The sequence below is a fragment of the Pipra filicauda genome, unplaced genomic scaffold, assembly GCF_003945595.2.
Source record: "Pipra filicauda isolate LSUMZ 115617 unplaced genomic scaffold, ASM394559v2 scaffold101_size5749837_pilon, whole genome shotgun sequence".
NCBI lineage: Eukaryota > Metazoa > Chordata > Aves > Passeriformes > Pipridae > Pipra > Pipra filicauda.
The window spans coordinates 3,770,900-4,330,863 of NW_024103452.1; the positions used below are offsets into that span (position 1 = coordinate 3,770,900).

Below are 559,964 nucleotides of genomic sequence, written 5' to 3' on the forward strand. Positions count from 1 at the left end.
AGCTATGTGTACCTTGCAAGTATTAATGAACACTGAAATTATTCTCCAAGACACTCCCTAAGTTATAAGATCTCTGAACTGTCTGCAACATTTTTGGCAGCACCTTCACCCTAATGTCATTTGCTAGCTGTAAGTTTTTTAAACAATATTTTCTTTTCTTTCTCTACCCCAAAAACTGACCTTGAGTCCTTATTAAGCCTTTTTCAATTAATCTGGGATTCAAAATACAGTGTCTGCTAAAGTCTCCTCACAAACTGACCTCACAAAACACTAAATCAGAAATGAACTCATTAGCATTCAGAACCACCACAGACGAACAAAGGGGGAACATTACAGAAAATAAAATGAAAGGTATTAAAAGAAAGGCATTGTGGGGAGGAGAAGAAAGAACATAATTTCTTAAGTGGACTGGAGAGAAGGAATAGGTGAAGGAGGCCACTCTGTATCAGAACATCTTTTCAATGATCTATTATTTGGCAGGTAGAGTGAGATTGCCTGTAATAATTTTTCATTTTAGCTTGAATGCAAAGACATATTGAGAAGAATATTTAAACAGGATAAAACTCATACACAACAATGCATGTATCTGATACCATCATCTTAATGGACACACAATGAACTGGCAGATTTTTTTTCATAACATTGTCAATGTTTTGAATCCTTTTTTCCCTAATGGTAATCGGTAATATGGTAAATTCCCCAATTGTCTCTTTCTTCCTTAACTAAACATCTTAGCAGCCTTTCATTTCAGCAACTTGCTGTGACAGTCCCCATCATTAAAACAGTTTGCTAGCTCTACTTATTATAGCATCTGTGGTGTTCTAAGGAATGTCTAGGACCATACAAGGAGCCTTGATTTTGGTTATTTGCCTGATAGAGAAAGGAGTGTGAGAAGTGAATTGACAAAGTTAATTTTGTGATATGAAATGAGTAATTTGATTAATGACTAAAGACTGATTACTGTTGTTTGGCCAAGAGAATGTTGCAGGAGTACATTGTACTCTACTCCAGCTAAGTTAGAGATTGGAGTCATTTTAAAAATAAACCAGCCTAGTTGCTAAGATATTCATCAAGGAGGTGACAGGAAGCCTGAATTCCAGATTCCTGCTTTCAGAATTATTTTTACTTTTACCCAGTGACTGCCTAATATAAAATGTATAAACAGTGGTGGGAACAGTTACCAGAGTTCAGGACTCTCCTGCTGACCTAAAGGCTACATTAGGCCATCTGCACAGGGTGGTGTTTGGTTTTTTTTTCCTTCTTCTTTCCATTCTGTTCCTATGAATCTTACATCCTTTGTTAGTCAGTAGGTCGAATTTCAGCAGGAGGGGTGGAAGGTGACACACTGAAGCCATATGGTACCTAAGGCATCTTTGGGGATGCAAATTAAGTGTATTTGAATCTCTGAAGCTGAAGACAGATAGGAGTGTAAGGCACCTAACAGAGATTGTCAGTACCACTGATTTGTCTTCCTCCAATCGGAATGAAGGTGGCTCTGGCTGCTACAACCTTTATTTTCTTTAATGTTTTAGTTAAAAAAGTCGTAATAAAGAAAACAGGACATGCCATAATTCTCTCCCCCTACTTGACCATGGCAATTTCATCCATATTACTTTTCAGGACACTATAAGGGTTATGCCACTGACTGCACTGCTCCTCAACAGGGTGGATTTCTAACAATCAAATGCTGTGGCTCATTGCACACTCATGGTCTGTTGCTATTGCTTTAGTAGTAAAGATGCCCCACCTAGGTGGGTTTGGATGGGACCTACTTCCCTGGCGGTTCACAGGACAGCTCTGGTTATGTACTAATAAGCATGAAAGTACTAATGAAACCATTGAGTCAAATGCAAGCAGTCAGTTTAGTTTCCTTGTGTATCAGGAAGACAAGGAGTACTAGTTATTTAGTTTTTCTAGGTGAGAATTGAGATGGTTAAAGTATGCAAGTCTTATTTATGCACTTAAGGTCTTCAAGTCTGACCTGTGGACAAATACTTTCTCAGAACCCTTTTCTCTTGGTAACTCCAGCTTGGCAATAGATGAATTTTCTGTTCTTATTATAAAATAATTAATACATTGTTTCTAAGAAAACATGAGTGGTTGTTAGGTAGAGGGAAAACAAAGGACCAGATTGTTCAAAACTGTAACTAAAATAAGGGGAAATATCCCTGAAACTCTGTAATGTAGCTATTTCTTTTCTTTATATTGTTAATTTCCAAACTTTGATAAAGCTAAATTAGAAAAGATTTAGGCTGGACCTGGATATACTTTTTTTTGTTTGTTTGTTTGTTTTTTTTTGCTAGGGGTGAATTTCTCAGGGTGGATGTTTTCTATGTTTTTTTTTATTCCCAGAGGAAGAGCCTCAAGCTACATTTTGAAGTTTGTCTCTTGAGGCCAATTATGTAAAGGCCATCAACTCTGTGTTTCAGAGGCTAAAATTACCAGTTGTCAAGCTTGCTCACATATTGAAAGGAAGCTCTGCACATGTGTTTGTGTTAATTTTCAGCTCTCATGAGCACACTAATTCAAAGAAGGGCTAACTGAGTCACCGTTAAAGCTATATTCCCTCACCCTTCGTGTACAACAGATTGGTTTTGCAAATCTGTAGCATGCATTTTAAGTCTCCTCAGTGAGTGAAGCACATGATATACATTAATAATTGTCTGTGGTAGTCTGGTGGACTCAAAAGGAGCAGAGGAAAAAGGACGAGCATGAAAAGGGAGTTTGAGAGAAATAGTCCCAGTGGAGTTCTGTACTGATTCTGTCTCCTTGGAGTGAACATAGCTGTCATCATCTCTCCTGTAGAAAATAAGCATTAAAAAAGCCAGCTGGCAATTATTTCTCAGGACCATATTTATAGCACACGGGGATTTTCTTTCTAAAGCACTGTTATTCTTTTCTAAAACCATTTTCTAATATTTGTGTATTAGCTTTTGAAAAATCATAGGAAAGTACCATAATTGCTAATTAAAAAGCAGTTAAAGAGACATTAATGAAACTCCTACACTGGTCTTTTATGCAAAGAATTGATGAGATCTGTTCCTGAGCAGACACAGTTCTCAGACAGATTCATTAGCTGTTCTCTGACATGCACAATTCAGTTAATGAGCAGAACATACATGCCATTTATACAGATATATCAAGTTATATTTACTCATTTGGGGGAAAAGACAACACATTAAATATGGTTATCATATGAATGGAAAAAGTTATAAATTTTCAGTGGAGATGAAAGTTAAACTTCGGAAGAGATTGCCAGTTTGTTTCATAAATTTACCATAACTTCATAAATTCTTCATACTTGATTTTTTTTTCCTCCCAAAATGAAGACTAAATAAATCTTTAAAATATGTTCACATTCAATAAACCAAGTTTTGGGGAAAAATCATACTGCTTTCTCTTGCTGTGCAGAATGGCAAACTGCATGAGTATAATGTTTCTTTCTGCCCTTTACTTTTCCAAAAAGTGACAAATAGGCTGGTGAGTGATACTGTACAATGAACAGATCTTGAGTATATTGTGACAAATGCAATTTTAAGTCCAAATGTGGTTTGGTGGGTCAAACCGTAGGTGCTGTATATTACCACAGATGTATATAAGGAATGAAACTAAATTTCACCAGCTAAGATACTGTCTCCATGTTTTTGAACCTCAGAAGAGAAGAGATTAAAGGGAATGTAAAGCTTCATAGAACTGGGCTCTGGAAAAAACCCAAATAAACAAAACAAACCCAGGTCTATCCAGTAGCTAGTCCAGACCTATAGACTTCTAAACTGTGAACTTTCAGGCCCATGGTCAGCCCAGTATTGAAAGCCCCAACTCCTCAGTAGCTGCCTCCCAGGCTTCTTATCCAGCTCACCAGCTACGCTGGCTTGAAATTTGGCAGCAAATTGCACTCACATGTGCAATCCTGCAATTCCTTAGGGAAACACACATGCAGATCACTCTATAGGCTCCTGTGACCTGCAGTCTCTTCTCTTGTTGCTGGCAAACACACATACACAAAGAACTGCATGTGAGATCACACTGAAAGCAGGTCTAGGACCTAATAAACCTATGTGATGATCTGACACAGGTCCAGGCCAGACAAGGCTACAGATCAGCAACCTGTTTACTCTCAGCCAGTCCTTTTATCCCTTTTCTGCTCTAGTTTCTCATTTTTGTTCTTCCCATAATCCATCCTGACATCTGCTTTACCTTCCCTTTGATTCTTGCCCAAATATCCAATAACAAGTCTTACAAATTATAGAATCATAGAATCATTAAGATTACAAAAGACACCTAAGATCATTGAGCCATTAACCCAGAACTATCAAGTCCACCAAAAAGCTGTATCTCTAAGCACCACATATACATGTTTTTTGAATAACAGTGATTCCACAAGTTCCCTAGGCAACCTATTCCAATGCTTGACCACTCTTTCAGTGTAGAAATTTTACCTACTATACAGTCTAAACCTCCCCTGGTGCAACTTAAGGCCATTTCCTCTTGTCCTATTGCTTGCTACTCATAAGAGATCGACCCTCACTTCACTACAACATCTGTTCAGGGAGGCGTAGAGAGCAATAAGGTCCCCCTTTAGCCTCTTTTCCTCCAGGCTGAACATCCCCATCTCCCTCAGCTGCTCCTCATCAGACTTGTGCTCCAGCCACTTCCCCAGCTTCGTTTCTCCTCTCGGACATGCTACAGAACCTCAATATCTTTCTTGTAGTGAGGGCCCAAAACTGAACTCAGGATTTGAGATGTGGCCTCACCAGTGCCGAGTAAAGGAGGATGATCACTGCTCTAGCCCTGGTGGCCAATATTCCCACAATCCCCTCAAAATTACGTTAGAATGTAAATTTCATGCTCTTCCCCTGCTTCCCTTGAGCAGTACTATATCCTATAGACAATAACCCTCTTCCTTCTGCAAGTTATTCTGGTAAAGGAGTTTCTTTGGTTGATCCACTTTGCCCCATTTCACACCAAGGTTGTTGGTCCGAGTGATCTTGAAGAGCCCTTGGAGTAGCCTATTTGGTGTGCCTTCTTTGCCCTGGCATTGGTCCTCTGAGCTGTGCCAGACCCCTGAATTTGTGGTGACCAGTCTCCAATCACAGAGTTTAGAACTGAACACTCTGTTCCTCCCAGGCTTAGGTGGGCACGTGCCAGGAAAATTAAATTGTAGAAAAGGAGATTGGCATATTTAGAGGACTTTTTTTTTTCTTTCACCCTTTTTATGTTTTGCACTTTTGACCAAATGGAGGAGATACTATTCTTACTTTCAGAGAAACTCTTGCATTTTTCATAATATAATTATTATTAGGAAAATAATTATTCATTGGAACAGAGAATGAAAATGTGAGGGCTGTTACCTTGGAGGCCTAGACTGCAATCCCTCTTCCAGTGAGTAGATAATTACACATAAAAAGCCAGATTCAAAGTAGCACACCTCTGTACCAGTGTTCATGGCACTTTTCAAGAAAGTAGAAATCAAATAAACCAAGAATTTGTTCCTGTGCTCTCTGGTATTATTTATTTGCTCAAACTGCTACTTTTCTCACAATAAATCATACATTGCTATCATTTTGCTCTCTGCTGTACAACATGAGATCTGAATCACTTGAAGTTTCTTTCTGGTTGTGTACTGAATGGTATAGATTAATTTTATTAATTCTGATAGGGGTTTCAATAGAGCTCTTTGGGCTGTCAGTAATTAATGTATTACATGGCCAAGGGCAGAAATATAGTTCCCAAGAGGGTCTTTAATTTTCTTAAACATACTGCTGAATATTTAGGGGTAAACCAAAGGTGGGTCTTAGAGTTCTCCAAACCCATATCAGCAAAATCCTAGAATTAGCTCATCACCTGGTTCCACTGAGCTAGGCCTGCCATTTTAAAGTTCTAGTAGGACTGGAGGCACCCAAAGCTGTTTGCACTGCACTAATTAGCATTAATGAATCAACAAAACCTTAGGTAAAATACAAAACATTAAATAAAATTCTGTCTGAAAAAGCAGCTATACTGACATGGACACTGATACCAGTGTCATGGTGACACCCAGCCATATCCATGAGACAGCTGAGACAGCTTTAAACATCTTCTTGCTTCAGTTTCAGCAAATGTCTAAATGCTTTAGACAGCTCCTCGTAAAGTCTTGCCCTATTGAGCATTAAATCTGAAATGTTGTGCAGGAAGTCTCTATCTTTGAGACAAGTTGAATTATCTGTGTTTCTACTTGAAGTCACTGTAGCACACATATGCACTCTTTTTTCTTTTTTTTCTTTTTTTTTTTTTTAGCTTGATCAAATGGTGTCTGAACAATTCAAAACTCAGCACAGATCAAGGCAAGCAGCATGGCTAAAAATATCCCAAGTCCTGAAAACACATACATTTGACAATGTAAGGTGTGACTTCAAAGTCCATCTGGTGAATTGGCTCTGTCTTTAGGGTTGAACCTTGTTAGCTCTATTTTCTAGTATTAAATGAAAGCAAAAAATGCACAAAATTAAGTTGCCTGGGTTTGGGACTTAATTAATGGGTTCAAAGTTTTGACCACAGATTCCTGTTTCTGATAGAAATGGGTAAGATTTTCAACAGTAACTGCTAATCTCAAATGAGACAGATTTTGGTGTGACTGTCACAGAATCACAGAGTGGTTTGGGTTGGAAGGGAGTTTAAAGATCACCCAGTTCCAATCACCCTGCCATGGGCAGGCACACTTTCCACTAGACCAGATTGCTCAAAGCCCCATCCAACCTGGCCTTGAACACTTCCAGGGATGGGATATCTACTACTCTGGGCAACCTGTTCCATTGTCTCACCACTTTCATAGCGAAGAATTTCTTCCTAGTGTCTAATCTAAACCTACCCTCTTTCCATTTAAAGCCGTTACTCCTTGTCCTATCATTCTGTGGCTTATAAATACCCTCTCCAGCTCTCTTATAGCCCTCTTTAGATACCAGAGGGTGCTATAAGGTCTCCCTTGAGCCTTCTCTTGTCCAGCCTGAAGAACCTCAATTCTCTAAGCCCGTCCTTATAGGAGAGGTGTTCCAGCCCTTTGATCATCTTCATGACCCTCCTCTGGACTCATTTCAAAGGGTCCATATCCCTCTTATATTGGGGAATACTTACTCTTTAGAGAAAGCCCTGATGACTTTCTTTCTGGTGATTTGCCTACTTTAATAAATTATGTGATAGGAATATTTTTTTCTGCCGTACATTTTCTTTTCTATTAGTCGCTTTTCCATGTGAGATAAAATTGCCATCACTTTTGTGGTTTGATCTGCAGATCTTTACAGAGATATTTGTGCTATTAGCTATGTCTATCAGATATTTGGATCTCTCTTCTAATACCAGCTAATGGTCAGATAGTGCTATTGATTACTAAGCAGAGTTGTCCATTGATTTCACTAGACTGCTGGAAAATCGATAGAATGAGGTGGCCCAAATTTCACTGAAAATGTCTACAGACCATTTTATCCAGAATACAAGTAGCTATATAGGCCAAACTACATGTCAGGGTATTTTATGTGCCTACTCATTGTCAGCTGAATAAATGTGAAAGCCATTAGCATTCAAGTATGGAAAACAATGTAACACACACGGGGGGTCTAATTTGCCGCCTTCTGTCCTGTGTTGTCAGTCATGCTGGTGTAAATTGGGTACAAAATGCTATTGCCCTGGTCCATTTTTTTTGTTCTCGCTAGTTCTCACTAGCATAAATGACTTGGGGATTATGTAAAACAAGGATTAACTGAGGAATTCTATTTAATGTTTTATGCTATTTCTATGTTAGTTTTGTAAAAGACATAGCATTTCTGTAACATACACCTGTTGTGTCATTGCTGTTTCTCTTAAATAGTGATGAGCCCAAAGATCAACTCCAAACCACCTGCTTTTTGTTATATGCCCTTGGCATAATCCAACAGCTAAAAATGAAGGACAGTCCAACATTGAGGGTATTGACTCTCTAATATTCATAGTCCAAGTTCAGTTCCCTGTTCTTGTGCAAATTTAGCAGTGCCACTACACCTATACAAGGCAATACCCCACAGAACTGCTGGACTCGCTCTATCTGAGCTGATGTTTAGAGGCTAGCAGAGATGTGAATTTGAACCCTGGAAGTTTCATGACATTTTTATAGGTCATGTGTCCTAATTACCCATGGATCTTTCCATGCTTGAATGTCAATGCACAGACAAGCACCATCTCAGCACTCTGAGCTTCACTTTCCATCTGTGAAATGGAATTGGTAATACCTTGCTACCTCACAGCGCTACTGGGAGGAAAATACATTTAAGACTGTGAGATACCCATATCCTAAACCAATAAGGCTGTTGGAAATCCTTGGAATATTTAGTTATGCTAATTGGTTATATTACTTCGATACATCACTTTAATTCAGCATAAGATGCTGAAATAAGTTTTAAACCCTTTCCCAGGTTGAATTTAGTCTGGCTCTACGGTGTAATGAAGACACTAAATTGTATTCTTCTCTTCTCTGTTTTGCTGATGAATAAATGATCTTAGTAGTGGTGTTTTCAGGGCCTGAACATCAAGCATCTGCTTTGGGGTTTTTGGGTGGTTTTTTGTTTGTTTGTTTTATATTTTAACTAAAATAATGCTATTTTTTTGCAACTAGAAGATTCTATGCCAGTGTGGAGTAGGAGACATTTGAGTGACAGTCTTTTCTTTTCTTCCCAGTGATACAAGTCAGAATTGAGTGGATTGAAGGCCTATAGGTGAAGTCTGACAAAAAGAGTTTTGAATTCCCAAAGATATCTCAAAAGAAGGCAGAGTGTGGTCTTCCTTGTCTAGGCTGTGCTTTCCACAGTCCCTGGTAGAAAGAATGAAAAGAGTTGAGAGACCCAGAGCAGGAAGAGAGATTCCCTTTTATGCTGTCTGCATAGCACGGAAACCCTGCAGATCAAACAGTCTACTAGGAATTAAAAAAATGGGGAATATTCCTTTTTTTTTTAGACATGCTGAAGCACTGACTATAGATTATTTGGTTTGCTTTGTTTAACCCTGTATTCCTAATGATTTATTTTTACCTTACCAGAAGGAGTTGGCAGAGCAGAGAAATCAAACACAGTCTTCCAAGAGAAAATAGCTTACGACAAAAGTAAACACAGGCAGGGAGAATTAAAAAAATCCTAGAAAGGAGGTGAGATGAGGTGATGACAGAAGGTGTTTGGAGTAGAGATGATGGTGCCAAAAGTGGTATATGCTCCTCCTTTTTCCTTAAGAGAATTTCCACATGTTGCCAAGGGCTCAGGTTGGAACAGAATTACATTTTATTGTGCTCAGTATAGTGAAAGAAAACAATTGTTTAACCATAGGAACTTGGATAATCTGAAGAATACACCTGCTATGTCCTTTTACACAGAATTTCAGTTCTGAAAACTGTCCTTTGTGTTACCTCAAGAAGCAGTCAAAAGTGACTCAGCACTGAAGATACTGTCACAGCATATGATGTTTTATTTATGGCAGGAGGTAGATACAAAAGTAATGCTCAGTTCCACACTTTGATGCTACTAATTATTCAGTCAGTTATTTAAAACTTAGCCTCTAGCAAAATATTTAAAATGTCTGTATCAATACTGGAGAGTTCTTCAGATTCAGTCTCAGAAAATGAATAAGTAAACTTAGCCTGAGGCTCAAAAATGCAACATATTTTCTTCATTTTATAGTCGTTACTGGTTGATAATTACTTTGTACATTCCTGAGTGGGTAAGCATTTTGGTACTTCCTTCTAGGCAGACATATTTGAGTCATGTTCACAGAATCCTCAAGCTTGGAAGAGACCTTCAAGATCATCTAATCCAACCATTAGCCCAGCACTACCATAATCACCTCTAAAGCATATACCCAAGTGCCCCATCCAGATGCCTCTTGTGCACTTCCAGAGATAGTGATTCCACCACCTCCCTCGGCAATTTATTCCTAACCACTCTTTCAGTGAATTTTTTTCCTAATATCTTATCTGAACATCCCCTTAAGGGGCACAACTTAAGGCCATTTCATCTCATCCTTTCACTTGAGACATGGCAGAAGAGACTGACCTCCACCTTACCCTCAGGTAAGTGAGAGTGAGAAGATCACCCCCAAGCCTCCACTTCCCTAGACTAAAGAACTCCAGTTCCCTCCACTGTACCTCATAAGATACATTTTCTAGAACTTTTCCCAGCTCTGTTTTCCTCCTCTAGACATTCCTCAGAACCTCAATGTCCTTTTTGAGGTGAGGCATCCAAAACTGAACACAGGACTTGAGGTTCAGATCTTGCAGACTTCTATGTAAGGGCAGGTGTCCATAAAGGTATGCTAATGTCATACCTGTCCTATCAGCATAATACTTCTAATATTACTGGAAATTATTTTCCACTTCATTGGGATGAAGGCAGGTGATCTCAGGGGTGTGTGATAACTTCCTAAGCTAGACACTCAGGCTAAAGAGCTTTCCCACCTACAGAAAGCATCTACATAATGTCTTTCAAACTTATAACTGCATTTTTTTTAACCCTTAACTATTATAAGATTATTCATGAGAGATTGTGCCATTTTTCCAATCGTGAAAACAACATCAGACATCACTGAGTTGTCTTCAAAAATGTCAGTGCATTTGGTATAACCTGGAAGAAAAAAAAGTCAAAGTGGAACCAAGAAAATTTCCATTCAAAAACCTTGGAATTATGATTTTCTGTCATTAATAAATGAAATTTCTTCATCACAGGGGCAACTGACAATCATGAATACTCAATTTTATTTTTCTGGTAATATTTAGAAAGTGAATCATAGATAGCAAAGTTTTGCAGATAAATATGTGTGATATTTATAGTGATTGACTCACCTTATTTTACCTTTTATTACTTTTAAGCTCGTACTTACTGTTGGCTTTTAAGACTTGCATCCTTCTATCCTTTCTAACATTAAGACATATTAGACATAAAACATAAATCTATTGCTTGCTTAATTATGAGTTGACCTCATAAAGGCGGATTTATATTTTTGATTTATCTAAATAGTGAAAAAATCAACCTTCTTATCCAAGAACTTTGTTTTAACACAGTGACCCAGTCAAATGAGATTATAAATGAGGACAGTCCCTGTAGTAAAAGATTCAATAGTCATTACAAAAGATATCCTCTTTTTTCTTCTTGTGGAAGATTGCCAAATTCATAGCCTTCCATTCAATACAGAAGATGGCATCAAACTGCAAAATGTATGGACAGCTTGTTGGAAATATTCTGTGTGCCTGCTTTTCACCTTTGAACAAGTCAGTACAGGAGGAAACTGTAAGCTCACAGATGTGTGTTTTTTTCTGCTGCTGTCATGGTTATTTTCAGATGCATTTTTAGACCATGCATTCCACAGGGAAGGTCCTTTCCTCGTCTAGCACAAAGCTGAACGCTTTGCTGCTGTCTTTTTGATTTAGAGAGAAAAATCCCATGTCTGATGTACAACTTTGATTTCCTTCTAATTAAAATTTCAGTGTGGGAGCTCATCACTCCTCCTCCAATCCACCCTGCTGAGGTTCAAGGCTACCTTTGGAACGTTTCTACCCCATGATGTGTTAATATTGAAGAAAAGTCTTTGTTGTTGTTTACATATTTCCCCCAAATTTGCTAAATATTTTCTGAATCTACAAAAAGGTGAGCTACTTTAAAGCATGAACCATGGCTAAATAGAACACATATTTGTACTGTTTGGGTAATGGGTTAGTCTACCACCTTTATACAGAAAGTGAGGGGTCTGACATTTTGTCTTTCAAGACCATTTTTTCTGTCTTTCAGAAGTACAGTGTTGTGGGAACTTCTAGTGCTGCAAGGATCAATAGTAAGTTTCCACTTATGTGTTAGTTTTGGAGAGGTGAACGATCACAGGTTGTCTACAGTGTTATTGTCACTGAACTGGAATCAGTCCACATCCAAGTCACAGAAACTTTTCCACTGACAAAGACACCCATCTGTACTGAACAAATATAAGAAGAGATCAATAAAATGCTTCTAGGAAATGATTTGGGGTGCTTGAAACAAGATTTTTTTTTAAGACAGTGCCAGAAATCTACCATTTTGCAAAATTTAAAATAAATCTTTTCCTCCCGCGTCTTCACCCAAAAGCTTTTGACAGTTTCACTTTTGTACTTCAGACCAAGACTAAAATTGACATTAACTTAGAAATGGTCTGCCAAATAGTATTTGCCTCCACATATTTCCTTTTCTGCCTCCCTAGGGTGACTGTCAGTGAGCCAGGAAGGCTGTAGGTCAAACATAAAGCCAAAGCATCTGATTCACAAAATTTCTTTTCAGGACTGAGTACTAGAGAAGCAGGGGCTTTTCATGCTTATTTAGAAATATCCTCCTTGGATACTTATTCTCAGTTTTCTACAATTCTCTACAGACAAATTATAACTATTAAAAAGACCCATTGATGAAGGTTCCATCTATGTCTTCAAAATATTATTGTAATAAAAAATAATGAGGAAAAAACTCTGGCACTCATATTAGTATGACATATGAACCAATATTTATTGTTAAGCAGAGGACTGGAAGTTTAGCTTAAAATAAAATACTGATTTGGAAGATTTATGTACTCTAGTTTGTATTGTACATGTGGTTCTATGCTTCACAGTGTGGAGCAGCCACATCACCATGCCTCAAGGAGGTAAATAAAAGCACCGAACTTTATTAAGCACTCATTTTTCTCCAGTGTATCAGCACTGAGTTATTTAGCACAGTCACTTCTCATATTTTGACACGTTTTGGAAAATTCACAGCATCTAACTGGCTTTCAAACTCCCACTCCTACCTATGTGCCTCGTTAATCTGTCATTAGTACACATGGGATGCAAAAGAAAGCATGTAGCATAGGAATATTGACTGGCTCAAGAGCTGCTAAAAGGTTTCCTGTTAAACTCCGAGTGCCTTTTTAATCTTGTCTTTGTCTTTGTGTGTGTGTGTGTGTGTGTGTTAGTAAAACAGAAAATAATCTTTGAGTCTTTATCTTGGCTGCCATAGACATCACTCTACTGAGTAAAGTGCCACAATTTGACAACCTTTTTTCCTTTATTATTGGGGGAAAAAATTCCTTTTTCCTGGATACACCAACCATATCCCTGTCTTTTGTTGATGTCATTGAGTGACATATTAAGGATGAGTTGGATACTAATCTGGTTGTGGATCCTGAACCTATATATGATGCAAAAAGATTTCTGGATGCCTGTATTGGTCCAGACAGGCACAAAATGTTGTATATTCTGATTACAGTGCAGAATCAGAGCTGAGACTGCATACATTTGGTTTCAATTTTAAATGTTCCTGTTTTGTTTGCAGAATGGATTTCAATTTTTTTTTTTTTTTTTTCTTTAGCAATTCTGTTTCCCAGCTCTGTTGTGAACTGCAAGAGGAATTTATATGAAAGGCCTCAGGTTAGAAGTGTGTGCAGAATGCTCTTTCAGTACTGACACTATCAAACATAGCCCAAAACACAGAAGCAACAGTCACAACATTTTCTCAGGGACTGAATCTGATGCTGCTTTTGTCAATTGATTAGAACTCTCCCATGGAACTGGAACCTTGCTTTCAATTTTCCTCACAAGACATTTCAGCTTCAACTCCCTATTGACAAGATACACTACTCAATAACATAGGGAGCTGAAGGAATACCTGTCCTGCTACCCAGTACCTTGTTTCAGGATGTTTGCACATTTTACATTAGTCAGTCATTGGATAAAAACCATGTATAAGGACATCTCGTGTTTCCCTTTCAAAGGGCAGGATTTGATCAACAATTTGTAGTGTCAGGCACCTTTTTGTATGACTCCTGGGGTGAAGTATGTTTCACAAACTACCTTGCATGATTGTAGGTGAAATTCCAGTTGGTTAATAAAAGAGAAGTTACCACAAGGATCTTTAACATGTTAATGGGTGCATTTCCTAAAGGGAGTGGTAGGGATTTGATCATTGTAAAATTAAGTAGATTATCGAATTAGCTGTCTTTCTTTTAGGTTTTTCATTCTTATGGTAGTGCTATGTAGATGATGGACAGCATCATCACTGTACCTGAAATAACTAGAGATCTCAGTAGCATAATGGTGCATCAGTCCTTATGTAAAGATTCACTATCTGGAATGTTTGATGAGCAGAAGTGATCTGCAGCCAAAAGTGTGGCATGTATGTCAAAGTCCTACTGAAATTCAGGTTCCTAACCTCCACAGAATGTTAGACAGGATAGTCAATGCTTCCTGATGTGTAGCTCCAGTGTGTGTCCTTGGAAGAGAATGACCTCCTGGATATGACCAGTTTTCATGTAACTTTGATGAAAGAAAGAGATTACAGTTTTCAGATACCCTGAATTGCTCTTTGAAGACAGAAGCATCTCTTCATTGATTGCACAGAAATCACATGAGCTCAGCTTGGGATCTCCAAGAGAGTGTGCCAGGATAACATACTATCCTGTTTAGGCATTGCTGTTCCTAAATTGAATGACCAGAATTAGCAGAGAACACAGAAGACAGTTCTTCCAGTTGTTCGCAGAGATCTTCTGTACTGTTTTGGAGGGATAAATTGGATTCCTGGACACTTTGGGAACATTTTCAGAGGGAAAACTAAGTGTCAGGTTCTTTCATTAAGTCTGGTACTCAAAATTTTTTATAACCAGTGGTGGGTCCTCTTAGTGAGCTGAACTGTCACAGTTCAGTAATCAAGTTCTCTAAAAGAAGGAAATGCAACATTCTGGTTAATTTGGACATCATGAATTTCTAACAAAACTTCACTCCCTAATTCTATAATTAATATCTAGACATTGTGTCTGCTTCAGTACAAAACATACAAAAAAAATCAAGATACTATAATAAAAAAAGAAATTATTGCCTAAAACTAAAATTTAAAGTCTTGTGTTTGATATAGGAGACAAGAAGACCAATCAGCCTCTGCAAGTTACTAAACTACCTTGGTCCATGTAGCTTACAGGAGGATTACTGACATATGTAAAATTATCTCAGTATTTTATATTTGTATGAAAACATTTGAACAAGAGTAATAATACATAAATTTTCACTATCACCAATAGTAAGACATTGCTTAGATTTAAGTAAAAATAAGCAATGCAACAATGCATTCAATATCAAATTAGATAATTAGAATTTAGCTTTGGTACTTGGAATAATGCTTAAGCAAAAATAATTTATACAAAAAATAATCGTTTAGTGCTGAAAAGAGTGATCTTTGATTATAAACCAAACTAAATAACTTTTCTCAAGTTAATTAGGCATTTTATCTAAATTTTAAAATTCTATAACTGAATATGTACTCTTACTTAATGCTTAAATTGCAGCCTAGAAACAATTATGATCATTCTTTCTTAGATTTTTGATTTTACCCAGCAGCTATTCCACTACTTCCATGAACGAATTATGGATTAGAGGAGACAAGTTCACTTGTTTTATGTCAAAAGCTACAAATGATAATTTTGAATATATTCTACAGAATGTATTTTGGTTTTTGCTTTAATGAAGCTGTTCGAATTAGGGAACACTTCTTTCATAACCCTTCCCAGCACTGGATCTTAAAGATGCAGTCACAAAGGTATGAAGGTACACAGCTATATTTTCACACCTTAAAATGAAAAGTCTAACATCTCTCAGTTAACAAGACAAAAGGAAAAGACCTGGAAGATAAAATACTTGGTATTTATTGTGTTTTCAAAATGTTTTCAGCTGTTGCAATTTCACGGAATCATAGAACCCTAAAGATCATCCAGTTCTAAGTCCTCTGCCACGGGCAGGGACATCTTCTGCTAGACCAGGTAGCTAGACCAGTATCTCTGAACTTTGAAGTCCAAACACAAACCAGCCTTTTTTCTTTACAGGTCCCTTTCAGGGGCTGAAAAAGACCGGTGAAATTCCAGAATGTGTATATAAACATAGAGATATCAAGGTAAGGCTATCATAATTTGTGAGAACACGTCTTCAATTTTCAAGTCAATTTTGTGAAGTTTATGGAACTATAATGAACAAGAGGTTACGAGTGTGTTTTTCAAAATTAGCCACAATTTTAATTGCATGTGGTTTAACTGAAAGTGCAGAATGTGTAGGAAAATGTGTAGGAAAAAATGTTTAAAAAATGTGTTGTTTCATCCAGATGATGAAAATGCAGACTGTCACATGTTGCCAATGGCCAAATTACTGAGGCATACGAGATGGCTGAAGTCATACATTACTTACGTTGACTTATGGATGTGAAATAAGAAAATATGATTATTAGCAAATATCCAAATAGCTGAGAGATGCAAACTGGACAGCTTGTCATATTGACAGATCCTAATGAGTTTATAGTTGAATAGGATAAAGATTATAACGAGAGAAAAATGCAGAGTGCACAGAGCTGGGCAGTAACAAGATGACTGCTATAATAACACATGGCCTTAGACTACATATTGTCCATCTTCCACTTTGCAGTATATCTGCTGACAAAGCAGTCTCTCCTTAAGAGAACAAGCCTTTGCTCATTTTCTAATGTATTAGAGCTTGGAGTAGAAACAGGTACAAACCACATTCTTTTCATCAGAGAGAGTTTTCCTATTTCAAAGCATATAAATATAAATGGGTTACTGCAACTGAGTAAATTAAGATATCTGAGTTGAGCTGCAGTACCTGACTGGCTGAGCACTTACTCGACTACAAATGCAATGTCAGACACTACCTTAAATCAACCTCTTTCATGGCAGGAGAGTGTGCAAGTACTTACTTCAGCAAGGTAGACTGCATGTACATGCAATTATTTTTCCATATTGTCAGTGTTGCCATATATCATAAAGTTATCAAGTCTTTATTATTTTCCCAGTAATTTTTCATTTTCTAGAGTTACTCATTGCTTGCATAAGGCTGTACAATGTTCTGCTGTATAAGGGGAACAAGCAGAATTCAGCAGCAGTATTTTAAGATAACCTATTTTAAAGAATGAGGGAATGTTAAAAGCAAGCTCTAGATATGAAAATGTTTCTGATCTGGTTAATACTGCTTGTATATCTGGTAACTACACAAGAGAAAGACAAGCAAAAAGATCATCTCTTAGGCTTGAAATGGCAAAAAATCATTATCCACATTAGGCTACATCATATGTAGATACCATAATTGCATAGAAAGACTAGGGTTAATCCCCAGTCTGAACTGAATAGAAAAGCTAAATGTCTTAGCTTTCTACCTAAAAAGGGAAATTAAGCACCCTTGAGCTTTCTGTCTTTTAGAGGACTTTATTGAATTGTGAGACTTTCTTCTTCTCAGGTGGAATCAATTTTCCCAGCTCTTCTATCTGCATGCAAAATTCTTCATTCTCTCTCTTCTTTGCAGAGACTTTCCAGAAGGTATATTTAAGACACAAGTGGCTGTAGCAGAGGTTATGGAATGAACTGTCAAAATGAAGAGCAGCACCAACCTGATAGGAGCATGGGATGTTTAGAGTTTCCGAAGAAACCCACAGATGAAGTAGCTGAAGTACTAGCACTGATGTCTAATCTTTAATTTAACACTGTTTTGATGAGGACAGAGGAATGGCAAACATAACACCTGCTAGAAAAAAATAAAACTGAAGGACATTTGCAGATGTGCTGTCTTGTAAACCTGGTGTCTAGAGCGGGAAAATTAGAAGAAACTATCGTTAAGAATGGAATCGGTGTACATGTAGATAGATGTATTTCACCTTGGAAAATTCATCATGGCTTTTGCAAAGGGAACTACTGTCTTGAAAATTTATTGGAGATCTTTGAAACCATCAGCAGGCATATGGACACAGCTGATCTGATTGATATAATCTATTTGGATTTAGATATTTAGCAGTCATGCATAACAGATAAAAAGGTAATAACTTGGGTAAATAATTCATTATAAAACAGGCAACAGAGAGTGGAGTAAACAGTCAGTTCTCTCAGTGAAGGAAGGTCAGCAGTAGAATTCCACAGAGATATGTGCAGGGGATTGTTCTGCTTAATATGGTTATCAGTGACCTGCATAACAGAGTGAGCAGTGATGTAAGAAAGTTGGGTGATGATACTAAATTATTCAGGGTAACATGAGGTCTGACTAGAAAAAATTGCAGAAGGTTTATATGAGATAAGTGAAAGAGTAAAAAAAAAAAAAAGGCAGATGAAATTCAGCATAGCTGAATGTAAATGGATGAGAAGAAGAAAAGACAATCCTACTTTCATATACAGAAAAAGCACACTGAAATAACTGTTGCCAGTCAGGAGCAATTTTTTATTGCTGAGAAAGAGATTTGCAATGAAATGTCAGCTGGTGTGCTCAGTAGCCATCACAAAGCAACTGTTAGGAATTATAAAGAAAGTAATAGAGAACAAAACAGAGTTCACTGTTCCACCATATAAAGTTATGGATTCAGACATATCCTAGAATATTCTACGCAGTCCTGAGCCTCTCATCACAAATGCATGAAGTAGAACTAGAAAAAGTGAAGAGAAAGGTGGCAAGAATGATCAACTGTCTGTAACAGCTTTCATACAGGAACTCTTGTGTAAGCTAGAAGTCTTCTGTTGGAAAAGAGTTGACATGGGGGAAGGATGTGATGGAAATTTAAAAAATCTTGAGTGATATGAAGCCAGTGGGCAGAGACTAAACTGTTCACAGTCTCTTATAGTTGAAGAACAAGAGACAGTCAAATGAAACTCACAGAACCCACTTTTTTCTTTTTTATTTTCAAGAAAAGTGAGAGCTGATAGTTGATTATACAAGACAGGAGACAGAAACAAGTTCTTGTTGAAGACTATTTTACATGCTAAAAATCTTTGTGGACTTAGGGGGAGATTGACCAAGTTTGTGCAAAAGAAATCTATCAAGGTTTACCAAACACAAACCCCTCTCATATGGCTCAGCAGATCTCTGAAATGGAAATAGCTGGAGAAGAAGCAAATGATAAGGAGAGATACAGATTGTTTGTATCTTCTAGTTTGTATCAAGTCCTCCAGACTTGTACCCATTGTTAGAATCAGTTTACCAGATTAGACCCCAGTTGGTCTGACCTAATACCGATATTCTTAACATTCATATATTCCAAACAAGCTTCCTTATCAGCATGCCAATTGTCACATTCCAAAGCTGAATTCCAAAGCAAAGCAAAATGCAGGCAGTGTGGTGAATGTATGAGCTGGGACTTACCATGAACTGCAGAGTAAACTTACATGATAACTTTTACATATATCCAGTGTCATGCCCATTGAAGCTGGGTCAAGTGTATACAGGGATGTATCCACGTTTGCATTTCACCCCACGCGTCTGTTCTCCTATTTATAAAAAGCTTGCTGTGGGCTTCAAAAAGGACAAACATGCAGTTCAAAAGAGCCTGCAGATGGAGGGAGGATGATCAGTGGTATGCAGCAAGAGTAAAACTATATAGACACATATAGAAGGAATGATCCATCTGCCTGTTTGGCTCCTGGTAAACCCTGAGCACTCGTGGTTGTATGTAGGCAGTTATTATGAGCTGTGATGATGACAACTACATATGTGCTTTGGAGATCATGAGTGTGAAACTTCACTGCAACTATATTTTTTTGGGTTTTGCATATTGAGTCTCCTTTTCTCATCATTACAGCCCACCAAAAAAAAATAAAAGCTTCTGAATATACATGGCCTGCAACGTCTTAATAAATGTGTAAATATCTTAAAGCATGAAACAAATCTGATTTTTTTTTTTTGTTTCATGTTTTGCCTTTGTCCAATTTATAATAGTTGATTTGTGCTTCTGACAGACTGACATATGTGCAACCTTCTATCAATGACCTGCTTAAACTAAATTTCATTACCTAACCTAAATGTTATTCTGGAAAATATACCTGATTCATACTGTTGCTATTAATCCCTTGTATTTTTTATCAGAGATTTTTGTTCAACCCTGATATTGTCCTACTGCCCTTCCTAGAAAGTGCTCGTGTATCTATGTACTTTACACATAAAAGGTAACTTGTGGTAACAGCTGCAATGTGACCTTACACAAAAGAATTATTGCAAAATTGATTATTAAAGACTCCTGCAGTAGTCTTGAAGTTGAAGAATGGGCCTTGAGACCAGGGTGGTAGGGATCTATTGCTAGTCACGTTCCTGACATCACAGTTATGAAATTCATTCTAGTTTCTAAGCAAAAGGAATGTAAGAAATTGTAACTAACACTTTCTTCTAAAGCAAATGGAAAATATTCAGTGGAAGGACATACTTCAGTTACAAATTTATTGATGAATTATGTATATTTTCCCACCATAATTCACCCATACATTTTCATCTGAAAGACTTAAAATATGAAGGACAGTAGAGATGGTAATTTGCAGCTAAGACTTTGGAATGTCATCACTGTAATATTTGTGTTTATAGAGATAGTTCCTGCTATTAAATTAATTGGGGACAAAAATATACACTTTGAAGGAGCAAATATTTTCATTCTAGTGATGCAAAAGAGCACTTACAAACAACCAGGAAAAGGTACTCTGTAAAAAAAAGGTGCCACTTTCATTACAGTGATTTATAAGAGCTGTGTCTGACCACCTGCCTAAGACTATCCCTGAAGAGTACTCAGAGATTGTCTCTGGTTGAAAAGAGTTATGAAGCTGACACTTAAAACAGCTAGAGCACACCGGGATGATTGAAACGTTTTCAGTTCTAATTTATTTTGAAAAATAGCCAGTGGATCAAACACTTATATAAAGCAAGAAGATTCCACTTCAGTTACCTAAACAGCAAGGAGTTAGATGGTCAGGTGTCTAAGTATCTGTGATATTTTAAAACCTTCAAATGGTAAAGTAAGGTTCCTGTGGTTTTGTTCATGTTTTGTTTTATTTTGTTGTCCTAGCAAGAGGAAAGTATTACTCAGGGAAGGATTAACAGAGACCAAAAAGAAAAAAAAAAGGAAAAAAAAGCATGTTCTTTAAGTTATATAGTATTCTCCATTTGCCAGTCAAACAGATTGTTTGTAATGTCCACACTGTCACAACTGTTACAAACTGTTACAAACACAGGACAGAAAATTTACAGACCATAACACAAACATATGTATTACAATTGTTTATTTCATCATCAAAAGTTTCCTGGTGTCACTGGAAAAAATACAATACATATATTTCTGTGTTGGTATGCACATGTAGATTTGTTTGCTACCAAATGAAAGGTGTTGGTGGAGAAGGAAAACTAAGAAAGCTTGGGAAAGTGAGAAGGAAAATGGTAAAATCTATTCAATAATAACAAATAGGAAAAGGATGGTTCAGTGGCTCTTGATTTAATACTTCTGGACAACTCCCCGCTGGAAATCAAGAATTACAAATCAGTGATATGTACTTCGTTCATCTTCTCATCAATGTTCTGAGCATGAAAATGGGATCTAATTTAATGAAACAAACTGCTTACCCTATGAGCTGATTACATGATGTGCACACAGAGTGCTTATTCTTATGTTAACATAAAGGACTGAATATGAAAACAATAAAAACCCATTAGTTACCAAATCTAATCTTTTCTAGTATGACTTGTTTTTTCCTCTTTATGAATCTCTGTCTTGTAAATGAAATTTCATAGGTGCAGCACACATTTCCATTCAGTCCACAGCGGTAAGTAACTGTTTGCTGTACTTTTCCCTAGTTCTATTACCCCAATCCCAAAAGACTAAGGTCCATTAAAGAATGAGATTTTTGTGTGTCAGTTTTTAAAAGAAGCAGGATTTTTTTTTTTTTTTTTTTTTTTTTTTCCCTGATATGACAGAAGCAATATATGTGTCCTAGTTCTAGTGAGTGGCAGCATGGTTTGGACAGTCTCAGTAGGAGCACTGAATTGGAGAGCACTATTTCTAAACCATGACAATATGGCAGCGTGTATTCTGCGACCATATTCTTTAGACAATAAAATTTCCAAATGAAACAATAGAGACTAAGGTTATTTAATCAGATAGATTGCTTAGTGTTCCAGAAGGAAAGAATCAAGTGGCTATGTGAATGAAAATGTCTTAAATCGTGTTACATAGTTGATACTTTTGATTAGCAAAAATTCTGATCAAAGAGACAGTGCACAAGTAGGTGGAAACTCTGAATGGAATGTAAGGTGCACTGCAATAAATATTTTTTGTACGGGCCCAGTGCTGAGGTCAGGACTCGGTATCTGATTCCCTTACATACTTTCCCTTCACAAGAATACAGCACATAAGTAAAAATCTGGATAGCTTTTTATGTTATTGTGTTACATTTTTAGTTTCAGGGCCTTAAGTTGTTATTTAAACTTCTGTAGGCATCCTCTGAAGGGCAGCAACGAAGAAAAATGAGTAATGAGATGTCCACAATCAGCCTTCTGACATGCTCTGATTTTCGCTTGGTCCTCCCTACTTTTTTCTTTTTTTTTTTCCATATAAGTGTAGTATAGATGAAGTTGAGTCTATTAATCTAGTGTGCAATACATTTCACCTATACTAACTGCGGCATATTTTGGGCATCTTCAAAATTTATGAGTGTGACTTCAAACAATATGATAAATTCATCTTTCTGGGGATCTGGCCTGTGGATTGCATGGTAGACACATCTACCTACTTGCTGAAATTGCACACTACCAGGTTGATCCAACCCTCCATAAATTTATTTGCAAATGGTGTATCTTATGTAATGCAGTATTGGCCCTTGGGTGCTTGAGATGGAGGTTTTCTATGTCTGGGTATTAAGTATGTCTGTGTGCTACACTTCAGTGTTTCTGCATTTAAGCCCTGGCTCTTTATATTTTGAGAAAAATCTGTGTTTTGTAGATGTAACAACTACATTTATGATATACAGAGCAAAACAAGAAGACAGCATACTCGCAGGTCTTCACTGTGCAGAAAAGAGAGTTTAGCTGGTTTAAAAATAAGTAGAAAAAATCAGAAAAATTGAAAAACTATTATAGCATGTGTGGGTAGATTGCTAACATCATAGAAAAATCACTCCCTAATTTGATATGTTTATTGTCATGCCCTTTAGATAACAAGTTCTTACTTGGCCTTGATGGTGTTCTGGAAAGAACAACACTAATTAACCCAAAAACAAAATCTAAACCCCAAACCCACAATTAAGCAAATTCTCCCTAGAATCCCTATAAGTGAAAAAAAAAAAACAACAAACCAGCAGGGAGGGGGAAGAGGTGATATATCTTTCCTAGAATAAACCTCATCTTCATTAGTGAACAAAAAAATGCATGTACACTTTCCTCTGTTTTCTGTTGCTTAGAAATAAAGAGCAGTGGTATAAAGCCTTGGTGCCATTACAGTCAATTTACAACAGCCTATTTACACCAGCTGAGGAACTGGCTCATAATGTTGTTTAAATAGGATGACAGCCCAGAAAATTTTCTGATGAATGAGTCACCCAGTTGTGGAACCAAAATTCATTCCTGACCCGCTATGGCTACTACATTTATATTATAAAGAAGGTCATGGTTGTTTTTACATTAAATATAGTACCCTGAGGATTTAATTAAATGGGATTTAAAATTATGAATTCTAAAGCCAGACAGGTCATATTGGATAATCCAGTTTTATTTTACAGTAATTGGTTACACAAGTTATTATTTCATTATTTAGAACATCCTGATTCTCAGTGGAAGTCCTAGTGCATTTAATTAACTATGAGTGCAAAATGACTAACAAACTGAAGTCATTAAGCCCTTCTTAAATAGCCTTTTCAAATGGAAATTGACAGCAACATTACCATTTAAATTCTTACAATTTTGTATTTTTAAATAAAGAAACAAAGTAAATAATGCTGACTTCATTACTGTTTTATTTATTAGTTTCAATTATTACTTTTAGGTGGATATTCCATATTTGGATTTTAATCTGAGGTTGTCGTAACTTGATTTTGGGTGTTCTGACTTTTTGGGTAACTTGACCTTCACTTTGATAACGTTTGCAGAACTCTTCAGTTTCTAATCACAAGAAATTCTGGCTACTGGCCATCTGTCTTTGCTGGAGTCTACAGATTTTGATAAAAAAAGGTCTAAGATTTTTACCACGGTGTTGGTAAATTTAAAGGACATGAGGGGATTTAATCTTTTCTTAACTGAAAGACTAAAAGACCAGTGTGGACCTCAGTGTGATTGTCAAGAGCGATGAAGCACTTGGTTATTTCTTCCAGATCAGGTCAGTCTTTTTTGCTCCTTTGTTAATCTTTTTGAGGTTGATTTTGACATTGTTGCAGAGTTCCTCTCACTGGAGATTTTCAAGAACTCTCCGGATGCAATTCTGTGCGACGTGGTCAGTAAAAAACCCATAGCAACAGTTCATTTCCCTGCCAATCTGTGAGCTGTAGGGATATAGACAGTTGATCAGTGAGGAGTTTCTTTGCAGCAGTTTTTTTTCACTAACTGCACTCTGCTTTAGCCCATTTGACTACGAAAAGTCATTTATCTGGGTTACCAAAAAGAATGTGGTGCAATAGTAGTGCTCTCTGGCACATCATAATGTGCAATATTAAACGATGTTTATCCACACATTCGTTCCCATTACAGGTCTGGGAAATTGTGAAATGTAGCACAATCAAACCTAAATTCAGTAGGGACCATAAAAGGTAGGTTGCTGTTTGTGCTGTTTTGTTAATTGTTCAATACGATCGAGAAATAGATGAGAATTTATCGGAGGCTTTTGATATTCTGTGTTGCTGTGTCACAGTACATTGAGAATAACGAATAGGACATTCACTCTGGAGCAAAGAACATTAGTTTTCTTACCCAGGAAACACGAAAGCCAGCTGGAGAGGAGAAAATTGCCAGGTAGATTGTCAACATAAAGGCAAAGGTAACATGCCAACAATAACCAGGGGAAATATGAGGATAATAACAGAGGATGATAACAACCCAGCTGAGGAAGAGAGGGAGGTCTGGAAGATCAAGTGATCCCAAGCTGTGCACAGCTATTATGCAGATGGAGGGGCACCTCTGCTCCTGCAGAAAGGAGCTGGTTTATTTCTCATGTAGCAGAATGTGTTAACTCCAGCCTTGTATTAAGCGAGACTGAGGCCTTGCTTTCTCCCTATTATCAGGAGTGTGTATTTCTTGTCAGATTTCCACACCACCGCCTTGTTATTGTGGATGTATCATTATTTATCCCACTTTACCCTCCCTCCCCCTCCCCCTTGTCTGTGGGGCTCCTGCAAGTAGCAGGCAACTGTCATGTCAGGTCTATGTGAATCTGTCAGATGCACGATGAGGAAAGATGGAGTGATCACTTCTTGCTGCCGTGTTTATTCTGTTTTCTGTCTTCAGCAGCCCTGTTAGCAGTGAGATGCTTTCCAGAGCGCTTCACATCAAGCATCCCAGGAGGAATGAAGGGAGCCACGGTGGCCATACTGCTGCCCAGCAATGACAGAAACCTTGGATAATATCCCTACCTCCAGCAGCTCATCCTGGAGCACATTTACCCCATAACACACCTACTCCTCACAGCCTGTCCCAGCTCCTCATAACCATCTGCCATTACTGGCAGGTGAGGAGTGAGGAAGAGGAGCTGAGGAGGGGGAGAGGAGGAAGGTTGGGGTGAGGGTGGCAGCAGCAATGATGAGATGGGGGAAGAATTTCACCCTGCCCTGGAAATGAGCTTGCCTTTACCAAGTGGTTTTTTCTGTTTTTCAGATGCCCCAGCAATGGTGGCTATACAAATATTTTTTTGTCCCTTTCTTTTCCAAGTCATAATAACAATTATGAAATGGAAAATTCTCCAAATTGTATTTCTCCTTCACTTTCTCTCTTATTTTTTTCCTGCTTCTTCTTCTTCTTTTCTTCTTCTCCTTCTTGACTTTTTTTTATGTTTTTTTTAATTACCTCACTAGCACTAGGATTTCCAATCAAGATATTTTCTGGGCAAGATCAGTGTCCTAACCAGAACTTGAGTGACTCCTAACCTCTTGTGACTTATTAAAGCTTGCCTTTGAAGAGAAAAGAAAATAATCTTTGAAATGTGATAAAAATCATTAGGCATTGTATATTTATGAACATGACTCACACAATGTTTTGAGTTTCAGTAACAGCAAATGTATCATAGGTTGCAGTAGCTGAAATAACATAGCAAGTGATTTTAATCATTGCTGTGCTAAAATCCTGACATCAGACCAGTGTCTTGCTTACACGTGTTCTATAAAGTTCTGCTTTTATCAGCCACTATGCTTTATTTTTTTTTCTTTTTTTTGGTAAAACTGTAAATCCGTCTCCTCCCAGACAAAATTTCCAGTGGAGAAAGGATACAAGTGTTCTCCCAAAGAAATTTTCCATCGTTGGTTACTCATTATTAGATAGTAGATTAGATTATTATAGACCACATAAAGATAGTGAACTGTGACTAGCTAGGCAAAGATTTTCATTATCATGTTCTGTTTTTACTAGAAGTCTTGGGAAAATTCAGGTCATTGACTTTATAATGATAAGTCTACCTCTTCTCACACAACTCCTGCCTGTCAGAAAGGATGATTCAGGGGTGGTAGGCTCTGCTCAGAACCCTTGATGTACTGAGAAAGATAACCAAGCAGCAGCAGCACAGGAATGTGCACAGAGTGCAGACACAGTAAATATTTTTGAACTGAACTCTTTGTTTATTGCTTTTTCTTTCCCCTTCTAATAGCTTAACTACAGAAATTAAGGGCATGCAACAATTTTCTGATTGCTGCAATGGATCCTCTAGCTCAGGTAATGCAAATGCTTAATATTTAATGCAGAGTTCTATACATAACTCTCCCTTATCAACTCATGTTATTTTATAAAATCCGGTTATAGAAATTCTGTCATCACCGTGCCTTTCTGTCATGTTAAGCTCTCTAATAGTGAAAGCTTATTAACTTGTGCTTTATTAGATTTTGTGCCTTTACAACCAAGTCATTAGACACAACCATTCCTGGTCTCCTTTTGTTTCTGTCTTAAGATCCATCTTCACCATGATATCCGTGCTTAATGAGAGTCTTTAAGTAGACAGGCTGAAAGTGATTCATTTGTAGCTCTTGTCCAATTGTTTAATGGAATAAAGAAAACCTTTAGAGCTTACATCTGAATGTTCAGCCACTATTTTTCACAATCCTGTGTTCCAATTAGTTACCCTCAGGTTCAACATCTTTCTCCACACCATTTTCTGCAAGCCCTGGTGTGCATTGCTGTTGTCTCCATTGTAGTGATTTTGAGGGAAGGAATATTTCTTGTTTATGTTCATACAATAATCAGCACAGTGAGAGCTTCAAACTAATTGGAGCCTCTGGCTGCTACTTCCTTACTGCTAATATACATTATATATACATCCAAACAGTTTGAAGAGGTTAGTGAGGAGATTCTGGGTTTTGCATTGTTACTCAGTTTTGCCACTCAGTTTTGCCACTACTTCATAGTTGGTTTATATTCATTGTATTGTTTTATTTATATTCATTAACAGGCAACTGCAATGCTCAGTTCAGGATTAAGATGTGACAAGTATTTACTTTTAAAGAAGAGCTTCATATCCAGACATAGATAGTTTAGATTTTACTTAGAAAAGGTGACACAAGTAGAACACCGGTGTATACACTGAAATTTTATTTAGTAAAAATCAATAGAATATCTTCTGGAAAACTGATTTGCATGTGTGTGTGTGTTCAATTTTTTTTACTTCATTTTTACCTTTAAATGTAAGAATTAATACCGACTTTTGCTAACACTGATCTCAATCTGATATCTCACTGAAACATTCATTAACTTATAGCTTTACTAAATTTCATTAACTTGAATTGTTTTACAAGAGCTATATTCTGATACAAGTAAAAAGAGGCAGCCTCAGTCTTTAAAAGTAGTTCTTGAGTTGTTCTCACTTGTTTCTATTTCATCTGATAATCTTCACTGAACATCTTCAGTTTAGTTTGGGAGCTTAGACCACACCAATAAAACCCTCTCAGAGGTCTGGGGGAAAAGAATCCAATTTACATGTAACTTCAGCTTTTCTGCTGGTGACTTTATGCATGCAGGTCTGGTTAAGAAGTTGTTCATGAGCATAGCAATGCTTCTAGAAATTAGTAAAATCTATTGGTACATGAAATCCTGCTTTAGAAGTTGTGCCTTACAGATATTAAAAATGAATCTGTCATAGAACCATGAGTAGAGCTTTTTGCAAAGCATTTGTTTGATGTATAGTTGCTCCCCAGAGAGAATAGTATCCAAGAACGAGCTCTGAGTAAATGAGTGCATTTGGCACATCCTAGAATGATGTCAAACCTTCACTGGCTCCAAGGGGGAGTTTTGCTTTGACAAACCTCGTTCCAATGCCTTTTGCTTAGAATGGATTCAGGGAATTTGGAAATATATGAAAAGAATATATCAGCAAAGTGACACCTACAATGAGCAGAAGGAATCCATTAGCAGGCAACAGAAAAAAAAAAAAAGAACAAACAAGCCGTTGTTAATGTTTTCTTAGAAACTTGCTTTGTTTTTTTTCACTTGAATATAACTATCTATCAATCTCCCCATCAATCTCCCCAGCAAACAAAGAAAAATACTCCAGTTGAACTCCGTCAATACAGAATGATCCTGAAGTGCGTTTTCAGAGGAATCTCTGTTATTATTTATATTTGTTGTGTGGATGCAGGATGCTTTGCCTAAGGTGTATTTGTGAAGGGAGGAGACTTTCAAGGTCTGAAAGTTTGTTTTTGAATCCCTACAGCTTTCAAAAGTAGTAAGTCCACATTTTACTCTGACGAAGCTTCCATTAACTTAATCAAAGTTAACACTGCTGCAGAGCTGCATGTCCCCAGCTCATTGAAATACCAAATGGAAGCACCCATTGTAAATAGTTTAATGTGGGTATAATCGATGGGCAGGAGGGCTGCACTGATAAGCTTTAGTGTGCCAGAGCTGGGTGCTAATTTGGCAGCCAGGTGGGGGCTGTGGGCACTCCTCCGGAGTTTCCTGGTAATGTGATGCAGGCTCTTGGACTCCCATGGCTCTCCCAGCCTCTCCACTCCTCACAAGAGTGAGTGTGAGGCAAAGGGAAGACTATAAGATGCTCTGGAAGTGCAACACAGACCCAGGGAGAGAGAAAACAAAAAATAGCCCCAGAAAGACTGGGTGTTACTGCTCTCAGAGGTAGGGAGGTTCGGCCTGTATGGACATGACATGTCAGTCCCAGTTGGTTCTCCTGCATAAAAGTGTGTAGATTATAAATCCTGACCCAGAGCACTGACAGCCTTCAGTTCCTACTGAGTTTTCCTTCCATGACAAATAGCGCACCAGCAGGGTGACCCATGGTGACCCATTGCAGGATGTGACCACAAGTGAGGATCTAACTAGGACTCATCACCAGAACTCCATCTGGGCAGATTAATTCCAGAACCAGGATCCAAACACTGGGAAAGTAATAGTAGTGTTCCCTGACAGACTCCATTAGATAAATGAAGGTGCAGGTGTGTTCCTGGGATTTTTTTTTTTTTTAATTAACTATCTCTTAATATAAAAATATACAAATTATTCTAGAAGAAAAGAGATCAGTTTTCATCACCTGAATGTGTTCTAACTCTTCTGCTGTTTTACAGGACATGGGAATAACTTGTGGCTTTCAACTAAAAGAGTAGTTCCTTCAGAGTGTTCTTGTAAGTGCTTGGTCTGCTCTGGAGAAAACATGAAAATCTGAGCGACTGGAAAAAACCTGCCATTGCAGCCTTGGTTCCCACCTCCAAAGCCCAGAAAGGTGCAGAAGTGAGTAGGCACACCCCTGCAGGTAGCCATCTACCTTCAGCTAGATTTCTTTGTAGTCAGAATTTCTGAAATACCTTTTTCAGACACTTGAATTGATTAAAAGTTACATATTGAGGTGAGCAGACATCCATAATATGCACATTACAATTCTGAAATTTTCACAGTCCTTTACTAAAGCTGGTTTAAATGGTAGTGTTATTTCATTCTGGTGGAGCTGCTGGGGAACTCACAGCCCTGTGGAGTAGCTGGATATTGCAGTGCATCTCAGATTGATGGAATTTGATTTTGTGGAAAGGTTGCACAGAACTAGCATGGGGGATTTGTTTATACTGAATCTAAGACTACAGGGGAGGGATCCCAAACCCAGCTGTGGCTGAGGCAGACAAAATATATTCTTCCAGTGCTTGATCATTGCAAGTATAGCTATGACATTTTCCAAGCTATAAATTACATCTGCAATTATTTTTACAGCCACGGTGTTTGACGAGTGTATAACAAATGTATTTTTATACTGTCTTGCACTTAAATGGTCTCAAACAAATTAAAAACATTGGAAGGAGTAGTTGATTTCTGTCACAGAAAGATGAATATCAATCCAGAAGCTCAAAGTATGCCAAGGCCTAACACACGCTGCCTAAATTCCTGCAGTATTTTCTTTTGCAAAGGTATTTTATTTGCAATATATATATATTGCAAATATATATATATATATATGCAGGCTAACCCATATTACCGGTGTTAGTCTGTAAAATACTTGGCTAGTATTCACAAGTGATGAAAGAATAAGAAGTTATGAAGAAAGAGCCTGTTTACTTTAGGGGAAGAAAACAGACCTTATAAAACATCTTTTAAGAGAAAGCTGTTTTATTTTTATGCAAAAATGAATATAGGAATTTACTATCAAGCATAAACTGCAGATTATAAAGGAAGTAAATAAGTCCAGATGAAAAACTCTAAAACGTGGTCCTGGCACTTCTGCTTAGTAGCTACTTATTATCAGATTCTATAGACCTCTTAATTTTTTTTATTCTGAAATTTCTCATAAGATCAGAATTAAAATTTTGCATGGAAAGGAGAGTTTAACATTCACTGGAAGGTGTCTTGCTACACAAGAAATCAGAAAACCTACATTTATTAAAGATACCTGAGTAGAAAATTTCTTTTCTGCATGTTGTATCTACTCTGAAAATTGGTTTTCAAAAGTATGTGACTGTTGTGATGTATGTCTTTGCATAAGCACTTTCATTTTCTAGCCTATATGCAAACATGAGCTTGAAAACGCAATTTTAAAAAGATGTTCTCAATGCTCTCTACTGATAATTTCACGTGACATTAATTTATTCCAGAAACATTTCCAGTCAAAAAGAATATGCAGATATTTTCCCTATAACTCATCCTCTTTAAGCTGAATACCTTGTTTCTTACATTTGTGAGAAGAAAAGTAGATTGCAACATGATACCAAAATAAGTTTTTTGGACTTTCTGAAGCAAAGTGTTCATTTCTTCATGAAGTGTCTGTGCACATCACTCACAGACTTGAATGCTACTGAAGCTTTGTATGCATTTGCACTTCATTCATTCTTCTTGTCCTGATCTAAAGTCTATTGAATTTATTATTCACCCTGACTGAATCAGGTTCTTTTTCTTTTTGTCGTTTTTGTCTACTCCTTACATTTTAAGAAGCAATGTACCCTGTCTCACCAGTTTCCCCCAGCTGAGCAGGTGCTGAAATGTTGGACTTCTGTAATTGCTGCTGTTGTTTCTGTTAATTAGGCCATAGCAAAATCCATTCCTTTTTTTTTTTTTTTTCAGGAATGGGGCAGAATGATGCATTTGTTCTCAAGGGATATGTCCATTTTCTATGCATGAGTGCACTATCCAAAGCTTTGCCTAGCACATGTGCCAAACACATTTGTTTCATCTAACAGAATAATTAAATCACAGCAACTTGTATTGTGGAAACTACGATTGCATTTTTTATGGATTGACCAGCTTCTGTTCTGGAAGGAAAAGTTTACAAAATTTTTTTATATAACACACTGCAGAAAGCAAGCATACATTATGATTAAGAAAATTTTTATGTTCATTTTATTTAAAGGATAAACCTTGTTGGCATCAAAGTCTCTGGACACTGAACTTGAGGTTTCCTTGAAGATGCTTCCTACATGTGTAACTTCAAGTATTCCTTTTTCAATCAGTTTTAACTTCAGCACCTAAAGCGGCATAAACGTATTCATGAAAGTACTATAAAGAACCATATGTATGGAAGCATTTGTAGGTCAAGCCATTCGGTTATACAATAGTTTGGCTTATGATAATTTGAAAATATAGTACTTAGTTACTGAAAGCATTGAAAATATCATTGTGCATTTATCAAGCTGGGTTTTTTTCCATATTCTTCTACTAGTAAGTTTCGTTATCATCTCATTATCTGTGGCATTTCCACTATGAAATGCAGTCTTTCCTGATAAAGAGACACTCATATTTTTGACACATTTTACTGTCAGGGGAGAAACCTAAAAGCAGAGCCCTCTAATACTTGAACTGCTTGATGCAGTATTCTGCTGGGTTGATTTGGATTAGAGTCTGACATTTGGGACAAAATAGGTAACAGTCCTCAGAAAACTTAGACGCAAATAATAATGCCATCAGATCAAATTCATTTTCCCTTACAAGTCTGAGATGTTAACAATAAAGAAGTGTGAGGTTCTCCACTAATTTAATTCTGCTAGTGCTATAAAAATAGATATACATAAGTTTCCCAATGTGTAGGTAGGAGGGAAATTTTTAGTTTTATGTAGCTTCAGGGAATAGTTATATATAAACACTGCAGGATGTGTTCATATGTCCTGCTGAAACTCAGATTGCTAATATCAGTAGTTGTTGGAATTGTAACTTATACAGTAAAAGCTACACTCCAACAGTGCAAAAACACTGCAACAGTGAGAAGGAGGGATGCACTTAGTCTGACACCCTTAAAAGTGGTGGAAAGACTTCCATTGTTCACAAGCCAGTCCTGGATCAGGGTGTGAGAAAAAGATTTTGGGGTAAGAAGAGGGTAAGAAGAGAGAGAGCAAATACCAAACCACTGGGCTAAGGCTGTGAACTTGAAACCATCCGTGTCTCTAGCGACTTAACTTGTATGTTCTTGTGATTAAAATAATATTTTTTAATTCAGATTTATAAATAGTCCTTGATTTTTGCAGATTTGAATACAAATTTTTTATGTGTGGGGGTTTTTTTTGTTTGTTTGTTTTTGCATTTTGTATACAATCTTCAGTACATTCACTGCCAATGCAGGCTCATATACTTTGTTTTTACTATTTTTGCTTTAGAATAAAATTAGCATGGTCTAGCTTTTCTGCTTCTGGTTATACTGGATAAGTGACAGGTACCTTCTTGCCTATCAGTGCATGTTAAGAAAAGTGAAAACCCTGGATTCTAAGACCAGGCTGGGGACAGCTGCTGATCAGGCTGGGTTCTTCTCTCTGTAGGAGAGAGACATTAGTGAAGAATTTAATTTTTGAGCTGTGCAAATTATATATGTCCTCCAGCATATTTTATGCAGTTCCTGAAGTAGATGACTCAGTTTTAAGTCTGCTTGGAGACAGGGCTTTAATGTAGATGGCTCCCAGCCTCGTTAGGCATCCTATGATCCTACCTACTCTTGTGCAGGGGAGAGCAGTGAAGGGGTCTTTGGTGTGTCTGCATCTGTGAATCTGTGGGAGATGGAATAACGTGCATACAGCTGGAGATGTAGTTCCATGTCTTGATGTTTCCACGTGAACTAAGCCCAAGAAAGCTTTGATGTTGTAGAAACGGGAAAAGGATTATTTCCTAGAGGTTTTTAAGCGCACCTAAACTTCTCAGCCGATGCACTGGGGAGTTAATAAGTAGTTTGGACATTTGTAGCCTAGACTTAAGTTTTTGCTGGATGTGATGTAGTATGTATTGTATTCTAGAAGAATTTGAAGGAATAGCCACTACAGAACATCTTTGAACCCATAAACAAAAATCTGAGAAGTGCAGCTGTAATCGTCCCATGGTAATTTAAAAACAAACTATGAAGAGAAGCCTCAGGAAAATATTAATTTTCTCAAAAGAACATGAAGTACTGAAAAATGTTTTCTGGAAATGGTAATATTTTCGTGCAATATGAGTTATTCATTTTTCTACAGAACAGTCACAATCATTTGTGAAAGGTATTTTTCACAACTGCGGTAATAAAAAGGAAATTTTTCAGATCTTCCTTAAAAAATTGGGCTGATCAAAATATTTAACATATTCTATGTCTGTGTTAAGGAAAAATTGATTGTTTTTCTGTTTGTAATGGATTTTCATCTTTCTCTGCAACTACCTGGCATTTTGGTTTCAATTTGACTCTGTTTGGCTCTCTAAAGCACACAGATGATAAAATATAAAAAACCCCTGAATTAGGCTTGAAAATGATATCAAGTTCAATGTTCACTGGAAGTTGTATACCCATGAGACATTTGAGGAAATGTTTCCTTTTCTCTTTGGTTTGCTGAGTTTATCACATATTTCATTGGTGGTTGTCATATCAAACCATTAACTTTGTTTTGAGATCAGAGAGACCTCCAAGACACTTTGAAGAGCTCATGACCAGCTAGGAGACAGGAAAGAGCCTTGTTGCCAATATTCTCAAAATGTAACCTAACTTTGTGTGTTTTCTCAATTTAAAAACTTTTTTATAGGTACTGTAGCAAGGGGACCTATTGAGATGATTATTTGAGAATAAGTTGAATCTTCATCTTTATTAATACAGAATTATTGAAATTACTCTTTCTGAAAAGGGTTTTTTTGGTTAATGAAATCCAGGAAAAAGTTTCCCTACCAATGCCCTAGGGTTACTTTGAAATGATAGTTGCGTCTCGAATGCATTATTCTTACAGAAAAATTATTTCCATATATTTGTTTTATATTTGGTGTAAATGAAGCACTTTCTGAATAGATTGCAGCTTTTATTTCCTAATATGATTAAGGTTCCATTCATTAAAAAATCTGATCCCTGAGAAATGGAGCCTCTGGAAAAAATATTAAAGGACACATTTATAAAATATGAAATAATCTACTTTTCAATAATGCTGTGCCAAAAGCAAATGTTTAATTAAATAACAAATTTTAAAACTTTGTTTTTTCAAAAGGGAAACAAAAAGTGTCAACAGAAGCTTCAGCATGATGTATACCAAAACTGATATTCCATCTACTGGATTATTAAACAAAGGATGCCATGGGAGGCCACACCACTGTCATCTTATAGCAGACTAAATTCATCTAGGGGCAGCAGCTATTAGGAACACAGGAAGACTGACTATTCTTTGTACTTGGTCTAGGAATGAATATCCAGCACAGACAGCATGGACACTGCCAAAGTTAGGCATCCAGGCTGTTACAAATATATGGAGTTACAGTATTCAGGTACCTCTTACGTTAGGTATCACCTAAATAAGAGGTTCATATAGGATATCTTTATTTGCGGTCAGACAGTGTTTGGATGTCCAAGAGTGACAGGAGTGAACCAGAGCAGAATATTTTATGATTAATAATTTAATCACAGAAAGACGAAATCTTAAAACCTGAGTCTTGCAGTCTGAGGTCTTCTTTTGGTATCATCTCTTTTGAAAGGTGAGAGCAAGAGGGCTGAGAAGTAACAAAGCAAGGAGCATCTACTCCAAGGCAGGAATTACGTACTGTGCACCATGTAATCTCTGCCAGAAATTAACAGAATAGTAGTGCTTTTTATCTCACAGAGGACAATGTGAAAAGGTGTTACAGACTAAAAAGAGATCGGATACTAAGTTAATAACAAGAATTTAATACTGCCCTAAAATTACAATTGCAACATTTGACAAATATGATCTAGTAAGGTGACTGAGAGAGTAGCAGTGCTAGAGTATGCTCCTTGTGACTAGTTGATACAGATAAAAATAAACCTAAGGCTAGAATTAGACATTTAATAGAATGGAAACATCCATGGTTATCCTAAAATAATCTGAGTAGCTCCTTTCAAACTTCTTAATCTTAAATCATGTGGTCCTGTCCTCACTGATTATCCTGTATGGATGTATTTGGCTTTAGACTGTTGGGGTTTTTTGTTACAGAGTTTGCCTTTTGTTCAGAAAACCTGTGGTCCTAAAAAGGGAAAATGAAGAGTGGATCCAGAGGAAAGAACTAAAATTCAAAGAAAAAGAGATTGTCCTTTTTGTCTTCTGTGAAATGGTGGATATTTCTTGTTTGTATAGCAGTGGTGCTAACGAGCTCCATATGAAGTCCCAGTGTACTTACACTCACATGTCCACTTGATAACATAAATATAAGCCTATTCAAGATCCACCTTATTAGTGACATGACAAGCACTATGGAAATACAATTGTACAGCTTCCACGGAGGGGTGCCCAGCCAAGCATGTGCCTGGCTACCTGGCTAACACTCCTGTCACCTACTGTCATAGTATCCATCTGTGTCTGCCTGGTCACCTGAAGTTGTCTTTGCAATCAATAGGGAAACTCAAAAACTTTGAGGATGATGTATAGTCGTTTGCTTATGATTAGAGACATGCATTTTAGAGTGCCAGTGTTTTGTAAACTGAGTCCAGGGTGCACTAAATCCATTTGGTCAGATGTGATCCATCATAGGAGTGCCTAGTTAGCCTCGGTTCTTACATTCAGGTAGCAAAGGAAAAGAGTAGTTTGGTTGCTTTGAATGTATTAAAAACTCTTGCTAAATAAAAAAAGACTCAAAACTATTGTGGGATTCATTTAAATAACATTATTCATAGCCATTTTTTCATCAAATATCTTCTGCTGGTATTGTCATGGAGACCAAGGCTGTTAATGTCATGCGATCCTATAATATATACATAATGAATATTTCATCTCATAATTCATAAAGCCAAGTTTATACAGTGTCACAATCCTCACCTCACAAAGGTGAATTATAGCTGTACCTTTGTTGTCAGCTTCGAACTTTGGACATTTACTGGGTATGTCACCGACAAATCTGAGCAAAAAGATTCAGTGATTAAGCTTACTTATGCATGTTCAGTATGCATTTGTTTAGGAGGGGGGAAACAATCCACTGCAGTGGGTTTATTTTGGTTGTGATAAAAAATACATTCCGAGTAATCTCAGTGCACAGAAAAGCAATGCAATTGACAGCTACATAATCAGTCTAAAGTGTGCATGCTAGGATGGGTCAAATTCCTTTGGGATTCCAAATGAGATTTGGATGGCTTCTGCACTCAGTGTTTTGCTACTTTGCATCACAGAGTCTGACATCAATATTTTACATGAGGAGGAAAATGACAGGAGCTCATGTTGCCAGTGTCCATCTGTGGAATGTAACAGATTTATATTTTTAATTAAAGTAAGAAAACACAGTTTTGAAAGTTCAGCAGTCACAAACACTTGCATGTATTGAATAGGTTGCTTTTGTGAGTATGCCTTGCAATTTCAATCAGAATGAACACAGTCCATTTCTAATAGGAGTGAGAAATAGATGGATGAATAATGAGAACTTGAGCTCTGGGCATGAATATGTGGCCTTGCATGTCTAGTTGTGGTGATTTAAGATAATACTGCCCCAGTTTTTCACTTAAATTTGCAAAGCAAATCCACATTTACAATTTACTGTGAATGTTGCTCAACCTGAATGAAAAGTCCCCTCACATATTTAAAAAACATCCCTTGGTGGTGACTCAGGCTAAGTCATATGATTTTGAACTGAAAATGCTCTAACTCAGGCCATTGACTTGGCTTGGTTATAGAATTGGTATTTTCAATAGAACTGGTATTTTCATAAAAGAATCAATAAGAGTGAACTTTAGACAAAAATTTAAACCACTATGACTGCAGAAATAAAACCTCATTTAGATGTGCTGAGTCACACCACATATTGGACTACTTCCTCTTCAGTGAAGCAGATATAAGAATAATATACTATTTCATTTCCTCTTTTACCTAGGACATAGACATCAGAGACAAAATCCAGCAATTCCTTTGCTACTCTACCATAGAAAGAGAAGTTTTGAATTTCCTAGGATAGGACTTCAGACTTAGAGTATGCTACAGAGCTTGAAATATGGTCCAGTCATTGTACTAGTTTTACGCCTAAATATCTGATCTAGCTGAAGATGTCCCTGCCCATTGCAGGGGAGGTTGGACTAGATGACCTTTAAAGGTCCCTTCCAACCCCAACTATTCTATGATTTTATCATTTTATGGCTATCACCTCTATGAAGTCATACTTTAGAAAGTTTGGAAAACAAACTCCTTTCTCCCTGGAGAAACCAGTTGCATTACTTAAAATGCACCAGATAAACCCAGATGAGCCAGAAACAACCATTCACTGTCTTTAATCCTCCTTTTAATTCACTTAGCTGAAATATATTAAATATGTGAGTTAAAGGGCATGAGGTGCAAAAAGAATGAACAATGAGGATTCACATTTGCAGACATGTCTATCCTTAAAAGAGCATAGACAGTTTTTTCTTCTATTCAGACAATGTGATCAGCATTGTAAAAGGTTCTACGCCAAACTATGTGGGTTCTGTGGGCAGAATGAACTCATAATCTGAGGAGGTAATTAATAAGACTATAACCATGAAAAAAATCACTGCTAATTCATTTCTGAAAAAGAGGTGCATATTCTAGAGATGAATAGATGCAGTTATATTAACACTTCCCAGGATCTTTGAAAGCATTACCACTGCTCACAGTATCAGAATGCCATTGTTATATTTCTAACTTGAGGGTCTTATAAAGCTTGTACAATAGTTTCACCCAGTATTTATCCTTTTGTAGTAATTCATCTTAATTTGACCTCAGCCAAATAGTGTTCTCACCATTCTTTTACTTACACCCCAGAACATGTGTTTTTACTCGGCAAACAAATTAGGAATAGTCATTCTCACTTTACGATTAAATTGCATAGGGTTCTCAAACTGTCATAGAGTGAAGAGCCCCATTTGGGTTTATTTTATAGAAACTGTTAAAAACCAGTGCACCAGTGTTGCCAGCTCATTGGCTGGTACTGACGTGTAAGCTGTGATGGTTTTAACAAGTCTCTGTCCCCTAAAGCCAGATGAGGTCTTATTGCACATTTTCACAAGTGGATGACGATCTGTTAGAGTTTTGAATGCTCAGACCATTTAAAGCATTAAAAAGCTAAGCTCTAAAACCTAGCTATTTAATTTAGTTGCCTAAAGGCAGGGGTATTTATTTTGGCTGAGTGATCTAGGATTATAAAAAAGGAGATTAAATAACATCATATTGCCCATACAGTGTTATGACCACACTGAGAAAAATATACTCCACTCAGCAACATCAGGGAGAATGTAAATTCGTGTATGAATTGCTGTGGTTAATGATGCACAATCCAAGTAACTTACTGCTGTGGCAGAAAGATGGCTTTGGAGACAAGTTTGTTCAATAAACTTAATTCTGTAAACAAATTTCAAGCAAAAAAGTACTGTCAGAAATACGTGAAGTGCTTTTTCCCTCTCCTTCTCCTGGAAAGTCTGTCCTTTGGCAGGCAGCTCTGCACACTGTGCAATTCATCTGTCGGAGAGGACAGCTGAGAGGACAGCCTCCTGGCCAGCTGGCAAGGTGTCACTATGCACACGGATGCCAGTACATTCCTCTGAGAGGGAATAAATCAGACAACTGGCACCTGTGACACTGATGTCCGTTCAAACATTCCTCCCTTCGTGTAACTTAAACTGTAGTGGAAGGGCATAGTTAGGATCTCTCTCCTTTGTTGTAACCCTTTGCCCATGGAACTTTCTCTTGAAGGCTGTGAAAATAGCACACTGAGGCAATGTTGTGTGGCAAGTATATTCTTCCTATACATAATTAATCAGGTCTAGAAACTCCTTCTTCAAAAAATGAGATAATTTATGAATTCCTAGAGACTGTTCTGGTTGTTCATGGGAGCAATATTAAGCAATAGGGTTCATGTATATCATGTAGGCTGTGATCTATTCTCTTCTTTTATTAGAGTATACTTGAAGCAATGTCTGTTGGAGAAGAGCTCTTCCTACTTTAATATATAATTAATATCACAAAGGGAAATAGGGCTGTCAGTATGCATGTCTGGTACAAAATGCATTATCACTCCATATTTTTTGACTTCTTCCAACTCCAGTGACCTCTGTAAAGATACATTAGACTCGAGTGAAATATATCCTAGTACACCTGTCTCCCAGAGCCCTTCATATATTTCTGATACATAATAGCTAGAAGCTGGCAAATGAAAGACAGTGCCTGAGGCTTCTGAAGCTCAAAGTAAGCCTGTTTTTTTTATTCCACTTAAGTGAGAAATCGTAATAATTATCACATACTGGTTGAAAAGGTTTATGCTGGCCAAAAAACCCCATGAGAGTGCCTTACAACTTCAGCCAAAGACTGTGCCTTGAAATGAGAACTACCTACCACCTTTTACACCAATGATTAAGTATTTTGGATTACATAAATTTTAATATAGATAACATATATCAATACCTACTTTAAGGTTTTAGGGATCATTTTATTTCTACAGAGATATAAACAATCCATAACATCCAAAATATAAAGTAATTATATGTGTTTGACCAAAGTTCTAGAAGCTCCAGGGAACTTTCCCTGCACTTTTCTGCTAACCAGGGTAAGTTACTGTGGCAACACAAGCGACCAGAACACTTGGACAAATGTCATGGTATCTTCTGACCCATAATATACACTCTCCTGATGTTATGCTTCTCCTTCACCTTTGCTTCTACTCTGCTGTAGACATAAGGTATTTACAGTCATGAGGTAAGGGTAAATGTAAACTCTCTATTTATTACAATCACCTCATATTTTCTCTAGGCTAAGTATATACACAGGGAAGGTTACAAGAGATGTTCTGATGTGTGTGAGCCACTGCGCCTTCTTATAAGAAATAGTGTAAGGAAATGAATGTTTATGGGAATTTCTACTTGCTGCAGACAATCATGTTCTCAGGCAATAGCACTGGCTGGAAAATAGGTTCATCCCTTGACACAGTGGTGTTTTAATCATTACATTATGGTTTTACACACTCTGTTTGGCTCAATATTCATCTCAAAGACCCTTTGCTTAAAGCACAGGAAATTCAAATGTAAGACACCTGCACAACAGAGAAATTGAGCTGAAGCCCAAATCCCCAAGCTGAGTGGGCTAGTCACTGCTAGTCCTGGCAAAAGAGGGTACACTAGCTTCTGCTCTGCCTGCTGCATGGGACATTTTCAATGTATGATACAATTCAACAAAAATATAGATAGAAGATATCTATGAAAAATACAGATTACCTGCAGGCAATCTACCACATTTTTTATTTGTGACTCGTTAAAAGCATAACATTGATGTGTTATCAACATCCTTCTGGCTACAAATACAGAGCACAGCTTTGTGAGGGCTGCTATGGGGAAAGTTAACTCCATCCCGTCCAGATTCTATACAATCATGAAAATATCAGACATTTCTAAGGCACTCAGAAGTGACCAGGTGACTCACAACAGATCTTCCAACATGCTTTGACCTTCTGGATTCCTGAGGTAGCCTAAAGTTTTGCCTTTTGTTTAAAAATGCCTTCATACTCAAAATGGCTTCCCAGGAATTCTTGGCTCCTGCTTTATTAACGGCGACCCAACTCCAGCATAGTAATGTAGGAAATAACACAACACCTAAACGGACTTTCGAATCATACTCCTTGTTTCTTTGCCAATTTAGTGTGTTCAGGTATGCCCAGTAAGAGATCTTTTTGGTAACAGATCTTGTTATAGTGGGAATTTATGGTAAACGTGAAAATGTTTCATTTAAGTTTCATTCACGTTCCACTGAGACATAAAATGACAAGTTTATTTAGTAATTTTATATGCCTGACTTTGACCCTTCCCCCCAAACTCTATGGGTCATACTTAGAGGGATTAAAGGAATATTCTGAATTATATAGTCCCTTGTTTTTGTCAATCAGACCAGCCACAATCTCTATCTTATTAACAGTGAAGAATTTTTTTAATCCATTCTGTGGTTTCAGGGTTTTGTTATTATAATTTTAAGAAATTTCACCCTGAATTTATTCTTGGACAGTGTATATGTTTATCCCTGCCTTGGAATCAGTTAGAATGTGAAGCTTTTCTCCCTTGATGATATTTATTCTCACTTTTCTCACTTCCCTCACTCTGCCTGTGTAATTTTAGGAAACAATCAAAACTGCCCTCAGCTTTTTCTTTACTATGCTAAATAAACCATGCTCTCATCCTGTCCTCTCTCATGGCAGTGCTTCCACCATAATGCTACTATTCGTAGTTCTTTCTGACTCTCATTTGATGAGGTTTTCTCTATCCCTACCTCATCTTTCATTTACCATTTACCTGTATCATTAAGGCTCAAGTGAGGAGCCACCACATTCTGCACCAGAGCTCTGCCTCCCACAAGATGAACCTGCGCAGGCAGTCTAAGGTTAGCAGTAATTAACAATGATACTCTCTATTGCTGTAACATTTACATTGCTTTGAAAATCTGTATTAAACAGAAAGGAACAGGGTAAAGACACATTACACACAAAGTTGTCAGTTCAATACGTACATGAAGATCAGTCAGCAGGATTAGATTTCCTAAGCACAGATAAAAGGCAGGAATAAAAAATACTGATAAGGTTTTTTCTCCTTCTTCCCCCTTCACCCCACTTCACCCTCACCCCTCATCTAAATGATAATTTAAATTTGCATTTCTCAGAAGATGGCTTCTCAACATACAAACCATTGCCCATGAGTTTTAGGCGATGGGTGAAAGGAAGATTTCTGCCTTTTTCCTGTTCTTGAGACCCTTGAGTAAAATAGGGAATGATCTCCAACAGTCTATTTTCCCTTCAAACCTCCAGGCTGCAGAGGTGCACAATGTTCTTCTGCACTACCTTAAAGACAGCCCCTAGGCTGATTTCAGGACCAAAACCATATATTGTGCAGACAGTAATTCTTGCAAATCAGATCTGCTGAAAAAACAGGACACATCCTCTGGAGCACACAAAACACATGGTTCCCATCATGCTGATGTATTCCCCTCGATGGAGCAGGAATTCTATAGGCATGCAACTATATGGGTGGGCAAAGAACTATGACAGTCCAAAGGCATGTAGGTGAAGTTTTGACCATTTTTGTGGTGTGATTTTCTTCTTTGTCTGCCTCTGCTGGTGCTCAACATTTCCTGACATGTAGCAGCAGCATATAGCTCATGTAATTCTTGACTGTTTGCCTTTTGCCCACATGATCTGAAAAGTGTAACTGTGAAGTTGAACACACTTGTGAAAATCCCTTCTGAGGGTTCTCAGCAAAGCTGTGAGCAGAACCAGCAGCTCTGGGATTTCTGTGTACAACCTTAAAGCTACACTGTATTTGGTTTATACTTGGTTCACATTTAGAATCATGTGAGTTAAAAACAACATTTCAACAAATAATTTCTGAAAGTTTAATCTCTGAAAAGAGATGGATGCTCAGTCCTGTTGCTTGCCAAGGCAAATTCTGAATTACCAATAGAAGGGAGTGTTAGGGATTTTTAAGTTCTGCATTTACTATATGAATACAGATTAATTGCTGCCTACAGGACCTTCATGTAAACACTCACTAATCTGTTAAAAAGAGAAATATGAATGATCCTGCTCACTAACAGGAATTTCCTCAGGAGCTTCAATAAGAACTGGATTAGGCAATGAATGGTTAGAGGTTCTTCTGTTAAACAACACCACAAACTCCTTATCAGGTGGGTGGGTAATACTTTTCTACCAGTAATAGAATCAATGCTTTAGTTTTGATAAAGCTTTTCTTTTTACCAGTAAAAATTAAAAGATAATGAGATTGTGGGAGGTTTTGACAGTTTTATTTGTTTGTCTGTTTTGTTTTGTCTTTTGTCGTGTTTGTTTTTGATTCTTGGTTTTTTTTTTCCAGATTTTTAAATTACTATTTCTAGCCTCCTACTATGTGAAATGTTGTCAGATTTCACAAGTTCTTTCCATGATCCTTCATCACTAAAATCCTTCCTCAGGTCTTCAGATACTTATTTCTATATGCCTGTCAGAAACTCAAGTTTTATAAGAACTCTGCTTTAACCATTCAACAATGAGTTTTGAGATTCTGAACAGGAGCAGGGTAGATCTCAGAAAGCCTGACATAAAGACCTCTGAATGGGAGTAGCACAACATGAAACATTTGTGGACAGCAGAAAAGTCCAAGAGCACCTTGTTGCTGTGTGAACAGGAGCATGGCAGCAGATCAAGGAAAGTGACTATTCTATACTTGTTAGACTCTACCTAGATACTGCATCCAGTTTGGGATCCCCAAATCAAGAAAGATACTAACAAATTGGAATGAGTTCAGCAAGGGGATGAAGAGATGACTGGAACACCTGTCCTGTGAGTCGATGCTGAGGACCAGGACTTGTTCATCTTGGAGAGGAGACTGCTTTGGCCGTCCAACACCTATAAGGAGCTAAGGATGAAGCTGGAGCCACTCTTTGTAACAGAAATACTTGCAAGCAAGAGGTGTTCAGAAACTCTTTCTCTGCAAAGACATTTGAGTGGTGACACAGGCTGTCCAGAACAGCTGTGCAGTCTCCATTCTTGGAGGTTTTCAAGACCTCAGTAGATAAAGCTCTGAGAAACCCTGTCTGATCTCATAGCTGGCCCAGCTTTGAGGGGTGAGGGGTGGAAGGAGCTCACTGGGACTCAGTGCAGGACCTGGCAGCCAGGGATATTCCTCCAGCCAGGAGTACGGCAGGCAGAGGGGTAGACAGGGCAGCCCTCTCCCAGCTGCTGGCACCTTCCTGGGCACATGAATAGGATGAGCTGAGCTGGGCTGTCAGTGTGTGGGCAAGGGCACAAATGCACAGCCTGTTGTCAGTCACAAACACAGTAGCAATGCAACAGGGACTGTAGCTTAGGTAGGGCCAAAGGCAAGAGCCTCAACTCTGAGCAGCTCAGAGCTCAGGATGTGCTTCTGCCCTTGCTGGAGAGGCTGGACTAGGGGACCTCCAGTGATCCCTTCCAACATAAGCTATTCTGTGATCCCACCATACACACACTGTCAGATTTTAACACTGAAAAATGATAGAGTTGTTCTTGTCTACTCAAGAGCTCTGTAATGCCCGTGCATGATGCATATTCATAGAGGGAATGGTAAAGAACAGGGAGAGAAGACTGAGAAAGTTAAGACACCTTCCTTGCTTAAAAATAAAAGGATTTTAGAGAAGTATAATGGTTTGAAAGATAATATTTATTCTGTGACTTTGAAATACTGTCCTGATTTTGGCTGGGATAGAGTTAATTTTCTTCCTAGTAACTAGTACAGTGCTGTGCTTTTTATGCAGTATGAAGAATAATGGTAACACAGTGTTGTTTTTAGCTGTTGCTAAGTAGTGTTTATACTAAGTCAAGAACATTTAGGCTTCTCATGTCCTGCCAGCAAGAAGGCTGGAGGGGCACAAGAAGTTTGGGGTGGGGGAGACAACCAGGATAGCTGACCACAGGTGGCCAGAGGGATATTGCATACCATGTGGTGTCATGGTCAGTATATAATCTGGGGGCAAAGCTGTCCAGGGACCATCAGCTCAGGAACTGGCATCAGTTGGTAAGTGGTGAGCAATTGCAGTGTGCATCACTTATTTTTTATATTCTAATTATTATTATTGTTGTTGTTGTTTTCTTCCTTTTCTGTACCACTAACCTGTCTTTACCTCAACCCACCAATTCTCTCCTCCATCCTGCTGGTGAGTGAGTGGCTGTGTGAGGCTGAGTTGTGCCATTTGGGATTAAACCACAATAGGTACTTTTGTAATATTAGTTGCTCATATCTCACAATGTTCTTGAGAAGCAGATAAACATTGACATATCTTAGGACTGGGAGAACACAGCAGATGCTGTGTGACACAGGTACATGAATATGATGCAGCAAGATGGGGCTAGAGCATGGAGCCTGAGGCCTGCTGTCTAGACAGCAAATGGGCCCTCAATATCCTAACACAGTTCAAAAGTAGAGCAAAATATCAGCTGTGTATACCTTCTCTAGTGGCACCCTATTGACAGTTCCAAGGTTTAAAGTATGTGCAGAATGTCTTTGCTCCATGAAAAAAAATGGCCATGTTCTTAGTGACAGTTTTACTGTTAGTATAATGTTACCCACATTCAAATGCCATTATGTATGATTAGAGGCAATGAATATTTCAGAGAAGTTAATCCTGTCAGCTATACTTTTTCAAAACAAGTCTAAGCAACTCATAAAATCACTGCATTGACCACAAATGAAATAGGGAAACCTGACCAGAGTATGGACAAAGAGAACAGTCACTACTTGGACTCTTCTGTTACATTTTCCTGTTTGCTGTGAGAACAAGTTTTGAAAAAAACTGCCTGCCTTTCATTTAATCCATTTACTGGAGTACATTGCACAAAGCTTTCACTACATGAACAGCTTTAACCTTTTTTTCCAGGCTTAGTTTTTATGGTGGCCTGGTTGGTTGTGTATATTTAGCCCTGAACAGAGACTCTAAAAGGTAAATAATGATGCTATCTGACTGAGAGAACAGATTGTTTAAGCTCAGTGGTGAGCAGAGCATCAATATGAAGCTCTTATGTCAGTTCAGACAGTACTCAGAAAAGTCCACAGACAGACGTCATTCAAATAAAAATATTTAGTGTTGAAAGGAGCAGCTTTGGTTCTCTACTGTAAATGAAACAAGAACAGAATAAAAAGAAAAGTTCATCTTCCTCCAGTGTTGGGATCTATGGAAACAGGACTAATTCCCTAGTAAGGATAAGGACCTCTACTTTGCACCCCATAACCTCATCTTCCAGGAAGGAACACAACTATAAGTGATATTGAAAGGTGTAAGGCATGAAGCTATTCTTCTTATGATTTTTTTTTCAATGCATTAGTTTCAAAAATGTAAAATGTGTTCTCAGATTGTGCAGTGTTTAAAAACTCCTCTGTAGGTTTGTTACTGCTAAATTTCCTTAATATCTGTTTTCAGACAATGAAGTTTCTAGAATCTCAAAGAAAAATAATCTCAAAGAAAAAAATAAACCCTTCCTTCCAGAATTTTGAGGACATGAGGCTGCATTCTCATCCAGAGGTTAAAAGTTATATTTATCAAGTCTTTCCATTTTAGGTATAAAACATTGGAGAATGAACTGGGCCTTTGTGATGTACAGATTCCAGGTTTAAAGTTCACTTTATTCTCCAGCTTCTCCTGCTCATATGACAGAAAACAGATGACTAACAGGAGGTCTATTTATAAGAATATGGTGTTGTTTTGAGCTACACTCAAGGAACGGAGTTTTTGTAAAAGAGTCTGTGGAGGTCTAGTGCTGAGAGCGGAAGAGCAAATAAGTAAAGCAGATGTTGAAAGTGCTTGGGAAGAAATCTGTATTGGGAAAAAAGGAAAAAAACCCAGGAAGTAGTCTTTAAAGATAGCTTAAAGAAAAAACACTTGAAATCTAGCGGAGAAGGCCAGACTGTCAGCTGATATGCACAGGGCAGTCTTGGAGTTAAGCCAGAATAATATCAGCAGTTATGATAAGATGACTGAAATGCAGCACAGGAAGGACTTGACTTCCTCAACTTAGTGATGAGAACAATTTTACCAAAAGGGAACAAAAAAATGGCTGTAAAACTGTTTTTATGTTTTATTCATAGTTTTTGTATTTTAGGAAATGCAACCGTCTATGTTCTGACGGTGACCTGGAAAAAGTGCTCAGTCTGCGAGTACCGTGGTACTGTTGAAAAGCTCCTATCTTTTTCCTTGTCATTTTCCAGCTTTTTGGGGTCTTTCACTTTTGCATTCTTGCCTCTCCTAGCATCCCAATCAAATAATGTATCCATGCTTTCACTCTCCCAAAGTTTGTTTACCCCCATAATCAAGGTTTTCTGAAATATTTCAATCCCGGATTAATCACTTACATTCTGTGATCATTAATTGCGATAGTAAATAGCAGGTAGTAAAACAATAGTGATCAAACAATACAAAGCGGGTTTAAATGATACAGCAGCAGCTCAAGATCAAAGTCGTGGAGTCATGTCCCCTTTCCTGCAGGCATTTAGCCAGATACCTACTGACTGACTATCTTTCTCCACTGGCAGAATACACAAAACCAATATTAGATGTTTCTAAATTGGTCAATGATTTTATCCATATATCTAGCACACACTCATGGTTCAGTTTTATCAATGTCGTATCTTCAATTCGTGTATTCGGGGAAATAACCTACTGTGCCAGACTTGGATGTGTCCCATCTGCGGGTGCTGTTGTGCAGTGCCCTCTCCATGACTGTTCAAGTCAGACTACTGATTATGAGAATAGCTGCTCATTAGTGTTTTGTTGGCACACAGTCATCCTGTCATGATTAGCCTGTGATCCCCTGACCACTGCAGTCACCCGTGGAAATAATCCATTACCTTCTTACAAGCAGTCAGCAAAATATATCATGGCTCTTTTTTTGATGCTGTCAGTGCCCTGTATCCGACTATTAGTTCGGTCATAATGAGATCATGGCTGCGTTAGACAAGATTCCTTTTTTTTTTTTTTAATTTTTAAAGCTGCAGGTCATGTAAGATTTTACATATCAACTTTGCCTTCACGGTGCTGCTTGCCCTCAGCCTCATATCACCATTTTTGCCTACAGCCAATTGCTGAGTAGTGAGATGCTGACATATGTCACTCTATATGTCTTTCACATGTAAGCTTTGGCAGTGCCCTTCAAGAGTAAGAGCTGTACCTTTGTGGGAACTTATCTTCTTAAAATTTCTCATTGTTTTTGCTAGAAAAACAAAGTCTGATCTTTCTGGCCTGAACAGTCATTTAGCTTGCAAGCTGATATTTTTCATTGAAATTAGAAGTATCAGCGGGAAGAAAGACATAAAATTAGAAATGGAGATTTGTGTTGAAATTTTCCAGTGGAAGGGAAGACTAAATTTTTTCCTGTTGTTCATCTTTCAGGTCCATCTCAGAGACACTCATTGCTATTAAACTCATTAGAAACTTTATATTGCTGAACAAACTTGCAGTTCTTTCAGATTCTAAATTTTCTTTATATCAACATTTTTCATATTTCCCATCCCTCTTAAATTACTATGTGAAGAGAAATCCTGTGTGTAATCTCAATGCCTTTCATTACCTGGCTCTCCTCCTACAGACATCGGATATTAAATCTCTTTCTTAACATTGCCCCAATATTTGACATTTACCATTGCAGAATTTATCTTTCAGAAGCTACATCTTTGTTGACTTTCCTTCTAGAACAAATATTTATGGTACACCCCTTACTGTACTTATATCTAATCCTACCAACCTTTCCAACTACAGCAGCCAGATATTATTTTTCAAAAACCTTTTAACTTAATACTAATAAATAAGGACCCAGTAGAGTTCAGTCTATTCCTGCCATTGGTTCAAACTGTGAGAGTCCACATAGGTTTGATTAAAGTCCGTTTATAAGCTGTAAATGAGTAGCAGCTGTGCCTGACATCTCTCGGAAACTTGGCAAATTAGACCACCCCACATTTGACGAAGCTGCAGATGGGAGATGACAGTTTTCGTTTGTGGTCTTCACATCAGCCCCCTCAAATTAATGTTCTGCATCAAATCCAATCCTATTTTTAACTTTTTGATGAAGAGAGAAGAGAAAAGGAAAGGAAAAGATGAATGGATCTTAGATAACAGAGTTACCTGGATAACCAATACACCCACAACATCAAATATGATGTAGAACCACCATAAACAATGCTTGTATATACTGAAGCTTCTGCTTCCTGGAACATGTTGAATAATGGGCTGCATCAAAAGCTTGATGAAATAGTAATATATCACACACAGAGTAAGGGACAATAAATCATGTTTTGGGGTGTGATGGATGAATCAAAACGAGCCAACATTAAGTTATGGGAGAGAGGAACCATCCATACATTCTGTCCAGAACTGGGGCAGACAGGTGCAGTAACTAAAGGGTTTGATTTGAAATTTTGAACATAAATTTCAAATTTTGAATTTAGAAAAAAAGACTCCTATTTTTGTTCCAGACCTAGTCCTGCTTTATTTTTTAATGTAATGCATGCAAACTCTGGATATTTGGAATTTTGCTTTGTTTTCTTTTAAATTCTACCTTAAGTGCTGTAATTTAAATAACTTCAGTCACTTGTATGCATTGTATACATTTATTCAGGATCTAACTTTCTAAATTTGGCCTGCAAAAATAATCTTCACTTAAATTCCTTGCTGCTTGGAAACTGAGATTCAGAATATATTAGATTAAATTTACGTATTAAAACTTGAGAAGTTGTATAGAAAAATTGAGACCCAGAAAATATTCTTGAAAAATCAATACAGACTTCCAGTTGTTATAGTTCTGAAAATAACAACAATCTGTTCAATGACTGTTCAGCAACAAATGTATAAATTTAAAGGGGAAACAAAGAAATAATTACTTCTGTAATTGGTAACAATTGTAGCCTCACTGGCAGCTGTATATAAAACCTGAGAATTTAATGTGAAAAATAACTTTCCTTTTGACAACAGAAACTACCATTTAAACGAAGTAATGCTATACATTTTTTTTTAAATTAATTCCATCCACTTTTTTTAAAAGACCAGCAACTGAATTTTCTTTGGACACAACTAAATTCACAAACAGAATAACAATTTATTCCAATCTTACTTATTACCCAGGCCGCCGGCCGCACTGTGCTGGATGTCGGTGGGGATTGCGTCCTTGTGGGAGAGGAGAGGAAGAAGGTCGGAGCACCCAGAGGTTTGCCAGTCCAATTTAGGGGAGGGGAAGGGTGCTGGGTGGACCGTGGGGATCCTCAGACCGGTGAGAGGGCGGGAAGGGCAGTCCTGTATGGTATGTTGCAGGTGAGCAGTGAGAGGGAGGATCTGTGGTAACACAGTGGGGGGAGGATAAGGTCAGGGTGGATAGTGGGTTCTTCTGAGGGGTTGGGGGGTTTTTGGCCGGGCTGGGGCCATGGGAGGTACCCAAGCCCCGGGTGGGTGCAGGGGCCGGAACGGTTTGTTTTTGGCTCTCCTGCGGCTACTGCCCAGGTTTGGTTTGTTTTGGATTTATTTATTGCGTCCTGAAAGGGTGGTCAGGACAAAGGGATGTTCCCAGGTATTTCCCTGGGATTGAGTATAGATGGGTGGCAGAATAGTAGGGAGTGAAAGGCTTGCCCTAACCGTTTTAGTGGGAAAGAAGCCTGTGTACCCCTATATGGTTGCGAGCTATGCTGGTGATGGTACATGCCTCCGGTAGGGTCTCCCATGCCAGACAGATCAAAACCGAAGGGTCGGATAAAATATGTCCATGGGCAGGATGAGCTTGTTAGCCTTCTGGCAGTCATCCTAGGAGAAGGACAACTCTAATCCCAAACCCAGGCAGATGAAGCTCGCTTAGCCCTGCAAGGCCATCCATCTAAGAGAAGGTCACTCTAATGAAACCTACATCCTGAGGACCTCACTGCCACCATCCAAGCTCGCTCAGCCCTGGTAGATGAACCTTAGGATTAAAGGGTGGGTTCAGTTCTGCTCATGCTGCGTCTCACCTAAAAAATCCACTGTGCAGGCTCGAAGTACCATCCAAGGAATCTTTCTGTTGTGCCTTTTGCAACCCATCTTGTCTATCTTGCACTGGCCTCTTTAGCCATCAAAGCGCCTGTAGCCAATGTGAGTAGAGCCCTTCCCAAATCTTCATTCTTGAAGCCTAGCCATGACTTATTATCCAAGAGAAAGCCTAATAATTTACAGAACATTGTCATATCTTGACAATAGTGGGCATTTCTAACCCTTCAAATCAAAGGAGGTAATGGAAAATACTCAAACTTTCAGCACTAGCTTAAATGTCAGCTCAGCCACTCAAGTCCAATGATTGGAGTGGTTTAGTTCATCAAAGGAAACTGGCACAGGCTTAAAAGCATAATCTTGCAATTAAAAACATATGGTTATCTTTGTCCTTATTTGATACTCTGTGCAGGCCAGTGTTGCACACCCTGAATTGCATAAGCCATTTGTTCCCTTGGACCATTCCCCAGAGTATCATATTTTGGTTCTTTAACATTTGTTATTAATTTCTTTCTAAACAATCTGCCTTAACATTGCATTTGTCTATTTTGCTGTGTACACTCCAATAGTCCCTTGTGAAGCATATTTCATAGTAAAGGACTAAAAAAAAGGTAGAACAATGATTCTTGGTAAACACATTAAAAGAAATGTATTGTTTTGCATTGACTTTGACTAGTATGATTTTTTTCTCTAGTTCTCCCTCTGGACCACTTTTGTCCTCCAACACACAGTAGCCTTGCTACTTTTCCCCATCAGCAGAACAACTTTGAAAATTTACTTTCTATGTCAGGAATCAAAATGGGAGTTGCAAGAAAGCTCCTAGCCAGGGACATTTTTCTGAAAGCATCAGTGTCTGCAGATAGGTAGCTTTAAAGGTAGGCTTTTCTTCGTGCTACACAAGGCTCAATATTTACCTCATTCACAGCTCTGTGGACCATTTTGCATTTTAAATTTTGCTGAAATAGAAAAAATTGGAAGAATAAAAAAACTCTTTTTAAAGCCTGTAACATCACAGCAGCCAGTACCTTGATGAAGGGTGGTAAATGAAAGCACCAAGATGTTACAAAGCTAGGAAAAGCAACCAGAATGTCAAAGTTCATCCTAGGTTTTCTCCCAAATTTGTAACTCTTAGGCTACTACAATACTGATCTGTTTGAATAACTTGTGCATTCCCTTCTCCTTTGGGACAGCAAGAGGGACAGATGTCTCTTCCTTTACTAAGATGTTCTATGTGCTGCTTCAGACTCTTGCATAAACTCTTTACTGCTAGAGAGGGAGTTGTGTGTGTAGCATAATCTATGTCCTAAAAAAAAACCCCCTACTTTTATTGTCTTTGTATTTGGCATCAGTAGCACCACCTCCTAGAACTCTGACCTAATTTTTAATGTTGCAGAGTCCACTTTCAAAGCGTCCATGTCTCAGAAACTTTGCAACAGGGTAATAGGAAAGTGCTCTTTCCTTCTCTGCTTCTCTGTGTCTGGGTCTAAACTGGGGGACTTGGGAGTGCCTCTGTGCTGTCCTCAATCATATGCTCTACTCCCTATGTCAAGGAAATCTGTATGTTTGAGCCAATGAGGGCTGTGGAAGCCAAAACACAACATGGTGGGCCATTCCATGCACAGGGAGTATGACAGACTAGTTGGCTTGCCACAAATCAAATGAGAAACTGTCTTCAAAGGAATTTTGGACTTATACACTTAGTTTCTGATCACAGTTCTAACCACTAGTGACAAATAATGGGAGAACAAATTATAGCTCTTGCAACACTGTGGAGGTAGATGCAGTCACAACCCATAAGATCCTTTGATGAAATTATGTAGGAACAGACTGCAAATTCCAGTCTCTAACCCTTCTGATTCAATTTTTTTTGTTTTCCCACATTTGAAAAATACAATGGTAAATTAGAACTGCAGCATCCTACTTCTCTACATAGCAGAGTGTTAGGAGGCTGTTACCAGCTGCTGTAGTTTTTGAGTTTAATGCTATCTGGCCCCACCAGCATACCTCAGTTGTCAGCTTCCAGAATTTTCCATGTTTCCAGTGAGGATGCCAATCCTGTTATTAGTTCTGTCCTACACACTATAGTCCATGAGAAAAATGAACCAAGAAATCTACTGAGAAACCACTCAATAATGTTACTAATATCTGACTGCTACCAATCTGGGGACAATCCAAATCACTGCCATAAAGTATTAGAGGTGGAAGAATTCATAAAGCTCTTTCTGTGCCATCTTGTCTCTTAGGGAAAAAAAGCAAGAGCTATTGAGAATGTAATCTAAAACTCTTCAAGGGTCTGACTTCACAAAAACAAACAAGCCAAAATCCTCATGCACAATTATGTCATTAGGATTCTGTCTGAAAATGGCATTGTACATTTCCATAAGAGACTTAGGCATTTATAACCTTCATTACACTCCATTCTGCTAATATGATTCATCATATATATTTAAAAATGAAGTTATTTAACTACTATTAGCCATAAACCATACTTCTAATAAAAATGAAGCTATTTAACCACTATTGGCCATAAACCATACTTCTAATTACTCACTTCACTAATGTTCATTTGTCATCTAATTCTTTGATTTTTCTGTGTTAGACTATAACAAGCATAAAAAAAGAGACCTTAGTCTTATGCCAAAGGATATTTAGCTTTGATCATTGTAATACATCAAATGTTCTAATGAGTCAAAATGGAATCTGCAATTCTCTTGACAATCATTATTGATTTAAAAACAGTGATATTTTGGGTAAGCCTCAGAAATATCATTCTTCTTTTCTGCAAATATAGGGAGTGATCAAATACATGCCCCTGTATTCTTTCATAGCAAATGATGTAAAAGCAGCAATAGATAAGACTTCAGCACACAGTTAACCCAGGGCAGGCTATAACATGAGAAGATATAATGCTGTATGGAACACTTATGCCCTATTAGCGAAAACCAAGCTGATAGAAACATTGTCTTAAATCAAATTTTTACTATCCTGGCCAATTACAACTGCAGCTGCAATGTGCAGTAAATGGGTAGGACATCAATCTTTCTATTGTACCAGACATATCAAGATACAAATGTGCTTGACTGCATACTATTATGCTACAGCTGAGCCTCATGACACTTCGTATCTCATTCTGCAGCAAGATTTTAAGCAAGCATATGCTAAATGGCTTAATACAAGTTCAAGTGGTGACAAATAGTTCCCTATTTCCAAACACATTTCCCACAAGCTGTGGATCACATACAGTATTGCCATCCTTGTTACTTCAGTCTGCAAAAGAACAGGACAATGAGTGGACTCATAATCTATAGCTGGAGTCTGAATCATAGATTGCTCACTTTACTGAAGAATTTTATTTTCAAAACAAAGGGATAGAATTGCTCAGTTTCTCAGATAATAACTGCACTTTTAGTTTGTAACACGGAATTCCAAAAAAAATGTCTTAAAGCTCGCTATTTCCATGTGGCTACCATTCTCCAGTGACTATCCTTGAGCCAAAGCTATTACCATTGTAATGTGTGATTTTTATTGGAACTGTGACACGTTTTCTAGCTTTGTAAATTGATATAAATCTCTGCAAATATATAGGATCAGATGCTGTCATTGCAGATATAGTATTATGCATTGTTCTGAAGAGAGTGGCAGAGTTAATACTAACAGGCAGAATTTGTAGTCATAGAAGTTGATGTCATGCTATTGCCTTAATGCCCACTTTTCAATCATTACATACTTTTTCTCTTTAATTAACGAGGCACAATAGTGAAAGGTTAGTTGTAGACAAAAAGTTCTTAATGTTGCTTAGAATTGTGGAATGTCCTCATTTAGAACACAGGCTCACCAGGATGCTCATGCACACATGCCAGTCAGCTGTTTCTCAGTGAGACATTTACCTTCATTGGCTGAGCTAGTCTGATTTCTTCTGGTTTTGCCTCTCAGCAATACAGCAAGCAGAGCTCTGTTTCTCAGAGACCATTAGTCAATTAAAGTAGTGGTCTGGTGAATGTACTGAGCAGAAATCACAGCCATATATTAATTATGCAAATCTTTTTAGTGTTGTAGAATTGCTATTAAACCCCTCCATTTCAGGTTTCTTATCAGCTGAGAATAACATTGACATCACTGGTGCCTCAACCCTGGCCTCATCACTTCTCTGCTTCTCCACTGGGTCACAGGTGTTAAATAGAATTAATTGAAAAAAACAATTGACATCCAGACATCCAGTGCACTATATCAGGTGGAATGGGAATGCAGAGGAGTTGTTGGAAGAGCTGAGTCGTATCTGAGCTGCCAGTAATGGAAAGGGGCAAAATTGCAATATCTGTGTGGATAGACTTTAATAGAAAAGGGAAGGGTAGGGCCAAATGTAACTGGAGCAAATTCAAGAAGCATTTGACTTATAAGAATTTGAACATGTGTAATGTGATTTTTATGATAAACATTCTGGCCAAACAAGCATTTGGCAGTTTTCCTCTGAGGCTGTTTTTTAATGTTGTTGTTGGCCTCAGTTTCATTAGCCTACAACATGTCACTAGTTTTGTAAAAAAGCAATATCCGTAAATTACTCTTGTATCATAGTTGTCACGGTGATAAATGAAGAGAGATTAATTAAATGTATATTCAAATGAACTCTATTGACTGTAGAGGTTTTCATAGGCTTGGATTTCACTGAAGCTTAGGAGTGGTGTCATGGTGAGAGGTAACTCTTGTCTGGAAACTTCTGAAGTTAAAGTGTGTGGAAATACACATGGGAAAGCACTGGAGGTTTGTGGATTTAAACGCAGCATCTGGGTGCCCCTTTGTGGGCTGTGGTGTTATTGCACTGGTGAGGACTCTTACAACTTAACCTCTAGGATTTCATTACTTTTGACTATTGGTATCTGTCTGATGTTTATACACTTTGCAAAAACATGTCATTTTCAAATAACAATTTTACTGCTTCATTTTTTTTACTGTTTCATTATGCAGTATAAATTATCCACCTGATATTCCAGTGCAACATAGCATCATATTAAATTACAAAGCAGATTAATGTTATGAGTCATTTATTATCCACATTTGAGGCAAAACATAGCTGCAAAAGCAGAAATATTACCGTGAGCATGAGAAAATGAAAGCAGAGACTAGAGTAGCTGGAACAGTTAACAGCAGATACAAGAGTAGTAATCTGCTATAAAAAAAACCCACAACAACAAAAAAAAACCCAACAAAACAAACTCACATAAAACCACAAAAAAAACCCCCAAAACAACATATCACCATGTGAGAAATAATAGACCAGAAAAACGTGCAGCTACTGAAACTGTGCTTCTAGATACTTCTGCATTATAATGTCTATAACAATTTATCACAGAATCACAGAGTGGATGAGATTGGAAGGGACCTTTGGAGGTCACATGGTCCAAACCCTTGCTCAAGCAGGGTCAACTAGTTGCCCAGATCCATGTCCAGTCAGGTTTTGACTGTTTTCAAGGAGGGAGACAACCTCTCTAGGCAACCTGTACCAGTACTCAGTCACCCTCATGCTGAAGAAGTATTTCTTGGTGTTCAGATGGAGCCTTTTGTGCTTCAGTTTGAGTCAATTGTCTCTTGTCCTCTCACTGGGCATCGCTGAAAATAGCCAGGCTCCATTTTCTTTTCACCCTTCCATCAGGTATTTATACACACTGATAAGATCCATCCTGAGCCTTCTCTTCTGCAAGCTGAGAATCCCCAGCTCACTCACCCCCTCCACATGTCAGGTACCCCATTACTCATATTTATAGCTGTTTACTGGACTTGATCCAGTCCACGTTTCTCATGTACTACAAAGCCCTGAACCGGACCCTGCACCCAAATGTGTCTCATCAGTGCTAAGTGCAGGGGAAGGAACATCTCCCTTGACCTGCTAATGAATCTCAGAACGCTGTTGGCCTTCTTTTCTGCAAAGATGCATTGCTGGCTCGTGGTCAACTTGGTGTCCACCAGGACCCCCGAGAATCTTTTCCTGTAAATCTTCTCTCTAGCCAGTAGATCCCCTTCGCTGGCATATGGAGTTATTCCTTTTCAATTTCAGGACTTGGCACTGACCTTTGTCGAACTTCAGAAAGTTTCTCTTTGTTCATTTCTCCAGCTGGTTGAGGTTTCTGTGAGTGGCAGAACAAAGGTCTAGTGTATCAGCCACTCCTCTTAATTTTGTATTGTCTTTAATCATTAATGAATGTATTGAACAGTACTGGCTGTGGTATCAACCCTTGGGATATTCCAGCAGTGACTGATCACGGGCTGGATTTCATGTTCTGATCACAACCCTCTTCATCTAGCAGTTCAGCCAGTTTTCAATCCATCTTACTGCCTATTTTTCTGCAACTTACTTTATCAGTTTGTCTATGATGATATCATGAGAGACAGTATGAAAGTCCTACAAAAATTGAGGTAAAAAAAAATCCCCCTCCACTGGCTTAGCTGTTTCCTTGTAGAAGATATCAGATTGGTCAGGCACATTTTCCACTGTGTAACTTCATGCTGACTACACCCTCTTGTCCTTCATATTTTTGATCTTGTTTGTTCCAGAAAAACCTGTTCCACTGTGTTCTTGGAAACAAGTACATCCTGTTGAGTTCATGTATCTGACCACTTTTTAAAAATGTTTCTTAGCTTGATGTTCTGCTACAGTGGGAAGTGCAGATAATCACAATACAAATTCTAGACTTAAAAGTCTAGAGAAAAAAAAAATCAGCATTGTCAGTTCCACTAGATAGAAAGGTACCTGGCATATAGGGCTCCTAAAACTATTTTCTGGAGCCTTCCTGAAATAAAGAAGGATGAGTGCAAAAGACGTCTGAAATTGGAGCCATTGAAACTACAACATCACTTTGTCACAATGTTCTCTTCTAACCAACACCTATTCTCCCACGCCCAATTGTAAAGTCCTGTTTGTCCTGCAAATGGAACACTTTTATCACCGCTCCTGGCTTGATGTCAGCCTGCTGTAGTGTGGCTTTCAGCTGGCTAGCCTTACTCTGAGCCTGCGTCTGTTAGACTAGCTCCACTGCCTGCTTTGTTTCTTCCACTTAGCTTTCTCCAGCAACAACAGAAATTCTTGCCAGCTCCCCACAGGTTTGTAATAGCAGTATTAACCTCTGACTTGGTTCCCATTTTAAATGTTGCTGCAACAATAGCAGCAAGAATAGCTTATTTTTAATGGAAACTGTGTTTATGTGGAAAATGCTGTTTTTCCCTATAGTTCATGGCTAAGAGTATAAATGAAATTTTCAAGTTTTCTCTGTATTCTGTAAAATGATTCAGAGCCTCGTTTATCCTTTTTTGCACTGAAACAGATATAACAGAAAGAACAAAGGTTCAAAGTCAATGAGTTTCTTTTGCACGAAGCTCCAGCAGCACAGCTGTGTACTTAGCTTTACAGAGAGCACTGTCAGTGGAATCAGATAAAGCGGTCCATCATAAACCAGATTCTCAAAAAGTCCTGGACACAATGTCCGCAAGATATAACATCTTGAGAGCAGCATGTTTGCCTTCAGTACAGAATAAAACTTTGCTCACAATTTTCACTGTAGTATATCTGAAACATTTTTGAAAAATAAGGAGGAATTATTATCTGGAAGTTAATTCACCCACAGTGGACTTGGAAGAGTTAAAACACATGTAAATAAATTAATTTTAGACAGATTACTGAACCTATGCTCATCTTCAGTTCTCCATTTATAAAATGAGGATTACATTTTCTGACCTAGCAACAGTGCCAATATTCTATATTGATAAAATGATGAAGAATAAAAACTCAAAGTAAAATTTAGTTGTGAAAGCTTAATTCTACCTTTATACATGGTATTTTAGGCTTGAGGAGTGGGCCCATGTGCACCTCATGAGGTTCAACAAAGCCAAGCGCACCTGAGTCAGGAGAACCCCTATTATCAATACAGGCTGGGAGATAAAGGTATCGAGAGCTGACCTGCTGAGAAGGACTCGGAGATGCTGGTGGATGAAATACTGGATATGACCCAGCAACATGTGCTTGCAGACCAGAAAGCCAATTGTACTCTGGGCTGCATCACAAGAGCATGTTGAGGGAGGTGATTCTGCCCCTCTACTCTGCTCTGGTGAGACCCTACTGGAGTGCTGCATTTGGCTCTGGGATCCCCAGTACCAGAAATACATACACCTGGTGCAGCATGCTCAGAGGAAGGCCACAAAGAGGGATCAGAGGGATAGAACAACTCTCCTATGGGGAAAGACTGAGAGAGTTGAGTTTGTTCAATATGGAGAAGAGAGGGATTTGGGGATACCTGATTGTGGCCTTTCAGTACTTAAAGGGGGCTTATAAGACAGATGGGGACAGATGTTTTGGTAGGTTTTGTTGTCATAGGACAAGTTTTAAACAAAAAAGAGGGTAAATTTGGGCTAGATATAAGGAACAAATTTTTTACAATGAGAATGGTGAGACACTGGAACAGGTTGTTCAGAGAGGTGATGGATGCCCCATCCCTGACAATATTCAAGATCATGTTGGATGGGACCCTGAGCAACCTGATCCAGCTGAAGATGTCCCTACTCATTGCAGTGGGGTTGAACTGAATGGCCTTTGAAGGTCCCTTCCAACACAAAGTACTCTGCAATTTTATGATTTTAGCAATTGTTCAGCGTTTTTTAAAGTAAAAGTTATTAGCTATGCAATTATTTTTTATTGCATCTAGATTTTCAGGTACATCTTAAAACTTAACTGAAACATGCCTGTGTTTTATGCCTAATATAGGCATTTCCTCACAGAAATGTTAGATACAGACACTCAGACAGGATACTCAGCCTGCTGTAATATAAACATTTGAATACCTTACTCTGCAGGAGACCTAGACCTCTTAATTTACTATCTCTCTCCCTCTTCACAAGAAGATCCAGTGTAATTGGCTTCTGGCAGTTCAGGAAACTGCAGACATGTCTGGCATCTCCACTCTCTTGAGCAAAAATATAACTAATGCTTACGGACATGTTTAATAGTATGGTGTGTACCAGTGTCATGTCATCTTTACATAATTGCCCAGAAGACAAATCAGTCACGTGGCAAGTGAGACCATTACACATACTCACAGGGACTGAGCTCAGACTGCAAAAGGAGGATCTAGTCATTGATTATCTTGGTCAAAGCAACACCACACACATGTTGAGGGAGATGCAAGGTTTCAAACAATGTGTATTCTTTATTAGAGCCTTGCTGGGTTTATTAAAATCACCCTTCAGGGCAGGGACAAGAAACGTCTCCTTCCCAGCTGTTGTCAGGCCTTTTTCTCTCTCCTTGACTGTTGCACACCCGACTGCACAGGGGCTGATCTTCAGCAGCAGAGAGGGAGGTACTTTTTGCTCAGGGCACTCCACGGTGCTTAGGGCACTCCTCTGGAGTGGGGATAGAAAGGGTCACTTCCTTGGGCTGGTAAGAATCAAAGAAGACCAAGATGTTTCGGTGAATATGTGAGAGCTGAGCAAAGCTGTCACTTCATCAGACAAAGGAAATTGTAGCCTGGACTCTGTCTGTCTCTTTGGACATCTCCAGGGAACTTAAGCAGAATAGAAACAGCTGCCTATCTCACCAAGACCATGTTAGAGCTCCCATCTTCACAAAGCAGGTCATTCAGAACTGTCATGGGTGCCTGAGGTGAAACAAACTGAGGTTGCTGAGGTTGTTGAGGTTGCAGGGAGCTTTAAGCAAAGTAGGGAAATACCTAAAGAGTAGAGACCTATATAGTTAGTCAAAGCAAGATTGCTATTTTACATCACTCTGGGTCAAGTCTCAGTTTGAGAATATTTTTCTACATTGTTTTGTAAAGTCATTATGCATTTAATATTTATTTACTATGTCTTTTTCAAAGACAGCACTCTCTGGTCACTAACAAGACAACTAAGTCAATGGTTCATTTTCTTACTTTATGCAACAAAGTGAAATAATAATAGTAACAATAATAATAAAGAATAGTGCTTTTGAGAGTATACTGCTAGCCAAAATCTGCTGTCATATGCTGGCACTATTGAATCAGCTAAAGGTGCAGTGGGGAATCAAGCCCAGCTCATATAAAAATTTGACATGAATTCTAGTTTTAAAATATGCAAAAAGGTTGGTTTTGTGGTTTGGATTTGGTTTTTCTGTTGTTTTGGGGGTTTTTTTGGTTTGATTTGGTTTTGGTTTGGCTTTTTTTTTTGCTATCAAATTCCCAAATTGCTTAAACTTAATCATCAGTAGCTGAGTACAAGAGTGAAGGACAATTGCAGCCAAGCTGTTTATAGGATTCATTTCCTCAGCCCTTATTTGACATAAAACCAGATGAAACCCTGTCATTCGTCTGACCTCTGTGGCAAGATGAACAGCTAGGCTGATACATTTATTGATCAGAGAAAGAAGCAGTCCATGGGAAATAAGCTATAGATGCCTTGCTGGGAAATTGAAGATTTAACATCTGTCCCATGCAGATGGTAATTAATCTTGAATATGTAATGCCCACAATTGGTTGGTTGACAACATTACTTTCTTAATCTGGGAGTATGGATAAACAAATGTATTGGATTGCTCTGTGGGTAACATTTTATGAATGTGCTATAATTGCATATGCAGCCCATAAATCAGATAGATTTCTCATCTACATTGCTAATTGTGTTTATTATTGGAAATGCTTCTCATGTTGCTCGGTATTCACTAACTGGTTGATTTCCCACTGTTGCAATCCCACACCGATACAGGAATTGAAATCTTTACTGATGCAAATATTTCAGGAACTATTAAATATTCTCCCAATCTAATTGCCTGGTACCTAGGTGCATGCATATAAAGATACCTTGAGCATTAATTTTATTTTATAGCATCTACAACTATGAAATAAATTTTATTATCTAGATAATATGTGGATGCTGAGATGTCATTGGGTGTTTTATATTCCTTTCTGCTCTTGTAGAGCTTTACTCTTTGCACCTTTACACCGCTACTTTTCATTCTGAAACTGAATTCTTTCCCTTCCTTGTATCTTTCTCTAAGATTTTATGCAGTGGTCTTCTGTAGATATACCTACCTCCTTGGCAGGATCCTAGCAATTGCAAATCTTAATTTCTCAGTTGTTCTCATACATGTAGTAGAACAGTCACTAGTGTAAAAAAAGTTGGATTTGCTGAAATTAAGCTCGTAGTCTGCAGTAAAGATCTTTCAGAATCATGGATGCTTGAAATTACTCAATCTGCGTCCCCCAAAAAATTGCCTGTGGGGAGGAATTTTAGAAACTTCACCTGAACCTGGTTAGAAGAGGAGGTTTCAAGACATAACTATCTAATATTAATTATATGTTGGCTTAGAAATGTAATAATTCATGTGTCTATTTAGAATCCAGTGGTAAATTGGTAGTCCCTTCTCTTATGTATGTCAGTAGCCCAGGGGAACTCGATAGTTTGTGCTGAGTAAATGCTCAGAGTTATGATGGCACATCATAGTATTTGAATTAAATCACACCTCTCACATCCTAGGGTAGGCTGCTTAACATTCTGGTGTAAGGGGAAGAAGGAACTTTCCCTTCTTGAGTTTTTAGGCAGTGTTTCTCTCCACTCTTTCTTTGTACTGGCACAGAGTGGGCTTTACCTCATATTTTTGCCTGCATCACAAACAGCATCAAAACACAATCCAACAACAATAACAATGGCCTGTAAACAGACAGCAGCAGATGTCTGCAGCTTTTGATTTTGAGTCCTAAGTTAAAAACCCCTTTGAAGTCAAGGGGAAGACTGACATTTACTTTAATGGGCTTCAAATCAAGCTTTTAGTCACTTACCAATGAGGGGTTAATTTAAACTGGCTGAGTGTTAATGGAAGAGCTTTCATTTGCTGCAGTACTTTGAACGAAGCTGTTCCCTGAAACGTTTCTCCTTGTTTCCTTAAAGGAATATGTAGGTTGTAGAAGCTGGTGGTAAATCTCATCTAACAGAGAATTTGCTGTGCCTCCACATTTGTATTATGCTGATTTTAAAGGGTAAGTTATTGATAGAAATTAGGAGCTGGTGGCTTTTGTTGTGGGTACTTCCAAGCATAAAGACTGTACTTAGGTGGTTTTGAAATATTCTGAATTGAATCATCAATCTTTTGAGTGAATCTTGAAGTAAAGTTTGCCCTGGATTCTAATAACCTAGGACTTTTAACATTTATATTGCAGCTGTAGCAATCGTCTTTAACTCATCTGTAAGTTTTCTAAACTACATGCACTTTTTTTTGTAGAGTAGACAAAATATCAGCAGGAGCTGTGAAATGAAATCAACCCCATTATGCAATGTTCTCTAGTCTTGGACTTCAACTGATAAAGTTTCTACAGGGTTTGTGGAAACAGGTCATGTCACTACATTATTCTAATACATAAAATTAGGGAATCAAAATTCTAATAACCAAAATAAAGAGAAGAAAAAATGTTTCTACAGCTACTAAATCACTGTGTAAAATTATTCTTTAGTAGAGAAGCTAAAATTCCTCAATAGACATTTTGGTTCCATTATTTTCATTGCAAAACTACTCCCATCTTCTGTTTTTTACCACTACTTATGCTGTAATTTCTTTTTAAAATTTATTTTATGAAAACTAAAATGTTTTTCTTTCCAAAAATTGCCTGATTATTCTTGTTGAAAAGAGCTGCACACATATATTTGAGAATAAGGAAGCAAACAAATCTCTTTAATTTTTATGGTTTTATCATACCTAATTTTTTTTTTTTTAATTGACTATCTCTGAGTCTTCTGCTAATAAAACTCAATAATAAAAATATCTGAAAAGAGTGAGCATGAAAAGAGGTGTGAATGGGGCCAAACAATGAATTGGTTCTAGTATAGAACTATATTTTGCAATGAATGCTAAATCTCTTTTGCAAAGGTTAAGATTTCCTCTGGACAATTTACTATGGAAAATGTAGCATCTTCTAAATCCAAAGCATCACTTGCTCATAGCAATTTCTTTCTGTGTCCATATCTTCATAACCATTATACATCTGCAAAAAAAGACATCCGGATTTATAATTTTCGTACCCAATCTTGAGAACTGGATTGTCAGTAAATATCCAGAACATTACCTTAATTTCAGTACTTCACCCTCAACTAACTATGTCCCTCTGTCTATTCCTTATTGACATCTGTTTCTTATGGTGGCTAATTTAGAAGCAAGATCCTTATGAAAGGAACCTGTCTGTTTGACTGTATGGGAATAATGTGTTGTTTTTCACAGAAGTTGACCTCTGATATACCAGATGAAGGTCAAAATCCTCCATAATGCGGCAATGTCTGGGATTCTAGACCTGACAATTACTATTTTAGAGGTTATTCTTCTCCAGAATCACACTAAATTAGCACACAAACAAGCAGAGAATTTTGACTTTAACTCCCTCATCTCTGTCCATATACAAACTCTGATGACAGCTCTGTAGACTAGTGTCATTTTTCACTATGTGCAGAAAAATATGATTCCTTGTCCAGAATAGATCTCAGAAATCCCACAGTTTTGATTATGGTTTTTTTATATGATATAATCTGAATTTTCTGGACCTAGAGAGAGATGGATTGTATTAGTAAGACAGACGGCAGCTTTCTTTTCTCTGGCCAAAGCCATAAGATGTAAATACTGTAGAAGCAGCCAGCATGACTTCCAGATACCAGAGGGAAGGATCAGTGGGACTGAGAAGAGCATGCTTCAGAGTATTAATTAAAGGATAGTCATGTTGCTTTGCCTCCTGGCTCTTTGGTGTATGTTTTCCAGTTTTAGAAAGCAAAAGCATGCTGAGCTCTAGCCAGCCTGACACATTTTCCTGGGTGTAGACACTAGATTCAGATCCAAACTTTCCCACCAGGAACACAGTTCAGCTTGTAGAACACCGTCAGACACTGCCTTCACCTGAGCTCTGAAGCATCCTTTAGCAGTAGCCCTGGTAATCTTTCCAGAGTCTAGAAAAATAGAAACTAGTTTCCAGGCTAATGCTAACATTTGCACAACATGGATCCTTTAGGTAAGAAATGAAGTCAGACTGAGGGTTTGTCCATCCATGACAAAGGAGATTGGGGGTTAGTGGTGCTCAGCGCTGTTCCTGAAACCCAGCTATTCCATTCAGGAACATATCAGATATGGTAATTTACTTCTGTGAGAGGATGGTAGCTGTGGAAACTGAAAAAAACCCTCAAAAACAAAAAACCCCAACCAAACAAAAAAACCCCAAAAAACTAAACCCAATAATAATAAAAAAAAACCCACACACAAAAAAAACCCAATACAAAACAAAACAAAACAAAAAACCCCAAACAATCCCCCCCAAAAGAAAACCCCCACCAAAATAAAACAAAAAAACCAAACCAAATAAACCCCAAACCATCCCCAAAACCCCTCATTTTAATTCTGAAATATTGAACATAAGGTGAGGCATGAGGAATACTCCCATCTGTCTTTTTCAAATACATATGTTCAAGAAGATCTAGAATTTCTCTCCTCTGGAAATTTCTGGGTTATGAAGAAAATAGCAACACTCAAAGCATTAAAGTATGCATTTCTCCCTGCAGACAGGGTGGAAATAGACAATAATAGCTACAATGTAAGTGCCACAGGCAACCTCTTGGTGAGGTTAAATGGGCATTAAGCCAAAGAGTTGAGCAGAGCTTTTCAGTTCACAACAGTATGGCTTAGAATCGTCAAGTTACTGTAAATACTTTTTATTTCACCTATTACAGGAAAAAAACAGTCACATATTGCTTCCCATTTGTTCTGATTTTTCTCTCTAAATCTGCATTATGCATGTGTACAGTAAGAAGCATATAAGGTAATACGATTTATTCTAGAGAATTGATTTTCCCATTTCCTTCAAGCTCAGCCTCCTTATCTCACTGAGCCTACATTCTTCCTAGCATTTACTTGAACCAAGGAGAATCTATTTGCAATGCCTTTGCCCCTAGAATCCTCTTAGCAAGCGTTTTAGAGGTTTATGTAAAGCCCACACTCTCCTTCTCTGTCCTTTATGTAGACAGTTTCTTCAGCAGCATAGTCAGTCCTTGCACATAGGAAAACTGAGGCATTAGCCAGAAGCAGCAAAGTCTAGAAGTGGAGTAACACTTCACGAATCATGAAAATATGGAATACAGTGACAGTATCACATCCATTTAATGAGTATGCATGTTTTATTTTAGGTACAAATCCTAAATTTGCTTTAATATCAATATACACAAGTAGGTTCCTGGGAAAGTAAGAGTTCCTGGCTAAGTTAGGCTCCTAAAAATAAGTTGACTGGATTTTAAGTAGTCTTCACTGAGTTTTGTCTTCCATGTACTTTTTTTTGTTCCAAGAAGTTTGCATCCAATGTCATAACTGTTTCAATGTATTAAACCATCATGTATTGGAATTTACATTTACTGCCAGTACTTTGTGTTCTCATTGGTGGCTTCCTTGCTTCCCTGCTTGCATGCATGTGTTTTGTTTTATAACCCCAAGGAAGGGTATCCTGGCTTGTGTTAGCAATAGTGTTGCCAGCAGGACCAGGGCAGTGACTGTCCCCCTGTACTCGGCACTGATGAAGTCACACCTTGAATCCTGTGTTCAGTTCTGGGCCCCTCTCTACAAGAAGCACACTGATGTGTTAGAACGTGTCCAGAGAAGGGCAAGAGAGCTGGGGAAGGGTCTGGAGCACAAGCCTGATGAGGAGTGGCTGAGGGAGCTGGGGTAGTTTAGCTTGGAGAAAAGTCTCAGGAGGAATCTTGTCGTTGAAAAGTAAGGAGTGGGGGGCCAGTCCCTTCTCTCAAGGAACAAACAATAGGACAAGAGAAAATGGTCTCAAGTTGTACCAGGGGAGGTTTAAATTGAACATTAGGAAAAAATTTATTATGGAAAGTGTTGTCAAGCATTGGAACAGGCTGCCCAGGGAAGTGGATGATTCACCATCCATGGAGGTTTTTAAAAGACGTGTAATTGTGGCACTCAGGGATGTGTTTTAGTGGTGGACTTGGTGGCATGAAGTTAATGATGGGACATAGTGATCTTTAAGGTCTTTTCCAACCTAATTCTATGATTCTATGAAAAGTCTTGTAAACAGCAGTATTTATGCAGTTTTACATTGTGTTCCTCTCATACTGTGTTCAAGTAATGGTGTTTCATGCAGCAACGCTCACTGAATGTTGTTACAGGAAAGGGAAAGCTGGTTATAACGAGTAATGGAAGGGTGTTACTAAAGCCTTGCAGAACTAACCTTTTTCATAACACAATTATTCTTCCTTGATAAAAGACACAAACCAGGAAAACCAATTTTCTGTTTGTTTTCTCTCCCCCATACACCAAAAAAAGCCCTTTTTTTCCTGCTTCCAGAGTTGAAAGAATCTCACTGACCTCAATGTGCTGAACCATGTATTTCATATTCTTGAAGCACCCAGAAACAGAATTCTCTTCTGTAAACAAATATGAAAGAACTTGCCTGAGCCCGCTGCCCTCCTCAGAAGCAAAGCAGATGTGCTCTAATGAGCACTCTTCTAGTACATCCTTCTGCACATTCTCAATATTTCAGATGCTGATTTTCAAATGAGGCACCCAAGGCAATATGCTGAAAAATAAACCAGCATTACAATGTTTTGCATATTGAAATTGTTACAGAAGATCAAATGGACATAAGTGCTACACTGTAAATGACTTGAATTAAAACCTATGTCAATAAAGATAAAAATACTGAATCATAAGTCTTCAACATATTTAAAAGGCTACATAACAATGTTCACAGTCATGACAATTCAACCTTAGTCAACAAAAAAAGTTATCAAAATGAAATGTGAATCTGGCCAGTGCATGGCCTATAATTCAGGAAACAAATGTGCAGGATGCATGAAGCTATTCATGGCAGAGTGCTGCACAGGGTTTGACCAGGAGCAATGGAAATGCTTGCTGGAAGCCATTCCACATGAAAAAAGGTTCTATGACATGACAGCCTGACATTACCGATATATCAGGATCTGGGTGGAATTAAAGGACTTCACCCTGCAAGAAGTGCTAGGCTGCCCATTTGTGAAGTGTTTTGGTGTTTCAGGCAGTGAGAATAAAATGAAAAAGCCTTGTTTTGTATTAGCGAGCAATTCACTCCCAATGGTGAAGAATTCCACATTTTTCTTGGGCAATATACCCTCATTGTCAAACAACCCCACGTTTTTCTGGGAATGTACGCTTAGCAGTAAAAAAAAGATCCCAAAAATAAATCTGGCAAAAAACCCCTGTCTATAAGTATTAATCTCATTGCAGACAATTAAAATGTACAGTCTGTATATGGACAGTTTCCAGAGGTGTGTAGGTCATTGTTTGTTTTGTTCACTTTTTCAAAACAAGCAAATTTTTTATTCTATCTACTTCATTAACTATTCATTGTCTCCTGAATACAACTGGCTTTATAACTTTCTTTTGCTCTTTATGAAGAAAAAAGTGTAGTTGGAAGACTGGATAATTAAAGAAATAGAAGCTGATTTAGATTCATCATAGCACAGTGACTGGAAATGATCATTAGTTGGTAGCTATTCATGAGTTAGAAAAATATTCAAAGGTTCTTTGGGTATATTTATGATCTGTATATGTGCGTATGTGATATGTATGCATCTCAATAGTCATACAAAATTAAAATTAAGTGATCTAAGTCTGATCACATCTGAGGCTAGTTGAATGTTAACTAGGGAGGCCCAATGGACTGGCATCATATTTCATAGTATCACTTTGCTGATATTACAAACTAGTGAATCTGAGATACTTTTAGATGTGACACCAGGACCAGAATATTCCAGAATTTAGGACTGAAGCTGCCACTGCACCAGAACTACTTAGCCACGGCCAGAGGAATTGAATTTTGCAATTCCCACAGTTTGTACATTTCTAATATTGTTAATTTTAAGCAGATAAGTAACCAGAGAAGAAACTCATTTAAGTTCTGTAAGAAGCAATATCCCCTCCTTTTAGACTTTCCATTACAGTTTAGGCAGTGAGCATCTTAGCTCAGTAATTTCTATGAGAAAGCAAAACGCCTAAAAACTAGTTATAATAATCTACTCAATAGTCCCTCAAGGTCATCAAAAAAATTTCCTATTGATTGTAAAGGCTTTCAATCAGGAGAACAGAGTTTGTATGGGATCAAGAACTTAAGTATTTTACTTTTTTCACATCTGAACTAACATGAATGCTGGGTATACTGAGGTGCTGTGTGGCCAGCAGGTTGAGGGAGGTGATCCTCCCCTTCTACTCGTCCCTAGAGAGGCTGTATTTGTAGTATTGTGTTTCATTCTGGTCTCCTTCAAGAAAGACAAGGAGCTACTGGAGAGGGTCCAGCGGAGTGCCACAAAGATGATTAGAGGTTTGGAGAATCTCTCTTATGAGGAGAGACTGTGGGAACTGTACCTGTCTAGTCTAGAGAAGAGGAGAGTGAGAGGGGATCTCATTAATGCGTATAAATATCTCAAAGGTAAGTGCCAAGAGGATGATGCAAGGCTCTTTTCAGTGGTGTGCAGTGACAGGATGAAGAGCAATGGCCTTAAACTAAACAAGAGTTCCACGTACACATGAAGAAGAACTTCTTTACATTGAGGGAGGCAGAACACTGGAACAGGCTGCCCAGGGAGGTCATGGAGTTTCCCTCTCTGAAGACATTCCAAACCCACCTGGACAAGTTCCTGTGTCACCTCAACTAGGTGACTCTGCCTCAGCGGGGTTGTTGGACTTGATGATCTCCTTCCAACCCTAACAGTTCTGTGGTTCTGTGAATGAGACTAGTTATGGTCCATCCATTTATGTCAGTATAGTATGCACAGAATGAAAGTGTAGACTTCTCACATAGAATAAGACTCCTGTTCTTCCTATTTTTGGTGTATATTCTGATAATATAGTTTTTTACATATGTGGATGTCTTCTTAAAGCTGTAATTGATAGAAGGGAAAGATCTGACATTATTTTTTATATTTAAAGGCAAAAAGACATCCTCAAGAAGGAGTTCAAGAAAGGTTTTAGTATAAAAATTTAGATTATTCCCTTTCAGACAAGTACTAGTGAAGGACGGTGCAGAGCTGGACCCAAAATACAGAGGTTATGGTCAAAATGAAATGTGGAACTGAAACAACAAAAGGACCATACCAAATCCAAACTCAATTCTGGTATGCAGGTTACATCAGGGCAAAAGGAGGTTAGACAGAGGAGGCTGACAAGTTAGTACTTGCTGGTCACTAGGCTACTCTGAGCTTCTTTGAATGTAATTCAGTACACAGATAAAGATGACCTACCTTGCTTCAGTGACTGCAATGGCTTCCTGCTAAGCATAACAGAATGAAATATATGAAATAAGGCAATTTTTTGGATTCTAATCAGAACACAGTGTGATGATCAGGGAACTGGCATGTGAGTTCTTTGCCCTGAATAATCAAATTCATTCCTTTTTCTTGGTTTTTCTAATTCAAAGTATAACTCTGCCATAAGTTTTCCTATTTCCTGTTTTAGTCAATAGTGCTCTATCCAGATCATAACAATGTGTTCTCTCTATTGCAGTATGCTTTAAGGATAAAATTATTTAATTTTATTCTGTTTTGAAAGCAATTAAAATGAATACTTTCTGGTCCCTTGACAACATAGTGCATGATATGAATTAAGAAACTAATATTTTTGTACAGATAACAAGTTGCATTTCAATTTTCTGTGCATCTGCCAAATAAAAGGATTATTTTAAAGATATGTAATTAACTAGTGAATTAAAAAAAAAGTATTTAAGGAAAAATATTTTGCCAGATTCAGTTTTTGTCTGTTTAGGGTTTTATTATTATTATTATTATTATTATTATTATTATTATTATTTTAATATATATGCATATATTTGACTATAGGGTATTACATAGTCTTCAGTATTGACTTGATACTTCGTTGTTGGAGCAAGAAATTGCAGTATGCTTTCTATCAGCTTGTAAATGTTACCTTTTCACTTCAAAAAAGCATAGTGACTGGGTTTGAATAGCCCATTTTCTGTTCATTCAGCCAAAAGTAATTCTACAACATGCCGTGATGAGAAGATTAAGTCGTTTGTCCTAGTTAGTGTATGTTGCACTCCATTCTAGAAGAGTAAAATCCTTGACAAGCTAAACAACACAATTTCTTTAGCCACCTACTTTTTTGCATGTATCTGAGGATCTAAACATTCCACAGCAGGAATATTCCTGCTCCTACAGACTTCTAGATCCACAACGGATTTTTATGTAGATTCATTGCTTAGAGAAACTGCTGGATATGTAAGTGCAAGTCTGATACATTTCCTAAATAACTGTGTTACCACTGGTGAATACAAATGTCATATACTTTGCTATGTCTCATTTATTAAGGAAATACTCAGTGTAAAGATACAAACCTTCCTGGTAACGCCAAGTTGCATGGATACATCTCCAGTTCAAATCCATTTCAGTCACAATGGGAGATAAAATCCATGTCATCCAAGATGGGAGCTATTCTGTCCACGGAAGGAAATAAGGAGGGAGTTGGGATGTTAAAGAAGAGGTTACACAGCAGCTGGAGAATGTCCCACTCTGTGACATGCAGTGCAAGCCACTTGCCTCATGAGGCACCCAGTGTTCCACTCTCTAAAACTGTGTAGTTATGAAAAACTGCAATCTGGGAAGGACTCAGTGATCCTCGTGGGTCCCTTCCAACTCAGCATATTCTGTGATTCTATGAGGTGTGGGAGGGTTTTTTCGGTTGTTGCCTTTTTTTTTTTTTTTTGGTGTGTGTTTTGTGTGGTTTTGTGAGGATTTCTTTAGTTGTTTTCTTTTCTTTTTATTTTAATTTTTTTATCATTATGATTATCCCATGACCATGAAAACAGTAAGAAATTTTGAATGTTATTTTGGCATTGCTCTTGGGCACTAGTCAGACCCTTTGGTTTGCTGGAAGGTATGGATAGAAATAGAAGTGGGTTGACAAGCCTGTCGTTATTGAAACAACTTACATGTGGATTCAGTGGTGGGGCTAAATTGGTACAGGGCTTCTCTGGAAGTTCTCAGAGGACTCTGGGAGGTTCTGGCACAAGTCAGTCAGGGATGTAGTGTATACTCCTGCCATCTGCACTGTGCAAGGGTAAACGCTCTACGCATTTTTCCCATGTCTGTTCAAGTGGTTCCTAACCACAGGAAACTTTTGTCAAGTATCTCTGAGGGCTCAATGAGGCTGACCAGCTGTAGTGTACATGAACAGTGTACCCAACCCACAGAATAACAGAATATTCTGAGTTGGAAGGGACCCACAAGGATCATTAAGTCCAGCTCTTAGGTGAATGTCCCATACAGGGGATTGAACACATGACCTTGGTGTTATTAGCACCAAGTTTTAACCAAGCTCAACTCCTTCAGCTATGCTTTTTATTCATTCGTAAGTGATAATAGATGAACGACCATACATGGAATTTAAATTGTTCTCTCTCTCTCTTTCTGTTCCTTTTGAAAATTAACTTTTAAAAACTATTAACCAATAAAATATTGGCAGGATGTTGGAGCTGTTTAGTTTCATAAGCATAAGTAAAATATTGTTTTTAATAAACTCTCTATTTGCTGCTAGAAGTCCTGTAAAAATTATCTGCAGATTTGTCTGCCTTTTGTAGAATACATTAATGTCTATCATTTTGTGTGTACTCATTAAAATTTTATGGAACAGCTATTGCAAAAAGCTCTTTAAATCATTGCAAGATGTCTGGTTATTTTATGTTGATTCACTAAATACAATTGTAGTGAAAAAAAAGTGTTACTCATGGTTGAATATTTAAGTCAAAGTAGTAGATCTATAAAATACACTTTGATTGAGACAGTAAAATTATTACTCTAATAATATTTTCCTTTAAATATGAATAATTGTTTAGTATATGCAGTAAATGCTGTTATCTGTAGTACCTTGGAGATCTTAACCTAGTAGTTGTCTTGGGTTATGGCTGCTGCTACTGAACAAGCTGTAAAATAATGGTAAATAGCCAAAAAATACTAGAAAAGACATAGAAAAGTTTTAGTAAGATTCAACTAATTCAAGATGAGTTCGCCAGTCCAACTCCCTTTGGATAAGACTTTGAGCAGCCTGGTCTAGTGGAAGATGTCCCTGCCCATGGCAGGAGGGTTGGAACTGGATGATCTTTAAGGTCCCTTCCAACCCAAACCTTTCCATGATTGAAATCTGTATGCAGTGCATTTCCTCTGTGAATTCTGTAGAGTGATGAATAATTATTCCCACAATTTTTCTCCCCTTTTGAGATTTCTAATTCCTTTCTCTGAAAACAGATGAGGGTGGGAAAAAGCACACTGCTCATTTTTCCTTGCATTTTCCATGGGGATTATGATATCCATGGGCTTTTCATCTCTGACTTGATACGTGTTACCCATTTTTTAACTGCCAATGTTCAACTAAAGGAATAAAAATTCCCTTATTTTAATGTGATTTCAAAAGAAATGTCAAATAATGCTACTATGTGACTTTAATACATATCTTAACATAGACAAAATAATCAAGTCCTTATTTTTAATTTACTATAAAGCATGACACAGTGAAATAGCTAGAAGTCAAAGACAAGCAGGAAAGAATGCCTCTCTTGAAGTTCATGGATTTCATAATCCTTTCTAGATATTGCCAATGCATATATATTGACCTAATCAAGTCACTGGTGTAAGAAAATGGCAATTGCAGCACAGAAATCTTAGCTTCTCAGCTAATTCTAGCCTTTAGTATGCAGGAGAAGATATGTCTGGTGCCCCTTACAGTCTGAATTAATGTGTATTAAACACATGCTGATTAACATTCTGAACTGTAGCATAAGCAGCCAAATGTCATGCAATGGAGTTTTATCTGACTGTGGAATACTTAAGCATTTTTAAGTTAAACCTCAGGGAAAATCTTAAAAGTAAACAAGATCACTAATAAAGATCAGAATACATGTATTTGGATCTCTACTGTTAAAGTATTAAATAAAATTTTGACATAAACATTTTGTCATCTCTTTGGATGCTGAAATCAGTCATCTGGGTGAAAGAAAGAAAGTAATACAAGTTCTGCGTCCTTACCTAACTCAAAAGAATATTACATAAATCCAAAAGGTTTGATAAAGACTCTTGATACGGGAAGTCTCAGTTATATTGTACAAATCACTTCCTAGTGAGTACTCACAGCAGTAGAACACAGCAAAATGGAAGCCCGTATCAATACGTTTAAATATGATTTAAGAACTTACAGAAAAACTCAAGACTTTTGCCCATCAGTACAAGAAATACTGATGCTTGTCCTTTCGAATACTTTCACTTGATGTTGCCAACAGTGTGTAAATCCTAAAGGCAGGCATTAAAGCCCAATTAAATAATTGAGATTAACATTCCCTTGTGGTCGTCAGAGATACCTGGACCACAGGAACATAGACTTACATGAAAATCAAGCCAAATGAATCTGTACCCTGTATCTCTGGGTAGTACCTACACAAGCATCCACAGCTGTGAAATCTCATTAAAACACAGTCTTTCAAGCCTGTATCTGATTCATGTCTAACTGCCCTTTGATGGATCATTAAACTGAGTCCCACTAGTTTCTGAGGAAATAATTTTATCTTGAAATAAATTATTCTAACAATGCCACAGTTTAGTATTAGAAATGCTGTAATTAGAAAAAATTGCATTTGGGTAAGCTGCTCATTATTTTTCTAATATTTGGCTAAAAAAATATTTGAAATAGACTGTCAAACTTTACAGCTGCTGTCTGAAAAGAAATAGTATCATAATATTATCTCAGCTAGTATTACAGCATGAGTGACAAGTTTTTCATAGCCTTATTCATCAAAAAGAAGAGACTTGATTTGACCTGAAGAAGTTCTTCACCCTGCTGTCAGTTGTTGAGCTGATTTTTTTTTTGTGTGTGGTGTTTTTTTTTTCCTTTTTTATTCTAACCCTTCTAAAGTTGCTTTTGCTAGTTTGATGAACCTTTGTTATGTTATGGAGGTGAGACAAGGTCTCACCATTTCAACAAAGTGACTTCTCATCCCTGCCAGTCTAAAAGAGTAAAAGAGTAATTTTAGCATTCAGTGTGACAATCTTGATAAATCTAATGTTCTAGCTTGATAACTTTTTTTTTTATGTTGACTACTGAAAAAATAAAATATAGAGAAAATTAATGTATGAAACTTCAACAATGCTGTTGGGTTGAATGTCATCTGGATGACAGCAATAATTTCTAGTGATAAGAATAACAGCCTGTGTCAAGTATTTAAACATTTGTTTTGATGGCCTAGAAAGATTAGGGTAAAACAGCAAATGCAATCTTAGAGTAAATATGCTAAATGAGAAAAGTTTCAGTTTTCAAAAGATGTAATGCATTGCTTTTAATTTATTGTAATTAATAAGCTAATACTAAAAACTACAATTAATAATTTAACTAGCAGTTTCTGCTATTTCTTCTTTACGACATGAAAATGCATTAATAGTATTTAGTTTTGTTCATATCCATTCTATATTGACAAGTGCCATCCCATTTCTTTATATTGTGATCCCCAACATTAAAATTCTTCTGGGACAAAGGAAAAGCAGAGACATAAGATAAAAGGCCTCTAATTTTGATTCAAGGCTTTCCTATCTTGAGTAGCTAATTCCTGTAACAATTCCCAACTATTCACTACCAGTTCCAGACTTGTTCTTGGTTTCCTGGCACTCACACTTCTCCCTGCTAATTCACCCAATTCATCCTGTTAGCACCAGGACACTCAGCACATTGACCAGCCTCCAGAATGCAGACACTACAGTGTTCAACTGCAGCCATGTTGTTCACTGTTCAGCTGAACAGCTGCAGGCCCAGGACCGAGGTATTGCATTCAGCTGTGGTGGTACTGGCTGCTCCTATGTCTGCTCTTCCTATCGACTCATCATGCTGACCACCAGAACCAGAAGTTCTGGAACCACCACTTCCCCCCCCCGATGCAACTGAAAGCCAATTACTCAATCACCCAGAAAAAGTAATACTTGCCTCTGGCAACAAGCTGAGCTGTTGTCTTTTGATCACCTCTATCTCATCAAAATATATAATTTCAGTGCGTCTTCCTGTTTTTTTCCGGTTGACTTCTTCTGGGTTGGACTGTTGGCTGTTGTTCATTGTAAGGAACAAACATTGATTATAAAGGAAAACAGTCCATATGAGAGATGGTAGTGAGGCAACTGGAGATAAACAAAAGAAGTTAATAATGGATATGGGCAAATTATGAGGTCTGTATTCTGGAGGAACAGCTAGAGAAAACGGACTGTGATAGGAGATGTGGGAAAAGCAGAATTTTCTCCAGAGTGCCTCCTGATCTACATTTGTCCTTTAAGAAAATTTCTTTTATTAAATAGCACAAATTTCAATTTAGAAGCTCCTTAGAACTAGATATTCATGTCACAGACTTCCCTTCACTGTCTTTTGTCTTGTAGGTTATCTTCCAAGTTCCAAATAAATGGTAAATTCTCTGGGGTAAGGTCTGCTCCTCCTGGTCTGCGTACTTTTGTACTGCAGATTCTAATTTCAGTGGGAATTTGTCACAGGCATAAGTCCAAGGTTGCAGCAAAGAGGTTAATAATTCCTTCAAGAGAGTGAGAATTTTGGCTCTCCCTGGATCGTGTTTTGAGGGCTGGCATTAGGGAGTAGACTGAGAACAATCTGTTATCTGACCCTATTCCACATGTCACTGTTGTTACCTGTGGGTTATTTGTGGATTACTGTCCACAATGCATAAAGGCAACTTAAACTGCTCATCTTTGCAGGTCCTTTCACCTTTCTGGCAGGAGACATTAAGACTTGTAGAAAAATAAGAGATGTTGCTTCTGTCAGAGACTGAAATGGTTAATGATTTACGCATTCTAGGATTGCCAGGGGACTTTTGCAGGCTGGGAAGAGGCAGCTGGACCCATCATCGCCGGACACTGCTCCTGAAGGTGTCAAGTCCTGAAAAGGTGAGAAGAGTTATCATGCCCTTCACATGGACCCTCTGCTGGGCTGTGGGAGATGTTGGAGGTTCATGGCATGGCCCATCAAAACCCATCCCCCTGCCAATCCTGAAAGGGAAAAACTCTTTTACTGTGCCCCTCATGGGAACTCTGCACAGGCCCAGGAGACATTGGAGTTTTGTGGCATGGCCTGTGACACTATCCATGGATATAATAACTCATAACTTCTTTGAGTGTGTGGGCTTCCCTCTCCCACCCCCAATGGATCAAGGTCACCATTTCCACTGACAGACATGGAAGCTGTAATTACCAAGTTCCATTACTGGACCCTGTGGGTGGTGACTATACACATCTTTCCACTCTCATCTTTACTTTTCCTTACTCTTCCTCACCCTTATCTTGTCTTTCCTTTCTCTCCCTGATGCATTTCCCCTAAAGGTTATCCTTATACCATATTGCTATAGATGATAGATATAGATGATAACATCCAAAATGGCAACATACCTGCTTAACTTTGAAACAAAATTGTTCTAAAATAAACCTTACATATATATATATGTTTTCAAATACTTATTTTTCAGTGTCATTTCACTCTAATCCACCTCAAGGGATTTGTCAATAGGAACCTGGGGGCCGGTCGTAACAGCTTCCACCCATAAATTTTGGATATTGGAAGCTGCAGAGCTTTTTTGAACTACATCACCTTCAAACCAGTCTATCACAATGCGTTTCACAGATTTACAGAAATATACTGGTATCCAAGGAGAATAGACAGGAATATGCCAACTTCTGACTATAGATACAACATGCCTATTAGAGCCCACATGAGAAGAAAACATCTCAAGCATGTGCTAAAGAGGTAATGTGGACCCAGTTTTTTTCTTCCCCATGCAGATGCTTTAAAATTTGTCTCAAGTGGCCACCTGATTGCATTGGCACAGTGGTGGTGGTAAACTATGCCAGATGCAGGTTTACACTCAGTGTGCCAGCCAGACCAGTCCTTTCTGCTCACACTGGACTGAGAAATGTGATGTTAAATGAAAAACTTCACAAGTGACAGACTCTGCTACATAACAGTTTAATGAGTTCCCAATTAAATCTAAATTTAAAGCTTTTTGTTTATCCTGGCCATGCTCAGAGGCTTAACAGAGCAGTTAAAATCATAATTCCTAAAATAAACTCAAATTCTTTCATTTGTGTTCGTTCTGAATCCTTAATTGAGCCCATTACGCCTTTTTTTCACTTTCATCTCTTTCTCATTATATTCTTAACACTTCATTTGTCACCATTTTTTAGTCACAAGAAGGGAAAACAGTCCGGACATGCATATTTCCAAACAGTAATGTTGATGCCACCCCAAAATACTCTCAAATTCTCCAAACTCTCCCATTTCTTCAGTTGACACATTAAAAGAAATGGTTACCAGTTTCAATTTTATACTTCTGGAACTCATCCTTATTTACTTTTCCTCACAGTTATCCCAAGTATAACACTGCAAATGTGTTTAAGATTCAAGCAAGGTTCTTAAGATTTTTAAATTTTAATAGCTATTTAGCTTGCAACTCATCCCCATCTTCAGCTGAAAAATACCATACAACTAAATAGGCTTTGGTGCTGACTTGCTACTAAACTAGCAGCTGCTGAATGCTAAGGCACAGAAATCACAGTATTAATTGCTGCTTCATTTTGTCTGCAGACTTCATTACTCAGGTTGATATGGCAGATCTTTCTCTCAGTTTCATCTCCTGAATTTCTTAGGCAGAAGAGCATTTATTAGGCAGGAGTGCCCTGGCTGTGGAAGAGATTAGACTTTGCCATTATACATGGAAAAAAACCTCAAGAATTTTTTTAGTTTTTCAAAAAACCTGAGATCTGCCACGTCTCTGGGTTCAACTGAGCCACCTCAGATCTGTGTGCTTAGTTGAGCTACATGATTTCCTACCTAATCACTGAAGTATGATTCAATTTACCTGTAATTATAGTATGAAACTTACATTAAGTATGGTACCACTACTAATGTATTAATAAAAATAAATACTACAAATCTGTAAGAATATATATGCTATGACACTAAATGGTAAGAATTTTTGCCATTTTGTTTGTTTCATGTGCTTACAGTCACTTCCGGATGGAAACACTGAAATAATGTTTTAACTTGGGAGGACTAAGTTTAGCTTTGGAAACAATTTTTCCATTGAAGATGGATGGTTGTTTTCTTTCCTCATTATCATAAGCTGCTGAAAATGGCTCAGGAAAATTCTAATTGAGTCAAGGATATAAGGCTATTTCCAACTGATACAGAAGCAGACTGCCAACCTCCCTCCAAAATCACCTTCAACTGTAATTTCAGCACAACAGGTCTGGATTTGCCCTGTGTAAAATAACCCCCTAAGTGAGATCTCTAAATCAAACACCAGTTTCATCAGTGGTAAACAGACAGATCTGGGCATGTTGACTATTGGTGTTACATGGGATTTCTGTGTCAAGTAATTTTGGCCCATGTAAATTCCTAATGTTAGCTAGGATTAGTCTGACTTGTTTGTTTTTTGGGCTTTTTGTTTGTTTGGTTGGTTTGGTTTTGTTTGTTTGTTAGTTTTGGTTGGTTAGTTGGTTTTTTGTTTGTTTGTTTTGTTTTTGTTTTCTGTTTTGTTTTGTTTGGGGTTTTCTTTTGTTAATTTTTTTGCTTTTATTGCCATAGATAGGAATAAGGAATACCTAAGTGTTCTTAGAATTGGCAATAGTAATTGTAATAGGGAAATTATCTCTGGGTCCACTGTTGTATTCTATGGAACAAAGTCGCATCTGCATGGTCTTACTTCAAGTTATAGGTAACCTACTCTTGATTTTGGTAACTTGGTCCCTTATAGCAGGTTTGTTTAACACACTCTTTTTGCCAGTAATTGCACTATTTAATAATTCATGTAATTGTCTAAGACTAATAGAGCAGAAAGCCACATGAGGCACAGTTTTGCCTCTTCTCCCCTTTTCTCTTTTCTGCCTTTCCTTTCCTTGTGTCTCCTTGTTCCATGTCAAACAACTAATTTATGAGAAGACTCTGAATCATGTCTGGTCTGTTGATTTATTATTGAGCAGTGCTGAAATAAGACTGTCTCTTGTGCATTTTCATCTTTGTGCATGACAAGCTACTGCCCATTTTATATTACAGTTTCTCATTTTCTGCAAGTCTATGGGTCACAATTATTTTAAAGTACCTACCATAATATGCATTCCTCTACATCACATCACCTCTTCTTCTCAAATATGGTAAATTATAATCTTAAATCACTTTTTTTAATTACAAGAGCCATGAGATCAGAAGTAAAAGACTAAAATAGTTAAAATTGTTAAAAACCCCACTGTGCAAAATCAGGTTTTAGTAGTAGTCTCTTTGTTAAGATATAGCTTAAGGAATTTAAATATATCCATGTAAATCAGAGTTGAATAAAGGAATCTTTGCTTCCTATTTCACAGGATTGTTTTTGTTAAATTTAGTTGTTATATTTCAAATGTTCTGCATTTTAAACCTGATATTCTTATTTTTATGTAAACTCATGTTAACTTTCATATATATACAGAGGAATGTACACAGGCAATGTTATTTAAGGTAATGATCTATGTTCTATGAACTCTGAAACACAGCAAAAAGTAGTTGTAAATGATCCATGTAATGCAACCCCTTTGCATTGACTGTAGTTACAATGTGGCTGTGGATCCGATCTCAGGGAACATTTATATGAGAGGGTATAATATTCTTTTTTCTCACATTAATTTAGTGAGGCACTTCAGTACTTAAAATTTGTCATCTAGCTGAAATCAAAATATCTCCACTGTGAGTTTAAACATGGATTTGAGAGTGGAAAAGTTAGCTAATTCTCTGTCTTTTCACATACTTTATGAGGCCATGATGTATTCACACAGAAGAGGCAGGTTCAGGACATCATCACTGGATTGCCTGATGTACTGTTTTGGCTAACAAGTCCAGATCACGTAGGTTGTGTGATAAAGATATGGAATTTGCAAGAAACCATCAAACAAGCCCAGCCTTCCTGCCTTACTAGTACTTTAGGCTCTGTTTCATTTTTATCCATGTTTTTATTTTAATAATACATAAAAATACAATAAACCACAATAAAATTAATCCTCTCATTCAGCATATTGGATTTTTACAATCACTAGTGATATTTTGAACTCCACTGCCATACGTTTAGATTGCATATAAGGGTGGACAAAAATGAAAACTGGTTTTCCAAGAAAGTGTGCGATCTCCATGCTTGGAGACACTCAAAACTCGACAAATACTCTTAGCAATCTCACCTACCTTCGAAGTAACTGTGCTTTCCACAAGCACTTGGACCAGATGATCTTCAGACATTTCTCCCAAGCTAAATTACTCTAGGACTTTGCTAGTCTCTTTCAGTGTTCGCTCTATGTCATGTCCTCTGTCCTTTCTCTTTGTTCCTCCCCAATACAAGACAAACACCCTACAGTTTTTGTAGGGTGCAGTTGTGTTTTCTGATAATCCATGGAATCAGACCTTGCCATTTTATTGGTGCTTTCACTTGTGCAACAAAGCTTGCCAGGGAAGAAAGGATATTTTGAGGAGGAAGGAACATCCTTTCATTTAAACTTTTAGCTTTCAAGTTTGCTGCGCATTAATGTCCTGTACTCTGATATTCCACCTGCCTTCCTCCCATTGTCTTCTGGGATTGCTGTCTTCTTATGATTTTCTAATTTTTTTAACCACTCAAGAAATAAACAAACAAACAAATTTGAAATTTCTCCTCCATTTTCCCTCCTTTATCTCTGCATCTTATAGAGTTCTTAGGGGCTTCTCCATGATGTTATTTTCACAAGATTACTTATGTTACCATAGTACCTTGGAAGTAGTGTTAGCAGACAATTATTTTCTTTTACATTGTTTTATTAGGAATAAGGACAAATTCAGAATACTAGACTGAATATAGTTTAATATTATCAAATATTTGCAATTTACTGTTAAAGCTAGACAGTAAACCATATTTTTTATATTAAACTATGTATTTTACTACAATTTTGTCAGTAAATTCCTAAAGAAACAGGTGCATATGATTTATGATATCTTGCTAACGCATTTTCTTTTCCCAGTGGATCTTAAAGAATTGCATATATGCAGAGGAGAATAATCACCATATCTTTTATTATTCTAGCTAATAGAAAGGTCGTTCCATTATATCCCTCAAGCTATATGGGCTACTGTGTTGTTGAATGAACAGCCAAAATATCCTCAGTCTTCATTTAACTGACTGACTACTGGTTTTAAATTTAAATAGAATTCAAATGAAAAATTCATTGCAACTGCTATTTTTGGTAAAGCTGCTTCTCTTTAACATTGTTCTATGGTAATATTAAAGCAATACTGAATCTTTATCAGTCACTGTCATTACGTAGACATATGTGCTCGATGATTTCTTTACCTTGACCCCACATCAGAGCTTAACAAAAATTACAGAAAACAGAGTCATCATACAGGGTCACCAAACTGAAATATACACAAGATGTGGGGAAGAATTAGAATATGTAATTATGTGATAAATAGTGGTTCTGTTTTGCTAGAGAAAAAAGGTAAGAACAAGGACAAAGGAAGAACATACAGATTTATTTTGTCAAGTTGGTGAACCTTTACTTAGGGTAGGGAGAAAATGTGAAGACTGATTTACATAATTTATATATACATATATTGTCAAATAATAGTAACTGTGAGAAAGGAAAAAGAGAAATGAGACTACAGATAATTGGGAGGATGGAGACAGGACAGTTGTGCTTGTCAGCTTCAGAGGGAAATGAAGAACATATTTTGAGCCACTACAAACCTCTGTGGGATTCAGCCTGTTTTTTCAATATGAGACTGACTGAAAGGAATTCACTTATGTAATACTGCATTCAAGAGATAAAAAAGAGAGATTAACTACATATATAGAAGAAAGGATTGAAAAGAAAATACAGGAATAATGAAAACACCTACTGTGATACCCCACATGATAGGGTTTTTTTATTATAAATTATCTAATGTCTTATGCACAAGATAATCTATGGAGTAAGAGACTTGAGTGTAAAGGCTTCCAATGGTTTCACTAGGTTATAGCTATGGTTCTTAAGGTACCTGCCTTTCAGAATGACACAGTACCATTATTTGTAATTTATACTACAGTAAGAGAGGAAGTGTTCCGGATGAATTTAATAAAGAAAACATGATTCTAACAAGTAAATGAAAAATTTTGCTTGAAATTTTCTTGATAAATATATGATTGCTGCTTTGATTCTTATTTCTTTGGGTTTTTTCGTTGTTACCTTGTGGTTTTTACTGTTGTAGGAAGACAGAATTCCCTGAGTTTCTGAAAGCACAGACCATTTTTTTTACAAACTCTTCAGTTTTACTGGCAGAAGAAACCCCAAAGAATAATTTTTGCTCATAGATATATTACCTTATTTGCTGCAATTGCACACAGTTTATAAATATAATAAACAATAAAAAAGAACCAGTAAAAACAGCTGTTCAACATTATTTCAAGCTAATTTCCTGATCAGGGTCAGCAGGACAGATCAAGACAGGTGGTTCAAAATTCACCTACGCCTTGAGCTTTTTATAGATCATTAATTCATTTGAATACTGCACAGGCAACTTTATAAATATAAATTTTCTCTACAAACATGTACTTTTAAAACTAATTAGTTTTTTATGAAAGAAGCAGTCATTTTCTACAGGAAGTCAGTAACCGTAAATCACTGGAGCTGCATATCAAGCATTAGTTCTTCCCACTTGCTCAGTCACCATATGGCACCACACACTGTGCTGAAAGATAATCACTTTATTGTTGGCTGGGTTTTTAATCAGCTACATCTCATACTGTTTTGTTAAACATTGCCTTGCAAATAAACCAACCTTACAATACATTTTTGCCTTGGAAGAAAACACAAATAAAGACCTAGTGAAACACAGGAAGATCTGGTCAGACCTGAAATCCGGCATTTAATAAACTGATCAGGCATGAAAAAATCTGATTCATTATTTAGAATACCACAAAGATGCACCGAGTGGAACTGGACTGGGAGCTGAGGAAACCACTGTGCAAGGTATCTGTTCTCTAGCAGCAGTTTGCTGGCTGCATTAGGCTTGACAGCTGCTGTCAGACTGTGATCTGCACTGCATCTAGCAGCTAATGGGACGCTGTGGTCCACCCACACTGCAAGTGTGCACAAGTGATTTTATACAGGGATCAGTCCTGCACCTCTCTTTTGCTTTGTTCCCACAAACAGAAACTCCCACAGAATGGTGTTCTTGGGTGTCCCTCAGGTAGAGATCTTTGCTTTTGGTTTTACATTGTGCCCCCATCAACAGAAGCTCTCTGGCTGCTTTGGCTCAAGTGCTCTGCAAAGGGAAAGGAACAAAGAATTTCACTAGATCTGCATTCACAGGGATTGCATTGGGTTTGCATAGCAAGGTTTTGGTAGCTGCAGGGCATGGCAGGTGGGAGGAAACTGCTGCACAACAGCAACTGCAGTTGGCGAGAGGAGTGGGAATATGTGAGAGCCACACCCCTGCAAACTCCAAGGTCACTGAAGAAGGTGGGGAAGGAGGTGCTCCACACACCAGAGCAGATTCCCCTGCAGCCCATGGTGCAGACTGTGGCAGGGCAGCTGTGCCCCTGCAGCCCATGGAGGTCCACAGTGGAGCAGAGATCTACCCGCGGCCTCTGGAGGACCCCATGCTGGAGCAGGTGGATGCCTGAAGGATGTTACGACCTCATAGCGCAGCTGGAGAGCTCCCTGAAGGACCTGTGGAGCCATAAAGAGAGGAACCCATGCTGGAGCAGGTTTGCTGGCAGGACTTGTGACCTCGTGGGGGACCCACCCTGGAGCAGTTCATGCAGATCTGCAGCCAGTGGAAAGACTTGTGTTGGAGAAGGTCATGGAGGACTATCTGTATGAGCCATTCACTTAAGAGTTGGACTTGATGATCCTCATGAGTGCCTTCCATCTCAGAGTATTCTGATTCTGTGATTCTGTGGGAGGCACCCCATACTGGAGCAGGGAAAGACTGTGAGAATCCTCCTGCTGAGGAGGAAGGAGCAGCAGAGGCAATGTGTGATGAACTGACTGAAATTCCCACTACCTGTCCCCCTGTGCCTCTGTAAAATAGGTAGAGAAAATAATTAGTGAAGTTGAGCCTGAGGAGAAGGATGAGTGGGGAGAAGGTGTTTTAAGATTTGGCTTTATTGTTGATTATCCTACTCTGATTTGATGGGTAATAAATTCAGTTAATTTCTCTGAGCTGAATTTGTTCTGCCCATGACAGTAACTGGTGAGTGAGCTCTCCCTGCTTTTATCTTGACTCACGAGCCTTATATTTTCTCTCCCCAATCCAGATGAGGAGAGAAGGGATAGAATAGCTTGATGGGAATCTGGGTGATCCCACTAACGGGATGAAAGAGGAAAAAAAATAATATGCACTGTAAGGGAAAAAACCCCACCCTACCTAGAACAAGGTTTCATAGTTTATGAAAAGGTTTCCTAGGAGAAGTAATTGCAGAGTCATTTCTTTAAAATTACTATGAATACACAATAGCAATATCCTGAGATTAAAAAAAAAAAAAAAAAAAAAGAGAGAGAAATTAGAAGATCTTTGTATTTCTACTTTACATAAAATTACATATAATTTACAGAATGTTATGGTTATGTAATCAGATACTGGCATTAATATTAGCTGTGTAACTTTCTCTATACCCTTTTGCATATGAATTGTGATATATAACCCCTTTGGGACTGTTGGAATCCCCAGATAGCATCCTTTCCCTCATTTCCTGAACACAGAATCAGATTATTCCTTGGGGGATCGGCAGGGTAGGCGTGCAGGGGGTGGGGGGTGGGGAAGTGGTGGGGAGAAGCAATTCCTGACTGTCTGAGGAATCTCTGACTCTCCTGGGATGGAACATGTTCAGCATGGATATGGTGTTCTGCAAAACTGCACAGGAAGAGATCTTCAGATGCTCACATTTAGGGAAAATCTCACGGGATGCTAAAACATTTCGGAGGCTAGGAGAAACTCTCTGTCAAGGGCTTTGTTTCTTTGTTTCTTTTCCAGATAATGGAGGTACTTGAACTCTAAGAGATTTGCATGCTTCTTGCTCTAAACAAAACCAGTATCTTTCTTTATCTGCAGAAAGGCTGGGCTGTTTGTGTAGAAGTATTCACTCCAAAAATTTACTCTGGTAGACTTAAATAATGAAAAATTTTCGAATTAATACTTAATGGCTTGCTAAGTTTTAAACAACAAAAACCAGTGTCTGTATTTGTCTTACAGTCATTCCACTGTATCTACATCTATTTCACATTATGATTAAATAGTGGTTTAGGATGAACAATCATAGTTGAATAATCCAGAGTGCTGATATGATCTGTCTCTTGAGTTCTTCTGACTGAATCACAGGGGAGAAAAATCTCAGGAACTTGCTTTATCTTGCCTCTCTTCCAAGGCAGCGTCAACAAGATATCTTAGTAGATGCTTATTTTAAAAATCTAACTGATATGATGTAGATTCCATTAACATCCCAGATAGAGCTAAAGTTTTTAATAGCTCTCATTGACTTTGCTTCAGATCTGTAGCTCATGCTGATATGATAAATTGCATGTAAATTCATTCCATGAGTGCTGGGCATGTTGACAAAAATGGGGACCTCTTCCCCCCCCCCCCCCAGCTTATTTTTATTAATTAATGGATATCACTAACTCCACTTGCACTGTTTGTACTTTTATTTGCATTCTCTGTTAACACTTTACAATTCATGTGAATATACTGATGTTCACCAAAAATTTATAAAAGGGGCAGATGTATCACCTGGATACAGTAATCAAGTCAGAAGACAACTGTAGATAATGACTTTTCTTCTTTGGATATTTGCTCTAAAGCCATATGTGTAACTGCAGATGATAATTATGCAGATATTTTAACTGCAATATTCTTAAACATAAGACTTACTGAAGATTTGTGGCAATGTTTATATGTTCTAATCTCTTAAACATGTGTACTTTGACTTTTGGTAGAAAAGTTTTTTCTTCCAAGTCTTCTATTTGCTTATTTGATTATTGAACAAATTTGGTTTATGCTACAGTTTGTTGGGACATTTTTGATGGCTAGTATATAAGGAAGATAATAGCAGAGAAATGTAAAAGTTTACATATTAATATTAGCCTTATTCATAGTTTCAACCTCTGTACCAAGCATTATGGAACCCTTGTTTTTCATACCAGAGATGTACTAGGGCTTATTATATTGACAGGAATAGATCTATTGTTTTAAGGAAGAACAAATGGTAATTTTCCAGTTTGATGTCAAGGAATTTTTTCAGAATTTTGTTTGGCATTTTTCTATGGTCTTTCCAGTTCTCTCAGGATTTAGATGATTAGAGAAGAGGATTTCTTATTCTCGTTTGCTTTCATATTAACAAGAATTTTCCTGTAAATAATTTTTTCAGTTGTTTAGTTCCTTGTTCCCAGATTGCAGCTAGATCATCTACTGAAAAAACCCTAATGGGAAAGAGAGGATAGTGCACATGTGGGTGCATATTATATAGACATTATAAATGCAACTATTAGGAGCTGATTTTGTATGTTTATACACAGAAGCTGGGGTAGCCCACAGTACCCTGGTGGCTGCAAACCCAGAGAACAAATGAAATGTGCATTTTTGGTTTGTCAAGCTGGGAGACTGGCAATAAGGAATGGGTAACATACCTCAGAGTTTAAGAGATCTGAGAAATATGTGGAGTTAAGGACGAACACAGGAAAAGCAAGGAAGATAAATACTCCTGAATACGTGTGATAACTTTCATAAATCCAGAGGTTCTGTCAGTACTCTTGGCATTAACCATAAACTATTTGCGATTACAGCGACATTTTCTATGACATCTAGATATGTCTACTCTTTATAAAATGTTTTGCCAAGCAAGAGTTTCTGTGTACAATTTGATTAGTCCTTTATTCAAGGAAATTCTATGTTGGTTGCCAGGAGATAGGAATAAAGCACTGTGCTCTGGGAAAGTTCTCTTTCCATCATGTATATTTGAAGGGACTCTCAGGCAGATTGAACCTAACCTTTTCTGCTCTCAATAGCACGTAACAGTGGAGCTCCTGGACATCTCTGACCCATAAAAACCCCTGAAATCAGCCCTATAGCTGATGAAGGTTTATTGTTAGATCTTAAGTTCTCTCCATTCCATATGCTGCGTGTGTTTCTGGGGAAAGAGTAGTGGTAGAACAGCTGATGAGATTGATATTTGGTTTTAGGTATCCACTGATGCATTACAAACTTTAATTAAAATTATCAGCGCAATGTGTCTTCCTTGTGCCAATTTTTGCTTCACAGGGAACCTGTAAACAAAGGCAGCACAAACTGTGCATCTCAAAAGTGCACCCATCTCTCTGCAATAATGCTGCCATGTTTCCAGTTGATCCTATCAAATATTACAGAAAACACAATTTTGGGAAAATCTCTCTTCTTTCTATAGACTCTAACATAGGCCTGAGCACTTTATTTTGGTCTTTAACGCTGAAGATTTCAGGAATGCAGATTGGGTTTTTATATCTACACATATATCAGAATGGGAAACCATTTGGTTGTTTTTTGGTCGTAGTGTAGTTTTTGTTGTTTGGGGGTGGGGGTGGTTTAGCACGTTTCTATTGAAAATTTGGGCTGAGCGCTCTTCTGAGTCTGTAACAAACGGATATATCTGTCTCCTTCTTGAATTCATCTCAGCAGTCCCTTGTCATTACCAGTACTCCCTGGCTGGGGATTGAGTGTTGACAGCTAAGTACAAACACTGCAAGCACAAGTCTGCTCCTTTGTAGCAGCAAAGAGCTCAGGAAGGCTGAGAGAAGATGTGAGGAGAGGGTGGTGGGATGGCATGGGAAATGTGATGGGGTGAATAGGTCTTCTTGGTATCTTTATCTGTCATGAGCTTTAATATTTGGGTGGGCACCAAATTACAGAGTTGTTTTGATAAGTGGAAGAATTTCTCAGGAAAAAAGGGATGACATTTCACCAAAAAAAGTGTGAAGGGCAAGTAGAGTTATACCATTGCTTCTCATTGTCTAGGATAGATTTACATAATCTTAGTCATAAAGAGGTGAGTAACTATGTGAGTAATACCATTGACTTCTGCAAATTTAGTCAGTGTGTGAGTAGGAGAATTGAACTGTTGTCTGTGATATCATGAGCAGTTGCTCAGTTTTCCCTACCTTTCTTTCTCTCTTTCAGCACAAAATCTAAAGAACTGTTTTGCTGGAATAATTTCTCCTTCTCCTGTTTAGTTTTTATGAGATTTTAAGGTTGAAGCCTTTCCATTAGAGATTTAACTGAAATGTAACTATCTTGTCTGGGGATATTTTCCTGTAGTTTAAACCATATGAAATACTTTATGTTTTGTTAGAAACACCTCTGAGAGAACTTCCACTGAGTTACCATGTTCTGAATAATCTTCTCATCACAGAATAATGAAGTGTCTAGCCTGGAGAATCCTCAAGTGTTTCTTACCATTCTTCGTCATCTTGCTTTTCTGCCTTGTCTAGAACATTGTGTTTTTTACCCTTCCCTTTAGGAGTGCAGTACCTTTTTTGACTTATCAACAGAGAACATCCTATAAGTACTTCAGGACTATTTATAGTAACAGGATCATTGCCTTGTTGGCCAACATCATAGACCAAAGTAGATGAAGCCAAAATCTATATCTGGCATCTTGGTTGAGACTGGTTTCCTTTGATTCCAGATGTTCAGCTAAATTCAGATTCAAAGAACTTCAAATTTCCTATTAAGAATCTCTTTCTCAAGCAAGACATTTGAGATCATATGTAGTTGGCTGCAGATTACCTCCAGTGTTTCATTTTTGGAAGCAAAGCATCCCTGGCTTCACTTGACACTATTTGGTTTGAGAATAAACCATAGGAAAGACTCTTCAAATTTCATTCCTTAGTCTGGCTTCTGGTTTTTGCTTACATCCTTAATGTATTATAATACTCTTCAGAATCCTACTTCTGGCCCACTCTTGTAATAGGGGCCACTCTTGTAATAATCTTGCGTGTTGGTTAATATCCTTTTATCAGATGCTTACAAACAGCAGCCTATCCTGACTGCTACAAACAGGTCTTTTCTACAAGAAAATGCATGCTTTTCCTATCTTTGAGTGTTCTTCTTCCTGGCTTTGGAAACAAGTCCCTCTTTTTTTTGGAAGTCCTGACTGTCTCTTCTTGTTCTTCAGCAGTTCAATTCTTCTGTAGAGGGAGATGCAGATTTCTGTGCTGTTAAGCTTAAATATGTAAACAGATTTATCCTCAAAAGAAAACATGAGGCAAAATAAGAGGGATTGATTTGCTCAAAGGCAGCTGTGACTCATGAGCACAGCTGAAGTAGAAGCTCTCCGGTGCCACCTTCTGTTACATAAATGTACATTCAGAAAATTTGAAAGGAATCCATTTTTTTCCATCTTAAGCATCCAAGAACTATATGTTTAAAGTTCAACTTGCTACTTGAAACTTTTTTAATAATTCATGAAGAGAATACCCTCTAGGGTGGATGTCTTGTACTATCCAAAGAAAATATTTTAAGCAGGTCAATGACATATTAACAGAAGAATTCAATCCCAGAAGTGAAAAGCAGACATGAGACATAAATATTATTTTTGTGAGTAGGAATTATTGTATTAATGAAAAGCGAGCAAGCATAAGTTGCTTGGTTCCTGGTTATAAACTGTGAGATAAGCAGTGGCCTATGAGATTGTCTCACAGTAAAGAAAGGCACATGCAATCTGTATGCAATCTGTGCCCCTGAATTAAGAAGAACTTCATAGAATTGAGACAATATTGGGAAAATCAGGATCGACTGGAGAGTATTTGCATTGCGAATCAAAAAGGTAAGCTGGTCTGTATGTGATGAATAAAGGGATGTAAAGGGAGCATAGCAGTTAAACAGCAGGAATCTTATCTCTCAGAAGATAGAGTGGACTTGCTAGTGCAGTGACAGTAACATGACCACCTTTTGCCTTCAAGATAAACGTAGAAATCATTTTATCTTGACTTTTTTTGCTTAATTTAACACATTTTTGTGTGACATATTGTAGAGGCCCATGCAAAATGGGAAGAATCCTGAATTTACCACTTAGAGAAATGAATAAAACATACAGTGATATTAATATTTATAACTGGTAGCAAAAGAAGATTGGTAGCAGCCTAATTAATGCTCAGTGGTATGAGAAGGTCTGTGTGTTATCCCCGTTGGCCAGCAGTCAGTGAAGCTGGATTCTAAGCTGACTAATGCACCGTCCCTCAGATGTCACGTTGTTTACCACTGTCATCCTGTCTTATTAGCTGCATGTAAGATATATACCCTGGGTGTGTTGGTTTTCAGAAGGTCTGATCTTTTCCTAGATTGTAGCTGTCCTGCAAGGCAGCTGTGGTGCCTTGAGAGAATTGTGTTGGAACCAATTAAGCCATGCTAATATAAACACTTGAGCACACTTGCTCAGTCAATGATTTGTTGTTTGAAATAATTACAGGTGTCCTTTAAATGCTTTTTGAAGAACTGTGACAGTCTATGAAAATCTGTATTTCATTTTAATTTGAAATTATTCTGTAAATACAAGTACTCGATGAAGAGAAGCACTCTTTAAAAATTGTATTGACCAAGGAAATATTTTATTGTTCCTTGCAAGTTTAAAGTAATTAGAGGAACACTGAACTTGTTGATGCCAGTAGCAAGATTAACACAGATAATGTTTAACACTAAAGCTATTGAATTTGTCCAGTTGTGGAACTCATATGACAAATGTCTTAAAAATACTGTGATTGGTAAAATGCTTTGGCTGGTTCTGTAACTGATATTTAAAGAGATAGAAACACCAGAAAAGACACAAAAGACAATATAAATTATAACCAGTATGTCCTTTCATAGCAATAATGTCTGCTTGGCTATAGTGTAAGGAAGTAACAATAGGGCCATGACACATACTTAAGGAAAACAAACTGTAAGAATATGTAACAAACACCCTTTTCCTATTATTAAATCTGTCCTTTGTCAATTTTTTTTCCTGCTCCTTGGCATATAAGCTGCTCTCACTCAACCTCCCACACTCATCATAAGGCAGATCTGAGTAGGCTTAAGGGAATAATTTAAAATATGCTTCTAAAGATTTTGAAAGTATTTTTATGACCATTATGGAATAAAGCAGTAAGGATTCAATTTACCAGAGACATAGGGATCTGTTTGTATTTTACACTTCATTTCATTAAACCCTCATTTCAAATATGAGTAATTTATTAGGACGTATTTCTAGGTAGGAAATAATGAGCTGGCATGTATTTTATGTTCAATTTATGTTTCTTTATGCTGATCTGCTCATCAAAGTGTGAGGTGTGAAGCATCTTGCTGAAGTGACAGAAAGTTATGCCTCTGGAAGTTCTGCTTCTCCATGATACAATTACTGTTCTGAAGACGATGTTATTTGTTTCAACACAGAGGAGATAGAGTGGAAATCAAGAATCTGGAATTCTTTCATAACCCTTCCACTACCCAACTCTGTCATCTTAATAACATTACCCTGAAATAAAAACTTCACATAAAAGTAAAGTAGAATTGAGATGCTTATATTTCACGTAGTCTTGAAAATGCTTAGTTTTATACCTGAGGGAGTTTTCTACAATATTTGCCGTATCTTTTTTGCTAGAAAGTCACGCTCCTTCACATTTTAAGTCTTAGCTTGTTCAAAGGAATGTAGTACTGATGAAATATATCTATAACCTTCAAGTTATGTAACATATTCAGAAAAGACAATATCCTGATGTTTAGACAAGGTTCAAAGCAGGCAAAGTTGGTTTTCCCTATCTTAAAATGGGAGGAAATTGAAATTCATATAGAACTGAATATTTTGGTAAAAACATGGTTATGACATGTCCAGGAAAGGTTTTGAGGGTTGTGTCAACACTTGAATCCTTTTCAGTTTAGCCCTAAAATTTCACAAGAGCAGTCTTTCTATCTGTATATGTATGACCTGTATACAAGCATACCAAAATTCAAATTAGATTTTCAAATCCCTTTATAATGTTGGTAAAACTTATTTTTTGTGGAACTCCATTTATTTCGTTGAGGTCCCTTACTCAACCTGGAACTCTGTGGTTCCGTGATTGATTTTATATGGATTTATTCATATACCTTAGTGCAAATATGTATCTAAGGTTTTTTTTTGATGAGGGAGTTTTGTGCCTGTCAAATATGAAGGTTTAATATTCAACACGAACATAACAAACAAAAATTAAATGAACTGTTTCTTCTGCTGTAGTCTTTAGATAATTTGAAAGTTAAGATTTTTCCCTTCCTACTTTTACACTTGCCGCTGGATATTTATGACTGTCAATGACATTCAGTAGGTTTCATGAACAAAGAACATGATAATGAGGCCTGAGCTCTTGTGTTAATACTGTTATTTTCTATATGTTATTTTCTATAATGGAGAAAATAAAACCTTAATCACTAACAATCACTGGCAAACTAGCATCATCACTCAGTCCCATGGGGATGATTTGCTCATACCTTGCATACCATATATAGCATTAAAGGCTTTTAAAAACTTATTGCTTGCCATCAATATTAATAAAAACACCTCACATCTGCTATTTTAGTTTTAATGAAAAGAAAATTTCATTTTTTGTGTTGTGTGAATGGAAATTAGGAATTAAGTTTTTCACCACATGCATTATCAAGGGGGATTAACTCAATGATTTATTCATTGGGTTTTTTTAAGTGTTTCATTAGAATTCATATTCTTCCTAGACAGGGCTGAAAATTATTAGGGTAGGCAAAGGTGGCAAAACTTTACATTTCAGGAACTGATCTAAAGAGGAATGCACAGATTTGTGGTATCATTGCTTAGTAATTATTACCCTACATTTTGCAGTACACAACTGAGGGACATTTCTATTCCTTTTATTCCTAGTGGGGAATGGAAATGGTCTTGCCAGCCAGGTAATACCTGTATTGAATCTCCAGGATGGACATCAAAGTCTCTGTCTCTTATCTTACATAGAATTTACCATCTCTCCTTCATCTCTCATCTTTTTGTCCTATTTTCTGTTAGAATAACGTATGTGCTACACAAACTTAGTTAAATTTCTGTGGCATTAGGAGTTCCCATTTAAAGAGAAATGTTAATCAGCTACATCAAGTTTAGCATGGTAGCAGTCGGTAATGTTATCTTAGGTTAAATTAGGATTATGAATGGTTTAAATTTCTTGTACAATATTTGAGGAGTGTAAGCATTAAAGCAAAAACATGACTGCTCAATAAAATTAAAGGTAGATTGAAAATAACTGAACTAGACTGTGTAATCAGTATAAAAATTGACAAAAATACAAGAAGTATGCCTGCTGCAAACTTGGTGTAACTACGTTCACCACCACTTTCTGGGCCTGTCATTGCAGCAAGTTTTTCACCCAGCGAAGAGTTCACCCATCCAAGCCATGAGCAGCCAGTTTCTGCTTTGTATGAGACATAACACTGTGGCCACGGTAAAATTGCTAGGCTATTTTATCCTTATTGATGATTTTGAAAGTAGTTTTTGTTTGTTTTATTTATATTATTGCAGCGTCTACTGGTCGCAGCCAAAATCTAGCTCTGTTCTGTTAGGTAACTCCATCTAGGAGACAACACTCCCCAAAGGCCACCAAAGCAGTAATGTGTGTTTTATTGAATAACTTATTGGATCAATGCTTCGCAAGCGCTGTTTTGCCCTTAATTAAAAGCTCAGTCTGCTTAGATAGGGTTATTAATTAGACAGGGCCTTTGCAAGTTAGTGGGAAAGGCTTAGGTATGAGGAACTGTGTTGAACAGAACAACATCTGATATTAGCAGCATTCTCAGTACTGGATGCTAATTACACTCTGTCTTAAGGACACATATTTAATAGCTGGAGCTTTTAAATCCATTCAACAAACCAGATTTGTGAGACAGATATTTGCTTTCATTGCTGTTTTGTTTCCATTCCTGCGTATTTAAGTGTCTGTCTAGGAGCACTGGACATTTATTTGGAAGAGAAAATGAAAATTCAAAGGATTTTTCTTGTAAAGAATTTTTATGAAAGGACCACCGCTTGGTGATTTTCTCTGTTGTCTTCTCAGTGATGTAATTGAGTCTGGTTTACCTGGTAAAAAAAGAGCTGAGCTAAATTTGAGATTGATTAGTTGGTCATGGCAACTGTCAGCAGCAGATTTTTGGCTGCCACTAGTAGGACTTGTTGATGGGTTGCTGTTGTCTCCTAAAATCCCCCAAGAATACAAGCCTGCAAGGAGAGATGTGAAATGTATGTGAATGTGGCAGAACATCTTACAGCCTGAGGCACTCATAATCACTGAAGCCTAAAACATTTCAAATTCACTGTGCAGAGATGACTACTACTTAACCATCTTATAAACTTGGCTGAAATTTCTGTCTCAACAGCAGATTAATATATATGATAATTTTGTAATCCTTCATGGTATGGCTCTTTCTTTGTCTTCAAAAAAATAAATCATGACCACCTTTTTCTAACAAAAAATTATGCATCCATAATAAACCCTGGAGAAAACAATTCAATAAAAGAATACATATGCATCAGGAGTTCATTCAATATTCTTGATTTCCCTTGGTTCCTTTAGATTTTCCTTCAAGCTTTAAACTCCTAGGGCCAAATTCATCCCAAATGTATACTGAGTTCCCTGCAGTCAACCGAGTTATGTTGCAGGTGTGTTTGAAGCTGTGAACACTTTCAGAGGGGTTCTGTATTTAGTCATAATAAGTATATGAAAACTTACTCTTTAGGTCTCTAAAGAACAGTGCTGTGCTTCACTTTAAAGGCAAATACAGTAAAGCAAAAAGTGATGAATGTTCCTGATAGGATATTCATTGCCATGGGCTAGTGATTAGTGACACTTTTCATTCAAAAGTGGCTTGTCTTTTAATAAACAAATATATTGCTGTGAAAAACTGGGAATAGGTCTTCAGTTTACCCAACTTTAAAGTAGGGGATGGTGGTGTTAGAAGCACTCTACTATGGTAACACCAAACTCAGGATGTGTTGCAAATCTCTGGCTGAATTCTCTGAGGTAGATCTGAAATATGATTCTGTGATTGCTGGTGGGTTTGAGAGGTTTAAAGCTTATCACTATCCTATGTGATACTGCAGTCATAATGAGCATCTCATAGTCAAATGTTTGGTGGCTTCCGTTCACAAGTGGTTGTGAAAAGTTTGTATACTTTTCTGTTATGGTGAGTTTGTACTCCTAAGGCAAATAAATCTGCAAGCACTGTACAACTCCAAATAATTCCCCCAATGAAAAACAGGGGGGGAAAAATCTATTAAAATTCAAACTTAATTAGAAAAGAAGAATAATTCAGCACAGAGAGTCCCATTGGTTTTATACTCAGAAATCATAAGGGGTATTGCAGCGTAATGGGAGCAAAAATTTTCTCCCAAAGCTTCAAGTTTTCCATTAGAAGGTTCTTCACTTTGAATCACAATTATTTCTGTGGGTAGTCTTGTTTGCCTTTTTTTTAATTTTATTTTTATTTAATTTATTTTTTATTTATGGTAGGTTAATCATCCATAATGAAGCATTAGTTATTTTTGGACTCTAATACAGGCAACAGCTACTAAAATTGCATCAGAGAAGGGAATGAAATTCCAACCATTACAGCTTTTTTATACATTTGTACCTTGAAAAGTCTCATTAAACAGCTGGATGCTCATAGGGTTTCCTCATTTTAGGCACAAATGTATATCCATCTTGAGAGATAGAGAGATGCCAACTAAGTGATAATACCCCATTTTATAATTAAAGGCTAATAGCACAAAAAAAGGATGTGATTTTAATGGACTTTATTTAAAAAAAAAAAGAAACTAGTGCGAGTATGAATTTATCTCCAAGGAGTCCAAATTCAGGGTACTGACATCTGGGTTAGTCTTTTAAAATACTCCCAGCTCCCCAGGAATACCAAAAAGTAACATATAGCAGCCTGAAAAACTGAAATTGCACATGGTACTGCTTTGCACACAAGCCAGTTGGTGTTGTATCTGGCATTTCCATGACCTGGCTTTCAAAAAGGTGACCACATTGAGTCTGTCTGATCTTTGCATGTGTCTTTTGTCCAGACTAGCTCCTGAAGTATACCAGCAGATATTTCAGAAGGGTTTTACAGTGCACGGGCCAAAACCACATCTTGGACTAACCTAAAACTTTACCACTGCATAGCAGGAAGCATTTATATCTTGTTTAATTTATAAATGTAGGATTGGAGTTTTGAATCCACCAGCCTTGTAGGCTAAGCACAATGGAAGTATCTCTGAAAAATACCCAGTCACCATAGTCTCCAGGCGAAAGAAATGATGGTTCTTTCAGAAAGCTTCAGGTTGTAACCACAGTTTGAAATTGATAACTAATGTCTATAATTTCTATAATTAGGAGCATACACTTTCTGCTTAGTCCTAACAGAGAATATATATATATATATATATATACACACACATACACATATTACGGATAAAGAATAATGGAACACATTTAATTTCTTATGGGGCTATATAGCCTTACATATATATAGCCTTTTGTAGAAGCAAAACATTTTAGTAGACAAGTAAGTGCTGGAAAGATTTTCATAGAATGATTACAGATTCTCCACTTGCTGAGACTCCTAAGAGCCCACCTCACACAAAGACCACATACAAAAATCTAATATATATTTTAAATTATTTGGATAAGGATGGTTTGCCTCAAATGGACCAATTGATTCTACCTGTTTTTCTAAAAATATATCAATTATATAAAACAGGCCATTGCCTGCTGCAGAGCAGTAATGTCCCCAGTTATATTGCCTGACTGGTTGGAGTAGGAGCCACTTTACCTCACCTAAATGTCTAAACTCAAACAGACCAAATCTCTCTTTAAAGCCTTCAGAAATAACTCCCTCTCTCTTTACACAAGTTATTTCAGAAGACTAATCCTAATATTAAGAATCAGGCACTGAGGATGCCTAAATGAGATGAACTCAAGTGCCACAATTCCTTTCTAACATTTTAGCACAATTTTGATGTAAATTTCATGTTATTATGATTCATAAAATCAAAACTTGCAGAGCTACACAGAACTGAGGCATGCTGTGCTTTTAGTCTCAAAATAACTTACATTTACTACATCTCTTATTACAACTGTGAAATTTGTGTAGGGCAGTAATGAAACTGCCATACTAAGCATATAATGAGCTATTTTGTTTTGTTGCTAACTACCTCTTTGTATTATATTTCATAAGTGTACCATATCTTCATAAATATGATGGAATGCAATAATAACTTTAAGAAAACTGCAGCAACTGCTTTGTTTTGTGAAAGGTAATATTTTAGTGTCTTGCCATTTGTATTGAATTTGTACTGACTACAAATCTTTGTAAAATTGCAAGGCTTTTTAAAAGAGAGGGATTGTTTAAAATTAAATAATAACACTAATTAAAAAGAAACCTAGAACTGTGCTGAATGGTATGAATCTTTGTTACACAGATATGTAACCTGACTTTGAAATACAAAGTTAAGCAAATTAACTAAAACTCTAGCCTTATTTTTTAAAGTGGTAAACAGCCAATATCTCATGGATTTCATTAGAAACTGCCACGCATTCAGTGTTTGCAAAAATAAGGAAATGAGTAAAGACCTCTTCACCTGCAAAAAAATCCATCAAGAAAGCATGTTAATATGGCTAAAGTACTCCAAACCTTGAGAATTGTTTTCCTAGAACAGATAAGATTACAAGAGCTTGGGGGTTTGCACAAATATGATAATGAGAGGCACAGTCATAGAGGTGGATCTTAGGTGCAAATCACACTCTAACTTAGATAAATTAATTTCCTTAAAATTATCACACTTGTGTATCAATGAGGGTTAATTGTGAACTTCAAGATTTGACTTAATCTAAATATAATTGTAAAACCTTGTCTATGCTGTGAGCCTCTCCCTACACACCAGTCACTGAATTCAGGAAACCTTTCTCATTTAAATAGATCAGTATCAGAGAAGGCTTTGAGGAGACCTTACAGCACCTTCTGTTACCTAAAGGTTATCACAAGGGAGCTGGAGAGGGACTTTTTACAGGAACATGTAGTGAAGGACAAGGAGGAATAGCTTTAAACTGAAAGAGGAAAGGTTCAGATTGGATATTATAAGGGTGGTGAGGCACTAGAACAAGGGGAGGAGTTGTGGAGTCCCCATCCCTGGAAGTGTTCAAGGCCAGCTTGAATGGGGTTCTGAGCAATTTGATCTAGGGGAAGGTGTCCCTATCCATGACAGAGATGCTGGAACTAAATAATCTCTAAGGTCCCTTCCAACCCAAATCATTCTATGATTCTGTGAGTCATAGGAGTTGCTTTTGCTATTTTCTGATAGACTGTGACTTCACCAGCTATGTATCTGCACAGACTTTGGTGACTATGCTCACTCATCTAGTGTTTATGATTGCCTTGAATGTTTGTTAATCCTCTTTGAGGCCAACTACCCCAGTGAGCATCCACTGCTCCTGGAACCCACTCAGGAAGCCGCTGGCCCCCATTGGTGCTTGACATCTACTTTTTTGCAGCTTCATTTCTCCCTTAATTTAAATTACTGAATTTATAAACAAAATGTTCTCATCAACTCTATTAGATAAATAAACCCTTATTCTTCTTAGTTTCCAGTTAAATCTGGCTTATGCCTGAGAGTGTTACATCCTGACATATCCAATGCAGATATCCAACCTAGGAGGCCTGCTCTCCAGAGATTCTTACTTTTGGGTTTTTTTCTGTATTAGCTAAGGGTCTCTGGAAAGTGAACTGTAGTTGCCCATATTAGATCAGACATGTCTGAATTCAGGGCACAGAAGATAAGATCAACATTAGTCTACTTTCCTGTGGACAGAATAGTCTTCAGACCTGTGAAATGGAGCAACTCTGCATGCAGGCTTGAGGGAAATACAAGACTAGTTGGAGAACTGGTGACTGAGAGCCCAATTCAAGCACTTGTGGTTTGGTGCCACAAGACTTGCCTTTGCAAAATGCTTTGAACCTGCCTCCTGAAATGGAAATATCTTCATCAGGTTAAAATAGTTAATGCAGATCCTTGGAGAGGGACCAAACAGCTCATCCATTCAGCAAGACATGCCAATATCAGTGTTAAGCCCAAGATCTCATCTTCCTGCTCTTCATGTGACTCCATAACCCTTGTATACTAAAACCCACTACATAATGCCATGTTCCCTCAGTAAGAAAATTCAGGAAACCAGACTCCAGGCTGATCAAAGTGTCTGCTTTGCCCTGTTGGTTGGGAAAAGAGGTAGACATTTAACCACTAGTCTTATCCATCAATTGATTAAAATGTCTGAAATGGATGAATTTGAATTCTACCCATAGATTTTTTACAGGCATCTATTTCTGTCTGCCACCTTCACATGAATTCTATAGGGTACCAGAAAGCTAAATCTTCACAGAGCAGGTATCTAAGAATGATGGTCTGATATTTTTCGTTTCAGATATGCAGATGACTCAGAGGGAAGATGATAGAATAATAAAAATTCAGAATAAAAATAATACTGTATGTAATTAAGCATAGGAATAACTTAATAATGAAAAGATTGTCATCTATGACTAAATATCTATGTAGGTATGACATACACTAGGACAAGAAAAAGCCATGATCTTAGTGCAAAAAGAATGAGAAATTTTTCTCTTATATTGATTGCTTCTGAAGTACTGTTCCTCTAACATTTTCTTTCATTTATCACACTCTGAGGTGGCTGTGTCTGCAGGACTTGCAATTTGTGGTCACCTAAGTAGTCTGTTGATTAGTTCTGTATGTGCTCTGGGTAAGAAATTAATGATGTTCCTTTAGTACACAAGTGCCCATTATAACTGGAAGTCATCATTAAAAGCCAGGAAATAATCTAAAGTAACTAATGGGGTGGCCATTATAGACTACAATAAAACAGAATGTATTAAATTAAATTAATTTTTTTAGTTACAGTGAAAGTTGTTGGGAATATCTGTTTTTTTCTAGTAGCAAGTACTAGCAAGCTAAAAAAATTTACAATCTCTTGAATTAATGTTTACTGTTTGTAGAATGAAAACTAGAGAGTTAGTATAGTATTCTATGCAAATTATTCTTGTGAGATTATGAAAGCTTCATGGCAAAAGCCTGATTTCACTCACTGGAACATAATTAGTGTTGTGTGTTGATAAGCAACAAAAATAATATCAAGGTTATGTTTCCACTTCTTCCAATATGGTTTGTTATTGCTGCCTCCATAGATGATATATTGAGATCTCATATCATATGTACAAGTAGTGCAAGTTGACACAGTGCAAGAGTTAAAATTAATCTCTCCTATTGTTAACAGAAAGGACATCACAAAATAATATTGGGGTAAAGAGCTTTCAGTCCACAAGATAGAGTAAATAAAATTCCTTTAAGAAGCCACCAGTAGTAAAATACAGTAAGGCTAGAAGTAATATCAATAACCCTGTCTGGAAACACTCTACATCTGGAGACAGAGCCCTACACTTAAACTTACTCCTTAACAGTGAAAAACTTGAGACATTCTTGTAAAAAAATTTGTTTTGCTGTCGGATATTCAGCTTAGATAAAGGACACATCCTATTGGAAAAGCTCTCTTCATAATGAAAAAGCTAAAAGTTTCCTCTGCCGTCTGCGTGGACTATTTCTAAAAGAAAAAAAAAAACATCAAGCAAAAACTGTGACACCAATCTTGGGATAACTACCTGATGAGAAGTCAGATTAAGATTCTCAATAGTATCCCCACCAGGTGATATGGTTATATTTTCAAAAACTCTTAGATTCAAAAAGGCACCAGATCAGATTTTCAGAAATATTTCATGTAAGGCTGATGAGAAGCATTCATCATTCCAGCAAGTAATCAAAATCCAAATAGTGGAAATCTTGGTCCAATGGAATAGAGTTTTAAAAAGGAAATGGTAGCTTGTGTTATAGTTTTTACATTTCTTTTCAGAATGTTTTTCAATATTTTCACACATATGCACCCCAGTCTACTTGGTTTCTGATCCCAACTCAGAGTATACTGTGAAAAGTTTCAAACTTCATTGTGTCTGTCACTTAGTTATAAAAGTTATCTCTAACTTGACTAATTGGAGCCTTAGCAGGCACACAGAATGTAGGGACTTTGATGATTGATGGTGATTAAAGAGAGCACTGGAAACTCTGGGTGCCAGGGACACAGTGGTTTTCTGAAGGACAGGCAGAAGAGCCAAGAACAGTTCTCTGATGTGATACCAGCTTCTACAACCTTGCCAGTGCCACAGCTGCTTGGTATTTTAGGCGGATAATTTTACTGCTCTTATGTGGCTTTTCATTATTCTTGAAAAATATCATAGAGATTTACTCCTTGTTTGACTATCACAGTTTGGGAGATAATAGGAACTGGAATTGGCTGCATCCCCAGGCTTACCCTTCTTGGAAAAGAACACGATTGTGTATGAAAGGAGAAACATATAATCCAAACAGAAATGCCAAAAAGGAGCATGAGAAATTCTCCTGTTGGCTCTGTGTGTTCCTACTTTGTCCTGGCCAGCCTGATTGTAATCAAAATAAGGTAGAATTTTATACTGAAATTAATACATCTAAAAATGAACCTATTTTTTTCACAGATCTTAAAACTCTATAAAGATTTAAAAAAAAAAGTATCTTTGTTGTAGCTCTCTACTTGAGAAAATTGTGATTTAGAAAGTTAATAATACTTTCACAGAATACTAAAAGTATTGGTATGAAAGAACATCACAGTCTGGGGACCTGTGCACTGAAGTCTAGTTTGGATTTCAGCCCTTCCCTTTCCTGTTAAACTGTTAAAAATGAAACATTCTATGAAAATATTTTCTTCATAATTCCTTTGTTTTTCCATTTTTCCCATCTGGTAGAGGCTCTATTTATGACTTTTTTTGCTGAATTTCAGTGAGAGTTCTGGGCCCCATGAATTTCAATGTAATTTTAGGAGATTTAAAATTTTTCTTATTGATATTTCATTGCATATTAAGACCATTTCAATATTTAATTCTACTACAGATACAGTTGCGAAGTTATAAATTTCTATTTCTGTCTTCAGCAATTCTATCAGTTCAAGGTAACAGGAAACTCAGCAATTGTTTCTCTGGCCCCTGTAAACTCTTTTCTGGACAGGGTACAGAATTGAGCATTAAGCATTGAGTGCCATCTAGTGCACACATGGCAGTACATGTATAAAAAGAGTCTGCAAAAGTAAAGGATCTCATAATTACAGTTTCCAGGAAAAAAATGTGTGTAGAAAAGGTTGCTATGTCTGAAATATGAATCATTAAATTACATTGTCTCATTTAAAAAAATAATTAAGAATATATTTCAGACTAGAAGGAGAGATGTATGAACACAAAACTATTGGAGGGTTATGTATATTATTGCTTCTGTAGGCTGAGCTCATTAAACACACCAGGAGTTCCTTGTATCCTTTTATTCCCCACATGATTTCTCAGTGTACCACCTTCTCATCCCACTTTATGTCTTAGAACAGTTAAGCCATTTACAGCTTGTAATTTGCTAAATTGCTTCTGTTCTTTCCTTCTGGGAGAAAAGTAAATCTTAACTGAGGTGTTTGGCAGGGTTAAAAGCTATGATATTGCTCCAGTTCTTTGATCTGTAGGCAATTATAATCCCATTAGTTGACAAATTGACTTATCAATTGCCATAGCTTTGTTGGTCCCACATTTCACTCTCCACTTTTCCAGTTTTCAACAAAATCAGAGAACTGTTTTCTGTGAGTATGAACTGTGGCCCAGCAAACAGAGCTCTTGCAGAAAAATGTCACTAGTGTGAATTAAGACCTTCATTCACTTTGAATGGTACAGCCTGAAGAATTCAAACATATAAAGGGTTTAACCCTTTATCAAAACTTATAAGGTAATAAAAATCTATGTAAATTGATAGCTGGTATGGTTTGAAATGGCAAAAAGGGAAGTTAATAGTCGGGTCTTAAGATTTTTACATCTGCAACATGAAGCAAAAAATCATATATTTATGGAGCTGGTTAATGACCAGCAGTAGATGCATTTTCAAACTTAGTATAACTTCATGTAATATTTAGTTCAATTTTCTTCAGTTGCTAAGGTCTGTGTCTCCAAACGCCTCAAAAGCCTGTATGAGATTGAATGTTACTAGAAATTCCGTAATGTATTTTTGATGAAAAAAACTTTTGAGTTTCATTGTGTTAAAAGAAGAAAGTTATAGCTCATAGAAAAACTTTCATAAAGTCACTGAGAAGGTTTAAAAGTGAATTAACAAAATATGAAACTTGTTCTTTTAGAAGAAAAACAATAGCTTGAAAGCATGAGTGACTCATGAAGTGCTTGGTAAGTGCTGTGTACTGTATACAACATATAGCATACAGATATATAGGTACAAAGGTAGAGAGACAGGAATGCAGGCAATTTGCTGCTGCCAGTGGAGAAACTAATTATCCATGAAGCTGTTGCTGTTTGCACACCTGTAGTGAAAAAGACAGAAAGATGAGTCCTGGGGTGCATCAAGCGCAGCATCGCCAGAGGGTCAAGGAGGGTGATTATCCCACACTGCTGGTGCCGTACAAGGAGTGTCTGAGGGCACTTGGTCTGTTCAGTCTGGAGAAGAGGAGACTGAAGGGTGACCTCGTCATGGTCTGCAGCTTCCTCGAGATGGGAAGAGGAGAGGCAGACAGTGATGTCTTCTCTGTGGTGACCAGTGACAGGACCGGAGGGAATGGCCTGAAGTTGTGTCAGGGGAGGTTTAGGTTGGATATTAGAAAAAAGCTCTTCACTCAGAGGGTGGTTGGGCACTGGAACAGGCTCCCCAGGGAGGTGGTCACAGCACCAAGCCTGACAAAGTTCAAGAAGTGTTCAAACAATGCTTTTGGGCATATTATGTCACTCTTGGGGGTGTCCTATGCACGTGTCAGGAGCTGGACTTCAGTGATCCTTGTGGATACCTTCCAATTCAGTATATTCCATGATCCTATGAACTATTACATCCATGTTTATTGACTCTGGGCTGCAGTACCAATCACCTTATTATATAGGGAGGGTGAAGGAGAAAACACAAACACCTCTACACACCCCCACAAACCTGCTTAAAATTCTGAACATACTTAACCTAGTTACACAGCAAAAGAAAACACATTAGAGAGAACTGAGTTGCAGTAGCAAAATGACCTGCTCATTTACGCAATGGCAGTGCCCAGATGCAGCACCCTTACCCAGGGAAGAGGAGCTGGAGCGATCCTGCTCTCCCTCTTCTGCTTAAGCCTCTGATCCTGCAGGGGCTGTGATTGTCTTTTATACCTTATTGTTATTACCACTGTGCTTTCACGCTTTATGGGGTGTTTTACATGTAATTAGTACATGATCCATGTTGTCTCTGCTGTGCCTGAGTAAGGTTCTGCCCAGCTCTTGGGGTTGAATTGCTTTAGCAAGCAATACTATGGAGTTGTGATTTTTGCTGTTCCCCAAGAACAAATGGTATTACCCTATACTTGTACCATCAGTTCCTCTGCTATCAATCTAGTTTTGGGATGTTGGTACAGATGGCATGAAGGGATGAAAGTTAATAAAAAGTTATTGTTTTACAGTAACAGACCTGTTTGTGTTCATTGTTTTTGTTGTCCTTGAGATGCAAAAAATTCCAGATTTACAGAGATTATTTTCATCCATAAAAAAGATGCAAGAATGAACTAAGAAATACAACTGTCAGAAAAAAAATAGGATTAATATTATATACTAGACATTTTCATAATAGGCAATTTGTTATACATTTGTGTACTTGAGGGACAACTTACTAGAAGTGGTGTAGTGCTAGAAATAGGCTTAGCAGCCAAATCAAAATCAGCATGTGACTGAATAAATTTGGAGTGGAAGAGATTTACTGTTCAGACATCAAAATACCAGGTGTGAATGAGTCATGAACTCCTCAAATCTCAGGACTGAATCACGACTCACTAAATACCATGTGCCTTCTTCACACAAACAAAACACTAAGAATCCTTCAGCTTATGAGCCAAAGCAGAACAATTTGTAAACTTCTTTAATGAAGGCTTGGTTTCCATAGAGAGATAAAATAAGTTGAGATAGCTTTGTTGACATTTATTACCAAGTAAAAATTGGTTTTAATGTGAAATAATATGTTTCATCAGAGTAATTGGTTTAGCTGGAAAAAATTAGGCAAACCTTTGAGTGTTAAAGTCCTTCTTCAGGTTTAAGATAGGCCTAGTACATTTTAAAGCCAAACAGAAATTGAAAACATTTGTTTAGGTAGGCAGGTATTGGTAAGGTCACCTCTGAGAGAAAATTTGTTTGATTATTGTGGAGCAGGTTGTATATTCTCAGAGGAAAAGGGCAGGGGGCAGGGAAGGAAAGATAAAGAAATCCATAGATAAGGTAGTTATGGATGGAAGAGAGAGACATAATTTCTGTAACAATTTAGTAGAGGACAGAAAAATAACAGCATGGCCTAAAAGCAACACCACTCTGAGTTTACCTTATGTGTATCCAGCAGTATTACGAACCTTAGCTCCCAAGACCCTGAGAAAATATGATTTGTCTGTTTCCTCTTAAGATAAAGTCTTAGAAATAGAGTGATTTAACTTTTTTAGAAATATTAATCTTTGTTATGTAGCTCTTACAGATGTTTTGGAGTGCTCATCCAAATTCAAAAGGGACCATGATATTGTATACTTTATTTGATAACTGAATATGACTGACACAGTGCTTTGTCTCCAGAAATTACTGGTGGACACCCATTTTCCAGTGATTGCATAGGCTATCACCGGTAGACACCGAGAGAAGTACAGAAACACTGTGTCATGGAAAGAGAAGTCCTATTCAAACTCTTACTACCAGACTTGAAAATTCGAAATTTGAAATAGAGAACGTTGAGCATCACAGTGTTGCCTCTGGCAGTCTGCAAGGTTTATAAAGTAGCTGAATCTTCACCACTGCAGCTGTGGGGAGTTGAGAGAGCTTCAGTGTCTGGAGCAAAGAAGAGAAATTCAGATTCTTGCTCACACACGAATCAAGCTTCAGAAGTATTCATCCATGATTCATTCAGATGAAGACAGTGTTGCACTCAAAGTATTGCCTATTGACAAAGAGGAAGCACATCTCATATTTATATAAAGCCAGGAATTTATTTCTAGTGTAATCAGAATTGTAGAAGTTTAATTATTATTGTCATAGTGTAATAAAATGGTTTGGGTTAGAAGAGACCTTAAAGATCACTTAGTTCCAACCCCCCTGCCATGGGCAGGGACACCTTCCACTAGACCAGGTTGCTTAAAGCCCAATCCAGCCTGGCCTTGAACGCTTCCAGGGATGGGGCATCCACAGCTTCTCTGGGCAACATGTGCCAGTGCCTCACCACCCTCTGAGTAAAGAACTCTTTTAGTTTAAAACCATTCCTCCTTGTCCTACCACTAGTTGCCCTTGTAAAACACTGCTCTTCCTCTTTTTTATAAGCCCACTTTCAGTACTAGAGCTTTCTTTTCTCCAGACTGAACCACCCCAACTCTCAGTTTGTCTTCATAGGAAAGGTGCTCCAGACCTCTGATCATCTTTGTGGCTTCCTCTGGACTCATTCTAACAGATACACATCTTCCTTGTGCTGAGGACCCTAGAGCTGAGAACTGTATTCAAGGTGGGGTCTCAGGAGGGCTGAGTAGGGAAGCAGAATCATCTTCCTTAACCTGCTGGCCACGCTTCTTGGGATACAGGTCAGGATGCTGTTGGTTTTCTGGACTGCAAGTACACACTGCTGGATCATACCAAGCTTTCTATCTATGAGAAACTCTAAGTTCTTCTCCACAGGGCTACTCTCTGCGAGTTCTTCTCCCAGTCTTTACTCATGACTGATTGCCCCAACCCAGGTGCAGCACCTTGCACTTGGATTATTGAACTTCATCAAGTGCTTATGGGTCCACTTTTCAACTTTGTCTGGGTTCCCTTGGTTCCCTTCCTTCTTTTGTGTCAGCTGCACCACTCAGCTTCAAGTCATCTCAAATTTGTTGCGAGTGCAGTTGAAATGACTGTCTGTATAATTGCTAAAGATATTACAGAACACCGGTCCTGAGACAGAGCCCTGAGGGACACCACTCATCACTGGCCTCCACGCGGACATGAAGGCTGTGTCCATCCAACCAATTCCTTATGCACCCAATAGTCCGCCCATCAAATCCATCTCTTCAATTTGGAGATAAGGATGTGCGTGGGACCATGTCAAAGACTTTACAGAAGTCTACACACTTACTCATCTTCCCCCTTTTGACTGTGGCAGCGACTCCTTCATAGCCCAGATCTAATTGATAAAGAAGAATAGTTAGAACACAGAATAAAGTCTCAGTGATAGTAATAAAACAATTAAACCTGCACTTAGTTTCTACTCCTTTGCAGGTGTGATGCTCATCCTATCCCTTCTCTGGCTTCTGAGGCTGGAAGTTTCCTTCTGGTAGTGGTAGCTGACAGCATCTGGAGTACTTTGTCAGGAGGAATATGATGTTCACAACAATGGTGTGTCTCATGCTTGGCTCTACATAAGGCATATTGGGAGCCTTGTGGTAGACTTTGTATTGGAGGAGATAGTGATTTAAAGCAGACTGGGTCCGGCGCTGGCACCTTCTTTGCCTCGCCTATATCTGACAGGACAGCAAGGAAGTTCTCATAAGAGCGTCCTTCAGGAACAGAGTTGTTTTCTCACAAAGAAATTATATAACGTCTTAGAAGACCATGAGGGAAAGCATCTCTGCATGGATGAGATTTGCTTTGCTTTGTGCAGCACCCTGTGGGGAAAATCCATCCAGGTTTCATCCGATGTTGCACAAATACAGACTTCCAAGCATCCAAAAGGATTTATTTCTTGTCTGTACTTCTCTCATTAATGTCTTATGAAATCAGTTTATTAAGCCATTTGTTTTCAGGCCATATTGAGATCCTGCACTGGCTTACTGTCACATCACCCACCCAGTGCAGAATATGGACCCATTTCTAAGTGTTTGCTAGCACCAGTTTGCACCTTTCTGTCTTCATTGTTCTGTGCCTCCACACTACACTCAAATTTACTATACGCTGAGATCATTGTGCATGTTAGACACAAAATTTCAGATTTTTCTGTTCTCCTTGTTACCCCTAAGAGCACCTCTGTGCAGCTACAAACTCACCCTTGGTAAGTTAAAAAAAAATAGGTTGGTAAGTTAAAACAAAGTAGGTCAAAGCAAGCCAGGCAGACAAACCAGACAAGCCTCAAGCCTGAGGCCTTGTAAGCTCAGTAAAAAACATGAATAAACTTTAATACTGCCTTTAAGTATTTCTAGTAATTTTTCATTAAAAATATGGACAATTATTAGTCTTTTATTGATGAACATTTTTTTAATAGTAAGGCTTATTACGCATAAATATAGTTTTTGTCAGTTGAGAGAATATAATCATGAACATGATTATCACTTAAGGTGACAGGAAATTTTTTATATCTAAAAGAAGTCTGTGGATAGATATCTTCAAGACGTCTGGAATTTTATACCTCAGGTCTGTCAATGCCTTAGGTTTCTGACTTGAGTTACTGGTTAAAAATTCTGAAAGAAGAAACCAAGGTATTTGTAGGAAATGGCATAAAATGCATAATGAATTCAGCTAAGATGGTAAATAACTTTATGCTGATGGCACTAGGACATTATAGGTTACACTGGACAGTAGCTCCTAGCAATGGGCAGCATGTCAGAAGGAAATATAAAGCCTGGAATATGCTGTGTAAGATTTCAGTTGAGTCAGCCAATAGAGTTTTGGTAGGGAAAGGATGTTTTTGGTTAATCTTTGAGTTTATAAGCAGTAGAAATAGATCGCACTGTACCCAGTTTGGGTTTTTCTATGTATCATCCAACATGTGCAAGACAACCTGGGATTTGTCTTAAAAGGGTCCCTCTGGCACCTGCTAAAAAGGTAGCCAGACTCTGTGAATAACCTGACCTCCAGTGACACTCAGATTACCTACATGGACATTCAAGAATGCATTCTTGCAGTGCTCTAGTGCTTCAGGCTGCTCTTGTGCCTGAACTTAAACAGGTTTGTGCAATCTAGGTCTGCTTCAGCAATGTCCTTTGATCTATCCATAAGATCCTTTCATAGTTTACCCTAGAAAACATTCAGTTCTTATCAGTAGACCTCTAGTAAATCCAAAAATTTCAGATGTTAGTTGCCTGGAAAATATTTACAATGGTGCTAAGTTATGGAAGTAACAGAATTGATGTTAGCTAAATTTGTCACTTTTTTTTTCCTTTCTTTTTTTCTTTTTTTTTTTCTTGTTATGTCAGGACTTTGTCTAAGAAACTGGTAGATGACAATAGCTTTTGCTAATTTTTTTTTTCCCAAGTTCTGTAAAATGCCAGTAAGCAGGGTGTTTGTTGTTTTTTATTCCAAAATGAAAACCACAAAGAAAAGTGTAGAGCATGTGTACATTCATGTGGGCCATTCTGCTTTGGTACAAAATCAGGATTGAATTCAACAGGAGAGGAGGTTCTTGAATGATCCTAAGACTCCCAAAGCAGTTCTGTTTTCTCTGAGTGTTTTCAAATTAATCCTAAAATTAAGCATGCTGCATTATGTATCAATCCAAAATATCTGTCTGTTTTTTCATTATCAGGTCCTAAGAGCTATCAGTATTTGGATCATCCCTCTATCTGTAGTTTCAATATATTACTTAAAAATTTTAACCGCCCCCCCATTTACTGAAGTAAAATAAGGTAAGAAATAAATGAAGACAAGGAAATCAAACTATAGATTATGTACTGGACTTAATTATTTATGTGAGTAGTTTCCTATACAGAAAACAAAGCAGCAAGCAAGCAAGCAAACTCCCCAAACCAGAGAAATTTAAGAAACATTCAAAATTGAAACGTTCTTGGGGCTCAATAATTTATGATTAGGTTTTCTTCTCCTTTTAACTGTTTAAGGTTTAAAAATTCTGCATAACAGTGTTAAAATATGTATTTCCTGTTGCAAATAACACGTCTACATTTTCTGGTGTTGTGGCACCATCTCCTGGCAAGAAGGAGTGTTTGCTTGCAACTGATAAACTTGTGAATCTGATCAAAAAAGATAGCTGTGTGTTTCCCCTGAAGTTTTTGTCTCCAGCTCATTTCAGTTACCAGAATTCCCAGTTGTTTGTGGTACATTAATTGGGACTGGAGGAGTGGGTCTATACTATTTCCAGCTTTTTAACACAAGAAAAATTAAAATAGAAACAAATATAATGAATTTGTGAAGAGACTCAAAAGCAATTGCACTTACAGTGTGTTCAATGTTACTGTGGAATCACTCAGTGAAAACACAGACTTTTTTCCCTTTGCTTTCAAGCCTTCTCTTCTCCTTTCTTGAACAGCATGGAAGAGTCAGATCACATCCAACAGCAATGACTGAGTACAGAAAACCAGTTTTGAGGCTAGAAAGTCTGTATTACCAGGATGTGGTAAAGTTTTCCACAATGCTTACTGTTCTGTTTCATGCTTCAGGCTTGACAGAGCTGTCAAAATGCACAAGGCACAACCTTCTAAGGTCCCTTCTGGCAGAAATTATCCTTTGATCTTATGGATTCTTCAACAGCATGATTCTACCAACTTTTATTAAAACCACTTGTGAAATAATTTAATTGCTTGTAGATCTGGGAAAAATATTACAGGTGAAAGAAGCAGCACATACATAAACACAAAGAAACTGCTGAGAGCCTGGTCTTGGATTAATGATTTTTTGGACCTAGAGATTGATGGCAATGTTCTGTCACATCTCCACAGACACCAATAGTCTATTATCATATCATGATGATACTTGAATAGAAGTATGTTGAAGAATTGTCTGAGGACTTCTCTACAAGAACAGGATGCTCTTTTATCTGGGGCTTTGCCAGAAGAGAGTGAATGGCTGATGTGTGAAATAAGACACTATTTCTTGCTCAGAGTAAGGTCAAGTATCATCATGAGAACTATTAAAAATGTTTTTTCATGTGAATTGCAAACTGTGTATGACTATGAGAGCATTAGGAAGCAGCTAATGTTGTAATGGTTATTTTTAAAAGGTACCTTTTCCCATTATTTTCAAAAGCCTCTTGCTATCCCTCAAAAATAACCCTTAGCATGGAAATGCTTCATTAAAAAAAAAAACCAAAACCAAAACCCATGTGTCAGTTGCAGATCAGCAGGATTCCTGGTCAGTTTTTTTCGTTATTTTCAGCTGCACAGCCCAGGACTTCTAAAAGAGAGCCCTGCACATTCCATAGGTCTGGAATTTTGTAACATCATCACTGCTGAACAGCTTGGGCTGTCCATGACATCTCAAGTTTGTAAAAATTAACATCATGGACTAGCACAGGACCCCAGAAATACATTCAAGAAGTTAGTGTATTGATTACATCTTATTTATGTTAAGTCCTTGACACAAAATTCTTGGTCTAATGAATTTCCTGCTCATTTTACTGAATTTACTGCTCATTTTAATGAAAAAATGAGTTTCCAGAGGATTAGATCCACTCACAGCCTTTGCTACATTCTAAAGCCAAGACTTCCTCAGCCCTGATATGGCTAAGAGAACATTTGTAAGACATGTTTCCACATAATATTTTCTAAGGAAAAAAATACAGTTTTATACTTTGGTTTAATTTTTTCCTTAGAATTAAGGTACAGACTCATCAGATAGGGTAGTTTCTCCCCCTGAAGTATACTGCAAGTTACAAAACTTTCTCTGTCTAACCTAAATGCCTGATGAGGAAACCTGAGGGCCATGCTGCTGGCACTGCTGCCATCTGCTGCTGACTTTAAAATCCACAACCTTTAAAAGTCAGTAGAAAAAAATCCAATGTGCAACTTAAGGTTAGACTTCCGAGTTTCACAAATCATAATAAAAGATGTAAGAACTGCAGCTTCCAACCTGCCTTTATTCTAAATAATACATAAAAATTATTTAACTGGGTTCTTCTAGGTGGTCACATCACTGTTATCAATATTTAAAATATATGGAAATTAATAAAAGTGTCTGCATAAAAAAATTTGCATTCAATGATTATTAATATTTATTTTAAGTTTATAATTTTATATGTATCCTTTTTTCCCCTAAATTTATCACCATATTTATATCAGCATAAGAGGTGGTTTGTCCTTATCTTCAACTCTGCTCCAAATAAAAATGATAGCACGTATTTATGCAACCCCTGGGTTTTTCTCCCTCAGAGAGGTTGCTCACTCATTTAGTCCTTATGCTCATATCTCTGGGCTCTTGCCTAGTCAGCATTCTTCATATTCTTTTGAAGTTTGAATCAAGGTTTTCAAAGACTGGTTGACCTGTATCTGATTCTGGAAATGGATCACAGACCCAGAACTATGATTAAAAAGTAACATTAAAACTCAGAACACCAGGGAATCTTGGTAATAATTAATAACTTTTCTACAAATAAAAATAGCTGTTTAAAATTGTTATATCATTGCTGTTCTGGTTAACACAGAACCAAATCAGCAACTTCTGCACAAAACCTGAAGGTTCTGTATGCTTGCTTAGTTTTACCGTCATCAGTAAAGATGTGAAAAAGTATATTCTTCAAAAATCTGTGCTTGCAACTGCAATTTTTTAAAAGACCGTATTGTATCTGTGTCTGATTCCTTGCAAGGGTGACTGCTTAACAGTGTGAATACACACAAAAAAACCCAAGAATATTTTAAAAATGTTTTAAAGAGACTCCAACATATAATTTTTAGATACCTTTCTGGGTTGCTAATACTTCTTAACACATGTGGTCAGCTGGGCTGGACTGAGAAAAATGTATTTAAAAAGCACTTTTTCTCTTTAAAAGCAAAGATCCCACTCAATTTTTTGTTAATGTTTAATTAAATCACGATGAAATTTTTTAAAGTCAACATTAATATTCAATTTTGACAAACTAAATTTTCAATATTAAACTTTTAAGACTAGTTCCACTACTACCCCGGATTTTGAGCAATGCTATGAATGCCATAGGCTTTGCTGTCAATGTGAGGCTTAAACAAGTGCTGTGGCTACATGGCTGGTGGTTGTGAGCAGCTGCCTTATGGGCACTGGCCCCCCTGGGTTAAGTCCATCAAGGCACTTCACCCACTGTTGTAGGTTTTTGTCTTCAATGATTGAACTTTGATGCCTTGTGAACAGGCTCTGCATGTTACTTGCTGACAAGAACTCAGCAAAGGGTGATTGGTAACAATCTATTTAAAGTCCTTTAACTTTAAAGAGAAAAAAATTAAATAGTAATGATTGGGAAACACCAGTCTGGCAAGTGAGGTTTCAGCAATTGTTTCCTTTATCAGTGTAAAGAATCTTCTCAGACTCAGCAATTTCCATGTAGACTCATCTCACTGCAGCTCCCCGAAAGACATTTGTAACCATTTCTTGCCCAGCCCATGTATTCACTCCCTCACCCCTGCAGGTCAGACCAGAGTACTGGGGCTCAGGGCAGCACTGGGTAAGGGCCTGCTGAAGTTATCAAAGAGGAAAATCCTGTTTTCCAGACCTCGATGAGAAATAGGTAGGAGAGAGGCATAAGAACCATGATCCTTCACACTTCAGTTGAGTCCCTAGTTGTTGTTGAATGCACAACAATACCAACTCCCCTATCTTTTTCAGTCCACACTGTAAGTGTCTAAGTCCAGCAAAAGATTTTTGACTTCTACTCCTGAAAAAGGTGAAGTTCCTCCTTCCAGCCTGGAGTTTAGTGCCTGAATCTTTGAAATATAATAACTGTTCTTTGATAATCCAGAGATACAGTGTTAAAAAAATAGATTTTTTTCTTTTAAATTTGAAAAGCATAACATAAATTTTTTTCAAGGTTTTTTAATAAATTTTTATTTTATAGCTCTTCATATTGATCCACAAAGAATTTCACTGGACTCCAGGATTCTTTCTTGAATGCTTGTAGACATAAACTGTATCACAGTCATTAAAATAAACACTGAATTTTTGTGCAATTGGAAGATGCCTGAATCCACTACAGACTTGTAATTACTGACTAGATTTAATTCCAAGGCAAACAAGTCACTGGTACTGTCTTTTTTTCTGTCTATTAGCAGAGGCCTCAAGAGTACAAGCATAGCATGACACCAGTGGTCCCAAGGGCATGAATACAAACCCCATCTGCTCACTGAAGTGATGCAGCTCTGAGAGCTTGATAGAACCTGGCTTGGGCACAGCAGACACAACAACAAACATGTACTCATCACGTGTAGAACACCCCATAAAGCATGAAAGCACAAAGGAGATAACAAGAGGGCATAAAGGCTAGTCACAGCTCCTACAGGAGAAAAGAGAGGCAGAAGAAGGAGAACAGGATCACTCCAGCCCTGTTTCTCTGGTTAAGGATGCTGCTGGGTATGTGCAACCAATCCTTCTCTGATAGAGAACAAGTGCATCTCTTTTATTTGCTATTCACAACATTTTGCTGCTGTAACTCGGCAGCCATTTCTAATGTGTTATCTTTTACTATGCAACTAGGTTAAGTATATCAGAATTTTAAGCAGGTGTGTGGGCATGTGTGGTGTGTATGCTTTCTCTTTCAACCTCCCCACGCAGTAAGGTGACTGATAGCACAGTGCTGAATCAGAGCAAACTTGGATGCATCAGATCTTAAACTAAGCCAGGCAGCACCGACAAAAAATGCAGTTGCTTGATGTTATTACTTGGGGTTGTTGTAGAAGAAGCGTTTTTAAGACCTTCAGAAAAATGGAAAATACTGGTGAACTACTTTCACGTGCTGCATTAACATCTGTCAGTGATATTAAAAACACAGAACTGAAAGCATCAGTTTGAACCTTTCAACTCTCGACATTCTTTTCCCAAATGCTAAGTACTTTTGTAAAAAAAAAATTATATGGAACATGTTCTACAGAGGCTCTCTATTTCTTCTATCTGGAACACGCATAAAGATATGCCTGTAAAATTTTTTCAAGGTAACACAGGGATACAAAGAATCATTTTTCCCAAAGGCATCAGACTTTATAATATTGTTACATTGCTCCTTCATTAACAGTACAATCAAAGATTTTCTGTTTCCCTTGACTCCTCTGTTGACCTATATATAAGCATATAGTTCATTATTAAACTGATGATATTATGTGATTAAGCCTTGTCTTTGAGAGCTTGTTATATTGCCCTTCGGAGTTTCTACATAGCCACATTGATTTATTATGCCCTCAAACATTTACTCTTTGTGTTGATCATACCAAGATGTATAAAATAAGCTTAAAGAAAATGATAAACTTAATTTCACTCTCACTGATACTTTTGAGAAGCCTCATGGCAGTAAAACTATTTGGTCTGTAAAATCACGTTGAACTTAAAGATCTTAATAAGCATCATGGTAGGAATGAGAAAAGAACTCTTGCTCCAAACACAGGTTTTTACCCAAGAAAATCTTGTCTTATGTAAATTTGAAGCCTGTTTATTGATTTCAATAAGCTTTTAATGCATTCAGCCTATTTTTTTTCTCCCTACAACATCTTTAAAAAAGTACAGACTTGCTTTTCTATTCTTATGTAAATCTGTATGTAGTCATTGCTGTGATCCACATCACCAGGCACTGCACTTTCAGGGACTTAAGCTACATTTCCTTGGCATGCATGCACTGCCTCCTTTTTAAAGGTAGGTAATTCAGCAATTTAATTCTTCCTGGGAACACTGACTCCAGGATTGTTAGTATTCAGTCATTTAAAAATATTTTTTTAAACTGTAGCCAAAATAATGTTTGAAGAAATTGCCTGTTTATTTTGTGTATGTCTGTTTCTGAGCTTTTAGACTCTATGTTGTACAGGTTTTATGCCTCTTTACTACACCAGGTGATTTGAAATATACTAAAAATGATTGAAAGCACATACAGTTGCTCATCAGAGAAAGTCTGGCCTTTCATGAAAACAACTAAAAGACATTCATTTCAGATTGCTTTAGATGTTACCCCAATGCCCTCAAGAGTTCAGATTAATCTTTTTTTTTTGTGAGTAGTGTCACAAAAAGATAGTCTGGAGCTCTGGGATTTTTTTCCTAAAGCAGCATCACGCAGTATCAATTTGTCTATACCTCACGAAAAAGGGTTTTCAAACTGTGTACTGGATTTATTTTCATTAAACCCCATCACTTTTATGTGCTTACTAGGTGTTGTTATTGCTTCTAAAATTGTAAGCTCCTTGGCTTGCAATTTTGTGATGATAGTTAAGACTTACTAAGTGGGATTTATTTTACCTAAATTTAAATGTCTACAATGCAGGTCTCTAAGGGTGTGCTGCTCTTCTGTGCTTGAATATAGAGTTAATCCAAGCTAAGAAATTGAAGAACCATTGTCATATGCTCCTGGGAGACAAGGATTGAACTAAGTGAGGGGTTCTTGCCTGTGTGATAAGCACCAGAACTAGTAAGAAGAAACTCTCTGTGTAGCAACAGTGCAGAAACCACAAATATTAACTGAATAAAGATGACATAGAGTCATCTGGTAAGAGGGCTGTTTAAAAGTTTACATGCCTGCATCCTTTTATCTATAATACAATAATGAAAAGAAGAAAATAATATTAAATTTTACCATGCCCTGAAGTCTCACTAGATGAGACTGAGAACAGAATGTAGTCTAAGAAAGTCAGTCTTAGATTTCAAGTAGATAAATTTATATTTTTTTTGTGTGTGTTACATCCTCTGAATGTCTATGATGAAGTAAAAATGAAGTGCCCCCAGGTTGCAAAATCTCCACCAAATTCTCAAAGTCATTGATGAAAATGAGCTTGGTATTACCTTAGTGAATAAGACTGCAAGCAACACTGAGCAGTTGCCCACATGGGTTCAGCCCAAATCTGCTTCAAAGACAACATGCAAGCTCCAGACTCTTGCTGTCAAAATGACTGCTTACTGCCCTTTAGTTTTAGCTTCCATTCTGACTTCCTCTCCAAATACAGAAACTTATTCCAGGTTTTATTAATTTGATTTTCAGAACACAGAGTTGAAATGAGATTTTCTTCTATTTCATTTCCTCTTAGAGGAAGGGACTGAGTAAGGAGAGATGAGCAAAGAGAGATGAACAAGTCATGGTAAACTTGAAGACCTTTGGAAAATATAAAATTTTGATTCCTCTATATTTTAAAATGCCAGTCAAGGAAGATTAGTTTGGGTTAGATATGGAAAGAGTTATTGTGTGTACAAGTCCAATCCTCATCTCTAACTCCTTTGCCTCCACAGGATTTGTTTTTCTGGAAAAGTTTTCAATGGAATGCATGGAAAGTATCTTCTTCTTTCATGTTTTGTATTTATTGCATTATTTTCAGCTATTCTTCATAGATAATAATTAGTGTTTAATTAATAATTAGAATGGCACTTCAAATCTTTGTTTATTAACTAACAGTACTTTACCATTTTCTTATGCTGAGTGGGAGATGTCAAAGATGTTATAGCTCTTTCTCGTAGCATTAGGATGGAATGTTGTCCAAAATCCTCTGTGAATCCCTTAAATCCTCAATTTAATAGAATTTTTTGTGGTTGTATGATAAATTTGAATCGTAATTATTAAACAAAACCATTACTGGCTTTTTGTTCTGTAGCATATGCACATGCAATAAACACAGAAATTAATTTAATAATGAACTGTAATATTTCTAATCAATAATAAGAAATAAATTAGTCATGGACTTTCTATGTATAAGAGCAGTTAGAGTCACAATTCAGTGAACAGACCATTTTTAGAAAGATCTGGAGAACTTCCAGTAGGTGTGCCATTGTGTGGTTGCTTAAATATTGTACCTTCTCCCATAAAAATAAGACTATGGGGGTTTTAGACCCTGCACTAATTCCATTCCACTTTCAACATGATGTTGCAGCTCATCTTTGTCTATTTGACTTTTGCAACTTGGAGCTGACTGTTTCACTGGCTGTTTCTATTTGACTTAAAGGCTCCTGAGGCAGGAGAGATGATGTAGGGCTGTTCAGCAACTTGGATCTCTCTGCCTTTTCCCCTAAAGTCCTGTACTGTAACCTGACCCTATTTTAACACACAGGAAAGTGTGGGGGAGGAAAAAAAAGAAAATTACAGCCCTTTCAATGATGAAGGTCAAACATTTCACCAACTAAAATAGCTCTGAGAAGAAACCTAACTTCTGAAATTCTACTGTTCCCTGATGAGTAGAAGCCTTGTGCATATCATAGCTACTCCTGGCACCAAGAATATGGTGAGAAGACAAGTCTAAGGAAAGTTTTTGTTTTGACTTTTGTTTTGACTGATGTCAAGAAAGCAATGGACTTGATGCACGAGGAAATAGGGCAGCAGTGTTTAAGACCTTGTTTCATTGTACAGTAGTTCATAGTAGACCCACATAATCATCATTCTGGTGTTCTTCTTGTTCAGACATTTTTGCATTAATAACTGTTGAAGCTGTGTCACTTTGCAGATGGATGTCAAAACGACAAATTTCCCAGTAGGAACAGGAATATGTGTGGCTCTACTACCCAACCCATCAGTATTCAGCCCTTTGAGTTTGTGATTTTCTTTTTTTTTTTTTTGTGGTTCTATGCCAGGCTAAATGGGAAGGAGAGAGTTACAGTAATAGGAGTTCTCTTGACTATTTTTGTGATTTTAGATTACATGACCTCCAAGTTTGTGAGTTTTTTTTTAAATGACACCTGAAACATTTGCATGACTCCTAGTTGTGTTGTCTTCTAAGGACTATTGAATATATTTTTTCCAAATATAATGTTTTATTCAGAGAGAACTATTTCCACGCAGGATACAGGCTGAAGAATTGACTTGCAGCTGTCCATATTAATTTGTTTTAGCACATCCCTTGACCTAGCTCTGACATATCAAGCAACATACATGGGTCTAATGCCAGAGACTGCTCTCAATAAGTAATTTTGGATGATTTACTTGTTTTGTGACACTCAAGCATGGACAAGGTCATTCCAGAAAGAGGATGAACCATGTCACTCCTTCTTTTCATGAGTACAGATATGGCTACTGGGCCACATATTATAGATATTGGCAGATCATACATAATTTTGGCCTGCATGAATCAGACAGCATATAGTCCTTTTGATCATGTTCACTGCATTGCTTTCTATTTTTTGCCTTTTTGATCAGAAAACAGAAAAGCCATTGGTAGATTAGTAACTTCAAAACTGGAATAGACTTCTTTATTGCAACTGGCAGATGCAATTTAACAATCAGGGTTCAAAGCTCTTTGATGTGAAACATTTATAGCGGCCAACAGTGAATTTCACTTAGGACCAGTGGGATTGCACTGCTGCCAAAAAAGGGATACTACTCACTTCCTTCTTTGTACAGAAGCACTTCATATCACAAGCACAAATTAACCCTGGTGATCAATCTAAAATGTAATGTATATTAGTGAATTTGACATCTGTGAAGCCAGAATATTCTTTATGAGTATTTTAAAAAAATGAAATGATAATACAAAGATGTAATTTCTGCCTGTTACATTAAGTCTGGAGGTATAGACAGTAGTTTAGTTTGGAAGACTCAATGGCAGGCCATCTAGTCAAATTCCCCACACCTGCTCAAAGCATATTCAGACATAGCAGGTTGCTCAGGGACTTGTCCAGATGTTCTAAATACCTTCAAGGATGGAGATTCCACAAATTCTGTGGGCAGACCGTTCCAGTGTTTGATTACTCTAAATGTATATATGGAAGCAGAATTTCACATATTGAAAATTGTGCCTGTTGACTCCGGTCCTATCATTACACACCTCCAAGAGTCTAGTTCTGTCTTCCCCAACATCTAATGCTCTCAAGTCTCTCCTCATACATCATGTGTTCCATGAACTGCCTGAGTCCCATTTTCTCATTGTATATCCCATGTAGCTTCTGGGTTAAACCCCACAAGAGCACTGTGAGGAAATAGTTCATGCATGTTCTGTACTTTGCTGAGTGCTCTGAGTAAACACACATTTTTGTTAAATATTATTAATTATTTAAAAAGGAGCATATTATGTAATCATTATTTCTGTTTCTGTGAAGGGACATTGGGATTTTCTCTCTGTAAACTGGTTTCCTAGAGCTAGATTCAGATAAACCTACAGCTTTCACAGCAGCTAATTCCAGTGACCTCTCTCTCCCTTAACACTTCAGAAATGCTTTCTAACCATTTCCAGAGGGTCAGCATGCTGGGCAGGAGCTTCCTCATAAAAATAAAACAGGATGCAGAAAATTGAGGCTGATTGTGGGATGAAGTGTTTGTTGTAGCCATGACTATTTTTCTCAGAGATAGGTACCCAAAGTACCCTGAAGGTACACCTTAGTGATTAAGGCAGGTACTGGGATGACTAGAGTTTGGATCCTGATGGGCAGTAATAGAAGTCAATCTGTGTCAGTGCTGTAGCAGGTGGGCTAATGTGAAAAAGGACACCCCTTTTTCTGAGGTATCCTCAGAAATGTTGCCTATTTTTCATTATATTATTTTTTGAGAAAAGGGCATCAACCAGCAGAAAAAAATCCAGGCTGCATGTTCCAGATGCCAGGATCAAACAATAATTTATTTTACTTCGGGGGGCATGATTTTTTTTTTTTAAATTATTTGTATCAAAGATAGAAACTATGGAAATATAATATAGATCTAGACATGACTCAGAATGGCTCAATGGGAAAACATCACAGATGTTTTACAAGTCAGGTAAAATTCAGTAACATAAAAACAATTGCTGAAAAAAAATGATTTCTTGTTTATAGTAAGTTCTAAAATACATTGTTCCTGGAAACCTTTTTGCTGGAGGAAAGAACCAGAGAAAATCCCATTAGGGTTTATCAGATTCTTTCTTATTCTTGTCTTCATCATGAACTTACAATGATATGGAGTTAGGCTAAATTTGTAATTAATTTTTTCTTCATAGTGAAGAGACAAAACCCTGGACATTCCTAAATGGTTCTGATGTATGCACATGTATTTGTTGTCTATATAGAATGCCAGAGATGAATCTACATGAAGATATCAAGTTGCATGTGATTCTGATTCTGACCTTTTTGGAGAAAAGTTTTCATGAACAAGCCATTCCTTATTTCAAAATGAAATGTGGGACGTGGGTGATACCCTGGGAGGTGTGTTAATGCTGAAATAAGACAGATGAGCATGGGAGTGTGTACAGCATTACCATAAAATCACTGTGGTCAGCAAATGGGAAATAGGTTTTCATGTTGATTAGGAAAAAGAAACCAAACCAGATATTTTAAATATTTATTTGTCAGACTGGGATAACAGCCTTTATAGAGCACAATTTGCATAAGTTCTCAAGATACATCCTGTATACAATCACAAAACCATGGCATGGATTTATACATAAAGTGAAAACTGGGACAGATTTACAAGCATTTTTATACAATTCTCATACTGCTTTTGTTTCAGTTTTTACAGCTTTTAGAACAAGTCTGTATTTTTTTTCCTGATGATTCTGAAAGCAAAATAAAAATTAAAAGAAATTCAAACCAAAATGAATATCAACAAACCACCATCTATGCATGCAACATTCACTGAGGAAACATTACATTTCTTCAAGGACTAATCTTTTTTTGTTGTTGTTTTTGCAGGTTTTTTTGGTGTTTTTGGATTTTTTTAAACACTGTGTGTGCTGTACATGTTGTCTGTAGCATGACAGCACACACGCTAGTCAGCCATCATTGAGCACCTGAGCACGTCACTGAACATCTATAAGATACAATCAAATAAGGACACAATCACATGCTTGGATGTCAGATGGAGTTAATAACTTAAACTCAGTCTGGTTTACAAAAAATGCATAAGTATTTACACGGTAACAAATTAAGGAAACAGCTCTTGCTCAAATAATCTATTTTGAGTTATGGATACCTATATATATTATAACTTTTGAGCTCAATATATCTGCTTATTAATTTTTTCAAAATAATAAAACTGAACATATAGAAAACATTAAAATGCTTCTTGTGATTTAAAGAGAGAGTATCCGGTCTCACTTATTCTTTCTATTTTCCTTCTAAAGGCAACATGTATTCATAAAGAGTAATTCATCCTATATGCCAGGTGTACTGAAAATTCATAAGGCATATAGGAATAAAGTTTAAATATAATGTAGGTGGATACTTATGCTAAAATTCCTCTCTGTTTCATTACCTTTATAAGTTACACTCACACAAATTTTTCTCTGCTATTAACATAGGTATGTACATATCTAGATATATACTCAAATAATGAATCTGGGACATTCAACATTGTAGCAATGAAAATAAACTAGTTAAAAATAGTGTCAGTTATGATTCAAATAATAATTTAAAAAAATACTATTAACATCTTTATGATATCTCCATGAAACTAAATCCTAATTAAATAATCTCTATTGGGCACACGCTAGCTTACAATATAATAGATGTCTTCTTTTTCTTCATCATCATCCTCAAAGTAGGAATCAATATCAGCTGGTTACCAGCTACCATATCCCACAACCTAACCATGCAAACACCCAGTATCCAGAAAAATAACTCAAATATTTCCTAGGTTTCAATTTAAAACCAGTTCAAGTCAATAGATTGATTGTTATTGACTTCAACTGGTTTTTGTTTCTTCCACACAGGATATATGTAATGTTAAAACATGGGTAATAATAAAGAAGCAGCACTCATTGCCTCTGGATACTATCCCTTTAAAGTGTAATGATAAAGAACTAGCTCAACATTCATCATAGAAACTCTCATGTCTAGTTTTAACCTGGAAAAAAAAAGTGGCTGTTTGCTGCTCATTGTATGCATATTACTAATTATGATAACATTATAAATCCCTATCATTTGTAAACACACACACACTGTGCTTTTGCTCATTTTTCAGCTTGTTCCCACTATACAAGGCCTTGAACAAAGAAGCAGCTTCAATTTCTCTTGTCTCAGCAGATTTATGAATTAAAAAAGTTAAAATGCCTCTGCTGTTGCCTCCCTGCAATATGTATCTTCAAAGCAATCATAGAAATCTTCAAAGCAATCATAGAAATGTGTGAAATCATTAATAATCAATCACTCAGAAATGATAAAAGCTGTTGCCACATCTAAGCACTTTTGGCCAGATAAAACAAACAAAAATTAATGAGAAAAAAACCAAAAAAATTATACTGAGATATATACAAAAAAGGTAAAAAAATACTAATAATCCTTGTTTGATTATTTTTTAAAAAACATTGTCACAAGAGTTTTTCCTGACTTCATTCATAAAACAAACAAACAACAAAAAAGTAAACTATGCATTCAAACATGAATCTGTGTTGCATAGAGTGATTTCAGTACAACCTAGAAATTTGGTCAAAAAAAGGAACTTGGCACACTTTGGTAGCATTTTGTGACCTCTGAATGACGCTGCCTCGGAAACAGCGAGTGCATGGGCCCAGGTCTGACACAAACCCACCCTGGGTGACACTGAGGGAGCCCTGTCCTTGCTGCAGCTGGCCAAGGCAGTGCCACGTTCCTCACAAACCCTACTCTTTGTGTTTCCTGACAGGAGTCCAAAACTGCTATTTCAACATGCAGAAACATTTTTGTGTATTGTTCAGAGAATCAAAGATGCTTGAATTAAACCAGTTGCTGACAGCTGATCAACCTCAGAGGTAGCTGTTCCTTACAGCTGTAGCTATACCACCCAACAAAACTATTCAATAAAAATATTGGCCACATTTGTATGTGTGTGAGAGAAAAACACGCCTGTCCACTTTCTCAATTAAGAGTGATGATTACAGGCTTCCACTAAGGCAGCCAGATACTGCTTGTTCCAGTTGGAAATCTCCATAGCAACTACCAGTGCTACTTGCTGCCTTTATAACAAATCTTAGCAAGAACAAAATTACCAGCAGTTTGCACAAAATTGCACACCTCAGGGCTTGCATTTCACCTAGGATTTTTTTTTTGGGGGGGGTGGTGTTGGTCTTTTTTCAAAGGAAAAACACAGTATAGCCATCAGGAATGCAAGGTAACCCACCAAAAGAGCAACACATATGTCATATATAGGATCTTTTAGTTCAACTGGGGATTTTTTCTTTGAAGTATTGTCTTATAAAAACATACACAACATCAAAACATATAGAATTTTTACAATAACTCCAGCAGATTGTTTTTAAAATATGTGAGAGGTAGGGTATACATACACTGGTGAAAGCATAAAATTCAACATTAAAGCACACATTCTACTTCCACTGTCAGTGATGTTGTGTTTTTGAGATAGCTAATAAGATTTTGGAAAGATTGCTCTGCTTGCAAGTTAAGCAAGTGACCAGCAGGTTATCAATAACAGGAGTTTCCTTGGTGTGTGTAGCATTAATATCTTCTGCGTGTTTCTTCTCATATTCCTGTGTCATGCTGTTATTTTAAATTGATAAAAGATAAACTAAAAACTATATGTGGGAAGTGTCACCATATTAAATGGTGTAGTTTTTCCGTGGTCAATCCAGTTGTTGAATAATCTAAGCCTTATTTTTTTCTTTTTTTTTTTTTTTAAAGCATATAATATTTTCCAGAAGAATATTGTCAGCTGATCTTGCACAACCTGTGGAAGTGTACTACATATATTCAAGAAATACAAAATAATGCACATTAAATGATTTGCGAAAGGTCCTAATTGGGCAAGAAAAATAAATGTCAGACATGCAGAAATTTGGTAATTTTCTTTCTAAGTATGCAAAGGTCATGTGATCGTATTTCCAGGGAAACTTTTTAACAAAGTTGTGAAATATTATATGACTTCTGAGTAACATGGGAATTAACCACGACAGTACCATATTGATTCTCGGGTTTTAATGAAACTACAATACGTTTGGAAATGAGAGAAAAAGCTCTCCCCTCTTCAAATATTGTACAAGGGAAAACACAACAACCAGCCTAAGCCATGCTAGCCAGTAGTTTCTTCCCAAGTGAGCTAACCACTCAGCTTCAAATTCCTGAAAGTGGGACTTTAAGCAACAACGTGCTGACACAGCCTTAAATCTTGCAAGTTACCTTCCTATTTGCTTCTTTCCTGAGAAGCCATGCTTTTGAGTGGATTATACTCAGACATTCACCTGAGATAGCAAGCAGATATTCTTCATCTTCTCTAATGTAACAGCATCCAGTCAGGAACTGCCCTGCTGTCCCTTCCTCTTTCTAGAGTGTCACTAGTGTTGATATGGAGCCCTGCATTGAGTGGGTTGGTGTTGTCACAGTGGGTCTACTGCTCCAAAGTGCCCACTAAATATCCTAGAATTCATCATCTGCATACAGTTTCAGAAAAAGCCTGCTTGCTGAAAAATGGACTAGTTGAAATAATTTTGTTAGTCCCAGTGCTTAAGTTTCTTCAATTCAAACTGTTTTAGACCTCCTGATGCAAAGGTTGGGGTGAAGTATAGTGTCACTGACATTAAAACAGCATTTTTTCTTTCTGATGTAGTGTGGTTTATATCCTGTCCCTTCTCTTTAAAATCACATCCCAAATTGTAGACCGTTAATATAGTTTAATTCATAACATTCTAGAGAGTGGTTTATATCCATTGTTAAGACACAGAAACAAATAAAACAATCAGATCTGATTCTTCACAGCATAGTTTCTGAAAGAAAAAGAAGAAAAAAAGTAATGTAAAATAACATTACCACTCTTGCAAACGCCTTGCAGTTTGTGTCAAGTGGCATAATCTCACTATAGCAAATTATCAGAAATCCTAAGGTGCAGAGGAGCAAGTTTTGCACTTTTGATAAGTGAGATTTGGAAAGTCAGTCACCCTAGGTGCTTTTGCATAAAATGATCTCCTTCTGGTTGTACAGAAAACCAGACTGCACTTTCCATCACACTGCCTCCAGCTGCAGCCGAACTCCACATTAACACCTGCCTCCAGCCTTCAGCATTTCCTTCACAGTTATTCTCTTCACAAAGAGTCCAACAACACGGAGCCCTCGTATCAGTCTTCATTTCAAACAGCCTCACTTTAACTTCTGGGCCCAGGTTTTCTTTTCCTTTTGCTGTCTTTTGCAGCAAAAACAAGCGTACTAGCCCTCATTTAAGTGTGCTGTGTAGCCCAGAGACTGCTCTTTTCTACTTTGTATTCTGAAAGACTAGCTAAATACAATGATATCAAACTATAGTCTTGGAGTGATGCTGTTTAGAGCAGACTCTGCAGGTTTTGTGCCCTAAGCAGACAGCTCTGCTCAGTGTGTTTGTGTGGAGCTGACCAACAGTTTGTGCCAGTTTACTATTCTTTTCCTTAGGTCCACTTTGTCAAGCCAGATATAAGCTTCCCCAATCAGTGTCTTTTTCATAAACTTCCCTCCATTGGAGACAAGCAGAATCTGGGAAAATAATAATAAAGAATTATCAATGTGTATATTAACATACTAAATTTGCTAGCAAACAAGACAGATTCAGAAATTTTGAGCTCTGATTTACCACACACACAAAAGAAAGAGTGATCATAACTTTGTATATGGAACCACCTTCCCAATAAAAAGAAAGCCCTGTAAAAGTTGAATCGTCTCCCTCTTCTACTTCATTATCATGGGATGTAGCCCCTAGAAGACAATCTTGAATGATAGTGAGCATTTGTTCACCTGCTGGTTACTAAAGATAAACAGAAGGTTGTCTTAAGTTACGAGGTAAAGTGCAGGTGAAAGTCAGTAGGTGCCCTGTATGTAGGCTGTAACTCAGAGCTAGCGTGTGAAAAAGCCCAGAGGTCTGGTTTGTGATAGTCTAATCTAAAATGTAGAGTTGATCTGAAATCTCACTCCTGATATTTCTCTGATGACAAATACAGTGTTGTATCTGGTCTTGTGGCTCTTGCTCACCCAGACATAGAGCGTGGGAAGGGTAACGAATAGCCCTAGTGCTTGTGTGAGCTATGCAGACTGGGTTTTCAAGGCTGATATGTCATCCAGCCAGATTTTTTCCAGCTAAAAAGGTTCACGCCATGCAAGCAATGCACTTCTCTGAAGGACTTGTCTCATTCTGTGGATCTCTAGGTTCATTACACATGAGAAACGCATTTGGTAATAGTTATACTTCAAGGTGTGAGTTATATACATTCAGGAAAATTTTAACATTTCTTATTTCTTGAGTAACTTATTTATTGAGAAGAGCAATGTTTCTTCTTTCTTTCTTTTTTTTTAACAACTTACTAAGTTTTCAAAACAAAAAAGAGGAAACGAAAATTTGCATTTCTATAATAGGATTAGGAGCAGGTTTGTAAAATTCACAGTCACTGAACAGACCCCAACAAGCAATAAGAAAGGGAGGTAACTGATAACAGGAGGAGGCTGTCACCCTCTGCATGAACCAGCAGGAGAGAAAATAGGGCATTTTGTTGTTTAGTTTCAAAGATCTAGGCTAAAACAAGAATGACAGAAATCAAGGATTTTGTATCTGCTGAAATGCTGGAAGAGACTATGTGATAGTAGACATGTAACAGAACTGTAGAAGAGCTAGAATTTCCTTTAATCAAGAACATCAATATTTTTTGAAAATTTTCCATTCTGATATTGGAAAAAAAGTAAAAAATGCAAATTTTACATTACAAATAACATTTAAAAATAAATTTAAAAAGGGAAGAAATTTGCAATGACTTTCCAGAATAGGCTTTCCAGTTCCTTTTCCAGTTTTGATATCAATTGGCGAGTAAGGTATGTACCTGGACAGCTTAGACCTGTGTGGCTATTAGTCAAGAGGTTTGAGGAGGAAAGACCAAATCTTAGGCATTAAACTATTAGGAAAGTTCATTCATCAGAAAATCTGTCCTTGGAGATAATAGACAGCCTGCCTCCACTGCTGGTGGCTTTCTAGGTTGCTTGGTTCAGTGTTCGCTGAAGAATGGACCTCCCAGAAGCTGAAAAACTAAACCAGAACATCCATGAAATACATTGTTCTGTTTTTTCCTGATTAACCTTGCATATGTATTATGTATTTCTAATTGCAGTCAAGGAGGAGCCAGCTAGGAAACAAGGTAAAGGAACCAGAAGATTAGTGTTTTCCAGAAGTGTCCCAGGTGAGTTACCAAGGAACAGGGAAATCAGAGAAACAAGGAAAAAGTTGCCAGGGGCTGAGGCAAGTGCTTGTCTAAAACCTGTCTAAATGTTTACTGCAGAATGTTTTCATTCTGACTCGTCAACACTTTTGGGACAGAAAATATTTTAACAATTTTTTCATCGCTTCTGTCCGTGATCCTTCTCTCCGCTCCTCCAAGCTGGAACCCTAGGATCTGTCTTCTCTAGCTTGTCTGTGTCTCGTCCTTGTTTCTTCCCTGCCCCAGCCTTTAAATTCCAGTCTTGTTGTCCTGGATCAGCTACTCTTACTTTCTAATCTCCAGGGTTCTTTTTTTCTTATCCCCAGTACTCTATATCAGACAATTAATTTTTTTTTCTTTGCTTTCTTTCCCCCCTTTTTTTCCTCAATAGCCCACGCTCCCATTTTTATGCCTATTATTCACAGCTCGTGCTGCTGGTTTTTAAAGTGCATTTCCTTGTCTTAATTTCTGCCTCTGGTTAGTTTTTGTAGCTCTTTACAATGTACCATCTATGATTATCATGTTTGATCTCACCTTACTCCCTCTCTCTGATCTTATTTTCTCCCTTAATCTTCCAATTCCATTTTCTTTTTATGCATTCTGGTTTTGTTTTGTTTCCTTCTCCTCCAAATCTCTTTTGACAATGTCCATCTCTTTGGCCTTAAATGTTCATTACTCAGATTCAGCATTCAAATCACCCAGCTTCATGTTTTGCCATAGGAACGAATCAACTGATAAGCTTGAAGAGCATAAAAAACCAGATATACGGAGTCAGATCATGGGTGTCTCCAGGCAAATATTCTGCTTCCAAAAGTGCAGAGGGCAGTGTATAAGGCAGAATATAAGAACAAGGCAATCAGGTAGTGATAGTCTTTCAAAATACCTACTATGATCTGTGGACCACTGGGTTCCTGACTCACAGGTAGCAAGTTTGCATTTAACAGACTATGAGGTCTTTTGCCCATAAATTTCTCCAATCATTTTCTCCACTTATTTTTTATGTGGAAGTCTTTAGAATTCACAATATATAATGGGAATAAATTTTACAGCTCGAACTCCAAGTTTCATGAAGTAGAAATACTTTCTGTTTGTTTTAAATTTGTTCCTTCATACTTTTACAGCCTTCATTTTCTTAGCTCTGATGAGCACTCCCAGTGCATATCATAGAATTAGAATATGCTGAGTTGGAAAGGATCAATCAGGATCATCAAGGCCAACTGCTGGCCCTGTGCAGGACACTCCAAGAGTCAAACCATCAGCCTGAGAGCATTGACCAAATGCTTCTTAAACTCTCTCAGACTTGGTGCTGTGACCACTTCCCTGGGGAGCCTGTTCCAGTGCCCAACCATTCTCTGGTTGAAAAACTTTCTCCTGATACCCAACCTAAACCTCCCCTGACTCATCTTCACGCTTTTTGCTCAATTTCTGTCTCTGGTCACAAGAGTGAGGAGATCGGTACCTGCCCCTCCGCTTCCCTTCGTGAGGATGTTGAAGACCGCAGTGAGGTCTCCCATCAGTCTCCTCTTCTCTATATATCACAGAATTCTTGAGGAAGTGCTGTCAAGTCTCCAGCTGAGTGTTTCTACGGATACCTCCCTCACTATCTCCCATCCTAACAACTTGATGGATTATTTTTCCATAGGACTCTGAGTTCTTCTTTACTGGTCTACTCCATATGGTTTCCTCTTCGAACTACCACTGGAAGCAGAGCTTTTCCAGGAATTTTAGCTCATAAACTTTGGCAAGACTTTATTGATCACTTTGGATTTTCCCAGATAATATCAATTATTAAATAGCCTTTTATTGAGTCTACTGAAACAAGGACACCTTAACACAGGAAAATGAGCATCTATTTTTGTTGGCCTTGTTTTGTAAGCAACATCCATTTTGGCTTTAATTTTAATGATACAACCAATATGCCTAATGTAGGCACTTGGAGAATCCAGACTAATTTTAGTCATCAGAATGTAGCTGGCTTATTTAGGTTGGTCTGCAAGATTTAAGGGTACATTAAGTGGATGCTGATAAGTCCAACAACTACCGACAATCTACTCATGTGAAAATAAATGAAAGTAGGAAAATTGAATCCTACCTGTCTAAAAAAGCCAGCTTGACCATATTATCAAACCTGTCTAAGCAACTAAAACACAGAAGAGGGACTGTTCCCAAACCAGTTCCACACATCACTTGAAATAAACATCACTTGATGTGTCACAGACTGAAGAAAAAAAAGTCAGCTCCTTTACAAATGTAACAGAGAATATTTCACTTGGCATAATCAGTAATTCTCAATGTCCATGAATATAACCATTGTGTCTAATTCTAGACACAATAGGTACCATGACTTTTAAAGAAATTGAAGAACTGGAGAGAATGATAAAACGATTTGGCATTTAGGCAAAAGGATATATCAGACAAATTTGGTTGACTTAGCCTGGAAAAATAGAGATGAGAGATAACAGCCTTTAAATGTAAAAAAAAAAAAAAAATAATTAAAGAGAAAGTGGATCAGTTTTCCTCTGTGCTTTGTGAGGATACTTAAGGATAAGTGAGCTTAATTTAAAAATATGGCATATTTAAGTTTGATATTGCACTCAACTTTCTAAATACATAGAAATTATTCTTGGAAGGCATGCATAACTCACTTCTCTACGCAATTTTAAGAATAGATCAAACCTAAAATTCTCAGGCCTTCCTCAGTGTGGTGTGATGGAGTAACCCGTCTTTTTAATGCCTCCTCTAGCCTGATAGTTCCATTATTATGTAACTGTGTTATTTCCTTTGTAGCTTTCTCTTTTCAGCAAACAACTGGGGTAGAAGATTGATCTCAAATGCCCACAGCGCAGCATGGACAACATACAAAATTAGGTTTAAATAAAATGCAGAATTACCTGAAGAGAATGCCCAGCAGGACTCAAGCTAAATCTAAAAGTTTCATTGAACGAAGGCTCTCGGTCATGCCTGCATACCCTGGTTTTCTTCTTAATTACTCTCTTTTGGGTAGAGATATTGACAACGTACAGCTTCACATACAGGTCTGGGGAAAAAACAGTTCAATGAGTTACATACAGAAGGTTTTAAATAATCGTTGTTAATGATTTCAACAGAGGGGATTTTTTGTGGAAAAAAATGATATTTTACAGAGCCATATTCTGTTCTCATTCACATGGTGTGGAAATGGAATCACCCCACTAAATCGAAGGGAATTAATTTGTGTTTACAGCACTGTCATTAAAGGAACAAATACCTTGATGTCTTTATCTAAGTATGAAAATATTATAATGAACATGATATTTTAGTTTTTAAAAAGCTTTTTCACCAAAATACAATTTTCTACTAGATATAACTGTTCTTTAATAACCTAGGGATTTATAATTTTTACTAAAGTTAAAAATGGATTAATTTTTAGCAATCAAAAGTAAATTAAAAAGAGGATTAACTTCCGAGAGTTAATTTGCTTCTACAAAATATTTTTGCTTTCATTAAAGTTGCTTACAAGAGAAAAAAAAGGCACTTAAAAAAGAATCCTGTAGAATATTCATCCTGACTAAGAAGCAATTTTCTTTCCCATTTTAGTGGTGTTGTTAACTGACTTAAGAAACAGCCTACTTGATGTTTTCAAAGTACCATGAAGCTGTTTTCTGTGTGATACCTGGTAGATGATCTGGAGATTTAAATTTGTATGTGATATTTCTGCACTGAAGGATTTCTACTATCAGCTGTTCTCCATCTGTCTTCATTTCCTTCTTTAATGCAATCTTGATTTCACCCATAACCTGTGTTTTACCTGGAAAAGCAGAAAAAGCAACCCTCATTAATGTAAAAGGAAACTGAATGTATCTTTCTAACTTGGAGAGTAGAGCTGACTTTTTTTCTCTTTTTTAGTGTGGGGTTTAATTTTTTTTTCTTTTTGCATTGCAGTTTTTATAGCTAAAGTTGTAGCTTATAGTTTTCAGTCAGCAGTGTAAGGATAATGTATAGCTTGGATGAGCAAATGGTAGATACGTGCAGTACACTTGGATAACTAGATTAAATGCTTCAGAATCTATTTGCCTCTGTGGAGCTTTTTTCCCAAGAATAGAAATTTCTCTAGGAGTCATGACAAGTCACATAACGGTCACTGCAATTCACCTTTTCAGAAACATTTACTACAAGATTCTGAAGTTACCACATTTAAAAAAATAAAAGGTAAGAAAAGAAAAAAGAGAACATTCAATAGAGTGTTAAAAGTAATATATTGAAAGGCAATGAATTAAGACTGGTGAAGTCAGCATTTTGTTTCATGGAGCAATATCATTCACACAATTTAAATGGAAGTGCTCACAGTGACCTTTAAAAGTAAAGATATTTTCTCTTCTTATGTGGGCAGAAATACAGGCCCATTATTCCTACATTTTATGGATTTCTCTCTAAATCTGTCCAGAGACGGAGAGAAGGCACAGAAGGAAATGTAGGCAAAGCTATTTTGCCTTTCCTCTACTTGTCCTCCCACAAGGCTTTACAGAAGCCAGGCAGAGTGAAGCAGGGCTACACCTTCTAAATGTGTAATGTGATGGAAGCAGAGCCCATGTCCTCAGCTCCAATCTCTCTATAATAGCATCATGTCATAGGAGGCTTTGTGCTTCTGTATCTATTGTCCTGCTACGGAAAATATTATTTCACTGTCCTCTTCTCTTTAGATATTAGTCCAAAAGAAATGAAAGCATAAAGCCCCTGGGATTATATATTACCTAGTTTCTGATGCCAGTAGGCTGGAGCTTTAACACATTACTGGAAATTCTAGAAGTCTGTGCCAAGATGTTGTATGGTGCAAAGCAATTCTGCAGAGAGTAAACAATTATGATACATCTGGAGAAGGTTCTCCTTTAAAGAGTATAAAGTTACCAAGTGGTATTTAGAGATTACTTCTTGTATCACAAATGTATAGCCGAATTTGAAAAATCCCCACTAAAAATGACAGCTGTTGTTTTGCAGATGTCAATTCTATTTTTTCCTACTTAAAATGTTTTTGGGGATCATGAATAAAAATTTAATAACAATCTCAGCAACAACCTGGGCCCCCAACTCTCCTCAAAAACTGGAGCTGGTATCTAATTTACTTACAGTCATTATTAAATTTGTAATTCAGGTTCAGCTGCGTCAGCATTTCACCTATTGTTTGTAAGGTGGGAAAAAACCTGTTATGAGGCAAGTGATTCTTTCACAATATTTAGTCATGGCAAAGCCATTTCTGTAGGTTTGAATATGCCATAATAGCAACTTTCTTTCTGCAATATGGTTGTGCAAAGAGAATGACACCTTCATCTTGTGATGGCAGCAATAAATATCATTTGTAGTTGGGATCAAAGAAGGAAAGGACAACAATGTCCCTTTTCTTATCCATTAATCCGTTATAATGCCTTTTTTTGGAAAGTGTTGAGTGCTCATTGGGTCTATCTTGGTTAAACTATGGATTTTGAATGACTGGAAAGAGATGCAAGAAAAGTTATAATCCCTCCTTTTCTCTGTAGACAAAATCCTCAAACCACCAATGAAGACATGACACACCTGAAAGGTGCTGTTTAAATCTGGATTTGTGATCAATATTAGTTCTTGCACTCACCCCAATCCTTGACCATGAAAAAAGTCCAGCATGAACAGTTGTAGGACAAACAGTTTCAGGCAATCTTTAGTTAATCACAGTCTTTTCTGGAAAATATACTTGCCTTATTTATTTTATGCCCTCTATGTCCTTTAAACTCTATTTGCAACAGTTGTTAGGATCGTCTCTTGATTGCTTTCGTACCTCTTAGATGTGCATTCAACTTAAAATGAGATGAGGTGGGTTGAATGCTATGTGATGCTATGCTACTTGTGATGCTATGAGCCAGAAAAAAGGATAAATGATTCCAGTAAACTAAGTTTGAAAATTCCAGCACCATTTCTCAACATCTGGAAATTTTCTGTGGACTATTCTATATCCCTAGATGCTCTTTAGCACAAACTATCATGCTTCGCTGTTCAGGCCTCATGGGGAAAACAATGATCTCCAGCTGCAAGCACATGAAGCATGATAACTTTCTTGTGCTTTCATACTAATTTTCATTTCTCCCACAACAAGCAGTGAACGAGCCTTAATACCAGCCTTATGAGACACTGCACTGAAATAAATCACCACTTCAAAACCTAGCAGAGTTTTGTAGACTCAGACGAGATTGCTGTTCCCTCCATTTCTTAACTTTCCCCCTTTTCTCGTATATGCTCATTACATCTTTCCTTTAATAGGTGTGTAAGAATAGAGCACATGTGCCTTGGTTTGTGGAGTCGATTCTTTAAATGGAAATGAGAGATACAGTGATGAGGGGAAGTGTTAATAGTGAACTGTCTAAGAGCTGATGAGAGAGTTCACAGTGGGCTAAGCTGGACATGACTGTTCTTTGTCTGGTGTGACAAGAACAAATTTCCTAAGGGTGTCATGGGTTGGATGACCCCAAGGGTTGCATTGGTAAGCATAAATCAAAATACAGCACCAAGTCACAACCTTTTGCATTCTTATACAAGTTTAGAAAACATCAATCATAAATGATGTGAGAAGGGAACAGATTGCAGGTATTTTGGTATATTGGATGACGATAAATGCTACAATACAACTCTGAAAAAAAGTAAATATGGTGAAAGTGATACTGCATATCTTTTGAGGAAAATACCAATATGTCTTTCCAAGGCATTGAAAAATAATTTTTGTCTTGAGTACTAACATTTTCCTCAATAAAGATGAATTTTCGATGCAACAGGAGCAAACCAGGTTTATCACAGTGGCAAAGAACCATATAGTAAAGTACTAAAAGAATTATTGTCAAATTTACCTAGGAAACAAGGAGTGAAAAAATATATTCTACAAACATATGCTAGAGTAAAAATTGAAAAGGATAAGAGATATTTAAGCTGAATTAGTGTGATATTTTACCTGTTACATATATATCAAATGCACACTTACTGATGTACCACAAAGTCACCACAAATATGCACAGCAGCATTGCACTTCTGGAACATGATAACTGTAGGCAACCAATTCTTAAATATATCTATATATATGATTAAATGCATCCTGGTTTTTTTACATGACAGCACACTTCTTTTTAGGGGACCATATTTATTAACAATTCATTAACAATTAAAGGGTGATGGCTACTAGCTAAATTGCTGGAAGGTATTTGAGAAGTCAAGGAGTTTAAATTTGCTGCGGTGATGGCAACATCAGCTGTTGCTCTCGTAGAACTATCACCCTCAGCACTGTGAAAGGTTAATTAGTTTTGCTATTAGTTTTAAGTGACTGCTGCTGTAAATCACAGGATGTGTCATCTGCACTGTTGTTGTCAATTCCAGGGATTGATAACTATGGATTGTGCTCCCACTCCTTCTTGATCAAATGCCTGCTGTCAAACAGAATTACCCAAGACAGTAGTAAAGAGTTGCCTCCCATCACTCTGTTTTATCAAGGCTAATGCATTAAATGAGCAAGGAAATCTCACTGGAGAATGGCAGGAAGTTCATTCAGTTCAATTGTCTAAATATAAAGTTCTGAGCTAATTTGCACATTTACCTTAGAATAAATTGAATTGCCTTCTGAGATCGACTGTGTTTATTCACATAGGTGGATCACGTATGAGTAGGTTAAACTTGGAGATTTAAATATGAGGTGTCTAAATGCTGCTACTTGATGAGCATCATACTTGAGTAATTTTCTGAATGGATGCCAGATGGCCAGAAAACAGAATTAGGAAAATACATAAATTGACATTTTGTTTCATAGCTATGTATAAGTTGGTATGGGCTCCTTCTGTTCCAGAAAAGTGACTGGCATGTACTAGAGCGGTGGAAATAAAAGTAAAATACAAGGGGAAAAAATATTAACAATTATTTACCAGCATTTTTCCTTCCAAATGAGGTTTATAACAGAATTAGTGTTTACAAAATAGGTAAGAAATGCTCTTCTGGAGCTTCAAGAGTCAGACACTTTATGGCCAAAGATTTTAAACAAGAGAAAGGTCCTTCTAAACAGCTTCTAATGATATTGACCTACTGATCATGGAAATGCTAATTTTGGGTGGTAGTGGTGGGGTTTTTTCGTTTGGTTGTTTTTTGATTTCTTTTTTTTAATTCCTTACATCCCAGGTCATCCTCTTACTATCAAAGAACTCAGCTTCTGGAAAAAATAAGCAGGACGAAACAAACAAAAACCACCAACCAAACAAAAAAGCAACGAAAGCTAAAACCAGCTTTACTTTGTGGCTACAATCTGCAGGACTAGTATACCTTATTCATCATGTATGTGGAAGAGCAAGGCACATGATGTTATGATTTGTTTTAGCAGGATTTTGTGTGCATTCAAAGAGCTAGTTGCTTTTTCATAAGAAAACATACTCTTTGAGAATTTATTGCTACACTTTCTGATTATGGATATACTACTTCCACTTTTTAGAAAGCACCCATCCCAGCGAGCAATCCCAGGTTTCCAAAGGCTGATGCAGAACAGTTTACTCTACTGCTGCAGTCAAGCCCTGCTTTAAAGCAGACCAGACACATTCCTGCTGCCATTAGCCCTGTGTCTTCTGACCCCCATCTTTTTGCTCTGTGGCAGGAGCAGAAAAGGTCGCTTGGTCTGTTCAGCCTGGAGAAGTGGAGACTGAGGGGAGACCTCATTGCAGTTGCAGCTTCCTCATGAGGAGAAGAGGAGGGGCAGGCACTGATCTCTTCGCTGTGGTGACCAGTGACAGGACCCGAGGGAATGGCCTGAAGTTGTGTCAGGGAAGGTTTAGAGACAGAGTTCAAGAAGCATTTGGGTGATACTCTCAGGTACATGGTGTGACTCTTGGGGATGGTCCTGGTCAGGGCTAGGAGTTGGATTCAATGATCATTGTGGACCCCTTCCAACTCAGAATATTCTGTGATTCTCTGAAATTTCCACAGATTTCTTCTTTAGTGACTTCTGGTATTTGCTACTTGTCACATTTTGCCTGAGTGTTCCCCAGAGGCAAACTGAAATCTGTCTCTCAGCTCATCTTAAAAGCAATTCTGAGTAGAAAATGAAGTATTGCTTCTCCTGAATCTTTTATATTTATAGCTATGAATGAGCAAGTAAAAAACCTCAGAATTTACGTAATATTTAGGATGAAGATATGCATAATTTCCTTAGGTCTTTACCTGTTTTAATACACTGAAATATAAAACTAATGTACCTCTGAGAGTTCTGTACAATGTTTATTGATAGAATACAGGCATTTCTTTTATGATTTTACTGCTGTTTGTCTCACAGATATTTAATGACTTGGACTTGGATAGTTATCTGTAATATGGTATAATGAGAAACATCTTCCAGAACCCAGACTCAGATGCTTCCCAGACTCAAATGCTTCGATGTAGCTGTATATCTTACATAAACACAATCTTGTATTCAGCTATATTAGAGTATGTTTGTAATATTTAGAGTGTTAGAATATGTAGCAGTGTGTCATTAAACCTAAGGAATCTGAGATTCCAATCCAAGTCTTGATAACTTGATTCAAAAAAGCAAAAATTACAGCTTTAAAATATGGGGCATGATTAAAGACAATCCAAAACCATGGGTTCTGCCAAAAGATCCATGTCACTTAGTAGCTTTCTGTGATCTTAGACTTCATCTCTGTGCCTAATCTCAGAGATGGAGATAATAACATTTACTTCTCCTAGAGTTGTTTGGTTTTAGTAACTAGGACTGGGTTTATTGTGAAGAGAGACTTTGATCATGTAAACATAGACAGGACTTTGGTGTGCAATACCATAAGAAAACACGAAGACTTAGAAAAGCTGATGAGGACCTATGCCACTCATGTATTCCTGTCTGTAATCCATGAAGCTCATACACACATCATTTTCTGTCTAACAGAGTGCAGCTGTAGCAAGAAATATGTTTCTGCTGGATTCCTTTAACACTATTTTCAGAACCAGAAGTTCATCCTCTAGCAGACAGCTATACTTCAGAAAAACAAGATAATATCATCCAATCACAATAAATAATTCAGTATTACTGCAAATACTAGCCATTTGATATTTACATTTCAGTATTAGAGCTAAACAACTTCAACTGCTCCAACTGAAGGTAAAGCAAAAGAGTATTCGGTATAATTTTAAAAGTACATATATCAAGAAGTCAAAATACCAGCCAAAACCTTCCAATCTTTTTAAAGGAAATCTCTCAAATCTCTTTTTTTACATTATTTTAATTTTTTTATTAATTTTTACTGTCACAATAGTTACTTGCAGTACCAGCTGTTTGTATTCATAATGCCTTTCATCCTCTTACTGGGACATGAGCTACTAGCAAAGCTGCTGTAAAATAATGATGGATAACCTTTATAAGCAATGCTTCCCAATATTTACAGGCTCCAACCTTTTCTGTCCTTTTGAGTTTTTTTCATTACCTTCTTTTTGTCTTTTCACCTTTCTCACACTTATTTCTTTCTCCATGATAATTGTCAAAATTTTCCCTGTAGACTGGTTTAATATTCAATTTCTCTACTGAAAGAAAAATCAGACAGCTAATACAGTCTTAACTATGACTTCCTCCTGTCTCACAGTGCTTTAAATAGATGTTGGGATTACTAACATGGGTCTGTCTCAAAAAATATGTTCTCTGGATCCAAAGATGAGGTTGAATATATGCATGTTCTGATATCTGTTGCTCCTCTTGCAGCTGGATACCCATTCTGTTCTGCATGGTGCAATCAACCACTCATGGGACAAACTGAAGCTCAGACAAAGATTGCATTTATTTGCTTCTGCTCTGAAGAGGATTCCAGATGCTGAAGGTCCCTCCCATCTCCTTACTTGAAATGTGGACTGCTGAGAACAGGCTATATTATGAGATGAACAAAGAAGGTTTTTCATTAATATCTCCGTGTCTCCTCTGACACTACGTGCGTGCAGTCATGTAATGGGGGAGAGGAGCAGAACTCAGGAACTTTGCTCACAGCAAACACAATTTACAATTTTGTGGGCAGTGAGGGTGGCTGACTTTGAGGTTCAGGCATATGAAAAAGCTGACAGCTTTATGTTGTGATTCTCAGAGCTAGCAGGCTCACTGCCCACAAAATTTTAAATATATAGTGGTGCAAAAATTTAGCCTGTATGCCCAAAATTCTTAGTAGGATTAAACAAAGAATATTTTAAGAAAAATATGTTCAGACTTTTTTTTCAGGGGAAACAAAACTGTTGTTCAAAATAAATTTTGAAAACAGAGAAAGCCCTTTGCCTGTTGAGATTTTGAGGTGCAGAATATTTCCCAGAATATATATATATCTATCTATATATCTATAAACCCTATTCCATTTATTGGTCATTCTGTGTATGCCTGCCTTTCAGAGCTTCTATTCTTTTATTTTTCTTTTGGAAAGTAAAAAAAACCAACACCCAAAATAAAAAAAAAAAACAAAACCAAAACCAAATAAAACAAAAAAAAAACCCCACAAAAAAACCCCAAAAAACAAACAAACAAAAAAATAAAAACCAAAAACCAAAAACAAAAGCAAAAAAAAAAACAAACCAAATCAGAAGTCAGTTCTGCTTGTGTATTGATACCATATGTAAAAACTCTTGGCCTGAAGTAATATATTTTGTGGGAAAATAACACTGATACTTCACACATTCTCACACATTTGATAAAAATTGTATACTTGTACCAATCCAGTTTCAACCAACTTTATTTCTATTGGGTGGCTTTCTAAAATGTTGTAGGAAAATGTTCATAAGGCAGTGGAAAGCAGTTAACAAAAGAATAAGGTTAGAGTAGGTGAATTAGAAGAAAAAGTTTCACTGGTGTCAGGAAGTTGCCCAAGACAGTGATCTAAAGGACAGTACAAGGGATCAGAGGTTTCTCCAGAAAGATTTTTTTTCAGTATTCCAGCAAGACTTGTCCCTGTACCATGGAAACGTTTGGAATAAATGGAGGTGAAATCATGAGACCTGTAAATTTCAATTTTAGGTGATCAAAGGTGACCACAAAGGTTGTTTTTAATGGTGAAGATGAACAGAGAATACCTGTGTGCACTTGACAGGTAGTAGGTAGAGAGAGAATAAAAATGAACTGAGGGAAGTCAAGAGAGTTACACAACTAATTTATAGTACAACCTACTAGATATCTCATATTTATATCTATTTATATTTCTGTGGAAGGGTATCTTCTTAGGTATTTTCTAAGCTGATTATTCTATCCTCTCTGCATTCATTCAAATACCAGACTTCCCCAAAATTTAGCTCTTAGAATTACAAACTAGTGACAGGGTTAATCATAAGGAAATTTATGTGTCTAATGTCAGAGTCCCTAGACTCTGTAATCAATAGGGATAACATCTTAACCTTTTGTTTTTATTTAGGGTGAATAAATTCCTTCTGGAAGTGTCTGTTTATTTTTTTTCAGTGGTAGTTGGGAGGCAAGTTAATGGATTCCACTTAGAAAACTGATTTTTAAACAATTACGTTACACTAGAAGTATCAAAATTAAAATCTTCAGCACTGTAATTTTCCATAACTTTAATGAGAGAAAGCTAAAATTATGTCTGAAATCATTCTTGCAATTTAAATTGAACTTCAAAGATAGGTGCAGCCTGGATCCGAGAGGAGGAACTACGCAGTCTCAGAAGGCAAAACTCCCTTCAACCACCTTTGTTCCCTTTCATCCTCACCATAAATCACTGTCTGAGTCTAAATATATGTTCATAGTCTTCACAATTTTAGCATCTTACATAATGAGACATATCAGACGCTGCAGATTTAGCTGCATAAAAGGCAGCTTGCCACAGCACATTTGAAGTTTTGATGATGAAAGGCACACTTTGCCCTGGCTTTCTGTATGAACAGAAGTTCATACAGGGAAAATAATAAAACTATTTAATGTCATATATGCAGAGCAACCTGAACCTTGATTATTTTAAGCTTATTCTACTGTGGCTTTACCGAGATGGAAATCTCTTGTTAAAAGAAGAAAAAACTTGCTAACTGCCTGTAAAAGTCTGGATCTGACATAACCACAGTTCAGTAGAGGATTTGCACAATACTACAATAATCTTTGTGTAATACAGCATAAATATCTTGTTAAAGTAGGACAACTGAGTCTGCAAATTCTTTTTCCATGTCACTATGAGAACACAAAATGTGTCTCACCTATACAAAACAAGAGACGATTTTGCTAGATTTGCTTAGGTCATCATTTAAATGATGACAGATTTTAAGCTACTTTCCCTCTCCCATGTTAAAAACATTTTTAACTCTTTTTAGTCTTGATATACAAGTTTTTGAGAGTTTGGCAATATAGTCTGAAATGACGAAATCACATCTGAAACAACCATCACTTTCTGTGTAAAATAATGAAAAATTTTGCATCTTCTTACTCTGAATGTATATGGAAGATGTGACTATCACAACAGATTTATTTATTCTTTTTATCCACTTGATTTTTGAGAAATTAGACATTCAGGCTTGAATCTAGAAGTACTAGGAACTGAATTTAAGTCCGTTTGACTTATGTTACAATATGATGAAAGTACAATGAAAATAGTATGAACACTTTAAGGGGAATGAAATGACTCCCACAGAGGGCAGCAAGAGATAATAGAAAATGTCCTTCAAGATCTAATAAAAAGGATCAAATAATTATAAACATAATTCAAAAATCTTATGTAGCACAGTATCAGAAGGGGAAAAACTAGACTGCTAAGTAGGTTTTGAGTATTATTTACTTTTGGGAATCCAAAGAGAAACAAATAATTTGAATGGAATATTTTTTACTTGGGATTAAAACCGATATCCACCAACCTAAATTAAAATACATGGAGTGCTTAGAAAATGTTGTAAGAACAATGCATTTCCTAAGATCAACAGCTAAAAATGAAACTAATGAAACCAAAGTAGTTGCCGATTGCATTTCTGAAAAGTTGTTTTCTGTTAGGAAACCTGCTGACTACTCCAGGAGCAGAGTGACATCAAAAACAAAGTTTATTTATGTAATGTCTGCCAAACTTGTGGGCCAGGCAGAAGCAAAGTCAGTCATATTGCATTTAAATGTAAACCCAAGAACATGTTGCATAACAGGAACACCTATTTGCTCTGGCAGAGGGCTGTGTAGGTAGTGATTTTTCATTCCTTGTAGTACTTTGGACATATGGTCATTAGAATGCAAAAAAATTAAGCCTTAGAGGTAAATGGATAAAAGTAGATGCAGGTCTTTAAGAATTTATTTCATTAGAAACATAAATAGAAAAACAGTTCAAGGATAAAGTGCTAACTTCAGGAGTAGATGCTACCTACACATCTAAACAGGCCTATTTTTACTAAATATGCAAAAGTTTTAAAAAGAGGTAATCAAACTGAAAAAAATACTGATCTTTTCTGATTTATGACTGCAAATAATACTATATTTTGATAATTTCTCTTTGTCCTAAAGCTGTCCTATCACAAGGATGTATACACAGTGAACAGGACTTGGTGCAAGAACACTTATGATGTGTTTTCGTTTAGAAAGTGACTCATCACACATTTACTTCACAGACAATAAGATCTGAGCCTGCACTGTTAGTGCAGTGGAACAAGCTGTTTCATTTCACAGCTTGGCCAAGTCATTTATAGCCCATAAAAAAAATTACTTAACACATGGTGGCATATGTAACTCTATAAGGCTTTCTTTGAGAAGGAGGTGGAAGATGGCATTTGTATACACAAATATATCCATACACTTACTCAAGCTAACACAATATGTTAGCACTCTTTTGTGCTGTAAACCTAGTAGGCACACTATCATGATAGCTGGAGATGAAATGTTTTGGTAAGAACGTGCCTATTCACTCCTCACATCATGATTTCCAGATTCCCCCTCAGATTTATACTGCAGCTCTGAAGCTCTTCAGTGAAATATGCTTAAAGTCTTGCTCATACCTCCCTGGAGCTACACACTGGAGAGCACAGCCGTGTGTGCTGCACAGCTTGGGTACCAGAGCAGATGCTTCTGCACTGACTGTTCATGTGGAAGACAGGTATGCTATTATATTAATAGATTTTCTTTTACATGGTTGTGTTACAGTGGTAGCAGACCACTGCTGGGACGCTATTTCTCTCTCATTAAATAAGAATGATTAGTGAAATAATTGTTGCTAATAAGACTACTAAGTATAAGAGTATGAGACATTGCCTATTCAGTGTGACAGTAAGAGCTGTGATATTTCTAACAAAGCTCATTGTGACTAATATATGAAAGAAAATCTAATCTGTCTTCCAGGACCACCAGAGTATTTTGTGTCTGGCTGTAGAGAACCTAGGAAATTTTAGCATAAAAATGAATACTTGTAATCACTGCTGGGATTCAACTACCTATATAATCTGTCCAACAGAGCAATAGGGGATGATCGTTTTCATTAATCAGGATAAACATAGAATCAGCTCAGTCAAAACTAGAAAAATGTGTTGATCCAAATTTTGCTCAGGAGAGATGAACAGAAAGAAATGTTCTGCAGAGTATTCCACAGTATTATGCAGAAGTAAGAGTTCTACTATCCCTGGAGGACTGATTCCTGGAAGCAGGCATCCTCACAGTAATGTGGACATGGTTCCTAAAGTTACCAGTCTGGAGAAATATCAATTTACCTTTCAGCTCCTGCCCAGAGTCTTCTGTTAAATGGTTGTGGGTTTTTTTGTTTGTTTGTTTTCTTTTCTTTTCTTTGTTTAATTTTTTTTTAAAAAGTTTGTAGCCTTCCACCAGGAATCCACCTGCTTCTCAGTGAAATGCATATTTTACATTTTCCATCTCATTCAGTACTCAGTAGTGCCATTATTTTTCATTTCATGCAATGATGATTTCCTCAAACTGCTCTAACAGACATATCCTAAAGTTGGTATTTCATTGCACTGTTGAACTGATATGTATGATTAAAGTCCACGGAGATATGTTTGAATAAAAAAATATCACATAAAAACCTAGAACAGAAGAAAAAGTACAGGGACAACAGCACTTATGTAAATGCATTCATAGAGCCTTGTGATGAAGACTGAAATGATAGAAAGAAAAAGAGAAAGGGAAAATGTGCTCCTATTTACAGTGTTCATGAACTGGTAAGAAATCAGTTAAGTAAATGGAATCATATATTACATAAAAAAACAATGGCAAAGCTCAAAATTATAAATCCATGTTCCAAGTGGATGAAATGACACTACAGAAGAGGTCTCAATCTTCTATTGGGGTTAAAATGCCAAAAATGTTTCTGAGCTTTTGAACTTTCATGGGGAATGGGAGAGATGGTAGAAGTCCTCTCATAGAGAAAGGAGAGCTGGGAATTATGGATTTTAGAACAACAGAAGGGCCTAATGTTCAGTAATGGGAGAATGTGATATGTTGGTAGCAGAGATTCGAGGGAAAAAGTATCATAGTGCAAGACTGAAAAATTTCAGTATGATCTAAAACATTTATTTAGAACCTTTAAGACAAAAAAAAGTCGGAGGTTGATTCCTGGAAGTCTCACATCTCAGATGCTGAGACCTCTCCCTGGTACTACTCAATCCCCTGCTTTAGGGTCTGAGAGTCTTTCCCAAGTAAGGGGTTCTGAGGCTATGATCCCTTGGCCTTCACCTAGATTTGACATCAGTTCTACCCACAACTGGGAAACTTTCCTGATGACAGTTTTCTCAAAATACATGCACCAGAAAAGGTGAATAAGAAAATACCCATATGTTGGTGTTTAAATCTATCTGGCTTAGAAACTTCCCCTAAATTTTCTGAAGTCACTGAAGCATATACCATCTATCTGTAGATATAAAAAAACCCCAACTATTTTGCAACTCCCTGGAAATCTTTTTCTGCTCCTGGGCAGTATGCATGCAGTAGAACTTGTATAATTAACTGAACCTTTTCAATAATGAATACAAAGGAGTATTAGCTCACAGTGAGCTAATGCTCTGACAGCTCCTGTAGATTTACTTTCTGGCAACTAGAAAAGTTTACTCTCTTGCTTTGAGAGTTAATGCCTCATAGACTTTATGCACTGAGGCCAACACTCATGATTTTTTCAAGAATCTTGAAGATGACTGTTGAAGTCTTGCTCATAATTTACATTTAAAAATCAAGGCTGTGCATATGGGAATTGAAAGTAGGGTTTTGCAAGACCTCACAAACTGAAAGTACAACATGGATTCTTTGCATAATGTGATTTAAAATTTGTCTGGTGGATTTTGAAATGTAAAGTACCTGGGACATTTTTAAAAAGCTATTACTGTTGTATACTTATAAATTTGTAATAAAGTATAGCAAACATTGTATTTGTGATCATTGTTCATGAATATTATTCCACTATCTGCAGGAATTACGCAGGCTCTCTTTAAAGTTTTAATTGATTTAGAACAGAAAGTAAGAGGTGGTTTTTTAAACTAAAAATGAAGACAGATTTTAGGAAGACAGATCATATGTTCTTCTGAATTTGGAACTTACTCAGAAACCTTTTTCTGAGTTAGAGAGGATTGAATAAAAATCTGATATACAGATTTATTAAACCCTCAGTTCAAGTTTACATGAACTGAAGAAGGATGCTTTTCACAGAACAGTCACCAAAAAATAGTCTAGAATGATGTAAAGAATACTTAAAAACCCTACAGCTTTGCCTTTTCAGAAACCCTAAAGAGAGACTATATACCTACTGAATATCTGACTGGAATTGGCTCAAAAATAAGAACACTGTCCCTTAAGGTAATGTTCATGAAGAATGATTTGCTGAGCTGGTGCCAGGCCATGGTTAGTTACCACGCCAGCTGGGACACTCAGCATCACTAGAGATAACCTTGTGAAGAACAATAAAGCATCGTCTCAAACTCCTGTTTCTGTATCACACAGAAGAACCAGCATCAGGTTGCAACTTAAATGTTGTGAGTAACCTTAGGTACAACAAAGTGTTTCTGCATCCTTTAGGAAAAACAATCTGATGTATATTTTCTTACAGAATTCAAATCTCTTAATTCTAGTTAAGAAAAAAATATTAACAACTGTAGAAAATCTTAGAGATAAGTTCAGCTGTTTAATGTGATTGCCAAGTATTAAATGACTGAAGACTGAGAAAAAAAATCAGGATTTCAAGACTAGCCAGTAGTTCTCATTAGCATTTGACATTAATTAATGACTTGAACAGCTTTTCACTGAGTTCCCAACAAAATTAATTAATCACTGAGTTCATAAGCAAAAAAATAAAGGTAGAAATGGTATCTAAAGCCTCAAGATCTCTCTGTTGGTAGCTCTTCCAAAGACAGAGAAGCTTTATTCACCAGTGAAATCTATATATTTTAACTTTCCTGTACATTTTCTTTCCTCCTTCCCAACATAGTTTGGCTACAGGAAAGAATACAGACAGTCAAGTTCATGACTCTGACCAAGGACATTGTACCAATGTGGGAGACTGCAAACCTGACACTGAAATGGCTCACAAGACACTCAATTATCCTGTGCAAGGCACTCAACTTCCAATTTTGCAATAAAATTCATACGATACAGTTCAGTAGAGCAACATATACAGCCCTCTACATTGGAAAGAATTTAACCTGAGGAGTCCATCATGATGTCAGTTAATAGTCACAGTTTCTATCAAAATAATCAAAATTTCAGTCTCAGACCTTTTGTGATAAATACTTTCAACAGCTTGCACTTATTGTTCTTTGTAAAATTTTGGGTTTTTTTCCCCTAATAATAGTAGTGGTAGCTAGCAAAACCCTAAAATTTACCATTATTTTCAGCTTAGAAGGAACTGAGGCTTAAGGAGCATAAAAAGCTATTACCCAAGACAACAACAAAACTTATCATGTATCCTATTTTCTTTTTAAATTCTGAGCAGTCTGGGATAGGATACGTACTTTTTGTGCATCTGGTGGTTTTTTTTTTTAGTGGTCTGTGTTATATGTTTACAATCATTATTTGCACAAAAATATAAGTAATTAAAAGCAGATTTTCTAATCAAAAGGGTCAGACAACTACAGTTAAAGACAGTGGTTGAAACCAAAAGTAATCTTCATTACTTTTCTAAACTATCTCAGAGAAGCACAAAAAGATAACAAAATAAAGAGTTTTCAAGCTTCATGCTGAATTTACTTCCTTTCTCCATGTGACATATAAGCTGCAACAAAGGAGTATTTTTTTTTCAGGAATGCTTCAAGAAACATACGGTAAGTCTGCTACCCCACTGAGCAGTGTACTTTCTGATTTTGAAAGCTGTTTGTTATGCTTTGAAAACAGACACTGGTAAATGCAGAATTAACTCCTCTGCTGTCAAAGACAAAACTGGTGCCATTGGCAATGACAAAAAAAAGGTTGCTGAGTTTTCCTCAGTGATTTACCGTAAAACCATCAACCTACTGCTCAGACAAAGAATGTGCTACAGGAAAGAATACAGCTTTTTTTCCCGTTATGTTACAAAGATTTTTTTTTTTTAAACAACCCCTATTTACTAAGCCTGTGATGAGATATTCCAGGTCTTGCTATCATATGTAAGGTAGGGAATACATTAACTGTAGGCAGTTGCAAGGAACTTCAAGCAATAGAACCTAGTTACCGGGGAGGAATTTGGCCAACTCAGTGGTTATTAAAAATACTATGGAGTGTTTAACGAACAGTTGCAGTAGATTGTTGTTTTAAACTCTTCTTGATGAGATGTTCCCTTAAAGAAAATTATACCAACTCGGGCACTAGTCTAGCTGAAAAGATTGTTACCTCTAACTAATCACTGATTCTTACTCATCTTTAAAAGGCATAAACAGGCACTGATGCTGAAAGATCTTCATGCTCCCACTTATTTCTTCCCACACAGTGTCCCTGAATCTACCTGTTGTAGCCATAGATGTTTGTACAGCTGCCTAGTGAACTCATTGGCTGAAATGATCCTACTGCCACCTCACCCCCTTTCCCACCCCAGTGTATTCATTTTGGGTTAGTCACCCAACTTCAATAAACACACGCTTTATGTCATCACGAAGGGTGAAATGAGGTTGAGGGAAAGGAAAAAATTACATTTTTCAGCAATAATGCTGGTTTATGATGAATTTTGATTTATGAAGCAATTGTAAACTGATAGGATAATTCAGACAGGAAAAGACTGCTGGAGGTCTTTGGTTCAACCCCATGCATCACAGGATTAACTTCCAAATTAGATCAGGGTGTACAGAGCTTGTTTGTTGAGTTTTGAAAACCAAAATTTTTTGTGTGTTTTTGTCTGATTGGTTGGTTTGCTTTGCTTTGCTTTTTGGTTTTCCTTATATTCAGTTGGAATTTCCTTTACTTCAGCTTATGAATGTTATCTATTTCCTATACTTGGCTGCTGAGCTCTAAGAAGAGTCTGGCTTCATCTTGTCCATACTATCCTGTAAGATAGTTAGCTATGCACAAAGTAGCTCATTCCTAGGATTTAAAGAAACCCACAATCCCTCAATGACACTTGCACTGCTCATTACCCATCTTACTATGGCACTATGTTGAAGTCTCCTCAATATCTTCAGATATCCCAAACCAGACACATTGCTCCAGATGGGGCCTCACAAGCATCCCGTGGAAGGGAATAAATCCTTCTTATGACCTGCTCCCTGTACAGTTAATTTTACAGCCCAGTATGCAGCAATGATGCTCACAAAGACATTTTCCAAATTAATATTTTTTTAAAGAAAAATTGTTGGTTTCATTGTACAAGTGACTTTCTCAGAAAAAAATTCGGGTTTGATGAGTGCTTTAACCAAGTTCTGTTGAGCATAATTGAGTGGACACCACACATTTTGAGATAAGGGCATGAAAAAATCTATTGCTTCGTGGAAAAAAGACATTGTTTCCAATGCCAGGACTTTCGGTATTTTTAAAATTGCTTTGGGCATGAATTACATATTTTTAGTTTTGCTCATTTTAAAGAAGTCTAAAGAATATTGAATCTGCTTTGTGGTCCTTGCATTATTCTCCAACTGTTCGAAAAAAAATAGTGCCACAAAAATCTCTTTTCATAGACCGTCTATTTTACTGTCAACAATAGAGAAAAGCTGCCTCAGGAAAAGAGCTTTAAATATATCTGTGGTGCTATCAACAAGTTAGCACTTCTACATGAAAGCAAGTCCAGTTTATTCCAGAGTTTTGCTGCAGGAGATAGAAATCAGTAGTGCCATAGCATGAATGCAAACTCAGTTCTTCATTGCTTAGTTTTGCTGCAGGGAGCTGGAGAGCTCAGATGCATCAGATACATCTTTCTGACTGGCCAAGTATGACCATTATATAAATGGAAGGTTGGTTGTGATTCCTAAAGGCTTCTAATACTGGGAATGGGTGTTCATGAAGTTAGCTGGACTCAGCTGAATGTTAAATTTATCTAAAGACAGCATGACAGTTCTAAGAAGTTAGCAGGTTTGCTTCTGTCTCTTTGTCCAAACCTTCAGGCTGAAATCAAAGAGAAAATTTAACAGCCTTGATCATTTCTGCCAGCTATGTTCCACTGGGAGCTCCTCAAAGTTCTAGGATACTTCAGTTCCTTGTTACTCTTTGCTAGGAAAATCTAAACAATCAAATTTATACTTCTCCTCACACTTGTTTTGACAGACATATGCCCGATTTCCTTGTGGATTTCCTTGGGCCCACTCCCCAAGCTTTCAAGGTCTGTGCTTCCAAACAGTCCACGGTGTGGACTATGAGAATTATTTTATACTCTCTGACCAGTTCTCATATCAGCTTTGTCCCTTTTTCTCCACAGTTTCATCTTTGTTCCTCTAACAGCTCCCAAAGTTCTTTATCTTCCACCTTACCAGCTGATGAAGGATTCTTGTTTTCCTTCCATTAACCAACAGCAAACAAAAGGTCTAAATACTGATGAGTTTTGAGCCCAGAACAAAACACTGAAGTATGAGACAGTGAATTTTCCTGAACTGTTCAGGTTATTTCCACACCTATCCTAAGGCCTAATTCTAAAATTACATAAGACCTCAGTTTAAATTTGAGATAGACAGAACTATCTTGTTGTATATCCTGCTGCCCAGTTATGAGAAATACTAGAGACAGTGTCTAAAAAAAAGGAGGAAGCTACCAATTGTACGTGTTATGTTTTAATTTAATCTACATGTGTTTCCTGTTGTATTTTTGCCCTGAAGATTACAACTGAGATTATGACTCTGTGTGTTATGACGACTTTCTGTGAACTACAGTGAAGTAAACAGGGATAGATTCACTATCTCCATAGAGGTATAGGATTTAGAGAAAAGAATATATGTTCTCTTTGGGCAATCCAGAGCTTCTTGCCAGGCTTGCTACAGGTCAACAAGGGAAACTGCAATCTGCTAGCAACTTTTGAGGGTGAAATTCTTTCAGCAAATTCAAGGCATCAGCTCTTCTGAGAGACAAAATCAATTAAGAAGCAATCAGTAACTCCAGATAGAGTGAATCAGGAGTGTTCCAATTTCTCTTCTTTCTAATGAGTTTTATGTCAATCACTGAATCTATGGAAGAGTTCTACAGGCTGTCTTTCATCTCTACTGTGTTGGGTTTCTTTTTTTACTCTTTCCAGTGAGATTTGAAATGTAAAGAAAAGAGAGGATTAGTGTGGGGTTTTCCTCAAGAAGAACCAAAAGAGAAATCCATTTTATTGCTAAATTAATCACTTATCCTGGAAAAAAATCCTTTTTTCCTTAATAAAAAAACGAATGAACAAACAACCAAAAATCCTCAAACCAAACCAAACCAACCAGCCAACCAAAAAAAAAAAACCCTGGTTAGCAACACTGAATTTGGAGAACTGAAAATAATAAATTATGTAAATGCAATTAGAATTAGTATTTGCAAACTACAGATGCACAAATTTGTCCTTAATGTAGATTTTTGACCCTCTTCAGTGTCCATCTTTAATGAAATAAACCTGGTTCTCTGCAGCTGTTATATGTCTATGACTTCAAGATGGTTATGTTGTATCTGAGTAAACTGTTAACCCAAAATTTCTCCCCTATTCTATTTTTCATGTCCTAATTAGAGCCTTTTCTAACAAATAAAACTGAAAAAACAAATTGACACCATCTTGTGCTTCTTGTTCGTTCAAGATAATTATGGAACTTAACACTCCAAATGGTAATTACACTTACTGTTGAGCACAGCAGCCGCTTTAGAACTGCAGACCAAATCAAATTAGCATTTTTGTCAAATAAAGTTAAATGTGCTTAAAAGTTACTTCTTGATGCATATGGAATAACATTTTACAGTGGCTGTCACCTAATGCCTGTTGGAAATAGACCCTGCTGCTGGAATACATCTGCCCGAACATCAGTGCCTTTATCTGACGAATTACTCTTCTAGAGTGTGGTTTGTCTTATTTGCAAATAAATCTCTAAAATAGGTCAGATTACCTGTGTGTTCATAATGGTTATTTCTTTCCACTAATTTCAAAATTTTTACTTAAGTGGCCGATCCTCCTGTAACTCCCATGATAAAATTTCTGATTGCATTATCTATTTCAGAGGTCCCCACTGTAGAAGGATATTGAATTAGATTTTATTATATAGTAGAAAAAACTCTAAGTTTTTAATTAGATAATTAACATAGAAGCAGAATAAATATGAGAGTGAAATAAAACCTTTACTATTCAGAGAATGTCTAGACTATTTAAGCAGGTCCTGTTTGCAAAAGCTAAAAGATCAGACCATCTCCTTATCCTCTATTTAAGATTCAAAAGAAATTTCCAGTGAAATCACTAATCACTGAATTATTGTAAATTTATTTAATAAAGAAGACCATTAAACTAGAAGAACACGGGAAAATCAACTGTAAAACTGAATATTAATAGGATTCATTGCCTTTCTATATCAGAGCCACTATGAAACATAGGTCTTATCTTTTTTTGCTATCCATTGCAGTCACAAACAGTGATGTTTATTGTCCAGATTATAAAAGCTCGCAAAACTAAAGGAGTATTTTGAGTAATGGAGAATCCCATAGACACAGATGAATCATTTTGTTCAGCACCCAGGTTGGGATTTTATTTCCAAACATGTATGTCAAAATATTATTAGGTCATAATATATATAAGTGTATATGTGTATGTGTATATTTATGTGTGAGATTCAATAATTTACATTTGTGCATAAGTATGTATATATACATTCACACATCTGTATGCATACATGTGCATTTATCCAAATGTAAGCATACACATCATTGAAGCAGACCTAATCCTAGGAATCTACATCCATTAAACCTACCTCATCTCAGCACAAAGTATTTGCTTGTTGAACTAATCAGCACTAAATTCTCGGGCTCAGATTTAAGTTTATGAAGTTATAGCTATCTAAATTAATTTCAAATTGCTGACTCCACTTTTTCTCCTAACATGTAGTATTACACAAATTTTCCACTTTAAATGATTTATAGACCCTAGCTTCCATTTTACAATCTAACTGCAATTAAAAAAAAACAGCCAAACAACGAAAAAACCCTTAACATTAACATCAGTACAGAAACCAACTAGGGGAGAAAAAAAATAGATGGTTTGGATATTTCTCTGAAGACAAGACAAAAGATCTGAATTCCAACAAGTTTGCATTGCAAAAGATTCCTTACATTTGTAAAAGCAACTTTCTGAAATACAGTTCTGTTTATTTAAAATAAATACAATACAATGAATCAGTCCAGTGAACACCTGAGGAGTTAAAGATCATAGGTAAAGTAGGACAAAAATGTTGCTATTCTAAATAATAGAGTAAAAGCTGCTGAGTCTGAGCTCAGGGTTGTTCAGAGGACAGACTTCCCACCTTCAGGGATCATTAGCAGAACTTTAGTTGCTCAGTCAGCTGAATGCTTCAAAAGTAATTTTTCTGCATTCTCCAGTACTGCTCCTGTATTTTTCACAGTACTTGAAATTTTCTCATTGCGTGATCCCTCTTCTCTCACACCAATCTTAGGCTGCTGAAATTTCAGTGACTTTCATGGAGCACATCCTGATCTAAACTGTTACACAACATTAATCTGGCCCACTACATCCATTCGGCTGTGCGTGTCATCTATGTGTGTTATGGCCTTGTATAAATCTTCTATAATTCATATAGCAGTGAAGTGATTTTTCCTGTACAATGCAATGAAATATATTAATTTATTTCAAAATTTATTGCAGAACTCAATGGACTCTATGGGGGAATTCTAAATTCCAGTGGCAAAACTCCCTTTAACTCACTGGAGGCGGTCTCTCCTGTCACAAGTATCACTGGAATTCCAAAAGCTTTATGAAATAATAATTCAATTAATTCAATTCATGCAGTGAGTAAAAAATATATATGTCTATATAAATATATAAATCCAATAATCCTGATAGACTGCAACATAACTCAAAAATATTGCTTACATTAAGAGCTTTAAATATATGTTTTGACATGAATAAAAAAAGCCCCACTAGACAGCACCTCCCTATAGATAGACTCAGCTAATATGAAAAAAGCAATCTAGTATGAGAAAAAAGTATGGGGAAAAGATTAAATGGGAATATTGTGGGACCTTTCTGTGTGTCTTTATTTCCTCCTTGAAAGAATGTGATAGTCTTTTTATCAGAGACTTTCCCTCAGTGCAGTGTGGTAGAAAGAGATGAAATGTTCATCAGTGTTCATCTTTTTTTCTTATTTGATTCTTGTAGAATACGGCAGCTGATGCATTTATCTCCTTTATTTTGTGTGACTCAGGCACAAAGGGGTTTTCTCACCAAACTGATCACAGGATGACAGTATGAAAAACAAAGGTATGCATATTTTAAGTTTAAGTTTTAAATTTTGTATATATAGCAATTATAAATGTCAGTAGAAAACTGAATTTTCAAGATATTTAAGCTTCTACTTAGGTAATTGCTTTATTATATATTACTGTGTCTACACAGCACTAATCTGGTACAACAGGAACAAATCAGTATATCAAAGCAATTGGCTCTGAGGCACCCATATCTATATCGTATAAACTTAAGAGCATGTGCTTGAAATTGAAATTGTTATGGTCTGTGATACAAATGTTCCTTTTCTGCATGTGGTCCAGTTGTCTCCAGAGGACCCATCATTGGCTACAACATATTAAAAACAGGAGCCTGCTTTCTGCTTGACTTGAACAGTTTCCCACTTAATTTCCCTCAAAGGTGGATACATCAGCTTGAGGAGGATTGGGTAGTGACACTTTAGTCAAACTTGACATCCATAAGTCCATGGGTCCTGATGGAATGCACCCATGAGTGCCGAGGGAATCGGTAGACTTCATTGTTAGACCACTCTCCATCATCTTTGAAAGGTCATGGCAGTCAAGAGAGATGCCTGAGGACTGGAAGAAAGGAAATGTCATCTTAGTCTTCAAAAAGGGCAAGAAGAAGGACCCAGGAAACTACAGGCCAGTCAGACTCAACTCCATTCCTGGAAAGGTAATGGAATGGTTTATCACGGAGGCCATCACTAGCCATGTGGAACACAAAAAGATCATCAGGAATAGATAGCATGGATTCACCAAAGGGAAATCATACTTAACCTGATTGCCTTTTATGATGAGATAACTGGATAGGTGAGGGAGAGCACTGGGTGTTGTTTACTTAGACTTCAGCAAGGCTTTTGATGCTTTACCCATGATAACCTCACCAGCAAGTGTAAGCTGGACAAGTGGACAATGAGGTGGATGAAGAACTAGCTGAACAGAAGAGCTCAGGGGGTTTTGATCAGGGGCACAGAGTCTAGTTGGAGACCTGTAACTAGTGATGTCCCACAAAGACAGATGATGTGTCCAATCTTGTTCAACTTATTCATCCATGACTTGGATGATGGGGTGGATACTTCCTCAGCAAGTTTGATGACAACAGAAAGCTGAGAGGAGTAGTTGATGGACTAGAGTTCTGTGCAGCCCTTCAGAAGGACCTGGAGAGGTTGGAGAGGTGGGCAGAGAAGAACTGTCTAAAATTCAACACAGGCATATGCAGGCTCTTGATCCTGGAAGAGAATAATCCCATGCAGGTTGGGGGTTGACCTGCTGGAAAGCAGCTCTGCAGAAAAGTCCCTGAGGGTCCTGGGGGACAACAAACTCTCCATGAACTGTCCATGTGTTGTTGTGCCAAGAAGGCCAATGCTATCCCTGGGGTGCATTGGGAAGAGCATTGCCAGTAGGTTAAGGGAGGTGATCCGGCCCCTCTACTCAGCCCTAGTGAGGCTGCTTGGACTGTTGTGTCTAGTCCTGGTCTCCTCAGTACAAGAGAGACATGGACTTCCTGGACCAGGACCAGCAGAGGCTACAGAGGTGATGAAGGGCCTGAAGCATCTCTCTTAGTAGGAAAGGTTGAGAGAATTGAGCCTATTCAGCCTTGAGAAGAGACGACTTAGTCAATGTCTGTAAGTATCTGAATAGAGAATGTCAATAGGATGGATCCAGGCTCTTCTCGGTGGTGTTGAGCAGTAGGACAAGAGGCAACAGGCAGAAACTGATGCACAGGAAGTTTCACCTGAACATGAGGAAGAACTTCTTTACTGTGCAGGTGAGCAAGCACTGGAACTGATCGCCCAGAGAGGATATTTAGAAGGACAGAATGCACAGTTTGCATTAACTGTATTTTCCAGATAGAATCTCTGTCTTTTGTACTTACTCTAACGTCAAAATGCAGAAACCTTGAAGTTCTTCTGCTGTCCATTAAAGTTAAGTTTCTACCATCAAAAAGGTACACAAGGCTCAAAGCGTTTCAGTCAGTTGAGAATATATTGGAAATCTCAATTTCTTATGGGAAACTGTAGTATAAAGATTAGGCTATTCATTCAAATGATTCATTAAGAAACTAAGGAAGATGTCAATTTTACACATTCCTTCCTAAGTTTTGTTGGGATTGTTTTTATTAAATATTTAAAACTTCATCAAAATTTGTAATTTTTGATGATGATCAGAACAAATATGTTCTGATTTTTATTTTTTTTTTTTACATTGACCCTTATGATTACAATCTGCTATTGTGTAATCGGGATTATTAACAAAAAAATAATCATGTAGATATATTCACAAAATGTATCCAAAAAGATCTGATCTCTCTTTTTGGTTTACTCTATGATCATAATAGAAATAATATTCCTAAGAAAGAACTTTCTGCTCAAAATTATAGCAGAAATCAGAATAATTATTACTTTTGGTAAATGTTTTAAATATACATCCACATATTCAGTTGATCCTGGAGAGCGGCAGGGAAGAAAGGATGTGTTTGTGGTTTGTGTATGTTGTGTGTATGTGTGTGTCCTTTCTCCCAGGATTTCCATCACTTCCTATTATATCCATTTTTCAAACTGTCTTCAATTTAGCATCTTTAGCCAGTGGCAGAAAATTGTACTTGAAAAAAATTACTCAGCTTTCAACAAGAAAGCTGCAATATTTAATTTTGGAATTCGACTCAGAACAAGTAATCTGAGGGCAGTAGATGCTGCCAATAAGGAGGGAACTGATTTGTCATATTATATTTGATGCAACTTTGATTTCAGAGTGGTCTTTCCCTTATAATGTGAGAAGTCACACCCCTAAAATGATGCAGAAGTTATGGCCTTTATATCTTTCCTCCTTCTTTATAATCTGTACTTGCATACAAGGTAGATTCAACAAGACAATTCCAAGAGACTGGGAAAAAAAACAGTGTACAATGACACATTAGTTACTGGGTTTTGTCCAGAGAATGAGAAATGTTAGGAAGACTGGCTTAGTCTCACTCATGTTGGTGCTTTTCTGGTTTCAGTATGCTTTTGCACTGTCTCCACTGCTGAAGATAAATTGTAAAAATCATTCTCGTGTTGCAGGATTTTCACAAGTACCCCCAAATGTCATTTTCTGAAGGTAAGCTGAGACTCTTTCATGTGTCATTTTCTTTGTATAATTTTGTAAATCTGCAGTAGCTCCTTTAGTCAATGGAACAACACCTGGGTAAGGTGTGTTTCATAGGAGAGGAAAAGAGCAGCTCCTAGGCTTTGCTTCTCAGATTCTGTTTCTCTTTCACTGTGAAAGCTCTTTTTATGCCAAAAAGAAAAAAAATTCTCATGTTAATTTTCTTTCCTTCTCCTTCTAACACCGCTCAGTTTCCTTTCTTTGGAAGGGGAAGCTTTCATGTACAAATTTATCATGGGCTTAAAAAATCTATCATTATACTGTATAGTTTCTGAATTGTAACAAGCTGTATTACAATTTTACAGGAATTTAGATAACCTTGCTTTATGGACCTGTTTGAAATTTAGATAACCTTGCTTTACGGATCTGTTTGAAAAGAATACACTGAGTAGGAAGGAAAATACTCAGATACAGAGTAGGTTTCACTTTTTCATGCATAAAAATAGCACAGAAAATATATATCTATAAAGTCAGAGACTTTGCATACTACTTTAAAATATAAACAAAACACCAAACAGACTAGAAAACAATATATAAATAATATCTTAAGCTGTCTTTGCTTGTTACTCTCTCAAATGTCCAGAGACAAGATGGAAAGACTCCTTTTTCTCTCCTTTGCTTGCCAAGAAATAAAGAACTCAGACAGTCAGACCAGTCGGAAGGGCATAGTTTATACAAAAGGCAAATAATTGCATTCAGATCAATAAGAATCCAATTTCTTCAAGAAAGTAACAGAATGTTCCATGAATATGAATATGTTTCTAAGCTGAGCACTCAGCCAGACACAGGCAACCAGGATGCTGGTGAATAAATGTTGTAGATACTAGATGAGCAGCAGGAAGAAACAGCAGGCATTGATGTAAGCTACTTGTGGGACTTTTTCTAGTAAATCACACAAACTAACTAATCTTCATAGGTAATATGTTATCAGGCTTCTGAAAAATACGTGGACTTCTAGGTACAGAAGGCAGATGTATATATCAGATGTTTGACCCAGTTGGTCTCCAGAAGCTTTGTGCATTTTCCAAGGCATGTAAATCCAGTCACGTTATCACATCACAACAAGTCAGAATGCAAAGCCAATGTGGCAGACAAAAAAATCTAAAGAAATATTAAAAAAAAAAATATGACAGAAAGAAAGCATACCAAAGGATGTTTCAGAAAATTAAGATCTCCGCAATGGATGATAATAACACACAAGCAAACCTGGGGCCATATGGTAGGACTAATCCTATCTGAGATCATCCACCTAAATTTTAGATAAGGAATAAATGCTGTAAATTTTCATTATAATCTTTAGGTTCTTAACAGATAGCAGAAAAGGACTGGCACTCCAGGTAGCTGACAGTGAAGGAAAACCTGAGTACTGTCTTGGCCTAGGAGGAATTGGTTTTATGCCTATTTACATGTGGATCTGGGGTCATTTAAGATGTGTTAGTGAAATTGAAGTATCTGATCTGGAATGGCAGATGGGATTAAGAATCTGTGGGATACCCATGAGTTTCTGGAACAGCAACTGGATTGAGGCAGAAAAATAGAGTACTTAAAACAACAGGATACACCTATGTTTAAAGACCCCAAATCCTTTTGCAGATAAGGATAAATTAACTGCATCATCTTCTACTCACACAGCACATCACTTTCTGCCACTAGATTTGTTTAATCTTCTGTCCATTTTATTCCCTCCCAGTTATAGCCTGGTAATGTCAGAATAAATAATACACAGAAGGGAAGAGAACATATAATAGCCTTAAGTAATTACAAATGTCTACACTGGGCAAACTGTTAGGAATTCTTTATGAGAAAAACACAGACTGAATTTTTCCCTTAACAGACAAAATGTTACTCACATACTGCTGCAGTGAATAACATATTTTGTTACAGCTGCAAGCCTGTAAAACTACTCTCATAGGATGAAATAATGAACATGGAGCATTATGGAAAACTTATTAATCTGAACAGTAGGTACAAAACACAAGGTTCTAAGTATAGATATGAAAGCAGACTCTCTACTACGAGACTTGGATGTATCTAGGCATTTTCATCATAGGAAAGACTTATATTCATTCTAATGCACTGATTTCCAAAAGCTTCTGTTTGGAAACACAATTTACAGTCCAATAAATTTGAGCAGTTTTACGTGCTAAATTAAAGATCAGCTGAAGTTTAATTTTAGCTTGCCATGTGATCCCACCTGGAAATGCTCTAGATTCATCTGCATGTAAACAGCATTCCAAGATAACTGTTTGAATATGAGTTTAAAGAAAAGAGATTATATGGGAACATATAAGAGCAAATAAAAACTGCCCATCAATATAGTTTAAGTTCTAAGTAAGTTAGTTATAAATTATCATTAAAAAAGAAAGAAAATTAAGAATCAAGACATTAAGGAGTTACAAAGGACTGTTAAGTATAGAAAAAGGTTATGACATTCTTGAGGGTTTTTTTCACATTTCAAATATATACATCAAAAGTGGAGCTCTATTACAGAACTGTTTGATAGGAATGGCTGTGTTATCATTTGTAGGCAAGCTTAGAATAATCTATTTATAAGAAGTGCTTGATAAAATAATGCTATGTTTGTGAAGATCTTGGCTTTTGTATTCTTATTTCTGTCCTTGAGTACTAATTTCAATAAGAAACTAGGCTAGAACTCAGGAAAACATATTCCTGTTAAGGATAATCAAGCACTAGAACAGACTAATGAAGCTTTAAAGTCTATATCACCACTAGGAATTTTTTGGTGCAAGTTAACAAAAGCCTTTTAGGAACAATATTGTCCTGTGAATCATTAGCATGACCCCTTGAAGGCCCCTTAACACCATTCCTACTACAGAATAGCTTATATATATTTGAGTACTGAACATTATTGACTTGAAAACAGATCTATTTTACTTACTTTATTTTTCCTTGGAGTATGCCCACAATTCCAGGTCCTAATCCCACTGCTAAATGGAGGAGATCACTTGAAGTATCCAGGAAGCTGACATTTAAAAACCCTACTTGGTACCTCCTAGTTTCATTTTCACCACAGGGAGGAAATCATTTAGGATTTAGCAATTCACCTTCTATCATATTAATGCGTCAACCTGACTTTTACCGATCCTAAATGAACATTGATCATGAAAAGTCACTCTATTTCAAGGTGATTATAAATTACTCACTAGGTGAAGCAGCCTTTCTTCAGACTTACACCAGACATGGCTCAGGTTCAGTTAATCACACATTCCAGCATCTTCACCTTCACTCCAGTTTTGGTGGGGGGATCCCTCTGTTTGTTTTCCAGTGTTGATGGTCTTCATTATTAACTGGTATTTATACTAAATGTGCCAGTTAGTATTAAATCAGACTTCCCTCATAACCACATCTTTTTAAAAGACACAGATTACATAATTCTACCAAAACTCTTTCTTTTCTTCCCTAGAAATGAAACCATGTGGCTTTGCCAGATTTTTGATGGAATTACCAGCATTCCAATTACCAGTCCAAACACACTGAGCCAATTATATCTCCAAGAAGTCACCAGAAGAAACCTCCTGAAAGTCCCAAGCAGCTTTATGTTAGTGGAAATGCATTCAAGAGTAAGGTCAATAAAAATTAACAAGAACATTAGGCAAACAAATTATCTTTCCAAGTTGTTATTGAAGTATCATTTCAATATTTTGGTTTCAAGATGAAATACATGTGCTTTTCATTTTTTTCCTTGTTTTGTTCATCTTAATATTTTTTGATTTTCAAGAAATCCCATGGGAAAAATGAAATTTTTTAAATGGAAGCTTAAAAAAATAAATTTTTTTGTAGAATTTTCTTGACACATAATTTAAGGGCTAATAGCCTTTTAGTCACACTTCATGCAACAGCGGCAGAAGCTCTTGGTTAGCCACTAGTTAATCACAGTCAGTCTCCCTGGATTATTTACTTTGCTTTTGATGACACTTTATAGTGACAATTCAGGAACAGGTTGATTTGTAACAACGTAAATCAATGTTGTTTGTGATACAAGTTTGTGATACAAGAACACAGAATATTAACTTGTCCTTTTTTCCTTTTATGTTTCTATCTCTGGATGCAGTCTTTATTCTTATTTAAATTCCTTCTGCTTCTTTTTAGGAAAAACAGTAGGATTACACCAGCAAATACCTCAGGAAGGCAGAACTAATTGCTTCAATTATTACTGGAGAGCCAGGTGGGAAATGAGAGTGTGAGGCCAATCAGGGATAGATAAAAAATACTTCTCAAAGTTTAGAGAGTAAGCTGATAATACTTAGGTTTATAATGCTGCTGTTTATCTTGACTCATTTCTTTAAGGAGTGGTATTTAGGTATTAGTAGTAAGGCTGTTTCTAGCTTAAGGGAGCACGTATATAGACAGCTTTCTGAAAAACAACAGAGAGGATAAGGACTACTGACAGTGCACAGGCCTGATTCATTGCTTAAGGATCCCTTGTGACAGGAAGTATATCTGTTCAATTCTTAAAATTGAAATTCCCATTCCTAAAAATAATGGAAGTACAGTATGAGGGGATCAACAACCTAGCTGCAAGTGCTTTCAGTACTTATTTTCTACTCCCTTATGTCCTTTTTTTGTCTTTGGTATTGTGGAAGTTGCTCATGTGAGAAATCACCTTTGCTGGTATTTTCTGCTTTAAATTTTGATGGCGTTGATTAAACTTGTGCTGCCAAGGGTAGTAGATGGCAGACCCTTAGTAGAAGGTAATAGCAGAAAACGAGGTTGTGATTTCATATTAAAGACAGTTTAAACAATGTCAGGTTGAATTTTAGCCTTTTTATTTGTAGCGATAGTAGAGAGGTTTGGCAAATATTCTGATTCTTTCAATTGGATTTCTTCCTGGGAAAGGATCACATTTTATTCAGTAGTATTCTATTTCACAAACTGTCCTCTTCTACATGTAAATTAGAATGTCAATAAGACTATAAAAGTAAATATTGCAACCACTAAAAATGGTTTTTAAAAAAGACATCACCAGGTTTATATTGTTCTTTAGGAAAGACATTGAGAGTGTGCACCAATTTCTTTTGCTATGTACTATGAGACATGAACTCAAAACCAAAAAATACAATTCAACCACTGTTCAAGTCAGTGTTGGTAACATTTCAGATTGGCTGGATTACTCTTTAAATCCATGGATCAATATCCATTGCAGTCAACTAAACAGTCTCATACTTGGTCAGTTCAAAACTGTATTGATTCAAGAAAAATACTTGAAAGTCCAGACTTTTTCCAGGTTCTCTTACATTTTAGTATATGTTAGGATTAAATGTGCAAGACTCCTGAGTTATTTTAATTATTGCCAAGAGAGTAAACAGTAAAGGTAGTATTTGACCTGTGTGCATGAACTGAATAGATGGTGCTCCTTGTGTTTTTGAGATACCAGTCTGAAAAGGCCTTGGAAGGAACTGGATCAAGCCCTGGTGCAGAGACAAGGAACTATTCCAAAATTCCCCATCAGTGAAAGTGACTGGTTCTGACCTGGTAATTTACTGGTGATCTATATGCTGTTAGTCAGATTGTTATGAGCCAGGAATTATAGGAGATAGGAATTTTCAGTTCAGTTTAACTATTAAGAAAAATAAATATGTGCTAATGTAAAATAAATACATGCTAGTGTGTGATTTGTGGGTAAATTGGAGGCTAGTCTTGCTGGTAAACTCAAGCATGTGGATTCACAGTTCCTTTGTCTATTCAGTCAATTCCTGATGTAAACATAGAAATGAACAGTTTTATGATATGTAATGATACTTGCAATTTTTTTTTTAAATAGCAGTTCTCAGACTCTTGCTACACAATACTATACATGTGACATTCTGATGTTGCTTCAGGAACTGAATCTCAATCCCAAGGTAAGAAACGAAAAAGAAAGTGGAATTTTCATGGCACAGAGCTACTGACTATCTGTTCAAGACAAAACACTGGGTGAAGTGAGTGAAATGTGGATGCCTGAATCTCCTAATCAAAGGTACAGAAGAAACAAGTGCCGAAGGAGAAAAACATTTCTACTTCTATAACTGTAAAACACCTCTGCCTGAATAGGCAACTGTTCCCAGAACACTGACACAGCACCGGCATATTTGCAGTTTGTGTGTTGAACCCTTCAATAATCACTGTCAGATGATTATTGATCACATCACAGTCATAGAATGGTTTCGGTTGGAAGGGCTCTTTAAGAGTCATCTAGTTCCAACCCCACTCTATGGTCAAGGACACCTTCCACTAGACCAGGTTGCTCAAATCCCATCCAGCCTGGAGCTGGAACACTTCCAGGTGTAGGGCACCCATAACTTCTCTGGAAAACATGTTCCAGTGCCTCACCACCCTTGTTATAAAACATTTCTTTCTTACAGCCTATCTAAATCTAATATCTTCCAGCTTAAAACCAGTGTCCCTTTTCCTGTCACAAAAGGCCCTGGTAAACAGTTTTTGCCTATTTTATAAACCCCCTTTATATACTGGAAGGCCACAACAAGGTGTCCCCAGAGTCTTCTCTTCTCCAAGCTGGACAACCCCACCTCCCTCAGTCTGTCTCCATAAGAGAAGTGTTCCGTTCCTCTGATCATTTCTGTGCCCCTCCTCTGGACCCAGTCCAACAGGTGCATGTTTTTCTTGTACTGAGGACCCCCAAGGTGGAAGCAGCACTCCAGGTAGGGTCTCACAAGAATGGAGAAGAGGGGCGGAATGACACACACCACCCTTGACTTGCTGGCCATTCTTCTTGCGATGGAGCCCAGGATATGCTTGGCTTTTGGGCTGCAAACACACATCACTGGCTCATGTCTAATTTCCCATCCACCTAAGTCCTTCTCTGCAAAGGTGTTCTCAGTTAACTCACCACCCATCTTTCAGTATTGCTAACAAATACAAGTTTTGTCTAAACTCCCTCCCACTTTATTTACTTTGCAGGTTGTGTTTTATTCTACTACTGAGCTTTCTGGAAAAAGTTATATGCCATAATTTTTTTGATTACTAACCGAAAAAAACAACAAAGGCAGTTGGCTTAATCATTAACAGAGAACTTCCTTCATATCAAAGGAAATTAGGGGTTCATTTACAATACCTATATCATTTAGAATCATCATATAATCCATGAGAAGATTTAGATATCAGTAGGGGCAAATTATAGCACATAAAACTAGGTGTTGATACACTTTTTAACACTGACCTAAAGTGGTGGCATGTTACTCCCCAGTAAAAGTGAGGATGTAATCCTAAAATGAGATTCTGCCAGACTCCAGAGAAACACCAGAAACCATTGCTGCCTGTAACAGGCTGCTATCGGGATTATAATTAATGTTTTTCTATTTTACAGCAAGGGAGACTTTTGTTCTGTATCCAAGGGCAGATAAGGTGGTGAGAACCTCCGAGATGGAGATCCTCCAGCATGACCCTCTCGGGACTTCTGGGAATTTCACTAATTTGGGCATCAAACCACCAAAAAATCTACTTCATTCCATAAATTAATATAAATCCCTCTTGTCTAAATCCAGAACATCCAACTTAGAGTCTCTTTATCACATTTTTTTTGCATTTTCTTTCATAAATTACACCGCTTCTCCACTAAATATCAAAGAACTCATTTTAAACATCTAAAACAAATGACTGGATGTTTTATAGTATAGTTTCCCTTATGCACCTTTGTGGGAGAAAGTGTCTATAAATGTAATGCTCACTTAATTTCTAATTGTTTTTATGTTTAAAACCAGTTTAAGTGAAAAATGCTTGTGAGGGAAAACCAGCTAAATATGTCTTTCTGATATTCATGTTAGATAGCCTAAAATGAAGTTATGCTTCAAAGAAGTTACCTTCTGACAGATAAAAAGATATAAATTAAATTTGATTATGAAAGAAGGAAAGTCTCAGATAATCCTGAAGTTACATAAATTTAATATATAACCTAATCTATGTCCTACATTTTTCCCAGTCTCAGCATTTTCGCCATTGCTTCTGCAAGGTCAGTAAAATTCACCTTAATATTAATATACAAAGTAATTTAATTCTAATGAAAGAAAAGTTTCTCATCTGCAGTAAACCCCCTCTTTTCAGTCTGGACAGCTTAGACATCAAAGTACAGACTTGTACACAGGCAAAAGCATTTGCAAATCTCAGTAGCTCTATCATGATTAGCCATTAATAATTTCCTTCATCTGTCTTTTTCCTCCTCTTATAATTTTCTGACTGAAGGTCCAAAATTAGGACATTTTTTGCTGAGCATCTTCATAAGGACTAATATTATACTTCTGATACTTCAACCTTTGGAGTTTAAAGAAATCAAAATGCTAATTTTTTAAGAAGCAGAGATAGAGCAAGTTGATTTAGGGAACAGCCCTTAGTCTGTTCTCAGTCATACTAATATAAGTCCTGTGGTTTAAACAGTGTTACTGTAGCCTAGCTAAAGAACAAGTAAAAGGAGGTTTTTTTCTGAGCTTTAATTACTTTGAAGAATGTGGGGATGCTTAATTGTGCCTGTGCTGTCAGTTTGTTTCATGCCTTATTTTACTCAAGAGAGGTAATCCACATATTACTCCTGGGTACTCCTCTTCAAGAGAAAGTGTGATACAGCTTGCAAGACAATTTGCTCCAGGGCCTATTCTGTACAGACTTGATGGATGAAAATTTCATCAGGACTATTCAGAAAGCTATGAAGGAAAATTTAGAAGTCAAACGATTGCCAGTCACTTACAGGGGTCATGCACCTTTCCTCCAAAACATTATTAGAATGATTCCTAATATGTTTTAAGGTTTGTGTGGTATTTCAACTATTTTTCTCACAAAAAAAGATTAGACTGCCTTAACTTTTAAATACAGAGATAAGTGATAATACTGTTAAAACTGAATTTCTTAGTTTGTAATCCAGGATGATGAACAACAAAGCTCAAAAATTGAAAAAAAAATTGGGTATTTTTTAGCTTAGACTACTGTGAATAGATATAAAAATCACAGTACTGTAAAATTTGCCTGTTAAAGCATGAACACAGAGCATGTTTGAAGTTTTATGGATTTTTGTTATTGTTGTGGTGGATTTTTTGTTTTGTTTTGTTTTTCTTTTAATCTGTAACTTAGAAAAATACATAGCATGCAAAAAAAAAAGGAAAAATCCTGAAAGAGTTCATTAAAGATGATAATGGTTCCTTCTAGAAGTTCAGCAAGGATTTGTGCATCTTTCTTTAGATTTTTACATAGTAAAAATCTATTCCTTCTGTTTGCCTGTGGAGATACATCTACTGAGGCTTAACTGGAACATTTTGAAATTTTCTGTTCAGGTTCAGTCATTTTCAGAGGGAGAGAGTTTCTTACTTACAGAACTTTGTTTTATCACACTCAAAGGGTGTTGCTCAAAGGACCACTGGAAAGGTCAGAAAGTGAATCTCTGAGACACGACAGAACTCTGTAGAGAAGTTTTTGGTATTCAGCACATGGACTGGACGGCATTTAAAGAAAAAAAAGGTAAAAACCTCCCACTCTGTTGGAAGATGTGGGTGGGCAACCACTCTGTTCTTATATAAAGATTACAGTTTTCTGACTGAAGAAATGAGGCCAAGCACAGACGATGACAAAAGCACTGTGATTACTCATTCACTCAAAAAACCCCTATGAAATACTCCTAGAAGAGTCTTTTCTTGAGATGAACTTCAGCACTTACAATTCTAGAGGAACAATATTTTGCATGCATATAGAATCTTCAAAAGTAGAAGATCCAAAATGTCAATTACAATGCTATTCACATCTATATATGTCTCTTCTACTACAAATAATGGTATGCTGGGATTACCTAGCAAGTTCACACTTTTGAAATATGCAAGAATAATTTTCCCCATTTATTTTTTAATTATATAAATAGTTGGTAGGTGGAAAATACCGTCTGGGATCTATTGGCTGAATATTGTCATAGGGCAGATAGACCAATCATGATCTACAACTGAATCAAGATATTAATCATGTGCTTTTAATTGTTAGTTTCAATCCTTACATGGATGCAATTGGGGTTTTTGTCTGTAACGTCTGCAATACTCCATAGCATGTCATAAGAAATCTTTAAACAAAGTATATTGCACTTTCTGAAACAAATACAGAAATTGGCTTGCATAACTCAATGAAGATCACAATACGTATAATAAGATTAACTGAAGCTTAAGAAGATCAAGTATTTCATCTGCTCAGGGCATAATGCCCAGAGTTAGATAGCATGCAACAATGCATATCATAAAAATAACTAATACAGTGTCCAAGAACAAAACTCTGAATTATTTTTATATTATTAAGTAGTACAAAAATACAGAATATAACAAGATGATATGTTAAGAGAAACAAAGACTATCATATCGATACTCACAGTTTTTTATATTGACCATTTGGTTGTGTAAATAGTGTGTAAATGATACTGTTTTCCAATATTTACTTTTAACTATACTAATACATCTTAATAGCACAAAAACTACTCCAACAAAACATTAACACATTTCTCAAGTAAGCAAACAATTACAAAAGGAGCATATTTTTCCCAGGTGACTCCACTTATATACATGCCTAAATTTTGGTGTCATATCCAGTGAGATGAACCCAACCCCTGTTGCTACAGTTTTGATTCAGCTGTCTAGAAACCAGTTCTCATTGTCATGGTCCTACCTCGTTTTGCCTCCAGCTACTGGTCCTAAAGATCCTGTAAGTCCCCTGCCATTTTTGTCAGGCCTATGTGAATGACTTGGATGACTAAAACATTTAAAGTAGCAGCAGATCCGTATGTTTAAGCAAATAAATTTATTCTGCCCCATTTTAAAGAGACTAACCCACAGGCTACTTTTTACAGAAGTTATGCACTAAGAGTATTTGAAAATGTAAAAAATATTGTCAGTATTAAAAGCTTTTAAATATAACACTAAATCATAATTTGCAAATGAAAATACAAATGTCAGCTATGGGAACTCTCTACAAATTAATGAAAAATGGGGATAAACATTTGCTTCCAATTAATTGCAGAGCTCCTCTGGTCCATAACACAGATAACTGAACTACAGAAAAGGTATAATTTGATCTCTAAGATTTTTCATTCATCCATGAAAAGAATACCACAATAATTTCGCAATACTGAAGTAATACTCAGTTAATCTTGAGTTCCTCTAAATTCTGAACTGCTTCCCCTCAAGATAATTATGTTTACATGCTGAAGCTGAAATGCTCTTGAATTGTTTTCCAGCTTTTAGTTGAATTTATCCTTTGAGATTGATCTCTCCCGTCTTAGTCAACTAGAAATCAGACACCAAAAACCAGGCTGCATGCACCAGCTTCTCTCAATGTTGAGAAACAGCACTTAGCAAGAACTACTCATGTTATCATACTTGGAGTTGTAGTGCTTAGAGTACTCAAGATAGGAGAGGTGAATTGCATCATAAGTGAAAATTAGGGAATTGCAGCTCTTGAGTGCAGATTTTGAAGACAAGCAGAAACATAACTGTGACTGGAAAAGTAATTTTAGTGACCAAATGCTACATACACATCTTTCAGAATGTTTAAAAAGGTGGGGGTTGTTTTTGTTTGTTTGTTTTTTTGATTGATTTGGGGTTTATTTAATGATACAAATAAGAAACGAAAATATTTTGTGTTCGTAGGCTCTGAAATTTAGATCCAAGACCTTACCAAAGGGGTAACTTATGATAAACAAAAAGATGAAAAAGTATTTTTTTTTTACAACTATCATTCAATATAAAATTTATCATGACAAAGTGATTTTTACATGATGAGTATTATGAATGGAAACATTTAGTAGAATGTATATACACAGTTAAGAATTCTTGCTTTGGAAAAGGCAGTTTTACAGTTCTACCTTCGATTATTAATTTAATTTCTTCAACTCTGTGGAATATTAGACTACTTTTACCTCAAATATAGCAACAGCAATTATTTCCCCATGTATACAGGTTGTAGAAACCTGAAAAATTTGATTTTTTTAATGACTGAATTTAAGACCAATTTACCAATTTTATGTATGAATTTCAATTTATTAATTAATACCTCAAAGCTGCATTGAAATGCATTTAAAAGTCTTAACAATAAAATGAAGGTCATGATAATTAAATTTTATATTTGAGGTCAACATAAATAAACACTTGAAAAAATATACCTTATATACAAAGGAAAATGGAATTTTCCTTACAAGTCCTTCAGAAAAAAACACTCAATTTTCATGTGGTTGTCCATTATTACACATGAAAAACATAATCACATTGCTCATGAAGCTTTGAAAGTCATTCTGTCAGGCTCTTTCCAGCTCCAATATTACAGTGTCTCCTTCTTTGTCACCGCCACATTCATACAAAAAAAAAATCACTCAGGATTTCACAATCCAATAAGGGTTTCATTATAATGCATCTGCATTAAGTGCAGCAGTCAAGCCTGCTGTTCAGCCAATATTTTTGTTTAAACTTAATGTTTTATGTAAACACTAATAATAATAATAATAATTGTGTTATTAAGTAAACATTCTGAAATGTTATAAAAATAGAGTCTGACAGCCATTGGGTATTTTCTTTGAATTCAATGAGCATTGAGTCAGCTCCATACTCTGTATTTTTTATTTGAACACCGTGAAAAGCAATAGACATCAAAAGACAGACATTATTTATTGTAATCTAACTACTGAATTACTTAAAAAAACAGGTAAGACACTGTTCTCATTTAAACTGAAGACTCATTACATTGATGCTATGTGTAACGAGCCCTTAGAATAAATGAAGGTTAGGATCTTAATCCACAATACAAAGAGAGAATAGACTAATTTTTCATAGCATAACAAGTAAAAGACAAACACATATCAGTTCTACAAATATGGGATATCACTGTAGTGCTGTTTGTATTTCTTTTTACCTTCTGAATCGGATAATCCTACTCCCGACTGCTTTACTGGTTCTTGTCCATTCTGGCTCATCTTCCCTCTGTTAAAAGATATGGTGGTTGTTGTCAATAAGACTATAAAGAGATGAGAGCTAAGGAAATGATACACCCAAGTCAATGAGGCTTGGTTCTTTACAAAAAGACAAACATCACAGGTATTTCTAAATAAAAAGGAAAAAAAGTCTGTACATATATATAATTACAAGAAAATAAAATGGTAGATTTTTTTTTGTTGTTGTTATTTGGATCAATCACTTAAGAATATTCTTTTTTTTCTCTTTAGAAGGCAACTACAATACCATTACTTTAAAGGTAAGGGATACTTGTGGTCATTGTCTTCTTTTAATGATTGTTTAATTTACATTTTAGATTTAGCATAAGAAAGAGTTCTGTTCTGAAGACTTATATTAATCTTAAAGTGAATGGAACAAATCATGCTCTGGAGGTCCCTATTTTCCTGCACTGTGTGTACAAAGAACCTGTGTTACACTCTTGATGCCTATTTTTAGGCAATGAAAGTTAGACAAAACATGTTATCTAAATATACTTGTTGCGAGCTCTAAGGCATGATTGTAATCGCTCTCAAAGATGTCTGCTACTATCAGACATTTGTGCTTCTGGTTTCCTTTCTCCCTTAAGACTCTGAAATGATGTGATAGAGAATATAAGGCATTATCTTCAGACGCATGTGATTCCTTTGGGGTTAAAGGGTCAGCACTGGTCTTTGCTACCAATGAGCCAGCTTCAGGTCTCAGCAATGGAAGCTGTCCAAACTCAGAGTGAACTAAAAATTGGTATAAAATTACATTTTTTAAAGTGATTGTTATATTCAATTTTAACTGAAAGATATTATTTTGTTCTTCTGCAGGTAATGCTTCATAAATCATATCACAGATATGATACAAGAATTATTTGTCCCAAGGGTTATACTCCTTATACTTTATTCTGTTGCTTTTCACCTTTGCATTCAAAATTAATATAATTTTATAGACATTGTATTGCTATAAAGACCATAGAGAATCTGGTCTTTATCAGAGAAGATAACATGTAACTTTCAGGAATATTACAAATGAATAATAAAGGAGTATATAAAAAAAATTCCAAAGTAGAAAGACTTTACAAGATATATTCAGCTCTGTGTAACTGTATATAATTTCCCTTGGTAGTTATAGCTACTTAATATTGGCAAGTATACTAATTAGTCACCTCATCAAACAATTCCCATGCTGTCAATATTTAATTATTTTATTTTGCTTCAAGACTAATTGTTCCTATGTCTAAAAGCATTTGGACTAAAGTAAAGAGTTTAAAACTTAGCATATCCAACACGTTTTCTATTGATAAATCAAAAACTTAGTCTAAGCAGGAAGACAACAACCAAAGAGGTTTTTAAATACCAAGATACTTAAAAGCATTTAGCCTGCTTAACACTTCACATCCAAACTGTGAGCTGTGTTCTTGTGGATATGCTGAATTACTGTACAAGGTCAGAGTCCCTGAAGTTATTATAAAGCCAGTGTGAATGCAAATGTTAACTAGAATATCAATCATACATATATGCAGGTAAATAAGAATTTTTATACAGAATTCAAAATAGAAACAGTTATCTGCACTAAACATTCTTTCCAGGAATAATCTAACAGTAAACAGTAATTTTGTTATTCATTTTCATTACATTGCTGTAAAGCCCTGGAGACTAACATGAAAAACAAAGCGTGTCTTGTCTTTAAAAATTTCCTGTGTAATTGTTAAAGTCTCTGTCTAATATCAGCATAAAAATAATTTACTTTACAATGTCATAATAAAGAAAAAAATAGTCCAGTCTTAACAGAAAATAAGAGGCCTGGATATATTTTGTTTAATTCATGAGAACAAATTGCTATAAGAGAAATGCTGAAGCTGTGGAGACTTACTCCTGCTTTTCAGTAGAAGTGGGGCTGATTTCAGGCTTAAGAGAGCAGTGAATCTGTCAGCCAAATACCAAGTAACTGTAGGTACTGTCACATTATGAGGCAATACACAGTAGATGATACTATTTGGACTCAAATGTAGCATATGTGAACTGAAAATTTCTATTGAGAGCTCCATCTTGTGTTTCTGTGAACAAAGATTTTTATGCATCTTTGCTTTTCTCACTAGGAATGAGGGCACCATATTTTTCTTTTTTTGCCAAAGTTGATTGAAAACATCTTTTTGCCACTGGGAAGTACAACCCTTTTTTGTGAGGGAAAAGTTCAAGGAGGATCAAGAAACTAGTATCCTACAACCTGAGCTCACATCATCCTCTTAAATTCTGAAGATGAGATTGAAATATTAGATTTATCTCTATTTTTCTTTTAGCTACTAACAAGCTGTAGACAAATCCTATTGGGCTTTATTTTAGAAAATTATAAATTCTCAGATACATCACAGTTCTTGAGAAGGATTTTTACTTCATTCAAGTTTTTCTAGGAAGCCTCTATCTCTTATGACTAATAGTTCAGGACTTCAAGGGAAAGGCAAAAAACTTGTGGTCCAGAGAAAAACATTGAACAACTATTGCAGACAGTGAATGAGCAATGACCGCCAACTAATACTTTGAAAGCAGTCAATCTATATTTTTTTTCAGGCCAGAATTAAAGGTTTATCAGGAAAAGTTACTTTGTCCTATAAAGTAATATAAATGAAATTGCCAAATGAAGGCACATGCTGACAGAGTAGAGGGGAAAAAATCCTGGCAAAACTTTTCTCTGTGGAGTGCTTAACTGTGTAAAATGTTTTGAAAACTGAATCATTTTATAGGATCATTGCACTTGATAGTAGCTTGATAATTCCTAGAGGGACTCTGTACCAAAAAGCTCTTTTGCAAACAACTGAAAATTCTACTCAAGCTCCTAAAAACTTGGAGAAATTAGGGGTATATCCACAATATAGATTCCATTTGCATTAATAACACTTCTCTATAAGAGAAAAATCTGAAAACTTAAATTAAGCATTCTCAGGCCTAGAAAAATTGTACTACTAAAACATGAGCCAAGGGCAACACTACGTACTTTCATCAAAAGCTTAGACGCACCTTTCCTGTGTGACAGGAGAAAAAAATCATGAGGTTGAGGCAGAGGTTTGGTTGGTTATTAACAACTCAGTGCTCAACAAAGCAGAATAAAACTATGTACTCAGAGAAATTCTCCCCAGTTAGCTGCTATTCTACTGCATCACTCAAGTCTGCAGAGGAAACTATTCAAGAAGATGACTGGTAAGTGAAAGGGCTATAAATTGTGCATGGAGGATACAGTATATTAAATGAAAAGCCTTACATTCTCGGGATGGGAAATAGATTATTCTCTCCTGTGGCACTGCTGCTGCCTTCGCTATCCATGCTGTATCCACTGCCAAAACTGCTGGCTGATGAGCCAGTGGAGACAGAACTTTCTGCAGGTCGGTGATTAGTAGACCTTGCTGTACAGGGCAGGAACAGTGGGTTACTAAAAAACTTGCGAGACATCAGTACCACTGACATTAAGAAAAACTGTAGTTTATCAAAATCACATGCTTCAAACAGTTTCACTTTCAAATTTTACATTCAAGTATTGCTTTATTGTATTTTGCAGATAATGTTTATTTCCACATAGAACAAGGTGTTCTAAACCAAATAGTATACCACCATATTTTTTGTCCAGTCATTTTAATTGTTCAAATCAACAGCCTGAAGGGACAAAAAAAAAGGGACAGATTGATTAACACTGCTTTTCTGACTAAAGTTACAGAAAATCAGTTATTCATCTGAAATCTTTCTTATGATAATCTTGTAAAAATGAAAGTCCCAGTGGGCCTTCCTCACATTCCTCGTGAAATGTTCTTTGCATTTGGTGATTTTGAGAAGGAGAGGAGTCTGAAAGGATATATAAGTACACAATCTATAGTCACAGAGACTGTATGAAGGCCTCCATCCCTCTATAGACATAACACAGCTACTGCATTATATTTCTCAACTGCTCCTACCCATCTGGATCTCACTATGTGCCTAGAATTTTAATGCACATATTTTGACAGGAGATGCCTTAATCTAATTTAAGACCATTTGGTGTTAGTATAGCATATGTTAGATTTACTTCAGATTGCCTTATTTTGTGTTTTGGATATTACTGCACTACATGAAAAAATCTTCCAGTATTTGGCATTTAGCAAGTTGAGAAATATAAACAAAAAAGGACACAGTGACATTGCACAAAATAATTAATACAGGAACAATAGAGTAGCTATTCTCATATTGAATAACACAATTGTCTGGGAATATTAATGCAGATTTTTTTATTTTTTTGTTAAATATGTTTTATCACATCTACTACTGTAATGTTTCATCTATTTTAACTGACTGAGCATATATACTGAAGATAGAAAACACTTTTTTTGTAACGTTATTTTTCTGTGAAGAATTAAGGAGATTTTATGTTATTTTGGTGAACTGTAAACTCTTATACAAGCACTTAAAAGAGATTCTTCTTTAAACAAGAAATTACTCAAGTATCTAACCTGAAATTTAATAAGAGCCAGAGCCCCAACAGTGTCTTGCTTCAAACTGGCGACCGATATTATTTACGCCTGACTGACTGAATAAAACTTTTGGTGAAGACTTCTGCATTTTGCCTGATGTGGGACCGGGGAGCTGTGTGTAACTCCTCAAATGTAATATAAAAACAGGTGAGTAATTGGAATTAGATGCAATGAATGAAGCAATTCTTATATCACCAATCCTGCGGCCAAACTTTGAGTTAAGACAGAACTCTTATTCTGCACAGTGACTCTTCACTGCTAAACTAACCTGTCATGTAACATTTTTATCTTTTAAACTGTATTAGTCTCCTTTGTTTCAGTGTTGCCCACAGCCGCAAGAGGAATTGTTTTCAGATAAAATTATTCCTTAGCTCTCTTTCATGATTTTATACATCGATCATAGGCTGCCTTCTTGGAAGTTAATACAAATTAATAAATTTTTAAATCATCTGTTATTAACAGATACTCTCAGTATCTTGCCAGGAGAGAAAGGTACCTATGTTTTTTCCAGCAGAGACAGCCAGCTCAATGTGCAGGGAATGCTCTGTCACTTCCAGCTGGTGGTACTGTGAGTGAATTCCTAGGATGATGGTGACATGTCAGCAAACTGCCGTTGGGAAAGGTTGGGCAAGAGCAAGATTTCAAGGACAGAGGTCAACTTCTCCATTACAGAGCATTATTGCCAGCTGCCCTATATTCAACGTCCTGAATTGGTGCTCTCTCATGCCTGTCCCAAACTAATTCATAACATCAATTCTCACAGTGTTTGTGTGACCTGTATGACTCCAGATGTATGTTGTTTGGGATTCTGAGGGTTTCTTTAGGTTACATTGTTTTGGTTTGGGTTTTTGTTTGTTTGAGGTTTCTTGTGGTTTGGTTGGTTGGTTGGTTTTGGCTTTTGTTTTGTTTTTGTTTTTTTTCCATGGCAGGACAAATGCCTCACAGGTGAGAACAACTGGGAGATCAACACATCTGCAAAACCCATGGAAGCCAAAACACTATTGTGCCAGCACAAAAAAGCATCTTCATCCTTTTCTTAGGCATGAATTTGCTTAGTGTAGCATATATATCTCCATCATAACATATGTGGCTTGAAAGGATGTTTCGTATCTCAGCTATTTTTATTGACTTTGCTGTAAAAGCTAGTGCCTGAAGTAATTTCTTGTATCTTTACTGGTGGATTTCTAAAACTAGTAAGAACCTATAATTTAGTTCAAGCCAGAAAAGCTTGAATTAAGCCCTTATAAATGGTTTAGAAGTTTTCCTTCATCTATTTGTAATCAATACATAGCTCTTTTGAAACAGCTGTATCATAATGACACATTCAATATACTGTATTTTTAGTTTCTCTATTGTTTTCTCTAATTCACAAAATTTTCCATATTGATTTTTTTTCCATAAGATCTCTTGATGAATGGTTATAATGGATCTAGATTTAGTTTCATGACTGGATTTTGAAATTTCTAAACTTTAATGTTTTTTTTCCCCACCTGTCTGCTCTATGAAAGTAATGAACTACAGTGCCAGTTTGTGACAAGACACAAAATCCACAAATAGATTTAGAGCTGATTTCATGACAAATTGAGAATCTTGATAGAGAGAACTTACCATAACTTGTGAGACACCCACATTTTCTGTATGTCTGTATTTTTACAGATATGTCTAGACCTCTAAACTTCTGCTGATTATATAGGAAGCTTCAAAGTTCTGAAGATGTGGCAATGCCTGCTGCCAGGCAATATTTTGCCTGGGAGTAAGAATAACCATGGTTATATTTGTACTCTAAGCTGAAAGATAGAACTGGTTCCATGTTCATATGTTCAAATGACTAGTCTGTACATTCACTTGCAGTCTTACACTTTCTCTTTGAACGTTGCCTTAGAAATTTTAACAAGAAACTCAGAGTTCACTGTGGAACTCATCTAGTCTTACTAGTCTCTGTAAGGTCTGTGAAGCCCTGGAAGTGCCAGAATAATTTCCACCCTGCTCGGTGAACTGGGTTCATATCCATATATAGACAAATAACAATTGCATTATATTTAGTTTCAATTCTATTTTTAATTACAAGATTCTGGCAGGTTAATTCTCAGCTACAGAGCTTCTGGAAAATGCCTTAGCCCTCAGGTTTTGACCTCAAAGTGCTGTCAGGAGGTGCTTTGTTCTGTGGAAGTTGAACAGCTTCATATGGATTTACTCAGGTCCAAAGATCAGACATTCTCTTCTGGTATCACAGAGGTACCTGATGCTACAAGGTGCAGTCTTGCTTTGCTGAAATCTACAACGTTTATCTGAAAAGGAACTTGGGCAAAGGCAATTGCCATAATTTGAATATTAAGTATCAAGAGTACGGAAAAGCTATGTTTCACTGCTTTCTTGCCCTGTGGTTTTCAATTTTTTTCCTGGAACTTAGAAAAAAAAAAAAAAAACCAACACAAAAAAAGCCAAGTAACTTTTAGAAACTCTCCAAAACTTAGAGAACTTTTAAAATAGTTCTCATACGCAAGGTCTTACTGTCAATTACATATGATGCTGAAATCTTTCCATTTTTAGAGAAAAGACTCTTCAGGCCTCAGCAAATGGAAGAGACTAGGCTTAACTGAAAGCCATCACCCATCTTCATTTGGCTTCTCTCTGGGAGAGAGGAGATATCCTTTCACACCCTCCAATCCTTTCTCCATAAACTTTTTATGCAGTTTATCAAGTGCTTAGTACTTTTTGAGGAATGTAACCTCAATTATGTCTGGGCTGACCAGCCATGGAATTACAAAGAATAGAAATAGGAAATCAAAGTTTAAAACTTTAATATGAGCTGCTTCCTCTGAAATAGTGCACAAAATTTCCTATTATACAAAGCTATAATTGTAGTTTGATTTCATTTTCATCTGCTAATCCTATTTTACCTGGTAGTTCCCTACTTGGATTGGGTGTTGATGATTACACATGTCATATTTAATAGCTACCAAAGTGATGTTAAACCTACCTCTGAGTGATATTGTTTTACTGCCTGTACAGGCTCTGGCATGAGCAAAAGTCATTCTAGTGAATAGTGCATAAATGAATTGGAAGACTTCTCCACTGCTTAGAGCAATTATTTCAGATTCTAAGAAAGTGGATCATAATGTTATCCCTGGTGTAGGATCAGGGTTTCCCAAGAAAAAAAGATATAATAGTTAGACAGATATTCTGTGTTGTTTGCAGGAAGAAGAATAATAGACTTTTCATTCAACAGAATGATACTTGACCATGTATTCCCCTACAACTTCTTAGAAAAGAGTTGCTGATTCAAGAAAATGGAGGCTAGTACTGACCTTACCTTTTAGCTCCTTCATTTTATTTCTATTTTTTAAAAAAATTATTGTTAGTAGTAGTATGATATTAGTTGAATGCATCTATGGCAAAAATATGCTCTTGCTTATGCTTTGGCTTATGGACCCAGCTTAAAACTCAACTTTTATAGCCAAGGAAAGCACGTAAGTAATGACTTAGTATAAAGAAAATATCATATTAAAATCAATAAGAAAGGGAAGAATGGAAGACATATGATCTCATTTAATCTTTCAGAAAAGTCTGCTTCTACAACAGAGAAGACGGTTTTCTAAAACCTAACATAAGGAAGATAGATCATTCACACGAGACCTATAGCCATGAACTGTCAAATCAGTCAGCAGCAAAATGAAAACAATCCAGCACTGTCACCACTCCAACCATTATTCTACAGTGAATGGACTTCTCTTTTTAAAGATTTCAATTTGAAAAATGGGACTATGTAGTTCTGTAGTTCCTATGGAGAAAAGAAGAACAGACTCAACCAGCACGTTCTCCTGGGGAATTAACTGTAGATGTTCCCTTTTTTCTGGTAACTGTCTAGAAGCACAATTACACTGTCAAAATGAATTGGGAAAGAAAATTCTATTTGTGAATCAAACAGAAGGAGGGGAAAATGCCTTCAAGTATTCAGGATTAAGTTTTCAGAATTTGCCTCTAACTACTTGAAAAAAAATTGCTCGTTATAACTGGCAGTCTCATGGGAAACTCTGGGTGACAAAGAAGCCTGATAGCATCATGCTGAGTATTCTCAAAGAGATGCAAGACCCTGGGAGCAGGGGAAAGCACCAATCTGCTATGGGTAATTTTCTGCTGATCAGCAGACTGGGCAACTCACACACAGTGTCTTTTGGCAGAACTTTGGTTACTCTTCACTTTCAGTCACCTTGTGCTTCAAGTGCTCCAATCTCAAACTGCCCCAAATGCCAGTTTACCTGTTGTTTATGAAGGGTTTGCTAGCACTAAAAGCAGGGGCTCTCTAGATTGCTCTGTAAGGTGCAACTGCTTGTTGCATCTGTTGTCAACTGGCAACAGAATGTGGATGCACAAACAACTAGTGATCAAACACATACACCTCAGGTCAGTTCAGATAGTTTCTTTTCCTAACGCTCCCTCATACTGAACAGGACTTTAAGCCATGGACTCATCCTCATTTAACCACACACTGAGCAGTGACATTTTGTGAAATTTCAACACAACCCTTTACAGAGAAATTTACCGTTTGAGTTGAGTAGCAGAAATACAGCACTCTTCTGAAACTGTGGTGAAGTAATTTCTTTACTCAGCAAAGCACTTCTGATTAAATAATTCTCCATGAACTCTGTAAGGTTAGTCCACCATTGAATAGACTTTTGAAATAAGTGTTATAAAATGAAGAATCTGAGCAATTTTTCTGAAATTACCTGTCAGTTCAAAATGGTGGAAGAGTAAACAGCAGGAATAGCCAAAGTAAAATGGGCCAACTATTAAACTGAAACAAGGCTCAAAAGACAGCCTCAGATTATTGGTATCTGCAGAGAGTGGGGACAAACTGTTCTTGTGTTGATAATGATACTTGGAAATGGATTATTTGTAACAATATGAAGACCTATTTAACTTGGAAATTGAGAGATTAGTGACACTAGTCATTAAACAGCTTTGAGCAGTAAATTATTTAAGTGTGAAGGAAATATCCTAAAATAATGTAGGAAATTAAAACATGGCATTGCCTATTAAATATGTGAAAATGGATATAGACCAAAAAGGACCCCAAATGAGCAGGTATTTTAGATCACAATAATATCCACTTCAAAAGATTTATAGAACCTAGGAATCAATTTCCTTTCACTCCATTGTTGCTAAAGCCAGGAAATAGAACTTAGTGATAAGGAAAATTCAGGTCAATTTTAATTTCTTGCAACTAAGTGTCTAGAAACTACACAGTGCTAGCTCAGACCTGTATCATGGGTTCTACAATGCTAGCAATATCTTGACGCATACATCACATCACATTTCTGTGTACCCTTAACCTGTTATGCTGACATTTAAGTGAACTTTTGTCGAAGTTGTTGGCCCAAGGCAGTTATAAGCAAGTCTGCTACATTTGGACCTAAAGAGTTTTAAATTAGCATTCTTTGAGATGTTTAAACTGATATGTTCAACTGGGTACAATTCTGAAAATGCTGATGCAGTTTGGCTAATGTAGATACTCTATCTAACAGTATCAACTCTGAGAGTAGATGTCCCCCTTATCAATGAAACCACTTGACATACAGCTGTTTGGAAATAGTTTCCTCTTAGGTATCACAGAAAAGCTTTTGTGTCATGATTGAAGATGTGTAATGTAAAAGATGAAATGTTTTCTATGAGATGGTGTGGTGGTGTGCTCCTCCCCTTCTCCTCCCCCACCCCCCATTCTCAAGGAGATAAATAAATAATACTGGGTACATGGGTTAGAAGAAGTTTTAAGAAAATGTTGTGATTTTAAATTCCCAGAGGTTTGAGCTTGAAAAAAACATACTTGTTATTGAAAAACAGGCAGAAATTGCTGTAGAATTACTATGTTTGTATTACCTTAAATGGTAATTTAACAGGTATGTTTGTATCTTTAACTGAAACACATGGCAATTTCTCTAGATCTTTAACATTTGCTACCTAATTCAGATCAAGAGCATAGCAGAGTTTTTCTCTTGGCAGGTTACTTGCTTGTTTGGTTGGGTTAAGGTGAGCCAAATAAAACAGGAGTGCATATGGCATCCATCACCATGTGATATTCAAGCAACAGTATATTGACTTGTAGCTTCTCTTTCATGAGTGCCTGTTTGAAAGGATAGAAAAATGCATAGGGCTACAATGATGTTCAGGCTTAAATTCACTTACTGAGCTATTTACTCTTTAAATATTAATTTATTCTTTTCCAAAGATCCTAGGAAGCATTAAATTTCTAGAAATTCTCTTCTTTGGTCATAAAATAATGTTGTTTTTGTTAACTATTGTATATTCTAATGTTAACCATTGTTCCTTTTGGGCCAAAACTGGCACCTTTTTCTCTTCCAATAATGACAAGGCCATCAAATTTTACCCTTTAAGCTACATACATGTAGATACCACAGATCCTTATAAAACTGTACAGTTGGACTAATTTACACTATCTCTAAAACTGATTCATCTGGTGGATAAACTCTAATACACAGACTTATGATGAAAGGAATGTGCTTAATTTTATGTGAATATGTAATTGGCAACGATTCATATTTTGCACAAAACCTAAATCAAATTAAATGAAACCTAGGCACTGCTCTCTTCCTCTGACTTGGGTCCCTTGCAACTTCTGGCTTCAAAGAGTTGGCTCTGAAATATTTTTGTTCCTCTCTGAGGGATGTGATGGGAATGTGTAATATGCAATTGGTTTCTCTGCAGATCACACTCTTATCTCCCACAGGCAACAAGAAAATTATACTTCAGAGTTTATTTTTAATTGAATGCTCTAGTTGAATATTGGATTTTACAATGGTTCTGAACAAAACCCAATTTTTTTTGTTGCATCTTCACCTTAATTTTAAAACAGATTGATTAAAATACACTTTTTTACTGTTTAAAATGAATACAGAAACAGTTCAGTTCAATATACTTAAACTGATGCAAGTCCTTTGCATTCACAAAATACGCTAAGTATACCACAGGTGCTGGTTTTGTTTATGATTTCCTTTTCGCTTCTCAACAGACACACAATTAATAACTGACAAAATACATCCAATAGAAAATGTCCTAGGAGTCAGAAGTAGAGAAAGGTTTCTCCAAGACATTCTGAGAATGACTGAGGGTTCTTGTTTTGTTTTGTTTGTTTGCTTGTTTTCAGGAGCCAATTCAATTCAAAAGGAAAAAAAAGGAGGCTATTGAGAGACCAAGTTAAAAGAAGAAACTCTTTCTGAGCATTCTCCTAGCTGGAGAAGGACAGATGACCACTCACAGCATAGAATCATTTCCATCACCCTCATGTACTTGGGCTGAAAAAACACAAAGAGTTGTTCTAAAAGATGCTGTTCTTTGATAAATGCATAGTAAAATAGCTGTGGAAAAAAATAATAACAATTTTGTGGATTATCTGTAATAGCTTCCTTAGTAAAGGGCTTTGAGACATAGTGACAAAAATTACTGACTTTCCAAGGTGACTGTTCCAGTCAATAAAACCAGTTCCTATTGGGTTCTTTTCCAGGTGCCAGTAAAGTAGACTGTAAGGGGGGTGGGTACCACAACCATGCATCATCCCTTTCAGAATGGATTTGCAAAGTGATGATGGCCTAATATTCATTGTTCACAATAGTCTCAATTTTTAGAATTTTTGAAATGCAGGGGAAACCTCTCCTTCCTTCATCATCTCTTCATCCCACAATGAACTCCATAAACTGGAAGCTGGTTTGAGTATCTTTGGTGCTTTTTCCATTCAAGGTCATAGACTCTTCTCATTTTACTTTCATACTCCACAAAACTGCAGTGAAATCGTCTTGCTTTTTATTCCTGCTGGAACTCATGAGAGTCATTAACCTCAAAATGGTAACTGCTGGCCCATCTCATATGAATAAATTTGGACAAACTAATTTTGGTACAATAAGAAGAAGCCAAAACTTCTCAGGTTTGAAACCAGACTTGTAAACATTGCGTAGCTCACCATGCATTGTGCATAAATGTTACAAGTAAAAAGACAAAAGTACCACATCTCTTCATAGTAATTCTAACCTCCCTTATATACTAATTATATTAATGTGAACTCTTATTCCCATAATTCTCTACAATATTTCTAATATGTAATGTAATGACTTGTTGCCTTCAGGGTATATAGTTTGAAGCATCATTCCCTCTTTCTCTCCTACAACCTTCTCAGACAGCTTGTATTGTTCACAGTGTGCAACGGTGTGACAGAAAAACCTTCAACGAGTCTTGAGAGCTTAGGAAGGCATTACAACACAAGAGAACATCTGGAGTCCAGTCAGTACATTTATTTGGATTATCCCTCAGATTCCATGAAAATAAACAAAATGCTCCAGAAATCAAAAGAACAGTGGCAATTTGAGCTGTTTGAGATTCTGGCTCTTTATTTGAGATGAGGGGATAAATTACTGATAGGTGGTATTACAGGTGCCTACAGGTAGAAAATAATTTTAAAGATGCTGATAGGAAAACTATCAAGAGACTGAGCTATACATGGATCAAAACTCCTTTCCTTTCCACTGGTGGTTTGAAAATTTATCTATGCTAATGACCGTTGACATAATAACTATGTTGGAAGAGGAAAAGGAAATTGTTAATGTCTCAATTACAATTGCAGAACCAAAAATGTGCAATTGGGTTTTTTTTGTCACAGTACAAGAAATGTCCAATCATGCTTAAGCAGACCAACTTGGATGCATGCTTTTTATTAGGCAACAACATGAGCAAAGCTATACTATTTTTCAACAGAAGTCTAAGTACTCCAGTGGAATGGAAGTGCACACATTTGTTGTTTCATAATGCTTCTTAGCACAGTTTTTCATTATGGATTTATGCGCTGGTAGGTGGAAAAATCAAGCAGAGTTCTTGATTCATGTTAACATTTACAGCACTTAATGGAGGGGTAAAATAAATATTTAAATATCGCAATGAATTAGTTGACATGGCAAGAAGGATTTGGGATGTAGTTGGTTTCTTAACCATGTCTTTCTGCTCACCTCCTTCAGGCTTGAGTGGTCCATCAGACATCACTTTCCTGAGGGCTAGTTGGCTTTGGTCTTTGTTGTCATTGGCTGGTGGAGGCAGATTGTCAGACTGAGTTCTTTGAATAGGGAGGACTCCTGCTATGCTGTGTCTGTGCTGCTTCCTGGCATGATTAGACTGACCGCTTTTATGTGCTGCTGTGGCAGTGTGGGTGAAATGGAAACCCAGAGTATGTATCCTCAGATGGAACCAGCTTAAATGTTATTCATGCAAACAGAAGTGTTTTTTCTGTATTTAAGTAAGTAGTGTTTTCAAACACCAAAGAGACACCACATGCACAGCATTAAAGAGTATTAAAACTGGCTGTTTCTTTATTAATGATGGTGAAGACAAGGGAAATAATTTCCCCCCAGTTTTGCATTATACCACGGTAAATTTATGGCATATCAACAAATCCTGAAGACAAACACAATGACTCCACAGTCAGAGAGACTTAATTTGCCATCAACTAAACCCTCAACTAGCAATCAGATACTGGTCTGAAGTTTGGAGAGTAATTCTTTTGAATGAAATAGTTTTAATTTATTAACCTATTTGAAGTTGCAGATGAAATCTATCTTGACCCTTAATCAATTCATGGCACAAAAATTACTAGAAAAATTGAACTGTGACACCTGACTTAGCTCTCAACTCCGTTTGACTTTCCTAAGTTGACAACAGTGTTGAAATCTGGTGCTAAAGGCTTTGTGTTTTTAATGGTTTTGCATTTAATGTGTTTAATGTTTTTGTTCTGTTTCTTTTCTGCTCATCACTAACATGATCTCTGAGATATTAAGAAGGTTGACTTATATTTCCTTTCAAAAAAAAAAAATAGATATTTACAGTCATGTTTCAAAAATAGATATCTCAGCCATGTAGTTAAAAAAAAAATTTTCTTTAACTTCAAATCTTCTTTTGTGTATATAGTATTGTCCTTCCTGACTACTACTTACAGATAAATCCTGTTATTAATGTGGTCTCAGTACTTGTGTGCAATTTAAAGAGCTGGCAGCCGCCTCTCTGCAGATTTCGATTATTTCATTGGTAGTTATTTAGTGACATCAAAACACAATGGACTTCTCTGTGAGTCGTGAACAACCATGGAACATCATGGACCATGAGTGAAGTGACTGATGGAGAAACAGCCAGTTTCACTGCAGTCTATATAAATTAAAATAAATAAATAAATAAAAGACTTCTAAATACAAGAGTATATTGTAATTATATGTATTCACACACAGGCACACGAAGAAAGACATTGAACACAGTGAGCACAGTGTGCCAAGAACAGAAAAAAAACCAAAAACAGCCAAAAAGAGAAGGACAGCAGGGAAAAAGGCAACAGATGAACATTAAGCTGCCATGCTGAGGAATTTATTTGCGTCTTTTACTTGGTTGAAGGCGGAGCTGCTGGACAGCTGCTTCGGCAGCGGCGATGGCTGCCCCAGCGTCTTCAAGGTGAGTTTGAGTGACGCTGGTTTTGCTTTGGCTGCGAGATGGACCGTGAGAGCGGAGATGTCCTTCAGAGGAAGATTTGGAGCTCCCTGGGCTGCTGTGGGATTTCTCAATGGTGGGCACCTGCATGTCTACCAGGAAAATGAAGAAGCACAACTCTTGCATTTATTAAAAACAAACAATTTGATTTTCCTTCTCTCGACTGGTCTTCCTAGCTGAATTCCTGAACAAGGAATACAGATTAAGCTGTGCCATTCCATTTAAAGTATCAGGATATATCATGATTAGTAAACTCTTAAGAAGTATCATTGTCTGCTTCCTCACTGTTACCTAGCCCAGAGAATAATTTATTTAGTATTGGGTTTCTATCACCTGTGAATTAGGCCTCCTGTGTTGGTTCACGCTGGTGGAATGATGGGGTAGTGTTTTCCACTTTCTAATTCTCTAGTATGTAGGGATTAACTAGCACAACCTACACCAGTACCAAATGCTCAGAGAATGGAAGCTGTTTTATTCTGAATTATGCCCTGGTCAAAATCACAGCCTAACTTACAAAAGATTTTATACTTACCTCTAATTTAGGTATAGATCTTATATAACCACCAATCCCCAGCAGAACACTACACAGAGAAATAGAGAGGAGATGGAACAGAGTCCTATCACTCTGAGGGTCTTACCTGGATTCTATTTGGAATGCTTTTACTTTGATATGACATATAATGTGTTTTAAGAGACCAACTGTCTACTGACCACTTAGTATAAAAAAAACATTAGCGATGAATTTCTTGGATCAGGAGACACTGAGATCAATTCTGTTTTTTAAAGCACTAGTATATTTCTACTATATCAGCTCTGCTGATTTCTAATACAATTGAGATATGCTACAGCCCATTATCATTGACTGGAAATGCATATGCATTATTACAGTATAATTTTTGTTCTATGAAATATTAACGTAGCATTTTCAGACATAAAACGCCATAGAATTTTTAAGGAACATGAAAAATAGAAAGCTAAATATGTATTGAATTTGGCCAAGGCTACCAGAAAAATGAAAAGGGCACAGAATCTATAGTATGTGTGCAAAGAACAGTCTGTAAGCTGCTGTTTTAAGAACACAGTTACTCAGTAAGCTGGCTGGCAGAGATAAAGACAAATTAAGCCTTATCCCCAGTTAATTATTCACAGAGATAAATGCATTTTTAATAAAAATATATACAAATTTCGTAGCAGTACCTTTATTTTTCTGTTAGAACTTACACATATCAAAGGTTTTCCCATCATCTGGGAAAATATTTCATATCAGGTGCACCAAGTCATTCCTACCCTTGGAGGGGTCCGGGAAGATTCCATGACTTCTGCTCTTGATGACAGATGGTTTTGGAGATTGCTGGCTACTCTGTCCAGAATGAGATTTCCCATGATCAATGTTTTCACTCTGTTCTTTAAGAGGATACCACCGGGGAGTGTTGTCAAGCTGAGAAACACTGGATAACTCGATCAACACCTACAAATTAATAAAAGTATAATATATGGCCTGTATCTGATCTATTAATGATTGCACACAGCAGAAGAGACTAGAGTTATGTTACCAGAAGTTGCAAACAAACGCAAAAGCTAGGGGTATAAGGCTGTATGCTGACAGGTTCAGGACTCCTGGGCATGCTTTCACCTCACCTCATATAAGCCACCTGTGACCCCAAACCCACATTGGTAGTATATTGATGTATCTGAACTAATATGTCTTCACAACAGGACCTCAGGAAGGGTTGTGAGCTCAGTCCTCGGACTATGACAGCTCCATACCAAGATGGCCAGACAGTTTAAAGGGTAGCTTCTGAGTACTAGATTGACAGTTAGACTAAAAAGGCATCCAGTCATTCTGCCTCTGTATAGACATATTCTGATAGAAGAATCAATCAATCTTTTCGCAGTGTTAGTAAAGGAGTAAATAGTTCTATATTTGTTTTTAATAAGGTCTTCAATAATATGAGATTCGAACCTCTTGAGTCTTGAAAAAATCCACACATGCAGAATTAGTAACAAAAAATAAAATAGGGATATCTTTGCACTTCACTAAAAAATATAGAATTCAATAGACCATTTAGGCCTCAAAACTTCACTGGGCAAAAAGAAGAAAGGAGTTGCAATGGCAATATTGAAATGAAACAAGCAACCTGGCTAAAAAAACCCAACCTTTGTAGCTGAAATTTGCTCTAGGCAACCTGCATTGTTAGCAGGAGTTCTGCGAAATTTAAAAAAAAAGAAAAGAGGTAAAAACCCCCCAGCATTGAGACCAATAAAGATTGTGCCTCCCTTAATAGACTTGCAGTTGAGAGGACAAAAGGATGTAAAGAACTAAAACTCATCATAGTCTTGAATGAAGGAAAGGTCAAAAATAGCCTTGCATTTGGCTCTAAAGCGAGGGGGTTAAAACTAATGTTAGGTAGGGAAGTTTTAAAACTGCTAGACAAATAAAGTGTACAATTACATCACTTTATTACAAGACCCTGACATGGGGAAATCTCTTCACAACTGATTGTTTCTAGGTCAAAACCTTTTTTTTTCCCTTTTTTCTTTCAGCTTCATAGGTTGTCTATGGCCTGGTTTGGTCTTTCTGGTTAGATCTATAATTAGTCTGAACAGATTAACTATTTAGCATGTTCCCTTTTGTGGTGTTTTGTCATAGCTTTGGGAATGACTTAGAAGACAGCATAGTTGACAATTGCTCCCAAGAGGCAGCATAGGCTGGGGGCTCTGCTTTGTTAGAGAAGAGGTTTCACATTCCATGGATGTGGGCCACAATGTGCCACTTGTCTTCTGGGGCATGCATGTCCCATGGTCCTGGTCCTACTCACGCAAATCTTTAGGGCACAACTTGGATAGCCCATATCCGATGTTATGGTGCAGGATTCCTCTGGACATCCTGGTGCTGAAATACACTGGATAGTGTTTTCTGTACCTTTTTTCCCTGAAGAACTTCTTTCATAATTAATAAATAAAATTGTTCTAGAGGTTGAAAAAATTTGAAGGAAAAGGTTTAAATCTTCCTGTAGAATCAGTCGTTGGAGCATTCCTTTTCCAAATGTCATAAATAACAATGAAGTAAATATTCAGTAAAGGCCTGCATTTGGACAAACATGCTGAACTCAACAAGAATATGGACATAGTATGCAGGAAATAAGTAATCATGTAGCAGCTTCCTCCACATTTATTTTAGTAATTGTTCAAATAGTGACACTGATTGCTCAGTTTGGTAGTTGCACAAAGGGGAACTGGAGCTGAACTGACTTTTTTTTTTCAAAATTCAAATGCAGAATGAGTACAGATACTCTGAGTAACTCTGTATGAGCAATCAATTTTCCTGTGCTTCTATTTCTAATTATAATCCTTATTTGTAATAACATTTTTAATTTTTTTTTTTACATCATAGTTATTGCTGGTAATTTTGCTCTATATGTGCATATGTTTGTTTATTTGCTTTTTAAAGAGAGAGCATGCTTCTTCCCATGATCACTCATCTCATTTATTATTAATTACAAGATTTTGTCTTCAGTCATACTTTGGTAATGATACTACTATTTCAGAATGTTAAAAATGAGGCTGTGAGCAGCAAGAATAGATTACTTACTCTTGCAGATACTTATGCATGTGTTAAAATATGACTTGATGGCAGAATTTAATCCTTTAACCATTTTCAAGGACTAATACCTCCTCAGCCTTCCCATGTTATGCTAAAATCGAGGCAGACATCTTTCAGTCATAACAAGAACTCCTCATTGAGCCACTGTGAAGATCGTTACTAAATCAGGCTCAAAAAAAAGGTTTAATTTTCAGGGAATTAACATTGCTCCCAATTAAATGAGATAAAGCGAATACGTCTTTCATGTGTCATAAAAGACATCATGACGGTTTGTTACGAAGTCAGCAGTAAAACTGTGGTGTACGAAAAGGTTTTACTTAACGTATGTACCATACCTTGGAAGAGAACAGTCTCCAAAAAACAGCCTACAGTTATTACTAGCAGCGAGGAAGAGATAAGATACTCACTTCACCGAGGAAGTCATTTGAGGAGAATCTATCATAATCCCAGACAGTCACTTCCAGTGTTTTCTTTTTCAGCTGCAATTTAAGTCAAAGTATAATTAACCTCATTGCCATCATAAACTTCAGATCAAGGCTTTGCAATGGTTTCTATACATAATTTCCTCCTTGTGTCCTTTTTCATAGTGACAGCTAGGCAGTTTTTGTCCTCTCATCAACCTTGTTCTAAGAAAAATAATTTGGGGCTATTATTTATTATCAAGACAGATGGGCTTGTGCTTGGCCCTATTTCTGGAATTTCCACAAGCTGTTTTAGTCAGAATGTGTGTCCACTACAAGAGTCAAACTGATTTTTAAAGTCCCATTTTTGTGTTTCTGCAGCTTTTCTCATTATCAGATCTGAGTTGTCTGAACTCAGGCATTTGCCTGAAGTGCCTTTGAGAGTGAATATCAAATGTATTATTTAAAACACCCCATTTACATAATCTCATCTGTGAAGACAAGGCTTTAATGCTCACAGAATTCAGTGTAGTCAATGAGAGTCTGCAAGTGATCCAGGCATGCAGGACAAGTTGTACTGTTAGGTATTAATGACACCTATCAAAATCCTTTACCTGCAGACCTTGTTAGGCATGAGAGCTGTGTCAAGCACTCTTCTACAGGCTACAGTAAGAAACAAGTCTTTTTATGTGACAAGAGAGTAAAAGACAGAGAAACTGTTGACCAAAGAAGTTGACCTTATTGGAAAGACCAATCTGAGTGTTTTTCCAGGGGTCTTTAGGGATGTAAAAGGAGAGGATTGATTACTGATGTTGAATGTTTGGGCAAAGGGCTGAAGAGGCAGTAATAAATTCCTGGGGCTTGAAAGAGAGAAATCAAAATCCTGAGGGTATGGGGTATCTGCAAAGTCAGGCAGAGAAGTTATAAGTGAAGAAGCCAAGCATTACTAAGGAAAACAGGACTCATACTTGAATAAAAGAGGTCAGAAGAAGAAATCTTATGCGATAGTTGGGGTCATCATCCTAACAGAAACAACAGAAAAAAACCACTTATTTGACTATTAATTGGCTGCTGGGCACAAAGGGACAACAAAGGATCAAGTCACTGCTCAAAGTTATAAGCTATACCAATTACTGTACTTATTACATTTACTTGCAAGAAAAGCACTGTGTGCTATTTACAGAATCACAGAATATTCTGAGTTGGAATGGACCTACAAGGATCATCGAGTCCAACTCATAAGTTGGACTGTATGGGCATCAAACTCACAACCTTATTGTTATTAGCACCATGTTCTATTCATTTATCTCCACTGCACCTCGGTTTAATGCAACACAGATTAAAACAGTTCCTAATAAGTTGAAATTGTCTTTAAATGATAATTTCATATCATTATTAGGTATTCAGAATATCTTGTGCTACCTTTAGAAAAATGATCAACTATGCAAAGACAATGTCTTAGAAAGACAAATTTAAATCAGCATATCTTGGAAAAACGAAACAAAAGGGAATTGTACTACTTTTAGCATCAACAATGTACTCTTTAAGCAGGTAGCAACATGACTTGAAAGCTAAGATTTAAAAAAAAATATTTGAGAGCAATTCTGTAATCTTTCTCTGTTCTATTCTTACATAATTAGGCAATATTCTTCTTAAGAATTTTTAAAAAAACATCCCGCAAAAACAAAAGAAAAAGTTGAGAAAAAGACTATTTTTTGAACATTCATTGCTGAATATTTGTAAAGCTTATTTCCTTGACTGAATAAAACTTTTTTTCTTTGCTGTTCAGTCTTGAAACTGCAACATGAAAAATAACCTGAAAAAATGAGCTGAGCAGCCAGTGGTCCATGATGCTTTTGGCTTCCTGTACGATATAATTTTCTGTTAGGTGCTATCTTAAGTATATGTATTTTTACCCTTTAAAAAAGGGATAACAGAAATACTTTTCAGAAATGTATCGTCTCAGTTGTTGCTATTTTGAGGGAACATATTGTCTTTTTCATGACTGTGCAAGGACAGAGAGAAGAATTTATAGATCCAGGAAAGGGAAAAACAAAACAAAACAAAACAAAACAAAACTCTAAGGTTTGAAGGATTTTTGTTAGAAAGGGGAAAATAGAGAAGATTTTCGAGTAACTGCAACCCTACTTTGCTAGCTTCTTTGCATTAGTGTAATAATAAAACTGTGATAAAAACTTTCAATTCTTTATATTTCTTTGAGAAATCTATTTTAAGTCTCTTAGTTTAATAAAGCTTTTATAAAATATTATGACAATGAAAAACCATGGAAAGAGCTTTATTAGGCAGAGTGCAAGAAATGAGTTTCAAAGAGGAGTAGAATTTTTTTTCTGCAGATGTATTTAGGTACCACCATTGAAGGCAAAAAACACTCAGTGGCTGCTGATTTTAAAAGCAGTTTTTATACCATCACAGCAAAATAGGGTTCTGCTTTACATCATGCAGTTTTAGGTTGTGAAGGCAGAAGTTCAGACTCTCATCAGGAATATAACAGACAGCAATACTAAAATAGGTTTCAGAAACCCTCTATCCATCTGACTGTGGTTTTCTGCAAGTGGGTAATGTAGCAAAAGGAAAATCAGAAAGTGTCCCAAAAAGAAGGAAAGCTGTTTACACACATTGTGAACCTCATCTGAGTTCTAAGAATATAATAAAAAAAGTGTTACCAAATGGTAATTAATTTGAAGCTTTGCCTCGTGGAAAAAAATTAACAAGTAAATAAAAATTAAACTCCTACCTAAAAGCATATTATTGCATATGAACTTCAGTTATCTTTAGGCTTTTGTGGGCAACCATAATTTAAAGAAAATAAAGGAATACGCAGAACCAGCCAATGTGAAAAGTATTGTCTGTTATGGAAGACATAACCAACACCACAGGTACAGAAGTGTTTGGTTTTCGTTTTAAATGTCTGGAGATCTGGGTGTTGTTATAGCTAATGTGTGCCTGTGTAGCTAAATATGCATCACTTAAAATATTTAACACATATTCCTTGAAGATTTCATACAAGGACTCACTACTTGAAATATTTAATACATATCCCTTGAAAATGTCATGCAAGGATTGCATGAGGTAAGAAATAATTTTAATGCAGCTTGTTTTTTTTCTATACTGAAAGTAAATTACTATAATTACTATGAACTATTGCAATCTCAGAATATTTGATGAGAAGAAATGAATGTGTTGCATTAGATCATCCATTATATTTATTTTTGTTTACATTCATATTTAAGATTGTATTGTTCTCTTCTCTATATTGTTGTACTTCAGTGTGTGGAAGGATAAAAAGATTTTTGATAGGTCACTTAGAAACTTACTTTCTCTTGTCCAAGATATTAAGTAGAATTTAAGTACCAGCACTTTACTGATTCATAAGAAAGATTTTCTTACTTTCAGAAATAAGACATAGGCTCCTACATTACTCAAGGACTTTGAAAAAAATTACTCGTTCTAATATATTACCTTAATTAAGAACATAAACTACAGCAAAAACTATTTGTTGTATTGAATTATATAATTTAGAAATACTTTTATTTGCTTTCTGACAAGTTATACAGATGGCTTGAGCATTAACAGAACTTACATCTTCTATCATCTTCTCCTTAAATTCTTCTAACGCTTTCTTTTATGCTCTGAGTAGGCATTTAACTTGAGCAATTATTATACAAGTTCTGTAACATGTGTACTTGGCCTTCCTCTCAAATTGTAATTATCTTTACCTTATTACTTAACAAAAATCTTAAATTACTAAATATTCACAGTTTAATTTATTTTTTCTCCAATCGTCAAAGTAGAATTTGCTACGTGATAAAACTAATCATTTTGACCTTGAAAAACTCTGTTTCATTTCAAAGAGTGATCTATTTCCCATAATTATTTTCAGTTCAATTTCAGCAAGATTATGAAAGAGAAAAGGAAAATGAAAAATTGTACAACCAGCTAAAGTCTAGACAGTGACGTTAAAAGGACTATATTAGGAAATATTTAATAATGCTTACTTGCTGTCAGCAAGCAACCCATAGAGTGAAAAGAAATGCTTCTTTGAAGAAATACTATTTATAAAGAGTCATGAATTTATGTTAAAATATGACTGCTAACTCCATGTAGTTTAGTGTATGATGCAGTTTTGCTTGTTTGGTGAACAGAATGCTCATTCTCAGTTGAACACAATTATTGTCTTGTACTTCTGTTTATATTCCCAACTATTTTGAAATCTCCATTTGTGAGTCTTATGAGTACAAATGATGCTCTATTGCACTGTGATAGTTATTCAGTCTGTAGAGGGTACTTATCATCAGCATGGAGTTATTTGGTGATTTAGAAATGTGCTTTATTGTATATTTTCTAAGTCAGGGCATGGAATTTTATAGGAGAAGAATCACTCACATCACTATCTTAGCAGTAGATACAAGCCATGGAAAGGTCTGGAAGGAAACACTATTCTCTGCATACACTTCTGTGTGTCAAGAAGCCGAAATATAGAACATACGTGGCGCTCAGAGTAAGTTTGCACACAATCATAAGCTCTGAATATCAGTCTCAGAGGAAGGGAAAAGGAGGAGATTTGCTATTAGAAGTAAAAGTTCAGAATTCAACATGCAAAGAAAGGCACATGTCATCAAGTAATGGTCCAAAACCGGGCATCAAAGATATAAGTGGATTTTTTTTGTTGTAAAAAACACAGTCCAAGAAATCCTAGATTAATATCACTATCCAGTTTTGAAGCATGAAATAGCCACTGAATGTACAACACCCAAGTACTCTTAATGACAGCTCTGTGAAATGTCACAGCAGAACCTCAAAATAAACTAAGGAAACTGAAGAACCTTTCTTAAATGGAAAGCTCAGTTTGGAAATATTGTTAAGACTTACCGAATCCTTTCACCAAACCCAGAAGACCCAGGGTTTATATTGCAACTCAGCAAACATCACAGTTGTTTTTTTTCTGATGCTTTCACTGGCAATGAGCTATCATTTATAAAAGCCTGTATAAAGCAGTGAGAAATCCCATCAAACCATAACCACGACCTACAGCAGGACACCTCTGAAGTAAATTTGAGCTACTGCCTGTTAAGTTCACATGGATAGATTACATGAGCAACCATGCATCTCCCTCTGTGGGAAGGGCTTTGCTCCATGCAAAGAATGGATATCTTAATCTACATTCCTCTCAACAAACAAGAAGAAAGAATAACAAATTTTTAAGTTCAGAAGATAATATGGACTTCTTGGGGTCATGATGGAGAAGTATATTAAAAGCATTGAGAAATCTGTTCGCTGAAGAGTCTGGTTATTCTGGGCTTTTTTAAAAAAGTGCTGAAAGATTAAATGGCCTTGAAAAGAGAAGTTGGAAGTATCGAGAACAAAACAGCAAGAAAGGCAAAAATATTCAGGACTTCCTAGAGATCCAGTATTCTATAAAATATACTTCGTAATTTCAACAAATGAACTGATCATGATTTTGCTCATATATCTTTTTCAAATGGCCAAAAGTCCTTTTACAAGGGGGGATGGAGAAAAAGACATCTCAATTGCTTTATTCTGCCTCAGTTAATCCTGTAGGTCAGTAGAGTTAGGATGCCATGAAGAAACAGATAAGACTCCACAGTCATCTTTCCCAGATGTGAGTTAAATCTTTCTATAGCAAGGAAATTAAATATATTCTAAATTTTTTTCAGGTGATTCATATTTCAATACATTAATGTAAATTGCTAATACATAAAAATATGTATATTTACATTTTATAAATATTTTTTAATAAAAAAATTGTGGAACCTGTGCTTTGTGTGAGCTTGCATGGCTTTTGGAACAAAGAATGACAGTGATTTCTGCATCTACTTCAGAAACTTATGTCTTAATTTATTCCCTCATTAATTTATTACATTATCATTTTTTAAATTGTCACATCTATGCTTATGACATGATTATGAGTGTAATCCCCACCAATTACCATTTTTATTTGTAGAAGGGCAAGAAAAGAGTACTGATATAGTAAGCTCTATCAGAGGCAAGGAGTTTCTCCTAAATCTAGCAAGATTTTATGGGGGTTCACAGAATTGTCAGTAGCACTACTCCCCCCCCCACAGTGAGCACTGCAGACCATACCAATAATAAAGCAGCAAATGACACTGAACAGCACCACCAGTCACGCACCTGCTCAGTGGAGATATTTTTATAAATGACCGTCTGATTCCACTCAGGATTCAGGCTTTTCTGAACGTACTTAGTTCTCCGCTTGTATTCAGCACTGAATTTGAACAAAAGGAGAAAACATTACATTAGCAATCATTTGTTTCTTTCAGCTCTAATGCAACAAAACCACCCACAAACCAAAAACTAGAAAAAAAAAAGAACTGCATCTTCCATTTCTGCATCAATTCAGGGTTGCAAGAGGACAACGACAGCCTTTGGGATTTTTTTCTTTGGTACGCTTTTCTGACATTGTCTTTTAAAACTTCTTCTGAGTCTTCAGCAGGCTCTCTCTGCCTAAAACCATTTCAAGATAAAGCATCAGCGAGCACATGCACATATGCTTTGTCCTCTCACTGTAAGTGTTGGGCTCTGATTCTAAATTGAGGTGATAATGCATTGATTTCTTTTCCAAGACCATTCTCCTATTAGCACTTTAAAGTAGCACGGGTTCGTTATATTTATAGGGTGCAATCTCTAATTATAGGAATCCCATCTCACAAAAACATTTAATGAATGCCATAAGGTAACTAATATCCTGTTAATGGTAGAAACACTAATTTCTTATTGATCCTGTTGTCTGCCTATTCCTCTAACTATACTGGAAAGAAACATAAAAGTGCATCAAGCTCCTGATTTTTTTTTTATCAATAGCCAAGAACAAAAGGTTTGGCTGCATAACCTGTTTTTAAAAAAGAATCAGTAATGCTTTCGATTGTACTTTGCATTTCCTGAGTATGGAGAAAGCAGTACACTATGGATTCATCTAAATCTGTGAGTTTTGATGTCAGAACTGCTTTCATTCCAATTTTAATTTAATATACATTTTAATGAACATATCAAAAAAGCTTTGTAGAAGAACATGAGAAGCTTTTCATACTTTGAAAACCCCACAAGATAGAAGGTAAACTCTTTCTGTCCATCTACAAGTATATACCTGCTATATCTTTTATTAAATTAAATGTTCCCAGGACTGTTCTCCAGCAGTGAGACAAAATGACTTGTAGATGCCATGTTAAACTCTTTTATGGTTCCCCTACATTAACTTTTGATAGTATACTGTTCCTCTAATTCTCACTTCTGATTTAACTCTTTTGGTTCACACTGTGGCATGGTCTCAGAACTAATGAACTAATTCCTTTCATATGAGATTAACTGAGAAGATGCACTCCAGGGACTCATATAATCAGTCAGTCACTAATGGTGTGCCGTGCACGGTACCAGATTGGAACTGGTCTGATTTAAGGTTGTGTGAAGCATGCATGTGTTTTACTGGCACATATATGTCAATGCTGGTATCTCAGCACCAGCAGTTTCACTCTATAAACTCAATTCAACTGTGCACTGATCCCATCTGAATATTCTGATGTGTCTGGTGGCCTTTTTCTCCATAAGGGTGTGGTCATATCCAACATACCTACTAACCTGATATCTCTTAATGAAAGGGATTTGCAGCTATTTTTCCTCTTACTTTTTGCTCTAGTCATTCTAAGCGCTTTATTTGCTTGTAAATCTTGCTATCCACTGACTTCCAGTTTATTGAAAAATGTGAGGGCTATTGGGACCTGTGAAAAAAACTATATGTTCACCTCCGCTTATAGGAAGAAAGCAGAAGCTCTCCAGAGTTCAGTGAGTTCTATCAGACACAGCATAGAATGGTAAGCATAAATTAAAATCTAGGGGGATCAAGAGCATATAGAAAGGAAATTCACACAAAGTTTTCATGCATATCTTGGAAGGAAAGCTGAAATACAAAATCTGAATCCTTTTCAAAACGAGATTTTGATGGCAAACACTATTCAGTAATGCAGTTATATTTTTTAAAGCACCTCAATATTCTTCTTTTCCCACTCTTCCATATGACAAACCTGTCCCCTGCCTAAAGTATCCTGTCTAAATGACCTGTGATCTACTGGTTTTAAGGAACTGATATACTTTCATTTTTTGAAGAAAGTAGGAAAGGACCTTTTGTTCACTCAGCCGAGAAAATGACACCAATATATTCCCTTTCCTTTCTTGGATCTCCTTTTGCAATAGTAGAACTTCATCTCAAAGTTCCTGATTCTTTTCAGAAATATGTGAGAAGGTGATTCACGCAGAGTTGAGTTTCATAGCTGAAAGTGACAAAAGGTAAATGTGTTTTTCACACAGTAACTCTGAAGTATTTCCAGTGAAGTCCATGGAGTATTTGGATCTGAACTGTAAGGGTGGTGTGAGCCCACATCCATATAACCTATGGCTTGGATCTGTTGAAGAGGGAAGTAGGAGACCTTGGCTGCTGCTAGGAAGGTGCAGAACCAGGCTAAGCTGGATGACAGATGAAGGTTTTTAGACCTCTGAAGGGAAGGATCTGGCAAATACATTAAGTTCATAGCACTGATGTGCCTTCTCCCCAACAATTGTGATTAACAGATGGAGATGTTTTAATAAAATGCACTCATTAAACGAGTGCATACCTAGTATAAAATAATTTACACTTGAAATTCACAGAGTATGCTGTGCGAAAAGATAGAAACTGCATATCTCTTTTCTTTATATTTTCTCTCTGATTCCTTAATTAGAAGTTATTAATACATAATACAACTGAAAGTACAATGAAAAAAGTGTAATGGAATAACTGTATAAAAAAGTCTAATAGAATACACATATAAAATGTGTAGTTTTAACACATTCATTAAATAATTTTAGTAACAAAGAAACAGACAGATGATCATGGCTAGGTTTCGCGAACAAAGATTTAGGAAGGTTCTATCCACGTTTGTTACAGGCACGCTGGTGACTTATGAGGTCAATATGAGATAGACATATCCGATTGCAAAAGGCACAGCAGAAAGACTCCTTAGGTGGTGTATTCAGCAGGATACGATTCTTTCTGCGTCGTCTTTTCTCCTCGAGAGTGATCCTGCGTGTGTTCTCAAAGGAAACGGCAGCGTTGTAGATGGTGTGTCTCCAGGCCTCCTGGTTTGAGGCCAGAGTAGACCAGTTATGATGTCAATGTGGTCGAGGTTGAGATGTTGTTTCAGGGAGTCCTTGTATCTTTTCTTCGGGGCTCCTCTCTTGTGGCAGCTGGAGGCAAGTTCACTGTAAAGCAAGATCTTAGGGAGGCGGTGGTCCTTCATCCCTGAGATGTGCCCTGCCCAACGCAGCTGAATTCTCAGCAACATGGCCTCAATGCTAGTGACTGCTGCTTGTTCTAAAACAGATGTATTGGTCACATAATCTGACCAGTGGATGTTTAGGATTGTACGGAGACAGCATTGATGGAAGCGTTCCAGGAGTCGCAGGTGGTGGCGGTAGACGACCCATGATTCGGGACCGTATAAGAGAGTCGACAACACTATGCTTTGTAAACACTGATCTTGGTGCTTTTCTTCAAGTGTTTATTATGCCATACTCTTTTATGGAGTTTTCCAAAAGCACTATATTCCTTTGCTAACCTGTTGTCTATCTCCCCATCAATCTTACCATCTGAGGAGATGAGGCTACCTAGGTAAGTAAACTGCTGGACTGATTTAAGCTCTGACTGGTCAATGGTGATATGGGGATGATGGAAGGTTTCCTGAGCTGCAGATTGGTAGAGGACTTCCGTCTTCTTTAAGCTGACTTCCAGCCCAAAGAGCTCGGCAGCGTCTGCAAAGCAGGATGTTAAACGCTGCAGAGCTGCTCCTGTGTGGGCAACAAGGGCGGTGTCATCAGCATAAAGCAGCTCCCGGACAAGATGGTTTAAGGTCTTAGTGTGGGCCTTCAGTCGCCTTAGGTTGAAGAGGTTTCCATCAGTACGGTACTGAATGTAGATACCATCCTGATCATCGAGGTCTGCCATGGCCCTTTGGAGTATCATGCTGAAAAAGAGTGTGAATAGGGTTGGAGCGAGAACGCAGCCTTGTTTCACACCATTCTTTATTAGAAAGGGCTCAGAAAGTGCATTGCCATATCTGACTTGGCCATGCTGGTCCTCATGGAGTGAGATGATCATTTTAAGGAATTTAGGGGTACAACCTAAACATTCCAAAATCTGCCACAGACCTTTTCTGCTCACAGTATCAAAAGCCTTGGTGAGGTCGACGAAGGTTACATAGAGACCTTTGTTCTGTTCCCTACACTTCTCTTGCAGTTGTCTGAGGATGAATACCATGTCTGTGGTACTCCTGTTGGCTCTGAAACTGCACTGACTTTCAGGAAGAATACCTTCTGTAATAGCGGGTATTAGTCTGTTCAAGAGTATTCTTGCCAGGATTTTGCCAGCAATGGAGAGCAAAGTAATACCACGGTAATTTGAGCAATCAGATTTAATTCCTTTCTTCTTATACAAAGTGATGATGACTGCGTCACGAAGGTCTGATGGTAGTTCGCCGAGTTCCCAACAGCGCACCACAAACTCGTGAAATTTGGTGTGGAGTGCAAGGCCCCCATGTTTCCAGACTTCGGGTGGAATTCCATCAACCCCAGCTGCCTTGCCGATTTTCACCTGCTGTATGGCCTTGAGGGTTTCTCCTAAAGTGGGGGCAGTATCCAATTCGCATTTCACCGGTTGTTGTGTGATGGACTGAATTGCTGAGTCTTGGACTACATGGTTGGTACTGAAGAGAGTCTGAAAGTGTTCAGACCATCGATTCAGAATGGAGGTTTTATCTGTCAGAAGTGTTTGACCATCAGTGTTGAGTAGAGGGCTTTGGGCTTGGTATGTAGGCCCGTATGCTGTTTTCAGGGCCTCATAGAATTCTTTGTGATCTCACGAATCTGCGCATAATTGAGTTTTTTCAGCTAGATTGATCCACCACTTGTTCTGGATGTCACAGAGTTTCTGTTGGAGCTTGCTGCATGCAAGACGAAAGGCTGTTTTTCTTGTGTGACAGGATGGTAGTGCAAGGTGTGCTTGGTGGGCGGTTCTCTTCTTCCTCAACAAATCCTGGATTTCTTGGTTGTTTTCATCAAACCAGTCCTTGTTCTTCTTGAGGGAGAACCCTAAGGATTCTTCAGAGGATTGCAGGATGCTGTTTTTAATATGGTGCAAAATTGTTTCAGGAGAGGAATCTGCAGAAACTGTGGAATGGTTTTCGAGCCTAGTTTGAAGGTTTGCCTGGAATCTATCTCTTACTGTGGCTGATTGGAGATTGTTAACTTGGAATCTTCTCCTTGGGATGCTGCCCCTTTTAGGTTTGAATTTGAGATTGAAATTGAGTTTACAGCGCACAAGCCGATGGTCTGTTTGGCATTCTGCACTGGGCATCACGCAGGTAAGTGGACATTGCGGACATCTCTCCGTCGCACCAAGACATAATCAATGAGGTGCCAATGCTTAGAACACGGGGGTGCATCCATGTTGTCTTCAGACTATCTTTCTGCTGAAAGATAGTATTAGTGACAGTGAACTGTTGCTCTGCACAGAATTCTAGCAGGAGTCGACCATTATCGTTGCAGTTTCCAACACCACGCTTGCCTAATACTCCTTTCCAGGCTTCAAAATTCTTACCTACTCTGGCGTTGAAATCACCAAGGATGATGATCTTATCATCTGCAGGCACCTTTTGGGTAAGGAGGCGCAGGTCAGTGTAAAATTTATTTTTTTCAGCAGGGTCAGCTTGGAGAGTTGGGGCATATATACTAAAGATGACAAGGTGTTGCTTGTTGTTTAGTGGAAGGCGTAGGGAGATGATGCGGTCAGAGTGACCTGTCGGCAGATTTTCGAGTTTAGGAAGAATAGAGTTTTTGATCATGAAGCCGACTCCTGAGAGATGTTTTTCGGTTCTGGGCTTACCTGACCAAAAGAGTGTGTAACCAGCACCATGTTCTCTGAGGCTGCCTTCTTCATGAAGGCGAACTTCACTGAGAGTGGCAATGTCGATGTTGAGACGAGCCAGCTCATGGGCAATTAGGGCAGACCGACGCTCAGGACGCCCACCATCCGCAGAATCGAGCATGGTTCTGATGTTCCAACATGCTAGAGTTAATTTAGGTACACCTTTGGAGGCAGGTGCGTGGAACTGAACCCACCCTTTAATCGTAAGGTTCATCTGCCAGGGCCGAGCAAGTCTGGATGGTGGCAGTGAGGTCCTCAGGACATAGGTTTGATTAGAGTGACCTTCTCTTAGATGGATGGCCTTACAGGGCTAAGCGAGCTCCATCTGCCCAGGTTTGGGATTAGCGTTGTCCTTCTCCTAGGATGACTGCCAGAAGGCTAACGAGCTCATCCTGCCCAAGAATGTATTAAATCTGGTCCTACGGTTTTGATCTGTCTGGCATGGGCGACCCTACCGGAGGCATGTACCACATAGCTCTCAACCACATAGGGGTACACAGACTACGTTCCTATTACAATGATTTGGGCAAGTCTTTCATTTCCTACTTTATTATCGCCTATCTATAAAGAAACTGAAGGAGATACCCAGGAACAACCCTTTGTTCTGTCCACCATTTCAGGATGTAACAGAGCAAAGCAAATATATCCAGAACATGCCGAACCTGGGCAGGTAGCCATAGGTGAACCAAAAACAGACAGACAAACAAAGCAATCGTTCTGATCCCAGTACCCATCCAAGGCAGGGGTGCCTTTCATGGCCCCAGCCTGGCCAGGACCCCCATTATTCTAAAAGAACCCACTATCCACCCCGGCAGCCAAGGGGCCGTGCCGTGTGGCACTGGAAGCTCCCCGCAGCCGGGGTTCCTGCCCTCGCGGCATGGGAAAGCTCCCGGCAGCTGAGGGGCTGTGCCACGTGGCACTGGAAGCTCCCCGCAGCCCAGACAGATGATAGAGATCTGTTTATTATGTGCAGGTAAATAAATATTCCATTTTATTACCTAATAGTGCCTGTTTCTCTTTTGGCAGTAACACCATTCAAAATCTTGATACAAGTTCACAGTTTATTATTTTGCAACTTTCAGTGAGTGAAATGAAGTTTTAGATATTTCTGAACTAAATTCTTATAGATTTCAGAAGAAATTTTTCCTGTCTTCAGAGTTTGGCCCTAGAATATTACTGCATCAAGGAGCATTAACTACTTGTTTCCAGTTCCTCCTGACCTGGAAATGACCTCATTACAAAATGAAAAGCAAAACCATACCCCAATTGCATGCCATCAGAACTCAAGAGAAATTGTATATGTCAATGTACAGGCTTATAGTACCATTCATGCATACAAAAAATAAAATAAATTCAGAAGATAGTAAACTCTACCTTGCATTTTGGACAACCATGACTTGTCTGCACATCCAGGATTTACAGAGTTAGGAACACAGAGGAAGCAGTGAGAGAAAATGAGAACAGAGATGAAAGAAAATGTGAATAATGGTAGTTTCTAGTATCAGAATCAAAGGAAATAGAAGCATTAGGAAGAATAAGAAGTCTAGCATGGACTGAACTACAGATAAAAGTTACTCAGTAGCAATTCAAGTTTGGCACTCTTAAGAAACTCTTCCTTTTCGTTATTCCCCAAAGGCCCAAGTTACATGCAAACTGTACTAGTGCCATGTTTTAAAATAATGAACCCAAATAAAACTAAAATCCAAACTCTTCATAACTTGGCAGCAAGTTTAAACTTAAACTTGGATCTGGTTTAGACCCTCTATAGAGTGAACAGATCTTTAGTTCAAAGTCTTATTTCTGCATCAGTGAATGTACCTGTAAAATTCCCAGCGAGATTGATCTGACAAGCATTTTACAACACTCTTATGTGCATTAAAAAACCTCTCAAGCTTTGGTACCTGTTTCCATTATATTCAGTAATAGTTTTGGGCCCAGTGCCACTGAACAATATTGAATGCTGTATAGCTAGAATTAATAAGCTACGAAAGAAAATTCATGGCCTTATTTGTACCACTGATGCATTTAATGGTGCTTGCCTGTATGCCAAATGCTGAACTGTGACCCTAGCATCCACTTTCATGTTACTTTGAATAGAAGAGAAATACAGATTTTTATTTTCATGGTCCCAGTCTAAGAGTCTTTTAGGATGAGTCTGATTGCACAAGCAGGGACGTTTACAGGAATTTGTCTTTGCAATCTATAGTCTGATCCAACAGCTTAATTTTAGATACATCTATTATGTCACTGAAGTCAGCAGGATTCTTATGCATTCTGCACATACCTATGACATTCTGCAACATCAGGATGAAAAAAATAGTTAAAATATTGCTCATACAGAAACATATCTTTTGAAGGAAACACTAATGAGCTATTTGTAATTAGAGTCTAAAAAAAGCAATGGTCTGTGAAAAAGTGATTAGTGATTTGTACAGTCATTAGATACAAAATTACTGGTATTTCTAAAACCGTCATCTTAGATCTTAAAAAAAATGCCATATAACTCATATGGAGAGAATGTTTTCTGATCAGTATTTCTCACCTTTAGTATTATACTACAACATTAAATTTATCTCAAAAACTTTAATTCTGCATGTTTGCAAATATCCTAAATTTAGATTGTCTTGAGCTGAGGCAATCATTCCATGCTAAGCTTAACACGTGGTTTTATCAAAAGTTTACCAAAAGTTTACAAAAAGTAAAAAAAAAAAGTTTACAAAAAGTTTACAAAAAGTACTACATATATTTATTACATTTCCATAGATTCTGTTGTTATTTTAAATATTTTTGCATGTATTATAATTTTTAAAAGGAAACATGGAAGAAAAAAAATAAATCTACAAGAATGATAATAAAGTTCCTAACGTCATTAGTAAAGTACTCCCAGTTCTCCTGAGAATAGGATCTGGCTCTATATTAAAAATTCACCATTTCTGTTGGTGTTGCACCTGGATTTTCTATAGCAATAACTTTCAGTTCTGTTTATTAAGGGCAAGCAGCAAACCCTAAATTAAAAGAAGATTCACGTTAAAATATCTCCTACACTTACCCTCTCCCTGGAAGAAGATAAACTTTAACAAAGGGGTCCGAATAGCCATTGTTGTCTCTTGGAGCAAGGTTTCTCGCCTGAAGGATGTGGATGATAAGGTTGCCAAGGTGCTTGTCATAGTTGATTTGAAGCTAGTGAATGCATTAAAACACAGTAGGATTATTTGTTACTTTTAATTCCTATCTCTCCCAAACCCTTTGAATAAAATGGGTTTTAGACTTCTATGTGGAAATAAACACATTTTAGAAGTTTCTGTCTCTCTCTCTCTTTCTCTCTTTTGACTAGAATAAAGTGCTAGATGATCATGTTGGACTTTGAAAAACAAAAGAGAAACACATTGATCTATTCCAACCAGGAAAAAACAAATAAATTTGAACCCTTGATATTATTCTGAGCAATAGCCAGCTTACTGAGTGATAATTACACACATCCTGCCTACTTGGAGCCCAAGCCTGACCAGGATGCTATAATACTGTATGGAAAGACTTAGTGCTACTATAGAAGAGAGAGGCTAATTAAAGGGGAAATAAAGCCCCAGAAATCTATAAGAAGTAGGGCGTCAGTTATTCTGCTGTTCTGTGTTCCACTGTTTAAAAAAGCTAAAGTCAATTTACATAAGGGATAATCATAAACTTGGTATATCATGGAAATAAATACACTGCAGTATAAGAAACCCTCAATAGGTCTTGCTTCAATGTAAACAGATTGGGAATTTCTGAAGAAAACCACAATAAGTAGCCAAAGATTAAGGATTAGAATGAATTTCACTGTGCTTTTAGCCCCTTTAGGAATAGCAGCATTTTCCATTCTTCTGGTTGTAATTCACAAGTCAACATTAAAGACAGATGCAAAAATGAAGCGCTGACTTACATTAGTGACATTTTAAGGATTGGAGTTGAATAAGAAATCAATTGATGGAGGTTGTTTTCTGCAAACTTATTGCACAGAAAATGCAGCCAGTAGCAACAGCAATGTACATAGCAAAAATACATATTTACCTGAATTTCTCCAGTGATCGGATGGGAAGCAGACTTTGTAGTTTCTGTGGGCTGCCAGATTAAAAATACATAAATAAATACATAGACATACACACTTATAAATATACACACATACATATTGGAAATAATAGATTTTCTAAGTTAACTTTTTTAAGAGGTGTGGTTTATACTTATGCATTGCCACAAATTTTTAAAAACTGTTTGTCTCCAGCTGTTATGCTCAAAACTAATAGTTATGGTATTTTAACAGCACTTAAAGTCTAGTCCAGCCATTTTGTTCAGCCTTTGTGCAGGTACAGAATTAATCAAACAATTGAATAACAAAATCTTTATAGTCTGAGCAGATTCGTCACACACGGAGGCATGGGGAGAAAAAGACATACAGCATTGACCCTGTCTAACAAAAGTGAATGTTGCCAAGAGAAAAAAATACCATGTCAAGTAAAACATAGCCATATTTCTGGCAATATGAGAAAATCAGAGAGAGGCAAAAGTTACACTAGTTTAAAACTGAGTTTAGGCGAAAGTGGGTTAAAGGAGTGGAAAGAATGGTACTGAAGCTAAGTGACAGGTATAAGTGGGTTTCACAATTGCAAGCCATTTTTTGCTTTATTCTGTGTTTTCTGATAATCAGTTCAGCTATACCACTTCATCTTCGAATTCCTCCACACACTTTCTGTATCATGAAATTTAAATTTTCTGTCCTCCCCTTCCTCTCTGTTCTTTATCACTGAACTTTTCTGAGGATTTGACAAAAAGCAGTAAAATTTTTTATGTTTACCCCCCTCCCCTTTTCCTCCCTCCTGTTTGTTAGCAGTTGGAAAATAATATGACCACTTGCTTAGAATCCTGGACTCACAAAAATATGCTGTTCTGTTAAATGCTGGTGCCCTTGAGCCACCCTGGACCTACCTCTAATCTGCAAGCCATCAGTCAAGCAAGAAAGCTCTGGTTCAGTAGCAGGATTTGAATATTTTTGCATTCTCTCCACATCTGCTTCCTTGGTTGATGCAGCAGAAAACAAAGGATGCAAACAAGGACAAACTTACTGTTCTCTGAAGATTGATCTGGAAGCCATCTTTTCCTATTCCTCCAGATGTGAGCAGCTGCCTGACATTATTCTGTGCATTGAGTATTTCTATCGCTTTCTGAGAAGAGTAAAACCCATCTGCCTCTTTTGTGCTGCCCTACACTCCAAGAAAACCCTTAGAGACTTTCTCAGGATGTTGGGTATCAATTGTTTTAAATTAGGCCAATGCAGGGCCCACAGACCAGAGCCTAAAGTTAAGGTGATGCACTACCCTTTTCAGGTTTGTGATGAAGAAACATCCCTTCAATCATTCAGATCTGCAGACCAGAACTAAGCAGAAAAATCCCAGCCAAACACTAGTACAATGAAAACATAGGAGAAAACTAGCCAATATCTACCTGTTTTATGGTTATGTTCACTGTCCTGTGTTGCCTTATTCTTGTTTGGTTTACTGATTTACCTTGCCTTCTAGATGTATTTCTTTATGAGCACAAGCTTTTCCAGAAACGAAACAAAACCAAACTTGATTTTTCAGCAAATGCACATGTTTCTAAAAATAATTCTCATAGAATATTTTAAAATCAGCTGTTCTTGGTACCTTAAAAAGCTTTTAAAGAAGTTTATTCTTTCTAACAGCTAAAATAAGTCATCAATAGTTTATAAAATGCTCTAAATCTGAAATGAAATTTTAGATTGATAGCAAACTACTCCTAAAATTTCTTTGGTCCTTAGCAGACTCTTCAAAGAGAGAATTTCTCCTCCTTTTGGCAAAGACAGAGAGTTACCTGAGCATCATGCAAACTTTCAAAGTAGGGCTTAAATGGCTTATACTTCTCATACTTTACCTCTACAAATGGATTTTATTATACTTAATAGTTCTGACCTCAGGCTGTACTAGCACTGACAATACTGACAACACCAAAAATAACACGGTGTTATTTTCGCTGTGCTGTGGCTACAAAATCACTGCCGAATAGTCTAAATGCTCTCATTTTTCACAAGTTGGAATATCAAGAATAATGGGTTTGTTCACTCTGCCTGTCATGTAATATGGAATGTATTAGTGCAGATAATGTAGAAGGAGTTCGTAGAAAACGGAATGGGCATGACAAATTTGTATGGGGACTTCCAAAGGTGGTTTAAGGGAAGTTTGTAAAGTGAAGTCTGTAAAAATAAATGTTTCTATATCATTGCTGAATCTCTGTATTCATTTACAAGGCTCCGATTCAGTATATTAAATATTTTGTTTTCTCTCTGATGGCAGCAGATTTAAAACTGACCATGAAGAACTACCTATATATTTGAAAGAAATATGAATAATTTAGGCTGAAAGAGACCTCTCAAGGTCATCTGGTCTAACCCCCAGCTCAGAGCTGGGCCAACCTTGAAGATGGATCTGGATTGAAAGGCAGAGATGCAAATAAGTATCTTTCTTTATCAGGGCCTCAGTGAGGATTAATTTGAAAAGAAGAAAAAGTATTTCACTGCTGAATTCTCTAGGAGCTAAAGGATCTGAGGAATTAGAAAAAACAACCCATTCTTCAAGATACAAAGACAATTAACGTTTCTGTAGGGCATTTGTATGGATGTAATCTGCACCATATGCAGATCATACATTTACACTACAAAAGAAACAGGTCTGCACAGGATATAGTGAGCTCAAAGCTTCCAAGGGTTAAATCCCTCTTGAGATGGCTAATCTAAATTCCAAGGGTTAAATCCTCTTGAGATGGCTAATCTAAGTTTATTCTAATTTCTTTTGAGACTCCTTGCATGAACTCACACACCCTGTGTAAGAGATGGTGCTTTGTAATGCCATCACACCTGCTGAAGAAGATTGTCATGACCCTGAGGTGAAACTTAATGCCAGGCTCTGATGTTATGCACTATCACTCTCTGCAGCAATCAGACAAAGCATTAAATGTGAGACAACTGGCACTGTAGAATATCAAAGAGACTCCTACAACATTTCTAGAGTGTATATTCTATACAAAAAGCTTAAAAAAATACTTGCTAAAAATAAAAGCAGTTGCAAAACAAGATCTAGGCAGTTTGGCTATTTAGTCTGTCATGATACTTTGGCAGGGCTGCAGCCTGCCTAGAAATGCTGTCAGCCCAAGGCAAAGAGCAGTTCCAGAAAGGATGAGCTTTCTCTTCAAACAGAGCTCAACACCATTATAAACTTGGCCTGCAGTCAATGAACAGAAACTATATAAGTCAACAAGAGCCACGGTTGTTATGAAAGAAATGCCTCTCAACAATAAGCAAAGAATGTTTTAAATATTTACCTGACTAGTTTTGGGGTTTGCATCTCCTACATGAAGGCAATAGTTCCAATATTTTTTTTGTTTCATCTTTATAAGCCTCCAGCTGAATTTTCATAAAAGAGTACTAAATCCTCTCTGAAACAGGAAATTGAATTTATGCATCTAACTTTAGGTGATCTGTTACAGTGCCAAAGCTGGGAACCCAGTCTCCTCATGTGGACAGAGAGGGGCACCTCTCCAGGATACACTGTATAGCAAGGATTTATGGATGTCCATTCACCGTGCAGTGAATTTAGGAGCATCATTCATCTAACCAAATGAAAGGGGGTTCAGAGTAGATAGTGACATGGGCCAAGAGCCCTGCCCTCTCCATGCACTGCCACGGCAGGTTTCACCCAGTCTCATGAATTGTACTTCAGAAGTACATTATTCTCAGTGACAAAAATCATGCATATGGCAAACTAGTTCATATGTAGATGTATACAATATCCAGCAGATGTATGCTGCAATGAATCCAACTATTCACTTAATGATTAGGATATTCTACCAGATCCCTGAAGTTAGGTTCAGTAAATCTCGACATATGGATGTAACTTGTGCATCATATACTCGAATTAGTTCATAAAATATCTATAGGCATTGCAGAAAGACAGAATTACTATCCAAGTCGAACTGATCAATAAATATCTTTACAGTCTGTGCTAAGTTGCTGGATGAAAGGGTTTTTTTATGTTTCCTCTCACATGAAAGTTATGTTGGCATATTGAAGAACCATCTGAAATGAGCAAACCACTTGCTGGGTTTGGTTTGTGCAGCACCTAACTCATCCATAGTTCAATTAAAAGGCATAGCTCTAACAGAACAGAAATAAAAACATAACTATAATGCAATAGTAATCTGACAGTCCCAAGAAGGAATAAAGATGATGATTAATAAATATCTAGAAAGCACTCTGTTTGCAATGTGAAGCTTTGCTTCTAACAATAAGAATGTGAGAAGCTGGATATTCAGGATAGCAATCAGCACTCTTGCAAATTGCTTAAGCAAATGCAGTCTTCACAGAATTGATTTCCACTTCAGGTCTCAACTTTTTTGACACAAAATGCAAAAATCTGACAAAGTACTTTATGATCTAGTTTTCAGTTTCGACTGGGAGAAAACGTTACTAAATTCCCACTCTTCCCTTTTCAGGTGTGCATATGCACAAGGAGAAATAACTTCAGCTGAAAAATGGGCAGGATGTGGCAAAGAAAATGAGAAATTATGCTTAGCAAGTTTACAGGAATTAGCTAGTGAAAAAAACATTTTAATGGTAAGTTTAATTTTCATTCTTTCCCTGGCTTTCAGAGACATGCTCTGATTATTCATAGCTTGCAACACTTCTAGCAGTAGTTTAGTAGAGAGAGGGAAATTATGGTCTTAGTAATATCAGCTTCTTCAGTGGAACTAGTACCTCACCATAATGTAGGATGCTCTTAAATAGCAAGAGCAACAAAGACAGCAAATGACAATTATTTTGTTTAAAACCAACAATATTAAGCTAAAAAAATTATTTTTAGAGATGGACGGATCTTTTATTACCTTGAATAAATCACATAATCTTTCCTTATGTCCAAGTTCAGTATCTTAACAGTAATATTCATAACTGTCCTGGAAATGAGTTCACCAACATGTGCTGTAATTTCTTGCTATACTAAAGGAGGTACACAGGCAGTTTCCTCCTGTCATCAAAATATTATGGCTGCGTATCTGAGAAGTTTCTTACCTTGCTGCTGTGGCGCTTTTTGCTCACTGAGGGAGAACCAGGCTGACCAGGGCTAGGAACAGCACTGGAGGTGGCAGAAGTGGTTCCAGAGTGGACATGAGAACCCTTTTCCACTCCTGAGGAAGCAACCAGAGGCGACTGCTGTAGAGAAACCTTTTGGAGCTCTGCAGCCAGCTGCTTGGGATCAACCCCCGGGGACTTCGCTTTATCTACTGGATTAAAGTAAGAGAGCTTTGTATTGATAATTGCCAGCACATCCAAATCCATCTTGCCAAGGTACAGGGACAGCATAATGATCTTTACAATTTTTCATGTCATCTGCTTGTATACTTTGAAGGCACAAAAGGCAACCTATAGAAATAAACATCTCTCACACAACACTGACATTCCAATTCCAGTCTTTCTGTCAACTAGTGCTACTTACCTTGAAAGCTTCCTGAGAAAGTACTTCTAGCTGAAGAAAAACAGGCCTTGCTGATCATGCTGAATCATACTGGAGCAAATTATAGATTTAAAGACTGGACTGGACTGTCTTTTAATATTTGGAACTGGTCCAGGTTCACCAAGTATCTTAACTTTCTTGTAAAAAGCTTAAATCTCTTTTTTTTCTTTTTTTCTTTTTTTTTTTTTTCAAATCAACTGGACATTCAATAAAACTGAATTCTGCTTCTGAGATAATTTATACAAAAATAAAGAGAAAGAAGCTCAAAACTTTAGCACCACAAATTAATCAAAGCAGAATGAAATGAAAACAAATGAAGAATAAAAGCCCTGATTCACCTTGCCTTATTACTCACACCTATGCGAGACATCTGAGTCTGATTGCCCTCCCTGCTGCCTGGGAGTGAGTGGGAAGAATTTACCCTTTGGAGACAGCAATTTCCATCTAACACAGAAATGAAGTCAAGTAAGTTCCATATATGCCTTAAACTGCATAGAGTTAAAAGGATACTAGGCACAGTTTGCTTCCCAGGTTCTCAGAAGTATAAGAGGTTTAAAGCAAGACATTAGTCTTATCCTGCCTGCTTGGCTCTAATTCATTTTCTTTCAGAGAGAATGGAGATTGTTCCTTTCCAAAGCCCAGTCTGCCAAACCTCAGAGGTGATGGTAAGACTTGACTTGGCAGGCAGAAGGAATTCTACAGAGCTGGTCCAACTCAGAAACCACTAGAAAATTACCAGACTAAAAGGAAGCATGCCTGCAAGAGTGGAAAAATTTAATTTTATTTCTGTTCTTTCTCATTTTGAGTTTTCTTTATTAATAAAAAGTTGTTTATTCTATCTTCTATCTTTTCAAAACCCAATTTCAGTGTCTATGAATGTCTTTGGTGTTTTTGATCTGCTCACAAAGAAAATAATTATGGGCAGCTCTGCCTCAAAGCTCTGTCAGAGTTAGTATTTTCTTTAAATTATTATCAATAACATCCATTTTCAATAAAAAGTAGCTTTATGGTAAGTATATTAATAGCTGGGAAATGTTACATGATCAGCAAATAGAGGATTTAATTCAGACAATTTATGTACTGATTGATAAAAGAGAAGCCACAAAACCACAAAACTCAAAACGGACCCATGAAATTCTGAGTGAAAGTCTTTTAATCTGCACTGAGCTTGCTGAGGGGCTGCATTACTGTAAGATTGTCCACGTTGATTCAAAGTTAGATTAGATATGACTGATAAAGTGACTGGAGCCTGCAGTCACGGTATTGACTGAATAGAAGGGAATCCCCCCAAAAGCATTGCCATCTTAGAACTCACATAAAACTTCACACTGACTGCTACTGTTGCATCCCTGTATCTTAGTAAATACTGTATTTTCATCACTCATAACAGACCACAAACCTTGTATTAAGCTAACAGGTATTTTCATCAAGGTCTTTTCCAACACTGACAATTCTATGACTCTGTGAACACAGGCCTTAGGACTTCTGTGTTATTTGAACTTGCTGCAGCTTGCTGGGAGCTTTGTTTTAGCTTGTCTGGCTGCAACAGTGATTGTTGAATAACTGGATGGCTGCAGCCCTAATTTGCCTGAGTTATATTGTATAATGGTATGGTATAGTGCCCATTCTTAATAATTTTGACATAGAAAGGCACAACAGTAATTGCACTGTGCAGATTGAAGTATTTATGACTCCAGATTAATAATGAAGTTTATAAGAGCCTCTGAGGCCTGGGGTGACAGCAGTGCTGCAAGGTTTGGACACAAGATGAAAGCGGAGGCCCTGCAGACACCAACAACTCACTGGTCAGTTACCAGAAGGGATGGAAACTCAGGGACTGGGCAAAGTAAGTCTTAAGGGGAACAGAAGGAAAAAGAAAAAGAATATATCACATGTAAAGTTTACACTATCCAGTCAAGTCCTATGCAATGCAGAGCTGTTGAACAGTGGGGAAAGAGCAAGGTATAGTAGAAAACATAAAAGAGACCCAAGTGGATCCCGATGTGAATATGAAGGAATTATCATCAAGGAGGAGTCAAAAACTCCCACCACAAACATCACACTCCTCCCAGCACGTTCCTCAGGATACCTGAACCATCCCTGATGCAACTTGAGGCCATTTCCTCTTGTCCTACCACTTGTTACTTGGGAGATGAGACTGACCCCAACCTGACTACAGCCTCCTTGCAGGTAGCTGTAAAAAGAGAGAAAATTCCCCCTGAGCCTCCTTTTCTTCAGGCTAAACACGCCCAGCTCCCTCAGCTGACTTGTGTTCCAGATTCTTCCTCAGCTCCGCTGCCCTTCTCTGGACATGCTCCAGCACATCAATTTCCTTCTTGGGAAGGGCCCAAAACTGAACACAGAATTTGGTATGGCCTCACCAGTGCTGACTACAGGGAGACTATCACTGCCCTGGTCCTGCTGCCACAGTATTGCTGATTCAACCCAGGATGCCACTGGCCCTCTTGGCCACTTGGGCACATGTTGGCTCATGTTCAGCCACTGTCAACCAGCACCTCCAGGTCCTTTTCCTGCTACTCTTCTCCAGCCTGTAGCTGGGGGGTTGCTGTGACCCAAGTGCAGGACCTGGAACTTGACCTTGTTGAATCTCATGCATTTGGCCTCAGCTCATTGATCCAGACTGTCAAGATCTCCCTGCAGAGCCTTCCTATCCTCCAGCAGACCAACACCAGCTTAGTGTTGTCTTCAAATACACTGAGGGTGCACTCGATCCCCTCATCTTGCCTTTGTATGTAAGGTGTGGTTCCCTTTTCACCCATGGCAATATTTGAGGTGTAATGCCTGAGCTTACAATGCTAACATTCTAGCTTATATCACACCAAATTTTCAGCTGCTATCCAGACCTACAATATCAAAGCAACATCTTGATGCTCACCTGCCCTTACTGGCTCATGCAGCTCCAGGTGCTGGGGGTTCTCAGAATCCGAGAGCATGTTCAGGTCCCTAAAGAAAGCAATGAGAAGCCTGAGACAAAAGAAACTCTTTCCTCATACCCTCATTATTGTATTAAGTAGGTAAATGAATAGTGGTTCATGACAGAAAGCAGCTCCCAAGCATGGTCCCTTCTTAGCTGATACATATTGGCAATGCTGTTAAAGAGCTGAGAAGAAAAGGTTCTTTTAAGGTGAAATCTTTAATGAATTTAATGCAAGTTTATGCATTTCTCATGATGCTTAAATGATTTTCATCTAAAGGATACAGATTTCACTTAAATTCAAGTTACTACCAAATCACCATCTTTTTCTAACACTAGTAAATTCAGTGAATTGTATGTTTGTCAATGAGAGGAGATTGTGGCCTGAAAATGGAAATATCATTATTTATAAAAGTATAATTATTAGCATCTCACTCAGTTTATCTTTCCTTATGACTTTAAAAGAAAAACAGAAAAAACAGACCTCCCACACTCACAGTGAACTCTTGCTTATTATTACACTGATGTTTTGTGCTAACAAAGGTTCCACCTTAACAACTGTAAATTAAAAAAGAAAAAAAAGAAAGCCATGAAAAGCCAAAAAGAAATGGAAACAGAAAGATGGGGAAAAACTCACAGTCTTACACATATTTCTGCTTCCCCACTCTGTTGAATAATAATGCTCTGGACTTCTTCATAAGTCTTCCCAGTCAAGGGGATGCCATTCCATTCCAGCACCTGCATTCCTACAAAGGCAAAAGATCATGAGGTCAAAGGCTCAGATTTTGACAAAGGCATCAGATAGATTCTTCTTGTCTTGCTTTGACAACAAGATTTGATGTGACATTCACTGAATGTTGTTTAAATGGCACAGCACATTAGCAAAGCCCTTTCACTTCACACAGATTAGACTCTTGAATGTTGTCCCTTCCACTATAACTTACCTGCTGAAACAAGACAGGAGATCATTCTCTGTGATTCAAAGTATACATGCACTCTCCACAGTCTGGGTTGCATGATATTGAAAAATTCTGCAGTATCAAAAACATGCATACCTACCAACATGGCAAGAAACCAAAACATTTTATATATCAGACATTTCCTGCCCAGCCATGGTCTTGGAAGATAACTCTTTCCTACAGTGACAAATGGCTGTTGAGAAGCTGAGCCTCAAAATGGAAATAATTTGTGAATGTGTTTTGATAATTCAAACACATTTTCTCTACTTTGTCACTTATGAAAATACAAAAAAGTGAAGGCAGTTGGGCTAACTGATTTTAATGAAAAGATGTGCCTCCACATTTCAAACATCAGCTGGGTAATAATCAGGTTTAAATTTGTAAAATGTAGGAACAGAGCTATGGTAACTGGGCTGAAAAATACTGAATACTGATCTAAGCTTCTGTGTCTTCCAAGTGTGTCAGGACTGAGTCAGGAGACTTGGTAAACATCAAAGTATCTCTATAAGGAAGTTTTATGTTCAGTATTTCCAGAGTCAACCCCTCTATAAATCAAGTGAGGTGTATTCTGATAAGATGAGAAAACTTTTGGTTAGAGTGAAATGCTTACAAAAAGCAAGATTTGCATCTGGGACTTATAGGTTCTGAGAACTGGGTTCATATTTTGTAATAATTAGTCATAAGGTTGACTCCAAAAAGATTAACTTTTCACCAGTGTACAAATGTCAAAATCCAAGCCTCTGGCTCTAGTGGGAAAAAAATGCTTAATGGGACAAGATACTGAATTCTTAATAGTTCACTAGAAGCAATGTATTACAAAACATCTGAAAAACACACCACCCACACAGCAAGAAAAACCACAAACACTTAACTTGCTACCACTTACACAGATAAAACCAAGTCTTCACCTGGATCATATTTTAATTTCAAAATCCTGTGCAGTTGCATATAACAAATGGGAAAAATAGTGAAGTGAAATGTGGAGATAAACTCATATAAAAACATGCTGCTAAATAAAATATAATGAAAACTGTTTATGGAATAAAACAGATTAAATTATTCGACAATGAAAGAGTATGAGAAATAAAGACTACAACTTTATATTCCAAAATTTTCCATTGCATTCCATGAATTAGGTGTTGAAATATCAGAATTGATCATAACTGTTGTAATCAAGAATTTATCACGTTGTTTGTAGCAGTTTACAGAAATACAAACTGTGCAAAATGAGTAAAACGTGATGCTCAGAAGGCAGTAAATCCAGCTGCTTCATGCTAAAATAGATCTGACTTTTTCTAAAATTTACCCCCTTTCATTTACCAGCCATGATTCAGAAATATGATGTTGCTTTTGCTTGGTAAAGCAGATCTGATTTTAAGCTCAGTTCCTCTGAAATAAAGCAACAGTAATTATGAGCAAGTGCATGTCCTCTTGATTTTTAATCGTACAAACTTAACAGCATGGTCTCTGTCTTTAGAATGTTTCTAGAAAGGAAGGAACTGAAGTTATTTTTGTTTTTTTTTGTCAATGGGTGACTTCAAAATGCTATTAAGGCAAAGGATGTTATACATGACAGTATAAAGCTCCTAAGACAAGCAAAACCACCTTTTCCATGTATTAGCAATGAGCAAGAACAAAACCTGAAAGCTTTAGAAATGTGAGAAACTGGTTAATATCCTTTTGTAAAAAAAAAAAAAAAAGGCCCTCTGTTGACAAAATACTACCAGCTGCTGTCCTAGGTTTATCACCTCCTGCTTGCATGGCTTCAGAAGAAAATTTACCAGGGGAGCAGTAAGTCTATCATCAATGACTCACTTTAATTTAAAAGACCAGCAGGAAGAGCCTAGCTGAGTATCAGTGCAGTGACAGGATTTGGAAATGGAATCTAATTTCCACTGGTGAGAATTTCAGTAGTGTGTGCAATGGCACTGCACTCACTCACTTGGTCAGTAAGGCCACACATGCATGAACAAAGAAGCAAACCAAAAGAAAATGGAATCTCATCAGACTTGGCTCACACAGAGATTCATTTAAGCTGTCAGGAGAGGGGTATTTTCTTCTCATTATGTGCCTTGTGGATCATGAATGTTTAAAATCAAACAATTTAAATGCAACTTAATGGATCTGACTGATATCCCTGGGGTATAAGGAAAAAAAAATTAGACAAGAAGCTGATTTTTATTTTCTCAGGGTGTAACTGCCATACGGGTTTTGCTTGGAAAAAAAAAAAAAAGTTACAAAGAAAACCTTCAGGATGAATGCAAGTCTATCCAACAAAAAGAGAAAAAAAGTAACGCGAAGTCACACTGATGATAAAGTTTTGCTTTACCTAAAATCAATCCCATTCTGTCACTGGTCTTTGGTAGTCAGAACATGATAGTCACATTTCCAGAAGTTTGTATGCTTCAAATCACCAGTTTAGGAAAAAAATAAAAAAAATAAATAAAAAGCCACACAAAAAAAACCCAGCAGGAAGATGAGAAAACTTGCATTGCTTTATGACAGCTCTGCTGACTGAGGAAGAACTAGCAGTTGCCCTGATAATCAAATGTATAGTTTCTTCTGGCATCTCTTTTTTTAAATATTATCTTATTAGCATGGCTACATCCTGCATTGATGGTGATCAATTACACATTTTTAGCAATATCAGCTCCCAGAGTCAGCAGATCAGCTTTAAACATCAAGACCTGGGAGTCTTGATGTTTAAAGTTAACCCTGCTCCACAAGTGTGCTGTCAGACATGATTTGCTCAGCCTTTTTGTTATCTGCTGGATGGTGACATTTAGAACCTGAAATCAGAAGAGGTTTATAATTTTCCACTGATCACAAAGTAATTATTACAGAGGGAACCTCATACATTCATAAGTATGTAATGGACATATCCACATTTAATACCATCCCTTCCCTTAAAAAAGCTTGCTACAGTCCTAAAACATTGAAAGAAAGAGAGAAGACTGTTGTGCTCTTATATTCTTCCATATATATCTGTTAAGGGCCACAGCTGGAGATGTTATCAAAATTGAAGTGTACGTTTCCTCTGACACAGTATAGCCATTGTGGTTTTTTTTTATAAGTACCAAATAAATATCTCAAAGTCTCCAGTACTTGCTATAGTTGCTGCTCTCAGTGCTTAAACTAAGAGCTTGCTCCTGGAGGGAGGGTCAGTGCTTACACTGCAGAAGTGAGGAAGGGCCCACTGGGCCTCTGATGGTTTCATCAAAACCATCCCAGGAAGGAGAGGGTGATATTTTGTTGTATTGCATGATGTTGCCAAACTTAACACGTGAAGCTTAATGCTGTTCACAAGACAGTCAGGCTCTTTTTACCAACTAGTAAAGTGCTAGCATTTATTATTATTTTTGCATGAGTATGCCAGTTAACTGATAACAACAAAACCTGAAAACTCTGCAGAACTGACTTCCTTTTTCTGACATTTTGACTAGTCATTTGACAGCTTCTGAAATGGAAGCTACGTACTGGCGAAACTTGAAATAATTCCCTGGGGTTCCTGGGGAACATTCAGCATCCTTTGGAAGATATGGGAAATTTTGGGTAAGAGAATTTTGGAGTAGAAAGTTTGAATAATGTGTAAAGAAGATGAGTTTGTATTCAGATCTAGGCCAAACCTGAACTTTCACACTGCATGAAATTTCTCAGAATCCTGAGTAAACCTGTATCCAAATACAAGGAGCTGGTCCTTGCTTGGAATTACCACACGATTTGGACTGATGATCTTCTGTTGATAATTTTCATTGTTTCACGTTAAACAACTAAGCCCTCTAATTGCTGACTATTTAGTCATATGTGGATCAACTGCCAGGAAAAAAAAAAGCTTATGTAATAGCATGGACTACGTTGGCATTGCTCACTGTCCCTGTGTATGTTTTACAGTAGCTCAATCAAGAAATGCAAAATGCAGATCACTCCTAATGTTCAACTGCTTATATAAAAAAAGGAACTTTTAAATCTTAAATGGTGCCATATGTTTCAAGTATTGATGTATTGCAGATATTGCAGATTGTCAAGAGAGGTTGAAGAATCCCTGTACCTCGAGGTGTTCAAAACCCAACAGGACCACTGCCTCTGCTTTGAACAGGGAGACTGAATTAGGGCATCTCTAGAGGTGCTTACAAGCCTCAACTATTTTGTGATTCTGTGTCAAATAGTTACATTTTGTTTTATAGACTATGCTATTTTTGAATCCATATATTTTGTACCTCCATGTATCAAAGAAAGCAGACATAGCTGAATCTAGGGATATTAGATCTGCGCTATGATGTCCATAAATAATTTGAAGTTCCAAGACTTAAGTGATTTGATCTGAGGAATAATTAATAATTTTTCCTTAATATCTTTGAACTCTTGTACTTGAGCAGGTATGCACACAAACTATTTATCTGTTTTTTAATGAAGAGGATAAATATTTAGCAACAATGAGAAAATGTGCAATAAGAAACAATCAGAAATTAGTTCCATGAATATTGTTTAAATCTGTGTATGAAAATCTCACAACTTCTTTTAAAATCTTGGTTTGAATTAAATTTTAAAATTTAGATATACTTGCATCCTGTATCAGGATACACAGTACTTAAGAGAAACTTATACAAAAACAGTTGTGTTTTGCTATCCTACTTTTTGGCAGAGGAACTTTGATGTAGTTCCTTTGGGTAGACTCTGCCCTCATTAAGTAATGCTTAATTAAACTTATCAACTGTCATTCTATTTAAAACTAAACTGAAAGAAAGATCTGAGAGCTGATAAAGTGAATAATTGCATTATTGCCTCTTTTAGGAGTTCTGATAAAGAAAAGATTATTCAAGACAGAGAGAGTGATCAAAAAATACTACCAACCACAGTTTAGATCCAACAAATAACAAAATACCCTTTATTTTCAACCTATTTCCTTCCACTGAATTTGCTATGCTATGGTTATACAGAACCCTTGAAAATAATATTGTTCTTTTAATTAACAGGGCAGATTCGATGGTATCATGGATCTGTCAAATGCATTAACCTAAAAGTATTTCAGGAATAGATATCTTCAAATAAAATCCATGTTCATGGCCACTGGTTTGAGGACTGTTTCCTGGGAGATGTTGATGAAGGACTGTGGCTGTGCAAGTTCCCTGCCATGGACCCAGACACTGCTTCTCTTTATACCTGCACTAGTTTTAGGACTTCCATTAGCTTTACTCCGGACTTGCAGGTGGAGTGGGGTTAATGGTTGGACACCATGATTTTAGAGGTCTTTCCCAGCCTTAATGATAATATGATTCTAATGCATACATTGCTGGCTGGATAGAGGTTTGTTCCTTTGCCCTGCAGCTTTGAGAAAGAGGCTGACTGGTATGAAAAAGCAACTGAAATAAGGGGAAAGAGAGCAAAACAACTAAAGTGTCAATGCGCTCCTTGGGGGCTGGGTATGAACTGGATTTGGAAAGGTTATAGCAGCTGTTCCCTAATCTATCCCAGACATTATTGTATAATTTCTTTTTCTTTATATCTGCTTCCTTAGTAGTGATCAAATCTTCTTCAGACTCACCCTTCAGACATGAGCTGGCTGCATGATTAAAGTTGAAATTGAAAGGAATCTGGAAATCATCAAAGGATTTGATTTCTCTGAATATGAGTCCTGACACTATTTGAATACAGAAATATTAAACTGAACCACTGAAGATCTCTTGAGTTTTATTCCCATTTGTAACTATGTGCACCATTATAAAGTTAATCTCAGTCACTTTGAATACAGTCTTATACTATAGACTCTTCTATTCAATATACCCAAGGCACCTAAGAAGTAGAAAAATTGTTGTTCGCTGTGTCACTAAGAGTTTGTAATTACTTCCAAAAAATAAGGCTATACATGTGTACAAATCCTATTATTTTTCCATTTTTTTACAGTCTCTGAACTGTTCTCCTACTGGAATTTAAAAATATCTAAATATTACAATCTTAGAATAGAGCCTCTGGCTTTGGTTACACCATAGTTATATCCACAGATTGCTGGGGTTTATTCTCTGCTTCTTCATAGTTTGTATTGTTTATTTTTATGCAAAATAAACAAGTCAGTTTGAATTGCATTTTTCATTGGTCCAATGATCAGAGAGGAAAATGAAATTGGACTCTACAGGCTAGCAACTTCAATCAGTGAAATGTGAATATTAGTGTCTTCCTATATCATAAGAGACTTAAAATTCAGGAATATTACTTTGAAATCCCAGAAAGTGCTATAAAAGTTAATTATTCACTCAGAACAAGGAGAAAGAATATTAACTTGTAGTCTGACATTCAACACTAAATCACTTTATGGTCTATGCCCTCCGCTTATTTTTCTTTTATTTCTAAACTTTTTTGATGGTTAAAAATAGGTTGATGAAAGTCAATGTGTTAATGTATTTCCCCATACTGCTGGACATGAATCACACCGAAACTCATTATTTCTTGTAGACACCTTAACTTACTCTCCCATTCATCATTTACACTCAGGCTGAATATTTTCCATTTATTACAATAATTAGTATATAGATAACATTCACAATTCTTAAAAATGGATATGTTTTTCATCAGGTAGAAATTATATCATGGACCTGCCTATGCCTCATGGTTGCTATGCTGCTACTATGAAATGGCACTTATAAAAGTACAGCCAGAGCAAATCAACCTCGTATTTGAGGTGTACTTGGCATTTACTGGCAGCTACACCCCACATCACTGACAGGTACAGCTGCAGCTACCAACACAGTACGAAACACCTCTCTATTTTTGTGTGCCTTCAGATTTATACATATATTGACATGATTCTATAGATCACCCTTCAGTTTGAACTATGTCAGAGAAACAAGTGATGATCAGGATATATTTGTGTGACCTAATTGAAGTTCTTGGTAAGTTAAATGAAGATTAGAGTTAGTGTTTATGAAAATAAGTATTATATAAATGGTAAGTTTATAGTGCTTTCACCACTACTATACCCTGAAAGATTAGTTTACATCAGAGTTACAGACAGAAGATCAACTATACCATGTGAACAAAATGTTGTGGTGCATTGTAATTATTCTGTGTTTTAGAACAATACATGGGTTTTTGTAACATAGTGTTCACTGAAGCTATAGAGCATAGCAACTTTGCTTTCAGTAATGTTGTATAAGAGACTATAATGATTTTGCCAGTGAAATGAGCTTCCTGTAGAATGATCTAATTTAGCTGAAAGTCTTAAACACTTCATTATCAGGTAGTGCCCACAAAAAAAAAAGTCTGCTTTTAAAAACAGTTTACTATGAATTTAGATTATTTTTAAAAAGTCCTGTAGTAATATATAAGTCAGAATGAAAAAGTCTGTTAATTCAAACTCACCTAAAGATTCACCTAAAGATCAGTAAACAAAGAGGGTGCAGGAATTTTTATTTGCTGTCTCCCTCATGAATGGTAAGTAGCTAAAAACCATTATTTTCATGGTAGTTTAATAGCAGGTATGAATTTAGACTAGTATATCCCTGTCTGCATTCTATATCTATATTCATGTATTCAGAATTCAGTGAGGTTTTTTCAATTTCCATTTTTGAGGAATAAATTATTCTCCTTTACGCAAATGCAGTTCTGTTAGTCCAAATTCTATCAGTTACAGCTGAGAATGGAGTGATATTTGGGTTCAAAATTTCCTTTTGGAGGGGCTAGAGCGACATGTCATGAGATGCAAAAAAACCCAGTTCTTGTGGAAGTTACAGTGTATGTCTGAAAAATCACTCTCTCTGCATTACTTAATTTCTAGTCTCCTTAAGAACATAAATTACGACAGCAAACATGTCAAACAAAGTCTATATAAAACACTGCTCTATTGTCAAAACAATTAGATTCTAAGCACAACTTAATTTAGATTAAAAGAAAAGTGACATAACTTGTCAGTGTTAAAATCTCTTGTGTAGTTCCAAATAAAAAGAAAGATTTAATGCTCTGTCTTCTACAGAGGAGGACTGAAGTTACCCATACCTCACCCAGGAAGCAGCCTATAGGCTGCTGCTAAGATACCCAGTGCCTGATCTTCTCTTTAACAAGGTGAATCTCTGCCAAGATCAAGCCCAACAGAGTGGATCTCAGACAAATCCAGACTCTCCAACTCCAGTAGCACTTGATGTTGATGGAGGATTTAGACTTTCTGCTCTGCCTGTTCTCTCTTCTCAGTCACTTCTCTTTCTTCAGTCAAAATATCCTCCATTAATGAAACAACACAGAATAAATTGGGTTCAGACCAGTAATCATTTCTACATCCAAGAAACAGCAAATACATAGTAGTCTGTGGTATCCTAGTTGGCACTGAAGTGACAAGAAAAAATGAGTCAAGGGAGAGAAAGTCATCAAGATGAGGTTATTGGCTCTGTCAAGTGGAGCTACATCACAGAAACCTTAAGAATAAATAGTCTGAATGAGGCCTGATGGGATAATAATAAGTCTAAGGGGCTTGATGGGATTCATCCCAGGGTACTCAAAGAGCTGGCTGATATCATCTCGAGACCTCTCTCAAAGATCTTTTAAGGGTCCTGGGGATCTGGGGTCACTTGGTTTATTCTGCCTACAGATGAGGAGACTGAGGGGAGACCTTATCGTGGTCTGCAGTTTCCTCATGAGGGGAAGCAGGAGGGCAGGTACTGATCTCTTCTCTCTGGTGGCCAGTGACAGGACCCAAGGGAACTGTGCCAGGGGAGGTTTAGGCTGGATGTTAGGAAGAGATTCTTCACTCTCGAGGGTGGTTGGGGGTTGGAACAGGCTCTCCAGGGAAGCGGTCACAGCACTGAGTCTTTCAGGAGCAGGACAATGCTCTCAGGCACATAGTGTGATTCTTGGGACTGTTCTGTGCAGGGCAAGGAGTTGGACTTGATGGTCCTTGTGGGTGCCTTCCAACTTAGGATATTCTATTCTATTCATATTCTATGAATGAAATATGAGTGATAATTTATGTATGTAGGACTCCCAGAAGAATTGTGCAGGGAGAAAAAGGAGACTCATGGCACACAGAATGAATGTCATCAAGATCCCAACACATGAACACGTGGCTTCTCAGGACATAGCTCAGGTAAGGATAAGCAGCCTAAAAAAAGACAGGGCAGAACCATACTTTAGCAAAGAATTGACTAAACCAAAGACAATGGGAGGAAGATAAAGAAAGCACTGCGGCCATAAGACCCTGAGATAAGGGAAAAAAGGACAGAGAGAAACCCAGCAACAATTTCCAGTGACTCACAGGGGTATGGGGTAGAGTTGTCAGAATAGAATTTTTACTATTGGAATGACTTTATTTCAGCCTATGCTTCTCTTGCAGAGATTAACTGGGCATCCTCACAAATTCCTGGTATATAGCATGTCCATAGATGTAGAAAGATGTGGAACAAATTTGTTTGACTATTGGCTGGTTTCAACAGACAAGAATCTGAACCACAGGGGGAAATGCATAAAATCACCGTATCTTTTTCATCAAATTTTGAACAGATTTAGAACAATAAAGAAAAGAGTGTGGAAAGCAGTACACATGTCTGCAGGGAAGAACCTGTGCACACAAGCATACTGCTGTTTTGGTTTTACCTTGGTTTGGGCTTAGAGTCAAGGTAAAAATTTTTGGCTGTTAAAAGTTAAGTGTCTTGCCTCAGTAGTTGACTGGAAATTTCAAGTAGTTAATGAATGAAGAGAGGCAGGCTCCTCTTCAGATGGCTCATCTCAGCTGACACCTCTTTGGAACGAGATGAATCACATCCCTCAGGGTATCCTTCTTTCACTCCTGGTTAGTAAAAGAGCCTATAATACAAGCTGAGGGTAGATATTTACTTTTCAGACACCTAAAAATATGTGTATCGATTCCCTCCTTTGTCATCTAAAGTGATAAATCTGTCGTAGAAACAGAAATGGACTTTTTTTTTCTCAGTTTAGCAAACTGGTACCTTATCAATGAGAAGAACAAACTGAAAGAAAGTGGTACTTCAAGTGAAGGGGATTAATGGGGCATCATCAGAGGCTGAGTTGTTAGTTCTGCTTCTGCTACAACCAGCCTGGTGAGCAGCATAAGCACATCAATTAGCCTCTTTGTACCTCGATTTCCTCATGTGTCAAAAAGGCACAGTGGAAAGATAATGCTATGGTACATGAACTTTGAGATGTCCAAGTGACAAGTGCTATTAGTAAAGCTAAGTGTGTTTGTGCATCAGAAATCTTGCTAACAATAGAGCTGTAAGAGATAGTGCTTGTGAAGTATTAAAAACTGAGTATTAATTGTCCACCTTTTGTATCCTTATAACTCATTCATAAAGGAATTTAGTGAATAATTATAGGATTATTCAACTTTAAGAAGTTCCACATGTGCTAGACAAATGAGAGACTCTAATGGTTACCTGCTAGAACTGACTGGTATTTTAACAGAAAGTTGAAAAACGTCAGGATTTCTGTTTTCAATAATTACTTGTTCTTGCGCAGTGATAAAAGTAAGTACAAACACCATTTTCAGGAACTTCTGCTGAGTGACATTAATGGTAGCCCAGTTGCACTGCTGGGTTAAGAGCAACAAGGTTCCTTCATAGGATGCTAAGATTAGAGATGTCTAAATAGCCTGTCCTAGGAGCTCAAGCACTACCACTGTCTTGACACAATCTGAGCTGAGAATTAAGAATCAAAAACATCTGATGTGATTAAATGTGAATTGTGAGTAGATTTTAAGAGTCAAATCAGAAAGATATAATCAAATCAGAATAAAAACTTGTGCATGGTCATATTTAAGAGGACAGTTCAACCTGTTGTACTGCTTTTGAGTGCAATAGTGAAATCTTCCCACCTCAGTGCAGGGGAGTGGACAAGCAGCTGTGTGGGGCTTAGCTGCCTACCTGGGTAAAACCACACTTGTAGATCTGCAACATGAATCAGAGAAAGGGAAGTAAAACCCTGTAATGACTGTGATACAGCTCAGTGAGAATGGTACATTATATGCAACTAAAATTGTCTTTAAAACTAATAAAAATAATTAAATTTAATTTTAAATTAAATATTTTAAAATAATGAATACTCTTCTCACTGCCTTAGAATGTAATTCTTCTGGTGTTTTTACATCTCAGCATACTTGTAACTGCCACATGAATTTTTTCATTAACATCTCTGTATACAAATTTGATCTGCAGTACTTAGTCAAAGAAATAGCATTATTCTCACAAATAGGTCCATTTTAATAAATTAAGAATTTGTGCATGAACAAATAGCCTTGCAAATAAATGATGCAGGGTTAGGCCCGTGGTTTTTTTATTCTCTGTAGGGTTATCGGAAAGAAATTTGAATGCACAATTACTGAAGCTATTCTGTACATGCAAGATCTGATGGTGATTATCTGGCAGCTAAATACCTAATCAACTTCCATGACTGCTCACACGCATACTGATTAGCAGCAGCTTCTATTTCTTCTCAGCTACACTAAAACAAATGATCTCTTACCAGCCAGTCCCTGTGTATTTATGTGTTATGATCACAATTAATGTACTGAATTCACCATGCAAGCATCGGGAAGACAAGAAAAACAAGCTATGATACCACATTCCTTTATCGATAGCTATAGTTATAGAAATATAATTCATGTCTCTCCAGGCAAAGCAGTTTCCCCATGGGAGAAGTCACTGTTACCCTAAGGATGACAATATCCAAAAGAAGGCCCTGCTTGCAGCTGATGACTTGCAAAAGGACGACAGGGCTGGTAGTTCAGGGCTCATTTTCAAGCCACCTGAAGGAATGGAGGAGCTTTTCTGCTGAAGTAATGGAGTACATCAAAACCCATAAGGAATAATACAGCCTATGAGATACAGTTTAAGACTTCTTGGGCCACAAGATGAGGAGTCGGGGTTGATGAAACTGTAGCTAGGTGGTGGTAGGGAAGGTGCTGGAAGGATATGTCCCTAGCCTGAGTGCTGCATGACATTGGGGTGGTGCAGGTACCTGTCCCGCTGTTCCTGCTGCTGCACAGCAATCGGAAATTGCAGCCTAAACAGGCAACCTCTTGTCCTGTAACAACAGCAATAAGCCTATCTACTTTGATGCTTTCATAGTCTCAACTCAGCAACTACACACTAGCCCTAGGACAAACTCTGTCCTTAGTTATAAAAACTTGTGTGTTTTAATTGTACATCAAAACCACATTTAAACACTGAACTGTTACTGAATTCTCAGCACTGCATCCTCACAGTACCTCCACTGAGTATTGCAATGGTCTATTCTCCTTCAAAAATATGCCCAAGTGAGATATCAAACATTCATTTTTAAACTGCCAAATGTAAGTGTTAAATTGACATTTCATCTGTAGACTCAAGCTCAAATGTGTATTATGGGTCAAGAAGGACAAAGGAGTTTGATCATTCACTATTTAATCTTTCAAGACGTCTTTCATTTCACCAAAGCTATTGAACAGGTCTGAATCTTCTTCCTAGGGCTCATAATCTGTGTAAAGACCCCAGTTCACAAATTTAAAGCCAGCAAAGACAGAAATCTCTGTATTACCCATGGGGCTTATAAAGTGTTCACCTTTAAACAATCCATACTACATCCCAAGATATGTGATTAAGTGAGAAATTTTTACTGTGAAGCATTAACAAGTATAGGTAGATCCCTTTATAGATGCCTTGCAAAAGTATTCTTGCATAGAGTTTAACACATTCAGGATTTAGGAGGTGGGGTTTGTCCATTAGGTGGCACCAAATTTTTCCATATCTATGGAAACTGTAGGCAACAGAGAAGCATTTGTCTGCTAGTTGCTGTCAGGTGCTCTCCTGGATAGTCTCCTTTCAGAGACAGAACCCCTGAGATGGCACTGCAGCCCATCCATGTGCATCACTGATGGGTATTCATCCAGACAGAGAAGTGTGTGCTTCAGCCTGTGTTTAACTAACCACTCGTCCAGTTTAAAGCTGGTTTTATCATATCTACCAGTCTGTCTGCATCATACTCAACAAGGGTCACTGTCATGCTTGAAGATATTTCCAGTTCTTTCTTTGTATCTTCACTCTTTCCTAAACAGTGGGAAGTGTTTTTCTTCTCTTAGGTCCTCTACAGCTACTCAATCAGAAGAAAGCCCCTACTTTTCAACTAATCAATCAGTTTCTATTGTATGACTTTCAGAGCTCTTACTATCACTGTAAAAGGCTGATACCTTTGTGAAAAATAAGATGAAAGATTTATCTTTTTTCTTTAGTACTGTCTAAGACCAAAACTGTTTCTATTTCCCCATCAGCATCAGTCATGAGAGTCCCTTCCTAGAATTTTGCTTCCTTTTATCCTCTCTTTCACACACTTCTCAGGAACTCTCAGTTCTTTCTATTCAGTTACTTCAGACCCATCTGAAAAGTATAATCAGTAAATGTAATACATAACTTTGCTTTAGTTAGACATAAGTCAGTGCTTATTTCTACTTAGCAGTTCCAAAACTGTCTGTTTGAGCAGCAAATGTATGAATTATATGGATTGATTCCACTTCACCCACACTATGACAGAACTCATTTAGCAAGCTTAGTGCTCACACAGTGATGAACATTGCCTGGAATGACTCATTTCCTTTTACTGTGTCATCTTAAAGGTTAATTTCCTGGGGTTCTGTTCAGCACATTATCTAGTAAATAAGAAATAATGAAACCTCCTATTCACTGAGGTGACTGGTCAGCACCTCTAAATGGCCCTGTCATTGCATTTGAGCAGGTAAATAGCACTCGTCTTTCCCATGCAAATAGATTCTAATGTTGAACTCGTATGATGAATATGAATGACGGGCATGGGAGTTTGATTTTCACCACACTGCTTTCATTTGTTCTAGTAGTAAGCAGATCATCCCAAAGTCCTTTTTATCTCCTGCTTGCCCTTTTTTACCTTGTGCCTACCATAATGTGCGGTCCAACTCTCCAACATAGAGCTGTGCCATATTTATTTTGCATTTGTAATCCAGTCTGACTGCACATGAATAGTGTACAAGCTCACAGGCCTGGGCTAAGGCAACCTCAGTGCTGCTGTACAATACAGTAGTTGTTAAAAGTCTTCTCTAGGCTCTGATAAGAAGTGGTCAGAAAGAGGAATTGCCTCTCAAAGTTGAACCCTCATAGAGCGGACGGTACCAAAACTAACCCTGCTGGACTGGGTATCTTTGAAGGCTATTCCAGACAGGCTTCTTCCTGACATGTGCTGGTTTGGAATGGGAAGGGAGCAGAAAGGTAGCACATGAGCAAGTAAAAAGATTCCATATCTCTTCCCTGTGTCTTTATTGCCAGTCTCTTCTTGTAGATCTCTGGCTCTCTACTCTGTCCTTACTGACCTCTTAGGAATAAATTTATGAAAAGGAAAAAAAAATCAAACCAAGCAAACAGAAAATCCTTTAGTCTTCCAAAGACTAAGAGAACTACTATAGTACAAGCACTACTCTTGGATGATTGCTCTTTCTCATCAAATTATCTGTATCATCTTTAAGGCCTGGTGGACTTTTTAAGACTTAATACTTCTTAGTCATTAGCATGCCCTTTTGGTTTGGCAGCAATGAGTTCCCAGGGGAAGGTCCCTTACAGTAAAAATTTATAGGCATATGCATAGTATTACATAGGTAGGTGGGTCTTCAGTGGAATTCTTCATTCTACCCATGTTTGGTATTCAGAAGTCAGCATAGAGGTGTAGGCTTATCACTCTGTATCCTTGTGCAAACTTCACCAAAAGTGAAAATTAGTTTTGCTGTAGTTCCATATTACCAGAAGGCAGACACTTTTTTCACACCTTTTTCCAGTGAAATCTTACAAGTCAAATGGTTAAAATTCAATTTAAGATCTAAATGAAAGTATAGAGTCATCCTGCAGTTTTATTTTGGACTGACAGTGCCCACATCCAAGCAGAAAGATTAAAATGTTATAAACATAGGAATAAGGTACTTATTAATTTGAAAAGGTCTGTCATGTAGAAATACAACAATGAACAATCCCTTTTGCTAAAGTCAATGTAATACACAAAATTTAAAGCAAATTCAGTTGGAATGAGCATCACAGTCCTATGACTGGAGCATTTTGCATTTTCATTGGAAATAATTTTTAAGAAAGCTCCTGTTTCATAACTAGATGGTTTGGGTGATAACAGGAACATGTGCAATACTGCCAGGAAAAAATGTACATGAGATCAAGAAAAAGTAACTGTGCTGAACTTCTGCAATGCCTGTTAATGTCAGCTGGGGGAGAAACAGCTCAGCACCTCTAACTTTTCCTTGGCACTTTGCAACATACATCCTAAGAAAACACATAAGAACTTGTCAAGAGGATCAACTTTAGATGTTGAAGAGGAAAATCACTAAATATAAGTCTATGCCCAAGAGCAAAGGCTTCAAAATCACAACTCTTGATTCAATTGTACATGACAGAGAAAGTCTTAATGAAAATTCCCTCGTTATAAAATGTAAATATACATTGAAGTGTAATATATTTTCAATATTTGCCCAATATCAAATTTAAATATACAGATAATACACTTCTACCTAATTACCCTGTACAGAGCCCTCAGAATAAATCCTGTGGATGCCCTAGCATACAAAGAATTGTTTTCAGACCATTTCTTTTTATTTATTTTAACATCACTGACATCCAAACCCTATTACTGTGAACACTTAGTGTGTGCCCTATGTGTGGTACATTTCTTGTGTTGCCACGTTTTATGTTAATAGTGCACACAAACAAAAATAGTGAGCAATTAGTGGCAGCCGAAATAAAAGTATAGGAATGTTTAAGAATACCCCTTCCCCTGTATCCATAGAAAAAAAAAGACAGGAAATTTTACAATTGAGGAATATGAAACCACTTCATTTTTGTCACTATCAGATTCAGGGGACTACCTGCTACTTACTGGGAATGACATTATAACATTCTTTATAGCTCTAAATCATGTAGGGATGCTGTGACTCCGAGAAATCCATGGTCATAATCAGCATGGAAAATAACAACCCACTGTTTTATCTAGGTTATCTTCCCAGTGAACATTTTAATGTATTTGTTTCCCTGTTCAGTCATAAGGATTTGCTACATTACGTGACATTCTGTCTCAGGTGAATTCTTAGCCTGCAACTGTGCAGTGCAACACAAATTGCAATACAGATCAGATCAACTATAATTCATTTAAGATACGTCACCTGGCAATGGTTTTTCTGATTTTCCTCAAAAATGCAAGATGCTTATTGAGAGGAGGTAAGCATCCCTTGGAAAGAACAGGAGAATGTAATGTGCTCATGTCTTTACCCAGCACAATTTATCATACCTGTACTGTTTATCACGATAACTGAGAGCAATGGAATGAATTGCAGGAAATTTAACACAGATATACTAATAAATATGCAAGAATTTGGGCCTTAACAGCAATAGTTGAATGCTTCTGAATCTGTTGGTATGATCAATACTTTTAATGAATACTATGTTAGCTTTTAGACTTTCAAATACACAAGCTATCCTTTCATGTTAACTATCATGAAGAAAAGTACTAAAAATTGGTTAGACAGTGTTGAAACTAACATTGTGTCATGAATAATCAATAGTGAATGTTAAAATCTGCTCTAAAGTTTTGAAATGCAATATTTTTTAAAGTCTTTCATAGTATTTCCCCAGGACCTGGCTGCAGAACTTTCTTCTGTACCCTCATATGAAATACTGAATGCAACAGAAAACCTTCTCACAGGAGTACAACATACTGGCTTAAAGCAAGCTGACAGTCAGTGAAGAATAATTCATCTTCCTATTTTATTATTTGCTTTTATTTATTTATTATGTATTTTATTAAGACTGTAATGGGATTCTGCTTATTGCAGAATTTGTGAAGTGTGCATTAAAACCCCTAGTGTAACATAATGATCCAGATTTCATCCTTCTTTCCCATTCCCTGTTCTTGAGGCATTTAGCTGGTCATGTGCACACATCATCAAAAATTAATTCAAAGAGGGTATTCCTTTACTGGAAAACATACAATTTGGGATCTAGATATGGAAATTTTATGTCTCAGGTTAAACCGATCACTACATGCTGTGGATATTTGGCCTCACAACAGCAGTTGCAAAATTATGTATTAAATAAGGATGGGACTAATTCTAACTGAAAACTGTTGTTTTAATGTAATAAAAAGCTAGATCCAAGTAAAAATAGAATGTTACCAACTGCCCATTTTTAATGAAATTCAATAGCAAGCAGCACCATTTCAAACACGGGTCTCCTTAGAAGTAGAATTATCTCAGTAATTCAACATCAACTGTGTTGGGAAAGGACCAGAATTGAGGTTTCTTGCTCCCTTGGCAGGTACTGAACCATTACATTTTCACACAAAACCAGTTAGGATCAGCTACACTATATATTTGATGCCTTGGAAATATTCTACATGTTTTAGATGCAGTGTGAACCACTTCACATACATTGCGTCCTTTCAGAGATTTAAGCGGAGCTCAGACCCTGGAGAACTTGGTTGCTATCTGCCCATGTCTGCCAGACACCAAGGTTGGCAGTCTGAAATCTCTCTGTCTTCAAGTATTTTACATTTTACATTCTACTTTGCTTCTGCAAAAGGAAATGTCAGTACATGCTGACCTAAAAATGCTCATTCTATCATGTATCACTCATGAAATCTGATCTCCAGCATCCAAAGGAAATAGCTTTATGATTATTGCTATCTTACTGAGTTGAATGCAGTTGTCTGCAAAGCCTTGTATTTTCTAATAAATTCCCAACAACCACCCAAATCAAGAATAATTCCATTTTTTCCAGAAGTGATAAAACAGCATACTTTCCTACTTTTCAGGCAATATTTCAGGAAACAAATTATTCTTTTTTTAATTAGAAACAGTTCAAAGATCGAAAAGGTCTGTTATCAGTCACTTTCACCAAGGTTTAAATGAAATCCAAAAATACATTTTGATTTTTAATATTTTTTTCACCAAAAGGTTTTTGTTTCATTGGAATGTGGAACATAAATAACGATTTGAGACTCAATTTCTGCTTGATTAAATGTTTTCAAGCTTTAGTCACTAATAATTTAGATAATTTGCAATTCAATATCTTCAACTGCAGTTGAATTTTAAGTTACATTATTACATTACAAGTACACTTAATGTAGCTTTTTTTCAGGCTTTTCATACAGAAATGTGAAGTCATAACTATCTAATTTTATGTGAGAAGCCTCAAACATATATTATCATCAAAATTACAAACCTGGATAAAGAGTAATCATTTTTTAATCAACATTTTGCTCTGTTTACTGTCAAATTATATGATCACCTGTTTATTTTGTCTCAAAAAACCTGACGACTCCTATCCAAGATTTTCCTAATCATACCTTATGGATGATCTAATTAAGTTTTTGGAATGGAACATGCTTCAAGAAATTTGAAATAAAGCCTTTTTGCAGGTTTTTTTGAAAGTCCTCATAGTGTTTTTCTTTCTTTAAGCTGACTTCTAAAACATTTTTTGTATTTACTTACATAATGCTGTTACTTTGTAAGAATGTTCTTACTTACTATTGCAAAACCGATTGCAGAAAATTATTGTTTCCTTCTTTGAGTTTCTTTACCCTTTCAGTTGAATAAGAAAATCACTGTGTCAGATCAGATTAGGTCAGAGCAAAGTACAGTCCAGTTCAGCATCTCCTCTGAAAACAGTTCATACCAGATGCTTCAGAATTTGTTTAGAAAACTTTGGAAAATCTAGAATAACTTGATCACACAACTAATTTTTTTTAACCTAAGTACCTCCAGAGGTTTGTTGATTTAATTTAAGCAATTTAGGAAACATTTTGTTTACCTCTATTTCCTCTCCGTGTGTTACTCGATACCTACAGAAAAGAGACGCTTTGTGTATGTGCCCGTGTCACTTTCAAAAACACTGAAGGCGAGTTCTGTGACAAACCATTCCAAATTTGTGTCCAAGCCATCTAAAAGACAGATAATGTTCTACTCTGACAATCCACTTCCATTAGTTCATCTTTCTTAAGGGTAAATTGTTAAGAATTGTTAATAATGTTCCTTATGGTCTTGAAAGACTAAATTTGCGTACATCTATCTAGAAAATATTTTGAAAAAACAAGTGACTAAAGAAAGTCTGCTTGCTGCAGTACTTAGTTTTACAGGCAGAAAAATGGGCTGTCTGTAATCCTCTTTACTACTGAGAAGTGTGCCTTGCAAACAGCTAACACACCACCCCCAAGAGAGTCAGTGACAGTGGTTGTTTGTTCACCTGACTTTCAGCAGAACAAACCCTGACTGGGGACAGTTTGCCTTGGGCCCTGGATATTTGCTATGTTTTACATCAATAAAGCACTCCTTGGAGTGGCCAGGCTGGTGTAATGTTCTTGGAGATCCAGACTTCAGGAATGGAATTGAAGGTTAAAATTGCCACATGTAGACACAAAATGTTTTAATACACTTTTCGGAATCCAAGGGCAGGGAAAATTGTCCATAAGGGCATAGCTTTATTTAACTTCCACTTCAAGATGACCCTCACTTTGATTTTTTTCACACCGCAATCACATCAGACTTTTAGTCTGCAAGTTTCAGTCCACAGTAATCTGCACAGTTGGAAATCGAATTATAGTATTTTTAGCTTCCCAGTTCACTGGGAAGTCACTATCAAACAACACAGTTCAGTGGTTATGCAAAAGGCTTTTTCACGCTGTAGTAAGGTTTTTCTTCAGGAATGCCCACGTATGTGAGCCCAAATAGATATTCCTTAAAAACATTCAACAGGAAATTCCCAATTTTGTTTTATGAGATGTGCTACATCTTACCTAATGTAAGCATGCAGCATCTAAATTTTAGGTTGTTAGTGAGCCAGTTCTAAAAGAAATACCTAAGTTCCCTACACTATCAAGGCAGACAGGAGGGTGCGTTTGATAACTTCCACTGGTAAGATGAATTGCCTTCAGTTTAGGTACCGAAGGATTTACATTTTCTGTTTTCTTTGTAAATCTGCTATACAGAAGCTGGCCCTTGAAAACGGAAGACAAAAAACAGAGCAATACAGGCACATATTTTTGATGCTTCAAGTGGAAATTCAACTCTCTTTCAGCACCCACAGCAGCTGCTATGCAAAGGGGCAGGCACAGTGTCTGTGTGTCTCCTTGCTTGAGATATTTGCCTGTATATCAAGTACAACATGATCTAGAGAACAAATCTCCTCATCTATCTCTTGAAATCCCAGACAGACTGCCTTTGTTTGCCTAAAGTTGGAGTTTTATCCCTGAACTTCTTGGGACCAGTAACTAAACCCATCACTATAGATGAGATTCTCTGTGCCTGCCAAGTTGGCTCTGCACTCTGTATTCTTCTCTCCAGTGTTGGCCAAACCAGAAAAGTCACAGCCCTCTTGTCACCTCTGCCAGTGCATATTGGGGACATACCTACATCTTCTGACAAATACTCATCCATTTGATTTTAATATAGTGTTATAAAGTAATATAGTAATGCCTGGCCTGCACCCATGTCTCTGATGTAAGAATGGACAGATCATACTAAAAATAATGGAAGAAGGAATTAAACTCTTTTATAAGGCAAATGAACCTTAAAATATTGCTTTAAGCAAAGCACATCCTACATCTGTTCAACACACTACATTTCTTCTTCCTTCGCAGTATCAGAATATAGCAAGAAACTTTCAAGAAGAGTAAGAGGGGAAGATTGGGACCACATGGATAGGTGGTATCTGTCAGTGTCTGAGGAAGAATCTCAAAGAACTCATGATGTGTGTGATCCCAGAGGACAACAGAGAGCTGCATGGTGTTAGCAGGAGCCGAGAGGAAAGCTCTGTGGGTAGTCTGATGACAGTGCTGCCTGCTGCTCTTTCTGCTGTGCTCAGAGAAACAGGGCTTCAGGCACATTCTCTGGAAGCACTGAGGACTCTTTCCAAGAAGTAGCCAGATATTCTTTCTAACAGGAACTGTTCGTCAAGGTCCTGAAAAATAACTGCTGTCAAAAGCAGTGTGCCTGATAATTACTAATTGTATAGCTCCATGAAAGTACTTTACAATAGCTAGTAATACTTTCTAATATGATCTTAGTGGAATGTTATTGAAAGCTAGTTCTGACACCAATGACATTTACCAGTGATTTTCCACAATTTCTGTTATAAACCATCTGATGAGTGCTTTTAGCCTGACCTTTGTGATGGTTCTCCACTCTGGAATGTCTAGTCATTGTGTTTGCATCTTCTCTCTGCTTGAAGCATCCAGGTTATTTAGCTTGTCTCTATAAATCAGACTTACCTATTTAAGACTAAACAAAAACTCCCCATAGAGGTATTTTGATGAAACTATTTATTTGTTATTAGGAATCCAATTTCCTGGTGCAATTTGTATGACATGCCTTTTCCAGTAAAATTGGTTTTCAGCAATAATTAATTGTTCAAGTTATTTTCAGAATTCTTGATCATAAAAAAGGTATAAACCATACTAAGTATATGGCATAACAAGGCTAAATGCAGGAATGAAAAAATCTGTAACTGATGTTATGCAAGAGGCCATATTTTTACTGGTCATAATACATATTAATTTCATGCTGCTTTCTCACAGCATTACAAAATTTATAAGTGCTCCATAAGTTTTCTCTTCTGCTTTAGATAAAATAAAAAAGATCCTGAAAGCTCAGTCTTTACAGCTGTTCAACTACTTCCTAGATCCAAGTTACTCTCTAACACCTTTTTTAAGTGTTGATTTTTATTGCAGGAAAATTAAATATACAGCAATAGCAGTTCTGGGCAGAAACATTACAAACCCATATTACCTGGTTTATCTCACTGGAACTGGTATTTGAGGTATAGAAGAAGTTTTCTGATGAAGTATCCTTGTAAAATCCAAGTTGCATCATTCTGACACCATAATATTAATCTCCATAAACTAGATGCCCTATATTGTGAAGCAAGGAAAAGTATTATTTTCTAAATGTGTTTCAACTGCCACAAAACAGATTAAGTAAATAAAGTTGTGGACAGTGTTATAGTAACCAGCTCCCATAAATTTCCAAGCCAATTGTTTATACTGCTAGTCTCCCACTTCTTTCTGTAAGTGCCACATAGCTGCTGAAACAATTGTCATTAATTCTGGTGATTCTTATTTCACCTCATAGCTTAGAAAATGGCCAAACTAAACCCTCAGTACCACTCAACTCCTGCCATATCAAGAACAGAATTGACACCACTGTCAGTGGAATTGCTAAACCAGTGTGAGAAAGGTTTCTGTCTTCCTTCTTACTCATTCTGTCAGTATGAGGTTAATTGCAACATCTAAGTTGGGTGCCCTTTCTGCTAACTTAATTTCCCTTTTAAAAAATAATTTCTAAATATTTTTTATATGCTGAATGCCCACTGCCACACTTAGCAAGAACAACATTACACATTTTATTACTTATTATTTATGTGAAAGAAGTACAATGCAGAACATAACACATGGATAAGAGGAGCACAACAATGCAAGTGAAGATTTACAGATGATAGGGGGCATTTATGGGTTTGTTTCGATTGTCCTTTCTAAAGAGCTTTAGGGCAAAGCTTACAACCCAGTGATTGTATCGCCTGTTATTTTATGCACACTGACTTTGATAAAGACAGTTTCTGCTGGGACAGTTAGACCTGAGCCTGTAGCCCAGAGGATATGTTGAGAGCAAGCTCACTTCTCTTTTGATCGCACAGAAGAACCATAGACAGCCCAATAAATCACTAGGACTAATGCTCAGAGTGCAGGGTAGAGTAAATTCTTTGTTTTCTCCAATGCAGTAATAAATTAAAGCAGTCAAACTGCAAAATGGAAGTGCAGGACGGGAGGACTATTTCTGTTCTTTTGAGACCTGATCCACATTTTCTTTAGAATTTTTCCTTCCCTTCTTGTCTTCCTTTTAATTTCTTTTCATCATTTTCCAGCTTCATCACGTAATCTACTTTCTGCCAAAAGTGTAATTATCAGAGGGACTCAAGAAGGGATGCTGGTTCTTCACTATCTTTGCTTCATGGGGACTGGAAAATCTCTTTTCACTGTGATGCCCTGATCAATGTTTCCAATTTTAGCTGGCTAAACAGCAAGTAGTGCTCACTAAAGAGTTTTTAAAGTTCGGAAGATCCAGCACCTACTGCACTTCCTGGTAAATGACCAAGACCGGCCAGTGTTATCCTTGAACCCATCTATAACTCAGGGGTAAGAGGGAAGTGTGACAAGAGTAGGAAGAAGGATAGTGACTTATTGCTTCTCTTTTGGTTTTTCAACTATTTAGGTGTCCATGACCATTCCAGTCACATTGTGTTTTCCAAGCAACATGCAAAGCACGTCTACGTTATGACAAGAGATAGCTTTGGTAAGATGGACAGCCATTACACATGCTATTGCCCTTGCAAAAGACCTTCTGAAATGGTCTGATCTTGCTATTCACCACTTGGTGCTATTCAAAGTAGCCCCAAAATATCTCAAACAACCTGCAGAAAAACTGTTAACACTTTCTTTATAATCCTTTCATTGACTGGTCAATAATCCAGTTGCATGTCCCCCTGCCCTTCTGAGAAGACTTACAATAAATTTTGTGTTTCCAAAGCTACTAAATAACATACTTTAAGATGACAAGGACTTAAAAACTTGAAAAGCTGTGATTGAAAACTTATGATCTGAAAACACATGAAGGAAAGATCCTTGGAGCATGGCGGAGGTGAAACAAGCTCTGGAAGCTACCTAGTTGGCACTTTTACCTGGAGGAGTAAGAAAGCTGCCTGTATTTAAAGTTGTCATTGCCCAGAACTCAGGAAATACTTTGCAGATGATACTAATATTCCAACAGCCTGTCTCCAATATTGCTTATGGCCAGATCCATCTTATTTATACTAGAAAACCCACATTCCCCATCTCTTCTCTAGTCTGCTCATTAGGCTTATTTACATTCTCCTCAGATGAAGCACTGTAGGTAGTAAAAATACTCTTTTTCTCCAGGTAATGCAAATTTTGTCCACAAAGGATTGCTCACACACCATGAACCTGTTGTCTGTCTTTCATCTTTCAGTTGCAGGCTTCCCTAGACTTAAAGTTTCTACACAGGGCTCTCATAATTCTAAGTCTCTCTTATTTCAGTTGGTGTTCAACTGATTGGTATTTTGTAGTAGATTTTTACCTAAAATAGCACTACACTCTTCAACATCATATATATCTTCTTATACCTTTATCGTAATTTTCTTTTTTATTAACTACCTGTCATGGAAATAATGAAGAAGTGTAGTAATGATACTTGGATGCATATAGACAAGAGTCCCAGTGAGCCCTGATTTTTTATTCTCTGCCTTTGAAGATATTCTCAGTATACATTCTTCTATTATGAAGCCTGAGTGTATGGGATGCTGGAAGTGAACTAGGTCAGAAGCCAAAGTCCACACTATGTGTGAGAGTTGAAGAGCATTCTGGTTAAGGCAGGCTTCTGACACGGCTTCCTGGGTCTGCTTCCTTCATCAGAGAACTGAAGGTGGGGAGTGGGGAACTAGGCTGCTCTCTGAAGTCCATGGGGGTAATACAAATAGCTTTTTTCTCCTCTCTCCTATCATATTTCACTGCGTGTGGAAATCACATCCCACTGGTCTAGATGTTGCTCTGTTTTGTCAGTAATAGCATGATATTTTGGCACACCCTGTTCATCTCATGTGTCATTCCTGGTGTGGGAAGCTGCATGGCGGAAAGCAGTGAACATGCTTCTTCCCACACTGGCTTAAGATTTGAGATAAAGTGTTCTTTGACACTGTGTCCATGGCTCTAAGAGATAATAAGCTGTGCCATCACATAATAGTCCAAAGGAAGGCTCTTAGTTTCAATTTGAGGAATGATTCTAATGTTATTTGTCCTCGCATTAGGGCACTAGAGAGAGTGAGTTGTGCACCAAAGGTTCTTCTCACAAAAGTAAATTTTGACACTTGAATATATAAGAATATGTAAGTTTTTTGAAAGACGAAGGAAAAAGATACATGAATAAGTAGGGATAAGAGGAATGGGGAGACTTCAGTTTTATTTCCTGAAGGCATCTTAAAGTTCTGAGATTGTATAATTTTCTAAAGATGAAAGAGAGCTCTGGCATTCCCAGTAAAGACCCACTCATTCAAAATACTCTCCTGAGGGGAATTGGCCATGTGGCCTGGGGAAATTCCAGCACAACTAAAGGCAACCAACCAATTTAGAAAACTGACCACCTGTGTCTTAGCAGATGAATCTAAGTCTAAAAGATACTGAGTGCATTTAAGAACTCCTTGTCAATCTTCATAGTTTGGTGCTGAGGACATTGCATGTGCTTTTACTTACTATTGAACCTGCCATCAGGGTGCAGGTGGCTCTTAGAGGACCCTCACAGGAACAATGTATCTTGCATCCCGAGGACAGTGGTTATTAATCTAAATCAAAACAAGTGCTTAGGAATTGGACTGAGGGGCAGGACACCATTAACTACCACAGAACTCTCACACAGCAGTGCATTTTCTCTTCTCTGACCTACTTATCAGCTTTAACAGGGTGTCATTATCTTTCAGTGTCTGTACATACATCAGGTAGTTTTCCTTATAACATTATTGAGCCAGCTTCAGGATGGGGAAGTTTAAAATATCCTGGTGGCATGCATATTTTTATTAAATTATAAAATGCAAAATTCAAATGAATTGAATAGCATGTATCTTTAGCTAGAATGGACTCCTTATATTCTAAAATTTTGCAGTGAAGGCCTGTGACTCATAAGGTAGGTGGCATTCTTCCAAGTTATGTTAGAACTATTGTATTATTATATTTGCTGTAAAAGAGAAACTGAGAGTGCTATTTCAACATTTTTAATAATGAGAGTTTTTGTCTTCACTATATATGATTTTCCTGTTTTTAAGCCTGTGAAGATATTTAAATGAGGCACACATATTAAAAATAAACATGCACACAGGCAAGTTAGCAAAAATCTGACCAGTGTCAGGGTTGCTGTTGAGTGGAGTGTTAGCAAAGGCAGTAAGATCACCACAAATCAGGATCACCATTAGCTTTTAGATCATGCAAGTTTCCCAGAATTGCTAGGAGACTGAAAAGTCAGGGAATATCTTTATCTTGGTCAACATCAGATGGCCTAACCATTGCAACATAGTTTGCCTGGCTGATTGAAAATTCAGAACAAAGACACCTGTGGTTCATCAATTCCCAGGCTCTCCACTCAGCCTATTGAAATGGTCCAATAAGAAAACTGGAATGCTGAGAGCATCCAGCGAATTTAAACAGTTGGTCACACACATTAACGTTTTATTTCTGCTCTTTACTCTAGGTTCTTCTGTTTCTGAAAAATGCTGGCTGAAATGCCATTCACTCAGTAGATTCACCAGGTGGAATATAACTGAACTGTTTCTGTCAACATGAGGGAGCACAGACACATCTATCAAATTGACACAGTCCTTGCACTTGATGAGCTCAGTGGAATGAGTCTTCCACCTCCAGTTTTTGTTATGCCAGTGAGTGATGAATCAGAGATATTTTTGACATCCTAAAGCAATTCAAGGTGAGAGAACCAAGAAGACTGGTATTTGCCAGTCAGAACTATAAATAAACTTTTTCAGCACTAAGACTCCTCCAAAACTATCTAAATAGGCTGAAATTTTATGGACTGCTATTCCCTAAGGATAGGAATGCTATCTGTATTTTAAAGTGTGTAGTTTATTTATATGCAGTGATACAGACAGCAGGTAGGAGTTTGGTTTCCTTCATAACCACAATAAATCCATCCTTGCTCCTTATGCTATTGATAGGATTTTCAGACCTGACCCAGTGTTTTTCGAATTAGAGGAATTAATTAAGTTGATGGGATTTTTCAGAGTGACTCATGTTCTTAGAAAGGCTAATGAGTCAAGATATTAACTTGTAATTACATTAGTATATGCTTACTTGATGACTAGGTGTATACTCTAACTTGTAGTCACAGAGCTTTTCAATAGGAAAAGTGACTCGTGGTTACTACACAAAAATGTAATGTGTAATTGCATTTAGAGATAAAGACATAAGAAGTTTTCTTTATGTATTCTGTCTGTGATGCGAGAAACAACAAATCACTTGAAAAAGAAAAGAAGGACTATTGCGCCTCTATTTTCAGGCGCAATATCAGCAATGTTGGTAAGATCAGCAGTCTGGCTGGATTTACACGGATCAATATGAGAATGATTGAAGACCTCAATGCATTTTAGCATTTCTGGAGGGTAGAGGTTAATGGGCACCAGCCATATTTTCACTAAATCAACTACAACTCACAGTGAAGTAGCAAAATATTCTTTGTTGATCTGTGATAGCCACCTAAAATAACAAAAAGTAAAGTAGAGGCAATGCTTAAAGGTAAATGACAGTAAGAGGAAGTGTTTGTCTTGTATGTCATAGTAAAGGTACATTCTGCAGGAAGCATTTTTTCTCTCTGGCAGAACATTTGACACGTCAATACTAAAACATATTCGGAGACATTGTGTGGACAAATTCTACAGATGAAATACAGTGATTCTGATGGAGTTGATTTATGCCAACATACCCAAGTCTAGGATACTTTTATAAAGTTCAGATCAGAAACATGACTGAACATATGATGGGAGAATGAAACAAAGGAATAAATATTTTTACCGTCATATTCATCTTTCTATAAAATATGAATGAACCTTCAAAATACATTACATGAATAGACTGAAAAGCAAATTTCTATGTCAGTAGTTATTGTAAATCCAAGATGTACATTTCACTGCTGAAATGTACCTTTACAGTGAGTGAAGAACTTTTTTAAACTTCAATTTCCAGACAAATTCCTGACAACATAAACCACAAGACTGCAGATAATTCGAAGCAGTAACTGTTCATTCTCTTTCTTGAAATGTCCAGTCTTGGGGAAATGTTGAATAACCACATTTTCCTCTTTACTTGCTTGGTACTGAAACACTGCATGCATGATCTAGCACTGTTATGAAAGACCTACTTTTTTGTATGGAGGGAGCCAAAAAAAATACTTGCTTCAAAACACACTAAATTAAGGTCAATTCTTTCATCATTTGTGCACAACAAATAACATCATTCTATCATTTGATGAGTGAGATAATACCCATTCAATAAGAATGGCAGAATCAACTCTATAGGCCAAAAAGCAAGATATTTCTGTTGGTATGTATTTTCATTGACATTGGGATGTGTGAACTTTTTTTTATGTATCTCATTAAAATATTGGCAAAGAAAACACCAAGGATGTAAAAAGCCACAGGGTGAATGTAGGTGACACCGTTTTGTAAAACCCACAACATAATTAAACTATTCCTTGTAAATACATTCTTTAATCAATTTACAACGTTTTTCTATCTGCAAAGTATTTTTGATTTAATCATGACTTTTGTTGCATATTTACCATTCGGAAAATCTATGTGAATTGAATTCTGCCTGAGAGAACTATTCTTCCTACTTCTTTCTTTTTTTATTTTTCTCTGAATACCTGTCTTTATTAAAGAAATAAAAATAATTAGTTGAATGAATTAGAAACAAATATATTTTTTCTCATGGATAGACTGACATTTCAGATGCATACAGATATGAAACAGGGAACTAGAAAATGGCTATAAGAAGAAAGGAGCATTCATGTCTTCACAGACAGAAATAAATTAATAGACAGAATGATCACATTTCCAATAATCCTGGAAAATTTATTGATAACTAAGTCAGATTCATTTCATCTGGCTCTAGTTGCTTAAAAGATGATGTGAAGTTTAATGTAGTTTTCCTAAAGTAAATAAAATGTGGAAGAAAGTTTTAATTCTTGAAACAGACGGCTATGTTAGATGAAATAATCGCTCTTCTGTAGATACTTCCTCTCTGTTGCCTGTTAGGGCTGTTTGAATGATGATCTGAAACTGGACTAACATTAGGTCAGACAAATTCAATTAAGTATGACTTTAGGGAACTAAAAAAAAAAAGTTAGTGTGTGTAACTGCGGGACAACTGGATCTGTTGTCTATTTTACCTGTGTAACTAAGAAATGTAAGTAATCTCAGATATAGACACTTAGATGACCAAACCAGGTTAAAGATCTTCAAAAGAGCACATCCATGATATACGCTGGTGAAATACAGCCATGATATACAGTTGGACTCCAGACATATTACCCTATCCCAGAAGCAGGCAGCATGTTGGCACATGTTACACATGATGTAATATTATTCATCATGGCAATTCCCTTTGGCTATAGAAGTCATAAAATCACTTTCTATCAGTCCTTTTCTGCTTTAAGACTCATGGAGGTTCAGCCCTCATTCCTTGCATAAGATTGCATAGGTTGTGCAAAAGAAAATCTGTATTATAGAAAACTCCCAACACTCCCATCGTTCCATTTTTTGATGATGCATCTCTCTTACCTTCTGTTAACTTCCCCGTCTGCTCCGCATTGCCCCCAGGCAAGATCTTGGCAATGTAAGCTCCAATTTCCCCACTGCTCCCTGGAATTTCTTTCCCACCTACAACTCGGATTCCCAGTCCATTGCCTGTGATCAAAAGAAAGAGAAAGCTTTAAACAGAGATGAAACAATGAATAATTCACTGGAAAGAAAGGAAGAGCACAGGTCATCAGAGGTCACTGAAGGTATCACAAATAACTTCTGGCTATGGTTGGAAGACCAAGGTTAACTGCAGTTCCATCTGCCACTTTCCTGAAGACTTAACTTTGGGCAGATCTTCTTGAGTAACTACTGTATGACTGACATAACACAAATAACTGATTCACAAAAAATTACATTGAAGCTAAAACTATCTTCTTCTGACAACCTATTTGCAGTATTAATTAAATTGAATTAAATTGCTAGAAGTCCACGTGAAGTGTGGATTCAAAGGATAGCTTTATCATTTGCCTACAACATGCATGCAATTTAGCTGAAAAATTATAATAGCTGAGCTTTTAGAATCACATAATTGTGGAGACATTGACAGAGATCCTCGAGCTTGTTCTTCTAAGCAGCAAAGCATGTATTTTTACACTAATCTATACTTGGCAGATGCTATTATTTTTCTTAATTATTTGCTTTTAATTGACATCTTTTACATCTAAGGATGTGCAAGTTAACAAGATGGGAAAAGCCTACAATAAATCTGTGTAAAGCATCATCAAATCTTGTATATTCTCCCTTTTTTAAAAATTACAGAGATGAAAATATTTTCATCAGTCATTATTTTGGCTGGAGAGAAGCAGATCCCTAATCTCCCTATGCACAAAACAATGAGACTGAAAACAAAAGCTTAAAATACAGTATCATAAAGCTAATCTTATGCATTGCTAATTTTTCGTAGTCTTGTGGGTTTTTTTTAAAATACTTCCCATACTAGAAAACCAAATTTCTGCTTTGAAGAAAATTTCATATGAGATGATTGTCACTTTGATCTGGGAATATATAGGCTGACTTACCCACCTTTATGATAATGGTTAAATAATTAATTTTCGATTTATTAATTTTATAAGCCAAACCTGCTGAGTGATTAGAATAATCAGCTATAGGAAGGTCACCACACCACCTCTTTGCAAAGCTTTATCTTTTCAGATTAAGGTAAGGCTTTTTCCTCATAATGCTATTAGTGTTTAGTTTATTTCAGAAACAAGATTGCCACATTGAGTTTCTGACCAAAACAGTTTCCACTAGTTTTTCTATCCCAGTTTAGCTAAATCTATATCCTTTGTGCCTCAGCTTTCCTCATAATTTGATATTTTCCAAATATTTTCATTAAAGGAGACTGATTTTTCAGTGTAATTGGAACAACTCCATAGTTATTTTAAATTAACTACCTTATTTCACTGCAAATTGCATAATGTGAATGTGTACACCTACAAAAGCATTTAATCATAAGTCCATTCTTAGGATTTAGAAATTTATGTGGGCTGCTCTGCACAGATCAAACCCTACAGAAAGAGTCATTAATATGTTAGAGATATGAGGCTCACAACTGGCAACTATTAAGTCAGCAAATCCAATAAACAACTATTCTTAGGATACGACATACATAGGCAAGGACACAGTATCTTACTCTCAACTCACACAGTCAACATATGGAATTTTCAATATATCAGTAGGACTGGATGCTTTTCATCACAGAGGATAGGACGTCCACAGGGTCAAGGTTTTATCATGATACACTATACTGGCACCTCTACCTCTGGTAGCTTATTTGTAACAGAATGGCAGAGAAGCATATATATATATATTATTTGTCATATAAATGAGTGTACACATGATTTCAGAGGCAATCATATGGATACCCTTGCTAGGCAAATTTGAAAATCATGGCTGACATATTGATTTAGAGTTTGCAAATCTAAGGTGTTTGTCCATATTACTGCTAATAAAAGAAAGTATTCTCCCTGGTAATATATAAAGATTTTTATTCCTAGACATTTTGAAAGGGCTTGTGATTTTATGTTTTCTGGTTTTAGAGTCAAATGTAAGACTGACAGTATGTATTAGGTAAGAGTATGCTTGCTAAGGGACAATCACAGGCATGTGTGTGTGTTTGTGTGTGTCTGCGTCTGTGTCTTTGTTGTAAAAACATTACTAGAAGAAATATTTTAAGTTAAATTATGAAACATTCATTCTTGGTAGATAGAACAAATGACTTACTTTTTGCCCACTGAGCTCTAAGTGCTCTGTATTGACTGACAAAGAAATATTTCTTGGTTCTTGTTGTATTTTCTAATGTGAAGATGGGATTTCAAACCTGTTTATACTGTTTCTATTGAAAATATTGAGCTTACTACTTCTGTTTGAAATGACATTGCCCAATTTATCACCTTGAATGCAGATAGTTTAAAAGTATCATCTGTCATATGCTTTCTCAGATCTTTTTTCCCCTTGTTTTTTGTTTATTTTTTTACACTTTTGAGTCTTAATTTCCAACTCTCAGGCTATTTTGATATTACCAGACATTCATCTTTCAAATTTAGATTTTGAAACTAATGAACTACTGTTTTCTTCTTTAGAAGATACAAGACCAGTTAGGATGAGAAAGCAAATCACTGTGCTTTGAATAAGAGAGGGCACTTTTCTGAATTATGAGTATTGATTTCCATGAAAAATATCTTCAGGAAAACATCTCTTCAAAGGGGATTTTATACATTTAAGATCCAGTGCTTTTTAGAATCCTTCAAAGGAAGACTGTTAATTAATTGCAACTGTTTTTACTGATGTCCCAAGGCTGTGATCCTATTCTCCCATCTAATCTTAAGTAAAGCTTTAGGATGCAGCATGCTAAGCTAAAAAAAAAACAAATAACCAAAACCAATCACCCAAAACCACCATAACCCAAACCCCAACAAGATAGATCATGCAACTAAGTTGATTTTATACTTTGATAAACAGAAAAAAATAAATATGAATACTAAATCATTCCAGTTAGCTCGTGAGCCACTGATTTATACAGCTGAATATATGAACTTTGAAGCTTTAGGTCACCTGCCCAGTAGATGAAAGAAAGGTGGTGGATGAAGTTTTTCTGGATTTTACTGTGGCTTTTGATACCAGCCCTCACAGCATCCTTATGGACGAGCTGTCCAGCTGTGGAATGAGTGGGTTCACATTGTGCTTGGTGACAAACTGGATGTACAGCAGAGCTGAAAGGGTTGTGGTGAATGAGGCTACGTCTGGCTGGTGACCAGTCACCAGTGGTGTTCCTCAGGAATCAGTTCTAGGGCCAGTTCTGGTAAATATATGTGCAAAGGGTCTGGATGCAGGAGTTGAATGCACCATCAGCAAGTTTGCTGGTGACAAAAAAATAGGAAGTGCTGTTGACTCCCTTGAAGAACAAGAACTTTTTCAGAGAAATCAAGGCAGATTGGAGCATTGGGTTATGATTAATGGGATGAAATTTAACTAGTGGAAATGTTGCAGCCTATAACTATAACACTGGGCACAAGTATAAATGGGGAGACTGTAGATCAGCCCTGCAGAGAGAGATCTGAGGGTGCTAGTCAGCAGCAGCTCCATGTGAGTCAGCAGCGTGCCCAGGCAGCCAAGGGGGCAAACTCTGTCCTGTGGTCCACCAAACATAGCATCACCAGCTGGTCAAAAGAGTGATTATCCTACTCTGTTCAGCATTGGTGCAGCCTCACCTTGAGCACTGCGCACAGTTCTGGGCCCCACGATTTGAAAAAGATGTGCTTGAATGTGTCCAAAGAAGGGCAACAAAGCTGGTGAAAGTGCTGGAAGGAATGTCCTATGAGGAACATCTGAAGGTTTGGGTTCATCAGGTTTGGAGAAGAGGCTGTGAGAGATGACCCCATTGCTCTCTACAGCTTCCTGAGGAGGGGAAGCGGAGAAGGAAGTGCTGAGATCTCCCTGTTATTCAGTAATAGGACTTGTGGGAATTGTTCAAAGCTGTACCAGGGGAGGTTTAGACTGAGAAGGTGGTCAAAGACCAGAACGGCTTTCCTTGAGAGGCGGTCAATGCCCCAAGTCTGTCAGCGTTTAAGAGGCATTTGGACAATGCCCTTAATTGACACAATGCCCTTAAAACTTTTGTTCCACCCTGAATTGCTCAGCAGCTGGACCAGATAATTGTTGTAGGTCCCTTCCAACTGAAGTTATTCTATTCTATTCTATTCTATTCTATGCTAATGAAGATTTCAAGTGTTTAATAATTGCAGAGTTGATTTTGAGAGAAATCTATACTTAGAGAAAAATATTGAATGGCCATTAGCTTTTTTGCTTTTTGGCAAATAACCTACTTTGTAACTTTCAAAAGGAATTTCACTTGTCATTTCATATCCTTCCAGACATCACAGGCTGTTTCAGTGATGCATATTCATAATATGTATAAATATATTATATATATACACACACATATAAAAATTATATATGAGTAGTGAACAACACCTTGACACTTCTCAATTCTGTCACTGGTGACCTGGCAAGCATCACTGCAAAAGTTTTTTAAAAATTCATCACTCTTTTTTTCTTAATTGCACCATGAGATACTTTCTGTCCTATTAGATTTGTTTATTTTGAACTGGTGTAGTTCACTGTGTCTCAGACCACTATGAAATCCTGTCCCCTTGTACATTTCATTGTGCAGTAGCAACACAGCAGAAAGACCATAATTTACTTTGCTGGAATAGGCCAACCATAACCTGAGCTCTTCAATTACAATTTGGTCTTTTTTATCCCTTATAGAGATAATAAAGATCAGATTGTTGCCAATCTGTTGCTGTTGCTCTGGTCACAGTGAAGCTCATGAAACCTTACCATCCTTTTACTACTTTGCTGAGCAGCTCCATTATAGCCATTAGAGTATAAACAGCCTAGATTTCCTGGAACTATTTCAGCACATCAGCAATGATTAGACTTGCCTTTCTAAACAAGTGCCAATAACCCGTTACATAAGACAAAGGTTAAAGAAAAAAAAAGGAAAAAAAGAGCAGAGAAAAACTCAGCTACTGCAGGCCCAGCAGGCTTTTTCTGGTGTTTGTGGCCCTGTTTTTACACAAAACTGAACAAAATTTTCCAGGGATGTTTTCTCTTTCAAAAGTAAATAAAATTCCAGCACCAAAAGCATGGACTGATTTTGTTTAATTATTATATAAGTCCCATGCAGTAGCAACAACTTCAACACATGCAGGAGAATTCTTGTACCTGACTCAGAAGCTCTGTGCAAACATTGTTCATGTGGTAATTCAAGTAAATATTTCCTCTGGGCTAATTTTTCAAAGTATGAAACCATTTGTCTGTCTAATTAGATGAGCAAGAAGCAATTAGAATGTACAACAGATTTTCAGTAATCACACATGAGTTTGTGTGAACTGGAATAGGAAACTGTATGAGCGTCAGCAGCAATTTGACTTTTGTCACAGTTAGAAATAGAGCTACATGAATTTTAAATAGACTTTTAGGTGACTGAACTTTTAAGAAAGATGTTAAAAAAATGTTACTGATTTGGATTTCTTGGAGTCTAAAAGTATAACCTTCGATATGGTAGCTGAAAGTTACTATTTCTGTAAACTCATAGTCATTTTACCATCTTTGGATACTGTGTGCTTTGAAGTTGAAACTACATAGAGAAGTAAAATGGGAAAAATTGAAATGGGGTTAAAATGCAAAATGCAGGTCTGCAACATGTGTCTAAGTAGTTTGAAATGGAAGATATTCTTAAATCTAAAAATAATGGGTTTTATCACTTCCTAAAAAAAAAAAAAAAAAATCAGACCAAAAATGATGAATTATAGAAAGGAAGGACAAGGGTGATCTTTTTTTGGGCAATGGTAGCAGTTAGAAAAATGCATGACAATAAAGAACAAAAATGAGACATGAGTCATGAAGGATTTTGCAATATGCCAGTGTATCATGCTATAGCAATGAGAACATATCAATCAAATCAAACAATATGAACTCTTCCAACACTATTTGGCTGTGAATGGAGACAGAACATAACTTCCTCCTGTGTTCATTTACTAGACATTATCTCCACAGTCCTCCTCTAGCCTTATCTAGACAAGACATAAGCCAGGGTGCTGGTAGGCCCTTATCTACCAGAACAATTTTACACCATGTTCCATTGTCTGTATGGAACAGATGTGTCAGCCATAGAAAAAACGGCCATCTCTTCTCTTGGAGAGTTCAAAGTACCACAAAGAAATGCAAGCTCTTTATTTAGTTATCACAGCTGTGACAAAGCAGTCTCTAAAGTCTGGAGGATAGACAGAAAGGAAGCATGAAAAAGCAAACAAAACCAAATTAGCTCAGGCACGTGGAAGGCAGAAGGAAAAATAATGTGTATAATAAAATCCAAACTACATTTTTATTTTCGTTATTATTTCTATGCAATTCAATACATCACATGATGATCCATATTAGAGTTTGGGTTGGTCTAGATAAGTACAGATTGTGCTCAGGAGAATTGTTTTGGTACTTCTAAAAAAAATTAGCTTAAATGAAGTTGTTTCCTAGAAACATGATTTAGCCTACTTAGCTATTGCATTTCTTGATCATTGGCAATTAAGGCATAAAATAGACATGAAGTCAAATCATGAGCCAATGAAATTCAGATATATTGCAGTTGTTTAAATAGCACAGTGATGATTCATATCAGCTGCTTCATGCTGATTTGCACACTGGTTATCCTCCTGAAGGATCATAAAGTGTTTTATGAATTAGCATCTTGGAGTATTAATCACATCTACTTGAAAACAAGACACAGGTCTCTTCTTTTTGGATGATCTGTCACATCATAATCTATGGTGTCATATATGATAGACTGTATCTTTAAAACTGTAAAAACCCCTGTAGGCACTGAGTTTCATCTGTGTTTACTGATAGACACCAATGGCTCAATAGATGCCACTGACTTACAACTGAACTTCCTTGTTTAAAATGTTAGTTTTGAACTCACTCATTTGTATCAGCCTTGGTATTTAAGAAACAGCAACATAATTAACATAAGTATTCCTTTTATGTATTATATAAATATATATATATATAAAATATTATATTATATATTACTTTAGGAAAAACATAGTTCTGCATTCAATACAAAAAAAGCAATCACTGCTTCACAAAGTGGCTGAATCACAGACTACTGGAAGCTGTTAGAATATTGCATTGTGTTTATCCCGGCCTATATTCTTAAATACCTTCTGTTTGAGCCACGATGAAGGGTTAAACAAACCTTATGTCTGACCTAATAAGACTGTGCTTACATTTACTAAATTTGGGAAAAATTTGCTATCAGCAGTAAACAGTGATAAACAATTACACCTGCTACAAATTTTGTCCAGGGTGCTGCGTAGCCTTGTGCAACTTACAGTCATGCTAAGAAGAAAACAAGAAATACATTCCTCTCCATTTTTCCTTACTTCTCTAGTAATCATGGTGCTGATATTTGAGGAGCACAAAGGTGGTATCTATTATAAATTATTTTTATGAAGCTGGTAAACTGGAAGAAAGGGTTAAGAGGAAACAGAAATGTCACTCTCATATCACCTACTGGGCAATAGTTCATGCTATCTATGTGGAGTGATGATGCAATCCCAAGGTAAGACATGCCAACATTGACATCGTTTTCTTGAACATAAACATAAATACAGACACAGCGACCTTACTCACTCTAAACTTAGACTCTGGAGCACCTCGAGACATTTTAGCAATGACTAGAAAGACCACTCAGCATTGGTCTTGTCATCGGGACTGCATTACTGAAAACGTGATCCACACTCTTCTCCATCTGTTCTGAATTTTCTCTCCCTTTGTCGCTATGTTCTTGCCCACACAGCTTTATTTAGTGAGCAGGCCTGTATCTAAACACATACAATCTTCTTCCTGTTCTAAAATGGAAGGACTTTTTAAAAAAATCACAAAATACCTTAGATTTGCACACAGTTATAGCTAAGGGGGGAAAAAAGAGATTTCCTTTATCTAGTAGTAATCTCTCCTGTTTTATCTTATTCCCATTGTCTCTCGTCCTCCTGCCACATGTCTCTGTGAAGAGCCTGGCTCCCTCTTGTTGATAAGACCCCTCAGAAAACGACTCTTCTTGAGGTTGAACAAACCCTGTCCCTCAGCTGCTGCTCTCAGAGAGGGTGCTGCAGCCTCCAACCACCTTGATGTCCCTCTGCTGTACTCTCTCTCCTCTTCATCAGTGTCTTGCTTGTGTGGGGAAGGCACAACACTGAACACAGTATCTAGACACAGCCTGGCATGTACTGAGTAGAAGGGGACAGTCACTCTTTGTTACTGGCATACTCCTGGTATCACAGCCCAGGATGCTGTGGTACACCTTTACTGCCAAGGGGCATGATGTGCTGTCAGCAGAGACCTCCCCCAGGGGCCTCTTCCACAGACCTGTTCCCCAGCCAGTCAGTCCCCAGCTTGCACCACTGCCCAGGGCTCGCTCTTTCCAGGTACAAGATTGGCAGCTGTCCTTGTTCAGCTTAAAATTTCTGTTGGCCCACTCCTCCATCCTGCCTCGGTCCCTCTGAAGGGTAGCCTCAAGGATATTCCCCCAGTTTGATGTTATCTGCAAATGTTACAAGAATGTGCTCCATGACTTCCTCCATGTCACTGATAAAGATGGTCCCACAACAGGGTCTTCTGTGATACCCTACTTGTTACCTGCCTCCAGGAAAAGCACAGCCCATTAACCACTGCCCTCAAAACCCAACCATCTAACCAGTTTTTTACTCATCCAGTTGCCCAGACATCCAGACCTTTACATCCCTATTCCAGGGTAAAAGTTAATGTACGGAAATGCCTGATGTCTGGAGTCTCTCTCAGTTTACTGCAATATTGCAATTTCAGTCCAGTATCACAAAACTTGAAGGAATTTTATGAGGATGAATCTACCACAAAAGATAAACTTTGATCTGTTCAGGCAATATGTCAGCCAATCGTTCATGGCTTTGCTAAAAAAAAAAAATCTATCTTTGTGATATTTTTAATGCTACAGTAGTTTCTTTTAGCTCAAAGCTTTTTATTAATGTTCTTCTCAATGAGAGGGAAAAGTTGAATAGATTTTATTGATGTTTCCTCCAGAGTATCAGGAAATCCAGTCATCAGAGAAAAAGGATTAACATGCATGATGCACTGCTGGCATATCACAATTTAGTGACTACTTAGTTCTTTACTTCTGTTTTACCCAGCTTAGGGTACTAAAAAAATGTAAGAAGGAAGCGTCATAGACAAATAATTTTTCCACATTTAAGAGTTGAGGAGTTCAAAAAATGATTTTTAGTTGTTTTTTGTTTTTTTGAAGAGTAGGCATAAATGTCATAAGATTTCTTATGTCACATCTTATTTGTGATATACTCATTTGATGTCTCACATAAAATTAATATTTCTTACTGTAATTTGATTAGTGAAAAACTGAAAACACAGAATATGAATTAAGTGCATAATAATTTGCTAGTCAGCTTGCTGTTTGTTGACATTAATTCTTTCAAATGCAGTTTTTTTATTTCAGGGACAAAGGTAATTTATTTACCTGCATAGCTTTTTCCTTTAAACACTTTAGTCCTCAATTCTCTTTCAAGAGAATGGTATGATAACTTTTTTTCTACCCCCTAGAAGAAGCTGTCAAATTAGATAAATTTTTAGTCTTTTAATGTATAAAATATATATTTTAAATATTATATTCTCAAGCTAAAGACTACCACTGTCCGAGGCATCATTGAGCAGCAAAATTAAAACATTTTCACAGAAAACAAAAATACAATTTCTAATCTAACATGCAGATTAGCCCTTTGCTATATCTTACACTTTTGCCTTCTTAAATTGTATCTCTTAGAAAAAAGCGGATTGAAGTGACCAAGTGGGGGCTGATTTCTTATTTTTTGTGTTGGGAGTAATTTCACGTCATTTGGGGGTGTCTATCTTGAACAGCTTTGGCTTCATCAGCCTTGACTGTCTAATGCCAGTTTCACTCCCTTTCTAGATGAATAGATTTCTTCAAGAATGAGAACACTTTCTGGCTAACTTTAGATTATACATAGAAAATCTTGCTGACAGCCTCCCTCCCCCAATTTCTTTTTACTGAACTAAACCAGCAAACAAGCATGCAGGCATTGAGTGCATATTACCTGTAAACGATGCTAAAGTGAAAAAAAAATCAGAAACATAGAAATTGAAGAACAGAGACTTCACTTGACAAATACTGCACCTCAATTAGCTGGTGCAATGATGTTATGAGACAATCAGAACCTCAGAGAACCCTACCAATCCACAAGGAACATTTTTTTTTGCATTGGTGACCTGAAGAAACATGTAATATATGGTCTGTATCTCAACAAAATATTTCTAACAAACAGAAAAAATTGTTTGTGGTTTAATTTTATTTTTTTTTTAACTTAGAAAAGTTTAATGGTACTGAGTTCTTTCTAAAATTGCTATTAAGACATCAACAGACATCTCTCCTTCCTTCTATTTCCAATCCTGTCGTCATTTCCTACCATATGACTTCCCAGGAAAACCTCTTAGGTTGCCTGGCTGTAGCAGCTCAGTCCCTTTCTGTTTATGGGTTTTACCTTCTGTGCCATGTCTCTGATAAGGAGCAAGTGTTTGAGGGAATGATGGCCACTAATTAGGGATTAAATCCTTCCCCAGTGACAAGAGAATGTTAGAGGAGGGTATTGCTCTTTTGTGTAAAGTGTTATCTCAGTTCTTCACAACATTAAATGAAAGAAATAGGATAAGTAATCCTCTAAGAGTATGAGGACAAGAGGTGGGTTACAGTTCTCACTCTCCATCTTTGACTACTATATCACATTCAACACAGACTGTGACTATATTTAATGTGCTTTTAACTGATTAGTAATCATACATTTATTTCACTTAATTATTTTGCTGTAAGAACTGACTGCTTAACTGGCAGGAGAAAGAAACGTAGATATATAGGGTTGTTCATTTAGAAACTATCTGCAGCAGTGAAGTCTTGATATAGGAAAACCCTTTGAATTCTCTTTCTCTCAGGATAAGCACCCCATGAGCTGGCATACTGCAGAAGTGTAGTGTTGTTTGCAGGAATCAGTAATCCTTATGGAGAGAATAAGACATGTCTGATACATGTAGTGTTACAGCTACCCTGTCATCCTCTTAGAATGTCACTGACATCACTGCTGAAGTGGAGATTAGGGACTCTTCTTTACTCCACTATAAAGTTCACAGATTTTTTTCTGAATTGTTTCTTTGCCTTTTTTTTTTTTTTTTTTTGGTGTCAGAAGTGAAGAGGATATTCCACCACATGGACAGTCTGGCTGAACAAAGGTATGTTTTTCTCCCTGGAAACACAGAACATCCCTACTTTCAAAAAGGAAGAATTGCTGGTGACTCAGACAAAGTGAGGTAAAGCACAAAAATTACCTTTGACTGAGTGCACTCGTACCTAAAGACATATTGAAATATGTCACCCTGAGCGTGCCTAAACAGCTTTCTGATCAGGAATAACACAACATAAGTTATCTTTGCAACATTTCCAAAGGTATTACCAGTGCTTTCATTACCTTCAGTAGCCATGTCCTTAATTCACTTTTTCAAACATAATGATGGATGGCACGTTAAAAAACAGAAGGGAAAATTCTGGCAATATAAAACAGCGCTTCTACTGCTTTGCTAAAGGATGAAACAGGAACAAGGGACTCTCAGTGAAAACAAACAATGAGTTTCTGGAGCGTAAAACACTGCTATATTATTATTCACTGATCGCTGCTGTCATTGCTTTGGCAACTCAGCATAACCATGATGCCAATTCTTTTTTTTAATTGCAAATTATTAGTCAAACTTTTCAGAGAAAATCCCTGGCAATTCCCTCACACTTGTCAGCCTGAGGAGGGGACATTGCATACCTTGAAGAGTTGTGAGTTCTAGATGATGGCATATGATAAAGAAACAATAACCTTCAAGAGAGAGGCCCTTGAGCAAGTATACATCTATTTTTCATTCAGAGCTACTATTCTCTTGCAATTAGAATTTTGGCTCAGTTCCTCATTCCTTAAACACCTCATTCATATGCCAAAATTTGCAGTATATGCTTTTGTGTGCAAAATTATGTCAGATTATGTAAGAGGCATCAAAGGCATCTGTACCTCAGAGCCAGTTTTTATTAATCAAGAGAGCAAATAAACCCAATGTGTGTGTACATAATATGTAGTGATGCAGCCTTAATTTTAAAATATTTGGGACTACTCTTACTACTGATACCCATAAAGTAACAATTTCTGGATAATAACTGGCAGTATGGTAAGACAGCGATGAGACCTGTGGAATTCAAATTACAGTGGTGATATTAGGATGAAATTCCAGCTTGTCCTACTGTTACGGCCGTGGTATAACTGGTTATCTGGGCTGACCCGGCACACTGAATCATTAATGCACCGGTTGGCCCAGGAATTCCAGTGAGATGAGATGAGACGAGATGATGGGCTGAAGCACTGGCCAGTTTCCCAGCAAAGCAGCTGGTCAACAGTTACAGGAACTCTCCAAGTGGGAATTGTGGACAGTTTGGGACATTTCCCTATGTAGCTTCTGCTATGCACACTCCAGTTAAGATACACTAATTGTATACTGAAGATGTGTTGATTAATTCCCTAAGAGGACAACCTGTGTTTCAGTATCTCTCCAGGCAGCTCCTGCTGCTGAACTGACTAAACTGCACGTAGATAATTTAAAACATTTGTAGAAAATGTTCCTGCCTGTGCATAAATGATCACATAGGACAGGCTTTTGTGCATAGCTAAGATAGAGGCTGTTTTGTACATACTGTGAGGTAATCAGAGACAGTGGATACGCTGTTGTGGTCACCCAGGACCACAGGCCAGCTGGCTGATAAGTATCCAGCAACACAACAATTCAGCTGAAGATGCTACTGAAGGGATGGATGCAACAGAGACTCCCACTGCCGCCTGGCCAACTGGCTGTTCTCTTGGAGAGATCTGACTCCCCATGTGAGCTTTACTGAGGGTTGTTTTGTTTTTTAATATACTCTCTTCCTGTGTTTATGTAGCAAGTATAGCAAACAAAACGACTCAACATTTCGGTAATTTCTATAAGGAAGAGAAGGGGAGGGAGAAGGGGAGAGCAGAAAGAGACAAAAGGAAGAAATAAAAAGAAACAAAGAAATGGAAAGAAACTAGCCAGCAAAACAAATATGGCATCTAGATGAATATCCAGTATTGCTGTAGTGACATAGCTGAGGTGATATAAAAGTATATGTTGTTTAATTTACCAGTATTTTAAGTAACTTTTGCTGCCTAAGAGAACTCTAGGTCTTCCTCTGATTAATAGTCATTGCCTGGTTAATAAACAAAGACATTTGCTAATAGTTTGCAAATAACGTTTAATCAAAATTAATATTTTTAAAACCCATGTATCTCTGGGAGAGGTCATTTAGAAAGTTGAAGGCTAAGCACAAAGCACTGCACATTTGAAGAGAGTTTCTGTGTACTTTAATCCTTCAGACATGAGAGAGGGGGAAGAAGGAAGGTATATAGTCAAGGAGTTACGGTACTTCAAAGGAGTGAAAACTACAACTAATTCTTCTGTTTCAGGTCCTCCCCATTGGCACCCTATTCCACCTTTGGCTCTTTTCTGTACAATTTGCACTTAAGCCTTTTAAATTTATATGTACATCATACAGAAATATGCCTGTGCAGGTCTCCAAGCATGTATCTGGACTAAAACACAAAAGTATGACTGCAGTCACACTTGTAGGCACAGAGTCAAACTTGCTTACTCCAATTAGAATTTAAGTACAATATTGTACAGTTATAGCAGTGAGCAATCCCAGTGTGGGCTATATAACCTTATCAGGATCCTGAGTAAATTTTTGATCCTGTGTGACCTCATGGCATGCAGGGCATTGGTAAATGGGAAGACAATATCTATACCTTGGTTTAGCCTGATGCACAGTATGTTGCTGTGGTTAACAGCATGAGAACTAGTCGAGAATTTGGAATAGGCATTTCAAATTACATGAGGGTAAATAACTTTGCATAGGAGAGCAGGCTTCAGCATCACTAAATCACGAGCTTTACAGTTGTGTGGTTGTAATTTCACTTGCTATTGTAAGAGAGCAGTTTGTATCACAGCATTACTCATCACCCTGCAGGGCAAAGATCCCCACGAGGATGTTGAGGAGTTCCTGCGGTCTCTGAGGGCCCAGAGCAGCTCAGGCTGACACACAGCAGTGCCAAGGGCTCCTTTCAGACTGTGCTGTGTGGGTGGAGGGGTCTTTCTGAATCCTGAAATCATCAGTGGGTGTTACGCTGACTAACAAGAAAATACCTCATAATACATACAGAACATTCATTTAACACCCTAAATATGAGGTGGATACTGAGGATGGAAATTATCAAGATTTTGCTGCCAGAAATCCTGTGAAAACAATATTTAGCAATTCAAGTAAGTTCATGCCACTTTCTACTTAATGCTCGAGGGAACACCAGAGCTGGCAGTCGGTAATTACTTCTGTGCAGAAACAGAGTTTGACACACACTATTAGAATTTTTTAAGGAAGTTAAAAGAAAGCCTAATGGTTTCACAACAAAATCCCTTAAACCATCCACCTCTGAAAGAAGACACACAGCGTATTAAAAAAACTTTGAGTTCCTTATCAGTATTAGATGTGAGAAAGAGTGCAATTCCAAAAGGCTCAGACAGACAGACCTTACCTGTCCTAGGTCTTGTAACGAGCAGCCTTTTACAGTTTCATACAAGAAAACATCTCACTGTGTTCCTCCTCTCAACCTGGGAGGTGAATGAATGTCACCTTTGCCAATATCTCCTTTGCAAGCAGAGTCTTACTTACGCGAGCATTTGTGTCAGTGTTAGGGGAAAAAAGAATAAACCTGAAATTCTGTGATAAATGTCTCCATGTGAAGATACCACAGAAAAATGGGATCTGATTGTTCTGCTAACCCCCTGTGTAGGGGGTACAGTTCCAGAACAGAAAGAATAAAATTCTCAGTTCTGTACATGTTGAACACCTACACAAGCCTATTTTATAAAAACTCATGCAGAGAATATAGAGTTATATAAAAAGCAACAGCAAAACAGACTGCTTATATGGATAACACAACAGATTTTTCCCTCTGTTTTGAACGTCTGTATAGCTTATATATCTTGAACAGATGTTGTGACCCTTTTTATGCTCCGTTGCTTTCTGTTATAACCAATGAGCACAATTTAAAATGACCACTGAATTTCCTGCTGCATAGACACAGGAACTATTTTTAATACTGCAAATCTTTTGTATAATTCATGCTAATCAAATTAATTATCATGTCTGATAGAGGGTTGTTTTTTTACCTGAAACTGTGTGATCCTTTGGGTCTCTCAGTAGTTTGAGCCTCGTATGAGGGAAAATGTACTGCAGGGGTTTCCCATTTATCTGAGGAACACAAATAGGCATGTCATGAAAAAATAAACCAACAACAATTGTATCAATAATTTCAGACAGTTGAAACAGGAACAAGCAAACAAACATATTTCATCCAGGAAAATATCATAACTTCACAATTCAAAAATGCCGGCAAGTTTCAAGACATTTTTCAGACTGCAAAATCCTTCTACAGGGGAATGAATATTTGCTTCCATAACTCCAGATGAATTTCAAATATGGTTCTAGTTCTGATTTTTCCCAATGACTAGAAGGTGGACACTGTCTTCTGTAGTTTCTTTTAACATTGATCCCTTATTCAAGCAATGTTTAAGAGAAGAATGAAATTAAATATAATTGCTGTATTTTTTATAAAATTCTATTCATAGACCTCTAAACAAAATGTTGGTTGAATGTATAACCAGCCACGAGTTACTGCTTTAGTTTCAGCAAAACCACATATTCCAATGTACCTCTTGACTTAAATTCCAAAAGCCTTTTGAAAGACCCAAACTAAAACTTGTAGGACAACATTCCATACGAAAATGCACAACATTTACCTGGGCTGATCCTAGAGAGTGACAAAGCTGAAAGCAATACACCTCTATAATAGACTCTAAAGAGCCAGATTTCCTGCTGGGACGATCCCACCTGCTCCATGGTTTGGGCATGGGAGGGGCCATGCTGACCCACCTGCCAAGGATGACCACACTGAGCCTATACCAAAATGACCCTTCAGAAGGAGTGCTGGTTGCAACATACACCTCACAGCTGTCATGCATCCTTTTTGTCCACAGTTTTGGTCTCTTGGTAGCCAAGTTGAACCCATCACCTCTCTGCCTCTGACACATCAGTTCCACGTCTGGGTGCTGCATCCAGACAAAGAGGAGGGAGAACAACTGTGACTGCTTCAGGATGGGACCGTGGGGAGGGAGGCTCAAGGAGTCAAAGGGACAATATTATTCAGTATGGCAGTGCAGCAGTCTGAGTGTACCAGCAACCTCCTGCCAAGAGTTTATTACTATTATTTATATTTAAGTAGCATTTAAAGGGATTAAGCTCCTCCTGAACTAAGCGCTTCAAACCTAGTTTCTGCCCTGGAGAGTTTATGAAGTTAATGGATAGCACACATAAATGATGGGGAGGGGAAACAGAGAAGTCAAGGGACTTGCTTAGCTCAACCCCACAGTGAGCAGAAGAGTTTATATATCTATTGTTGTAATTCAGTTTTCCATCCAGTGAATGATGTTGTATTTAGAAGGCTGAAATCCTCCCATAACACACTGAGAGTAGTATTGACTGTAATTAATTTATGTCAGACATAAAGGAGATCATGGATCTGGTAGTGGACAAGTACTCCAGAATAAATCAGAGCATGACATCAGGCAGACGTTTGAATTTATCATGGAATTTTGCCAGGACAGAGTCTAACACTACCAGAAGCATATAAAGTGCCATGAGGCTTCCACGCTTATAAATGGATAGGGAGAATGTCATGTTTTTAATGACATTATCATATATTCAGTAGGTGTAATATAACAGTAAAAGTAACATATTTGTCATGTGTAGTTTGCATTAAACTGTAAAAAATCTGAAAAAAATGTATCTCATTTTCTTTGGAATTAAATAAAAAAAATACAAATATTGCAGTTCACAAGAAGTGTATGAACACATTTGAATAGATTTTTAGTTGAGATACATTTTGCTGGGAGCAATTCAATCTAACTGAGGAACACTGCAGCTCTTAAACTTCAATTCATATTATTCTAATACTGCTATCTTATCTTTCTATATCAACATTTTTTTAATAAATAATAATCCAAGAATATTCAATGCCATATAGTACATGACTGCTGACAAATATGTCAGAAAATATATACTGCCTCCTTCTTTAGCCTATTACTTCCTCATTACTTTCACTTCCAGAATTTTATGAGAAAATAAATCTTGGTGATTCATATAGCTCTGAATAAAAGCATTGAAGTTTATTAGCATTCAGGGTAGCATATTATTTTTTATCATTGGTGGGACTTAAATTGAATGTGTTGCTAGGCATTTACTTTCAGACCTATACGTGTCTGAAAGTGGCAGAATAAATAGAAAAAAACAGTATTTGCTGTAAATAGATAATGCAAAGAACAGTTACACTGTTCTTGATGCTTTTGCTTTAAACACTAATGTCCATATTTATCTGAAATCTATTGGATATTTGAAAACCTCTAGCACACAAATCCTTTCGTGTTTCCAGTCGTCCACATCTTCTAACTTCACTGATGTTGATTTCCCCTCATCTGAATATATGTGCCAGGAGGCCTTTCTAGCTGACTCTTCTCTCAGTTTCCCCAGTGAAGATACAGAGAGATCCCACAAATACAAACTACTGTGCAGAGGAGCCTTCCTTCCACTGCCCTGCTGCAGGAACAGAGGACGTGTAAGTCCCCAAGCCCAGATCTAGGTCACAGGGCAAAAGATGACTTGATCCCACTTATTTGCTACAAAGTCCAGAGATTTCTGCCACCTGTCCCTGTCATGAAGATCCTTCCTCACTTGTTTGGGAGCACTCAGTACACTCGACTTGCAGTTCAGCCCCTGCAATGTCATCCTCCTCCTCAAGGAATGTAAGCTCTGGTCATGGGTTTTATGTTATTAGTCAGTGGAATGAACGGCAAATAAATGCGCTGAGGTTTTCTAAGACTGCTACGGAGGATCAGATTAAATATGCACCATATTTTCCCTTTGTTGTCTTTCGATGTTTTGTCTGATAAAGAAACTCTATGGAAGCCTCATATATAGGGGAATTTTATAAGGTAAAGAGGACAATCCAGAAGAAAAAAATTCTCTAGTGCTGTATTTAAGTTCAAGAAATAAAATGCATGAAGTGTATTTTAGTATTCCAGGTGAAGACCATAGCCACATCTATAATGTATTAACTGGTGTTTGGATCAGGTCATTAAAGCCATGGTAATTACTGTTTTTAAATGGTACTGCACCTCCCCTTCCACCAACATTAGACAGGGACTGACAAGGTGAATCTCAGCAGCTACACTTGGCTGTAGTCCTCTAGGAAATGCCATGTTTGAGGGAAACTTTACCTGAGTTAGGTATCCAGGAACAGGATGATGGATGCTCAAGGTGGTGGGTTAGTATCTATCCTAATTTCTGAATACCACAGGTACTTGCATGAGCACACAAGGCCTGTAAAAGCTGGCACCAAGAATTTCCACAGCTGTGGTAATCCTGCCCCTTTGAATCCCTGCATTCCCTCTGCACAGAGCACAAATGTCAAGTTCTCTAGAAATCCACGAGGTGGAAAATTCTCTCTGCTGCTGCTGGAGATAAGTTGCAAAACACGAACTGAAGAAAAACTTAACAAATACACTGCTCCTGCTCATTATTACATTGCAAAGAGCTCCATTTGTTTCTGCAATTAGGTGAGTACAGCACTCCGACTTTTGATCTAGAAGTCATTCTGGCATGCAGTGAAAACAACATTTCGGGGTGACTAAGAAATGAGGCACTGCTTGCTAAATTCCATCTTGAATTACAGTGAGGGGGTGGCTAACAATTCACTCATTAGATTAAATATTTTAACAATTACTCTAAATTTGGAAATGTCCAATATGATGTTTCTCATCGTATTTCCAGAGAATCTGAATCACAAAATGCCTCCAACCTCAACCCTCTAATAGAAAACAGTTTACTACAATTTAAAATAAAATCTCCTTGCTAGACAGAAAACAATCAAAACTAAGCAGGATGGCCTTAAAAAATGTGGAACAAAATTTGCAGGCTGCCTTCTGTATCTCTGTCATAAATGGTATTTTCTCATTTTAACCCTACTGTTCACCTTATGGCCCATTTTTTCATAATTTCTAAATATCCAAGTGACGCTAAAAAGGTATGAATTAAATTTCAAGAGAATGGTAATATGTTTTTTACAGCCTTTAAAAATAGGGGATGGCATTCAAAAGGTTTCATGCCCAGAGTCCTTGCCTTCTTTTTGTGACTAGAAAATGGTTGCCAAAGTGAACTGATAACAATACACTGATATTATGAGTTTTGGATTTTGTTATTTATTTAGAGCTTAAAAAGACCCACTTATGATGGAAGTATTTAAAACCCCTCACAAAGAAACTACTTATGGCCTGCTAATGTGCTCTCATTGTCCATGCCTGTGTCATGAAGCTTTACTGCCCTGGCACCTTCTCCTACTGCTCCTTCCCAAACTGTTTGTAACAGCCAGTTTAGCTCAGGATATACAAATAATTTTCACAGAAAATAATAAGAAAAAAAAACATGTCTGGAGATTTAAAGAAGGTCTGGTCAACTGGCAGTGACTAAGCAAACTGTTGAGGTCAACAGTGATCAGTGGGAAATCTGCAATACATTATTTATTGATTAGGTTTAACCACATTTACTGTCCTCAGGGAAGGAGTTCAGAATCAATATATTGAGAAATGGTTATCAAGATATTTAACTGAACTGCAATTTAATGTGATTTAAGAATACTATATAACACCATGGAAGTTACTATAGAAACAAATATATTTTCATATTTATAATAGAGTATATGAGCTTAATCTGCTAGGTTATAAGGAATCTATGGAAACCTGAAAGTTCAGAGTTGTTGCTCCACTGCATTCTTGCTTCAAAAGCACAGGCTTGTTCTTTATTTATTACTTTTCATTTTGTACAAGCCCAGTGGAATGTAATCAAGCAGTTCTGATTTCATCTAGTAAGGAAATTGATGTTTCACATATGTGAAAGAAAAATCTTCTGGAATACACATATTGTAATAGTCAGTAAAATATTTTCTTTTTTTTAAAAAAGAAGAGCATACAAATGGCAAATTTACAGCCAATAAGTGTATTTGTAAACATGGACTGATACATTACAAGTAGACTAGTGCTATAATTCTTTTTCCTGTGGCTGGTTTGTGCCCAGTAAGGGACTAAAGGAGTTGCAATGGTATAATTCCTATACTAACTAGGAAACTGCCCTCCTAACTGATTTCAGGAAATCTTCTGCAGCAAGGGAAGCTCTGGATGAAGGTGAACCTGTTCAGATGGTTCAGGAAGGAGAATGATTTGCCATTCTTAGCTCTAGAGTACATTATACTCGGACACTACAGCTCCCTGTGCAGGGTTGAGTTGAAGATACAGGAGACAGGTACAATGAATTCAGTAACTGTTTTGTTACACACAGGGCTGAAAAAGCTTTTAGGGAGTGTTTACTTTGCCTCACCACTTTCATGGGCCTGAAACGGTTTATTTCTCTTGGTAACTTTAAAATATAAAACTAATGAAAAAAAAAAATAGAGATGTTAATACTGACTTGCTTCTATTGCTAAATGTTTTACTTTCCATGTGGAGCTAATGAAAGGGTTCTCTGACCTTTTTATCTTGTCATGAAACAATTTCATTTCTGGATATGTCTGAAAATATTTAATTTTTTTAAGTTTTCTCAAACAAATGTTCACAGATAAACAAGCTCTGAGTAGAGTTTTGATAAGGTAGATGATGTAGAGTTGGTGAGCACTGGCATTTCACTCTTATACAGACCTATTGATACTTTTTTGTACCAGTGAGTGACTGGTAGCTAACTCAGATGGAAATAGATGAAGAAGGAATTCTTGTAAAGCTTCTCCTTACACATCACTTCTCTTCTGCAGAGGCTTTACATGGCACCACACAAAATTATTTAGAACATGTTCACGCTCCAATTTACATCCCATATTTTACAAAACCAAAACCTGTGGTCTTTGTCAAGATTTTAATGCAGTATCTCTATTTCCATATAACCATGAGATACCAAAACAGCTTCAGGAAGAGAAAAAAACACATATTTTCCTCCTGGAAACATTCAGGAAAAGAACTGTTAGGTCCTTTAACTTTCCTCTTGAAAAATTTTGATCAAAGTTTTTCAACCAGTCTTAGTGCTATTTATATGAGAGAAAAAAACAAAGATCAGACCTCTGTGACTAAAACCTCACATCTTATTGACTACCTCTTTATCACAGGGCTCCCTTTTGGATAAACCTGATTTGAAGGGAAATTTTCATTTTTATCTCAGAACACTTTAGTGGTCAAATACAATTATGTATGCTTAGAATAATGAATGTTTCTCATAAGGATTAAAGTAAGTGATCAGAGAGTCAGTTTTTTAATTATTGCCAGTGATATTAAGAGCTGTGAAGACTCAAAAACATCCTTTATCTTGCAATAAAGTTGATTCATGATCTATTTGAATAGATTTCTGTAAGAATTATATCTTGTAAAGCCCTTTTTTGGAACAAGAAATGGGTACAACCCGAGCTGTGTACATCTCAATATAAGCTAAACTAGAGATAGGAAAAGAGGGAAAAATAAATGACAGCTTGTACTGTGAGGTATATCAAAACTTACTTCATAACATCTACATCTTTGCTTCATAAAACCTACATTCGACTGTCAAATGTCAGTAAAAACGCTCACCAGTATAAAAGTTTTGAAGGCTGCCTGACAGTAAGATACTCCTGTTTGTATGTTTTCTGAGGAACTAACAAAATATAAGGTATTAAGTATCACAACGGGGCCATGCAATATCTTCTCTTAGAATCATAGAATTGTTGAGGTTGAAAGAGACCTCTAAGTTGATCAAATCCAATCATCAACCCACCACCACCAGCACCATGTTCACCACTAAACCATGTCCTCAACTGCCATATCCATGTGTTTTTTGAACACTTTCAGGGATGGTGACTCCACCATTGCCCTGGGCAGCCTGTTCTAATGCTTGACTACCATTTCCACAAAGACATTTTTTCCTAATATCTAATGTAGAACTCCTCTGGTGCAACTGGAGGCCGTTTCCTCTTGTCCCGAGGAAATGGACCAGTTGCATCCATTGCATCTCATGGAAAAACGTGATCTAAATCAATATATAAGAATATATCAGAATATAATCTAAGTGAATCAGTAAAAATTGTAACAAACAATTGAAGACCTTGGATACTTGAAATGCATAAACTTTGTTAATATAAAGATGAAATGGGATGGTACACTAATGTGACTAGATTTCCAAGTCAGCAAGCTTGAAAAGCAGAATATGGACTTTTCCTTTCTCTAATAAATGGAATATTCTAATTATTAGATTGATAAAGTCTTACTGACTTATTCAATAATTGATCACGAACTGCTGGAATTATATTCACCAACTGAAAGCGGAAAAAATTATCTACAGGATAAAGCAAGTCTTTTCCTTCAACTACTAAAAGAAGGGACTTGAATTTGAATGGTAAGGTGAAACGACACTAATTGCTTTCATTTTTTCTTTTAATATGGACACTTAATGTATAGATATTTCCAGTTAGGAGATTAATTCCTTTCAGATGCATTTCAAAAATCAAAAGACAACCTGCAAAATTAATACTGAATTGTAGAGGGAATTTAATTTAATTTCATCATCAAATATTGGTGATGAATATAGGTTCAACAGCATTACAGCTGAATGTACTGGAATTTGATTAATCCTGAAGTCCCTACAGTATTGGACAGTAAGATCAAATTATCAGTCATTTATAAAACTAAAGGCATGTCTTACTTGACAGCTTACTTGGTCTTGGTGTTGACTTAGTGGTCGAGAGTGGGCCAACTTCTCTGGCAGCCTTCTGTCGAGGATGTGTCCATTCTCCAAACGAGACTCTCTGGGCTTGTCAAACCAATCTGTTTCTTCGCGACGGAGATGGTAGGCTTTGAAAACCAAGGACAGGTCAAATGCTCTGATCCAGGGCTGGGCAAAGGGCAATAATGTGCATTGTGCAGAGCAAACATGCAGAGTGGTTATTAATTGGCCATGCAGCTAAAGCAAAGTTACAGGTGAGACTTGAGACATTGAACTTGAGCACTATTTAGCTGTGATACAGCAAAGGGAGAAGATTCTGTTTATGTCAAGCCTATGGATATTAAATACAGAAGAAACCTGCTGCTGAGCGCTATAGTAATCTTCCTTCAGGCAGCTCAGAAATACACTGCCGATTTCACGACTCTAAAATGTTTGTTGAAAAAAAAATTAGTCAGATTAGTTACTTTGCAGTAGACCAAGTAAAAAAACCCAAACTTAAGAAACCCCAAAACAAATCCCAAAATAACCAACCCTCAAAACCCAAACTCCACCAATTCCCAAGTTTCTGAACTGAATATTGGTTCAAAATACTTTGGAAATAATCTATAACTACTTACAGGAAAATTATGAATTCTTTGTGAAATCAGTATCAACCCAAATCAAAGTAGATAGGAAGCAATCTATGCAACTCCTTGTAATTGTAAGCAGAAATATTGCAAGTGTTCCCATTTTAAATTCCATCCCTTGATTTTGCAGTATGAACCTTTGTGTATGGATTGTTAGTGAGCATGTTCTTTCTGCAATAATTCTACAAGTCTAATGTGCTTCTATTTGCAAGAGTTTTAAATCTGTATAAAATCCCTTTTGAAGATCAAATAACACCATTTCACTGAAATCAGTTTTGCAATGTATATATTTATATTACTGACTATTGGGTCAGCTGACATAGGTGTTACTCCATTTGGATCAGAATCATGTCCTACACGTTTAATAATATTTCCACTATACAATATATAGATTTTTATTTCTGTTGCCCACCAGTGTAAACCAAAGCATTGTGCAGTTAATTAGAATGTAATGTAAGTTTGAATTTTATGCTTTATTAAGCAAGACAAATTTGGAAATCAAAGAAAGACAATATTTGTTTTAGCAAAACCACAAGAAATTGAAAATCTTACATAAGGTCAGTAGTTGCTATAGTAACAAGTGTGTGTGTTGACATGACACAGAAGAAAATTTAAAAGGAAAAATGGTAGTGTGCATAATCTCTCCTATTTAGTTGTGAAAGTAAACATAATCTAGCTGGTTTGACAAATAATTGGGAAAAAATTAATGGGACAAAAATATTATTATTTTATTGAATTTCTCTCAAAAAAAGAGAAATAATATATGCGCATGATTTTGGGAAAATGATATTTCTTATGGGTAAAAACAACACCCTGTATTATATTAGGCCTTCAGAAAATTCTTACTCTTGTTTCAGATATTATGCAGTCTCTTCCTGCACAACTGTGCACAAACTTAACCTAACAAAAAATGGTTTGAAATATTATTTAGATCAGCATATAGGAATTACCATAAACATTATTAAAGGTTGATGCTTGTCTGGCTAGTGATTAGTTATTGAACAACTGCTCTCAATAAACCATTATGATCTAATACACAAATCCTTTATGCTTTACACATTTATGCCAATTGACTAGTGCCTGCACATAGCAGGCTGGTTCATAGCTCATCCTGACAGAACTTCTTTCTGGAACTTGTATGAAGAACCTAATGCATTTTACTGACCCCAGATGTCAACGCTGACTATCACAATCTGTGTCATTAGCTCAGCAGATGAAAGAATGATATTTTTTTTTCCTCCTGCCCCAGTTGAAATGACTTTTGCTGGATTTCTTCTTTCGAAAAAGTAGAATTCCATACTGCAGTTCAGACCAGCCTACCTTTTTTATCAGACTGCCGTAAATGTGTATATTTTATATGAAATTTAAAAAGTTATGTATGTGTATGTGGACACACACACGCCACACTCACATATACATACACACATCATTGGTTTTGGCTTGCTCAGCTGGGATTTGTTACAGCTGGAAACCTGAGAACAGCCAAGATGAATCACTGACAGCCTGAGAGGGGTCATCCTTTTATTCTAAGACTAACAGTATGCAGCCAGATGGTTCCACCTGTAAAAAACTCCTGCTGGAGTCAATAAGGTCCCATGCTGTTAATTCCAAACAGTTTAACCAGGTGATATTGAACTCCAGGCTGTGGAGTCCAAGGAACTTGATTAGAGAAGTAGTAATGATCAATCTAAATCCCACGGATGAAAAATTACAAGGCATTGTCTGTGTTGATGTCTCGATGTCTTCATATCTCAAATTTAAACTTTTAAATCCTATTATATACCCTATTATATAATTACCAAATTACCATAGAGTAGAAAAAAAAATTCTTTAGGTGAGAAAAGGCACATTTTATGTCTTCTGATATAAAAGCTGACCAGCAAGGACTATTTATATTCATAAAATTGAGTACTACCTTCAGCATTCTTGAAAATTAGTATCTTCAACATACTTAGTAGTGTGTGGAAACTGGCAGGTGGGGGGTTGATAGAGACCTATCCCATGATATTGGGAACCCTGAGAAAATACCAGGTATTTCAAAAGCTCAAAAATGCACTTTATTTTCAATGGGAAGCTCTGGATGTTGTGCTCTTTCGACATTAAAGGTGTTTTTTAACCTGTTTGAAGTTTGGAATCCCAGTGTCAGTACTACTTATGTGCTGAAGCATAGTTTTAAGATTTGTTGCAGTACGTACTTAGTGAAAAACAAAAGGTTTAGTCTCAAAGTCCTGTTTGTGTTCTCTTCTGGTATTTTTTGTTGGCATGCGACTTATAAAAACTGAACAGAAATTCAAGCACGTCTCTCAGTTTGAACAAAAGAAAAACAATTTAAATGTAATACTTTGACTTAAATTCATGTTTAAAAGTCTCCTAAGATGATAAATCAAGCCATAGCACAAGAAGAGTTTTCCTAAGGCAGTGGTTAAGATTGATTTCTTTTAATGAAATCTCATCAACACCATGCAGCAGTTGGTTTAAAAAAAAAAAAAAAAGAGAGAGAGAAGCAACAAAGCAAACTGTGTTAAAAGGCTGGATGAAACATGCCAGAATAGCTGTCCATTGTCAGGGCAATAGGGCACTACAGAGAAGAGTGCAGTCCAGAAAAAAGAAGGCCATAACTTTCTATAGAACTGTAATTGCTTCTTTGGAACACTTTTTGTCTTACATTCAAATTATATGAATTATTTTCAATACAGGTTACTTGCTATTAGACAACATATTTTAAAAAATATCATAAAGTGTTTTCATTATCAAGAAATAAATTATTTGTGAAGATGAAATCTTAATAAAAATTAGAAAAAGATTGCTAAAAGGGGAAGTCCTGGTGTTCAGTGACATATCAGTGACATAGATTAATACAGAATATGTGAATTGATTTAGAATACTTCTGAGGGTGTAACTAATCAGAGACTAATTTAAAATGAAAACATGTTTTATCTGAAGTGTAACATGTATGTCTTGTACAAATATATATGCAAAATTTATTGCACTGTAGGGCAGAAATATAATTCCCTGTGATCTGTTTGTATGAGTTAGAATAGCACCAAATTGGATTTTTGGTTCAGTTTGGTTCTCCTTAGTCTTCAGGAGGAAAAGTCCTCCATATTTTACAATGTCACTCTAGAATGACCTTTAAAAGTCACAAGTTGAGATGATACATGATAGCATCACTTATTTAGGAATAATGATATAGTTGCAACTTAGGGAGTTCCTTTCAATTGCTTTCAGATTTAATTATAGGACTCTGTGTGCTAAGAATTTAAGGACAATGAAAACTCTTAAACTTCTGATAAAAATCAAAAAAAAGCTGATGATCCCGAGCCTCTCCTGAAACACAGAGTTCACGAGGGGGTTGTAAATATGTAAGAAATGTGAAAAGAAACTTACAGAACAAAGACCTTAATATGTAGTATGAGAAAGGCAAATAGATCAAACTTCCTAATGCTTATGAAAAATTCAGCATGTGTTAAAAAACAATAATGTAATAATGAATGGAGGTTAGTATAAACCTGGAAAATAAACCATTCTACTTCATAATCATGCAAATGTGTCTTTTGAGACAATCATTGCCATTTACAGACAATATAGCGCATGCAAAGTCTCTTTTATTGTGCAGTAAATACACATAAGAAAAGGTTAAGGGAGCGCATACAATTTCGAACATGTTCATTTAATTTTCTTTCAAACGGTCTTTATGATTTTTAAACAATTTAGAATATATTAAGCCTGAACTGACTCAAACAAAACTGATACATAATTTGCAGTTATTAAGTACTCAACATCAGCTTTAACATTCTGCTGTACTTATTCATAAGCAGCATTTTTAATTGCACCATTTATAATACATCAGAAATGTTCCTTTCATGAACCTAAATGAGATAAACTCTTGTGCTTATTTGGCAGACATATGTACGGGGTGCATATAAAACCAGCTACACTGCATAACCCATCAATAGAAGTAAAATACTTTATGCAAGTTTATTGAAGGATGAGATTGTCTTGAACCATCCAAATGGCAAATTATCTTACATAATCACAATTCTGAATGCACAGAAGTCCACAGGACAGGATGCTTTCAACAAACCATATGTGGAATGTTATTTTGCTATCACGTTAAGTTTTGTATGGTGCTAACATATAATATGTACTTAATGAACAGACTATTTCTATATAAACACAGATCTCAATTGGTGCATCAGGAGATGGAATTATCAGTTCTTGAATTCTATTATGAAACTTCATGCAAATAAAATCACTAGAGTTTTTTTAGAGATTTGGGAAATATTTCCAAATCCCAACAAAAACTACTGCAAAAAAGTTCAATGATTCACAGTCACTGGAGAAAGTTCCACACAAAGACTGATGGTAGGGTCTGTATTGTACATGGAGTGTTCTACATAGTATCATTGGAAAAGCAGACACAAACAAGTGAAAAGGAAAATGCACAAGCAAACCAAAAGGAAAGCAAATCAATAACAATATAGTGAGCATGCTATAGTAGCTTAACACCATCCAGAAACTGCTGTTAGGGTAAAATAAAAAATATCAAATAAAACAAAGCAAATCGAACCCCAAAAATGTAGATACACAGAAGATGCACCAAGGAACAGAAAAAGAACAAGTCTTTGAAGTATAACAAAAGTTAGACACATGCATAGAAATGAGGATTTTGGTTGTGATAGTAAGATACCAGTCTGAGGCCTAAATTACCTTCACTGTCTGACATGGCATGCTGGAAGTCATCCATGATGAAGGCTATATCTCGATCATAGCCTCGAGTCCGTGACTCCTCCCTCATATGCTGCTGGACCTCAGGTAATGAATGGCTCGATCCAAACTGGTCCCTGGTATCTGCAGATATTGGTGGCAAGGGTCCAGCTGCTGCTCTTGCCATTCCCATTGGCTGTCCAACAGGACTTAGTGGGCTCTCCTCCTCTGAGTTCTGTGCTACTATCGGGATCCTTCCCCTGCTTTGGCTAATAGGTAGACTGGTGGGTTTAGTTCTTCCAGAAGGTGCTGCATGGCTAAAGGAAACATCTAAGGGTTCAGCTTCTTGGGCTTTCAGTCTTAAAGAAGAACTGGAAGAATCCCTTTTCAATGACAGATCGAGCCCATACACTGAGGAGGGTCTAGATGAGGGCCTAGATCTACTACCACTGCTATAAGACTTGTCTGCTTCATCTTGTAGTGTGGATCTCATTGTTGGACCTAGTGCAGTCCCAAGGCCTGCTCCAATGGATGACGTCAGTGGTGGCCCCATGTATTTCTGTTGGTCACTGATGTTTTTTCTAAGGCCATAAGTAATATCATCCTGAAGAAGCCTTGCCCTAGTAGTAATTCCCCCAAGTGTTGAAGTGCTAGAAGTCATATAACTTGAATAGTCAGGCTCAAGGTCTCTGCTTTCTTGGATAGGTGAAAACTTTGTTAGTTTGGGGTCTATCAAAGCTTTCTTGTGTTTTGACTGCTTCTGGTAAAGGAGGGCTGCTGGGAGCTGCTTGGCAGCCTGCTTCTCAAGAGTAAGCCTACCTATGCTGTATTTCTCAGATTTTGGAAAATGCCTGTAGCTGCCCTCTCCGTGGTAATACTGTGACAGGCCAGCCAGATGATCAAGACTTTCTGCACCTCTACGGAACTCTTGCTTTATCTGGTGTTTCAGAAGTTTGAGCTCATAGGGGTCCTCCATTGGGTCTTCATCAGCTTTAACATAGGAATGTAACCTAGAGGAAGTGTGCAGTGGTGCTAGGAAGTCTGACACCTCTTGTGCTCTCCTGGCTTCAGTTGTGCGAAGCAGTCGATCTGTTTTGGTCAGATCTTTCTCATGGAGGCTAAAACTGGAACCGAGTGCTCCTGTTCCTTTAGTAAGTTCTCCTATATCATCGATCAGCACATAATTTCGGGGTGTATGGTGGTGATCTATATCTGCATAGAACGAATCTGCAGATATGCTTGAGATAGGGCTGCTTGCTATGCTGTTTCTCTCATCTAGTCCTATCCTTAAGTCCAAGGTAGAGTATTTACTGCCCAGCTGGGAAACTGCATAACTACTGTCAGTTGAAACTGGAGCTATCATGAGAGGCTGATTGCGAATTACATCATAGTTTGTTGTTATCTTAGGCTCCAAATATAATGTGGTCTGTCTTTGCTTTGGCTGTATCACCATCATCTGTGATGAGAGTTGGTATGATGGCTGTTGAGATGGTGGAGGTTGAGCCTGTGGAGTATAGGACATAGTAGCTCCTGTTTGGAAAGCTGTCTGGGTCTGATAGGGTGAAACCTGCTGGTGATACAAAGGCTGTTGTTGTTGGTAATGTGATTGCTGTGTGAACTGAGTTGGTGCTTGAGTTGGCAGGGCAGGAGATGAATACTGATATTGAGCATATGGGCTTGTAGCAGGGGCAAACTGTGTTTCTGGCTGGGTTTGTGGTGGCATAAACTGGTTAAATTCTGTCTGGGGTGCAGTACGTGGTCTTTCCAAGCCATGCTGAGTTTCTATTCTGGTTGACCTGGTATTATTAACTTCACTGTCTGACATATAATCACGTTCTTCTGCTACTCCTTGGAGATAGGCACGCTCTCTCTTTTCTCTTTCTTTTAGTAGGGCTTCTTTCCTCCTATTAATGCCCATTTCCAAGTATCTCAGCTTGGCATCTATTTCTTTTTCCTCCTCATCTAGCTCTGCTTGCTTCTTCCTAAGCTTGGCTGATTCACGTTCGACCAGATCCAATTCCCTGTCTATATCCTGAAGAATTTTGGCTCTGGCCATAGTGGTGGTCCTACAAATCCTTCTCCGTGAAACTGATCCCACAGAAGTATATGGGGACTGAGTTCCTGCTGTTGCTTCCTCTGGAGGTGGGTTGGGCAGAGTCCTCTTCACCTTCTTCTGAGTACCTGATGGAGTTATGCTTGAAAGACCTTTTGACTGCAATAGAAGAAACAAGACTGAATCACTATTTGGGAGGTAAATTAATCCCAAGTTGTTTAAATTTTTTTTATGGAATGGCTTTATATCTTAACCACGTACTTTCCCTAAGAGAGAGGAAAGTTTGAGGTATCTGTGAATAAGCAGCAGAAAATAGCAAGAAAAATTGCTGTGAGGCTGCTAAAGGTCAGGAAGATGAGCAACCTAATGCAAAATAAGGGTGACACTCATCAGGACTTTGTTCAACCTACAATTGAAAAATCTACCTTATATTCTTGAAATTGAATTGATTATAATTTAAGGTTTTTGGTTTTTGTTGGTTTACTTTTTTTTTAATTTCCATAGACTTATACATAAACATATTCAATGCATGTGTGTGTGGGATTGGAATACATATACATATACAACTACTTTTTATACAAAATTTAATTTAAAAGTCTATATAATTAAAAATATACATATATACACATTCATATCTAAATTTATGTATAATCTGTACAGTCAAATAGATAACTCTGAGCCAGACACTGAGCATATAGAAAGCAGCTATAACTTGTACTGAAATCCAGACAGCAAAGTGGGACTTTCCGGTGCCAACACATTTGGTACAACAGCTGTTGTTACATAATCTTTTAATTTTTGCCTCACCTCTGATGCAAAATATATGTATTTTCAGGGGAGATCCTTATGCTTACAAAACTGGTATGAGCTTTCTTCAGTTCACTGAAGACATTTGTAAGTGAAACTTGTTCCAATTAGAAAACTAGTTTAAAACTTTAAAAAAGTTAAACAATATAAAATTACAGAAATTTAGTTCTGTCCATATGTCCAGACTTCTCCCTGATCTAGGAGAAATATCTGCCTTAAGCTCATGAGTAATTTTTTTGAGGTGCCAGTGTCTCTTCATCAACTAGGACAGTAAGCAATGCAACTGGTTAGATGCAATTTAATTCGTGCCCTGGATTACTAGTGGTTTTGTAAAGTTTTCTTTTTAGTTTTGAAGTAAGTTTAGGTTCCACACAATGTAGATAGATTAAGAAGTGGAACCTGAATTATTTTGAAATTGTATCCTATCTCACTAATAACTTCTTAGAAATTTTGTCTCAGCAAAGGAAAATGGATTGATCTACACATATGCACCAAAAAAAAAAAAAATCAGCTCAGCCATTACAGAATGCAGACATGTTGATAGCAAAATATGGAAGTATTTTATCTGAGTTTAATAAGGGATGAATAAAAAAAAATAATAACCAATTCACTCTTCTGCCTTTGCAGGCAAGGACAGCATTTCTGCAAGCATTAACTGTTTTTAATTAAAAATGTAATTTCTTTTAAAATAAATGCTAATTCACTCAGATAAGAAGTCATCAAGATTAATTTTAATTAGGAGTTTATAAATCAGTATTTTCTCTGTTTATTCTAATATGGCATCAACAAACTGTAAAAGTTTTTTAAAAAGGTGTTGATAATCCCTTTTTTCTGCTCCTGTTACCTAGCTTTAGCAAATTACAATACGCAGCAAATCATTTGCCATGGAACTTTAAAGAAACATTTGCTACCTTTTCAAGTGTCATTTCATCTCTTTCATTTTCTTCATCTAAATTCCATCAACTTTTTCATGTTTCAGATTGCAATAAAAGCAATTTAATCTTTTCAGCTTCCCATGGCCTTTTCCCAAACCCACGTTGTGCCAACAAATCAAAGGAACTAATTTTCTCTTGCTCACTGTGTACTTATAAGCAAAGACAAATTAATCATCTACAGTAGGTCTAGTTGGCTAATAATTTATATTGTAAAATCAGTGTAATAACACCGCTATTTCCCCCTCCTGAACTGAAATAGCAATCGCAGATGGTCGAGCAGTCACAGATGGTCACTGGTATTGGGAAGTGCTATTAATAACAAAATCATTAAAAGCTCTATAAAAATTTATGTAATTAATATTTTCAGATGATAGTTAAGCTGCTGATTAATAAAGCCCAGTGTCAGACTACTAAGCATTTTATAAAAAAACCCCCATATCTTGTTTTTATATCTCTGTCTATATCTAAAGAATCCTAGACTAATAAACATTACAGGAAGATTTACCACTTGCTCTTGAAAAAGTATTGATAACCTGTAGTTCTCAGTTGCTATTCTCACAAAAGGCAAGTCTTAATTACTTTTACTTGATATTTATATTGGGACAAGAAAAAATAAATTTGTTTTAGTACTGTAATAAAATGTGTGGCTTTTTCTTCCTCCTGGATATTTTCATCATCACTTATGTTAGCATGCTACATGGGAACTGTGATAGTAGATTGAAGGGAAGTTCACCTCTAGTATTTTGATGGACAACTTTAAAGTAGCTGTTATTAGTTTTTGCACTTCTTTTTAATTTGTTAAATAACAGGGAAAAGAAAAAGACAAGATAGGGCTGATCTTTGCCAAATTCTAATCTCTTTATCAAATTTTTGGGGAGTGGAAGGGAATAGTTGTACTGTCTAGTCCTATCCCTGTATTTTTGGTCCTCATAACACATTTATAAAGCTATACTCATTTTACATTCAAAGTACCCAAAGGAAAGATGGGGCAGAAACCTTCATGAGACTACTCTGGAGTCGCAGAAACTTATCAAATACAGGAAGGCGTTCTTACACCTTACAATCACTGGTTAAAGGTTAGGTTAGATGTCAGACAGGTGACCTCAGCAAGCTCTCTAATCGAAGAAGCCATGAAGTTTTCTACCATATTTTATCACATTTTCCATCATCTTAAGTCTAATCAGTTTACTCTAGCTATCTACGATCACCCTCACTAATTTTTAAAAATCATTCTGTGTTTAGCAAATCATCACTCTAAATGTTGACTGTGAATCTCAAGAACTAGAATTAAATTATTCTGTTTCTTGTTTCACCATAGCATCCATACAAACGTTATTATCTTATTGTTGATCCTTGTATAATTTCACACAAGTCTGGGATATCCCTTCAGGATGGACTTAATGATAATCAGATCTGCTTTGAGGGAAATCTGACCTTGTTAAAATAAGTCCAAAGCTTGTGATTGAGATAAAGCTATAGAGATGTTCTCCCCAATATTACAAATTAAAGAATCAAGGAACAATCTTCTCCCCTCCCCCATTTTTTAAACTTAACAATGTTTTGAAATAAAGACAGGAGAAAGAGTCCTCACTTTTGCAGTTCAACAACAAGATAACATCACAGTGAGGAAATCAAAACACTGAGCTGAAGGTTGCATGCAAAGAGATTTAGCAAAACCTCCCTTTTCTGCCTTGCCAATACAAATTAGTCTTGATGTGCGCTATCTTCTGCGTTTTAATTTATAGAGGTCATCCAGACAAAGGCTTGTGAACCCTCTTAAAGTGTGTGGTGACTTTGGAATAACTCCTTTGAGATGACCATCCTATTCCTTGTGAATCTTTGTAAAAATACCTTTTTCTACCTATTTTTGTCTTTTCCAATTTGCTGTAATTGCAGACAAGGTCAGAAAGACTCGAACCCACTACAAGAATCAGTCAAGTACTAGGAAATACTCCTATTTTCTGCTTCATGTTCTAAAGAGATAGTTTATTTTGGAGGACTGAATGGCTCAGGATATCTGTGATGAATTTCTACCTCTAAATACTGTTTTTGATTCTAGTTACTCCATCTTTCTTGTCCTCTCCTCAAATGAATTTTTGATTATGCTATGCTGCTGTTCTTGCATTCTCCCCACTCTCCATTCACATAGCCATGCTTGGATATTAACTTCATTTGCTCAGAGAACTGAGGTTTCACACTTGAGTATACAACTTTTACATACTTGCACGTTTGATTTTTAGTAGTAGAAGTGTAACCCTCATTATTCATTGTTCTTTTAACATTTTCTGTGATCATGACACAAGCAAACTTCAAGTTATTCTCCTGTCCTCTTTAGAGCTGACAAAAAATAGACCTGTATTTATAATTTTTTTTTGTATGAGTAGGAAAAAATCCTGCAAATGATGTATACAATATGCATACATGTATGCATATGCACAAAACCAATTACAATTGTGATGACAGCATCCTTATTAGTTTGCCACCACTAGACAATGTAGTCTGCGTGGTGATGTCAGACTTACAGTCTGTGATGCTGTGAAAAGCAAAGGTAAAGTGAGTCAGAGCTGAGACTACTCCTCTGCCACAATCCCTTGAAGACTCAACAGCATGGTGGAAATCCTGTTCTACACTGTAAAGGAACAAAAACTCACTCTCTGCAGGCCTAGATTTCCTGAAGCATTTGATGTTGATTTGCAACACACTTGAAATGTCAGTAGGAAGTTTGCTGTACCCTGGTTTTTCTGTTACCAAAAAAAATGAAAATAATATTTTTGTCTTCAAACAAGGACCATGCAGTCAATAAACTTGCTTGGAAAACTCACAACTAGCATCAGTTTGAGAGACAAACACATATGTATTAAAAAAAATTACTGGGAATAAACTTTGCATCTGATGTCAGGTAGTGAAGGGATAGAAATTATTCTCCCAGTCAGGAAGAAAGATCACTTAAGGTGGGGACCAATGCACGTTGTTAAGGCAGCAATGGAATGGAAGGTGAAGCCTGTGTTGTAGCTCTGTGTGTTCCAGCCATCACAGCTTGGATTTTTCATGTAACAAAAACCTTCCCAAATGCAACCCCTCAAAAACCCCAAAAAGTAAATACTGCAATTGTAATGAAGCCATTCTACTTATAAAGTTTTGGAATGTATTACTCAGTATTACAGCATGTGCTCTTCATTCTTAGAAATGCATCAGAAAGAACAGCTAGAGATTCTGGCATTTAATTATTTTAAACTTTTAATTTACTAGAAAGAATTCATATAATTCTGTTATCATTTATCAAAGACCTCTCAGTGATTTAACAGTATCTTTAAAATTGCTTGAAAATGAAACCTAATTTCTAAGGATACTAATATAATACTCTAGTATTAGATTACTTCATTGTAAGTATGGAATCCTTAACTGCATCTTCTTGTAGGATGGAGGCAAAGGTACTGAACGATGTTTTGTAGCTTATCTCAAGCAAAGAAATAGTTTCTCATCTAAATTTTTATGGACCTTTCTGGACTTTATTATTTGGTAATGACTGACCAGCTTTGGACCAGCTTTGTTAACTCTTGGTAAAAAACTTTAGAGCAAGAATATCGAGAAATTTCTCTCCACTGCCAAAGGCTGACAAAGGGTCACTTCTACAGCATGAAGAACCACAGAGTGTGGGAATCCACAAGGGTAAAACAGGTAAAGGGAAGCAGACCAGTTGTGCAAGGTAAGCAAAATATATTAAAACATGTATTTATAAAAGCTAGTCTCATCAACTAGTGTTGAGAATGGACTAGTACATGCTCTGAACACATTCTAAACATCAGTAAAACCTTATTCTACAACCAGTACTGCCTTGGCTTATGTGCCATTGCTGGCAAGGGGAATGGAAGATTAATTTGATGAGCTGGGTTTGGCCTTGTGTATGGGAGTGAAATACCCTGCTTCATGAGTAATATACTAGAGCTATCCTTTAATGCAACTCCTGTCTTTTTCTTTTCTGCAAGTATATTGCTCTGGGGACTGAGCAGTCAGGCAGAAAACTAGTTTCTAAATCACTACACAGTAGCACTGAGATGCCAGTCAGTCTGATTTTCTCTCTCTCCTTTTTTTTTTTTTTTTCCTCACTCTTTTGGAGACCTGTAAAGATAAATTTCTCTTCTGTTAGGCTCAATATAATTTTTTTAGAAATAGTCTATTCCAAAACAATAAGAATTTTTCAGATTTTTCTTGCTTTCCTTCATGTCAGAGTCACTTATTCCTCAGATGAGCACTTTTGTACTTTCCATCTTTTTGCTCCTTTCATTTTCTCTGTGAAATTGCTTGAAATTGCCATTTTCACTTCAAATGCAAGGGGAACAGCATAGTGCACTTCCTAACAGCTGACGTGATGTGAGATATCAACTTCTTTCCTCAGTTAAACACATAAAAGGCGATATGCTTCTTTTGATCTTGAGGGGAGAAAGGAGAAATTTAAAGGAAATTTGATATGCAAACTACAGACATATGTGGCTCTTACACAGTGATTTTCAGAGAGACCTAAATCTATGTTTCATCTACTTTATGAGAGCAGACATAATAGTTATTCCCAGTTGTTTGCACACAAGACATAGTTTTACACAGACTAACTGATTTGTGATTCATTTGGAACAGGACTGACAACTTTTGCCTGTAAGGGCAATGGGGCAATTCCCTCCTCAGTTTCTAAAAATTAGAAATAGCATTTTAAATCAGCAGGAATGCATCAGTGGAAAATAAGTTTGTGAGGAAAATGAAATCCAGTGTTTTGAAACTTTGACTTTAAATACTGTACTTGGAACAACACTCCATGTATGTGCATTTAACAGATCTTAGACAACATACACATTATGCACAAGCTTATGTTTTAATTTCCTTACCTTGTATCTATAAATCATATCTATACTGTTTCCTTCTCCTGCTCACTGAAGACTTAGTACAATTCAACACTGCTAATAATTTTTTTCTTTTGTAGCTTAAGTCTTATATAAAAGGGAAATATTTCTGGCTAACTCACAGTAACCTTTAAAACTCATTTGAAAACAATTATTTTCTTTTTTTATTCCTAATTTCTTTTTCCATCCATTATTCTTTGCTATTTATCTTTGCAACCATATTACTTATCTTTGTAAGGTGTTCTGGGATATCAGTTTATATAAGAAATTCACTGTCCAATTATTTAAAATGTATACAAATTACATGTATCTCAGTTACTCTCCAATGGGGAAAAAAATCTCTGGCAGATCAATTCAGACAATGGGTATCTGTAAAGGATAACAGAAAGAGTCAAATTGTCAGAGTAGAGTATTGCTTCTGCACTGAAACCTCTGTAGCAAATGGGCTCAATATTTTTCTCACTATTCAATTTCTGAAAAAAATAAAAAAAAAGGAAGGAAAAATAGGGAAATGGAAGGGAAAGGGGGAAAGGAGAGAAGAGGGGAAAACCCTGTCCTCAAAACAAAGGAATATGGTCCAAATTTCTTTGAATGACAAATATAGATTTATACTTTGCTATAAGAGGCTTGAAAACATTGCAGGAAATATATAACTGCTATGTAGGCAATACCTACTGATGCTTCCTAAATGCTTGTCTTTATAAGCTTTATTCTAAGATATGTTAAATATCCTTAAATGTTTTATTTATATATGAATATACTAAAATATATCAAGGGACTTAGCAAAAAGAAAACACTATTCCACCATTTCTACAATACTGTGTTTTCAGTATCAACTCCAGTTAGCACTCTGAGTGCTACTTCAGTGCTAGTCCAGGACTGAAGCCTGATTCTGATAAAGAATTCAAAATAAATATCTTTGTCTGTGAATTAAAATCTTTTGCCATTTGTAAATTACTTTTAAGAAGATAGTCCAATTTTTGTTTAAAACAAAAAGGATTAAAATTAATGGCTTTTTCTGTACGTTATCTTCCTCATGACTCATGAAAATTTCTGAGGAGGAGGTTTCTGAAGCATATTCTGCTTTGACAACTCAAAAGATTATGAAACAAATGAGAAAACAGAGGATAAGGTATATAGCAGTCTAGGTACTGCATAACAATAGTTTGAACAAGAGAAAGGTTTACTATCTGGAGAAAGACTAATGGCAAAGCCAGAATTGCTCTAAGGCAGTTGCTTAACAAGATTAAGACAAAGCCTGTAGATTCATAGTGACTGTGTACAATACTATAACACTGCATGCTACACTGCAACGTAATTAGTGTTTCTTTATCAATCATCAGTTCTTTTTTTCCTCTCTGTTGTTTCACTGACGTTTTTAAAGGCATTTTACATAAAAACAGACTGCAAATACACAGTACTTCTCTGTCTAACCTGTGGAAAGTTATCAAAAGTTCTGTGATGCGAGTGGACAACTCGATGCCTGTGCTAGGTTAAGATACAGACATTGTTAGCACACGATGAGCTCTGTCTCCAGCACAGCCCATTTTTATATTTAACTAAATAATGACAAAGAACTGTATCTTAGTAATATATTCTGATACAGAGACAATGTGAGTCTCTATTGGTAATTGAAAACAACTCTGTTAAAGGATATCAAACCAAAATATTAAATGTTAGCTTTGGGTTTTGTTAATCATGAAGCTATTTGTGGCAATAGAGAAAAACATCACTCAACTTTATCTTCAAATAAAAAAAATCTTGGAATAAATCTTTCTTCATGTAATGAAATAGCCTTAGCATGGGCTCATCCACTCATAGAAATCAATAATACATTGTTTCTTATCATGTATCACACAAATCTTTATCTGTCATTCCCCTCAGTCAGAATAATATATTTGATTTGAAACTCAGATTTCATCTATGGAAAATTTTACTGGATTATAAAGAATATTTTCCCAGTCAATGAGAACATACTTTAAATTCTCTTGCAGTCTACCCAAGAATCCTGGCCAGATAATACTGGTGAGAAAAATTCAGAACAGTTTATACTTATCAGTATGATATGCATATGCTGAATTAACACCATCTGTTTTCAACTGATATCAGGCTACTTTGCAAACTTTCAGCTACAATTAAAAAAAAAAAACCACAAAAAAAGCCCCGAAACAATCAACACCAAAACACCCTCTATCTCTGAAAGAAAGGAAATATTAACCTTGTTTTACAGGAAAAAACACACAAATAAAAAAGGTGTGAGAAAATCTTGGTTTTTTCTGCCTCTCTTTCACTCCAGAATTTCTCCAAAGAATGGTAGCTGACGAGACACCACATGCTGCACCACAGCCCTTGTTTATTCACAGGAGTGAGGATTCATCTGCCCAAGCACAGGCATAATGTGCAGTCAATCTGAACTAGTCCTCCAGAGTACTGAACTGAAAGAAAATGCAGTTTTTCTTCAGCTCACACAATAACACCTGTGCCTCTCACAGCCTGTGGAAACAGCTGCATGTAACAGAGATGTTACCTGTAAATGACTCAAGACAGAGGGGGTTAGTCCCACTCCTTGCAACTAGAGCAGATTCAGCTCCTACTTTTGGCTCCTCCTGCAAGGTCTGTTTTGCAGCAGAGTTTTAATCCTTTTCTGTGTGCAGGAGTCTCGGCACCTCTGCAGTTCTTCAGAAATGACACCTCTCCTCAGCAATTAAAGGCTCTGGGATTGGCTCAGTTTGATTGTTCAGGCAGTATTTATTTTATTCTGCACTCATGATGTTTTACTTCCCTAGTCTAAGATTAAAGATGGCGCAGTGAGCAGAGCCCTTATTAATCACTTTCTCTAAAATGTGGTTCACGCTGGGGAACAATGGCCATATAACTGCTGCTGTAAGGCACAGATTAGACAAACTCACCAAGTGCCTACCTGCTTAATTCAGGTCTTTCTATATCCATCACAGTTAAACCTTCTATTTGTCTTTTCTGCTCAGCCCTGGCTTCATCCGTACTGCTGAGCACCTGTAGAATAGCCTGCAGCAAATTTTTTCCCACTCTTTCGAAAAGTGCCTTAGAATTACCAATTCAACACATTCTGCTGTAGGAAAAGACTTCTTTCTCTGCTCTTTGTCATCTATAGCTCCATAAGGCTTTTCAAGAGCTGTAACGACCAATAGTCCTCCATAGTGGATACACAGTAGACAAAATCCCAGTATTACACACTATTAGAATAGCAAAGAAACAAAAGGAAGTTTGTGAAACTCTCCTTGGTTGCTGATACCTGCCTTCTAGGCTTCATTCCATTCCAACAACCCACTAGCTTTCCGGTCTTGCAGTAAACTCTGCATAATCCCCTCTACGTCAGCTGGACAAGTTGATTTCTCCATCAGTCAGGCTGTGAGTTCATTTCTCTCTCTTCTCTGCAGTTTCTCAGTGTCTCCTTAAAACTTTCTTCTGCCTGAAACTTTTGTTTCCCCTCTCCCTCCATACCTCATTTTCCAAAGCATAAGAATTCCCCCTAAAATACACTCAGTTGATCCCAGGGCAGGCGTAATCCTCACCCCTTTTAAAGAAATGTAACTGAACCTGACAACAAACACACAGAGTAGATCATCTGCCACAGATGGCTAAGCTTATGAAGTGTGAAAACTACTCACAGTATGTCCAGATTTTCCATTACACTTTTTCTACAGCGAGAACCTGTACTAGCCAGACCACACAAAATTCCATATTCCTATTCCTATTCTAAGAATGGCATTTCCAGTTTGACACAAACCCATTTCCAAGTGACACAAACTAAACAAAACCAAATTAACCTCTCCTTCCACTCCACCCCAAACCTTCAAAAAGCCAATGTTTCAAAGAAAGCATTAACACTTGAATAAATATGTACAGAAATTTGCTATACTGATACAAAACAGAACATCATCTCAAGACAAAAGTCTTTTAAAATATATGAAACCATTTTTTTTCAAAGTTTATTTTTTTATTTTGCTTTGTTTATTTTTATTTTTGTTTGTTTGTTTACTTTTATGTGTATTCTACTCTCTGTTGATACTACACCAGACTTAATCCATGGAGTTGGGAAAGAGCTGTGTGAGTATTTAAAACCAGACTGGATATCAACTCCAGCTCTTCACCAAAGAAATCCAGACATGATGCTCAACTCAGTCTTGATTAGCTCAATGGGATAAAACTGGGATAAAGTTCTGATTTTTAGAGCATTCTCTGCCTTCTTTTTTTAAACATAAATGGAGATAATATTTATATCTGATTGTTCTAGCAATTATTAAATACAATTTATATTAATAACACTGAAATCTACATTGATTTTCAGAGGAGGAAGTGTTCCACTCCTGAATAAATTACATCAGATGACAGCCTTGCATGCAATGCGATATTTAATCCAACTGTATAGGGCTGAGGAAGAAGAAAGCAGTAACCTTTAATGAATTTTCTTCCTACTATTTTAATAGCAATTACACTATTTTAGAATCATGACCTTCCTCTTCCATTCTGCTTATTGTGGCAAGCAGGACAGGAAGATAGAAATTTGGCAAAGCTTACTTTTAAACACTAATGAAGCTAAAAATAAAGAGAAGGCAGCAAAAAATCAGAAGTTAATGTGAAAGATGAGCCATTTGCAGTTTCTAAACATACATATATAAGAAAAAAAAAAGGAGAAACAGAATTTAAAGTAACAGCAGTGTTTCAAGACATGACATAAAAATGAAAATTCTTATGGTTGACCTGGAATCTAGGACATACTTTCTTCCTCCTCATATTCAGATTTCCTATTATTCTTGTTCCAAATCACTCTTTGTCCACTGCTGCCACAGGTCAAAATAAATCTAAGTAAAAAGTAGCTCTACTTGATTATATACGTATGGACTACACTAATTACCCTAAATGTGCACTGTAAGTAAGACAGTGAGTCTTACTACAGAAACATGGGAAATAACCAGTAAAAGTTGTTCACAAGGTGATTACACACTTGGGTTGGTTCTCTCCTCTGTTGTTTTTATGTGTTTTTGTCACTGTTTTAAAATTTCTAGTGACAGTTATGATTCTGAAGTTGATCTTACAGAGGAAATCCAGACTTTACAAAAAAAAAGAAATAATTAAACCCAGAAATGTATGTAATCATCTAAATGCACACTCTAGACCAGCAGAAGAAGGGCTGAAAAATTAGTCCAGACAATCCAGAACTAATGGCTACTGAATATATTAGTGGCATCTTATCTTCAAAAAATACCAGACTTTACAGTCATGTCATTCCATATTTTTTGGATCCAGACATATGAATAAAAAGTCAAATGATTGTTTTGAAGTCTCAAATAGCCTGATGTTCACTGTGAGCTACAGCACTCTAAGGCACAGTGGTAATGATACATCTTCTTACAGACAAGAAACAACAGTATTTATGGGCTGAAAGCAGAACTGTTGGGTGCAAGTGTGATTTGTCAAAGATGTGCTCCCAAAGACAGAAAAAGGAAGAAATGACTAATGTTTTTTAGCTGGTGAGGATATCAGAAGGAAACATTGCTGTAGACATAGACCTCCAACACAATAAATGTTTGAGAAAACAGAATCAGTGAGGGCTTTAGAGTATCAAGATAAACAAGAAAAGAACAGTTATTTGATAATATTTAGTTGGAAAACAAAAAAAAATGTCTAAGAATGAAAAGGGTTCTTCTAAATGTTCATTGCACAATGTCAACTTTAGCGAGGTTTATAAGATTCAGGTAGGGATGCACTCCATTATCCCCAAGGTAAGAACTACTATGGAAAAAGGTCCTGACTTTTCACAAACAGTAAGTCAAAGGATGGAAAGGCAAGAAGCACAGATTTTAATCAGTTATTTTTGAAAGTCACCTTAGTAACAGGCTATATGTTTAATAGCACTGTAGAGATGAGGAACACCTGCTGGAAACACTATATACCTGGATGTTAGATAGTGTTTGATGTGGGGAAAATAGTTTTATTCATTAGTTCACCTATATAAAGTCAATGGGTGCAGAGTTTTTGTTTCAGTTTTTCTCATTTCCAGTCAAATCTGATTTTGTGCAAATCCAAAGATTATTATCGTTTAAGAGCAACTAGATCTAAATGAGAAACTTAATAAAATTATTTCTATTTCATATTTTGTAAATTGTGAGTAATTTTTGTATTAAGTTGGTATTATTTAAATAAATATTTTATGTTATTTAATCAAAGCAGCATCTCTTAGCTGAAATATTTCGATCCCTCAACAAAGTTACTTTTTAAAAGGGTCTCAGGTTTATTAGCTATGTATTTATTTACCTCTGAGCTCAGGCCGACAAAAGGTTTAACATCAATCAATGCACTGATTTTAGAGATCTGAACAGATTAGGATGGTGATCATCAAGTCATCCCCTATGATGAACATTGCTTTTATTTAATTCCTAAATCATTAAGCAAAGGCATATAGTGCCTTCAGAAAGCTTCATGAAAGAGTTTGGCAAAATAAACCCTTGAAGAAAAGTATAAAGATCAGTGTTTACAGAGCCATAGTGCTGTGCTCTCTCTTATACGGATCTGAATCATGGGTCATCTACCACCACCACCTGCGACTCCTGGAACGCTTCCATCAGCGCTGCCTCCGAACAATCCTAAACATCCACTGGTCAGATTTTGTGACCAACACATCTGTTCTAGAGCAAGCAGCTGTCACAAGTATTGAGGCCATGTTACTGAGAACACAGCTGCGCTGGGCAGGGCACGTCTCCAGGATGAAGGACCACCGCCTCCCTAAGATCCTGCTTTATGGTGAACTTGCCACTGGCTGCCGCATGAGAGGAGCCCCGAAGAAAAGATACAAGGACTCCCTGAAACAACATCTCAGCCTTGGCCATATTGATCATCATAACTGGTCTACTCTGGCCTCCAATTGGAAGGTCTGGAGGCACACTATCTATAACGCAGCTGATGCTTTTGAGAAAGCACACAGGATCACTCTCGAGGAGAAAAGACAACGCAGAAAGAATCATGTCTTGCAGAATTTACCACCTAAGGAGTCTTTCTGCTGTGCCTTTTGCAACCAGTCATGTTTATCTTGTATTGTCCTTTTAGCCACCAACGCGCTTGTAACAAACGTGGGTAGAGCCCTTCCCAAATCTTCGTTCGCGAAGCCTAGCCACGATGAAATCATCAAGTCAGGAACCTCAATGCTTTTACTTCATTTTCAGATGACAGTATTTATGTTCATAGATTTTTGATAAGTCTAAAAAACAAGAAGCTTTTTATAAGTATTACAGAACCTGCAATACTTACAGCACCAGCTGTTTGTATTTCATCTGGAAATATGAAGTCCTTTAATTCTCAGATTCTTCTTCTGAAGGCTCAGGAAACATTCTAGTACTGTCCTGTACATAGAGCAGTCAGGAGCCAGGCTGGCTGAATAGTGAAGATTATCTCAAGTGACAAATCACTGATGGCCTTTACCTCAGTACTATCTATAAAATCTGCGTATTAGTGTGCAATTCCTTACCATGTTTTTTGAACATCAATTTACACATAAACACTAAGTACTGAATTAATGATGAAAATTTTTGAATCTGCTCTGCTCTCTTTCAGGAAGCTATTAAATGACTTTGTATCAGTTGATGATCTCATTTTTTACTGCAAATATATGACTCAGTTCCTGTCATGGAGAAGAGGTTGAATAAGATGGAGTTTGATCTGAAATTGTGTTTCAAATTCTATCCTCATAAAACTATTTTCCAATTGTTAAACTGCATGTGAAAAAAAACCAAAATACCTGAAAACCTTCAATTTGTTCTTCAGTCTATTCATTCCTTCTGTATGACCAGCTCAGGAGAAACTATAAAGCATTGATTTAAATTTGTTCATTCTCACTTTGCCACTATATTTCCAAACTATATTTAAACTTTGAATATTCTGAACTGCAGGAAAAATATTTCTAAACATATGTATTTAAAACCACTTTGAATTTTAATAGTAAATTATTAGCAATCCTATACTTACTGCAGAAAAACTCGCAACTGATGACAAAGACTTTTAGAAATGAGGATCAGAAATATGCTGGAATTTTAAAGTATTTATCTGTTACTCCCCACTACATATTTACCAGCAGTTTAGGACAATGAAGTTAAAACATAGTTTATTTCAAATTTCTACTCTTTGTAAGCAGGACACCGTTCTTGTTTCACCTTATTTCTTCATTTCTTACTAATTCCAGTGTCTGTGCAATATAACAAATCAGCATGGTTAAGATAAACATCAAAATAAATGACTAGAGACTGGTAAAAACAGAATCACAAATTTGATGCAAAATGAGACTTCTACAGTCTCAGCTATTCTATTAATATCTGCAGTTCAATACACACATTCAGAGCTATTCTATATATTGAATCCCTTCTGGGCTTTGAAGCAAATGGAGCTGATTATCACCGTCTGTCACTTCCCCCCATTCCACCATTTACTTTATTGACTGTATTGTCAATAGTTCCAGAAGAACTCAGACAGTAGAAAATCTTTCTCCATTAACAAAAATGTTCTTTTTTTTTTTCTTTCTTTCTTTCTTTTTAAAATATTTTCACAGGATAAGAAGTAGAGGAAAAGAAAACCCATGTTTCTCTGTTTTTGGTTTTGGTGGGATATTGTTTTGGTTGGGTTTTTTTTGTTTTTCTTTTAAGTGGGATAGGAAAAAAAGTGTTTCAAGATAATCATTGCCTATTTTTTCAGCTTAAGAGTGGCCTGGACCTTATTTTTACTTTTTCTCCATAGTCAGCTGTCAAACTATCACCTTTTTTCTCTACCATACAAAAGTCCTTTCTTTCTTCCTGTGAAAACTTCAAGCATCTTCAATATAAAATTCAGATTTAAAGGTTATTTTCTACTATTTCCAGTGATACTAATTAATTCAATCGTTTAAATGAACAGTCAGTTTTCCTCCCTGTTCTCAACATTCTGTCTATTTAGGGACTCCATTTTTAATAATAATCAGTACTAAGAAATTTTGTTTTAAAAAAAGTGTAAAAAAGCTTTCCTATATTGGAAATAGTGAAATTACCAGTACAAAGAAAAATAATTCATTCTAATTTTCTCAAGATGTGATCCATGGCTGACTGAATTAACAGAATATATCATTAACTTCAGAGAATTTTATATTTGTTATCTGATTAATGCTTCTACAGCAACACAAGCACAAGCATCTATGCCTTCAAAAGTCAATGGGAATACTCAGATCTGAACATAATTCATCATAAGAGATCACAAAGGGTTCAGCAGTGATGCTGCAAAAATATTTTTTAAAATCTTCCCAAATATTACAACATTAAGATTCTAAAAGTCATATTCTAAGAAATTCCAAAATAAAAATGCATTAATGAGTGCCAACTAGAATTTGGGATGCTAATGTAACTTAGGAATGTTTTGGCAGTGCTTCATCATTTATCCTTCAATTGTAGCTTCTTATTATGTTTGTATAAAACATGGAAATATTTTTATGTAATATTTTTTAAAGAAATCCTCAGAGAGATGTTTTACGGAATAGTGCTATAATAGTAGGAAAAAATCTAGAATACTGATTAAAATGCTAGTTAAAAATCTAGAAACCATTCATAAAAGATTTTCTTTCTATAATTACAGAGTATTAATACCTCAGAATTTATATATCACCTATGCATTACATGCACCAAGCAAATCCTAATTTTTAATATGAAAGGATGACCTCCTAAAACTTTAGTGTTTAAAAAAAAAAATCTAGAAAAAATGGAGGAAGTTCTAGTGGGAAAACAAAAGTAAAACAAAAAAGCCCCCAAGAAACAAAAAGCAAACAAAAATCCAAACAAACTGGGGAAAAAAAACCAAGCAAACAAATAAAAATACCCCAGTAATTTCCCAAATTACTCTAACCTAATTATGGGGTTTGAGAGCTTAATGGGGGGCATATGAAATGCTTGAGGGAACATAATTTGCTCCTGAAGTTAAGCAGCACAGCAATTTGAGTGTGTCTGCACTCGAGCTAATGAGAACAACAATGCTAACTAGAAGAGCAGGACTCAGATGGGAGAGTTTCCCACACTCTTCCCACCCTGTTTTATATACACACAAAGCATTAAAATCTTGGCTAGAGAGCCCAGTGTAGGCCCAGTAGGATGGCGAGGTCTTGAGGGAGAGAGTGGCTGTTCAAGGAAGAGAAGTTAAGGGAGTTGAGCTTGGAAAAAACACCTAATTGTAGTCTTTAACTCTCAAATGAAGTACTACTGAAAAAGACAGAGTCAGACTATTCTAAGGGATGCACCGTGAAGGACAAAAGGCACAAGTTGCACAAGGGAAATGAAGCACTCTTCACACCATGAAAGCAGTGAATTCCCAGAATGGGATACTTTCTCTTGAAAGTAAAATCTCCATCCTTGGACATTTTCAAAATTCAACTTGATAAGCCCTCTAGATATTTGATCTAACTTAGAAATTAGTCCAGCTTTGAGGTCGAGGTGGAACTGCATGACATCCACAGCACCTTCTCAACCTAATTTTTTGGTGATCCATGAAGACCAAGGAGTTTAGATAGTTAATATTTTCAAGACACAATACAGGCATCAACATCTTGATGGATATACTGCCAAAATACTGTGTAAGGTACGAAAGAGTAAGGACTGCAGCATCTATTTTAATTAAATAAAAGTTTTGATGTAGGCAAGAATGTTCCATAACTGCAGAGTCACTGCGATAGAAAGTACTATCAGTTGTCTTTGCAAAAAGCCTCCAGAAAAGCCATTCACTTTTATATACATATATATATGTGCGTGTGTGTATGTGTGTGTGTGTAGTAAAAATGCTACTTCTGTAACATTGTCAAAACTTCTTGTTTTCTTTGGTGAGTTTTTGGGCCAAATGATGAAGAAACAGGAAGAGATAAAAATGTGTTTGTGTGCCTGGCTTATGGTTCCTCAGACAAGCAGGGCTCAAACAGGCTGCAAGAACATAAGGAATCAGAGCAGCCTACACTACCGCTGTCACAAGAATCACTTTTACTGCCTAAAGAAATATCTGGAGACATTACTATAAAATCCTCTTTACTACAGTATGCCTGATCAAATGAGCAAAGGACAAATTCAGATTCCATTCCATTCTTCCTAGAAGGTCATGATATTTTTGCTGTTGGTTACAACTCAGGAATTATAAAAGGAGAATCAATATGATGTAAATGATTAACCCAGACAGTAAAATTTCTTAAAAATGACAGTCATGGCTTCTAACTTCAACTCAGACAAGAAGCATATTTTTTTTTTCACTGTTGCCCTCTTACATCATGTATGTACAGCAAAAACACAGCTATGAAAGAGGTTACAGAAAATGTGTTCCACAAACAAATGAAGTAAATATTACTTCCCAGATACCTTAGACTTCTGTCATAGTGTTTTATTGATGCTCTACAGCTATTAAAAATAACCACTCAGTCTCAAATTAATCTTCCCTATATTAGGCCTAAATTTTAGGTGGATAACTCATTCTGATTCACTCCATCCGTCACCCTTCCTGACTATCTTTTCATCTCTGGCAGCTGCTGATGGTCTAAATCAAGGAGTTATCCAGATTTAGGGAAATCAAACCTGTTAAATTTCTCATCACACACAGACACTAAAGAAATCCTCAGCATTTAATCCTCCTTCAGGCCTTTCGCCATACCAGTTACTAAATTTCAAACCCTGCCTTCACTCTTAGTTAGTGGGTGGCCCATTTAGCCTGCTTGGCCATTATGCACCAGGGAAAAGGCTTGCCAGGAGGTGTAAGAGCACCAGCACACGATGCTTGAGCTGGATTTGGCATCAGCAAACAGCTTGCAAAGTGAGTAAGGTGAGATAATCAAAGCTGTATTTTGATAGGAACCACTTAGATTGGATGAGAGAGAGTGTCGGAGAAAGACCAGCTGGGAAACAGAAGTAGGGTTTAGCAAAGAGATTAGAGGGAAGATATGGACAGATGGAGAATGTGAACGGAAATTGAACTGAGACCTGAATTCATGCTGTACAAAATGTAAGAAGTTCTGAAGGAGAGCCAAAAGGCAGGCTTCCTCTGGAATGTCACACCGAGGGAGAAATTTCAGGCTCCCATCAAAGTTTCACAGAGGTGTCTAAGCTGTATCTTTCGACAGTGTTTCAGACTTACCCCTGTATTTGGAGTTTCTAGCCAGTTGACTCAGGCATCACAGCACAAAGAAAACCAGCTACTATTAATTCCTGTCTCTTAACTTCACTCTAAGTGCAGAGACTGTAAGCACTTATCATGCCATTATGGGTTCCACTCCCTGAGCTGAACATTGCAGCAGGTAAATCACTTCTTTGAGTTTCTGAAAAACTTTACCAGTGTCCAGCTCCTTCTTTGTAACACAACTGGAAATTATTTGGAGAAATTGAACTGAGAAGCTAAGCACAAAGGAAAAACTCATTCTCTCCAGAGATTGGAGAACTACTGACAGATTGGCTTCTGAAAGTCTGAATTGGCGTCAACAGAGCCAACCTTGTTCTATAAATAAGAGGTTTGTTTGCACTATGGTACCAATCTGTCAGTAGTCATTCATCTTAAAAGCATGCTGGGAGAAATGAGAAAATAGTGAAAATACTTTTTTTTATAATGACATTTCAGTGAATTATATGAAAGTTAATATTTTTTTAAATTATTTTTAATTGAGTTTTAGCACATAGAAAACAATTTATAAATCTAACTTTAACTGAACCACAACTTTTGCTGTGCAGAATTAATAAAAGGAAACTAGTACTAAGTAAATAATTCACTGCTTTAAGAGAAAAAGCAGGAAATAAGAACACAGAAGATTCAGAAGACAGGTTTTTTGAGAGACCATGGGATTCACCTGTCCAAAAGCACTCTCAGTCATCTAGAACCTTTTTGTAGTCATTTCAGAAATTAGTGGGATTAAACATATTCTAAAGTAAAACCACAAAATAAGATTAACTGCTGTTCCCTTGGAATACTTCTGCCTGAAGATTATAACAGGACCCTACAGTGAACAGGTCAGGTGGGATTTTTCACCACCAATATCTAATGTCAAACCTGTTATTTCCAATACTTCGTAGCTTAACAAGGTAGCCTACGTCCTTTTGTCAGTCAAGAAAGACAAAAGACCCCTAGGTTTCTGAAGAGAAATGGAAAGAAGAAAGTAAAATGGGGAATAAATACCACTTTAGCTAAGGGATAGAAGGCACAAGATGGGGCATTTAGTCTAATTATGGACCTATTATTATCTCAGCTTCCTATCTTTTAAATGAAGGCCCCTATATGATCTGAGTGGTTGGTTTACTAAAGCAGTCTGTAACAAATGCTGTATCAATACAAATTAACAGCAATGACGCTCATGATACTGTGTAAGAAGAGCCATGAACACTAAAGAAAATTGTATTTAATTTTAGAATTCAATTTTTAAACATAATGTTATTACTCATAGTGCTCAAGATATTCTTGGCTTGGAAGGGAAATCAGTCTTGTAGGCTATCTATCCCTTTATGTTATTCTCAGTATATTCAGATATAACACAGTTTCACTAAAATGCTAAGGCATCTGTGCTGTTGCAGCTATAAAGTTCATATCTACTAAGTATCCCAGGTCAAAAATTGAGATAATCCATTTTGTGCCTCCACTGGACATGAAGAGTGGTTAATATTCGTCCTATTTAAAATAATGTTTAACACAGTGAAAGACTGTTATCTTGCCCAGCTTTGGTCTTCTTTCTAGATCAACACAGCCAGATCCTTCAGCCTTCTAGCCTTCTAGTCCTTCAGCCTTGTTGTCTGAACCTTTTATCCTTTGTCTTTTGCTCAACTTTGAAATGTCTCAGCGTCTCTAACTCTTAAGTGATGCTGAGATAAACTGTGTGTAGTATTACAGATGAAGCCTCATCAGCCACATATCCTACATGTGTACAAGTTGTCAGTATTTCCTAAGAACACCACTACCTATCATGTAAGCACCTCATATTTTTAAGTCTGACCTTTTGTTACTAGACTGGAGTATTTTCACTATTGCTATTGCCTAATCAGCAATATTTCCGTGTTTGGTTTTTTTTTGTTGTTGTTGTGTTGTTTTGTTTTTGGTTTTGTTTTTTTTTTTTTATTTTTGTTGGTGGTGGTGGTGGTGGTTTTGGGTTTTTTGGGTTTTTTTTCTCTTTTTTACCTGTAATGTCTGTATCATTGCTGAAATTTTGGAACATTGCTCTGAATTGCAATTCTGCTTTCCAAAGTAACTGTGTTTCCCGTATTGATCTGAAAATGCTATGTGAGTGCTTCCTCCATACTTTAAATTGCAATTGAATTATTAAAGAGCCAAACCTATGACAAGCTCTTTTTTGACCCACTTAAAACTGCTTTCCTTTTGTTTGAAAGTGACCAATTTGACCTAAGATATCTAATTCCAGCTGGCAGCTTCCCTTTAAAAATTGCCATTGAAAAAACTTAGCTTATCAATAAATAATGTTGTGTTGGACTGAGAAAGTAAAGCACATTAGATGGGACTATTTTACTCAGTATTTTATAGTTAAATTTGATCTTGCAGCATTAATATGAAAAACCATCTGTCTATCTTAACAAATTATTTTTAATTTGAAATCACTGACTCAGAAAAGCAAGGCCTGAATAGAAGGATTTTATGGATCAGAACCAAAGTAAAGTTAGTTCTAACAGGGAAGCTTTATTAATCAAAAAAACTGTTAGATATTATTAGTCCACATTGTAATTTGAAACACTGATAGCACAAGAGAATCTGGTCTCGCCAGTATTTCTACAGATGAGAAGTAAAACTTCAGAGCTCTGGTATACAATTTATAAAGCTAATAATGCTGTGATGACTGTAACAAACACACACATATCTAGCCCAAAGATTACTGGGCCACCTTCATGTCATCTTTTTATTATTTTTACTTTTTGGGATGATTATATGAGGTATATCTAGCTCCGCAAATATTTTTCATATTTTTCTTTATGGGAAAATGTAGAGTTTTGAAATTTTAAGTATCTTATATGCTAAAGATAAAGTAGGCATAAGTATGACCCTGGAGAAAGGTCATTCTGATACCCCCAGGTATCAGAATTAATGGAAATTGAGGCCTATAAATTCTAAGGAATTGATTATACAGAATAATTATCTCAATACTGGCATACACTGAACTTTTTCTAAAAACAAAAAACCCCAAAACAAACCCCCAGAGAATCTTAAATGCATTGATGTGGGTTAAAGGAGCATCCTAGAGGTCTCATATGGAGAGGAAACATAACCATTCACACAGTGGAGAAAGAAGAGGCATACAGAACACCTTTTTAGCGTTCTGAGTATTTTGTTGTATTTAATTATATCTGATAATAACTTTTAGATTTACTGTGGTTCTAGGGCGGGGATTTTTTAGCAAACTTCATTTAGGTCATATGAGCTATTGTGGGTTTTTGCCAGTCTTGGATGATTATCAATAAACATTTAATCACATTTGGCTGATCAAGTCAACAATTTATAAACGTTAAAATACTTTAATAAAATTATGGGGAAAAGTGTTGAAATTAAGTATTGCATTTTGTTATTAGATGGACTACTTTGACAGGAACAAATTGGTGTTCTCTGCTTAGTGTACATTGCTACAGTTTTCCTGTGTGCAAACTAACTTTCTCCTAGAGAAAACTCAATAGGAAGCTCTGTTCTAAGTGTATCTCAAATAGGCTCAAATCCCAGTAGGAAAAAACAGTCCAAACCAATGACTGGCTCCTTTTGGACAACAACACAGTATACTTGTAGATATTTGTCATCAGCTAATTTGATCTATTGTTCTGCTTTTACCATACCAAAAAACTCGCTAACAAGGCACAGAGAGTGTTTTCTTTCTAATGAAGATTTTATAGACACTGGTCTTCCGCTCCTTTTGGAGAATGTATGTTCATTTCCTCAGCACAATTTTCAAAGCTTCAGTCACAGATGCTCATAAAAGTGGAGACAGAATAAAATGCAGGAAGTCAAAATTATCAGCGGAACACATGAAAGAAATTATCTTTTTATTTCAGTGAGACAATTCACTAGTAGAAATTTTACCCTCCTACTGCACATTCACACTAACTACAGTGATCTGTGGCTTGATAGGAGAGGAAGATCTGAAGGAAAATAGAGCTGAAGGAGGCCAAAACTTGCTCATCAATATGTGCCCCTCATTCTTCAGTGTCTGTTTGGTTCTGTTGTATACATTTGTATGCTGTATTTATTAAAACAGGAACAGGATATTTACCTCTTTCCATGCACAAATCTCCAAGTATTCCTAAAATAGATAACCAAGTCAACTGAAAACAAGTGTAAAGATATTATTGTACCTTCATTCTTTTTTTTGTTCATAGAAGATATAAGAATGAGGGATGGGATTTGTGGCCAGTGATGTTTTTTTTAACGTGTATATGAGAGCTAGCTTAAGACGAAGTTGTATAAGCTGACTGCAGGTGAGAAAAGGCCCAAGTGACATAAAATCTTGGCTCTTTGTCAACTCTACCATAAATCTCATGCTTTAATAAAAGGTAATTAAGGAAAAAGAGTGAATTCTATAATAATTTTCTATTATGTGTGAATGTCCCTTGGTTGAATAGAGACGGTGTGAAATCAACTAATATAAAAGTATCAGGCAGGAAAGACTGACCTAGTTAAATGTGCTTTAGAAAATAATGTTTATATGACATGTTGACCAAATATGGGGTATTCTTTCTCTTTTGAAGACCTGACAGATGGAAAAAAAACGCCTCATTTGAGTCACAAAAATGGTATTCCAAAGGATTTCAGATACTGCACAGGAAGCAATAGTTTGAAATGTTAACAGGACTCTAAATTTTAAATAGTTCAGACCATTAGTGGAAAAATTAATTTTAAATCTAGCTAAAACCACATGGTTAAAGGAAAAGATAGACAAGTTCTATTTTACTATTTACACAGGGATAAGATTGTTGATAATAGTCTCTAGATGTGAGTGAGATCATCTTTTCAACTCAGTTCCCACTGAATTTGAAGCACACACACAAAAAAAGAGTGTGACAATATTCAAGCACAAAAGGAACTCAGGGGGAACAACCACACCTTCCCTGGATTGCTGGCCCGAATTCAGTCTCCGAATAAGATCTCCTGTCCATAAGCAGTGAATAAGCCTCATTCAGACCTTACCCTATCGCTAAGTGTATTAACACACTGTCAGGCAGATCTGCATATGCAGTTCACAAACTGCCTGCAAACCTTATAAATCATGGAAATCAGGCTGCTCCCAGACTGGTGTGTGCATGGCCAAAATGAAGAACCAGTTGCCACCAGTGCCTGGAAAATTTTCATTAAACCACAGCCCACAGATGTCTCTTAGAAGCAAAGTTAAAAAAATACTTTGCACTTTAAATTTAGATACTACCAAAGATGGTTCCTCACTCAACACCCATCTGTACTTAACCCAAATAGCAGCTGTTTCTGTAAGAGGTAATGGCTTCTTTATATTGAAATATACTTTTCACAGGAAACAAAATGTTTTACCTTCTTCTGGACTGAAAAATGGGACTAAAATGGAAAATTAAAGTCACTGAATTAGGCCTTTTGCAGTTACAATCATGTGACCACCTATGTCTCAGGCCACAAAACACGTCTGAATATTTTACAGTAACTATAAGAACTGTAATAAAGTACCAACTCCTTTTAGCTGGAATTCTCTCAGACCATGAGAAACCAAGGGAAAGGGCAATGTCCTCTGTTCCAACGATAGAAGAATTATATTACCTGAAATTCTAGCATGACACTAAGAAATGAACCTACTCCTTGCTTCTGAGAAAAGTAAGCAAACAGAAATACCCAACTTCAAACCAGGTAACTATCCCTACTCTTTCTCTCTATCCATTACCTAAGCAGAAAATTCCTCGCTGAACTACACATCTGGTGATCAGCTTAGTCCTGTATAAACAAGCAAAACATCATGTATATGATATATGGAAGGTTTTTATTCTACTGGGAGTAACTACCTTGTTCTCCCTCTTCAGTGTCCAGATGTACATCATATCTGACACTACAAAGGTCTGTTGTGGATGCCCCATCTCTGGAAGTGTTCAAGGCCAGGTTAGATGGTGATTGGAACAACGTGGTGTAGAGGAAGGTCTACCTACCCATGGCAGGGGAGGTTGGAACCAGATGATCTTTAAGGCCCCTTCCAACGCAAATCATTCTATGACTCTATGATTCTGTAAAATCACTGAAGTCTTAACCTTCAGTTTTAAAGTTGAAAACTTCAGAATACCATAGAAGATAACATATTAATATGCTATTAAAGCCATCTAAAAAAAATTACGCTCTTTTAAATCAGTATAAAATCAATTCTGCTCTTATTACAACAATAGATGAAGTCCTGCATTTCTTACCTAAATAAAAACATATTTTGGGGGGATTTAGCTTGAAATAGTTATCTTTTTTTTTACTACATTATATAGATTTGAATTATATTTGCCTTTCAAGTATGACAAATTACATCAGATAAAAATTTCAAGAAAAGTCTCTGTTAACTCTCTTAACAAACATACTGATTGAATTTATTCTAAGTGTTAAAATTTAAATGCACAGTTTCGACCCCAAAGCTGACAGGTTGTTGACAGCTGTGTCTTTGCATTAATTTCACAAATACAAACACTTCTGTTGAGTCTGTGCACTACTTAGTTGTAGACATTTTCTGTGTGTGACAGGTCATGTGCAACATGTTCTGCAATTTGCTTCAGTTTAGCTGAGCAGGCATTTTGCATCCAAAGGCAAAAGGAAGACAACTTCCATCTTTGATTACACATATGCAATATGTACAAGTGCCAAAGATGACTGTGACTGGCATGTGACTTGATTCTGTGATTCACTGGTGTCAAGCTATTTATTAAACTAGACAGGTACTCACAATTTTTTTGTTACTGCTGAATGAACGAATTTTAATCCCCATTTCCAAACTCTACTGACACTTTCTGGTGCTCTCATGGAAAACACTTCTATGGCTATTCACTCCATGGAATCCTACCATGCTGGACTACTGGACAGTCCATCAAAATCAGTGCTGGGGAGCTCATTGACATGGGGAGCTCAAGAGAAACAAAGCTCACAAAACAGCAAAATTAAGTATCTTTGAAAATATCAATTCCAAATGGGTAGCTTTCATAACTTTTTTTGGTGCTGACAAGCTACAGTTCCCAATTTTTTTGACTCAGCTACACTTGATTACTAATATATATCATAGAAATGTACAGCATATAAAAATTACAAAAGGCAACATAATGGTAAGTAATATTGTTACTTTGGATTAATATGAAGCCACCATCTATGCTCATTCAAGTGTTCACAGAGACAATGACTATGATAGACAAGTAAATGAAAATGTAATGTAAACACATAACTTGTTATCTGAAAATTAAATGTGCCATCTCTGAAACCAATGTTATTTGGATTTTCTGTTATTATTATTATTTGATTAGCTACCAGGTTACTTTTCAGCTTTTCACTTATACTAGATTAGATAAAACACTGCAATAATTCCCTTTAAAAGGTGCATTAAAGAAGAAAATTATATTTAAAGCAGTTCTAAGACACAGATAATTTAATCATCCTAGCCATAGTCTCCATAATCTCTTTCCCTGAAATGCTGCAAAAAAACATTTTCCATTGGAAGAAATGCATGAATGATGAAAGTGCACTGCCTGAAGGACAAGGTATCATTTCATTGTAAATCTTAGAGAGATCAATTTTATTCTTTCTCTTTTAGTCCTACCAATTGCATAAGGATCAACTTTTTTGCTCAACTGCCATTAAAAAAAACAAAACCTGTGAATTGTGTACATGAACACAGGAACACCCTTTTCACCTGCAGTGATTATGAATGCAGACAAACACATAACCCTGAAACGTGAACTATTAAAAAAGTGATGGGATATTCATCCATGCAAAAAATATTCATATACACATTCCATTTCCCTAAGGTAGTGAAAGATCAATCTTGCATTTCCATTTTATTCTTTTATGTTCAGCTCTAGTAAATTCTCTTTTCCACAGTGAGTTGTTTTGTAAGTTTTTCTGTACTGAACTTCACTTTTTTCAATGACAGAATTAATCCCTTCTACCTTTCTCTTATTATAACTAGGAAATTAGAAACTCTTCAGTCAGGCGAAACAAAAGTGTCCACAGAGAATTAACAAAGACTTTAGCTGTTGTGGGCACTGTACAAACAAAGAATGAAAAAAACAGTCCCAGTGCCAAAAATATTTTAAAGTTGAGGTAGCATCTCACCTTCACACTTAGCAGGATAATCCAAAAGTGATCCTGTATTTAAACTTAAGAATAACAACATGAGGCTCTAATAACAGAGATCTACAGTTGAAAAAATGTCAACAAGGTTTACACTTTGCCAACAGTGACACTGTATGCTTTCAGAGAACTTTTGAGTGTGATAAAATGTACAAAACAAGAAATCACTGTCCATTCTTTCCTGTGATATGGTCCTAAACCCATGGTATAAACAAATGGACATTCTGGAGGGAATACTATAAGTCTTATTGGAACTAGATAATTTAAACCTTATACTGCAGAACTCTTCTTCACAACATAACTGGTCTGAGTATTCGAGAATTTAAACTGATATAGAAACTGCAAAAGGAATTCATACCCCTATTTCCAGATGCTGATGGGGTCAATCGATTACATTCTGTGAGGTTCACTGTAAATATTTTCTATTTTTGGTCACATGGCTTTTCCTCCTTTATGTACCTGATCTCAGTGTAAGATAATTGAACCTCAGATACATAATCAACAAAGCTCTATCAGAGAGTATAATAAGCTTAATGCTTAACAGAACATGAAGTCAGAAAATTATGGTCATGATAGGTTTACAGAGTAGCTTCCTCACCATGTGCTGCATGGCACAGTTAATGCAGTCCACTTCATATTCATGGAAGTTTTCTATTATTCTTGCACTTGTCTACTTGCACCCCATTTTCCATAAAAATGTCCCCCTCATTTATTTAGACTGTAACTACTTTGAGACATGGGCTATTTGCTTCTTGATGGCTGCATATTAGTGAGAACAATATAGCTCCTTGCTGTTTAGGCCCAAGGCAAGACAGTAAAGAACATGTGGCTAAAAAAGAAACAATGGTGCACAAGCCCTTTGTTTGCATGTCTCATAAATGAATACTGTATGTGTTCAAACTCTACTGTAAAGGCCTTTAAACAACCAGCCACTTACAGAATGTATCATCCATCCTACAAAGCATACAATTCATATCAAGTATATATACATATATGTATCTATGAAATAAGTGAAGTGAATAACTTGTTCTCGGAAATAGTTTCACTATGCTGAGTATAACCAAACACTTTCTCAAAGTCTCTGAGCAATGTTCTTCAAGATGCTGTTCCAAATCCCCCACATGAAACTTTAATCCTCATGTGACTTTTCCCCTCTGTGCTTATCCTGCATTAGGGAATGATGTTTATATGGAGTGACAATGCCACGACTACTGTTTTCCCTTCAAAATTCCAACTCTTTTCCAAGCAGTAACAGTGGGGGAAGTACTTAATATCCGTACAAATATGTGAAGCTGCAGAAACTGCTTACAGTGGGAGCCTTGGAGGGTATAACCAGCTAATTCTGCATTTGAAAGCCACCACAAATTATCAAACACTCTTTATCCTATCCAGTCTATATTAATAACTCCTGTATTCACAGATAACCAAACATAAAAGATAAATATTGCTGAAGAACTTGAGTGACAACTCTTCTAGAGTTCTGACAAGTAAAATACTGACCCTGCAACTGACAGAAGGGAATGGTCTTGGACAAAAGGACAGTTAAGGACATATCCAATTACAAAGGTATTTTTTAGCCAAGACTTATTCCTCTTATTCATAAATAATGATCTGGTTCCCAAATATTAAGTCTTACTTCTCAAGGGAAAGAAATACCACAGAAATGAAAAATTTTGAACCAAATTATGTCAGTCTTCTTTGACCCCTACATGAAACAGCCCTCAAAACTTGTATAACTGCTTGATAATCCTTCTTATCCAAACCAAACAAATTAATAATGGATTTGAGATATGAGACCTTTTGGTCTGGGAAAGATAAAAGATGTACACATTGGGACACAAGATTATCCAAAGAATCACAAATGGCCAAGAAACCTCATGAGGGTCAAAAAGGACAGTTAACTAAGGCAATTATAAATCCGGTGTTATCTGCCTTTCAGAAGGCATATATAGTAATTTCAAGGTAAATGCATTATGGAGTGTGCCACAAGAGCTGGATGTCGTATAATTAGAAAGAAAATGCTTTAATTTTCTAAACAATTGGCAGTAACCCCATATTGCCATGTAACCCCTACATTGCCCAATGAATTGCCATGTAAAACACAAAGTGCCTTCCAAATTCTGAACATGAACTTGTTGTGTTCAGTATGTAATATGGATTTCCCTATTTCCAGGAAAAGCAATAAAGGAAATAACCATTGCTTTAGACAGCAGATGTTCCTCCGGACTTCTCAGCAGGGTGTGCAAAAAGCCTACATACACAGATATTGGAAATGAGTGTGTCAGCCCTCATGCTGTACTGATTGCTGTAGAATTGCATATTATAAAAAAAAAAAAAAGGCAAGCAAATACTTCTTACCATAAAACCCTCAGTGTACTGAAACTGAGCTCTGGAACTGTCTTCTGCTGTGGGACTCAGGGGCTTAGGATCAGACATAGAGCGTTGCATCATCTTTGCTGCCTTTGGGCTTGGAGGAACCTTGGCAATGTCAGCATGCAGCATCTTCTGAGGGCTGATGTCATCAGTGATGGGTTTTTCATAGGGTACAAATGCTGACTCTATAACTTTGCTTGGTGAAACAGGTGAAATGGGTGAATAGAGAACTTTGGGAGATTTGGGAGGGGAAGGGACTACCTGCAATGTGGAGTCTGGACGAAGGTGGGATGAGTATCCTATCTCTAATGGTGTTGGACGTTTTTTATCTTTCTGAGGAGATGAAGCTGACAGATATTGGGGACTTTGAGTATCTGAATCTGTCTCTGTTTGACATCCCAGACTTTCTCCTTTATATGTCTTTTCTGGAGCTGAAATGTGCTTTATGATTTCAACTTTAGCATCCAGTCGGGCCCTGATTGAAGGTGTTCTTATTGTTCCTACAGGTTCTGTTTGTACGGAAATCTCTGCCACTGTCTGAACTGCAATACTAGAGACTTTGGAGAATGGTTTAGCTTTGTCTGCCTCAGTGGTACTCTCACTGTATTTCCCTATCCGAGGCTTCCTTCTGGATTTGCTAGAAAGATCCCATTCATCTTGATCTTCATCATCTGTCTGAACACTTGTATCAACACTCTTCTTACTTCTCCGTCTCCTGTTTGTGTAGCCTCTGTCTGCTCCATCTTCATCATCAGTTTGCACTCCACTGTCCACTATCTTTTTGAAGCACCGGGGCTCTTCTTCCAGTGTCTGCTCAAACTCCTCATATGGACCACGTAATTTTGGCATAGAACTTCTCTTTTTCAATTGCTTCTCCTCTCTAACATCAATATCCTTAAGAGACATTTCCGAAACTGAGCTTAGGATACCAGACCTAGGTATGTATTGGGTAATGCCATCAGACTGAACTGTGTACCATGCTTGGCTTTGTGGAATTTCAATACCCAGCACTCCTGAAGCTGTAGTGGTTGCATCATCAGTAGGCCAAAACTGACCATTTTCTGCAGTGGTATACTGTCCTTCCAAAAGAGTTTGATCTGTGGTAGTTTGTGGCGAGCCAGTTCCTGAAGGGTCGTAACCATACTGATATATTTGACGAAGTTTTTGCTCCTCTAATTGTTGATGGAGCTGCTGTTGAAGTTGTTGGAATTGTTCAAGCTGCAACTGCTGCTGGGCTAATGTCTCTTGTCTCATCATAAACTGAGCTTGTCGTTCCTCCTCCTGCTGAAATAAGAGATGATGTTTCATAGATTGCAACTCCTCAAGCTTTTTTTGCACCATAAACTTTTCTTGTTCCCTAAATCTTTGAATTTCCTGACGTTCCCATTCCAACTCTTCTGCAAAGCGCTGCTGCTTAATTTTCTCAAGCTCAAGAAGTTCCCGCTCCAAATCAAGCTGCTGCTGTTTGCCTTCTTCGGGGGCAATGAGAAGGGTAACCTCATCATCAATTACATCTGTATAAACTTCAGATGCCGTAGTTAAAGTAGGTATCAAGCTGCTTGGCTCAGTGGTAATAGTTTCTACAGTATGAGGTGGTAACCTTGTCTCCATATCAATGGCAGTAATTGCACTATCTTTTTCAGCTGCCACAGTTGTTAAGAAACTGTATGATCTTGGGAGAGGTTGACTCTGTTGCAAAGTTGATAAAGAGGGCACCGAGTCAATTGTTTGGAGAGTAGGTAAATCTCTGACAGTTGTACTGAAAATAGAACCAGGTTGTGTAGTGATGGCAAATGTGGATGGGATTGGAGTCGCTACTGAAGAATAAACAACACCATTGGATGATCTTAAAACACTTCCAACGCCAAACTGGGAACCCAGAGATGATACCATTCTTGCTTGGGAATACTGTGGTGCACTGAGCCCGAGGCCAGAAATCACCTGCCGAGTCTCTGCATATGGACCAGTAGTCTTGCTTGAGTAATCCATAACCTCACCTGAAATTACAGGGCAAAATTACAGTCCAGTCCCACAAAAGAATGCTGCTTTGCGGATTCTGAAAGTCATCCCATCTTGATGAAATAAATGGGAAGGGGAAACTGCATGCAAATCTTCAGGTTAATGATCTACTTTAGATGTGAAGGAAATAGCATTTCTGAACATGCAGGCACATGCAGGCAGCTCTGTGCAAACACATATGTAAAATGAAGAAATGAAAAACACGTGTAATCCAGCATAATTTGTCACACTGTCCGAAAGAAAACAAAACAACAGAAGGAGGGAAAAAACAATAAAAAAATTATCCTGAAATGAGGTGAGGAACATCAAAATTATATTTCAAAGAAAGATCTGCTGCTGTGTCATACTGACCTGTAGTTACTCTTCCAGAAGTAAGATCTACTGCTGTATCAGTTGCCCCAACTCGATAATCAAAGCTATTCTTGCTTTTATATGCAAACAGTCCAGCTTCTGATAAATTTGTGTCAGACATAGATGGTTTCATACCTCCCATTCCTCGGTAGCCATATGACCCTGAACGATCATACTGATAATGGTCATCTCTGTAGCCAAAGCGATCTTCAGGAAGTGTAGTAGGTGGCTGCTGTGCTGCACAGCTCCTAAATGGCAATTTATAAACCATATCACAGCAGACAGCTCTTCTCCCTGCAGTCAGATCTACAGGTTTTTCATCATCTTCTATTACTGTTGTTATGATACCTGAAGTAGTGTCATCCATTGTTACTACCGTTCTGTGGGATTTTGTAGTGCTAAGGTCAACTGCTCCACTCTCTGCTGGCTCCTGAGAAGTGGAGAGATCAGTCCAACCATTTGTAACACCAACAGGTGGTACAGTAACAGGCTTTGTAGTAGCCCACGTCATTGCCTGTGTTGAAGTACCTAGGGATAAATTTATTGGCACTTCATCTCTACCTGCAGAGAAAGCCTGGCTGGTTGTTACTCTGTATGGAGGCTCAAAATGTTTTGATGTTGTCAGCTGGAGCGGTATTGTCATTGCATGTCCCAGATCCACAAGACTGTCTGTACTGGTGGTGTAGCTCACAGTGGCAGTGCAGGTCACTACTGTTACTGTCCCAGTGACTACAGACAGGGAAGGATCAGCAACACACGCAGTGCTCAGGTTTATTATGGATGGTTGGACAGTACTTACTGGGCGCCCACCTGTGTCACTCACTGGCATTTGCCTTCTCACGTCCATGGAAACAGCAGACAGATCCATACAGCTGTCTCTCATTTCAACGTCCATCTTAGTTAAAGTGCGAAGATCTATGACATCACCCAAAGGATGGAATCTTCCGTTCTCTCTATATCTGGGTTGATCTACTATATGTAGTGGCTCTGGAGGTATAGTAATAGCAACACTACCTAAACCATAACCAGGCACTGGACCCTTAACCACAGACACTGTTGTCTTGGTTACCTCTGTGGTTACTACTTCTGGTTTTGAACTAGGTATTTTTTCAAAAGCCGATTGTGTTGTCACAGGAATAGCTTGCAAAGCACCTGAAATATACATACTCTGACCGGCCGTACTTTGAATTTCCATAGTTTTCATGGGTGAAGTAAAAACTGGTTGCATAGGCTGGGGAATCTGTTCTTTAGGAGGTGCTTCTAAAGGCCAGCTGGTAACAGCCTGACTAGTTATAGCTTCTGTGGGAGTTCCAGGCTCTGATGGCAATGTGATGACAACATATGTTTCCTGTGAGGGTTTTGCCAGTCTTGGTGAAGATTTGTTAGAGTGTGGAGACAAAGGGGAAGTGGGTGATGGTATTTTGTACTCAGCTGTGGAGACCAAATTCAGAGTCATACTTGAAGTCAATGACAAACTTACTGGTTTGGGCTGTGTTTCTGCTGGTTTATGAACAGCTATTGGGAGTGGAGGTACTGCTGGTTTAGGAGCAATTGGAGGTTTAGTTACTTCAGTGGGCCTGTGACTGAAAACAAGTCCTGCTGGGATGGAAGATGGTTTAGGTGGTACAGGAGGTGGTGTTGGAGTGTATGTTTTTGTGATAGGTACCACATGATTCTTTAATACAGCTGTGGACTCTAGTGCTGGAACAGTTGTGACTGAAGGGACCACTGTGGGAACTGTTGCTGCTGTAGTCTTAATCTGTGACTTCTTTTTGGGATAAATGGCTGGCTTGGGTAAAATAGGTGGAGGTGGTAATGGTGGTGGAGGTGGTGGTGGTGGTGGAGGAGGAGGAGGTGGGGGTGGAGAAGGTTGTGCAGGAGAATCCAAAGAAGAGCTTCTAAAAAGAGAGAATACTTTGGCTGAAACAGCAGGAGCTGAGGAAGGCACAGAGACCATGCTGGTCTTACTTACAACACTGGGAGTGGGTACAGAAGATGTTTCTGATGCAGGCTCTGTAACTGGTAATGATGCTATACATATAGGTGGTTGCTCAGATGTAACACTAGTCAAATCAATCCTTGCCATATCAACACCTAACTCTTTGTGTGGCTCTTCATGATGAATTTTGACACTGCCAGACTCTATCGTACTTTTCATTTTTCTAGCTGCTTCCTTCTCTGCTTTGGAGGTACCAAAGGAAACAGTATCAGCCACATATTCCTTGGGTTTTGTAACTGTAGTTGTCACTACTGAAGGTGTAGTTTCAGGCAAACAAACTGCAGCTTGATCCACACTCTCCTTATCTGATGCTATGGAAGGCTTTTTAGTGGCTCCATCAATAGATTCATAAGGCATGCTCACTTCAGAGTACTCTTTTGCAGACGTTAGGGGAACCTGGGTTATTGTACTGATACCTTCAGCATCTGCTGGTTTACTTACAGCATCTGCTGTACCTATAAAACCTGTGGTTGCACTATCTATAGGTGATGAACTATCTGTGGTACAAACTGAAGATGTAGATGATGTTAAAGAAGCTGTATCAGAAGGTAAAACTGATGCAGCAACTTCAGATGTCTCAGAATATGTCAATATTGATGTTTCATGAGAAATTATTTCTTGAATTTCTCTGGCATAATCTGTTAAGTATTCATCTTCAATTTCCTCTGCTGTAAAATGCTGCGTTATTTTAACATCTGGAATAGAAAGTGTTGTGCTACTGACAGGTGATATATCTGAGATTGCTGAAGTAGTGCTTGATGTTAAAGATGTACTATCCACTATCTCTCCAACACCAGATACCTTTGTATCAGATGTGGGAATGAAATCTGAAGTTGGTTGTGTTGGACTGGAGCCAGGAGTTAGCTGCATTTTCTGTCTTTTCATAAGCTCTTCATAAGCAGCTTCTGCATCTAACAAGTGCTTTTCCTCAGTGGTAGAAGTTACTGTGCTGTCTAATACAACTATTTCATGACTTTCTGGAATAATGTAAGAACTAGAAACAATATCTTCTTGAGGCACAATAGTATGCAAAGTCTCAACATTATAGTAGTCTTTCTCTAGATCAGTAACTTTCTGTGGTTCATCATAGGCCTGTTCTGAAGCTCTTGGTTTTTTCTCTTTTCCTCTCTGTTGCATATATTCACTGCTCTCATCTTGTCTCATGACAAGATTAGTATCAATACTTCCATTGTAAGTATCCTCTACTAAAGATTCATAAATATAATCCTCTATAAGCATTCCACCATATAAAGATTCTTTTTCAAATATTTCATCTTTTTCATTTGCAATTTGAAATGATTTGGACTTATGCATCATCTCCTCATATACCTCTTCAGCACTTTTCAATGTCTTTTGACCACTTTCTTCTTTTGGGAGTCCAACTGGTTGTTCGTCTGTTGGCGAGTATAGAGACACAGCAGTAGGTAATTTGTAAACTTTTTGTACTTCTATTATTTTTTCTGGGCTGATTTCAAATCCTTCAGGATCTGACTCAATACTGGGTGAATATTCAGAACAGGAAGATCTGTGTAGCTCTTCCATTTCTGCTGCCTGTCGTAATTCTTCTGTTGGAGATGCATCTTCAATGGGAGAAAGATTACTTGGTGGAGTCTTTGGACGTTCCCTTCTTCTTTGGGCTCTTAGTTCATCCTTGTCCTTTTTAGATTTTTTGCTAGAACTTTTTCTTTGTTGCTGTTCTAATTCACGCTGTTTCTCTTGTTCCTTTAGAAGTTCTTCCTCTTCCCGTAGTTCTTCTTCTTCTGAAGAGTCTTCAATAGTTGGAAGAAGAGGACCATGTGTCCGATGTCTGGCTTTGCGCTGTTGTTTGCTCTCACCTCCCAGTTTTTTGTGACTAGGACTGCTGTCACTATCTTCATCAAGTGACGACACTGAAGTAGGAGATGTACCTGGTGTGAAACTAGAAGCATGTAAACTAGAAGATCCTTCTCCTCTAGATCTATCTTCTGGTGAATCTGTAAGACTCTCCATCTCTAGCTCAGGTTCTTCATCAAAATATAAAATACCTTTCTGTTGTTCAGTTACTTCAGAGTATTTGTTTGCTACTGTACTATTTAATTCTATTGTTTTGAAACGTCGAAGGCCTCCTCCTCCAGTTATTGCAAGTTCTTCACTGTCTTGACTTTTACTTTCCCTGTATTTTGGCTCTGGGCTTTCATCAAAAGTCTCATCATCGTCATCATGCCACGAATGTCTTCTTCCTGCATCCTCATCATAGCCTGCACTACTTTTCCGTGCCATTCTTCTATGTTTTCCAGCTGTTCCTTTGGCTTTGCTTTTCACTTCTTCTTTCTTTTGGTTTTCAGTTACACTGATCTCTTTGAGTTGATTTCTAATGAACTCATCATCTTCAGAACCTGAAGCATCTTCATCAGCACTCATCTCCATAATCTGTTTTCTAATGAAGTCTTCCTCATCACCTGATCCCTGGCTGTCATCTCGTTTGTACTCATCACTGCTTGAAGAACCAACACTAGTTCTTCTTTTTCTCCTTGGGACGGGTGAGTTTTCACTCTCACTGCTGTCTTCCACGGAATCATAGCGTTGTCTTCTTGCTGATACGTCGTCTCCTTCATGTTCTTCCTTGTAGTCTGCCTGCGAGGACGCACTTCCTTTGCCCTCTTCTATGATGGTTCCTTCACCTTCTTTAATAGCTTCTAAGTCTTCCTCCTCTGAACTGTAAGATTCTGGAGTGACTGGCAAAGGCTTTGCTTTATGTTGATCTTTTGTCTGTTCACCATATGTCTCAGAAAGCTCTTTGCTTTTTGCAGATTTTTCATCGGAAAGAGTACTTGCCTGAGCTTCCAAAATTGACAGTACAGTACTTTCTAGTTTAGCTAGATCTGAGGGGCTTGGTGGACTTTCTTGCGAAATAGTGTCTTTTTTATTAGTTTCTCTGAGTAAATCCTTTTCATCAGTGGGGATAAGACTTGGAATTTCACCAAGTGAACTCGATATCCCGTCAGAAGAATACCCGGTGTCACTCAGACCTTGTGGACTTTTCTGTTGCTGAGAGCTTGATGTGTCTGATTTTTCATCCTCCTTTTCCTAAAAAAATAAATACATACGCGTATGTATATACTTATATATAAATTCTTAATGTCTCCTGGCAATTAAATATATGTGATTCTTTTTCCTAAAGGCTGAGTTAATGTCTCAGTTGAAGACTGAACACTAATTTCACTATTCAAAGCTGTTAAAATAATACAAAAAAGTTCCTCAAATTTTTATTTTTTGCATTGAATCTAACTAAGCTTTACATGGCTGTCCATGCCGGTCACTGATTTTACTGTTTACAAGATGACAGTCTATTTCTCAATATAAAAAGTTACTGTATTTAATTTTTTCATAACATTTACTAGTGATAATCTGTCATTTGTTCACATATCCATGGGACAAGTTGTTCGGGGGTTAATTTATATGAAGACTGTAATTACTATGCCTCAAAGCTTTCTACATGGTTCTAGATACAAAGCAATATGGCTTGACAAATGTCCGCAGAATTTCTGGTTTCTGCTCCTTTTTTTTGCCCATTTAATCTTTTATGATTGTAGTAATATGTCAATCTTCCCATATTTTGGACCTATTTTGGACCCAAAACTCAATTTTGTTTATTGAACTATTACACATTGTAACATGCAACAGAATACATAGAGTATTGAAGCATGATTTAACATGATTTGGAATGTCCCCACAGATATATATAATTGGGTACTGTACAAATATTTTCTGAGTACCTCATAAAAAAGAAGTTTCTCAGTAAATTGCAGAGGTAAGCTGTTAGTAGGGAAGTGTAATTGCAGGGAAGAAAGCAGGAGGGTCAGCTATTGGTCAAAGGAGGCAGACAAGGCAGGCACACCTAACTGAGCATCAGAACCAATGTTTTCTTTCCATCACTAATTAAACACCCTTATTCATCCTAGCTTCCAGATCCTTCTACACCATTCTGACTGACAAGCACCTCTATCTCCTTTAAATAACAATACCAAAAATATCCTACATCAAGTATTTTTGCACCAATTTCCCTCCTGCTTCTCTCAGCAGTGAAATGCTCTTAGTGAAGGTAACTCATCATTCAGTTAACAAAACAGCTCACTCTCCAAAATACAGGTCATTTTAGCTGCCCTCTTAGCTGGCAATATTATGAATATCCCCATCTCCACTACCTATTTGAGAACAAGCATCCCAATTCTCCTTCTTTTAATAATATGATGTAATTTTTATATCAGTTATGGCTCTCAATAATACAAGTAGGTAGTATTTATTAGCTGTGTTAATCTGACTCAATGATTTCTGAAGTACAGCAAACCATTTATTTAAAGCTTTAATTTATCAGCTTCCTTGGCAATACTCTTAATCGAAAAATAATTTAAAAATAATACTGTGGAATAAATAAATAAGAAAATTATCATGAATGTTAGTTATAATTTAAAGTTACATTTACACTCATGTTAAGTTGCTATCAGTTACAACTATTTTCAAATGTTTATTCACTTTAAAATTACATTTACTGCCAAAATATTTAATATTTGTTATTGTCAGTTATTTTATTTTTAAAAACCAGTCAGGTTTTTTACATTATTTCATTTGCATTTAAGGTACCTGTTCTTGCTTTTAGACATAACCCTTTGAACATAATCCTACATTAAAACACTAATATTAATATTACAGTAATATACTAGTTAGTATTTTATTAAATAATCATCATTTCAAAGAAGTAATTTATTATATGCTTTGCAAAATCAGATATTACAATGAATATAAACTACATCTGTTCTTCCCATCATTGTACCCAATACTGTAAACCCAGTTGTCTGATATCATAGCAAAATCTATTGTAATTAAAAATCCACTGCGAAAACAAATATTTCTAAGGACTTCCTGAATGATAAGGCTGTGATTAATACATAAATATGGAGAACCTATAGTACTCAAAACAACTTTGGGAATCATCATCATTTGAATACTTTAGCGCTCACTATTCTGAAAAATGAATATACTCCAGCCCTTAAGGACAGGACGACCTATGGTCTTCACAAAAAGCCAGTAATCAAGCACAGTTAAAATTCAGGGTTTGTGTGTTATATTTACATTTTTGTTACCTTTATTAAAGAAGAAAGTGTTTAAGGGGAATTTATTGGACTGTGTTTAAAAAATACATCATTAAATATATCATTAAAACCAAGGAATTTTTACCTCTATAAATATCACTAAAATTTCACCTATGACACTTGATTGCTATTTTTTCTTTTATGACCCATAAGTTAATACTTATAAAGACATAACCAACAAAATATACTGGGATCAATTTAGATGCGCTACTGAAAAACACAAACATTGTTCAAGCCCAGAAGGTCTCCTAGGAGTTGATGGACAGAATGCATCCATCTAGTGAAAGTGAGCCTCTCAGGTCTTGGTTCTCCACAGGGAGATGAAATGATACAGTCCCTGGTAAAGCACAGACAGAAGGTGTCAACTGAACAGTTGAGCACAGAAAAAGGTAGATAACAACTGGCCAAGGAACAACTTCAGAGGAGATGGTAATGAATATTGCTGTTGCCCACCTTAGTGTTGAACCTCAGTGTATGCCATAACATGACTGCTATGAGAAACAGGAAACTGAATATGGGAAAGTCTGCAACTTGTACAGTAAGAAGGAGAAAAAGATCTACAATAAGGACAGACTTCTTTTATCACTAGAAATAAATGTGATGAGAAAAATCCAACTTTCTTTTTAAGGCTACCAAAATACGAATATATTTTCTATAATTTTTGTATTGATCACTGCTTGCCCTATGAAGTGTCATGCAAAAATTATCCTGCACATCATGTTTCGAGATCAATATGCATGTAACTTACAATAAATAATATTTGGTCTTTGGGGTTTTTTTTCTCTATTTCTTGCAGTCTGAGAACTCGAATATTGCCACTAGCTACATCTAGGCTTAAATGACTGGTAACTTACTTTCTACAGGTTTAGCCATCATATACACGAAGGCAGCATAATTGTTAAACTGGTAAATATACCATAACTACAAGATTTTTAGATGAAAAGCAAAATATTGCAGAAATAATATTGCTAAGGATCATATATATATGTGACACTATTCTTGAGAATGAAAAATACATTCTAATCAATAAGAAAAAAAATCCACTTTTTTCTTGTAAAGTAGGAAGTAGTTTGGTACATGTTGAATTACTGGGTTTTTCTGAGTATTTGAATGGTATTTACTCTGAAAGTTTGCCTAGTGTGAGTTTTTAATACTGAACAAATTTAGCTCTAATACAGACACTGATGGGAGGATCTTCTTAAGACATGAGGAAAAAGAAGACTTATAAAACCTGCAGCCTGGATAAGACTTTAATTACAGTAAAGGCAACCTCTTTAACTAATGACAAAAATGATCTAATGTCAAACGTATTTGTGCTGTTCTAGTGGCTTTTCTACAGTGTCAATGTCAATACACTTCACTTTTGCTTTAGAAATATTATTTATCGTTACTCTTCCTTTACTTTTACTATTATTTGAAAATATAAAACTTAGTGCTTAACATGTTCAAAAAACATCTAGGTGTGGCACTTAGGTTATCGAATCAAATCAGAACTTTATTAAAATAAAACTATGACTAAAGGAAAAAATATTAAAAAATATTTATAGTTTGCATAATTATATTCTGTTGTAGAAAACAGAAATATTATTTTGCAAAGGAACTCATGATTTTTAAAAAGTCATTCTGTTTATATAAGAAATAAAGATATATACATTATCAAAAAAAAGTTTCACAAAGCGGAAAAAAAAGACTTTGATTGACTAGACTATTTAATCTGGATTTCAATTTTATATTTTCAAAATGAAAAATTTCATTTGTATTCAGAAAACTGCTTATAGACAAGCTTTTTCCTCCTTTTTCTATCTCTCTGGGTTGTGTTTTGTCACTAATAGCATGTGTTAGAATAATGACCCCTGTTAACAATATAATAATATTTACCCAGTAACTGAACCGAAGCACATGATCATTCCTCAGTAAACATAAGAAGGTAGTAATAAGGTGACATATATAATTCAGCTGATCTGTTGTAAATATATGTCCAATTGACATCATGGCAATGTGCTCATCTGCTGAACTACTTCTGTGTTAATTTGTGAGTTCTGAGATGGCTGTTTGATACTGACAAACAACATGTGAAAAACCTCTAAGATTTCCAGGCATCCTTGTTCAAACAGCTAACTGCTACTGAACATCTCAATATTGCAAGATGATTTCTCAGGAAAAGTACCTGCAAATCGTGAGCAGTCAGTTTAGTCTTTAAAAAAATTTTTGAAGAAATTACATTTTAAAATATTATTGAAAAAAATGCTTTGAAGAAAAATAATGGATCCATAATTCCTTAAATCAAACTTAAAGACTCAAATATTTTAAAATGTTTCAATATTAAAGTCACTTTTTTTTTTTTCAAAGGATGTCAAATCTCTAAATACAAGTGATATCTGTGATTGTCCCAGTTTCTGAAGGGAGCCTACAAAAACAACAAAGTGAGAATATTTACAAGAGCTTGTAAGGACAGGATAAGGGGAAATGGCTTCAATCTGAAGGAGAGTATATTTATATTAGATATTAAGAAGAAATTCTTTATTGTGAGAATGGTGAATCACTGGCACAGGTTTCCCAGAGGTGTTATGGATGCCCCATCCCTGGAAGGGTTCAAGGCCAGGTTGGATGGGGCTCTGAGCAACCTGGTCTAGTGGAAGGTTTCCCTGCCCATGGCAGGGGGGGTTGGAATGAGATGATATTTAAGGTCCTTTCCATCCCAATCTATTCTAAGACTCTGTGATTTTCCAAGAACCATTCCATTGATTGTTCTAAATCAGAACTTCAGTCTCTTCATGCCTTTAGGGATTTGTTGGGGCATGTCATGAATGAGTGTTTAAGGTCACTTAAAAAAACACCACAGGGTGTTGCTGCCTTTTTCGTTTTTTTTTTTTTTTTTTTTTTAGTGAAAAATTAGGATAATAATGTCTTAGTTACCATCAGAAAAAAATAAAACAAAACAAAATAAATTAAAAAAAAAAACCTACCTTTTTGACTGGGTTTATTTGAACACATAATTCTGACAAAGGTTAAACACTTTCCTAAACCTACTCCTATTTTCATAATACACTACTTCATAACATAATCCCCTAATTCATAAAATAGGTCCTAATTTGTGGTGCTGATAGAAAAACCCTTTAACAACTTTAACAACAAATTTCAACAACTGATCTTCAAAGTCTGGAGAGTTTAAAAACTCAAGACAAATAAATCCGAAATATCTAAATAATTATTAAACAGGAGCTTTGCCTTAGTTTCAAATGCTTAACTGCTGGAAACTGAAAATCAGGAAAGAAGTATTGAAAGGTGCATGTAGAGCACAGTACTCGCTGGTTAAACTTTCACTCCAGGTGAGTAATTGATTTTATCATTTAGAATCATCTTGTACAGAGAATAACAGTAAAGAGCAGGAAGACATACAGGAGAGGTTCTGTCAGAATCAGACTCTAAATTGTAGCAAGGGAGAAAGGGAGGAGGGAGGGAGAAAGCCACTTACTATTTTTTCTCGTGCTGCTTCCACATGTTCGGTTCCTGGCAAAGGTGTTGTTTGAACAGGAATTTCTTCTTCCTGAGCCTTTTCAGCTTTCGAAACTGTCTGTGAAATCCCAGTTGTCAAATCCTCTTTCTTAAAATCCTCTTGCTCCTTAGCTTGCAGTCCCTTATAAGGTGCTTCAACTTCTTTCTGTTCAGCAATATGGTCTTTAATCTCAGCTCTAATTTGTTCTTTTTTGTCCTCTGGATGTGGTGTGCTTGTTTCTGGGAGCACAGTTCTTTTATCTTCTTCCAATGTGCTTAGTGGTTTCTTTTGGTCTGAACTTCCTGTTACAGGAATTTTATCTGTTGAAGGTGTCTTTGACAGTTTCTCTTGCTGAATTTTTGTTTCTTCTTTTTGATGTTCCTCTTGGATTTTCTCCACTGATGAAGTTTTCATAATTTTCTCACGTTGAAGTTTTGGATCTTCTTTCTGAATCCTATGTTGGATTTTATCAACTGAAACTGCCTTTGGCATTTTGATTTCCTGAAGTTGTGCATCTTCCTTCTGAGCTGCAGGTTGGATTTTGTCAGCTGACAGTGCCTTTGCCATTTTCATCTGTTGGAGTTTTGGGTCTTCTTTCTGAATTCCCTGTAAAATTTTGTCAGCTGAGGGTACTTTCGCCAATTTTGCCTCTTGAAATTTTATGTCTTCCTTCTGAACTCCATGTAAAATTTTATCAGCTGAGGATGTTTTTGCCAGTTTTGCTTCTTGAAGCTTTTCATCCTCCTTCTGAACTTCATGCAAAACTTTATCATATGAGGCTGTCTTTGTCAGCTTTGTTTGCTGAATCCTTGGGTCTTCCTTCTGAGAAACACGCTGGATTTTATCAGCTGAGGGTGTCTTGACAAGTTTTCCCTGCTTAAGTTTTGCATCTTCCTTTTGAATCCCTTGTTGGATTTTATCAGCTGACAATGTTTTTTCCAGCCTCCCCTGTTGAAGTTTTGGAGCTTCCTTCTGAACGCCTGGTTCTTCTTTCGGCTTCGTTGCTGCTGGAGTAGGCGGTGTGGAAGTCTTCTGAGGAGAATGTGAGACAGCAGGCATAGGCTGTTTTGGAGGAGTAGCAGGTGGTTTGGATACTGGTTGTGAAGGGCCTGTTTTTGGAAGTGGCACCTTGCCCATATCTCCAAGTTGTCCTGACATTGCCCTTTGGGTCTGGCAGTTTAAGCACAGCCATTCCTGTACCTGTGATAGAACAAAAATAGGAAGTTACTTATTTGAAAAAGTAACAATAAAATCATACAGTGTTTTCAACCGATATGGTTGAATTCTTTTAATCTGAATGCTATGCATGCTGAGTTTTCTTTCTTTCCTACTCTTGCAGGAAGATCCATAACACCTTTCTAACAGAAATGGAGCATGTCAAGTTCCAGACAGCCAAGATGAACAAATATAAAAAGACACTGTGAAAACTAACAGCAATGGCATTTTTCCAAAGAAATGATGCCCTGTATGTACAAAGTTTGCTTATATATTTCTAACATTTATTGTTTTCTAAAGCCTCTATAATCCATCAGTAGGTTCATCTGAATTTGCAAATGTGAGTAAAAGTGGACCAACGGGGACTCATGGCTCTTTGTGTTTCTCTTCAGAAATCACCTTCCCCTCTTGACTTTGTGTACAGATATCAGTGCAGCATATAAATGTAGTATGGCTGTAACTCAAAAGGAAGATCACCTGTCTGCTCACTTTACTGCTAAATCCCTGCTGCACACTGGCTCCTTTTACTCTTCTTCCCAGGAAATCAGAAAAAGGGCAAATGCTTCTACCTGTGCAAAAGATCTTGTTGCCAGTTGCCTAGCTACTACATGAGAGCAGTAATCAGACTGTTTCCAGTGGGATTTTGTGTATAGTTCCTTTAAAATAGCAAAAGAAAACTTTAAACATAGAAAGGCACTGAAAGGAAAGGGAAAAAAAAAAGGCCAGACTCTTGTGAATACTAGAATAGATAATGAAGGTCTACTTCAGTAGTGCAAAATGAGCTTCACTCTTGGATAAGAGGCGTGTGCTGAACATTAAAGTTTAGATTAAAAAATAGCTGATTAAGCTAATAAGTGAAATGCAAATGCAAAGAATCACAGATGAAGTGATAAAAAATTAAGTAAGAAAAGATCATAAGGGCTAATTTTATTGAAATGCAAGTAAGGAGAGGTTATTTAATGTATAAAATTATTTGTTTCAGGCACAAGAAATGCACAAGAATGCATGTGTAATAATTCAGGTCATCTAACAATTGCCTTGTATATTTATTATTCTATCTTTATAGAAAAGACCGAATTAATGAGTCCTAGAAATTGACACAAAAAAGATTTATTAATAGTATCTGGAATTATTTTCCCAATAAATGCAGTTTATTGGCTGAATCAGCTGTCTCTCCTGACAGTTACTATACCTTTTGCAACTCTAAACTGAATGTGGCTCTGTATCAGACTATTAAATATAATTTAGGTCTAATTTTTCTGTTGAAAAAAGCATTAAAACATAATCCTCGAGGAAAGATTATCCTTCTCCGTAGGACTTAAAGTGTTCCAACTACACATTGTTTGTCTGGGAGGCACTAATTAAGAAATAAAAATAAAAGTAACTTTTTTTTTAATGAATGTCTAAAATATAACTTAGTTGTCTTGCAAATATTTCTGTTAGATGGGTTTATCTGGAATTCTTACTATAGTTTCCTCTCTTTTCCCAGAAAACAATATTGGAAGCCATAAGTACGTTGTGTACTGTTTTTCATAAGCTTAAAATAGAAGCAATGCTCAAGGAAACAAATTTGCCTGCAGAGAATCATGATATTATTATTAGGAGTCTGCAATTGACTAAATATACTAGATAACATTTAGCATAAATAGACTACAGGAAAAAGATATAATTTCATAACAGCTTTGATTCTTTTCTCATAAAGTTTGTGAAGACCAATACACAAAGTTGACTAGATAATTAACATTTATTTATTTATTTATTTATTTATTTATTTATTTATTTATTTAATTAATTAATTTATTGGAGGACCTGAAAGCTTTTAAACCTACTAAAAAGGGGGCAGATTCTGGTTTTTCCATTCAGCCTGAAAAAAAATCCTCATTTCACAACATAAGCAGAAATAATGCCATTTTTATTTGTGCTAGGATAGCCTCTGTCAGCACAGGGCGTGGGAATAAGACAGTACTTATATGCACTAAGCTTCTCAGAATCTGCCCTTAAACATCTTTAATTACATAAAAACATAATGAAGTGATTCTTCTGCCATGAAATAATCCATGGTTCAAAAGATCACTGTTATATAGATATTCTTAAAGAACATGATAATTCATACTTTAAATGCACGTGTTCTTTTCAGTGTCATTTGTTTGACCTATTTTATTTTTATTTCCATGTAATATATCCATACCCAGTTTTTAGGGGCTTTATGTTTGTTTCTTTTCTATCTACATTTGGCTCTACATCTACATTTGACTTTTCTCCTAGCTGTGTTGGTTATGGAGATCCCATTTAGTACCTCTCAGCTGCAGCCCACTCACTGCTCATACACTTGCCCCTCTCAGATTCATCAAGTCACTTCCCTTTCCCTCATTTAAATCCTTCACAGACTCAGTTCTCTGAACTTTCTATAGTAACTTTAGCAATTTTAATAACAGTATTAAGTGTTTTAAAACTATAACAGTTACCCAGTTACTGTTTCCTTTGCTCACTGTCCCTGTTCAGTGTCTATTTCCTGGAGTAAATTTCTTCAGCTCAAGGACTATGCTTTGTACTGAGCACATGGTACAACAAGTCTGTTAAAAATGAAAATAATGACAATTAGCATGAGGAAAAAAAGTGTGATGGTTTCTCTGCCATATTGATGAAAATGATAGTAGTGAAACAACCTGGAATTGTCAGATAGCCAATGATTTAATGAACCTTGCCATGGTTCTCTTGGACTTTTGCTATATCTCCATATATTTACCACTTTATTTTTCAGTGTTCCTACACAGGCAAGGCAAATAGCTATGTGTTTCAAATTCTAATCTAAGTTTTTTATAATCATGTGGATATTTGATCACAAAAGAGTCTACAAAAATCTTCTTATAGCACCAGCCCTCTAGCTCCTGATTCTCTGTCAGAATGGTTCTCTGTAAAATCAAATTTTGCACCATTAAGTCATATGCCTCAGTTTTAGATTTGTCTTTTCCTCAGTTAACCTCATGCTCTGAATGCAAGCTTTTTCCTAAGGCAATCTCTTCAGTTAGCCTGTCAACCCAAATTTATTAGGACTTGGGAAATGGGCATCATCTTCTTTCAGCAGTCTTCACCAGATAAATCTTAGTTCTTTACAGAATTCTTCACATGCTTTGGTTCCTGAATTGGCAGTAGACACTATGATTGGCACTATAAGTGATACTAGTGCTTTAATACTCTGAACCCATGGCTCTCTCCCTATGTTTTCAGCAAGCCCTACAACCTCATATTGCTGGACAAAGTAGCTGTGTCACAATGTTCTCCTCACTCAATTTCCTAATAAACAAATGTTATTATGAAAAGGGCAGGCATCTAACATTCACTGGGCATGACTATTTTTCAGTCATCATGCGAGAGCTCTGGTATTTCACTTCCTTTGCTTTTTTATTTAAATACCACAATGTTAGATAATTTTAAGTTGATAGTAATAGGCCAACTATTCCAGCTCCCTGACAGTCAAGGATTTTGTATTGCAGTATGTTGATAAACTTCTTTGGCACTCTTGGGAAATGCTATTTGGTAAATTAAGAGTTTTTCTCTAACTGAAAGTAACTCAAAGTACTTCATACATTTGTGAAGGTGAAAACAAATGCTTCTTCCATTAAACATGTCTAAGTTACATCAGAAGGCAAATGTTTTAGTTTCATTTAGATACCAACCAACCTCTTCCTTTGTCATTGCTGGATTATATATTTTTCCCTTCCTAATTCTTCCTCCACCCTGCTCTCAATAAAACGAAATTGTGAAACCAACACAGAAACAAAAAAAACACTAATAAATCGATCTCTGAAAAATTAATATCTTTCTGATCTCACTGTAATAATAATCACATTGCAAATCAGAATCTTTACAAGAAAGTATGTGCTAATTATAAAAAAACCTGAATATATTTATGAAAAGTACATTTTTGTCTCCCTAACCACCTCATAAACAAAATGGGGGAGAAGCAATGCATTAAAATATTTTTATTGTTACTCACATTTGCAATCTTGTTTTTTACTAGGCATAGATTTGAGTATGTTTTTAGAAAACAAATAAACAAACAAACAGCCCCCCCATTTAAAAGTGAGATATCTCTGATGTTCTAAGGTTTTAAGACAGTTTTACCTTAAATATTTATTTTTATTTGATTTGGGTTTTGTTTTTACTGTCACAAGTTTGTACAGCATATTTCTGAGATCCGACATGACTAATCCCCTTAACAAAATAATAGAAAAACAGAGTTGACAAAAAGATATCCACAATGCAGTTAGGATCCCTTCAGACTTAAATATATGATATACACACTATGTGCTTTAATCTCAAATTTTTATAATAGTGAGATTGAACACAAGCAAACATCAACAGGAAATGAGCACATAGAATAGAAATCATCATACTGGATGTGGAAATGCATGATTATAGTCTGACAGTATTCATTAAAGTGTATCAGCATAAGAAAGCCAAATCAAGCAGTTATGAGATATACATAATCCACAAAAAGTGAGCAACCCACATCTTACCCACATCTAACTCATCCACTTGATTTAATAACTAGAAGAAGTGTTCCCAGTAACTACAGCTCTGCTAGTCCAATTCACATGTTTATAAAGTTTTAGAAAATATTTTGCAAGAAAGTTGAACTGATCCTTGAAGTTAAGAAAGAGGCCCAATACTAAAAGGCAACATGAGTTGACGGCAGGAAGACTGTATCACATAAACACTACATTTTTGTTCTTGGATAACATTATTTATTCTACAGGTAAAAATAAAACTATTACACATTGCGCATACCTGGATTCCAGCGCAATAACTGAACTACCACTGTAAAATGATTAATCAAATTAGCAGAGATGAGTCAAGAAAGTGTTAGCTAGGGAAAACACATCTCCTATGGAAGGAAATTACCCTACATCCTGCTTAAATTTCAATTACTTTTCTTATGGTTTAGTTACTTTAAAGTGGATATTTTTTCAGGCTTTGGAAGCATTTTTTTTCACATCTTCTTGCCCTGGAGATATATTTTGTAGCATAAGACCAGAGTCAGAATCATGCTTTCTATTGTCAGGTCTCCATCCTGCTTGTTACAGAAAGGAGAGAAGGAACTCCTGAAACGCCCAGCCCAGAGGTTCAGATGTCTGATGCGAGGCCTAGGTTGGTGCAGCACAGCTGACAGTCCTCAACTCAGTTTTACTGAGAAAAAGGCTGTTAAGATATGATATGGTGTTTTAGAGAAAGCCAGGTGATGTGAGAAAATTTAACTAACAAACAAACAAAAAAAAGTAAAACCACAGAGTGTCACAGGGAAAAGAATTCAAGAAGAAATATACTGACAAGAAGAGGTACAAAGTCAAAAGAAAAACACAGAGAAGAGTATGATAGCAACGCAGCAACAGCGAATGTTGGCTGGTACGTTCCATGCTGGTCTGAGCATTTCTTTGTGATGTTTGAACAACAAATTCCAATCCCACACATTCTGAGTACTCAGATCTCCTGCCTTTAGGAGAAATATTTAAATTGCTAGATCTGCATATAAAAAAGTTACCACCACTGTCACATAGATTAAGGAACAGAGCATGACAGTAGATCTGGTAGAAGAAAAAAAAAATAAATACAGAAATCCCACATTTTATTTATCCAAACAATGTTAAGCAGGACATAATTGACTAAAAGCAGTCAGTTTGGCAGAGGCAGGGTCCACAGTGGAGCCTCTATGGTATCCAGAATTAGAAAAAACACAGAAAGGTTTTTGTAGATACAGTGTCCGTGGAGGTCACAGGCACTTTTCCAGGCTTATTCTCCTGAATTTACACATAAATTTTGTCTAAAAGGTCGCTTAGGAACTTAAACTTATTTTCGGATTTCACTTCAAGTGGAGAATAATATGCAAACAAATACTTAGTCAGATGGCTGATTTTTTGAGAAAAGGTTAGAAAAATGTAGCTAATCTAACCTAGGGAAATGAACCCCACAAATATGACATATACAGGAGGAAAGGCATAATGGTTGCAAACCAAATGGATATAAATTGTCCATGGATAAATTTAGCCTTGAAATTAGAAGACCTTCCTTTCCATTAGTGATTTGTAGTTTGGAGTATGATACAATGGGAGTGTGGTTCGGAGAAACACATTTGATTCCAATATATGATGTGATTGCCTACAAAGTCACTCAATGATTCATGAAATCCTACCAGTATTACAAACTACACTTCTGTAATAGTACTCAAGAGCACAATGCATTATCCTATTAGCAGTAAATAGATTCATAGAATTTAGTTGACTTTAAACATCAAGCTATCTTTCAGCCACGAAGGAGAGATTGTAGAAATCTTCAAAAACTGGTTCAGATGAGTTTAAAGCATCAACTTATAACAAACAACAGCAAAAAATTCCTGCAGAATAAAGATGTTTGTCAACAGAAGGAGGAAGGGATTACCTTTTTAGCTTAAGAATGCCTTTTTTGTTCAGTAAAGTTGCAATGATGAGATTGTTATCTGAACAATGCCAAAAAAATTACCATCTTTTACCTTTTCTCACGTAAAGATTTTCAGTATGTGATTGAGGAAGACCAAATTATCTCAGCATCTCATTGTCACTAATTGATAAGTTTACTTTTAAGCCATCATAACTATGAAATATGTTATTTTCAACTATCTCTTTTTCTTACACACCGACTGATAAAGGAAGAGAGTTGTAAATACTGCAGCAGACTACCAAAAAAGCACAGAGGAATTGGTGTTTCACCCATGTGTCAGGAATTATCTGCTCCTTAATTTTAATAGCGTTGGGACTGCTGAATATTCCACTCAATTATGAACAGATGAAATACAGAATATGACAGCACAAAGATGACCTACTTCAAGTGATGACAATTCTTAAATGTGTATGCCCTTATCATACTTCAAGATACATCTCAACACCTTCAGAAAAAGCTCAAATTTTGTGTATTTTCAGCAACTGCTCTGTTTGGGAATTTTTATTTTAACAATTAAATTTAATAGGTAATAGGATTTTTATGCGTATAGTGTCTGTGTATATTTTAATTTCCTCTAGTTATTTTGTCGAAGGCCCTTAGAGGCTTAGAATCATGTTGTCAATGCACAAAAATGTATCACTAGTGTATATATACATCATCACAGATGTGAAAGAAGCACAACTGTTGAAAGATAACTGCTTTTTTATTGAGGAAGGGGAACATCACTCTGTTTTTACTCTTCATCTAACTGCACTATAATATGTTTGTTGCTTTTTTTCATGCATAATTATAACAAGATGATTAAAAGTCCTCCTTTGTACTGGTAGGTTTAGCTGTATGGGTGCTGTCGCCCAAAACAAAGGAATAAGCCTTCCTCATTCTTACACAGAGAAATTCCCATCAAGCATTTCACTACCTCGGGTGACCACTTCTTCTGTTACCATGGTAAAACCAACACCAATGACGGGAAAAACAACAAAGTGAATATAGGCATCATTCAAAGGCTAACCTTTTGTTTCTTAAACCTTTAAGATATTTTTGAATATTGGCTTCTACAAGAAAATATGCATGAAAATCAGCTTTCTGTCCTTACACATCAATGACAATACAATTTTCATATTAAGCAGTATTCTAATCTACAAAGTCCATCTCAGCATGGTTTCAATATTATTTTGGTATCTCATTTCACTCAAAAAAGGTCATTGAGGATAGAGAATTTACTTGAAGGATAAGAAGATAATATTTACATTATAAACATATTTCAGTGTATATCTGACAATCAGAGTCATATGACAATTGCTACAATGACATTCTCTTTCCCAGGTTCTTTTAAGGAGATTCCCAATTAGATGATTAAACCAATTTCACCTTGCTTTCATACAGGACAAATGACCATGCTGTTGTGCATGAATTAACAGCAGTATATGACCTCTATTTTCATTATTCTTAACTTGCTTTGATAGTATTATAGTTCTTCCATTTAGATCATATAGACCATATAAATCCAAGGTTGTGTTAGAGTCTGAAGTCATAATTTTGTAGTAAACATTCAGTTTTATTAAATGGCAATTTACAAACTAGTTTAGTCTGAGCTTTAAAAATATTAGGCTACTGTAGTCCTTCTTGGCTATATGTAGATGTTTAGTAGCCTCGGTATGCTCCTTTGTATCCTTTATTACAGAATAACTGTTTTCTTTGCCTTCTAGCAGCTGAATCATTATTCCCCACACAACTGGTCAGTGGAATACGTGAGTATTCCCATCCCATCATTGCTATTATTTGTTCTGAACTGACAAAATGTCTAGTGTCATGGATGGTACTAAAACAACAAACAATACCGTCCCCTGAAGAGTTTGTGGTCTATTCACTTCTGTATTCAATGCTGACCTTTTGCAAACAGTCTAGAGAAAATAGGTTTTGTTCAAAAACTAAGGCTTAGCTATGGAACTAGATTCTGTAGTAAAAAGAAGATCCACTTTTTTATCACATCTCACAATATATATTTGATTATAAACTACAAATACAACCTTTTTATCTGAGCCTTAATGGATCATATTTATAAACAGCTTAACCATTCTTTCATTTTGGTCACTCCCAATAGAAATACAGACACAACTCATATATATAATGTCTCTGAAAAGTCATTTTGCATTTTGTTTGCTCTTGCAAATCAGATAATCCTAAAACTAATGTGTAGTTCAAATATGCTTTGCAAAAACAAAATTCTGGGGTATGACAGCTTGAAATACGCCTCTCTTTTGTCCCTATTTTATCTATTAATGCATCAATAGTCCTTTTAATGAAGAGGGATCTGCATGCTAATTCATATAAATGGAAGAGGTTGATCAAGACTTTAAGTTAAATACTACGGAGGAAGACTGAAATACTGAAAGAATTTTTAAAAAGTGATTTTTTTTTTTTTTTTACTCCTAGCTCCATCCACTCTCATCTAAACTAAATTTTAAATACTTAACTGAGGAGCTAAAGTTAGGAACCTGGCTACTCAAATTCAGTCATCAGGCTATGGGATGTTATCTCCAGATATGAACACCACTGGTTGTCTGATTACTGTACCTATTGCTGATTAGGGAGCAGCCAACTGTACTCCATGCAAACCTCACTTCAAGGATGAATTTGAGATTTGCACAGAGCCTACACTAAGCTCCAAAGATAAACCTTCCTTAAAAAAACAGCCTGAAGTAAGGACCTAAATCTGTAATCTGATCCTTAAATAAATGGTCTGATTTTCAAAAGCTCTAAATACTTGAAGACACTTCCACTGTCTTCCATTTTTTCAATTTATCTCTTCTATTTGAACGTTTTTAGTCAGAACCACAGCATGTATGTCTGTTTCTTCAGACTGGTGACCTGTCACTAGTGGGGTTTCACAGGGCTCCATCTCAGGCCCTGTGCTCTTCAACATCTTCATAAATGACTTGGACACAGGACTGGGAGGGATACTAAGGAAGTTTGGAGATGACACAAAACAGGGAGGAGCTGACTTCCTCAAAGGCAGAGAGGCTCTGCAGAGAGACCTCGACAAATTAGAGTACTGGGCAATCACCAATCATAGGAAGCTCAACAGGAAGAAGTGCCAGATCCTGCACCTGGGATGGGGCAACCCTGGATGTACAGACAGACAGGGGAATGAGATGCTGGAAGACAGTACTGGGAAAGGGACCTGGGGGTCCTGGTTGATGGTAAGTTGAATATGAGCCAGCAGTGCCCTGGCAGCCAGGGGGGCCAACCATGCCAGGGGGGCATCAGGCAAAGCATCACCAGCCAGGTAAGGAAGGGGATTGTCCCGCTCTGCTCAGCACTGGGGCAGCCTCACCTTGAGTATTGTGGCAGTTTTGGGCACCGCAATGTAAGAAATATATTAAGCTATTAGAGAATGTCCAAAGAAGGGCAACGAAGATGGTGAAGGGCCTTGAGGGGGAGCTGTGTGAGGAGTGGCTGAGGTCACTTGGTCTGTTCAGACTGAGGGGAGACCTCATTGCATTCAACAGCTTCCTCATGAAGGGAAGAAGAGGGGCAGGCATTGATCTCTATTCTGTGGTGACCAGTGACAGGACCCGAGGGAATGACCTGAAGCTGTGTCAGGGGAAGTTTAGGCTGGATATTAGGGAAAGGTTCTTCACCCAGAGGGTGGCTGGACACTGGAACAGGCTCCTCAGGGAAGTGGTCACAGCACTAAGCCTCACAGAGTTCAAGAAGTGTTTAAATGATACTCTCAGGCACATGATGTGACTCTTGGGGAGTGCAGCCCCTCCTGTGCAGGGCTAAGGCTAAGAGTTGGACTCGAAGATTCTTGTGGGTCCCTTTAACTTGGCATGTTCTGTGATTCTGTGCTTCTGTGATTCATCACTTATGTTTATTTTATCATTTCAGTTTATTAGCAATGATTTATGTATAATGTTTGCTTTCAGTGTCATGTAACTGATATATGAATCCTTTAGGTGCCTGAAAATGAAGGGGAAAGGGAAAGAAACAAGCAGACCAAAAAATGGGAAGGAAACATGCTATTCTCAAGGAAGCAACCATAAGTCCAGCAAAAAGGGAAGAAAAGGTCCAGCATAAAGGGAAGGAAAATCTCTCACCTGGTTTTGAAAATTTTATTCATTATTAGCTACATATACAGCAAGAAGTTTGTATGTAACCATTTGCTGATATACTGGTAGCTGCCATATCAGTAAAGAGATAAAAAAGTAAACAAAGGAAGTAGATATTACACCTGTGCAGAATGGCCATGACTGTGCGATATGGTACGTGCTGAGAAGCCCACAGACCCTCCAGCAACTTCTTTAGTTCTTCCCAATGGACATCTCTCCTAAACACCCTAAAGGAGGAAGTGAGAACCCTATTGAGCTCCCTGCTTTAAGATCATGCCATGGGCAGCGTGGAGAGATGGCAGAGCACAGGAGCACAGAAATAGTCACACTTGTCATCTCCTGCAAAAACACTGCCTGCTTTTGCAACATATGGGTCAGAATAACACTTTATCATTAGGTCATGGCCACTTTCACTGACAAGAGTAAATTCCCAAGCTTTGAGGCAATGCAATCCGAAGTCTAGGGAAAAGCAAAGGGAGAGACAAGGTGCAGGTGTGAAAGGGGAAAAACAAGTTTTTTAGTTTCTTGGTTTCATCCTCCTTTGAGATTTATCCTGATTATCTCTCAGGAAGACTGTGGTGACATGTTTTAAGTAACAATAATCTTTTCTATATGTCCTACTCATTGTTTTGACTTTGCAGTTTCCTGCCTACAATTCCGCCCTTGTGAAGCTAGGAAATATTGGAAATGTTTTCTTAAAACGAATATGCCATTTAGTCAGCAAGATAATGCTGTCAAACATTGTAACTCAAAAAAGGGGAGCACGCTGCGTACTTCCCTAATTTGGCAAGTATGTACAGAAAGAATTAAAAATAAAACATTTTTCTTGGAAAACTTCAGACCAAGTCATTAAAAATTCTTCTCAATATTTTATACAGAAACATGCTTGCAATCTGTTTAAAAGCATAACATACTGTGATGCTATAGTATGACTTAAAACAGATGTTTTCTTGGTGCAATGAAAAGCGCAAATAAATCCTATATACTCCAGCAATCATGCATAATAAGCCTGAGTTTACTTTCAGGAGACATAATAAAATTATGCAAAGAAAATACCAAATAATCTAAACTCATATAAGTCTGCCCCAAACCAATGTACTGCTAACTCTCAATTTAAATATTAAAGATAGGAGGACAAGACAAGTTTTAACTGTTAAGGGAGAAAAAAAAAAAAAAAGACCATTGAAATGAGGGAACTTATATTTCCTGTCTCATTAGTGGTAATAAATCTTTCGTAGCTGCTTGGAAGTATGTAAGGGCAATGCCCCAAAATATTGAGTTTAACTATGGTAGGAATACTCCATTTCCCAATGGACTAGCAATGCAAGTAATAGACACATGCTCTTACCTCATGACCAGGTTTTGTAGTCAGGGTAAAACCTCAAACTATACCATCCACAAAATGGAGCTTTTAATAATATTAATTGTATTTTATGATTAAATATTTGTTTCTTCAAGGCAGAATAAATTTTAATTAAAAATCCATAATTATTTCTAAATAAAAATACCAAACATTTCCAATCTCCTGGAATTCTGCATTAATTACTTAATCTGTTTTTGCTTTACACTTTTAAAACCTAGTTTTTCATATGTCTCAAAACACAGACAGAACTGCTTTAGTGATTATAAAGTTGGAAAAAAAAATCTACACAGATAGCAAAAAATGAAGTACCTGCAAAAGAAGCTCCCTGCAGTCCTTAGTTGCCCTTTCAGTACCTTTTGCTGTCTTCAGAAGGAAAAAGAATCCTCTTGAAGCAACTGCATTAGCTCAGCTTTAATACTAATTACACAATTACTTATATAGTTAAGATGATTTAGAATTTTCCCTCGATGAGAGACAGGGGATCCCTCACACGTCTTCAAACAATTGAAGTAAGATATTAAATTTTGCATGACAAGGGCAAATCCATAATCTTACACACAGAAATGAATGATACACAGACAGACATTCACACACATACACACACATGCAGCTCACTGTAGGAAGCCAAATAAACTCACTCAACATATTAACAGATACTTATGGCCAGAAGGGGCCATTATTCTCAAAAGATTTGATCCTTTAATGCCAGAATCCATTTAGTTTCACCAAGACTTTTCTATTCTCAACCTTTCAGCATTTCTCAGAAAGATATGCAAATTTATGGGGAAGGATTTCTCTGTCTTCAGAGTTCCAATAATTATTCCCTCTGTAGAAATTTTTGTACATGTTGACTCTTAAATGGCAAAAAAATACAAAAAAATTAGTGCAAATATGAATTTTAATTATATTTGTCTTTCTAAAGGATCATAATAAAAATTAAAAAATGTAAACTTTAAGGAAGTAATGCAAGACCAAAATCCATGTGATACAAGCTCAGCACTTTCCTACACCATGTAGCTGAACTGTAAATGGATATTATACTCACAGACCCTTTTGGTAACAAATATTGCAGTCACTTTGAAATTAAAATAGTTTCTTTTTTAACTACACAAAACTCTACAATGATAATGCTAAAAATATAATAAATATGGCTCTACTTACTTTGAAATCACATATTTTCTATTTCCGTTCATTGTGTTGATATTATTATTAATATTATTAATATTAATATTATTGTTATGCATTATGTATTTACATTTAATAGTTTTGTACCTCAAGTCAGGTTTGACAAGCCTTATTCCTGTGGTTGACATCACATTTGTGTCACTCTTACAATGTCAGCAGAAACTGCACGGAAGGTTATCTTTCATCTTGAAAGCATGGTCTGTCTTCAGCCATGTTTTCAAATGGTATTTGTTGCTAAAATGTCCTTAGCAAACTTTTAGAAAAATTGCAAAATGCAGAAAAGTTTTAGAAACATTTTAATATAATACTTTTAATAAAAAATGTTACTGGGTTCTAAGGGTAGCTGCTTTCTCTACTCCATTGATAAGAACCCATCTGTCCTTTCAGAAGTAAACAGTTCTTTTTAGTTCTACATCCAAACTATTAACATCTGTCACAAGAAAACAATCAAAATTTTAATTCTTCAAACCTTAGACTGAATTCCATCTTTTTATCCCCTATTAAAAATCTCAAAATGGCAAAAAAAACCCCAAACCTTGCAAATAAGAGCAACATTCAGTTGAAGTTTTATGTTGTCAAATGTGTTGCTTTTATTCAGAATAGACTGATCTTATTTTCTCATTAAAAGTCAATTTTCAAGTCTTAATTAATCTTGAAGCACTTGCTCAACCCTTGAAACACTTTTCTAAAGAACCTGTTTGCATCATAGATAACATAATATGATGTAATCATCCAGGAAGAATGATACTAAAGTCAGCTTCTAATTAATTTAATTGTAGGTTCCCCATTAAGTCAAGAACAAACATCTGGACATAAAAATGACAAAAAAGTCAATAGCTCTCAGTGGTTTGATGAAAAGTCAAAATCATGCTTTTTTTTTTTTTTCTGGAAAAGGCTTGTTAATGAAAAAAACGTGTTCATCTTTGTTCTGTAGGGTATAACAGCCCAAATTTGTCAAATGGAATTCCGGTGATTAAAGTAAACTGAGAGTCTTACCCTGATAGCACCTCCATTGTTCTATGTAAAAATACTGAGAAAAATGATACATCTATTTTTATTGTTATTTTTTTTCTTCTTCAGAGACAGACACAGAGTTTTCTTTGCTATTTATAACCTCTCCACTCTCCCCAGGATATTCCTACAATGTATGGTCTGAAAGCAATGAAATAACTACATTGTACCAAAAAAACCCTCCTGAGGAATGGACTTTGCGATGATCTCTAAATCTTCTGATTTTTTAAAGATTATCACAATTTCCAGAAAAAAACCCAAACATACAACCTAACAGCCTTTTGGTAAAAAACATTCAAAATAATTGTTTAACTCTTGGCTTTGTGGCACCTGAACAACTCAGCTAGTTTACTCTTACCTTAATTCATCATTTATAAAACCATGTTTGGTCTATTGGTTTGTTTTTTCTTCTAAAGAGAAGAAAATTCTATTTCATCTTTGGAATAGAAATTTACTTATAGTTTTATGCAACTACATAGTTTACATTAGAAATTCTCATTTATATTCTAACTTTTCTGTTCAATCATGTATAGTATGTAAGCCAATTAAAAAAAAAATTAAAAAACCCTATTTTGGTAAAATAGGTATCTGCCTGAATAAAAAAAAAATCAATTACACTATAATTTGGTAGAAATTTTAAATAACCACAGACAGCAAGAGCCTTTGTTACCATCTGTTACAGACAGTTGCAGATATAAATGCATGAAGAGTGTATTATAGAGATCATAACTCCAGATGTATGGCACAGAGAATTCACATTGCATCCTAAAACACAACAAAAATTATCATATCTGTATTATAGACCGTGTAATCAATTCCCAAGCCTTTGACACTGGAATAATATGCAGTGTGCTTGTAAAATGAGCCATTTATGGAGTTCTCTTCAGAAAACATCTCTAAGTAATGAAGTGGAAAGTTCACATCTGTCTTCAAGGGCAGAACTGAAAGCAGTTTATAGTATGCAGAAGTGAATTTTTTTGTACATCAAACCAGCTAAAATTATGTCCTCCAATCATCTGAATTTAATATAAATCCAGTCCTTTGGAAACAACCTTTTTATTTAAAGATGGTACTTGGACACAACCATTCCAATTATTCTGCAAAAACGACTAAGCAGACTTTTTTTTTAAAAAGGCTCGAATTTTTACTGCTGCATTTTCAGCTATTTTGCAGTATAAATTTAGTGTCATGTAAGCCACCTAAAAAAAAAAAAATCCACCTGAAATTTGTGATGATAGTTATTTCAATTGACTATTATTCCATAATCGTGTTTGGGAAGTTAAACCATACCCAAAATGCCTACCTAGACTCATAAAATTCACCATTCTCGGGTTTGTGTTGGAGATCTAATTGTTGATTGAACATTTACCTGTGTAACCAATCTGACAGATTGATTTTATCATGGTATTTATCAATGTTTTGCTTAAATCTCCCTGATTATGCTACATTGGCAATTAGAAAAAACTATTCTGTAATGATTCATTAGCTACTTTTCCACCATAGTTAGAAATGTACATTACAACTCTAATGTATTATAGTAAAACTGTAGCTCACTCAGAAATTACCAGCTCTTTTCAGTCCTCTCCTTCTAATAGACTATTTGCCCAGCAAATCTTCGTGGGACATTGCATCTTACAGAACTAATTCCTTGATATTTTTAATAAGTATATTGTATAATACTGCCAAAACATTCCTTAGAAAGGACTCATGGGAAATGTATTGCTGTCAATAATCATTAGTGAATTTCATTGGTGATGTTGATCATGCCAGTAGGAAAACAAAGCTGTATCTGCAACAAAATTGCATATTTTATGACCAAAAATAATTATCTAGGTAATTGCAGAATAAACTGTGCTGAACACATGAAGACAGAGAAGAACTAAGTCTGGCTTTGTCTGGTTTTATATAAAAGCATTCACTGAAATAAATCAGCAACCCCCATGAACTGATTTAAATAAGCACATGCACAAATAAAAGTAGAAAATGGTTTATGAGTTTATCAAAAAGCTGAATGAACCAGCAAACTCCATAAGTACAAAAGTGGAGGAAAACAGACTGCACCACAGTGCAAGGCTTGGAAGGATGAATGCTCACAAACAGGCATCAGTGGAAAAAACCGGGAACCCTACTGCTGGAGGATGAAGCACAATAAAACCCAGAGGACTTGGGTGACTCCAAGTTTACAAAGAACACCTTTTACTCTTATTCCATCAATAAAGATCCTTCTCAGAAAAAAAAAAAAAGGGGGGGGGGGGGGAAGAGCACTGCTTTATTTATTTATCATGTTTTGATAAGTAATTTCTGTTATATAACATCAGTAAGTATGGTAAAATATACTGCCTTTAGAGCTTTCTGTAAAACCAGATGAACTCTCTAGAAAGTTGTATGTTTGCTAATTTGATTTGAAAATTATGTCCTTTTGAATCTATTGTCAAAGCTTTATGTCTGCCAAAGCAGAGGTTGAAAAATGATCAAATAATCACAGAAGTTGAAATAGAATTTTTTAAGAACTTAATATGAATGTGTTTTAATCGAGATGTCAGAAAATGAAAACATTTTGTCAACAGGACTGTCCAGAGCATGCATGCTTGATAGAGTCTTTTCTGTGACCAATCAGGAAATAAGCTCACTGAGTTTCCAGAATTTATGGAGATAAGAAAATATCTCCTACCCATTCTAAATAAAAAGACTATAAGTAGATAAAAGATGTAAATTAAGCTCTAGAAATTATAAGTCATAGTGAATGTCATGCCGTATTTCAAACTCAGGCTACTTTTCTTAAATCCCACTCAAAAATGTGAATTTAGTTTATATTTGCTGTCCAAAATCACCCACAACCCTCCTCAAGCCAACCCAGATTGGTTCTACTTGGTTTAACCTCTCCATGTTTAGCTGGAAAGTGTCATCATCCTACACCGTCTTTACAATGATGAAAGGCATAAAATATTTCTAAAATGTCTTCTTCTGAAAAAACTGCATGACCGCATTATATTTTTAATGAGCCACTAAGGGAAGTAAAAAAAAAACCCCGTAGAATGAAGCAGACCAAGGGAACCTGGAAAATGCCATTTGAGGGCAACAATGAGACTGTGTTTTAGGAAACTCAGAGAACTGGTACATTTTCTGTGCTATCTTCTGTTCTCATTACAGCTTGAAAATTTACATCAGAAAAAAATTAAGCTTTTGATTACAATCTATGTGACAAGAAGGTATTATAAATTTGCCATTTTCTACCCCTTTTACAGTCATCATTACAAGAATAAATTTTATCAGCAGTCATGGCTGACAGTTTATCACTCTGTGCACAGATCCACTAGGCAGATAAGCAGTAACTTTAATGTCACATTTATCTGGTGAGATTTACAAGTGTCATCAGTAAAACTGAGACCTTTGCCAATTTATGCTAAAGTCATGTCAAATATAAGTAAACATGAGGCTAATCAACAGAGTTCAGACGAAAAAAATAAAAAAGAGAATCTGGTGCCACAACAGATGAGTTGAAAATAAATAATATTTATCTCTCTCTTCTTTAGTCTTTCCACCTGACCTAGGCTGTTTATTATAAGTTCCATTCAGTTTCTGCAGACCTGATTTATGTTTTCTAAAATTCCATTCCTTCTTCAGACTCCACCATTCTTTCTCCTGTCCTACAGGGATGGTAATGTGCTGCATTAAGACAGTTTGCTCATTTCACGATGTCAGAGTCCTGCTCAGACTTCAATTCACAATGCTCATAAAAAAAAAGGACCATTACAGCATTCTGTGGAATAATCAAAATGTAATTGGAGAGGTTATGGTTTATTTTAGACCATGTAGTGAACCCAGACACAAGCCCAGAAACTGACCTCTAGTCTAACATCTGTATTTCCTCTTCCTCCATGCTCACATTAATTTTGAGGAAAACCAATTTTATATTTTGGTAGAAATGTTCCCAAATGTTATAAACTCCTGTTTTCTATGGTATTCCAGAAAAGTGTCAGATAAGAATGTATAGATCATTTCTCATCAGTGAATACAACTCTTACTAAGGCCTTTTTTTAATTCTACTTAGGGAGTGTGTGGCCATTCTAAATAACAGGGTTAAAGAAAAAACTCAGACGAACTCCAGTTAGCTCTCCAAAAATATTTTAATACAATTATTATTTACCCAAAAAAAGATCTCTAGATTATAAACACTCTCCAAGTCTTGAGGTGGTAAAGAGCATTTGCTGATTTACATGATACACATCTAGAACAGATGCACAGTGGTGACTGTTGTAACATTCAAAAACGATTAATGTGCTCCAATGCACATCAGTAATTGCCAATGGAAAAGAAAATTCCATTAAATCTGGCAGGTATCTTCGAGTTATGTGTTTCCCATTAAACACCTCTGAACTGTTAGAGAATCATTGTGATTTAAGGTAGATCTGTTGAAGTTCATCATAAACAGATGACTTAAAATTAAGATACAGAATGTTATAAGGTAAAGAAATTATTTCCTGTGCAGAACCTGTGATCTGTTCAGCCCACAGTGGCTGAAGAGAACATTTTAAATGCTTTGAGTGTAGGTATGCATGTTACCTGCAAATTTTAATCCTCTAGGTCTGTAGTCACTACAAAAACCACCCAAACTTGACATAAAAATGAAATATTCTAATTTAACACCTGGACTCACCGTAATCTTAATAGTTAATTTGGCAGATCTTAGTTTAGTATTGAATAAAAAAGATAATGGAAAAAATTAATGTGAAAGTGCTAGAAAGACAACTTTTGAAAGCTGTTCAGCCTCTCTTCTGGAAAATATAAAAAAGAACAAAGAACCACAGAACTGTAAATCTATCTTCCCCCTTCAAATGTACAAACACCACCTTTTTTACTATTCTACATCATCTAGTTCCCTTGTAGGTTATACCTACAAGGGGATACTTCTAGAGTATACCACTACTTTTTCTGTATAGAACAATAAACACTGAACAAATCTGTGTATTTGCCTTTTTAATGTCTGAAACTGACAATATGAAGGTACAAAGCCCACTACAAATCAGAGCTAAACTAGTATATTCTTATAGCACAAAAACTGCAGAATACAGTAGCACTCACAACATTCATATTCAAAGATGCATCTGTACCAATAGAAAGTGTGATTACATATCTTTGAAAACAGTCTGCACAGTTCATAGTGCCTTACTGATAGAGTGAACTGAGATTTTTATGTCTGACATGCCACAAAATGCAGTAATTCCCAGTAATTCTGTTCCAAGAAATGGGAACAGAACCTTTAGCTTCAATAGGAAACACTCCAAAGAACTGACTGTATTCTAGGGAGAGATTAATGTTTAGCATCTCCTTTGTTATCGCTCAGACAAGTTAAGGTTTTTGCCTTTTCCTGCCCCTATAGAAAGTGGCTGACAGAAGCAGGATTTCCCCATTTTAGCCATCTGCTGAAATGCTTTTAATGAAGGTTGAAAGAGTAATTCATACATTTTCCTTGCTATTGAGATAAGGTCAGAGGAAATCACTTCAGACTGTGGAAATTTCTCCTTGTTCACTTCTGCAGGAGGTAAATCAAATCTAAGGTTTCTTTGAGGTTCAGCAGGACTGGAATCACTGCACTTTTCATGGAGATACCCAATGCTTGATACACTCTCTGTCATGGTCCCATCTGAATAATTTAAGTATTATATCATAAAATGTTTACTCACTGACATGAACACTATACTAAATGGGTAAAAAAAGAGGTATGACTAACATATCTCTAGTTCCTATGGTTTGAAAGAGACAAATTCTCTGTACGATACATTTTCAACAAATAATTCTGTGAGCACTTGCTCTAAAAGGTCAAGAAAAGCTTACATATTAACACAGATATTTAAGAGCTACTTTATATTTTTTAACATAAATATAATTTTTGAATTCATTTTACAACGTTAATTATATAGAAAAACTATAATACTGAAAAAAAAAGAAATAATTTAAGTAATCCACTCCAGAATTTACAGAAATGTGAAGAATCGACCTTTCCTTGAATCAAGTAGAGATTAAATATGAAACAGTCTCTTTCAAAGAGTTGCAGAATTTCTGATGTGGAATATTTTGTAATAGTCAAGAGATTAGGGTAGTAAAGACTTCTTGCCGAGTTCCGAATGAACATTCCTCTAACATTTTTGTCATGTCTAAAGTTTAAAATCTTTTTGTTCCTATGGAGTAGTTTTATAATTACTGCCCATCTACAGTCTTACTTTCTTGTTAACCAATATTCAGAAAATATTAACTCACTTCCACTCTAGAGAACTTATTTGATGTTTATTTAAGCATTTAATTTAATTCAGCAACATTTCCATTAAAGTTTTTAGACAGCCTCTCTCTCACTGACATGCACAGAAAGACGAAGAAAATAGCAAGAGGAAAAGATAAGTGCACTAAGAATTTCCATTTCCAGAAGGGTGTTACGAAAGACACCGATTAATCTTATGTGTCTGAAGTGACAGCCAGTGTGCAAAGACACGATTACTTAACGCTGATAGAAACTGTCAACCAACAGGACACTTAAGGAATATTTTTGTGGTGCTCAGAGATTAACTGACAAGCTGCTGCACGGGGATGGGAAATGTGTATGTTCATGTAAAGAAACAGCTTTATGTGAGTGATTCTTTTCAGGGAAAATGCTTTGAAATAAATAATGACAGTGTAATTTCTTCATATTGCCAGAATGTGAAAATCCACAAACATAAGAGTGCAAGACACCACGTTCTACTGGGAAGTCTTTTCACTTAAAAGATCACACAATCACTCCAAAAGGAGCTGGAAGACATGAGCCAGGCCTGTGCCTTCTGGATTGCAAGGAACAAGCAAAGAATGATACTCCAACACGACCAAAATGGTATCAGCTACTTATGTTTAGTCACCTGGATCCTAGTCTAGAGTTCTGATTTCACATTATAAAGAGCTCACACTAAAATAGATTCTTAGTGGCACCTCTCTAAGCCACCTATCTCCTTCTCTAGGCTCAGTAGGTGGTCTGACTAGATCTGCACTTACTGTAATAGGAAGCTGCATACCTACTTGTAGGCAACTAAATTTAGAGATAGTAATCTCTATCCGATTCCCACTCAGTCTCATAAGCCACAGTGAGCCCCAGGAAGAGAATGGGAAAACTCAAAATTTGATCCTAAGTTCTAGCCATTTCTTCATTGAGCTTTGTAATAAAAATATGCACCCAGTATAGTACAACCTGTGAGTTCAAACTGGTTTTAAGATATTTTAAAAAAATACTAAAAGATTCAAATATAATTTAAAATAAGAATAAACAGAATCCAACAATGATGAATCCAACAATCCTTCGAATGATGACAGAAAATATGTGGCAGATCTAAAACGCAATCTCACAGGTCATATTATTATCTGGTGTAAAAAGTAGTTACATTTCTGCTTCAATTTCTGTTTATTAAGAAGTAGTGAAAAATTTGTTAGAAACATCCTGAGTTATAGAAAAAAACTCCTACAAGTATTTATATGCAAGGATTCACACACATCAGTGAACACAATCACAATATGGTGCTTAACGATCAAGCTCTAATTAGATAAGCTCGTGCAAGTACCAGCATGTGCACTTTCAGCCCATTCCATTACAAATTAAAACACAATAGTTCATTGAGATTACACTACTTCTACCAATGTTTAGTCTAATACATTTTAGTACAAAATAAGGATTAGCTGAGAATAGCATTATGAGCAATCAAGTTACTGCAGTTTGGCTTTCAGTGTAGCCACACCACATGACTAAATCTTCATTTCCATTCTGATTGAATCTTAAAAAATGCAGTACACTCATATTTTAGGTCACATTTGTAAAAATTAAAGTTATCTTTTTTATCAGTTAATGCTTCTATGATGACATGAGCTAACTCATTAAAATGCCATACTAATTTATTTGCAGTCATTTAACAATGGAGGTTCAATATAGAATCATAGAATTTTTCAGGTTGGAAAAGATCTCCAGGGTCATTGAGTCCAACCACTAATGTAGCACTGCCAAGTCCACCACTAAACCATGTCCTCAAATGCCACATCTCCACATCTTTTAAATACCTGCAGGGATGGTAACTCCAACACTTACTTGGGCAGCCTGTTCCAATGCATGATCACCATTTTGGTGAAGGTATTTTTCCTAACATCCTATTTAAGTATCCCCTGGTGCAACTTGAGACTGTTTCCCGCCATTCTATCTCTCGTTACTTGTGAGAAGAGACCAACCCCCACCTGGCTACAACCTCCTGTCAGGTAGAGAGTTGTAGAGGCTCCCCTGAGCCTTCTCTTCTCCAGGCTAAACAACTCCGGTTCCCTCAGCTGCCCCTCATGACTTGTGCTCCAGTCCCTTTATCAGCTCTGTTACCCATCTCTGGATGTGCTCCAGGCAGCTCGATGTCTTTCTTGAAGTGAGGGGCCCAGAACTAAACACAGAATTTGGCATGGTCAGTGCTGAATACAGAGGGACAATCACTGCCCTGGTCCTGCTGGCCATGCTACTGCTCATACAGACCAGGATGCCACTGGCCTTCCTGGCCACCTGGGCACACGCTGACTCCTGTTCAGATGTCAACCAGTACCCCCAGGTTTTTTTTCCACCAGGCTGCTTTCCAGCCACTCATCCTGAAGCCTGGGACATTGAATGGGGAGGTGGTCATCATAGAGCAGGACCTGGCACTTCAGCTTGTTGAACCGCATACTAGTGATTCAAATCGCCCAGATCCCTCTGCAGAGCCTTCCTACACTCCAGCAGATCAACACCCCTGCCCAACTTGGTGTTGTCTGTGAACTTACTGAGGGTGTATTTGAGTATATGGATAGCTAATACAGCTAAGCTGACCTGTTTGTCAAACTGCTACAATTTAACTCATATTCAATCATATGTCTGAGCACATTTTAGAACTTATTCTAAAATGATTTACTACTTTACCAATCAATTCATCAAATAAAGGAATTGGCCAAGTAAAAAAAAAAATTAAATATGAGAAATATAGTATACAGCATCAAAAACACTGTTCTGTGAGGAAATTGTAATCTAACAATTGAGTGCTGTTGATCTGTAGCAAAAAGACTTAATTAACAAGCTCCTTGAGGTACCTTGCCTCAAGATAGCTACTAAGGCTAGGTGACAGGATTAATACAAAGGTTCTTGTACCAACAGACTCACTTGCTGACATTATAAATCATAAAACCATTTTAAAAACAACATCGAGATAATTCTGTATTTGGAAAAGGATGTGATCTCATGAAACATATCTGTTAAGCGCTGGCAATAAAATTTGTCAACATATACAAGCAACAGAGAGGTCCATTTTGTACTTACACAAGGTTTTTTCTGGCATTTCAGCATCAACAGATGTCATGAGGTGAGGAAGCATGTGGCATCAATGTGGCAATCCTACGTCAGAGCAGAGATAGCCTGCAGAAGAGCTTTTGTAACTGCCTAAACCCACACTTGCTTGGCACCTGTAATCTAGTGTAATAGTCTGACCAACTTCTAAGTAGGAATAGTGCCACGATAACAGATGGATAAGAGTGTAGGCAGCAATAGGAGCATGTACCAGCATCCAGTGTATTTACTGAGACTTGGAAAACCTAGCCAGGAATGACTCGTGACTGAAATAAAAGTCTATGGTCAGGATGGTTTGCCAATGGCAATTCAGCTCTTTCCTCAGGTAACATTTCAAAGAACATCCATTCTGCACTTTCTAAGTTAGGGATAACACAGTAGGAAAATAGGTTGTACGGTAAATACAGGGGTTTTCTCTGACATGAGGGTGTTGCATTCTGCTGGCAGATCTGGGACTGTTGTTGCAGCTACCCCACACAGGACTGGGACAGTCTTGGAGATCTTTATTTACAAGACTCCTTAGGGTGAGTTGTGCTGTTTTATCAGCACTTTAGTCATCAATGTAATTGCTGAGCTTGCTCCTACTGTGCTGCAGATGAGGAAGAAAGGTTGCTATTTTCAGAATTCTGTGAAGAGGTATTTGTGCCCTTTCACAAAGTGGTTTTCCACCCCATTATGTAAAGGCTTTTCAGACTAGCAAGAGGATGCTTCTAATAGCTTTTGTGAGACACAACTGGCTGGATTGTCAACAGGGTAAAAGGTTTTCTACTCAGACTTTCACAGTCTCTTTACAGGAAACTGCTACAAGAAATTTTCCTGACTCTTGCATCCAAGTTTTCAACATTAAATCAAATAGGACTGTATCCAGACAAAGACCCATCGATTAAGCCAAAAAGAACCCAAGTAAAAGAAAACAAAAGAACTCCTCAGCAATATCTGCTCAGAGGGCAGGCAGCTGTGAGGTTATCTCTGCACAAGGAAAGTGCTTGCTTTTGTCCAGCCAAATGCAGATCATTACTCCATTATACGGAGGAGACCAAGAAACTGGTCTCCTTCCATAGTTATCAATCTGACAACAATATATGAAAACCAGAATGAACTCTGCCCTGAAAATAGGACTCAAAGAAATTAAATTTGTATGTACTCAGCACACAGTGCAGATGGAATTCAGTTTCTCGTAGACCTTAACCAGAACTCTACAAGACAATAAAATGGAGAGGTATGGGACAAAGGAAGGAAGAGCAAAAGGGTTATTAAAACTCTTGTACCAAGTAATGTCCTAAAAGGGTATACAGGACATTTATTAAAAACTTGCCTTCCAGAAACTTATTATGCTATAGTACAGGCTTACCAATTCTTGTAACAATAAAGATATGAACATGACATGATACAACCAAATAACATATTTTAGTGTCAAATCTAAAATGCCCTCCTGCAAACTTGAAAAAAAATTCTGTTGTCTTCTAGTATTTGAAATAAGAAGTTTTATATAGCTCCTGTCTGCTGGTACTTAAATGAGAGACTTCATGTAACACTCTGCTGAGACTGTCATGTCTGCTATAATAACAAACTTGCTTCTCTCACATGGACTAATATATATATATAAAATAAATAGAATATATATATGGTATTTATTATCTATAATTGGCTGTTTTCAAAATAATATCAGTATCATGCTTTTGGTGCTATTCCAAGGTTAGACTGACTTAGGTTCAAGAAGGAGAAAGTAGTATTGGTGATGATGGATGTGTTAGGTTAATGGTTGGACTCAATGATCTTAAGAGTCTTTTCCAACCTAAATGATTCTATGATACTATAATATCTTCCCATATAAAATTAGTCATCACATTAAGTATAAATCAGTAAAATCCTGTTATATTTCTTAAGAATATTATTATACAGAGGTCATAAGAAGCACTACCACTACCTGTGAAGTATCATTTTAATTGAACACATCATTATAGAAACATGGACACTTGACACCAGATGAGAAAACAGGTATCAAGCCTTGCAGTTTTCTAAGAAAGGCTACATATTTCACTGTAGTGTGAAAAAGAGTGAGACTGGGACCAGAGGGAGTACCTGTGTGAAAATTAAGAATACCTGTGCTTTTACAGGGCATTTGCCAGATACCTGGCAAATTTGGGTTGATTTCTTGGACAAATAGAGAAAATTCTTTACAGAAAATTTTAGAGCGTATAAATTTGCCAAGATGTCTGCCATGGACAGCAGTTTGTGATGTTCAGGTATTTGGTCTGTGTCTGCAGGGTAGTAGCACCCACCAAGCATTACAAGTCCATCTGTTAGCTGAAAGACTGCTGCAATATCCAGTCCTCATGTCAGGGTAAGTACAAAGGGTGATTTGGCAGAGAAGGACTGCAACAAGACTTCTGTGTGCAGGCCTCTGGGTCCTAAGAGAGCTGCTGGTTCAGTGAAACACAAAGCAGGACTGTTTACAAAAAGGTATTCTGTCACTTAAATAAAAAAAGACACTAATAAGATCAACACTGTCTTGAAATGCTCCTTTCTTTCTAGTGATTACAGCATGGAGTAAGCAAATTCAAATCCAAGCACATTTGTTTTGAGTACAACATATTGGCTTAATGCCAGCAAGCAAAAAACCTCGTCAGATGTTGGCATTGTTTCACTTTCCTAACTCTGGGATCGTTCCCTGGTTGTTTAATCTCATAATGGCCCAGTAAATGCTTTCTTCCATTCACCTGATGACAGCTTCAGAAAGCTAGTGCCTGTGTCCTGCAGGGATTCCAAGAAGGTGCCCTAAGGACACAGAAAATGCCTAATCTCTGTATCTAGGTTCAGGCAGTTTTTGAGATGTGCAAAGGGAAGCAGCCCAGCAAGCACCTTTATGTTCTGCAATCATATGTCATAGGACACACTCTGTGAAAGAGGTCTAGTTATATCCAGCATGATTACCAAGTCTCTTCTACTGAACTTTTTTTTGCATTCTCTACATCCTGGGGCCCAGACAAGGCTGATGCGTTAAAACCAAATCCATTTGATTCTTAAGGATCCATTCAGAGCCCTGAGGAATAGGGCAGGCAGAGGTTACATCATCAATAGGAAACAACTTCAAAATTTTGATTTACACATTCCAGACACTTTATCACTAGTTGATTATATAGCCATAGAGTCAAAGGATCATGAGAGATGGAAGATCATCTAGTCCAATCAAGGTTTCCCAGACCTTTTCATTCATATTGTTTACAGAACTTCAACTCACACAAAGGTGAGATAAGAGTCACCTGGTCATTATTAAACAGTTGCTAAAAAAACCATCGTGGTGGCCATCACTGTCCCATGAGTCCAAACAGCCTTTCACTGGTTGTGGCAAAACCTATATTTGCTGGGCTACAAGGCATAACTCTCTTCTGCTTCAGTTCTGAAATGATCATAGCTTTAATCATTTGGGAATCAGAGGAAAAATTGCTCTAACATTTATTCTATCCAGCTAAAAGACTTTTTAAAAGGTCTCTCATTGCTCCTTTTTTGAGTACCTCAGTCATCTCTGAGGGTTGCATAGGATGAAGCAGGTCTCCGCGCTGGATCTGTGAAGAGGCGAAGGGAGAGAGCGAGCTCTGGACTAAGTGTGGGTGATCAACACTATTACAAAGGGCAGTAATTGTGAGCTGACAAATTTTCCTTTTTGAAAGAAAAGTTGACTGATCCAGACTGCAGTCTCCTCTTCTTCCTAAACATGTCACTGATTGGACTTAAAGAAAGGCACTTCTCGGGCCAACAGAGAAGTTGTAGCTTTGGGCTTCTATTCTTATACATTGAATGTAGATTATTTATGCAACTGTAGTTGAGTCCTCCTGTTTCTTGTGTACTTCTCTCTATTTCATCCCTTTACATGTCATCGGTCAACATTAAAAGCCAGCAGAGGTCCATCACTATCACAGACCCTTAAGATCACAAGAGAATCTACTGTGTGATGAGCTACACATTTCAAGCTAGAGAGCAGAGACGCTCTTTACCACACATTCTCCTTCTGCTTCCCAATTTGTGAGGAACCAACCTCCCAGGGTCATCACATCATCACAATCTCCTTTCTCTGCCGCACAACTTGCTGTAGGAGCCGAGTGCATGCGTCAAACTCTAACTTCAATCATTCTTTCACAGATGTCTCTCAGTGACAGTGGGGCTAATTGGTTGAGATACTTTAATAATCTTCTCCAGGCTATAAATAAACACAGGTATTAGCACAGGCTTCTCTAATTCATTTGCAGTCAGTATAATAAACATGTGCATCAACCTTTGAAGTCTCATATGAGATTCTTCAGGAATGCAACAAGCATTACTTCTGATTTAATCAGTCATATTACAAACACAGGTTTTGGAGGGAGGTAAATGTAGCTAACTTGGGGAGAAGGGAACAGTTGAGATGGTTTTCACAGGAACTCTCTACTTCATTTTAAAATGAAGACTGCCGTTAAATGTGAACTTATGTTAATCCTTAACTGAAGAAATAAGGAAATAACTTTCACGGTCTGTAATGATACAAGATACTTTCTATTGATTTGTTCATATATTTATAAGCTACTGGTTAGCTATTCAATACTGTTTGCCTGTAATGTTTCCATCAAAATGAATGTAGACATGAATTCAGTGTACCCTTGGGAATTTTTCAGGAAGGAGTACTTTCTGTGCATGGAAAAGCAGAAGGAGAAAATTGGATAAATTAAATAAAATGGCTATGAGACTGCAGATCACTGGAATAGGTCATTATATATCTTTTCCTGTATTAAAAGGAAAAAGGTAAAAAAGAGAACAATGAAGGAAGAGAAACAATAAATCCAACAATACGCAATATCAGATAATCTTAATAACCTGAAAACTTAACTAAAGTCAAAGAAGCTCAGTAATATCTGCAGTTACACTGCCTACAAACTGGCTGGTTACAGCGGAAAATTGCAACATAATAAAGCAAGAAATTATAGAATCATAAAAGAATCATTTAGGTTGGAAAAGACCTTCAAGATCATGAAGTCCAAGTGTTAAACTAGCACCAATGGCAAGTCACCAGGGGGACCTCTAAATTTTGGTTGGCTTATGTTTGGCTTTTTTCTGACAGCAGATGGGATTAAGATCACTTTGTCACTGTGACTTTGATTTGCTCTTAAGAGGCAATTTCTGTATCCTTAAATTTAGCCTTCTGTATACTGAAACATATGCTACACTGCCCACAAGACATAATTAATCTAAAATATACACAGCTCCTAATCAGTGCTCACTTAGCCTTTCACTAGACAGAGTCATTATTGGATATTACATACAATTTTGAGAAAAATACTGCTTCTGAAGAGGGCCAGATGTTCTTTTCTATGGTTACTGCTTCAATTTCACTGCATACAAATACCATACACACCCAAGGAAATATTTAAAAATCTAGTAAGAAAGAGTTAGATAAGTACATATGTATATATGTCAGAGGTAAATGGAAGAGATAAACATTCCCCTTGTGACCTTCTCTGGACCTGTGTAATAAATTTACTTCTACTTAACTTCATATCAACAAAAAGTAAAAGTAAATATCCTACACAAACACTGTCTTTACTTGTGCTCACAACACAAGGTAAAATTCTTAGAAATCAGCATTCTTCCTCATGTTTTCCATATAGGTGAGCATTACCTAGAATTGCTATGGCAGAACAGAAATATATGTGTTACTGCATATAAAGAGAGTGGAAGAAAGAAAAGACCATAGTTTCTGCTGGTTTTTCCTGGGTTCTATCACTTAAAAGGAAAAAAATAAAAATCTTGAATCAATAAATCTATGTATAGACACAGAAATACATACATATACATACTTACATATGTATGCATAAGCACCAACATATAGCTTTATTGTTTTCTTAGCCACAATAGGGAATAAAACTTAAGCATTATACTGAATATTTTTATATATTTCTTGAATTACAATAACATGAGGACAATTTGCCTTTGTAGCTAAGAAAATGTAAGCTCAGAGAAGCTCTTACAAAGATGTTCCTCAAGTGGTTTCTATAAAGGAAGCCCTCTCAAAGCTTTTGAGACTTCTGTGGTTTTGTCAGATCCGAAATTGCCCCAGTGTTCAGGAGTTACTAAGGTCTGAGATTTTCTTATTCTATTTTAAAGAAGAAAGTGATGAAGCCCTGAATGTCACTTGCACTATTTTCCACACCTGCATAAACCTGTTTGAGTTTTGTCATTCGTTCTATAGTATGCAAGATGACAGGGAAGCTATGAACAAAGAAATGAGTTAGGTTTCTATTACAGTATAAATCGAGTTACTTGATTAGATTGCAAACTAGTTGTTCATATTCTGAAACTCAACTGTGATGGTTTGTGGTTTCCTGTTTATTTCAAATAATATGCTGTCAAATTTATTGTTTCAAGTTTAATGATTTCAGTGCATTTATCAGATGTATTCATTGCACTGCCAGCTAAAATGCATTAGAGTGCTACGCTGTACATTGTTTGGGTATTTTCATGTTTTGTCTCAAAATCTGCAGATGGGTGTGTGATCTATAGTGGATCCACTCATAGTCTTTATCAGTGAAGTGGTTTATAGCAGTTCTGAAACCCTTCATTTAACATTTTGCACACATTGTGCTATTCCTACAATCTTTGTTCTAAAGATGCTGGACTTTGTCATCATAATGCTGAAGATATTCAGCTATTGTCTTTAACTGATCCCAATTATAATTTAATTTTTCTTCTCTGCCACAAACTCTCCCTGTTAACACCTTTTTAATAATTCTGAATGAAATTGGCTTCCCAGCTCTAATTCAAACTCATAACCTGGTCACTGTAGCTTCCACTACATCTTTAAATTCAAATCATGCTTCTTAAGAACAGCATCTTCTACAATTGAAATACCCTTTAAGGCAGGATGCAAACCCTTTTGAGTCTAATCCAGTCCTTTATGCAGTTCCTTAAAAAAAGATTGCTAAAATATATAGGTAAGGAGATTAGATAGCTTTCCAAATTTTATTTTCCCACTATTTCAATATTTTTGTAGCCAGATGACATTTTTTCCTAAGATTCAAATCAGAAAATGTATTAGGTCTCTTATTACCCTTTCCTATGGCAATAGGCTGAATTTCTCCAGAATGGTCCTACACAGATTGGCTGGCAGCTCTCCCTTGAATCTTCTCTATTTTTGAGTAATCAAGCCTAATTATTTTATTATCTTTTTTTCTCTTTTTTTCACAGGCAATTCTTGTTATTCACAACTGCACTTTCTTTCACTGGTCTATACCATTCTTAAAGCAGATGTGCTCTAAAGAGGGACACGAAATTCTAGCTGAGATCTTAATAGCAGTGAATGCAGATGAAATAGCAGCCTCTTTATAAAGTATCTCTGTTAATTTAGGAAAGATTTAGATTTGTCTCCTCTGAAACCACATCATACTGTTCATTTATATGGAATTCATGATACATTATACCCTCAAACACTGATCTGCCTTACTGAAGCAATTTTTTTTTCATGTATTTGTGATATTTCTTCCTACTAAAAGTAGAGTTTTGTTCTTGTATTTACTAGATTTATCTTGTTAGTTTTAGGCAGCCCATTTGTATCTGTGTTAGGAATTTTAACTGTGCTCTTCACAGTATTTCCAATTCTTCTTAGCTTTGCTTCATCTTCAGCTTCGTACCTGTACCCTCTCTATCAACGTCCGTAATGAAAACACTGGTATCTCACTGAAAGTATCCCAGGCTATGAATTATGCTGCTGTTTCCAGCCTGTGGGATTTTTTCTGTCCTCCACAGTCTCAAAATAATCACATACAGGTCAAAGATTATTTTGGATGGATCCTTAAGTATTCTCATCAGATGTTTCATCATGACGCACTAAATCAAAATATTCATATTTTCCCAATAGTCTCTAGGCTAGTCTAGGCTTATTCACACTGAAAATGAATGCCTTTTTTTTTAATTAATGTGATTTAGCATCTATTTGCTAGACTTGCAGAAGGGTAAAAGAATTCATGTGCCACAGATTGCTCAATAAGTGTCAGGCAACAGTGAAAAGATTTTTAAACTACAACTAAAACCACTGCAACCTAACAGTACTTAATCACATAGGTCTGCAATTCCATGTCACACTATTTCTGTGATTTCCATGAAGTCTGATGCTGCTTATTTACCAACCCTTCCACAAAAGAATGCATAATTATAAGCCTCTTGATCATGGTCTGAGGTTTTACCTGTATTTCTCTGGCAAAAATACCAGCCCAAAAAGCCTCTTGACTTCTCATCCATTTACTCAAAAGTTTCTGAAAAAGGGTGTGAACTTGATTAAGGAACTAATATGGCAAAAATCAAATATTCCCCAGACTTATTTTTTATTAGGATTGAGGGAACTTTCTCATCTCATGGTCACACAAATAGTTGGACACTACAATTCAAAGGGCGGATGTGGAACAGGAATGAGTAACAGTGAACAAATGCTACTTAAATCACTGTAAATAACTGCTGTTGAACACAAGTATCTTCCCTTGCTTTGCAGTTCAGTACTTGAAATAAGACTTTTAAATAGTTGCAGTTGTTTCCACCAAGTTTCCTTCAAAACCAATTGGAGAAAAACAGGTCACCATCTTCTCTGTGGAAAAGAGGCACACATAGAAGGTCTACTAATGGGTCTTAAAAGTACCTATTTCTTTCCATTTATATCATGATTCACCTGATATAAAGTGGTTTTGCAGTTAGTGTCCCCATTAGCAAAGGCACTGTGTGATTCTACCAATAATCTTAAACTAACAGGATATTTGTATGTATGGAGTTCTAGAACTTTCCTAATTTATGGGGTTTTGTTCATTTTTTTTTTAACTTTTGTCTGAAGTTGGGTATCAACAGAACTTTTTTTTGCTTTTTCAGTCACTGGTTAAATTATTTCAAAACCTCACTAATTTATTCCATTATTCTGTTATTAACAGTGCTTTAACTGAACAATTTACTATTTATATAATCAAATTTGTGCCAAACTACTGCATATAAACATAAGGCATTTAAGATAATTAAATTCCAAGCATTCAGTATGGTTCAGTTCAGTTCACTGGCCTCAGTGCTATTCAACTAATAGAGTCCAATGTGTAAAAATTAAAAATAAAATAAAATTAAAAAAATCATAGTTTAATCAGAGAACAAAGCAGTGATATCCAAATCTACAACTATTTCAAAAGCCTTTTCCTGGCTCCAGAACAAATTCTAACTTTAAAGGATTGTACCCAAAAGCACAGTGAGAATAGGATAATACAGCCTTTTCTTTTTTCCTGTTAATACACTATTACTCATGTTTTTATCAATAAGAAAATCCAGTAGTTGTTATTCTTAGAAGTCTTAGAAAATATAAATGTAGTAACAAGCAGTTCTAGTAAAAAATTAAAATCAGTTAATTACAGTCCTCTAAAATTCTAAGTTTTCTGCAAGGAAATTTTGAACTAGAGTGTTTTATTAGGAAAAGAAAAAATAAATATTTTTCCAAGTTAAATTGATTTATTTCTGTCCACTCAAATTAAGTATTTCATTTCATGTTACTTTTTGAGTCAGAGAAGTAAGAGTTAACCATGAAAATTTCAGTTACATGATACTTGCAGTTATATTCCGTCTCTTCATCCCATATTGTGAACATTGATAGAATTTTAATTCTTCACATATTATAATTTTTTTTAGTTATTTTTATTTTGCTATGTCAACAGCTTTATTTTTAGTTTAACTTGCCACTGAGTTGTCACACTTGATCTAATGCAGTCTCCTGGGTGAATTCTAATCAATTGAGATGCCGCCTTTCTCACCTCGATCAACTGGTCTCATGGGCTGACCTTCCTTCATAATGCCAGTGATTACCACAGCTTCTCCTGAAAGTCCCACTGCATGTACTTTATAGGAAATATATTCCTAGGGGTGATCACAATATTTACAAAGTAAATTTGCAAAGTAAAAAGAACTTCTGTGAAAACCCAGTCTTTGGCAAGGTTGAATGAAATCTGAGAATAAAAGGAAAGCAGTAATAATCTGAATACTAAAATCAGAGATATATGAAACATGTCAGGATTCAGGGACCAAGTCACCTTCATGTCTAGTGTCTCTTGTTCATAATAATGATTGTGCGAGTTTCAGGTTTTACAATACATTTATTTTTTGATATAAGAGCACCCATATCAGTTTCCTTTATCCATCCCACTACACCTCACTATAAAAAGTACATGAGATCCTCTCTTTGTTCTAGGAATTTTAACATAGTAGAATAACTACTGCATCACACAAAATTCATCATTCAGTTTTCAGTCTCATTCTTGTACTATATGCTTAAATTACTTTTCCATGTAATGTATTTACTTTCCTATGTTGAGTACTTTATGTACCCTTTTGTCCCATATGATACAGAGCACAGCAAGTTGGTTTGAGTAAAAGGTATAGTAGAGAGGAGTTTAATAAATATTACATAGATATACAGGCTGAATTTATGTTCTTTTTATAACTATTGTTGTAATGGTATACACTTCAAATACACTTCAATATGTTGTCCAAAACAAGACTCATCCCCACAAAAATCAGGGGGGTTTTGGTAATTTTTAATGCATCTCATGCAATAAGAGGAATTTTCCAGAATCTAATAAATAGAAACAAACTATTTCTTTTTCGCTAACTCTTCATGTTTGCCTTTAGGGAGGGAAAGGCTGAACCTTGTGAATCTGAGTCTTAGACTCCAAGTTGCTAGGTAACTTTGGAAAACAACATGCAAGTTACCCAGGTATCATTAATATATTTTATTGATCTTAATCTCAGTGAAACACATCCATTCACTGCCTTAAATGTTTTCAGAAACAGAGGCTGGAATATAATTTTTTTCCCCTTGGGATAACCAGTAGAAAAATATATGAAAGCATGTATTAAAGTGGAGGGTTTGAGATCTGTTGAGCAAATACGTTATCGCCAGAAAAGGATTAAGGAAAACAAACAGGAACAAGAAAACACATTTACATTTTGTGCTTGTGTGCTTATGAACACTGCAGGAACTCACAGGTAGTAACTAACTGGAATACAACATAATGTTTTTATACTGCAATCAGAATAAATAGAATTTATAAAGCAGCACCCCTGTACCATTCCTGGCTCACAAGATTTTTATTATGGAGAATTTTGTCTTGGGTGATGAAGCCTGAACTAAGACTGTCAGATCAAGGATCCCTTTTCAGTGAAGGAGCTGGCCGAACATTTGCAAAGCCTGATCTGGGTCACGATTTTCAGAAGTTTATGAATATAACAGATTTGTCAAATGTGCTTAAATTCCCCATAATTAAATAAACACAAGATCTGTGCTAACTCCAAGCAATTCCAGACCATTGGAAGGGAAAGGCAAAAGCAAGAGCATGAATAAGTACAGATAAACAGGGTTCAACTAAAGATAAAACAAAACATAATTACTCTAATATGGATTTCAGGGAAGTTTTTGCATAGGCATTCATAAAAGCTATGGCAGAGAAACTAAACCTATTCCTTAAATAACTAAAAAGATACAAAATATACACATTTTGGAATCCAAGTTTAAAGTGGTATAAATAAAAGCTGCTGGTCTGTGAATAACAGAATCGTGTTATTTCAGGATAACAATAAAGAAACACAAGAAAGTGAAAAATAGGGATCCATCTGTTTAACAGCTTTTATACTGTGGATGAACTGAAATTATCAATGTACTGATTTTATTCTGGGTTTACGCCTCATGTGCAGTTGGCAAATCATTTTGGCTGACGTATAGAAAGAGCTGAAGCAGACTTTTGAACAATTTTTTTTTTAATTAGGAAACAATTCCTCACAAGTGGTGTGAATGAACAAGGCTGTGTTTTGTGCACTGTCTCCCAGACTTTTTACACTAATACTTCAACTTCTAAATATAGTCTGTCAATCACCTTATATCAATCACCATGTCAAATTTAAATATAGTGCGGACAATGCAAAGAAGCGAATACAGGTCCAAAGACTGTTACAAAACATTTCCCAGTGCTCACTGCTCTCTGTCAATCAGGATCTGGCCCATATGGTCTGTTTATACCTGTTTGCTCATACTTTGGCTCACTGTCATTTTCTAAGAAGAATACTGCTAAGATCAGATTGCTCCATATTATGAATGATAGAGAAGCATATGATCATTAATAGGCAGAATAAGGACATTTACAGGCATGCTTCTTCTCTGTAGACTGCAGGTCACACCAGGGAAAAATGCTACATGTACACTCTCCAAAACTCATCATCATCAGTTTACTGGGCAGCAGCCAATTTATGCACCAAAGCACTCAGCTTTAAATCCCTTTTTAATATTCTATATGGAACAATAAAACAGCAAGACATTTGGAACAGAGACAAATTACCTTTTTTGTGTCTGGCAGAATTACAACTATGTTCAAAAAATGTCTGCGTGTTCTAAGATGCAGAAGAAGAGGAATGAATTGGAAATTTGGAAAAGTTTCCAATACACTGTGGTGAAAGCCTTCAAGGTATCTGTAATATCTTATGGATAAAATATTTGCTGCCACTTTTCTTGCTTTCTTTTACGTTCTTTGCCACACGGAGGTGATATGAGACTAAATCTCCACAGAATGCTGGCACACACTTGTGATAGCCCCCAGACAGCTGATACTAAGAAGTAGTGTGCAAGTGACAGTTCCACAGTAATCTCTCTGACCACACAAGGTTGTCTGCCTGGCATTCCTAGAAGGGACACCAACTCTGTGGGAGATAAAGAGAAACAAAGTGCTTTGGATTAAGTAAGAGTTCTAGGTAAGATTACATGAACAGACTGATGTGTTAATACACATTTTCTTATGCTGCATCTTTTCTCTTGAAATAATGTATATTATTTGAAGAGGCTGATTTGTGTCAGTGTGTGCAGGTCACAGCTCCCAAGACTTGTACGACAGTCAAAACCATTCAGGCCTACAGGACTATCACATACCCCATGTTTTTCCCTGATATGGCCCAGTCTAACAAATGGAAGAACTGGAGAGCTAGAGAAGGAATAAGAAGCTGCAGTTCTGCTGTGCAATAACTTACCTGGTCAACCCCCACTGACTCAAATGGCTGAAAGTTTTCTGCTATACTGTCACATCTGCCAGCCAAATTATTTGTAGATAATTTAGATTCCTAAAGAACCTTGAAAATTACAAGATGCTTTTACTGGGAGATCCTCACCAGTAAAGTCCAGAGAGAAAATGAGTTTCTGTAGGATAGTAGGTGTCCATCCTAAAATGGGTTGAATTGCTTTCCAAAGTTTTCTGACTTATGTTAACTAGATCTCTACTGGTTATATCACAGATTTAGAGATCTTTTCTATGTATATGTGAAACACATCTACTTTTACATGAACATTATAAACAAACATCTAACATTACACATCTCAATCTGGACATTGAACTGGACCTCATTTATGCACCACTGTGGTTAAGATCACAAGAGGGAAATGATGCACCCAACTGGTTCATTGATTCTGCAGAAACTGGTTTGTTTACTGCTGTTTTCACAGCATAGAGAGGCAGAAGGTATGAAAAAGCCCCAAACAAGCAAACAAAAAGCCAGCAAAATATTGCACTTTAATGTCTAATGAGAATCAGCACATTTGAGCAACTAAAGCAAAAAAAGATTTCAAAATGTAAAGCTCTCTGAAGCAAATTTTCCAGGGTAGCCAGTTGGAAAAATGCTCTCAGCTTATTTCTTCCTTATTAATATTATTAGTCACAAGGTGGATAGAAAGGAGAAATAGTATGTTACCATAAATCCATGCACACAATAAATTTCAAGGTTTTACAGAACATCTCTCTTACATCAGCATTTCATAACAAAGAACAGCATCAGTGACCACTGCTCAGATTTAGAACATGTTGGGCACTGACCTGGGTGAACTCACTTGGCTTAGAACATGGCATAAATTAGTGGCAAAGGTGGGAATAAAAACATTTCACTTTTGGTTCAGCAGTTCAATGAACAAGTCTACTAATTCAGGATCCTCTGATTGAGTTCAACACCGACCCTTCCTGTAACAGACATCAGCTGGGAGAAACAACCATAAGAAGGAGAAAATGCTAAATGCATGAAGGTCAATGGAAAGTTGAACATCCACTTTCTCTTTTGGCCATAAAATGTTCCACAGAGAAATGCAAGGGAATAGCGTAATTCAATTTTCTTCTCAATACTTGCCTAACAATGATGGATTTAGTCCTTTTCATCTTCAAATTGCTTAGCAAACATTAACTAACTATTAAAAGATGAAGATCAGCATTGTAAGTAACAAACATGGGGAACAGAAAAAACACAGAACAGAAAAAGACACCTTTTTCTTCAGTCAGAATATCTGACAAATAGAGGTGATTTTTAATTACACTGATTGACTACTGATTACAAATTACCACATATCAGTGATCAAACAGCTTTCTGTACTGGATTATAGCAGTTACTGGGAAAATACGGAGAGCAGACTTTTCAGATATAGTTTATATGTATAGTTTATAGTCTATAAGGTGTTTCTGATTACTCTTTCCTTAATTCCTTAGTAACATTTGGTCACATTTGTTGATTTTTCATGTGATCAGGTTAGTACAGATTTTCAGCTACTTGGAGGAAAAAGGCATTTTACGGATGACTGGTACACTATTACAAATTATATAAAAACATAGGGTTTAGAAGATCGTAAAAACAATTATAAGAAAATATATCTGTTGGAGTTTATATTTTAATGTTTATTTACAAAGCCCAAAGACAGAACACACCCACAAGGAAGCAAGGCTTTGCAGCCATATTTTATAAATAGCAAAGAAAATTTTCATAGAAATAAATATCAAATCACACATTGTAGCAAAAGAGATACTAAATATGTACTTGAAATGGATTTTTAAATTAAATATTTTAGTCAAAAGGCTAAAGACACAATTTTTCATAATTTGTTTTTCTCAGTGAAGACGAATGACCTATTATTACAATTTATTGATAAAGCCTTCCAGTGTCCTCTACTTCAAATTATGTACTTCTTTGGTAATTAAAACTTGAAATAAAACACAGCTTACAACAACTGCAGGCTGGAATTGTTAGTACTGTCATGTTTTCATCATATAACATAAGAATTTCAAACCAGTTTTATATAAATTCTTCACATAGTGGTACTTCTGGTTCGATATTGGTGCTTCACTGTAATATACATTATAATATACGTTATGTTCACATAAGCAGTGAGTAATTTTCTGTATCGTCATCTGTGAATCACTTCAGGAAAATTCTAAAATCTTTTCAGTTTTCTGACATGATTTAATTGGATTGTTTTCCCATTTTAGCAAGTGATTGGGACATTGTGGACACAGAACTGTGGATCAGAATTTTTTGTGCCAAAACTATAATGAAAATTCTCATCCCACTCATTAAGAAATGGACCATTTTTTTGCTCCATCCCTAAAATTATTTCACCTCCCCTCTATGTTTAGTAAGCATTTTGGTGCCCACTTTAGGCACGTGAAATCTGAGTTTCTTGAGTTTATGCCTAATACACATTGCAATTTGGCACTGTCTCACTTGGCTGACCTACGAGCTTCTTATAACCACCCAGCACAATCTGTGCTTCTGAAAATGGCTGGTAGGAAAATGCAAAGAAATGGTATAACAACAGAGGGCTTAAAAGCAACACTCCCTTCTCTTGTCCATACAGCTTTTCCTTTTTCTTACTCACAGTATGTTTTCCCTGCACTGAACCCTTTCTAGTAGTGTCTCTCTTACTGTATTTTTCATGAAGCAAAATAAATTCTTACATACTAAAATAAGAGAAAGACTGACAAGACTTTTTCCACAGACTTTTGGGTAAAAAAAAAGCCAAACCACTGCCACTTAAAACATTGTGGAGGAGATACAGCACAGCAGAGATTCCAGAATTTATAGTATTTTCATGCAGCACATAACTTTTAAGGCCAGAATAAGAGAACAGCAGACTGAGAAGAAGAATTTCTGATTATTTTAGCATACACATAGAAGAGATAGGTGTTTCTTTCACTTAAGTCCCATGACACACTTTCCCTCAGCATGGGGATTCTAAACAGCTCCTGCCTGGAGGGTTAAAGCAGTCCCTTTGTAAGCACTTCACTGATCCTGCTCCTACCAGAAACAGCAACCATGTTCAGTGGGTGCACTCACACGCCACTGCAGGGCCATGTGTGAGCACGGTGGTCTCATAAAGATTGAAAAACTACCCTCACAAAATCAGCACTGATGGTTCTCCCTAAGGTTGTTTAGGAATTACTCTGGGTTGCTCAGTAAATACTGAGTGACTGCAACACTTCTGTCCTTTATATGTCTTTAACCGCTCTGCCTAATTGAAAGGTTGAAACAGCAATGATTTCTAAAGCCAAAAAAAGAGAAAGGTTATTTCTGTTACATTTAATTTCATTAAGGTTTTGAGGTGACTTAGCAGAGGGCAAAATGTTGAGGGATGCAGTGGCAGTAGAGAGTAGATGCAATCTCGACACACGTCAGGATATTCAGAAAAGGAAAAAGGGAGAATGGCTAACTGTGATGGAAGACTGTTTCTTGATGCTCATCTGATATCACATCCAGGGAATCAGGATTTCATAAAACTTTTGTAAAGAAGGAAGAATCCATCAGTGATACCTGATTTATCTTCAGTTCCTTCTGGTGATGGAAATAACTTCCAGCATCCAAATTTCTACTTGACTTATGTAATACTGGTTAACATCTTAATGTATGATGGAAGCATTAGTTAATATTTATTGCCAATAAAAATTATTACTTTTTATTGCTTTTTAAAAATCGATCTCAGTGCTAATAAGTGAAGACCAAAATAGTGAAGAACATTTGGAACTAAAAATAGCTAACACTCACAGTTAGTTTGCCACAATTTTGTTGTGCATCCCAAGCTATAAATTAACATGTATTTCAATTAAATGAAGGATACTAACTGAATATCATGTTCCCATTCACTTGTTTCTGTATTGCCATTAAATGAGGGAAAAGGTTAAAAAATGTTCAGTGTGACTCCTGCCTGTCTGGGTATCTGTAAAGTCTGTACCAGCTTCTTTAAGAGAGAACATTACTTATTAACAAATTGATCCCTTCTTGAAAACAAGAAAAACAGCCAATCGTGGCATAAATAATGGAATGAGGACTCATCCTCAAATTTAGAAGCTTCACAGGTTAGCATAATACTCACAAATTCCTGATACATCAGGTTTCTTACAATTATAAAACCACATAAATCAAGATAAACTCGATTTAACTTGCTGCATTTATTTATTGTAAAAACTATCCATTGGGGGATGTTGCTCATTCAGGCTGTCTCTTGTTACATTTGTAATAAAATATTTTTTCTTCCTTTCTTCTTTATCACTCACTATTTACCATTTTGCTGTTCAAAAAACCCTCTTTGGAATATCTGTTGTCCAAGTGAAAAAACTGTATCAAAAAGTTATACTGGCACAATTGCAATGACTAATTCCCATAGACTATATGTGTGCTCCAACTCATTCCTTAAGTCACCCTTACCAAGGATCATTAAAGGTAAACACGGTTCTTGCTTTGGAAAGATAAAGGGTAGAGAACGAGAAGTTGCACTCACATGGAAAGTAACAGACAACAGGATAATTTCTAGTAAAAGAAGGAAAAAAATGTCAAACCTGTTTCTCTTTAGCCAATCTTCACGAGAAATAAGATCACCACCATAAGTACAGTTGGACCACGGACAAGCCAGTGGAACTAAAGAAGTTTCTTTCCTTGCAGAATTTTCCCATAAGAAATAACAAAATATTTCCTTATAATTTTCCAAAGAAAGTTCTGAATTTAAAAAACAAAGTTCATAAATGATGTATTCCAAAATCAAAATTATACTGTTTTATTCTAACATGCTTCTTACTATGAAAAATGATAATTCTTAGCCTCATATATTTATTCAAGATATTTTTATGTTCTGTTTAAATTTCTAAGTGCTTCTTTTTCTTCACAAAATGCAAAGCCCTAGGCCTGGACTATGACAGCACTTCAGTTAACAAACACAAAGATCTCTGCTACAATGTCACAAAGACAAACTTCTAAAGGTAGTGATTTACCATTTTAACATTGCTGCTAAAAAACCATTGCAAACTGCCCCAGGAATTAAAACTGAAACCCACTATTTTAATTATTGGGGCAAACCTAGTCTCACTACCTCCCTCTCTTTTCCAGTCTGTCCTTGCAATGCAATTTTCAAACAAAAAGTGGTTTAAATACAACTACTTTAAAAACATTGGGTCATACTAAGATGGAGCTTTAAAGTCTAATTCTGGGAGTTCAGAGAGACAAAGAGCGACTCATCATCATGGCTAGGCTTCGCGAACGAAGATTTGGGAAGCGCCGGGAAATGAATAATCACACCTTAGTGGTGCTTCCTGTTAAGTCAGTAAAAACAGTCCTACATCAATAAGCACCATAGTCTTTAGCTGCAGATTTTACACAGCCAAAATGTGGGAAGTACCTCATAAAGCACAAAAACATTTGAGTTATTGCCTGCATAATCCTGCATTTATGGCATCATACAATTCTACAAAGTAAATGGATGCCTGTCGCTGTCCCAGGGTGAGTCCAAAGAGCAGAGTGTGTGAGAGGCAATGAGCACAGTTTTAAATGCAGGAAATTCCATTTAATCATAAGCAAAAATCTCTTTACTGTGAGTGTTGTTGAACACTGGCACAAGTTGCCCAGAGAGGTTGTGGATTCTCCCTCCTTGGAGCTATTCAAAGCCATAATGGACATGGCCTGGAGCAACCTGCTCTAGTGATGCTGTTTGAGCAGAAGGGTTGGACAAGATGACGTCCACAGAGACCTTCCAGCCTCACCAACTGTGTGATTCTGTGTGAGAAGGTGTCTAACATAAGAAAAAAAAAGACTGAGTCTAACAGTGTCTTCTGCAATAAGTGTTTTGGTTTTTTTCAAGCATAGATAAATGTGGGGAATTCAAGTGAATCACTCACATAGAATGAATTACAGACAGTAATTTTTTGGAGGATGAAGAGAGGTTTGGGACTTCTAGAGGGATATTGAAAATAATGTGATATTGGCTTACAAAATAATTTCTCTCAAGACAACTTGCAATGCCAGAAGTGGAACAAATTCATAAGATAACCATTCTGGAAAAAGAAATTCTTTCCTTGTAACAGTGTAAATCAAAAATAACTTCATACGAGCCAGGTAAGACACAAAGCTGTGAAACAGGGCTAGTGTCAAGCATCTTTCTGCAGTGCAGAAAGTGCCTCATTGCCACTCAATTCAGTGCCCAATGTACCATGTGGATCTTTTAAAACTTTCAGAGTAACTGACTTATCTCTAAGAAAATGATAGCCAGGCACTGGGATCAGCTCAGGGATTTGGTTCCCAGCTGGTGGATCTAAATACATTTGCAGTCCAGATAAAAGGGAGAAAGTCAAATGCATGCTGTAAAGACAGGATGCTCCCAGAAGAACTGGCCTTACAGTATCCTTCTGTAGAGATGGTTGAAGGACCATTGATGTTGCCTGAGTGATAGGAAGATAAAGCTTTTCTGCTCTTGTGGTTTCAGCATCAGACCTTTTCTATGTAGAAAAGAAAGAAAAAAGAAATAAGGGCCTCTTTCCTTTGCTTTTGGTTTTAAGAGTGGGAAAATCTCTCACCTTCTCAACATCACGAGATAAATGAAAAAAATTAGAAAATCAATGTTGAATAATAAATATTAATAAATATTAATAACATATTTTGTTATTTTTATAATGAAATAATTATTTCATTTTGTACTTACATATACCCTCAATGATTTTTCTTCTTTTGGCAGTGCAAATATTTGTTGCAAGTTCGTCATCTAACCAATATGAAATGCAGGCAATACTTATGCCTCTGAGTTGTAAACAGTAGTAATATTGAAAATCCAACTCAGTCCAGGGTTAAAGAAGGGCAGGGTTAAAGAAGGAAAATCCAAATTCATAAACCACTGAGAGAAAAGCAGAGAACTCAGCTATCCACTCTACAAAATACACTTCATGTTTCTATGCAGATGTCAGTTTAACTCTCAGCTATTTAGCACACGGAAGTCTTAAAAAACCCCATGGTGTAAGTAACAGCTGTGGGATCACTGAAAAGTTGAAGGATGCATTACATAAAAGTTGGCTATAACAAGAAACAGCAGGTCCTGATGTCTCTCAAGTACTTTTCATGACTTATGTATTGAGATTTTTAGACACCTGGATTTTTTCTCTGCTTGAGGAATTATAAGTGACCCAAAGCATATACAGTGTGTGCTTCCCCTGACAGGGACCAAAACTTCCAGCTGTGAAGCATTCATAGGAAAATGTCAGTCTGGTTATCCATGATTGAACGAATGCATGTGTCAACAGGAAGATCATTTATTGTTGATTTTTTGTTGTTTTTTTTTCCACAATTCCATTCAAGAAATAAGCAACAAATATGTTGCAAATTAATTTTCTTAGATTATAGGATTAACCAAAACACATTGTATCAGCTAACCTCAGCAAATACAGCAGTTTGGCCTAAACTAAAATTTAATCTTAAAGGGACTTGCTGATATAAATGGATTGAAGTTTACACCTAACACATGCCAGCCTCTGGTGAACTACTTTTCATTGTTTCTCACACACTATTTGCAGGTGAGATGTGGGAGCATGACAAGCAGCTTTGCAGTGCTAAAAATACAACATCTTGGCAGAACTGTCAGGTTCCATGCTGGAATCCATGATTTAATAAAATTGCTTGCACTTCCTTGTATTAACGTTCCAAGGGGAATACAGTGCCATAATACAAATACATTTCTCATATAGCCAACATCACTCCCTGCCAAACACATTTCTTCTTTCAAGCTGACATCTTCTGTACTTGAGAATATCAAAAAGGACAGTAGAAAGCATTTGCAAGACTGCATTTCACCAACAAGCTTCTACAGACTATTCTGAAGCACAACAAGTCTGCATAAAGCTCTTGTTTAACTGAACAACCTATTTTTCAGCTCTGCTGGTTTAACTGTGTGACTCAGCCGGCAGCAACAGATCAGTTCAAATCCTACCATAATGAGATTCACCAAAGTCAAGATTTATTTATTTATTTATTTTTATTCTTACCACTGCAAAACTGAGAGGCACCTATACTGTCAAATCTATCTTTACATTCCACATCTCCCGCAACTGCCAAAAGTAATCTTCCCCTGAGGCTGGGATCAACTCTAGGTATGAAGATTAATGTAATTTCTATCACAGAGGGGAAGTTATCTTGGAACATGGACATCTGGGTAGACTTTAACTTCTGCACAAACTTTCTATACAAGTTAGGCACTTTTTCAAGGCCCCAGAGGCTTTGATCATATCAAGTTAAGCAGAGCCAGGAGTGCATTCAGGTACTATAATTCAACCCTTAATGTCATGTTAGACAAATCTCTCAGTTTCTTACAATGTAAATAGCCCCATCCCAAGTAATCTTCAATAGGCAGATTGTTTGTGTTTGCCTAGGCCAGGTATGCATGTGACCACTTAACTTTATTGAGTGAAACCATTCCTTTCTAGGGGAGTGTGTAATTTTTTGCCAGCAGGTCTCAGCACCTTCTGGACATATTCAAATCACCTGTATAAATTTAGCTGAAGAACTGACTCTTAATCTTGTAACCTTGATGAAGTAATGAGGACTTCTGCCATGGAAGATAATGGGCTGTGATTTCAGGTACAGGTTTGCCAATTTTCACACAGCAACGATATGCATGCAGCTCCCATCCTACACTGCTATGCTAAGATCCCATAACCTGAGCCCACAGCCTGGTGTTACTGCTTCTGACCCCTCTTGGTGTTCCCACACACCTGTGGATCAAATGATGGCTCATAACCCACAGCACTCAGAACATTAAATAGACAGTGATGGTCCACTGTAGCAGAAGAAATGTCCCATAAAAATGCACATTCCCCACCAGGAGCTAAACACTAAGGATGTCCAAGTGTCATCTAAAGATGTCCAGTCCAAGTGTCTGGACTGATCCCTAGCTGTGCTGGTGATTTGGTCTCAATAGTAGAGACACGGCTTAGCTTTCATCCCTGTCCTGTGGCCAGATGAGAAACATTCAGACACTGGATTACTCAAAGCTTGAAGGATCAACATACTGCTCAGTAAAACCAGATCATACACAATTCCTCACCATGATAATGCACTTTGAAATGAAACTTGAACTGTTTCCAAGACAGTGGATGTGATGTGTTCACCAGCAGTGAGTAGAGTCTTTACATAAATAAAATTAATTTATCCAATATCATAGAATGAAGCTACTTGACATCAATGTCAAGGAAACTTCTTATGAATGACTAGACTTTGTAAATTAGAAAGGAATAAACTCCATTAAAACATGGCTATCACAAATTATTCTGTATTTATTTGACAAGTTATAGCTAAGTAATCTAGCAGATATGCTGCAGTAAATGCAATTAAGCCTTAGTAGTATGAGCCCTCACTACAGCATTGGCTACTGAATCCTTACTGAGGGCTGTAAAAGAGAGACAAGAATTTCTTTTCTTTCCTCTCTCTCTTTTTTTGGGAGATTATAAAGTGAACTACTAAATGAAGTGCAGATTATCACTATTTTACTGAACAAAATTGTGCCATGATATTTACATATAATTAATTTATCACTGGCTTTCCCAGCCATAACGAAGCTGAAAACACAGGGAAAAAGGACGAAGGAAAAAGAAAAAAAAAAAAAGGAAAGAGAATTTGGATTTCTTTGCTATCTTTTAGGGCAACAGAGAGGGAATCCTTTGGAAAAATACCCAGTTATTTGCTGGTTGCATGGTGATCACAGTGATGCTAAATATGGTTCTCAACAGCAGGCAGGGAAGTTAGAACTGTGCAACAGATCTATACAACAGTGCACAGGGGGAACCCAGCTGACAAGGAAGCAATGCAGCCAGGCCCTGGATCAGGCCAGCATGTTCAGCTGGCCAATTCCTTTGTCATTCCAGTCACTCATCCTTATTTATGAAATTGGTCATAGAAGAATATATCTGGGTTTTGTCATATCAGTATCTTCAGTGTTGTCCAATATGCTGGATAATCAGAATGAAAATCCACCTCATGAGAGCCCCCAAATCCAATTATCAATGAAGAAATAGAGAAGTTGAATTAAAATTTATAAATATCAAGAATGAATACTAAACCAAACTCATATTTCTCTTATTTACCTTCTTGGTCTCAATCACTAAACTCGGATTAGAAAAAACCATGAAGAATACAAATAACAACTTCACATACAGTCTCTTGACCTTGGTAGCCAGACTTCTCTGCTTCTCAAAACCTTCAAGATCTCTCTAACATCCTCCAGAAATGTTCCTGTCCCAAACATGTTTAAGGACTATCATCCTTGATTTTCTATTGAGAGTTCATAGTAAACCAAAATTCTTTTTCTCCTTTACACTTTAAATACAGAGAGTAAATTTAAATCCATAAAGAGCTTGGTACTAACATATCAACCTCATCCCACTGGACCTTCGAAGAATTTTCTTTCACAGCAGGTCATATCAAATTAAAATTAGTTTAGTAAAAAGTGTGTTAGGTGTTGATTTTGCTTTTGTTCTGCATCTGGCTAAATCCTCATTAAAAAACAAGTTTACTTGGCAATGAGTTAAAAACATATGTCATGATTGACACATTTATGATTTATAGGACACATTATTGGATTGTCAAGGAGTAAACAGACAAAACATATTTGTTATTAAATGAGCATCATTTTTCAGGGTGGAGGCAACATCAAGATGAGACTCATCGACCTCTGAGTACCAGTTGACACTGTGTAAATATCTGGAGAGCCTTTTAACGAAATGAAACAGAAGAAGAATTACATGAAGTTAAACTTGAGGACAGGTAACTATCAGCTGTGGGATATGTTTGAGCATCTGTCTCTAAATACAGCAGATATCCTATTATCTTCATATTTTCAATAGAACATTTTCTTTATGTTTGCCGTAAGTAATAGTGATGTCAGTATTCCTGGAAAACTGTAGTCCATCCCTCAGTTGATCATCTGTAACCAGGGGAACTGGTCCCCTCTTTAGGCTCTCAATACCCCAAACATAAGAAAAAAAGCTCTCCAAGATGTTGCAGTGTGTTCCTCCACTAATCTGCAATGAATGTTTTAAAAGTCAGTAAAGTAGGATATCAGTTTTGAAGCCACACATCTGAGTAGCAAGTATTAAACACAGTCTCCATTGCATTTAGATGGCAGAAAGGCCATCTGTATAGATGAGGAAAACTGCCTTCACAGCAACTACTCCTATGCTTCATCTTCCTGTCAAGTTTCTCCTCCAGGATGCTTCATTATTTTTCCTTGACTTCTTTTTTTGCTTCTCTTGGCCAGTTCTTTGTCCTTCCTGTAGCTTGTGGTCAGGGTAACACTAACAGCAGCAACATTGCTCTCCAGCAGAACAGAAAAGGGCAGCTTCTGCACTCCTTGGTTCATCCCAAATTGTGCATGATGGAGAAGAGAGAAGGAATCAGAGGAAAGAAAAACCTTGAACGCTCAAGGGAAAGGAGAAGTGAGTGGAGCTGCTCTGAGCTATTGGGCCACTTGGTCCCCCTGGCCTAGCCCTGAGAAAGGTGCAGCCTCACTGCTAGAAAGGGAAACAACACTAACTCCTTCATCTACCAAAGCAGCTCTAATTCACTGTTGCAGGCAAAGGAAGACCATTTGCTGTAAAGGAAAGGAAATTTTAAAGTCTGCAATCCCTGAATTATCTTGTAATTGCTTTTATCCTAACAAAAAAGAAATGTAAACCAGAGAAAAGAAACTGCACAGTAAGAACTTTCTGACAAAAAACCCCGCAAACTAACTCTCTATCAGTTGATTTTCTTTAGCTTAACAGGAATATACAGAGGTTTTGTTGTGTTGTTTTGTGGGTTTTTTCCTTCAAGTGCACAGAGATTTATTTCTAGCCCTACAGAGCTGAAGGTACAATTTTCACCATGTGAACCCCCAAGATAGTTCCAGGAACACAGAAGATCAGGTCATCACACTATTATTGCACAGAATACTTTGTAGAGGACAAATTAAAAGTACAGTTGAAAAAAGAAACTATGGAAACTTTTTATAGAAAGGTTCTCTTATCTAAAAGCATGAAGATTGACTAGGAGGATATGAACTGGTTATTTCTAGTTTCCATCTGATTCTTGAATTTTGCAGACATAAGCAGTATAATAAAGAAGGAAAGGATGAGGAAACAATGTGAGCTTGTAAAAACCACACTGTTTTTTTGTTGTCTTGAATTATCCAGAAATCTAAACATAATAATGTATGGATTCCTTTAATTGTAATTAAAGGGCAGAGGTTGTGATTCATAGGGGTACAATTACTGCATTTTTCCAGAAGAACACAAATGAGAACAACTGTGAAAGAACAGAAGGAAAAATATCACAAGCAAAACTGAATAGAAAGAATATAGAGTTCTATTGCAGCTCAACAAAAAATGAGAATACTAATTATAAATCACTCAATTGCACAGAAAAGTCCAGCTCACACTCATGCTAATTAAAGGATGTCTTAGTAAAAAATCTAAAAAGTCAGCTGAAATTAAATTATCTTAAAAGATTAAAATTGCAAAAGCAATGACAGTACTTAGACCAGAACTGCAAACTGCCAAAGGCACATGATGTTCCAGAGCAATGCAGAAAAAAGAGACATGTCAGAAGCATTTATTTTTTAATTCCTTATAAACATGCCAAATTGGAAGGCAAGATACCTTCAGTTTACCCCAGTACAAAGTGTGCATAACCCTCTTTCTTCATTCAAATATTATACACCACCACTGGTACTCAGTGAATTAGACTGTTCCAGATAAATTAGCAAAGAAGTCAGGTGTTAAAATTAAACTCACTGAAATTTTTCAGCTGGAAGACTGCAACTAGACACTATAATGTGTTCTGTAAGCACTAACCCACTTTTCAATAATTAAATATTTATTGGACTACAGATATAGACAGACTGACTTGGTAAGCCTAAGGGTTCAGAGATAGGAGATCAGAGCTCATACCTTTGCTTCAAATAAAGCTTAAAAGATATTTGAAAGTGGGATTCCCTCTGTCCTGAGCCTAACTGCTTGTTATTTGGGACTATAAAGTGAGGTAACACTGATATTACAGCTCCTGAGAGCAAATCAGATCTTTCTCCTGAGGAACTGAAGCTTTTGACAGTTGACCTTCCTGTATATATAATTTCAAGACATTATTGACACTGCTTCTAGTCTAGTAAAACAAACAGGGTCATGGACAGATTCAAGCACTGGTCCATAACTCCCCATCCTGTTTTACTGTTAGCACACATCCTGGTTTGATATCACCTCTGTCAAAAATTGGTCAGTCTGGGCAACAGCACTAGACAGACCCTCATCCCTACAAGGCTCCCTCTTGAAGGACAGTGAGCAAGTTTAGCAGGAGAGATGCAACCTGTGCCATGCAAGGCCAGCAGAGATACTTTGTAGGCCACAGCATTAGGCAGATCTCCTGGAAGCACAGAAATCAGCAGTGGGATTCTCCCCCACAACAGACATACTCACAAGGAAAATGTCAAAGAACTATGGAAGGAATTTGCTGCTAAAAGTTCCTCCCAGCACTGTAACCTACGGAATTTGAAAGACAACAGTAACACAAATTTGCCCAGAACAGACTCTAGTTTCACTGGTCACAGTCGGCTCATGTTCCTAGGAGGAAAATCCTGCTTGTCAAATACCAACTTCCTTTTATGACAAGGTAACCCATCAATTTATCAAGGGAAGCCAGTTGATGTATTCTTTGTGGATTTCAGTATGGCTTTCAATACTGTCGCTGGGGCGGCCTCACCTTGAATATTGTGGTAGTTTTGGGCACCACAATATAAGAAAAACATTAAGGTATTAGAGAGTGTCCAAAGGAGGGTAAACCAGATGGTGAAGGGCCTTGAGGGGAAGCCATGTGAGGAGGGGCTGAGGTCACTTGGTTGGTTCAGCCTGGAGAAGACTCGACTGAGGGGAGACCTCACTGTGGTCTGCAGCTTCCTCATGAGGGAAAGCAGAGGGGCAGACATTGATCTCTTCTCTGTGGTGACCAGTGACAGGACACAAGAAAATGGTCTGAAGCTGAGTCAGAGGAGGTTTAGGTTGTATAGTAGAAAAAGGTTCTTCACTCAGAGGGTGGTTGGGCACTGGAACAGGCTCCCCAGGGAAGTGGTCACAGCACCAAGCCTGACAGAGCTCAAGAAACATTTGGGCAACGCTCTCAGACACATGATGTGACTCTTGGGGCTGTTCTGTGCAGGGCCAGGACTTGGACTTTGATGATTCTAGTAGGTCCTTTCAACTCAGCATATTCTGTGATTCTGTGAAGCAGTCATCCTCAGCAGAAAGGAAGGAGATCAGGAGAGCCTGATGTCCCATAACTGCTGGTTCTGAGGCACAAAGAAGGCCAAAGAAGAATTTGTAAGTGATGTGGTATATGACACCACACATGAAATCTTGTCTGAGCTAAAAAAAAAAAAAGTCTTGCAATTTGCAGAGGCTAGATAAATTCCTAATAAAAAGGAGGTTGTGATTTGGATTAGTAAGAATATAAATCAGAAAAAGGAGTAGTTAGAATTCTTAGAATCCTTGATAAAGCAAACTAAAAGTTTCCAATCAAAATAAATTGTCTAATAAAATGAGGTTTATAACAAATGACAAAGGTATTGCATGAGATCATATCCAAAATGCTAAAGGAATCCAAACCAAAAAACCCGCGGCAGTAAGGCAGACAGAGTTCAAAGCAGCAGAACAGGAAAAACAACATACACAGTTGCATGCATTGTCAAAATGAAAATAAGCCAAGAAAATACCCAGGAGATACAAAACCTTTGCAGATGCAGGCAGAATATATATAGCAGAGACGGGAAAATACAGTCTATTTTGATCAGCATTTCTGCAAGAGTAATACATGGTGTTGTGAAGAAAATGGGGTAAGAGAAGGGAAAATAGACAACAAGAGGATCTCAGCTGATAGCTCAGGCATTTGTGTCTGCCATGGTTTCATAAATATTTGATAGCGTATGTGTGTGCCTTGGGAAACTGCAGCAAATTCAGGTGTTTACAAATTGAACAAAATGGCAATATTCCTCTCATAATCCCAAAGGAACTGGCATGAAGGCCCATTCAGCCTGCAACTTTCATTTGGAAGATCTCACTAACCACAGCAAGATAAAAAAAATGGTGGCGCCAGGATAAGAGGACTCACAAGTTCTTAATATTTAATTTTCTAGAAAAGCCAGTGCCCAAGGAAGACTGCTTTAAAAATTAATCAAGCAACATTTGTGAGCTGGAGTCTGGGAGCTACTTATATGCTGTTGAACTTGGGTGTTGTATTTATTTGATCTTTTCATTTAGTTTTGTCCTTTTATGTATCGACCTCACCAGATAGAACCTGCGAGAGGCATTTTGTGGCCCCTTTGGGCATAGACAGACACTGAAACAACAAACAAATATGTGTTTTTTCTTAAAGGCAAAGAAGAAAGCCTGAACATTGCTCAGGCAAAAGCAGCTTTAGGAGTTACAGCAGTTCATACTCTGACTATACAGGGCATGGGGCTTTCCTGGAGGCTGAGAAATGGTAGTGGCAAGGGCAACCTACTAACTCATTCTCTGCACTAGCAGTGTGACAGACTCTAGCTGTAAGAATGTTCTAAGGAAGCTCCTTTTATTGAAAGTAACTCTTAGAAAAAAAGAAAAACAAAAAAAACTTTGCAGCCACTTTAATGTAGTTGAGCAATTACAGAGTATCAGTTATAGCAAGGTAAATATCCCCTGTGGTTTTGAGTTTCATGACAAGTGTGTATTAAGAACAGGTCTTAGTTTTCAACCTCTTTCTAGACAGGAATCATAGGAACAATGTCCTGTGGACTAATGGATGTCTGGCCTGAGACATTCAAATCTCAAGTCATATTGATAATGGCTTCTGTTTATTTCATTACCATCCACCACATTTTTTCAAACTGCCATTTGATTTTCAAACTGCCAGTAAAAGATAAGCTGAAAAAATGCCTGATGTATGAAATCCAAACACGTACATTCCAGAAAATTCCAGTAAGAGGAAGATTCTGACCTTTTATGACTGCAGAAACAATGCGCATTGGAACAAACAGTTGTGGTTCCTATTCATAGATGAGAACAGCAGTTACTGAACCAAAATTCACCCATTTGTAGCTAATAATAAACGTAAATCCATATTTTTTCAGTATTTTTAATTCTTTAGTTTCTTTATTTACATTAGAAAGAAGTTTGTCACTGTAAAATCTCATCATTATTTGTAGATGATGGAAGTAATTCCTGAATAAAGCTGCAATGGATTAACCATCACCATCATAAATTTGCAGATGACACTAAGCTGAGGGGAGTGTCGATCAGCTGGAAGGTAGGAGGGCTCTGCAGAGGGACCTGGATAGGTTGGAGAGTTGGGTCGATTCCAATGGGATGAGGTTCAACAAGGCCAAGTGCTGAGTCCTGCACTTCGGCCACAACAACCCCCTGCAGTGCTACAGGCTGGGGGCAGAGTGGCTGGAGAGCAGCCAGGCAGAAAGGGACCTGGGAGTTTGGATTGACAGGAAGCTGAACATGAGCCAGCGGTGTGCCCAGGTGGCCAAGAAGGTCAATGGCATCCTGGCCTGGATCAGGAACAGTGTGGCCAACAGGACCAGGGAAGTAATTCTTCCCCTGGACTCAGCACTGGCGAGGCCACACCTCGAGCGCTGTGTCCAGTTCTGGGTCCCTCAGTTCAGGAAGGATATTGAGGTGCTGGAGCAGGTCCAGAGAAGAGTAACTAGGCTGGTAAAGGGACTTGAGCACAAGTCTTATGAAGAGAGGCTGAGGGAGCTGGGGTTGTTCAGCCTGGAGAAGAGGAGGCTCAGAGGAGACCTCATCACTCTCTGCAACTCCCTGACAGGAGGCTGTAGCCAGGTGGGGGTTGGTCTCTTCTCCCAGGCAACTATCAGCAAGACAAGAGGGTATGGTCTTAAGCTGTGCCAGGGGAGGTTTAGGTTAGATATCAGAAAGAATTTCTTTACAGAGAGGGTGGTCAGACATTGGAATGGGCTGCCCAGGGAAGTGGTGGATTCTCTGTCCCTGGAAGTTTTTAAGACAAGACTGGATATGGCACTCAGTGCCATGGTCTAGCAACCGCAGCGGTAGAGGATCAAGGGTTGGATTTGATGATCTCGGAGGTCCCTTCCAACCCAGTTGATTCTATGATTCTATGAATTTCAATTTATTTTTATAGCATATGAATGCTTTTTTAATGTTACACAATATGACACTGCATCTTCTGCCCTGGAGTCCAGTGGTGTCTTGTATGGCTCACACAACATATGTAAGTGTGATTGTATATTTATGCTAGAAATGGTGGTACAATAGGGGTCAAGAATTTAATTACTGTGAACAATACGTTTCCACTTATGGTTCAAAAAAAGTGCAAGGTCATTCTCAGGCAATATATAAATAATTATAGATATAACTAGTTTATTACATGAAAAAAACAAGCGGAAGTTGCTATCGATCATCTCTGTCCTTTTTTGATTACCAAAATATCCTTAAGCATAGCCTCTGTAAGAATTTTATCATGGAAGCATTTTACCTTGCATGGTTTTATTGGTTCTTCAAGTATACATATAGCAGTGTTTGTGAACAAAGCATACAAGGCACTCAGTTTTTACCCTTTCAAAATACTGGCAGAATTTTAACAATATAGCCTGACTTCTATTAGCACTGATGTGAAGAAATGATTTCCAAAACCAGCCTTTAGTAGCACGATGACATCCTGCTTGTATACAAGTGAATTCCAAGACAAATTTTCCTATGTCACAAGAGAAATTTATAGTAATATTACTGTGGAATATTATATTGAATAAGCATACATTTTAACTCAGGAGATTATTAAAAAAAAAAAACAACTGAGTCATATTCTGCATTTTGATCCCTCTTAGCTTTTTCATTTTGTCTTAAAGTTACTGACAGTTAAATTAAGATAAGTTTCAATTCCTTATTAATAATAAGAACTTGAACAATGAATTTTCTGTTGCTCTATATATGCTAATGTCAGCATAGTCAAATTCTGGCTTCATCAACTTACCTATATCCCCCAAATTTCATCCCACTATAGTATATTAAATTCACTGTTAAAAATTGGGAGTAGAAAATGCAGATGTCAAATCCAGTGCCATGCTGCCAAGAACACACTTCAGTCTTCCAGGAGATAAGACTTTACTTTGGCACTGACCTTATCCCATAAAAACAAAATTTCTAAAAAAAAATAATCTTAGAGGGGCTTCATATGATCAAATGTGCACCATCAGAGCTGGCTACCTTTGATGCCCCCACAGTCCCTGGAAAGATGTGAATAATTCAACTGCATTTAGATGTCTACGTCAGGGTGAGGGAATATTTAGCCTTCCTTAATGAAACAGTATCCCAGACTAGCAAAGGTTCTGATTTATGTTTGCATGTGAAAGTTGATTAAAGATACCAAACCTGATAATGATTTTACAACAGCCTATCTGTAAAACAGGAGTATCTACCAAGAGAAATCACAGTGGATGGGAAAAGCACAGCCAAACAGTGATAATGTGTGTTATGAAACATGAAGAGTTCAACCTTTTTATCTGTACTGACACTAGTAAGACCATAGAAACAAGTTTTGACATAAGAGTCCAGTCTGCACAAGATTTTCACAGGTCACAGCAATCTCTAATAACATTTTGAAAAAATTTAATCTCATGCCATTCCAAATAGAAATAGATTGGGATTTTCTTTAATCTTCAAGTCAAAACAATAAGCCTTTCCAACACACTGTGAAAAATTACAGAGTGATTTCAAAGTAGAATTCGAGTAATGAAGTTCATTTTGAAGTTTCTTCATTATGCTTGAACAAACAATGATTGCAACATCCACCTGCAAATATTTATTACAGTGATATACTATGAGCTAAAAAACATCATTAGTATTTTTGTACCCTTTAGCTAGAAATCTTTAAAGGGAGCCATCATAGGCAATCTGTAGAATAGATCACCAGAGTAAGGATAATTACCAAGAAGAAGAGAATCAGCAGAGTAATTGAATGCTCTTTGAGACATTAATATAGCGACAGACAATTAAAATATTTCTCTGTCTGGTTTCATCACTGAAAGCACAGCTTTGCACGTTAGCTGTGTGAGTAACTCTATTGGTTTTGGTGACACAGAGCTATCTAAGAGAGCATGTCATTTTATATATATATGTAATTTTCTTAATTTTTATGCAAATTTCTCATCTTCATTTGCAACATTAAAAGAAAAACACTGTTACATGGAGTATGAGCTAATAACTTCAGCATGCTTTGAAATATCTCTAAATGAGCAAAAATATTCTCACTATCTTCAATGGACAGTCAATTAAAAATATTGTGTGCTGATCCAGTGATTATTTGATTCTTCCTTGGAAAGGAAGGAAATTATTACATTTGTTTTGGAAGTTGTCATTATATGTGCAACAAAATGCCTATGGATCCCTATATCTGATATAAAAGAAGCAACAAACTCAATGCATTACCTTTGACAACATTGGGATTTTAAACATTTGCCCATAAAACTTTCCTTCCCCCAGGTATAAACACTTGCTGATCTAAAATGTCTTGAAAACTAAAAGGAGAATTTACTCACAAAATGGCAGTTCAGGCTCTCAAGCTGTTATTCTGAATGGTTCCTCACCTGGATTGCTTAGGGGGAGTTTGTATCTAGGATAGTTTGGTGACAGTTTCTTGATTTAATCACAAAAAGAAAAAAAAATCCAAACAATTAAAATTTAGTCCCTGAAGGAACTCCTTTGTGGATAAACATGTGCATACCTACTAATAAAAGCTACCAGTGATCATGGCCTGATGCTGTGCAATGCCAGCACACTACATCTGCTGTGCTTGAGAGGATGGAAGTGCAGTGTCTCAGCACGGGGAAGAGGGGAGGGGAAAATAAACTCTTTGGCTAGCTATTTTCTCACTTTCTTTTTTCACTTGTCTTTAATCTTCCCACTATTGGCCTTTCCATTGGTCTTCCTTTGTAGTTTCCATATTACCTATCTGCTATATTTTTCTCATTTAGTAAAATCGTGCTCATATATGATACTTTCCTTAGCTCCTTTTTGGCCTTTTTTACATTCTTTGTTTTTTATTTCTCCCAAACCTTTAGCCTCTGTGCCTCCTCTTCACTTAAAAGATAATTAGTAGAGAATTATTTATTATTTTTTCCTTGGCTTAAGAGTTTTTAATTGCATTTCCCTGGCACCTTTTGTTTTCTTTATGCCTCCCTCAATGCCATCTGCTCAGTTAATTTGATTGAACATTGTCTGGAGCCTGGGACTCCTCTTGCGCCTTTGCCACTCTTTTACATCTCTCAGATGCAATGGAAACTTTCATTTGCAATGGCATTATGGAGAGAACAACCCTAAAAGATGAAACACTGATTTATTAATCCATCCTTTTTGAAGCTGTTCTACTTATGTATTCATGGGACTAGAGAATGACTCTTTAGCCTAGAAAGGCAGGAGTTCACACTTCCAATGAATATTCAAGTACTTATACACAAACAGAACACTTCCAACAGGAGATACAGAGGTTATGTCCAACCAGTTAAATAATATGGGGAGGAGGAGCAAGCACAAGCTCCTTAATAACAGTTAATAATCTGCACCCTCTTGCTGCATTTTTAGCAACGGACAGGGATGCATCATGGGACTGACCATTCCCTGTTCCTGACAGGAAACTGAATAAGGCTTCACTGCTTCTGGCTATCTCCAACCTACACCACCCTTCATCATTGTCCCTGTAAGCTCTGTAATCTTGAACAACCTTACATGTTCTCATACTGTGTCATAACATCACTCATGGAATAGATACCTTCACTTTTATGCCAGAAAACTGCCAACACAGTTCTCACACTGTGTCAGGTACCTTGAAATGAACAGGAGGATGGGGATCTTGTTTTGAAACAAAACTTTGAATAAGGTAAAATGATAGAAAGATGTCTTGAACCAGTCTTTAGGAGTACAGCATAACATAGCAGAGAAAAAGTGACTTTCTGGAAAAGGTTCCATTAGTCTTCCACCAAAGGGTGTCAAGATAGCAGTAAAAGACATTAAATAGTTATGTATCATTGTTCTATTTTCCGAAAGTAGAAAACATCTAGAATAGCTTGCCAAAACGATCTTTTGACATATTTGGTTGAGTTTTTTTTTTAAATAGTCTCCTAGTACTCCTTTTAGAATGAGGATTTTTTTTTAATTTTATTTAAGGTCAATTAGCATTGGATAAAAAAAGAAACAGGTTAAACTGCATCAAGTAAAAGAAATCAAATAATCAAGTTTTGTAAAACTGATTCAATATTTCTCATTTTAAAATAACTTTATAAAGAGGACTGCATGGAGTGTAATAATGTGTTATTTTACCAAAAAAAGTTAAAGTTTTTATTTCAGCAGACCACATAAATTCAAGATGACAATACTGAGAACTGCATGTATATTCAATAATTTACTTCCATTATGTCATAAAATGGGAAGTTAGAGAGTAGAAGAATATTTTCCTTAAGGCAATCACTTAGTGTTTTGACATTTCTAAAATGGGACACAACAGCGAGTAATACCACAGAAAACATCCTCACACAATAATAATCAAATCGGAGGGAAAATGAGGTGAGGTGTGAAGGTCTCAATTCCATTATTTGCTTAATTACATTTTTTATGAAGTCATTTTTTCTGCTCTGCCAGGTTGTACAATTTCTTCAACAAATTTTACATATCAAACTAAGTTTACATGTTAGATTGGTCACAACAGCTTTCCTCTGAGAAGGCTTGGTTTTGGCCCACTTTCTGTCAACTCTGAAATATACCATGAGCAAGGAATAATAGAAGTCACCTCAGGAGTGGAAACAAAGATGGGAGAAGGAAAGAAATTGAGGAAATCCAAGAAAACGGATAAAAGCTCAGATAGATGGAAATAAAGAGACCACTTGAAGGGGGTGCCAGATAACTTGGTTCTGACTAATAAGCATTTATTGCTGTGTTTCACCTTTAATCCTGGAGTAGGGGAACAGAATGAATTTGCCACCAGCAGATATTAATTACAGTTCATTCCACCCCAGCATACACTCTCCAGATCTTCCCGTCTGAGTGATCTGATGGATATACACTCATGACAAGTGTTTGTGGTGCAATCAGCTGTTTGTCAAGTAACACGTGCAACAGAGTACTGATTCCTAATGCTTCTTCATCTTCACAGAAGAGGATTTAACGACAGTGGGAAAAGGGTATGGTTAGCCACAAAGGGACTAGGTAGGTGAGAAGTTACGTTTCACATATGGTAGGTACTGTTTAAAGTAGGAAGTGCAACACTGTGGTTAGAAAACCATATATAAAGCCATGAAATGCAAAGAACATCAAAGGAGCAAGAACAAAACAAATCTTGAAGCTGAGATTAAATACACTTCCGATTCTGTTGCACAAAGGTTGAATTTCACTGATGAAAGCTTCTATCAGAAATGTATGATATGACCATGAGGCAACATTTGCAAAGTTGCACGGTATTTTGTAATTCTTTCGTCCAGGCACTTATGAATAATGTGTTGTTTAATTTCTAACTCTCACCCTTATAAGATGCTCAAATAATTACATTCGAATAGAAAGGCTTAAAGAACTTAGTTTGCCAAGATTTTAACTCCCTTGAACAACCAACTGCATGCTGAAAATTTTAATCAGAAATGCCACAGTACAGACTCTAGAAGAAGCTAAGAAGGGCTGTATCCTGTTTCAGCTGTACAACCTTACTCAAGAAGAACGAGATAAGTCTCAAAGTCATGATTTTCTCCAACTTCATAGGCATAGCTACAGTTCCAATACAATTTTCTTCATAGCTTACTTTTCAGGTTCATAATTCTGTTTTACCCAATCTGAACTTCTTTTACATTTGTTTCTTCCCTTATTTCTTTTAGTTTGAACTGCCAAACTATTTGCTTCTTTGAATCAGTTATCAATACAAATCCAAGCAGTATCAGAAATTCGAGTACCTGTAACATCTTTTATTTCTGCCACATCATGTTGGGTTGGGTATAGATACCAGTCTTGTCTTGGGTATAGGTACTCTCTTGTCTCTACAAAATGGGTCTTATATGCACAGACAGGTATATCATACGAGTTTTCTCCTTAAAGTCAGAGTTCTCTGTGGAAAATATCTGACTGCAGGGTGGGTGTCCGAACTATATCACTAAACGTGCCCCTTTTAAAGTTTTCCAACCTCATAATTTGCTTTCAGGCATTGTCACCTCCAAAATAAGTTTCTATTACGCTGTTTCTGGAAAATTGGCATATTATGGGCAGGTATTTTTTCTAACCACATTATTTCATAATGGACAAAGCGGAATGCCAATGCCATGGATTTTGCTTCCTGGGAGATTCAGTTCTCACCAGCTTTTGTGTAAGCTGACCTCTGGGTACATTTCCGGTAATCCAAGCACTGGCTGAGTTCTCTTGACCTTCTTGCCTGTCTGAATTTTCAGTCAAACTGACAGTTTAAGTTTGATAGAACTAGGTTTTCCTATGGAAAACAGACCTTTTCTCTGAAACAGTTCTAAGGGAAACACAGAGGAAAATACTGACCAGTCATGGGAGAGCATCTCCACAGGGGTTGTGTTCCCAGTATTACAATGAGAACAGTGAGAAGCAAAAACACTACCACAAAATTCATGTCTGAAAAGTGCCAATAAAAGCCATAACATGAGTTTTAAATATTGTGGAAATAATAATATCAATATGTAAATCCTGTATTCTAGTTGACCCTATATCTATCATTGAAATAAGTTCCTGAAATAACTTCCATGTTCCTTTCTATATATTTTGAAAATTAAAAGAGCTATAATCTCCAAATACAGAAAAAAACTTAGATAATAATGTACAGAAGTATAAATTAGAAGAGCAAAAAATTTAAATTAGAAAAAAATCTTAGCAGGTTATCTTCTTTAATTCGAATTTTAATTTTAGTGAATATGCAAAAAAATCCCTTTGCGTAGGGATTCTCGCTAGATTTCAAATCTAGGAAATAACATTTTATAGTTTCAGAACATCAATCTTAATTTACATGTAGAAACAGCACTTGCATAAGCAATTCCATCCCCCATTTTATATAAAGTCAATACTATCACATAGCAAATTATATAAAATGTGAATGTTTCTCTGCATCTAAAATCAGTAAGCTAGAAAACAAACCCTCAATCTTTTAAGTTGCATTAAGAAAAAAAATCTGTGGCGGGTGAAATTAAATTACAGATTTATCTCACATGTCACCGAGCCCTGAAATGATTCACTGTTTTTGGAAGCATGTAAAAGCTTGTGTGGTTTTCACATAAATGACACGCCACTACAACACAGCTCTGGGCATGAAATATTTTCAACTTGGAAAATGGCTAGGCAACAACTTCTTCTTGATCAGAATGTCTAAGTGATAAGTACAGGCTATAACACAGTTATTGAGAAACAACACTCTGGAATCAGTGCCACAAGCCAGATTTTACATCTCAGTCAAGGAATGGTAACCTTCATAATGAAATCTACAGTTGTGGAGTTAGTGCTGTGCAGCTGCCCAACTTCTGCCAGGTGGTGACTGACGCTTTTCACCAGCAGATTCTCATCCTGGTCTTGCACTGGAACAACTGCCTGAAAATTTGCCAGCGAAATTAATGATATAATACAATTTCTCCTTCCTGCAGTTTACCAAAGGAAAGTTTACAAATGCTGACTATATTATTCTTCTGGTTATTTTCAAGAAAATTCCTAAACAGGGATAACAAAACAAAACCATATGCAAACAATCTTTTGCCTATACAGTAATGCTAATATTTTTATTATTTTGGGAGATGAGCTAATCACAATAGTAAATAGGTTGTATTTGCCTTCAATTATTTATTTAGAATGTGAATATGTAAATATCTAGATTGGCATCTTGACAGAAATTAACTATACATTCTTTGTATTTCTCCCTAATTTTATACCTATGGTAATTGGAAACAATCTATTTCTCAAATCAAAATGCCATTATGAAAGGAGGTGGGTCTTCTCTAAGTTCTAGCACTTCCAGACTTTGTTTTGACATTTAAAAACATATGCTTTTCTTACAAAACTCAAAGCAGTAAAAACTACCTTATATGGAGTATTTAACAACAAAACCTGAATGCAGTGGCATATTTAAAACAGAGACATGAAAACTGGTTATCTAAGTAAACTCTAACTCCGGTAATCTGGGTCACCATCCTGTTTCAAGTTAAAATGTTGCTCTACTGCAAAATACACTGTGTAAAGCTGAGAGATTTGGGCTATGGTTTCAGACAGAATTCAGTTTATTTAGTGAACTTCATACTGATACTGTCAAAGGCTCATCCTGTGAGATCTCTGTTGGCTGAGCTATCAGTGAAATCAATATGATACTGCACACAGCCTGCTTGTCTGGGAGCAGGATGCTTGAGCGAGCAGGATGCTTGAGCGTTTCACGTAAGAAGGGAAAATATACTGCATGAAATGTCTGAAACAAAGTCGATGAATTTTTCACAGTCTAAAAAAAAATATATAAAAATATCACTTTCTTAGGAGACTAATTATAGCAAACAATCTTTTGCAGACAACTTTGCAAAGAAAGCCATAAAGATGCTACCAGACATTCTTTTCTAGATTGTCTTTCTCTCAGTAATTGTGTTTCTCTGGAGTATATTTCACTAGATTAATCTTCTGGGTTATGCTCTTTAACATGCTCAAAGGATCATCAATCTCACTCTCAAGCTGCTATAGCTGAGTAATTCAGCACTGCAGCATCTGCCAATCCTGTATTCCTCCCTATTGTTAATGTAGTAGTTTAAAGGTCAGTAGCACAACCTGAACAAAAGACTGGCTGGCCTAAAAGAAAGTGCATATCTTCCCAAAAAAGCATAGAAATGTTCAGTCTCCATATTATACCACAATCAGGAATCTTCCTTTGCTGTTATTTCTAGAAGCTGGTCAGTTTTATATTGAGTTGATGAACTTCAACTGTTTCTCTCAAAGGAAGATCAAATTTCCTCTAATTTACTATCTTCCACCAGGCTCTACCTCTGCTCTGTGTGTAAATCCAAAAAAAAAGAGGCCCACTACTTTAAATAGAGCATTTCAGGCATAAGTTATCATGACAGCATATTTTGCCCAGAAGTGTAATTACAGGATCTCAGAGATGCTAAGTAAGAGGAAAAAAGCAGCACAGCTAAACAGATGCTTGTGCATCTTGCTAAAAAATTTCCTCACGCTTGCAGAATCAAACAGGAGGGAGAGAAAGACAAATTAAAGGAAAGCAGGTCATGTGCACACAAATACATGCATCCTCTGTACCCCAGGACTTTATTGTGCTGCTCAGGCAGCACCCTGAGCTAAACAAAAACCTGCTGAGTATCACAGAGCCTTTTGCCTCCAGTGAACAGTGCCCTAAAATCTTCCCATGGCTCTGTCTTGAAAGGCTTCAGTGTCTACCAGTACACTAACCTCACTTGTCCATGCATTAAAATGTCCATGCAGTTAATGCTACACTATGCTTCTCTCCTGTACTAAGAACTGCAGGATGGTTATACAGCATCTGTTAGGAGAGGATACAGTGTCATTCTTACTATCATCTAACCAAACTTGCCTCCTTATCAAGCGAAACCACAAATGTAAACCTAAAGTTAAAACACAAATAGAGACAGAGGTGGTACATTAGACAATTACTAATTTACACCACTTATTATATGTATTGGTATACATATAACATACAACTCTAAAGAACCCAAGTGAAAATCCTGAGCTAAACTCCCCCCATAGAGAGTAGGTGATGAAGATTCAATAAAAATGTTCATTAAAACACTTACTCACCTGGTCTTGTTACCATGGCATCCACCTTTCCCACAAGTCTGAGCTACCATGTTAGTTAGTGATGTTGTCTGGTGCAGAAAGGAGTTTGAAAAATGTCTCTAGGGAGGATTGAGAGGCACTCTCAGATTTGCATGAAGCAATTTATCTTCTTGCTCTCCTGAATCTTAAACTGAAGGACTATCCAGTTACCTCATATCATAATTTTTTCCACAGGCAATACATATTATTAGCCTCATTTTGACAGCTAGGAAGTTAGTCTTCACACTTTCTTGTGAAGCAAAAGGAAAGATATTAGTGACTCTGCAGGGTGACACAGAGGAAGAGATTACTTTTGATACTCTGAATCTTCCTATGTTAGATACCTGGAGTCAAACAGTCCTAATATCCTGCAGATCAGTGCTTTAGATACTCAAGCTCTAATTTCATATGATGGTACAGGGGTATATGAGAAAGCACACACCTACAATACCCCACCCTTAATCCTGTAATGTCTAGGATGCAGTGCAAGTGCACACGTCCCCGTGGTACAGAACTGACCAATGATCTGCACTGCAAACCTAGATAATAAGTACTGAATATATTCCTCACCTTTGGAGATAAATATATTTGGAAAAACATATCATTTTTTTCTCACAGACTTCATCATATTTGTTTTGGACAAGGCTCAACCACAAAACTCAGACAAAATTTCAGTTTCAGAAACATTTTCTTTCTTCATTACTAAATTTAGAATAAAAACATACAACAATAGTTTGACAATAAAAGACTGAGATTGTTGCTGACAGTAGTCCTCCAAACCTGCCTGTTACTAACCTTTGGTAAGCCTTAAGAAGGGAAGGGAAAGAGCTGCAGCATGTAAATCTCTCTATGTGAGGAGGATCTGAGTGCATAAACACCACATCATAAAACTCATAAAACATAAAACACAACTGACAGTTCATGTAAACACTGTGACCATCTAAGGTTTCTTCTCAATAAAAGTTTGGCTGCATGCACAAATCAGTGCAATATTCTTAATATACCAATGCTTCAGAAAGAATTGAGAAATGTTAAGAAAATCTAATGAGTCTAAGTTTTGCTATGGTTTACTTAATGGTTTCCCTCTCAGTAACAGGGAGAAAAAAAAAAGATGCCTGAAGCTGAACAATTGCATCTTAAAAGTAACTGTTTTCATCAGCAATGCCAGCATCTATCTTTATCTCTGTGGCTTCTTTTTTCTCAGTGAATGTGAACTCATGTCACAGTTTGCAGACTTAAGCCTGAAGTACCATTCTGAATTAAGAGTCCTGCACTTCATACAGACTCTCTATCAGGCAGCAGTTCTGCTATCAGCAAAATACTTAACATCAAGCAATAGCATCTACGAAGCAACAGAAAAATTCTTATATTACCTGGATTTCTCTAAGGTCTTTAACATAGTCTCCCATAACATCCCTCTTTCTAAATTAGAGAGAAGTGAATTTGCTGGGTGGACTGTTCAGTGGATGAGGAATTTCCTGAATGGCTGCATCCAGAGTGCAGTGGTCAACGGCTCAGTGTTCCAACAGACAAATGGTGTCCCTCAGGGTCCATATTGGGACCAGTGCTATTCAATATCTTCATCAATGACATAGACATCAAGTGCACTCTCAGCAGGTTTCCAACACCACCCAGTTGAGTGATGCAGCTGATGCATTTGAAGGATGGGATACCATCCAGAGGGACCTGGACAAGAGCACAAAGTAGGCCCATGAGTTTCAACAAGATTGAGTGTGAGTTCCTGCACAGGGGTCAGGGCAACCCCAGTATAAATACAGGCTGGGGGATAAAGGGAATGAGAGTAGTCCTGCTGAGACAGACTTGGGGGTATTGGTGGATGAAAGGCTGGATGTGAGCTGACAATGTGTGATTACAGCCGACTGTGCTGCATCACAGGAAGCTTGGCCAGTAGTTCATGGAGGTGATTCTGCCCCTCCACTCTGCTCTTGTGAGATCCCACCTGGAATACAGGTCTGAAGTCCTCAGAACAGGAATTACATGGACCTGTAGGACTACAAAAGTGAGCAGAAGGGTGGAGCAGCTCTCTGAGGGTTGGTGTTGCTCAGCCTGGAGAAGAGAAGGCTCCAGGGAGACCTTAAAGCAGCCTTTCATTACTTATGGGGGGCTTATACATTTTAGCAAGGCCTGTTGCAATAGGACAAGGGGTAACGGCTTTAAACTAAAAGAAAGTAGATTCAGACTAGACATAAGGAGAAAACATTTTTATGGTGAGACTGGTAAACACTGGAAGAGGTTGCCCAGAGGCACTGTAGATGCCCCATCTCTGGATAAAATCAAGGTCAGATTGGATAGGGCTATGACTAACCTGATCTAATTGAACATGTTCCTGCTTATTGCAAGAGGGTTGGTCTAGATAACCTTTAAAGGTCCCTTCTAGCCCACAGTCTTCTCTGATTATGAATACTTCCACCTGTTGTCAAATGGCACAACTTTCCAGATGGCTAAAACAGCAGGGTTTGTGGTTAAGGTCATATCTATGTGATGAAAACCAACAAACACCAGCTGACTCCCTGTGAAGCAACCTGCAAACTGATATCTGAGTGAGTATCGTGTAAATTATGCCTAGAATTAGGGTCAGTCAGGTCAGGTATTTCACCACTTTTTCAGATTTAATGTAATACTGTTGCATAACACTGCACCATATGACAGTTGGCCATTCAGAGGTATCCAATGCATTGCCCGTTACTGTTGTAGTCATGTCCTGAAGTGTCCATTGATGCTGGAGCACACTACAGGATTACATTGCTTGCCTCAGTTTTCAAGGTGACAATCTGGCCTGGTAAATCAGCTTAGTCATAGGCTTGTGACAACTAGTATACGTCTTTTCATTCAGAGTTCTGCTTAAAGAAAGGCCTTTTCTACCTTAAAAGATTTCACTTAGCAAAGGCAATTAACTTAAGTTGGTCTGGAGATTTTTACTATGGGATAGCTAGTGTTATTCTAATATTGTCATCGGGATTTTATAAGCATTTCACAACTCCTACAAGACCCATGTTAAGTATTTCCCCATATTTCAGTGGAATTGATTATTTTTTGCTTACTCTAAAAAGTATTTTTCATTCCATCGTTCCGCACTACAGATGCTGCAACAATACGAACAAAACCACTTCCTTGTCTTTAACGTCATTACAGTTTTAAGATTTTTTGCGTCACCTCTGATGTGCATCAACAAATTTCTCACAGTGATCTAGCAGTCACAGCTTTTTTTCACTCTAGAGAGGTGTGTGAACAGGAGGACTGATAGCTACCTGATCACAAACCCCAGCAATACAATCACATGGGCTGGTTTTACTGTCTTCCACAGCGCAATTCTTAGCCCACAGCACTAATTGTGGACAATCCATCCCACTAAAAAGACAGTGACAGAACAGGGTGGAAAGCAACTCAACCCACATATCACCTCGTGTTTCCAACTCCGTGCATCTCTGGCAGTGCTCTAGACTTTCTTTATGTTTTAACTGGTTGCCTGAAAATTCCCTCTGTGGTTATCCTCGGTCATGTGAAATGCTCACAAGCTTGTCCTTGCACAGCAGATGCTTCTGTTCAACCCTGAGCACAATAGTGACTGAGGCTTAGGTGGAAAACCATTTACCTCCCAGAGGAGGAAGCAGTAGTAGTCATAGTGGTATTTTGCACATCAAAGGGATTAAAGCACTTAGCAGAGGATTAGAAACCTGATTCTAGAGCCTTCTGAGCCTACTATCTCCCAAATCCAGCACAATGTACCAGCCATGCCGGAGGAGGAAACCCCCTGATTTCTCTAGGCATTTCAGATTGCCTTTGTTAGTGGTTTACTGAGCTTCTCCCAGATGATTGCCCCTGTGACTGTTTACCACATTACTGTCCCCTGCCCTCCGCTCAAAGTCATAAAAATGGAACATAGCGTTATACTCAAAAATTTATTATGGACAAAAGGAAAGACACTATATAGAAAGAGATAAGAATTGATTGTTAGTTTAAACAATCACATTGTACAACTTATCTAACCCAAAAACCACCATGAATAATAGCTCTACAAAACTACCCTAGGATCTAATAATGTTATTTGACATATTTGTTTATCCAATATTCCTCTATTTCCTAGGGTTGAAACCTACAGTCTTCCTCAAACAGAAAGATGAGTAACTAGAACAAGTTGTGAGCAACCTGAGATCCTTGCTGGGAGTATGATGTTCACAGTTGTGGGAGTTTCTTCCTTTTCTATCCTGTGGTATACTTGGAGCTATATTTATATGTCTTCTTATCACACTCTGCCTCCTTCTCACTGCTTCCCTGCTGAAGTCTGATCGTTACCCTCTTCGGCCTCAATTGACATCAAGGGCTGCTACTTGCATAGCACTGCTGCCTCAGGTTAAACAGACCTTTACCTTATTCATGGTGTTCACAGAACTGCTGCTCACGCAGAGGTGAGGCAATAGTCACTTGGCCATTGGGCTCTGATTAAGGCAATCTGAAACCATGCCAAGACAAACCCACACATGTGCTGACACCCTGCACTGTCAACTCAGTCCAACACCTTTGGCCTTTTACCAATAATGGAAAATTCATGTTTTCAGAGCTACAGCAGCAAACATTCTGACCTTCTGCCCTTCTCTTTCCTCCTCCTTCTTCTACTTAAAATATAACCTCCATTTATTAAGTGCAGTTTTCTCCATATGTGCAGTTCTGGAAAAAAATATCTACTTATGCTAAGTTGCTCTACCTCACAATTTCTAAATTACAAATTTGGAGAAGACAGCCAGGATTCTATCAGGGGCACTTTGTTATGCCAAGGAAACAAACTATGTATTTTAAAATAAAAGTATAGAGCTCAAATCTTCGTTTATTCCTTCAGCTGAGCAGATGTGGTGGAAAAGTAGGGCGGCAGTTTTAGTTACAACTGTACTTAAAATTTATTTTCCTAGTTGGTATTCTGAGCATAACAAAAAAAAAATGCTAAGGGAAATTGAACATCTATACTGGTTGAAGGTTAGTTCTGTATCTTATAATAATCCTTTCTGACTTAAATATTTAAATTTGAAAATTTATCTAATGCAGTATTGTCTTTCTTCTGTTGAGATCATTGATGAAAGAGAGTGTACAAGCAACCTCTTTTATAGCCTCTCATATATATATATCTTTTTGATAATGCATTACTAGATTTCTCTCTTTATGGAGAGTAGACAAGAATGATAATTTCAAGTAGGTTACAAGTGTCTTACTAAGTCCTTTCCACAATGTGGTAAGCACTGGCTAATGCAAATAGAATTGTTCTTGGATAAAAAATTAGAAACAGATTTCTAAGACTGTTATTCTTTGTCCTCTCCACTCTTTGTAAAGATTGCAAATTGTGTAGCATTTTGATGCAAAATAGTCTCCAATTTTAATTTTATCATAATTCTGTAAGTATAGGAACATCTCTCTCTTTGGAGATATCTACAACTACCATCTAATCTAATAAAAATGGTTCTATTAAGAGAAAAATAATGTTAAAATGGTTCACTGATTTCACAAAATCAGTTTGATTACCCTTAAAATAATACAGGCTTAAGGAAACATTAATTTATAAGCAGAACAGAAAAAGAATTCTTTGTAACCTAAATGACCAGTTTAGGGGTTTGTTCATTGTTTGAAAACTAGTTGGAATTTATAAAATGAGTGTGCTCTAGAAGTCTTTGATATTTTATCATAAGAAATTGCAGAAGAGTTCAGGTAAATGTTAATATTGTATTAGATACACAAGGATCTCATCAAAGTGTTCTTAGAGCAATTAACTAGCTATCTATCTTGATAGTACCAGAAAAAAAAACCATCTTGTACATGTTCCCACTAAATATAACAGAAGGAGATATAATTGGCCACACTCATCTCTTAAAAATATTAACCACAATAGGAAGAAAAGCTAAAGAACTGAAAATCAGCACCGAAAGAACAACACAACTCCAGTCCTCCTAAGAGAGACATTTGTCAGCTGTTACCACTTTTCTCTGCTTAATTTAGCAAAAATTGTTATTTCAGGATGTCATGATTGCTGTAGAGTGGTTTATTATTTAAATCACTATGGTGTTTGAATGAAATACTCAGAATCTGAAGACCATATATTCACTGGATGCATACGTGATGTCAGATGTTTGTGAATTACAAGTAAGCAACAGAGATTGACACTGACTTGTAAAAAGATTCTGAATCCCTGATTGAACTACTGAATATCTTCAAAACCCAAAATTAAACTCTTACTCATCAAATTTCTGTAATATTCCTTGTAATCACGCAGTAAAAAATCTCATCTGGGTAAACTAAAACTGTGGCTCCAGGACAAGGGAAAAGGACTCTGACATCCTCTTGAAATACACCCATAGGAGCTGGAACCTTTCCTGCTGCTTTTGATTTATATATACAAAGTTTAACAGTAAAAAGCTTTACATATAAATCAACAATTAATAATACTTAAGGAAAACCCGGAAGATACCTTGGCTTTGGGCAGTGAAAAATTATACATAGAAATGTAGGATAAACATAGGAATATGTTTATTTCAAAAGAGTAATGTAGTTATTTTATTTCCTTCTTTGTTGCATTGCACACACAAGTTTACATTCTATTTATCTTTCCTGCAGTAGCATTATAAAAGTGTAACAGGCTTCTCATCCTTCCCCCAAGAAAAAAATGAATTTAAAGAATACATCCAATACTTCACATCTTAGGATTTTATATATTTGTACTTCATTTTTCACAAGCATATAGTGTACTTAGAGCCACCTCTCAAGGGAATAAGGCTTCCCTGGACCCCAGGAACAAGGGTAACTGTCCAGCAGAGCTGTTTTCCTTTGTATCATCTTCCCTGATATGTTTTTGGATGCCGAGACTGCACAAGCTCTCTAGACCCAACAATCCCCACTCTGCACTTTTGCTGAACTGTGGGGGTAAAACAGGGCTGGATGCCCAGGTAGTGAGGCTCTTCTACCTCTGGCTGAGCCCTGGGGTTTGCTCAGTCCTTCTGCCCGCAGCTGCTGAACGGATTTGGAAGTGAAATGATGTAGCTGCCCCTGAGCTAGGCTTAGTACTTCAGACACTTCTTTTGGAGTAGAAATCTCTCTTGCATAAGGCCAGCATTTCTTTAAAATCCAAGCTATTGGCTGCTTTTCTCATGCCTAACTTCCCTCCATACTATCTTCAAAAACAAAATAATTAATTGTAGTGCCATTAATGGTTAGGATTATCTCATATTTACTCTAAATTCTGAACTGGGAGCACTGAAAGTCTGTGCTTTGTGATTAGATTTAAACATTTACATGTCCATTAAACAATGCCTTATGCTTTCCAAAATTATATATTTATCCAGATATTGAAGTATACTTGAGTAATAACATCACAAGATGTGAGAAATTACTCATATATTCAGATATTGGCTCTAACTAGACATTAATAACATACCAATAATTTTGTATGTAAAGAAAAAATAAGAAATCTGATGCAATATCTCAGATATATGTACACATTTTTCAAAGACAACTTACGTGATATGAGTCAGTTATACAGAATCTACAGTGAAGGCAAATACATCTAAAATCAGGCTCAACCTCTAACTATTAGATTATTAACCTCCACTTTGCTGAAAAACTACTTTATCATAAACACCTCAGTCAATTTCTTACCACTAGGAATGAATTAAGATGGGAATTTTAAGAAATCTTGAGACCTCTTGGCCTTTAACTCTGTTATCTCTCTCAGACAGGAAAAGTGTTTACTGATTTCATATTTCCAAAAGAAAAAAATCAGTAAAATATCTAAATAAAACTGAAAATTAAATGTGAGATTTAAATATCAAAAATATTTATGTATGTCTTTTAAAACATCTGAGAGCTTTTATTAGACATTAACTGATCAATTATTATCAAATAATTTGCAGGTTAGAAAAGATAAGCATTCCTTCATAAAATATGTTGCTTTGCCTATACTCTGACTAGGATTTATTAAGATATACCAACACATTTTGAAATCTCTAGAATGGTTATGATTCTGTGTTTCTAACTTCTAAAATAGAATTAAGCATAAAAAAAAAGGTGCTATTTTCAATCTAACAACATATTGTATCTATATATAATAAATATTAACATATGAATAATATTTATTTACAGTAAATAAACACATTGATCTGTCTGTCCAAGACTTCCATTCAGAAAAAGGAATTAACCAAACACATAAAGAATAAAATAACACAGAATTAGTAACAAAATACTGAATTCATAATATTAAGATCACTAAAATGGAAGTATTATTCTAACGATGCAAGACTCTGCTCATTATGCATGTGAACTAAAATTGTTGCATTTCTATTATAGCAATCCCTCTTTAATCCTCAAAAGCACTCTACACAGCAGGGATATCACGGTGGACCATAATGGAGCTCCAGGATCTGCAATCCGTCCACCACTGGTGTGGTTCTCCAAGTCACCAGCGGCAGAGAGGTCTTCTTTGTAATTGTACCTGTTCAGGGACCATGTCTTCTCAAACACTGGATATTGCAAATCTGCCTTGGTAATCTATGTAGGAAATATTTCCTGCCTTCAGCATTCCACACACAAATCCCAAATGACGAAATGCTGAGGTGTGACTGACATTGTGCAACTTTACTGTAATGCAGGTGGTAATTCCTACATCATACACGATTTAAATGTCAAATCAAGGCTCATTCCATTCCCTTTTATAAACAAAAAGTATGTATCCTAATAGTTCAGCTGTTACTAGTTTTATTCAAATTTACATACAATATGTTTTATCGGCAGTGGGCTGCACTTCGGTTCTTTCTTTGTAGGACCTGACCTGACCGAAATAAGCTATGCTTTATATTGTGTACATATTGCTTTGTTGCTGAACAAAACCAGCTTGATGCATCCAAAGAATCACAGAAACTGCCTTTATCTCATCTAACTGCAGAGGGAACAAAGCAGGTGTCTATTCCTCAGTCAGTTATTTAGATTCCTACTACAGGGAATGAAGACCTAGATCTCATGTTAGTGGCCTAAAAGAGATGTCGGCAGAGGACCATCAGTGTTAAACCAGTGCCAATAGATATGCTCTGAGACATCTGCATGGTGGATCAGTCAGAAGACAGGCAAAATGCTCACAGGTATCTAGTCCTGGATGTCACTGTTTAGGCACCTGAACCAAGCCCCTATTCAATATGGTCAATAAAATTCAAAGCACTGTCCATCTCACCAAGTATAGGTGTCTACTTGAGGCAGTACTTGCTTGTTAAACTCCACACTGAGTACACTGAATAGCTCTTCCTTGACTGCAAAGGTCTCTTGCAGACACAATCACTACAAAGCTCAGTTTGACCAGAATTCCATCTCATTTGAAAAATATGTGTACATTTATGAAAGATAGTACCTATGGCAATGATAAAATGAAATACTACCTTGTTTCAGAATTGCAAACAATGCAAATGTTTCAATAAAAAAAAGAAAAAGTAACTATAGATATGTTTTGGCCAAATTATACATCTGTTTTGTGCACAAAGACTGTCCATATGAGCTAGTTGCCAATTACATTCTCCCTTGAAAATCTTTAATTTCACTTTACTGAATCCATAGATTCTCTTCCTGATATGTAATCTCTCCACCTGAGTTTTCCTCTCTCACAAGATAAAGGACTGTAGTATCTAGGTAACAGATTTTGAGAATGATGACCTGTCTGCCTCGTGACTTTCACACAAACTAACACTATATGTTATTTTGGGTTTCCTGTCCTCTGATGACTAAAATATAGGCCCAACTGATGGCCTCTACAGCAGCATATATACTGAAAGAATATTAAGAAAAATAATGACAATTAAATAATAAAAATTAAATAAATTTAATTTATAGGCTACTACTACAAGCAGTACAAAATTATTTATCTAAATCATCACGTAATGAAAACAAAAACACAAATTCCAGATCGATCAGATTTTGCATTGCTATGTTATTATTACTTTTCAAAACATTATTTCTTTGAAAAAGGAACCATAGAACTTTCATTGGTAAATAGTACAGAATTATTTTTAATGCATGGGCTTTTTCTACTAGCCCTATACAATCCAGAAAAAGTGTATTTTAGGTTAAATATCTCAGCAGTAATGACAGGAAAACAAAGCTTGAGAGGGAGGAAAAAAGGAAGAAATGTGGGAAGGACAATATGGTAAAAATGTGTTGTTTGTCGTTTTGTTTTGTTTTGTTTTTTTAATTATTTTTTTGGCAACCTAAAGTATTATAGGCTGGTTTAAATGTAACTGTGAGCTTTTTCTTCCCTTCATCTTTTATTACAGTGTGTTCCCAGATTTGAAGGATACCTTGTCATTTCAAATGACAGAAATTCCAATATATTTGTGTTTTATACCAACACTGTGAAAGGTTTTATTTTCACTGCGACATATAAAAAGACCAAACCCTGAAACCATAAGACTGCAAACAAAATAAAACAAACTTACGATTCTCAAGGTATGTTGCCTACTTATACACTCCATAATATAAATACTTATACAGCAGTTCTTTTTTGATATTAAATACTTTATTCCATAACTAAGACACAGCTCTCCTGTCTAGTATTTTATATATTTTTCATTTTATATTGTTTCATTTGTCTTTCACAGCCAGATGGATCTTCCTTTTTTTCTACAACATGCTTACATGTCCTTAAGTGTGCTGCTGAATTATGAGCAAAATCAAGCACAATTTTATGGTTTTTAAAAAAATAAACTACCATAAATTAATACCTGAGCATCAGACTGCTTGTTTGGGGCTAACTGTTACATCAAATATTTTCTGAAGTTACTTCTCTAAGCCCAAAAGGGTAAGGTTATGTGTGGATCCCAGTTAGGAATCAATTCACCTTTTCTTATCGTCATCTGTTCTAAATTCCTGCCTGTGAGTAAACTTGAAAGTGGTTTTCAGCAAGTGAGCGCAGCAACCTCTTTATGCTTACTGGAAGTATAAGAATTGACATAGAAATACATTGGTATGAACTATTTACAGGGTGGACCAAGTCCGGCATCTGATTGTTTTCTCCATTCCCCAAGATGGAAAGTGCATTTAAGTGATTTTGGATATCCACTGATAAGTCATTCGACGTAATTTCTAAAATGAAGCAGTCATAGTGAGAAAGTTCTCTGAGCAAATGTGATGGACTGTGCTGTGCCTCAAAAAAGATTGTCTTTATTTCTGGGAAAAAAAAAAAACAAACAAACAAGACATATCTGATTGTTACCTAATGCCTACTTATCCAATTTCTTATGTAAAAGGAAAGATCATGTTCCAAGAAGTAAAGAAAATGAGGACCTGACAAGATGCATTAGAACTGTCCTCCCTTCCACCAGAACAAAGGAGGAGTTCCATGAATGATGAGCACTTTAGTTTGCAAAGGATAAATCCATTGATCAATTGGAACATGATTTATTAAGTTTTCAGAGCTTGATAATAATACAATGCAGAAATGTCACATCGTATTACTCTTATGCAGTAAAAGGAAGCTGAGCATTTTGCTTAGACTATTGTCTTTCAGTAAAAAACTACTTTTGGGCAGTAGAAGACAGTAGCTTTCAAAGAAAGCTATAATTAGTTCTAAAGAGAATCTTCTGGAGGACCTCTGAGCAGAGGATTTGCTATTTCTGTTAAAAAATATTATGAAGGCATTTAGAGGGAAAAACAAACTAAAAAAAATCAGGTAAAGATTACAGAAGACTATGCAACAGCTATTATGAAATATTTTCAAAACAGTAATATAGAAAATTAATAAGTTAGAGATGACAGCATTCATATCAAAATGAACAGGCAAAAATAAAACTGATATTTCTAAGAGAAATTTCATAAAAATACTTACCTCTCCTTCAAAATACTCCAATCTCATAAACACATCTTCCATTATTAATATCAATGGGTTTTAAAAGGTTAGGTATTTGTGTTTTGGTTGGGATATTTTATCGATAATTTTGCAAATTTTGTACTGAAGTTTACTGAGTAAAATTCCTCTACACGTATTACAACAACCAGAAAGGAGGTTGTAGCAAGGTGGGGGTCAATCTTGTCTCCCAGGTAACAAGTCCTAGAGAAAGAGGAAATGTCCTAAAGTTGCACCAGGGGAGATTTACATTGGATATTAGGAAAAATTTCTTCAGCAAAAGGTTTGCCAAGCACTGGAACAGGCTGCTCAGGGAAGTGGTTGAGCCACTATCCCTGGAGATTATTCAAAAGACATGTAGATGTGGCACCTGGGGACATGGTTTAGTGGCGAACTTGGCAGTGACAGGGTAACAGTTGGTTTCAATGAGCTCAGAGGTATTTTCCAACCCAAATGGTTTTATGAGTCTATAACTCTACTAGGAAGCCCAACCTGAATTCCACTGTACTTCAGTCACTAATAGCCCTTCTTTTTTCCCTCTGAACCAAGATCCCACTCATTTCTATTAATGTAATCAGATGAGGTTCATCACCTACGCATTCATTCAGATATAGTTTAGATTAGCATCTTCTGCCTTCCTTTCAGCAGATCTCTCAGCAAATCAGTGCTGACCAGTGAGAAACAGCTGAGGGACAGGGCTTGTTCAGCATAGAGCAGAGACAGGTTCTGGGGAAGGTAACAGCAATCCCCCAGTACCTGCAAGGAAATTATTGGGAAGATGTTACCAGGCTCCTCACAGCAGAGCATGGTGAGAAAGTGAGGGGCAGTAAGCATAAGCTGAAAGAGGAGAGGTTCAGGCTGGATGTAGAGAGAATTTTTTTCCTCAAGAATGCCAGGGAGTGGCACAGACTGCCCAGAAAGGTTGTGCATGCCTGGAGGTTTTCCAGACTGACTGGATAAAGCCTTTAGCAGCCTGGTCTGATCTCACAGCTGACCCTGCTATAAGCAAGAGCTTGAACCAGATGAAACTCTGAGGTTCCATTCAATACAAATTATGCTATGATTTCAATTGGTGAATTATCATTGTGACAGGCTTAACACATATTTCTGAGTCCATAAAACTGAAGAAAAAAACCATCTCATTAAAAAAAGTAAGTGCAATCTCATCTAAGATGTTTGTTTCTGAACAAGATATTTCTGATGTACATTTTGACATGTAAGCCCAGAAATAGCTGAATGAATCAGCACCATGTGTTTTTGCAACACATTAACACAGGGCCACATATTGAAATCCACTAAATAATAATAATAAAATATGCACAGCATGAAATTCTCCTAACAGTGACTTTTCCTCCTTTTGTATTTTAGAAAGGTCTACGATGGCTGGAGATTGCAAGACCAACTGGCTCCTTATAGAAGCTAAATTATATAAGAAACTGTTCTAGAGCCCCTGATCTATTTCATAATACAAGATTTCTTAAAACTAAAAAAAAAAAAAAGGTAAACAACAAAAAAAACCCCAACGCTTCAATTTTCACATATTGTAGATCACTCATAGCAATTCTAAGAGCCTGACAGTAATCAATGGTGTAGACAATTGAGTCACTCAGTGGATTACAACATATTCAGGACTTAGAGATTCTCTTGCAGCAAATCCACTTTCTTGATGCAGGGATGTGAGACTATCCCATTAATTACAACCTTAAAAATAATGCTATGCTGAATATCTTCTTTTGCAAATTTCTATAATTATTTATTGCAAACTTTAATCAGGTAAGAATTCTGAAAGCTTCTGAATGATGAAAGCTAAATGAATGCCCCACTGAAGACCAAAATATGCACTATAAAATGAGACATTCTGGGGAGGAACCAGTGTTTTCAGCAAGCAAACACAAGAATTCAAAAGTAAAACATGTTAGGAAAAAAAAAAAAAGCAGTGAGCAAAATTGAATAGACCAGTCTCTTCACTGCTACATGCCCTGTACAAAATGGAACCATATTTGGGAAAATCCATTGATTTGGCAGCACTTTACATGTACTTGGCATTCACATCATAGAGGTATAACTGATTAAACAGAGAGTGAGTGAACAGGCTACAGCAGCAGTCCAGCAGTCAATTTTTCATTTCACAGTATTTGTGAACAAGCTGCAAGAGGACTAACTTTCCAGAAAGCCATGCTAACAGAACTCTAAGCTTTAGAAGTTTGAAAGACTTTATTTTTTTTAATTTCAATACTGGTTTGAAAGACTGGTATTAAATTAACATCATAAAGATATTATGGTCGAACTAGGATTCAACTCCTTAATATATAAAATAATTCAGAAATGTTTAAGTTTCTAAAACAGAATCTCTATTGTTGTGGAACTGTTTACACAGTTTAAGGACCCCTTATTTTTTCAGCCAGGACATCCATAAAGACTACAGTCTGTCTAAAAAATAATATGTATACTGAAACTTACTTAGAACAGGGACTCTCAAAGACATGAGATATAATAAGGAATAAAAAGAACAGAGAAGAGAATATAATGTCACAATAAAATGACTTAAAATTTAAGATTTTTAATAAACTATGATCTGTATTTTTCCCAGAGATGGATTTCCAAACATAAATTTTTCTTCTTTTATGACAAAAACCTTAAAATAGACAGAAACATTGGTGCTAATGGGAAAATAGGAATCTCCAGGAGTAGAAATCTTGTTAAAGATGCCTTCCTATCAGCCATGGTAAGAGTGAAGAAGACTCACCCTCCTTAGATACAACTCTGATCAAACATAGCACAAGTCTCCAAGTTGTAGCCCTGTATACGAGATTTTTAAAAGTGAGAATAATTTTGATATTGTAGCTACTAAATTTTTGTATATATTTAAAAATCCCATCTCTTTCAGAGGAGAAGGAGCACTCTATCCACAAATTGTCTAACTGTGTTTTTTTTTAGAACTTATGTTCTAAAAAACATCATGTTTCTAAAAAACATTATGTTCTCCTTCTGTGAAGGATTTACAGTTTCATAATTAAATGTAAACAAAGAAAAAAAACCCTTAATTTTACACTTCTTGCCTAATTATTTACTTTGTCGTTCCCCGATAGGTTCTGAGTAGAATCATTGCTTAGTTTGTGTTCTCACATCATTTGTGATTTTACATAACTGCCATAACAGTTATGAACAGTCTTTTTTCCAAGACAAAACATTCTAGTGGATTTAATCTGGTTTTGCACAGAAGTATTCCCATACTTTTGAGTCACCAGGACCATTTCCTTACAGGTCCTAAAATAACCTTTCTTTGAGACTGGGAATAATTCTAGAAGAAATGAAGATATGGATGCAATATGAAATTGTAGAGAAGCATAATGCATTTTGGGTTCTTCATTCCTCTCCTAGAAAATTCTATTTCATCTTTTGACTCCTGAAAGCAGAGTTTACTTTTTCAAAGAGGCCTCTGTGAGGACGCTGAGATAATTTCTCCTCTGACAAAAATTAAGCAAAAGCTCATCATTTGTTGGTGGTAGGAATACACAAGCAAACACACAGAGGTAATGAATTGACTGAGGATATTTCACTCACAGAAAAACCTAATTGAATCTGTGATTTTACCTCCCATTCACTCAGTATTCTCATATCCTTCAACTGTCTTTCTCCTTTAGCTTCAAAGAAAAGTCTTCTGCAATGTTTTGTAGTGCCTGAAAACTTTAGCAACTCATTCTTCACACCATATGCAAGTCATTTGTGCGTGGACATAAGCTTGAGAGAACCAACTGGCAGCCTCTCTGAACTGAGAAAAAAGGGTTATTTATTTCAACATTTTTATTTTTCCTGTCACCTAACTCCCTTCTTATCTAGCAGCAGGAATATTACATTGAGAGATGTATCATGGGTCATATTTAGAGGAAAAACTAAACCTGAGTTCCATTTTTAGATGGTCTGTTGTGGCATTAAATTACATGCAAATGTATATTTGGTGACTCATGCTCAAAAGCAGAACACAGTGGCTTTGATACCTCAGTCAGTGAAAAGGGTATTTTGCTCACCTTATTTGTACGCTCAGCACTGACTGTGCTGAGCTTAGCTAAAGGTTCTTACCTGTGACATTACTGATTTTACACAATAAAAAACTAACCTGAAGCTGAAGACATGGCATAGGGCTAATTAAATAAATAAAAGAAATACTTACTGTGGTCTTTTAACTATATCTACTCTTACATACTCTCCTCTCACAGACTGAAAACTCCTACAACCTAAAGTAGTATAATTTGCCATTTGTACTTGCTCCTCTTGAATTGCTTAATCTTTGATAAAGATAAATTTACATTTTACAAATTGTCAATTCACATTTTCAACCGCATTTCATTAAGGTGTTTTGAAGAGTAAGGTTCAGTTTGGAAAAAAAAATGTTGACACAAAGCTTGAATAATACCTTAATCTGCTTCTGTGACTAGAGTTACAGAAGGTAATAAATGTGCTATATGCAAAACCATATAAACTGAAAAAATTCATATAAAAAGCATATAAGGTGACAAAAGTCACTCTCCTGTAGGATTCCTTCTGTGTTATCTGGTTTCCTAGACATGTACTTAAATTTTTCACAGACAAGTATGCTTCTACCTCTCCTAAACACTGTGACCACAGCTTTACTAAGACTAATCAGAGACAAGAAAGTAGATGCTTCCCTCTCACCCTGACAGTGATAGGGAAAAATGGTACTGCCTGTACAAAGAGAGGCTGACCAGCCACTATGGCCAATCACTTATTTAAACTAATCACATCCGTATGGCACCTGCTGCAGGAATTAATTTTACTTTCTTCACTTCTGCTACAAAAAATAATTGTCCTACATTCCCATTTGATAGCTAGCATTTTCATATAAAATTAATAAAATGAAGGTGCTTTAGGACCATATTTTGCATGTTTGAATGCATAAAAATAGAGTAAAAGAGAAACTTGCAACTAATGCCATGTCCTCCCCATGCAGTTGTACCTGTCAGGATGTTTGAACAGGTTGTTTGCAATGCTCTAAACAAAAAACTTAACTAAGACCTCAGTTTAGCTATCTGAATAGTCAAAGGATTTAATTAATCTTATAAGCTTAGTCATAGTCTCAACATGACTTTAAATCTGATGTCATCTGCTAAACTGGAAAAAGAAATTACTAGACAAGAAGAACATCTGACTTGAAAGATATACAATGTTCCTCTTCAATATACCCCTAAAAATATGGCTACATCAGAAATGCAGAAAAAAACTAATGCCACCATGAAAAGCTGTTTAATTCATCAATTAGTCCAACAAGCAAGCACTATACTGTCAAACGATTGTTTTGTTAGACCAGTCCCAGCAATAGAGGAACCTTGAAGATGGATAATTTCTCCTGGGATTACATAGGGAAGAGATTATCAGAGTATGATCCTGTTGCTACCTTTTATTAAAAAAAAATATCATCTGTTAGCTACCAAGTTTTATGTAGTTAGGTGAGCATCATTTTCAGTATGATCTCTCTTTTTAATTCACACACAGTAATATAGTCCTTCATACTAAGATAAGCAAATAAACTGCAGAGATTTTTGTCCTTGATCATGCCTCAAAGAACCATCTCTGTTTCTCCAAAGGAAATTAAAACAAGCTTTCTGACATTTTAGCTTTTAGGATGGGCAATTTATATTTGCAATTATGATCAAAGACTGCATTTCCTTTCCCGTGAAGAGCAGACAATTGCTCTCCTACAACTCAAGCTCATTAACACTTCCTCAGAACTCAGAGCCAGACTGTGGAACCGATGCATGGATAATAGTGCAGCTCAACAGGAAAGTGCTTGTCTGAAGGGTGTATACGACTTACTGGTATGACTTCCAAGCATTTCACAGTCTTTATTCTGACAAGAGAAGTGTCACATTTTCTCTGGACAGCACCGGAGCAGACTGAGGTTTTATAAGAATGCATTGATAAAGACTGGTGTAAGAGAAAAGCTGAGGGGAGACCAAGTCTAACCAAAATGCATAAAATAACATCGGCAGGTGGTTACACTCCACTTCACCCTCTCATCAGGCAAGCACACAATAGAACTTTTCACTGATTTGCAGCTTCTCGAGGCCAGGAAACAGGCAATTAATTTAACCCAGTGCAGTTTTACCTTCAATGCTTCCTAAAATCTCCTCAGAACATAAGCTGTGCCAATTAGTGTACTTGAGACACTGGATGAGAAGATATAAACACTGAAGTAGTCGAGAACTTAAGTGGTCATAAAGAAATATGCAAAAAGACTTCTGATTTACAACATCTGCTTTATCAAGCCTCTCCTTTTTTAATTTATTTTCATTCCTTTTTCAGTCTCTGATATTTTCCTTTATAAGATGCAATCAGCTGCAGGCAGATGTTGGCAGTTTTCCAGAAAAGTCTGGATAAAGCCATGAATAACCCGGTCTGATCCTGCTCTGAGAAGGAGATTGGACAATAAAACTTCTTGAGGTGTCTTCCAACCTAATGTATTCACATGAAAAAGAATATAGCACTTCATAGGAGGTATTGTTTCTGCCTCTACTGAGAAAAAGTCATAAAACCAAATAATCATTACTGTTGTGTGGGTCAGACAATTCATTGAATCAAGGTTATCATATAAACTAAATTGTGACTATGAAGAAGGCAGTGCTTTAATCGCGCTTTCAAAGACATCATTATTCAGCTACAGCACAAGTGAAAGTAGTGTTTATCACCAGAGGAAAAGTGATAGCAGTGTTCAAAACAAGTTATTTTATCTATATACTGAATGGAAGATATTAATAACAAAGAAGCCTTAATCACTGAAAGACTCTTTTTTAAAATGGAGTTTCATGGTGCATATTCAAGGCTACTGTCACACAGAATTGCTAGCAAGTGACAGCGAGATCTTCAGAGTAAGATTCACAACGGCCCACATGAAAAGATAAAGCTGCTTAAAGAAGGCACTGGATCAAGCTAGGTTTTCCTAAAATCCTACAGGCAAATACCTAATTCTAGGCTTTAGGAAGCAGCAACACTTTGCCAGAAGCAGTAGAAAAACAAGAGTAATATATATTAGGTCTAAATAAACATTGCAGTATTTTAGATAGCATGACAAGGGGCTAACAGATTTACACTTGCACTGCCTGTGCTATGAGCCATTCGAGAGCTTTAGTTCAGATGCTAGGGAGCCACGTCATTATCCCAGTGTGTCCCAGAAGGGAAATAGGTCAAACTTTCTCAAGCATGGAGCAGCACTTAAGATGAATATTTGGATTCAAGTCTGGAGATGTCTTATCTCTGGACAGCTCAGGAAATGAGATAGCACAGCTGTCAGCACAGCATATTCAGGTATCTATTTGTACATGTTCCTGTAGCTATGTCCTTTGTGGTCCAGTGATTAGGACATACACCGTTCCTACAACACAGTGGGAAATTCCAGGGGGCTAGGTTGCCATGCAGTAATTACTGGCAAGGTATTGGTAAATGTTCAGTACCTTTTTAACAAGTGCCTAGAAATATCTAAGACCAAGTACTTCTATCTCTATGTACAAGAAAAGAATTGAGTAAAAAATCCATTATGTGACTGTAAGCAAATGACTCTGTGAGACTCTTCTGAAAATTCAGGCAAAGGTCCCTGGCAACCTGTATCACTCTGTGGTATGATGAAGAGAGGTGAGGTATGCAGCTCTCCTCACACAAGGCAAGACAATTTCCTTGATAGTCCTGAGAGCTGTGTCTATCCACAGAGACTCAGACTGACACATTATATGTTTTATCATGACCAAAGTCCTGTTTTACTGTGCTGTATAAGGTCTCTTTGCTGTGTCACAGAACAGTACAACACAGATACTTTCCCTTTTATACAGATAAATGTAACTTTTCATACCCACTGGCAAAGGTACTTAAAAGTTTAACACTAAACAGTTGAAAAATGATTCCTGAGATCTGGATGCCAAACAGAAAACATAGCAGATGAAAAGAAACTGACTCCACAATGTTAGGTGGGTTCATCCCCTGGGAACCTGCTCTGGTTAATGAAGATGATATAGTAAATTTCCATGCTCCTATTGTCAAGTCAGAAATAGGCAGTGTGCTGATGTACTTCAGAACGTACTGACATGAGAGCCTAAACAACATACCATAACTCCCAACTGTTACATCCCTCTGGAACAAAATTACCAGGCATAATTTATAGCAAAACCCATAATTTGTGCCAGAACTTCAATGTCAGAAGATGTAATGAGAAAACTAAGAGCTTCCAATTCCTCATAATGCACAGAAATCAACTTAAATCAATCCAATACTCAGGTCACAGTTCTCCTTTCCAACCAGAACAACAACCCCTCCCCTCTGTAGCCCCATTCAACATCTGAAGTGCTATGCCTCCTTCTCATTAGCCCTATCCCTGTAAAACTTCCATTAGGTTCTTCATTAGCTCGACTGCAGTGACACCTTCCCACCCCATCTTATACCTGTATTCTGTAATTCATTCTGGGTAGTTAAACAAAACATTTAATTACTTTAACCGGTATGAAAACAATTTCTTTATGCATTCAGTTAGGAATCCGAGGTATGACTGCCTTACCACTACTAAAATTGCATTCAAGTACCTTCATCCTCTTTCCCAGAAACACATGCATCTTGTCCTCTTCTAATTCCTTTTCAGTCAGCTGAAACATGTACACTGCTTTTAAAGCTTTCACAACACTGAGTAATTGTTAAGGAAAATAACCAGAGAGTGCAAAGAACACAAAGTCTAGAAGCAGCTAATTATAGCATTACATCTGACAAAATAGGATGTGTTCATTTGTGAGGCGACCTGCACAGATTTCCTCTGTGAGCTGCCCACAATGCTTCTTGCGTACAACCACATAACAGGTGGGCAGAGACAAAGAGTGAAGATATTCTCTTGATAAATCACTGAAGCTGAGTCAGTATCAAGTATTTACTATTTAGCAGAAAGCAGACAGCTGGTTTACACCTTTGAAAAAGCAAAGAGAAAGCACTAGAGCTAATATAGCCTAAGACAGTAAATGTAGTTTAGGTAGCACAGTCAGAAGGTGCTGGACTCAACTCATTCATTGTGTGCATGAATTCAGAACAACTAAAAGCAGGTACCTTTTCATAGAATCATGGGTTGGCTTGGAAGGGACCTTTAAAGGTCACCTCATCCAATCCTCTCTGTAATGAGCAGGGATACCTTGAACTAGATCACGTTGCTCAGTGCCGCGTCCAACCTGATCTCGAACACATCCAGGGATGGGGCCCTTCTCTGGGCGAACTGTTCCAGTGTTCAACTGTAAAAGCTTCCTTCTTTATATTTAGTATAAATCCACCCTTTTTTAGTTTAAATACACTATCCCTTAGTTTAAAACCATATTTTAGTTTAAAACCTTAGCCCTTGTCCTGTTACAACAGGTCCTACTAAAAAGTTTGTAGTAGGCCTCTTTCTTATGACCTCCCACTTTAAGTTCTGAAAGGTCACTGTAAGGTCTGGAGTCTTCTCCAGGCTGAACCGTCCCAGCTTTCTCAGCCTGTCTTCACAGGAGAGGTGTTCCATTCCTCTCATTTTGTGGTCCTCCTCTAGACTCTCTCCAACAGGTCCATGTCCCTCCTGTGCTGAGAACCCAGTGCTTGATGCAGTACCCAAGGTAGGGTCTCACAAGAGCAGAATAGAGAGGCACAATCAACTCCATCAATCTGCTGACCATGCTACTTGTAATGTGGCTCAAGATATGGTTGGCTTTCTGGGCTGTGAGTGCATGTTGCCCATCTGGTCACTGAGCCATTGACCACTACTTTCTGGCTGCAACCATCCATACAATTTCTTATCCACCAAACAGTGCACAGTATACGGTCCTAAACAAAATGAGTTCCTAACTCTATTTCCCTTATTTGCTGCTTATTTTTATTTATAGGTTGCTTTTGTTTGCTTTTTTTTTTTAAAGATCTGTCTTTGTTCCCTTGTTTGACATGCTTCACTGTAAGTAAGGAGCATCCACTTTTCACCTACAGCAGGGCTCCGGGGCTCTTCAGTTCAAACAATCTGTCATAGGTTATTGTATTAAAGTCATGAGATGCCTGGCAGGAAAATAAAGGTCAACCTTCACCATGAAATATTTATACAAAACATATCTGCAGCATAATCCTTGCACTGGATATGCATCCTAGTAGTGGGATGTGGCTTCCCATTAAGAAGTGTTATCATTATAGGTCACCACTCTCAGGATACTTGTTTATAACTAACACAAAGCCACCTCAGAGTGGATATATAAAGGGACTTCTCACAGACACAACCACAGCTTTTAAGCACTTGACTTTACAGATTGGAATATTCTTTCAAGGCACTTTTCTTTTTTTCCTTTTTTTTTTCTTTTTTTTTATTTAATTTATTTCAACAATAAACAAAAATCCTACTAACATGGTCAATTCTGTTGGGAAAAAAACATTTCATAACAGTAATTTCTGACTGACAGTTCTCCTTCGAGGGAAAAAAAAAACATTAGAAAACAAAGTTTGATTTTGGGAAAACTCTGACTATAGCAAATGAAGAGTTTAGTTGAAGGGGATGAAAACAAATACAAAACAAAGGAAGTCACATGGTAAAAATAATTTGAATAAATGAAGAAAAGAAACAGACCATGAAGACTGGCAACACGGGCAGAAAGCAAAGGTCAGAGAAACTTCAAGAGAGTTTGAGAAAATGAACTTCAAACTGGACACAAGGGAAGCTGGAAGAGCCTACGTACGTATTATTAAGGGACCACTGTCTACAGGAGTAGATGCCAGGAGAGTATCAGGGGAAAGTATAACATTTTCCCTCTTCTCACTCTTCTTCTGGCATCTGTTGCTGATGGAAACATAACTCTTTGTTCTGTGTACCTTGGTCTGACTCAACACCATCATCCCTGTGTTCATATAATCCCCCTGCACACACGATGAAAATCCAAAAGGAATACTTTATGTAGAATGAATGACTATGGTCTACTCTGAAACTACAAACAAAGCAGCCAGACGTTGCTTTATCCAATTCTTCAGGGGATTAATTATTAATACCTTGAGAGATATGTGAACTGCTATACAGAATTTGCAGTCCCACAAGCACGAAGATGATAGATGAGTAGAAAACAAGTTTCCTAGCTCTAAAATTAGGAATGTCTCTTGAAAAATAATTCACATCTTCCCAATCCCTTTGATTTTCTATGAGTTATTTCACTCTTCCCCATATTAAATATATATGTGTGTGTGTCTGTGTCTGTGTGCACTATACATACATAAAGTTAAGTATTTAAAATGCTTGTTTAAAATTATTCTGAAAAGTTAAATAAAAGCCTACCAACACGTGACTGGGATTTCTCACGTGGTACCCACTCTTGGTGGAGTAAGAGACTCTCAACAGCAGTGAAGGCATGTTGTTGCACTTTCCCAGCTGACTGCTAGGAGACTGAGGGACTTTTAGTTTGTCTCAGCAGAGACTGGGCAGTACTCTGACAAAGAATTTTTGCCATCCTGTTCATAACTGATGATAGAAAAATTCACTATTCTCATCAAGAAATAGGCAGCTACTCAAAGTACTATGTTTTCTGCCATTTTAACAGGTTTTTCTGTTATTATTTGATTTTCAATTCCTTTTTATTTATTTTTTACTAGAGGACCATTCAGTGACGAAGAGGCAATGTGCTCAAAATACTTATCAAAGGGCTCTGCTCTGGTTTTGGCTGCATTCTTAGCTGGAACAGCTGTTCTGAGCACATGACACCATCCTACCTTCAAACATAAGAGTATTTTTTGCTTTATAACACGTCAGTTTTCATGGTTATTACTGTAGTCAATAGGGAAATTGACCTCCAGTGGACAAAAACTGACATTCTAAGCAGATGGACTGACTTCCTGTAAAAATGACATCTCTCATTAAACACGCCCAGAGAGCCGGAATGAATAATTTCAGCAACATGCTAACCTTTTTAATGACTAGAGGCAGAAGAGATTAATCTGAGCTTCAGAAAGTAAGAGAGATCGAAGTCTCATGTGTAATGAAGCTTGTTACCAATGATGCTGTCACCAAGTACAAAGGTTCCTCTTTTAATGCCTTATGTGAAAGGCTTACGTTGCAGGCTCTGTTTCATTTACAATACTTAATTTTGGCCTGTTTAATAAATTACCAAGGTTCATTACAATAATTTACAACTCTAAGAAGTAGTTTTACCACCTGGAGAGACGACCATGTATATTTCTTTTAGTCTGAATGAAGCTAAATAAGGAAAACACACAGGTTCCTTCCCTGGTCTGAAATGCACATTAGTTCTAACAGCACAATACAGGCAGGACAACCAGATCAAAGTTTAATTCAAGGAACCTGTGGCTAATGTGGTGAACATCCTTGTCTCTAACATTATCTATCTAGTTTCTAATATCCTATATTAACCTGTTATTCATAGCTGTTACGTTGAGTGGCATTTTCTCATTGCTGTTATAGAATAGGAAAGGGTCTGTTTCCTTCCAGAATACCCACTGTACACAATTTTAACACTGGGTTTGCTTTAGCTAAAAATCCAGGAGGAAGGACACCCGCAGGTGGAAGTGACTGCCAGAATGTCATGCAGAGAAATGACATTCAAAAGGCAACTTGTCGACAGTTCTAGATGGCAGACAAACACAACACTTTAAGGCATCAACAACACTGCCCATCTCCTATGAAGGCATCACTGCCAGAACATTACCTAATTTTAAAACAAGAAAAATCACCTCAGATGGGTGACAACAGGAAAGTCCCTGAATCCAATCCACAGTTTTCATGATTATGAAGATCAAATCAATATAAAATCAACACTTTTCTAGGTAGATGAAGAAAGAGTATGTGAATATTCTCACTTTTCAATAATGACTTGTCTCACCTAATTTTTCAGTATTTAAAAACCAAGAAGTCACCTAGCTTATGAAAGTAGAAGAAAAGCTCTGCTTAGTTCCCAAATGTTTGTATGTCTGTAAAATGATAATTTTTTAGACTAGCAATTTGCTTTTGCACCCAGAATTTACTAACACTTACAATATCACACTGATGCTGAGATTATGAGCAGAAATAGTACACTGGGCAAGGTACCTCAGCAGATCTGTGTGGTGTATGTACCATGCTAGTACTGAAATTACAGAGAGAGGTTTAAGTAACAAGATCCCATGATGCAAGTGCAAAACATAAAATACATTTATTCAGTTCAAGAAAAAAAGATGAAAATATAGTACATATTTGGGCTTTTTAAAGTAATCACTTATAATAAAAAACTCTTTCCCTTTCAAGAGGGAAAGATTTCCAATTGACCTATCCCTAATAAAGAGCACATTTAAAATGATATCATCAGACCCTGCATGTCTAGGAAATGTAACATTTCACATTATAAATGTAACATTTACAGCAACCCACTTACTAATATTCTGATTTTTGCCTGATACCACTTTGTGTTTTGGGAGAGCTACAAGGGACAACTAGGATAAAGCAACAACTGTTTCACTCTTGCTTGGCAGTTCCTATGCTCTTATGAAACTATCATCTGTGATTATCAGGTTGTTTATAATCTGCTGAGGGTAGGATGTGATTTGCAATATCAAATGGGATCAGTGCAATCATGTAGCTCAATTCCCATGTGCCCCTTTGAAAATCTGCTCACTTTTGTACTTAAACTCCTCTTCCCCTACAGAACAGAGCATTGATTCCTCTTCTTCAGTGAGATGAATCCCTTCCCACGTGACTTAATATGTCAGTCTATTCTAACCATTTCCAGCTGCCTCTGCTCATCCAAGCACAGCACAGGCACACGAAAGGGCTGTGAGATGCCTTCCTTAGGAACTCCACCAGACAGGAAATGGATTACCTTGATGACTCCAAGATGTGGCTATTTCCAATATACTAACATCCCTTGACAGAAACATAAATGCTGGTTTATATTGTATGACCTTCTATATGCTGGGTGCTTTCCAAATCCTTTTTTCTTTGACTGATTTACTGCTGCACTAAGTAGCTTGTCAGAGAAAAGCCAGTATTGTTTCCCACTGGTGTAATAATGTTGAACAAGGTCAGGATTCAAATAAGAACATGGGAAAAAAAAAAATCCCTTGGACTACATGGAAGCATGCAGAACCTGGTTTTATATCTGTGTCTGTGTGTGCAATTTCCTCACATACAATAACTAATTTGATTTTTCTGAAGGTTTTTGCCAGACCTATACATGTTGAGTACACACAAATACATACATACATTGTTTGCATGTATAAACATATGCATGTTGCATATATATGGATATGTTTAATTAGTCTGAACACTTCTCTGATATCCATGGTGTGACAATAGCTTTCAATTTACAATAATTTTTGAATGTTACCTATTTTGATATTTACCACTTGCAAGTTACATTCACACTTTATTGCAAAAATAAAATAATTGGAAGGAATGTAATTTAATATCTAGAATTAGTGGCTGTATCTATATCCTCTCTCTTTCATGTATAGGCCTAAATACATATTATTTAATTTAACAGAGATATTAAACTTTCTGTAATTTTTTCTTTATTTTAAAAATTACGAAAAAATATTCATCAGAGTAATAATGCTGATTTTTATATGGTGGTCAGGTTTTTTTCTGTCACTGAAGCATAGTGAAATAAGAGTATTTTCCAGGAAGTTAGAAAAATGTACTTTAAAAAGTAGTCACACTGGTTTCAAAAGTGTTTAATATTAATTTTTTAAAAATCCTTTTTCTAGATTTTTTCATTTTAAATTTTACTCTTAATCCCCATTTGTGAGAATTAACCATAAAGCAGCTGTCGTCAGGATTACTTCCTACCAGCTTGTTAAGAATGTTGCTGATTCTGCTCTCTTCTACAATTTAACATCTGAGCTTTTCTTTTCCTTCAGTCTCCCAAAGGGACAAATAACAAACAGTATATTATGGAAAATGGGTTTGCTGCCTCCATGCAGATCATATGTTTATTATTCTTTATTTCTTTTTCACAAGCCCATGAAACACACTATGAATGTATACATACAATATACACACTACCACATGTTATGTAAAGGTATACATTACATAATATGATACATACATTGCATGTATGTGTATGTACATGGGTTTGTGTATATATATATACACACATATATATACATGCACACGTAGTAGGAGTACTAAGACATTGCAGTTAGTTTTTGTCTTCATGGTTTTTCCTCAGACAAGAAGAGAACCTCCCTATAGTGTTTTCCCGTTTTTTTAAATGCACAAGCAGCTTGGGCACAGGCAGACAAGGAATGGGAACACAGCAGGAAAACGTCATCTTGGATGCTCACAGGTTTTGAACACCAAGGGAAAAAGAGATCCTCATTTGATGTAACAGGATCAGCTCCAAGAAAATTACAGAGTGATGCCAACTGAGGATCTAAGACATTGACATTGATAGAACTGCTTTAGCTCTGATATCCTTTACCTAAAATCATCAATTAAATTGACCAAAAATTAGGTCAAAAGGACTAATTCAGTTTAAAACCATTTTTCTACATATAGCTGTTTACACAGTAGCTTGTACCCTAACTTTATTTCTTTTGTGTCTTAACTTCTTATTTCCCAGAAATAAAATAACAGTAAAACCTACTTGTACAGCTATCATATGAGAATTACATAAACTTAGACATTCAGCTTAGAAACTCATGGCCTGGAAAGCAGAGTTGATTTTTTTTAATGAAGCTATCTAAATATGTCAAAGTCTTCAACAGATGTTGCAAACATTACTATTGAAGGACATGCCATAATCCCCCATTTTAGGGAGCAATACCCAGGCAGTAGAAGTCTTGGTTATAATACTATTAGCATATAAATCTGCACAGCTAATTTGTATTGAAGCCAAGTAAGGAACCAGAAAGTAGTCAATCCTCCATTTAAACCCATGAAGGGCTTGAGCCAGTATGCCTCTCAGAGCACTTGGAAAACTCAATGCAAATTGCAGTGGCATCTTGTGTTTTCTTATATAAGACCACAAGAGAGAAGCAAAAAACCCAACGCTGTAGTCTCTAGTTTTATATAATAACTCGCTGGTTAAAACACTTGCACACTTGATATGGGTGACCCAGATTCAATTCTGCTGTCTGCACAAGCAGATTCAAACCACACTTACAGAAACTGTCTAACCAAAAAGTTGTGTGACTGTATGGGGTTACATCACCTAGAGTTTGTCTATTGTAGAGAAAAATAATTTCAGGAGTCAAAGACGACATGTCACGACATGGCTCCACTTGCATACAGGACACTCAACTGAGAAGGAGCACATGAGTTTGTCTCATTTTTCTATACATGTCAAATTCATATTTAAATCTTAAATGACCTGCCCAAGACCCCACCTCCAGGTTATGGAGAGAGCCTCCTTTCCTTAAGTGCTGCTGCAGCAAGCTGTGATACAGTAAATGGTGTAATAACTTTTCTACATCCTCTCATATTGACTGTAACATCAGAGTAATATTGACATAGGGGAAATATTTACAACTTATATGTGTAAACACATGTAACAACAGAGATAATACACATCTGACATATAAATAACCTGTTTATCCTTTCAGTTGTTGCGCACATTATACTATCACTCACATATTAATCTATGTAATACTTACAACAATAGCGTGATAAATATATTAGAAATTAAGTCAACACTGACAACAAATAATTAGGGGATCCCTTGTTCTGCTAAATGTTTAGCAATTTCTTCAAAGAAATACTCATTATCTTTACTTGGCATCTGAGTTAGATATAGAAGTCCACCCAAGTGTTTAAATCCTACCCATCCCAATTTATAGTGCCCAAATCCAAATTCACATTCATGAAAACAGAAACTGTTGAACACCAGAAGAATCTGATTGTTCATGTAGACTCTGGAGAGAGAAGCTTTTAAATCCCTTGAGACAGAGAAAGGTGTAAGCTGGACTTTGGTGTTCTCCAAACCTAAGCATATGTTGTAAAGGGCAGGCCAGCATGATTTACTACACCAGGGAGAGAGATGACTGGGGGGGCGAAAAAAAAAAGCCAAAAAAAATGGTGAAGATTTCCTGCCAAGTGCTGATTTACTTACTCCGTGCCTTTAGAAAATATACACACACAAAACCCAAATAACCAGACTACTGTTAGGGATGAAACCCAAAGTACACATTTTTCTTGAAGCATCTCTTCATTTGGCGAGACACTTATGCTGATTGGCATTTACTAGGATATGACTCTGTTCCATCAATTAGATTGTGGTCTTTTTCTTAAAAAAAAAAAAAAAAGTAAATTTTCTAACTCATCCATTTGTTTTCCTTCAGCAGGAGTTCTTTGTTTGCAGTAAAGTTTGGTAAATTATTATTAAGCACATTCACTAATGGATTGGAACTGTGGCACAAATGCAAAAGCAGAAGTGATTTCTAAGTGGGTGTTATTATGGTTAAGTAACTCTAAATTAGCTCCATCTTTATTGCATCCATAGGTAATGGAAAAGATCAACAACTTGTGCAAGTTAACATAAAACCTCAGAATGAGCTGGTATACCCTGAAACTATTTTCTTTTCTCACTTTTCCTAATGATATGCAGGTTTTGCCATTTTGATCTTTCCTGATGATGAAGAATTAGGATGAGTAACTCCCTTTTAACAACAGCTAAACTCAAGCATGGATTTACTGAAAGGGCAGCAGATCAGAGGATAGGTATCCATTAACAGTGACAGGCATTATATTATGATATAGTCTCATGTTATGCCTTCTTCTGGAATGAGATTAAGTCCTGAATATTCTCCTTTGTTTTCCAAATAACAAATCATCCTAAAAAATTAATTGTGGCTTCCAAGTTTTGAAAGCTAAGAGTATCACTAAATCAAAAGCTTTGTTTTATCCAATGTCTCTTCTTGTTCATCAAAAGAAAGGAGAGAAAGTGACTGCTTGAGATAACCTTTCACTTACAATAAATTTAAATCAAGAAAAAAACAACTTTAAATTGAACTTTGAAACATCATTTTTGTTAAAATACAGCTTCTTCTTCTGCATGTCACATTAGATATACTGTTACATTCACCCTAAGAGATTTTACCACTCTTTATGTAACTACCTATCAGTTCACTAGATATTTCATCAGCCATACTGACAATCAAAAAAAATTTTTCAAGAATGTATTAACAAAACCTTCAAGTCCACAGTTTGTGTTACAATCTGATGTGCATTTATGTGCTACTATAAAGGCTAGAACATGCTATTATAATTGGTATGGGGAGTTAAAAAACTAAATATTCAAAGGTACATTGAATTTACTGTGATAATAGTCTTCCAAAAATGGCAATATTCTCCAGGTAAGAACTTAACTTACTCAAAATACTTTCATGTCCCAAACTATCAAATGACATGAAACAGTCTCTTGGTTTTCCCTTCATATGAGTAACTCTAATCCGTAAATCAGTGTTTCAGTGGTCAGGTTGAGTAGAGTTTAGGAATTCACATTGAAATTCTTTTTAAGAAAAATCTATCTTGTTAAAAGTAGCTTTCAAAACACAAAGAGAAAACAGTGTCTTGTTCTGAACGCCCCCCCCCCCCCCAAAAAAAAACCAAACCCCTAAAACAAAAAAACCCACCCAACAACAAAAACATTTAATCGAGGAAAAAAGACAAAAATTGAAGTATTTTTTATCATTTTCAACACACTGGAGCTTATAACCTTCCTCACAAAGAATAGGTTAGAATATTCAGAGACTCTAAAGTCACCATGGAAGAACTTCGAAGCAAGACAGAAGACCCGTCATAACATGTTGATATATCGGCACTTCTGAGAAGATAAATACTCACCTTGATATACAGATTAAAAGAAGTCTTCATTAAAACACTCTCAGTAACAATCACTGGGAATTCTTTACAATAACCTTTTGCATAACTCCATTATGGTAAAACATGTAATAATTCTAAGCACCACTAAGCAATCTGACCCTTTACCATTATACCCCAGCCTTAAGATAAATATTTGACTATGGAATGTTTGCTTCTGTGTTTATTTGCTATGGAAAGGAAGGTTTGAATATGCTAATTTGAACCAAAGAAGTGCTTATCAGTCATTTATATCAGATTTGTATTGAAGTTTCATTACATTATGTGACAAAAGATGACAACTCTAGTTATCTTTTTCAACATGATAGTTATATTATAACTAAAATTAAGCAATCATTTTATTCTTAATTGACATACTCCCATAGATTTTTCCATCTTTCCTCTGCTCCTATATACATACCTATTACTCATCTTCCTCAAAAAGCACAGATATCTATTAAAGTATTCTTACACTAACACAATGTATCACTACTAACTCATACTCATTAAAAGTATTGTAAGTAATTTTACTTGATAACTGTAATCTTTTCTACATTTTCTCATATTCTACATGCAAAAGGTTTGTTGGTTGTAGAGAGAACAACTCTTCTGCTACGATGAAATGTTTGCCTTCCTCAACTCAGCACCTCACACTGAAGAAAAACTAATATTAAATAAATAAAAGCTGAAAAGCTGTTTCCCCACATTAGAACATTCGTCTATATTCAGTATCCTGTATATTGTTATGAGTAAAATATAATTCTTTCTAAACTCATCTCAACTTCAAACATTTTCATTTCAGAATATTTTCTTTCCCAACTTTAAAACAAATTGACTTCTGAATTATGAGGTCCATATGAATAACTATGCCTGCTTGTCACTAAAACTAAAATTGACTAATCCTTTCAGAAATCTATCTAAAGATATCTATTGGATGTCATACAGTGTAATAGTTCTGCTGCTTGGTAAGCATTATTATAGTTCTTTCTGGGTGGAACAACACTCTCCCTAAACTGTGTTCATACATAATTGTGATGAAGATATCGATTTGATCTTCATTTTTAAAATTGCTGAGGTACCTTCTCTTAGATTAGGGTCCTAATCTGTTTGCAATGTTATCATACTCATTGTCAGATACAGAATTAAATAACCTCATTAGTACTTCATACATTGAATAGCAGGAAAAGATACTGATCCTCTTTTGTCTCGTTATTTCCCCCTTCCTAGAAACTCATTCTCAAAGAGCCCAACCCACAGCCATGGCAGTTACTGTCCTGAAAGACAGAACAAGCTTTTCTGAGACAGAACCATTATTCCTGGAGCTGGGAGTGGTAAGGAAAGAAAGAAGGGACTACATAAGTGCAACTCCAACAGTTTTAGACATCATGCTGAAGTTCAGCACAAGCAAAACATGCAGCAGTCTCTACTACAACCTTCTTAGGTCTTTTCAAACAGCTGTTCACTTCATTTCATTTCACTTATTTATAAAAATTTTATGCTAATCTCCGGGTTTGATATTTGCCTGATGCAATTTCAAGTTTCTTTTTCTCATTCAATCAAGGTTGATTTAGTTATCAAAGTAATTGAGTAGTTAAAACTAATCTATTAACACTTGTAATCTAAAAAGTCATTCTGTAACTAAGGCAGTTCTTTTTACATAGAGGGAAAATTATTTATACATCCACTTTTCATGACTGGAACTGTTACTTCTCTGCAAGAGGTAGATGTCTATAGAAACATTCAGTCAGTTTTGTTTTCTTTGTTTTTGAATTGTATTCCTTTGAATTACAGAAAACAAACCATTGTAACACTGTTCCCAATTTCCACATAACTCTCCACTTAATATTCTGGGTTGGGATAGATTTTTTGGGTTTGTGGGTTTTTTTTAGAGACAATGAAAAGCAATAGCAAAAAATTAGAGAAACTCAACAAATAGGATAGACTGATGCACATGTTGTAGCGGCGAAACAAAGTTGTACCAAATGTTTACTAATTTAAAAAATTGATCAAACAGTAGGAAACCTTTCTCTTTCCCCAGCTCTTTTAATGAATTGTTGCACGCTTGCCCAAGTGATTTTTAGAAACTAATGACAGCATATTTCAGCATCTTTCCTTTTTCGATCTTGTGTTCAGAGGCAGAAGTAGCAAAGCCAAGCTCCAGCCAGCTAAAACCCACCAGATTTGAGTTCTGCATGTTCTTGAATGCTTTATTTATGCAAGAGCTTGTGCAGTCTATAGGAAAGATCTATCTCCCTCCACCTTGCACTGTCTGTTAGGGCCTCTACCTCCTGGTTAGAGGCATCAGCTATCAGACAACTCACATCAAGCCCCTGCACTCAGACAGCAAGGTTCCTGCTCATACTTTAAAAGGCAGGTTTTGGTTTTGTTTGCTTGTTTTTTGGTTTTGCCTTCAGTTTTTGTTTGCTTTGTTTTTCTTCTTTAATGACAAAACTCACTGGTTAAAGCTTTCTCTTTTTTCCCAATTCTCAAATATTGACAGAAATTTATTCAACAAGCAGTGCATGATTTTGGGGAAGCCTATGAACTACACCAGTGTGAAAACTGAGCAGAAAGCACATAACTATTTCCCCAGCTCAACTCAGATTACCATTACTGCCATTTCAGTTAAGGAAGAAACACAGTACATAATTTGCTATTAACTTTTACAACAATTTATAGATATTTAATAGAAAATGACAACTTATTTTAATTCTAATAGCAACATTGCTGGAATTGCTCACAACTGCCTCATCCAAAGAACTATACAATAACTACAAAATATATGACACAGATCCCCTCATCCTCTCTAGGACTGGAGTGACCCATAAAATACATTTTCTTAGATAAATTACTAGAGTTAGACTAGATCTGCTGACCAGTACCAAAATATGATAATATTTAATAGAGTCACGATTTCATGTGCCACAAGTTTATGGAGAAAATTTATGTCTTTAACATTCTGAGATGTTTTACTTCTTTTTGAAGGAATACCACTTATTGCCTAATTCCAATCTAAAGTATCTCAGCAATTACAAATTCTGTGAAATGAATAACTTATTTCTGGGAACACACTCTGTGAAAAGATTAAGTGTAAGGAAAAAAATTACAAAAGTATATTTATGATAAAAGAGCAAGGTATGGCATAAAGTAGCTTGGATAAAAATAATACTTAAAAAAACCTTGAATATAATGTATTACTGGGGTTTCAAGTTATTAAATATTCATTATTTCTGCACCTTTAGAATTGTTGATTCCCAAGCATATAAAATTTCAGTTTGCCAGCTACAATTCTTCCTTCATGCAGAGCATCTCACTTTCCTGATCTATTAGGAAAGGGCTAATAATGACTTACTTGATAAATGCTTTAAATTAAAAACTGTAACATCTATTTCATTAATTTATAACAGAAAAACTTTTATCTCCAGTTGTATGGTTCAGATTGACAGAAATCAAGAAAAGGAAAATACAACAGCATGACACCTTGGCTATTTCCTTGCCAATAAAAATATCTCTGTGCAGTATAAATCACTGCAAAAGGCTGTTAAAGCCAATAGCAGATAATGTTACTCAATAATCAATCACTCCATGAACGATCATTTAATATCCACCTGATTTATAAATGTCCATGTTGTGTTATTAAATGTCAACTCATAAATGTTACTCTTATACATGAAGTCAAAATTTAACACCTGAAGATAACTATAATCCACTGAGGAATATTTTCTGAGTTTTTTCTTTTTTTTCTTTTTCTTTTTGGCAATCCACAATTTAATTATCTACTTGGAAAAAAAGGAACATCTAGTAGCTTATAAGGAATATAAAACTGTCCACTTTTGTGCTGACTTATACTGTTTTGATCAAATTTGCAAATACAAAATATATATTCAAATGAGATTTGAGATTGTAAAATATCACAATCAAACACCACTTTATTTCTCTCCTAAACATATCTTGGAAAGGCTGCCAGCTATTGCAGAAGGACTTAGAAGTAAAATTAATGGAGAATGCAAAGTAAAACCAAGTTCACAACATGCACAAGGACGCAACTGTTCTTCTTATGAAAATTGCATCACCCAAAACTGGGAGCTTAAATATCAAAACTCCAGATTCCTAAATCTGTTCCAGAATATCCCTGAAGATGGTACAGAACAAAATAAACAAGCATTATCAGGCTTCAAATTAATTTAAAAACACCCAGGAAATAAAGCTGAAAATCAATAAGGAGATCTGAATGATAGATCCCTCCCCACCAGTGTGTAGCTAAAACAAACAAAACCAACAGGCTGATGCTAAAAGCTGCAGATAACACAGTTTATCATATTAAAGGCAAGGAAACCCAGCACCTGAAAACCCATGTCAGCTCTCTGGGTTCATATATGGGGAACTAACAGACAACAAGAGTCCAGAAACAGGTGATACAAAAAAAAAAAAGAAAAGTTTCAACGGTTGTAAAGATTCTGACAGACAAGATTGGGATAGGACTGGGATCGCTTAAAAAGGGGCTGAGTAAGCTCACGTTCACACCTGATACAAAACGACCAGCTGAACAACCAACTCCACAGGCAAAATGAACAGTTGTCCTTGGCAAACAGGCAGCCAGGAGCAGCAACATGTGCCATGGTGCCCCTGCCTGGGCCTTTGGGACACAACCCAGGCAATTTGTGTGGTTATTGTTGGTGCCCCCTCCTGCTCCAACATAGGGAGCAGCTCCCCAGGGATGCAGTATAAGACTGCTCTCACTCGCCCCTCCTTCTCTTCCTCTGCCCTCCCTTTCTTAGCACAGCAAAAATCATTTGTACCCTTACCACAAAGCTGCCTGCAGCTTATTCTGGAGGGGGGAAAAAAAAAAGGAAGTTTTATGCACTCTAATTTACACTTTAATAAAACAGCAGAAATAAAGGGTCACCATGAAACGCAGAACACAACCTAGCCCTGGTACAAATACTCCCCAGCAAATTTAAAAAAGATAATCTAGCTAATTCACTAGCAGGGCATATTATCAAGCTTTAAAGAAGATTTTTACATGCACAAAAAATTACTCAATGTTTCATTTGTGTTCATTAGAAAAGCAATGTGCACAGTGAGGTACGAACTCTGATAGCTCAGCCATAAGCTCTTCACTAGCAATGAAAAAAAGTCATCTGTCCCTGATGCACAGGGAATTCTTCAACCATCACAGTTTTGTAGACCCCACTCTGAAATACCTGATAGCAGCCCAGGTGAGAAGTTAGTCATGAGCAGGGCTGGATATGCCCAAATATGACAACTGCTCACACACAGATGTCATATGCACACACTCAAGTTAAAAAGAAATCTCTCTCTCATCAAAATACACTAGCAATGGGATTTAGTACTTTACTGATCAAAGATTTGAGTACTACTGCCCATCTGGCCTCAAGTGTCTTCCCATTTTTTAATCAAAACATTGCACATTGCAGTCTGTATGCAACAAAATACTAAGCACACCAATGTTCCTTACACAGGGTATTTGAGTCATTATCAAGATATACAAATTAAAAATATTTTAGGAAGAACATTGTCCTCCTCCATTACACACATGTACATAAGAACACACCAGCCAATCTGCATCTATGCAGCTTTTCCTATGTCAATCCCAAAAATCAATCCCAGGTGGCATTAGTAATTTAAATGCCATTGACACTTCATGAGAAATTCATAACCGTGCTCACAGTGAAGGGAGGCTCACTGTGAGTCAGATAATGCCTGAGTTCTGGACAGTTGCTATTAGACATACCTTTTTAATCAGGGATTACTACGTCAGATAGGGAGCTTCTCCTGCAATGTTTTGCCTCCAGGAAAATAAGGCAGATTATGTTTTACTATGAAAGAACAAATCTGATGAAAAATTTTATAACCTGACCTAAGGGAAACACACAAAGTAGAAAGTAAAAAAAACACTGAAACTTTCTTCAACCACACAAGGTTGCTATCTATAATTTATTAATGCAAAGAACTTTTACACTTACATCCTTCAAGCCTATAGTAAATCATGCATTACTTATCAAACAATTATATTAAAGGTTATGTACAACAATTCAGGAAAACAGCCTAGGATCTGGATTTTTTTTTTTATATCAGCAACTACGGTTAAAATAATAAGATAAAATAATAAATTGAAGCTCCAAATGCAAGCCTATGTTCTTCATGCATCTTCCAAAGCAACACCCAATGTTTCAGATACTTGGTCTTTCTATCCTGAATGATTTCTAGAAGAATGTATTTAATCCAGCAGTGGTGACTGTTGTTAGTTCAAGTAAGAAAAAAGATACAGCACTGACTGTGTTCTGAGATGGAGACAAGGGATAATAGGCAGGAGAACAGGCACTTTCCCAGAGCTTAGAGAAAACTTTTGTTCCCATACTTAAGACCCGTACATTTGGATAATACAAAGCAAAATTCAGCCCAGAGCCATCTCTTTGATAATTCCAATATCAAAACTCAGGATCAGTGTGAAATGTAGAAGGAGAAAATAGAGGTGGGATATGGAGAAGAACCAGGTATCACATCATCACTTCTACTGTTCTGCAAGAAGTCACAATGATACAGGAACTGTAAAATATAAGGAAGAAGCACTGACTTTGTTCAGCTCTCAGCAATGCTGGCTTAGCTCATCTGCCTACTGTTGCAGTAGAAACCACTGGGAACAGAAGCCAAATCTCTGTCTTGATTTCAATATCACAGAGCATATGAAGCGATACTGCAAGTGGAAAAGGCACCGATGTGGAACTTCAGGGCATCTTTGATTTGCTTTACTCTTCCCTCAATCCAGACCAAAATGGCTTTTATACTTTTGAGTTTGCCTGTGACTTATTCCCATGTTGCTAAATTATAATCATCACTGAAACAGCTGGATATAGCAGTAAGAACAGGTGGAGAATGTACCCATCTGCAACAGATTACTAACTAGAGATAGGATAGTGCAAAAGCAATTACATTTAAGTCCGTACTACTATTTAGCTATAAGTGTACAAAATGCTGTGTAAACTCTGGCAGGAGCAGCAATAACCAGTCCCTCCCTACCTGCACCCAGAAGAGGAATGTAATTCGGTACTGAACCACAGAAACAGACAGAACCACAGAAAAATTCAGGAAGAATAAGAATGAGATGTTATTAGATTTAAAAACAAGACCAGTCAAAGGGTGAAAAAAGTGAAAATGTTCATGAGGAGATAAAAATAGAGTTAAAGGAAGTGGGAGAAATTATAAAAAACTATTTTTAAAGTGTTATTAACACTTGCCACATTTGAAGTGAGAATGAAGCAAAAAATGAAACATCATCCTAAAATAAACTTACATTGACAAATTCATGGGAAGGTTACTTTTCTGAGAGACATGCTATCTTCATGGTTTTCTAGATGTTTCATTTACTCAGAAGACAGACTCTGGTATTTCAGATGATTTAAGCAAGGGGAATGAAGACAGGTTACCAAACACAGACAGGACCCTCAAGATCTGTGAAATTCCCATGAACCACACTGTTTCCCTGGGTACAATGACAGCTACACTAACAGTCCAGTTGTCAGAACTTCAGCTGTATAGAAAACACACAAAATGCATTTCTATGGGTTCAGTTCTCTCTAAATATAAGTCTTGCTCCACATTCACAATTACATAATCAGTAATAGAGCTGCATTGGCATAAGGCTAAGTTAAAACCAAGATTAGTCACTCTGACTATGCTGAAGCATCTGTCAAGGATATAATTTCATAGTGTTTTTCTTGGACCAAGGCCACGTTTGCCACATTGGCTAACATGATGGCTGAATTTGAAGATCACAGTTTCATTGCAATTCAGTTGCAATGAAAGATTATTTTTATAACTGCACTGGTAAAGCTGGGTATAAATTGTTAGTGTCCCATCCTACCACGCATCAGGAGTATCACAAAAGAAAAGACATTTAGCAAAGGCCGTTTGGGAACCTGAAATCAATTTCCAGTCCTAGAGTCAAAGAAATATGGAGCTGATATGGTTTGGGAGTCTCCTCAGAATACAAAAGCAATGACAGAGTGAAAAAAGTATCCACTCCCACACTGAACTTTCCTAGAGTTAAGACACATTAGCAAAGCAGCAAGTAGGGAATAAACTACACCTGACCAGTCTCTGTGATACTTAGTTTGCCCTATTGATGTACACAGGTGAAAACAAGTGTTTATATGAAATAATATTCCTGTAAAGTGCCAATGGTTCTAATTTAAAAAAAGCAACAAAATAATGTATCCATAAAAAACTTGGAAAATTGCTAGCATGAAATAGAGACCTCACGGTATGTAACAGTAGCTACAGGAAATGTGCTAAAAAGGACAGAATATATTCCATGCTGGAATATAGCGCAGTGACAGACATAGCACAGACAGAGCAGAGGAAGAGTTATTCTGAGAACTTTCTTATGAGACTTGGTTCTGTCACTGATCTAGAAGTTAAAGCTTCTTAGCTGGATATATAATTTGGCAACCAAAACCAACAGTATAACACCCAGAATTAAGTTTTAAAGTAGGTAAGTGATTATCAAAACCTCAGTTTATACATTAACATAAATGAAACTAGACAAATGAGAACCAATGTTGTCTTGGGGCAATTATTTACCATTGCTAATGCATAAAAGTGCAATAAATGTAGCTATTAGCATAGGAATGCTTTCATCCAGCTATAATCTCAACATTTGCCAAATTAAAGGAGAAAGTAATAAACCTGAAGACACCTTTTCCTTCTCCACATTAGAAAAACATAACATACACTATGAAAACAGAAGACTAGAGAAAGAGACCTTTGTAATACCTCCACAACTGCATAAAAAAAGAACAGAAGTTGTGCCAAGCACAAAGCTTACATCTCGCTCTACATGTGAACTTTAGAAAAGGGTTCAGATCCAGTGATCAGGCTAAAGACCAGCTCTGCAAGTGATTCATTTTACTTGACCTTAACACCTGGAGTTTCAAATTTCCTTCTTCTGCAGCCTAGTCTTGTCTTCTAGCCTAGCCTTTGTGGCACAAAGAGGCAAAGACAAGACTCTGCAACCTATGGAAGAGCTAATATTAAGAAATGGGGTTTTTTCCATGTCATTCTTTATTTGTTGACTTGATAAAAATCAGTTCTGTTTTCCACGATGTTTTAGTTAATATGGTACTAGGATGAGTGCTATACATGATGCTGAAAATGGTCAGTGGTTGGCAGCAGAAACCTTGAGTTCTGTTTTTCAGAGGTACCACTGTTTTCTCCATTTCCCAGATCACTTTGAAGCTAGATTAAATTATAATAGATTTTATTTTTTTTCTTTGACTGTGTGCTGATTAGTGGGTAAGAGAATGGAAATAAATGAAGACTTTGACTACTATCAATGAAAAAAAACCCAAAACAAAACAGTGCCATCAGTCAAAATTTGGTGGCACATGATTTTTTGGAGCAGGAAGAGAAAGAGTGGTTTGCTCATGAATCTAGCAGTCCTTGCTCTACAGGTGATGGCACTTTTCTGCTGTTTGCTCAGCCATGGGTCAGAGGAGATTTAAACTGTCTGAGAGATCCTCTTCAATTACACTGTTCACAGGCAGAAGAAATCACCTTTTTCAATTAGTATAACAGTGTTTAACACAAACCATAAAGCCTTACCCAAATAGAGACAACTTCTATTTATAACATAAAATGCACCTATTTTTTCTTGATTTCCATGGAATTTCTGACAGTAGTTCCTCATGTCATACAACAGAAAACTAGCATATTATCATCAAATCTCAGTACTTTGTTTTAATAATTAGCTGTGCTCAGTCTTTCACCTTTTCTGATTCTCTTAAATCAGCTATGTTCAGTTTGCAATGAGAATGGTTTAACCCAAGAGCTCTATGCTATGTCCAATGGATAATCAAAGAATCTTACAAAAGTTAATCTTAAACTTTTCCCTACCAAAAGAGACTGAAAATATATTTTTCTCTCTTTCTAGAGGCCTTCTCTTTGTTTACATATATTGTTCCAGCTTCTTGGGTGCCCTTACAACATACCAGCCTATTTTTGAACAATGACAAAAACATGTTTTGTGTAAAACAAGAATAAATTGTCAAAGACTTTTTGGCCTGTCAATCCAGCACTATGGGATTACAGCACAAGTGTATGCTGGCTAATCTAGGATTCATATGATCACTACTTCCTATCTCATAGTGTGTGCTAGAATTTAAGTTTACAGCACAGTAATGATTAACTAAACCCCTCTTTTTACTTTGACCATAAGATCACACTTTTTCTTTGCCAGTAGTTCTATTATACAGCATCTCTTTCTAATGCAAAAATATTATAGTATCCAACAATAGGATCAAACAGAAAAAACTGATCTTCATATTCATTTTAGATAAACACACATAATGAAATGCTAAAATGAACCTTTCTGAAAATCTACAGACATCATGGTTCTGTAAAATATAGGTAGTAATCTCACAAAGACAGATTCCTAGTCATTTCTGATGATTTACATTCCTAGTTGGCTCAGAGCAGGATGTATGGAGACAATCAGAAATCTTCTCCCCATTGAATACCATGTAAATTGGGCAGTAAATATTCTTTATACTGATATACAAGCAGATGGAGACTTTCTCGAGTTTAATAATTTCCATTCTAAAAGCTGCTGTCATCATTTATATTTCAGTAGCACTTAAAAACTACAGCTAGGATTGTGCTGAGCAAAATGGAAAGTAAACAGAGCTGGCAGACCAAACAGTCAAGTCATTGACTGGAAAGACAAAATGCAAATCATTGTCCATGGATGGTCAGTTTTAGAATCAAGAGTTCCAAATATCCAGTTCAAGTTCACCTATAGTGAGTGTTATGAGTTACTATGGTTACAGACAACCCCTTGGATGAAAAAGATGGCTTGCTTTCAGAATTACTGTAAACTTGAATTCCACTCCTGAATATACTGGTGCATATGAGGGAAATTCTACTATGTCAGTGCAGCCACTTCAGATTTATACTGATTTAAATAAGAGCAAATGATGGACTGTAATCTGCTGTCTGACTTATAACAGCTCAGAGGTTCAAATGGAGAGGTATATATAATTTATAACTTTAATTAAAAAAATATCTGATGACATGAGTCCCAACAGCACGTAGGGAAGCAACTAACTTGGTTAGTGAAGCAACCAACCAAGCTGCCAGCTGGTAAAAGCATACCTAGCAGGAAAAATTACTGAGTGGACACAGATTTGGGGCCACCTTCTCATGCCCACTGACTAACTTCTCAGTGTCCCTTATGTATTCAGGGTGATCTTACCTTTTATAAACGAAGGATGGTCAACAGTTGTCAAGGCAATTTGCAATTCTGAGCCTGTGACCAGGCCTAGTGGGAAATATGCTTTTAGCTCCTGACCTTGCTCCAGACCTGCTGAGCTGTAGCAGAAAGCGGCATTACAGTGCTTGGCTGTGTGCTGGTGCAGGGGAAGGCACTCAGTTTTTAAGCCTAACCAAACACTTCATTCCTACTCTGAGCCAATAGTTTCAGTCGGGTGGAGCTGACTTTTACTGAAAGTAAGTCACAGACTTTTACTGGAAAGACCAAGAATATCACTGCTTCTGGCTAATACACACAATCCAACCCCAAAGACTGATTCTAATCTAGGATTTAAATCTCAAAATAAAACTATATATTCAATCCACACAGAAATAACTTATATTCAGACTATACCTACAGACCGATAATGCATAAATGCTTTCTTCTTCGGCTTACACAACAATTAAATCTTCACTAAATATCAAAGTATTTGAGTTTTAAAAACAGTCCTGTTTCTTTTTCCCCCTAAATTTGAGCTATAGGGTTGAATATTACAGAGTCTTTCTTTGGCTTGTCAAGATAATTTTGTGTTTACCACATTAAAACTGTCTCAAAACACTAGTTTAACATAATTCCCCACCACCACCATTGTGCTATGTCATCATCTATCAGAGATAATGAAAGAACAAATGCAAATAAGCAATCATTTAAAATAGTAATGTATAGTTATGCCTCTGTCAGGCAACCTTGGAACACCTGTCAGAATTTTAATCATATATTTTAATAGAAAAATAAGTATTGTTATGAGTAGTGATAAACACAGTAGCTCACACTAACTATTTTTAATATTGAAGGACAAACTCTTGGCTACAGTAAACCAGTCCAATCTCATAGCAATGATACAATTTGATATGTTGATAGGCCAAGTCTGGCAATTCCTGCACAAAATAAAGTTGAAGAGGAATATATCTTTATTACATGTGACAGATAAAATGGTGTCAAGTAGCTCAATGCAGAAGAACAAGACATTATCATAAAGTTTAGATGGACAACTGCATTAACATTCAAGTAAATTTGGCTCACAGAGGCAATAGCATCTCTGGGAAGCTGAGATGGTCTCTTATGGCTATAAGAAATATAAATTGCCATAACAGGCACAATCTATGCCTGGACCAGGAAGACTGTCAAAAAAGGTTTATGTTAGTATATTCTATGTCAAAACCCAAACAGCACTGTAAAGAGCTTATTTCCATATATCTTTGCATTTGCTAGCTTTCTTCCACAATATTCCGGCATACAGTGTTTGCAATAAGATTATGGCATTAGGGCAACCAGCTACATACATGGGACAGGATGTCTGGACCTCTGAATCCTGCCTCTACTTCAGAACTATCACTGTAATTAGACAGGCCAAAAAGAAGGAATTTAGAAACACTGCACAGCCATCTGTCTAGGAAAAGGGAAACTTCACTAGGATTGAAACTGGTCAGGGACATCAAGGACAACAAGAGTAGTCTCTATGCTAAACATGTAAGAAAAAGTCTGGACAAGAAAAACATGGGCTCACTGCTAAACACAGTGAATATAGCACACCCTGGCTGCAAAGATGAGGGAAACAAATTCGTTCAGTGTGGAGAAGTCTGCTTCAGGAGACTAACAGAAGCCTAACAGTACTTACGAGGAGATCATTGAGAAGTCAGAGCCAGGCACTTCAAAGCAATGCCCAGTTAGAGGACAAGATACTGCAGACATAAATTGAAACTGAATATAAGGAGGTCTTTTTTCACCTTTTCAATTTTTTTTGAAGAATTTGAATAGGTTTTCCGCAGTTGTTATGCAGTCTCCATCCTTGGAGGCTTTCAAAACTAGATGTAATAAAGTTCTAATCAACCTGGTGTGGTCCACTGATCCTTCCTGAACAGAAGGTTGAACTAGATAACTGACTGATGTCCCTTCTAATCTCAGTCATTCTGTGTCTGCAATTTAAATGTTTGTGCTAGTTGTCTAACATCCCATTATAGTCAGTGGAGATCTAGTCAATACGGTCAATGGACTTTAGTCAATAATTCATATGACCAAGTGTAGTTGAATCACATTACTTCATTAAACATATTGCTTAATGACTGTTAAGTAAAGTTAACCTTCATCATCTTGATCAGCTGCAGTTGTCCACACCAACTCCACCATGAGGTCCCCCATTAGGGTTAAAATATCAGTTTCCAATCACAAGCCTTCCCATTCTAAAAAATCCCCAAACTCTGAAGTGTCAGAGCGCTCAAAATACACACTTTGTTTTTTCAAATAAAGTCCAGCCAGCTCTAGGAAAAATTTTTGGTATAGATTTACCTAAAGAAATAGGGGAGCTAAAGTTCTGCCATTAGCAGTGTCTGTTACAATGTATGCATTAAGGGTGACATGACACAAAGATTAGATCAAAGAGAAGCCTCTCATCCCTTTCACCCCCATCTTTGATGCCTCCAACTACGAGTGACACTAGCTGGAAGTGTCAGAGTCCTGAGTACACCAAAAGGCTCCAGATTCCCTTCCCAGTCTTACATCATCTTTCTGTGTAAACCTCCTCTTCCCTTGCCCACTGGTTTAGGTACTTGGGTTGGGGTCTGCTCTGATATGATGTGGTTGTGTAACTCCGGGTGAGATTTCTATAGAGAGCCAAGCTGTGGGAAAACTGCTGTGAGAAGCTCCACTTGGGGTTTCTACTCATTTAGCCTCCACCCACTGGTTTGGGTGCTGCATTGAATCCTCTGTCCTGCTGCATTTACATTGTCTTTGGTTGTACCCAGTTGACGATGGTCTTACCTTGCTTACTGGACCTTTTGGCTCAGCCTGAAAACTGCCTCATGACTGCAGACTTCATTGGCGATCACGAACAGGACTGTTGGCTAAACTTTGTTACTGTCACCAAACCTGCTCTGTGTGCCCTGTTCAAACCCTGTTGGACTGCACATCTCATCAATGAGGTCTTGCTGTCACCCTCAGCTCCCTTATTTACAGAGCCTGGTCATGTTGACTGCTGACAGCAACTGAAAGCAAAGGATTCTGTAGCATCACCACTAATACGAATGGAAGCATAAGTGATCAATCTTTATTATCACTGCCTCAGACTCTGGGTCACCTTATTGATTTATTCAGCAATCTATAAAGCCACAGGTGCTCTTAAAAGTGCAGTTTCCATATTTATGCCCTTAGTATGCTCTTCAATAGTACTTTTCAAGATGCCATTCCTCCAAATTCTAATCTTTTCCTCCTCCTTGCAATAATATGCATAGACTAAAAACACTTTTAATATATTTCCTTATATTTTAAGTCGACACAGCGCATTTCATATAACTCCCCTTCTTCTCATATAAAATAACTGCACATTTAGGAAAGCCTGAAACAAGATTAAAAAAGTACTGAGCAATCATCCAGAAGTGCCTATGATACACTTTCTGGATTTTGCTGTAGAAATTATGAGTATGTGGCTAAAGTTTCTAATTACAAAAAAATTATATATTTTCAAAAGTTCTACATCTACTCACTAAATCATTGGCACAAAGAAACAGAGCAGTACCATGAAAAGCCAGCACGCATCACTTTAAGTGATTGTACCATGTTAGTCATCTTCCTGAAAGATTTCATTCATCATAATGGTCTTTACTCAGGAAGAATGAAATTTGTCAGCTATTTTCTTTATAAGCTTTCTCTTTCTTTTTGAGTAGCTCAATCATGCAAACTGAGCTCCTTATAGAACAAGCCACTCCTTCAAAGGAGTGAAACACAGCAGCACCTTACCCATAAGTGGAAGGCTGAAGTACATCAGATTACTCATGAGAAAGTTTATTACGTGCAAGACTAAGCAGATGAGATTACTCATGAGAAAGCTTATTACTTGCAAAACTAAGGCTTGAACTGTTTCCAAAATTGCCTGAAAATTGTTGTAAGTTTGGAAAAGTAATGTTCAGGATTCTAGTGCCATACCTTTGAACATATCTGGAAAAAACTACTAAAGAGAGTTGAAGTTTCTCACCTAGCTAATTAGTTTAGAGGATGAAGCTCTAAAATCCTAAATGCACTATGAAAGTATATCCCTGGAGACAAAAAAGCAAGCACTTAAACCAGTATTTAGTACTGCTTTTGTTAGTTCTTAAGGTTGAATTGTTTCAGTCACATCCTGTCAGACAATACTATCTACTAAAACCAACAAACGTATTTCTATCAACTCGAACAGTTGCTTCATGATGCTGATTGACCAGTGCCAGCCTCTCTGAAATCAGAGTAATTTCCAGCAACTCTTGAGAGGTAAATCACGGAAAATGACATTTATGTTACCTACTTGATTAATTTTGAGACTCCTATCTTCTAAAAAACATCACTGAGACTGTCTTTAATTCAGCTACCTCTCAAACAGACATGATGAAACATTTTTAAGAGCCTGAAGAGCTTCAGTTACATGACAAAAGTAAGATACAGTCTTTCTCATAGTGATGGCTTGCTCTTTTGCCACAGACTAACAGAGTTTATCTTGTAGTATTTTGTAATCATTCTTTTTTTTCCCTTGCAGCTTTAATGTCTCCAAAAGGGACCTACTCAGCAGCAATCAGCAAAAGAAATTTATGATCAAACAGAACTATGTGAAGAAAATATATTATGTTTCAGATCACAGAAATCTGATCCAGTATCACCCTTAATTAGCTAACACCATCTTATTTATTTTTACTAACAATCTGCCTATGGAAGTTCTATCACCATATTAATCATATCACATGCTCCAATGTCTTGCCAAAACAAAATTCTTGTAACTTCTTCCCTTATCTCGCCTTCTATATTACTTTAACAGTCTTGACAGAACTATGCTGACAGACAGCTTGTCACAAGAGTAGGTGCTGCAGAACTCCTGCAGGGGCAAAGTGCATCACCTTCTCATGGGCCAACAAGTGGAGAAGAAATTACTTGTGTTGTGCCTTCCCTTTCCTTTCATACACACCCCATAATAGCTTAAGCACATATGTCTAGTTTAGAAGCTGTTGGTTCCATGACTTTTCCACCTGTAATGAAAACTGAAGGCAACTGAAAAAGTTAACTCTCCTGGTGAGCACCTTCCATATAGTACTTGCAGACAGATATTTCCATTTTAGTAGCTTCCTGTGGAAAGAAGTTTTAAAAACTGGATAGTGTTATGAAAGCCTGTCCTCAAGAATATATTTCAGGAACTTCATAACCAGGGAAAACACATGATTAATTGAATTGATCAGCTTATGATCATTGAAATCCATTCCTGTGACTGACAATCTGCATGACTTTCTACCTTTATCTTTGTAGGTTATGCATAATTCAAATATACACTGCTTTGACTCGCCTCACTTGAAATTACATTACAGTGCTCATTTGGGGTCTGAATCAAAAAACCTTATAAAAATGGACCTCATGTATTCTTTCTATGCACTATAAGGTCTTCTTTGATTTTATTTTGCTCATATATCAATAAAGCCTTCAACATTAGGCATCCAAGCATTTAATAGATTAGACTCCTGGCCTTTTTGACTGAACAAGGAAAAAATTTCACTGAAGTTAAGAAGAACTGGTGATACAGTAAAGATTTAGAGTCTTGATTGGAAACCAAACAGCTTACAAAACATACACATAAATCTTTGAATTAATCACTTGCAATGAATCTTTGCACTCCCCTACATTTACCCCATCAAATGTATTCTAACCACCATAAAACCCAATATGCAGAAATATGCACACCATCTGCAGACACATAAGGAAGTGATATACAGTATGAAACTATGCATTTGAATCTCTGTACACTTCCATTATGTTTTATGATGCTAAGAATAGATAGCAGAGGGATGGAAGCCCAAAACTAAACCACGACACAGATAATTTAAGAGCCCTTCTTTTTAATACTTGCATAGGAGTTATGCCATCTGCCATATTCTTCCATGCTGAAGCACTGGCTTCTGGTTCAGTATATTGAGGAGATAAAAATATAACTGCAAGGAAATACACTTTTGTTAACCACTGGAGTTATTACTTTTTATTACACTAGCTTGCAAATAATCATCTTTCTGTCAGCACCTTCTTTCCTCTTGGCTTGTTTCATTTCTCTTAATATTTAAAAAAATGGATATTACTTTTTGTTAATTAAACATGTTCACACAGATCAGTATCAAGTGGAAAACAGGCAATAAGAAAAACTGCTTTAAATGGTTGAAAATTACAGGTGGAGAAAAGAGAATTACACTAAAACAGTGTTATGAACACAAAATTCAAGATGTATCTCTTCTCAGAAAGATTTAGTGCAACAGACTTGAAGTCAAGTGCAGAGAAATAAGTGATGCCAAGGAAACAGCAGATGACATCTATCAACAGAAATAAATATTTTTATGTGAACAGAAACTGTACATGTAAGGCACATTCAAAAATATGAAAGGATTTAGAAGGTGTACCAAGGGGATGACTAGTTTCTAACAACTAGTACCTGACCCTAATTTATCAGCAAGTACATATTTTGAACTTTGAAATTCAAAATATGACCTTAAAACAGTGTCAATCTACTGGCATTCCTTTTCCTTTTTAATGAATGATTTGTGTAAATAAGATTCCAATGCACAAAGAGAGGAACCTCTGCAGAGGAAACTGAATTGCCATTGCAAGGGCACCTTGATCTCTCCTGTTTTCTACTACAGACATACAAAGTTTCGTACTGAAAGGAATTAAATGTTTTTCAATTCATTTTTCCATGATTCCTCACAGACAATGAAGCCACTTTCTCTACAGTCTGTGTAAGTAATAGGAAAATAATGAAAAGGAATATTAATCCCCTGCAATACAGACAATTAATCCAAATAAGGACAGAATTAGTCAGTTGGAATAAAGCAAACTGAGGGAAAATGGTGCAACCACTATCATAGCTTCAGATTCACAAAGAAAATTAGAGTAAATTTTCCTAAGCATATATATCCTGCATGCTGATGAAGACACAAACATTTCCCCCTGGTTTCTGTTAAAATTATAATATATCAATAATTATTTGCTACTAATTATGAATAAGTGAAAAAGTGGAATTTATAATATCTGCTCTAGTAGAATTTCATTCTAGTGATAATACATCAATTCTGATGTCATAGCCCTAGATCTAAAAGGCAAATGATTACTTATTTTTGAATTGCAAGTTTAGATCAAAAAAAATATAGATTATGAGCTTGCAGAGAATTATTAATTCTATATGGACAAGTCATCCAAACAAAACATTATTAAGAGCATGAAACACCTCATAAATCCTATTAGAAGACAGGGATTAACTGTTTTCGCATTCATAAAGGTTCAGAAAATAGATAATTACTGAACAAATTTTCATTTCAGCATACTTCAAAGCCCTGTAAATTACAAGGTGTTTTTAAAGCCTCATACTTCACAAAATGCATATACTGATTCAAGATGCAAAAACAGAAGTTATGCAACTGGAAAACCAGTTACTAACTAATGAAGTTACCTAATTAACCCTGTATTTCTTTGTCCCCCCACTGCCTCAGAATAAAAAGAGACACTTAAAAAATGAAAGTCTTTAATGTTTAAGATCACAAGAAGGAGCCCCATAGTTAATAAAAGAAAATAGTATAATTTCAAATATAAACAACACCTCTTTCAGTAGATGTGGAAAGGAGGTTGATTTATGAGGAGGTGAAAGTAGAAAGTGGCATTTAGGTGATCAGGTTCCATACGTACAGACCAGGTGCAAAATTCAGTTCCTGGAATATCATATGAAATTTTAGCTTGGATCCTTTCCTGACCATTCCTTCTCTCCAAAACTGTATCTATACCTTTTACTGTTGAACTTGTTAACATAACTGGGAGAAGTCAATATACACCTGCCATGGAGATGATCTGCTAGGATATGTATTTTGTAGAGATATCACAGTAATTCGAAACCTGCACTTTATACCTTTGACCAGAATCATGGTCTGTGTAAAGTTCACTGTTTTACAGTGACTAATGGCCACTTTAGAGTTAGTATTCCTTAGAGTGGACAGATCAGGGTTTCCTCTGGACCCCATCACCTTCAAAAATGTCTATAAGTTGTGTTTACAGCAAAGTCCTTCACCTCACCTGCTGGCACGTGTGTTCTGTGCCCTTGAGCATGGTATGAAAATAAGGGGAATAAATAATCAGGCAAAAGACACGCTTGAATACTTGCAATGTCCTGGGTTGTGTTAGTTAAGAGCATGGCTAGCAGGTCTAGGGAGGTGATTATTCCCCTGTACTCAGTAATGGTGGGAGAGTGCTTTGTCCAGTTCTTGGCTCCCCAATAAAATAAAGACATAGAAATACTGGAGCAAGTCCAGTAAAGAGTCATGAAGATGGTTAAGAGACTGGAGTATCACTCACACAAGGAGATGCTTAGAGACCTGGAACTGGTAAAAAGGAGAAAAGAAGGCTCAGGAAGGTCATGTCAATGTATGTGAGTGAAAAGAAGATAAAGTCAGTCTTCTCAATGGTATCCAATGGATGGACAAAAATTCAGATGAGCATAAATTCAAATATTAGGCATTTCATTCATTCATTTAAGTTCATTTGAATTCAATTCATCATTCAAATAACTATTCATTTAAGAAAATACTAAAGAAAAAAATAAGGAAGGTGGTCAAAGGTTGTCTACAGAAGTTGTAGACTCTCAGTGTCTGGAACCACTCAAATCCTAATTGGCCCTGAGAAACCTTCTTCAATTGACCCTGATTTGGGTTGATCAAGATGATCTACTCTGATTTATAGGTGGACGGAGCTTCACCCTGCCCAATACAGGTGCTAAAGACATATAGATACTTAAAACATAAAATATATCTTCATTTCATCCTGGAAAGAACAAGGAGCAAACTCAAATGTGCCTAAGGAACTCACCAGGGAAAGTGCATCATGCCTCAGACCAATGCCTGGAACAAGCCAATTCACCATATAGAAATGTATTAAAGCTGAAACTTTCTTGATTCCAGTTACCAACAGCATACAGAAGAAAGGAAAAGGAGGGAAGAGTAAGAATTTAACTGAAGCCTCTATTTATGTCTGTACCTAATTATAACACATTATGGATTCAAACATAAGTTCCTCTAGCTACACTGCACATTGCGACATTGACCAGATTTGTCGTTTGAAGGGTGACCGAGCGCTAACACAATCCTTACAGGTCTGAAGAAGAACCTGTCCAGTTAAAGTATTTAAAAGGATGCCAAATCAAATGAGAGATTATGTTTTGATCAGGAGATCCTTCCGCTGACAGCTGATATAGAAGTAAAATAGCAGCGCTCTTTCCCTTTAGAGGTCTGGGATAACAGTGTAATCGAGTCCCAGCTATACTGGGCACATGACTTTAAAAATTCACTACACAGCACAATGCAAGTGTTCTTGGCTCAAACAAAACAGCAGCGCATTGTAGGTCAACACAAAGGTGCACCTACAGAAGCCTGCGAAAGAGGTGGTTCTGTTTGACTTGCTCTGTAATGAGTACAAAGCCTACACTTTCCTAGTCTTGCAAATGTCATACCAGGACATCAACATTCAGCCACCTCAGGTAGATACAAAATGGTACTTTTTAAAAAAACAATCTAACCAGAATTTTGTTTTATTCAAAGTTCTTGCCTTTCTATAACTAAAATTAAATATTGCAAAAATGCAAATGCTTTTAGAGATAGTGCTAAAACTTTAATCCAATGTCCAGCTCTGACTGTAAAAGAAAATAGAAAACAACTCTGTTACAAAACACTAAAAAAACTGTAGTTAGAAGGCAGAACGTATTGAAACTTTAGTGGTTTATCCAATTTCAATGTAAAATTGACTTCTGAGCAAACAAAATCTTTAGGGTACATTACGAAAACATTTAAGAAATAACAAGTATTTCAAATATTCGTTCAAAAATAACAAGTATTTTTTCCACTGTAATTCCAAAGCAAGAACAGAGCACCTGAAGGTGCCCAGGTTGGTTTTGATGTACAATGTCAGTTCAATGATTAAGTGAAAATTCCCACTGAATTTCTGTGAGAAAATAATATTTACACAGACATTTAAGGGTGGGTTTGTTGGTTTGGGGGAGGGTGGGGAATAGGAACAGGTATATCTGACAGCTTTTCCAGAAAATAAGGATCTTAATATCATGCTCTAAATGTACAAAAAGATAGTTACTAACTAATACCCTGAAGACAGTAGCTATGAGTTTGTCAGCATTCAGAAAGAAATGCAATATCTTTATATTTTCATCTTATATAAAAGGGAATATACAAAACTTAAGATCAATTACAGAAGTGACACCTCAAAAAAAATTCAGATATTTGTATTGACAACTACTGATGAGGGTCAGAGTTATGTTATCATCTTCAATGTACTCCTGTATTTGCAAATTTTTGCAAGTATGATAATGCCATTGTAAAACAAACAGACAAACCACAACAATATATTACTTATGGATATGTCAGGAAAATGTTCAGAAATCTCAATTTTTTTTTTAAATATTATCACCTGCAGGTTTTAGCATAATTATTCAGGTAACCACTAGACACAAAAACTTCTCAAAGAAGTAGCTACCTGCATTAAAACAGTATATTTAAGGACAAGATTTCCTATGTTCAATTTTTAATCTCTGTACATTACAACTGGACCATTTCCAATGTGAAGGCTGTTTGCTAAGGAAAAAAAGGAAAAAATAAAAAAAAAGTGAAAAGAAAACCCAACAAAAGCAAACCCAGAAGATTACTAACCTAGAAATACCAAAAACAAAAGACCACCAGATGGTCTTTCAAGTCTTGTCCTTAGAAGCCTAAGTTACCTCACTGTCTGAGTAATTTCATTAACCTCCAAAACACAGATGGAAAACTAATGCACCTCATCATTCTTCTCAGTGAGTGTTCTGGTCTGATACAGCCGACTGGCTTTTACTTTTCTTCTAGTGATGCAAATTTTTTTTTTCACCCCAACTCAACAGCATTTTGTGCAAAATTCAGCAGCTAATCCCCCTCTTCAACATCAGTCTGTGACGTCCTGTTTCGAATGCTGCTAGACAGCATCTCCAGCAGCTTACTGGCATAAATCTAATCACCTTTCCACAACTATATAATGGCTTAGGTTCCCCTCAGCCTCTATCCTTACTCTTAGTAATACTGGAGAAATCAATTTAATAGATAAATAACAATAGATCTAAAGCCAGGGTTGTTCTCATTCTGGTCCATTGAACTATATAAATTTCAGAAATATTAAAAATAACTACTTTCCACTGTCTCTTTAAATGAATCTTCCATTACTCAGGGAGAAATATTGCTGCATAGAAAACAAACAGAAATCAGGGAAGTGTCCCACCTTGGTCACTTTTTTTCTTTCTTTACATCTTAAGGTTTAATTATTTTTACTGCTGGTCACACCTCATACAAGCAGTTAAAATTAATTACACTTGTGCAATCCCATTAAGTCTAAAATCACCCCATAGCAGTGGCAAACAAGTGATTTTTAGACTTTGTGCAGAACGTTGACCTTTCTTTACTAACATACTGTCATGGTGTGACGAACATTCAGCTTTTGGTCAGCAAAAACATGACATGAAATTTTCAACATAAGCAGGAATTGGAACTTAACTGCTTTAACAACATGAACAGCTTTGTTCTGCAAGAAATGAGATCACAAAATGTTTGCAAATGTTTAAATTGACAGGATATGTCAATTTATATTTCAGTATATATATGTCTTTTCAGAATTTTATTTTTACAATATTTATCTGTCCTATTATAGTCAATTACATTAACAACTATCCAGGGAAAAATATCCTGTTTTCAGATAGATAAAATCCTCAGATATTTTTCAAAACGCTCTTACAGCATTTGTTCCTTGAAAGAACATCAGCTCTTCATATTTCTGGACTATTAAAAAAAAAGTCATTTGAAGCTCCCTCCATAGGTAATTATCAGAAGATAATCAACATAGGGTTTTATAAGAACTCTATGTAAGGGTTCTTATAAAAAAGTAAATGCTTTATATTTTTATGATCACACAAGTTATGACAGTGTCTGCACATATAATTAATGTGACCAGATAGCATGCCACATCTTACTAAGATATCTTACCTGGGCACCAAAAGAAAAATTGAGGCACTTAACATCTATAAGATTTTATCTCTTTGCTTAAGAAAATCTGGAAGTGAGTCATTGGGTCTTATATTGAAATTAACTAAATCTCAAACCAATATTTAGAGTCTCTAAATTAAGCTTTTTTGTTTGTCAATAAAACATGAACAAAAAAATAGTATTCTGTAATACAAAAGAAAAGCATGAAATACCTTTATCTCAAACAAATAAAAGTCTCTTCAAATTACTATTATAAAGTTGTAGAAAAATTCAAACAACACAAGCTTAGCTTTCAGAAGACTTCTTTCTCATTTAATAATGGGACACCAACCAAATTTCTAATGAAGTAAGGGAGAAGAAAATCACCTGGCTCAAGGCCAGGTCAGTAATTTTCCTGATAATCTGTTTAAGATTTGTGACTCTAGCTTGACTCTCTCTAATACTAGTCTATAAACTATCTGCAGAAGAAAAAAGGAAGCCACACACCAGAATCATAACTGGAAGCTCTGCATTAATTGCTCAGCTAAGCATTTTATCTTTCAAAGATACAAAAAAAATCTAAAGATGGAATAAATGTATATAGGTAGAGAAATCATTGCATATGAATTCCAAGTGGATGAAAAATAGGCAGCTAGACAGGAGCTGTGTGTGCCAGCAGCAGTGCTGCAGTAAACATCCCTTTGGATTTCACACCAGCAGTGGCCATTACCAACATTAATAAAAGCCATCTGGCCTTAAATGTCTTTATGTCTATATCTCATTGTTGGTTTCAACAGAGTTCTTCATTCAGAGAGGTAATTTGGAAACTTTTAGGGACTAGAATAAAGAAAACAAATAGCAGGTAATTAATCATGGTAATAGTGCTTCCAAAGGTCACCCTATTACTTTGAGCAATGATACCAATTTTTACTCCTCAAATTTAATTCCAGGGGGGAAAAAAACCCCTAATCCTGTCGTCATAAATATTGAAAAGAAAAATTAACAAGAGTGCAATCTTGTAACTAATGTTTTGATTTGCAACCACATGAATCTAAGAAGCCTTGTTTTCAAACACTATCCCAATATCATCATGTTCAGAAGTGACCATCAAAACTTGACTGCCCAAAAATGAGACTGCATCAGTGTATAACTGGCTCTGGACCAAGTAGCCCTACTGAAATGCAGGACACCTGTTCAGAGAAACTTGTGAGAAAGTACAGATGTTTTCATTTCTCTCTACAGTGATGGGGAATTCAAACAGAACCATCACAGGACATCTATTAAATAGCTTATTTGGATGCAGTGGCTCACTCTTGATTTCATTTCCTCCATTGAAACTCAAAGTGCAAGCTCGTGGGGTTTTGGAGGAAACTGGGAGACAAGAAGCTTGGCTGTAGCAACTCAGTAACAGCCCTGAGGATGGGAGTCCTGAAGTCACGTCTATTTGCAGATCTGTATTTTGTATATCATATTAGTGGAGAACAAATAAACTTGGCAAACCGCCACCACATCGTACTTGACCATGAGCAGGTTTTGTCATTATTATTAAGTAAAGTAGCTGTAGTTGATCTGTTTAATGCCAAGCAGTATTGCCTTTGGGTGAACTATTCTCAAAGACACACCAAACTCAGACCCCAAAAGAGGTTTCACCTCATGTCTGGACTCCAAAGAGGTTTAAACAGGAGTTGGACGCTGCTCAAAAGGAACAGATCAAGGCACGTGCAGGAGGCAGAAGTTCAGGCCTCTGGAAAATCATCAGTCAAAGCTGGATTTTTTTGCAACATAGCTTTAGCTGAGGCATAAGAGAAGGACAGAAGCTCCTAATATACTTAAAAGTATTGCGGACAAATTAAGTCTGTCTTTAAGTATTTAAATACTTCTGCAAATACGAATATCAGAAATCTAACTCTGTTAATGAAACGTAAGCTCTTCAGCCTTATTTAAAAAGTGAATTTGGGGATTATTTTTTTTTAAAATATATTTCTCTATGTTCAATTTTGACTAAATCATTCATCAAAGTGTCATTCCATATTAGCCCTTCCATTCTGTATATACGCAATATATGTGCTTTACAGGAAAAGTGGAAGAGGCGAGTCATTCTGCTGTAAAAAAATATTTCCACTTAATGTTTTTTTCTATTATGCATATCGAATTAGATTAACAGGAGAAGGGTACCTCATTTGAAGTTAAATTAATTTCATTCTGACAGTCAAGAAATACAGTGGAGTTTTTATCATCTAACATACACTCTGTTTTTCAATGCCAGATTTTATCTTTCAAAATAATAATTAGCAGTAGTTTTAACATTTTCTCAATTATAAAGAATTATCATTTAAAGGAAAAATTTCCATACATTTTAGGGAGTACATTTAGTTAGCCTATTATGTTCTGTTTTATTTAGCCACTGTAATTAAACAGTAATAGCATTCACTTTCTTACAATCAAAATTTTAAAAGGATCTTTAAAGAGAGAGAAAGAAGCAGAGAAGATAAATTATGCAATTGAAAGGAGTGGTTGTTTTTCTCTTGGTATCTTTAGCGCAAATTCTTCTTCACTGTGTTTCCCAGACACCATCTGTTTCCAAAACAACTCATCACCAAACATAAGAGAGGAGATAGAAATTTCTAATAGAAGTTAAACCTGCCAATTTGCAGAGTGATCTGAGCTTTTTCAAATAGGAAATACATGACACTACAGAGTTGTTAATTAATTAAAGATAGGCAATGTGTGTCACCTCAAATGATGCAGTACACCATTTCAGGGATTTTCAATACAATAATAGATGGATTATTACTTTATAAAGTCGCTGCACACTTCCTTTAAAAAGTCCAGGGCACATTTGGTCATTCAATAGCAGGGTTGGATTCACTTAGTATAGGTTTGGGGTTTCTTTCAATTACTCTTTTAAACCCTACTTACAAAGCTTGAAAAATGGGTCACACTTGCTCAGGGCCTCACTCCATTTGCAATTACATATCAGTGAGATTTTGGAAAAACAGAAACTAGCAGAGTTATTTACATCAGGGACTCACCTGAAAAAAGGTTATGATGATATAAGAATATGGATTGGACAGGAACCATCAAGTTTTATAGATTCCTGCGGTCATATCCATCCATGTCAAACAATTTCATACAGACTATATTTGATATAATAAATAAGAAACATCACTCCAAAATTGTTTATATTATCTATTATGATTGTATCTTTTTCGAAAAAATCCTTAGCAAGTCAGAGATTTTATGTCTTTTCTGCCCTTCCCCAGTCATCCCTGTCCTTCTCCATCATTCAAAACAATTCTCTCCTTTCTGTAGCCCCAGTAATTTATTTCACACATGGAACATTCTTAACTTCAGAGTACCTTTCCAGATAATTTTATAGCTATCAGTAGACTAAAAGGTGCTTCTGTTATTCCCTTGGCAGTTCTATTATATTAAATCCGTTAGCACACTCACATATACACACATCACATTTTCAGCTCTTTTTGTTCATAATATGTGACTCTGTTAAGATGGTATCTTTTCATGTTGCACATACAGATCCTAAAAATCTGGATAGCTTATTTTTTTGTAGCTTAGTTTTTAATTTTTTTTAATTATTATTGTTTTATTACTGCATTAATTTATCACAGGTTCTAAATTCCTGACCCTGTTACCTCAACATACTTAATTACATTACAGGCAACCATCTCCACTTCTGTTCAATATTCTGAACAGTTTCACTGAGTTTTAAATGCACAAAATGGTCGTTGCCACACATTTCATTTCTGGCTTCAGCAGTTGCGATCTTGTGCTTTGTTACTAAAAATAGAACTGCTTCCAACTACCTGAGCTGGAAAGCTAATTACAGAGCTGGTAAACAGTGCTCCTCCCCATTGAGCAAATGGCAGAATAAGGAGTCTGCTAATGCACTAGGGCTCCCATGGTCCTGTGGGTCTTTGAAATCTATCAAGTGTCATTTATTTAATCATCTGTGGCTGTTTGCATCATGGATAAATTACCATTTAAGTAAATAACTGTTTGACTGTTGAATCAACAAATCATGGAGAAAAAGAACAATCAGCCCAATTTAGAAAAAAGTATTGTAGCCTAATTCTCTGCTTGCACAAAGTAGAACAATTTCACTGAAGTAAATAGCATATTGTTGATTTTGACTAGGTGAGAGTCTAGTTCTTATTTCCTGCAGTAGAGAGGTTATTAGAGGACTGACTGCAGCAGCTTAAAGACTTTTTTGAAAGTTATTTCTGTCATACACAGGCAAGAACAAACAACTGCCACTGCAAGAAAGCACTTTATTCCCTTAAAAATACCCAGCCCTGTCTGCAGTACAGCAGCACATTGACTGGAAATTCTCTGCTGAGAGATCTTAAGGTAGAAGTGCCCATGGGGTTTAGATGCTCCTCTGCATTTGGCAATGAAACACTGATTTCCCTGTTCCATGGGACTGATCCTTACCATGTAGCCCAATACAAGCTTTGTCAGTAACAAGGGTTCAACCACCACTCGGTCAATAAAACTCAACTCATTTTCAGCCATTACTGAGGCAACAACATGTAGATAATACATAAGCAACTATTAAAATAGCTGTGATACAGCTGTAGCCCCAAAGCAAAACTAATATATCCATTATGTTTGTTCATCCAAAATCCCTTCTGGGGCCAAGAGGGCATGTAGCTTCTGGAATTATATTTTTTTCTTTGAATACAGCATATAGGAATAAAAGAATTAGGTAGAAAACCACCAGTAAGACCAATTTTAAAAAGCCTTTCTATTTCTCCTTCCTAACCTCCAAAGAAATAGAGACAAGTAAATAAAACCTCCAAGACTGTACTCAACAGATAGAAGAATTTGGTGGAGGAAAGGAGTATGCAAGTGAGCATAAACTGCTGGCTTGTCATCATGTTTCTGTCAAGTAAGAGGTATCCAGGGCATCCAGGGACAGAATTGCTATCTGAGGGTAAACATTATTTACACAGCTCATTTGGGAGAGGAGAGGATGAGCTCCCTCTTCTGTCTCCAATCTTTATGAAAAGGAAAGTTGGGAAGTGTTCAGTTAAACTAACCACCTCCTGTTGTAAAGGAAAAGTAGGCTGCCATTTTTTAGCAAAACTGATTGGAAAAAAAAAAGGCAAGACAGAAAATGGGGACAGAGGTGGAACCGTGTAGTATCAGGAAGAAGAAAATGCAAGCAGAAACAAAGAAGAGAAAAAGAAAAGGGTAAGGAAGTCAGACTAAAGAAAATCAATCGTATTTCAAGCTCTGCGTATCACAAAGAGTGGAAACGAGAAAATTTTCTAACAGTAACAGTGATGGAAAAAAAGAAACAGAGCATCAGCCTTCTCATTTTACAGAGAGAGTAATCAGGCATTGGAATGGGCTGCCCAGAGAGGTGGTGGATTCACCATCCCTGGAGATTTTTAAACGCAGATTGGACGTGGCACTGAGTGCCATGATCTAGTAAATGGACTGGATTTGGACCAAGGGTTGGACTCGATTATCTCGGAGGTCTTTTCCAACCCAATCGATTCTATGATTCTATGATTCTATGATTCATCTTAAACAGAAGAAATGCAGGGAACATGACTGCACACCACAAAGTAGTGTCACACCATCACACCTAAGTCAACTCTGAAGAAGTCAAGTCATGTATTGGAACTTTCATAGTTGTCATTTGAGCACAGTGTTTCACCAGAACTGACACATCTCATTTCCATGGTAATCAGTGTATGCACACCAGAATGCCTCTGAGGAAAGTCATACACATTTTTCACATTTAAACACACTAAACACATTAAGTGTGCGTGTGTTTGTTTGTATGCACACAGCTGGACACACAGTGTGTACTTGATGGTGTTCAGTGCATAAACATTAAAAATCAATTGAATCCTGACTTTCAACCACTGATCAATCTTCCTGTGTTTTCAGACCTTTCCTTCTGACCTAAATGACACAAAGCCATTAGACAACATATTCATATATTTGATAAAATGTGCTTATTATAGCAGGACAAAGGACTTTCAGATGATAGTTATTCAAGGAAATAATCCACAAAAAAGGGCATATGCAAACAACATAAGCAATATTTTCCCTGCAACCTGATATTTCTTCCAATGTTTTTTCTCACCTTTAGTCAGAGATGCTGTAATCTTTAACCCTGGGAGCAATTTTTCATTTATTCATTCAGATTTCAAAGACAGAACATTGACAGCTACTGTCTTCATGTGCTGCACAGACCAACTTACACATTTAAATTACCCACAAGTATTTTTAGGTGGTTTGCTTCTGTTGAATTAAATTTGCCAAATTGATAGGGCAAGTAAGATATGCTTCCACCTTTCCATTAAGGTAGTATAAAGTTTTCAATCCCCTTCTCAAAAAAAAAATTACCAGGGGAAAGGAAGAGGATAAAAATATAGAATGTGAAGAAACTGTTGACAATAAGTTGTGCAATTTTTTGAAATATAAGTTGCTTTCTCGGCCAATCATGGAAAAAGTACTTTCAAATTCACACTTCTTAATGATGAAGTAACTTTGTGAACCTTGCATTGTTGCACGAAAAAATTACGTATTCTACCACACAGGAATCACTCGAACTTCAACCTTCTAAATGAGTATATCAGCATATGCAAAGAGTCCAGAGCCAGAATGAGATTAATGAAATGAATTTAGGGATATATTAAGCAGGAGGGAAGGGCAATAGTTAAGCATTAACATATTCCTTCATTCAGTAATTCTGTGTATCAGAGGCACTGGTTAGAGAAGCACACATTACCAGACAACACTGAAGCATATGAAAAAGAACTTTATCCCATAAGAGACTGAAAGTAAAGTAGCTTGTTGTGTCATAATAGCACTACTTTCTAAAGAGCTCATAACCATATCTGCTTATGTCTCAACACTCTAGCAACCACCTATACCACACTCCCTTAATATGCCGAAAATTCATTGGAAGTACTATCCAACAACTGACCAAATTTCATACAACATAGATACTTAATTTTAAAAGCCCTCTGATGATGAAATGCTCCAATTTTTCTTGACAATTCAACAGCTAAAAGTCAGCTACAGGCTGGTCTCCACAGCACAGGGAGCCTGCAGGTAAGAATACAGGGTAAATACAGACTCCATTGCCTTACCTCAGCTATGTGCGGCATCGGGTTAAATCCACAGAGATTGCACACAACTTTCTTGCACTCTGTGCAGGTATTAAAGTTGGGAGGATCCTTAGAACCAATATTTAGTCCAGTTTTACAAAGGGGACAAGATACTTCAGGCTGGCTGGCTTTCTCTGGTTCCGACAGCCCAGGAGGTTTTTTAGCTTCAGCAGCCTGAGGCTTGCTATCTTTTGCCAAACCAGGTTTCTTCTCTAAATCAGATCCTTTAGTTGGTAAAACACTATCCGCTTTTGATGGCTCCGGTTTCTCGGTTGTAAGAGGCTTGGCTTCTTTTTTTGCAGGAACAGCTTTTGGAAGAGGCTGAGCCTGACCAGCCTCTTTGGGGGCTGCCTGAGGGGCTGGAGGCTGAGGTGGAGGCTGGGGCTGCTTTGTCGCAGGAGCAGGTGCAGGTGGAGCTGATGTCTGAGACCCCGGCTGACCCGCTGTGGAAATTAAATTTGAGGCCTGGCTGAAGATTGAAGCTCCAAATCCAAAGAGTTTCCCAGTAACTGTTTCTTGTGGTGTTGTAGGCTGAGGCTTAGGGGCATCGGTGATGCCTCCCAGATTAAGGCTGAAACGCCTTGATTGCTCCGGAGTTTTCTGAGGCGGCTGCTGTGCTGGTACTGGCTTGGGTCCTGCCCCTGCTTGTGGGCCCTTGGGAGTTGGTTTGCTATCAGGCTTTGGGGCTGGTTTTGTTGGTAACTTTTTAGGGTCATCTTTTGTTTGTGTTGGCTCAACAGGCTTTTGAGTTTTAGCATCTGGTATAGTCGCAGGCTGAGACGCAAGCTTGGGGTCTGACTTCTGCCGAGACACCTGTGGAACAGGTTTGGAATCTGGCTTATCCCCAGCTGCATGTGTGTCCTGTGACGGCTTGGCAGGCTCTGGCTTTGGGGAATCTGTCACTTTCTGTTGAGTTGGTGGCGGTTTGGGACCTGCCAAGTCCTGTTTCTGCCCTGGTGCTGCAGAAGTAGGCACAGTGTCTGCCACAGGCTTCTCTACACTGGGTTGTTTTTGCTTATCCTCAGCCTGCGTTGGCTTGACCTGATCAGACTTTGGAGTAACATCTATTTTCTGGGATGTCTCAGTGGGCTCTGGGTGGGGTTGTTTTGGTTTTACAGGGGGAGACCCAGGCAAGGACGGTTGCTTTTTCAGTGGCAGGGTTTTTTTAGATTCTGCTGTCTGTGAAGGATCAGGTTTGGGAGAAACATCTTTCTTTTGAACTGGCTGTGGCTGGGGGGATGGTTTAGCTGTTGAAGGTGGAATGGGTGTCTTCTGTTTGGGTGGAGGTGGCTGTGGCCCGGGACCATGACCTGGTGCTAGGTCACCCCCTAATGCTCTTTGCATCTGGCAGTTTAAACAGAGCCATTCACTAATCTGAAAAAAAAAATAAATAAAGGTATTATAATTAGGATAAGACAAAGTTAATAAAATTAATACAATAAAAGGCTATTCCAAGGTATGCCTTCTTGCAGTTTTTCAGACTTCTGTGTGAAAAGGGAGAAATATTATCACTAATAAAGTTTGCAGTTAACATGCCCAACTGATTATTTTCATTCTCCTCCACATTCCAGTGAGTCAAACTATCACTGATACCATGATTCTAATGCCTTCACATTCAGTTTACACACATATGAATAGTGGAGGATAAAAACTCAGCAGAATGAAAAAAATGCATTGGAATTTCATAGGACCTAGCAGTGATTCATTTACAGCAATGATTTGCCAGAATAATGGCAAATACTGCTAAAATAGTTTAACACATCAAGCCTGCTGAGAGAAAACAATAATCAGAATTAAAACACAGAAAATGCATAATTATCTTTAAGCATACATCTATTGAGGTCAGCTTATGAACAGCTTGTGCTTTTCATAATGGTTTAAATTACAGAGCACAGGTACTGGCAGTAATATGTATCCAATGAATTAGGCACAGAGGTGTGTTAATGGGCATCATGTATTACACAGATTTATGCTTTACCACCAGTTTCAGAGGCAAGTCTTCATCTAGAATCAGTGACAAGCTTTGCCTAAGTTCTGATGGTATTTCAAGAGCCTTAATTAGGCTTCCCAAAACACCTGTTATTAGAAGTAGTTACTAGGGTAATTTGTCTACTGTACTGTGCCTCGTGCAATGGGCCCCTCTTTTCAGACAGAGGAGAAGGAATAAGACAAATAATGTATTTACCCATGTTTCTCCATATTTTCTAATCAGAGAAAAAAACAGCTTCACAATCTGAGGAAGGATCAAACTGGCTAAACCAACATGTGGTCATGTGCTATTTTCCACATTTTCCATCACCAGCAGAAACATTATAGGGAGCAAAAATGCCATTCTCCTATTCTTTAGTCAGTGTGTGAAACATAGGGTACCAGCTACAGCATTTGCAGGCACCACAGCAACAGAGGGAACTGCAATTAGGAGAACACAGAACATAGGTCTCTTTTCCCTTAAGGGTGAAGATTTCTGGATGCTGTTTCTCAGTCAGGTCTCAATGATTTTAGAGGTCTCCTATAAAATAAACCATTCTGTGATACTATGAAATCTCCATCGTACATCATAGGACAAATCTGGAGGTACTACATGCAAAGATTTTGTCTGTGTAATATCAGAGTTCACTGGAAGGAAAGAGCTCTGATGTCATTGACTGAGGCAATGAATTCATTATTTGGGTGTGCTTTCCCAGTATTTTATTTTTCCAGCAGCAAAAATTTAAAGAGAACAGTTAGATGCAGCTCCCTAAAACAGTTATTTCAATTATTCTGATAAACATGGTATATACACACACTCTGGAATATAAGCTCACTATTACTAAAAGCTTCACAAAGAGATGATAAATTTTTGCCCCAGCTGTAAGTTCACAGTAATCAAGTCACCATTAGTAATAAGGCTGCTTTATCTTCCATTTTCAGTGTAATTTTTTTAGATTGTTTAAACAATTTTCTCATCTACTCACAAAACCCATATAGCAAGTGACTGTTAAAAAGTGAAAACAACTGAAACAAAACTGGAACACATGTTTAAGCTCTACCTTGAATTATGAAAGGAATTAAGTTCAGACCTGCACGGAGGACCTGAGCAAGGATTAAATTAACTTAACTCCCATTTTGTTTGATTAGTGATCAATTCCCCTACTCGATTTCAGATATTAGTAGTCTAATTTAATTAGATACATACTAATACCATTTCTGAATGAATTCTTAAGGGTTTTCTAGAACATTTAAGTGTAATCAAAGATCAGGTTGTGACAGTTGTCTGGCTATGGCAAAGATTTCTTATATTAGGGAGATGAACTCCCTTCAACAGTGGAGAAAGACAGGATCCTGTGAGGAGCTTTTTAATGGGCCTAAGCAAGGAATGGCTTTTTCTCCAATCCACAGAACTTCTACAGATATTTGAACAGTGCACTTTCCATCACGATTCACTCTTCTTTCTTCTTGTTGATGTGAAACCATGGCAGTAACAGGTGCCTACCTGCTCTCAGTCAGCTTCCAGGAAATCTAAATTTAAGTCATTACAACACCTGTAAGGCCTCAAATGAAGTACCTGTAGGGTTGGGTGGGGCTACCAAATGTTTGAATGATCCTTATGTTTAAGGCATCCAGATTCCAATTTCATTTATAAGCATTTAGGTTTGTCTTCAACATGTAGCTGGTGCAGTCTGATGCTGCTACCTAATTGAAGTCTAAACCTTAACCCTCAGCCACTATTTTTTCCTATATGTATGTGTATATATATATATATATGTATATATATATATATATACACATACACATATATGTGCATCCTTGGTATGAAACTGAAGCCTTTAAAACCAAAATGAATTTGTTACTCCTACAGCTGAACTTCAAAATGGAAAATGTAGGAAGTTTTACTTCATTGTATTATTTTTTAAATCTTTCTGGTTTAAACATAAAATTCCTCCCATGCATTTTAGTGGGAGGAATTAAGTGCCAAAACCCTCAAGTCATTACGGATTACACACATCATCTTTAAACAAATACAAAACTGCACAAACTATAGGCCTGTGATTGGAACTGCAGGAGTTCAAAATAAAGTGTGCTACTTGATACAGTTTTCTAGCAAAGACTCACCTGCAATTACAGAGGTTTTCTGCAAGTTTTAACAGGAGCAGACTTCTGTTAAATAAGATGCTTTTACTCATTATTGCTGCTGTAGATAACTAAAAAAATGCTGCTGTAGATAACGAAAAACGAAATGTTTCTCTAGCCTTAAAGGTGTTCCTGGGCAGCAGTTCTGCAACTGGAGTTGGGAGCACCAAATGAATTTACTCAGTATTTTAGTAACAACATCAATGGAGAATTATTTGAAGAAAAATTATAGCACCATATTCCATAGATTATGAATGCACAAAGAAAGACAAGCTAATAGTTGACACCAATAACAAATATGAGCTCCAATTCCATTCTTCTCCCTATCCCAAACAAAGCCAACACAACTGAAGGCCATTCAGTGCCTATTCCTTTCTTCAAAAGGGTTCAGATTTGTTCTAACTGCAGAAACCCATCAAAGCCAATAGGAAAACTGTCAGAGAGCAAGTGCATCGACTGATATACTCCATTTCTATTCCTGCAGATGATGTAGGGGAGGAAGAGAATCCATCTTGATTCTAAGATTCCAGGTCTACATAAGAAATAAATTTTGGCTTGCAGATGGAGCATATTTCATACAAAAATTACTGGCACACAACATGAATGTAGCTCTCATAAGCCATTTTAACAGTCCTTTTGCAGATCAGAGACACACTCTAAGGCAATGGGTCCCATTCTCATTTAGACCAGTCATTTGGTGCTATAAAAAGGAACTTAAAGATATGCATAAAATATTAACAACCCTTTACATCACCACAGAAATGTAAAGATTTATAAAGCCTTTAGATTGCCACAGATATTTAAATGGACTTTGCTGACACTGCTCAGCTTCAAAGCTTTATCGACAAAATCAGTTTCTAGTCTGAAAACACAGCAGCTTATTTGGTTCCTGACAATTTCAGGGAGGAGTGAGGAATCCAAATTTGGCTCTTAGTAGACATTTTTGCCAAGATGATAAGAGAAACATAAAAAAATAAAGTGCTCAAGCACAGGATTTTATGCAGCTTTGTGCAGAGTGGTAGAATACTCTAAGAAACAAGAAACTACATCAGAAAATCCTGTTATGAACAAAAAAGAACAACTATCACAAAATAAACTTAATTAGTATGTTAACATACAACAGAAAAAGATCTTCTAAAGAGGCCTGGGCAATTCTGGAGACAAAGTTTTCCTTCCACACCAGCTTTTCACAAATAAGATCTCAGCTATTCAAAGTAATTACACCGAAACAAACATTTAATTACTGTACACAGTATGAAATTGATCCTCATTTGAGACAAATAGACCATTGCTACAAAATACATATTTACCTTCCTTTCAGATATCAGATGAGTTTATCAGGGAACACTGACTTAAGATGCTCCCAAACATGAGACTCGGTTCTAGTCAACAGCATGGTCTCGGGGGTATCCATTTCACAAACCACAGCAATGGTTACAAGCACTGTAGCTTGGTGCTGAACCAAAGCTGGAGCAAACTTTTAGAATAGACATATTAAAAACTATTCTTAAATGCTACTTAGCTATTCTAAACCTACTAAACACTACCGGATGAATTGTGTTCTGCAGTTATCACAACTTTAAAACATACTCCACTACTCTCCTTAAACTACCAATACAAACAGCTATAGTTTGCATATGAACTATGAATATTTAGGGAACTATTATTTTATAGCTTACATAATTAGAATCATAAAGCAGAATAGTGAACATAATCTTTTGACTTTTTTTTATTATTATTTTTTTGAATGTCAGTATCTCAGAATATCTGAAAGTTAGTTTTTATAGCCAAGGGTGTGATTAAGCTGCCCCACATATAGGACAAGGGAAAAGCCTTTTAAAGACAGCTCGATGCTCTGCATCATGCAGCACTGCAACAAATGCTCATTGCTTTCATTAACTTCATCAAGACTTAATATACCAGCAACATGTGAATGTTTAACAAAAAATCTAAGTGCAAATGAAGAGAGCAGCAAGGAAAAGGTTAACAAAGTTCATCTGTTCCACACAGCACATCTGAGTGAATATTGCTGGGATTTGAGAAGGGATTAAGCTGTCTGGTCGGAGCAGGGCTGGGCCAGGCTGCCCGCCCAGTGACTACCCAGCAAACAGCATCTCCACATCACATGGCCTCACATAGTAGTAAATTACAGTTGCCAAGCAACAGCAATACTGGCGCAGATGGCTGACTGCAGCTGACATCTTTAGCTATGCAGATTAATTTATTATTTACTCGTGTTAAAAACTGGACAGGACAGTTTCCTGGACTAATGAGAAAACACTCCAACATATTGTAGAATATTGTCCAATGAAAATATTGAGAAATTATTCCCCGTGCAGAGGGGGTTTGCCTCTTTCTATCTGCCCCTTTCATAAAAGGGAAAATAATAAAAAAAAAAAAAATTAAAAAACCACAAACTACACCCCCCCCTCAAAAAAAAAACCAAACACAGGGCATCATTGCTATTACCACATCTAATCCTTAATGTAAAGCAGAAATGTAGGCACATAGTCTTCCTCTAAGACAGAAACAATGTGGGAGTTTGTTTAAGGATATTCCACAGAGAGAAAAAGTACCCTGTATTTCCATAACCCTTCTATTTGAGGATCTTTACAATTTTCCCAAATGCCTGTGTGGCAGTTTGGCTAGAGGCAGAACTATAGGAACTATACTAACTTCATTTCATCACAAAAATTGTGAATGATCCCCATTTGCACAGAAATAACAGTGTTAGTAAAACTGGAACACCCCAAGAACTCTTTGTACCAAAGAAAATATTTCACACAGAAATATTTCAAACCTTGATCATTTTTAAATGACAACTAAAAAAGGTTTGAGTCTGCTCTCTGTTCTGTTTGAACCCAGTCTAAAGTCCATCCGCTTTTACAAAACACATCTAGCTTTACTTCAGCACTGTAAGATTTGATATCTAAAGTAATACTTTTAGAAAGTTAAAGAAGACTTGGGTTTTGTTGGGGCTTTTTAAACTCATTTCTACACAACTTATGAGGAGTATAAGAGCTGATAATCAGACTCAGGTCCTTAATTTTTTTTCTACTTTGTTCTTCATTACTCATATAACCCTGAATAACCCTTCCCAAGTCTAAGTTTACATAGAGTGTACAGTTTCAAAGTTTTTTTCCTGGTATTAAAAAGCTTAAGACTTTGTGGCATGTCACTACCCACAGTGATGGAAGTTTTATTCTTGTTTATATGTCATATCCAGACTATGTTGCATTCTAGTTCTTATGCACTACTACAATACAGCAGGGTCTGGACTACAAACCACAGGGAATATTTCAATTCAATCAAGAGCTTCCTTTACTGTCATGTAATCAAAAAAGATGTTATAGTGTCATTTCTATTAATTTTTTGTAAGTATAAGCAAGACTTATCTGGATTCACCACAAGAATTAGTCATCTTTCTTATTTTCAATTGTTATATATTGTTCTCCATGTACAAGCTAATAATAATGATAATAACTGAAGAAAATTAATACATTTCTGACTGTAAATTCTCTTTAGTTACTGATAATACTTCATGCCCAAGTTATTTGCTACTGTTTAAGATACTTGGAGATGCAGGACATTATTAAAAACAAATATAAATACCAACATTCATTATAAAGATTTGAACCAAAAAAATTATATTAAACCGAAGGTTGTGATATGATAGTAAATAAAAACAGAGGCAGAAAGAAAGCAAAAAAAAAAAACAACCCAGGGCTGTAGTGTATAGAGCAATTGATACGGAAAATTTCTAGTTCTACCAAAAATGTTAAAAAAATACAAATCCCCTCCCCCACCAAAAATTATAAAACTCACAAAAATATAATATTTCAGATTGGATTAAAACAAATCCCTTTCACATTGAATTGAAAAGTAAATGTGCAAATCCAGTCAAATTTTCCTTGATCAGGAACTATACACTCCACTTTGGGAGAGTCAACTGTTTGGGTTTTTTTATCCCTCCTCTTTTTTCCATTAGGATTATGTCAACTTTGATGCGGATACATTGTTTGAAAAATAGTCAGAAATAATAAAATACTTTTTAGAATTCACTTTGCCTCCATCCAGAAGAGCTTTTGGCAAGTAAGCAAATCTTACATCAATATACACGGCTTCACATTATCTGAATGTGCAATTTTCAGGAAGTATCTAAGTATAAAATGAGACTAATTTTAAATGGTCTCCTAAAAGAACACTGAAAATGTTCAGTGGAACAATGAAAAATGGACTAATGCGAAATATGGACTAATGCAGATAAAGTTCAAGTAGAATAATCCTTTCTCAAAAACTACCTAGGAGACAGGCATCCACAGCCCACATACAGCCAAGTTTCCAGTATTAACAGCTCTAACACTCTACTTGATCATCAACTTTACAAAAGCCCATCATAAAGAATGTAATGACTTTATTATTACACTTTAAACCTTTGCTCAGTCTGTGTTGTATTTATCTTCCAATAGCTAGTTCACACTAATAAAAATTTACTCCAGTATTGGGCATATCATTTAGATTTAACTATAGCAGTTCATCCTTTTTGCCCTGCTTTATCAAAAAACTACACATAAGTGTTTAACAAATAGGGTAGTTCCTCAAGTTGTCTTTGCTCAATTTGAGGAAGCCTACTCCTAATTCAAATGTTCTAGGGTGCTGACTCTTTTTTGGGAAGTGCTGGTTTCTGTTGCTAATGCCTCATAGGAGTGGTTTTGGGAAAACAAAATGGTAAAAAAGGAGAAAAATTAATCACTACATAATAAAATACACATCTGTTACAAGGTTCTGATGTATATGAAAGGAAAATGGAATAGAGTACTAGTAATCAAACCTGTTTATATAATTTTTTCCATTACTTTATGCAACTGTTGCTAGGCAGTCATGTGCCATGGTGATGAGTGGAGTGTGACTACCTAGACAGATTAGAGAGACATATGTTACTGAACACATTATGTATGGTGTGTTTTCTCTCTAGACAGCTGTATGAAACCAAGATATCAACTATTTTTCCTCCCCAAGAGGACTGCAAGGTCAGAAGGTTCAGAGAAATAGTTCAAGGGGTCTGACCTTGTGGCAATACAGGTATCACTTTCTGCTCTTGGTTACACAGTTCTCTCTAGTGACTTAAAACAGACAGAGTGAATGTACTGCTGCATTTTAAATAGAGGTTTAAATGAATAGAATTATTTTATTTTTAAATCTGCACTTTTTATAATGGTTTTACAAGGCATGCAATATACTTCCTAAGCGGGTTTGTAAAACCTGCTGTATTCTTTCCAGAATCAGCAAGAAATACAGAATATAGAAATTTAGAAAGATCTGTATTGGAAAGGTGATTCACTCTATTAGTTTTAGAGACTGACCTACCATGTAAGAAACTTGTAAGAAGAGTATCTTAAGAAGGTAATTCAAGTAACTGTATGGGGAAAAATTTTAGAGAACAAAAGTCATATAAATTCTTTTTTAAATAAATGCCTTTCACTTCCAGCATCCAACTTGAAATTATTGCTTCCCAATCAGTAGTGTGTTTAACATAAGCAATAAAAATAGTGGCTACAAAGAACATGGGAAAGGTACAACACAGGATTCCAGAATCATGAAACCTGGCAAAAAGAACAGCAGGGAAAGTCAAAGTATGAGACTAAAGTCAGTAAGTGCATGGGTAAAACAGAGATTTCTGGTCAATAACACTTTAGGAGAACGTAAAATATGAGAAGCCAAAAGAAAAAACTTGCACTATAATAGAGAAAACTGACAGCCGAGTCAAACCATGATTTTCCTGATAGACAGGAAGAAATGTGTAAACTAGTGTAAAGAAGGACTCAGAAACTTTGGTTAATAATCTAAATACTGAAAGAAAAGAGAAACTGGAAGGGAAGTTTGATAATAACTCAAGTGGGAACCATGGCAGCTGAAATAAGTCAATTTTTTGTATGTGCCAGAGTAGGTTTTATTACTTTGATAGCAATATTCAGTAATAAAGTCAGATGTGATTTTTGTCACAGACTGGAGCAGGACACCCACAATGAAGTTTCAGCAAGACAGCTGGTGGTGCAAAGCTGAGCAAATGAGAAAAGCCTGAGTGGGAGTCGGGAGATTGGAACTAATAGCTGAATAAATTAGATGTCCAATACCTTCATTTACTGAAATGATTTCATCATGAAATAAATGCATATCCTGTGTTTATTTCAATGTGTAATATGAAATTCAAATCTGCTTTTACATATGTATGTAATCAGTTAGTCTTAAATGCAGCTGTATTTATTGTCTAAAAGTCCTGAATTTCACACTTACAGAGTACCCACTTCAAAAACTAGTAGTTATTCACAGAATTTTCAAACATTTGGAAATCTTACGTAAACTCTCTCTCAAAATCCATTTCATTTGAATATACCAAAATTGCTGACCATTTCCATGGGAAATCTGAAGCTTTTAAAGGAAGACAAACCTGGGGCTCCAAGGCGCTCCAGGAGCACACTACGGAAATGAACAACTCAGCACTCACAAATAAATGTAAGAAATTTTGGTCTAAAAACATTCTGTCAGAACTTGAAGGTAAAGTTTTATTACAAAAGTTCCTCTTTAACATCAATGCATCACATTTCTTGTCTGTTATATATAAATACGTCTTTTTTATACCACAAACAGTCTAGAATGACATGGATGTTCAAGTCACTCCTTTTCCAGTCCAGGCTTTAATGCCAGCTATCTCAATCCTTGATTTCCTAAATTCAAACACAACAGTACTCTCCTAAACCAAGACATGTGCTACCAGTGGTTACTGCAATTAGTCTTTCAGGTTTAAATTTGCAATTCTAACAACAAATCAATAAATATTATACTTGATGGATACAAAAAGTCTGTTGTTTGTTACCAGTATCCACAAATAAACATGTGCACTGGAAAGAAACCCAACTGCTAGCAGTGTTCTTAAATCATTGTGGTATTGAGTAAACAGGTCGCCCAGAGAGGCTGTCAAGTCTCCATCCTTGAAGATATTCAAAACTGGCTAAACTTGCTTTAGGTGACACTGCTTTGAGCAGAAGGTTGAACTACATGATACCAGAGGACCTTTCCTGCCTCAGCAATTCTTTGATTCAATTTTAAACATACAGATACTATCTATCGGGTTCAAAATACAGTAACAGTCCATACTTCTTCCTATGAGCATCTCAGATTAGCTAAACTAAAAGCAAAACAAGACAAAAACAAGTTTTCCAAACATCACTTCTTGCTATTTATCATTTGTTTTTCTTTGGTGCCGGGTCTGCTATGTGTGAATTCCTATAAATTGGTAAAAGTGTTGGTACTGAAAACAAACTCAAATTACACTTCAGATTTAAAATTAGCGTATCAGGATGTACAAGAAGATGTTCAAGCAGTAAGAAGAGAACAGATAGTCACATGAAGCCTTATTCCCATGCAGAGCAAGCAAAGGATATGTATAAACAATAAATCAAGCTACCGCAAACATCAGATTGAAATAAATTCATTTGAAGTCCTAATATTGCTTTCTATTCCATTTTTATGTTATATAATTACAGCAAGAATGGTGACCTAGGTTAACAGTTCACAGAGATCTCTTTCTTAGCATCCCACAAGAACAAAATAACCCAAGTATCATCAAGTCAAAACTTACGACTCAGGCTTTCAGTTAATGAACACTGACACAGTAAATCTACCCCACATCCTTTTCTAAATCACATGCTGGAGCTATGAAGACTGATTTTTACTTTTTTTTCCGCTTAGTTAGTTCTTAGATTTGCAAATTTTATTTAATTATAAATATACTAGTGCATGAGTATTGTGGTGAGATTATAAACACAGACAGCAGGTGCTTAAAATCAACCAAAATGAGACAAAAGTCACATGGGGTTTCTCCTCTTTTTGTATGAAGAAATGAGAAGACATTTCTAAATCTATAAAACCAGAGAACCATTACCTTCTTTTTTTTTCTTTTCCTCCAATTTCATCCCATTTGACTCTTAAGCAGCTTCCCAGAATAGCATGAATTTTTTCTCTGAACTCATTAAGTTAACATGATGATACATTGTAACACATCTGATGTTTCAGCATAACAAAAGTAAACTTAACTTTTTGCTCTGGTAGTGAATATCAGTTTAAAAACTACTCACCTCTGTGATATGAGGGTTAGGATTGAATCCACACAGGCTGCAGACTACAGTGTGACACTGGGTGCACGTGTTGTAGTTGGCCTTTTCTGGAGTGTGCAGCAGCAGCTCGGTGGTTGTGCAAAGAGGGCAGAAGGTTTTCTTTGGGGCGGACTCAGGGGGTTGGCTGCCACCAGCTGGCTTTTGCTGCGGGGGTTTGTCTGGCCCTGGTTGCTGGCCAGGTGGTTTTGTAGGTCCTGGTTGCTGTGCCGGGGGCTTTGTGGCCCCTGCAGTCTGAGAAGGTGGTTTTGTAGACCCTGCCTGTGGTGGCACTTGTTTTACAGGCCCTGTTTGCTGTGGAGGTGGCTTCCCAGATCCAGGTTGGGGTGGCTGTTTTGCAGGTCCCGTTTGCTGAGCAGATGGCTTTTCGGGTCCAGGTTGCTGAGAAGGCTGTTTTGGAGGCCCTGCTTGCTGGGATGATGGCTTTGCAGGACCTCCTTGTCGTGACGGCTGCTGAGATGGATGTTTTACAGGTCCTGGCTGCTGTGATGGGGGTTTTGTGGGAGGTGGTGCTTGGGACGTCATTCTAGTGCTGTCTGGTTGCTGTGGGGAGGGTTTTGTTTGGCCTGGTGAAGGTTTTCCAGAAGTTTGTTGTTGAACAGGCTTCGTTGGTTCTGACTGTTGTGGCTGAGATTTTTGTGGTCCTCGTGGCTGGGGCGGTTGTTTCGCTTGCTCTTGCTTAGCATCTGCTGGGTGGCCATGGCCTGGTTTCTGAACTTGCTTTGGTTCCCCAGGCTGCTGCTGAGGCACTGGTTTGGAAGACTCAGTTTGCTGGGGGGTAGGTCTGACAGGTCCTTGTTGTTGAACAGCTGGCTTTGGAGACTGTGGTTGAGTTGGATGTTTCGCAGGGCCCCTCTGCTCCTCGGGTTTACCTTGCTCTTTTGGGGTTACTTTTTGTTTCCTACTGGCTTCTTCATGAGCTGCATCTGAATCTGATATCAAATCAAAAGGATTGAATTTGTTCACAACTGAAGTGACTGCACTCAGTGGATTGGCTTCTGAGAGAAAACTGGGCATCATACTTGGCTTCTGATCTTCTTTAAAATCAGTCCTGGACTTTGATTCCCGTAGACTAAGAGTAGAAGGGCTCCGTCCAGGTGCCCGTTGTTCTGTCTTCAGCACATCTACTGTTCTGCTTTTACTTAAACCTGATGGTCCTGGATCTGGAGGCTTACCTGGTTGTCTGGGACGGTGGCTTGTATCAGGCTCAGGATGCCTGCAGATAGAAAACGTAATAAAATTAAAATAATGCAGAATTCTAGAAAAATGAAATAAAATAAGATGTATCAGTGACCCTGGAAGTGTTCTGGTAATGCTATGAAGTTTCTCAGGTGCTTCAGTGTTTCCAAGACCAACGCTTATAGCAAGTGCATGTAAAAAGTATTTAAATAATAATTATTGTTTCTTGAAAGCTTATACAAGTATTCAGTCACAGATTGATTTATTATTTAGAAAACAATCTAATACAACAACATCATTCAACCAGATAATTTTTCTTCAGAAATCTGAAGAACTCAAAGCTACAACTTCCTATTATACTTATATCCAAATGAGTAACTCTCCACACTATCCCTTGGGATACAAACACAGAAAGAGAGAGAAGCCTGAAAGGGACAGTAGTGTCAGAAAATTACCAGATCAAAGCACAGCCATAGAAGAAAAACATTGCACAATGCATTGTGTACTTGTGATCTGGCCACTTGTACAAAATTTGGATATATTTACAATTCAATATGCAGCAGGGATTTAAACTCATAAAATCCAGGTATGTTAAGGAGTACATGCTTCTTTCTAAAGTATTTTTTTTTGTCACCCATCCCCTCAAAGATTAGAATTTTCCATCAGATAAATAGGGGTCAGTTCACAGAATTAGCCCTGAAGCCTTTTTTTCCTTGCAAATAGAACTACTGTACAACTTCCTCTCAGCATCATCCCAACCTTTTGCAGCATTAAATGCCCAACATTAAAAAGAAAAATCTCTCATTACATTAGAGAATTTGGAAAAATCCTTACAATAATATTTTGCTGCATGTTTATACGGGAGAAAATTAAGAATGTAGGAACCAAAATCAAGACCATGTCTTCATATGTGGCACAGTATTCTACTTGTTGCTATACTTGGCTGCAGCTGGGGGAAATAATATTGTATTCACTGCTAATGCTCAGGGAGGTAATAAAATATTCTATTCAGTGCTATCACTGAGCTTCTGCTGGAAGATACGGTGTTCTCTTCAGTGTCACAGAAGTGTTGCAAATATAAAATTTTCAGTTTCCACTTTGAGAGAACCAGTCAACTGTGATCTTGTTTTTCCAGACATGACATTTTTTCTTGGGCATTCATGAGCAAAGTAAACAATTGCTCATTACATTTAACTGTATTCCTTGACTAACAAATAAATAAATAAATGCCCAATGTTGTTTAAAAGTTTTGTCAGAAGTCTGCAGAATTATATATAGCAGCAACACTGAAAAGTGTATTTTACACTGTTAATGTCACGATGGGTTTACTATCTTTTCTGATTAATATTTAGAGATTCCATGACATGCCCAGCAATGGTAATACAAAAGGACAAAGCCAAGTAGACATTTTTGTGCACGTAATTGTCACAACACGGGATTTCTCGTAATCATGTGCCTGAGTTTTTCTGTTAATTAAAAATTTCCACATGAAATCCTTGTTAAGGACAAACTATTTCCAGCCTTCATTAACTTCATTTACCCTTTCCTGTTCTTGTAAAATTATTGGCCATAATACTTCAAAGTTTACAACTTTAATGTGCAACCCACTGAAGTGAGTAGGTGTTTTTCCATTGGCGTCAGCAAACATTGATTAACCCATTACTCATAAAGAGGATAGTTCAAAAGCCTCATGATAATCTAATTCTTTCAAATATTTGGCATTTTTGCTTGTTAAAAGAGCAATTTTATACTCTCATTAGCAACTAGGTAGGTCTACCTGCAGTTCTGTTTCTTGTTATTTAGATTAGCACTACAGGTTTATCTGAAGAGACACTGCTCACCACATGACATCATTTCAACTAGTCTGTTAGCAGCAGGCTGGTACACTTCCAACAGTCATGTTTGCAAGTGTTCAAGCTGTTGGAAGGCTTCATTCAACAATGATAAGAGTGACAAGGGGAAAAAAAAACAAACATAAAAACCCTCCCCTAAAACTGATTTTAGAAATTCAACTTGGACATTAGCAGGAAAAAGTAAGTGTGGATCCCTCCTGGAACAGAGTTCCCCAGCTTTCATTTTTATCAAAATAATGTGCTCCATAAATTTCCACTTGATCAGATATCAGGATCTGAAATGACATTAAAAACCACGAATCTAGGAAATAAACCCAGGTGACTCTGCAAGGCTGCTGGTGTATTCTGAAGACCATACTTGTCCTGTCTTTGTACATAACAATGTTTCTAAGCAATGGAGACAGAGCATGGCTAACTAGTGGAAGAAAAAGGCTTGAAAAGACAAGCTTCTTGAGAAATGTTACTTCTGTCAAAAGCCAGGACTTGCTTCGTTTAGTTTAAGGTGCCTGGGAGTTGAAGTCTTCTTTTCTACAACTATTTTACAACCAACTACAGACTGATATTGAAAAATTTTAATTGAACTGGAGAATCAGAATCATCAAAATAAATCTTGTATTTATTTGACAAGAATTTTCTAACTTTAAAACCTTCTGAGTCATGAAAAACCCACAATAGTATTAAAGTCTTCAAACCAGACCCAACAAGCAAAATAATTTAGTTCTCCCTCATACAATGCTTTTCTTTGTGCTGCAGTGTTTCTCCTCACTTTGGCCTTGTTCCACAGAACTCATCTCCACTTATTTACATATTACAGCAAAATCAAAGCTTACTTTGGAGTAAGAGGAGATTTAACAAAAAGACTATTGGTTTAGTTCTTGAATTCCAAAATATAAAAACCTATTAAAAAGTCACATCTTTTTCCCATTCATCAGTATAAATAGTTTTAAAGAGAAACACAATAACTACACAACTCCAAGATAGTTAGATCTTTTCATATCTACAGACTATATATATATATATATAAATATATATATAAACTTACTCATGCCCCAATGGTTAACTGTTGGGTTTTTAGTCAGTAGAGTGATGACATTAAAAATAATATATATTACTCCTGGAAAATACACCATAAACATACTTTAGAAGTGTGACAGTCAGCAAGACCTCTTAGCATTTCCTATCAAAATGCAGTAATTTTTTTTTTACTGTTGTTGTCTATTGTGACTAACTTAATGAACTGCAGGGAAAAAAACAAACAACAACAACAACAAAAAACCCACAACCAACCAACCAGCTGTATTAAACGCTCATATACTCATTTGGTCATCTAATCCTTTCAGATATGGAACGATTCCTCAGCAAGTGGACATTGACACAGTTACAGAGTCATTCGATGAAGCCAGAACAACTGGAACTTGCTTACAAACTGACTGTGTATGTTTCAGCTAAATTTCCCAACCATGAGTTTTCTGAAGACAGGTAACTGAAATCGGATAGAAAGATTTCCATAGATCCTAAACATCTAACCAGAACCTAGCTAATAAAATGCTCAAAAAAAAATAAAATTAAAAGGTACATTTGAGTTAGGCGGTTTACTTTAGGTGCTCTAGATCTAAATGCTTATATTAATATTCATAAATCTTAAAAGCTCAAAGCCTACAGAAGTCCTAGAAGGTAGAACATTTATTTTAAGGTGGCACAGATGCAACTATGTTACCTGTTACATATATATCTTACTATTAGAAAGTCTGTAGTCGCAAAAAATGTTTCTTCAGGATTCTATCAGTCATGAGGAATTTATACACTTTAAGAGTTGGGTTACTTTGGGAGCAAGAATGAAAGCATTTAGAATAGGAAATAATTATTAGTCCCTAATGTTACAATGGAAATCACAAAGGAAAAATCCATGTTAGCAACATGAAAAAAACCTAACAGACACTGCAATAAGGACACTGTCACAATGCAAAGCTATATGAACTGGAAGCCAGAATTCCTCTTTTGATCACTGTTTCAGTCACTTTACATTTGGACTGGCATAACCAGGCTAGGAAAAAAAAGCTGTTGGGAACAATTGTAGAGCATCAGTTGAGAGGCATTTTCCACATCTGATTTCTTTGGCCACACTGACTAAAACAAAAAGCTTGAAGCTAAGGAATCTGAGTCTCATCAGGCTAGTTCCAGTTTTAGTCTGGAAGAGGGTGTTCCTTAATCCTTAGAAGAGTCTTACTCCATAGGTTTGGATCAGCTTCTTGGTAATTATTCCTAACATTCTTGGTAGATCTTAGAAAGAGAGGTGCACAAGAGGAGCAAGTAAAGCCACAAACCAAGAGCAGAGACAACTAGTAACTTCATTACGGTTTGATAGGCACAAAGATTCTATGATGGGAACTGCTATAGTTTCAAAATGTCAACTTTGACTATAAGGTAAAAGGCTGTAACTCACAAATTTAGAGTGCCTTTACTTTAAATAGAGAGGGAAATGATTATATGCTAACAAGATCAAAGTATGTTTATAGGAAAGAAGCCATTTATCAGTGCAGAGATATCCACATTGCAATGAGTTTAACCTATTCTAAAATATTCCAAGAATCTTAATTTTACTGGAACATTAGCATGAAAAAATAAAGTTTCAAAGTACTTATGTCTTTGCTCATAGACTGTTATACAAAAAGGAATTTTGATCTTAGTTTCAGAGAACTAAAGAATACTTCTTTTTCTCATTAACATCCATAGAATCTGGGCAGAGTCCTGAATTGAACGGAAAATTGTATTTTACACACAGTGGTAATGCCTGATTAATAATTCTGGAAGATGTGAAATAGGAAGATTTGACTTCCAGTCTTAAAAAATGGAGACTGTCATCTCAGGTATAATCCCAGTGACTCCAGTAGTTTGCCCAAGAACAAATTTAGTCCCCACCCTCCTTGCCTCTCCTCTTCTAGAATTCACTTATATAAACCTGATATTATATAAACTCATCATGCCTTTATGTGGGGTGAGGTCAATACACCGTGAAACAGCCGGTCGAGGAGGCTCCTTTCAGCATCCAAGACAAACAACACACCCAGCCTCGGAGCCGGAGAGCAACAGAGGCGCCGGCCCTGGATGACGGGCCGGGGCAGGAGGAGGTTCAGCACCGCGGACAGCGACACGGGGCCGGGGAGGGATGGAGATTCAGGACCGCGGACAGCGGCGGTACCCGGGGACGGAGAATCGGCCCCGGGTCGGGCGGGGAGCCGGCTTGTTGCTCGTCGGGCACTGAATTCACTGGGAGGCAGGGAAAGAACGTGGAAGGAAATCATCTCAGCCTTCGCAAAGGCACAACCTCGCAGAGGTAAAGCCATCACTATCCAGAACACTGGATGCCGTGGAAGTCAATTTAAACTGCTATTTGGCCTCTCCCCCTTTCAAACAACAAAAAAAAACCAAAATAAAATAAAATAAAATAAAAAAATAAAAAAAAAAGGAAACCGCGATGAAACAGACCTCCTCAATCCATGACTATTTAATGAGGCCAAACGATAGCTGTAGAGGTTCCGAATTGGCAGAGTAATGGCCAGCAAATGCATTATGCCGAAAAGCTTTGGAAGATTCAACAAGAATCCCTCTCCACACAGAGACGCTTGCAGAGCCCATCCGCCCTGGGGAGAGCTTCCCTGGCTACTGTGGAAGCTGTGGGGCATCCAGCCTCGTAAAGCACACACCCGCACACGGAAAACCAGAGCGGCGTCTGCACATCTCTCCGCGCCCCAGACACAGAACTGCCGGTGCTCCGGATGGGTGAGAGGGGAGGGAAGGAGAGAGGGAGCAGCCCCCCAGCCAAGGACCGCCGTTATTATTAGGGATCACTGGAGTGGGAAAAGCCGGGGAGTGCGGGCTCAGTCCTGGTGCCCGCGCCCGTGCAGCCGCCCCTTCCCTCCCTCCGCCGGCAACATGGAACGCCGGCTCCCGGTGCGGCGGGCCCGGATCGGATTGCGACTCGCCCCCCGCCCCACCGAGAGGAGACGGAGAAGGGGGGAAGGGAGGAGCAGGAGAAAGGAGATTTTTTTCCGTGCATGCCTTTGCATGGGAGGCGGCTCCGCGCCGGCGAGGTTCCCTCTGGGCAGCCCCTGCGCCCTTGACATGACAGCGGCGATCTGCCTCCTCTCCTCCTCGCTCAGCTGGCTCAGGTCCGCCTCCACCCCGGCCGGGACCAGGCGCTGCAAGGGGGCCGCGGAGCCGCCGCCATCCCCGGCCGCCGCCGCCCCTTCGGGGAAGGCGCCCATCCCTTCGCCTCCTTCCAGGCTCGCCTCGTTGCCCATGGCCGCCGCGGCTCCGCGCTCGCCGCCTTGGGTGCAGACCGGGCTGGGGGGCGGCTCGCAGCCGCGCTGCCCGGCGGGCGCTCAGGGTTCCGCGGCCGCCGCCGCCACCACGGCCCCGCTCGGCGGCGGCAGCGCCGTGGCCGCGCTCAATGGCCGTGGCCGGGCTCAGCGGCCAGGGCCGGGCTCAGTGGCCGCCGCCGCGGCTGCCGGGGGAGTGCGGCGGTGCCGCCCGCTCCGCCGCCCCGCGCAGCGCATGCTCCGGGCGGGCGGGTCCCCCCGCGGGCCGGGCCCGCCCCGCCCCCCGGACTTTAAAGGCACCGCCGCCCCCGCCGCCGCCCCGAGCGCCCGCCGCGTCCCGGAGGAGCGGGCGGGGATGCGCTGCCCGACCCCGCAGGGTGCTGCCTCCCGCTCTCCTTCCCTCCGCCCACAAGGGCGAGAGAGGCTCCTTCAAGCTTTGACTGCTCGTTCGCCCAAAGCACGAACTGAGAGGGGCTGGAAGACGCACCCGTAGGATAGCCCTCCACGGAACCCTTTCAGCCGGGTTGCTCCGGACCCTGAGCAGCAGTTTTGAACGTCCCTATGGATGGAGCTTTCACGGCCTCTCTGAGTCCCTGTCCCACCCTCGGGATGACTGAATGCAGCATGTCAGTGTCATTCCAGGATCGGCGAGCCCCAAACTTGTCACTGCATTCCTAATGCGGTTTCACAGCTGCTGAATATATTGAGGAGAATCACCTTCTCTAACCTGCTGGCCACACTTGAGGTACCACAGGTCGGTCTGCTATTGGCATCCTTCATCTCAACAGCCTACTGCTGAAATGTTTCACCTGGACTTTTTCTGCAAAGTTGCGTTTGGGCCAGTCTATCTGGTGCATGGAGTTACTCTGTGCCAGATATAGAACTCTGCATTAGCCGTTGTTCAACTTGACGAGGTTCCTGCCTGCCCACCCTCCCACCTGTCAGGGGCCCTGCAAGCAGCGGCCCTGCCCTTCAATGTATCTACTGTTCTCCAAGCGGCCATCACGCACAGACTTGCAGAGGGTGTATTCCATGCCGTTGCCCACATCATTAGCAGAGACATTGCGTATCATTAGTCAGAAAGATACAAATAGTAACATACCACCAGTTGGACGTGAAACAATGAACCACAACCCATTTGAGCGTGATGGTTCAGTCTATTTTTCATGCACAGTACAGGTCTTACTAATTTGAGTATAAGGATATTATAGTTGATCGTGCTGAAAGCCTGATGGAGTAATTTGCCTGGGGTTAAACACATGCTGTCTGTTTTAATAACCTTCCTGTCCTTTGCTTCCAAGAGGACTTGCTCTGTAACTTTCCCAGGAAGGGTACTAGCCACATTAGCCCAACTGCCTTGTAGTTCTCTTGTGGATCCCCTTTTTGTAGATGTGTGCAGTGCTTGCTTTTTTTCTGGTCATTAGGGAACTTTCCCAATGTTTGAAGATGACAGAGTGACTTTGAAACAGCATCAGACAGCTCCCTCAGCACCCTTTGATCCACCCCATCTAGTGCCATAGGCTTCTGCATATTGAACTGGTTTAAGTGCTCTCAAAGTCTGTCTTACTCTGCTATAGCTCATGCTTTCACTCCCATGTATTCTGATGCTTGGCTTAGGGATCTGGGAGACTAGAGGGCAACCCTAATCCAAAAAAAACATGTCAAACAGCCACTAAGTACCTCAGCCTTTCTATGTCTTAGCCACTAATTTTCCTGCCTCAATGATTGGGGCAAAACTTTTACCAAATCCTTCCGAGAGATCTTACTAAATTGTGTCTATATTTTGCATATTCCAATGTGTTTGTTAAACAACTAGATCTTTCACAAATATCAATTGTTTTAGCTACAAGAATGTGACAGCATTTGATGCTCTCGCTTGTCTCCTTCTTTAGCACCATTACTTTTCTCCAGACACAGCTGTATGCAGATGAGCTCCCAAAATGACCTACATAAGGATGCTGTGCAAATATTTATAGTACTCCTGTATTGTAGCAATCAGAGATCATTTTTCCAGTACTGGTTCACAGCAAATGATGAAACCAGTAGCAGCTGGGGGCTTCCTACTTTTCTCTTAAGTGCCTATAAGTTACACATCAAAAGAACAACTCAGCAGAGAACATGATAAAGCACAGAGGGAAAACTCTTTAAGTGGAGTATCATGACATGAGTGTGGCTGCCTCTCCACATGGAGTTCTAGGTAAAGACATCAGAAAAACCAGTGGGAAGAGGTAACACATAACACAGTCACAGCTGAACAAGGGCGGATTCACTTGGCATGTGAAGGAAAGACACAAATTTCATTTAATGGTTTTACAGGGAGGCAAATACACATCCCTGTTCATTCAACACAAGTGAACATCATGTACTTAGTTATGAATAAATGTGAAAAGTGCTGCTGCGTAGAAGAAGGCAAGTGCAAAACAAAGATGGGGAACAGGGATTTAATCAGTGAAAACATTTGGTTTTCTGATACATAGTAATGTAAACATTAATAATGCTCTTAGATACTCAATACTTAAATATCCTGTAGAGGGTGATACTCCTGTCCTTTAGCTTGGTAGTCTGAAAGTTTATTAAGTTTTCAAATGAAATTTTTCTAAACAAACAACCTCACTATGTTTTTTATTCAAAGCCAAATAAGTAAATAGAGTTTTTTACTCAGACCTAGAAGTTGTCATGTTTAAAATCAGATGCACTATGTTAGATATAGATACAGACAAAACAAGGGAGACCGAAACACAAAAAATTCACTCAATAAAACAATTTAAACCAGGGAAATATCAGTTCTTCTAGTGCTTATTGTTCAAAACTATATACACTGTTCCTGTTTCACTGTTAGGATGTTCTGAGAGGAAAGAGACATATAATGCCTAAAGAAGCAAACTGAGCCCAAATGGAGGTGAAGGATGACAAATGACCTTTGATGGAAAGTTCATTCTTGGCTTCACTGGAGCCAAAGATGTCACCTTAAAAATGATTATGATTCCAAATATCTTAGGGATTTTCATGGAAACTGTCTCTTTTCACTTTTCTGTGACATTTACCTTTTCTTATGAACCAGCATGAAATTGACAGTTATCTATTCCAGAAGTCCCACTGCCGGCCTGTCTGCCCTACGTCCTGTCATTTCCACATCTTCCTCCCTGTATGCTTCACAGGCTGTCCAAAAGTGACAAGAACACACTAATTTTGGTGTTACAGATGAAACTCAAAAACTAATGAGGCACAATGTTCTGTTGTAGTGAGGAAAGAAGAGTTATCAAATGAATCAGCCTATTTCTCAAAAGTCTTAATATCTAACTTGCAAAAAACAGCTTGGTGGTGTCAGGATAAAAACCCTTATTAAAAAATTACCTGATCTCTAACACTGAAAAATATGATTAAAACCTTTTCAGACATAAAACAGTCTTTTAAAAAACGCATGCAAATTAGAAAAGTTGCTGTAAATTTAGAGGCAGAGATACAGAAGCAAGTCACCTTCCCTTTGATACTAGGTAATATAAAAAGGATAATCATGGACACAGGCAAATCCAACTACCCTTTGAGGACTCGCTCAGTTTTTGTAGAATTTTCATTGTATCCAAAATAGATCAGCACAATCCACAAACATTTATATCTTTTACACTGAGTCATTGAATGATATTTTTATCCCTGCAAGACAAAGACACAGTATATCTGAAGTGCTGTAACTTCATTCAGACTAAAGACTGTGCTATATCAGTAATGCAGTATTTTCATGTGGGCCCAAACAGTTTGGTGTGCAAACTAGGTGCATCAGATCTCCAAAGGAGCCAGTCCAAGTCAGAGCTAAGTATGCAGAAGCAGCACAAGGATGCTAGTTCATCTTTTGCCAGTGCTGAATCTGATCTGGAGCAAGGGAATCTCAGTTAAGTGTTATCTGCAGCACTAAAATGAGTGCTTGAAGTTAATTTACTGATTAACAACACTGAAGACATCCAATCTTCTCATCAGTAGGCTACTTACTATAGATGTGCTCTTTATATTTAGTTGAGAAAAAGCCATTTAGCACATACAATTTGGAGAAGTAATGCTAAGATCATCAGAAGAAAGGAATAAAAGGTCAGTAACACCTTGGCATGAACTGGCAAAAAAGGAGAGGAAGGAAAACTTTTATATCTTAATAATATGCCTGGCATTATGCCCAGATAAAAATGAAGGAGGAAGAAGGCATGTTAATCATTAAAGATTAAGAAAGACTGTACTGATCAGTACCAGAAAGGAAGGTAAAGAGGAGCTAGAATTTGCATAAATATATTTATAAAACTTTACACATTAATAATTTTATATTCTAGCTTGTACAAATACCAAGTTGAAAGTTACAGTGCCCCTAACACATTTATCTATCCCATTTCAGTGATCCAGGAACTGTGGAGGGTACTTTGAGTGTAAAAGACATGGCTAAGATGCAATCAACAGTTCAGTCCATCTGCTATACAGAATGATAGTTGTTTCCAGTGACGCTTCTTCTCTCACAAGTATTAATTCTGTATCAAAACTGCACTTGTCTACAGACCAACCAAAATTTGGCTAAATACTGCACAGCAAATGTTCTTCAAGATCATGATGACTCTCCGGTCTCACCCAACTTACTAGTCACCAAAACAACCAGCACAAGATGACAAGATACCTTCCAAAGCACTGTGTATTGCTGTTCAATTCTCTCTCTACACAGAATTTTCTAATCCATCACTTTGTACGTGCCAGTTGAGAAAACATTGGAATAGTGACCTAATCTGTTCAAAAAATCTGGCAAAACCCCATCTACTTTAGGAAAAAATACCATACGCAACCCAAAACTGAACATAGCATAAAAACTCCCAGGTAGGATAAAACACCCTGGGCAGAATTATTTGCAGTATTCTAGAGTTCCTGAATGTCTGGGGTTTTGGAATACCAGGCACTCTGATACAATAACATTAATGTTACAGCATTCTATATATGATTAAACAAATCACTTTTGAATAGCCTCTGAAGATATTTTAGCCTCATTATCATCAGTCTAAGCCTCATTATCATCAGAAACAGGCTTAGTACATGCACTTTACCCTACTGAGAAGCCAGTGCATAAACACCTGGATAAGTTCTCCTACCAATCTCACAAACAGATTTGCTACTTAAGCAAAACAAAGTCTGCCAACTGCCTACAGCACAACAATGTTGATATGCTCACAATATGGACCATCACAGTATAGATCAGTCACAATGTTAAAAATATTACAATTATTTGCAGTCAGTGTTTCTATTACACAAAGAGTGATTTGCATCTTAAACTGAAGAATGGGACAAAATCACCATTAATTTCAAAGGCTGTATCCTAAACAACCTGCAACAGCAGTAATATTGTAGTTTTGTCCTGTTGTTCTCCACTTGCAGCAGTTGATTCCAACTAATGGTGGTACAGACATCATCACAGAGTTCAATTTTTATTTGTGTATATGGTGAAACAGTCATGGGTGGGATTATTAAAACTAGGAAGAACTTAGAGAAAGACTTGAGCTATCATTAGCGTTGAATTCTGATAAATCACATTAGAATAAAGTAACTATTCTGTTTATTAAATTGAGTTTACACCAGTGAACATAAAAGTGAGACCCTCAGGATCTTTCTTTTAGAATTGTGATTGGTAAGAAAAGAGTGTTGAAAATTCTAATTCCCTTAGTAGTTATCTGTTTAATGCAGAGAGTACAGTAGGAAAAACTTCACAGCCTAAACGGAGGAAAGTCTCGTAGTGAAGTAAATATTTAGGTTTTATGTTAAGGTCCTGCCTGTGCCACAGAGGACAGGCTTTCACTTTAAATATAATATAATCTTATATAACTTTTCCTATTAAATTAATCCAGGGGGGAGGCACGAGGCAGAGGGGGAAGAGGGAGGGAGGAATCTACTAAGATTCATTAGGACTATCAAAAACAACTCTCTTGTGTTACATGGATCCTACTTAATATAGGATTCTTGAGATGAAACCTTCCTCACTTTAAGTATTCAAGTTAAGCTTTTGAGTCCATCTTTTGAAGCTCAGATGTAGAATTATAAGAGGGATGCAGAGCACATAGTTCCAGTGGGTACTGCCAATTGCTTACCATGTATTGAGAGACACATTTTAGACCATGCTAAATACACATTATCTAGGTTTTCTGGCACGAGCTACCAACTGTCTCTGTGATGGAACTAAAGAGAAAAAAATAAACAGTTTATCTTTGATCTATTGTCCTTAAAATGGGCTCCGGATATTGCTCATTTCAGGTAAAGTAAACAACAGTCTTTATCCCAGAAAGTATATCTATTCAGGACTAAGAAAGTTTACCCTTCTCTTCAAATATGTACTTAGAGGCTTTATACTCTTGACACTAGAAATAGCTCCTAGCTTATAAAGGCACAAAACCAGCAAGACATCCCAAAGGCCTCAATTTTCATTTTAGTCCAAAAATAATCTTGGAATGGGTGGGAAGTAACCTCTGGAGGTCACCTGGACCAACCACTCACTCAAAATAAGGCCAACATAAATTAGGTTTCTCAGAGAAACTTGCAGTTAAATTGATCATTTCCAAACATGGAGATTTCAGTCTCTCTGGGCAACTTTATGTGTAATCAGAATTTCTTTTGTTGCAACTTACCTCAATTACATCTCATCCTTTCACTCTGCACCTTGGGGAGGAGTAAGGCTCTGTTTTCTCTGTCTCCTCCCACTAGGAACTTGAAAGTGGCAATAAGATTCATCTTCATAAGGCTGAACAAATGTCTCTCTCAGTCTCTCCTGAAGACAGGTGGTCTGATTTCCTAACAGTTTGGGCAACCCTTCACTGGACTTATTCCAGTTTGTCAATCTCTTTGTTATGCTGACGAACCCAAACCTGACCACAGCACTCCAGTTGCAATATTAAAAATGCTGAGTAGAAAGAAATAATCAGTTCCCTTAATTTCTTGGCTATGATACAGCCCAGTATACTGTTGACTGTCTGAAATGCAGGATTTTGCACAAATCCTTACCAAATTTGATGAAATCGTGTCAGCCCATTCCTCCAGCCTGTCTAGGTCTCCTTGAATGCCACCTCTGCTATATCGAGTTCACCTGCCAGTTTGGTATCACAGAATAACTTGATGAGAGTCCATTCCTTCTCCTCCTACAGATCATTGACAGATATATTAAACAACATAAGTCCCAGACAGACCCCAGAAGAGCTTCACTTGATCTAATGCTTCATACAAAGCATAAATAATTTCCCAGTATACTTTGAACCCCATGACTCAGACAGAATTTCATCATTTAATGTTCCACCCATTGAAACTGCAAGGATTTGTGAGGATTCATAGGAGATCATGCTCAAAACCTGCTAAAGTCAAGATTGAAGACCCCTATTACTGTTCTCCCCTCCTACACAGATTTAGGGTTTTTTAATTATAAAAGGCAATCTAATTGGCCAATTATGCCAAAGCATAATCTACAAGTTGTACAGCTATATTGGATATTTTCATTCACCACCTTCTCCTTCATTTGTCTAAAAATGGTACACAAGAGGACTCACTTCATGATTTTTCCAGGAATGAAGATGAGGTTTGTTCACTGATATCATTTCTGGCTTCTTCCAGCTCCTTCTGGTTGTGGCATTTTCCTTTCCCCAGGCATCAGGGAACTCCCCCAACCTCCACAACCTTTCAAGGACATCTAAGAGTGACCTCATATGACATTGGTCCAATCTCTCAGTATTTACGGATGCATCCCTTATAGTCCCATGGATCTGTATATATTGAGTTTACTCAGATCACTGACTTTATCCTCTTCCACTATTTGACCTACCTAACACCATCTGTACCTACCCAAGCAATGTTTCTAAATTTTTCCTTAGCCTGCTCTCACTTCTACTTCTAAAAATGTTCTTTTTGCACTGGACCCCAGCCAGGTCCTTGTTTAACCAAGACAGACTCCAGATATATATTCTAATTTCTGTGAGTACTAGGATGGATCATTCTTTTGTTTGGAGGAGACTGTCCTAAATGATCTGCTAACTTTCATGAGCTCCTTTGCCCTTCAATACTGCTTCCCACCAGATTATACTTCCCAGTTCTCTGAATAAGCTGAAGTCTACATTCTTGAAAATCAGGATTTGTGTTCTGTTGCTTGCCTTTCTCACTTCCCTTAGGATCCTGAGCTCTACAGTTTCATGGTCACTGACCAAGCCTGCCTGTATTTGATAGTCACATCCCCAATAAGCTCTTCAGAGGCCATGAGTAGCAATGTCTGGGAGAATATCACCTCAGCTTGTCACATACAACATTTGTATTATGAAGTTCTACATGACATTTTCAAGAAGTTTCTGAGACTGTGTCCTGCTGTACTGCCCTTTTGTCAGGTGTTGGGAAGGTTTAAGTACCCTATGAGAAGCAGAGTCTGTAATACACAGACTTTGGTCAATTGTTTAAGGAAGGCTGTCCACTTCTTCACCCACATTCAGAGTGTGCTTAACACACTTCTGCCACAATGTCATGTTTACTGGCCCCTCCTCTGATCCTGACCTGCAAGCTCTCAACTTACACTCTTGCCCATACCATAGAATATCTTCCCACATTAAAGTTGCTCCTTTATATCAGCAGCAATCCACTTTCTCTTCACATTAGTCTTTCTTAAAGGCCTTCTTTCCATCCATCTCAGCACACCAGGCATGTGATAGACCCCATTAAGTATCAGACATTCCTGTGATCTAATGAAATACACATCTACTCCTGCCCAAGCCTTTCCTCTTCTCCAGAAGGATTGAGAATAAAACCTGAACTCCCATGCTGTTTGATCTTGCCTCCAGAGCCCTCTTGTCACGCTTGCTAGCCTCAGGGTCTTCCTTGCTAGTGTCATTGGTGCCCGTATGGATGAGCCTCCAGTGGAGTGCATAATATCTTTCTGTCATTTATCATAGTTCTAATATCACACAGGACATCTTACATAGTATACAGTACTTTAAAATATAAAGTACCATTCGTTATACAATACTTATCACTGCCCTGTACAGTTTCATTAGACTCTTACAAGTTGTGCAGCAATACACCAATGCATGAAATCTCCATTTGAGGAAGAGAGCTTCTCTTATTAAGCATCCAGTGACTTCACAAAAGAAAACAATATTTTTATGACTTGGTGTCTATATGCCAAAGAGTTTTATTATAGTGAAACAAATAACTGTGAAACTCGGTTTAGTCTCAAAACCCCATGTTTGCCATACTGAGCACACCTTTCTAACTCTTGCAGTACTACTATCTTTAGATCATTAAGCGTGTTGCAGTGGCTTGTATCATCAGGCAGGGTGGCAGCCCCTTTTTCCTCACCAAGTTGCTAAAACTAAAAGATTATCCACAGCTTAAGAAATCAAGACTTTCTGTTGCTAAAGAGATTTTTTAATACCTCTAGGTAGCCATTAGAAGTTAATCACTTCTCATGATTAACCACTTCTAGTTATTAACTATATACCATAGTGTGGGAGGCTTTCCTATCTATTGTATGGGGATAGTGATACATTTTGTTCTAACAATAGTGGTAATTAATGGTTTTAAGAATTTTAAACTTCAAATGGTCTAGTGGGGAGGTGCATAAAAGTATCTCATGATTTTCTGTGCTTCTCAATTCACAAATTCATCTGCTGGCAGTGTCTTTACTAAGGGAGCAGTTGAATGTGTATGTGTGTGTACTGATGACACATACTTGGCCTTGTTACTGGATGGACTTCAAACAGGGAACTACGGCAGCTTTAGGTCTAGTGGAGTGGGAGGAAAACTCCCTTGGGTCCTGAGGTTCACTTCTTTTAAGTTTTTGTGCTCTATAAATAAGCATTCAGATTTTCAGAGACATTTTCATCATTTTCACACTAATTCTAGGATGGGACTTAACTAAATTAAGACATCTATATTAAGGTATCCATGGACAACCTCTACATGTGAGCTGAGTGTTCAGACTCCCATTGTAGCTGGACAAGAGCTAGTCCATAAATCATAAGGGTGGAGTCAGGTGAACAACAGATGGGATGCATAAAAAGGTTATATGCTATTTAAGACTTCAGCTGCCAGTGCAGAGAGACAGAGACCTTTTCTAAGATCAATAATTCATTTTATAAATTCTCAGTCATATCTGGCAGCCCTACCATAAGGCACATTAAATGTGCCCACATTAAATGTGGGCACATAACTCGAGGGAGCAGTGTATACCTCATAAAGTTAGCCAGGAAGTCATACAGCCAGCTTGCCTGAAATTTAGATGTCTCCATGTCTTCAGCTGAATCTCAGTGTCTTCTTGAAAGGTAAAGTTTATAAGCCTTTTTTATAAGTGCTCTCTTCCCTAACAGTACAAGCCTCTAGCTGACACATCCAGTGCAAATAACACCTGCAGTTAAGATCAAGAACAAGTTCCAAGCCTCACAGAAAAGTCTTTGTAACAGCTTGAGGCGTGGAGGGAAAGGACTACGTGAACTGTTTCAAATGCTACTTCTGAAAAATGATGAAACCACTCGTGTGCCTGATGGCAGAAGCATATTTTTACAGATTTGTTGGAATGTTTGCAGAATCACAGAATGACAGACTGGCTGAGGTTGGAAGGAACTTCTGAGCCATCTTATTCAAGTCCCCTGCTCATGCAGGACCACCTAGAGCTCATTGCCCAGGAACATGTCCAGACAGCTTTTGAATACCTCTAAGGATGGAGATTTCACTGCATTTCTGTAATTCAGTGGAATACCATTAAAAAAGCATTGTTGCATTGTTGTTTTGCAATAATATAGCACTGAAGTTCCAAGAACACCTATGTTCTAATTCAGCTGCAAGGTTTCCCAAAGCAGTAAAAACAACAGAATACAGTCACTTCAGAGATTAGGTTATAGAATAGCAGCAAATACATTAGGAATAAAAATATCCAGCTTATTTCTCTTACCAGATTCAGTGTTAAATAAAGAGGAGTATGTAGCTTAAAAAAATTAGCTAACTCAAAAAGAGTTTTAAATTATATATAATTCAATTTAAAATAAAACTCACCCCTTTGGGCTTGGCTATTCTTTTTCTATTGCATCCATTGATTTTAGCATCTCAGATAAGCTGTCACCAGCTGAAGGACAATTTCCCCTTTTGCAGAACTCACTCATATAGCACAGAGAAGCTTGGAATTGTAGCAGATTTAGTGAAGTTTCTTAACAGTTCCTGAAGTCTTTTGGACTAATTCACACAAAGAATTTCTAAGGATACAAAGACAGATGAATCTACAATTACAGATAAAACAAGCAAATATTCCCTCCCACACAGATCCTCTCCCCTCTTTCATCTCATCCTTCCCCCTGCCCTGGAGTATCTTCAAGTCATCATTTTGTCTATCTATAATTCCCTTAACACCTGTACTAAATTTACAAAAATAAAAGTAAAAGTAATCATCTTTAACTCAGAAGGCACACAAAGAAGAGAATCAAAGAGCAGCAGAGCACTACCCACGGGTTCTTATGGGACAGGTGGGGTATGACCTCACTGAGTTCTCAACTTTGCCCATTACCACAGTGTCTCTGATAGTCCTATGACTGTAGAGAAGACAAAAACATTTTATCATTAAAATAACGGATTTATGCAAAGATTAAGAGGAAATATGCACCCACAGCTCTATGCTAAATAAATTGATGTTCTCTCCTTTCCTTCGTATTCTTTTTGTTGACCTAGAAAAGTGACTTTTAAATCTAAGATTCATCTTTTTAAAATATGATCTAAATTATTTTTAGGTCTTTCTGTAGGATACTTTCTGAGTTTGCCTGGAGCAAAAACCTAATGGAAGAAGTACTCTATATTCAAATGTTTTTCTCTATATTAAAGAGGTAACTCTCTTCCAATGTCATTTACAAACCAAGAATTCATAGACTAATTCCAGAACAGCAATGTTTGCTATTAACTCTGCACCTTGGACCTAAAAATTCACAAAATAAAAAGAATTAAGGAAATTTGCAACAGAGCCAAGATTTCAAATTCGTTAAAAATGTCTCCTTCCAGAAACAACTCCAGAGCAATGAATCAAAACTCTTGAAAGACCAAGTTTTAACAACTGCCAGTAGTCTCAGGTCTGAACTTAGAGCTATTTCTATATCTTCTTATCTTTCTATAATCCTGACTCAGTTCCTCCCTAAGGACTAGCCCCATTTTTTAATTTTATTTTATTTCTTCAAACCCCTTCCCAGTTAAGTTCCTTTCTAACTCCTCAGTAGAAGTTCCTGACTCACTTAATTGCCTTTGGTAAAGCTATGAAGTGTTGAATTATTCAGCTGATAAAAATGTGCTCTCTGCTACCATGAGGATCACACAAACACAAGAGGACTAATACCACCTTGCCTTATTTGTTGCATTTTTGCCCTGAACTGCCTAGGACATCAACTAAGCAGTTATTCTGATACTCAAATTTCCTAAAGGTACCATGAAAAAACAGAAAACTTGAAAAGGACAAAAAAAAAAAAAGACATTTATACACAAAAGCCCAATTGCCAAAAATCAGTATTTTTGCACAAAACACTGTAAGCATAAGCATAAAATTTCCTTTACAGGGTCAACAGGCTTATATATAACATTAAAATAACAGTTTCAAGGGCCAGTTCAATTTTAAAGTCCTACTGTTGCCACTTGGCTTCTATTGATTTCTATTTAAAAACTCTCATATTTACATTTAAGAAAATTTTCTGTAAATTAATCATAAGTAGTCTAAAATTTCATACCTTTAATAGATTTTGATCAAAACTGTATTTGCGGTTCACATTTACTACTTGATAAATGACAAATGAAATACCTCTTCACCAGGTATTTTCAAGAACCTAGAAATTTCTAGAATTACTAGATATCTTCAGCTATGAGGCTCACAATACTTTCCAAAAAGGTCAAAGTACCTTCCTTGACACTATTTTTAAGACCATCTTTCCTATGCACATGAAAGTTTAGCAAGGCAAAACAGTAGCATTTAGCAATATGACTAATTGGATAGTCCCCTTCTATGTGCACTTACAGAGAATATTACACAAGTTAGACTGTAATAGTAGGATTGAAGTAGTTATTTTTCTGCAGTTTTTACACCCATCTTAGAGAACTGTTCCTTCTTTCTCTTTTCCCTCCCTCAAGCAAACATTTGAAAGAAAATTATTTCACTGTTCATGAACACGTCTAAGAAGCACCACAGTGTGAAGCTACTGTTTAACTGTTTGTTTATAGATAGTATTCATTATGCTCTAAAACTCCTCTCAGAACTGCTGACACCACTGTTGGAGATCACAGCCAGAAAAAAGTAATCCACAGAAGAAACAGATATTTTAGTGTAACCCTAATCATTTATGTCTTGAAAATATTAAGAAAATAATCTAGATTATTTCTCCCATTGGGACAAGCAAGAAAGCCATACAAGTAATGTTTAATCTGAATTTATTATCTGCTATTAACCTATTTTATAAAACAATTAAATGTGATGAGACTACAAGACTATAAGACTACATTACCCTTTAGAATATTGTATGATTCAATGAAAATAAAAAAGTATTTGTGTTGCTTATCTGTTTTCTAGAATGTGACTTTTATGTATCCATACAAGCTTTCGATATTTTTCAAGGAAACAACTCCTAATAATACTCTAATTTTTGCCTCTTTGCTAGAAGTATCTTTCTTACCATAATTCAGATAAAGTTGAGATCAACGGTACTATCACACAGGAATTCCACTAAGGAAGTGTAAAACGAAAAGTGAGTTAGTTGCTGCTAGCAACTATTCAGCCCCTGATATTCTTTTTACTTCTTTCTTGCTAAAAAATTGCATCTGGTATTTACATTCACAATTCAATATGGAAAAGGTGCTCAACATTTAAAGTTATAACTAATAAAAAAGTTGCTTACCTTAAACCTCAGCTTTCCTTGCAATCTTGATTTCTTTTCGCTTGTTTTGATATCTAGTGGCTCCAGATAGCGGTAGAATGAGAATTGCCTGTGTCCCTGGGAATGTCCAGAGCAAAGAGGTTAGTCTGTGATATATTAGTCTCTCTAATCTCTTCATATCCTCCCTGGCGCAACTGAGTATTTTGTGTAGCCCTTAATGCTGAGCACAGACTGCAGAATCAGTGATTCCAACTCAACGTAGCAGGAGAGTAATTTGATTCCACATACTGTTTTATGACATAACCATCTTATATAAGGTTTAGCCTATTCAAGATACATTTTGCAAAGGAAACCATTATTTTCGGGGCAGGAATACATCAGTGTTATACCTTACTTTATTATGTAATGTTTCAAACAGTCCTTTTTAATTTAGAAAACTGTAAGTAATATAATTAATGTAGTTATAGGCAGCCTGTGAACAAAAAAGACAGAGAGCATAGCTAACTCTGATCCAAAAACCATTTTCCACCTGCCCTACTCTCACACACACAAACACAACTCTGGACAGCTGCCAGTGCACACTTACCTTTCCTGTCTGAGCTGGAGTCCAACACTCTCTATAACTAATAATCACCATTCCTCAAGCAAACTAAGGGACAGGGTTGGATTTCTCATTTAGGTAGCAACATATTTATGTGGACTGTTTTTTGTCAATGTTATATAAAGAAAAAATAAAGTTTTTACTTGAACAACTAGAAATATCTGTTTGTTTTCTTCACAATTATGTCCCCAAATTACTTGCCAACTTCTGCAAACTCTTAAATGCATTGAAAGGGGAAAGCTTTTTAATATTCAGAGTCTAATATTTTTTATCCACTTCATTTTCCCCCCTTCAATTCTCAGTTAGTAGAATTGAAAAGAACAAACTCAAACCATAGCTGGAATGAGCTGACCTACCATGATTTCTACCAATAGACAAAAGCAGATTACGTCACATGGGGATTATAGATTAAGATTACTTTGCTGATTCTGGGAATGTCTATGAGGAGTTCGTTTTAATGTTTTTCTTTACTGTAACTTTAGCATTTGGGTGGGCTTATTCAGAGTTCTTTTGCATATATAGTTTGGTCTGTGCATTTGCTATGTTAAATTTAAGTGGAATGAAATTTATCATGACAATTGTTTGTTTATTTCTACCAACTGCCCTCCTACACATCCATAAATAGGCATTATATATTCTAGGTGGGTCTTAAGCTCCTATAGACAAAAAAGCAGACAGCACTGGAATGAAAGTCACGAAGTTAAGATTCAAATGAGGTAGCTTCTATTTCCATTGACACAAAACTGTTCACATGACCAATACCTAATCCTTTAGAGACATCTATCCTATTGCTGAAATACCTTTAAATTCTCACCCTGCTTTATATTATGTTTAGATATACCCATATATATGTAAACCTATAGAAAATAAAAACTCACACTACACATATGTGCAACCATTAATATGTAAAAAGCATATTAATAAATTATTAAATTATTAAATAGTGTGAAAATTCCTGTAAAATTTGTAGTATTTTTTCTGATCTCATAATCACATACTTGAAGCTTATCTTGGACTACTACAATGTAAAGATACATACTTTTGATTTGCTTTAACTCCTATAGTGACCTTTCAATGTATTCCACAGCCACATGCAAAATAAATTATGCTCAATTTTATGTATCTTGGGTAAGGGAAATGTCCTTGCTGTCTGCAAGCAAGAGCTTTTCCAAATCATTTACACTGCATTCGTTAGCAATGTCATGTTTTAACACAGTTCAGCAGCTGAGTAATAGTTTGAAGAAAGTTTCTGATACTCCATCATTATTCATGCCGGGTAATTGATTAGTTGTCTGCACTGACTGAAGCCATCAGCTTTGGACTGGAAAGCTGAAACTGAAGTTGATATGTTTTTGCCTCAACAGTCTGCTTGCAAGTTTCCAAGGTTTATGTTGAAACTAGTAACTTTGGATTGGTTTTCAGGATCTGATGATTGCCTGTCTCTAGAGTTTGTAGAAGGGGTTTTATGCATTTTCCTTGACTCACATATGGATCAATACTACAGTTTGCTGGAAGGGAAATGGCTGCCACCTCGGTATGTTCAGATTCACCGTGGTAGCTATCAAGTCTGTCACACTTTGCAGAGTCAAAGCAATTTTCTTCGAGTTCCTATTTTCACTGCAATGGCTGTAAAACCACTAAGACAAGTAGGGAAGAAACCCCCAAACTATGAAATCAAGAATAGCAAAATTAATTTTCTGTCTTCAGCTCTAAACTTATGTTTAAAAATTTCACTTCCCAGGTGCTTCTATTGTACATGAACAGGAGAAATGGGCCATTCAGAAATCATGTTAAATTTGTCAACAGAACACATCCAGTATCTTCAAACACTTAAAGACCTTGTGTTAGCAAAAGTTATTCAGAATATCTGTGCAGTCTGTGTAACTTTGTCCAAGAAGTTTAACTTCAAAAATAACATACCTGTTCATTAAACATAGCAGAGAGCAGATCTAAACAGAAAACACTGAATTCCGTTACTGTGAAGCTAATTGTGACACAGAATAAATCGTACTCAGAGCTGTATGCTCAGTGTAGGCTTTTCAGACTACTTTCATCAGCTCTAAACAGCCAGCTTCTTCCCCAGCACCTTATGGACCCTTAATTTCCTTAAATAATATTTTTAAAGGAACTGCTTCATTTCCTTCCAATGTGATACACACCTGTGTGGGGTGCCCACACTGAGACAATGGCCATAAGGCTGCAGGAGCCTCTGTGAAGGCTGAGGCTCCCCAGCCAGCTCCAGCCAGCACCAGTGGCCCCACCAGGCACAGCCCAGACCCTCGGCCAAGCTGGTGGAGCCTTGGGGAAAACCTGCTTAACAAAGAGCAGAAAGCCCACACAGGCAGAGGAGGAGTGAATAGAAGGGTGAAAAGACCAGGAGTCAGGAAAGGGATGCTCCAGCCACAGGAGCAAGTCTTCCTGGATGCCCAGGGAGAGGATAATGCCAGAGCAGATATCCACACTGCAGCCCATAGAGGACCCAACCCTGGAGCCAGTGAATACTCCCAGAAGACACTGCTACCTGTGAGAACGGCCTACACCTGAGCAGGCTCCTGACAAGAATGCATCTGGTGCTGTCAGAGCTGCTCCCACACTGGGACAAGTTTTTCCCAAAGGATTGCAGCCCATGGAGATGACCCAGGCTAGAGCAAGAGGAAGTGTGAGCAGAAAGGAGCTGTTATGGACTGGATACAATGCCCCTGTTCCCCTTCCTGCACCACTTGGGGTGGGCGAGGTAGAAAAGTTGGAATGAAGGAAAGAATTCTAAGGAAAAAGGGTGGGAGCTGGTGTTTGCATTTTTGTCTTTGTTTCTCACTATCCAACTTGATTTTAATTGGCAATAAATTAAATTAATCAAGTCTGTTTTGACTGTGACAGTAATTAGGAAGTGATCTGCTTTTATCATGAACAGAAAATCTTTCATTTTCTCCCTTCTTTTTGAGAAGAGGGAAGACAGTGGCTAGCTGGGTGTCTGCCAGGCAGCTCAGATCAACTCACCACAATAGTGCACTATTTGTTAGTTACAGGATAAAAAATTTAATGGAACCAGACAGTTTTCACAAGTTTGGTGTGGTATACCACTTGTAACCTCGCAAAAATGATTATTTTAAATTAATTTATATTCTTTTTTAAATAAATTATAGCACTAATATTCAAGGTTACTTCTCAACTTCAGTATTTATTACTTGTTACAGCACATAATAACATGTTTCAGTCTTCATTATGTGTGAATATTATCTAGAAATTTACTATGGAAGCCAAACGAAGCAGACAAGGTAAGACTTGCATCTGAAACACCTGTACTAAAAATATGTCTCTATGCTCACACAATTATTTTAGCCTGCTAAACTAACGGAAAGATATTTTGCATTGCTTACAATTAAATTGTGGAATGCACAATAGACATTACTGGATAAAATACTTTATGGTCCTGACACCTTTGGGCACAGCAGAGCTCACTTCCACACAGGCAAACTCTTTCCTACTCCAAAATTAGGTAGCCATCCCATGCTACTTACTGTGAGCAATTCATGGCTGTGAGGCTAGGCGGTTACCAGGGTGTCCATTTTGTAATTATAATAGCTTCCAGCTGTAACATCTATGATGAAAGCAAACAGGAAGATCTGTCAGTTATCTGGTGTCTGAATACAAGATTTCTTTTACTGGTAGAAATATGAGCAGAAATTCTGTGTATGCAAGCATTGTTCCACATTATCCTCAGTGTTTGTCCTAACCTTTCTGCAAAGTGATCTGTCTGGATAGAGATGTAGAGAGAATACAAGGTTAGAGAAAATTGCTGCTCTTCTGTCTCCACATTTTAAAAAATCCTTTCAAATCCAAGGTAAATATTGCTTCATCTTCGCAAGAAACAGTGATTACTCTGATCTCTCCTTGCATTTGAACTAAAGAAAATCCCAGTAACCAACTTCATTTCCATCTCCTGCATGTTACCTCATATGACATTTTCCTATTTTTCTATTCTAGAGTGATCTTGATGTGTCTTGTGAGAAAGTGTTTTTTCATAACAGGTAGGGAGTCACTTGGAAGAAACAGACTTCAAGAATAACTTTTACTGTTTTAATGTTGGCTCTGATAAAACTGTTGTATTACTTCTGCAGAAAACTGCAAAACATTTGCAGATCTCTTGAGCAACAAAAGCTGTTGTTTCTCTAAATTACAGGCATAAAACCAAACCAAATGCCTCTTTCCACTAATGAGTATCTCTTCTGAACAATGTATATTTTCCATGATGGTCCAAACATCTTATTAAAAAAAAAAAAATCAGTGTTCATTGATAGTCTCTTCCAAAGATATCTCAGCTAAGAATGTAGCTTTAACATTTAAAGCGTGGTATCTCCTTGCCAACATATGAAGTGATGAAGCTGGTTGAAATGTTTCAGAATTTTGATGATCAGAACATGTGAAATAAAACTTCACACTTCAACCACTTTACTATCTTTGTGTTATATATTTTTAATCTAAATACCAATTTTCCATTTTTATTCTTTGTTCAGCAAGACCTTACTCACAAAAATCCATTGAATCTATAGAGCATAGAGAATGAATTTAGTATCCTGCTGAATTTAGTCTTTTTTTATCATTAACTCGTGTACATCCAGTATTTTTTTTCCATTGCCTCCTCAATTCATTTATCCTTCCTTATTTAGGATAGAAGTATATAATTGTATAAACACAGTATACAAGTGATTAGTCTAAATTTCTAGACCTTTGGAAAAAAAAAGATATTGTAGTTTGTACTCTTCTAACTGATTATTTCTGTATCTCAAACATCCATTCTTCCTATAGACATAACTTTTGAAAATAATTCAGAATTATAAAATATTAACATTTATTTTTAAACATCCATCTGTAGTTTTATTCTTATAGTATGTCTCTATACTTGAACTTAAAAATCAGAAAAATGCCAGCCGACTTCGTTGCGTGTTTGAATGGTGCACTTACTTCCGTACCCTGTATCACCAAATGCTTCCTAATTAATGGTAAAAATAGAAAACACAGATGCTGTATGTACCAGGAAAATAAGGCTGATTAAACACATTCATTTCTCAAGCGCTGAACCTCTTAACAGTTAATTGGATTGACATCTTCCCAAAAGAGATGCACCAGCAGGTGGCTTTTGAATTCGATAGACTGCAACTGCAAATCATTGATCAGCAAAAAATCCCACTGACTCCCTTTAGTCCTGCATCAAGACTTACACTGTATGAACATGATTGTGATTTATGAGCCCTGGTGCACAGCCCAGTGTCCATGGACTATCCCCATGTACTCAATTTATGGAAGGAGTTATAATTTATGGAAGGAGTGATGAAACATCAGATAATTCTGGTAGGAAGAAACTATTATTTTTTACTCAGAAACACGCAGGGATCTGTTCAGCAGCCTTATGGCATCAGCTCTAAAGGAAATCATACAGTTTTCAGGAACCAGTTCCGAGGTAACTTCCACCACAGATTACAACATATTGATGCCAGTGGGACTGCACCAGAAGAAATGAAGCACGAATTGTGAAGCGCATTTATGCTCAGCCACAATCCTATTTCCTGCCCTCAAGCTTGAAGGTGGAACTTTGCTTTTTATATCTATTATAAATCATGTTTTTTTCCATTGCCTGCAAGCTTGCTAGACGTTTCCAGAGGCATAAACAGAATTAAGCCATGACAACTACTTGTGCTGTTGGTACAAATGCTTTTCCTTTCTCTAAACATTTTAACTCTTCATTAACAAACTCTTTTAAAAGATCCCCTTCTCTCTTCCCAAAAGTAAGTACATATTTATGATTTATTGTAATATAGCTTTGATTGAAGTTTTCCTGTAATGCAAAATTTTTCTGTAAATGCAGTTTATTTACCTGCTCCTAATACTTTACACAAGTTCTTTTACCACTGGCTGTAAATTCAACATGCCTTCTGTAAAAGTACTCAGTGAATCAATCTCACTCAGGATTGGCACCATTTCTTGCATGGCTCTCCCACTTTTACTATACTATTAGATGCAAGAATTCAAAAGTTTTGTTTGCCCCAAATGGGGGTAAAATACAGGAATATTCCTAAACATGATTCAGAGATTCATCTAGCAAGTTCTGGAGGAAATATATTACTTTCCTCAGCTGTGGAGATAGAATGTTCCCAAACTCATTACTCTTAATTTTCTTGTAGTTATAAATGACAAAAAAAGTAATGCCATTTCTAAGGCTGTGTGGTCATCTGTGGGAACAGTATGTTCAGTTCCTTAACAGTGATGAAAGTACTTAAATAATGACAAACTAAAAAAAAGAGTCCTTTAGAGCTCTATCCTGTGAAAAGAGCAAAGAAAAAGAGTCTGAAAAGCTCACTGTATTCAAAAGATATATTTGTTTGCTTGATTGTTTTGTGTCCCTTTTCATATTCACTTTGCCAAGTTTTTCAGCCTTTCATCCAACTGAATTGTAATTACCAGAAATATTGCTAATAGTTACACAACTTTCTAAAAAAGACAGCCAATGTACTCCTGTTTTTATATGAACATCAATCTACTACAAAATGAACACTGTTAACAGAGAACATGAAGTCTACAAGGAGCACCAGGAGGAGAAAAAGGTATTTTAAAAGCAGATTTAATCTGTCTGTTCCAAACGCCACTGAAAGGTCACAAGTATTTAGCTTTTATAATCCAACCATGCAACTGAAAAATGCAGACAGAAGGAAAATTTTACAAAGAACAGGACCTTCTTTTTATCTTAATAAAGAGTTTTTCTTATAGCTACTTTCCAGCCTGTAATTAATTATTTACTTTGTCCTTTACAGCGCAGGAAAAACAACCCCTTGCAATTTTCATTATCTAAAGAAATTACTGAGGTGACACAGTCACCTTGTGCCAGGGCTTCTCTTTCCCTGATACTGCCATACTTTTTCCCTTGAGCTGTGTTCCACTGCAGGGCACAGGAGTGCTAACTGCTGACAGAGGTCATGATGGCTGCATTAGATAGAAAATTAATGCAGAGGTTTTCACTGCAACACAACTATTCACACAACTATTCCTTTATGTAAGATTATAGAGTTAAACTATCGCGTGCAACAAATGGACAGTTATGCAGTTTCTTGACAAAATTTTCTAAATGCTCCTATTGCTTATTCATAGGCAGACAAATGTCTTAAATGTTCATAGAAAACTCCATAAGCACACATATGTCCACTTCAGTGAAAAAACAATTTTAGTACTGCAGATAAATTTTACACCATGCAAGCAGCCCAAACAGCAACTAATATAATCTAAAAAAATCTGATGTGTGAGTAGGCTTCTTCCTAGACCTGTTCCTATTCTTTATTGTAATTCACAGAATGAAAATGACATCCAATACTGTTCTTGCTGTTGAGATATTAGTTAAAAGAGGATTTGAAATGCATTTGATAATACAAAGGGAGGCGGGGGTGGAAAGGCCAGGTCTTCAGTAAGATGTGCAAGAAAATAATGTGGAGAAAATAATGGGGTGTGTAAAGAGCAGAAATCAAACTCAGCAAGTTATGTGATTCTGGTTGAAGTTACTTGCCTTTTGGGTTGAAAGCATTGCTTTTGCTTTTTGTGCTGCCATGTGCCTTTCAAGGCTAGTTTGCATATATGCAATATTACAGAAAAAAAGGCTGAAATGGTAAGGATTTAATGCTTCTAGTATGAAGCAATCAGAAGTTCACAAAAGGCCAGAACTAAGCTAAAGTTAATGCTTAAGCCTAGGCACCACAAAACCTTATTTTTGAGAAAAGTTTGCAGTTTTCCCACCTGTTCATTTTTGGATTTGTTTTTCTTTTTCCAGTCAAGCATATAAAAGAGAATGTTTAAAGTGCATTGAATCTAAGGAAATGACCCTTCACATGTGTTCAGCTGCTTATGAGTAGGTATTCCTTTTATCCATAAGGTGCCAGGGAACACATCTACAGTAATTGGACACCTGCATATGTCAATAGGTAGAAATTGTATTTTCTAAAATGTAGTGAGTTAGATGCCTGACTACTACTGATTTCAGACTACTGATCGGGCTAGCCCCTAGAGAAGAAGGAAAAAAGGAGCGGGGGGGGGGGGGGGGGAAGGTGTCAAAGATTTTTCTTTAAACCCAGGATTAAGAAGAGAAGATGACCTTCAGCGTAAAGAACATGGAAAAATATTCTGGTCGTTGCATTTTAGATTCCCAACAGGAGACCTTTCCTGCAGGTCATTAGTTCATACCTCTGTGTACACAAATAAACCCTACAGACATTTCCTTTTACATTTCTCTCACTCATTTCACTGTCAAGAGGAGAGAAAACAAGGTAACACTCTAAGTTTGCCTTTCATCTATCAAATTGTTTTGCTATTCAGATCCGTTTTGCTCCTTAAAAAGTTCATACTGAAAAAGAATGGCATATACTGAGGTAAAAGTATATGAGAAAGAATGAGTTTACTAGTCTAGATTAACCTAAATTTTCTACTGATAAGAAACTGCATTTTCATTTTCATTAGAAGCTGGGCATATTTTACCAATCTGGATGTCAGTTAAGTATCTGAGAGAGTGCCACACTGGTCAAAATTGGATAAGATTGAGATGCTTGGTTATATGCAGAATTGAAAAGCAAGTAATATGAAAAGTACTTTGAAGAGCAGAAGAACAAGCTTGGGGAAGCTTTACAAGTAGATCTTTTCTAGAACTGGTCTTGAGGTTAATTTTTTTGATACACTATCTGATGTCCTTGGCACAAAGTGGAGGAGTGGGTTAATGAGATTCTCTGATTAAAAAGAATTGAAGTCATCATCCGTATAGAAAAGAATTGTAAATTCTCTTCCAGATAGGAAAAATTGGATGACCTTGAGGACAGTAATAATAGAAATGAAGTGAAATTCAATAGTTTGTGAACTTAAGGCTAAACAACAAGAATTGATGCCACAATCCAGAGGGTGAGTCTGAAATAGCAGAGGAAAAGAACATGGGTAAATGTATCTGTTACAGGATGACTTGAAATCATTGATGCAAAAAAGTTCTGAAAAACAGTAAACACAGTCTAAAACTGTTTCAGGCTTTACATTTTTGGAAAAGAAAGAGAATTTTTAATGTCACTATAAAAGACCTAAAGGTCTTACTCTCATCTTCAATACAGTTTATAACAAGTATGGTCATTCTGGTTCAAGAGGAATTAACTCAAAATAAAACATAAAAAATTCAGTCAAGAGTACCACAAAGCCTGTTTTAGGAGTTGATATTAAATGAGTGTGGTCCTTTTAACCCTGGTAAAATGAAGACTAAAAAAGGGATATCATGGCACTCCTTAAATACATCAGACAAATAAACATATTGAAGGCTAGAAGCTACAGGAGAATGTTGACACAGCAACAAATTAATATATTAATAATTAATAAAGTTAGCATGGAAATTATAAGACCATTTCTAGCCAGAGAACAGTGAAATTATGGAACAAAATTTCAATGGAATTAGCAGGGAAAAAAAACAATCTAGGCATTAAAAATTAACTTGATCAGCTTAATTAAAGGTTTTTATTATATGGTTGTCAATGATAGGAAAGGACTCGATTTACACACTCAGAATATGCTTTTCAATAAACTCCAGTCTAATAGGCTACTTGACCACAAGCTGATAATGTTTTATTTTTTTTTTCAAAATATTGATTCACTACTATAGTCTTCTGGACCTATAAAAGAAAATTTGACACCAACCAAAACATATATTCAAAAGAATCCTAAAAACAAATTCAAACTAATACTACTAAAACAAACAGAACACTACCGTCCTCAGGGAGGGTATGAGATTACAAAATTGTGGAACATTGTGATGTGTTGACCTTGGCTGGCTCCCTGGTGCCCATCAAACTGCTCTATTGCTCTCCCTCCTTCACTGGACAGGAGCAGAAAAAAAACTATGACCAAAAGCTTGTGGGTTGACATAAGGACAGGAAAATCACTCAGCAATTAGCACCTAGACAAAACAGGGTCAGCTTGGGGAAAATTAACTGAATTTATTACCAATGAAAATCAGAGTAGGATAATGAGAAGTAATACAAATCTTAAAAAAACTCTTCCTCTCACCTGCTCCTCCTTCCTGGGCTTAACTTTATACCCGCTTTGCTAACTTTTCCCCTTGAGCTGCACAGGGGGATGGGCAAAGGGGGTTGTGGTCAGTTCATCACATATTGTCTCTGCCTCTCCCTCCCTTACAGGGGAGGATTCATCATACTTCCCCTGCTCCAGTGTGGGGTCCCTCCATGGCAGACAGTCCTCCACAGACTTCATGAAATCATAGAATCATAAAATATGCTGAGTTGGAAGAAACTCATCAGGATCATCGAGCCCAACTCCTGGCCCTGTGCAGGATACCCCAAGAGTCACCACATGTGCCTGTGAGTGTTGTCCAAATGCTTCTTGAACTCAGACAGGCTTGGTGCTGTGACCGCTTCTCTGGGGAGCCTGTTCCAGTGCCCAACCACTCTCTGGGTGGAGAAGCTTTTCCTGATATCCAACCTAAACTGCCACCATACTTGCCCCTCCGGTTCCTCTTGTGAAGATGTTGAAGACCACGTGAAGTCTCCCCTCAATCTCCTCTTCTCCAGGCTGAACAGACCAAGTGACCTCAGCATCTATTCATAAGGCTTCCTCTAAAGACCTTTCACCATCCTCATGGCCCTCCTTTGGATGCTCTCAAGTAGCTTTATATCTGTCTTATATTGTGGTGACCAAAACTGCCCCAATATTTAAGGTGAGGCTGCCCCAGTGCAGAGCAGACTGGGACAATCCCCTCCTTAAACCAGCTGACAATGCTGTGCCTGATGCCCCCCAGGACACGACTGGCCCTCCCAGCTACCAGGGCGCTGCCAACTCATATTCAACTTGCATCGACGAGGACACCAGTTCCCTTTCTGCAGCACACACTTTCAGGATTGACCCTTCTTCTCCAACTTCTCCAACCTGTCAGCAGCAAACCTGCTCCAGTGTGGGCTCCTTTCTCCACAGGTCCACAGGTCCTACCATCACCCTACTCCAGTGCTGGCTTCCCACAGGGTCACAGCCTCCTTCGGGTGTCCACCTGCTCTGGCATGGGGTCCATCATGGGCTGCAGGGGCGCAACTGCCTCACCATGGTCTTCCTCACAGGCTGCAGGAGTATCTCTGCTTTGGCTCCTGGAGCACTTCCTGCCCCTCCTTCTGCAGTGTCCCTTCTGTCTTCAGGGCTGTTTCTCTCACATATTCTCACTCCTCTCTCCATCTGCAATTTCTTCTGCATGGTAACTTTTACCCTTCTTAGTGAACTATGTTACCCCAGAGGCACCAGCACAGTCATTGGTGGGCTCAGCCTTGGCCAGTGGAAGGTCTACCTTGGAACCAGGTGGCATTGGCTCTGTTGGACACTGGGGAAGCTTCTGGCAGCTTCTCACAGAAGCCACCCCTGTAGCTCCCCCCAGCAAAACATTGCCACATAAACCAAGTACAGACCTATTAATATTTTTGTGTTCAAATACTGGGATCTAATTCTTATGAAATATAAACACGCTTTTTTTTTTTCACAGTAACATACGGCAATTAAAGATTGATACATTTCCATGGAAATATTCATAGCATGAATTTCTACTTAAACAGAAACAACTGTTTATATCATGGCTCTCAAAGTAGGTATGCTACACATTACATTGCATAAAGACTGACCAGTCAGCTTCAGAGAAAGTCCTCACTGACATATATAATCAGGAGGACATTAAAATAACCAGAGATGCAACACCTTCCAATTTTCATAGGAATAACAACAATCTAGGAGGTGTATTTAATCCCCTGTGACAAACAGTAAATTTTACATTAATAATTAAACTGACATTTGTGTTCACAGTTAGCTTTTAAGTTAATGTTCTCTGAGACATATACATGTATCTCTGTTGTAATTACAGCACATTTGCTTCATTTAATTGATACTGTTAATCTAAAAGGTTATGTTTTAAAACACCTTCTCCTAAAACACATACTAGAAATGAATTATTGGCAAGTTAGCAAAATTGCTGTGAGAACTGTAAATCAACAGAGTGCCAAAGATACTGGACATTGATATTTATTTTAAGACAAAGTAACAGAAAGTTACCTCTGATGATATGTCTAAGCATTCCAATACGTGATCTGCTTTCAAAAGGTACATTCATGGAGGTGCTGCAGACAACTACTAAGGAAAACCAGGACTTCAAAGAAAAAAGTTAATTTGTCAGATATTTACTTTACTCAAATAGAATTGGACATAACTGTAATCAAAGCCAACTGTAAAATCATTTCACTATTTTTTCAATCTTACTTAGTTTAGACGCTGAGTCATAGAAGGTTGATTTTCATCATGCTTTTTATAAGTCCTGTTCAAATTCAGTGGGATATAATTCCTAAACTGAGACTCAGTTAAAAATAAAATTTTGTAAGTGTTGTATCAATAAATAGTACTTCACAGAAGCACAATCTGATAAGGTTGGAAGTGACCTCTGGCATCATTTAGTCCAATCTCTCTGCTGACACAGGGTCGACTAGAGCTTGTTGACCAAGACCATATCAGTTTTTTAGTATCTCCAAGGTGGTAAACTCCACAGCCCCTTAAGGCAACTTCTTCCAGTGCTTGGTCACCCTTAGAGTAAAAAATTGTTTCCTGATGTTCAGACAGAGCCTCCAGCATTTCTCTTTGTGCCCTTTGCCCCTTGTCCTGTCACTGAGCACCAGTGAAGAGTCTGGCTCTATCCTCTTCATACTCTCCCTTCAGGCATTTGTATACATTAGTAAGATTCCCCTGAGCCTTTTGTTCTCCAGGCTGAACAATTCCAGCTAATTCAGCCTTTTTTCTTAACTTTATGTGTGACCCTTCATCGGACTCTTTCAAATATATCTGTGTGTCTTGTACTGGGGAGCCCAGAACTGGACACAGTACTCCAGGTGTGACTTCACTAGCACCAAATAAAAGGCAACGATCACCCTCCTCAACGTGCTCTCAATATTTCATTAGCTACTTTTGCTTCAGGGGCACATGCTGGCTTATGTTCAACTAGATGTCCACCAGGAACCCCAGAGCCATTTTCTACAAAACTGTGTTCCATCTGATCAGCCCCCAGCATGCACTAGTGCCTAAGGTGATTGTTCCTCCCCAGGTGCAGGACTTTGCACTTCCCCTTGTTGAACTGCATGATTGATTATACTAATGCACCTCGCCTGTGTGTTGGATGGATTATATAAGAGATCAATTAAGGGTCAAGGTATGACTATGTCACTGTCACTGTCAGACTCCATTTTCTGTGTTAAGGTACAGAATAGGATACTTATATTACCAGCTTTGAAATGAAGAGTTCCAAAATTAATAAAAAGGGAAAGATTGTAGAGATTAGAAAGCCATTTCACATGCAGAGGAAGAGGTGGATGAATCTCATTCTATGAGTGAGGTTCTCTCACTATGCTAGGCTGCATTTGTAACTTCAATTCAGCAGTAAGATTGTTTATTTCCCCTTATTTAGGTATTATTAAAACTTTACAATTAAGATGAATCCTTACTAGATCAGATATTACAATGTGAATTAAAAAAAAAAAAAAGATTCTGCTTTGTCTACCTAAACTGTGCTACCTTCTAAATTATATTAAATGCTACACATTTTTCTCTCTACAAAAATTTAGCAGTGCTCACAAGCAGCCCCACCTGCTGCTTACCAGCTTAGCAGATCTATATGCTTTTCACTCTTAAACACACCTGAGATGTTTCTAACTTCTTCACTAGATCGTTTCAGCAGTAAGGGAATCCTGAAGTACAAAATGCCTTAGTAGGTGTTCAATGAAGATTATAGGAAGAGCATAAGGCTTTATGCAAACAACACGGAAAAAGAGAACTCTTTTACAAAGAGCATTGAACATTATTATAACAAAATAAAATATTTAGATCAATTAAGTTATAGCACAGTGCTAAGTAAAACCTTGGTTGTTTTCCTAAGAAGGGGTCAGATAGTTAAATAGGAACCTGAATGAATATATAGGCAGAAAGGTTTTGACAGATAAGTTTTAGAAACTGAATTGAAGAAAATGAATGAACATTCTATATTTAACTTTACTGTCAAAGCAAGACACTCAAAAAATCACAAGCCAGGCACAATAAATCTTGATACTCTTAAAAAAAAAAAAAAAAGGAGAACTCATGAATTTTAAGACATCTTATAGATTGAATTATTTTTATTTCCCATCTGATATGAATGTGTAAGAATGATGATCTCAGTTTTTCTCCACAACCTGAAGGGCAAAGGACTACATAGACAGAATTGTGATCTCTCTACATATAACCTCTATTTTTATTTAAAACCTTAGTTTCCATGAACAAGCTAAGAATTTGGACCAACAAATTTCTTCTAAGGGATAGAGCTTCAAATAAAACAGTGAAAAGCATGAGACTCAGGATCAAAACATAACAGACAGCACTAATTAAAAAAAAAATCCTTGCCTTTTTTTGCGTGTGTGTACCACTACAGTATTAGAGTATTTAAAGGTTCTACTAACGTCTTGTAAAGAATTTGCAGAGAATATTTATTTTGTTCTTAATATCATATGAAAACAGGGGTTTTTTGAAAAATGTAACTGTTCTTAACACCTGTTACAAGGACGAACGGACATAGAGCTTATAGGTAGTTTTTATTGTACTCCAGTGGGTTTTGGAGGAAAGGTGCAAAGCTTCTTCTTGGAAAACTACAATATTCAAAAAGATTGTGAGGTACCTGTGCTGGAAAAAAAAAAAAAAAAGAAAAAAAAGAGAGAAAAACAATTTTTTTCCGGACAACCTAGCTCATTAAAGGTTCTGAATGACTTTTCCACCATGCCCTGCTCTTTTCTGGAAATAAAACTCAGTGTGCAACAAACCTAGAGTCAAATACAATTCTTTTTTTGTCTTCACTAGAAAGAGAAATCCATATTGTCAGATGGACATTTTTCTATTCCTTCTCTGTGAGGATTTCAATTTATTAATTAGATAAAACTGCAATGGAGATTATTTATTTATTGAATAACATAATCCTTTGAAAATAAGATACAGGTGACATTTAAAAATAAATAAGCAAAATTCTACTCTGTAAAGTCAAATGGTCTTTTCTTACTAATTGTGATGGTAATTTCATTTTTTGCTACGTGATTGTTCAGCATAACCTCTATGTGCACAAGTCCCAAAGAAACTGGTTTACATGCAGATCATCAACAAGTGAAGGAAATTGCTATAAACTCAGGAGATATTTTTCAGCTATCCTGGAGAGGGCTCTATAGACACTGCTGCACTCTTCTGAAACCATAGGCAGTAATTTATTACTCTGAAAAGGAAATGTGCCCTCCTCAAGTCATAGGTTGTCCTTTCACTATCTGTTCCTTGCCAGAAGCATTCATAAATACAGGAGTAGGCTTCACACACTGTGGAGATCAGACACCAGTCTGACTTCTACAGATGAATTAGAAATACTTAAGACCTGAGATTTTAGAGCTGCTTGGATTTAGGTCTTGAGATGATTTATTTGCAAACATCCCATTGTTTAGATTTATTTTTTCTTCTGGAGAAGTAAGAACACTATAAAAACGTGTTATTTACCTGAATAAACTTTAAATACTAGTCAAGGTTAAAATGGAAATGACACCTTTAATTTTAGCAGTTTTTCAAGTTCTTGACTGACCTTGCTCAGAAAATATGCCCTGTCATTTAATCCTAGTATCCAGCATCTTGGTTTAGATGACATTTATGATTTCTGGACGCTTACTATCAGCCATAGAAGCTCAATAACTATCTAGGTGCACTCTACTCCTGGACGGTGCCTTTCAGAAACAAACTTCAAGGTTAGAGGACCTGACCACATTCTTTGATGAGACTGCCTATAAGAAGGCTATACTGCCTCTCTTTGTTCCAAATCTATATCTTCCCTTTCTCTCCCACATTTTTACACCTAACCTGAAGTGGTATTGCCATATGACACTAATGCAAACAGTTCTGTTTCCCTTTCCTAGGTCTCAGTTTACAAACACAATTTGTTCTTTACTCAGTATATCCTCCTAGATTAAATGGTTTTCCTGCTAGTCCTGATCTTTCCAAAGCAGCTGCTACATTTTAAATACCTATTATTGAACAAGCAGTCACTCTACCTTTCATTTTATCAGATATGTGTTCTCTGGTGAGCTTATGATAGAGACCACACTGAATACGTTAATGTTCAAGGTGCAGAGGAAAAGTCAGAAGATGTGGAAGTCTAAAAATGGCATAAACCCCCAGTCTGTAGTTCCTTTAAGTACCAATTATCCATTACTGGATAGCTGTGAGGGATTTTATTTAGGAGAGGTTACCAGTCAGCTGAAAAAGCAAAAGAAATGAGGCACAGTGAGAAGAGGAAAAGGCTACAAAGCAAAGATGATGTGTAGAGTCTAAATAAGGAGGAAGAGCGAGTTGGAAGGAAACCACATGTGTCAGGAACTGTTCAATCATTGCTGCAGGAAGGTTTTCAGGAAGGTGAAGTGGCTTTACTGTCCAGGTTTGGGCTATAGTTATAGTGCCTTTTTTTGTTTTCTTTTTTTGTTTTGTTTTGATTTGGTCTGTTTGGTTTTTTTATTATTTATTTATTTTTTTATTTTATTTTTATTTTTATTTTTTTGTTTTTTGTTTTTTTTTTTTTTCCTTGGAAGCAACATACAGGGATATCATTAAGGGAAGGAGGAAGTAGCATCCATCATGTGGTTCCTGTAATTCCACAAATTCTCCCTGACTATTTTTCATACTATGCCTCACGTGACTTCATACATAATCCTTTTTAAAATTAGATTAGGTATTTATAATACAAAAAATGTATCAATACACAGCATTGCAAAACTTAAGTGTTAAGTAATTTGTGCTAAGTAGGACTCTGTATTTACCAGTTTTAGTGTTCTTCCATAATATTAGAAAATTAATTAGTCATTTTTTCCCTTGAAAATATTGAGTTAATACTGCCAGGAATAATCAACCTTTAAGAAAATTAGAGAATCTTTGTAAGTACATAGTGCTAATTTAAAACATCTACCAATAAATCCTCTCAAAGGCCTTTGAGCACCACTAAATTTAGAATCTCTGAAGCCTTCCAGACTACAGAAATATAATTATTTCTGATTTTAAAACAAATTAAAACAAAGAGATTAATTGACATACCAAAGTCCCAAAGAAGTCTCAGGCTGGCAAGGGGAAATTTAGGTCTCTCTTTTTTACTCCCTCTTCTTTGTCTTGGCTCTTGACTGTCTTAAGGGTATGCAGTTCCCACATTCACATTTCTTATCTGCCTGAATAAATTAAATGGGTCCCAATTAGTGACAAAAAAATGATCTAAGAATTTTCTTAATTGCCCATCCGTAGGATATAAGAGCTTCCCAGAAAATGAGACTTGCATAACTTAAAACCTAAATGAGCTACACAGTCTTCAGCAATTCTTCCCACTATGCTCATAAGTAACTCTGTCTCGATTTCAGATTTCCTTTTCAGTAATTTCAATGTATGTGACAAAACAGACATTAGAGCAAAAGGGCACAATAAAAAAACCCTCATATTACTACCAGTCTTCATTTGACTTGTCCTCCCAACTGTGGAAATTGCTGTAGCTTTTCCCACTAAAAATACCTCTAAAGATGGTGAATTATTACAGATGATATGTTATATTTAATGCCATAGCGCATGGCTTTTTATGCAAAACCATGTTCTTAAAAGTTTACTGGACTTTGGAACTATTGGAACCAGATCAGTTAGGTGGATGATTAAGGATTGTTTGGCAACTGATTCAGGAATACAAAAAATATTAAATTAATAAAATGCTAGATGCAAACCAAATACTGTTTTATATAAGTTATGATCAGTTCTAATTAAGATCTCTTTTGGAAACTCACTGTTTTATATTGAAGTGTCACAGACTTTGAGCATCCTAATGCATTTTAATAGCAGTTTTTGCATTCATACTCTTTATATTCATATATTCATACATAATCAACCTTTCTGCACTTACTCAGCACTTTCTGAGAATTATATTCTTTAATATTTTTTTAAAATGCTTTAAATTCTTTTATTTTGATGAACTAGCCTTACTTGCACCACATACTACTGTTTTTCTGCAATTGTAATCATTCACAGGAACAGGTATGTATTCATACCACTGAATCTCTAATTCAGCTCTGTAAATAAGCCAAGATAATTTGGAACTACAGAATCTTCAGGTTGTTATGAGGTAGCAAAGACCTGACTGGGTGGGTTTTCACTGACAGTACCATGTGTATGGTACAATTGATGTCTGTTCTTTCCAACTCATGTTTAATCAGAAATATTTGCTTGCTGATAGCTTTCCACTGGAGGAGATGAGTAGTGGGAACTCAATTATTCAAAAGTCTTCAGGTCCCTAAGGACTAGAACCTGAATGCAGATGTCAAGATTTGCTGATCCAAGTCTTTCAGTTCTGGATATGAAGAGGTCAGGAAGGCTTTCTAAAAAAAAGAAAAAACACATCAAGTTTCCTACATGGGATCGGAAAGATTTACATGCTCAGAAATCCACACAAGAGTTTAACACACAAATAATACATTGAAATTTCTTTTAAAAAGGAGAACAAATCCTTGACTGCAAAAAGAAAACAATCATGGCTATATGTTTCATTCCATGCTAGTAGAACTAATTAATTCATACAGATACTATGGACAATGTTTCCCAAACCTTTGATACCCAAGGCACATGATTCTCTGTGTTAAAATTGATGTCATGAGACAGATCTCCCTAAGCAGCTCTGCCTCTGTCCAATACAGCTATGAACACCTGCTGAATCTGTCATGCATGATATTCCACTCCTCAGGCTCCCTCACTCTTTCCAGACTATTTAGACTGGTTGCAGGGCAGAATGCACTGGCCATCACACTATACCTGTTGGAAATTTTTACTGTAAGGCATCAGAAAAATAAATACGAAAACATATTGACAAAAACTTTAACTTTTTATTTTTTTCACAAACTCAGAGAGAAATTCTAGCCATACTGAAAAGAAAAGGAATATATCTTTTTATCTCTCTTCTCAACTTCTATACAAAATGAGAAAAAAAATATAGCTTGAGTCTTACAGCCTCAAAGGAATATTTTCAATACAGGTCCAAGATTAATATGACATTCACAGTAGCAGAATTCCTGTACCTCTAACAAATACAGTGGGTGATTTATTAGATATAGTGAAGAATGAACTGTATGCAGGGCAAGAGAAAGAATAGAACTATATGTGCAGCATGCCAAAAATTACCAGGGTCTTTAGTTGCCCAGGAACTTCTCTGCAAAGCTGATATGAAAACTTTGTATTATATTCATTATCTGAGGATTTATCAGAGTGTGACTTGTATTCACTTCAGCATAAAATCAAATGTCAGTTTTAAATAACAGCCAGTCAGTCTGGGATAGCTGCTTAAATAGAAAATGAGAAAAAAATAGCCAATCATTTTAATAACACTTTCCTTATTTTTCCATTTATGTTGCAAGGAAGCTGAAGAAACAATGCTATGAGTCAGTCCTTTCCACAGTCATCCAGCAAACCATTTCTGCAGAGCAGGCCTGTGAACTGCTATAATAAGTGGCTGTAACATGGAAAGCTCTGGGGTCCCAGTCTGAGCTTTATTCATGAATGTGTGTTTGTACAGTATTCCACTGAGCAATGTTAAACAAAACTACTGATCCCAGAGTTAAGATACAGGTGAACAAATCAAAAGTTATCTTATCTTGCAGGGATATGTCCCATCCATTTTCAAGGAGCATTAGCTGTTAATTTTCTGCTAATAATTCTTGGTGCAGAATTGTAAGGTACCTTGGGGCTGAATGTGGCAATAAAAATATGTGATGACAGAGAATAGAAATAAGGTTAAAAATAGAGAGAAGGGTAGATAGAAAAGTGTAGAATTAGAAAAGATCCTAATGAAAAAATATTAAAAGTAATAAAATTTAGAACGAAGCCACAGAAACCCACAGAAATACCCTTCTCTCCCCACAAAACAAAAACCACACAAGAACAGAAAAAAACTCAAACACACCCACACCCACTAAACAAACAAACACAATGGGAGGGGGGAACAAAACAAAAAACCAAATGAATAAACTCCCATCTCCCTGCTATAACAAAGGCACCTGTTCTGAGCTGAATATAGACTCCTAAAGCATCTGTGTTGGTGCATAAATCCATTAGAAACCAAGTTTGCGATTGTTGACCTGATCAGAGAGCACAAGGTAAGGTTTCAGGATTTTGGGGTGATCACAACAGAAATACATGATAATATGATAATACACATTCAGTTTGCTTGCAAATACTGATTTGGGTTGAGTGTTAAAGATTTACAACACCACCAATTCCTTTGTCTCCCTTCTAAACAATACTATTTAAAACTCCAAGTCCTTTTGTTCTCTCTGGATCCAGGATCCCTTCTTGCTGCCATAGAAATTGAAAAGGTGAACATTTACTAGCAGCAAAAATAAATTTAATCTTAGGCACCTTTTAGAACTTCTGTTCAGTTTTTGGACCAGACCTCAGATTTTAAACCCTGGTTTGCTGCTCTTTAAAATCCTTTGGACTTTGAAGAAGTTTAGTTTTAGGATGGAAAGCCTTCAAAATCTAACCTAACTTTTAGACTTGAAATATAATGTAAAGCAATTCAGAGAATATGTGTTTCTGTGTCATTTAGTCCGAGCATATAACTTCTTTTATATTTTTTTGATGTGAATACATTGTGCTGTATGGAGATAGTGAAGGACACGAGGAAGCTGAATGGAGAATTTTTTGCCATCTCATTCCTCTTCAGACAGTTCTTTGGCAACGAGTTTCCTTTACTGTTTCTTGTCAAAGCACTGACAAAAGAACTCTGAACATAAATTGGTGGCAGTAGTTTAGTTAAATTATACTAAACATATTGATTTATGCTTCTGTCTGAGATCCTTGGAACCTTCTGAACCTTCTTTTGAAAGCTCAGCTGTACAGAATGCATTTGTTGCCAAAGTCAAATACACTTGCTTGGGCGCCTAAGTGGAGTGCAAAATTAAAGAAATGGTATTTTGGTCTTTTAAAACCAATACAATTTACAGAGAAGCTGGACTTTCTCTACAGATGTCGGAAGTCAGAAGGGCACTCTGAGAAAATCCCTAACACATAGCTACACAGCTATGGAATGGAAGTACTCATTGTAAAATCAGTTTCTCTTGAGTTAAGAGTCCACTTATAAGCTGAGTTATTAACACCTTAGAGAGAACTTAGCAGCAAAACTAAGAAAACATTATTTTTTTTTTTTTAGCAAGGAGCTAAAACCAGTAATGTGTTGTCTTAAATGCAAAGTACAAACAGAGAACTATTAATATTTCACTTTTGGTTTTCCAACTGTCTCATTTTGTAGCCTTGGAATTAACATTTAACTTTTCCATGGTTTCACAGCATCATCTGTGTAACAAAGATAATACTCATCAAGCCGGAGCAAGAGGCATTAAAATCTAAAGTGCCTGCTCTAAAGACTAGTTAAATGAATGGATATGTTTCCATCTATTTTAATGACTTTTATATCAAGCTGTTAATTCAGAGGATTACATTTTCATTAAATTTTAGAGAAAAAAAGTCAATAAATGGAAAACATTCCTTTGATCCACAGTTCCTCATAACATTTGTATTCTAAGCAATGCATCATTGTGATAATGCCTTACAGTGCTACTGCTTAGAAACAGGACTCTACCTGCTTTGCTTTCACCTTTTAGCATGGGAACTGAAAAGATTATCTACAGAATAAATGGATAAACAACTATAAAATCTGAATGTTCTTTTTTAATATAAAATGTGTGGTCACTTCCATGGGTATCATGCTGAAGAGAAAATGTCAGTGTCATTATGGTATTTAATTTCATCAACAGTTAAAAGAAAAATCTCTAAGTTCTCAACTCATTACATTTTTTTTGCCTTGGTGATCAGTTACACATGATGACAAATATAAGAAATGAAAATGCATTGAAATCAAAACAGCTCACCACCAGTGATCAAGTAGAAGTCATCCTCAACTGTCCAAGTGTCCTAGTGAACCCTAAACCAGTTTAAACAATCGGTATATTGGATAATGAAAATAATTTTCAATGTGATATTCAATGTTATGCCTCAGGACATGATTTCATTTAGAATATGAATGTGTTTCATATATCAGAGGGTAAAGCAGATGAGACTGGGAGAAGATTGGTCATTAATTTTAGAATTCATGATTCTCCTATATTTGCTAAATTAATGTGGTTGCAATAAATCACAGTCTTGTGGGAAGTGGGATAAAAGTGAGTCAGAAGAGGCACAATTATCAGGCTGAGGTACTGACCAAACCCTCAATCAGATTGAATGATGCCTAAATGTCTTTTGGTTTATTAGTTGCTTAACAACTTTTACATCCTTTCTTCTTTCCAAATAAAAACTAATTTTATTTTTAATCAAGCTGTAGGAAAGAAAAAAAAACATAGATTTTTCATAGTCCAAATCAACTCTTGCCTTTAAAGCTGAAAAAAACCCCAGCAAACATATTCCATTTTCTTAAGAAACTTTTTCTCAAAGGTATCTTATTTAAATTTCTCTAAGTAATTGGCTGTTATAAAAATCACTGTTTAATACAAGTAGAAGAAGCAAATTGCTCTGTTTCATAAGCTGACAGCTGACTGCTGTTGATTCTGCATATTGGAGAACTGTGATCAATGATGGCTCTTAACAGAAAAAGGTCTTTGTAAATAGGCATTTCCAGCAGGAAAAAATGAATATCTTGTTAAGCTTTCAGACATTTTACCATTTGGTAATGAGTCACTGAAGCATCTGGCATGAATTTCAGCACCTTTTAACCATTTATGCACTCATAATGTTGATACACACCTCTTTGTTTACGGTAGATATGAATACACTCATTGCTGCCTATGATGGGGAAGAAGGAATGGAGCTATCAGAATTAAAAAAAATTAAAATGAAAAAAAAGGCAACTGCAGAGCAACAGGCAAACTTAATGAAAATGCTACATTCATTTTTGGGAACACAGCATCTGAAAGCTTTGCCAAGGTGATGATTCATCATTTTTCAGAATGGATGAAGTTGAGGCAGCCAAGAGATGCCTGAAGAAATTACTGTAGTAAGACATTTTCACCTAATTGTTATTTTCCAGACTCCACAGTTTTGCCAATAACGACTTAGAGTCAAAGTTGAATGCATTGTTTGGGCTTAGCATAACCAAAGCACAGGGAGAACAATTTCATTACAAAAAGCTATCCTGATTCAAGAGGGAAGTTAAGTTCTCAGTTGAATTTTCAAAGGCTACAAGCAACATGAGCATTTGGGAAGCATTTTGCCTACAGTTCCTCCACCCCCACAGGATCCCTCACCCCTTCTGCAACACAAGCTAACTACCATCATCTGTAAATATGAAGAAGAATATATACTTATTAAAAACATTCATTATTTATGAACAAGAAAAAATCCATAAAAAATGAAACTGAGGATCCACCGATATTTTTTAAAAAAACACAGACCTTCCTTATTTTATTTTACAGTTATTTTCAATCAGAGCGTGCTTGCAGATGTACAAGATAAAAGGGAATTTTGTGGTCCTTGACAATGAAAACATAGACCCCATTTTTTCTACTTCTGTGTTTACTTCATTAAGGTCTGCTGAAGTAATGATGTAAATAAATCCAGGATCAGACCTATTCTTTTGGCACTAACAATTCTCTGAGGAAAATCTTTTTCACACACAAATGCTTGTGACAATCTAACCTGTCTACTTAGAAAATTTAGATGGTGGAACAATCAGAATTCTTGAGCATGCAGTAAATTTTCTGCAAGACACATCAATTATTACCTGCTTCCCGACGATTTTATTTGTTGAATCATTTTTTATTTTTTTTTTCTAATCAGAAAAACACTGGAGTGGTAATCACAGTATTTTAATCACCTGGAAAATAATGAAATAGGAAGATCAAGAAGAATCTGGCATGTGCAGACCAATGTAATTGTCTCCTAAAACAGTAGTAGGCCTTGCATATAGGAAGAAACAGTAGGTCTATAATGCATAGAGACCTGTCTTGGAATTATGGAAAAATCTTGTTAGCTTTTATTATTTCCTTATTAAAATTTAAATTACATCGATCTAGGGTAAACTATGAATATACTGGCGGACAATATTGAAGTCTATTACATTGAAAAGTTTAGAAAATGTCTTGATATATATGGAATTCTGTATGTAAATAATGCAGTTTCCTGATTTGAGCAAGCATATGCAGTTAATTAAACACAGGGTGAAGAATGACCAGGCAGGCAGCAGACCAAGATTTGAGGTTATTTTTGATCACAGGTTGCACAAGTTAAATATTATACTACCACATAAATCAGAACAACCTGTAGAGCATTCTTTCCACTTTGCAACTTACCTACTTCTCCTTGAATAGGACACTCTCAAAGTTGGTATGGTGCCTTCTGATCTGTAGAATTCAGAGGAGTGCAACAAAAGATCAGAAGTCCAAGAAAGAATAGGTTAGGCAGTAGGTGTAAATCTTGGAAAAAAGAGGGACTGAAGAGAACAAAAAAATATTCAGTTACATAAAAGGATTGTAAAGAAGGAAAGAATAATGTCCTTTCCCTCTGCTGGGGCTAGGTCTTAATTATCCAACTTTATACATTTCATTAAAACTGTTCCCTTAAACATGGTATATAATATAAAACCAAAAATGTTCCAAGTAATGTTAAAATATTAATGTTGGAAAACCTTCTCAGGTATGAGACTTTGAAATGATTGAAGCAACCAGTCAGTAGATCAGAAGCCAAACTGACCCAACAATTAAACTGCCCATTACAAAGAACATACATGAAAAGAAGGTATTACTGAAACAAGGTTTCATCAAATTGAACAGAGATTCTCAAATTCAAAAGGCTGCATTTTCGTTCTTTTATTGTTTTATTTTTTTTTTTGTTTTGGCTCTACATCTCTAGAAGAGAAAAAGCAGTGAGGTTCAGTGACTCCTAATCTGTTTTCTACAGAGCACTTTTTCTCTCACTGTAAGGTAATGAGCACTGATCAGAATGTGAATCTGTTGAATAAACAAAAAGTACTCTATCAAGATTTTTACTGTAGAAATACAGAACTATTTTGTCTGCTGTTTTTATACTCCAAGGTGGAAGAAACATGCACAGTCTAAAAATAACAGAAAAAATAACGTAGCTGAAAGTTCGTTCAATGCACTAACTGGGAAATATTAGCTCATGAGGGTTTTTCTGTGCTTAGTCCAGCCTCTCAGGAGGATCCTAAGTAGATAGTTGTGGTTAGCAGTAATTTCTTCAGAAGAGAATACATGTTTTAGTGAAACAAAGACAAAAGATGACACAGTGTGCTGGGCAAACCTGGCACAAACATTACGGAGTGAACAGCAATATTGGATGAAGTACAGTTCTGTGATTCTGAGTTCTTGTCGGACATCCCACCTGAGGAACAGCTTCAAAGATGTTAAATCACTTAAATAATGATTTATGTTAACAAAATCAACATAGCAAGCCAATTTTTGGATTAAGCAGTTTCAAAGAATTAAATTAGGATGAGTAAATCAATTTAGGAAAGGCTTTTACATTATCAAAACAAAGTAGCACCTCATTAATCAAATTTACCCTGTAGAAAAGGAATGGGAATATGCAACTCTGTGCATTCCTTTTTCACAGAAAAAAATAGCCTTTAGTCCTTCCCTCTTCTCTTTGCGCTTTAGGAGGGAAGATTGATCTCTGGTAACGCTGTGGGTGACACTGTGTAAGTTCTATCATTTTCTGTATCTGTAGCTATACTGAGAAAAATACGGGATCGTTGCAGTTAAGTATTTACACTATTAATGGAATAGGCAACTTTGATCAGCTGGCAAGTAGCCATGAAGAACATAATATATCAAAAGCCTACTACTACCTCTGAGTTTTTTATGGCCCATATAAACATATTTGGGTGCATTAAAAATTAAGGTTTCACAGTATTACATTATTTATTTTTATTGATAAAAAAATAAATACACTAACTATAATGAGTGCTCATATAATAACTAAATAAACTTAATGTCACAGCTAGAGCAAGTAGCCTGTGATTTAAATGTTATTGTTATATCTTTATAAAATAGTACATCTTGGTTTTTGTTTCTTTATTCTTTAATATTTTTTTAGGAAAAAAACAAAACAACTGAAAAAAGGCTTCAAGTAGTATGTTCAATTACAGCTTGATAGATGTTCATATTCATATTTCAGAGAAATCCTCAGTCATCTGTTTGCCTTAGGTTCAGAGTGATAGCTGAAAAGAAGTAGAGAATACACCTCAAATTAATTTACGCTGCTCTCATTTGCTGCTAGATTCTCTCATAACACCAAAGGTTTGTGACAATCATTAACACACAATCCAAATGGCTATGCTTGTTTTACTATCCTGGAAAACAGGTCCTGAAAAAGAAAAACAACATAATTCCCTCTGAAGAAAAACCAAACCATCGTCTGTGTTCACAGAATCAAAAAGCTAAATGAGAACATGATTGTTCTGTCAACACGTAGCTTTTATGCAGCACATCCTTTTCTCCACCATCACTTATCTATTTCTTGAAGACTGCAACAGAGCAGTAAATGAAATGCCTAATACCAAAATTAGTGTCATAACTACTTTCACCTGTACCCAGAGAAACAGATTCCATTACATAACATTTTCATACACCAGCATCACTGTTTCTGTAGCTCTGGCTCCTGTAGAATTTCAGGCTTTATTCCCCTTTCAGGGTGAAGCTACATAGTTCACTGGAGCACTATGTGAGAAGGCCTAGATTTACATCAAAATAAGCAGGTAAATATAATAAATGCAGCATTGTACATGGGCCTAGGCTATCCTGTATATTCCACTGCAGATTATATACATTCCAAATTTTGCTCAAATGTTTGTCAAAGATTTTTTTCTCATATTAAAGAAATATTCAGCCTAATAAATACAGAATTCCAGTGTGTTAGATTTGAAATATGATTCAAAATAGGTCTGAGGCACCCACAATTCAAGTATTAATCCTTTCAACACCTAAATCTATTAAAAACAAATGGAAAAAGTAAAAGAAAATATGTATAAGCTTACAGGTAGGAGAAAATGCTAGGTGGTCTTTTACTGGTTTGTTTAATATTTTATTGTAAGACCATAAATTATACAAAGACATTTCGATGACAGAGGGAATTTACATAAGTGCCTAACTACACCAGAGTTGATTTTTAACTTATAGAAGGCACCTGCTAGCATTTTTATGTCTCTAACTTTTTCTTTTGGTAAACTATTCATTAGAAGCAGATAAATATATTTAAGAAATGGAAGAATTGGTATGGTCATCTTTGCCTCACGAGCCAATGAATTTTTTTGATTTCCAAATTGAACTCAGCAGCATCTACCTAATGTGCAACAAATGTTTTAGAGGACAAACATTTTTACCTAATGATAATAACCTGTGATAGTGATCTCAAATTTTTTAATTGTTCTGATATTTAAGCGATAAATGTTTAAATGATATTTAGAGAAAAGAAATTCTCAGATGGCTTACAAATTAGCTATGACCTTTATGCTACGCTAACACTTAAGTCACTATCAACCTGAGCTGAATCTGAAATGCCTCCTTCTAAACAAAGTCTTCTATGAAATTAATATGTTTTTACAGAAAGGGGATTTAATTTTGCTTTGTTTTATTTTCATGCTAATATGACTGGTACCTTTTTGGGAAGCAAACAGAAGAATAAGAAGACAATCTCAGAGAATAAATTCCTGTAGTTTCACACTGCTTCTCCCAAATTAAAGCAATGCTTAGCTATATAGAATTGCACTATCATCACCAGACAATATTTATTCTCTCTACACAGCTTCGTTTTGAAATGAATAAAATATACCTCAGTACTCTTTTAGTGCTTCATTTGAAGTGGAAAACAATATTTATATGACCTGAAACAGATCTTCAAAGATTTATTAACTATAAACATTATCTTTCATAGACCTTGCAACTTGGATTGTTTGTATAAGACTTTACCACACAAATATGCCTTGAGGTAATAATCACAAATAAAAATGTTCTTATCAGAATGCCTTCATTCCCTGAAAAGACTAATTCCTGAGAGCAAAGAGAATGCTCAAGGTTATGTTGAATGCAGAAAATGAACAATACAATTTCAGTTACAACTTGCAATGTTGGAATAACATTATTTGTAAGTTGTTCGTTCAGAGGGCTCAATAATAAAACATTTTAAAAGATAAAGATAAAATTAGCAATTATTACAGTATATTTCATATGAAATTCATAAAGTGTTAAAAATTATCTTCAGAAGTCCCCTGCTGTTTATTTTACCTTGATAGTACTTTAAGCATAAAAACAGTAAAAAGAAACTTACTGAAATTTCCACAGTCAACACAGAAATTATACTGAAAATTCATCAAAGCTGTCAACTCCAAATTCTCCTTCAAAGCTACATCCAAAACCCAAACCCAAACATATAAAAATGTGCATCAAGAATGGGTGCTAGAATATTGTGACTTTAGTCTACAATGACATATTTGATTTTGCTAAACCAGAAAACAGTTTGTTAGTTTTTCTAGGCAGGTAAATCCATGAATATGTAATTGAAATGACAATTCTGAATAACTGTGAGGAACTATAAGAATAAAACTTGGCATAAATATAATAATAGTAATAATAGTGGCAACAACAACAACAACACCAGCAACAACAACAACAAAAAGACTGCTCTTGTAAGTTTATTTCTGATGCTGTGGAAATGATATCAAATCAGAACAGCCATACAGATGAAACATGAGGAGGTTCCAGCTTTATAAACAAACAAGGGGAAAAACAAACCAACAGCAAAAGCTGGAATCTGCATCATCATTAAAACCTAAAATAATACAAGTTGTGGTGAAGCCAATAAATTTGACAGCACAGTGGGCAAAACTATTCAAGAAAAAACTAAAAAGCATGGGATGCCTCTAAGATTTATCAAACAAAGATTAAGGCAGAGACTGCAAGAGAGGTCTTGATGCATGTAACATCTTTCCTAGAAAGCAAAAAAAGTGTTGATAGTGCAAAGATGACACCCTTTAATAGGTTTGGATTGAAATAATATTCCCTAAATCTTCCACATAGTTGAATGGGGCCACTCATTACTACTGGCCTAGGAAAGCTATATAAACACTTCTTTTCCACTCTCGCCTGGAATTTCATGTGTATAAACCAAATCATAGTTCAAATACCACATTTAAAGAACTTCTGGTGTCACTCACATCAAGTCTGGTATGTCCGGGGAAATTAAATCTATCACATTTAATAAGTAGAGAAAACTAATTACCTTATTTAAGAAAGATCACAGAATTACAGAATAATTTAAGTTGGACTGGACCTTTGGAGGTCATCTGTACCGGTTCCAAATCAAAGAACAGCTAACTTCAAAGTCAGAGGATATTCAGAGCTTTGTCCAGTTGAGTTTAAAGTACCTTCATAGATAAAATTATGAAATATTTTTAGAGAAAGTGTTCCAATTTCTCATCATTTTTATTACAAAGAATTTATCCTCACATTTTTCTGATGCACATATCTGCTGTAGTGTGTATAGGCTGCATCTTACTTTTTTCACATGTTCCTTGAAGATGAACTGCCACTTTATCGTTATCCCTCTTAGCTTAATATATATGTCTTTGTACACTGCATTAATTTATATTGGGTAGAACAGACCCAAGTATTTTATTTTCTCTTTTCTCTCTTCCTATATAAAAGTTAGAGTTCTCTTCTTATTATATTTTCATTTATGCACATAGGTAGGTTATATTTTCCATTTTCCATTTTCCACTAAAAAGTCAAAATTAATATGTTTTTAACAAGTTTACTTTATCCCTATACTACTGACAGAACTTTGCTATTGAACATTTCTACATTCCCCAGATAATCTTTATTATTTCCTATGATCTCTCTGGATGAAGATATTTACCCCACTTGTTTAGGAGTGGTTTTTTTCCCCTCTCTCTTATTTAGAATACAGACTTTGTGTAGGTTTAGCTGCTTTGATTTAAATTCAAAGCCTTCTCCACACTGAAGCCTACAACTACTAAATTGGGGTAACTTCATAAAAACCCCACACACATCATTAGAATTTACTCTTTTTAGACTGTAAAACATAAAAATCTCCCCTTCTACATTGTGTTAACCACTAATCTACATTCTTCTGCCACAGGCTAAAGGCTAAAGACTCATTTTGATATCAGACTTGTTGCTTCTTTATTCCAGCAATGCAAGAAATTACATTTCTCTGGTATATCAGTAGCCAAAATACCCATTTGGCATGACCATGAAGCAGATAGAAATCCAAAGTGACTTCATTGATACACGAGTCAAACATGCAAAACCAACTACCATGATAATCAATAATATTATGGCCATGTTATCCAGTTCTTGTAACTAATTGTTATTTTGGAAAACTAAAAATTGACCTAAACCAGTATCCTAATCTGTACTGCCAAGTATTTAAATTATTAGCTGATACCAGCAACAGTATCACATGCTAAAAGTTCCCTTGCTCTGATTCAAGAATTTTAAGTGGCTAACTTAGAGATTTATTTATATGTGCATCCCAATTCACATATTTTTCACTTAAATTAATTGAATTGAATAATTAGAATAATCTGATAAAAGTCTATTTTTGACTATTTCTGATAAGTAGATCTCATAATATAACTTCATATTTTACCAGAAACAGCCCTAATCCAATGCTACCTCACGTTGGTTAGTGACTATTTAGAAAGAAATGACAGCAATTACTTCTAGTGATAGCTGTGCCCTACAGCATTAGCAGCCTTTCATTCCAATCAGTATCTCAGATTTTACAATCCCCTTATGACAGAATTTCTGATATGATTTGTTATTCTAATACTATTAGAGAAATCATATGACTAACTAGATCTCAGTCTGACCTCGGGAAGTCTACTGTAAATTTCTGAGCACAAACTCGGTAAATTTCTTATACCCATCCTTTCTCAAAGTCATTTTACTCAAAACTAATTTTTTTAATGCTGAAAGTCACAGACACTCTACCAGCCCTAAGAATGGGACATTTTCCATGACAGTCATGTTCAGTTAGCTGACTAAAAACATTTCTAAAAAGTAGATGTTCCTCTCTTTTTGTTCCCAGATTTTATGTATTTATTTTTACGTTTTGGTTTTGATTTCTTTTTTTTTTTTAAGGGAAGTTGTCCAGATGTTAAGACTAAAGAACTAAAACTGGGGAGATAACTCAAATGCTGCATTTCCCTATGTACTGCACATATTTTACCTGCTTAAATTATACCTGCTTTACCTGTTTTGAATGAATAAAGAATGAACCATATTCCCTATTTAATTATTATTTTATTTTTACCTCGAGGTATATTTTATAACGTACGAGAAAGTTCAGACAGTGAGGTTATGGGAATATGCCCTTTTTAGCTTTAGAGTCACTTTGGCATGAAGCAATGCTTACTCCCTCTTGAGAGACTCAAGCATTTTACCAGTGCAACTACTAAGAAATAAATATGCAAGTTAGAAGGAAGACTTGGATACAAGATCTAAAAAAAACCCCAGCAATATGGTGGCATTTATTTATTTTTTTAGCTGCGTGGGGTAGAATGCATCTTGCATACTTGAACACATACTTACAATCTCAGAATCAAGTAACAAGTGACATCAAAGACTTTGTCATCAGTTAAAGGAAGTCATGCATCTGGAAAATATTTCCTGAGGCCTTGTAAATCTGCCACTAAAAGAAAGTACTCTGCAGATCAGGGCCCTGTTTGTAGATCGGGCTTTCCATTCTATTTTTATTTATTCAAACATAGGAGAGAGGCAGAAAAAATAAAGATTTTATTAAATGGAGCAGGAGAAGCATATCTGTAGCAGTGAATCTGATGAGAAACTTGTTTAAACATGTCTTAAAATGGCTCTTTGTGGTCCCTTTGCAAACACGTGTTTCTTCTTCCCAGCACCCCCCACAGCAACTGTTATCTCCCATGCAGGAATGTCCTGGGAAAGGTGTCCTGAGGTGTCCCATTGGTCCTTTGTTTAACCCCTTCCTATTGGCTGTTGACCCTTTACCTTATGGTTTCTTTTGTGTGACCCTGAACTTGTGATTGGTTCCCCTTTGACCCTCCTAAAAGCCTTATAAACCCCTTCCCAACAATAAACTCTCTCTTGCCTCCTCTCCACGCTGGTGTGCTGTCTCTGTGCCTGCCATGGAGCCACGTGGGTGCTGGGGGGAGGGGAGGGCACCTCTCCCCTCCAGGCTCGGGGCCTGAAAAACCCTGTTTCTGGAGTCCCCTTTCCCTGTCCCTCAAGACGTCGGAATGGTTCTTCAGATGGAGAAGGAACTAGAGCTGGGCTCCCCCACGTCGTGGATGGGGAAAGGGATCCAGACATATCTATGCCACATCTCTCACGTCAAAGATACAGCATCTTTTAGCAGCCATCTAAGAGCTTACCAAGTCAGAGGTACTCTTTTATCAGGACCTTCCAAGCACCCACCCCACACTGAAACCATCTACTCAACACAAGCCACCACGGCAGAACTCAGAAACTGCCCTACCTCTATTTCTCTTCTGTATTTTCACTATTCTTTATTTACAAAGTATGTTGAAGGTACAAGTCCTTAGAAGAAGAGGACACTTGACAGAGGAAACAAAAGGACAGAAAAGACCTACAGCCCTGGGACCATCTACATGGGCAACAACTCTACAATCTGTAAATGAGCAACTGGGTGCAACACCAAATACTCCTGTAGAAAGAAGGGCTATGGCTGCTGTAGTGGTGAGTTCCCGTCTCACATGCTCTGGATTCACATTTATCATGGGTAACCTCTGCTGGAATCACACCGTTTTCTGTGTATGGGATTATGACAGAGTGGATGGTCAATTAATCTGGGATTATTAAGATATCTCTCTTCAGAGCCAGAAATGGTAAAACAGGATACTTTTAGGGTCATATACCTAGGGTCATATACCTAGCTAATTACTGAATACCACCAGTGTGAAGATCCCACAAGCTCACTAGGAAACCTACTTCAAAATTTCACCCTTTACATTATAAAGAATTTTTCCTTTCTAATTCTAATCAGAATTTACTTTGTTTCACCTTGTATCCTCTGTCAATCATCATTTTGTGGTGTACCTCCAAAAATAATTTGTTGATCTCCCAGTAGGTAGGTTAAACAGCAATAAGATTCCTCCCTGCCCTTCTCAGACAAAGTGTGACCCATCCCATCTGTCTCACATTATTTTTTTCCATTTGTGGCATTTTTTTTTTTCTCAGAGCATCATTTATGAAATCTCAAATAAAACCCTGTGTATCAGTCCATCCAAAGCAATGAGAAGACAGACGTGTTTGCTCATGCATGTTCCTTATTATTGCTGTCAATGGCTGGTCATTGCCAGGTGTCTTGAGGAGAGGGTTTCTGTCAGAGTTCAGCTTGACATCTGCAGCACAGTCTGATCCTCACGTGATTAGCATCAGGAGGTGACTATTTTTCCATATAATAGATGTGAATCCAACTTCAGGAAGTGTTCTTTGACTGACAGTAGGCTTGGGTGATCCCTTCCCTCTGAGATGCTCATAATGCTAATGTCACTTTCTAAGAGTGACAGTTTAATCTCGTAGGTTGTCATAACTCCACAGAGAAAGCCAAGTACTTTATTCCTACCACTGAAAGTATGTGGAAGGGACCTATGTGATGCTACAACCATGCATGCATACATCTCGGTAATCAATGGAATTATATATACTTTTATTGTAATATATTAGTTATATCAATTAATATAAAAGTAAAATATCAGTTTCCTATTAGTTTTTTTGCATTTCCAACACAATGTTTTTGCCTTACTGTACATATATTTAATAGCAACTCTACTTAAACAGTATATTACTGGCAGTTATGGATATTAGGAGAAAAACATTATTTTCTAGGATATTTATTACATGTTACAGAGGGTATTTTGTGTTTTGGTTTTTAAAACCTTTTCATCTATGTTCAAAATATAAGTTCATGTTTCAGTTGCAAGAAATAAAAGGTTTATACATGTCTGCAAGGTATAAAGTTACAGAACCAAACTTTCAGAGGGTTCAGCAGTAAGTCAAGTGGTTACAAAAGCAAAGGTTACGATTCCCAGCAGCTGCAAATAAGCACAACACCATCATCACTCTGGGGATTATACTGATGTCTTCCACCAGATCTGGCTGAATACATGCTGCAGGTTGTATTTCTTGCCCTTTAGTTTCATTTGTTTATTTGTACTAATATGAGGGAGATGACCATAGAAACAGCATCAGTTTGCATTTAAAGAGTCAGTTTCAAAGTATTTATTGCCTTATCACAGACACAGATACAGTGAAGTACTTTTGATAAGCATAGTATTCATTAAGCAAAGGAAAAATATCACTGTTATTTGACCCAGAGCAGTGTTGTGGTTTGGAAACTCCAGGGAGATACTGTCAGAAGCACAGGAAGCTGGTAGGCTCAGCCACCTCATATAAAATCAATCCTAAATTATCCAGAAAGTTGTATGTACACTAAGAATGGAAATATGGAAATGGAGTTGTGCAGGAATACAATCCCACAGTTGTACAGGGAGGGACTCTGTAACAGCAGTCGTGCTTGGAAATGTCCATGGAACTCAAAATTACAAACCTGATTCCCTGCACCCAAGTCTGTGCTCACCTGCCTGTCCCCACCAGCTGACGTTCAAATGGAGCTGCTGTCTGTCTTATCTATTGAATTACAGACCTGCTGAAAGGCAGAGAACTAACATTACTGTAGTTACCTGTTATCCAGCAGCAAGTATCTTTATTACTATTTCATCAGTTGAAAGACAGAAATACACATCTATTTTAAAAAACACCCAGTATTGTGTGCTTTGAAAAGTAAAATCCAACATTGTTGCTGTGATTTACACAGGCTCATCAGGTTTAGTGTGAGGGGTTGGCACTGACTGACACTGCAGTATGTCTTTTAAGAGTTATTTGCATAAATGCTGTTCAAATGTATGTTGTTTACACCCAAAAGTTCAGCCAGAAAAGAGCTGTTGCAGGAGGTAAGGTGCTGTGGGAGGACAGGGCACTGATGCTGCTGCTGCAGGGGTGGTGGGGCTGCACCTCATAGTTCCAGGCGGCTCCAAGACCAGTGAAACAAACTGCAAATGGTGGGTCAGGGGAGTACGAGGAGGTCCTGCTCAGGTACAATCAGAAAAGTGGCAGCTGCAAGGGCAGAGACACTTCTGAGGGACCAGGGCAGGGACCCTCTGATGGGTCACAGTGACCCGGGTGTGAAACACTTCACCCTCCGTGCTCTGAGGTGGGATGCAACTCAGCATAAATCGGGCTTGCAGGTGACTCAGCTGCTGGCATTGGAAGGGTAGAAGTGAAAAACTGGAGAAGTGGACCCAAGGAAAGCTGGCAGGGTGAAAGCTACACAAGGGAACCAAAGCTGAGGAAGACAATCTGTTGACAAGATGATAGATTTTTCGAAGAAGAACTGAGAATAAACAATACCAAAGTAATTAATACAGAAGTGAAGAAAAATGGAACAGCAAAAGATGGTGTTAAGATGGAAAGCGGAATACTGATGCAACTGCAACAAGCTGTTTACTATCAGACACAAAAGCTGCTTTTAAGTGCTAGGATGATCTAAAAAATGCACGCCACGGATTCCTTTTCAAATATGTATGAGTCACTTTCCCAAAGCTCTTCTGCCCACCATTTTAATGACAGCTGCTGCGGTGCTGAGATGCGCCTGTATCTCTGTTCCGTAGGACGCAGGCCCCAGCAGGGAGCGTGTCTGGCTGGTGACAGGCTGCTCCACCCGCCTGAGCGCAGCACCATCTAGTGAGCCTCGGCCGGCCCGCTCCTCTTTCTGCATGAAGGAGAGTTCTAAAAATGATATTCATTAACTTTCAGCCCACAGAAACCTTTGGGGAGCACAGAGCCCTCTGAAACTTGAATTTAGGTGCAGGAGTAAGACCTGTTCCAGGTGAATTCTGAGGATGCAGATCTTCCCTTCTTTCAAACACACGCCTTATCTGGGATAAGGAGCAGGGCAGGTGTATGTGTTATGACATCAGCACGGCTATTGAGATGTTCTTTAGATGTTGTTAAAAATTCTGGCTTGACTCATAAGCTAGCTTGAGTGCCTCTTATTAATAATATTGCTAATTGGAATGGTAAGTAAGTAATATTTAATTTGCTATTTTCATAAGATGGTGGGTTTTTAGCCCTTAGAAATTAACCTTTCCAATCTTTCCAATCAAGATGAAAACTAACAAGCATTTCCCTGGGAAACATGAATTATTTTACCCCTTAGATAGTGGTTGCAAAGAGTAGAATCAGAAAATACTATATTATTATAATAATAACAATAACAACTATCAGTACAATTACAATGCCCTTCATTCTCCAGTACTTTATAAAGTTAGATGTGTATGAGACATATTTCACATGGATTCAAACTGAACTTAGAGAAAAGCTTCATTATTAGTTAAGTACACGTCAGAAAAAAACTTCCAGGTCTTTCAACTATTTTCTCTAGATGCCCAATAACCCTTTCAATAATAAAAAGTAGAATCGAGCAGAGGAAAGATAAAGTTCAGCAGGTAGATGCATAGACTGAATGTAGTACTTTTTTCAAGAATTCCATTAACTGAAGGACAATCAGAGGAAGATTATTGGTGTTATTGAGGCTCTACCTTTCCATGGTGCTTTCTGATAATAAAATTGTTCATTCATTTCCATCTCGTTCTGTCTTCCATTCCCTTCTGTCCTCTTTAAAACATTATACATTCAGTGGGGAGTGTGGAGACCTTTCAAGCATCCAGAGTTTCATATATTCTTTGAAAATTAAGTGAAAAATTTAAAATTAAACAAAGTAATCCAGTCTCAGTATTTGCACACATTCATGTTGATACAATAAATCCTGCACACTAATTCTTTACAGTAGCCCTTAGAACAGGATCTCAGGAGAACTTCCTACCAAAGTCCTTACAGATGTATAGAATCAGGTATTTGAGAAGAATTTCTGTGTATTTTCAGCTTAAAAGAAAAATAAAAAAAAAAACCCTTGATTTATATCGTACTTCTAAAGCAAGAAAGAACTAACAATCTTCATATTGTTCACACAGTTGTATTTTAGAATAATTGATACTTTCTTGACAGAGGAACACTTTTAGAAAAGCACTGTAGAGGCTGCATTTGTCTCAACTCCTAACCAGTGTGGGTACTTTTTAAAAAGAAGTTTGAAAAGGAACATAGTATGGTAACAAACTAGAAATGGCTCAAAAAAGCAATATTTCAAAGACTTATGTCAGATTTGACATTTGTGTTTTCAAAAAAAGGTGGCTGGTGTGCATCTTTATGAGGCATTTTGCAGATATTTGAGTGTAGTAAATTTGATGCTTATGAAAGCAAGGAAGTTGGTGCTATCAAGGTCACAGAACATGGATCCTAAGTAATCTTTCTCAGTGAGTTTGCCTTTCCAGCCCCTGTCAGTGATTGAAGAAAAAATCCTGCACCCTCAGGTTGGTATTTTTGTTTGTGTCTGTATTTTGGTACATTTGAAACTAATTTTTCTCTCTTTTCACGTTCAGTCTTATAAGAAATATTGATTCATAAGACTGGCTATTGATTAGACATTTTCAAAATGTAACAGTGATTTAATTAAGGAAAATAAACTCATTTTGTGTTGACATTAATTTCAGGTTGAAACAATTAGTTGCCCTTCTAGCTAGGTTTATGTACTGTGGTCACACTACCAATCTGCCTTCGAGCTTTAATTCGGGAAGGAAGTAGTGCAATGAAAATATAAAAGAAAAAAAATTCAAGGAGCAAATTCAAGTCTACAAGCATTTAAAGTAGTATTTAGTACTGAGAGATCAGTAATAATCTAGAGGTAACATTTGATGGTTTATGGATACATGAGTATAAACAATATGATATTAATGAAGTTTTTACTGTTTGCTAAGGGAAAATAAGAGTAATTTCAAGAGATATCTCTCCTTCAAATGAATACTCCAACCATTTATATTTGTGAATGTCCTATTCATTAGTTGCTTAGCATCATCTGACTACATAAATTTAGGTGAAGAAATATTAAATAGAAAACTTGTCCCCAAGGAAATCAACTGAAGTATGTAATGGACTTGAGGGAAACCAGGATTTAATTTAAAAGCTACCAGACATAGTTTTATCCAAGTCATATATAGAATTTTAATTTTCTCTTCATGTAGGCACCATTCTGCCAGTTTTCCCTTGTGAATGCCTATGTTTCCCCTGAAGGAAATGTTAATGCCTGCCACCAGGCCTGTCTTTCATGGAGTTTTCTCCACATAAAAAAGTGGAGTAAATTTGGTATTAAGATAATTCAGCTCTGCCTAACAGGAATGTTTCTTCTGGTTAAAAACCAATTACCTTTTAAGACCCTTGAGGCCACCTGTAATTGTAATAGATTTAGGTGCTGAATTGTAACTTACAATTTTTCTACCACTGCTTTTCTATTTTCTTCAGTTTGTGGACACAAGGTTTGGGTTTCTTTCTTAAGCTGGAATAATAGACCACACATTAAACAAGGTTGTCATTCAGAGAACTGATAGCCAGGAACTAAACAGCAGAGTTTAGGCAACAAGCCTTGAATAAAATCTGCAGAACTCTCTGACAAGCAGCATTTTCACATGCTGGAGGGTTTGGGGTTAAGGTTTTTTTGTTTGCTTTCTTTTAAATATAGTTTCAATTCAAAAGGACCTGTTTTCCCTCCCAGAGAGAAAGAAATTTGAAAAAAATACTGCTTCTTATATTAATTTTTAGAGCTTCCAGTATTGCTTTAAAAGAGTAGAGCTGTTGAGAATCTGTGATCTTCATGAGTCTTACCAAGAAGATAGACAATTTCAAGTGGCTTTGAACAAATCTACAACTAAACTTTGAAGTTAGCTTTGATTTATGCCTCCGAGTTAAATACCTAATGTTCCTTAGTCAGTGCCTGGAGGGAATTAAGTACCACAAAGTACAATTCACTATAATTTCCTTAGTAAATTACAGGAAACCTGAAATAACTAATAGGAAAGTCAGGGAAGAGTGAAGCAAAGGCAGTCCCCTTGTGGTGACATGGCAACTAACAGGATTACAAGGGGATTCCTGTGTTAGATAAGAATCATAGCCACATCTACTCTGACTCTCAGGAGTCAATATCAATTTTCAAAAAATGAAGCAGGAGGTTTTTTTCAAAGTTTAAGGGGTTTAAAGCATAAAACCTAGAACTTAACATAACTAATCCACGAGGTCAAGATTTTAAGCACTAATTATTTTTTTAACGAATAATTGTATATATATTTTAATTGACTCTTGGAGAAGAGACTAGGATTTTCTCAGTTCCCTGCTTATGACCTAAGAGGCTGCATGAAAAATCAGATGTCTTCTTTCCCTGAACTAAGATGTATTAGATTTTGGGTAAACAAACCCAACCTCACCACACAGGTTGAAAGATTTTTGTTAGAACAGAGTGTGTTCCTGTGGGTAGGAGTTGCTGAGAGTAGAGGCAATCTGTTTTCATCCCCTTAACTCTGGAGTTTTTGTTTTAAGAGATGGATATCAAACATCACCCATATGATCATTATTTGAATAGAAGTGGTTTTGTGTAAAAATTAATAAATCAGCACATAAATAGAACTTTGAGGACATTTAATGTATTAATCTGCTTAGTAGACAGAGAAGCATCCAGTTGAAAGATCTTGAACTGGATGAAACAAGTGTCAAGCTGCTCAGGTTTACCAAAAAGGCACAGCTTTTAACCACTGTCAGAAGTAAAACTGTGGATATCTTTATAAATTTAGTAGAGAAAAGTAGGCTAAATTCACAGCACTTAAGCTGAAAATGTTCACAATTTTCCTATAGGGCGGCTGGAGAGTTTAGTGTGTTGTGTTCTTTTAAGAATCTTTTTTTTTTAACAGAATCATAGAATGTCTTGGGTTGGACAGGGCCTTAAAGGTGTGATGTCTATGTTTGATCCTGCAACCACCCTGGTCTCAAACCCTTAAACAGTTGTATGATTGTCTCCATGACAAAAATGAATTCTGAAAACAGACATTTAGCTTGAAGAGCAAAATGAATGCCCAGGACTTCCAACAAAAGGACAAGAGAACATCCAGCTAGAGTAAATATGGCAGAGAAATAAAGTTGCTGTATTACAACATAAGACCTGCAAAATAAAGACAGATGGATAAATGGTTCAACCCACTCAGTCATCCCACCCTATTTCCCATCCTGAGTATGAGTAAAAGGACAAGTGCTACCATATCTTCCTCATTTCTCATGGTATTGTATTTATCAAGTGTATTTTGTATGTAGTTGTGGGTGTTCTCTACATGTGTTAGAGACAAGAAAACTGACTGAGTAATAGGCCAACCCAGCAGCAATATGCTAGTTATGAGCATTGCCATTTCAAAATATATTTATGAGAGGTGAAATTCAACATCATACAAACAAATATAGCTGTGTTTTACAGCCATATCTCAGCTTGGTTCTGAGACTGGAATTCAAAGTGTGATTTGTGTTATGTAAAATATTGTTACTGGCAAGAGAGATACACTGCATACGTAGAATTAATAAGAGTAACTTAAGAATAAAATAATAATAATGTACTAATAAGATTAACTAATAACTGATATAATGTTTTAACAATCTAATCCTCCAAGTTATCTAATTGAAACAGCAATTTGTATTAACAATACAATTAAAATCATTACACAGAACACTTCTTTCTATATGCTATAGTCATCCCTTTTCTCTCACATTATGATCCAATGTTCCTCTTGTCCTGAAGTTGACAGCTGCAGTTTTCTTCAAGTAGGAGTTGGGGTGGTGATTATACTGTCTTTGTCAGCTATGATGCGTTGAAGAATAGAATAGAATGGAATGGAATGGAATAGAATAGAATAGAATAGAATAGAATAGAATAGAATAGAATAGAATAGAATAGAATAGAATAGTTGGAAGGGACCTACAATGATCATTCAGTTCAACCACCCCAACCCTTCAGGGCTGACCAAAAGTTAAAGCATATTATTTAAGGGCATTGCCTCTTGAACACTGACAGGCTTAAGGCATTGACCACCTCTCCAGGAACCTTGTTACAGTGTTTGACCATCCTCTTTGTAAAGAAATGCTTCCTAATATTAAGTCTGAAACTCACCTCCTCTGACTTTGTCTGGGTGATGTTCGTAATGGGTCAGAGTTTCTTCCTCTTCTCTCTTGGGGTCCACTTAGAGTTATATTTACATGTTTTCTTATTGTAGTTTGCCTCATCAGTTTTTCACTGCTAGGGCAAAGTCTGAAAGTCTAAAAGTTGTCACCCCTAGCCTGAGCTGATAACAAGGGCTGTTTCTTCCAAGGCAGCGCCTCCCCAGGTGTCATGGTTTGAGAGCTTCAAAAATCTAATTCCCTATTTTCAAACCCCCTCCCACATCTCAACCTAACGTGAGATGGTTTTTTCCAGACAAAACACAAAACACCAGACTCAGAATGGGGAAAAGGAATATATTACAATGACTGTACAAATAAATAAATACTACAATATATTATATACACGATCTCAACTATCTCTACCATGACATAAGTATTTACAATGGATCAGATCTCTTCTCCCCTCCAAATAAAAGTCCAGGAGGGAAGAAGGACAGATCTCTTCTTCAGAGCAGCAATGTCCCTAAGGCAGCAGGTCTCTCTGTCTCTATGCAGCAGCTGTAACTGGATTGTTGCAACTGGATCTCTTTTCAATACGCACAAGGGGGTCTCCAAGCTCCTTGGCCCGTCCTCTCCAAACAAGGGTCTTCAAGACACAAGGGGGTCTCCTTTCACCCCTCTTGGCTCTCCTTTGAATCCAAGCGAAGGTCTCACCTGTGGACTGCCAACAGGGACAAAACTCGCTTCACCACAGGTATATCACGAAATGCAGGGGCATCTTTGTGAAAGTCCCTTCCTCAGGGGTTCACCCCTGAGTCAGAACATCTTGGGCAGCATTCAGTTGCAAGCCTTTGCCTCAAGAGTTCTACCAGAGCTCCTGTGCTCTGTCTCAGGCTGCTAGGCTTGTCAGCAGCAGCGAGGGGGGCCAAGGTCCCCCCCCCCGCATTCCTTCTCTGTCCCAGTCTAGCTTCAGGACGTCTTTGAGCTTCTCAGCTCCTCTCTCTCTGGTGCTGCAGCACTCCAAGGCTCCTCTACTTAATAGGAATCCATCTCCCTCCTTTCTTGGAGGTCTCAGAGGGGTATGGGGTTTTATTCCAGTTCTTACCCCATCTTCCTCTCTCCCTGCTGCTCTCTCGGCTTTCTGAGACAACTCAGTGTCTTCCTTACTCAGTTGCATGCTGTTTCTGCTGCTTCTCCGGTTCAGTTCTTATCTGTTGGCTTTTAGCTACCGTCTCTGGACTCTGCGTCTCTGCTTCTGCTCTGTCTCTGCTCACTCACAGTGGAAAAACATCCCCCAGCTCACAGCTACAGACACATAGTCCAGCTTAACACTGTTCCAAGTTCCTGCAGCCCCCCCCCGCTGGGGGCTGGAGGGGGGCCCAGCCCCCAGTGGGGCTGCTGCTGTCTGTCCTCATGGTGTCAGAACATGACTACCACTTCTATCACCAAACTACAACTAACCTCCTCTTCCGTTTGCTTGTGGTATATTTACATTTCGCAGAAGCGCCCATTGGACGAAACTTCAAAACTTCCAGGGGTCACCACCCCCGGGGGTTTTACCATTTTACAACTGCAGGGGGAAAACTGTTTTACCACCACCACACCAGGTTTGCCAGACCCACCTCTTTGTGAACCATTCTCAGTGTTCACAAAGCTTCAGCTCATACAAATATGAAGTGATAGTCACTTTGCCACCAGATGAATGCTAAAATCAGCTGAAACCATGTCAAGACATAGCCAGACATGTTCTGGCACCCTGAAATGTCAGTTCACTTCAAGTCCCTTGCTGATTAAGGCAAAAATCGTATTTCAAGGGTTAAACAGGTTTTTGTTTACTGGTTTTTATGCACTTTACTCATAAAGATAAAATATCTGACTAGGAGTTTAGTATGCAGTCTTCAAGTTGAGAAAATAGTCTCTCCTACTCAGTAGGCACATCCATGCTACTATTTTATCTCCAGCCCTCAGCTGGAGGTCACTGTGTGTAATAAATTGGATGTGCAAAGAAAAGTGAGTGCGGATGTTGTGTCAATAATGAATACTCAAGATTGAAAATCAAAAGTACATGTGATGGAAATACACATAATTGCTCTCTGCAAACTGAAAATGCTTTTCAGTTTTTAAGATCTAGCTCTTTGTGAGGAATTTCTAATCAGGAGCAAGGAAGCAGATGTACTTGCTTGTAAGTAAACAGGAATGTTAAGTTCCATTCACCTTGGTACTAAACCAAATTCTCCTACCACATATAAGAGCCTCGAGATATCTCAAGTTTTATTGTGGCTGACCCAGATGATATAGTACATTAACACAGACAGTGCTGTACTTATCGTGTTAGACCCTATTCGTCGGGCAGGAAGATCGATATGTTCAGATATATTGATTTCCCAATCAGTATACTCATCCCAAATAACGGATAAGATATCAAAATGGGAAACAGATGAGCTTTGTATATCTTATTTCTGCAAGTTTCTAGTTCCACTGTACTCGTAGTAAGGAAGTTATTAAGTTATTGAACATTTGTACTTTACAGGGAGCTGTGTCTTACCGTCTTGGGTTTAAAAAGTGCACTTTCATTCCATTTGAGTATTAAGATCACAACTCTTAATGCTTCAAAGACAAATCCCAAGATTTCCAGTTAATCTAGCAGGGTGCTGGGGAGCTGGCAGTTCCCTGGGCTGGGGCTAGGGATGTCAGGAGGTCCCAGGGAAACATGGTAGGGCCCGGCAGACAGAGAGGGCAGGTGGTGGGCAGCTGCAGCCTTGGGCACCAAGCTCCTCCCTGGGGATACAGAGAGTCTGGGACATCCATTGGGTGGGGGTCAGGAACCAGACCTTGAGGTCCAGGGCTGTGCACTGACATGGCTGTGACACCCCAGGACCTGAATCTCAGAGAGGGCAAAGAGCAGAGGCTGTGTGCTGGCCTTGAGACACACTGGTGGGGCTCTGACAGTCTCTCTCAGTAGTCATCTCTCTTTACATTCTCCACACTGGTATTTTTCTCACAGGTCATAAGGGAGGTAGAGACAGAGGAGACAAGACAGATGTTTGAAACATCTGTGGAAGTGTCCCTGGCAGAGCTCCACGGCAGAGACGAGCTCCCTCAGCAGAGCTCTGCAGAGACGGCGTTTGGTCACTGATGTTTGCAGCTCGTGTAAATGTACTCCAAGGCTGCTGAGCTCTGAACACATTCACTTGCTTACATCATCATCATCATTTGCAGCACTCTGGCCAGAGCATGGCAATAATTCTTGTCCTGTAAGTGGAATTGTTACAAGGAGCTGTTCATAAATAATATGTTTCAATTTTCAAGCTGTGTCAATTGGACACAGACCACGAGGCACATCTTTCTTTCGCCCGTTTAGCTGCCAAATGGAGTGTGACTATTTGCAGATACACTTTTCACGCACCCTCTAACACACAATAAGGTGGGATAATTGCAGAAACTTACCTTCTAACAGAATTAGAATGTAAATAGAGTGAGGAGGAGAATTAGAGAAATTCATTTAAAAGTAACATTGAGAGATTATTTGCACTAGCCATCATATCTCTCCATTTCTAGAAATGCATTAGTAAGCTCTTTTTTGTTTTGTTCATGCTCAAGTCCTTTACACTCAGTATCTAATAAAATTAATGAGGCAATTATCTGGCAAGAAACGGTAACTCAATAGCTTATCCATTAAGAGTAGTCTCATAAATAGTCACAACTTGGACTTAGTCCAGCACAAACTCAGACTATATTTTTTGTGAAGAAAATTAAGAAACCCCAAAAGAGAACGTTCTGAAGAAGCCAAACCAAAAGTGTTACTCCTGTGCCCCACAACAAAATTTAAAGATGGCTTCAAAGATAAAGTTTTGAAATTGGACTTCAGATATGTAACACTGCGAATTGATCTAATTTTCTATGAGTCCATTTAGAAGATGGTAAGGAAAATAAAAACTGTAACAGGGTTAGGCAAAACCTGTGGAAAAGAGTAGCACACAGCAATTAAGTTAAAAATGGAAGATTAAAGTATTCAAAAAATGCAAAAGGACTTCACTGGAATATGTGGTTTCTATTTTTAACATTATTCACTTTACTGGGGGTCAGTTTTACAGTTCTGGTGCAAATGTTGCAGTATGTGGTTGTCCAGAGAGGTTGTTGGAGATGGAGACAGCATTTCCCAGCTGGACACAGCTCTGAGCAATCTGCTCTAGCTGAACCTTCTCTTTGCAGGGCAGTTGGATCAGAAATCTCCAGAGGTCTCTGGTAACCTCAAGCTGTTCTAAGACTGGGAGGTGTATCAAAATAGGTAAGACTGAAAACTTCAGTGTTTCTTACTAACCCAAATGAACCCTTAGGGAACACAGAATTGTGTTCTTAATGCATGGATGAAAACAGTTGGAGAGACAATAAAGAAACTAAGTCTTAAACAGCAGGAAACTAAAGCCATTAATTTATTTTACTCTTCTATTCATTTTTTCTTTTTATTCATTCCACTCTGTAATTTTATCAGGATAACACATAGAAATCTTTAACATCTCTCTAAAACACGCAGTGGATCCCAGGCAGGAGTGGCCAATTGTGCTAGGGTTCTTGAGCTTGGAAAAATCTATGAAGGAGTGATATATTATGGACAACCATAGAGTCATGAATGGCATAGTGAAAAATAGGTAGGTATTTGTGGATTCTTCCAGAATGAAAAACAAAGGATTACAAGAACATTGCCTGAGTAATGTAAGAATGGATGGAACTTCTAAAACTGTTAAGGAGAGGAAGTTGTATATGCTGCCTCTGTTCTTACACTCTTTCCTAGACATCTACTTGTGGTCACCAGAGGAAACAGGTCACCAGAACAGTCATTGTTATGAAAAATCCACTAAAAACTTAATCTAAAAATTTGTTAGCGTAACACGCAGCTTATCACTGAATATACAAGCCTGAGTGCAAGGGAGCACAATTTTATGTAACAGAAATTAAGAGACAAAATTCAAAGTTCAAGATTTAGACAAAATTCAGTAGGCTTTTGTATCAGTATGCATTAACTAGCACAGACCTCCTGACCAAAGTTTCCTTATATATTTGATTCAGGATAAGAAACATTTCCTTGGATACTGACTTCCAGCTTTAAACAGTTGAGAAGGAGCTGAAATTAATATAACTTGTATTTTACCTGTCCCCTCACTTTACACAATTTATGTCTCTTAATTCTTACTATTACTTTTGTTTAAATTTCTTTAGACTAAGTACAATGAAATTTTTCTTTTCATATCCATAATTTTCTAATTGCATGCAATTCAAATTGAGGAAGATCTGTTGGTTCAGCAATTCCCTATCATCACCAAATACCCCCTCTTCCTCCCCAGTGTGTAATTCATAGTTAAAATAACCCAAAAAAATCATTAAGTCATCCCTGTGGTTAGTTGCCAATCTATGTTTACCAAACTGAATATCACTGGGGCTAATAATTTCAGCTACTGGGTACCAACAAGAATATTCACTATTTTGGGACATAAAAAAAAATGTGGAGAGAAGTACTACAAAATATACATGATAAGTCTGGGTACCTTAGCTTATAGTCTTAAAGTTGCAAGAGCCCAAGGAAGTTAATTCAGGCTGAAAATGCTGTCCTAAAGCCACCTGATATTTTTTTCCCAATGATTTAAGAACAGATGGCCAGCCTCAATCCTGAATTTCTTTTCTGAGTTTGATTCAGCCCCACAGTAAAATTTGTAAGTCGTGTTTCCTTATTAATTTTAAACATTCTGCAAGGGAAGAATAAGCTTTGATCTGCTTTCAGGACATTTACATCTTTTATATGTTTGCTCATAGATAAAATGTAAATTGATGTTATGCAAGATAGGCTATGGTAATTGTGATTATTGTAATTGGTTACAAAATATGAAAAGAGGAAAGTGGGAGTGGGAATTAGAAACTAGAGCAAGATGGAGAATCTCAGCTCCTAATGTTATAGGATACAGAATGTGCACTTGGCTTACAGAAACCTCCAGATGCTTGTCAATGAAAGTGAACACAGGAAACAGAAAATCTGGGAGATCTTAAAGACAGATGTAAAGGGAGAGAATTTTGAAGACTGAAGGGATCAAAACTAAGTAATCCTGACAATTTTGGCCAGCATGTCTGAAGTTCCTGAACAGAGTATGAGGAGATATATAGCTTATAAATAAAAGTAAGAGCTTTTAGAACCTCTAAGGACTAATTGGACTCAGGTCTGAAAATCCAGTCAAAATGCAAGGAATATCTTCTCTTTTCTCAAACCACCTTCCATACAGACAAATTTCAAGATTAGAGAAAATCATTAAATCATACTGCCTTACACACCTTTACAGACTAAGTCATAAACTTTCAAGTATATTTGTTCCTACACCAGGTTTTAAACCAGTATGCTTTAAAAGTAGTCTTAAAGTATTTTATAATTGAAGTAAACAAGTATATTTTCTATATCAGGGAAGAAAGAAGAAACTATTCTTACCCTTTTAATTAAAAAACAATTTTGGGGTTTACATTTGGAACTTTGTCATCTTCCATCCTCTACGTAACTGCTGGAGAGAAAAGAGTTCACCACTGACTATGCTGAGCCCAAGCAAATAAGCTGTCTAACTTAGCTGTCAAACAAGGGGTGAATGAAAGTCTTGTCATGGACAACATTTTTGTAACTAACCTAGTCACTAACAGTTTAATAAGAGTTAGAAAAATCGCCAGTGGGGACACCTTACTAAGTCTATTTTCTGTTTTCCTGTTTTCCTAATATGGATTAACTATGATAACGGAAATACCAGAACACCTGTAGTGGCTACTTATTTGTTTATTTAGACAACTTCAGCTCCTGGAGTTTGATTATTGGTCAGGTGATGCATCTGTGGGGAGTAGAACAGTTGCATGCACAGCTCAAGTCATAAATATAGTGAAAGGAATGAAAATCCTTCAGAAAACACAGTGAAAGTAAATCATATTAATTGTCAAGACAAAGTTTTTTTTTTTGGTTTGCTAATCTTACTCGCAGAGACTTTTATTCCTTTAAGAAAAACCGTTACTTGACTAAAGCTCCAATATGAGAACAGGAAGGGGTAAGCTACAGCAGGAACATCAACACTGTGATTTCTCAACAAGAATGCTAAGGAGCAGATTTCCCAGACTTTCTTGAAGGTACCTTTTTGGTTCAAAGAACTCAATTTATGTCTTATGTATAGAATTTGCTTGACCTGCACCTGATATTCCTTGAGTGTAGTCAATCATTTAGAACATTGCTGGAGGCTCAACATGAACCAGTTTCTATCACTACAGGCACTACAGGTTCTCAGACAATCCAAAACCAAAAGAAAAATTGTCATCCTGAGTTCCTGGAGTGACCTACAATTACATCACCTTTTCTGCATATATTGTCAATTTTTTTTATTGCTATAGGCCTAATTACATTTCAAAACCATCACATTGTAAGAAGCACCAGAATGATAAAAAGATTTTTTTAAATGAAGTAGTTGTTGATCTCAGGTAAGAGAACATAAGGTCAAACTGACTCTACATATTTAAGAAATTGTTCCAGTATGTAGATCGTTGCATCAATTAGAAGGTGTACGCTACTGGACCTTAACAATTAGTTGCTTTTGCTGTCTTATGTTACATTTTTTCCATGTTTGCCAGGCAACTTTTCATCATCCCAGGTCATCAACTGACACAGAAGCTTCTAACAAAGTCGCTTTGAGTCCTGAGTCACTACCTGGGAGGTGGTAACGTTTTGTCATCCCAAATTCCACCGTCTTCAGGAGGATACAAGTATGAATTTGCAAGGTTTTTTCTGTATCAGGCTGCTTTTATGTGTCGGAAACTGTAAGTATAATTTAAGTCAGATTTCTCAATGTGAATGTAATAGAGGTTATGGGGGGGAAGTAAAACCCTCATGCACTTCTTTGAAAACAGAATCTGTTAGAGAAGACTCTAAATCAAAGTGTCTGACATATCCTGCCATGCATGTGAAATAATCATCTGCCAGAATGCATTAGTGGAGTGATGAATTATGTATCAGTGCCTTTGCTGCAGCTAACATTAGAGTCTGACTTTTATTCTAGTTTCATATATTTTTTGTTACTTCAAGGAAAGGAACAAAACCCTTGCTTTTCCCTTCTTCACGAAACTTCACAAAGCCAAACAAATAAGATGATTTTATATCTGAATCTGTTTTTTCATTTCTTTTAGGAGTTCTCATTTCAATTCTAGATTGGTGTTTTGATTTTAGATACTAAAACAACTTTTAATTGTAGCTGTTATCTGCACTGAAAGCATTAATTAGGGAGTGCAGGAAAATATGTGAAGGCAGTCAAAGTGCCTTTACTTTTAAAATAAATACACATGAGCACATTTGTATGTCAGCTGGTTTCCCTCTCTAAAAGCCCTGGGGTTTTACTCTGAGGTAATTGTGAAACAATTCCATCAAATGGATTTCACAAAAGGCATCTTGATGGAGAGGCCAGTAAATACATTTATCACAGGTCTTTGTTCCATGGCAGAGTTAAAGGCTGAAACTGAGGGCAGAACCCCACTTAGACTATCCACTGTATAGAAAACGAAGTGCTGTCCTGAAGAAATAATAAAACGAGTTATGAAAGGAGATAGAGATGCCCAAAGCCACTCGGAAAATTGGTAGTAGATTAATACATTAGAAACCCAATTTTCTTGCTGTCCCTGACAGACTTTTTCTAGCCTCATGGACAGAAGATTATATAGTCGTAAAGGTGATGTCAGTGGCCTGGCTTTGGCACTGGAAGTGTCTGTGCTTCCTGTGATGGAAACAGACACCCCTTCATATAATGTTGTTGGGCAAAGCATTCACACCACACACAGACACACTCACTGGCAGTCTTACCATACAGTGGTTTGTCACATTAAAATATAAAAAGTGGATTCAAATGTGTGCAGAAACACTTTACTATAACTTGGAGTTCCGGCTCTCATTGTCCCAGTGACACAAATAATGTATATTTCTCTCTGCTGTTATCCCACAGATGCCTATCTTGTAGACATGCAAAAAAGTGAATAATGCCCCTCCTTCTGCTGAGTCACTCTCATTGTAACACTTGCCTACATATTTAATGAATCACAATAATGTGACACGATGGCAGTGCTATGGGGGAGCAGAACATGCTGGAGATAACTGGAGAGCTGTGTGTGGAAATAATGCTCCTGGGCATTCCTGAAGTGAATATTTCAACTCTGACATACCTAGGAAAGGATGACTTAGCAGACCAAAGAAAAGTTATCCATCTGGTCGTTTGGGGGCAGTTGTGGGCAGAAATGCAGAAGCAAACTGTGTTTGAATAAGTCTGATCCAAACTATGGGACATACCTGTCTTTCTCTGCAAGGGAGAGGGAAGGAGTGAGAGAGAAAATAGCAAACCCATCCTGCTGAATTTGGCATTACTAGAGAATAGGCCACAGGAGAGAGAGCCGTGTTTCTGAGTGATCTGAATGAGGCTGAATGACCTGACTTATTCTTTGAAGTCTCTAATTTTTTTTCCAGAAATATATAGACATCTGTGATGTATATAACAGCAACATAAAAGTGACATGCTTGGATTACTGATTTGCCATCCAAATATATTGAACATATTGCAGTGAACTGCTCGTTGGTATCAGGTCTTTGTGAGAGGGTTTGCAATAGCTTCTTGGGCAAGAAGATCCTGCCAACAACATGTACTTGTTTGCTTTGTCCTTCAAAAAGAGACTGCTTTCTCTGCAACTTTTAAACTGTATTATAGTTTTGAAATGCAGAAGAAGCTGTAAACAGGAAAAGTATCTGTATATCCCGCTTTTGCTACTCTCACTCATAATAACAACGTTTTAAAAATCACCTGGCTAATTTTTGTAAATTTCCCACAAAAGGAATGATATTTCATATCTTTCTTTAATTCCAAACATCAGGAATGAAAAAAACAGACATTTCTTGAAAGGGTAACTTGAGTTCAAGTTACCCAAAATAACTTGAAAATCTCAATGTGAAAAAATACATCAATTTTAAAATTTCTCTAATGTATTTTTTCAGATAACTGGATGTGACAATAGTCCAGTGGGCAAACAGGGCACTTTGCAATATTTATTTAGCCCCCCCCCAAAAAAAAGTGGAAGCATAATTGCGTTCTTCTGGGAGCTCACTAAGGTGATACTGAATTCTGGACTGAATTCACAACTCCATCCTGCATTTGACATTAACACTGTAATTTTAAAATTTAGAACAAGAATGAGAAAAATAGTCAGCTCAGCTGTGTGTTTTCAATGTTGTAGTGACCATCTCTCTAGTGGAATTTTTCCCAGATGATCTTGCAAACTTTTTTGGATAAGCTGCATTAATATGTAAATTGGGAAACAGCAGTAGGAAATGAAATATGGGGAGATGTGAATGTATATTTTTTTTTTTTTTTTATGAAGCAAACTATTTGTTATTGCAGGTATAAAGTCTGAAAAACTTCAAATAGCCCATATATTTTCCTCTGACAGTTCTTGGATTAGAAGAATGACATTCACAACAAGGACATTTTAACTGCTGAACATAAACTTCATGGATTTGGTTGTTTCAGTACAGCTTTTCCAACGAAATAAAACACCACACAAGGCTACAACCTGGATGCTGTACCAACCAGTGGGTACACTAGACAGGAAATAAACAGCAGCCAGATAGAATGTAAAGGAGAATTAACCTGACCTGTATTTAAGGAACTTACTTAGTACTAATGAGATGGGGGAACTTAAAAAAAATTGCTTTATATTATACCTCTTTACTTAATCAATACTCATATCCCATGTATTATTTTCTATTGGCACCAATGTATCAACAGTTTATTAGCATTGGAGGACAGTGCCTTGTACCACCTCCAATAATTCTAAATTAATAGCCTGGTAACATTTCTGTTTGTGCATTTTTCTACCCCTCTGTAGCACACCTTAGATTCTCAACTTATTTTCCCAAACCTAACTTTTTTTTTAAAAAGAGAAATATTTTAATACCATCACTCTCAAGTGCCTTGAATTTATAAGGCAACAAAAAAGCACTGTGTACAAATACAAGTTTTGCACAAACCTGGATACAATGATGTTTTAGAGCTATCCTTCACTCAGGACATCTAGGTTCATTCTCTTTTCAGACACCAGATGTTTCAAAGCTCAGATTCCTGCAGGCTGCTGGTATAACCAGACAGGGACTGACAACAGGGCAATACATAACAGGTGCAACACAGAGAGTTATAAATTAACATTAACACCAGTTCCAACCACAGGTGACAAGTATAAGTGTCCTGAGCCCACTTATATACGTTGCAAACTTGATGTTTACTTTTGGAGTTAGGAGAGCCAAAGCTTTCTCTAGCTGCAAGATCCAACTCTTCCACCTGAGTTTGGTGTCTGCTGATTAGATAGTTATATACAGTAGGATTGTCATATCAAACTGATTTGATGTGCCTTGCCTTTCTGACAGTCATAGAATCATAGAATTTTTTAGGTTAGAACAGACCTGTAAGAACATTGAGTCTACCCATTAACCAAGCACTACCAAGTCCAACACTAAACCTGGTCCCTAAGTGCCACATCTACACATTTTTCAATTACTTCCAGGGATCGTAGCTCAAACACTTCTTTGGGCAGCCTGATCCAATGTTTAACAAACCTTTTGATGAAGAACTTTTTTCTAATGTCCAATCTAACACTCACCTTGGTGCAGCTTGAGGCCATTTTCTCTTGTCCTGTTGCTTGTTACCTGGGAGAAGGGCTGACACCCACCTGGCTACAACCTCCTTTCAGGTAGTTGTAGAGAGCAACAAGGTCTCCCCTGGGCCTCCTTTTCTCAAGGCTAAACAATGTCATTTATTGAATATGTTGAAGACATAAAAGCATGTTTCTTAAGTGACTTTCGTGTGTAAATATACAAAATGCAGGTCAAAAAAAAGGAAAATAAAATCTCACATCAAGATCTAGTTAAAGAAATAAAAGTAAATTAGAAATTCCTAGGAGAGTCTGGGAACACAACTATTTCAAATGGGTAGTAGTTCACATTGTTTTCTCTGTGATTCATTTTATGACGCCTGTGTGTCTGACATTGGTTTTTCACATCTTACCTAATCAAGTAATACTGAATAGCTTTGTGCAGTTTCAATACCTGAAGGATTAAATAAAGGCTTCTGCTTCAAATTTAGATAAGCAGACAGTGAAATTAATATGAATTACTTAACAGTTAGAAACTTGGGATTGGCCTCCTACTATCAGAAAAAAGGTAGATAATTTACAGAATTATATAGTATGTGCCTGAAGTAGGTTTATTTGAGCATATTACTGACTGCTTGTATTGCTGCTTCAAGGAAAATCTACCATAATCCTGTGTACATGGAATTAGACTAAACAACATATACTGGATCCTAATTCCTTACCTGTGTTTGGAAGTCTCAACCATAACTCATGTGCCAATGCAAAAGGCAATGGTCACAGTAATATCCTTGGGGCTGCTTCAAGGTTAGGTGAAATTATTTAAAGAAGATCCACCAGCTTCATGAGATTTGATGTGACTGGGTTCAGAGAGCAGATTGGATTCAATAGGTAAAATTATACATCAGCATGATATGATATTTAATCAATTATTATTTCATTGTTAGTTTTATAATCGTTACATGTGATTACTCTGGTGATCAAGGCTAATCTGTGTCCATTCATCCAGTGTTGTTTTTCATATTAAAATTCAAGAGCTTCTATAAAGCAAAAAATCCAGTTAGCTCAGGAGTGCATTGCAGCACTGTAAAATATGAAATCCCAAAGTTGCGTAAAAATGCATTTGAGTACATCAGGCAGAGCTTGTGTTTGCTCTCAGTCACCCAAGTGACACAAAATCCTGTTGGAAAGACAATGTTTAAGCCCACCGCCAAGGTTAATATGCACACTCACTCCTCACCAGATTTCTACCAGGTTTCAGATGTGACTGCCTCTACATATTAAGTGATAGGTCCTTTGCATTTTCCAGGCATTACAATCAATCACTTACAGCTTTGCAGCTGACCTCTGTTTTACAAGCCTGGTCATTCTTGACTGTTAGCTGTATTATGCCTTTATTAATCACATCAACTATTAACTCCTTAGGTCAAAATCACATTGATAATTGTGGTAGCAAATTATGATTATTACAGAGAATCAAGAGAGAAAAAAGTCATCTCAGAAAGATGGTAAGCTAAACTTTATTAGCCATTATATACAGTTGTCACCAGTTAATGATTTGGGAACTGATCCTGATTCCTAGGCACAATCTCTTCCTGCTACTCGCACACACTTCAACCTTTATGTTTCCCCCCCCTTCCAGAGTGCGAAAAGCCCCATAATTCCTTTATTACATAGTTTGTTTGTTTTTGGTTTTGCTTTGTTTTTGGTTTTATGTTTGTTTGTTTTGGTGTGTTTTGGGGTTTTTTTTGCTGACCCATACTAGTTGTCTTTAGTGGAGAGGAAGGATTACTGATTTTAAAGAAATCACAGCAGCTGTTTCCTGATCCCTGGTTAAATGTCTTCTTTATCATTTGTTTATAGTGGCTCCAAACCAGTTCCTGCCTCTGCCATATTCAGAGAAGCCATGAGTGTTTAACTGTAATGATTTTGTTCTGGCACTACTACTTGAATGGAGAAAACCATTCTTGCCTGCGAACAGAATCATTTAGAAAGTGAATATGAAAAGGACATATTCTAAACACATTTCATTTGTGGAGAATATTTTAGGCCACCAGAGATATCATCTGAATTCTGATCATAGTTGAATACAGCCTTTCACAAATAAGTCACAACTAAGTGAAATGCTCTGCTTAAGAAAATCAGGAAACTATATAGCTGAATTGTACTGCATAACTCAGTAAAAGTATTACTGAATACATGGGATATTTGTAGATATGGAGTAGGTTGGGACAAAATTATTCCATCAGTTTCTATTTAGCTAAACTTCATTTAACACAAGAATTCCCACAGTTTGGATCAGCACTAGATACAAGGCCAGCAACCAGAAATTCCTGTGTGCCAGTCCTAATTCTAACTCTTGGCAGGTAAATTGCCTGTGATTGAATTAATGGCCACTAATTCAAAAGAGTTGTTTCCTCACCTCCCTGGAGTAAGTCAGTTAAGCATCGGGAAAAGTGATTAGCCTGCTTTTTATGTGAGGAGTGCTGTGACTACAAAAATATTCTGTAAGTGATGTGATTGTTTTATATGAAAGGAATCACAAGCAGATTTAAATAAATTGGGTCCTATATATCACCAAACATTTGGTGTCTAAGAAATCTAAACACATGAATATGTGAAAAAAGGTATTTCTGTGCTTTGGCAAGATCTATAGATGGAGTACTGAGAGAAAAAAACTGGTGATATGATTAGTCAAGACAAAGTTGAGAGAGAAAAGAAAATGTATTAAAGAGACTGCATTAATTAGATGGCATTACAAACAAGGAAATTATTGAAGACATTATAGGATTGCTGATCTTTTTATTTCAGAACATCTTTCTTTATGTGAAATAAAAGGTTTTCAGATGCTTTTGATAGTTGTATTGGGCCTGGCTAGGATGGAGTTACTTTTCCCCACAGCAACCCTCATACTGCTGTGATTTGCACTGGTAGCTAGAAAAGTGTCATTAACACACCAGTGTTTTGGCCACTACTGAGCAGCGTCAGTGCTGTCTCTCCAACATTCCCCCCTCACCAGTATGCTGGGGGTGAGCAAGATCTTGGGCTGGGACACAGCCAGGACAGCTGAAACAAACTGACCAAAGGGATATTCCATACAGTATGATACCTGCTCAGCAACAAATGCTAAGAGAAAGGAGAAGGAAAGAAGGGCATTCTTTTTTTTTATATTTGTCTTCTGGCCAACCCCTGCATGTAATGAAGCCCTCCCTCCCTGGAGGTGTATGGACATCACTTGCTGATGGGAAGTAGACCATAAAACCTTTTTGTTTTCGTTGCTTCCATGTGCCTGACCTTTGCTTTTAAGATAAACTGCCTTTGTCTTGACCCACATTTTTCTTTTCACCCATCTTATTTTCTACCCCCTTATCCTACTGAGGAGGGAAATGGTGTAGATCAGCTTAGTGGATGCTTTATGTCCAAAGTCAATGAATCACAGTCCTTTTTGTCACCCAACTGGGGCTTGAAAAATTTCAGGTAAGGATATAATTGTGAGAGGTAATGGGCAAAATATAGACTGAAAAATGCTGCAGGGTGAAATGATCTTGGGGAATTTCTGTTGCTGTAATTGTGGTAAAGGGATAAGGGGTGGATTGTGTGCAAATTTTCCATTTTTTTTCAGTGTTATTTTTATTTTTGTGTGAGTAAATCTTATTTTTGTTCCCGAGGAATTTTATAAATATTGTGTGATGAATGTAGATTTTAATGATAATTCTTAAACACATGATTCACAGAGGTGAAGGGTGGAATGTGTTGGGTTTGTACAGCAAGATTTTGGTAGTGACAGTGGGCTATAAGGGTGGCTTCTGTGAGAAGCTGCTGAAAGCTTCCCCCATGTCCAACAGAACCAATGCCAGCTGGCTCCAAGATGGACCCACCAACGGCAAAGACCGAGTTCATCAGAGGTGGTCATAGCACCTCTGGGATAATGTATTTAAGAGGGGAAAACAGCTACTGTGCAACAGAAAATTGCAGCTGGAGAGTAAGAATATGTGAGAGAAACAGCCCTGCAGACACACAGGTCAGTGAAGAAGGAGAGGGAGGAGGTACTCCAGGCCCTGGAGCAGAAATTCCTCTGCAGCCTGTGAGGGAGTTTGTGGTGAGGACGGTCACCCTTTGCAGCCCAATGAGGTCCACAGTGGAGCAGCCTGTGGAGGACCTCACCGTGGAGCAGGTGGATGCCCAAAGGAAGCAGTGACCCTGTGGAAAGGCCGCGCTGGAGCAGACTCCTGGCACAACCTCTGGACACACGGAGAGAGGAGCTTACACTGGAGTAGATTTTGCTTGCAGGACTTGTGACCTCACAGGGGACCAACACTGGAGCAGTTCATGAAGAACTGCAGCCTATGGGAAGGATTGATGTTGGGGAAGTTTGTAGGGGACTGTCTCCTGTGGAAGGAACCCCATGCTGGAGCAGGGGAAGAGCATGAGGAGTCCTCCCTTGTGGAGGAAGGGGATGCAGAGACATAACCTGATCAACTGACCACAGCCTCCATACTCCATCCCCCTGCACTGCTGGAAGGTAGAAAGTAGAGCAATTGGGAGTGACGTTAAGACTGAGAAGAAGGGAGGGGTAGGTGGAAGGTTGTTTTAAGATTTGGTTTTATTTCTCATTGTCCTGTTCCAATTTGATGCAGAATAAATTCAACTAATTTCCCCAAGTCAAGTCTATTTTGTCTGTGACCATAACTGTGGAGTGATCTCTCACTGTCCTTAATTCATGAGCCTTTTGCCATATTTTCTCTCCCCTGTCCTGCTGAGGAAGGCAGTGACAGAATGGCTTTGGTAGGCACCTGGTACCCAGCCAGGTTCAACCCACCATAACTTTGCATGTGGGGTCATGACCAAAGTCACCCTAAAGTTTAGAGAAAACTGTAGGTTTTCATCAGTTTCCAGTTAATTTCACTCTCCATTTCTCCTGCACCATTCACATTGACATGATTTCAGGTTGGCAAATACTGCAATGAGGTATTAATTTTTTAGCTATTATTGCAAAATATTCACAGAAAGAACATTCTTGATTAATAAGTGCTAGCATTTATTTTAGAAATGTGATTCTGGAATTTATATTATAATATACAATCAAGAAAAATAAAACCAGGCATTCAAATAATGTAAAGTACCTGAAAATCATGGATTTATCCTTAAAATTATTAATTGTTTGAAATATAGAAATATTTAAATATTGGTTACCTGCATTTGCCTCATGCTTTCTAGAAAAAAGTCTTTCACATTGTTTCAGTTATAGGAACTAAAAATACACATTTTCAAAAGAATATTAAAATGTTACAGTCTAAAATAATAACCTGGCTCCATGAGCTTACATTTAAAAATGGCAGATAGTGGTCCTTGAAACACTTATCAGAGGGTCTCTGAGTTTCTCACAACCATAAACAAACGAAGAATTAGTCTATAATTAATTTGCTCAAATTTATTTTTATTTATTTTTAGAAACAGACCAAGAAATTCTCAGGCCTGATCTTACTGCTAAACTGAGTATGAGAAATGACCTCTAATTCCCTTGACTTATGAATTATTGGAGACTTTCTCCCTATAGCAACATTAATACATCTCAATTTGTGTCAGTATCTACCGTCCATGTACTTGTTCCCCCCAGTAAAGTAAAGCCTCATAACTCAGTGGTAATGAAAACTGAAGAAACCTACATGATTACAAAGTATCCTCAATCCACTATTTTAGATAAAATCTCACATTATTTCTCATTCAGTGCAGCATTTTCTTTGTAGTCTTATTTCAACCAATGTTACCAATATCTTTCCTTGGAAAAAATTTTAAAAGTCTGACAGAGAAGGAATAAAGACTGTTAGAAAAAAGAGGAGCCATTAAGATATAAGGACAAAAGGAAAGTTTTCCAAAGCCTTTTCTAAAGGAAGTTAAAGCACAGTTAGAAAATTTTACTTTTTACACTTGCACCTTATTAAATCTACCAGGTACCCAAATCCTATATCCACCCTTCCTAAATGCAAGAGGTGTGCTACCAACTAACTTGGAAGTTGGGTTTCAGATACTAAGCTTTTCTGATGCAAGAAGTTTTTTTAAGGAAACTTCCCAGTCTGATCATACATGAGACTCCCCTGCAATCACTCTCCCAAGGCCAGAGATTATTACTGCTTGAACCGAAGCCTCTTCACTCCTGGCTGCTTCAGTGACCCGACAGGAGCCCTGCTTAACTCCCCACACACTCTAGTCACAGTCAAAACAGGTTTCCTCACTGGTTTGACCCCAGGTTTCCCATGTCTCAGATGTCTCACTCAATTTATTCACAGTTCAGTAACACACAGCTTGAGCTGATGCCTCCAAAGAGGTAAAACCATGAAAGATTCTAAAAAGTCAGTTATTGACCAACTAGTTGATCTTTCACTACTTGCTTGATATGAGACTGGTGTATGCAGTTATTCTTACCCAGAACTTTGAGAGTAAAATAAGAACCCAGTAAGACAGTATATGGTCCTTCCCACTTAGGTTCTACTTTGGAATTTTGTGACAATGTCTTGATTAACACTTTATCCCCCAGTTGTATATCATGTACCTGTATTTCAGGTGGGCTGGGCTAATATTATTGTGCATCAACAGTTTGCAAGCACATTTTAACCTTAAATATAGTGTATCTTGAACCTAGCCATATCTTGAGGAATTTGAACAGCCATGGTGAGTTTGGTGACACGGATTCCATTTTCCAGTCCCAGAACAAATTGGTATAGGATGATTGTATTTCCCCTGATACTGTCCCATCCTCCAATTTTTTCCATCTCTAGAATTTTCCTGAGCCAGATGTGTATTTCACAGAATGCAACAAATCTATCTTACCTGAACATTTCCAGTTTGCTCTTGAGCCTGTGTAAGTTTTCACTGTTATTCACTTGTTGCATGATGAATCACCTCATTCAGTTTATTTTGAAGCAAGTCCTTACAAGCTTCATTTGGATCCCTTCGGTCTCATATTGTTTTCAGTCTTCCCTTTTTCTTATTACCTAAAAAGCTTGCTGATACTGGGAAACTTCATCACATTACTTTTTCCAGTTCTTCCTATGATTTTGTGGAACAGCACAGGCCATAGCAGGGATCCCTGAGAAACCCCACCGGTGATTTCCTTCCATTATGAAAGTTCAGCATTTATTCTTTCCTTTAGATGTTAGTAAAATATTGATAATATCATTGTAATAAGGCCAGCTATACTCCATAACTTAGGGACTGGGCAACCAGATCTGATTCATAGTGCCGCCTTAGGCACTTTATTGCATTCTTGTAGCTCTTCCTATCTAACCCTACACACTTCCAGAATCAGTCACATGGCCATTCCTTCTTTAGCTAGTTTCATTTTTAATTTTAATTACTTGGGAATCACTGATAGGAAAGGAAACATCCTATGTCATAGCCATCAAAAGCCTATGAAATATGTTTTGGGATATATTTCCATGTAAGCGAAATCAACTAATGTCTGAAAACATAATTATGGAGAAGATTATTCTGGGAGTTATTGGAAAACATCTGAAGGACAATACAGTTATTGGTCACAGACAGCACAGGTTCATGAGGGGAAAGTCCTACCTGACAATTTCCTTTTATGACAAGGTCACCCACCTAATTTACCAAGGGAAACCAGTTGATGTAATCTTTTGGATTTCAGTAAAACTTTCGATACTGTCTCGCATGACATCCTTCTGGACACACAGTGGGACAAACACATAATGCGCTGGGTGAGCAACTGGCTCGTAGGTCAGGCCCAAAGGGTTATGGTAAATGGGATTGCATCAGGTTGGTGACCTGTCACTAGTGGGGTTCTGTGGGGCTCCATCTTAGGCACAGTTCTCTTCAACAACTTCAAAAATTACTTAGATGCAGGACTCGAAGGTACACCGGGTAGGTTTGCCAGTGATAGTAAGTTGAGGGTAGCTGTTGACTCCCTTCGAGGCAGAGACGCCTTGCAGAGAGACCTTGGCAAATCAGAGGACTGGGTAATCACTAACTGTGTGAGGTTTAACAAAGAAAAGTGCCAAATTCTGCACCTGGGGCAACCCCAGATGTATGAACAGACTGGGAATGAGATCCTGGAAAGTAGTGTCGGGAAATGGACCTGAGGGTCAATGACAGGTTGAATATGAGTCAGCAGTGTCCTGGCAGCCAGGAGGGCCAACCCTGTCCTGGGGGGCATCAGGCAAAGCATCACCAGCCAGGCAAGGGAGAGGGAATTGTCCTGCTCTGCTCTGTGTCAGGGTGGCCTCACCTTGAATATTATGGCAGTTTTGGGCACCACGATATAAGACAGATATTTATTAAGCCATTAGAGAGTATCCAAAAGAGGGCAATGAGGATGGGTCTAAAGGGGAAGCTGTATGAAGGGAGGCTGAGGTCACTTGGCTTGTTCAGTCTGGAGAAGAGGAGATTAGGGGAGATCTCACTGTGATTTTCAGCTTCCTCAAGCGGACAGGCAGAGGGACAGACACCAATCTCTCTTCACTCTCATGACCAGTGTTAGGACCCAAGGGAACAACATGAGGTTGTGTCAGAGAAGGTTTAGGTTGGATATTAGGAAAAGCTTCTTCACCTGGGGGTAGTTGGGCACTGGAACAAGATCCCCAGGAAAGTGGTCACAGCACCAAGCCCGACAGAGTTCAAGAAACACTTGGACAATGCTCTCAGACACATGATGTGACTCTTGGGGCAGTACTAGAAGTTGGACTTGATGATCCTTGTGGGTCTCTTACAACTCAGGATATGCTATGATTCTATAATATTAACAATGTCAGCTTCTTTGTAGCAAGCTCTCTGGCAGTGAGGGAATAAATGAATGTCAGACTATTACTGCTGTAAATAAAGTAAGCAACAGATAAATATAACACAATTATACTGTATTTTTCATTCTGTTGATGAATCTTGTTCTTCTTCCTTTTAGTTTTCCAGTCTTTATTAAGAAAAGCCTAATTGTAATTGTGTTTCTGTTTTCCTGCTGATCTTTATTTTTAATTTTGAAAGAAATAAGCAAAGCTAAAATACATTGCTATCCTGCTGGAATGTAATTTTCTGTTGCTACAGGCAACAAAGCTCTGTTTACCTAATGGGTTGTTTTGCTACAAAGGGGAAAAATATCCCCTGGGGATCAATACAGATTGTGTCCTGTACTGTCACATGTCTTATGAGTAACAGAGGCAGAGAAGTTTCCAGAGGATTGCGAGCTTCAGTTACCAGAAAAGGCTAATTTGTTCTCAGTCCTCTTCTTCCCATCTTCATTTACTCACAAGGAGCACGTACAAATTCCTTCTTGTACTGCAAGATGTTTTATCACAATGCTGAGTTGTCAGCAAAGTCCTTACTGACTGGTATATTTTTCTATTATACTATTTTTCTATTATACTTTTCTGTAAGAAAGATCATAATGAGAACAGAGGATGGCACAATATTAATTCGTTTGCATTATAACAGTGGGAATGAGAACAGAAAATCACATTATCTTGACAATGTGATGGGTAGAAGGAGACCAAAAATAGCCTGAAATGTCCCATGAAAATCTGATGAGCAGAATGAGCAACAAGAAATTATACATTATACTTCATACTGCTCTTGCAAGCTAGTGATGGCAGTGTTGTGAAGAGGTGACACACCAACCATTTGCTCTTAGGCTATGGTTATGTGACTGTGACTTACAGCAGCTTAGCAACTTTTCACAGCTGTGCTGCCTTTCTGGCTTTTTGTACTTGCTTTTAACTCTCTCATTTATGAAGCAGGATGTTTAGACTCTCTGACAGCTTCATGAACTAGGCTGTTTGTCCCACAGCTAGAAGGAATCAGGAGCAAGCACATCAGCTGTGGCATTTAAGTGGTTGTGGTAACCTGGGTTTGTAGCTATAGGCTGCAGTCTGTAGTTCCAGGCTTCCAGCTATGAACCTTGAGTAGAGAGCCAGTATGGAAAGGTATAGAAGCAGAAGTTACCGGGCACATCTGAGGGCTCTTTTGAACCAGGGAACTAAAACTTAGGACACATTTTCTCATACCTTAATGCAGAACCATGGAAGTCTGGTATCTTATTGTATATACAGTCAATGTAACCATAAGATAGCCTGTAACATTCTGTAGACAGATATATAATTTTAATTTTAAAATTTACTTTTTTAGTGTAGAAAAATGATTTTGTGTTATTGCTGTGGTTTTGATAAATTTTCTGGAAGGACTCTCTTTTTTTTAACACCACTACTTCTTTGCTCAGGATTCCTTGACACCTTGCTTTCTGAAGTCTATTAAAACCATCACCTGTTTATTTTTCACAGTAGTCGCATGATAGAATTCTCATTATTTTTGTTGTATTTATAATTGTTCATACTTCTTACAGAGTTAATGATTAACTGGCTACTACAGAAAACAGACTGGAGGAAATCAATATTAAATCAGAGGAGTAAAATAACCTGAGTAGCTAACAAAACCTGCAAAGGAAAGCAAGCAAATACTCAGATGACACGATGATGAATGCAGTTTATTGGCACAGAATAGAAGACATGGCTTATAGCTCTCTCCCCCACACTCGTATTTGCAATTTTAAAATTCTGTGGCATTGCCTTCTGAAACTGGAGCACACTGCTGCTGCAAGGATGGTATTCTCAGTGCTTGTCTGAAATAGATGCTTAGTAGTCATTAGTTAGCTGAAAACCAACAGCTCCTCTAACCTCTTTAAAGGAATAGTAATTTCTGTCCTGTGTGTGTCCTCAGACCAGACAAGCTCCTAAAATACATTCAAGCAGTTGTGATTATGTTCACATTATACTTGACCTAACAATGTGCAATTCAAGAAACTGAAAGCACAAATAATCCAGGTTTGCAGAAGCCAAATCTCTCCTCTTTGTCTTACTCCCCTGTCCCAAAATGGGGGACTGCATGGAGTACCACTACTAGCAGACCACAAGAATGCTGCACCATCTTGATATTTTCTCATTTTTAGTAGAATTCACAAACTATATTTTTCTAGATGTATGTAGGAACAAAGTAGGCTGGAACATGTCATCAATTAAAAATTTCCTACTGTTCTAGAACCAAAAATACAGCAATTCACACTTACACACATCTCATTGTCCCAAAAACTAAGACACAAAAATATGCTGCCATAATATAATTAAAACAATTTAAAAATATTTAAAAAGCTCAAGTATAAGCAGTGTAAGAGTGCATGAAAAGAGGTTATTTTAAAAAAGTTTATCAGACCTTCAGGACACAAGAAAGCAACCACAGAAGGATAAAAGTTTTCAGCAAAAACCATATGCATGACCAAGCCCTTCTGATAGGGTTATCACCTGTGACAAAATGTTGCACCACAGTTTTCAAGCTACGTTTAAGTAACTTAGTCTTTTTGTGGCTGTTGATAAAGCAAGAAAGATCATAACTCTTTAGACTTTCAAGAGTCCCTGTGATAGGCAGGTACTACTGCTTAAAATGTAATGTGGTAGACATGGATGTTCCAATAATAGAAGTGGATTCCTGTTATAGAAAACTGCACACACTGATTTTCACCAAAACTGGGTTGAGAACCAAGGCTTCTTTTAAAAGAAAACAGTATCGTCTGACTGCTTCAATCTTTTAAAACTCAGACAGAAGAGTACTTTTTCTTCTGTTAGACTTGACATTAGGTATGGGCCTCTACAATGGTATAAAGAAAAGATTTTCCATAAATATTCCAGAAATACCAGACCGTGTTAAGCATTTTAGGCATCAGTTTTGGTTTAACCCCCCTTTGTTTCATAATATCAACAACACATAACTATTCTTTCTAATAAATACTGCTCTTAAACTTTTCAGATGCCATGGAACAAGAAAAGGTATTCACACATATTAAATGCTAACTATCAGGAATGACGTGGTGGCTTATGTTTGCTCTTTTCCAAAACATGTCTTTTATTGTCTCTTCTTATCTCAGGAGTACAAAAATTACTTAAGAGTCTAGAGCACTTCCAGTGAGTTTCTCTAAAGTGCGTGCAGTCAGGATCCTGCTGCCAAGAGCAGCAGGTACAGAACTTGGTGCTCCAAGGACTCATTGCCAATATAGAGAGGTGCTGGATTTTCCTCTTAGTCCTATCTCACAGTCCTACCAACTCCACATGTTGTATGGATGTAGGAACTTTTTATAGGTCCTCGCTATGGAGCACGACTCTTCAGTATGTGAGACTTTTATTCTAAGGCTTTTGCATAGAAGGAATTCAAAGCTATTTCATTTCCTGCATTAAATATGAGACTTGTGATTCTTGCTTCACGAAATTGCAAGAGACTCACGAAAGTTTTGACAATTCATCTGTGTAATGTCTGTTCCTTATGTTTCTATGAGGGCTTCTTACACCTTTAGCACTGAGGATGAGTCACCACCCGATCACAGCTGGAGTGAGAAAAATGGTTACAGCCAGAGGACAAAAAAATTTAAAAATCAGCTTTTCATTCTGCCCAGCTGCAGAACTCTTCTGTGCTCACATGGTATGCACAGCTACTTGACAGGGCTTTTAATGTGGCACATGGCTGTGCTAGTCATAACAGATCATGACACACTGTCACATTAAAGCCAGTGACCTGTATAGCAAGGTCTGTGTCAGGGACTGGAGTGCAGTGACTGCCTCCGCACAAGTTTGGTCAGTGATGCTGGAGGTCAGCTTTGATATGGAGCAGCAGTGTAAACTTGCTGACTTGTTTAAGAAGGAGGTTTATTGACCTTTTCCTCAGGAGGTCCATTTAAGTTCAGACTCTGTCCTGGTCCTTGCCTGAGTAACGCTGCAAGTGTGCCTTGGACCTGTTGAGCTTGATTCTGGTCCTCAGGCTTGACTTGCCAGACAGACTTTGGACTTGCTTCATTGCAAGACTTCTCTGGACATCTGGAGTGATCTGAGCCTGGCCACCATGCCCAACCTACACCACTCACCTTGCTGAGGTGAAGTGGGACTGGCCTTGGTTGGTGAGGTCACTGCCCTGCTGAAAAAGATAGAACATCCCCATCCCTTGCTGCTCCCTGGCAGTCTGCCCACTTCCACACGTTGCTCAAAGCTGCAAGGAAAAAACAAGGGGAAAAAAAAGGAAAATGAAAATCTTTTAGAACTGCATGCTGAACCACCTGGATTAGAGATAACAGGGACCCGCAATTAGGACTGAGTTCTATACTATTTCTTTAAGGTAGCAAATAACTGCATAAAAAGAAGTATTTTAAATCTTGTCACATGCTGACTTCTTAGCTAATGTTCAGAGGTCATGGAATATGTTTGAGATAAAGTGACGCTTTCTGGGAAATGTCCCCAGATTATCAGGAACAGCTAAAAATGATAACATTTATATATACAAATACATATATTTAAGCTTTTCATTAATTATTTCTTTCAGTAAGAGTGACTTTGACATTTCCTTTGTATCTTTAAAGTGTTAATGACATATGAGAAGTCTTGCAATGAAGTGATAAAATGAATACTCTGAAGCATTTCCAGAATCAACACTGACATAGAAGGTGAAAGTTGAATTTCTGTTCCAAATCTGATCTAACAAAATATCAGAAGGAAGACTAGGATGAGCAGTACAGTATAAGTGTAGATTTTTAATTTTCCTCAATAAAGAGGACTCACATATTTTATGTATTCCTTTTTGCTACTTTGTAATGTAAAATTTACCATTTATATATTAAAATCAGCAGTTGTGTAACTGATTTTGCTATAACTATTTATCTCATCCTGAACCTGATTCTGAGGATGAGAATCTGTTTGCCAAGATCAAAGAGAGGACTTGTTCTTTCCACTGACTATAGAAGAAAATTATGGAAACTAAATCTCTGACTGTCAGATGGTTATGTTGGGTTCATCTAGATTCTCCATAGACACTTTGAATTATTCTCACAGTTTATGTGTTAACATTAATATTCTAGTTTTGTTGTTATTGTGTTATTACTAATATTATTAGCAATTGAATGCAACTCGCTGTGAAAAAGGTGCAGTCAAATCAATCTGAAAAATCAGTGGTTTAAAATCCGTTCTGAAAGGCACCTCTAGCAGAGATTCAGTTGCACTAGATCACATATTGTACAGGAGCAAATAAAATATTTTAAAGAATGGTAAAATCTCACAAATCATTCCAAAGTTAAGAAACATCACAATTATATTTGTAGACTTAATTTGACCTTTTAATATATAAACACCCTATGCAACCTGTAACAAAAGAAAATCATAGCCCTTCAGTAGGATTCTTGCCTTATTCAGGGTACCAAATAAACAATAAGTTATTCAATATTTTGCTTTATGCTTGTCCTGGTTGTTCCTGATGCCTTACTATAGTGCCATTGTTGTATATGAACAGATCTCCAACAGGATTTTCCATCTTTTTGGTTGTCTGGTATCTGAATGCATAATAAATGCTAAAAGATTCTCAGAAAAGAGCCAAAGTGCAGACTCCTCTCCTCCCCTCCCCTTTCTCCTCCCCTCCTCTCCCAACGGAACAGAACAGCTTAAGTAGCAAGTAAGAAATAGAGAAGAAAATAGTCTAAGACTTGCCCCCAAAGATGGATCCGTTGCTTAAGAAGTCACCATCTATTCTATTTTTATGATTATAAGAAAATACCCCCAGCACTGGAGAGCTGTTGAGTTGGCAAGTAGGTCTTGTTCAAGGGTCAGATAAGGCATCTGTAAAGCACAGAATAGCTTCCTCTATTTTACTGTATGGCAGGCTGCTCTTCTCCATCACTCACCCAGGGAAATGACTAACTCTTAGCAAAAGGGACCAAATTGCTCATTAGTATAATAAGGAATGTCAGCAGGGCTTCTTAACTCATCTTTTTTTATCATTATTTTTTATTTTTTCTACCTTGACCTAAATGGAGAAGCTTCAAATGCTTGTTTGACAAAAAATCCTCCGGTCTAGTTAAGCTCATCTAGGCACAGAAGCAAATGAACTAAGTTTGTCACTATGATCAGTGGTGCAGTGATTTCCAATTCAAGGATTAAGTGTGCCTCCCTGCACACTATGGATTACTGCATACCTATAGCACCCAGCCAGGCTTTGGAGTACATATCCTGCCTTCCAACTTAATTCTGAGCAAAGGTACCAACACTATTCAGTCGATTTTCACTAGTCCATTACCAGCTTCTAGAGTTCTTGCTAGATTTTTTTGTTTGATAGCAGATTTAAAACAAATTAAAAAAAGGCTACCAGGGCATTGATGATGGTGAAGCTTCCATCTGTGGAGAAGTAGCTTGCAAGATATTTTGAAAAAAATGAAATGGAGTATGGACAATAGACTAACCCAATATTTTACATCTAATTTATAACTTTCAATGCACAGGGTGTTGTTTTTTTTTTTAATTAAGACCAAATTAAATTACCATTTATCATAGTCTCCTCTGCACAGAAGACACAATCTAATGTATGTTTTCCACAGATTAATTGAAACTACTGACAATTTTGTTAGTAATAATTCTTATCCATAAGAATTAATGTGTTTTTTCAGATTCACTGGGGAAATTTATTAAAACCCCTCTTTATGAATATATATATATATATATTATATTACTGTATCTACATATAATAATATGTCTCTGTAGATACAACATTTTTCTTGCACAATCTTCCTCAAATGGTTACTTACATATAATATCTGTGTTACATATTTCTTTTCCTTTGAACTGTTGTGATATTCCTCAGTACAAGGTATCATTTTATGGCAGTTGTTCTTCACCTCACTTCTGAAAAATTGTTAAGATGATTATTGTACCATGAATGTGTTGTGATTTAAGCTGAGAGTGCAACTAATGGCCATGTAGATTGGCAAAAAAAGGTAAAACCCACAGGTTGAGATAACAGTTTAAGAATTGAAACAGAGTGTATACTACTACTACTAATTATTATTATTATTATTAATAAAATAATAATACTAACAATAACAACAGCAATGTGAAAGAGGATTAAAACCCAATAAAAAAAAGTGATGCACATTGCAATTGCTTCACCATGCACTGACCAATGCCCATCCCATCCCCGAGCAGCAACCGGCAGTTCCTGGCCAATTTCCTTCATTTTCTATTCTGGCCATGATATTCTGTGACCTTTTTGGGTCAGCTCTCCTGGCCATGCTTCTTCCCAGCTTCTTGTGCACCTGCTCACTGGCAGAGCCTGGCAAACTGAAAAGTTCTTCCTTTAGAGTAAGCACTACTGAGCAACTAAAACATCAGGGTGTTAGCAACATTATTGCCAAACTGAACCTAAAACACAGCACTGTACCAGCTACTAGGGAGAAAATTAATTCCATCCCAGCCAAAATCACAAAAGAATATAAGTCTCTTCCCCTTTCCTCTTTTATAGTTCTGGCTGCTTCAGTGCTAATAGCTCAAGAGCATATTCTTTTATGTTAGGGAAACTACTTAGTTTTAAATCCTCCAATTTAGGTAAAAAATGTAAAAGTACAGACTTCGTTTGGCTCACTTCATCAATTTGCTTGGAGTACTGTACTGAAAGGCAAAAGATTCATCTTTGTCTAGTGCATGAAATTTTGACTTCTGTTAACTTTGCAGTTTAAAGAAGGGGATAAAGTTCCGTATTTGTGCATTAAAATGTTTTGACTTATAGAAAATGGGAAAGAGTTTTTTTTTTTTACCTTTCTTTTTTTCCCCCAAACAATACCTGTTTCTAGGGGGCTTATAAATTATAGGATTGGTAGAGAGATGCTTTTAGCTTGCATGGCCATTCCTACTTCCCATGACAATTTTTGGTCCAGCATTCCATTTACAACACTGACAGTTTATTCCATTTAACCAGTGACAGTTTTGAAAACTCAAACTGTGAAATTCAGGGATTAAATTGGATTCTTTCTTTTTTGTTTCCCAAATGAAATATAATAATGTTTGGCACATCTTTAATACTGTTTACCAAATGAAAATAATTTCCAAATAGACTATGGAGAGTTCTACAACTCTTGAAAATCAGGTTGGTTTTATTAGCAGTGGTTATCTCTTTACTTTCCTAAGATATACAAAAAATGGCAGTTCATGACTTCCATTTCTGTGCCTTTGAAGGATTTTTGAGTGGACATCAACAAACCCTGGAAAAATGCAATTCTTCCTTGCAACTGTTTCTTCCAAAATCTCATAAAAAAGGAAGGGGAGAGAGATGCTGATCTTTTTTCCCTGGTATCCAGGGATAGTATACATGGAAATGGTTCAAAGCTGCATCAAGGAAGATTCTGACTTGACATCAGGAAGCATTTCCTTACAGAGAGGGTGATTACACACTGGACCAGGTTTCCTAGAGTGGTGGTTGAGGGACAGTCAAGACTCCAGGCCTGTCAGTGTTCAAGAGGCATTTGAACAATGCCCTTATGTGATGGACTGAAATGTCAGTAATGCCTTAAACATTGTCAAAATCCTAGAAAGACTTTTTGTCAAACTGTGAAGAAGCACCTGCCCGTCTGTGACCACCAAGGTACCCTTCCCTCCCAATGACTCCTGACTGGAATTTGGACTGTGATTGGAAACTTGAGATTAGACTAATGTCTAATCATCTCAAGTCTGAGGAGAAGTAAACAAGGCTCAGGAATGAAGAATGTATCTGTGTTAAGAATCAGCCCTAGTGTTATAGGTTAGAAATTCAGGAGAATTTTTCTTCCCCTGCTTCACTCCAAGGAAAAATGGAGTGAGTGGAGGGAAGGGAGGTCATTAGCTTTACAAAGGATGTAGCTCACGAGCCTGCATTCCTTGCTAGTGGACCATCAGAGAGGCTGAGGGGTGGCTGGCTCTGCTCAGAGAAGGGAGAGGGAGACTGCGGAGTTGGCTCTTGGAGGGAGATGGGAGTCTGCGTGCAGACATTTGGGGAAAGGGACTGGGGATCTGGTTTTTGGCTTCTCATCCTGGTCAGCTCGGACTGCTGGCTTCGACTTGCCTGGTTGTCCCGCTCCCCGGATCTGCTGTGTTTCATCAGAGATTTGCGTGCCCATGGGAGAGAAGGGAGGAGTTTTGAGATGCCGTCACCTGGGACAGCGAGTACTGCAGGTCCTGCACCTTCAATGATCCAACAGCACCCCCCTGCAGGCCACGATGAGGACTGCGCTAAAGGACAGAGAAGTATTCATTCAGACTTTTTTTTCTAGGACTACTGTCTAGTTTTTTTGTGTTCTGTTACTGTTTTTGCCAACATACATATATCTTTTAATAAAGGGTTGTTGTTTCTTCTTTTTTTTTTCCACACTTCCTCAATTAAAACCCCTTAATTTTGAATTTACAATTGCTGAGAGAGAGGAGTTTGGTCTATCTTATAACTCACCCTCTTTAGCAAACATTCCAGTCTCTTCAGACTGAGACACCTAGCTGGGCTTAGGTGATGGTGGAGGAGGAGGGCTTTGGGTATGTGATGGTGAAATCTCTTCACACCAAACCAAAGGACTAACCTCCTCCCACCCCCGCTCTGAGAGAACCATGTACATGCAGGACATTCATATGACAGGCAGCTGAGAAGGGTTATAAACCATCAAAGACCCCCAAAGTACACCCCTGCCTCATTCCTGAGGCCTTCTACCACCAAAGGACTGCACGTATTCCAAGTGAAGCAACAAATCCAGAGCCTGTTACAAGAGACTGCAAAGGTTCCCCACCATCACCCAGGGGAGGTGCTTGGCATCTCCTGAATGTATATTAATTAATCCTCTTTTTTGTGGGACCCTCACCACCAAGAAGATCAGAAGAACTGGACCCACGGGACACTGATGGTTTACAAGAAGGGGTGATGTTTTTCTGTTTTAATCTCTGTCACTTTCTCTCTTCCCCCCCCACTTCCTCCCCCACCTTTTTCCTATTTCTTTCTCTTTCTCTGCCTCACATTTACCATCAGATAAAATCCATACTATTGACTTTGGCATCTGGTCTTGTTTGTACCTTAATTCGGGTAGAGGCATTTATAATAATTTTAATAACCATATCATAACACCTTAATAACATGCTTTAACTTTTGTTCAGCCCTGAATAGGTTAGGCTGCTGGACTAGAGGATCCTTCCAACTGAAATCACCTATGGACCCCAGCTGTTCCTGGAGTTTGTCAGCTGAAGGTACTCTAGCAACAGATTGTAAATAACTGTAAGACAAAAAATTATAGGCAGGTGAGGTGTCTGCAGACAAGCTGTCAGAGGAAAAAGATTTTGGAGCAGGCAGTGTAAGAATCAGACCAGAGGACTTTGCACTTTGATAAGAGCAGGTGAAAACACAGATCGAGTGTCCCATTTTCAGCCGTTGAGGTAAGAGTAGACTTGTATCCTTTTATCGAACCTAGATTTGTGGTAATTTTCATTTTAAATCTATGAATATAAAGTTCTAATTCTGAACATTTCAGTCCTGTGTCTTCCTTTACTTAGAGACCAAGCTGGACACACACTCTTTGGTATTTAATTGCTCATAAATTTCAACTATTACAAATATGAGTTTTCAGTATTTTTAAGAAAAAAAGTTATTTGAAAGCTGTGCAATCTTATTCGGGTTTGTCACATTTTAGCTGTACCAATAGAATCTAAAGGGGCCATATGTCAGAAGGTTTTCTAAATTCTCAGTTTCTGTACTTAACATTAGCCAGGTGTTGGAACTTTTCCATCTATCAGTGAAGCTATTTATGGTGCTCAGTTAATGCACCAGTGAGAGCAGCCAGACCAGCTCAAGCAAATATTAGATACTTCTAATTGTTTAGAGAAGTTATAACTTCTTAGGCTTAGTTTGTACTGTATGGAACACCACGTAGGTCCTGGTTATGAGAATCAAGAATGAATGGGTTCCCCACAATAGTTTCCATGAAGCGTTCACATTTATGTAAACACATATATTCTACACCACTATTTGCTAAGAAATGTATTTTGTATGTACATTACACATGCTTATGTGACTACATATGTCCCCATCTCATAAGCAGAGGGAGAAACAAGGAAATAATTGAAATAATTCTGGAAAACACATAGCTCTCAAGGAAATTTTGGAGTTTTTAAAAAAATATGTTTCTGATGCAAATGAATATATAACATAGTTATAGATGTTTTTTTGCAATAGGAGATTCAGCTTACACATCAGCTGTTCATCCTGGCTTTTTTTCTGTTCTTACTGTCCCTTGCCCCTTCTGTAGCTCTTGCCCAATCGTATCCGCTTGTGAATTCCCAGTGTTGGTCACCCTTATAAATCCTCCAAGCCCCTGTACAGACACAGCTGAGATGGCTACACAGGGGAAGTAATGAGGGACCAGGGCTAGTATGGTTCGAAGACAAAAGTTGCTCAAGCTGAGAATGTGGTTATGGAATGAACTGGGGTCAAAATTCAATTCTCATAAAAGTAGCACACTTGATAGATTATGCTGTTCATTTTCCCTCTCTTTCTGATGTGTGTAGCTGGTGCAAGTGTGTTATGTGTTACAGCTATACTAGTCTGCAAAGTAAGTAACAAAAGTGTCATTATTAGTTCTTCTCAAGAAGTAGGGCATATGTTACTTATTTGCTGAGCAGCAAAATTGCATCTTCACCAGTTGTCTCAGGTACATGCAAAGGAATTGAGCTGTGCTTCAGAAATGAGACTCTGGAGAAAGTGTACAGTAAAAAAATTATCTCTGAATATGTTTGTCCACATCCATTTTCCACATAGTTCTATAGCTATTTAAATGTTTGTTATTTTGTTTTAGCCCTGCAAACTAATGAAATACCAAATGACGTATGCATGCAGCCTTTTAGCATGCAGAGAAGCTTAATAAAGAAGATAACTTAGGTGTGTGAGCCAGTTTTCAGAATCTCCAATGAATTTTTCCAAAGCCAGTTCACAGTTTGTGTTTGTACGTGTCCAGACACATTTCTGTGCAAATCTAATCACTGCTGATGTTCATCTTTTAAGAATCCTACCCATGTCAAGTGTGCTAATAGATCGGTTTCAAGTTCCCCAAGCTAAATCCCTGATCTAAGAAGAATCCCCTGCTGAATCCCCTGAAGAATTTTCTGCTGAGAAGAAAGTCTGTAGCTGGTTTCTGTGAAGTACCTAGTTATGGAGTCTGCATTTAAACTTTTTAAAATACAATAATTAAAAAAAAAATCTTCACTGCAGAAATAAGTGGAACTCAAAAGACTGCTGATACAAGAAAAGCCACATGGAGATAGTAAGATTTGAGAATGCAGTCGTAGCAGAGACAGAGGATCTCCTAGTACAAATCCTCATTTTCTGGGAACAGAATGCAGGCTTTCACTCAGAATACACAAATTATAGACTGTTTTTTGAAGATAGCAATAAAATGTTTAAAACTGATGATATAAACAGAAATGGCAAGAATAGGAAAATGTCAAGGTACTAATAGAAATAGCAGAAGTTGTCTACAGGCACATTACCATGTGTTGTAATTATCAGTTAATTCAGTAGTTCTCTAAGAGTTAATATATATAATTACAAATTCTGTCTGTATTTTTATTCGAACTGGGCAACCTTGAACTCTAAAACATTCAGCTCATACTGTCTGAAGCAAATTCATATAGTTTTTATTACAAGCATGACCCATATATGTGACTTACACATACAGTAGGACTAAGAATTTATAGAATCTTAGAATGATATGATGTGGAAGGGACCTCTAAAGACCATGTAGTCTAACTCCCCTACCAAGGACAAGGACATCTTTCACTAGATCAGGTTGTTCAAGGCCCTATCCAATCTGACCTTGAGCACTTCCAAGGATGAGAAACCACAACTTCCCTGGGCAACCTGTTCCACTGTCTCACAAAAAAAAATAAAAGTTCTACCTTATATTCAAACTAAATCTATCCTCTTTCAGTTTAAAATCATTATCCCTTGTCATGTTGCTACATGCTCCATTAAAAAGTCTTTTTCTATTGTTGTTTTAGGCACCCTTTGTATTTTGAAAGGCCACAATTAGGTCTCCCTGGAGTCTTCTTTTCTCCTGGCTGAGCCACAACTCTCTGTCCGTCTGCATAGGAGAGGTGCTATACCTCTCTGACCATTTTTGTAGCCCATTTCTCAACCTGCTCCAACACGTCCATGTCTTTCTTGTGCTGGGGACCCCACAGCTGGATCATCTACTCCAAGTGCAGCCTCACAAGAGCAGAGTAGAAAAAGGGAGAATCACCTCCCTTGACCTTCTGGCCACACTTCTTGTGATGCAGCCTAGGATATAGTTGGCTTTTCTGGCCTGCAAGTGAACATGGACAGCTCTCATCCAATTTTTCATTCCCTGGTATCCCCAAGTCCTTCTCCACAGGGCTGGTCCCAACCTATTCGTGCCCCAGACTGTACTTATATGGGGGATTGCCCTGACCTGGATGCAGGACCTTGGACTTGGCCTCATTGAACTGCAGGAGTTTCACATGGGCCCCCACCAGGTGCCTCTGGATGACATCCATGCCCTCCAGCAAATCACCACTCTTTGGTGCCATTCTCATGCTGAGGGTGCATTCAATCTCGCTGTCATTAATAAAGATATTGAAAAATCCCAGTCCCAGTCCACTGAGGGAGGCCACTTGTTACTGATCTCCATTTGGACCATGAGCCATTGACTACAACACTTGGGATGTGGCAATCCATGCAGTTCCTTTTCCATCAAACGTCCAGCCACTAAACCCATATCCCTCCAATTTAGCAATAAGGATATTGTCAGGGATCTCATCAAAGGCCTTGCAGATGTCAAGATAGATGATGTCTATTGTTCTTCCCTTCTCTACCACCACAGTAATTTTATTATTGAAGGCCATAAAATTGCTCAGTGAATTATGGACTTCATAAAGTCCATAAAACTTTTAATTTTTATTTCAGATAATGATGGAAAGCAGAAATAGTTCCATTATGGGGGTCAAATGGTGAAAATAAAATGAAGAAAATCAGGACAGTGCTAAGCCTGCATTAGACTTGCATGTGAAAAACTAACTTTCTGATCCCTTGCATGAAAACTAATCAGCATTCAGCCCACCATGTGGGTGGCAGCTAATCTGATAATCATATTTCCATTTCATCTGTTTGGTGAAGTTCACTTAATTTCATTGCATGCCAAACAGCAGGCATTCTGAACTTAATGTTCTTCTTTAATAATGGAATTTTTCCTTGTTCATGTTATTCTTAGGAAGATCCATCAGGTGTTGAAGTAGCTATGGGACTTGCTTTCAAGTCTTTTTCATTGTTGTGACTCAGACCTACCAGGAAGTGAGGTTTTTTCTATTATGAACATCATCTGAACTCAAAAGAATTAGCAGTAGAGTGAACAAGTCAGGAGCAGCTCTCCAATTAAAACCCATGTAATTGTGAAAAAGTGATACATGGCTAAGACCTAGATGGATCATATGGATCTCTCAGCAGCTGTAATTACTGTAACTAATCTGTGTGAAATATTCCTTTTAACTCCATCTTTTTGAAGGATGAAACTTCATTCTGTCAACAAGTAAATCTATATGCACATTTTTTTCCCAGTACTCAGTTCTGTAGTGAGGTAAGAAACTGCAGAAACAAGTTATTAAACATCAGAAAACCATACAGCATGGAAGTCTTCTTCAGTCTTTAACCTGGACATTAAGAAACATCAAAGAACATGTTGTTCTCACTGAGTACTTTCTCTTAGAGATAACTGTCCCATTTGAGGTATGACATGTCTCTTTGAGGACCAAGTAACAAAAAGATTTTACAATTCACTGGCACACAAATCTGAAGCCAAAGAAAGAAATAAATAGCTTTAATTTGTGATCAATACATACTAAATGTGTTTCAATTAATTGAACTTTGATGTTCACAGAATCACAAAACCACAGGCCAGCCCAGGTTGGAGGGGACCTATAAAGATCATCTAGTCCAGCCTTTCATGGGAAATGGAGTCTAGATGAGATTATATTTTTCTTGTGGAAGCAAGCCTGAAAGAATTCCTGGTAGACCCTGTTTGTGATTTAAAATCAGTTTTATTTTGAACAGAAATCTGATTCTTGGAGTAGCATAAATCAAAATATGGAGAGATTTCTGAGCATGGAGATCTGTGGGGTAGCTATTTACTCCTCTCATTAAAGAGGAGACTGGAAATTGGTTGCTACTTCACAAGCTATTGTGGAATAACTTGAAGGCCTTGTCATAAAGATCTAGTGCAATTGCCTTAAATATGTTCTTGTAACTCAGAATAGTTCTTGGAACCATTTATCCTTTTGTTATGTATTTGATAATCCCAACACCGTGCCTCTTACAGTAAAGTCTCATACCTGTCACACAGAAAAACACATAAGAATAAGAGATGTTGTTTTGTTCCTGCAGCAGTTCTGTGATACAATAGAAAAAAACTTTATGAGAAGTGAACATGGGAGATGTTAACCTCTTCTTAGGACTATAAGCATTAAAATTACCTCTTATCGAGTATCCTCACACTTGCCATTTTATGAATAACCAACTCTTGCTGAAAGAAACAAAATTGTTTGTCTCCAAAGAAAAAAAGTTGCAAGCAACTTGTTTAAGTCTATTGCAAAGTATATACTGATTGCAAATTCAGCAGGTCAGTTTTACTTATTTCAAATAAAAGTCTAGTATGCATTAAAGAAAGACACACCATCTGTGCTGCATAAATCACTGTCTTGACTATGTCCTTGATCAGTCAGGCCCTGGTCTATTTGCCTGTCTAGACCTTGTATGAGGGGACAGCCTTTGTTGTGTTGATGACAAGAAAGTTCAGTTTCAGGTAAGAAGATATTTCCCACAGCATTGCTTTTGTTTGTGGTTATAAAAATAGACTAATTGCTTCATTTGATACACTGCTTTAATGTGGCTTAAAATCACTAATTCTTATGTAGAATATGGACTGAATATGGGACAAGAAATACATCAGTCTGTTTTTCATCTCTCCTACCTTTGAAAGTCTTTTATAGCCTTATGTCTAGTGAAAGGGAAAAAGCCCACTTCCCCTATAGCCTGAATAGAATAGGGACTAAACATGATTACTCTGCAACCTCTGAAAGTTTAGCTCATGTCCATATTCAGCTTCTACTGGGCTAATAGATTGATATATTTTCTTTTCCTGTGGCCTTTGTGTAATTGAAGTGGTGACAGTGCTCTGTGCAGGCTGCTTTGCTACTGAAAGCTCTGTTGAGCATATGGCATCTGCTGACCAAAAATGCTATTTACTTGATTTTAATTCTGTGAATCCAGCTTTCTAAGAGGGAAAATTCAAACTACAGAAGCTGCTAACAATTACTTCTTTTTTTTCACCCTTCTCCTGCATTGCACAGTATCACATGCAGTAGAGTGCAAGTAGTCACCGTGAGTGAGAAAGGGTTCCCCAAACAGCAGTTTTCCCACAGCAGCCTTTGCTCCTGCCATAGAGCATTTAAAATGTCCCCCCACAAGATTTCACAAGCTGTATGTTGTCTACCACCTGGATCAGACCAGAGCTGCACCTGAACACACTGAAAACAGCCAGTGGCAAGAGTCATCTCTGTGGGGATGTGCTCCCTGGCACAAGATGTGGAGGTGGTAATCCTCTCATTGGCCTCAGCTCCACCAACAGCTACAGAAGAGGATGGGGAAGCTTGAGTCTATACTGGCCCTGCATTCACCACCAAAAACACAGACCAAAGTCAGGAAGCATGAAGAAGAACCCAGAAAGGACACTGTTGCAAATTCTCCACTTTCATTTCCTAATTTGCACATTCAATTGATTTGAAAAAGGTAGATGGAAGGGAATTTTTTTTTTTTTTAAACAACAAAAAGATGTTTCTGCCTTTCTGGAGCATATTCTCTTTGCAATTAAAAAATTCTCCACAATTCACATTCGACTCAGGCACAGGAAATATGATAACAAATCACAATTCAAGGTCTTTTCTAGAGGTTTCTGTGGGTGAGCAGTTCTCACATCATTATAGACAATTTATATACCAATATAAATAACTTGCAGCCGAATATTCATCTACCAGCTAACAGTGCCCTGTGCCTGGTGTAACATTTAATAAAATTCACAAAACAATGCCACAAGAGTGGCAGAAAAAAAGCCAGAGTGCAGAGCAGAAATGGTAGTGTTCTAGGCTGGAAGAGTCATAATTTTATATATTGGAGGTTAAATGATTTTTTTTTCATATGCACACTCCTAAAAGGTCAGTGCACATTTTAAAAAATTACTGTGGTTTTTAGGTGACAAAACCTCTCATCTCTGGTCTTTTCCAAGATGATTAAAAGATAGAAATGAAGATATTCCTTGAAAGTTGTATTTCAAGTTTATGAATATCTTTTTTCACAGAAATGTGGTATAAATGTAGGTTGAACACTTAATTTCCCCAGTTTCTAAGCAAATCAAAATAATAATGATTTCTTAAAATTAGTCTCTGATGAAACATTACCTATGAGAGTAGGCTAAAAACAATCCCTCTGCAGAAAACTCTTCCCCACCATACATTTTCTTGTTGAATGCTGTCAATTTCACTCTCCCCACCGACTTTATTCACTAGTTCTCTAAGGCAAAATTGCTGAGAAGTAGTTACCATAATTTCATCTATATTGATAGCTCTGATATTTTGGAGTATTTACTTTGAGACAAAAATTAGTTTGGAATGGTTTTTCTGATTACCTGAAAGCATTGTGGTGCAGTTAATCTGATGAATCCTCTCATCCTAATAAGCATGTTTTAAAAGGATGGACAGATTCCAACCTAAAAATTTATATTTATTTTCACCAAGAATTAGGAGGAAAAAAATGCCTGAACAACCACAGGTTCTTGTGCATTAAATATTAGTATGGGCTGTATTCTGGACTCAGTCTGACAAGACCATGGATGGACACCACTGCAAAAAGGATTTATATTCCTTGACAGACTTACTAAACTCTGATCTTTCACTTTGACCCTCTTCCAAAAGCTTCCACTCTATAACAGGAATGACTGAGCAGGATGTGTTAGCCTGTATTACCACAGACTGAAGCTGCCTGCCTGAAAAAAAAAAAAAGTTGATTAGTATGAAGGTGCCCTTACACCCTGTTTTTGGAGCACAAGCTGAGGTCCCCAAGTGACACTGTACCATGTTGATTTAACTTGCCCACTCACCTGGCACTGCTCTGCATTGCTGCAGCACGACACTGCGCTGTGTCATGGTGGAGCTTTGGCCACAGGCCTTTTCTGCTCCTATAAACAAGAGATTAAGGGATGCAAAAACATGTTTTCATGCCTCTGCTGGCTGTTGTGAAAATAAACAAATTTAAAGCATAAAAAGCACTATCAAATATTCATTATTTTTAATGATTACAGAGTAATAATGTACCAAATAACACATTTAAGCAGAAGAAAATACAGTAAATTAAATAATAATGATCTGTACGCCCGAGTTAAAGCTACAGGTGGAATATTTCCATTACCTTGATTATGATAAGGTCCACTGGGCATTCTTCAAGTTCTGATTAATAGCACTTTTTAATACACCTAACAAGTTAAAATACAGAAAATACTCACAGTGTGTTAATCATGCTGATTGGTCTGCAACTTTCATCTCTTATTTTTGGGAAAGGGAGAAGACAGTGAATTACAGCTGTTGTGTCTTATGATGATAATGATAATGATGATGATTATTGACATTATTATGTGCCTTCACAGACATGTTTGAAGTACAAGTTGAGGGAACTTGGCAAATGTGATTCTTCAGAGTGAGAAAACATCATCATGGGCTATGTGTATGTATGATGGATATGCTGAAATTCAAATTGACTAGAGATATTTTGAGAGTTCATAATTTATATACTACAAACACAGCCACATTAAATGTAATCCCAGACTGTTCTTCTTCAAACACAGATTTTGAAAGATGTGCAAAAACATTTCTAAAGACATGAAATTCTGCTGTTGAATTAGTTGACATTGCAAGGAAAGAGATGTTTTTGTTTCAAAGGAGTTTTCTGTGTGTTGTCTGCCATTGGGGAAATCTATTGAAACAAGTTATTCACAATGGCTCTTTAGTCTACAGATATTCTGAAATAGGATTTGTGACTCAGCAAACCATTCATGGATGGAGGCTTCCTCTCATGCAATTAAATATTCTCTTTTTAGATAGGGATAAGAACCTCAAGAAATCTAGGAATTAGACAGACAAGGCTCCCACGCTTCAACTACATTCAGCTGTGTTCTGTCCCACACCTCTCACTTCAGCAAATTACGAGCACATGTGCACAAATGCTTAACAAAATATTTCCTGGTTCAACTTTACATGAGAGGCATATCTCAAAGGAGCAAAACCACCCTGTGAAATGAGATTACAGTGTTGGATTGGGTTGATGTTTGGTAAATTTGTTCTTCAATGTGTGCATCACTAGAAAGTTGATTAACTTATAGTGACCAGTAGCTTTACTTGACATTGCTAGCTCTGCCATCTTTCTGTGTACAGTGTTAGTCAGATAACTTATTTCATCAAAAAATTAAAATTTTAAAAAAAAACAAACACTCATTGTTAATATAAAAAAATAAATATAACCCAAAGGCAAGACTTGCCCATCATGGTTCCATTTATGATAAATACTCATACTAACTGGGCATGAATTCTCCATTAAAAACAGCAATTTGGTGAAGTGAACAGGATTCCAAGGCTGATAGGAATTGCAGGCATCCTGCTAGGTCACAGCTGTAGAAAAGCTCACTTTCTGTGCCTCTTATCTGGATAGCACAGCTTTCAGAGGCATTTGTGTCTTCTGGAGCCAGAGAAATAAGTTGCATAAATAACTCCAGTCTCATTGCTCCGAGGTAGACTAAGGAGATTACTGGACTTTTTAAAAAGGGAAACTGACTGTCTGCCTTTTAGGGGAAAAGAAAATTGATTTCCCCAACACTGCCTCCTCCCCTCCCCAGCTAAAGGAAAATAAAAGAATAAGAGAAATTCAATAACTCTATAACTACAAAAATTATACTAATTCAAGTATTTCTTCGAATATTACTGTTACCTTTACTATTCAGGTAGCTGGGTGCAGGACAATTATTATTCTCTCTTGCCTGCTTAAAGAGATCTGTTTCATGCTACAAAACAGTGCTGTATATCCTAAAAGCCTATTTTGAGATGTACAAGCCAAGAATTTTACAGCAGGTTAGCAATCTGCTGCCTTGATGTCCCAACAGATTCTGAAAGCACAGTAGTTTGTGCAAGGTGACAATAATCTCCTTGACAACAAAAGAGCAAGAGCAAAGCAAAGAAAGTGTTTAGTCCAAGCGACCTGCCTTTTCCCTCCTCACGAAAGAGGGTAGAGTCCAAAGCTTTATCCAAATTGTTGTTTCTTAG

At 37.0% G+C, this 559,964-nt stretch overlaps 1 protein-coding gene and 1 long non-coding RNA gene across 12 annotated transcripts; both read right to left on the bottom strand.

Moving 5' to 3' along the window:
* Positions 1–107,262: 107,262 nt before the first annotated feature.
* LOC120324781 lies at positions 107,263–108,667 on the bottom strand. The gene is made up of 2 exons (XR_005566353.1): positions 108,618–108,667; positions 107,263–107,453 (listed from the first exon to the last, which is right to left on the bottom strand). It is a non-coding gene; the product is annotated as an uncharacterized LOC120324781 (long non-coding RNA).
* A 13,898-nt stretch (positions 108,668–122,565) lies between these two features.
* Positions 122,566–463,481, bottom strand: PCLO (piccolo presynaptic cytomatrix protein). Of its 11 annotated transcripts, none has more exons than XM_039388718.1 (26): positions 463,080–463,480; positions 455,953–457,204; positions 443,690–445,081; positions 317,806–319,026; positions 307,203–312,267; positions 304,818–306,829; positions 273,472–275,680; positions 268,127–268,263; positions 260,464–260,545; positions 245,059–245,184; positions 215,356–215,464; positions 214,680–214,747; positions 211,342–211,553; positions 206,280–206,330; positions 205,282–205,412; positions 203,607–203,633; positions 196,397–196,490; positions 190,232–190,303; positions 187,508–187,688; positions 186,118–186,312; positions 184,702–184,776; positions 174,457–174,598; positions 171,134–171,201; positions 133,022–133,156; positions 132,261–132,406; positions 122,566–127,666 (listed from the first exon to the last, which is right to left on the bottom strand). In XM_039388718.1, the coding sequence occupies exons 1-26, from the start codon at positions 463,319–463,321 to the stop codon at positions 127,526–127,528; spliced, it is 15,585 nt and encodes a 5,194-aa protein (XP_039244652.1). In that variant the 5' UTR covers positions 463,322–463,480; the 3' UTR covers positions 122,566–127,525. The 11 variants fall into 11 exon arrangements, with proteins under 11 accessions (XP_039244652.1, XP_027567270.2, XP_027567272.2 ...); XM_027711469.2 differs by having other exon boundaries at positions 184,702–184,884; positions 211,342–211,550; positions 268,115–268,263; XM_027711471.2 differs by having other exon boundaries at positions 268,115–268,263.
* Positions 463,482–559,964: the final 96,483 nt, after the last annotated feature.

What these genes read in the sequence shown, in the direction of transcription:
- PCLO (XM_027711467.2), bottom strand. Translation starts at nt 463,321, where the DNA reads ATGGGCAACGAGGCGAGCCTGGAAGGAGGCGAAGGGATGGGCGCCTTC. An exon ending in GACGGGGAAGTTAACAGAAG is followed by an intron (nt 215,465 to 245,058) that starts GTAAGAGAGATG and finishes TTGCCTTTGTAG; the next exon opens with GAATGCAGGTGCTGGAATGG. An exon ending in GCAGAAATATGTGTAAGACT is followed by an intron (nt 214,748 to 215,355) that starts GTGAGTTTTTCC and finishes TGCTTTCTTTAG; the next exon opens with GGACCTGAACATGCTCTCGG.